The sequence below is a fragment of the Nerophis lumbriciformis genome, linkage group LG38 (genome assembly GCF_033978685.3).
Source record: "Nerophis lumbriciformis linkage group LG38, RoL_Nlum_v2.1, whole genome shotgun sequence".
NCBI classification, from domain to species: Eukaryota; Metazoa; Chordata; class Actinopteri; order Syngnathiformes; family Syngnathidae; genus Nerophis; species Nerophis lumbriciformis.
The window spans coordinates 17,381,612-17,946,611 of NC_084585.2; the positions used below are offsets into that span (position 1 = coordinate 17,381,612).

At 40.5% G+C, this 565,000-nt stretch overlaps 8 protein-coding genes and 1 long non-coding RNA gene across 26 annotated transcripts in view; 4 read left to right on the top strand and 5 right to left on the bottom strand.

Moving 5' to 3' along the window:
- hyal2b (hyaluronidase 2b) overlaps positions 1-13,238 on the bottom strand; it is a 54,767-nt gene extending 41,529 nt beyond the window's left edge. For 2 of the 4 annotated variants that reach the window (XM_061932699.2, XM_061932696.2), the window contains exons 1-2: positions 12,163-12,471; positions 5,590-6,542 (exon numbers count right to left, since the gene is read on the bottom strand). In XM_061932699.2, coding sequence (XP_061788683.2) covers positions 5,590-6,513 — 924 coding nt within the window. In that variant the 5' untranslated portion in view covers positions 6,514-6,542; positions 12,163-12,471. Of the gene's footprint in view, positions 1-5,589; positions 6,543-12,162; positions 12,473-13,201 lie in introns of those variants that run through there. The other 2 variants (XM_061932698.2, XM_061932697.2) reach the window with 2 other exon arrangements.
- Positions 13,239-13,886: 648 nt separating this feature from the next.
- tusc2b (tumor suppressor 2, mitochondrial calcium regulator b) lies at positions 13,887-29,752 on the bottom strand. Of its 2 annotated transcripts, none has more exons than XM_061932299.2 (4): positions 29,595-29,752; positions 26,204-26,460; positions 17,840-17,960; positions 13,887-14,762 (listed from the first exon to the last, which is right to left on the bottom strand). In XM_061932299.2, exons 2-4 carry the CDS (start codon positions 26,353-26,355, stop codon positions 14,697-14,699), a joined length of 339 nt encoding a protein of 112 aa, XP_061788283.1. In that variant the 5' UTR covers positions 26,356-26,460; positions 29,595-29,752; the 3' UTR covers positions 13,887-14,696. The 2 variants fall into 2 exon arrangements, with proteins under 2 accessions (XP_061788283.1, XP_061788284.1); XM_061932300.2 differs by having other exon boundaries at positions 29,599-29,740.
- Positions 29,753-42,204: 12,452 nt separating this feature from the next.
- On the bottom strand, positions 42,205-80,851 carry rassf1 (Ras association domain family member 1). 5 transcript variants are annotated; one of them, XM_061932233.2, is made up of 10 exons: positions 71,790-71,821; positions 70,241-70,327; positions 67,523-67,725; positions 65,876-65,925; positions 63,329-63,732; positions 54,631-54,755; positions 53,146-53,250; positions 47,270-47,552; positions 47,080-47,195; positions 42,205-42,958 (listed from the first exon to the last, which is right to left on the bottom strand). In XM_061932233.2, the coding sequence occupies exons 5-10, from the start codon at positions 63,594-63,596 to the stop codon at positions 42,809-42,811; spliced, it is 1,047 nt and encodes a 348-aa protein (XP_061788217.1). In that variant the 5' UTR covers positions 63,597-63,732; positions 65,876-65,925; positions 67,523-67,725; positions 70,241-70,327; positions 71,790-71,821; the 3' UTR covers positions 42,205-42,808. The 5 variants fall into 5 exon arrangements, with proteins under 5 accessions (XP_061788217.1, XP_061788214.1, XP_061788213.1 ...); XM_061932230.2 differs by lacking the exon at positions 65,876-65,925 and having other exon boundaries at positions 42,206-42,958; positions 70,241-70,277; positions 71,790-71,822; XM_061932229.2 differs by lacking the exon at positions 65,876-65,925 and having other exon boundaries at positions 42,206-42,958.
- On the top strand, positions 71,132-77,479 carry cyb561d2 (cytochrome b561 family, member D2). Its single transcript, XM_061932234.2, has 3 exons — positions 71,132-71,715; positions 71,807-71,844; positions 76,586-77,479. Exons 1-3 carry the CDS (start codon positions 71,583-71,585, stop codon positions 77,087-77,089), a joined length of 675 nt encoding a protein of 224 aa, XP_061788218.1. The 5' UTR covers positions 71,132-71,582; the 3' UTR covers positions 77,090-77,479.
- A 320-nt stretch (positions 80,852-81,171) lies between the features above and the next one.
- Positions 81,172-121,626, bottom strand: rad54l2 (RAD54 like 2). 3 transcript variants are annotated; one of them, XM_061932590.2, is made up of 22 exons: positions 121,569-121,626; positions 119,658-119,839; positions 119,045-119,345; positions 116,956-117,092; positions 116,729-116,872; positions 113,788-114,020; positions 113,547-113,729; positions 105,370-105,503; positions 105,097-105,293; positions 104,689-105,031; positions 104,447-104,624; positions 104,153-104,365; positions 103,955-104,073; positions 101,820-101,938; positions 100,415-100,514; positions 100,117-100,322; positions 99,838-100,013; positions 96,753-96,949; positions 85,753-85,937; positions 85,507-85,596; positions 85,342-85,434; positions 81,172-84,289 (listed from the first exon to the last, which is right to left on the bottom strand). In XM_061932590.2, exons 2-22 carry the CDS (start codon positions 119,785-119,787, stop codon positions 83,352-83,354), a joined length of 4,416 nt encoding a protein of 1,471 aa, XP_061788574.2. In that variant the 5' UTR covers positions 119,788-119,839; positions 121,569-121,626; the 3' UTR covers positions 81,172-83,351. The 3 variants fall into 3 exon arrangements, with proteins under 3 accessions (XP_061788574.2, XP_061788572.2, XP_061788573.2); XM_061932588.2 differs by lacking the exon at positions 121,569-121,626 and adding an exon at positions 120,495-120,641; XM_061932589.2 differs by lacking the exon at positions 121,569-121,626 and adding an exon at positions 120,339-120,405.
- A 24-nt stretch (positions 121,627-121,650) lies between these two features.
- On the top strand, positions 121,651-153,111 carry bap1 (BRCA1 associated deubiquitinase 1). The gene is made up of 17 exons (XM_061932591.2): positions 121,651-121,880; positions 122,156-122,185; positions 122,264-122,318; positions 128,130-128,262; positions 128,351-128,470; positions 134,901-134,962; positions 135,036-135,178; positions 135,296-135,374; positions 135,449-135,572; positions 140,412-140,550; positions 141,133-141,284; positions 146,836-146,969; positions 147,091-147,554; positions 149,157-149,413; positions 149,485-149,577; positions 149,662-149,734; positions 152,322-153,111. Exons 1-17 carry the CDS (start codon positions 121,844-121,846, stop codon positions 152,453-152,455), a joined length of 2,229 nt encoding a protein of 742 aa, XP_061788575.2. The 5' UTR covers positions 121,651-121,843; the 3' UTR covers positions 152,456-153,111.
- Positions 153,112-162,000: 8,889 nt separating this feature from the next.
- bsnb (bassoon (presynaptic cytomatrix protein) b) lies at positions 162,001-412,468 on the top strand. Of its 4 annotated transcripts, XM_061932824.2 has the most exons (14): positions 162,001-162,279; positions 198,743-199,124; positions 273,639-274,439; positions 362,407-362,616; positions 363,034-363,192; positions 365,148-371,306; positions 372,370-374,464; positions 374,772-375,598; positions 376,163-376,277; positions 393,201-393,347; positions 393,486-393,541; positions 395,870-395,983; positions 396,511-396,629; positions 410,884-412,468. In XM_061932824.2, the coding sequence occupies exons 1-11, from the start codon at positions 162,098-162,100 to the stop codon at positions 393,524-393,526; spliced, it is 11,118 nt and encodes a 3,705-aa protein (XP_061788808.2). In that variant the 5' UTR covers positions 162,001-162,097; the 3' UTR covers positions 393,527-393,541; positions 395,870-395,983; positions 396,511-396,629; positions 410,884-412,468. The 4 variants fall into 4 exon arrangements, with proteins under 4 accessions (XP_061788808.2, XP_061788806.2, XP_061788807.2 ...); XM_061932822.2 differs by having other exon boundaries at positions 362,407-363,192; XM_061932823.2 differs by having other exon boundaries at positions 362,407-363,192; positions 372,373-374,464.
- Positions 412,469-462,586: 50,118 nt separating this feature from the next.
- erc2 (ELKS/RAB6-interacting/CAST family member 2) lies at positions 462,587-549,651 on the top strand. 5 transcript variants are annotated; one of them, XM_061932553.2, is made up of 20 exons: positions 462,587-463,399; positions 476,530-477,362; positions 495,089-495,112; positions 497,631-498,065; positions 502,516-502,590; positions 505,819-505,974; positions 511,210-511,377; positions 515,580-515,747; positions 518,477-518,614; positions 518,683-518,823; positions 518,903-519,043; positions 521,711-521,746; positions 525,020-525,222; positions 529,736-529,861; positions 538,660-538,783; positions 538,848-539,008; positions 543,750-543,897; positions 543,966-544,574; positions 549,357-549,424; positions 549,505-549,651. In XM_061932553.2, the coding sequence occupies exons 2-19, from the start codon at positions 476,685-476,687 to the stop codon at positions 549,381-549,383; spliced, it is 3,558 nt and encodes a 1,185-aa protein (XP_061788537.2). In that variant the 5' UTR covers positions 462,587-463,399; positions 476,530-476,684; the 3' UTR covers positions 549,384-549,424; positions 549,505-549,651. The 5 variants fall into 5 exon arrangements, with proteins under 5 accessions (XP_061788537.2, XP_061788541.2, XP_061788539.2 ...); XM_061932557.2 differs by lacking the exon at positions 529,736-529,861; XM_061932555.2 differs by lacking the exon at positions 521,711-521,746.
- LOC133578271 (uncharacterized) lies at positions 514,176-519,601 on the bottom strand. The gene is made up of 3 exons (XR_009811831.2): positions 519,372-519,601; positions 518,871-518,980; positions 514,176-518,753 (listed from the first exon to the last, which is right to left on the bottom strand). It is a non-coding gene; the product is annotated as an uncharacterized lncRNA (long non-coding RNA).
- Positions 549,652-565,000: the final 15,349 nt, after the last annotated feature.

Genomic DNA, 565,000 nt, shown 5'->3' on the forward strand with positions numbered 1-565,000 from the left:
CCAGTGATGACACAAAGAGGAATTGTGATAACCATAGAACACCTGTTGTCAGCAGTGTTGGGACTAACGCGTTACAAAGTAACGCGTTACTGTAACGCCGTTAGTTTCGGCGGTAACTAGTAATCTAACGCGTTATTTTTTTATATTCAGTAACTCAGTTACCGTTACTACATGATGCGTTACTGCGTTATTTTACGTTACTTTTTATGTAGTATAAAGTGTGTTTTATCGGAGCGCTGCTGTGTCATCGTTCTGATTCTTCTTGTCTCACAAGCCGGAGAAGAGAGAGAGACATGCGCTCTGTGTGGGTGTGTCTGAGTGTGAGTGTGGGGAGCGAGGGGGGGGGCGTGTCTGATCATGGCGGAGCCAGAAGTCGAGTTTGCTAACATGGAGATATTTTCACTACTTTTCTTTTGTCAAGCACAAAGAAAATAACATTTTAGTTAAATGTAAATTGTGCTTTGGATCAAAGATGCCATCTACTGCCCAAAACAGCAATTCAAATCTGCTGAAACAAGCTACATAGCAACATGCTTCGACGAAGCTAGTAAAGAGAGACAGAGACTCTGATGCCACTTCACCTCCACCACCACCACCATTCACCGCTGAAGGTACACACTCTGTCAATCAATGTTCCCTTCTAATTGTTCATGTGTGAGCAAATGCAAAAAGTCCCTGAGCATTGAGTGGAGTCCATGTGAGCAACATCACACGTGCACACTGTGGCTACACCAGCAGCACACCTGTCCCAAACCTCACTAAATAACAACTTACATCTCCATCCATCCATCCATTTTCTACCGCTTGTCCCTTTCGGGGTCGCTGGAGCCTATCTCAGCTGCATTCGGGCGGAAGGCAGGGTACACCCTGGACAAGTCCCCACCTCATGACAGGGCCAACACAGATAGACAGACAACATTCTCTTATTATTATAATCAAATGACAGCAGTCATTTCCATTTCTAATATAAGTGTTTAGGCCCACTTATAATGACAATAACAAAAAATATATTTTTTCATGAACTGTGTACTTGTATTGTTTGTCTGGGTGGAGGTCCTGCTTTGGAAATAATTTGTACCCCTTTCAGACATTGCATTTAGTTCCCATTAAAACATTCACATGTTGCACAATGAGATGTAAGCAGGGGATCATTTGTACATTCCTGCAACTTCCTGTTTGTAAAAAATATATTTTTATTAGTATTTATTTAATATACTAACAGCATTTAATGATTAATATTTATAAATTAAGATTCCTAATAAATGACACTAGAATAAGCACACATTTGATTGGTAAATCATAGTGTAACGACCTGGAATGACACTTTATGTGTGGTGTTGGAGTTGTCCGACTTTTTGTGTGGCTGTAAACGCATCACTGGCTAAGTGCCATATGTGCAAGTGTTGGCGCACGTGAGAGAGCGAGCGGCTGCTGTTGATATAACAAAGTTGCTTTTGGTCTGGTTTGTACTGCAGAAAATGACCAGTTTTGCTAGATATAATTTTTTTTTACTAATGTTTTGGTGATGTGTTTATGGCCGACAGTAAAGAGTTTTGCTCAGTAAAGTGATGGATGGAATTCATGTCCTCAAAGCGTCTCGACAGACGTTACAATATTTGAACAATGATGACGAAAACGGTTTTCTCTGTCGTGTCCGTGTCGTGTCGAAAATTGTTATGCGCTTATTTTTTTATTTGATTTTGTGCATGGCATAGATTTGCCGTGCGCAGAGGACGCTTGAGCAGTGCGCAATTGCACATGTGCGCTCCTGAGAGGGAACGTTGCTGTCAATTCTCTTATATACTCTTTCATTCTAGACTTCTAGAGTGTTTGATTATCACATCACTCTAAATGTATAGACTATAAAGTTCACAAACATAAAGAGAGATCCTAGTGGGCCAGGCCAATCTTTCCGTATCTCTAAACTAAAACTGGGGAAATGTGTAGTGTTCTGGGTTTCAGACATGATTTTGTATAAGAATTACTTGAGGAAGAAAATGCCTGGTTAGACTTTGTGTATGTAGTGTGTGCCTTTCTTGGTTTACATCTATGCTGTTATTATGCTGTTTGTTACTTATGTATGTTATGTTGCAGCTATTTAAAATAGTTTTGTCAATTTGTTCTGGCCAGAAACAAATTGGCCTTTGTAACATATCTTTGTCTTTGTGTGTTGTATGTAGACCACATGGCTTAGCAGAGTTGAGTGATGCAAATGCATGTCAAGTTGATCAACAGATTGTTTTATTCTCCAGTGCAATAACAGTACTGAAATGAAGGCTAAAAGGGCATTAATTGGAGCTTTAAAAAAAAAAGAAAAAAGAAGTAACTAAATAGTTACTTTTCACAGTAACGCATTACTTTTTGGTGTAAGTAACTGAGTTAGTAACTGAGTTACTTTTGAAATGAAGTAACTAGTAACTGTAACTAGTTACTGCTTTTCAGTAACTAACCCAACACTGGTTGTCAGTATCTCATCTTGTACAACAATAATTGCACACTAATCGATTTCTATTTTTCAAGTTAGACACTTAATGTTAAAAGTTTGCTAGTTTAATGATGTGGTATGGTGGACTATATCATAATTACATGCAGTATGAAAACAATTCATACCTTCACAATGCAGCCACCATTTTACCAAAACCATTAGAGTAGTCTGTGTAAAGCTTGGACATGTTCACTTATGAGGTGTACTCAAATTTAGACGAAAATGTTTGTGTGTTGACTTGATTTTAGTAGACATGTACACCGTTATACAAGCTGTACAGTAACTAGTCCAAAGTATATCCAAGTTTATTTCCTATAGTATTGTCCCTTCACAAGGTATAATAAAACGGTGAATGCAATGTGAAGGGTAAGAAGGGATTTCATTCAAATAAGATAATGACTATCAGTTTTTTATGCTGCCGGTTCTGATACCCATCACTCATGAGGGAGATCGGCCGAGACTAATACCGATACCAATTACATGTATTAACTGTACATTTTAAAGTGTATTTATTATGAGTACTATTGGCAGTTTAACAATATCAACACAATATTTAAACCAGTTTCTGATTCTTATTTTTTTCTTTTTTACATACAATTGCTTGAAACAAAGTCAATAGTACAATGAGGGGTGTTGTTTCAAGCTAGGTTAGCTTAGCTATCTGCATGCCTGCTCTTAGCTTTCTGTTCAGCCCCGTCCTCCAGAAATAATGATACTTAGAGAGAACTGCACTTGTTTGGAATTATGCTTATCATTCACAATCCTTATGTAAGCTAAGCACAAGTTTTTCTTTTTTTATACATTCTAACTCGTAAAATAATGCAAGCAAAAAGTCTGCTTACAATGGAGCCTATGGGAGTTGCTCTATTCCGCCTATAAAGGGCTTGAAAAAACATCCAAATACCTCCATCAAGGTTTTATATGCATGCTGTGATAACGTAATATTTACATATTTTGCTAATTTCAAGCATACGGCTGTGCATTAATTTCAAAAACGCATCACAACGTTCCCTTGAGAGTCAACGAATATAAAACATCACTTACTGTATAATGTCTGCCGTCACTAAGATGCCGATTGTTAGGTTGTTGATATATTCCCATTTAAAAGTAAAATGACTCATAATTCCCACGAAGGTTTAAAAAAGGGGGATGGGGGGTCTGGAACCGAACGTCTTTTCTCTCTTTCTCACCATTTCCAGGTCTAAATTGGATGCCAAAGTTCAACAACTTGTCGGATTATGTCCTCATCATTCTATCAAGTAAGAGGCATTATTTATGATTAAAAAATAAACTTCCACGAGCACCGAGGTGAAAAGGCAGCTCACCAGCCGATGATGTCAACACAGTGATACAAGCTAGTTAGCTCTCTGGGATCACGGCGCCACTATAGTGTCTGCGTTAAACTTTAAACTTTAATGATCCACAAGGAAAATTGTTCAACACAGTAGCTCAGTTACAATGATGGAAAGTGTAAGGATGGAAAAGACAACGCAGGTATAAATAGACTAATATAGGGATAGAAAATCTAAAATATATACGAATACCGTATATACATAATATGTGTACAGTATATTATATATACAGATATATTATATTATGTCTATATCATATACAATATATACCAATGACCATGTACAATATTACAGTACAGGTATATGTGACAGCAGCAGCATAAAATAGAGAGTAGATCCAGCAGAAAATAGAAAATAGACATTAAAAACAAAGAAGTAGCGTTAGCACTTAATATAACAATAACACTTTGTTAAACTTCACGTCACGAAATGTAAATGGGGTATTGTTGGCGGTTTTTGGATGGTTATTTAGAGATCTCAATGAGCGGGATAGAGGACCTCCCATTAAATCAATTGTAAGTGGACTTTTATTTACGAGTTAGAATGGTTTACAAAAAAATATATCTGTATTTTCTTACATAATTGCGAACGAGCAAAAAAGTGCAGTTCCCCTTTAAGATACTGAGGAATGCAGTTTACTTGCCGTGATAAAGGGAGACTACTAGTTCAGGGAAGCGGCTACAAACAGTGTATGGAGACACAATTAGCTGCGAGGCGCTTGTCAGCATTTGTGTGGCTCGGCATTTGTGATCGTCATTAGTCGGCAATGGCTGATGACGTACGTTTACACCGCTCGACACATCTCTACTATATTGCGTTGTATTATGTTATTGAGTTACTTTCTGTAAGATTAAATTACTACAAAACATGTCTGCTGAAGTGTGAGGTGTGTACTTCATTGTAATGCATGAAATACAAGCTGCTAAAAATATATTACATTGCTGAATGTGTCTGGCTATCTGACAAAGTGTTTAAAATGTGCTCCACAGTGCCCCTAATGCAGTGTTTTTCAACCTTTTTTGAGCCAAGGCACATTTTTTGGGTATGACTTTAAACCATAACCTGTGTGTAGTGTTTTTTTTTTGGTGGCCTTTTCTCTTTTTTTTGGTATTTCCCTGTAGCAGTTTCATGTCTTCCTTTGAGCGATATTTCCCGCATCTACTTTGTTTTAGCAATCAAGAATATTTCAGTTGTTTTTATCCTTGTGGGAACATTGTTGATTGTCATGTCATGTTCGGATGTACTTTGTGGACGCCGTCTTTGCTCCACAGTAAGTCTTTGCTGTCGTCCAGGAGTCTGTTTTTGTTTACTTTGTAGCCAGTTCAGTTTTAGTTTCGTTCAGCATAGCCATCCCTAAGCTTCAATGCCTTGTCTTAGGGGCACTCACCTTTTGTTTATTTTTGGTTTAAGCATTAGATACCTTTTTACCTGCACGCTGCCTCCCGCTGTTTCCGACATCTACAAAGTAAATAGCTACCGGCTGCCATCTACTGATATGGAAGAGTATTACACGGTTACTTTGCCAAGCTCTAGACAGCACCGACACTCAACAACAACACATAATTTGCAGACTATAATTACCGGTTTGCAAAAAATATTTTTAACCCAAATAGGTGAAATTAGAATTTCTCCCACAGCACACCAGACTGTATCTGGCACGGTGGTTGAAAAACACTGCTCTAATGGTTGCCGGTTGTACTCCGTGCTTGTGAAGTCAAATTGGACATTAGGTAATTAGGTGCTCCAACTAACCTCAGTGAGGAGGGTCATCTGGTTCAGGTACGTGGGTCGGGTGTAGACAAAAACAGGGCGTGCTAATCCATCGCCAACAGACGCCAGGCGCATAGCCTCCTTCACCCTGTTGCGCACAAAGAGGCGGCCATGCTGAGTGGAATTCAGCACAGATCCCATGTAGATGGACGGGAAGAGCGCCGTGCACTCCATCCACAACCAGTTGAGCTGGTCGTTGCGGGCCATCTCCAGTGCAGGGCAGCGGCCCGTGTAGTTCTTCAGGCCACTCCTGTAGTCGTGGTTGTAGCAATCAGGAAACAAGTAGAAGCCCCACAGCTGATTGGGCCTCAGGTTCTTCGCCAGCTTCAGAGTTTCCAGCATGAATTTCTGAGCAGACAGCTCAAACTCCTGCTGGGCCACCTTTGCAACTTGCTCCTGGCTCCATGTCGGGTTCTTCTTCAGCACCATCTTCCGGGACTGACTGCGATAGATGTCTTTAGAATCCCAATTCCTGATCCACAATGGCCGCCACTCCTCCCAGTCGATGACAGCCAAACCTTTGGCCTTAGGCTCACGTATGTACTTCTGCACTCCTCCCGGCATCTTTTCGTAGTGTTGGGTGATGCTGGCGAGTTGCGGGAGGCCCCCGTTGACTGCGGTTTCGTCCTGCTCGTAGTAGGGGTACAAACCGAGGCGCTCCTTGTAGAATATGGTGAGATTTTGCCGGGTGAAGCCCTCGTTGGGTGAGGCCACAATGTGAAACTGCTCCAAAGGTAAAGTGACGCCATGGCGCGGGGCGCAGTCCTGCGTGGGGGCATTCCAGACAAGAAGAACGGGCGTCTGGGAATATAGAGGCCATCTTGTTTGCTTTGCATGCGTCACGCACACACCTTTCCATGTCGTTATCGCCGTTAGGATCAAGCAGTGCAGCAAGAAAGCCGCCATGGCCAACGCTCACCTTTGCTCCTTTGACACTGCAATCCAACAAAACAATCATTATGCAACCAACCATACCACTCATTTTGTTCTTTTAGGGTTGGGTTCTCCAGTAATGCAGGGATTCTGTTATTGGCTTCACATTTCGACAGAAATTAATGAACTTGTCTTTTACAGGACAAGTTCCATCTGCTGCCATTGTTACACATGTGAGTTAGCTGCAACCCTGTTATTATACTAGTATGCTTTTATTCTGTTGCCTGACTTTATTGGCCGGGTTGAAAGGTGCTTATCGATCATGAAAGTCAGTTATTGTTCCTGTGCTAAGGGTCGGGGGAAAATATCGATATGACAATATCGCATTCAATTTTATATCGATATTATTTAATTAAACTTTTATTTTTGTTTTGGGTCGATTAAAACTTAAGGACGACTGCCGCAGCGCATAGTGTTGCTGTACTACTACATCGATGTGCAGGGGTTAGTCCTGAGTAGGATCGTAATGATAAACCGCGGTGAAACTTCCCACGGTTAGTATTACCGCTTCATAATAAATTATTTTAAAACCGTTATGGGTAACTGATAAACTCACGAACCGGTGACACTGCTTATTTACTGGAGAAGCAAGCTAGCTCGAGCTAGCTCAAAGCCTGGTGTTTACGCTCACGTCACGTAACTCTGACGGCGTCTTATTTGATTTATAGTTCTTCTGTGGCGCCAGACTTGTAATTGTCTTCCAAAACACAGAGTCTTCAGAAGGAGCAACTGCAGCTGTTGTTGACTAGATCAGTATTTTTCAACCTTTTTTGAGCCAAGGCACATTTTTTTCATTGAAAAGATCCGGAGGCACACCACCAGCAGAAAACATTAAAAAATGAAACTCAGCAGTCGATATTGACAATAAAAAGTTGTTCTCGCAAGTGTTGGATATGAATTCAAACAATAACCAAGCATGCATCATTATAACTCTTGTCTCAAAGTAGGTGTACTGTCACAACCCGTCACATCACGCTGTGACTTATTTGGAGTTTTTTGGTGTCTTCCTGTGTGTAGTGTTTTAGTTCTTGTCTGGCGCTCCTATTTTGGTGGCTTTTCCTGTTTTGTTGGTATTTTTCTGTAGCAGTTTCATGTCTTCCTTGAGTGCTATTCTCTGCACCTGCTTTGTTTTAGCAATCAAGGCTATTTAAGTTGTCGCTATCCTTCTTTGCGGGGACATTGTTGATTGTCATGTCATGTTCGGATATACTCCAGACGCTGTAAGTCTTTGCTGTTGTAAAGCATTCTGTTTTTGTTTACTTTGCAACCAGTTCAGTTTTAGTTTTGTTTCGCATAGCCTTCCCCTAAGCTTCAATGCTTTTTCTTAGCGGCACTCGCCTTTTGTTTATTTTTGGTTTAAGCATTAGATACATTTTTACCTGCACGCTGCCTCCCGCTGTCGTTTTGCATATTGTGATCACGACAAACCATCGTCGTCTCGCACGACGTGTTCCCGACATCTACAAAGCAATTAGCTACCGCCTACCACCTACTGATATGGAAGAGAATAACATGGTTACTCTGCCGAGTTCAAGACAGCACCGACACTCAACAATGGCACATTATTTGCGGATTATAATTACTGGTTTGCAAAAAATATTGTTAACCCAAATATGTGAAACTACATAATCTCCTACGGCACACCAAACTGTATCTCACGGCACACTAGTGTGCCGCAGCACTGTGGTTGAAAAAACACTGGACTAGATAGATACGATAGACGACAACCACAACGACATTGACATCCTTGTCTACACTGGAACTAATCATTCTGAATCATCGGTTTGCTTTAACGGATGTTTACTTATAAACCAGAGGAAAATACTTTCAGCCCTTGACCAACCACGGCTTTATTACTTTAACAATAGGGCCTACCGTTAAAGACAAGAGTATAAAAGCTACTGGAAATGTATCACCAGTTTGTTAGAAAATGAGGATTATTGCAATAAAATTAAAAACATAATTATATTGAAGATGATGATTGAAATTATAGATTATATCAAACGGGAATTCAAACAATCAATTTAAAATTCAGGGAATTTAGTATTACATTCAGTAAAGAATTTAAGAAAAAGAAAAGGAGTTATGAATGTAATTGTATCCAGGAAGTAAGCAAAGTGTGCATTGATATTGGTGTTAATACTTAAAAGTAACAGTAACAAATTCATAAAACAACAATGTAAGATGGATAAACCTTATCTGGAAAAAGCAAAAGGGGCCTTCATAAAGTCACGTGCTAAATGGACTGAGGAAGGAGAAAAAATATTCCTACTTCAGTAGTCTGGAGAAGAGTAGACAACAGAAAATTCTATAAATAGTTTATTAATAAATGGAAAATAATACAAAAACGCGAAAAGCATCCAAAAAGAGATTTTCTCCTTTTATTCCAAGTTGTACTCTTCACGTGCTCCTTAGAATAGACTACATGAATACCTTTTTTCAGAAAATGCAAACATTTATACCACAAATAGACGACTTTTTCAAAGTCTTATGTGAGGCAGAACTTAAATGTCCACAAGCACTGACGGACTAACTGATACATTTCACCAATTATTTTGGAAGGATTTAAGGCACATTGTATACAAAGCATTATCAATGTGTATGCATAAGAACAAGAATTAAGTACAAACATGAAGCAAGGTCTAATTACCTTCATGCCTAAAACTGGCAAGGATAAGAGAATCCTCAATAATATAAAACCAATCACTTTACTCAAAAATATTGATTATGACATTTTTTCAGGCGCTATTTGTTCTTTGTTATCACTATTTGTATCATATTTGTACATATCGTATTTGCTGATGCTGTTGTGTTGTTGTGATTGTTATTGTTGCGGTTGTCTCTCTGGCTTATGCCCCTCTTGTCCCCGCTTTTCCCCCCTCTGTCTTCCTTTTTTTTCTCTTTCTGTCCCCTCTTGCTCCAGTCTGGCTGTGCCAAATATTAATACAAATAAGGCAACAAGAGAAGTATCCCACACTTCCCTTTTGTAAAGTAAATCTGTACAGCAGATATGGGCATCTACATCAACTATATGGTTTTCCACAGCGACTGGACAGGACAAAAAAATAAAAAATCCCGATTGAGAATTCTCAATAATATAAAAACAATCACTTTACTCAATACATGTCATGAAATTATTTCAGGCGATATTGCTTTCAGATTAAAAAAAAGGGATTTCAAGTGTTATTGAGGAAACAGTCAGGTTTCCTAAAAGGACGTTCTAAACACAACAACATCGGGCTGGTATTAGACTTAGTGGACTATAAAGATATCATCAATAGCATAAGTCTCATGTTGTTTTTAGACTTTTATAAAGCATTTGACTGTGTTGAATATCTGTTTATTCTACAAACGTTGAAATATTTGTTGTAAATGTGTTGTTACAATTCAAATGTTATACACTGATAATAATAGTTCTGTAGCTTTAGACCAAGGTGTTGAAGAGGGTGGTTTAAATATGATTGACTTTAGTGTAATGAATGGAGTCTTAAAGTTGAAATGGCTAAACAATTTCCTTGTTAATTCACATTCAATATGGTCTATATTTTCAAATGCCATGTTCCAGATTGGGAGATATACATTTTCTGTTGCGTTGTGACTTTCATGTAAATTCATTACCAGTCACACTGTCTGATTTCCACCAACAGAACCAACTTTACTGGAAATTATTGTTTAAACACAATTCTTCTCCACACAATACACCTATATGGAATAACTGTTACATTCATATATATATACAATAATACAACTCTATAGGAATTTGGGATGTCAGACATTGTATGGACAGTTGTGGAATTTTGTTAACGTATGAAAAGGTTTGTTAAAAACATCAATTTTGTACAAAAAAATCAGTTTCAGAAGATCACCAAAGCAATACCTCTACCTTTAAAATGTGTGATCTGAGCCGAGGATGTCGTTGTGGCTTGTGCAGCCCTTTGAGATTAAGGGCTATATAATTAAACTTTGATTGATTGGTAAAATCTATTATGACTCAGAATGTGTTATATTCAAACACGACTCCTTGTCTGAGAAACCTTTATATTGAAAATGTTATTTTTAGTGATAATAAATGTTCAAACAAATATATGAGGCTAGGAGAAATAACAAAAATAAGGACAAGATATATTGCATATCCAATTCTTCCCAAAATTAAAGAAATACAATTAAAACATTTTAATGGACCCTACAAATGATTTTCTGAATCAAAAATTTGGCATAGCGGTTGATAGCTGTTATTTATGTGGAGCTGTAGAGGATGTGAATCATTTTTTTGTGGAATGTGATACTGTGCATTTGTTTTGGGAGGAGATCACAATTAGGCTGAGAGACAAAGGTGTAGAGATGTGGAGGAGATCCAATTTGGCTTATTTGTGAAAGACAACGACCTGGAGATGGTTATCAATATCTTTTATATTGCAAGCTATTATTTTATACACAAAAGTCGATATTTTAGAGTAAAACTCAAATGTTCCCATTGGAATAATGACTTCAAATTAATAATAAAATATTGGAAAATGATTAAAAACAATAGTCCCTCAATTTATTTTCATTGGAGAAATGGAAATTGTTTCAGATGAGACCATTTCTAATTTATTTTAAAATAATATATATATATATATATATATATATATATATATATATATATATATATATATATGTATGTGTGGGGAAAAAAATCACAAGACTATTTCATCTCTACAGGCCTGTTTCATGAGGGGGGTACCCTCAATCGTCAGGAGATTTATAATAATATATTGCGCTCTACTACGGTATCGAGCACTATTTTTTGGATAACCTTATTAAGACATATATATATATATATATATATATATATATATATATATATATATATATATATATATATACACAGTATATATAGCTTGAAGTTTTTTTAGAACCAAATTAACCCATTAGATATTTTTGTACCTTTTGGTGAGCCACTCAAAATCAACGAGCGAGCAACAGGGATAAGGAACATATGAAACTACAATTATCAATATATTTGAGGAAAAAACAAATAACTGTTTTGCGCATTGTTTGAAGTCCAATTTAGAAATGTCCATGTTTCATTATGTTGCTGAGATTGAATATTTATTTTTCTGTAGCTCCCTACCTGAATGTAAGCTGCAGCAATCAACCCAGGCAGTTGACAAGAGAAGTATATATGTATAATAAATATGCTCACCTTTGCTCAGTCTGCAATAAAAAAAAAAATACGACCCTTACACAACGACTGCTCTGATTTTCCCTTGATATCAATAGGCAGTATTTAAATTGTAAAAAACATCTTGTTGTGATAGTGACGGGAATATTACAGGTTTTAGTGAATGTCAATGAAAAAATGTGCAAACCCTTTATTGCAATTTGAATGGAAGCACTATGTTAATCATTAACAGTCCATGGACGCATCATCTGCGTTTTAAGGGTATTTGAAATTAAGTAAATAGTAAAATTCGATTCAAACCAAACAATTTTAAACTGTGGGTGTAATCCACCACATATATTAATATTCTTAACTATATTCGGTTGAATTTAACCGACCTTCTCTTGTTTAGCAAATATGCTGAGTTAGCTCAAAGTGTAGTTTCCTCGTTTTTGACCGGTTGGGTTGCTTCTACTCACCAACTGATAAATGACTTCTCCACCGTCCTGCCATGAGAGAAAATGCCGTCATACTTGTTTTTTTTTAGTCCATGTTGGCGATTCTTTAACGGTATGGTCTCGCTGAGGGTGAGACCGCGGCAGGAGAAGATGAAGAGCTGAGCAACGTTGTTCATTGACCAAACCTTTAATGGCGATGCAACGATCAGGGGTGTCACGGTTTTGAAGATAAATAGAGCGCTCAATACGCGCTATTTTGGATCATAAAATATTGTCTTTATCATTTTTAATTGTATATCTTGCTAAATGTATCGTCCTTTGGCGTACATTTAGCACAAATTATCGCTAATTTTGATATGACCTAATAATATGCCCCCCTTACTACATATCTATTAGTATGGTCCTCACGGGTTGCTGTGTGTTAACTCCGATGATACAACTTCCGGTGACCCTAAAGAAAAAATGGTTCCTACTTTGCGACATGTGATTTCCTTTCTGCATTGACCTACAAGCAGCAAAATAATACACATTTGTATCTAACTATATTAAAAATATGTTAAAATTTTAATGAAATTAATAAAATGTTTATTTAAAATTTTAATATATGATATTTTATATTTCTATTATATTTATTTCTCCACATCGAGAGGAGCCAGATGAGGTGTTTCGGGCATCTGGTCAGGATGCCACCCGAACGCCTCCCCAGGGAGGTGTTTAGGGCGCGTCCGACCGGTAGGAGGCCTCGGGGAAGACCCAGGACACGTTGGGAAGACAATGTCTCCCGGCTGGCCTGGGAACGCCTCGGGATCCCCCGGGAGGAGCTGGACGAAGTGGCTGGGGAGAGGGAAGTCTGGCCTTCTCTGCTTAGGCTGCTGTCCCCGCGAGCCGACCTCAGATAAGCGGAAGAAAAATGGATGGACGGCTATATTTAAAAAAAAATCACAATTTGTCTTCTATTTTATCTGAACGTATAAAAGTATTTAGATGATTATGAATGGATTTTGCATTGTCATTAAAACATCCAAATGATTGATTTAATGGCACACGCAAAGTTTCTTACCAGCAGCCTGTCCGTCACAGCGTTATCTTCAGGAGGTAGAAAAGGTCTTGTGAGTTGCACCTGATGCTCGTATTTAAATATCCATCGGACTCTGCCTCCTGCTACCATTACGTGTGCAAAGCCTCTTCTCGCTATGCAATAATACTTAAGTTTTACCAAAACAAATCGTGTTATTCAGTAACTTTACATTCCTAACTTGCAGACATGACACAAGTGTTCCCTATTAGATGTGTTTATAATTAATGCCCATGGCTTTGCATGTTATTGCAGCATTGAGGAGATACATCACTGTTGTGTTTGTGCGAGGACACAATGCTGGGAGGTACAAAAGCCATAAATAATTGAATCTTTTTTGAATAAGCAATAAAACAGGGGTTGGAGTTTGGCACGGATCTTTTCATCTCTTGATCCTTTAAGTGAACAATATTGAGAAGCTTTACAGAAAATATTTTCCCATGGAAAACAAATCTAACCTTTCCTGCTGGTTTCCTCTACTCCAGAACACACAACAGGCAGATTATCTTTTAATCATCAGTGGTGGTCAGGTACAAAATTGTTTGTTGAAAAACTGATGCATTGTTGTGTAGAAAAAACTCATATCAAACCAGTTAAAAGGTTATTTCATGAAGAATTGCCTGCAAACTAACACCATTGTGCGAAGAAAAAAGGGCCAAGACAAAGTGGGGCATTTTTAAAGTGTAATTAAAAAACAATTATAATAAATTACATGTGAAATATGATATGCAGAAGCAGCAAAAGAAAACAGTGTCTCACAGCAGACGTCTCTACCGGTGTTGCAATTGTGTGAAAGCACGCCAAACTCATTGAAGCAAATCACTTTCAATTCAGGGCCTCTGATTGTCAGCTCCTTGTGTTACTGTTAGCAATCATCGGATCATTTCCCATGCATGACAAAGTAAAAGACGGAAAACAATTTAAAAAAAAAAGTGTGCGTCTAAACTCTCCCTTTCTAGATAATACCATGTGACGGTAAGAATCCCCCTCAAAGAGTTGAGGGAATCACACCTGCAAATAAACAGCAGCAACTGATTGAGTCTGCGTCAGCACACATACATGCATGCATACATACATACACACCATGTAAACCGAATATCATGATCTCCCAAATTGACGGACATCCTCCATTCTTCTTTAGGTGTCCTATGATGTGTTCCGACTGCACACAAAGCTGCTAACAACAGATCACATGCAGAGACCCAGCTCACATGACATCATCCTGAACACGGGTGTTCTTCATATATATATATATATATATATATATATATATATATATATATATATATATATATATTTAAATATATATATTATATGTATATATATATATATGATACATACATATATATATACTATATATATATATACACAGAGAGAGTGATGTGTTATTTGAAAGTGTCTGGTCTACAACTTTGCAGGGGTTAACCGCCAAACGGAGCTGACGTTGCAATTTTGTCTTGAGGACGATGCTCAAACGTCGTCAGGCTTCGCAGAGGACGACGGGGAAATCGACATGGATGCAAGGGTGGTCCAGCTTTATGATTCCCTGTGAGACACACAAATTGTGTACAACTTTTGAAGAGGTAAGATATTGTTGAAAGATGGTAGTCATCACCATTGAGAATTCTGAATTGCGTGAAGTTGATTGTTCATGAATTGCAGACAGTAAAATGTAGTGATGTAGCGATATTTAAATTCCATATCACGATTATTGTGACCAAAATTAGCATGGTTATTATCAGAATAAGGTTTTTTTGGCCACGTAAGTTTAACACACAAGGAATTTGACTTAAAGGCCTACTGAAACCCACTACTACCAACCACGCAGTCTGATAGTTTATATATCAATGATGAAATCTTAACATTGCAACACATGCCAATACGGCCGGGTTAGCTTACTAAAGTGCAATTTTAAATTTCGCGCGAAATATCCTGCTGAAAACGTCTCGGTATGATGACGTCTGCGCGTGACGTCACGGATTGTAGAGGACATTTTGGGACAGCATGGTGGCCAGCTATTAAGTCGTCTGTTTTCATTGCAATTTGTTTAATGAACAACGGAGACAGCAAAGAAGAAAGCTGTATTTGGTGTTTGAGTTGTATTGGCGGGTTATATGGACGGGGGGGGGGATTGATTGATTGATTTCGGAGATGTTTGTTATGCGGGATTAATTTGTGGCATATTACATGTAAGCCTGGTTGTGTTGTGGCTAATAGAGTATATATATGTCTTGTGTTTATTAACTGTTTTAGTCATTCCCAGCTGAATATCAGGTCCCACCCGCCTCTCACAGCATCTTCCCTATCTGAATCGCTCCCACTGCCCTCTAGTCCTTCACTCTCAATTTCCTCATCCACAAATCTTTCATCCTCGCTCAAATTAATGGGGAAATCATCGCTTTCTTGGTCCGAATCGCTCTCGCTGCTGGTGGCCATGATTGTAAACAATGTGCAGATGTGAGGAGCTCCACAACCTGTGACGTCACGCTACTTGTCTGTTACTTACGGTACAGGCAAGGCTTTTTTATCAGCGACCAAAAGTTGCAAACTTTATCGTCGATGTTCTCTACTAAATCCTTTTAGCAAAAATATGGCAATATCGCGAAATGATTTAAGTATGACACATAGAATGGAACTGCTATCCCCGTTTAAATAAGAAAATCGCATTTCAGTAGGCTTTAATAGACTGTACTCTCTTTTTTCAAAGTAAAAAATAAAAATTAACGACTAAGTATGTATATATATATATATATATATATATATATATATATATACATATATATATATATATATATATATATATTTTTTTTTTTAGTGTTGTCCTCATACCAATATTTTGGTACCGCTACCAAAATGTATTTCGATACTTTGATACTTTTCTAAATAAGGGGGACCACAAAAAAATGCATCATTGGCTTTATTTTAACAAAAAAATCTTACGGTACATTAAACATATGTTTCTTATTGCAAGTTTGTCCTTAAATAAAAAAGTGAACATACAAGACAACTTGTCTTTTAGTAGTAAGTAAGCAAACAAAGGCTCCTAATTAGTCTGCTGAAAAATGCAGAATTATTAATCTACTTGTTTACTGTTAATATCTGCTTACTTTCTCTTTTAACATGTTTTATCTACACTTCTGTTAAAATGTAATAATCACTTATTCTTCTGTTGTTTGGATACTTTACATTAGTTTTGGATGATACCACAAATGTGGGTATCAATCCGATACCAAGTAGTTACAGGATCATACATTGGTCATATTCAAAGTCCTCATGTGTCCAGGGACATATTTCCTGAGTTTATAAACACAATATACATTTAAAAAAACGAAAGATGTTGTGATGCCAAAAAATATCAATGTAATCATAGTAGTATCGACGAGATACGTTCCTGTACTTGGTATCATTACAGTGGATGTCAGGTGTAGATCCACCAATGGCGTTTGTTTACATTTTGACGCCGGTGAGCTACGGTGTGTAGTGAAACATGTTTAGCTATTCCTTGTCCTGCAGGGACGATACTTGTAAGAAACTTACTTTATTTGTCGCCATGGAGGCGAGGATTAGTGATTTAGAATTGGCTAAAACACTGCAGGGATGGACTTTAGCCGCTAGCTAGATAGCTAGCCATGTCTTAAAGCACCTCCTCCTGAGGGCGTTTCAGTGTTATAACTTCATCTTTATCATTTGTTTTAAGCCAAAATGCGTCCGTTCTCCCTTTTCTGTCTACACACTGTCTGTTTGTAAGTACTCCGTGATTGTGCACTGGCGAACATGCTCGTCTGCTCGTAAACCAGCAATGTCATGACGACGCATATACATATACATATATATATATATATATATATATATATATATATACACATAAACATACACACATGTATGTGTATATACATGTATACACATTTATTTATTTACACCATATATACACATACACACAACTTAGCTGTTCAGACAGTATTGTGTTTGTACAGGTTTAGAATGGGGTATTACGTTTCTTATTAGGGAAAGACAGTAATGTTTCTTGTGTTAATTTTAGCATTTAAGCTAGCAAGCAAATTAACACTACTCGGTCGACACTTTTATCAAAGTGTGGTTATAAATAATGTTTTTTTAGATAAGGTAAAACAAACCTTTGGGTGTTTTACCGCGGTTATAATTATTACCGCTTATCGTTACATTTATAGTACAGTTTTTTACACACATTTGGACCGCTACAATAACATTTTGACTGTCGCAAATAGAATTTCCGATTGACGCCCGTCTTCTTTGCGGTTTCGGTGCAGAATTTAATCGTACTTGTAGCAAAATTAAGTGCTCTATTTACAACTAGCAGAGGCGCTCTTAGTTCTCAAGAACAGCGTCCACGCGCAACTCAGCTAGCTCAATGCAACATTAGCATTAAAACAGGAGCTCGGAACATTCAGTGAGGGATAATTCGATCCTTTGTTTGCAAGCCTACGCACTGATGATACAGTGAACACTTAAGACAATTTTTACCCATACTAAATCGTTCCGTTTCCAGCGGTTAGTGCGGCAATCAACTGATCAGAAATTCTCCTTTTGTCGATTAATTAAATTAAGTTAACATCATCTCATTATTTTGTGGAGTAATCTCCTTACCTGAGGTGTCAAGTTTTTATAAATCCTTCTCAGCTTGGCTTTCTTACGCCCATTTTTTGTCACAATAGCCTCTTCATAGAACTCGTGGGCCAGGTCGCCATCTTCATCCAAGTATAAAGAACTGCAGAGAGAGTGATTGAGGGAGAGATAGATAGAGATAGAGAGATGAGGCAATATAAGGTGCTTGCAAATCTTCAGAGTTTTTCAAATGAGCAGATTGAAAGGGTTTAGGTGTGTTTATCATGCATGTAGGGGTGCAGGTTGTACACAGGAGGGGTCATAGCCCCAAGCAGCGCCCTCATTAAACCTTTGGACAGCCTCAGCATGGAATATGATCCTCCTGAGCCTATACGACTAATGTGACTGGGGGTCCTTAATATCATGGATACTGTGAAGGGAGTTAGAAAAACAAACCAGGAGAATTACATTTTCGATGTCCCTTACTGGCAACTTCATTTTTGTGTCAAGTCTGCATTAAGGGAGTGACCCACCAGTCGTTTCTCTTTATTTGTATATTTAAAGGTGCCATATGTATATATTTCATGTCAAGTCATCATTAAATGGCCCTGATATGTCAAAAGGCATTAATAGAGCATGTTCTTTTTGAATACCTTTATAACTGATAACAGTAGTTCAGCCGGGATATTCAATATTTCAAAATTAGATTTACTACCCCGAAATATTGTTATTGTTTTCATTTCAATGCCCCGCCCTCCACCGTTTGATCAATTAAAAAGTCTGTGAGTTAAAAAGTCTGTGAGTGTGTCACATCCAGGTTGCCAGTTACGCACCGCCCTCTTCGTCAAGCGACTGGCACTGGTAAAGTTACTAAACATGTCAGACCTTAGTAAATCCAAAAGGCGTCGTTACGATTCTCAACTTATTAATGACAAAGCCAGGAACAAAACGAGAAATTGTGTCAGGGATACCTTTGAAAGATGGAGACGATTGAAGGCGGAGAAGATGTTTTCATCTGACGCCAAACTTGCTAATTTCCTCCTTGCTAGGTAAGTCAGGCATTTACGTTTTCTTATTACTTGTAGTAAATGGAAATGGACATTTCGTATGTTAGCTATATTATTGTCCAATACAGTCTATGACCTTGTCTAACAAAGCTAGTATGTTTTTGCAACGAATGCTTCGCATGCTAGCCCGGTCAATGACACATCGACATATAGGCTAACGGGGGAAATATATGCCCGTTAACCTGTATGTCGATGTGTCATCCAACTGACAGGGCAATATATATTTCCGACAAATAAAACCTATGTGGATATGGGTAGTGTCCGTGCCTATTTCGTTCTCAATATGCTGATACCCGGGGGAAATGGGTTCCAACATTAGCACGGCTAATTGCGGTTTCTGGTACTGTATGTGCATCAGGCACATATGGGGTGGTATTTGCTTGGCACAATATAATGCATTAAATGTAATGATTTTCTACTTTGTGTATTGACATGGTAGTAGGCTATATGATTAATGCATAACGTGGTTTTTGCGTAACGTGGGTTGGCTCATAGAATTGCACTCTGCACTGAAAGATGGTGATGTGCGTACATGGAAGAGAATGCAGTGCGTCAGGTTGGATGCAACATGGAGTTATGCTGAACAAAATGTGGCGGCCATTTTAATGTTGGCCTTGGCTTGCTATCAAAGTAGGCCTTTGGGATATGTGATATATTATACATTGTTGTATATAACTATTTCCATGGTGGTCCGTGCGGTCAAACTAGACATTTTAGCAGGATAATGCCAACAATCTATCCCGATTACCGACGAAAATATTGCTGCGTAACTTTACAAATACATTTGGCTAATCGACATCAGTAAAATGTGGTATACCGGTAATTACTTAGTAAACCATCTTGCAAGAAGCATAAACAAGAGAAACCTACAGCGTAGGACTTGTCGATTGCCATTTGAAGTTCCTTGGAGTAGGATTTTGATTCGGCTGCGTATCTGGCAACCTCAGTCATGGAGAGTGTGAGGGGACTACAGAATGTTGACTGTGATTGCAGTACCATTTCTGGCCACATTACTACATATGGCACTTTTAATAATCGAGTTGTCCAGCTACAATATCGGTCCGATATCAGCAGAAAAAAAACCAGGTATCGGATTATATCAGCCTGCAACTAAAATAGATAAACCGATAAACAGGTTGCAACCTTTGGAGGGCCTTATAAGATAATTTACTTCAATACACTGTAAAACTAAACAGAGAAATAACGTATGTCAATATAACTTACATGAGATACAAAAAAAAGTTGTCTGTGACATTCCAACATAAAATAAATGGATTAAAACAAATTTGCTAGCTCAATGCTAGCTGGATATACTATACACATATGTAGTAGGGGTGTAAACATTTTTTATTTTCAAATTAATTGTGATTCTTGTTTGTAATGATTCTTAAACATCCATCCATCCATTTTCTACCGCTTATTCCCTTTTGGGGTCGCGGGGGCGCTGGAGCCTATCTCAGCTACAATCGGGCGGAAGGCGGGGTACACCCTGGACAAGTCGCCACCTCATCGCAGGGCCAACACAGATAAACAAACAACATTCACACTCACATTCACACACTAGGGCCAATTTAGTGTTGCCAATCAACCTATCCCCAGGTGCATGTTTTTTTGGAAGTGGGAGGAAGGAGGGAACCCACGCAGTCACGGGGAGAACATACAAACTCCACACAGAAAGATCCCGAGCCCGGGATTGAACCCAAGACTACTCAGGACCTTCGTATTATGAGGCAGATGCACTAACCCCTCTTCCACCGTGCTGCCTGATTCTTAAACAATTCAAAAAAATCAAAAATAGATTAAAAAAATAAAACATTCTAATTTTTTTTTTCAATCTGTCCTGCCCAGCCACTTAGGCAAATCATACTGTTGATGTAGATGATCATATCTACAGTACACCTTTACTTTAGCATCATTTAGAATCGAAAATCGATTCTTAATTGAATCGTTAACCCCAAGGATCAAATTGAATTGAATAGTGCTCAAAGATTCACAGCCCTACACTGTAGCATCAGCGCTTTATTAAAAACATGTTTATTATATGTTTGTGCTTTATTAAATGTTTGTGTAGATTTTTTCTAAACAAAACCAGTTTTCTTTAAAAAAAAGAACTGAACTTTTTGGGGAATTTTGCCTATCATTCACAATCATTATGAAAGACATGATGGGTGGATTTTTTTAATGCATTTAAAAAAAAAAACCGCTTACAACGGAGTCAATGGAAGCTCTACTATTACGTCCATAAAGTCAGATAAATAACCATTCAAAAAGCACCAAAAATACTCAATTTACATTTTGTGACTTGAATATTAACCAAGTATTAGTGATATTGTTTTTATAAACGCTAACACAGCGACCCCGAAAGGGATAAGCGGTATAAAATGGATGGATGGATAACACAGACAAACTATTTATAGCGGCGATATGATCACTTCCGTGTCTCCCTGTTTACATCATCGAGTGGTCTGCGGTTGCCTCGCTTCTTTGCAAATGTATTGTAGATCATAAATCAAGCCTCTCACCAGAAAAGTAGATGGCTGAAAATATAATCAGACAAGTTGAGACACTTTGGCAAGAACGACACAAAAAGCGCTTGTTCCCCCCGCCTCGTTTCTTCACGAGGATTATGAAACAATGTTCATGTACCGTAAATGGGAATATATGAACATCCTAGCAGTCGGCATACTAATGACAGCAGACCTTACACTTTAAGTGATGTTTAATTATGTTTGTTGGCTCTCAAAGTCTGCAGTGAGCAGAAATCCTGAATGAAAAAAAAGGAAAAGCAAACATTGTGATGTGTTTTTTGAAATTAATGCGCGGTTATGCTTAAAATGATCAAAATACGTAAATATGAAATTTTGTTATAAATGTTCCGTTACTACATTTCATATATACTTACATCTTTTGGATGTTTTTAGGGGCTCTATAGGCAGAATTGAACAGCTCCCATAAAAATCTGTCGTAATGTCTTTCATAATGATTGTGAACGATAGGCAAAACTCCCAAAAAGGTGCAGTTCCCCTTTAAGTAATATAATAAATTATTAGCTGTTTATCTACAAACCCCTTTTCCATATGAGTTGGGAAATTGTGTTAGATGTAAATATAAACGGAATATAATGATTTGCAAATCCTTTTCAACCCATATTCAATTGAATGCACTACAAAGACAAAATATTTGATATTCAAACTCAAACTTTATTTTTTTTTGCAAATAATAATTAACTTAGAATTTCATGGCTGCAACACGTGCCAAAGTAGTTGGGAAAGGGCATGTTCACTACTGTGTTACATGGCCTTTCCTTTTAACAACACTCAGTAAATGTTTGGGAACTGAGGAGACACATTTTTTAAGCTTCTCAGGTGGAATTCTTTCCCATTCTTGCTTGATGTACAGCTTAAGTTGTTTAACAGTCCGGGGGTCTCCATTGTGCTATTTTAGGCTTCATAATGCGCCACACATTTTCAATGGGAGACAGGTCTGGACTACAGGCAGGCCAGTCTAGTACCCGCACTCTTTTACTATGAAGCCACGTTGATGTAACACGTGGCTTGGCATTGTCTTGCTGAAATAAGCGGGCCGTCCATGGTAACGTTGCTTGGATGGCAACATATGTTGCTCCAAAACCTGTATGTACCTTTCAGCATTAATGGCGCCTTCACAGATGTGTAAGTTACCCATGTCTTGGGCAATAATACACCCACATACCATCACAGAAGCTGGCTTTTCAACTTTGCGCCTATAATTCAGATGGTTCTTTTCCTCTTTGGTCCGGAGGACACGACGTCCACAGTTTCCAAAAACAATTTGAAATGTGGACTCGTCAGACCACAGAACACTTTTCCACTTTGTATCAGTCCATCTTAGATGAGCTCAGGCCCAGCGAAGCCGACGGCGTTTCTGGGTGTTGTTGATAAACGGTTTTCGCCTTGCATAAGAGAGTTTTAACTTGCACATACAGATGTAGCGACCAACTGTAGTTACTGACAGTGGGTTTCTGAAGTGTTCCTGAGCCCACGAGGTGATATCCTTTACACACTGATGTCGCTTGTTGATGCAGTACAGCCTGAGGGATCGAAGGTTACGGGCTTAGCTGCTTACGTGCAGTGATTTCTCCAGATTCTCTGAACCCTTTGATGATATTACGGACCGTAGATGGTGAAATCCCTAAATTCTTCGCAATAGCTGGTTGAGAAAGGTTTTTCTTCAACTGTTCAACAATTTGCTCACGCATTTGTTGACAAAGTGGTGACCCTCGCCCCATCCTTGTTTGTGAATGACTGAGCATTTCATGGAATCTACTTTTATACCCAATCATGGCACCCACCTGTTCCCAATTTGTCTGTTCACCTGTGGGATGTTCCAAATAAGTGTTTGATGAGCATTCCTCAACTTTATCAGTATTTATTGCCACCTTTCCCAAATTCTTTGTCACGTGTTGCTGGCATCAAATTCTAAAGTCAATGATTATTTGCAAAAAAAAAAAAGTTTATCAGTTTGAACATCAAATATGTTGTCTTTGTAGCATATTCAACTGAATATGGGTTGAAAATGATTTGCAAATCATTGTATTCCGTTTATATTTACATCTAGCATCATTTCCCAACTCATATGGAAACGGGGTTTGTATTTTATGGAGGAATGTAGTTAATCATAGAACTGGCGCCCAATGTTAATAAACAAGTATTGCAGTGTTTCCCACACATTCATTTATTTGTGGCGGCCCGCCACGAAAGAATTACGTCCGCCACAAATGGATTTTTCGGCTTTTGACTCGCGCGACCGCTCATAAAAGCAATGGGACTGTCTGTGAATGTTGCTTGTAGTTACACCTCCGGTGCAGTAGGTGGCGGTAGCCTACTATGCATTGTAACTCCTCCAATAGCACTTAATTCACCTGGTGGGCCAGAAGAAGAAGAAGAAGAAGAAGAAGAAGAGGGACGGACGGACGGGATCAAAATACTCGCCGGCTACTTTTCATAATGATGGCGCTTCCTACGTTTCTACCTCAAACGTCCAAAAGCTGCTGAAAGCCTTGATCCAGGATGCCATGGGGAAAAGAACTTAAATGGTGCCTTTTGGCTACAGTTAGCAGCTTGGTGGCTCATAGCCGGCTAGCTAACGCTTGCTAGCGTGGTAGCATTGCTTCATTTTTACAGGTGTTCTAGGTAGATAGGTTATAGCTGCATCGCTCGCAGCTCGTCATATATTTAACGTTAATCCGCGATTTCTCCGAGCGTTTCACTGACGGTGAGCAGCCTGACGCTGCTTCATTAAAACCGCCGCTGTTTGACTCAGGGACCGGGCAGACGCACATAGTAACAGTCACGTGTTACAATACCGACGAGCTAACGTGTCCAGGTTATAACCCTGTTGTCAATAAACACACATGGACTGAAGCTAAATTGTCCACTGTCCACTGCAGCATGTGAATGCAATGAAAAGAATACAATCTGAGCCAACCAGCTGTTAAAATGTTGTCCAGGTTAATGTTTTGGCCATTAAAGGCCCTTCATTTCAAGATTTCAACTGTGATCGGGCTTTAAACAGGTGGCTGACCTGTTCAGGTGAGTGTAACTGCTACTGGTCAAATAATGTGAAATAGCATTTAATTTTACATGTATGCAATGCCATTTAAATGTAATTATAGATAATAATAATAATAATAATAATAATAAATACTGTGTAGTGTTGTAAATAGTCAACGGGAAGAATTTTAGTAAGATATAAGCCATGAGCACTACACAAATTTTGAAAATCAAGAAAAAAACCTAGGCAGGACAAGTAAAAATATTGGTGCAAGTAGATTTGAGAAGTTAGGCAAGTAGAAAAAAACCTTAACGTTGAACCCTGCATGTGTTGAGCTGCTGCCGCTTAAGGTTGGACGGCACTGTACATAGAGCGGTTCTGCTCGTTAGTAATAAATTCTAATGTTGGATGTTCACTCCTTCACACAGATGAGTATAGAAAAATATTTTCAACGGCCGAAAAGGGCTCGACTTGGAGAGGAGGTAGGCCTACAGTCCGGACCACAGGTGCAACCTGTTCAGCAGCAGCAGCAGGAGGAGGAGGAGGTTGACTGACTGTGGCAGGACACCTCTGCTTCTGTTTCACTTCATGTTGCTGGTAAATAATATGGTTGTAGTAGTAGGCTAAAGTTAAATTATTTAGTATTCACTAATTAAAGGGGCAGAGCTTTAAGAGACATTTTAGCTTTTATATTTTATAAGATATATTTTTTGTAAGAACCACAATTAATAAATATATTTCAGTGAATCACTAATTGTTCAAATCTGTATATAAATATGTACATAAAATGTTGTAATTATATTCCAACTCCGCGTTCTTCTTGGTCATCGCCGCTGCCGCCGCCACCCCCCCCCCCTAACGAATATAAGCTGGACATATTTGTACAGTATGTATGTAATAGGGGTGTCAAAAAAATGTTTATGAATCAATTGCGATTCTTATTTGTAACGATTCTTACTCGATTAAAAAATAATTATTATTAATTGTTTTTTTTAATCTGTCCTTTCCAGTCAAACAAATCATACTGTTGATGTATATGCCCATATTTGCTGTACAGATAAGTAACACCATTTTATTTTAAAGCGCTTTGTCTATTTTATGGAGGAATGTAATTAATCATAGAACTGGCACCCAATGTTATTAAAAAAGTATTGATTATGAATCGAGAATCGTTTTAAATCGAATCATTACCCCCAAGAATAGAATGGAATTGTGTGGTGCCCAAAGATTCACAGCCCTAGTATGTAATAAGTTTATATCACATATTAAATAAGTTTATATCACATATTAGTTTCACGTTTGACATTGATTTGTTGAAATGAATGGACTTTCACATACACATATTCAAATGTTGTGAGGTTCACCTATGTTAGCATGTAGTTCACATAGTCATGCTAGTGTTGCTAACAATTGTGTCCTCTTGTCCTTAGTCTTATGTTGATGTGTGTGATATTTAATTATGTTGGACAAGTGCAGAGTTACAGTGTGTATGTAAAAAGTGAACAAAGTACACAATGGCGCTTCTTAGAAATGCACACTGTATCGAAAACTAACACAGCTAAAAAAGCTACAAACACACAAAATATCATGTTCCCAGCCTGGCATACTAAAAGCCTTTTTTAAACGGTCTAAATTCCAGCATCAAGGCTAGATTTTGGACAACATACTTACAGTACATAATTGTGGGATCGGTCAATAAAATGCTGGTTTATACCATAAGCAAGGTAGCTAATGGGTAAAAAAAAAAAGAAAAAGAAAAGAAAAGCATCTGTGAAATGTAAATACATTTTGCGGAGGAGTCACTTACCTTCGTCGGGTAAACACAAAAGGTGTTGCACCCGGGAAACTTCGCACTCTCGCCAACATCTGCTCATTTGCATCTTTGGTTTGGTCGTCGCCACTGCCGCCTGAGCCAGAAAAAGGCCAAAATCCTTTGGACTTGGAGCCGCTACCACCCATCTTCAGCTGCAGCACATTATTTACTTGGGTCACAGAGCGGCCAGTGGTGCTTCAGTGTTGCTCTACCAGGTGGATGTGACACCATAGGATGCAACACCTGGGGAACTGACAAATCAAGAGACAACGATTATGTATTTTTAGTGCACGGGTACACTTTAATGGAAAATACTTTTAATATGTATTGTAATTAATCGATTTAAACTATTATACAAACATCGGGTCTGGTTCAAATATAGAGATGAGGGTCTTTAATTTGACCTGCTATTGTCTCAAAGTGTTTTATCGTGTGCTCAATGTTTCCTTACCATTATTGCTATGTTGTCTATTACCATTGTTGGTATTGTTCATTCTTCCTACATTGTTGATGCAAATAATTGTTACAGTGTAATAATTATTGTTAACTGTGGTAATGCCACTATGATACATTTGTATTATAATCCTTAAACAAAGTAACAGTGAAACTCAATGTACTAATCACTGAATTGAGAACTGGGGGTGGAATTAAATTAATTATCTTCTTCCCACTCCCTTTCAGGCAAAACTGGACCATCATGCTTACATACCGGTACTGTACATTACCTTTTGTACTATATTAATACGTGTTGTCTACCATGTACTTTTTTTAATGTCATTGCCTGAAATAAATTAATAAATGAAAAAAAAAAGAATGAAAGTCAGCTTTTAAGCTAGCCAGCAGTCAGCGCACTAGATAAGTAGTACTTTATTGATTCCTTCAGGAGAGTTGCCTCAGGAAAAATTAAATTCCAGCAGCAGTGTACAGAATTGAGATCAAATTTGAAAAATAAATAATAAATAGTAGGGGTTATTGTTATTGTTTTGCATCCCCTGTCATCCTGGTACCTCCCCCCAGAGAGGAGTTGTACAGATGGCGTGTGGGACAAAGGAGTTTTTTTAGTCTACTAGTCCTGCACTTGGGGTGAAGCAGTCTAGCACTGAACAGGCTCCTCTGGCTACTGATAACGCTATGCAGAGGGTGACTGGCATCATTCATGATGCTCATTAGTTTTTCCACAGTCCTCTTCTCTGCCACCGTCACCAATGAGTCCAGTTTTATTCCCAGCTAGCTGCTTCTCCAGGAAATGAATACAATCACTGTGTGAATCACGATTAATCATTATAATGGTAATCATTACATCCCTACTCCAAACACAGAAATGATCCAAACCCGAAAAACTCACACATTGGGGATAAAAATGCTGCAATTAAATAAACGCTGCAGGATAAAAAAAAATATTTAAAAAAAAAATGCTAAAGAAGACATGCAGGATGCTGACAAGAAAGTTGGCGGAGTGAAAATGTAAAAATGTTTTATTTCTAAAAATACTTTTTAAAATATTAGTCTTTAAAGGCGGATTTTCCTAGGTTTGGCACTCATGGTAGCCTCGCTAACTTCTGTTTTGTTCTGTGAACTTTCAGCATTTCTGTTATGCAGTTTTGACATTTGCAGCTTTACCTTTCCTTGTTTTTAATTCAGCAGCACTTGTGGTATGTGTGTGTGTTTTTAGTCTTGGATCATTTCGGCGTTTAGAGCTTTTTGGACGTTGCTCGCGTTTGCCACCGTCAGTGAGTATTACTAATAAATAGAGATGGTCGATATTATCGGCCGATAAATGCTTTAAAATGTAATATCGGAAATTATCGGTATCGGTTTCAATAAGTAAAATGTATGACTTTTTAAAACGCCGCTGTGTACACGGATGTAGGGAGAAATACAGAGCGCCAATAAACCTTAAAGGCACTGCCTTTGCGTGCCGGCCTAATCACACAATATCTACGGCTTTTCACACACACAAGTGAATGCAAGGCATACTTGGTCAACAGACATACAGGTCACACTGAGGGTGGCCGTATAAAAAACTTTAACACTGTTACAAATAAGCGCCACACTGTGAACCCACACCAAACAAGAATGACAAACACATTACGGGAGAACATCTGCACCGTAACACAACATAAACACAACAGAACAAATACCCAGAACCCCTTGAAGCACTAACTCTTCCGGGACGCTACAATATACACCCCCCCGCCCCCCACACACACACACCTCAACCCCGCCCCCAAGCTGCTGTTTTGAGGCACGTTAAAAAAAAATGCACTTTGTTACTTCAATAATAAATATGGCAGTGCCATGTTGGCATTTTTTCCCATAAATTGAGTTGATTTATTTTGGAAAACCTTTTTACATTGTTTAATGCATCCAGCGGGGCATCACAACAAAATTAGGCATAATAATGTGTTAATTCCACGACTGCATATATCGGTATCGGTCGATATCGAAATCGGTAATTAAGAGTTGGACCATATCGGACTATCGGATATCGGCAAAAAAGCCATTATCGGACATCTCTAGTAATCACTACATCCTTACTCCAAACACAGAAATGATCTCAACCCGAAAAACTCACATTGGGGATAAAAATGCTGCAATTAAATAAACGCTGCAGGATAAAAAAAATATTTTAAAAAATGCAAAAGAAGACATGCAGGATGCTGACAAGAAAGTTGGCAGAGTAAAAAGGTACAAATGTTCTATTCTTAAAAATATTTTTTTAAATATTAGTCTTTAAAGGCGGATTTTCCTAGGTTTGGCACTCATGGTAGCCTCGCTAACTTCTGTTTTGTTCTGTGAACTTGAAGCATTTCTGTCATGCAGTTGTTTTGACATTTGCAGCTTTACCTTTGCTTCTTTTTAATTCAGCAGCATTTGTGGTATGTGTGTGTGTTTTTAGTCTTGGATCATTTCTGCGTTTAGAGCTTTTGGACGTGGCTCGCGTTTGCCACTGTAAGGGAGTATTACTAATAAATAATGCATTAAAAACAAACCAAGGCAATTTATTATTTTTATCATACGCTAAACTACAGACACATACTGAGGTTTGGAGTCTTTCGGTTAGCTCGTAGGTCAGTAGCTAACACTTAGTTGGACAAGGTGAACACACCCTTACACGACTTGAGTGACGTCACTAGCTCAAAAACATGAGTTACAAGCAGGATTTGGTTGAGTTGAATAAAACGAGTGGTCCAGATATTAGGTAGATGATGTCAATATGACATGATGTGCTGTCGCGACTGAATAAACCCTATCAGAATATGGCATTGACTCAGGTCAGACCCGACTTATAGTAGGGCTTTGCAGCATGACGCTGTTAAAAGCTAACATTAGACGCTTCACAAACTCTTGACAGTTATGGCATTCGGCTTGGTTCAAAACATACCCACTCTATTTTATAGTCCAAAATGTATGTTTTCCTTGGCGAACTGGGCCCGATGGCTGGCTGATTTTGGCAGCACAATAAAGACCGAGCAGCACAAGTAGCTAGCTAGAAATGCTAGTGGGAGGGAGTTCTTCTCTCGTCGGCCACTGCTGATGGAGAGAGCCTCGTTGACATGTACTGCCCCCTACAGGACAGGAGTGAAATTGCAGTAATTGAATTACACTGTCAGAATCCTGCTGAGACCCACACAGGGCAGTAGATAGATAGATGGATGGATGGATGGATGGATGGATGGATGGATGGATGGATGGATGGATGGATGGATGGATAGATAGATAGATAGATAGATAGATAGATAGATAGATAGATAGATAGATAGATAGATAGATAGATAGATAGATAGATAGATAGATAGATAGATAGATAGTACTTTATTGATTCCTTCAAGAGAGTTCACTCAGGAAAAGTACAATTCCAGCAGCAGTGTACAGAATTGGATACATCATTTGAAAAGTAAAAAGTAAATAATAAATAATGGAGGTATATTTTGTGTATGTTTTAGTCATTTCATTCTCTTTTCATGGATGGAAATTGAAAAACAAAGATCCCTGGTTTATTTTCATTTTTCATTTTCATTTTCATTTTTTCATTTATTTATTTATTTCAGGCAATAACATAAACAAAAAGTACAAAGTTGACAACACATAATAGTATAAATTAATATAATGCAAAAGGTAATGTATAGTATGTAATGCATGATTGTCCAGTTTTGCCTGAAAGGGAGTGGGAAGAAGATCATTTATTTAATCCCACCCCCAGTTCTCCATTCAGTGATTATTCCCATGAGTTTCGCTGTTACTTTGTTTAAGGATTATAATACAAAAGTTGTATCATAGTGGCATTACCACAGGTAACAATAATTATTACACTGTAACAATAATTTGTATCAACAATGTAGGAAGAATGAATATACCAACAATGGTAATAGACAAAATACCAACCAATTTCATTTTAAGGTACAAAAAAAAACAATAAAAACAAAAAGTGTTATTCTTTTTTGGCGTCGAAGGTCAACAACTACATCTGAGAAATATGACCTTAGAGGAAATATAACCTTAGAGCAGTGGTTTCCAACCTTTTTTGCACCACGGACCGGTTTAATGTAGCCATTATTTTCAGGGACCGGCTTCCCATTTGTGCCAGATAAATGCAGCAAAAATAAGTGCGTGAAAGAAAAATACAACTCACTATAACGCTGAATTAGTGGGAACCCTGGGCTTGTTATTTTTGCAATGAGATGCAGATGGAAATCAGCCTTTGGCTACAATCTGTCACAATTCTATTTTATATGTTCATTAATGTGCATTGTATCATGCCACAAAGCTATAACAAATATAACAAATGGCAAATTAGTATGAGTGTTATTGTACATCTATAAACAAGCTTATTGGTGTGTCTAGAGCATGGGTGTCAAACTCTGGCCCGCGGGCCAAATTTGGCCCGCCGTGTAATTTCACTTGGCCCTTCAAATTAACACCTAAAGCTGGCCCGCCGATTATATATTGCGGCTGTGGCGCGGTAACACCTAATGTTGTGTCGTTTGCGAATGAGTCGTTCGAACGAACAAATCTTTTAAGTGAACGTACTGAACCGAATCACTTTATGGACTGATTCGTTCCTTTCTCAGTTCAGTTGAGCTCCGCCGCGACCATGCCGGTATGAGTGGAACTGGCGCATTCTGTGACTCACTGAACCTTTGACGTCGGCGATAGACGCAGCCAGCTACTCATCATGGGGGCGGGGGGAGGGACTGAGCGAACGATTCGTTCACCGCGGATTAACGACATGAATCACTCAGTGAACAACAGAATCAGGACTCGCGAACCTACTGACACAGAGAACTGACTGTGTCGCGGACAGATGTGGGTAGTAACGCGCTACATTTACTCCGTTACATCTACTTGAGTAACTTTTGGGATAAATTGTACTTCTAAGAGTAGTTTTAATGCAACTTACTTTTACTTTTACTTGAGTATATTTATAGAGAAGAAACGCTACTTTTACTCCGCTACTTTTATCTACATTCAGCTCGCTACTCGCTACTCATTTTTATCGATCTGTTAATGCACGCTTTGTTTGTTTTGGTCTGTCAGACAGACCTTCAAAGTGCCTGCGTTACTGGTGACGTTTCACTCCGTTCCACCAATAAAATGCAGTCACTAGTGACGTTTGACTCCGTTCCACCAATCAGATGCAGTCACTGGTGACGTTGGACCAATCAAACAGAGCAAGGCGGTCACATGACCTGACTTAAACAAGTTGAAAAACTTATTGGGGTGTTACCATTTAGTGGTCAATTGTACAGAATATGTACTGTACTGTGCAATCTACTAATAAGTTTCAATCAATCAATCAAAAGTGTGAAGGAAAAAAGACACTTTTTAATTTCAAACGTACATCCCGTCACAAGCCTAAAGACTGACTGCACAGTTCCTGTCTTCACAATAAAAGTGCCGCTTCATCGCGCCTGCGCTTTCAAAATAAGAGTCTCCAAAAGCCAGCGCAAACAAGCTAGCAAGCTACGGAATTTGCCGCCAATGTATTTCTTGTAAAGTGTGTGAAAACGAATATGGAAGCTGGACAAATAAGATACCAAAAACCAACCACTTTCATGTGGTATTAGACAGAAAGGAGGAACTTTTTTTCTCCTGCATTTGAAAACGTGGACGTTAAGCACTGCTGTCTGATTACACTCAATGCAAGTCATCAGAATCAGGTAATACACCAACTTGTATTCTTGTCAACATGAAAGAAAGGAATCTATATGTGTTAAACATGCATGTATATTCATTAAAACACCTTTAACATGTAAACAAAAACGGCAAAATAAATAAATATAAATGATATACTGTATATATCAATGTATGTGTATATATGTATATATATATATATATATATATATATATATATATATATATATATATATATATATATATATATATATATATATATATATATATGATATGTGTGTGTATGTTACTCATCAGTTACTCAGTACTTGAGTAGTTTTTTCACAACATACTTTTTACTTTTACTCAAGTAAATATTTGGGTGACTACTCCTTACTTTTACTTGAGTAATAAATCTCTAAAGTAACAGTACTCTTACTTGAGTACAATTTCTGGCTACTCTACCCACCTCTGGTCGCGGAGGAGGACGTCACATTGAGGCTCTCGTTCAGTCACTGTGCGTGTCGTTCATTGGGTGCTGAGGGCTTGTGTCGTTCGCGAACTGACACACTCCGAGATCTGCCGCTTGGGAAGCTGTTACTGACTGACTCATGATTCGCCGACCTGCACACAGAACTGCTGTTGCAGAAGTGATTCAGGTTCATGTACTGAACTGTACTGACTGTGGCGCTGTGTCAGTCACTCACTGCCTGGTGTACTGCATGCACAGAGCTGTGTAGGGACTCACGTTCACCCTATTTGCTGCTTCTCCCGCGAATGTCTGCACTGTACTGTACTACGCACGCCCCCCCTCCTATTTTTTTTTTTTGTGGGGGGGGGATTCGGTGAACGAATTTTTTGAACGACTCAATTTAAGGAACTGATTCTAGTGATTCAGTACAGTCAAAAGAACTGTCATTCCCATCACTAGTAACACCGCTAATTCTAATACTTGCCAACCCTCCCGGGAGTCTTCTAAACTTCAGCGCCCCTCCGGAAAATCGTCAGGTCTGCTTTTCAGCCAGTCCAACGAGTGCTGGCCCAGTCACATAACATGTGCGGCTTCTGCCCGCACACACAATCGAATGCAACGCATACTTCATCAACAGCGATACAGGTTACACTGAGGGTAGCCGAAAATAAAAAACATTAACACTGTTAGAAATATACGCCACACTGTGAATCCACACCTAACAAGAATGACAAACACATTTCGGGAGAACATCCGCACCGTAACACAACATAAACACAACAGAACAAATACACAGAACCCTTTGCAGCACTAACTATTCCGGGACACTACAAAGTGTGTGTGTGTGGGGGGGGGAGGTTTGGTGGTAGCGGGGGGTGTATTTTGTAGCGTCCCGGAAGAGTAAGTGCTGCAAAGGATTCTGGGTATTTGTTCTGTTGTGTTTATGTTGTGTTACGGTGCGGATATTCTCCCGAAATGTGTTTGTCATTCTTGTTTGGTGTGGATTCACAGTGTGGTGTATATTTCTAACAGTGTTAAAGTTTGTTATACGGCCACCCTCAGTGTAACCTGTATCGCTGTTGATCAAGTATGGGTTGCATTCACTCGTGTGTGCGTGCAGAAGCCGCACATATCTTGTGACTGGGTCTGAACGATGTTAGAATGGATGAAAAGCGGACGTGACGATAGCTCGTTGAGGACGTTAAAGGAAGTGCATTTAAAGCACGCCCCCAAGACTGTGGTCCGGGTGGACGAGATATAATGACTGATGAACACCTTCGTTCGATAATGAAGGTTGCCTCAGCTCAAAGCCTGAGCCCCAACATTAATGAACTAGCATCCAAGAAAAGATGGCAGGTATCTGGCTTGGGCACATCAGATTAGATCATTGTGTTGCAAACTGAGCAGTTTAAAGTCCTGAATGGTTGTTGTATTCATTGTTATATTATTTTCAAAGTTATTAGCCCGTGGAAAAAGTTAATGTTGAAGGCTGCAAATAGAAAAGAGGCATTTCATTTTTATTTAAATTGTATTTGATATGCCATTGATATTTTTTTATTATTATTATTATTATTTGAAAACTCGATTTTGCATGTCACTATAAAGTTATATAAGCCTTGCTTGTTTAATATTCAATGCAAAACTTGTTTGGGTCCCTATTAAAAGGTTAATTTGTTCAACCTTGGCCCGCGGCTTTGTTCAGTTTTAAATTTTGGCCCACTCTGTATTTGAGTTTGACACCCCTGGTCTAGAGGGACAGGTGAAAGTTAAAGGGGAACATTATCACCAGACCTATGTAAGCGTCAATATATACCTTGATGTTGCAGAAAAAAGACCATATATTTTTTTAACCGATTTCCGAACTCTAAATGGGTGAATTTTGGCGAATTAAACGCCTTTCTAATATTCGCTCTCGGAGCGATGACGTTGTGACGTCACATCGGGAAGTAATCCGCCATTTTCTCAAACACAGAGTCAAATCAGCTCTGTTATTTTCCGTTTTTTCGACTGTTTTCCGTACCTTGGAGACATCATGCCTCGTCGGTGTGTTGTCGGAGGGTGTAACAACACGAACAGGGACAGATTCAAGTTGCACCAGTGGCCCAAAGATGCGAAAGTGGCAAGAAATTGGACGTTTGTTCCGCATTCTTTACCGACGAAAGCTATGCTACGACAGAGATGGCAAGAATGTGTGGATATCCTGCGACACTCAAAGCAGATGCATTTCCAACGATAAAGTCAAAGAAATCTGCCGCCAGACCCCCATTGAATCTGCCGGAGTGTGTGAGCAATTCAGGGACAAAGGTCCTCGGTAGCACGGCAAGCAATGGCGGCAGTTTGTTCCCGCAGACGAGCGAGCTAAACCCCCTGGATGTCTTGGCTCACACCGTCCCTTATGCCACCGAAGATGATCAAGAGAAGAATATCGACCCTAGCTTCCCTGGCCTGCTGACATCAACTCCAAAACTGGATAGATCAGCTTTCAGGAAAAGAGCGCGGATGAGGGTATGTCTACAGAATATATTAATTGATGAAAGTTGGGCTGTCTGCACTCTCAAAGTGCATGTTGTTGCCAAATGTATTTCATATGTTGTAAACCTAGTTCATAGTTGTTAGTTTCCTTTAATGCCAAACAAACACATACCAATCGTTGGTTAGAAGGCGATCGCCGAATTCGTCCTCGCTTTCTCCCGTGTCGCTGGCTGTCGTGTCGTTTTCGTCGGTTTCGCTTGCATACGGTTCAAACCGATATGGCTCAATAGCTTCAGTTTCTTCTTCAATTTCGTTTTCGCTACCTGCCTCCACACTTCACTATGTGACGTCACAGGAAAATGGACGGGTGTATATAACGATGGTTAAAATCAGGCACTTTGAAGCTTTTTTTAGGGATATTGCGTGATGGGTACAATTTTGAAAAAAAACTTCGAAAAATAAAATAAGCCACTGGGAACTGATTTTTAATGGTTTTAACCCTTCTGAGATTGTGATAATGTTCCCCTTTAAGTCGGAGAAAATGCGGTCATTTATAAATGATTTAATGTTTCTCTGCGGCCTGGTAGCAAATGTGTCACGGACCGGTACCGGTCCCCGGACCGGTGGTTGGGGACCACTGCTTTAGAGGAAATATAACCTTAGAGGAAATATAACCTTAGAGGAAAATCTAATTTAAAACATTTGTATGCCCGTACAACACTTACAACCTTTAGCATATCTGTATATGGAATTAAATTACGGAATGGATTATGCAAAGGAAATATAACTTTAGAGGAAAATTTAATTTAAAACATTTGTATGCCCGTACAACATTTAAAACATTTAGCATATCTGTATGTGGAATTAAATTATGGAATAGATTAACCAAAGAAATCAAACAAAGCACCAGTATGATTCAGCTTAAAAGACTGTTCAAACTACAAGTGTTCACAAAGTACACAGAACAAGAATTATGATGAACATCTTGAACCCTTTTTGTCAGGTTCAAACACCGAACTATCTATTAAACAGGACAAGAAGTAAGGAATCAAACAGAGACAGGATTCAATTTAGCTCATGCGGAGAGCACGTGGAACTGCACCCTCGTACAGTGTCACCCCACGCTCTGAGGAAAAAGTTCCCGCGCTTCACCATTTATTTGGGCATTTCCCTGATTACATAGCTGAAGCTGCTTCTAAGGGGATGGGTCACATTATGCAGCAGCCTAGCACTGGTTCATAAACAGTTAAAACAAAATGTGCTTGGACCGGTGTCAGGTTTGCCCCTTCTCTGCTCGTCTGCCTTATCTTCTTGGAGACTTCGGGTCCTGATAAGGCCCCTCCCGTGGCTGTCCAGATCTGAAAAACAGACACTTCTACGACAAGGCCCATTCCAGACACACAGTGGAGATTTACAAGCTGTCCGCCTTTGCATGATAAAACAAGAACAGCTTTGTGAGCACAAGTGGATAGTAACCAGGGTCACCTGAACTGCAAGCAAACAAGTTGTGTGATAACTTATATACAATTATTCTGACACTTTCCCCCCCCTTTTTTTTATTGAGACAAAGATTATGTATGTATTTAATGTTTGTTTACTTACTTTGGTATATTATTTATGTATTATTTATTTGTTCACTGTTCACGGAAATGGGATAAAACTGCTATGGTATGAAAAGGGGTAGGATTAAATAAGCTTTGCTTCTCCTACTCCTTTTCGGACGTGCTGTAATGAAACAACTGGAAATGTGTGATGCATTACATTGTATCGTATTTATGTTTGAAATAAACTGAAACTGAACTGAACTGAACTGAACTAAAAGACGGTTTGATTCTTATATTCCATTCAACAAAAATTTAAATCCCGGGTAAACAAAAACAGAAGAACAGACAAAAACGGATGATTTTTCATATTTCAACAACGGAACTGGAAGTAGTGAATTAAAGACATGACTGCTGAATGGCCTGTAAGAAAAGGCACTGTACTATAGTGGTGTATATATATGTTTATACTATAGTGTATATACCAGGGGTCCCCAAAGTTTTTGACTCTGGGGCCGCATTGGGTTAAAAAAAATGTGGCCGGGAGCCGGGCTGTATATAAATATTCATATATACATACGTTAGGTCAGGGAAAAACACAGAGGCTATTTCATCCCTACAAGCCTATTTCGCAGGTTTCCCTGCTCTTCAGGAGATTTCAGGGAAACCTGCGAAACAGGCTTGTAGGGATGAAATAGCCTCTGTGTTTTTTCCTGACCTAACGTATATTCCGCTCTACCCCGGTATTGAGCACTGTATAACGCAGGGGTCCCCAAACTATGGCCCGCGGGCCGGATCCGGCCCCCCAGCATCCAAAATCCAGCCCACAGAAAGTCCCAAGTTGAAAAAAAAAGTTTTTTTATTTTATTTTTTTTAATTTTTGTATTTTTTTTAATCTTTCCTTTCTAATCCATTTTCTACCGCTTGTTACTCTTGGTGTCTCCTAGCCGCTCAGGCAAATCATATTGTCTAAAAATGAATTTTCCCATTGATAACTTGACAATGTTAAATGTTGATGAACATCAATGTTAATTGATGTTAAATGACAAAACAGATTATAAAGACAATGTGTGTGTATATATATACATATATATATATATATATATACAAACCCTGTTTCCATATGAGTTGGGAAATTGTGTTAGATGTAAAGATAAACGGAATACAATGATTTGCAAATCATTTTCAACCCATATTCAGTTGAATATGCTACAAAGACAAGATATTTGATGTTCAAACTGATGAACTTTTTTTTTTTTTTGCAAATAATCATTAACTTTAGAATTTGATGCCAGCAACATGTGACAAAGAAGTTGGGAAGGGTGGCAATAAATACTGATAAAGTTGAGGAATGCTCATCAAACACTTATTTGGAACATCCCACAGGTGAACAGGCAAATTGGGAACAGGTGGGTGCCATGATTGGGTATAAAAGTAGATTCCATGAAATGCTCAGTCATTCACAAACAAGGATGGGGCGAGGGTCACCACTTTGTCAACAAATGCATGAGCAAATTGTTGAACAGTTTAAGAAAAACTTTTCTCAACCAGCTATTGCAAGGAATTTAGGGATTTCACCATCTACGGTCCGTAATATCATCAAAGGGTTCAGATAATCTGGAGAAATCACTGCACGTAAGCAGCTAAGCCCGTGACCTTCGATCCCTCAGGCTGTACTGCATCAACAAGCGACATCAGTTTGTAAAGGATATCACCACATGGGCTCAGGAACACTTCAGAAACCCACTGTCAGTAACTACAGTTGGTCGCTACCTCTGTAAGTGCAAGTTAAAACTCTCCTATGCAAGGCGAAAACCGTTTATCAACAACACCCAGAAACGCCGTCGGCTTCGCTGGGCCTGAGCTCATCTAAGATGGACTGATACAAAGTGGAAAAGTGTTCTGTGGTCTGACGAGTCCACATTTCAGATTGTTTTTGGAAACTGTGGACGTCGTGTCCTCCGGACCAAAGAGGAAAAGAACCATCCGGATTGTTATAGGCGCAAAGTTGAAAAGCCAGCATCTGTGATGGTATGGGGGTGTATTAGTGCCCAAGACATGGGTAACTTACACATCTGTGAAGGCACCATTAATGCTGAAAGGTACATACAGGTTTTGGAGCAACATATGTTGCCATCCAAGCAACGTTACCATGGAAGCCCCTGCTTATTTCAGCAAGACAATGCCAAGCCACGTGTTACAACAACGTGGCTTCATAGTAAAAGAGTGCGGGTTCTAGACTGGCCTGCCTGTAGTCCAGACCTGTCTACCATTGAAAATGTGTGGCGCATTATGAAGCCTAAAATACCACAACGGAGACCCCCGGACTGTTGAGCAACTTAAGCTGTACATGGGTGGCATAGCTCGGTTGGTAAATTTTTTTAACCCAATGCGGCCCCCGAGGCAAAAAGTTTGGGGACCCCTGGTATAACGGATAAACCTCAGAAACCTTGACTACATTATATATATATATATATATATATATATAAGGGCTGTGAATCTTTGGGTGTCCCACGATTCGATTCAATATCGATTTTTGGGGTCACGATTCAATTCAAAATCAATTTTTTTTTTCAATTCAACACGATTCTTGATTCAAAAACGATATTTTCCCGATTCAAAAGGATTCTCTATTCATTCAATACATAGGATTTCAGCAGAATCTACTCCAGTCTGCTGACATGCAAGCAGAGTAGTAGATTTTTGTAAAAAGCTTTTATAATTGTAAAGGACAATGTTTTATCAATTGATTGCAATAATGTAAATTTGTTTTAACTATTAAATGAACCAAAAATATGACTTATTTTATCTTTGTGAAAATATTGGACACAGTGTGTTGTCAAGCTTATGAGAAGCGATGCAAGTGTAAGGCACTGTGACACTATTGTTCTTTTTTTAATTTTTTTTATAAATGTCTAATGATAATGTCAATGAGGGATTTTTAATCACTGCTATGTTGAAATTGTAACTAATATTGATACTGTTGTTGATAATATTCATTTTTGTTTCACTACTTTTGGTTTGTTCTGTGTCGTGTTTGTGTCTCCTCTCAATTACTCTGTTTATTGCAGTTCTGAGTGTTGCTGGGTCGGGTTTGGTTTTGGAATTGGATTGCATTGTTATGGTATTGCTGTGTATTGTTTTGTTGGATTGATTAATTAAAAAAAAAAAAAAAGATTTAAAAAATGAGAATCGATTCTGAATTGCACAACGTGAGAATCGCAATTCGAATTCAAATCGATTTTTTCCCACACCCCTAATATATATATACATATTCCTTGCGCACTAATTGACTGAAAGAGCGTGCACTTGCTGCGGCGTGAGCGTAATGTCACGTTATCGATTTGTAAAATGCATTATTAGACAATATGATTTGCCTAAGAGGCTAGGAGACACTGAGAGTAACAAGCGGTAGAAAATTGATTAGAAAGGACAGATTTTTAAAAATAATAATAAAAAAATAAAAAATAAAATATATATATATATATATATATATATATATATATATATATATATATATATATATATATATATATATATATATATATATATATATATATATATATAGGGCTTCACGGTGGCAGAGGGGTTAGTGCATCTGCCTCACAATACGAAGGTCCTGAGTAGTCTTGGGTTCAATCCCGGGCTCGGGATCTTTCTGTGTGGAGTTTGCATGTTCTCCCCGTGACTGCGTGGGTTCCCTCCGGGTACTCCGGCTTCCTCCCACTTCCAAAGACATGCACCTGGGGATAAGTTGATTGGCAACACTAAATTGGCCCTAGTGTGTGGATGTGAGTGTGAATGTTGTCTGTCTATCTGTGTTGGCCCTGCGATGAGGTGGCGACTTGTCCAGGGTGTACCCCGCCTTCCGCTTGATTGTAGCTGAGATAGGCTCCAGCGCCCCCGCGACCCCAAAGGGAATAAGCGGTAGAAAATGGATGGATGGATGGATATATATATATATATATATATATATATATATGTATATATATATTTTTTTTTTAACCTGGGACTTCCCGCGGGCTGGATTTCGGATGCTTTCAGGCCATATCTGGCCCGCGGGCCGTGGTTTGGGAACCCCTGGTATATACTATAGTCGTGTATCATACGTGATCATCAGAATCAGCTTTAACACACAAGGAATTTGACTTGGTAGACTGTGCCCTCTTTGCTCAATGTAAACAATAAATATTAATGAATTACCCCAAGTAAGTACTTAAATAACTAATATGTGCAAGGCTAATAAGGTAAATGTGCAGTGGTGAATAGAGCGAAGAGCAAACAGCTGGTGAAGTGAACATGAATTAGTCCATTCACAGTGACAGATTAGCAACAGGTCTGACACTTTGTGACTGTGTAGTGTTCATCAGAGTGGGGGAAGAAAGTGTTCTTGTGAGGGGTTGTTTTTCCTAACAGCGGCAGATTTTTTTCTCCCCCACTTTTGTGTGATATGTCCGAAGAGAGTTTTGTAGATGTCAGTCCTCGTGCCATGTCTGAAAATCATTTCTGTGTTGGGTTCCAATACATTTAAGCCAGAGTCACAGACACACAGGTACGGTAGTTAGGAACTGTCCCCACTTTTACTTAAAACAGAGAATGAGAAAAAATATTCAGTCTAAGCCTGGGCCCCTGGAGAGGGGGTCCAGACTGAGACCAAGGAAGAAAACAAACCTTATAGCCATATCACACATAAACATGCAAGTAAGAGAGAAACATAAAAAAAAAACAAAGGACATTAAAGACATCAAAAGAGCAGAGCTGATGCAACCAGCTGCCACTCCAGCAGTGCCACTTCTACACACAAAAGTAAAACAACAACAAAAACAAAACAAAAAAATTGACCAATAATATGTATTGCGCACACACAATTGCACCATGCATAGACAAAAACATAATTTCAACACCCACACACACTGTGGTGGCCTCTGCGGTGTTCCACGCCATCGTCTGCTGGGGTGGAGGGTGCATGGCCAGAGACAGGAGCAGACCCAACAAAGCAACCAAGGGAGCCGACTCCACCCTCGGCCAACCGCCAACTCTCGGCCAGTGTCCAGTCTGCATGGATGAGCGAGGATGCGTTCAAGGAGACCGAGGTGTCCGATACCTACTCATTCAGCCAAGACACTGTGAAGCCCGTCCGTCCCGGCGCTTAGCACCAGCTCCACAGCCCTGTCTCTTCAGCCGCATCTCCTCTCCTCAAGTCTCTGGTGTGGCAGAGACCCAGCAGCTGGTCTCCATGGCCAAAAGGCTCCCAGGAGGCACAGAGCCCACATAAAAGCACCGCAGAAGTCACGAAAGTGCCACCCCTTGTCGCACATCTCCAAAGGGTTCCGAACCAAAAGGCAAAAAAAACACAAAAACAACACAAGAAAACAAGAGGGAAACACCAGGAACACAAAAGGATGAGCACAGAGCTCCTGCCACCAGCAGCCACTACAGCGGCTCCATCGTGGAAATAAAAAATAAAAAAAGTCATTCAATTTCTATTCATGAAAAGCAAATTAAATGACCAAAACATATGAAAAAACAAACTTGCAGGTTTTTTTGTTTTTTTTTTACATTAAGCAATTGTTTTGGGTGAAAAGAGAATACTGCATGTTTTTTTCCTTCTATAATGTGTTCATTATTTTCATTTTTCTACATTACTTTTTAAAATGACACTCATGAACCCCTCAGACCATCAGTTTATTAGAATACACTATAAACACAATTTATCAAACACATTTCCACAGCCACCGCCACTAAAGTGCCAACATGTTTTAATTCAAACATTTGATGAAATAAAACTACTCTTTATGACTCGTGTGCTTGTGAAACCACGACAAATAACCTAAACAAAGCAGGATGACTCTCAATCCAGTTATTTACTTATTTACACTGGCACTGCTGTCACAAAAACATTCACATTAAATGTACATCCAGTATCTCTGGTAAACTTTATTAAAACAAGTCGTTCCCTTTGACACTGGAGTTCCGTATCAATTGTGGATTTGCCCAAAGTCAAGCAGGAGCAGTAATCCTGGCCATGGCCCTGGTCATCAGGTCTCGAGCATAAGCATAGCGCCTCACTATTTGCCGTGAATGCTCCTCTTCCTCACGCTGCAGGATCCGCAGGAAGTTGCACAGCTCGGGAAAGCTGAACGCATCCCACTATGAAGAATCAGAACATCATTTAATTCACATACTGTTAGTATTGTGTACAATTTGGACATTTCAACTTTACTTATTTATTATATTTGTGTAAGTTTTGCATACTTTCCTTAAAATTAATATGTGAAACGAAAAATATATTCAAATAAACATTACTTGAGACATATTGATATAGAAATGTTGTTACGTTCTAGAGGTGTCTCGGCTTTTTCCACTTTTGATACCGATATTGCAGCATTGGCTGTTGGTCAATACCGATAGAAAGCTTGAGCAGAGTCGGAAATAGACCGTAAAGTATTTATTGAAAGTTGTCATATTTCCTTTTCTTACACTTCTGAGTCTCATTTTCAAGTATGCCTTCATTTCAGTTTGTCCTAAGTGTGTTGCTGCAGTCAGGAAATAAAGTAGTCTTTGCCATTGAATTGAATGTACCACTCTTGTATTTTGTTTAGCTCCACAAACTGTTCATACTGTAAGTATTGCACTTATTACACACCATCTGTCTGATTGGAACTTGCATCTTAGATGGAATTTTCATTTTCAAAGATGGAGGTGTTGAAATCCCCATGTAAAATCGATAAAGCTAATTAGTAGCATGTATATAGCATATCAAATGTAAATTAGCATCAAGCTACCACGTTTGTTTTAATGCATTTCTTTTTTATTGGAATGTCACAGAGAAGCTATTGTGTGTCTCATGTAAGTTATACTGACATATTTTACTATGATACCTGTTTTTTGCTGATATCGGACCGTTATTTGATCGGGACACTTCTATTAAAAACATTTTTGAAAATAACAATTCAATAAAAGTAATGTTAAATATTTCAGAATTATTTGTGTCACCTGTGAAATTTCAAGTTGTAACCCAACACAATAGAATGCGGTTTTACTAATTAATTATAATTTTAGGAGTGTCCCCATCCGATATCGATATCAGATATTGCTCCAGCATCAGCAAAAAAACAAGCTGCTGGCTTGAGTCTAAAATCTCTGATATAAACTCCGATACAAGCAGTCCTGCAGCGTGATTACTTGTGCAAAACTGAAGAGTCAGTTAACATCTAATGTCTTCCAATTAGCACACTTTTCTTTACTTTTAGTCAAGTCATTTACAAAAGGTAAACATGGTAGGCTATAGGCTACTAAAAGCTAGCAGCTACACAACAGCTAAGCACACAATAGCATACAAATGAGACATACGTAAAAGTTGTCCTTCATTAAACAATATGGCAGTATAAAACAACACATTTGTCAATATAAACAAATATCAAATAATTATAGCTTCATATTACTTACACATAAAAAGTCTCCAAGGTAGTATGTATTAAAAAGTATCCAGAAACAAACGTGTCTGCATCATTCAACTTACTGCCTTATGAGCCTAACATCTCGCCAAAACACAAATTACTACTCCACCTCGACTTAAAGGGGAACTGCACTTTTTTTGGAATTTTGCCTATTGTTCACAATCATTATGAAAAACCAGAAGACGGATATTTTTGTTTTTAATACATGAACTCGTAAATAAATGTAAATAAAAATAAGCTTACAACGAAGCCAATGGGAGGTCCTCTTTTCTGCCCATAAACTGAAATATATAATCATCCCAAAACCACCAACAATAATCTATTTACATTTTGTGATTTGAATATTACCCAAGTATTAGTGATATTGTTATTATAAGCGCTAATGCAGACAAACTATTTATAGCGGCGCATTGATCACCAGCTTGTGTGCCTATAATGACATCATCGAGTGGTAAACTGCTACCTTGCTTCCTTACTTGTGGAAGTTTATTTATTGTAGATCATAAATCATGCCTCTCACCCTAGAAGGATGAGGACATATTCCGACAAGTTGGTACACTTTGACAGCCTATTTCGACCTGAAAATGGCGAGAACGACATGAAAAGACGCTTGGTTCCAACCCCCTTTTCTTCGCAAGGTTTATGAGTCATTCTTCATCTAAACCGGAATATAGCAAGATTCTATCAGTCGGCATCCTAATGACAGCAGACCTTGTACAGTAAGTGATGTTTTATTATGTTTGAAAAAAAACAACGTCGTGATGCATTTTTTAAAATTAATGCGCCGCTCATGCTTAAAATACGTAAATATTATAATATTATATTTCTAATATATACTTACAGCCTGTATATAAAACCTTAATGAAGGTGTTTGGATGTTTTAAGGGCTGTATAGGCCGAATAGAGCGACTCTCATCGGCTCAATTATAAGTGGACTTTTGATCGCATTTATTTACAATCTCAAATGCATAAAAAAAGAAAAACATATGTGTTCTTGTCTTACATAAGGATTGTGAATGATAGGCAACATTCTATTAAAAAAGTGCAGTTCCCCTTTAAAGACAGCATAAGTCTGTCATAATGTTAGTGTTTTTCATACCTACCATTGTTCTCGGACAAATTTTATTTGATTAATCATTTTCTATCATTCCACACAACAGAATATTAAAAGTATGTATAATAAGTGCTGATTCGGAATAATATCACTATGTATGTATGTATGTATGTATATGTATGTGTATATATATGTATGTGTATATGTATGTGTATGTATATGTGTATGTGTATATATACATGCATGTGTATATATGTGTATATATGTATATATATGTATGTATGTATATGTATATATATATATATGTATGTGTGTGTATATATATGTATGTGTATATATATGTATGTATGTATGTATGTATATATGTATGTGTATATATATGTATATATGTATGTGTATATATATGTATGTGTGTATATATGTATATATGTATGTGTGTATATATATATATATATGTATGTATGTATGTGTATATGTATGTGTATATATATGTGTATATATATTTATATATGTATGTGTGTATATATATGTATGTGTGTGTATATATATATATATGTATGTATGTATGTGTATATATATGTATGTGTGTGTATGTATGTATGTGTATATATGTATGTATGTATGTGTATATATGTATGTATGTATATATATATATATATATATATATATATATAGGTCAAACGCTTGGCTTCTCATTTCAATGGGTTTTCTTTATTTTCATGATCAGATTGTCACTGAGGTCCGGTGGCCATGGATGAAGTGCTGGCTGTCCAGAGTCGGGACCCAGGGTGGACCGCTCGCCTGTGCATCGGTTGGGAACATCTCTGCGCTGCTGACCCGTCTCCGCTCGGGATGGTTTCCTGCTGACCCCACTATGGACTGGACTCTTACTATTATGTTGGATCCACTATGGACTGGACTCTCACAATATTATGTCAGACCCACTCGACATCCATTGCATTCGGTCTCCCCTAGAGGGGGGGGGGTTTACCCACATATGCGGTCCTCTCCAAGGTTTCTCATAGTCATTCACATCGACGTCCCACTGGGGTGAGTTTTTCCTTGCCCTTATGTGGGCTCTGTACTGAGGATGTCGTTGTGGCTTGTGCAGCCCTTTGAGACACTTGTGATTTAGGGCTATATAAATAAACATTGATTGATTGATTGATTGAAGAGTGTGCAAAACACTAATCAGAGCAAAGGGTGGCTATTTTGAAGAAACTAGAATACAAAACATGTTTTCAGTTATTTCACCTTTTTTTTGTTAAGTGCATAACTCCACATGTGTTCATTCATAGTTTTGATGCCTTCAGTGACAATCTACAATGTAAATAGTCATGAAAATAAAGAAAACCTATTGGATGTGTCCCCAAACTTATGGCCTGAACTATATATATTTATTTATTCAAGACTCCAATACTAGCATCGTATCAGAAGTGAAAAACCTGTATTGGCACACTATCCATCCATCCATTTTCTACCGCTTGTCCCTTTTGGAGTCGCGGGGAGCCTATCTCAGCTGCATTCAGGCGGTAGGCGGGGTACACCCTGGACAAGTCGCCACCTCATCGCAGGTATTGGCACACTACTAGTTATTATTTATGTATCAATTTCAAGTCATTTCTATAGTGTGTCTGTATGACTTCCTATGGGTGAGACTTGTGCACATATGACAAATTCTGCCTTGCAACAAACACGCCAGAAAATGTCAAATTTTTAGGGTTACATTACATCTTAAGGTACTGTAAATTACTTACATTAACTTCCCCAGTTTCATTCTCCTTGAGGACCAGACTCAGGACTTTTTCACTGGGTCCCGCACACAAGCGCAGCCGTAAGGGACACTCATCGTCACTCAGTTTCCGCATGTACACTGAACAGAACAAAAACGTCAACTCATCGTCTAGTGTTGTTTTGGTGCGATGATGACGACGATGATGAGACTACCTTGACTGTGTCTGTCGGCGCGCTCAAAGAGAGCAAACTTGGCGGGGTTGTCCACCACCGTGAACTTGTTGAGCAAAGCCTGGATGACTTCTCGCACTCGTGTACGGGAGCTGATATGCAGGTGCTTCGCAGCGTCCTTGGGGAGATAGAAGGACGTCCGCCGTTGCAACCGCCGGCTGTGCTCGTACTCGTCCTGTGTTGGGTCCTGAGGAGGCGGCAGGGTGACAGGACGGACTAATTGAAAGTGGACTTTGATGAAACCGGTGTAGGAGCCATCTTTGTTCTGAAAGGAGGACATAAATCATTTAGTGGTGAATCTGCATCGAGGGAACGGTATCTCCCTTTCTCTTTTATAGGAAATATTTTATATTTATATTATATTTATATATTTATTTGATAGAGAAATGACTTGATTGCAAACATTTTGGATATACATTTTGTATTTTTCAGCATTGAGTGTGACGTCTACCATAACCCATTTTTTTAAATTGTCAATGGGGCAGAAATGATTGTACACTACTCTATAGATTCTGTACTCAACACAAAAAAACAACAACATTTTTTTAATACAGTATATAAAATACTGGGAACAAGAAGCAGCAGTCCGAATAGATGGTGAATGCAGTCAATTCAGAGCCATTCAAAGGTTGTGTACTATCTCTTGTTCCGTTTAACACAGTGGTTCTTAACCTTGTTGGAGGTACCGAACCTGACCAGTTTCATATGCGTATTCACCGAATCCTTCTTTAGTGAAAAATAAAATGTTTTTTTTTTTTCAAATTAAAAACAAACGTATATGTTTTTGGTAACACTTTAGTATGGGGAACATATTCTAAGTAACAAAGACTCAATTTAGAGTTATTTGGTTAGGGTTAGGGCCAGGGTTAGAGGGTTAGGGTTATAATAAGGCCATGCCGAATAAGCCATTAATAAGTAAGGCTGAAACGACGCGTCAACATAGTCGACGTCATCGGTTACGTAAATACGTCGACGCCGTTTTTGTGCGTCGACGCGTCGCATATTTACGTCACACTACTGTCATGGCGGAGCACAAAGCAGACGATGCGAGCGGTGCGAGCGAGGGGAAAAAAGTACGCCAAAAGTCGTCAAAAGTGTGGGAGTATTTCAATAAACGGCCCTAATAATGTTGTAGCGGCGAACAGCTGTCTCGTCAGCTGAAGCGCGAGCTCGAAACCGTGGCTGTTTAGCAACCAGCCAAACCCCACTTAATAAAATTATATTTTATCTTAGAGCACATCCGCATCCCTATTCACCTAGGCAACGCCAGGAAATGTATATAATTCGCCGATCAGTTTACGTTCACGCGCAGGTATAACGCGGCACGCTCCCGTCTCATGTGCTGGTGCGCGAGCCCGGTAATTAGACCGCTGTGTCAAATCAAGGAGTACAAAAGACGCCAGCGCAGAGTGGAAAAGGTTTAGTTCATTACAGAAAACCCAGAGTTGTGCCAAAAGTGTACCAAAACCAAAAGCTGAACGGACAGCCGGTAAGATCGCACTTTACTTCTCTTTGTGGGTGTGGCGCACCTGTTGCGCTGGTGAGATGGGGGGAGGGGGGAGTTGTGTGCATGTAGCGTGCTTAGTCTGGAGGCTAAATACACACGGTGTTTGTGTAACTGTTGTTTAGTAAGGAAGTGTTGATATTCTTTGCTTAGTTTGATACATGTTGGAGCAGTTTGCTTCATCAGGAGGGTGAAGTCGCTCAACTTAAAGTGTTGGATTTAACTGTGTTGGATCATTGGCTGCTGGTGAGGGCATAGAAAAAGTGGCATTTTTCTACCAGTAGACAGCGTTTAAGATTGAGTGTTTCACTGCTAAATTAATAATATATGTATATTGAATATGGATTTTAAATATGTATCTAAATAGGTGGTTAATTGGTTAGGTATTTATGTATTTGCATATTGGGTTTTCTGCTGCATTTATCTATTGTGTTTCTGGGTTTAAATGTATTTTATATATATCTTGGTGCATTTATGTTGAGACAATTTATTTAAAATCTGTTATAACTTAAAGGGAAAAGATGTGTCCATTACCTTGCACTTGTTTAATGGTTAAGAGTTTGATAGCCTAATTAATAATTGTAAATTATGGGATTGATAATTGATAGATTTTTTACAGCATGTTAATCTTGTGGTGTTTTGTCCTTAAATGTTTTTCACCTACTAAAGAAGCTAAAGGCTACTAAAGAAGCTAAAGGCTACTAAAGGCTACTAAAGACAGCTAAAGACAGCTAATGACAGCTAAAGAAACTAAAGTCTACTAACACTGCTAAAGACTGCTAAAAAGACTAAAGAAGAAAAAAGAAGCTGTTTCTTCGTTGGAAAAACTGTTGCAAACTAAAGGAAAAAGTAACTACGGTCCGGTCTTTTGAGTGAAATCCAGAAGCCACATTCAGCATTGGTACATCCCTTCAAGTGTGGGATAAGCACAGCAAAAAAAGCAAAACACTTGACAGTTGTTGTATGCACACTGTGTCGAGCGGAAATGGCCTATCATAGCAGCACAACGGCTATGAACGAACATTTGAAAAGAAAACACCCGACAGCGTTCTTGCCATCACCATCAACTAGTCAATCGTCTGCGTGAGTATACGTTGTTATCATTACACAAAAACATGAATGTGTCATTTGTATCTGCGTTGTAAATTCATAAACTAAAATACTGTTTCGCTCTGAGAGGCGCGTTTGGCGTGCCTGTTCAGTGTTTACAAAGACGCTAACGCTAACGTTAATTAGTTGTGCAAATACCTTTTACAACATTAACAGTTACATATACTATGTACAAACGAACAATTAACTTCATCATACTATCATTGTTGTGTTATTAAGCAAAATAAGCAATACTTTTACTTTTGTTGAAATGTTTACACTGTTACAGAATATTTCGTTTTGCACTTTTTTGTATTGGATGTTTATCTTTATTTTTGCACATTTTAAAGAAAAATAAGCAATACTTTTACTTTTGAAATGCTTATACTATTGCAGAATATAAAGATTTGCACTGGATGTTTACTTTTATATTTGCACATTAAAAAGCAAATAAGCTACTTTTAATTGTGTTAAATGTTAAAAGTTTTAAATGTTTACATTGTTACAGAATATTTTGTCATGTTGTTGTCAATGTTGACTGAGTGGCCATACTTTTTTTTTTGTAAATAAGTCATGCCTTTTGAAAAAACTGGCCTAAATTTATTTTTTCATCTTCATTTTAAATAAAAAAAATAATCGGTAAAAGGAAAAATAATCTATAGATTAATCGAAAAAAATAATCTATAGATTAACCGATTAATCGAAAAAAATAATCTATAGATTAATCGATAGAAAAATAATCGTTAGCTGCAGCCTTATTAATAAGTACATAATAATGACTAGTTAAGAGCCAATATGTTACTAATTTGCATGTTAATAATCAACTAATTAATGGTGAATATGTTCCCCATACTAAAGTGTTACCATGTTTTTTTACTGGTGCACAAAATGAACCGTGCATGAACATCACCTTGTTTAAACAACCAAACCAACACAGTGCATAAACTCACAACAAATTACACACCTGCAAATCAGTGTGACTTCTGCTGTTGCCGTATCCGTAATACGCCGAAAGGGAGAAGTTTTTATTTACACGATGAGTCGGGTGTGTTTTGGCCTCCGACGAACCCCTGAGGCCGACTCACCGAACCCTTAGGGTTCGATCGAACCCAGGTTAAGAACCACTGGTTTAACATCTACAGTGCAATGATCTTACGCAACATCGTTCATCAAGATGGTATAAAAATTGGAGGAATTAATGTTAACAACCTCAGATATGCAGATGACACTGTGCTAGTGGCAGACTCTGAAGAAAAACTACAGAACATCCTGAACACAGTAGGAGCCCACAGTGAAGCAAACGGACTGGCTCTAAACCTCAAGAAAACCGAATGCATGACAGTTTCCAAGAAACCACATCCACCTGCATGTAACATCACATGCAACAACAACAAAATAACTCAAGTGGATCAATCCAAATACCTCGGTGTCACAGTAACATCTGATGGTAGGTGTGAAAAAGAGATAAACAAACGGATTGCCATGTCAAAAGACAGCTTCAACAAAATGAGTCTTATATTTAAAAATAGAAACATCTCAATTGACACTAAAGAGTGCTGAATGCTGGACTTTAAACAATCAACAACTGAGAAAATTAGAGGCTACTGAAATGTGGTTCTTCAGAAAAATACTGTGCATATCATGGACTGTAAAGAAGAAACGTAATGAAGAGGTAATGGCAGGGGCAAAAACAAGAAGATCTCTAATTGCAACGATTCGAAATAGGCAGCTGAAATTCCTCGGATATATCATTAGAAAAGACAGCTTAGAAAAAACTGATGTTAATAGGAAAACTAGTAGGAAAGAAATATCCAGGTCGACAAGGAACAACATATATCAACAGCCTAAGACATTTTATCGGTGGAGGGCGGGAAATTGAAATGAAAACAATAACAAGATTTTGGGGCTGTAAATCTCATTTTGAAATGAGCATATCCCGGCTGAACTAGTGTTATCAGTTATAGAGGTATTCGAAAAGAACATGATTTATTAATGCCTTTTGACATATCAAGGCCATTTAATGATGACTTGACATGAAATTGTTACAAATGGGACCTTTAAATGTAAATAAGAATGATTTTTTTCTTTAATATTGCCTCTAATAATTTGTCTTCCAGCAGACACCTGAGTCATTTCCAAACAACAACAAAAAAATCCCTGGTTAAAAAAAGTCACAATTTGCCATGGGTATGAATAATTCGGGGCTTGACTGTAAATAAACGAATAAAGGTGCATCCTGGAAATAGCGTGTGTCTGTCTGACATGTGAGTGTGCAGCCTAGTGGGCTAATTAATCCATTGATCGTGGCGGCACAAATTATTACATTATATCATTATACTAGTGTTGTCCCGATACCAATATTTTGGTACCGGTACCAAAATTATTTAGATACTTTTCGATACTTTTGTAAATAAAGGGGACCACAAAAATTGCATTATTGGCTTTATTTTAACAAAAAATCTTAGTGTACATTAAACATATGTTTCTTATTACAAGCTTGTGTCTTTTATCATTCTAAAATATTGTCAACATTATTAAGGCCAAGTGGTAGAAAATTAATTATTAATCTACTTGTTCATTTACTGTTAATATCTGCTTACTTTCTCTTTTAACATGTTCTATCTACACTTCTGTTCAAATGTAATAATCACTTATTCTTCTGTTGTTTGATACTTTACATTAGTTTTGGATGATACCACACATTTAGGTATCGATCTGATACAAAGTAGTTACAGGATCATACATTGGTTATATTCAAAGTCCTCATGTGTCCAGGGACATATTTCCTGAGTTTATAAACATAATATACATTTTAAAAAAACGAAAGAAGACGTTGTGATGCCAAAAAATATCGACGTAATCATAGTAGTATCAACTAGACACACTCCTGTACTTGGTATCATTACAGTGGATGTCAGGTGTAGATCCACCAATGGCGTTGGGGGCTCGGGGGCAGGACCAGTACTTTTCAGAGGCTGTATAGTACCGAATATGATTCATTAGTATCGCGGTAGTATACTAATACCGGTAAACCGTACAACCCTACATTATACATATGAACACATTAAATTAATAACGTGGCATAACCAGAAAATGCAAGTCATACAATAGAATAAAACATGTGAGATTGCATTGCAGTCGGAGGAGACGATCAGTATTTCCTACTCGATTACTGTTCTCCTGGTCTTTAGCCTACTGGGGGGATTGACGTCCACCATTGTTCCTCCTCTAAAAAGCATGGATAAAATGAGAGTCTGTCACTTACCAGCAGCATGTAGAGATTGCTGTTGATCTGAGCGTTGTACTCTTGGACCTTTTGATGAAGTTCTCCAACACTTAACTCCCGCTTGGGCCAGTCAGTCTGTTCATCCTACCAAAACACAACAGGAGACAACGTGTCACGAGAAGAAGACAAGAAAACTGAGGTTGCAGCCTGACCTGGTGAAAGATTGACATGCGGTAAAATACACTCTAGAGCATGGGTGTCAAACTCTGGCCCGCGGGCCAAATTTGGTCCGCCGTGTAATTTCATTTGGCCCTTGAGGCGATATCAAATTAACACTAGAGCTGGCCCGTCGGTATTATACAGCGGCACCGCCGCTGTATAATCCCGTATAATCCTGTATAATCCCGGGAGACTCCCGAAAATCTCCCGGAGCAACCATTCTCCCAAATTTCTCCCGATTTTCACCCGGACAACATTATTGGCACTGCCTTCAATGTCCTCTACAACCTGTCGTCACGTCCGCTTTTCCTCCATACAAACAGCGTGCCGGCCCAGTCACATACTATATGGGGCTTTTACACACAAGTGAATGCAATTCATACTTGGTCAACAGCCATACAGGTCACACTGAGGGTGGCCGTATAAACAACTTTAACACTGATACAAATATGCGCCACACTGTGAACCCACACCAAACAAGAATGACAAACACATTTCGGGAGAACATCCGCACCGTAACACAACAGAACAAATACCCAGAACCCCTTGCAGCACCAACTCTTCCGGGACGCTACAATATACACCCCCCGCTACCACCAAACCCCGCCCCCGCCCACCAAGTTAATGTTGATATTTACCCCAGAAGGCTGCAAATAGAAAAGAGGCATTACATTTTTTATTTAATATACCATTGATGTTTTTTCGTTTGTTTTTTGAAAGTTGATTTTGCACTATTAAGCTATATAAGCATTGCTTGTTCCATATTCAGTGTTAAAGCAAATCAGTGTAGCAAACTGAGCAATAATGAACATTTTATTCATGCACTTTCTCTTGCTACTTCAAGGCTAGAATGTTTGATTAATTCATTATTGTTATTTTATTTTCAAATGTATTATTAGCCTGTGGAAAAAGTTAATATTGATATTTACCTCAGAAGGCTGCAAATAGAAAAGAGGTATTCAATTTTTATTAGAATTTTATTTGATATGCCATTGATATTTTTTGATTATTATTATTATTATTATTATTATTTGAAACTCGATTTTGCATGTCACTATAAAGTTATATAAGCCTTGCTTGTTCAATATTCAATGCAAAACTTGTTTGGGTCCATATTAAAAGGTTAATTTGTTCAACCTTGGCCCGCGGCTTTGTTCAGTTTTAAATTTTGGCCCACTCTGTATTTGAGTTTGACACCCCTGCTCTAGAGTTTGTGCTGCTTCCCCAAGTCGTCTGCCTACTTTTCCACCAACTGCTTTGGTTAGACATATTTTCTACCACAGCCTTGCAGCATCAGTTCCTCACCACGTTGGTGTCCGTCTCGATGGAGTCCACAGAGAAATCCACCTGCTCTGCTGGAAAACTTGTGTCTGTGCTGCAGTCCAGCTGGATGAGCGCTCGACATCTGTGGTGACAAGTGTAGCTGCAATCTGAGGATGGGAAGCATATGGTGGAGGTGTCAATAACGGAAGAACATGTCTTTGCATGAGAGGTAACAGCACAGACACGTCTAAAATGAAGGATATTCCAACCGGGTATGGGTACTGAATTTGATACTTTTTTATTACTTGGTACAGATTTATGTAAATTTAATTGGTACCCTATTTCAATACCACATGATATCATGTCGGCTTAAGCACTTGGCGGGCAAACAGACTGCCTTTAAGTAACAGTACAATTCCATGCTAACAAAGCAAGCATGGCTGATAGAAAGCGCCCAGAAGTAAGGCTCCGCTTTTTTAAAATGTGTTAGCTTGATGCAAAGTCAAGGCCCGGGGGCCATAGATAATGATCCGGCCCGCGAATGAATTATCTATGGCCCCGGGATGATATTTGATTAGTATTAGAACCGGCCCGCAGGCCACAGCCGCCTTCTGCTGGCACCAATACTCAATCAGTGTTGGCGCTAGGTCTCAGGGACCCCATCAAGTCATAAAAATGGGGTCCCACAGTAAATTTTGGGCGTCCCACTTTTTTGTAACCGTTTTGAAAACAAATGATAAATTATCCTGTTGTATCTCACATTCTATATTGTGTTTTGGAAAAAGGTTGTCATAAACGTTACTTGATTCATTAAAAAAAAAATGTTTATGCATATGTAAATGTATTCAGTTATTAATTCACTTTCTTCTTTCCTTCATGGATCTTAACTTTACCGCTGCCAGTATTCTTTTTCTATATTTTTATTGTAATATTTTTTAGAATGTGTTTGTTCTATTTTTGGCCAAAGTAAGACAAAGAAAACAATCTGAAGTTGTCTTTATTTTTTTAGTTTTAATGCCATGATTTTAATAGTCCGGCCCGTGTGTGCACAGACTCTCCTCCATGCGGCCCCTGAGCTAAAATGAGTTGGACACCGCTGGGATATGACATATACATGCTACTGATTAGCATTAGCAATATTTTTACTCCCAGACTACGGCAACACAACCAGAACAAACTGAAAAGAATGCATACTTGCAAATGAAACTCAGAAGTGTAAGAAAACAAGATATAACAACTGTTTGCACAATTATCAATATCAGCTCACTGTTAAATGACAAATAAAAGAAAAAATATATGCATTTCATTATTACGCAATTAACATAAACACACAAAAGTAACAAAAATTAGTACTGTTCTTATCGATTCCCTTATCGATGGTACCACATCGGTTCAAATGTAAGAGGTACACTCTGACCATAAATGATCAATTATTATATTATTATAATATTGTACCAATATCAACAATATAGCTCTTTTTTGTAATTATTTGACAAGTTACTGCGTAGTCAATATTCTGCATTTATTTATCTGTATTAGTCCTGTTTTATGAATCCATTAGTTTTTAATATTTTATTATTGTGTTTATTTTCGGTAACACTTTAGTATGGGGAACATATTCTCAGTAACAAAGACTTAATTTAGAGTTATTTGGACATTAGGGGAACATATAAGGGTTAGGGTTAGGGTTGCTAATAAGCAATCATTTTGAGGTTATTGAGGGAAGACTCTTAGTTAATGGCTTACTGGTTGTATAACAAGGCCATGCAGAATAAGGCATTAATAAGTGCTTAATAATAACTATTTAAGAGCCAATATGTTACTAATTTGCATGTTAATAAGAAATAATAATAAGCAATAATAAGCAACTAATTAATGGTGAATATGTTCCCATACTAAAGTGTTACCCTATTTTCTTTTCAATACATTATTGGGCGACGGCATTGCTCAGATGGTAGAGCGGCCATGCCAGCAACTTTAGGGTTCCTGGTTCGAATCCAGCTTCTGGTTTGAATCCAGCTTCCGCCATCCTAGTCACGGCCATTGTGTCCTTGGGCAAGACACTTCACCCACTTTGCTTCCTCCATCAGTGTGTGAATGTGAATGGGTGAATGTCATTTATAATGTAAGGCACTCTAGGTATCGTTTCAGGTATGGTAAAGCGCTACAGACCATTTACCATTGGAGCCCGTGCACCGAGCTAGCAAAGGCACTATTACCATAAATTGATTTACATGGACCCCGACTTAAACAAGTTGAAAAACTTATTCGGGTGTTACCATTTAGTGGTCAATTGTACGGAATATGTACTGTACTGTTCAATCTACTAATACAAGTTTCAATCAATCAATCAATCAAATAACTGCTATGTTTACATTATTATTCTTTGCATTCCAAACAAAAAAAATACAATCGTTTTCAGCCGCCCCGTAAGAGACCCTCCACATTTCACTCGATAGCGCCGCCTTTAAATTGAATTACGCATATATGTTATATTTTATACCGTTATATTTAGTCTATTTATAGTCCTTTCCATCCTTACACTTTCCATCATAGTAACTGAGCTACTGTGTGGAACAATTTCCCTTGTGGAAACAAAAAGGACCCCCTGCCACAAGTGTCACAGATTGTCACACAATTTGGTGGAGACGTCTCTCATGACAGGACACATGAAAAAGTCTCAAACACCTATGTTTGAAAACAAACAGGAAATCGGCCATCTTGGTTTGGACAGGCCATTTTGTACAAAAACCAGGGGTTTACTTTGACTTAACACTAATAGGGACTTTGATATAAATAAACCCAAATTCAAATTACAGATATTAAACAGATGGGCGATGATCAAATCTGAAGGATTTTTGGTTGCTCCATTAGATGTGGGAGGAACGTTTGATAAGTCACTAAGCAACACAAAACCTGGGGAATTTGACTCCACCTGGTTCGACTTCTGTGATAATTGGTGTGTATAACGAACATGACACCCTGAAGACATCAATATGTCCATTACTTAAATAATTACTACGCCACCTGGTCGCTGTGAGTGCTGCGTCGCGTATAAACATCGATTTGAGTAAACTTTCATTTAGATGCGTCGACCTGTTCAACGCTGCTAGCAGCTTTACTGTTTTTATTTAATAAATAGTTGTTGTTTTTTTAATCTAGGTCTTATATCTTTACTTTTTTACAAACCCCGTTTCCATGAGTTGGGAAAATGTGTTAAATGTAAATATAAATGGAATACAATGATTTGCAAATCATTTTCAACCCATATTCAATTGAATGCACTACAAAGACAACATATTTGATGTTCAAACTCATAAACTTTTTTTTTTTTTTTGCAAATAATTATTAACTTAGAATTTCATGGCTGCAACACGTGCCAAAGTAGTTGGAAAAGTGCCTGTTCACCACTGTGTTACATGGCCTTTCCTTTTAACAACACTCAGTAAATGTTTGGGAACTGAGGAGACACATTTTTTAAGCTTCTCAGGTGGAATTCTTTCCCATTCTTGCTTGATGAGCTTAAGTTGTTCAACAGTCCGGGGGTCTCCGTTGTGGTATTTTAGGCTTCATAATGCGCCACACATTTTCAATGGGAGACTACAGGCAGGCCAGTCTAGTACCCGCAGTCTTTTACTATGAAGCCACGTTGATGTAACACGTGGCTTGGCATTGTCTTGCTGAAATAAGCAGGGGCATCCATGGTCACGTTGCTTGGATGGCAACATATGTTGCTCCAAAACCTGTATGTACCTTTCAGCATTAATGGTGCCTTCACAGATGTGTAAGTTACCCATGTCTTGGGCACTAATACACCCCCATACCATCACAGATGCTGGCTTTTCAACTTTGCGCCTATAACAATCCGGATGGTTCTTTTCCTCTTTGGTCCGGAGGACACAACGTCCACAGTTTCCAAAAACAATTTGAAATATGGACTCGTCAGACCACAGAACACTTTTCCACTTTGTATCAGTCCATCTTAGATGAGCTCAGGCCCAGCGAAGCCGACGGCGTTTCTGGGTGTTGTTGATAAACGGTTTTCGCCTTGCATAGGAGAGTTATAACTTGCACTTACAGATGTAGCGACCAACTGTAGTTACTGACAGTGGGTTTCTTAAGTGTTCCTGAGCCCATGTGGTGATATCCTTTACACACTGATGTCGCTTGTTGATGCAATACAGCCTGAGGGATCGAAGGTCACGGGCTTAGCTGCTTACGTGCAGTGATTTCTCCAGATTCTCTGAACCCTTTGATGGTTTTACGGACCGTAGATGGTGAAATCCCTAAATTCCTTGCAATAGCTGGTTGAGAAAGGTTTTTCTTGAACTGTTCAACAATTTGCTCACGCATTTGTTGACAAAGTGGTGACCCTCGCCCCATCCTTTCTTGTGAAAGACTGAGCATTTTTTGGGAAGCTGTTTTATACCCAATCATGGCACCCACCTGTTCCCAATTAGCCGGAACACCTGTGGGATGTTCCAAATAAGTGTTTGATGAGCATTCCTTAACTTTATCAGTATTTATTGCCACCTTTCCCAACTTCTTTGTCACGTATTGCTGGCATCAAATTCTAAAGTTAATGATTATTTGCAAAAAAAAAATGTTTACCAGTTTGAACATCAAATATGTTGTCTTTGTAGCATATTCAACTGAATATGGGTTGAAAATGATTTGCAAATCATTGTATTCTGTTTATATTTACATCTAACACAATTTCCCAACTCATATGGAAACGGGGTTTGTACCTTCTGCTATCTCGTGGAAGACTATTTTATGCTTCTGCCTGTCACAATAAATTGCCAGCATGGATAGATGAACACACTTTCATTATTTGTAGTAAATAAGCAATGAGTTTTGTAGCAGTTAAGTAGAGTTGGTTGCATGACTCATGATTTCTCACGGCACACTAATGTGCCACAACATGGTGGTTATTAATCAACTTATCTATTGTTACACATATTCTATTCTTTTCTATATCTAGTAGGAAATTGTGACATTCAGACACAGGAAGTTAACAAACTACTGATAAGTGCTGAGACATAAGCTCTGCTTCTTCCTACTCCTTTTCGCACATGTTGAAATGTGTAATGATATGACCAAAGTAACTTGCTACTAATGTTGGTAACCTGAGTGATCTTACGGCAGGTTGACATGAACAAAACCCTCCTGCAATTTCTAGTCATGGTAACACATTCAATAAGCATATTTCACACCATTACCATCCTCATCACCATGACCATCATCATCATCACTGCTCCGATTTGCAGGAACATGATGATTCAACACAGGCTGACACACAAGCTCGTCATGCTGTCGTGTTGGAGGCAGATTTACTGCTTCTGTGTTTTATAGGTCATCGCCTCGAGTGCACACACACAACATGCTCACCATATGAACAACCTAAATGCTGTTGACATTTGCATTTTTTCCTCAATAAATTCCCACTAAAAGACCAAAACATGACAAAGTATTTGTCTGTGTGTCATAGACAACGTTTCTCATCAAGCACCTGTAATAACATGGAATTTAATATACGATGTCATATAAAAATGTCCTTAAATCAAACTAAAAACAAAACAACACCATAGTTGTTTAAACAAGGGGTCTACAGAAATAAATTGAACTTCTGATACGATAGCGATATCGGAGCCTTGAGTATTGGCCAATTCCGATATTGACCTCATACGATATCAGGAGGAATCATATATACGTTTATTATTTTGCAGTGTAGAACGTTAGAAAAAGCTTAATCAAGTGATAGTAGTCAAACAGAGAACAATGGTGGGTATGAAAAACACTAATCTATTTATTATTAACCGTCTGGAATAGACTAATGCTGAAGCGGAGTTGTGTTTTATGTTTTGCGAAAGCCACAATAATTTAGGCACTTTAATTTGAATTATGCGCACACGTTTGTTACTGGATACCTTTTAATACACTTCTGCCTTGGAGACTTTGTATGTATAAGTAATATGCAACTATAGTTTTTGTTTATATTGACAAATGTGTTGGTTTAGACAGCAATATTGTTCAATAAAAGAAACTTATGATGTATGTCTAGCTTGTGTGCTATGTTGTGCTTAGCTGTTGTGTAGGTGCAAGCTCCCAGCAGCCTATGTCCAACCATGTTTATCTTTTATAAATGACTTGACTAAAATAGAAGAACCGTTTGTGCTTATTGGTGAACTTTTAGATGTTAACTGGCTGTCCAGCGTTGTACTAGTAAACACGCTGCAGGATTGTTAGTATTGAACATTTTAGATGCAAGCGACATACTTTTTAATTTTTTTGCTGATATCGGACCAGTATACAGTATCAGGATCGGTTCAGGGCACCCCATTTAGAACCAAATTGTTGTGCCGCATTACAGCAAACATTTTATGACAGAATATATTTTCAAGGGACAATAGTACTTTAGAGCAGTGATTCTCAACTGGTGGCATGCATTCTGGGTACGGCGTAGATAGCTAGTGAAGAATGACTGTGCATTCAAATATTTAATAAATGACTGACTTGTTTTTTGTACATTTTAAAGTAAAACTGAGCAATGGTATACTCATTTCCCTCCTTTGTCATACAGTCACACATCTGATTTTGTGGTCGTAATTAGTGCCGTTTTGATATCTAATTTTAATAAGCAGTTATGTTCCTGATCATTTCCTTAATACATTCCTAATACATGCACATTGGACATGTAATTACATGTGTTTGTCTTTACAAAGATGACACAGCCGATTTCAAATAAAAGACTATTGGAAAAAATGCTCCCAGGTTGAGAACCTCTTTTTTAGAGTAGTCTGTGTGCAGCTTGTATCTCAGTATAGATTTAGCATCCACTGAAAATGAGTCAACACACAAAGATTATTATGTAAATATCTGGAAACCCAAGAGAGTTCCAAGCGTGGCGATGGTAGCATCATGGTCTTGGGCTTGCATGAAGGCTGCCGGCACTGGTGAGCTGCGGTTCAATGTGTGACTTTGTCAGTTTTCCAACATGATGAGAAGACAAAACACACCTCCAAGGCGACAAGTGTCTTGATGAGAAAGATGACGGTGATGCAGTGAACAAGTAAATCTATACTCTTATACAAGCTGTGCACAGACTAGAACTCGAAAGTACAAAACCTAAAACCAGTGAAGTTGGCACGTTATGTAAATGGTAAATAAAAACAGAATACAATGATTTGCTAATCATTTTCAACCTATTTTCAATTGAATAGACTGCAAAGACAAGATACTGGAAAACTTTTTTATTTTTTGCAAATATTAGCTCATTTGGAATTTGATGCCTGCAACATCATGTTTCAAAAAAGCTGGCAGAAGTGGCAAAAAAGACTGAGAAAGTTGAGGAATGCTCATCAAACACTTATTTGGAACATCCCACAGGTGAACAGGCTAATTGGGAACAGGTGGGTGCCATGATTGGGAATAAAAGCAGTTTCCATGAAATGCTCAGTCATTCACCAACAAGGATAGGGCGAGGGTCACCACTTTGTGAACAAATGCGTGAGCAAATTGTTGTTAGGAACAACATTTCTCAACCAGCTATTGGAAGGAATTTAGGGATTTCACCATCTAACTTCTGTAATATCATCAAACGGTTCAGAGAATCTGGAGAAATCACTGCACATAAGCGGTTAAGCCCGTGACCTTGAATCCCTCAGGCGGTACCGCATCAAAAAGCAACATCAGTGTGAAAAGGATATCACCACATGGACTCAGGAACACTTCAGAAAACCCCTGTCAGTAACCACAGTTCGTCGCTACATCTGTAAGTGTTAGTTAAAACTACTACTATGCAAAGCGAAAACCATTTATCAACAACACCCAGAAAACCCGCCGGCTTCGCTGGGCCCGAACTCATCTAAGATGGACTGATGCAAAGTGGAAAAGTGGAAAAGTGTTCTGTGGTCTGACGAGTCCACATTTCAATTTTTTTTTTTAAAACTGTGGACTTTGTGTCCTCCGGACCAAAGAGGAAAAGAACCATCCGGATTGTTATAGGCACAAAGTTCAAAAGCCAGCATCTGTGATGGTTTGGGGGTGTATTAGTGCCTACGGCATGGGTAACTTACACATCTGTGAAGGCACCATTAATGCTGAAAGGTACATACAGGTTTTTGGAGCAACATATGTTGCCATCCAAGCAACGTTATCATGGACGCCCCTGCTTATTTCAGCAAGACAATGCCAAGCTATGTGTTACAACAGCTTGGCATCGTAGTAAAAGAGTGTGGATACTAGACTGGCCTGCCTGTAGTCCAGATCTGTCTCCCATTGAAAATGTGTGGTGCATTATGAAGCCTAAAATACGACAACAGAGACCCCTGGACTGTTGAACAACTTAAGCTGTCAAGCAAGAATGGGAAAGAATTCCACCTGAAAAGCTTCAAAAATTGGTGTCCTCAGTACCCAAACGTTTACTGAGTGTTGTTAAAAGGAAAGGCCATGTAACACAGTGGTAAAAATGCCCCTGTGCCAACTTTTTTGCAATGTGTTGCTGCTATTAAATTCTAAGTTAATGATTATTTTTTTTTAAAATTATGTTTCTCAGTTCGAATATTAAATATCTTGTCTTTGCAGTCTATCCAATTGAATATAAGTTGAAATGGATTTGCAAATCATTGTATTCTCTTTTTATTCACAATTTACACAACGTGCCAACTTCACTGGTTTTGGGTTTTGTATATCATTCTACAGTATCATCCTTGAGAGGATATAATACAAGCGTACTCACTGATGCAGCGTAGAGGCTGCTTATAAAGACCCCAGATGAATTCTCCACACAGGTCACACCAGCTCAGGTGAGTATGACCGTAGGGCTGGAAGTCGTGGCCGCTTCCCGTCTCTGTAGGCGGGGCCTCGATACGGACGGTGTCCCCGACAAGACGGACAAGGTGGAAGTGGCCGACTCGACTCGGAGCCCCGCGAGGCCCGGGGGCCACCAGCTCGATGGGATCATTCACGCTGAGGTCCTTCAGTTCGATCAGCTCACATTTGGACATCCTGTTCTGGATGCACTCGTGGACATGTCACGCCAACTCTCCCTGTCCATGAGCTGGACGGTCGGGCATCTGATGCAAAGAACGTCTGGTTTTTTTTGCCTCGGTGGCTTCAAGGAGGAAGAGGTCACCGTCAGGCCTGAAGAGAAGGAAGCGCAGGCGCTTTAATTTGTGCGTGCAAGAGTGCACTTGTGATGCGCGACAATATCAAAAACGTGGATGCATAAACATAAACCGATAACATAAGCTCGACACGTGCAAAAACATGAGATTAACCCCAGCTGTCTGATATTAGATTCATGCTGAAAAAAGTGGGACAAGATGACGTGAAGATAATCCTGTGCGATCCAGAATTGTTTCTATTGCATGTGACTGGCACACAAAAACACCAGAAAATGAAGAAATAATAATAATTTCACAAATACTCTAAGCATATAAAAAAAATAGCAGCAAGATGACTGCTACTTTTATAAATTTGATTAAAAACACTGCAAGATGGCTATTCTCTCTATTTGTTTAAGAGTAATAGGATTACTTTCTTAATCTATAAAGCCCTTCTGGAAAAATACCAGCACATCCATACTAGCCTTTACTGACTATTATACTTTATAAAGATGCAAACAATATTTCAAACGAGGACCAATATCTCGCACTGCACAAAACTGCTATTTTTCTAAGTGTAATTCACATATATAAGGATTGTGGCGTCTTCTTCTTAAAACCTCTTAAGGCCCAAGCTGTTTGTTTACATGCTTTGTTTTATTTCTCTTTGCTATTTAGGCTTATTGGACCCTAATTAGAATAAAAACTAAGAATCATCTTTTGATATGATGTACTTAGTGCATAAGTAACAAACGTGTACTTCATGTTTAGTGACATGCTAATTCTTATTTTTACATTTTATTTCCAAATTCCATTGTATGTTATACTCTTCTGACACCACCAGATGGCAGTATAAGTGTCCACATAAGCGGCCATAAGACCCCAATTCAGTAGTGTACACAATTTTGGAAATAAGAGCTAAAAAGTGCTGTCCACGCAGGTGGCCACTGAGCCTTTAGAGGTATTTAAAGAGAAAGCAGTATTTTTCCTAATTCTCTGAGTAAAATAATATAAATTATTATATGTAACATTACTGTATTATGAATATGTATATGTATTTAAAATGCTGTATCATTACTATACATGCATTGTAATAATGCATTTATAAACAAATGCATTATTACAATATTAGAAATTATAATAAAGAATATATAAACAAATGCATTATTATAATTAATTATGTTTATCACAACAGTCAAATTAATTATGATTTAGTTATTAGTAATACTTTACGCATCATACTATAAAATTACAAAAATCTGAAAAAATATTAAGAAAATCACAAGTACATGTATTATTATGGATTTTGATGTATTATTATTATGAATACATACACTTATTTATTTAAAAATATATTTGCATAGTACATTTTTTGTTTTTGTAAATACATGACAAAAATTAATGAATTGTGGAAAGGGACCGGTATATACATTTACAAATTCATTGATAAAATACATTTTGTTTATTAATGACTAAATTCAAGTAAACGATGATTAATTAATGAAATGTATTCATTAAATTAGTGTTTCTTAACCACAGCCACCACCTAGAGGGCAGGCAAAAAATATCTAAGCTGTGGTCTATGTGGGCTGCAGCGAGACGCAGTTGTAATACACTTTTCCACCACTTGTAGCAGTAATGACTATCTCAAACGCTAAAGTCATGGAGAAGTTTTTTAAACGCAAAAATTAAATCTAAAGTAGTTAGGCTGTATTTTCATTTGCACTTTAATTTTATTGACCGTTTAGTTAAAAACATATACATTATTAATTTAGTTTATCAATTTTAGCACAACATAATTACAAATTTGTTTTTGTCAGTTATTTATGCGTTATTTATGCTTCTTTATGCATTATTTATGCTTCTTATGCACTATATTTAGTTGGTTTATTTTTTCTAATCAGCCTGACCTAAAGCTAAGGTTTATATGTTAAAAAAATTAGCTTTGTAACTAACACACGGTTTCATATCACTTGACAAGGTTGTAGACTGTATAAGGAGGTTAGATTTAATCATTGAATTTGATTGAAATCAAAAGCAAGATTACTAATTCAGTGTTAATTATTGAGTGGGCCCCCAGCCCCTCTGTGGTGGAAATGTTGGGCCCCGTAGTCAAAAGAGGTCACAAATTCCTGCATTAAATCAACAGATGTAGACAAAATAATTCATGAATTACATACCACTGGATTTGGGGATTTTTCCCGCTTCATTATCATCAAGGAATTGGCTTCTAATAGTGTAAAATGTAGACAAAAAAAAGCATATTTTCAGTATTTTGTAGATCCTTTATAAGAAAATGTACACCGAAACAATATTCCTTATGGGTTTAACTCGGGGGTCAGCAACCCGCGGCTCGCAAGCCACCTGTGGCTCTTTAGTGCCGCCCTAGTGGCTCCCTGGAGCATTTAAAAAAAAAATTGAAAATGGAAAAATATGGGGAAAAATATATTTTTTAATTTTAGTATGTTTTTTGTTTGAGAACAAACATGACACAAACCTTCCCAATTGTTAGAAAGCCCACTGATTAATATGCTTGTGTGTATGCTTCACTGATGAGAGTATTTGGTGAACATCGTTTTGTCCTACTAATTTCGGCGGTTCTTGAACTCACCATACTGTGGACTGTGACACAACAGTTTGTTTACATGTAAAATCTTCCACTCCTTCTTTGTCTCATTTTGTCCACCAAAAGTTTCATTCTGTGCGTGAATACACAAAGGTGCGCTTTGTAGATTTTATTGACTTGTTGGAGTGCTAATCAGGCATATTTGGTCAGTGCATGACTGCAAGCTAATCAATGCTAACATGCTATTTAGGCTAGCTGTATGTACATATTGCATCATTATGCCTCATGTGTAGGTATATTTGAGCTCATTTGATATCCTTTACTTTTATCCTCTTTGTATATAGTTTAGTTTTACATGTCTCATGACACATTATCTGTATGTAATATCGGCTGTATTTCTGATTTGTGTACCATGTTGTTCCAGACCACAGCAAACATTACCTAGTTTGCCAAAGATTGTAATAACTCTATTAAAAGAAGACAGCCTGCCGTTTCCTTTAACATGGACACACACATCTATACCTTTGGCCATTAAAAGCCAGTCATTTCCAGGAGTTATCTAACCTTCTGAGTAGCCTCAGGCTTTGATTTACTAATGGTTTCTAATGTAAAAATGTGTAGAATAAATATTAAATTTCAACATTTCTGTTAACGAAGATTTGCTTCAGCCTGCGACACATAGTCATTTTGATAGTAGGCTTTTATAGCTAATATAGACATGTACATCATGTGTTGCCTTCATTATAACACTTATATACGGCCTTTCACTTTTTGTGGCTCCAGACAGATTTGTTTTTTGTATTTTTGGTCCAATATGGCTCTTTCAACGTGTTGGGTTGCCGACCCCTGGTTTAACTATAGTTCAAATATATTTACGACAATGTGCTGTAAATGAGTGAACATAAATACATACTTCATACATTCTGTTGTTTATTGTGCATTTTCCAACTTAGTGCATAGTTGAGCTGCATTGTGAGTTGCATATGAACAAGTCAGGCTCTATGAGTGCCAAGTGGGTCAGTGCACAGAGCATTTTAAGGCAGCCAACACTAGTACATTGTGGTCGGGGAAGCTCTTTTATCATTGTTGTTGTGCACAAAAACACCCAACCTGACATGTAGAATATGCTGACATGTTGTCTCTTTAATGAACAACCCGGGTTAATAAGGTTTTGAACTGATAAAAGAGTGACAATCATAACGCACGGACGAACCAGAACCACATCATCTGATAAATAATAATAATAAAAAAAACATCTTACCTTCTTTAGTTCATCACTAAGTGTGGAGAGGATGAGATTTTGTCGAGGAGTTCCCAACTGCAGACGGAGCTTGCCTTCGACGCGCCTCACTCTGCGCATGCTCAATGAGAGCGCGCAGGATTACCTTCTAATCCTGTATATCTGTCATGTCCACGGAGAGGGGAAGCCCTTCTGTCCAAAATCCCAGCAGTTTCTCGTGTGGTCTTGCACCACCAAAAAAAACAAAAAAAAACAGTTCTATTTAATTTTTATTAACTCACAATGAAAATGATGCTGCAGTAAAAATAGGCCTAGCATGTTTTTCCAAGTAAATATATATAAAAAATAGTTAAACATTTAATTTGGCCTCATTCAAACAGACAAACAACCCCCGCCGGGCTCTAATATAGAGAAGCAGATATCATACCCCCACATAAATCCATTAAATATACCAGGGGTGTCCAATGTGCGGCCCAGGTGACATTTGTGGTCTGCAGAAACCCTTTTTTTTTCTTTTCAAACTCTTTTTTTCGACATTTTCAAAAAATATTAAAGAGTGCAAGTCGAAACAGTACAATTTTGAAGTCAGTAAATTCCTCACACCCCTTTCCCTTGAAACACCCCCCAAACAAACCAACAATGGACATACGGCACAAACCTACAACAAATAAGACAACAAAAACATACACATACACACACACACTCATACAAAGCAAAAGACAAAGGTTGAAAAAAATAAATACTAATAATTAAAAGAAATAAATAAAGAAATAACAAATAATAATAATACAAATAATAACAAAAATAAAATGCAGAAAAACATTTTAACGGCACACTATACATTCTAAAAATAATGTTACAAATATAAAAAGTTTAATGACAGAGTATACAGCTGAAATGTACATAGAAAAAGTTGAAATGTTGACGCTAGTAAAGCTGACATGGAAGCTGCTATTTTTTTCTGACAAAAAATATCTATATATAATATCAGTTTTGAAAGTGAGAGATCAAAATTGCAACTGCATACTTTGACGTTTTAGCCTGCGGCCTTCAGAGGAAAAAAAATTGCACACCCCTACCAGTCATCATTTGTCCATCCATCCATTTTCTACCGCTTATTCCCTTTTGGGGTCGCGGGGGGCGCTGGAGCCTATCTCAGCTACAATCGGGCTGAAGGCGGGGTACACCATGGACAAGTCGCCACCTCATCGCAGGGCCAACACAGATAGACAGACAACATTCACACTCACATTCACACACTAGGGACCATTTAGTGTTGCCAATCAACTTATCCCCAGGTGCATGTCTTTGGAGGTGGGAGGAAGCCGGAGTACCCGGAGGGAACCCACGCAGTCACGGGGAGGACATGCAAACTCCACACAGAAAGATCCCGAGCCCGGGATTGAACCCAAGACTACTCAGGACCTTCGTATTGTGAGGCAGATGCACTAACCCCTCTTCCACCGTGCTGCCCCTCATCATTTGTATTACTGCATATTTTCTCAAGGGACAATACTACACAATGTAAACCTGGACATACTTTAGAGTAGTCAGTGTTCAGCTGGTGTGGCGTGGTCCAACATCAGGGAACATGCTTTATCAGTACCATGCAGTATCATCCTTCAAACCCCACTTCAAAAAGCTGTGCACTACAAAACGTGCTCATTGTAGCCATTAATCCTGACATCCTCAATTTGATTAGAAAAAAACAAACATAGATTGTTTCATTCATTTTTGTAAAGTGTTTTATTAATTGTGCTCATCAATTTGAAGTTATTATTTGTTGTGTTTGTTTCTTTATTTTCTTTTTTTCAGAATCAAATGGTTCAAGTCGGTCAAAGATTTTTACGGTTTAAATAATGATTTATTTATTTATTTCAACTTCAGGCAAATAGATGCACTTTTCGCGATACTGTTTTTTTTGGGGGAGGAGGGAATATTTTCTGTTACAGACTAAACTAAAAACAATGTTAATAAAGTTATTATATTTTGTAAGTTGATCTATATTTCTTTCTTTCGTCTAGTTTTGTTTTCTTTAATGTTAATAAGAACACAATGCTATACAGAAGTGTACTTATAACAATCTCATAGACAAATTATATTATTTACAGTTGTGCAGAGAGTGGAGGCGCAAAATGTTTTCTTCCTTCTATGAGGGGGTGTGACAAAAAAAAACTGAGAAGCAGATCACGCACTGTGCCCTGCGACTTGTGAGGGTCCCCGTTTTGTGTGAAGAAGCTCATGTAAAATGTCAATTACTGAATGACAGGGAGATTCATAAGAAATGTTACTACAAGCGTTTTCATAGATCCTTCCTGCTCCGTCATCGATAAATATTTCATTGCGTCGTACAGAGTTAGTGCTGGGCTGACAATTAGAACTACCGGAATGAAATCTCGGCCGTAGATGGGCCAAGAACGTATACAACTTTATGTTTACATTGTGTTAAAATTGTTATTTTGAACACACACAAAACATTTGAATACTTTATTTCCCATTAATTTGTTTGAGTACAAAACAATCATCAAATTAAATACACATTTAATCAAAAAAGTATACAAATTGTTGCAAAAAAATGTGAAAAATTGTTGAGATATTGAGATATTGATGAGATATATGCTTCGGTCCCCAATTTAGCCAAGGGGGCCCAAAATGCAGCTTTACTATTCGGTGAAAATACGTCAACACACAACCATTATTGTGTGAATATGTGTGAGTACCAAGAGAATTGAATCTTACCTCTGGGGGCTGCATGAGCACTGCCGTCACTGAGGAGCTGTGGTTCATTGATGGAAACATGAAGTTCATGAGCTGATATGTGTCTTGCTGTGGTAGGTGAAGGTGATAGAGGAGCCAAGCATGTCACATTCACACATGAAGGAAATTGAGCACATGAAGACAAAAGCATGAGGAAAAAAGGCTTGTGATTGTGCACAATCACAAGCCTGTTAGAGAGTAATTGGACAATGAAGGTCAGTTGAGTTGATGGTTGTGGGATGAGTGCAATTTTCATTTTCATTCAACAGTCTGTATTTTATTTGCACAACTAACACCAGTTTCAATGAAAATGTAATCATGTTTGACACTTGTAATGTGACTCATTTGAAGCATTTTAGGTGACTAAGGGTAAATATGAAAACTATCAAAAAAAATAACTTTGGTTTGGAAAACCAAACCGGATGTAACAATAAGTTATATTAGTCATTTTGCTGGAGTGGATGAGTGTTTCCTGTCAGTTGCCAACATATTATTAAATCCACACAATATTTTTTTGTATGACCAACGTTCACTCTTGTGTTTACTTACTTTACATTAAGTAACCGATCGTGCGGCAAATTAGTGAACACGCCAAAAGTGTTACTTTGTTGTGATAAAACTAACCGGAAGTACCTACTGTAGTCGTCATGTTAGCATAGATTTCCGTGTTGCCTCGTGCCAACACATCCCATTCAAACAACAAATATGTCCAATATTTATTCCATTTTGTTATATGGCAAATACTTCATGATTTTAGGGAACTTAAATGACACAAGCGATGCGTTGAGTGACGCTCTGGTTTAGGTAAATTAGAAAAATATCAAAAGCAGCATTTTGTTGTGAAAAACTAGCCGGCGATAACAGGAAGTTACTGGCGGTAGTCGTTTGTCTAAACACATTCTCACATCCAAACAACTCATTGTTCACAATATCGTTGTTATGGGACTTATGTGTCCCTGTATGCGTTAACCTAAATGGGATACGTGTTGCTTCGAATGACACTCTAGTTTAGCAAAAGTTGTAGTTTGTTGTGAAAAAGACTAACCGGAAGTAACCGGAAGTTAGTCTTTTATGCTAGCATGGAGGGTTGCCCGCCAACACGGCATCATATCCAAACAAATATGTAATTTATTTATAAGAACATCCTTATTTACTCGTGTGGGTTTACTTTATTTAATCCGAGATGCTTTAAGTGACACAGTTTTTACACTCAGGATTCGTTGGCGATCACTTTGAATTCAGTTCAGGGACTCTTGTTTACCTTTCACAACCAAAGCTTTCAGCACAGATTTGTATTTTTGTGGAATTAAAGGTGAAATAAAGTATGGCGCAGAACAAAGAGTCAGAACCGGAATCTCGACTATACGCTTTTACCCGAGTAGCGTCCGCGATGTTGACACACTTTCTCGGCGTCGCCCTCACAGTTTTTGTCGCTGTTCTGGCTCGACCCGGCACAAGTGAGTGGTCCACTTTATATCATCACACGGTCACCTTATTTTTAGGTCTGTAAAATAATGTTGTCAATTTTCACCTTTGGTGTTTCTACAGGTTGGTTTTCTTGGCATCCTCTCCTCATGACTCTAGCAGTAAGTGGGTCCTTTCGAAACAACACTTCAAACACGTGACATCAATACCCTGCTCTGATTGGTCAAGATTGATAAGCGCTGTCATAACAGTAATCATTTATATACTGACACGTTGTGTTTATTATTGAAGTTTATTTTTCTTTTTTCTGGGGTACAAATAATAACACACACTTTAAGACCCCCGGAACCCAAATAGGACTTTAGTATTATTTAATTTGTATTTTTTACATGTTATGCTATTTTTGTCATAATAGTGCACCCCCAAACAATTAACACATATAAGTAATAAGTTGCAAAGGGGACTATTTGAGGTAATTGTAATGAGGTGACGACTTGTCCAGGGTGCACCCCGTCTTCCGCCCGAATGCAGCTGAGAAAGGTTCCAGCACCCCCCGCAAACCTAAAAGGGACAAGCGGTAGAAAATGGAATGTTGGACGGATGTTATGCTATTTTTGTCATAATAGTGCACCCCCTAACAAGTTAAAGTTAAAGTTCCAATGATAGTCACACACACACTAGGTGTGGTGAAATGTGTCCAGGGTGTACCCCGTCTTCCGCCTGAATGCAGCTGGGATAGGCTCCAACACCCCCGCGACTCCGAAAGGGACAAGCAGTAGAAAATGGATGGATGTTATGCTATTTTTGTCATAATAGTGCACCCCCTAACAAGTAACACATATAAGTAATAACTTGCAAAAGGGACTATTTGAGGTAATTGTAATGAGGTGGCGACTTGTATAGGGTGTACCCCGCCTTTCGCCTGAATGCAGCTGGGATAGGCTCCAACACCCTCACGACACAGAGAGGGACAAGCAAATCAAATCAAATCAACTTTATTTATAAAGCACATTTAAAATTTACCACAGGGGTAGCCAAAGTGCTGAATAAGAGAACCGAGCAAACACAACACAAACAGAGCTCGATAAAGACAAAAAAAAATAAAACATAAGAACAGGTTCACAGCAGGTGTATTATGGGTTACCCCGTCTTCGGCCCGAATGCAGCTGAGATAGGCTCCAGCACCACCCGCACCCCGAAAGGGACAAGCGGTAGAAAATGGATGGATGGATGGATGTTACGCTATTTTTGTCATAATAGTGCACCCCCTAACAAGTTAAAGTTCCACTGATAGCCACACACACACTAGGTGTGGTGAAATTTGTCCTCTGCATTTGACCCATCCCCATGTTCACCCCCTGGGAGGTGAGGGGAGCAGTGAGCAGTAGTGTGCACCGCGCTCGGGAATCATTTTGGTGATTTAACTCCCAATTCCAACCCTTGATGCTGAGTGCCAAGCATGGAGGCAACGGGTCCCATTTTTTGTAGTCTTTGGTATGACTCGGGGGTTTGAACTCACAACCTCCCAGTCTCAGGGCGGACACTCTAACCACAAGGCCACTGAGCTAGTAACAAGTATATATAAGTAATAACTTGCAAAGGGGACTATTTGGGGTAATTGCGATGAGGTGGCGACTTGTCCAGGGTGTACCTCGCCTTCTGCCTGAATGCAGCTGAGATAGGCTCCAGCACACCCCGCCACTCTGAGAGGGACAATCGGTAGAAAATGGATGGGTTATTATTTTTCATAATAGTGATTAATTAGAGTGTATACAAATGTATTATTATTTTTGAGTCTTTGGACACTACAAAAATGAGACCCGTTATCTCCCTGCTTGGCACTCAGCATCAAGGGTTGGAATTGGGCGTTAAATCACCCAAATCATTCCTGAGCGTGGCCACTGCTGCTGCTCACTGCTCCCCTCACCTCCCAGGGGATGGGTCAAATGCAGAGGGTAATTTCACCACACCTTGTGTGTGTGACTATCAGTGGTACTTTAACTTTAACTTTAACAAACATCCATCCATTTTCTACCGCTTGTCCCTTTTGGGGTCGCGGGGGGCGCTGGAGCCTATCTCAGCTGCATTCGGGCGGAAGGCGGGGTACACCCTGGACAAGTCGCTATGTCATCACAGACTTTAACAAACATTTAATGAATAATTTTCAAGAAAATTCTGAGCACTTTTACTGCATTGCAAACATTTGTTGTTGTGATTCTTTATTTTATTTCTCTATAAAAGAACCCTCTAAAGCAGGGGTGTCAAACTCATTTTAGCTCAGGGGCCGCATTAGGAAAATCTGTGCACACGCAGGCCGGACTATTAAAATCATGGCATTAAAACTAAAAAATAAAGACAACTTCAGATTGTTTTCTTTGTCTTACTTTGGCCAAAAATAGAACAAACACATTTTGAAAATATTACAATAAAAATATAGAAAAAAATATGTGCAGCGGTAAAGTTTAGATCCATGAAGGAAAGAAGAAAGTGAATGAATGTTTATAACTGAATACATTTACATATGCATACAAATGTGTTTTCTTTTGTATTATTTGTTTTTAATGAATTAACATTTATGACAACCTTTTTCCAAAACACAATATAGAATGTGAGATATAACAGGATAATGCATACATTTATCATTTGTTTTCAAAACCGTTACAAAAAAGTGGGACCCCAAAAATTTACTGTGGGACCCCATTTTTATGACTTGATGGGGTCCCAAGATCCCATTTTGAAAATTCCTAGCACCAACACTGATGGAGTATTCAGTGTTTCCCACAGGACAGGCATCTATTTGTGGTGGTGTGGTTGGGGGGCGGCGGCGGCAGCGGCGATGACCAAGAAGAACGCGGAGTTGGAATATAATTACAACACTTTATGTACATATTTATATACAGATTTGAACAATTAGTTATTCACTGAAATATATTTATTAATTATGGTTCTTACAAAAAATATATCTTATAAAATATAAAAGCTAAAATGTCTCTTAAAGCTCTGCCCCTTTAATTAGTGCATACATCATCTGTGTGAAGGAGTGAACATCCAACATTAGAATTTATTACTAACGAGCAGAAGCGCTCTATGTACAGTGCCGTCTAACCTTAAGCGGCAGCAGCTCAACACATGCAGGGTTCAACGTTAAGTTTTTTTTTATACTTGCCCGACTTCTCAAATCTACTTGCCCCAATATTTTTACTTGTCCTGCCTAGGATTTTTTCTGGCTGCGTAGTGCTCATGGCTTATATCTTACTAAAATCCTTCCCATTGACTATTTACAACACTACAAAGTATTTATTATTATTATTATTATTATTATCTATAATTACATTTAAATGGCATTGCATACATGTAACATTAAATGCTATTTCACATTATTTGACCAGTAGCAGTTACACCCATCTGAACAGGTCAGCCACCTGTTTAAAGCCCAATCACAGTTGAAATCTTGAAATGAAGGGCCTTTAATGGCCAAAACATTAACCTGGACAACATTTTAACAGCTGGTTGGCTCAGATTTTATTCTTTTCATTGCATTCACATGCTGCAGTGGACAGTGGACAATTTAGCTTGAGTATTAATGTAGTATCTGAAGCACCGTCTCCACGTGTGTTTATTGACAACAGGGTTATAACCTGGACACGTTAGCTCGTCGGTATGGTAACAGGTAGTAATGGGTTGATGAGGCTTCATGAAGCGTTTTGACACATTGCAAAACTGTATTGATACTGTGTCGATACTGTGTCACTAAATACTGACATCTGCTGAACATTAAAAATCCCTACAGGCAACCTATGGACCGACTCAACTGACTCTGATAACTGACTCTGATTTTATGACCTAGTATATACAATAATATAAACCAAGTCATTGTATTTCATTTAGGATTATTTCATAACTTCATTTAAATAAAAATATATTTTTTTATCTTTTTTAGATACAGTCAATAAATAATGTGAACATGTATCATAACATGGAAATCTAAGAGAACGTGTTGTGAATGAGGATGCTTGTGGACCTGGAATTTTTTTTTTTTTTTACACATTTTTATTACAAAAAAAAACAGTTTTTCCAACTTATTCAATTTTAGACGCTTTCTCTTCTTAGTTATTTCTCCAGCTGTAGAAAAGACCCGCTCACAGGGCACAGAGGAGGCGTCAGTGCGACACAGTTCGCGTATCGGTCACGTGACCAAAACAACTCATGATCGGTCACGTGACTTTCTAAAAGCGGTACGCGCACCGACACAGGGTTTTGCCTTATGAGCTCGACGCATGCGCCGATGCATCGGTGTTGCCGGACCCATCACTATTAACACGTGACTGTTACTGCGTGCGTCTGCCCCGGCCACCGAGTCAAACAGCGGCGGTGAAACGCTCGGTGAAATCGCGGATTAACGTTAAATATATGACGAGCCGCGAGCGATCTACCTATAACCTACATTATCCTCGTATTTTGATCTGGTCGGTCCGTTCTTCTTTTACTTTGTCGTCGTCTTCTTCTTCTTCTGGCCCACCAGAAGATTTTGGCGGAGTTACAATGCATAGTAGGCTACCGCCACCTACTGCACCGGAGTTGTAACTACAAGCTCCAGTCACAGACAGAGTCCCATTGCTTTTATCAGCGGTCGAGCGAGTCAAAAGCCGAAAAATCCATTTGTGGTGGACGTAATTCTTTCGTGGCGGGCCGCCACAAATAAATGAATGTGTGGGAAACACTTGTATTGGTGCCTGCAAAACAGCAGCAGGTGGCTGTGGCCTGCAGGCCGGTTCTGATACTAATCAAATATCATCCCGGGGGCCATAGATCATTCATTGACTTTGACACCCCTGCTCTAATCAGAAGTCTGTGCCAACAGGTAATTAAATATTGAATATTGTTTTCCTTCTCCCTCCCCAGTTCTCCCTTTTTATGACAGAAGCCATCCTGGTCTTCTCCCCCCACGGTTCCCCCATGAGGCGGTTCTCCCACAAGGTCAAAGTTCGCGTTCACTGGCTCTTGCAGTGCGCCTGCCTTTTGTGCGCCGCGCTGGGCCTGGCCGCCATTTTGTACAACAAACACCTGCAAGGCAAGCCTCACTTCACCTCCTGGCACGGGCTGATAGGCCTGCTGACGGTGTGCGCGGTGGGGGTCCAGTCCGCGGCCGCCCTGCCCCTGGTCTACCACTCCCTGGCCAAAGGTTGGTCGCTGGCCAAGCTCAAGAGGTACCACGCGGCTTCTGGGCTCGTCGCCTACTTGCTGGGCGCCGTCAGCCTGCTGCTGGGGATGAGTTCCGTGTGGTTCACAGCATCCGTCAGCAACGGCGTCTGGTACCTGGTGGCACTCTGCCCCACCCTCTGTGGTCTGATCGTCATGAATCAAGTCACCAGCGCTTATGTGGCCAAAAAACGCCTACAGTCTTAATGACGGCTGTGATGTGGACATCTTTTCTGCAGGGATCATTTTTTTTTCTTCTTCTTGGTTGTGATAATACACCTCGTAGATGGACAATCAATGTTATGTTTGCAGTATGCTATGTTTTGTGTTATTAGGGAAAACCAATGCAAGAACTGTATCCAAGAATCCCGCCTCCTTGTTTTGATGGACAAGGTATTAATGTAACTATATGTTTATTTGTACAATTGCACCACATTATAATAAGATGTTGGTATTCCATGTACGACCGTGCCTCATGAAGTGACCCATAATTTGACATGAGAGTGTTTATATGGGCCGGTCAGCTCTGACCCACGAGTCTATTCTGCTTACAGGTGCAAAAAATTAAAGAACTGATCTACAGTTTTGTGTATTAAATGAAGCCTCAGGGAGTTTTCCCCCCTTCATGATGTCACAAAAAGCCACCTCTTTTTTCCAAGATGGTGCTGCTGGTGGCAGGAGCTCTGTGCTCTTGTGTCATCCTTTACTTTCCTGGTGTTTCCCTCTTGTTTTTCTGTGGTTTTTTTTTTGCCTTTTGGTTCGAGACCTTTTGGGACTGTGTGACAAGGGGTGGCACTTTCGTGACTCCTGTGGTGCTTTTTTGTGGGCTTCTGGGTCTGCCCCCCAAGACCCTTTTGGCCTTTTGGACCAGCTGCTGAGTCTCTGCCACACCGGAGTCCGTTTGGAGAGGAGATACGGATGAAGAGACAGGGCTACGGAGCTAGTGCTGGGCGCCGGGACGGACGGGCTTCACGGTGTCTTGGCTGAATGAGTGTGTATCGGACACCTCGGTCTCCTTGGACGCATCCTCGCTCACTGGAGTCTGGCCGAGAGATGGTGGTTGGCCGAGGGTGGAGTCGGCTCTCTTGGTTGCTTTGTTGGGTCTGCTCCTGTCTCTGACCATGCAGACAATGGCGTAGAACACCGCAGAGGCCACCACAGTGTGTGTGTGTTGAAATATTTTGTTTGGTTGCTTGTCTATGCATGGTGCAATCGTGTGTGTATGTCATTGGTTGATTATTTTTTATTTTGTTGTTGTTTTACTTTTGTGGCTGTGTGTAGAAGTGGCACTGCTGGAGCGGCAGCTGGTTGCATCAGCTCTGGGGCCATATTTATCAAGCGTGTTAGAATTACTCCTAAGAAGTCTGCTAAGAGTTGACTTATGAGTAAAGAAATTCTTCGCTGAAAGCTGTACTTAAAAGTTAGTTATCAAGCCTCTTACTCACACTTTCAGCGAAGTGTAGGACTGAATCTTAAGTGTCACACTCAGAGCTGAATTACGACATTACTATGTGCCGTAAACGGAATTTTAGGTGACGTCATTTCTGTGTCCATAGAAATGACCAATCACGGAAGGGAATCCCTTGTCTAAGAATAAAGAAATATCTTAGAAATATTTAAGTGGACAATGGTAGTGTATATTTTGACAATAAACTACAAAATAATACAAAACAAACAAACGATATTGGCAATGAATCAAAAATAAATGTTTCCTTTTCTTTCCAATTCATTTTCCCAGTGGCGAGATATCGAAGCATTGTGATGACCTTTAGTTCTGCTGTGAAAGCTCTGCTGCGTGATGTTGCTGATGAGATGACGCCCCTTATTAATAAATCTGTGACAAAAATAATACCCGCTCTGTCTAAACGATACCGTTTGATCAGCTGCTCGTCATCAAACAAAGCCAGGACATCCTTCCGCACGTCTCTCTCGCCTCAGTGCCATCCCCCGCTGGCAACTCCTAACCACTTAGGACACCTTTGAAAGTCTCTTAAATATCGTGGAGAATAGGAGTGATTCTTAGACTTAAGAAAGTTGATAAATAACTTTTATTCTTAAGTTTGAGAGTAGGACTAAATTTCGCAAATTCTCAGGACTTAAGTGTAAAATGGCACTCTTAAGACGCTTGATAAATACGGCCCCTGGTCTTTTAATATCTTTATTGTCCTTTGATGTTTCCCTCTTACACACATGTTTATGTGTGCTATGGCTATGAGTCCCCCCCCCCTTTGTCTCAGTCAGGACCCTTCTCCAGACTGATTTTTTTTTCTCAACCCCCCAATGTTTACCGGTGTCTCACCTTTTTTGTAAGGGGTGCCGGAAGTTGGCAGACCCGTCAGGGACCCTGTTCTGTCTCCCTGTAATGTTTGTCTGCTCTTGAATGGGATTGTGCTGAAAATCTTAATTTCCCCTCGGGGATTAATAAAGTACTTCTGATTCTGATTCTCTCCTCTCAAAAGTGAGGAAGTTAATTTTTTGAACATTCGATGCTCATAAAAGGCTTCTGCATTACCGTACATACAGGTAAAAGCCAGTAAATTAGAATATTTTGAAAAACTTGATTTATTCCAGTAATTGCATTCAAAAGGTGTAACTTGTACATTATATTTATTCATTGCACACAGACTGATGCATTCAAATGTTTATTTCATTTAATTTTGATGATTTGAAGTGGCAACAAATGAAAATCCAAAATTCCGTGTGTCACAAAATTAGAATATTACTTAAGGCTTATACAAAAAAAGGGATTTTTAGAAATGTTGGCCAACTGAAAAGTATGAAAATGAAAAATATGAGCATGTACAATACTCAATACTTGGTTGGAGCTCCTTTTGCCTCAATTACTGCGTTAATGCGGCGTGGCATGGAGTCGATGAGTTTCTGGCACTGCTCAGGTGTTATGAGAGCCCAGGTTGCTCTGATAGTGGCCTTCAACTCTTCTGCGTTTTTGGGTCTGGCATTCTGCATCTTCCTTTTCACAATACCCCACAGATTTTCTATGGGGCTAAGGTCAGGGGAGTTGGCGGGCCAATTTAGAACAGAAATACCATGGTCCGTAAACCAGGCACGGGTAGATTTTGCGCTGTGTGCAGGCGCCAAGTCCTGTTGGAACTTGAAATCTCCATCTCCATAGAGCAGGTCAGCAGCAGGAAGCATGAAGTGCTCTAAAACTTGCTGGTAGACGGCTGCGTTGACCCTGGATCTCAGGAAACAGAGTGGACCGACACCAGCAGATGACATGGCACCCCAAACCATCACTGATGGTGGAAACTTTACACTAGACTTCAGGCAACGTGGATCCTGTGCCTCTCCTGTCTTCCTCCAGACTCTGGGACCTCGATTTCCAAAGGAAATGCAAAATTTGCATGGTTGGGTGATGGTTTGGGGTGCCATGTCATCTGTGCCTTAAGTAATATTCTAATTTTGTGACACACGGAATTTTGGATTTTCATTTGTTGCCACTTCAAATCATCAAAATTAAATGAAATAAACATTTGAATGCATCAGTCTGTGTGCAATGAATAAATATAATGTACAAGTTACACCTTTTGAATGCAATTACTGAAATAAATCAAGTTTTTCAAAATATTCTAATTTACTGGCTTTTACCTGTAGTTACCAATGACGCGACTCATACCTCGAAAAACTCTTAATTAGGCCAGTTTGCCGAGATACTATCGTACCTCTAATTAAATCCTATACTGTTTGTTACTCCCTCCGAGGTCTTAATTAAGGCTCAAGTCGCTTGTTTTGCTCACATTTATTTCAGCCACGTTACCGACCATGCCAAATATAATGGCGTCAGAACTAATACAATAAGCAAACATAACTTACAATTAGTCTGACATCCAAGAAAAGAAAACACATTGATTTCACATACATATCAGTGAGAATCATACCTCATTGGCCTCATGAACTCCAAAGGAATAAAGTTTATTTTCAATCCGAGACTCCATTGACGTCTTCTCCATCAAACACTTGTTGTCTCATGCTGCTTTCTCAAGTCCGTCACATATTAATTGTCCCCCCCAACAATGTGACCAAACCGGAACTAAAAATATAATTCCCCTCTCAATTTACATGGGTTTGTAACAAAAATAATGTTCACATAAACCCAAGGAAATACTTTTTCAATCACATTATGTGTACAATACGAATTTATATTTATGTATTGTATTTATTTATCCTCACCAACTATGAATTTATATAACAAATATACATGTTGCTTCTGTCAGCAGATACACTGTTTATAATTTAATCTTCGACAAGAATGCACACTGACACTGCAATAGAAGAGGTGTTTTATTTTGAAAATAACATTGACAACACAGTCATATTCCGCTTGTATTTAGGTGGGATGTCCAAACATTATTAATACTGGAGAACATAAAATAACACAATAAAAATGCATAAATAAATACATTTCAGACGCTAAAATGAAGGAAACTACCATCGATATCATAAAAATTATACATAATACAGAAAAAAAAAATACACACTGCATAAAAATGAACTTCCTGGACAAGGATGAACTGTATTTATAAAGTAGTATGATATCCAAGTGGCAATTCAACTCCAAGATTCCAAAACAAAAGTGTTGAGTCAGCCTGTACAAAAACTACAAAGATATTAACTCAGGCCATCCTGTTTTGTGGTTTTTTTTGTCTAAAGTCTACGAACACATCCCTGTATCTAACACACACACTGACAGGACATAGGACCACACTGGTGAGCTAAGGCCACAGCGCCCCCTGGCCTGCAGTTCCTGCTGGAGTGTTGTGATGGAAAAGTCAGCTTTGATGTGAAATGTGTCCATTAGTTTAAAAAAAACAAGACCTCATCGTGTAGTTTAAGGCTAAATATGACAGAACGCATATTACATTCATTGCAGCTTTAAGAAATTATACAAAAAAATACATGTAAAGTACCCCAACCCACAAAAAAGCAACATTTATCTCCATAAATGCTGTAATGAAACATCTCTCTACACACTGCAATATTTACACGGTGAATCACAGCCTTGCAGTGTGGGATGCTACACACAGAAATACTCCTTAGTTTTTTTCCAAGGTTTCTCACAGCAAATCCAACGTGAGGGTTTTATTTAGTCGCCATACAGAAGTGAAATGGAAAAGCAGGGACGGCCTCAGAATATTTACTTAAATGTTTGTTTTTTTAATTCTGGCTTGAAAGTACAATATGAGTATCTTGTCTGCCAGGTAATGTGTGAAAATGGCAAAATATTAAAATACAACTGTTGTTCATTTGTGCCATAACAATTTGTGCTGTTTTAAGGCTGACCTGTGATGTTACAAAAACATTTGATAGATATTTCAGTATAAATAAAGGTGTGAATAGTAAAAAATATATATAATTGCACAAGCAATTTGTTATGGCCAGACCTGTGCGTTTATTTCCGTACCTGACGGTTTCAGCTACAACTGTTGCCTTCCTCAGAGGTTGACCATTTTTGAAGACCTAATGAACCTCTTTGTATTATAATTGCACAAATGTCAGGTTGTTTTTGGACAGCACTAACATTTAAAGACATTTAGACAAGGCGTGTGTTTGTGCTGGTGGCTGATAAAATACTATGTACCGTACTTTAGAATGACTTAAAAACTTTTTTTTTTACGACACAAACAAACAACAGTGTCATTTTAATATTTGTAAGTAATTCTCGTTATAAAACAATGAACATGTTTTCAAGTCAACTCTAATTACAAGTTGCTGGAATGATGTGAGACAGGAGCAGTTGTTACAAATATTCATAATATAAAAAAGACAACGCTGAATGTAAATTGTGTATTTATAAGAAAAAAAGGAGGTATTTACTGTAGCTCAGACACCTCACATTTCAGCAACCGGCTTTATTACAGCATATCTTCCCAAAGGACAATTCTACAGAAACATACTTTAGAGTAGTCAATGTACAGCTTGAAAAGCAGGCGAAAAAAACAGAACAACCTCTGGCAACGCATGTACAGAAAAATCTGTGTTTTTAGATACAGTCAAAAACGGTGGTGCGTGAGTGCTGCTGAGTTGCGGTTCACAGAGTGAAACATTCCAACATGTACCTTGTGAAGCAGATGGCAGTTAGTCCAAACACACCTGACATGTACTCACATGCTGTACATGGACTACTCTAAAGAATACCCAACTTTCTTTTCTTGAGAATGTATAATAAAATGTTGCAATGTGAGGCTAGCTGGTGTATAAAAAAAAGCAACATGGTTGCACAATAACAAGACAAAGATGAACCTAATGAGCATGTTAGGGTCATTTTACCATTATCCATCCATCCATTTTCTACCGCTTGTCCCTTTCGGGGTCACGGGGGGTCGCTGGAGCCTATCTCAGCTGCATTCGGGCGGAAGGCGGGGTACACCCTATGAATATTCATCGAATCATGTCCCATTTCTAACAAGAATTGATGAATGTGTGTGAGTGGCGGTGCCTACGTGAGCCTTTAGTGTCCGGTTACCTCGATGACATCATCATCATCAGAACTCTCGCCGCCGTTGCCCGTGCCTTCACGTCTGTCGGCTTGGGTCAGCGCCGCCCCCAACAGGCTGGAAGTGGGGTTGTTAAAATGGGACAAGTAGCTGGACGGGTCGGAAGACGGATTTGGCGCAGAGAACCCCGCTGAGCTGGAGAGAAGCGGCGCCGGGAACATCCTGGGCTCGGGTAGCAAGGACTGGCTGTAGTTGAGAGGGAAGCCCGAGGACAGAAGACCTGCCACGTTGGGGTTCATCAGGTATGACGGCATGGAGCCGGACGGCAGGGAGGAGGAAGTGGTGGCGGATGATGCTGACGGCGACATGGGGGCGGAGGATGCAGAGGAGGAGAGGATGGTGGACAGCGCCGACGAGGAGGGAGGAGGAAGTTGTCCGTTCCCGGGTTCAGAAGGGAACATGGTCTGTAGGTCGGACAGCGGTGTTTGAAGGAACGAGGATCCGCTGCTCCCGCCCATCAGAAGAGGGTGAGTCATGTGGCCCAACAGCGAGGAGGAGTTGAGACCCACTGGCGGGTAACCCAGCCCGCTGGAGCTCCGTGGGAGTCCTGGGTAATGCGACGCGGCCGAAGTCCGCTTGCTGCCCGCTTGCGCGCCGCCTTGACTGTCGGCGTGCTTGCGTTTCACGCCTTGCGTCTCCAAAGCGGAGCTGAAGATGTCAATGTCGAGTGGAATCCGACTGCCTCCATCCCTCGCCCGCGCGGCGGACACCGCCGATTGGGACAATATGCTGTTCCCCGCGATGGTGTCATCACTTGCCGAAGCGGTGTAGCGGCTGAACTCGCGGAGAATCTCAGAGCTTAACGGAGAGGACGACTGCGGATCCACATCGGGCGAATGCTGCTGCTGCTCCACAGGCGACGCACAGCCATTACTGAGCGGATGCTGGAGGTCTGTGGAGCCAAACGATGAAGAAAAGTCAGGAAAAAAAACATAGAATCCACAATTCAAGATACATATGAACTAGAAAACGACCGATTATTGGCGCCAATATTTGGCATTTTGGCGTATATCGTTACTGGCTTACAACAGCAGATAGAATATTTACACATTCAGTCGTGGTCAAAAGTTTACACACACTTGTGAAGGACATAATGTCATGGCCAAAATACATTGTCTTTCTGTTTTTTATGCTCTTTAAATCGTAAATAAATGCTAGGAAGAGGCCGCTAGCAATGCACGCCGTAAAAAACCCCTCCATCAACGTAATAAATACCATCATGTATGTAACGTAGTAACAGGCACATTTATAATAACATGTAACATATAAGTATTTTAGTCGTTTTAAGGATTACAGCAGCACATTGATTTGACAGAGCACATAACATTTGCTATTTCCTTCACTGACAACTACTATTGCTAATCATGGCAGACTTCATGAGAGACGATTACTTTTGGACAAACACTAAGCATCATGTAGTGATCAGTGCTGAACAAGAAATACAAACTATGAACATAACAAAACAATCACAACGTTCGCTTTCACTGGTATGTCGCCTGAAGGGATGTTTCTATTGCTCAGCACAAAACTTGTGTTCCCCAATTATACCATGAATTAATCATAATTGTATGTTTTTTTCAGAGGGCTTTTATGGGCACAATATATGAAGCAGTCTAGTACGAGCCGTTTTTCACAAATAAGAATACACAAAAAAAGACAAAAACATTTGTGTTCTTGTCTCACATTGGGATTTTGTGAATGATAGGCAGAATTTTAAAAAACTGCAGTTCCCCTTTAAACAAAGTGTGCATACTTTATGTTTACAGTATATTCTATTCTAACAATGTTGCAATTAAAAACACAATGCAATTTTATAACATTTTATTTTTCAGACCGCTAATTGTCAAACTCTACAATCCTATCACATAAGGAACACGTGTCATGCCTGTTTTGGGCCCTAGGGGTGCACAAAGGTTAAGAGGATTAAACGCTACTATTTTGTACCTCTTGAAACAGCAGCGCTCCTGATTGTCGGTCTACTGATTTTTCCCGATCTAATAGCAAAAATCCTGCCGTCGTTGGTCCTTATGTAGGTACCTTTGGACAAGAAAGCAATGATGAGGAACTTTGTACACTAAAATAATAAATACAGAATTAACTTCTCTGTACCTTTAGAACCTCTTATTACGTGGATGCTCTCACCAGCGCTGATTCGAGCTTGTACGTCTGTTGTGCTGTTAGCTCCTGGGATGACGATGTCTGCAAATTTGCATAACGGGAACATGAAAAAAAACAAAAAACATCAAATTATATTTGTGGCATGCCGGCGAGACAAACAATACTTATGTTTGACATATTTTGATGTACCGCCTTCTGTGAGAGGGCTTTATAAATACGGTTGGTATGTTCTGGTACCAGTAGAGGTGACAATCCTCTGGACGTGCACTCCGGCCTTCTGCAAAAAATTGACAGGTAAGCTGCCGGGAGAGCTGGATCCGGCCACGCCCATGACCACCTGGCGAGGCATCATTGGGATCGGCGTCGACTGGATGGGCCTGACACTCGCTACTGGCTTTTCGTCGGGCCGAATCATAGGCCGCCTGGAAGTAACAAGAAAAGTTACAACTAATGAGCTGTTGTTTGAAGTGAAAGAGTCAGGAAGGCCGTAAGAGAGTACAGGAAGTCCTCGGTCTATTACGACATCCGTTACCACTAGAGGTGGGAATTTTTGGGCAATTTACGATTCTTGGGGTGAGGATTGGATTCAGAACAAATCAACCCGATTTTCAAAATATCTTTTTGGTACATCAATTATTATTATTATTATTTTTTTTAAACATTTGTTTTTCTCCCGCAAACAAGTAACCCACAAAAATGATATATATATACATAAACAAAAAAACACATGCATCAGTCAAAGAAGTACAGGCAAATGTTGACATGAAGCCACAGACAACTGCACCCCTCAATGTCCCCAACATGGTGCAGCAATACACAAAAGTCTCATCAATTATTAACATTTCAATTACTTTTCAATCAGGGTTAAATTTTAGATTTTATTTTAAAACATATTTTAGGAACCCACCCCATACTTTCCTGAAGCTTCACAGAACAACCGTTCAATGTCAGCCTAATTTTCTAATTTAAAGAAATAAAGAATATCTCTAATCCAGCGGATGTGGCAGGGAGGCGCTGCAGCCTTCCAATTTAGCACAATGAGTTATCTAGCCAACAAAGTAGTAAATGCTACCAGGTTCTTTTGGACTTTGCTAAGAGAAGATGACAGAGGGGCTACCCCCAAATAGTCCGCTTATATGATTTGTAAACCTGGGCTATCTATCGATTTTATTGATAAATTTGAGTTTTTTGTTGCAGACGATTTACAAAATAAAAAATCAATGCTTTTCTCCTCATTCTCCAGCATATTTTTTGGCCCCCTTGAGCTTCCTTAGCCCTTGCCCGCCCCCTCTATTCTTTGGCGGAGATCCCCAAGGCCAGGATACTTCAGGGAAAAGCCTTCGTTTATCTACTTACTAAAACTATATACCGGTAGTCATCTCAACGTTTTACTTGTTTATTTGCATACAATGTACAATACTACATTTTTACTTACAGTACCGTATTTTTCGGATTATAAATCACAGTTTTTTTCATAGCGACTTATGTGTGAAATTATTAACACATTACCGTAGAATATCAAATAATATTATTTATCTCGTTCACGGAAGAGACGAAGCAAATGTCAGCAATCGTCACACACACGTCAGCAATCGTCACACACACGTCAACCAATAATAATTCTGCGGGGGAGGGTCATGGCAGAAGTGCATTGTGGGTCATGGGATGCTAACTGCTATATTCTATATGCTACTGCGGTAGCTATTAAAATGGATAATTTCAACATTAGCGGAAACTTATAAAAACTGAGAAGGGCTGAACAAAAATGGCACCGAAAAGGAAATCATATACTGCAGATTACAAGCTGGACGTAGTGAAATATGCAGCAGAAAACGGCAATCGAGCAGCAGAAAGAAAGGACGCTAGCGGCGCATACCAGGAGTGACAACGAGGAAGAAGATTTCATGGGATTTAGCGATCAGGAGTGACAGATTGTTTGGTAAACGTATAGCATGTTCTATATGTTATAGTTATTTGAATGACTCTTACGATAATATGTTACGTTAACATACCAGGCACATTCTCAGTTGGTTATTTATGCGTCATATAACATACACTTATTCAGCCTGTTGTTCACTATTCTTTATTTATTTTAAATTGCCTTTCAAATGTCTATTCTTGGTGTTGGATTTTATCAAATAAATTTCCCACAAAAATGCGATTTACACTCGAGTGCTACGTATATATGTTTTTTTCCTTCTTTATTATGCATTTTCGGCCGGAGCGACATATACTCCGGAGCGACTTATAATCCGAAAAATACGGTAGTATCTTATTCAAAATAAAGGTTTTAGTTTTGCACTTCATTGTATTACTATTTAATGATTATTGGTATATTTATTGTTTTTTTGGAGTTTATTTATTTGAATGCGATTTGCAATGCTACATTTTTATTTGGAGAATAATTTTTTTTCAAGTCAGAAGTTTTAAGATTGCACTTTATTGATCTCAATGTTGGAGATTATTATTTATTGGCATGCAATGTACAATGCTACAATTTTCTTAACAAAATTATTTTTATCTAAGACAGAAGTATTGTCACCCAGAGGAAGCTCTAACTTAGTTCTTTGAAAATATTGCCTAAAAAGTACAATTTCTATCTGGTCCAAAAATAACATTATACAAATTAGAACTTTGTTAAGAGTAAGATGCAGTGTATGCAGCATCATTTAAATCTACTTGTTTTTGATCAATCGATATTTTTGGGAAAAAATCTGAGATTTAATCTTTAGGCCATATCGCACAGGCCTAATGATTTGGTTTGATCTTTTCGCCAAATACCAAAGACAAAGTAATAAACATTTCAGTCCAACAACTGCACAGAGATGGGCAAAGCCAAAACATACAGTATGTATTAAGTTAGCTGGAGACTGTTCACACATCACATAATACCGATATTCCGTTGTACATCTTAGCTAGCCGGACTTTGGTATAATAGCTACGATGTATTAGCTTGCTTTGAATAAAGCTGTGTCTAGCAGAAATAGAAGACTTTCATAAGTCTACCACTAAAAATATCTGTCCAGCTCTCTTCAAATAGGGTCACTCTTAAGTCACCCTCCCACAGTGGTTTGACTGAATTCAGCGATTCAGGGTGTAAATGAAACATTTTAGTGTATATACATGTAATTGATCCTTTTAAAGTTGGAAGTGGTGTCAAAAAAGCATCTCAAACTGTGTCAGTCGATTACTTTGGAAACCTGGGAAAAGTATTATGAACAAAACTGCGGATTTGTAGATATCCAAAAAAGTGTTGATTAGGGAGTAAAAATGTATCACAGAGTTGCTGGAGAGAGACAAAAATGTTGTCAATGTATACATCTTTAATGATGTTGATCCCCAGACTTCACCATCTTAAAAAGGCACTATCGACAAGACAGGGAGGGAAAGTATGGTTAGCAGTGATGGGTGCAAGACTAGAAATAATCTGTAAACCAAGAAATAATCTGTAAACCAAAATAGCGCTTAAACTGAACGAAAATTCTGAATGAGGTTTTTACTATTGGATTTTTCGTAAAAACCGAAGTATAGAAGAGTGCAGGGTTCTAATTTAACCACGGCAAGTGCCGCGACCGCTCTTGTCACTTGCCGTAATGCTCTAAAAAATTGACCAGCATCAACGGCGAGTGTATGCCGTGACCACCCTTTACTTTTTACTTGTTAATGGACTAAGGATGTAACGATAAACGGTATAATGATAAGCTGCGGTAAAATTCCAGACTAACGTAGTAATAACGTTAACAAGTCATTTATTAATGCATTTTAGGCAACACTGCTCACTTCCTGAATACTGAAGCGCTGACTTTACAGACTTTGCTTTAAAAATGTTCCCTCCGAGCTAACGGAGAGCCGATCGCTTTGTTTCACTTCATTTCACTCGCTTCTACTTCCGTGGAGTATCGGTGTGCGATTAAGAGCGCAATGCTGTTTTAGGACAAAAATATTTGATGTTGCAGTTTCATTTTGAACATGCAGCTGGCATCCTTCCGTCAGCTGCTGTGACAGAGTTACCATGCAGCAGACGATGTGTCGGGAACGTTGCCACAACTTGTTTATAAACTTTAGTTTATATCTATAGTTTGTTTACTGGGATGCTCACTCATCCTTTATTCAACTGCTAACGTTGTTAGTGTTCCAATAACATAAATACTAGCTCAAATGTTTTGTCATCTCATTGAATTGAACGCCGACTGAGTTGTCAGTGAGGCACAAAGATTGTGTGTTCGATGTATCACTCCACTTTATTTTTGTTGGCCAAACTGTTGCACTGAAGTACAAACCCCGTTTCCATATGAGTTGGGAAATTGTGTTAGATGTAAATATAAACGGAATACAATGATTTGCAAATCATTTTCAACCCATATTCAGTTGAATATGCTACAAAGACAACATATTTGATGTTCAAACTGATAAACTTTTTTTTTTTTGCAAATAATCATTAACTTTAGAATTTGATGCCAGCAACACGTGACAAAGAAGTTGGGAAAGGTGGCAATAAATGCTGATAAAGTTGAGGAATGCTCATCAAACACTTATTTGGAACATCCCACAGGTGAACAGGCAAATTGGGAACAGGTGGGTGCCATGATTGGGTATAAAAGTAGATTCCATGTAATGCTCAGTCATTCACAAACAAGGATGGGGCGAAGGTCACCACTTTGTCAACAAATGCGTGAGCAAATTGTTGAACAATTTAAGAAAAACCTTTCTCAACCAGCTATTGCAAGGAATTTAGGGATTTCACCATCTACGGTCCGTAAAACCATCAAAGGGTTCAGAGAATCTGGAGAAATCACTGCACGTAAGCAGCTAAGCCCGTGACCTTCGATCCCTCAGGCTGTACTGCATCAACAAGCGACATCAGTGTGTAAAGGATATCACCACATGGGCTCAGGAACACTTCAGAAACCCACTGTCAGTAACTACAGTTGGTCGCTACATCTGTAAGTGCAAGTTAAAACTCTCCTATGCAAGGCGAAAACCGTTTATCAACAACACCCAGAAACGCCGTCGGCTTCGCTGGGCCTGAGCTCATCGAAGATGGACTGATACAAAGTGGAAAAGTGTTCTGTGGTCTGACGAGTCCACATTTCAAATTGTTTTTGGAAACTGTGGACGTTGTGTCCTCCGGACCAAAGAGGAAAAGAACCATCCGGATTGTTATAGGCGCAAAGTTGAAAAGCCAGCATCTGTGATGGTATGGGGGTGTATTAGTGCCCAAGACATGGGTAACTTACACATCTGTGAAGGCGCCATTAACCCTGAAAGGTACATACAGGTTTTGGAGCAACATATGTTGCCATCCAAGCAACGTTACCATGGACGCCCCTGCTTATTTCAGCAAGACAATGCCAAGCCACGTGTTACATCAACGTGGCTTCATAGTAAAAGAGTGCGGGTACTAGACTGCCTGCCTTTAGTCCAGACCTGTCTCCCATTGAAAATGTGTGGCGCATTATGAAGCCTAAAATACCACAACGGAGACCCCCGGACTGTTGAACAACTTAAGCTGTACATCAAGCAAGAATGAGAAAGAATTCCACCTGAGAACCTTAAAAAATGTGTCTCCTCAGTTCCCAAACGTTTACTGAGTGTTGTTAAAAGGAAAGGCCATGTAACACAGTGGTGAACATGCCCTTTCCCAACTACTTTGGCACGTGTTGCAGCCATGAAAGTTAATTATTATTTGCAAAAAAAAAAAAGTTTATGAGTTTGAACATCAAATATCTTGTCTTTGTAGTGCATTCAATTGAATATGGGTTGAAAAGGATTTGCAAATTATTGTATTCCGTTTATATTTACATCTAACACAATTTCCCAACTCATATGGAAACGGGTTTTGTAGAAGGTTGTTGGAGAAGAACAAAGCTTGTTTATTAGACTTTATCTTCATTAGCCAAACTGCTTTGTGTTTTATATTGATATCAAAAAGTAAACACCATGTTTTTTACATTACTTGTGTATTTTTTCATTCCACAAAGTAATTACTTTAATAACCATTCATGTGACATAGCATTTTGTTTGTTTTATGGTGTATAATTAATACCTACATGACAAATTTCTGTCAAACGTTCAATGGATCTGTCCAGATACAGCATGTACATGTACACACATTAGTACATGTAAATGTATATACATAACTTAAAAAATACCTCTCTCTATGAAAATTTAAAAATAGAGATAAAGGCATCATGTAAGAAAAATCTGACACGCTGCTACTATTAATGAACAAAAACACAAATGTTTGTCTTTAAATACATAGGTAATGTTTATCAAGAGTATTTTCGTTAGATTTTACAAATTACATGATGGCGTCACGTTCACACCCCAACATTGTTTTACCTAACATTATGAATAATCATGATCAATAATCCTGATTTCAATATTGTTAAAAAAATTATCTTATTTATTATTTTGCCCATAATCGTGCAGTCCTATATGCAAGACTAAACCTCATATACGAACACTATTTTTATCTATATGGACAAAAAGTGCAGTCGCATCTTATGTCAAAAGGGTGCCATCTTGCGTAATTTTCATATTTATTTTTATTTATTTATAGTATTATTTCTGTTTCTGCCATATTACTTTGTTCATAATGCTTGTGTTGCTTTCATATGCACATTTAACTTTCTACTTGAGGTACATACATACATTTTGAATGTGTTGGCAACACTAAATTGTCCCTAGTGTGTGAATGTGAGTGTGAATGTTGTCTGTCTATCTGTGTTGGCCCTGCGATGAGTTGGAGACTTGTCCAGGGTGTACCCTGCCTTCCGCCCGATTGTAGCTGTGATAGGCTCCAGCACCCCCCGCGACCCCGAAAGGGATAAGCGGTAGAAAATGGATGGATGGGATGGGTGTCAAAGGTTAACTGACAACGGGGACAGTCGAGTTGTTCCGAGATTTCCCGATAGCTACAATAGTTGCATCAGGGTCTGGAAGGACATCAGGTGTTCGGTGAATTTAGGTCAGGCAACTGTCAAAGTGCGGATATATATATATATATATACATATACATATATATATATATATATATATATACATATACATATATATATATATATATATATATATATATATACCGGTATATATATATACATATATATATATATTTATGTATATATATATATATATACATACACATATAATATATATATATATTTATGTATATATATACATACACACACATATATATATATATATATATATATATATATATATATATTCATATATATATATATACATACATACACATATATATATACATATACATACATACATATATACATATACATACATAGATATATACATATATACATATATATATATATATATATATACATATACATACATAGATATATACATATATACATATATATATATATATATATATAATGTGCTTGCATGCTTTGGAGCCCCTGCCTCGAAAGAAAATAATGTTTGCCTTGGTGCCCTTCCAACTTGCCTTGGTGCCCTAAAATATGAGCCCTCCTTTAGGGCAACTCTTGCCTTGACCTTAAAAAGGTAAAATGTGGGGCCTGAGAGAGGATGGTAGAGTGAAGCAGAGCCCTAAGAGGTACTGGTTTGGTTTAGTTGAGTTAACCTCCATAACCAGACATAACGGAGGGGCATCAAATGCTTCATATGTCAGCCAATACTTAATAATTCTAATGTTGGTGGACCAGTCGTAAAACTTAGGTTTGGTAGTGCTAATAAGCCTCCCGACGATTTGGGTGTCTGTAATTATTGTTTTAAATATTTTATATATAATTTTTTTATATATATAATTTTCGAAAGAAGGGAGAAAAAGTGGTTGGGACGATTGGGAACTGAGGAAACTAATTGTTGAAGCTTTGAAAGTGGAATTCTTTCCCATTCTTGTTTTATGTAGAGCTTCAGTCGTTCAACAGTCCGGGGTCTCCGCTGTCGTATTTTACACTTCATAATGCGCCACACATTTTCGATGGGAGACAGGTCTGGACTGCAGGCGGGCCAGGAAAGTACCCGCACTCTTTTTTTACGAAGCCACGCTGTTGTAACACGTGCTGAATGTGGCTTGGCATTGTCTTGCTGAAATAAGCAGGGGCGTCCATGAAAAAGATGGCGCTTAGATGGCAGCATATGTTGTTCCAAAACCTGTATGTACCTTTCAGCATTAATGGTGCCTTCACAGATGTGTAAGTTACCCATGCCTTGGGCACTAATGCATCCCCATACCATCACAGATGTTGGCTTTTGAACTTTGCGTCGATAACAGTCTGGATGGTTCGCTTCCCCACGATGTCGAATATTTCCAAAAACAATTTGAAATGTGGCCTTGTCAGACCACAGAACTTTTCCACTTTGCATGAGTCCATCTTAGATGATCTCGGGCCCAGAGAAGCCGGCGGCGTTTATGGATGTTGTTGATAAATGGCTTTCGCTTTGCATAGTAGAGCTTTAACTTGCACTTACAGATGTAGCGACCAACTGTATTTAGTGACAGTGGTTTTCTGAAGTGTTCCTGAGCCCATGTGGTGATATCCTTTAGAGATTGATGTCGGTTTTTGATACAGTGCTGTCTGAGGGATCGAAGGTCATGGTCATTCAATGTTGGTTTCTGGCCATGCCGTTTACGTGGAGTGATTTCTCCAGATTCTCTGAACCTTTTCATGATATTATGGACCGTAGATGTTGAAATCCCTAAATTTCTTGCAATTGCACTTTGAGAAACGTTGTTTTTAAACTGTTTGACTATTTGCTTGTGGACAAAGGGGTGTACCTCGCCCCATCCTTTCTTGTGAAAGACTGAGCATTTTTTGGGAAGCTGTTTTTATACCCAATCATGGCACCCACCTGTTCCCAATTAGCCTGTACACCTGTGGGATGTTCCAAATAAGTGTTTGGTGAGCATTCCTCAACTTTATCAGTATGTATTACCACCTTTCCCAACTTCTTTGTCACGTGTTGCTGGCATCAAATTCTAAAGTTAATGATTATTTGCAAAAAAGTTTGAACATCAATATGTTGTCTTTGTAGTATATTCAACTGAATATGGGTTTAAAATGATTTGCAAATCATTGTATTCCGTTTATATTTACATCCAACACAATTTCCCAACTCATATGAAAACAGGGTTTGTAGAAAGAGGCCATCAGCATAGAAAGAAACCTTCACCTGCACATTGTGTCAACATATGCCCGTAATAAGCAGGTTGGTACAAAGTGCTATTGACAGAGGCTCAATTGCAAGAGTAAAAACCAATGGGCTCATGGGGCAACCCTGCCATGTGGAACGGTAAAGGCAAAAATATTCGGATTGAATATTCTTTGTTCTGACCGAGGCCTCAGGAAATGAATATCGGAGCTTATCAATTAAATAAAACTACCGTATTGCCAAAGCCGAATCTTCACAGGACATAAAACAGATAATTCCACTCCACTCGGTCAAATGCCTTTTCAGCATCCATAGATATCACTGCCTCTTCAGTGTTAAGAGCAGGAACATCATACAATATATTGAAAATATGTCGAAGATCAGACAGCCCTTTGAGACATTTGTGATTAAGGGATACATAAGTAAATTTTGATTAGATTGAAGGAGTGCCTATTCCATATATCAATTACGAAAAAAGGACACAAGTTACAAAAGCTCCTCTTGGTTGCTGACGTACGACTTAAACGTACAGTGTTGGTCTAAAATAGTACGGTATTTTAAATTGTTTTATTTTATTTACAAAAATCACACTGTTAATCAATCTAATAAAAGATCAAATAATAGAGCAACCCCAACTCGAACCCAGTCTCTGCTTAACAATACAGAGGATAGAAAATTTACAAAGCAATTGAGGAAGCCATACAAATACAATACTAAAATATGACGCTAAAAACAGGAAAACCAAAAATGTATAAAAGCAACAGTATCAATAATAAAAGTAATGTCAAGAATAGTTGTTTAATATTTTTAATACAAGATATATTCTTAAAAAAAAAAAATAATAATAATAAAATGAAAATAATAACAATAATAAAAAAAAAAAAAAATAATAATAATATATATATTTACTTTTTTAAATACATTTTTGAAAATTATGAATCGATTTAGAATCGGAAAAAATTTAAATCACGGTTTCGATGTGAATCAATTTTTTTTAGCACGCCTAGTTCCTACTATGGCATTGGTGACAAACCAGAATTATGCATTTTGCTGCCTTTTTTTGCGATAGTTGCGGCCTTGAATGTCTGACTTTGTGGCAGCTTTTACAGAGAGACATGGCAAAAGGTGCCATGTTTTGAGTTTTGTTTTTTTCAAACGCGTTGAATGAACTTGATTAAAGGGATTTGTTATCAATGTTTTACCTCTACTATCTAGTTTTAACCTCAAAAACACAAAGATTTCAACAAAAATTGGAAAACAAATATTGTATTGATGTTTTAATCCTTTTAAAACATCAACTCAAACAGTAATTTTGCCAAATTACTGTTTGAGTTCATTATAACTAACAATAGTTATAATTCATTATAATTATAAAAATAAACACCACCAAAAAGCTTCCTTATTGTCCACTGCCTGCTCTGTCGTCTACAAGTTGGAGACATTCTCCGTATATGTTTTACACTTGAAAAGTGTTTGTCTATATGAAGAATTCATTTATATTCCAACACACTTACTGCCACGCTTTGAAAGCATTTGTAAATTGTTAAGAGCGTTTTTGTTGATAAATGAGAGACGATGAGAGATTATCATCAAACTTCAATTTCTCTAACATATAATGCTGCCTGCCTCTTTGCTAAATCAGCATTGCAAATAAAAATATGTTCTTGTTTTACCCTGAATAAATAAAGTTTAAATAAATATATGGCTATGTAAACTAGGAAGTTAATGTCTATATACTACATGAACCAGAAGCTGTGGAGGAAAGGGAAGTAGCTCTAAGCTACTCAGTAAGATGACAATTGTGCCGTTCGACTATCCGATAAGTAGTTGATATATTGTAACACACTGCTGCGCCTGCTTCAGCTACACAAGAACCAATAATAAGTTTTGATTAAACTGCTGATGTGTGCGTTTGAGGACCGCTCAGAGACAAATTTGATTGGTGAAAATGGCGGGGAAGTTGCAGGCTCTGGACAAAGCTGCACAGGCGCGCATAATTTGGGTGATTTGGCGCTATTGCGACACAGCAAATTCCTGCAGGGTCTGATTATGGTATACAGCTTACATAAACATAATTCCAAGTGTGATGTGAAACTCACCAGCCACGTTGGTTGAACGCCGCTATGTTAGCAAGCGTGTGGTTGCTGGTTGGATAATAAGTGGCATACGAGGGACGCGAGTACGGCACGGAGGCTCGTTTCTCGTCTTCGTAGCTCTTTTTGGCTGCTCTCTTCTCCGCTTTGGTCAGTTTGGTCTCCTTCCGGTCCGCTAAAAGGGACTCGTGGTGAAACGGGTGCTATTGGGACACAATGAACAAAAAGTTGAGGATTTTATTGAAAGCAAATGGTGTCGACCCAAAATATCGTATTTTTTTTCCAAATATCTACAACAAAGAGGATGTTAATTGGAAGCAGGGGGTATAAACTACAGGAAAGATGAAATTAAAGTAATTATATACACACAAGTCATTTTTTCACCTATATTATTGGTGAGGACTGCATGAGAAATTAAAAAGTAAAAGGTAGCTCTAATGGTCATTTTTGAACAATATTTTGTTCAACACAACTGTGACAGAACCAATGTTGTACTAGCTGCTTAGTCAGCAATTATATTTTATTATAAACAACAGAACAACAAGTGTTACACTTGTGACCATATGTGAGAGTAGGAACGTTAATGGAACAGTAAATCGACAGACATTTATCTGTGAAAATATGGAGAAGCAGATGGAAGGACATACCATAGAAGTATATATATATGTATATATATATATATATATATATATATATATATATATATATATATATATACATCCTGAAAATATGCAAACAAAACTGTGTTTAGATAATTGATACTTCAAACTTGCATAAATAAATCTTAAGGAATCTAACATAACTTGGCTTCTGAGAGCTTCAAAATGTAATGAATAAAATGCTAAAGTTGTTGATAAACAAGCAATTATTTTAATAATTAAATATGGTCATTTTTAAATGAATTATTATGATCATTTAAAATTAATTATTTCAAATGTGTTTATTTTAACGTACAATTCTATGGCTGGATGTAATAAGGAGTCAGAAAAAATACAAATAAAAATACAATTAATTTTGATGTTTTTAGCAAAATATAGTAAAAATTTATTTAGTTGTTTTTTTGTAAAATTAATAAATATATTTATTTTTAGGTAAGATAAACATAATAATACAATTTATCTCTAGTCTGGATGATTTAGTTCTTGTCACCATGTTGTCCTCCCGTCTCTTCACCAAGGATGGCTCCATGAGCTGGGCAAACGCCTGAAGATGCCCTACGTCAACAACACGGTCGGCGGCCCGTCGGTGCGCGGCTCGTACATCGCCGCCCTCTACTTCACCCTCAGCAGCCTGACCAGCGTCAGCTTTGGCAACGTGTGCGCCAACACGGACGACAAGAAGATTTTCTCCATCTGCACTATGCTCATCGGCGGTATGCCGGACGCCTCTTATGGAATAACGTGATTGGGCAGGCACGCTGTTTATATAGTGGGAAAGCGGACGTGAAAAAAGGCTGTCCTCACTCAGGTCCGCATGGAGCTGGAGGGGGCGTGGCCTCCAGCTCCGGCTGAAAATCGGGAGATTTTCGGGAGAATATTTGTCCCGGGAGGTTTTCGGGAGAGGCGCTGAATTTCGGGAGTCTCTCGGAAAATTCGGGAGGGTTGGCAAGTATGTGTAAAATATTGTATTGCTTTTAAAGTACCAGTACAAAACAAGTTGCTTGTTTAATGAAGCTATTATCATATATGTGTGATTTATGACCAAAAGATTTCCAAAGTTTGAAAATAGTTATATATGATCAAAATAGTATCAATCTCACGGAGATTCCCGAGTCATTATGAGAGATAATTCATTGCGACACGAGCATCCGCAGCGTTGCTATGTCCTAAACATACAAACTAACAATAACAAACCAGAATGAAACCAACAGTGTAATATTTCCACTCTCGCTAGGATGCCGACCGACGGGACGCTCACGTAATTCCGTTTAGATAAAGATTCAATCGCAATCCTCACGAAGGGTTAAAAAAAAAAAAAAAATTCCTTCAGAAAGCGTCTTGTGGGGTCTATTTCGCCATCTCAGAGGATGTCAAAGTCGACCAGCATGTCGTACTATGGCCACATTTGTTTACTACCAGGTGAGAGCTGCATGAATCATAATCTAGAATGTTTGAGACAAGGCAAAAAAGCAGGCGTCGTCTCAGTGTGTCAACCATAGGAGCGTAAACTAGCATTAGCTCACTGCTATCAATGCGCCGCCAAAATTGTCCGTCTGCATTGGCGCTAAAAATAACTCATTCATATTTGGTTAATATTTAGGTCACGACATGTAAATGGTATATTGTTGGCAGTTTCTGGTTGTTTTTAGGCTATTTATTTACAATTTAGAATGCATAAAAAGATAAGCATATGTGTTCTTGTCTTATATAAGGATTGTGAATGATAAACACCACATCTCTTTCCAATTTTTGCGTACTTCCAGTATGACTGATCTGATAACATTGTCAGAGTGCAAAAGAGTTACTACTGTGATGTCAATCTCCGAAAATAGCCGAAGGTATTCGGAGCTTAATATTCAAAATGGCTGACTAAATTTGTGGCATTTTGTGATGTTTTTTATATATATATATATATATATATATATATATATATATATATATATATATATATATATATATATATATATATATATACATACATACATACATACATACATATATATATATATATATATATATATATATATATATATAAATACATACATACATACATATATATATACACACACATATATACACATACACACACACATACATACATATGTATACATAGATAGATATACCGGCCCCCAGACACAGTTTTTTCTGTAAATTTGGCCCCCCTTTGCAAAATAAACACAAATAAGCATACAAAGTCAACTTGTTTTTCCACTCTACTGGTACTTTAAACAATATTTCTTATTTAAAAGTTTGTTTTTCTTTTTGAAAGGCATGTTAAATTGTGCTGTTTTGGGGGCAGGGCAAAGCACTGATTACATTTATTTCAATTCATTTTAATGTTATTTGAGAGTTTTTTAGTTACAAGCTGCGTCATAGAACCAATTAAAGCTGTCAAGTTGAGGTACTACTGTACGATAATCATAGCATTGTACCTTGGTGATGAGGTGTGGATAAAGCTGACACACTCCATATATGGCTCCCTCAAAGTCCGCCAAAGCCCTTAGGTCAATCTTGTTTGACTGAGGTTCTTCCTCCACGAAGTGCAACAGTGACTCCACTTCCTTACGAGTGAAGTTCAGTGCCGGGTTGAGGTCATCCACCACGCGGTCTGTAACCATGACAATGTGTTATATCTAATAAGAGTTATCGAGTCAATCTAAATTGTTATCTGCAGGAAGTAATTCTGCTCCTCTTTAGCAGCAACTTCTTACCAGACATGCTCTGTTTGGAGACCTGTCGATCATAGATCTTCTTCTCTAGGGTGAAGTCACAAACCAGGCGGTAAATGTAGCAAGGTTTTTTCTGACCATAGCGGTACACCCTGCACACCGCCTGGGCGTCGTGACACGGGTTCCAGGAGGCATCAAACACAACAACGCGATTGGCCCCTATGAGATTCACTCCCAAGCAGCCCGCTCTGGTAGAAGGACAAAAGTAGATTTATTTAGGTAACGAGATTATGTTCCTGTCAGTAGAATAAAATGTTGCAAGAAAAACTCTGACACACACCTGGTAGAAAGCAGGAAGAGCAATGCTTTGCTGTTCTCTCGGTCATTGAACTGATTGATTAGCCGCTCTCTTTCTGACGCAGATGTACTCCCATCCAGTCCTACAAGCAAAACATGTCTTTTTAACATGGAAGCAGCAGCTAATCCTGCCAATCATTAAGATTAACCGATAATGAAGCTTTACAGATAGCAGAACGCTCCATTAGGAACATACTGTACCTAATTAAACAAGATACTAGACTACAATTAGCTATGACATGTTTAACTTTGCTCAGTTTTGATTGATACTGTATGAATTATTGTGTTTGTAGTTTTTAGTATTGTACAACTTTAGTACAGCAAGTAGAAGTGTCCTGATCCGACATTGATATCGTTCCGATACCAGCAAAAGAACAAGTATCGGATTATCCATCTAAATTCTCAAGCAGTCCTGCAGCGCGTTTACTTGTGCAAAGCTGGACAGCCAGTTAACATCTACCGGTAAATGTCCTCCAATAAGGACAGAAGGTTGGTGGTCCTTTCTTGTATTTTAGTCAGTTGATGTCTAAAAAGTAAATGTAGGAGCTAACAGCCACACAACAGTTACGCACACAAGATAGACATACGTGGTCAGTGTCCCTCAAAAAGCAATAGTTGAAATGTGTCAATATAAACAAGTATCAAGTAATTATAGTTGCATATTACTTACACATACAAAGTCTCCAAGGCAGAAAAGTGTGGTACAAAATATCCAGTAGCAAAAGTGTCTGCATCAAAGCTAAACTAAATTAACTGTTGCAAAAAAAATTGCCACTCCACTTCAACTTAAATACAGCATAAGTCCATTCCAGACGGTTAATAATGAATAGGTTAGTGTTTTTCATACCTACCATTGTTCTCTCTTTGACTAATTTCATTTGATCAAACATTTTCTAACATTCCACATCACATAATAATGAAAGTATGTATGATTCTTGCTCAAGTTTATTGGATCAATATCGGTATAGGCCAGTAATCAAGGTTTCAAGATTGTTATCGTATCGGAAGTAAAGTGAGTCACAGTAAGTTGTATTGGGACACCCCTAATAGTAAGACCTGTTTTGAAGATTTTACACTTCTTTTGCACCTAAAAAAACAACAATATTAGTGTGAGGGTGTAGTGCTACACCACTGTAACTTCAATAATAAAAATATTGTTTAATTATAAATGCATGATCGCAAAAGGCCACAATGTACCCCACTGGACATATGTTGCTTGTTTTTCGAGCGTTCTATAATGCAAATGGATGCAATCACAAGCAGTCACATTAAAAAGTTGGTAAATTACAGGTAATTCCAGGTTTTGGGCCCATGCTGACATCTCAAGGACCGCTGTGAATATAACTTTCTGCAAAGTCGCCTGTCTAGACGGAGAGCTTCAAACTTACGATAGTAATTGAGGTTGCGAACCCAGCTGGGGTTCTGAGAGTCAGCGGCGGCGACGTCTGATGGAATGGGTCTCTTTGATAAGAAGTCCTCAATAACTGTCAGTGTGGACAAGCTTTGACTGGCAATGCAAAAAGAGATAATTAGAAATGTGAGTGAGCTGTACAACCAAACTAGGAGCATCTTATATAATATAATATCAAACCTGCCAACTTTGAAGAAATGTTACAATATAGTACTTATCTCCGCCTCCCCTGCCTAATGGCAACTTTGATATTTAATCTGTTTTTTACTTTGTAAAAAAGACAAAATCATTTTTAGTAATTAGTGACGTTACATCAACTCTGTGAACAATGATGAATGTTGTTGACTATCGAGCTTTTTAGCTTTCTTTGTTGCGAGCCAACAATGGCAATAAAAACAGTGAGGGAGTGTTATTGCACCTGGAACTAACCCATGCGTTACAACAGTCATTGTGGAATTAATATGCAATACTCCCGCCACCCCACAGGGGCCAACAGTGTGTGTCACAATGAAGCATCAGTGAGGTGAGTCGAAGAAGACTACTCATTCAATACAAAAACAGCACAACCCTCATAAAAAATAAAAATATATTGCATATCGAAAAAACTGTGCATAAAGATATTTAGTTTGTTTTGTATTAAAATTGCTGACTTTGTGATGTCTTTTGTATTCGTGGTCGTGTTGTTATTTGTCTGACTATAACTAAGCGATCTAAGCTCATTTAATACTACCGGTACATGTCGTGCTAAATTTGACCAGTAGAGGGCAATAATGCTTAGTTTAGTTACGTTTAGTTGTGTTGATACATTGTGTGCAATGTTTGCTGTGGATGTTGTTTAATTTCTATATTTGTAAACATCTGTAGTTTATTGTTTGAATGTATTAACACTAAACCTTCTATTTTATTTCTTGTAAAATACACAATGGACGTTATACTTTTGTAAGCAATTTTATGCTTATATTTTCAGTCTTAATAAAGCCTAAATGAAGGAAGAAGTGTAAAGAAATTAAACTGAAAGGAAAAGGATTCAAAATAGGGAACATGGAGCTTCTGTTTCTTCATGCTGTTAACTATCTGTCTAGCTGCACATGCTGGAAACGTAGTGAGGGCAGAATAATGAATATATTGACTGTGCAGTGTGAAAGCCGACGTGTAACTTTGCAATTAAGTCAACGTGGTCTCAAGGGAATATAACCACATTTCAATATTCGGCCCCTGAGCCCTTGTACTCTTGAAACGGCGGCCCTCTTCATTATGTAGTTAAATAGCCCTGCGGTATGGCATACGCTGGCGTCTCGACACAGAAGCATAATCCAGGTTTCGGAACTAAACTCAGCAAAATGCAAAATGCAAAAAGATCTCATCCATCCATCCATCCATCCATCCGTACATGTTAGCAGGTCTGTATTTGAAATACTTGTGCACTAAGAAAATTAGAGGTCCTGTGTAATAAACCAGTATATTTCTACAATTAGCAGCCTAAGATATATATTCTACACTCATACTTTATCACATCACGCTTCATAGTATGCAGCTTCACTCAATCGCAGATTGTTATTTTAAAAATTACAAATCATAATTTATGTAGTTTTGGCGTAAATTAAGCATTTTTTAAGCATTAGAATGTCTAAATTACCAACAAATATTAAGACTACAGTAGGATTGGCCAGTAAATGAGACCAAACCAATTAGAGCATGCTGTTGGGTATCGTGGCCACTGATTGTTTCAGCCTTGGAGAGCATTACTATATTGGAATAAAGGAGTGTAAAGGTGACTATGTGGGTGTAATTTTTTGTCTAGAAAGCTCTCATACTGTTAAAAAATGTTATTAGAAGGTCGTAAATAGATTTTTTTTGTAATTCTCTAACTATGAAAATATTAGATTTATGATTACCGGTAGTAATTCCTACTTTGGGAATTCATTTAGCATGGTCAGGTCCTGAACCAACAAACAGTGATAAACAAAGAATTAGTGTATATCAGTTTGAGATAAGAATTTTAGCTGAATTTTGTTTGCCTCTCATTGTACAGATTATGCTTTCTGACCTACAACAAAAACATGAATGAGTATCTTCTATGTATTGCTTGGATGTGGATTTGTGCTTGCTTACCTGAAGACCAACATTTTGTCTCCTCTTCTGACGCTCTCGTCTATCAAATGAAAGAGCAGCACCATTTTGGCAGAGTTCTCAAGAACTCCTACCCGGTAGTTTGACATGATTTCCTTTGCCTATGACAAAAGAAGACAAGTGAAGTATTGAGCCTAAAAATAATTTTGTAAGTGGTTGGTTATGAAGGTAATGTCCTACCCATTCATACGTGACGACTTGATTGCTTCGATCTTGGGAAGGGTTGAGCAGGGGCGGAATGTTATTAGTTTTGCTGTTGCCAGAGTCTGACCCTTTGCCTTTAAGGCAGCGAGTGTTACTCGCCGAGGTGATGTCGTCCAGGTCCAGGTCCTGCTCATTGGCCTGGTTCTCTTTCTGTAAAGCCTCGTAAAGTACATCTGGGTGATTCCAGATCTGACATGCAGATGAAGGAAAATCAGTTTGTATTCAACAAAAGGCACACAAAACAAGAGAAACAGAAACAAAAAGTCCTACCTTGCAACATACGCAGAAGGCCTTCAGAGGGTTGAGCCCAAGCCAACCATTGTTTCCTGCCTCTCTGAAGCGATTCATAAACTCGGTGTAAAGCGCTTTCTGTGTTGGGGAAAGCCGCACCATTATCACACGCTCTGTCTTGGCAGGAAGCTGATCTTGCAGAACATCATGGCCACGTCTGTAAGGCAGAAAACATGTGAGTCGCTGCCATCAAAAGTATAAGGTCTGCCAATCCAGCCCACCTCTGGACAAAGCCTTCCAGCAGACTGTGCAGCACATGGCTACGGTAACGCATCAGGCGGACATCTAGGGGTGTGCTGTCCATACACTGCCCGTTCAGAATGGGCCGCTCAAACATGTTGCTGAACTCCTGGCGCGTGCCTAAAAAGTCTGGCCTGACGAAATCCACCATGCACCAGTATTCAGTGAGGTTGTTCTGCAAGGGGTAACCTGTCAGTACCACTCTACGCCTAGAGCGGATGTTCTTCAGAGCCTGTGATGTGCTGGCGTTATAGTTCTTAATGCGATGACCCTCGTCACAGATCACAACGTCTGGACCAGGTCGCACAATGGATTTTTCGATACCTAACAATAAAAACAAATTAATATACATTTGAAGTCATTATTATTGAAACATTCTGATAAATTGCCTTTCATCAGTTCTTGCTGCCTGTCTTCCTCGTCCAGGTCAATGATTACAGGCCCCAGAGACTTCTTTGATTTTCTCTTCTTGCCCGCAACAAAACTCTTCTTCATGGACAGGAGGCGGTACATCTCATACCCCATCAGCAACACGCCTCCATTTTGGCTCCAGTCCTCCACCACCTTGGCCCGGGCCATTGTGGTTCTGCACGACACACCATTAGAGTGATCAGCAGCTAACACGTCACATTTAATCATGGACAATTTGGCATTTTGCATACTTATGCTCGTCGTTCAGGATCTGAACTTTGAATGTACGTCCTGTTAGCAATGCCGGGTCGGTGTCTGGGGAGAGTGCCTCTTGTGGTGGGAGCCACAAGTTGAACTCTGCCAGCCAGTTCTGAAGTGTGTTCACCTGGTACCAAAATGAGATGAAGAAAACCAATCAGAGAGCTTGGAACACCATCAATGTTTCATAAAGGTGGGAAAACGTGTATTACGTGTGCATGCCCTAAGGCAGTGTTTTTCAACTAGTGTGCCGTGAGATACAGTCTGGTGTGCCGTGGGAGATGATCTAATTTCACCTATTTGGGTTGAAAATATTTTTTGCAAACCAGTAATTATAATCCGCAAATAATGTGCCGTTGTTGAGTGTCTGTGCTGTCTGGAGATCGGCGGACTTACCACGTAATACTCTTCCATATCAGTAGGTGGCAGCAGTTAGCTAATTGCTTTGTAGATGTCGGAAACAACGGGAGGCAGTGTTCAGGTAAATAGGTGTCTAACGCTTAAACCAAAAATAAACAAAAGGTGAGTGCCGCTAAGAAAAGGCATTAAAGCTTAGGTGTAGAGCTCCACTAAAGGACATTGGAGTGTTACTTTCAAAGGCAAAATTAAAGTATTGCTAGAAACATAATTTTATTTGGGACTTTATTGTATTATATGTATAGTACATGTTCCAAAAAGAAAAAAGCATAAAACACCACCAGAATAAGAGATATTACAAGTCAAAGTGATGAAGCTTAGTGTTACGCTCATGACTTGGTGGAACTAAACATTACCCTATAAGATGAAGGCAATTGCATTTTATTGATATTTGAATTGTATTCAATGTTTATAAATGAATATTTGAATATACTAAATGTAAAAAAGGGAATAAATATTCAAAATAAGATTATTGAATGAAATCTAGTTTGGTTACGCCATCATGAGCGCAACACAAGGTTGTAAAAGTTTCATAAATAAGATGTCAGATGATTTATCAAAATATAAAAGAAATATACCTGAACAGAAAGCTCATGATGGTTACACCAAAATGTAACGCTATGAATCGGCAAACTTTTCCAAGTTTTTGGGGCATTTTTATGCAATTTCCAAGCATCTCCTTTTTATTATCGTTGATTTTAAATGGTCAAACTAATGCTTATTATATATGCATGCCCTAATAAACAAAAAAAAAGTCATATTTATTTTGATTGTTACATTTTGAAGTACATTTGTGCAGGTGTGTGCAAATGTACCCATTACCAGAGCTGTACACTTAGGGAAGGCTGTGTAGAACAAAACTAAAACTGAACTGGCTAGAAAGTAAACAAAAACAGAATGCTGGACAACAGCAAAAACTTACTGTGGAGCAAAGACGGCGTCCACAAAGTACATCCGAACATGACTTGGCAATCAACAATCTTCCCACAAAGAAGGATAAAAACAACTGAAATATTCTTGATTGCTTAAAACAAAGCAGGTGTGGGGAATAACGGTCAAGGAAGACATGAAACTGCTACAGGAAAATACCAACAAAAGACAAAAAGCCACCAAAATAGGAGCGCAAGACAAGAAGTAAAACACTACACACAGGAAAACAGCAAAAAACTCAAAATAAGTCATGGCATGATATGACAGGTGGTGACAGTACACCTACTTTAAGACAAGAGCTATATTGATGCATGCTTGGTTATGGTTTAAAGTCATATCCAACAATTGCGTCAATGACTTTTTATTGTCAATATCGGCTGCTGAGTTTCATTTTTTATGTACCGGTATTCTGTTGGTGGTGTGCCTCCGCATTTTTTCAATGAAAAAAATGTGCCTTGGCTCAAAAAAGGTTGAAAAACCCTGGCCTAAGGAACCCATTAATATAATGTTGGTAAAGATTAATTTAGAAATTGCCCTGAGTGCGATAAATTGGTCTGAGCACCTCATATATGTGACTGGGTGGACGACAACAATTGAAACATCTTTATGTCAGTGATTCAAAAACTAACATTTTTATTACAAACATTGAACAGAAACTGAAGAAAATAATCCACCTACCCAGGCTGAATAGTACAATATGATCACTGAAGAAACAGCGGGATCATGCACTTAAGATAGCTTTCAAGACGAAATTAACACACAATAGACATATGTTCACTTCTCTAAGGAATAAAGTGACTAGAGATATTACAACAGCAAATTAAAACCTTTTTATTGATGTCATAATCAATGCCAGATGCATTGCTAAGGTGATTTGGACAAACAAAGAAACTAACACAAAATGACATAAAGAAGAACAATAGAGAGTTGTAAATAAATGGAAATCTAACTCATGATTCGAATGAGATTGCTATAGCCCTGAACATATTCTTTATTGACTCTAAAAAATTTGGCCACAAACTCCTGTCCACAAATCCAACTTTTAATGACTCTGAATACCGCGACTCCTTTTTTTAATATGAAGGAACTTTCTTAGTTAGGTGTAAATAGACCTATCTGTGGGCTTAAGAACTCAAAAGCCAAAAACGCATATTATGGGCACAATGTTTCTCAAAACTCAAACAATCGCTCATTGCTCCAATCGCCAGTATTGTTAGCAAATCTATAAATTAAGGTAAATTTCCAATCATTGAAAGCTAAAGTTATTACTCCAATCTTCAAATCATGAGACCCTGCAACAATCAATAACTAAAGACCGATAAGCATTACCCCTGCAGTTTCCAAAGTTGCTGAAAAACTGGTAGTAGAACAGTTCATAAAAAATGTGAATAATAGTACATACAACTTAAACCCAATGCCGCTTGGCTTCAGAAAAAAACATTCTGAGACGGCAATTTGTTTCTTTGTGGATAGCGACGGTGTTAGGCCCTGTGGGTAGAGTGTCCGCCCTGAGATCGGTAGGTTGTGAGTTCAAACCCCGGCCGAATCATACCAAAGACTATAAAAATGGGACCCATTACCTCCCTGATTGGCACTCAGCATCAAAGGTTGGAATTGGGGACTAAATCATCAAAATGATTCCAGAGCGCGGCCACCACTGCTGCTCACTGCTCCCCTCACCTCCCAGGGGGTGGAACAAGAGAATGGGTCAAATGCAGAGAGTAATTTCACCACACCTAGTGTGTGTGTGTGATTATCAGTGGTACTTTAACTGTATAGGAGCTGTGCTGAGCTGTCTTATTTTAATTTGTCGGTAGATAGGAAAAATAGCATTGATAAAATTATATATTGTGCAGAGGAAACCGTGTGTTAGACTACACAATACTACATCTGAAACTTCTGACAATACCCTTGGTGTATGACAAACTTCGGTTTTGGGAAGATTATTGTTTGTCTGTACTTTAATGATCTGCCAAATAGCTGTCTGTCCAACGTAACTCTTCAGATGTATGGTGCAATCTTCTAAGTGCATGCAAAAACTAAATGCCAAGCTGCACATGATCTATCAGAAGCTATGTTCCAAGTGTCACACTGTTTGAACCTTTCTCATCTGCATCTTAGGCCCCGTTTACACTGCACACCAAATCTGATTTTTTTTCCCCCTCAAGTGACACAGATCTCATTTTTTTTGCCAGTCCAAACGCTCCAAAATGCTTCAAATATGATCTTTTGGCATGAGATTCAGGCCACATCAGGATGTAGTCCTGAATCGGATCTTTTCAAATGTGACTGCAGACTAAACGCAATGCGACCTGAATGTGATTTTTTCGTCAGTTTTAGACTGAGACAAACTTTATTGATACATATGGGAAATTGGTCCACACAGTAGCTCAGTTACAAAGGATGGAAATGGAAAGAATGGAAAGGATAACGCAGGTATACAGTAGACTAAAAATTAGGTGTTTGGACGAGGTACATCACTCCAGTCGAAATGGATATTTGATAACAACATCCTTTCAGTGCATCACTTTTCAATAGTGCGCAAATAATACGCTTTTGATTGATTGATTGATTGAGACTTGTATTAGTAGATTGCACAGTACATATTCCGTACAATTGACCACTAAATGGTAACACCCAAATAAGTTTTTCGACTTATTTAAGTCGGGGTCCACTTAAATCAATTCATGGTAAAGAAGAAAAGATCTGGTGATCTCAGAAGTGGTCAAGATGGAAGAGGAGAGCTACATGATCAAGGCTGTGGGCCAACAGCAGCAAGGGAGATGGACCAATTGGGAGGCCGTTGTCAACAGAGTTGTTACGTGGGCAGACATGTGGAAGATGCCCCAGGCGAGGCTAAGTTTTCTCATCAGGGCCACGTACGATACCCTCCCCAGTCCCGGGAACTTGCATGTGTGGTATGGGGCAGAGGTGACCTGCCAGCTCTGTGACTCCCAGAACCCAAGCTTGCATCACATTCTTTCTGGCTGCAAGGTAGCTTTGTCGCAGGGCCGGTATGGATGGCGGCACGACCGCGTCCTGCGGAAGCTAGCTGAAATCCTGGAGGCACGCAGAGTGGAAGCAAATGGGGCCAGTCCAGGAACAGCTCAGCGGTTGATTAAGTTTGTCAAGCAAGGTGGCCAGCCTCAGAGCAGCAGCAAGAGCATCCAGTCCCTCCTGTCAGCTGGCGGAGAATGGAACATGAAGGCTGATCTAGATCGTCAGTTGAAGTTCCCTCAAGAGATCACAACAACCTTGTTACGCCCAGACATTGTCCTGTGGTCCACCTCTACTAAAACTGTCATCATGGTAGAATTAACGGTACCATTGGAAGAGGGAATGGAGGCTGCCTTTGAAAGAAAGAGGGACAAATACTTAGAGCTGGCAAGTGAGTGTGCACAAGCAGGATGGAGGCCCTTCACCTATCCAGTAGAAGTTGGCTGTAGAGGCTACAATGGAGCGTCCACCCAGCGGCTCCTAAAGTCCCTCGGGATTAAAGGCTCCAATCTAAAGAAGGCCCTCAAAGCCCTGGCAGAGGAGGCAGAACAAGGGAGCTTCTGGTTGTGGCTCAGAAGAAACGATAAGGCGTGGGGAAAGCAAGGTGCGTAGACAGGGGGCAGTAGGGAGACTTCCCTGCTGCCATGTTATGGTATGCGGTCAGGCCTACACTTGACTCAGGGAGATGGACGTCCCTGCCATGCATAGTCCCTTGGGACTCATTCCATATACACAACAGCAATAATACCGGGGTTAGAATGTGGGTACAGTATGGATCCTTCAGCTGGCTGCAGGGGGCGGAAGGGAGACGTCCCTGTCGCTGCTCCACCACCCAGAGATGTTCCGGGATTAAAGGAGCGAAACATCCGTGAAAGGTGGCTCCCGGCTGATGACCCTGCAGCCAGTACCACATGGCACTGTCGGAGGTGCGTCAGGCAGTAATGCCCTGCAAGTGTTAACTTGTGCTTACATCTATGTAATATATGAATATACATTTTGATTTCTAAGAAATAGCGATTGTTGAAAAAAAAGGAATTGACGCTGTGGAGCATTTGTTTACAAGTAATTTGAGAAATAAAGCTCCCGTAGAACCACGCTGATATCCGTGTTTCCTCTACTTAACATCCATAAAAAATTACAACCCTCCCAAATATATTATACTATATACATGAAATCAAATGAGTTTATTTCGGTCAGATAATCAACCATTTTGTGTGATCAATTTAATAGCACAGATTATACATATTTACAATACACACACAAAAAGAGAAAGAATGACCGAAAAAGGAATAAGCTGAAGCCAAGACATCCATTCATACACTAGACTACTTTCGTGTAAAAAAACCAACCTAATTTTTAAGGTTTTGCAACTTTTATTTTATTTTGTAGTAGTAGTGACTTCCTCACAGTCAACTTCCTTTGTTTTCACTTATCGAAGTGCACATGCAAGTGACGTCGAGGCCACATTGAAGCCAAATTGGGGCCTGGAGTCTGATAAAAATCCCATTTTACTTGCAGTGTAAACAGTCAGCTGGAAAAAATCAGATCTCAAAAAAGTCTGTGTTGAGCCACTTTGTCCTGCAGTGTAAACATAGTCTTAATGTGTCAAAAACGGTTTTTTCTAAGAAGGCCAAAGCTGACATAACTCCTGATGTGTATGTAAATAAGATAGTGCTTGAAGTTGTACAGGAGTTTAATGATCTAGGAATTATCATTGATTCACAGCTATTTTTTTAAACAAGTAAAAAAAACAATAGAATACATTACACCCTGTCGAATTTTAAATACATTCTAAATAACTAAACTCTTGACTCTAAAAAACGTTATCTAAATCCAATAGTCATGCTACATATTACATACTGTATAACAACTTGGGCATCAGCCTGCAAGTCCACAATAAAGCTTGTCAGTAACTACAGTTTGTCACTACGTCCATAAGTGCAAGTTAAGACTACTATGAAAAGCGAAAGCCATTTATCAACAACACCCAGAAGCGCCGCCAGCTTCGCTGGGCCCGAGCTCATCTAAAATGGACTGATGCAAAGTGGAAAAATGTTCTGTGGCCTGGCGAGTCCACATTTCAAATTGTTTTTGGAAACTGTGGACGTCGTGTCTTCCGGAACAAAGAGGAAAAGAACCATCCAGATTGTTCTAGGCGCAAAGTTCAAAAGCCAGCATCTGTGATGGTATGGGGGTGTATTAGTGCCCAAGGCATGGGTAACTCACACATCTGTGAAGGCACCATTGATGCTGAAAGGTACATACAGGCTTTGGAGCAACATGTGTTGCCATCCAAGCCATTTTATCATGGACGCCCCTGCTTATTTCAGCAAGACAATGCCAAGACGGCGTGGCGCAGTGGAAGAATGGCCGTGCGCGACCCGAGGGTCCCTGGTTCAATCCCCACCTAGTACCAACCTCGTCATGTCCGTTGTGTCCTGAGCAAGACACTTCACCCTTGCTCCTGATGGGTGCTGGTTAGCGCCTTGCATGGCAGCTCCCTCCATCAGTGTGTGAATGTGTGTGTGAATGGGTAAATGTGGAAGTAGTGTCAAAGCGCTTTGAGTACCTTGAAGGTAGAAAAGCGCTATACAAGTACAACCCATTTAAGACACGTGTTACAACAGCGTGGCTTCATAGTAGCAGAGTGCGGGTACTAGACTGGCCTGCCTGTAGTCCAGACCGGTCTCCCATTGAAAATGTGTGGCGCATTATGAAGCGTCAAATACCACAACGGAGACCCTGGACTGTTAAACAACTTAAGCTGTACATCAAGCAAGAATCGCTGTATCAGTCCGTTGTGGTGAAGAAGGAGCTGAGCCGGAAGGCAAAGCTCTCAATTTACCGGTCGATCTACGGTCCCATCCTCACCTATGGTCATGAGCTTTGGGTTATGACCGAAAGGACAAGATCACGGGTACAAGCGGCCGAAATGAGTTTCCTCCGCAGGGTGGCGGGGCTCTCCCTTAGAGATAGGGTGAGAAGCTCTGCCATCCGGGAGGAGCTCAAAGTAAAGTCGCTGCTCCTCCACATCAAGAGGAGCCAGATGAGGTGGTTCGGGCATCTGATCAGGATGCCACCCGAACGCCTCCCTAGGGAGGTGTTTAGGGCACGTCCGACCGGTAGGAGGCCACGGGGAAGACCCAAGACACGTTGGGAAGACTATGTCTCCCGGCTGGCCTGGGAACGCCTCGGGATCCCCCGGGAGGAGCTGGACGAAGTGGCTTGGGAGAGGGAAGTCTGGGCTTCCCTGCTTAGGCTGCTGCCCCCGCGACCCGACCTCGGATAAACGGAAGAAGATGGATGGATGGATGGATCAAGCAAGAATGGGAAAGAATTCCACCTGAAAAGCTTCAAAAATTGGTCTTCTCAGTTCCCAAAGGTTTACTGAGTGTTGTTAAAAGGAAAGGCCATGTAACACAGTGGTAAAAATGCCCCTGTGACAACCTTTTTGCAATGTGTTGCTGCCATTAAATTCTAAGTTAATGAGTTAATGCAAATAAAATTAAGTTTCTCAGTTCGAACATTAAATATCTTGTCTTTGCAGTCTCTTCAATTGAATACAAGTTGAACATGATTAGCAAATCATTGTATTATGTTTTTGTTTACGAATTACAAAACGTGCGAACTTCACTTGTTTTAGGTTTTGTAAATAAGTTACTGGGTATCAGTCTTGAGAAAAAGAAAGTTATCTGTAAAAGTTTGAAAAAATAAAACAAATAAGCACACAACCAAATATGACGTTGGTAAAGGTAATGAATGCATGCAGACATGTCCCAACAATGTGTGATCATTTGTACGCAAATAACAAATAGAAATTACTCACAGGAACAATTGCTAGGACAGTGTGAGCTTCAGTATTCCTCAGCAGGATGTCAATGAAGGAAATGACCTGCAGCGTCTTGCCGAGTCCCATGCTGTGAGCGAGTATGCAACCGAAACCACTGCTGCTCTTGTAGCGCTCAAGGGACTCGATCAAGTTGTCGTACAGAAACCGGATCCCACCAACCTGGGAAAACGTGAAGTTTAACAGGTGCTTCGGAGAAAAGGACACGTGGTGGAAATACCTGGTGAGGTTTGACGGCCCCGGCCAGCTGGGGAGCTAGATAAATGTCCTTCTCCTCTGCAGGGTGGTTGATATTTACTAGCACGCGGCCCTGGGCATCAGGCAAGTTCAGAGCATCGTTGATGTGTGCTCCGCTGCTCTCCTCTGTGCCGCCAGTGCTACCTTCATCCTCATCCCCCGACTCGCTGCTTATCTGCAGGGCATTCTCGTCCCCAGAGCTGAGCTCAATCACATCTATGTCATCATAAAGTAAAGACTGTAAAGAGCTGGGAAAACATGTGCTGCATATCCTGTACTTCCTCATATATCCATATATTAACTACAGAGGTGTACATTGTTTATTGGTAGTCTATTTGTATTAGGGCTGCAACGATGAATCAATATAAACAATAATGAAATGTTTTTATCGCTTTATAATAAATGGATAAAAAGATTAATCACAATGTTTGTTTAGACCGTCAGAAGATGGGGCACAGTGCACAGGCAGTGATCCCTTCACATGCCAGTGTGATGATAGTTACGATGTGCTCTGTGCCCTTCAAAACAAACTCTGACGGAATTTTAGATAAGGCTGAGGTTATTAGCCAGTCTTGCAGCAACAAACTTTCTTATCATCGGCGCACATTAAGTTTTAACTAGCATCTTTAAAGCGAAACATGTACGTGAGGATGGTGTCGCTCGTATGAATGCTACATGGACAACAGAGGACAACAAACTATATACAACAATATTAACTATAAATGACAAAATACTGAATATTAACAACATACAGTTGTGTTTAAAACAATAGCAGTCCCACATCACTAGCAAGATAAACCTTTTTTTTTTTTAGAATTTCAACTTCTACAAGGCAAGCAAGTTTCTAGAAGGTTTAGTAAAGGTATAGAAAATCAACAGACACAACAGGCTTGACGTGCATGGTGCTGGTTCTGTGAAACAGTCATTTACTGAAAGGGGTATGTTAAAAAAGAGAGTAAGGTGCTGGTTCTGTGAAACAGTCATTTACTGAAAGGGGTATGTTCAAATAAAAAGAGTAAAATTAGTGAGGTCATTGATTATGTGAAGAAAAAGCTGTCAAACAGAAGGTCCTTATTTAAGTATCAGGACAACTGATGCTGCACATGCTGGCTGTGCGATTGTCCTTGAAAAACAGTAAAACGGGTTGTTCAAGGTTGTTCGGAAGAAAAGCGGTCTCTGATAAAGAAATGAATAAAACAGGGGAAAACCTATAAAGAAGTGCAGAAAATTATAGGCTGTTCAGCAAAAATGATATCAAACGCTTTAGAGTGGCAGGCAAAACCAGAAAGGCGAGGAAGAAAAAGAAAAACGATTATTCGAATAAATCGGAGAATAACAAAAATGGCAAAGGCTCAGCCAATAGTCAGCTTTAGGAGGATCAAAGAAGACCTAGTATTGCCTGTGAGTAAATCATACAACGTCTATGTTAAACCAAGCTATCTGCAAGAAACCCCCGCAAAGTTCCATTGTTAAAACAAAAATACAGCTGTTAAAGTGGTTAAAATTTGCCTAAGAACAGAAAATGTGCCTAAGACTGGCCTAAAAAGAAATGGCGTAATATTTTGTGAACTGATGAGTAAGATTGTTCTTTTTGGGTCTAAAGGCCACAGTTAGTTTGTCAGACGTCCTACAAATACTACGTTCAAGCCACAGTACACAGTGAAGACCGTGAAGCATGGTACAAATGCATTATAATATGGGGATGTTTCTTGTATTATGGTGTTGGTCCTATTTATCGCATACTAGAGATAAAGGATCAGTTTGTGTACATCAGAATATTGGAAGAAGTCTTGATGCCGTATGCTGAACTGGACATGCCCTTGAAATGGGTGTTTTGACAAGACAATGACCCCAAGCACACCAGCAAGCAAGCAAAATCTTGGTTCCAGATAAACAGAATTCAAGTAATGGAGTGGCCAGCACAATCTCTGGATCTCAATCCCATAGACAATGTGTAAACTGACATAAAAAATGCTGTTCATAAGGCAAAACCAAGAAATGCAGAGGAATTGCGGAGCGTAGTACTATTATCCTGGGCAACAATACCTATTGACCGGTGCCAGAAGTTGGTCGACTCCATGTACCACAGAAGTGAAGGAGTTATCAGAAACTGTAGTTATGCAACTAAATATTAGTTCATGATTGTCAGGAAAGTTGAATCTTCAAGCATCTCTTAGTTTATACAGTACATTTTTGAGTTTGTAAAGAAGCATGTCAACGCTGCTATTTTTCGAACATTATATTTGTTGACTTACTGTAAAATGTTATCAAATTAAATTACTTTATCCAATCTTCTTGCTTTGAAATAGAATGTGAAGCGTCCCCAATGCATTTGCGTTCATTAAAATACAATTTATCTGAATAATTTTAAGGTTTACTCGCCTTTTTAAACACACTGCTATAATTATGAACATACTCAGACGACCTCCTCGATTGAAATATTTTACAATTAAGCAAAACGCAACAAAAATGCAACAAACATGGGTAACAACACCTACAATCTACTATAATATCTCTTTTCAGCAGAACTTTGTTCTTAAAATCTGCTTCCGCGGATGGCTGGCAGCTTTGGAAACAAACCCCGCCTATACATCTTGGAGCTGCTGTGACATAAATTACCGTAATAACCCGTGAATAACTCAGAAGCGCTGATTCCAACCATTGAAATACTTTATACAGTTCAAGACTTACTGTAATTTGAATACACAACTGCACATCATAATGGCAGCTAGAGCTTCAATGTCAAAGGTCTAAAAAAACGATTTGGAAACGGATTGAAAATCTTAACGGACCGTTTTTTGCCCATGTCTGCATTAGCGGGACGGATGGATTAATTGGGGAAAGTCGTCTATTACAGTGGCAACCACAATTATAGGAAATACAGTGAAAACATGCTCACAGAGTTATTATATACAGTATATTACCATCTTGGATAGCATCTAAATCTGGTAGATTAGATTCCATGTTTTCATCTTCATCGCCGCTGCTGTCCAGGCAGATCACATCGTCCTTGCCGAGGAGGTCGGGGACCAGTTGGGACACCGCTTCTAAAATGGAAGCAGGGTCTACTGTTGGAAAGACGGAAATCAGAGATGTAAGTCCAAGTCCTGACCCCGCACAGATATTTGATAAAGGTAAAGTGACCATGAACCTAATTGGGAATCTGGTAAAGTTGGCGCTGGCGTCGGGAAGTCTTTTCTCTGCTGCTCCAGACGCTTGCGCCTCTCCATCTCCTCTTGTTGAGCAGCTTTGGTTCCAGCCTCCAGCTGGTCATCTTTCAGCACCTTCCTGTGAACACAAAATTCAAGTTAGTGGCAAACAAAATTGTAAAAAATGTGCACTTTCGGTCAAAATAGTAAGAACATATGCACAATTTTAGAGGTGTCTGAGAATAGCCGATTATTCGATTCAGAGGAGTCTGATTCGACTATGAACCTCACAGTCGAATCGTCGAACGTCGAACCCTCCTCCTCCCTCCGTTGGAGGCAGGCGAGTTGAGTACCAGAGGGCCCTCGCATACGGCAGTTGTGTTAAGAATGCTTCGAGACCGGAGACGCGGGGCCCGTCGGGACTCGCTGCTGCCAGACCCAAATTCCTTGCCGGAAACACGGCACGCTGGGCTACAGAACCCACCGGACCCCCCAGTCTTCCCTGGTGGTACTCGCAGAAAATTGGACCGGCGTGTAGCTTTCATCAGTTTGCGCAGGCAGCAAGCCTCCATCACTGTTCCCCTCTGGCAACGGTAATGGTCTTTGCGATTGTTAATCTACGGAAACCTTGAGGACCTCACTAAACTATTCAATCTCTGCCAGGTTTATTGGTCTAACTGAAGGTTTTCTAGCCTTTTTCAGGTGTAATCCCCATTAGCTGTGCTCTTACTAGCATATATGCTGTCATTAAAAAAAATGTCTGACTGATCATTGACTAGGTACAAGATCTAACGAATTAGACTTGACTATGAAAATTCTTAATGGAAGACAGACAGCTCTGCACAACTGATAGAGATCTAGTATAAAAGCTGTGTCAGAAATGCTCCATTTTGATTGAGTGTCGAAGTTATCAATTTCTACAAAAGGGCAGAATATTTTTACACGACATTAATGAAGAAATAATAAATAAGTTATTCAATGATTATCATTAATAATCAAAGTGGTCTACCACAGTCAATTATAAGTCATCATCATTATGATGTGGTGATTGTGACAGGTTGTGTTGTCATGTACTTTTGTCTTATTAAGTGTGCAGTAGTACTAAAGAAATGCAATTTACTTTCTCAATGATGGCAATTTTAATTACTTAAAGACTCATGCTGTACTGTCGTTAGTTAGCATGATGGCCAACACTTCTTCCTCACTCTCCCGGTCTACATGTTTGGTCGCCCTCGCTAAAAACCCATCATAAACGCGCTGTTAGAGCCATTTACTCTTTCTGTCCGTCAAATTCATGACGTCACTAAAGGGGTTGGCTCAAGGCCAAGTGCCAGTCTACTTAGGGAGGGGCTGGGATCTTGCTCAGGTGTTGCTGAGTAGAGGTGCAACAGTTTTTGACTGTGCCAGGCTATGATTTGTTTGCTCCTGTTTATTTTCCGTTTTGTTACAAAGTGAGTTTGATTTACCTGACTGTATGTTAATAAATATTTGTGTTAAACATGGACACAATTCTGGACATCAATTATTAGCCAGCTGCACATGTCTAAACTAGCTTCAGTTATATTCGGCAACCAGTAGCAGTAATAGTTTAGGACTTTACCGCTACACTTATGGCTCTAACACACCAGCCCCTAATTGCTACTGGCGTGATGAACAGAGCAATTGAAATAAAAATAAATACATAAAAATAGAGCCATAAGAGAGACAGAAAGACGGCGCAACCAATCTCGGTAGTTGATACTGTTACGTGATTGTTTGTTAGCCTGTCCCTTCCATTGCTTTGTGACACTTCAGGTTTCCTGTTTTCTGCATTCCCAGAGTGCAAGTGACTTCATGCAAAGAATCTTGCTTCATAATTTTTGTTTTCTTCCGACTAAAAAATATAAATATATATCAAATGTTTTGTCGAACGTATTTGATGTTTATATCGATTGTGTCTATCGCGATATATATTGATATTGTTTAATCGGACCAGCCCTAGAAGAGACTTTTGGCAACTGACATGAAAGCAAGGTTTGCTCTTCTCAACGGGCAGCGATGGCTATTGCATGCATTTAATTAGATTTTTTTTTTTTTTAAAGTTACACCCACCTGATATTTTTCCTCATGTTGACAGGCATGGAAGGTTTGGAGTGTTTTGGAGGCTTGGAGGATTTGGTTGATTTGGAAACTTTGTGCTTCTTTGACTTCCTGGAAGGTGGTTTGCTCTGGCTGGATTTGCCAGGGCTGGCTGGAAGCTGCGACCTGGAGGACGGCCTCGAGGGAGCCCTAGAGGACGGCTGGGATGCGGTGCCCGACGAGGGCTCAGAGGAAGGCTCTCCAGAGGTCGATGAAGTGGAGTCCCGGCTTTCTTGAGCTTTTTCATGCCAGCTCTGAGCACTGCCGGGTTGGTCTTTTGAGAGAGGAAACACCATTTTAGTTTCCACTTAGTCATTATCACAGTGCCTGAGAGAAACATTATTTGTTGCCAGCAACTTGACAAATATTTTTCAAACCTGCAACAGACAACTCCAGGTATGTTTAAAGGCAACCTGGATTTTAAGCTCCAACAACGAAAGCAGAAAATATACTAAAATATTTTTTTTCAGCAAGTATGGGAGGGCCCAACCTATAATGTGCCATACTTTGACGTACAATTGAACAGGCCACACTCTCGGCTTCCATTCATGCAACCCCAGAGAACATAAGAGTGAGAAACACTCACCATCATCCTCATCATCGCCACAGTTTTCATCCTCATCCGTGTCTTTATTGTCCTCCTCCTCTTCATCGTTTTCCTCATCGCTGTTGAGGCTTGGCTCCAGGTCACTCTCTGAAAAGGCCTCTTCAGACATGGCGTCTTACGGGGCTCTTTGAAGTATTACCTACACACCTTCATCAGGTGTCCTAAAAACGACAACAATAAAATGTCAATAAATCGAAGAGAATGGCTGCCCGCTCACCTATGAAACATTACCACCAAAAGAAGAAGGAATTGAGTGTTCTCATAGTTTTTGTATTGTAAATAAGTTAAAATTCATATTGCACGACTAAGATCATCATGAATGAATTGCTGAGTTCTGAAACATTTTATCTTTAAGGATTGTATTTGAATAGATTATGCATTTAAACCGATCCCCAGCATATGCAACTTAAAATGCTTTTAATGACAGTTGATTAAAAGAAACAAACATCCCGCAAGCTTGTATCGTCTAACTACTATTGTTTCTCGGTCTCATAAGCATCAGACAACTTGCTAGCTTGCTACAAAAAAACAAACATAACCGCCATCCATTTTCTACCGCTTGTCCCTTTAAATCCTCCAAACGAATCGTGTTTTCTTTAAGCAGTTACTGTAAACAATCTACCCTGGACTGTGACAGATAAAACGCGTTCCTTCACCCACCGTTTTCTTTGTTCGTTATGACAGAAAGATAACAATCATCGCGTGTGTGTTACGCTCTGCAGCTAACGTTGGTCCAAAATGACATTTATGCTAACGTTCTGTGCTATCCAAACGCGCCGAGAATTGCGGTCCCATTTCAATATTTTAGCAACATACCGTGTGTTCGTGTGCGTCCCACTGTTCAAAGCACCAATGTGAACACACACAGCGGCCAAGTAGTCGATAATTACGGTGACTATGAATATAAAACAGATAATCGTCTCTTAGTTCCAAATGTTTCCAGTGTTACAGTAAATACCTTCCTCCGATTGTTGTATGCAAACTAATGTTCCGGGTGTAGAATGATTAAGAGTACAAAAGCCCTTAAATTTATTTTTTTGGTTAAAAACATTTCAAGTGATTTAGTTAGCCCTTTTTGTATTTTGCCTTTTTTCTTCTTTTTTTATTTTTTCATATTTTGTATTATTATTATTTATTAATATTTAATACTCTATCTGTATTTTCTTTTGTTTTCTTTCCTTGATGTGGAAAGTGCCTTGACTTTTGTGTGAATTATAAATGTATGTTTGTTGTTCAATAAAAAAATTAAAAAAAATTAAATAAAATTAATGTTCCGGGTGTAGAATGATTAAGAGTACAAAAGCCCTTAAATTGATATCTTTGTTAAAAACATTTAAAGTGATTTATTTAGCCCTTTTTGTCTTTTTTCCGTCATATTTTGTATTGTTATTATTTATTAATATTTAATACTCTATCTCTATTTGCTTTTGTTTTAATTCCTTGATGTTGAAAGTGCCTTGACGTTTATGTGAATTATAAATGTATGTTTGTAGTGCAATAAAAAAAAATAAAAATAAAAAATTATGTTCCGGGTGTAAAATGATTAAAAAGAGTACACAAGCCCTTAAATTGATATCTTTGTTAAAAAAAAACATTTAAAGTGAATTAGTTAGCCCTTTTTGTCTTTTGTCTTTTTTGTTTTTCTTTTTTTCTCTCCATATTTTTTATTATTATTATTTATTAATATTTAATACTCTCTGTATTTGCTTTTGTTTTCTTTCCTTGATGTTGAAAGTACCTTGACTTTTGGGTGAATTATAAATGTATGTTTGTTGTTCAATAAAATTAAAACAACTAATGTTCCGGGTACAGGAATCCCACTAAAGAAAAACATTTCCTGATTAATTTGTTTTATTGTTGATATACACATCAAATTAAACGCAGATTTACCATAAACCGTGCCAGTGTTTATATTACGTCGTTGTCGTCTCTTCGGACTCCATAAAGATGTACCGGGTAAGTAAATATGTTTTTGTTTGAGGCCATCCGTCGATGTCAGATGACGTAAATTGTAGGCGTCCAATTCTCGTCTTTTGTGTTTATCTTCTGCTCCTCTCAGTTGTTTCGTCAATGGATGATCCGTGTAAGAATACTACTTCTACTTAGTGTGTGGACATGGGCAAGAAAACATCCTAAATGTTAGTTGTGTGTGTGAAAAATCAAAAATGAACAAAGGGTGGCTGGAGCTAGAGAGCGACCCAGGTAAGATTTTTCGATATTGTTTTATCAGATATTAGTACACACGTCAATTTAAACTCTGTCCCGTAACAACAACTGTTAATCAAGACCAAATCATTGCTCAAATAATTTTGTTGTTAAGATTGCATACCTTGCTACCTTTCTTTGACGTGCTATGGTTCATGTATATTCACAATGCGACATTGTCTTCTATGAAAATATAAATATGAATACAATTGATTTATGCTACCACAACGGTAATAAAATGTTGCTATCAATTTTATTACACCCGTTTACAGGATTGTTCACTTTGCTGGTTGAAGATTTTGGTGAGTAGTTATTTGTGTACCGTATGAGAATAGGCACAATTGGCGCCTGTTCTTGCAAAAAAACATTGTTTCTTGCAGGTATCAAAGGTGTGCAGGTGGAAGAAATATACGACCTTCAAAGCAAGTGTCAAAGGTACTGTTAACACTTCTGCTGAGAAAAATTTGCAATAGTTGAAAACTTTCTGACATGTGTGATTTATGTCCAAAGGAACGTAAAAAATAGGGCGATAGTGGTGCAATACCAGCAAAACCCCCCAACAAATATCGGTTTATACTGGATTGCATCTAAAATCTTTGATATGAGCTCGGACACAAGCAGTCCTGCCGCGTGTTTATTTGTTCAAAGCTGGACAGCCAATTAACATCTAAATGTCCGCCAATAAGCATGCAAGATTGGTCTTTTCATCTCTTTAAGGCAAGTCATTTACAAAAGGTAAATATGGTAGACTACAGGCTTATAGCAGCTAGCAGCTACACAACAGCTAAGCACACAATAGCACATTAGGTAGACATACATAATACGTTTCCTTAATTGATTGATATTGCAGTCTAAAACTTTACATTTGTCTATATAAACAAGTATTAAATAATTATAGTTGTAGATTACTTACACATACAAAGTTTTCAAGGCAGAAGCATATTAGAAAGTATCCAGTAACAAATGTGTCTGCATCATGTATGTCCACATTTTTACCATGTTTCGTGCTGATATCAAATTGGCTTAATATCGATATTGGCCAATACTTAAACCTCCAACATTGGTATCGTATCGGAAGTAAAAAAAAATGTAATGCGACACCTATAGTGAAAATTATACTGTAAATGCTCCAGTTAAAGTCTTCTATAGTTGACGGGTGCGTGTCTATAAAAGTATTTCATTAACCCCACAAAATGTAAGTAGGGTCATTTGGAGTTTTACTTGAAGCTTTATCTACCTCTGCATGCGCTTTCAAATACTGGTTGCGCTACACCACTGTCGGTGTGAACGCTTGCTGTGATTGCAACATGTACTGTGTTGTACACTATACTTCATGATACATGACCATGTGGTCAAAGAGAGTTACAATTTCATGTCCATTTTCTCAGGCATTCCAAATAATTATTAAGGTGTAAAAATTAAGTTATTTATGTATAATGAATCTTCAGAGTTTGGGAATATAATCTGCTCTCTAATTATCACTGTTTCCAATTAAATATGATTAATTGTATTTTATTTACAGTATATATAATGATGCACAATTGTATGAGTGGTTGTTGGGGACATTATTCAGAATTACCTCTTACATACACTACAGAAACACTCTCACACAAACAACTGAAACATTTTTCTCTCCCACACACTACTTAAACACTCTCACCCATGCAACTGAACTTTTTTTTCTCCCACATACACACTACTGAAACACTCATACTCGCTACTGAAATGCTCTCATGCACGCTACTGAAATGCTCTCATAGGCGCTGCTGGAATCCTCTCACATACACTGCTGGAATCCTCACACACACACTACTGAAATCCTCTTACGCACACTACTAAAATCCTCTAACACATAACTTAAATCCTCATACACACTACTGAAATTTTGTAACACACTACTGAAATTTAGTCACACACTACTGAAACACTCTCCTGCACTCATAACACAAACTACTAAAAGGCTTTACCACATTTTAGTAAAATGCTTTGATATAGAAAGTTAAACTGTGCCAGTTTAGTGGTGAATATTGTGAAGTGAATTATATTTGTGTAGCGCTTTTCTCTAGAGACTCAAAGCGCTTTACATAGTGATACACATTATCTACCACTTTAAGGTACATTTAAACCAGTGACCGGTGCAATGGATGCCGAGTGGATGCAGTTAATAATGTGAGAGTCCAGTCCATAGTGGGACCAGTAGGGGAACCTCTTCCATGTAGACACATCGCAGCGCAGGGACGTCACCGACTGATGCATAAGGAGTGGACCACCCTGGGTCCTGACTTCATGTGAAAGTCCAGTCCATTGGGAGGCCAGCATGGGATCATCTTGAATGGAGACAAGTCATTAGCGCAGAGACATCACCAACTGATGCAAAGAGGAGTGGTCCATCCTGGGTCCCGATTTTGAACAGCTGGCGCGTCATCCGTGGATTATCCGTGGAGTCTAATCCGTTATCACCTGGGCAGAGCAGAAAAGAGAGACCGCAGATCAACTGGTCTAAAAAGGGGTCTATTTCAAGTAGGGCTGGGCGATATATCGAATATACTCGATATATCGCGGGTTTGTCTCTGTGTGATATAGAAAATGACTATATCGTGATATTCGAGTATACGTTCTCACGCAGTTGCTTTTAGCTGCGGGAATTACACTACATGCGTTCATCACTTATTCTTGTCTCCTTCTCACAGAGACATAAAACAAGCGCACCTTGTTACATACATCACATACTGTCACGCGTGCAACGTTATACGCCCTCGCCGAGCAGAGCGGTAGCGGCATGGGTAACGTTAGCTGTGGTGCTAGCGGTGCAGTGCGAGTGGTAATAGGAGAGAGAGAAGGTACAAATCTGGTAACAAATGAAGGAAGAATAATTAATTCCCAAGAAAAACAGCACGGGGTCCATCGTCTGGCGGTGGTTTGGCTTCAAGCGGGAAGATGTTGAACAGACAACCGTAATATGTCAAGTATGCGGCAAAAGGGTTGCTACAAAAAGTAGCATTACTGCTAATTTGTAGCATAATTTGAAAAGTCACCCGCTAGAGAATGAGTGCTTGAAACTCCGCATGTCAACATCTACGGCCGGTGCCACACCCAAAAATATGCCCAAGCAACCATTTCCAGATCAACACCGTATGAAAAAAATAGTCAACAACAGAAGGAAATAACATCCGCAGGAACCAACACATAGCGAAAGACATACACTATTTGATTTCCTATTATGCAGCTAATTTTTATTTGACAGTTATTGAAATATCTTATGTGACATCATGCACAAAAGTACACTTTATATGTTTTAAACTATTGTAGTGGCGTTCTGTACAAAAAGTGCACTTTAGTTTAGTGTTGTTTTAATATGTCATCTTAGTGACATCATGCACAAAAGTGCACTAATAGCTTGTTTTAAAATGTCTCTGACAATCTTGCACATTTCTTTTTGGAAATTACATGAATGTTTGTGTCACTGCTTGATAACTGTTTAATAAATACAGTTTTGGTAAATTGACTTACCGTATTTTCCGTCCTATAAGTCGCTCCGGAGTATAAGTCGCACCGGCCGAAAATGCATAATAAAGAAGGGAAAAAACATATATAAGTCGCACTGGAGTATAAGTAGCATTTTTTGGGGAAATTTATTTGATAAAACCCAACACCAAGAATAGACATTTGAAAGGCAATTTAAAATAAATAAAGAATAGTGAACAACAGGCTGAATAAGTGTACGTTATATGACGCATAAATAACCAACTGAGAACGTGCTTGGTATGTTACATATTATGGCAAGAGTCATTCAAATAACTATAACATATAGAACATGCTATACGTTTACCAAACAATCTGTCACTCCTAATCGCTAAATCCGATGAAATCTTATACGTCTAGTCTCTTACGTGAATGAGCTAAATAATATTATTTGATATTTTACGGTAATGTGTTAATAATTTCACACATAAGTCGCTCCTGAGTATAAGTCGCACCCCCGGCCAAACTATGAAAAAAACTGCGACTTATAGTTCGAAAAATACGGTAGTTGTGATTTCCCTCTCTCCATGAAAGTTTAAAATTAGCATACATTAATGCCGTATGAACAAGAATGTTTTATTGTGGACACATAGAATCATCATACTGGTGTGATTATATGCATCAAGTGTTAATTCAAGGCTAAGGCAAAATATTGAGATATACATCGTGTATCGTGACATGGCCTAAAAATATTGAGATATTAATAAAAGGCCATATCACCAAGCCCTAATTTCAAGGGTAGAGTAGACAAATAAGTTTTAAGATGGGACTGAAATGCTTCTACTGAGGTAGCATCTCTAACTGTTACCGGTAGGACATTCCAGAATACTGGAGTCTGAATAGAAAATGCTCTAAAGCCTGCAGACTTTTTTTGTGCTCTGGGAATCAGTAATAAGCCGGAGTTCTTTGAACGCAGATTTCTGGCCGGGACATTTGCTACGATACAATCAGCAAGATAGGATGGAGCTAGACCGTTTAGTACAAACCCTGTTTCCATATGAGTTGGGAAATTGTGTTACATGTAAATATAAACGGAATACAATGATTTGCGAATCATTTTCAACCCATCCACCTCGTTGAATATGCTACAAAGACAACATATTTGATGTTCAAACTGATAAACCTTGTTTTTTTTTGCAAATAATCATTAACTTTAGAATTTGATGCCAGCAACACGTGACAAAGAAGTTGGGAAAGGTGGCAATAAATACTGATAAAGTTGAGGAATGCTCATCAAACACTTATTTGGAACATTCCACAGGTGAACAGGCAAATTGGGAACATGTGGGTGCCATGATTGGGTATAAAAGTAGATTCCATGAAATGCTCAGTCATTCACAAACAAGGATGGGGCGAGGGTCACCACTTTGTCAACAAATGCGTGAGCAAATAGTTGAACAGTTTAAGAAAAACCTTTCTCAACCAGCTATTGCAAGAAATGTAGGGATTTCACCATCTACGGTCCGTAATATCATCAAAGGGTTCAGAGAATCTGGAGAAGTCACTGCACGTAAGCAGCTAAGCCCATGACCTTCGATCCCTCAGGCTGTACTGCATCAACAAGCGACATCAGTGTGTAAAGGATATCACCACATGGGCTCAGGAACACTGCAGAAACCCACTGTCAGTAACTACAGTTGGTCGCTATATCTGTAAGTGCAAGTTAAAGATCTCCTATGCAAGGCGAAAACCGTTTATCAACAACACCCAGAAACGCCGTCGGCTTCGCTGGGCCTGAGCTCATCTAAGATGGACTGATACAAAGTGGAAAAGTGTTCTGTGGTCTGACGAGTCCACATTTCAAATTGTTTTTGGAAACTGGACGTCGTGTCATCCGGACCAAAGAGGAAAAGAATCATCCGGATTGTTATAGGCGCAAAGTTGAATCCTTTCTTTTGAATGCTAGGGGAACAGTGACATAGGAAAGTGATAAGTTAATAATATTTAGCACTGATGGACCTAATATTACAAACAGCTCCTTGATAGGTTTCCCAGGAAGTGGGTTTGTTTTGTCCAGTTTACACGTTGCAGGAGTTCCTCTGTTTTTTCTTCAAAAAGAGAAAGATTATTTTGGAGGGCAATATCCATCGTACATACATTCGTGTCTGCGTTAATAGAACCCAGTTGTAGCTGGGACACGTTATCTTTAATCTCCTTTCTAATGAGTTCAATTTTGTGTAAGAGAGAAAAACATTTCAATAGTGTGTGTGAAAGGTGTTCAGTAGTGTGTATGAGACAAAACATTTTAGTAGTGTGTATGAGAGAATTTCAGTAGCGTGTATGAGAGAGAAAAAATCAGTGTGCGTGTGAAAGCTTTTCAGTAGTGTGTATGAGAGAAAAACTTTTCAGTATTTTGTGTGAAAGGTTTTCAGTTTTGTGCGTGAAAGGTTTTCAGTAGTGTGTGTGAAAGGATTTCAGTAGTGTGTAGGAGAGAATTTCAGTAATGTGTATGAGACAAGAATTTTTAGTAGTGTGTATGAGACAAACATTTTTAGAAGAGTACGGTAAATGAGAGGATTTCAGTAGTGTGTATGAGAGGATTTTAGTAGTGTGTGTGTGTGTGTGTGTGTGTGTGTGTGTGTGTAAGAGGATTTCAGAAGTGTTTGTGTGAGAGAGTAATTGTTCAGTTGTTTATGTGAGAGCATTTCAGTAGTGTTTGTAAGAGGTAATTCTGTATAATGTCCCTAACGGCCCCCCATATAATAGCTTCATTTTTATTTCCAGCCCAGTCTATGGTTTCATCTTCCTGTTCAAGTGGATTGAGGAGCGTCGATCCAGGAGGAAAGTTAACACTTTGGTTGATGAAACCTCTGTCATCGATGAAGAGATAGTTAACGATATGTTCTTTGCACATCAGGTAAAGCATCTAATAGTTGCTGAAAGGCTACAGCATCTTTTAGTGATGTGTAATATGTGAATTTTCTCATTTTTTTCTTCTTCCTTAGCTGATACCAAATTCATGCGCCACTCATGCCTTGCTGAGCGTGCTTCTGAACTGCAGCGGTGTGGAGCTAGGCAACACCCTCAGTCGCATGAAAGCTTTCACAAAAGGCTTCAGTCCGGAGGTAACATTTTTCAGACATAAGCGGTAACGTACATAGTTTCCCCACTGTGTCTTGTGTCATCAGAGTGTCATACTTTGTGATAATGCAGGGTTTCCACAGGACTGAAATGTATTTGAGGCATTCGTAGTTGTGGCAGTCAATGATGTCATAATGTTCAGGGTTTCCCCTACATGTAAATGATTGTGGCATACTGCCACAATCATTTAAGATAAAGGCCGCCACACCTTCTTTTTTTATTGTACAAAAATCAAGTACCGGTAATGTGATTAGATAGATAGATAGATAGATGGATAGATAGATAGATGGATAGTACTTTATTGATTCCTTCAGGAGAGTTCCCTCAGGAAAATTAAAAACGATGAATATACTGTAGTCTGTTATTCACATACTAATGGCCATAATACATTTGAAAAACATCTCAAATATCATACAAAAATTGAGCTGACACCCGCTAAAACTAAGTAGAGAAAGTTGAAGAGAAATACATTTTATGTTAATTAATGCGTTTTTTCAAGCCTGTGAAGACCACCCGTATTTTTTTTTACATTACTACCGACAATAATGTCTAACTTAACGCTTTGTGCGTCTTAATTCGAACCTCCAGTTGGATGTGTCTGTGTGGGGAATGTGCATGTTGTTCCTTTGTGTGTGTGTGTGTGTGTGTGTGTGTGTGTAGTTTTTCTTGTGGTACTGTGGCTTCCTCCCACATTCCAAAAATATGCATAATAGGTTAATTGGCGACTAAAGTGTGAATGATTGCTTGTCTTTTTTTGCCCTGCGATTGGCCATACCTTTTTGGGTTAGCCTGTCAATGAGCTGGTCCATTGTATGTTAGAATTAAGCTAGCGGCATTAGAGCCAACCTTCGTCCTGTATAATTGTATTGCTTTTTTTCAGTTCATTTAAAATTTTATTATTAATTTATGGTGATTCCTACATGTATGTGCATATATGTTGTACCATACTTCCTTAATGTGCTTAGTTTTAGTTGAAAATATCAATAAACCACCTCAAGTTATTTGTCATCTTTAAATCAAAGAACTGTTTACATATTTGGCAAACTAAATTGCAACATTCAGGGAGGGCAGAATATAGTGTAGCCTGTGTTACCTTTTACAATGAGCAGCAAATATTGAAAAATACAGAATAATATAATATAGGAAAAATATGTTATTAATAACTAATAACATATTTGTTTATAAATATACATAAGTTATTTAGCCTTCTTAAAGAAGATATATGCATCATTGCAAATCAAAATGATCATGATGTCATATATGATGATGTCATATTGACCATGCCCCCTCCACGCCGCTAAACACGACTCCACCGCCACATATACAGTGGCAATCAAGGGAAAACCCTGGTGTTATTTGCATAATTTGCCATGACGCAAAACAGGATATAAAATTATTGACTTAAGTGTGTTTCTTATCGTGCAGCTGTAGATGCTTGTGCGTGTGTCGTATAACACACATTTAAAAAAACATTCATTATGTTTCCTGGGATCCATGCAAGTGTGCACAGATTTTAAAGGTAATGTCCATGTACGAACGAGTCCACCCCACAACAAAAGAAAAGAGGAAAAAAAAAGATCTTATTGACTACAGCGGCGGACTACAATAGCGGACCCGCGCAAAGCCCTTTGGGTAAATTTATACTGTCTTTGATCATCATGGCGCCGATCACGGCTGCCTCGGTGCTCTCGTGCGCTCTGTTTTGTTTGTTTTTGTGCGTAAATTGTGTGTCCGCATGCTCTTACACCCGCGAAGAGCTACTGAACATCAGATCCATCACCCCTACGGACTTATTACCGGTCATCTTAGCGTCAGCTGCGGATTTGGTCCATTCTTTGATCAAAAGAGGGAAACCGCACCGAAGAGTAAAGCGAGCGGGCGCCCTTGTCCGTCTCCACAGACGGGGATTACGCACGTCTCTACCTGCCATCTTTCTCTCCAACGTCTGCTCACTTGCCAACAAGATGGACGAGCGAGCGTTGCTGATGAGAAGAAACAAGGACTTTTCCTCATCTTGTGTTTTGTTCTTCACGGAGACGTGGCTGAGCGCAAGTGTCCCGGACAGCGCGGTTCAACTGGAGGGCTTTCATCTTCTCTGCGCGGACCGAGACGCGGGGCTCTCCGGCAAAAAAAGAGGCGGAGGAGTCTGCTTCTTCATCAACAGCAACTGGTGTACAAACGTGACGGTGATATCCCAACACTGCTCTCCTGCTGTGGAATATCTTTTCATTCACTGTAAGCCCTTTTACTCACCGCGTGAGATTGTTTCATTCATACTGGTGGCTGTCTACATACCGCCCAGCGCAGACGTGCGTGACGCTCAGCGCACGCTTGCAGGCCAGATCTTACATGTGGAACGGTCTTTTTCGGACTCTCTTGTTATCATACTTGGTGACTTTAACAAGGGAAATTTGAGCCAGGAATTACCCAAGTATAGGCAGTTTATTAAATGCCCGACTAGAGAGGAGAACACTTTGGATCACTGTTACACTACAATAAGCAAGGCATACCATGCAGTCCCGCGCGCTGCTCTCGGACTATCAGATCACGTGATGGTGCACTTAATCCCTTCATACAGACAGAGACTGAAACTGGCTAAACCTGTTATGAGGACCATTAAGTGTTTCATCGCTGAGGCTGTAGAGGAGCTGCGCGCATGTTTGGAGACAGACTGGGAGGCAATTGGAGTGGCCACGGACAATCTCGACGGATATACGGACACTGTGACCTCATACATTCAGTTCAATGAGGCGCGCATCGTTCCAACGCGCACCAGGGCTTGTTATAACAACGACAAGCCCTGGTTCACACCCAAGCTCCGACAGCTGCGCAAGGAGAAGGAGGCTGCGTGGAGAAGCGGGAACCGGAGTACCTACAGAGAAGCGAAGTACCACTTCAACAGGGAAGTGGAGAAAGCTAAATCTGTGTACTCTAACCATCTACAGGAACAGTTCCGCTCCAATGATTCTGCGGCCGTTTGGAGAGGGCTAAGGACCCTTACGAACTATAAGCCCAAAGCCCCCCAGGCCCTGAATGACCGAACTCTCGCTCAGTGCCTCAACATACATTACTGTCGTCATGAACGGCCTTCATCTCATCAAAGCTCTGCTCCCCCCACCATCACCCTCCCCACCAACGCCAGTACTTCATTAAAGGATTTAAAGGACTCTAAGGACATCACAGGACTCCAAGAACATCACAGGACTTTAAAGGCCCTCTCCATCCGAGAGGAGGATGTACGCCGGCAGTTCTTGAAGCTGAATACGCGGAAGGCCCCCGGGCTGAATGGTGTCTCCCCCTCCACTCTCAGACACTGCGCGGATCAGCTGGCTCCTGTCTTCACTGACATTTTTAACACCTTTCTGGAGCTATGCCGCGTGCCGTCCTGCTTTAAGACCTCCACCATTGTCCCTGTCCCCAAGAAAGCACGGATCACAGGACTTAATGACTACAGGCCTGTTGCGCTGACATCTGTGGTCATGAAGTCCTTTGAGCGCTTGGTCCTGCCCCACCTCAAGGACATCACCGCCTCTCTCCTGGACCCACTGCAGTTCGCCTACAGAGCCAACAGGTCTGTGGATGATGCAGTGAACCTGGCCCTCCACTTCATCCTGGAGCATCTGGACTCCCCAGGAACCTACGCCAGGATCCTGTTTGTGGACTTCCGCTCTGCCTTCAACACCATCCTCCCTAGACTGCTACGAGACAAGCTCTTCCAGCTTAGCGTGCCCGACTCCCTCTGCAGTTGGATCAATGACTTACTGACAGACCGAAGACAGCACGTGCGGCTGGGGAAGATTGTCTCGGACAGTCGAACCACAAACACTGGTACTCCTCAGGGCTGTTTACTTTCCCCCTGGCTCTTCTCCCTGTATACAAACTGCTGCACCTCCAGTCACCAGTCCGTAAAGCTGCTCAAGTTTGCGGATGACACTACCCTCATCGGGCTCATCTCGGATGGCGATGAGTCCGCCTACAGGAGAGAGGTGGACCGGCTGGCGTCCTGGTGCAATCTCAACAACCTGGAGCTGAATGCCCAGAAAACAGTGGAGATGATCATGGACTTCAGGAAAGTCACATCCCCACCATCCCCCCTCACCCTGATTGACTCTCCCACCCCCGTTTCCATTGTGGACTCCTTCCGTTTCTTGGGCACCACCATCACCCAGGACCTCAAGTGGGAGCCGGCCATCAGCTCCCTCATCAAGAAGGCCCAGCAGAGGATGTACTTCCTGCGGCAGCTGAGGAAACTTAAGGTGCCGACCGAGATGCTGGTGCAGTTTTACTCAGCCATCATCGAGTCCATCCTCACCTCCTCCATCACTGTGTGGTTCCCCGACGCCACAGTCCGGGACAAGCATCGACTGCAGCGCATCGTACGTGCTGCTGAGAAGGTGATTGGCTGCAAGCTCCCATCCCTCCAGGACCTGTTCTCCTCCAGGACCAGGAGGCGTGTGGGTCGGATCACAGCTGACTCTTCTCACCCTGGACACAAACTATTCTCCCCTCTCCCCTCAGGCAGGAGACTACGGTCCATCCAGACCCACACCTCCCGCCACCTGAACAGTTTTTTCCCCTCGGCCATCAGGCACATGAACAATAACAAGATCTAATAGCTCAGTTACAGCTCTTTTTGTTACCAAATCTGTGTTATGTGTTTTATGTTGCACGATTGCACCAAGAAAAATTCCTAGTTTGTGACCCCGTTCTCAAACAATGGCAATAAAAACTATTCTGATTCTGATTCTGATTCTGATTCTACATATGGATAATCCACTGACGTTACCAATAGGAACAACGTCACCAAACGGGCAGATTCCAATCGGCTCATTTCCCAGAAGTATGAAAGAAGGCAAGATTATTTTATAAATATCTCCACAATGCCTCCACGGTTTGAGGCAAATACACAACAGCAGGTACCAATAGGTAAGAAAAGTTGGTTTTGTATTATAGAGCCCAGAGTCGTGTATAAAGAGTCTGGCCACCTAAACAACAGGCGTCATGACTTCTACCAAGGCTGTGTGCGGCTGTGCCCGGGTGCATGCAACTGCTGTTCTTTTGTTAGTTTTCATTAGTTTTTCTGACGAAATAAACCAAAATAATATGTCTCCTGGTATATGTAGTTTTAAACATACTCCAGCTCATAAACTTACAATATGCTTACATTTCGTGAAAGTATAATTTTGCGGCCATATTTGATGCACTCTGCTATTACATTCCTGCAGTGTTTAGTGACCATCAGGCACATTAACACGGACCCGGCGCAATAAACATAAAAAAATACACAGACCAACCAAAAAAATTACTTACTACCCTCATTTTGCCAAAATCTTTATTAGATTTGGACCAACAATCATGTATGTCAACTGTGGTGGTTGCCTCCAAAGTATTTGTAATCACTGTATGTATCACTTATTTTATATTATTCTAACGGATCTTTCTTTTTTGTAACATGGTAAGTGAATAGGTTTACTTTTGTAGTTAATTCCCCATATTTCTGCACAGTAACTCAGATTTGGTAACACTGGTGAGCAGTAGAGCATATGGAGTGATTTTTGGTCCAGAACATATTTTGCTTTATTCATTATTAATGTATTTCTTACCACATTATGTTGTATATTTGATTACAGTTCATTTTCTCATCTATTATTACACCCAAAATGTGGTTTATTTTACTCTTTCTCCGTCTATTTGTATTTGTGTTTGAATATCTCTTCCACTGTTACCGATTAGCATTATTTTAGTTTCACTGAGATACAAAGAGTCTGTTTTTGTCAAACCATCTCTTAAATGCATTAACTTCTGATATTATTCTTTGTATTAGCTTTTGTGTGTTATTCCCTAAACAAAACACAGACACTGTGTTGTGTGTTTACATCGCACAAGACATTGTAGTTGGGCTCTCCAATGTGGACGTCGAACCTTCACTTACCATACTTGTCTTCTTTCTGGGTTGTGGGGAAAGCGATGTAAAATCTTTCCACAATTCACGTGGGTGGAGCTGCCCCTATGCTGCACAACAAGACATTTTTACCAGCCAAAAAACTAACAAGGAAGCACCGCAAAAATCTTAATTGCAAGGCAGCTGTAAATGAAATCTATTGCTATAAGATGAGTATGTAAGACTTGGCTCCCATATTTGTACCCGGCTGATAGTTTATTGTAAAGATGTGTAGAGAAGCCTGTTTACAAAGTCGTCCTAAATGAAGTGATAGGTGTATAAACTAGGATTAGGGGTGGTATATTGTTCAGTCGAAAAGAGGTTTTTGGACTTGAAAACTGAAAAAAAAAAGATTTATTTGTTTAGTTCTCATAAACAGACCCAAACAAAACATATTACAGTTCGAACATCATTAAAAAGTGACTTTTTCACAATAGGGGACCTTTATTTTGAAAATACAATGTGTTTTTCAGAGTAAAGGTTATGCAATTGGAAATGCCCCAGAGCTGGCCAGAGCACACAACAGCCATGCTAGGTATGTTACTGCTACGTTTTCCTGCTTCCTTGTGTTGGAATCGCTTCAGTTATCTCTGTGTGTTTCTATGGAGACCGGAGCCTCGCCACCTGCCCGAGAAACAGAATGGGATCAGTGCTGTGCGAACCATGGAGGCTTTCCACTTTGTCAGCTATGTGCCCATCAAAGATCGCCTCTTTGAGCTCGATGGTCTTAAGGCTTACCCGATTGACCATGGTGAGATTAGAAGGCCCCCCAACATGCATTTGTTGACCAGTTGGCAGCATTTTGGCTCATTGGATGCTTAAAATAAGTCTACTAGAATAGATTGACAATTCTGTTGTTTAATTTTAGGGCCGTGGGGAGAGGAAGAGGAATGGACGGATAAAGCTCGGCGGGTCATCATGGAGAGGATCGGCCTGGCCACTGCTGGGTGAGTGTCAAAGAGTCCCTACTAATATCTTCTTCTCAGCTTCTCACTCAGGATTATTTTGTTCTTGTTCTCAGTGAGCCGTATCACGACATCCGCTTCAACTTAATGGCAGTGGTGCCGGACCGCAGGATGAAATACGAGTCCAAACTGGGGGTTTTGAAGAAGAACCGACAGACTATTCTGGAGGGTCTGCAGAAGGTCAGGCTGTGCAATTAGCTGAGAGGATTTTTACGTAGGGTTTATCTTTCTATTCATTCTTTGACAACATTTTCTATTGACTCCCATTTTTGTGTGTTGAATATGTGTCTCCTGGTTGCAAACAACACATAGTGGGCCCACAGCTCAGTTATATTGGCACATTCTACAAATGTAATTACTATAGAGAACAAAAAGGCGTACTGTTGCGCTTGTAACCCGAAAGCAAGACAACTTGAAATATCTTTGACACACAAATGTGTGCGCCACTTATTCAACCAAAGAGCAGAATAATCTTTTTACATAAAGCGAATAAAAATGGCGGTCACAACAAACCCCCACCTTTGGGTAAAACTCTTGACGGTCACTTAAAGGGGCCACACCGAATTACTCACTCTTAGTTGCATATATGAATGGTAAACAAGAACAACATTGTTATGTGCACACTAGAACAATGGCAATGAATAATGACGACCAAGTCAAGTAAACAGGTGTGATGAGTTATGCCCTTAAAGCAACCACTACACACGTCCCCCCAGAATTCGCCATCACAAAAAACAAAACAGTCAATGGACAGGGGCACGGAAGGGCCGACCATACCGGGTGCGCCGGACTGGTACCAATGGCGGGGAGTCTGCAGGGAGAACCGACAGGGAATCTGCACTGTCGAATGTCCCGGGGGCCCGCGGAGAAAGATGCAAAACATTATCATGGGGCGCAGGCAGAGCGGGCCTGACGACCCCGGCGCGGGGGGACCGCCGTGGTAACTGGCTGACTAAGATCCAAGTTGGCTGCTTTAAGCCGGTCCGCCGTGAGTCGTTCAGACCGACCCCCGACATCAAACAGGAAATGCTTGTCGCCGCTCTCCAGGATGCGAAATGGCCCATCGTAAGGAGGCTGAAGGGGGCCGCAGTGGGTGTCGTGGCGAACAAAAACAAATGCCGCCTTTCGTAAAGGAGCGGGAACATGACATGGCGTAAGTCCGCGTTGGAAAGTGGGAATGGGGGCAAAAACCGTGGCGGCATCGAGGAGAACAGCTCGCTGCTCACGGGCGGGCCAGGGTGCCGTAGTGTTAGGAATAAAGTCACCTGGCACTCGCAAAGGTTGGCCACACACCAACTCTGAGGAAGACTGTAGGTCTTCCTTGGGGGCAGTCTGAAGCCCGAGCATCACCCAAGGGAGTTTGTTTACCCAACCGCTGTCTTTTAGAGACGCCCTGAGCGCTCCCTTCATGGACCGGTGAAACTGCTCACACATACCATTAGCCTGTCGGTAATACGCCATCGTGTGGTGGAGTTTCACTCCCAAGCTCTCCGCCACAGCAGCCCAGACCTCAGAAGTGGACTCGGAGCCCCAGTCGGATGAGATGTCTAACGGGGTACTGAAACGGGCAACCCACGTCCCAATAAAGGCGCGTGCCACCTCTGTGGAGGTGGCTGACGTCAGAGGTACTGCCTTCGGCCAGCGGGTGGTTCTGTCGACCACCGTGAGGAGGTATGTGCAGCTGCTCGAAGATGGGAGAGGCCCGACCAGGTCCACGTTGACATGGTCAAAACGGCGTTTCGGAACCGTAAACGTTGCCAGTGGGTGGTCCTGTCCACCATCGTGAGGAGGTATGTGCAGCTGCGCAAAGATGGGAGAGGCCCGACCAGGTCCACGTTGACGTGGTCAAAACGGTGTTCCCGAACCGTAAACGGTGCCAGTGAGTGGTCCTGTCAACCATCCTGAGGAGGTATGTGCAGCTGCGCGAAGATGGGAGAGGCCCGACCAGGTACACACCCAACGCCTCCAAATGGCAGGCACAAGAGTGGCCGACCCGTTGAGATGTCACAAAGGAGCGCAATATCTGTGTCCTCAAATAGAACCTCAGACAACCATAGCCCTGTGGCTGCAGCCTTCAGCGCTCGGATGCCCGGGTCGTTGGCTTGGTCAAGTGCTATCTGTGCAAAATCGAGCCTCACATGGACAGCGCCCGTGATGGCTCGGGAGAGGCATTCAGCAACGACATTGTTCTTACCAGCAAGATGCTGAATGTCCGTCGTAAGCTCGGAGACGTAGGAGAGGTTCCTCTGTTGCCGAGCCAACCACGGTTCGACCGTCTTGGCCATCGCGAAAGTGAGGGGTTTGTGGTCCACAAAAGCTGGGAAATGCCTTCTTTCAAGCAGCAAACGAAAATGACGTATGGCCAGATAGAGGCCGAAGAGCTCACGGTCAAACGTGTTTTATTTCCACTCGCAGGGGCACAACTGCCTGCTAAAGAAAGCCAAAGGTTGCCAAGTGCCACCCACCCACTGCTCATGCACTGCACCTACAGCATAGTCTGAAGCGTCCGTGGTGATTGCAATTGGAGCATCGGGTAATGGGTGCGCCAGCAGAGTAGCGTTAGCTAGAGCAGAATTGACTCCCACAAAGCACTTTGCTGCGCGTCAGACCAGTCCACCATGTGCTTGGGAGCAGCCCCTTTAAGGGCATCATACAGCCGCATGAGGTCAGCTGCCCGGAGGATTAAACGATAGTAAAAATTTACCTTGCCAAGGAACTCTTGAAGTGCCTTAACCGTGGGCAGGCGGGGGAAGTTTGCAATGGCAGCAACCTTCGCTAGAAGGGGAACTGTCCTGCACTTCGTGACTCAATGTCCAAGGAAGTCGATTACAGACAACCCGTACTGGCACTTCGCCGGGTTAATAATGAGTCCGTGTCGGCTAAGTCGCTGAAAAAGGGTCCTGAGGTGGGTCATATGCTCGGCCTGAGAGGTGCTCGCTACAAGGATGTCGTCCAAGTAGACAAACAGAAATGGCAAGTCACGTAAAACAGAGTCCATCAGCCACTGGAAACTCTGTGCGGCGCTTTTAAGGCTAAGAGGCATCCGTAAAAATTTGAACAGGCCCATTGGGGTGATGACCGCTGTCTTTGGGATATCAGAGGGGTGGACCGACACTGCAGACGCTCATGGCAACTGCTGAGTGCCGGCCCTGGCGTTTCCCGGCGGCGGTCCACTGAAACTGCACGGGTACGGCACCGCTTGGCTTTGGTTCCAAACCTTGCATGGAAAAAACAAAGTCCAGAATCCAGTTTGCGCCTGGGGGGGCGCAGCAGCGAGAGTGGAAGTATCTGCCATGGGCTTTTCATCCCCAGCCGGAAAGAATGCAGCCACATAGGTCGGTTGGCAGGCTAAAAAGAACTTATCTGCTTCAGCAGCAAGTTCGCGGCAGTCTGAGATGGCAGTGTTGGCTAAAGCAGCATGCATCTGAGAGGGCAGAAGTCTCAGGAAAAGCTGCACGAAGAGGAAACCAGGCCTGTGCTCACTTAAGAGGTTGAGCATTTTGTCCATAAGTTCAAAATGCGGCTAGCTTTCTCCGCATCGGAAAGTTTGAATGTCTTTAAGAGGTGAGCCTTCAACGTGAGATACTTGTTCACCCCAGGTGGACGCGTAAGGATGCTACCCACTCTCGTCGTTGTTGCACTCCCGAGGAAGGAAATTACATATTAAAACTTTGTGTCGTCCTCAGTGATACCACGCAGCGCGAACTGTGCTTCGGCATGGGCAAACCATGCAGTCCCGGAAGATTCCCAGAACTCAGGCAGCTTCAGTGAAACTGCATTCGCCGTCATGGTCGATAATATTCACTGAATGCGTTCAGTGAAATGTTGGGGACACCAGTGTTGCGCTTGTAACGCGAAAGCAAGACAACCTGAAATATCTTTGACACAAAAACGTGTGCGCCGTTTATTCAACCAAAGAGCAGAATGATCTTTTTACATAAAGCGACTCAAAATGGCGATCACCAAAAAAAACCCACCTTTGGGTAAAACTCTTGACGGTCGCTAAACGGGACCGCACCGAATTACTCACTCTTAGCTGCGTATATGAATGGTAAACAAGAACAACATTGTTATGTGCGCAATAGTTGGCAGTGAGTAATGACGACAAAGTCAAGTAAACAGATGTGGTGAATTATGTCCTTAAAGCAACCGCTACAGTACCATAAAAAGTTGAAATGGCGTTTCCAATTAATAGGGGTCTCCAAATACAACTTTTTTACTTTTGATAAGATACCAATATTGTAGTCTTAAGTATTGGCCGATACCATTATTGAGCCAATATGATATCAGCAGAAATCATACATAGTTTTCTTATTTTGTAGTGTGGAATGTTAAATAAGGCTCAATGAAGTGAAATGGAACAGAGAACAATGAAAAACATGAACCTATTTATTATTAACCGTCCATTATTTAAGTTGGAGTAGAGTGCTAATTGTTTTTTGATTACACATAATGGCCACAGTAATTTATTAGGTTGAGTGATGTGGACACGTTTGTTACTGGACACTTACTAATACGCTTTTGCCTTGGAGTCTTTGCATGTGTAAGTAATATGCAATTATAATTATTTGATACTTGTTTATATTGACAAATGTGCTGTTTTGTTCAATGAAGGACACTTATTACGTATGTCTAGCTTGTGTGCTATTGTGTGCCTAGATGTTGTGTAGCTTCAAGCGCCTAGTAGCCTATAGCCTACCATGTTTACCTTTTGTAAATGACTTGATTAATATAGAAGAAAAGACCAACCTTGTGTGCTTATTGGAGGACATTTAGATGTTAACTAACTGTACAGCTTTGCACAAGTAAACACGCTGCAGGACTGTTTATATCGAAGATTTTCGATGCATTTTTTTTTTCTGATTTCAGACGGATATCAATATGGTTCCTTTCTTTAAATATCAGTGCTTTCTGTACATTTATTCATGTGTAGTATTTGTTATGATGCGTCCATCCCAAGTTATGCAAATCAGAGGATGACATCATTACAATCGAAAATAAGTTTTTTTAAATCTGCAGATGATCCGACTCACCCAGTCTGAACTTGCCCATGATAAGAAGCATGATTCGTCCACGCCGGACAGCAACACCACTTCACTGAAGAAAGAGGCCGATGTGGAGCCAGTTATATCCCAAGGCACCGGACCTGCTTCCTCTGGTGCCTATTCTTCTATTTTTGTGAATACCGTATTTTTCGCACTATAAGTCGTTTGGCCGGGGGTGTGACTTATACTCAGGAGCGACTTATGTGTGAAATTATTAACACATTACCGTAAAATATCAAATAATATTATTTAGCTCATTCACGTAAGAGACTAGACGTATAAGATTTCATGGGATTTAGCGATTAGGAGTGACGGATTGTTTGGTAAACGTATAGCATGTTCTATATGTTATAGTTATTTGAATGACTCTTACCATAATATGTTACGTTAACATACCAGGCACCTTCTCGGTTATTTATGCGTCATATAACGTACACTTATTCAGCCTGTTGTTCACTATTCTTTATTTATTTTAAATTGCCTTTCAAATGTCTATTCTTGGTGTTGGGTTTTATCAAATAAATTTCCCCCAAAAATGCGACTTATACTCCAGTGCGACTTATATATGTTTTTTTGCTTCTTTATTATGCATTTTCGGCCCGTGCGACTTATACTCCGGAGCGACTTATACTCCAAAAAATACGGTAGTTCATGATGTTACACTGATGAATTTACTATACATATGCTGCTTTTAGACATGGCGGATGAGTCAAGAGGTCAAACTAAAGACGCCCCTTCAGGAAATGCTAAGGTCACTGGGAAAGCACCCGGAGGAGCATCACAGCAAGTCGCCAACCGTCTGCCTGCCTTCCTCGACAACCACAATTACGCCAAGTCCCCAATGCAGGTAGGGGGAGGGGGTACATAGCTTTTCAATCATATGTGCCATCACCTGCTAGTATGAAATGATTGAGAACTAGCACAAGGGACCCCAAATGTTTTGAGTTGGGGGCCACATTTTGTTAAAATAATGTATTTGTGCGTGTGTATATACCAATACTGTACATATGATAAATAAATGATAAATGGGTTATACTTGTATAGCGCTTTTCTACCTTCAAAGCGCTTTGACAGTATTTCCACATTTACCCATTCACACACACATTCACACACTGATGGCGGGAGCTGCCATGCAAGGCGCTAACCAGCAGCCATCAGGAGCAAGGGGTGAAGTGTCTTGCCCAAGGACACAACGGACGTGACTAGGATGGTAGAAGGTGGGGATTGAACCCCAGTAACCAGCAACCCTCCGATTGCTGGCACGGCCACTCTAACAAGTGTGTGTGTGTGTGTGTGTGTGTGTGTGTGTGTGTGTGTGTGTGTGTGTGTGTGTGTGTGTGTGTGTATAAATATATGTGTGTGAGTGTACGCATGTGTGTGCTAAGTATTTATTTATATACTTAATATAAATGTGTGTGTGTGTGTGTGTGTGTGTGTGTAAATGTGTTGGTATATATGTAAATGTGAATGTGTACATGGATGAATACATGTATTGATATGTAAATGTGTGTAATATATATACATTTGTATATATTTATATGTATGTATATTCGCATATGCATATATGTATATATATGTGTATGTACACATATGTATATGCGTGTATATGTATATATGTGCATGAACATATATGTGTGAATTTATAAAGGTGTACATATATGTATATGTATGTGTATGTGTATATATGTGTTTAATACAGTACATTTCAATGCGTTTTTTATTTTTATTTTCATGACTATTTACATTGTAGATTGTCACTGAAGGCATCAAAACTATGACACTTGTGAAGTGAAAACCATTTCACTTCACAAGTGAAATGGTTTTTTGAAGGTCATCGAGAGAATGCCAAGAGTGTGCAAAGCAGTAATCAGAGCAAAGGGTGGCTATTTTAAAGCAACTAGAATATAAAACATGTTTTCAGTTGTTTCACCTTTTGTTAAGTACATAACTCAACATGTGTTCGTTCATAGTTTTGATGCCTTCAGTGACAATCTACAATGTAAATAGTAGGGGTGTAACGGTACACAAAAATTTCGGTTCGGTACGTACCTCGGTTTAGAGGTCACGGTTCGGTTCATTTTCGGTACAGTAAGAAAACAACAAAATATACATTTATTGGTTATTTATTTACCAAATTTGTAAACAATGGCTTTATCCTTTTAACATTGGGAACATTATAATAATTCTGCCCACGTTAATCAACATTAAACTGCCTCAAGTTGTTGCTCAGATTAAATAAAATGACACAACTTTTCTTCTACATATAAAAAGTGCAACATTAAACAGTTTCAAGTCAACTCATCATGCTTAATTTATTACAGCATTTGGAAAGCCTGTCGTTGATTTTTATTATGTAAATGTTATATTTTTATCAACATGTGATAGCAGGGACCCTGCCATTCAAAACTAGGCTGCTCCATTACTAATGATTAATGTAACTATAGCTGAAAAAATAGTACAATAGCAATAGGAGAGACTATTCATCCCTGAACACCATGGAGTTCATGTAGGCTTTATGATGCAGTTACATTATTATATCAACTATCAGAGACAGAAACTCTTCATTTAACATAATGTCCTTTTTTGCTGCTTCAACACAGCTCAATCAACACAGAAAAAGGCAAAGTGAAATAACAGACAGACAGGGCTTTGCTGTCCGTAACACACACACACACACACACACACACAGCAAAATTACGCTAAAAGCTCATTAGCCTTCACCTCAAGCCAGGATTGCGAGCGAGCTGAAGCTGCCGTTTATGTTTCTAGAATGTCAACGGGCTCATAGTGATGTTACTAGTAGTTGACTGGGAGGTGTTTATTATCATTTGGGGAGAGTCCACTGCCTGATGCTTACCTACTAAACACCTACCTGCTCATCATGATGCTGAAGCAATGACTACATGCGCTCTGAATACGCACTGCTGATTGGCTGTTACCGCTCTGAATACGCACTGCTGATTGGCTGTTACTGCTCTTATTGTAACCAATCAGATGGTTGTGTGGGTGGGACAATGCTGTGTAGAGTACTGACAGAGACAGAGGCAGAACAAAGCGGAGCAGCTTGTTAAGACTTTAGCTAAGGCGGCTACATAATATGTTCGTGTGGAAACTTGTTCGGTACACCTCCGAACCGAACCGAAACCCCCGTACCGAAACGGTTCAATACAAATATACGTACCGTTACACCGCTAGTAAATAGTCATGAAAATAAAGAAAACGCATTGAATGAGAATGTGTGTCCAAACTTTTGGCCTGTACTGTATATGTATGTATATACATGTGTGTGTGTGTGTGTGTGTGTGTGTATATATATATATATATATATATATATATATATATATATATATATATATATATATATATATATATATATATGTCTTAATAAGGTTATCCAAAAAATAGTGCTCAATACCGTAGTAGAGCGCAATATATGTATGTGTGGGAAAAAAATCACAAGACTATTTCATCTCTACAGGCCTGTTTCATGAGGGGGGTACCTACCCTCAATCATCAGGAGAAATCTCCTGATGATTGAGGGTAGGACCGACACCAGCAGATGACATGGCACCCCAAACCATCACTGATGGTGGAAACTTTACACTAGACTTCAGGCAACGTGGATCCTGTGCCTCTCCTGTCTTCCTCCAGACTCTGGGACCTCGATTTCCAAAGGAAATGCAAAATTTGCATGGTTGGGTGATGGTTTGGGGTGCCATGTCATCTGCTGGTGTCGGTCCACTCTGTTTCCTGAGATCCAGGGTCAACGCAGCAGTCTACCAGCAAGTTTTAGAGCACTTCATGCTTCCTGCTGCTGACCTGCTCTATGGAGATGGAGATTTCAAGTTCCAACAGGACTTGGCGCCTGCACACAGCGCAAAATCTACCCGTGCCTGGTTTACGGACCATGGTATTTCTGTTCTAAATTGGCCCGCCAACTCCCCTGACCTTAGCCCCATAGAAAATCTGTGGTGTATTGTGAAAAGGAAGATGCAGAATGCCAGACCCAAAAACGCAGAAGAGTTGAAGGCCACTATCAGAGCAACCTGGGCTCTCATAACACCTGAGCAGTGCCAGAAACTCATCGACTCCATGCCACGCCGCATTAACGCAGTAATTGAGGCAAAAGGAGCTCCAACCAAGTATTGAGTATTGTACATGCTCATATTTTTCATTTTCATACTTTTCAGTTGGCCAACATTTCTAAAAATCCCTTTTTTGTATTAGCCTTAAGTAATATTCTAATTTTGTGACACACGGAATTTTGGATTTTCATTTGTTGCCACTTCAAATCATCAAAATTAAATGAAATAAACATTTGAATGCATCAGTCTGTGTGCAATGAATAAATATAATGTACAAGTTACACCTTTTGAATGCAATTACTGAAATAAATCAAGTTTTTCAAAATATTCTAATTTACTGGCTTTTACCTGTGTGTGTGTGTGTGTGTGTGTGTGTGTGTGTGTGTGTGTGTGTGTGTGTGTGTGTGTGTGTGTGTGTGTGTGTGTGTGTGTGTGTATATATATATATATATATATATATATATATATATACCGGTATATATATATATATATACAGTTGTGGTCAAATGTTTACATACACTTGTAAAGAACATAATGTCATGGCTGTCTTGAGTTTCCAATAATTTCTACAACTCTTATTTTTTTGTGAAAGTGTGATTGGAGCTCATATAAAACATTCATGAAGTTTGGTTCTTTTATGAATTTATTATGGGTCTACTGAAAATGTGACCAAATCTGCTGGGTCAAAAGTATACATACAGCAATGTTGATATTTGGTTACCGGTACATGCCACAAGTTTCACTGCAATAAGGTGCTTTTGGTAGCCATCCACAAGCTTCTGACAAGCTTCTGGTTGAGTTTTTGCCCACTCCTCTTGACAAAATTGGTGCAGTTCAACTAAATTTGTTGGTTTTCTGACATGGACTTGTTTCTTCAGCATTATCCACACGTTTAAGTCAGGACTTTGGGAAGGCCATTCTAAAACCTTCATTCTAGCCTGATTTAGCCATTCCTTTACCACTTTTGACGTGTGTTTGGGGTCATGGTCCTGTTGGAACACCCAACTGCGCCCAAGACCTAACCTCCGGGCTGATGATTTTAGGTTGTCCTGAAGAATTTGGAGGTAATCCTCCTTTTTCATTGTCTCATTTACTCTCTGTAAAGCACCTGTTCCATTGGCAGCAAATCAGGCCCAGAGCATAATACTACCACCACCATCTTTGACAGTAGGTCTGGTGTTCCTGGGATTTCTTTCTCCTTCAAACATATTGCTGGGTATTGTGACCAAACAGCTCAATTTTTGTTTCATCTGACATCACATGGACAAAGATAAGACCTTCTGGAGGAAAGTTATGTGGTCAGAAATGAGAAATTATTGGAAACTCAAGACAGCCATGACATTATGTTCTTTACAAGTGTATGTAAACTTTTGATCGTCACTGTATATATATAGAACTTGAATACACCTCACGGTGATGCTTGGACACGTCATCAGTGATAAACCCGGGGTCATAGGGTGTTTCGGGTCTTTAATCATCAGACGCCCTCGCCCGGGCGACCCAGCCGGGGGTGATCAGACCCCGGCCTGTGTCCAAGTAGCGCACCACGGATCCCCCCTACGGATCCACAGCCACCGGGAGGCCTTTTCTGCGGCCTCTAGGATGTTCTTGGTGGCTTTTCTCGACTGCAGTCCTCTAATGCCAAGGATTCTGAACACACGCTGTAGTGAGTGACCAGCAAAACCCCTGCACCCAATTTCGACTGGTTCACAGCGGGCTCTCCAGCCGTTACTCCGACACTCTACAGTGAGCTCAGCGTATTTGGCCCTCTTACGCTCATTTGCTTCGTCAATTCGCTCCTCCCAGGGGACAGTCAGCTCCAGTAGCACCACTTGCTTGGTTGACTCCGATGTTAACACCATGTCTGGGCGGAGTGACGTGGTAGCGATATTGGCCGGGAACTTGAGTTGCCTTCCCTATATATATATATATATATATATATATACTGTATGTATGTATGTATGTATGTATGTATATACACGTGCGTGTGTGTATATATGTATGAATATATGTATGTATGTATAAATATATATATATATGTAAACAGGCTAGTTTTGAATGTGTAGTGTTTGGCTGTACAATACAATAACAATAATTTGGGAGACTTTCGTCAATATGAATCATACGAATAGTGGGGTGTACTAAAAACAGGGTACTTTTGCAATGTCGATATTTTTCAGTCAATTCAAATAGTCTTCTGTAATTTAACTATCCTATTTTGAAAAAACAGTTCATCTTGGATTTTCCAAAGCTTTAAAAGTACACTTATGATGGCTGCAAACAACTGAGAGTTTATTAAATGTTGTTTGACAGGAAGAGGAGGATCTAGCTGCTGGTGTTGGTCGTTCTCGAGTGCCAGGCCATCCACAACCAGCGTTTTCTGATGATGAAGATGATTATGAGGACGAGGAGGAGGAAGTTACTGGATCTACAGGCACATCGACCAGGTTAGTTCCATCGTGTGTCTTCATGTGTCTTAAGCACACTAAAGTGCACTTCAGCTCTTTGATTTACATAATTCATTGATGCGCTGTTGCACGTTTTCAATAGTTTTTTTTCTTCTTCTAGGTTCAGACGGAAAGCAAGTCTACGATCACGAACAGGAAGGGTCGTAACAGGAATGGAAAGCCAGTTAGCTCTCAGTGTCTTGGCTGAGAAACTCAAGAAGGAGGCCCAAAGAAAAGATGCCCTGAACACACCGCTCTCTGTGCGCACAGAGGGCCGCACCGGAGGCATTTGCATCACATCTGCCTCACAGCCTTCGCCCACACCCAGCAACGAGAGCACTGACACGGCCTCGGAGATTGGCAGCGCCTTCAACTCGCCGTTGCGTTCACCCGCACGCTCACAGGCCGCCACGCGTCCGTCTAGCCCAGTTGCGTCCCATCTGTCACGCGTGCTGTTCGGGGAAGACGAGCTGCTGAGGCTAGACTCCCGACATAATCGGGCCGTAAGAGAACTGGGCCCGTCTGTCACTGTGGCCCTGCTACACCTTCAGGAGGATGGAGTCATCTATACTCTTTCACCATCTGGTGAGTATCCATGTTGTCAAGTTTACCCCTCACTGTGCAGCGACATTATTGTATATTCGAGTAGTCAATGTAGTTAAGCCAGTTATCTGATTGTCCTCCAATAAGCACACAAAGGTGAGTTTTTTGTTGTATTTTAGTCAAGTCATTTACAAAAGGTAAACATGGTAGGCTATACTATGTTTTTTGTAAATGACTACTAGGAGCTAGTGGAGCTAGCGGCTACAATGAGCTAACAGCTACACAACAGCTAAGCACACAATAGCACACAAGCTAAACATACATAATAAATGTCCTTAATTGAACAATACTGTATGTCGATCTAAAACAGCACATTTGTCAATATAAGTAAGTATCAAATAATGATCTATTAACTATAGTTGCTTATTATTACATATACAAAGTCTCTAAGGCAGAAGCGTATTAGAAAGTATCAGGTAACAAATGTCGCCATATTATTCAACTTACTGTGTCATAAGCCTTGCTTGAAAAATTATTGTGGCCACTACAATGCCTTTTATGCCTTTTATTGTCACTATACACAGGTACAATAAGATTAAAAGCAACCCCAGTATCAGTGCGACAGTCTATAAATATGCAAAACATAGGAAGGAAAGAAAAGAAAAATAGTGAGGGGGTAAGGTGCACAGTCCAGTCCTGAGAAGGAATGTTCTGAATGTGTGTTGTTTGAATATGATACTATGTACATATAAACAGAAGCATTGAGACTGTGGGTGGAAAGTAAAAATTGCACACAGAGAGGTGCTAAACTATAAAATCAGTGCCTATGAGAGTTCACCGTGGTTATGGCTTTAGGGAAAAAACTGTTCTTGAGTCTGTTTGTCTTAGACCTGATGACCCTGTAGCGCCTTCCTGAGAGCAGCAGGGCAAACAGGTCAAAGCCAGGGTGGGAGCTGTCCTTGATAATGTTGGTAGCTCTGCTGAGGCAGCGGGAGGTGTAAATGTCTGTCAGGGAGGGGAGAGGGCAGCCGATGATCCGCTGTGCTGCCTTTACCATTCTCTAGAGCCTCTCCTTGTCTGCAGGTTGTACTTCTTGAGGACTCTGAGGAAGTGCAGCCACTGCTGAGCCTTCTTAGTGATGGCAGTAGTGTTCTCTGACCAGCAGATGTTGTCAGAGATAAGGACGCCAATAGACCCAATAGACTGGAAGGTGTGGACCCTCTCCACACACTCACCCTAGGTTTTGCCAAACAATTTAGTACCACTAAAACTTAAAAGCAGCATTGGTCCATGCCAGACAGTTAAGAATAAATGTGTTAGGGTTGTTCTCTGTTTGAGTAAGGGAGAAGATCATGATCTGCTTCAGAATTTCTTTTAAATATTTTGGAATTCATGTTTCCTCTAAATGAACTGCAGCTCCGCAATGCTGGCAGCACTCATGCAGCTTCTGTAGGCTGTAGGCAAGATATAATTATCATGCTACCCACTTGTGTTGCCAGCTATTTTGACATTATTGGCGGTGTCTTGACTCGCTTTTCAACGCAAGTTAATCTATATTGCTGTACAAGCTGTACACAGACTATTCTTAGGTATGCCCAACTGTAAATTAAAAAGTTGTTTTGATGTCATCTTATGCACGTGCAGTGGATTTGGCTTCAGACACTGGTGCTAAGCCGTCATGCACTCGAGAGAAGATAAAGAGCGAAGAGCAAGCGGCCGTCATTGCAGGGGAGAAGGAAGCGGCGAAAGACAAGGACAAAGGACCATCTGTGGCGGTAAAGGAAGAAAAAGAGAAAGAAGAGAGCAAAGATGGAGAAGAAGTGAAACCCAGCAAGGAGAAGCTTGACACCACAGAGCCGGCTGCAGACAGCAAGCCATTAGGGGATAAGTACTCACCCAAAGTAAGTCCACTTCTATTTCTGCCTTGAAAGTAACGCCGAGTAACAGAACTAAACTATTCTGTCCATTTCAGGAGTTGCTTGCACTGCTCAAGTGCGTAGAGGCGGACATTGCCAATTATGAGGCGTACCTAAAGGAGGAAGTAGAAAAGAGAAAAAAATACAAAGTGGGTTGAATATATTCAAACATAAGTATAAGTTCCACCATTATATGGGGTTTTCATTGCAATATCTTGTCTTTCTTTGTACAGATTGACGATCAGCGAAGGACCCATAACTACGACGAGTTCATCTGCACCTTTATATCAATGCTGGCCCAAGAAGGTAAATATCATCTACTCTCTTATCAATTTTATTCATACTATATGTTCACTCTCCTTTTTGTGCTTAGCATCCTCCACATCACATTTTTAGTATGTTCGACTGTTCTTTGCATGTCAGTTGTTGTTGCACACGGTAGTTCTTTCACTGTCTTGCACAGCGACTTGAAAAAGTATTCATATCACTCGAACTTTTTGACATTTCAACAGGACAACGCCCCTAAACAAGCCAATATACAAATATAATTGCTTGATACTTGTTCATATTGACAAGTGTGCTGATTTAGAATGCAATGTTGTTCAATTAAGGACACTTATTACGTATGTCTAGCCTGTGTGAAGTGAAGTGAAGTGAATTACATTTATATAGCGCTTTTTCTCAAGTGACTCAAAGCGCTTTACATTGTGAAACCCAATATCTAAGTTACATTCAAACCAGTGTGGGTGGCACTGGGAGCAGGTGGGTGAAGTGTCTTGCCCAAGGACACAACGGCAGTGACTAGGATGGCGGAAGCGGGGATCGAACCTGCAACCCTCATGTTGCTGGCACAGCCGCTCTACCAACCGAGCTATACCGCCCCGTGTGCTATAGTGTAGCTGCTAGCTCTTAGTAGACTGTAGCCTATAACCTACCATGTTTACCGTATTTTTCGGACTATAAGACACACTTAAAATCTATTAATTTTCTCAAAACTCGACAGTGCGCCTTATAACCCGGTGCGCCTAATGTACGGAATAATTTTGATTGTGCTTACTGACCTCGAAGCTATTTTATTTGGTACATGGTGAAATGATAACTGTGACCAGCAGATGGAAGTCACACATAAGAGATACATGTAGACTGCAATATGATGGCAGTCACACATAAGAGATACATGTAGACTGCAATATGATGGCAGTCACACATAAGAGATACATGTAGACTGCAATATGATGGCAGTCACACATAAGAGATAAGTGTAGACTGCAATATGACTCAAGTAAACAACACCAACATTTTATATGTTCCATTGAAAATATAGAACATTACGCACGGTTCTCAAATCTATCAAAATGTTTTAATACGACTTTGGTAAGCTATGAAGCTGCACCGCTTGATGGATTGTGCTGTGCTTCAACATACGAGTATTATTATGTGTATAAATAATAATAAATGATAAATGGGTTATACTTGTATAGCGCTTTTCTACCTTCAAGGTACTCAAAGCGCTTTGACAGTATTACCACATTCTCCCATTCACACACACATTCACACACTGATGGCGGGAGCTGCCATGCAAGGCGCTAACCAGCAGCCATCAGGAGCAAGGGGTGAAGTGTCTTGCCCAAGGACACAACGGACGTGACTTTTCTTACCTTCTGGTACCTGCTGATCTGTATTTGGGATTTGCATAAATTCTGAAAATCTGCGCGCGTCCGTCTTTGTAGTCCGTGTCGACACCCCAGTCGATAAGCTTCTTCCTTTTCTCTATCTTCTTGTTATGGGACATTCATCCTCCGCTGTTGCCATTTCTAATATAAAGTAGTGTAAAGTTCTTACTTATATATGTCAGTAAACTCGCCATGAAAGCGCTAAAACATACCGGTGTAGTGAGTTTACATTATCCACCCAAGGAACTTTAGTTATTAGAGAGTTCCGGTCGTACGGTTTTTCACGGGACACATTTCCGGTGTTGTTGTTTCTGGATGAGGAGATGCTGCTCCGTTATTGATTTAAGCAAACTCTGAATGTCATTAAAACAGTTAGCTCCATCTTTTGACACTTCTTCCACTCCCGTCCTTGCACGCGACACCGCTACAACAATGATGACTGAGAAAAGAAGCTGTCGAAGGTGAGCCACGTAAATAAGACCACCCACAAAACGGCGTATCCGGAAGTGACTGTCAAAATGCGGCTTGAAGATGATCTGTAAAACATAATCTATGCAACATTTTGACCAAAGATCCACCATTACATGTTATGTACACCACAAGGAAGTGTTCAACATTTAGAAAAAAATCATAATAATATGACTCCTTTAATGCACCCTGTAATCCGGTGTGCCTTTTGTATGAAAATAGACCTGACTAGAACCACTCATCGGCAGTGCGCCTTATAATCCGGTGCGGCCTATGGTCCGAAAAATACGGTAACTTTTAACTAACTGAAATAGAACAAAAGACCAACCTTGTGTGTTTATTGGAGGATATTTAGATGTTAACTGCCTGTCCAGCTTTGCACACATAAACGCGCTTCAGGACTGCTTGTATCGGAGCGAATATCAGAGAGTATCTGAAAACTGCTGTTCACAAACACACTTCATCTAATCTGACTAAATTTGTACTGTTTTGCAAAGAAGAATGTGTACAAATTCCAGTCTCTTGAATTTTAAAGATGTTAGGGACTAACTCCAAAAGACTTGCAGCTGTAATTGCAGTAAGAGGCAGGTCCACAAAGTCCTGGATCAGTTGGGCTAAATACTTTTGCACATTATTACACTTTTCGTTTTGTGGTCTGAACGTGACAAAATGTGGAAAAGTTCAAAGGGTATGAATACTTTTTCAAGCCACAGTACACTCTGTGTTCATTCTAAATTGATTGACCCGTGCAGGGATGCTGGCCAGCCTCGTGGAGCAGAACATTTCGGTGCGTCGTCGGCAGGGAGTAAGTATCGGCCGCCTGCACAAACAGAGGAAGCCCGATCGCAGGAAACGCTCTCGCCCTTATAAGGCCAAACGCCAGTGATATCAAACAAGCTTCTCAGGGTAAATTCTGCCTGTAAGGACCAAGCAGTCGCCTCATTTGTGAACGTCGCCTCATGCAGCCAGTTCTTTGTGGCGTTTTAGTCCCAATCATATCCTCTTCACCACGCTGAGCCAAATGTTTGGTCAGGTCTTTTATCATCTGGTATACATATAATATCTTTTTAGTTGTATTATAAACTGTTAAATACAGTTTGTGAATATAAAATAAAGGAAACATCCTGTGTGAACTTCTTTAAGGAACCACTTCAGGGCTCTTAAAAGCTTCACTCTCGACCCCTCATCTGCAGTCTGAGATGTTTACCCTAAATACGGACTCTTTAACGTCTATGCCATCAATCAGTTTACTGGTGGGTAGTTCCTTATCAAATGCATCATTTTTTTTTTAAATGACATTCCTTACAGCATGTTTTAAACTAAAGATGGTCAACCCCTTTGTCTTTCCTATTGCTGTCAATCATGTTATTTTTGTACCTAAAAAAAAAATATCTCAGAATGGAATGATAATTACATTGCATGTGTGTATGTGTGTCTTGTACATATTTATATGTTACTTGGCTCAGCAGGAACTCCCTGAGCTCAATTGTTATTGCCATTGTGCTTGCCATTTCGTATTACAATAAAGTGAATTGAAACAAATCTTTGCCTTTTTGTAAGTCACTGACACAAATTGGATCTTTCTTTCATTGTGTTTATTACTTAACCGCATTTGTGTGACGAGTGAGCTGGAGCCTATCCCAGATGACTTGAGGGTGTGAGGCAGGTTACAAGATGCTGGAGAAAACACAGGAGCATATTTAAACTCCATACACAGACTTTCCAATGAAGATTCGAATCCAGATCTGTTTCTTCAGAGGCTGACTTTATAACCACTACTAGCACGATGGTGTGAAAATAGTGTCTGTGGATTAAATCTCGAAAGGGCCGTTGAATGTTGAGGTTGCATGTTCTCCACGCATACAGAATTTGAGAATATAGCTAATAGACACGCACCAGTAAGGACATTCACAGTAAGGTCTAATGGTGCACCCTTGATTGATAAGGATTGAATTTTTTTAATGAAACAAAGGGATCAAGCTAAAAATGTCTATATAGCCTCTAGCTCTGTGAGTGACAAAAAAGTATATTGTACTCTACGTAATCAAGCTGAATAGAGAGAAAAAGAGGGTGTACTATCAACAACAATTAAAGGGGGTCCAACACAATGGTAAAACGTTGTGGAATGTGTTAAACAATATAATGGGCAGACAGTCTAAGATGAATTTAGCCTACATTGAATCTGATGGAGTGTTTTTAACCAAACCATTGGATATGTCCAATTATTTTAATAACAACTTTGTAGAAAGAGTTAATAAGTTAAGGTGTAAAATGGATATGGTGTATAATTGTAATTTATGTCCACTAATTGATAACCACATTATGAGAGAGAAAAATTGGAAGTTTGAGTTCAAACTAGTGGAAATCGATGAGGTTGAGAAATTGGTATGTTCCATTTCACATAACACATAACACATTCCACAACTTTGTACCATTGTGTTGGACCCCCTTTAATTGTTGTTGATAGTACACCCTCTTTTTCTCTCTATTCAGCTTGATTACGTATGCTGCCTTCATGGAAAATTATTAAGAACAGCGGCTATGTATATATCAACAACTGTATGTCATTTATTCAATACCTATCTGTCTAGTGGGATATGTCCAAAGCTTTGGAAATAAGGAACAATTATACCAATAACAAAAAAAAAAAAACTCCCTCTGAATGGTCAGAAGAGCAGACCAATTACAATTTGATCAATTCTTAGTAAACTGCTCGAGAAGAGTATCTAAACAGATTCAAGATTACTTTACGATACATAATTTAATATGCTCAACATGGCTATATAGAAGGACATTCCACATGTACAGCACTAGTTAAGATGACTGATGATTGTCTAATGGGAATTGATAAAGGTTTGTTATCAGGTGCAATTTTATTAGATTTTCTTCTGCTTTTGATCTTATAGACCATAAATTGTTGATTGATAAATTGAAATGTTACGGTTTTTGTTCCATGGCTGTCTCTTGGTTTGAGTTATTTATCTGACAGAACTTAACGTGTATATGGGGATAAATTGATTGGCAACACTAAATTGGCCCTAGTGTGTGAATGTGAGTGTGAATGTTGTCTGTCTATCTGTGTTGGCCCTGTGATGAGGTGGCGACTTGTCCAGGGTGTACCCCGCCTTACGCCCGAATGCAACTGAGATAGGCTCCAGCACCCCACGTGACCCCAAAAGGGACAAGCGGTAGAAAATGGAGGGATGGAACTCAACGTGTATATTTAAATGGTTCGCTATCGGTTCAAGCTGTGGTGTGCCGCAAGGCTGTTGTTTGGGACCACTTCTATTTTAAATTTTTACAAATGATCTTCCTTTTGTGACTCAAAAATCTAGTTTGGTACTGTATGCTGATGACACCACATTATATCATTCTGCATCTTCAATAGGAGAACTTCAGTCTGTCCTCTCAAAGGACTTCTTAGATGCTGTTACTGAGTGGGTTATAAATAATAGATTATTTTTAAACATTTTAAAAACAAAAAGTATTGTCTTTGGTTCACGACATAGTCTGGCAAAAAATCCTATACTTAATTTACAGATTTCAGGACAATCAATCAAACAAGAGGATAAAGTAAGACTTTTGGGCGTTAAACTTAGTAATACACTTCCGTGGTCCGAATATATTACCGGTAATCAAATTGTCGCTAAAATGGGTAGAAGTATCGGTGCTGTTAGGAAATGTGCTACATATGGAACACCTGCAATTCGCAGGCAGGTAGTACAAACATTGGTGTTGTGTCATCTGGATTATTGTTCAGTTATTTGGCCTTCTGCACCCAAGGTTGAGTTTACAAAATTACAAACAGCTCAAAATAGGGCAGCCAGACTTACTCTTGATTGTTCTCATAGATCGAGTGTGGACCGAGAGAATGCCAAGAGTGTGCGAAAAAGTAATCAGAGCAAAGGGTGGCTATTTTGGAGGAACTAGAATATAAAACATGTTTTCAGTTATTTCACCTTTTTAAGTACATAACGCCTCATGTGTTCATTCATAGTTTTGATGCCTTCAGTGACAATTTACAATGTAAATACCGTAGTCATGAAAATAAAGAAAACACATTGAATAAGAAGGTGTGTCCAAACTTTTGGCCTGTACTGTATATAAAACGTGTCTATTATTGATACAGTTCTATTTTTTAAATGTGTCTATATATATGTATATATAACTTTATTAGCCTTTTAAAAATAAAATGTAATATATATATATATATATATATATATATATATATATATATATATATATATATATATATATATATATATATATATATATATATATTGTAACACGTTTATTATTTGTTAATTATGACAAAATAATTGACTTATTTGATTTCTTTATTCATTTTTATTTATGGTAAATGTTAATAAATGTTAAGGTGTTTGAGCTTCGTGGAGTTCTTTTCTGCGTGCACATGAACGACACTTTCACCGAGTCTGTTCAACGTTCTCTCACACGAGGAGACTTATTATTCTTCTTCTTCTTGAACATAACACACAACAACACCAGAGCGCCCCAAGTGGGGAACATGCGCTATAACAGCCAACCTTTACAATAAAGCCACACAGAGTAAGAGCGCAGATCAATCTTAACACCCCCACTCGCTATTAGCTCACTGTGTTAAACTAATTTGTAAACAATATTTCAAGAACATCTTCCATGAAATGAATGAACTGCCTTCACACAAAGTTGCACAATAGCCTGATGTGCTACATCTGTCTGTTTCATTTGATGCCCAACTTGCATCACAGTAAACTGTCAGACCGAGTCTTTCAGTTACATTCTTCTTGAAGTTAAGTACTTGTTCTGATGTACCTTTTAGGTATCTGAATACATGTTTCACTGTATTCCAATGTTCCATAGTAGGTTCATTAAAGTGTTGGGATAGTTTACTCACAACAAAGCTTATGTCAGGTCGAGTGCATGTTGATAAGTAAATTAAACTTCCCACTGCTTCTCTGTATTGTCTTGGTTGTTTCAACTTTTCAGCATTTTCTGCGTAATCAAGTTTTGGTTCACAAGGAGTTTCTCTTGGTTTACAATTTTTCATATCTTTGTAAAACCTTTTTCACATATCTCTCTTGTGACATTTTGACTAGTCCATTTGTTTGTTCAAAGTCTATTCCTAAGAAATGTTTTAGGATTCCCAAATCCTTCATTTTGAATCTGAGTTAACATTCTTTTTACATCCTGCATTGATTTTTCACTTGAAGCAGCTAAAATAAGGTCATCTACCCAAATAATAAGTATTACCTTTTGACCATATTTTTCTCTTGTGTACACACAATGATCTGCTTCATTTTGCACAAAGTCATTTTCACATAAATGGGTGTGTAACACTGTATTCCAGTTTCTGCCCGACTGTTTTGAGTCCATACAATGATTTGTTCAGTTTACATACCAGTTTTTCACCAGTGTTAGAGTTTTTCTCGTATCCTTGTGGTTGTTCTAAATAGATTTCACAGTCTATGGGTGCGTGCAGATACGCGGTCTTCACGTCCATCTGATGTAAGATTAGGTCCTCTTGTGCCGCCTTCTGCATGAGAATTCTTACACTTAACATGTCAGCTGTCGGTGAAAACGTCTCTTCGTAATCAGTTCCTACTTTCTGGTCGTATCCTTTGGCAACAAATCTCGCCTTATATTTATTAGATCCATCTGTGTCTGTTTTGAGTGCATAAACCCACTTCGCTTTTAAAGCTCGCTTACCTGGTGGTAAGTCAGTCAACTGGAATGTGTCATTTTCCACTAGTGAGTTCATCTCCTCATCCATGGCGTTTTTCCAGTGCATTGACTTGGATGATAACACGGCTTCCTGATAAGTTTCTGGAATGTCACAAACTGCTCGATAACAGAAATCAACGCATGTTTGTAATCTGTCCAATGAATCATCAGTCTCAAAATCTTGTAAATAAGCTGGCTTTTGTTTTATCCTGAATGGATTCTTTCTGATTTCTGTTTCAGCATTTGCCGCTGACTGTTCCACATCTTCCTGCTCATTTAAATCCTCAGTTCTGTTTTCAGGTTGAACTCTGTCCTCATCCTTCTGGTCACTGTCACAGACTGCATTGTCTCTGTTTCCAATGTCATGTCCTGCGTATGGCTCCAAAGTTTGTGTCTCTCTCTCTACACTTGTTTTGGTTGCGAATCTCACCAATCTGATCTTTTGGACCTTTTCCATTTCTGGATAATATACAAGGAAGGCTGGGCTGTTTTTATCATATCCTATGAAAATGCCCTGCTCACTTTTGGAGTCTAGTTTTCCTTTTTCTTGTTTGTAACTAAAACATGTAGACCCAAACTTTTGCATTTGTGACACATTTGGTACTTTTCCTGTAAGTAACTCATATGCTGTTTTCTTTGTCCGTCTATTGTAACACCTGTTTCTAACATGAGCTGCTGTTTGAATGGCATAGTTCCACAAATAGTTTGGTAGTTTGCTTTCTATCAGTAAGCATCTAGCCATGTCAAACAGTGTTCGCCATTCTCTCTCTGCTGTGCCATTTTGGTGTGGCGAATAAGGCGCTGACGTCTCATGTCTTATTTTGTTCTTTGTTAGTAACATTTGGAACTCTCTGTTTGTAAACTCAGTGCCGTTGTCTGAACGTATACACTTCACATCTCCATAGGGTGCTACATCTGCTAAGAACTTTTCTGTTGCAGCAATTGCATCACTTTTTGACTTAAGGAAATAATACAGCACCTGAATAGTCATCTGTGAAACATTGTGCGTATTTGTGTCCTTCTATGCTCTCAGTTTTCATTGGCCCTGCTAGGTCTGTATGGATTAACTCCAGGGGTTTATTTGCTTTAGCATCTAGCTCCCTATTTCTCGTTTGTGTAAACTTGCCTTTTGTACATATTTCACACATCTGATTTGGCTTAACAACATTTCCCTTAATTACCATACCTTTGACCACAGTTTGGAGTTTGATTACATCATCATAGTTGCAGTGCCCTAGAATCTCATGCCATGTTTGTACGTCATGACAAACTTTACACTGATCTTCATTTGCATCAACAGTTGGTAGATAATATAGCTTCTCATTTTCGTTTATGTTAAATCTGTTACCATCTTTAGTGATCATGTGGCTCTCTCCTTTCTTGAAAGTTATGATTGCTCCTCCGTCGGCTGCTCTTGCCACTGAAAAGATGTTGTGGGGATATGAGGGCATGTACAGAGCATTTCGTAGTTGTGCCCTGTGCTGTCGTCCATCGCTGTCCACTAGATGTATCGTTGCTGTTCCTCTTCCTTGGGCCATTCCACTGCATCTTGTCCCATCAGCTAGTTCCACTGAATGAGTCTCTGGTTGAAAAGTGTTGTCAAAGCTTGTAAAGTTATTTACATCATTTACAATGTGGGATGTCGCTCCTGCATCCACCATAATGCCTTTCATCTTTATTTTGGGTGCTGACTCACTTTCTTCTTGTGCCGCTTTGAAGAGGTAATCATTGGATTGTTCATCCGTAACCTTTCTGACATTGTCTCGTTTATCTTTCTTTTTGCATATGGTTTCTTGGTGTGTGTTGCTCTTACAAAAGTTGCACCACACTTTTCGGATACACATTCTTGCTCTGTGTCCTTTTAATCCACATTTGAAACATGTCAGATCTCCATCTTCACTTCTACTTTTAGTGCTGCTGGTGTACTTCTTCTGGATATTTCTATCTTGTGAACGTTTTCATCACATTGTCTGTTGGCTCAGCAGTACTAATTTTCTCTGACTCTTCGTAAATACGTAATCTTCTTTTGAAATCTGTAAATGTCACATTGTCTTCATTTTGCGTTACATGTACAGCTAATGGCTTGTAAGAGTCAGGTAGGCCTCCAAGAATCATGGCTATGATCAGACTATCACTGAGAGTCTCACCGGCATCACGAAGTGCCGTAATCAGGTTTTCTGCTCTGATGATGTAGTCCGTAGTTGACTCTCTGTCTGCTTTCCGTAGTTTTGTCAAGGATGTGTACAGGTTGATTATTCGTGGCTTGCTTTTTCCTGAGTAATGGTCCCTCAGTATTTTCAGTGCTTTCCTGCCATCGTATGCAGCATCATGTCTTATTAAAGACAAGCTTTTATCATCGATCAACCTGATGAGCTCTGCATAGCAGTCCTGATTCTTTATTCTGTCCGCTGCTGCTTGCTCTTCTCCTACTGGTTCATTTAGAACAGTGTCTTTCAACTTTAAAATATGTAAGTGTCCCAAAAATCTTGCTTCCCAAAGGTCATACTTGCTTTCGGATCCATGAAAGTACAGTTGCGCTGATACTGCTCCAGTGGTACGAGCCGCCATATTTGTTTAAGCTCCGCACTTTAGCGCTATGCTATGCTAATTAGCTCAAACTTTACCGCGGTTACTTCTTCTTCGAGGGTACACGCTACTTTATTGGCTAAAGTCACTTTTATGCTCCGTGTAATACTTCACGTTTGCAATACCTTTATCCTTGGTCAAGCAGTTCTCCTCTGTTAGCTCAAGTCCACACCTGCAAACTTTCTTGGCTTCTCTGTCCGTGCGTCGACTCAACGCTACCTGGCCTTGTTTGCTTGAGTTGGCTGGAATCTCTGGGGTTCCTGGGCACCATAACCTGTTAAGGTGTTTGAGCTTCGTGGAGTTCTTTTCTGCGTGCACATGAACGACACTTTCACCGAGTCTGTTCAACGTCCTCTCACACGAGGAGACTTTTATTCTTCTTCTTCTTCTTGAACATAACACACAACAACACCAGAGCGCCCCAAGTGGGGAACATGCGCTATAACAGCCAACCTTTACAATAAAGCCACACAGAGTAAGAGCGCAGATCAATCTTAACAGTAAATGTATTATTAGGGCCCGCAATGGCCCATTGCAAAAGGACTCCCGAAGGGAGTCCTTATGCAATGGGACATAAGGACCTATTGTTATTCTAAGGTTTTATTATTCTTTCTTTCTTCTTCCGCCGCCTCTTTGAGCACTAATTTGACCCACTTAACATGCTTCAAAACTCACCATATTTGACCCACACATCAGGACCTGCGAAAAATTGCCTTTTAATAAAAAAACCAAACCCCAAAACTCAAAATTGCGCTCTAGCGCCCCCTAGGAAGAAGAAAAAACTACGCTGCCTTTAACTCCCACTAAGAAGGTCGGAGAGACATGAAACAAAAACCTTTATGTAGGTCTGACTTAGACCTACATTTTTCAATTGTACATCTTTGGGCTAAAATCAACAGGAAGTTGGCAATTCCCCCTTCAAGACAAAAAAGTACTAAAAACAGTAACTTTTGCCTCTTTGAGCTGTAATTTGACCCCCTTAACACGCTTCAAAACTCACCAAACTGAACGCACACATCAGGACTGGCAAACATTGCAATCTAATAAAAAAACCTAACCCCAAATTTAAAAATTGCGCTCTAGAGCAATTTTTGAATAATGCGGAGAAAAAACTGCTCCTCGGAAGAAATAAATGACAAAACTGCCTGTAACTCCCACTGGGAAGGTCGGAGAGACATGAAACAAAAACCTCTATGTAGGTCTCACTTACACCTACATTTCATAAATTGACAACCCCCAGCAAAAATCAACAGGAAGTTTGCTATTCCCCCTTCAAAACAATTTTTTTTTAAAAACCGGTCACCTTCCTTCAAAAACGAACTCCTCTGAGCGCGTTTGTCGTTTCGCCTTCAAACTAACACAGGAGAGAGATTGAACCCTTGTGATTACAACAACAGAAGCGCTTTTTAATTAACTGCTCCGGTTTTGATTTTATGACCCTTCAAAGACCCGCTGCGCTGATGCTGCTGCAATGCTGTTTTTTTAAGATGGCTGCTCAAAAGCAGGAAGCACCAACATGCCCACACAATGCAGACAAGGTAGGTACACTAGACAAAAGTCTTGGGACACTTCAGACTAAAAGTACACAAAAGTATTGGGACACTTGGGACTAGCACCTGCCAAATACGCGGGCCCGACCAACGCTGCTTGCAGCTTTAATTATTATTATTACCACTGAGGCCCATGCAGGTTTCGCCCAAAGCACATTAAATCATAATGATCTTGTATAATAACGACACAGAATGTGGGCGTAAGAACTAAACGCATGAATAAAAATACCTCTTAATGTAGCGCTGTACTGTTTGTTATGTCATTTGTATAATGAAATATTATAAATAAATATGTTGTAATGATTAGATCACATAATGTCCATCATTGTAGGCAACATTTTGCACGATTGAATAAATAAATAGTGCGTAATGGGAGTCCCGGTGGACTCCGGTCATGTGCCGCCGAGGGATCAAGAGTTATTTGCGTGTGGCCTAAAATAAGCCCGCAGCGTGAACGCGCACGTACAAGCCACTCACGTTCCCACCCATTGCGTCAGCGCGGCCCCGCGTCCTCTTCCGCCAGCGCGCCTGCTCCGTGCGGGATGCTGAATTGTAGGCGATGATGGCGGAAGGGGAGCAGCGCTGACTTTTCTACGAGTTCTTCCTGCGGCCGAAGAACCGTCTACGACACCGTTTCTCTCCCTTCGAAACCCCCTTTTCCCGACACGATGGGGAATGAGGCGAGCATGGAAGGGGAGGGACCGGCGGGGCAAGGCGGCCCCTGCGCCGTCCCTGCAGCGGGGACTCCGGCTTCCATTTCAGCACCGGCGGACGCTGGACAGCTCGTCAAGCCGAGCAACGGAGCGCCTATCGGGGGAAGCGGCGCTGGAGTCGGCCCGGGGATTAACAGGTAGCCGCTCGAGCGACGACGCTCCGGCCGGAAGCGAGGCGGGTTGACACGGCGGGGTGGCGTGCGTGGAGCGTCGATGTAGCACTACGTGGACATGAATGGCTGCTTAATTATTTATTTCAATATCCTTGTTAACACAATTCGCCACCCATATTGACACCGAATTCTTCTTCAAAAAACAACAACACAGCCTTGCTAGCTAACTCATTTGCTAATCTAACATCACTTGATTGATTTCTACGCCCCTTTTCCACGATGCTTGTGTAACCCAGGCTTCACTACACTATCATGAATGGACGAGCTGCATGCAGGTGAGCCCAGAAAATAATAGTACACATCCATTTCCCCCTAACACACCTTGACATCATTCAGGGGAAAAAGAGATAAAAGTCTTTCCGAGAAAATGTCTGCATCATCAAAGTGGGATGACAAATATACACATCTGATAGCAAGATCATGTCAGCTGATCAGATCACAGTGCACATTATTAGCCAGTGGGGATTGTTTACCAGCACTGCACAGAAATAAGCAACAATGGTGTCTCCAGCGATACAGGTGCTTGTAACATTAGGATTTTCTATCTAGTCCAGTGGTTCTTAACCTTGTTGGAGGTACCGAACCCCACCAGTTTCATATGCGCATTCACCGAACCCTTCTTTAGTGAAAAATAAATAGTTGTTTTTTTTCAAATTCAAGAAAAAGTTATATGTTTTTGGTAACACTTTAGTATGGGGAACATATTCTAAGTAACAAAGACTTAATTTAGAGTTATTTGGTTAGGGTCAGGGTTAGAGGGTTAGGGCCAGGGTTAGGGATGTAATAAGGCCATGCCGAATAAGGCATTAATAAGTACTTAATAATGACTAATTAAAAGCCAATATGTTTCTAATTTGCATGTTAATAAGCAACTAATTAATGGTGAATATGTTCCCCATACTAAAGTGTTACCATGTTTTATTACTGGTGCACAAAATGAACCGTGCATGAACATCACCTTGTTCAAAGAACAAAACCAACACAGTGCATGAACTCACAACAAATTACACACCTGCAAATCAGTCTGACTTCTGCTGTTGCCGTATCCATAATATGCCGATAGGGAGAAGTTTTTATTTACACGATGAGTCAGGTGTGTCTTGACCTCCGCCGAACCCCTGAGCCCGACTCACCGAACCCCTGGGGTTCGATCGAACCCAGGTTAAGAACCACTGATCTAGTACTTGTGATATTTGGCCTCGGATTTAATCCATGCTGCCCGCTAAAGTAACTAAAAAAAGAATAAAGTTCTGGACTATAAAAGTAAAAATATGATTTGGTCAAATAATGGATACTTATGCAAGTGAGGTATTTTATTGTAAACACCCAAGCCCGCGCCGACTTCCCTTAATCCTTCCATCCATCCATTTTCTACCTCTTGTCCCTTTCGGGAGCCTATCTCAGCTGCATTCGGGCGGAAGGCGGAGTACACCCTGGACAAGTCGCCATCTCATCGCAGGGCCAACACAGATAGACAGACAACATTCACACTCACATTCACACACAAGGGCCAATTTAGTGTTGCCAACCAACCTATCCCCAGGTGCATGTCTTTGGAAGTCGAGGAAAATGATCAAACTACATAAATAACATACGGTACTGTAATTTGATTATGATATCTTTTTTTTTATCTTGATAGATTGAAAATGAGTTGACTGATGAACATTATCCCAATGTATTGAGAAAATATAAATAACGACAAATAAAAATAATAATACTATTAACCGCAACATGTAAGTGTAAAAAAACCCCAACAACATTATGATTTATACATTTTCACAATGTGCTTGTTCTATTTTAAAAAAAAGAAAACTATCTGAAGTTGTCTGTATTTTTAAGTTATCGTGCTGTGTTTTTACCAGTCCCACTTGAGAGTAGATTTTTCTCCATGTGGCCCCCGATTTAAAATGAGTTTGACACCCCTGACCTAAAGTGTTGGTTTCACTTTATTCGAATAAGATGTGAATGCATTGGTCTTTAATTATTGTTTACTTGATTGTTCGTATCCATAATTAGTTCATGCACAATTCCCTTACAAGAAATAACAGGAATATAGGAAACTTCACCTGCAGTGTCCAGTATCCACTATGTTTTTCACAGTCATACTGCTTGATTTGTTTTGCTAAAAAGTTACTGAATCGATTTCAACTCACTGTATCGTTTCGTATTGTATGGTTCTAAAAAATATAATATTGTCCTTGAATTGTTTACGGCAACCACAAATATCGAATTGAATCGTTGTTAAAACAAATTGTTACACCCCTATAATATATATGTATATATATATATATATACACGTTAGGTCAGAGGTGGTCCAGTCCTTCTCAAATAGTGGGGTGAGCTCCCTTGCGCGTGTGACCTCGGGGGAACATGCTTATTTTGCTGTACTAGAATATGATGAAGCGTATGTAGCACCTAGCTTCACTGTAACCCCGGTGGGAGACGAGGAAAGACCGGTGTGTTGTTTACTTTAATGTAAATAAGCTTACAATGTCATGCAGAGGTATAGCTATAACAATTTCATAGACCAATTATACTATTTATACTCACAGTATGGTTTAAAGTTGTGTTGCGGCTTTATCATTGTGTTGTGTCATTTGTATTTATTGGTGCGCAGAATATTTTCTACTTCTTAGGGGAGGTGTAAGAGAACATATTTGAGAAGCACTAACTTGACTAGCACATAAAGAAAGCTCAGATGCCGTTCACTGGGAGGTCGTCACGATTAATTGATTAAATTGAGTAATTCCATTAGAAAAAAAGACTGTAACTAACACAAATTTATATAATCCGTATTGCATGGGGTGCCCGGGACTTTAAATATGCAAATATTGTTTCTGCACGGCAGCTGCGATACAGCGCACATGGTGGTGTTTGGGTACCGTGTAGAGTTGCGCGATATTTACGATATCAATTATATAAATTTGGCCACAATAAAGTTGTTAATAGTATTGTTGTATCGCGATAAAGCATGTCAATGACATATTTAGAGTATCCGCCCTGAGATTGGTAGGTCGTGAGTTCAAACCCCGGTCGAGTCATACCAAAGACTTTAAAAATGGGACCCAGTACTTCCCTCTTTGACACTCAGCATCAAGGGTTGGAATTGGGGGTTAAATCACCAAATGATTCCTGGGAGCGGCAACCGCTGCTGTTCACTGCTCCCCTCACCTCCCAGGGGGTGATTAAGGGTGATAGGTCAAATGCAGAGAATCATTTTACCACACCTAGTGTGTGTGTGATTATCAGTGGTACTTTAACTTTTAACTTTTTAATTTTTGCAGTGTTCTGCAAATTTCACGGCGACAACAGAACAAACGTGTTCTCAACGCACCGTAGCGTCCTCACTAACTGGCAGCGGCTAATGTCCCGCCACAGTGTGAAGCTGCTTCTTAATCACTAATCATCGCCTCCATAGTGGCAGATAAACTATGTTTCTTGCAAGTATCATTATCACTAGTGGACGAGGAGGAGCCAAACATGCTACACTGCACACCATAGGAAGATATGCTAACTGCTAACCTACAGTAGAGTGCTTGAATATTGACAGAGGTGGGCGGATAGATACAAATATCGACAATAATGACACCAATGATATCAAGTGAATGCTACACTGGTTAGATTACACTGATTATTTTTTGGTAATTTTTGTTTACAAACTTAGCAAATAAGACTTTGGACACAAGAGGGCTCTAAATGCAAAAACTAAATGATTTAAATGAGTGCCAATAGTAGGAAATAAATTAGATATTTAATTAATATTGTTACACCGCCATCATGGGTTTTTCTCTGATTATGATTGTGATCCAATTTGAATTATTCATTGATTTAGAAAATGTTAGGTTAGCGTCACTCTTGATATGGTACTGCCCTTGTAACTACTTGGTGTTGGATTTATATCCAAATGTGTAGTATTGCCCAGGGCCAAAACTAATTTACAGTATCCAAACAACATTAAAAAAGTGCGTATTACATTTTAACAGAACGATATTCACAATGAATTAGCAATTATAGGTTAATAATAGTTTTGAGGAAATAATACAACCTAAAATGTAATATAAATGGTTTATACTTGTATACAGCTTTTCTATCTTCAAGTTACTCAAAGCGCTTTGACACCATTTCCACATTCACCCATTGGTGGCGGGAGCTGCCATGCAAGGCCCTAACCACAATTCATCAGGCGCAAGGGTGAAGTGTCTTGTCCAAGGACAGTACGGACGTGACTAGGGTGGTGGAAGCCGGAGATCGAACCAGGAGCCCTCAGGCTGCTGGCACGGCCGCTTTCCCAACCGAGTCACGCTGTTACAGTACACATGTGGTTGTATTATCATTTATATGCCAAATAATATATTGTGATTTATATTATTATTGCAAGAGGCTGCAATATACAGTATATGGCAATATATATTTGTGAATTAAAACAGTTTCTGCAGTTTCTCAATACTTTAATGGATACATGTTTGTTTTTGTGGCCGCATGCCTGGAGGCTCGCTACAGCCTGTGTGATGTAGACTGACTCAGCGGCGGGGCTTGACTCGCTAACCAGTAGGACTTATTTTTAATGGTTTGTTTTTCTGATGTGGACATCCACTTTTACGCCTTCACAGTAACTTTCTTAGTTAGTTTTGGTGGTTTGAGGACGGGATGTCGATCTCTGGGCAGTGCTCTAACGTGGACATTGACTGTCGAACACAGGGGTGTCCAAACTTTTAAATTGGGGGCTGCATTGGGCTAAAAATATTTGGCTGGGGGTCTAAAGTAACAATATATGTATATTGTATGCACACATATCTAGCCTATACATGTATGTGTGTACATATTTGTATATACATATATATATATATACAGTATATATATATATATATATATATATATATATATATATATATATATATATATATATATATATATATATATATATACAGTCGAGGTTTCTGTGGTTTATCCGTTATACAGCGCTCAATACCGGGGTAGAGCGGAATATACGTTAGGTCAGAAAAACACAGATAAAATCCCCTGACGAGCAGGGAAACCTGCGAAAGAGGCTTGTAGGGATGATATAGCCTCTGTGTTTTTTCTGACCTAACATATATATATATATATATATATATATATATATATATATATATATATATATATATATATATATATATATATATATGTATATATATATGTATATATATATATATATATATATATGTATATATATATATATGTATATATATATATATATATATATATATATATATATATATATATATTTTAGAACCATACAATGCGAAACGATACAGTGAGTTGAAATCGATTCAGTAACTTTTTAGCAAAACAAATCAAGCAGTATGACTGTGAAAAACATAGTGGATACTGGACACTGCAGGTGAAGTTTCCTATATTCCTGTTATTTCTTGTAAGGGAATTGTGCATAAATTAATTATGGATACAAACAATCAAGTAAACAATAATTAAAGACCAATGCATTCACATCTTATTCGAATAAAGTGAAACCAACACTTTAGGTCAGGGGTGTCAAACTCATTTTAAATCGGGGGCCACATGGAGAAAAATCTACTCTCAAGTGGCACTGGTAAAATCACAGCACGATAACTTAAAACTACAGACAACTTCAGATTGTTTTCTTTATTTAAAAATAGAACAAGCACATTGTGAAAATGTACAAATCATAATGTTGTTGGGTTTTTTTTACACTTACATGTTGCGGTTAATAGTATTATCTTTATTTGTCGTTATTTATATTTTCTCAATAAATTGGGATAATGTTCATCAGTCAACTCATTTTCAATCTATCAAGATAAAAAAATTATATCAAAATCAAATTACAGTATGTTATTTATGTAGTTTGATAATTTTCCTCGACTTCCAAAGACATGCACCTGGGGATAGGTTGGTTGGCAACACTAAATGGGCCCTAGTGTGTGAATGTGAGTGTGAATGTTGCCTGACTATCTGTGTTGGCCCTGCGATGAGGTGGCGACTTGTCCAGGGTGTACACCGCCTTCCGCCCAAATGCAGCTGAGATAGGCTCCAGCACCCCCCGTCACCCCGAAAGGGACAAGCGGTAGAAAAATGGATGGATGGATGATGTACTAACATCATGTGGTTTATTTTGTAGCATAATCTACAAAGATACAAATAATTGCCATTGCGACATCCAGTGGACACATTTAGAACAGTTGTTTCTTTCATTCAAAAGTTTCAGGTTCATTTTTATACTTAGCAAACTCATCCCGCGGGCCGCAAAATCTGTTCGCGGGCCTGGTCTGGCCCTCGGGCCGTACGTTTGACACCACTGCTTTAGGTTGAAATAACAAGAGGAAACACTTTCTGCTCACATTTTAAACTTTCAAGCAATTTTCAATAAAAGTACAGCAACCAACATTTTAAGAGTAGATTTACTTGCAAAATAAAGTTCCCCAGTATCTGTTCTCCGCCCTTGCATCGCTGATAACGGACAGCTTTCTCGGTGTGCAGAAGCATCTATGTCCCCTCATCCTTGTTGATGATATTGACCCCTGGCTTCCTAATTTCTATACCGTCCATCATCCATCTCTTCTATTTATTTGTTTCTCATCAAATGACTTCTCCTTGTGTTCTGGGAGTTGGTGCATCGCAGTTACAGTACATGCACCGCTGTCACTTTCATTGTGTCTTCTGTGGTTTAAAGTTGTGTTGCAGCTTTATCATTTTGTTGTGTTATTTGTATTTATTGTGGCACTTGCAATCGTGCTGTAGCTGTAAGATATGATATTCAGATGCTTGGCAGTGGAGATGGAGATACACTCTCAGACACTTTCTTAACAAGCGGTAACAAACTCAGGGAGTCAAAACACACATATATATACAAGAGCTGCTGTTTGCCACAACTCACATTTAAACACTGAACAAAATCCAAAACTTGTGGGACTTTGTTCCCACTGCCACTCTTGCACACGTCACACACAACAGTACCTTCTCTTAAAGGCACACAGACACATATGTCACAGATATTACAGTATTGTCTTGTGGTGTTTGCGTTTGTTATAATCTTTATCGACCACTGTAAATATCCGCCGTTTTTGTTTTGTTGACGCCACAGACGGGAAAATAGACTTAACGTTTAAAATCTTTTGTATCGCAAGTGCTAAACTTCATATAAAGTCTGCCGTTCTTAAATCCAATGTTTTCCTCTTTCTGGTATGATAAAATTGATCGATTCTCTTTTAAAACAATATTGGATTGATACTTATCTATTGGAAGGAAAACTTGCCGAGATCGCAGTGGTGTGCCGTCAGGGCCAGCAAGGCCTTCTCTGCTGGCTTAACACAACCAGAAATCATGATCATAATTAAAGATACAATTATTTTTTAATTTAGTTTCCCTAAATATCTAAAAGTATTCATATTCTCTTCATGTCATATTATGCTCCTTCCAGTGCTGTTGTTTTTAGTTTTAGTTTGTATCCAATCAGAATTCAGCTAGCTTATGTTGCCATGCTGTACCAAATCTGCTAGAGGCCTTCGTCTGTGCACTGTAAATGAATGGGGACATACAGGTGATAGACAGTTGCCATAGCCAATCAGATCACGAGTTGTTGTCAGTAAGGCCTTCGAGATGGCCGCACGTTGAACGTGACATTTACGCGTCCTGTGATTGGATACTCATCGGGACCGTTAGCGGATGAATTTGAGAACACATAGAGTTGAGAGACAGTTGCGATAGCCAATCAGATCACAAGTTGTTGACAGTAGCCTATCCAAGTAGACTGTGATTGGATACACACTTGTCATTCCAAAGTGAGTATCCATTCTCAAGTTTCAATTCAGCAGGAAGCAGGAAGTGTTGCGCCGTAGCCAAACCGGGATAGCGGAGAAGGAGAACAAAACATTGATTAGGTGGCAGATACGTATTTGCAAGGCCATTTTCAAGAAGGATTTTTATAGAGAAACTACATCTTGTGAGACAACGTCGGCCAACCCCGGAAGCTAGCTCAGCTGTTCTGGCGATGAAATGGGGAACGGCGTCGAATGGGTCCTACTAGTTAAAGTTAAAGTTAAAGTACCAATGATTGTCACACACACACTAGGTGTGGCGAAATTATTCTCTGCATTTGACCCATCACCCTTGATCACCCCCTGGGAGGTGAAGGGAGCAGTGGGCAGCAGCGGTGGCTGCGCCCGGGAATCATTTTGGTGATTTAACCCCCAATTCCAACCCTTGATGCTGAGTGCCAAGCAGGGAGGTAATGGGTCCCATTTTTATAGTCTTTGGTATGACTCGGCCGGGATTTGAACTCCCAACCTACCGATCTCAGGACGGACACTCTAACCACTAGGCCACTGAGTACTAATTGTGAGTTTAAATATTTTGTTTTTTTACTGTCAATATGTTTTTTGCAATTTTTAATTTTGACAGTACAACGTAAGATATGTTTTAATTGCTGATGCGTTTTAATTGATTTTTAAATGCGCCAGAAAATTACCTGTTTTGTACACTGTTGAGGTGTTTCAATACACAGTAGGGCGTAAATGTATTTCTCTATAGTATTTCTCCAGCAATGGTCATGTGGTGACATCAATTATGGTATTTTGAGAGGTAATCTTTGAAGTCGGACATCACTGAAGGCCAGTGTTGGGACTAACGCGTTACTTTGTAACGTGTTACTGTAAAGCGTTTTTTTTTTTCTATTCAGTAACTCAGTTACCGTTACTACATGATGTGTTACTGCGTTATTTTACGTTATTTTTTATGTAGTATCGGCTACAAACAGAAGATCTGAGTGTGTTTTATTGGAGAGTTGCAGTGTCGTCCTTCTGAATCTTCTTGTGTCACAACGGGGAGAAGATAAGAGGCGCTCTCTCTCTGTGTGTGTGTGTGTGTGGGGGGGGGGGGGGGTGTTGGGAGGGGAGGGGGGGGCGTGTCTGTGTTTACTAACAAGACATCATGGCGGAACTGCAGTTGAGTTTCTTAACATGGAGATATTCTCACTACTTTTCTTTTGTCGAGCACAAAGAAAAGAACATTTTAGTTAAATGTAAGTTGTGTCTTGGATCAAAGATCCCATCTACTGCCCAAAACAGCAATTAAAATCTGCTGAAACAGCTACAAAAGCAACATGCTTCGACGAAGCTAGTAAAGAGAGACACAGACTCTGATGACACTTCACCTCCACTTAAGGATTTTAACGGAGGCACTGCTAGCCAGGACAATGTTGATAGAGCCAGTGCAGCGTATGTGGCAGAAGACATGCAGGCTATTTCTACAGTGGAGTCACCCGCTTTCAGGCAGCTAATTAGCATGATACCGGCGTCCAACAGCAAATGGCACGGAAAACATTTTCACGTACCTGGACAGTGAGGACATAAACATGGAAAGTGAGCTAAAGAAAACTCTCCAAACTCTGCCTCTGCTCATCATTCAGCACTGAAGGTACACACTCTGTCAATTGTCTTATATACTCTTTCATTCTAGACTTCTAGAGTGTTTGATTATCACATCACTGTATAGACTAGAGATGTCCGATAATGGCTTTTTTGCCGATATCCAATATTCCAATATTGTCCAACTCTTAATTACCGATTCCGATATCAACCGATACCAATATATACAGTCGTGGAATTAACACATTACTATGCCTAATTTTGTTGTGATGCCCCGCTGGATGCATTAAACAATGTAACAAGGTTTTCCAAAATAAATCAACTCAAGTTATGGAAAAAAATGCCAACATGGCACTGCCATATTTATTATTGAAGTCACAAAGTGCATTATTTTTTTAAACATGCCTCAAAACAGCTGCTTGGAATTTGGGACATGCTCTCTCTGAGAGAGCATAAGGAGGTTGAGGTGGGCGGGGTTGAGGTGTGTGTGTGTGTGTGGGGGGACGGGGGGGGGGGGTAGCGGGGATGTATATCGTAGTGTCCCGGAAGAGTTAGTGCTGCAAGGGGTTCTGGGTATTTGTTCTGTTGTGTTTATGTTGTGATACGGTGCGGATGCTCTCCCGAAATGTGTTTGTCATTGTTGTTTGGTGTGGGTTCACAGTGTGGCGCATATTTGTAACAGTGTTAAAGTTGTTTATACGGCCACCCTCAGTGTGACCTGTATTGCATTCACTTGTGTGTGTGAAAAGCGTAGATATTATGTGATTGGGCCGGTACGCAAAGGCAGTGTCTTTAAGGTTTATTGGCGCTCTGTACATCTTCCTACGTCCGTGTACACAGCGGCATTTCAAAAAGTCATAAATTCTACTTTTTGAAACCGATACCGATAATTTTGAAACCAATACCAATAATATTCCGATATTACATTTTAAAGCATTTATCGGGCGATAATATCGGCAGTCTGATATTATCGGACATCCCTAGTATAGACTATAAAGTTCACAAACATAAAGAGGCATCCTAGTGGGCCAGGCCAATCTTTCCTTATCTCTAAACTAAAAGTGGGGAAATGCGTAGTGTTCTGGGCTTCAGTACAGTGTTGATCTCCTGAAGACATGATTTTATTTCACAATTCCTTGAGAGAAAAAAATGCCTGGTTAGGCTTTGTGTATGCCATGTGTGCCTTCCTTGGGTGAAGCCAGGTTTACAGCTATGTTGTGACATGTTGTTATTATGCTGTTTGTTACTTATGTATGTTATGTTGCAGCTATTTAAAATAGTTTTGTCAATTTCTTCTGGCCTGAAATAAATTGGCCCTTTGAAACATATCTTTGTCTTTGTGTGTTGTATGTAGACCACATTGCTTAGCAGAGTTCAGTGATGCAAATGCATGTCAAGTTAATCAACAGATTGTATTATTCTCCAGTGCAATAACAGTGCTGAAATGAAGGCTAAAAGGGAGCTTTAAAAAAAAAGAAGAAAAAAATAAGTAACTAAATCGTTACTTTTCATAGTAACGCATGACTTTTTGGTGTAAGTAACTGAGTTAGTAACTGAGTTACTTTTGAAATAAAGTAACTAGTAACTGTAACTAGTTACTGGTTTTCAGTAACTAACCCAACACTGCTGAAGGCCTAGGTGGGAAACGCACGGCCCGCCACTGCGAGATCGATATACTTGAAATTTAGGAATATAAATCGATATATCGATTAATCGTTACACCCCTTATATACTATCTTAATATAATGCATATATAATTAATATAATTGGATATTAAGAGTATGTGAAAGTTCGACTCCTACCTTGTATACTTCCATGACCACCTCCTTAAAGTTTTGTAATCAATCAGAAATATCAAGCAGCTGAAATGAGTCAAACATGGATACATGTGGAAAGTGTTTAGCATTTTTCCCATCATGCACTGCAGGGGATTTAAATGGGTATAATTTTGAACTATGTGTTGTGATTTGACATTTTTATAATATCCACAAAGGTTTGTGAGCAGGTTGTGTTATGTGTGACCATGTGTGTTGACTTTTGGTATTAGTTTTTTTGTGCCATGAGTGGGGAAGTTTGTTTGGATATAATTATATATATGAACGCTGTAGTGATGGAATTGGCAGTTCTTTTGACTGTACTGAATCACTAGAATCAGTTCCTTAAATTGATTCGTTCAAAAGATTCGTTCACCGAACCCCCCCCCCCCCCCCCCCCCCCCCCCAAAAAAAAGGAGGGGGGGCGTGCGTAGTACAGTACAGTGTGCGCAGGTCGGCGAATCACCGAATCACTTCTGCAGCAGCAGTTCTGTGCGCAGGTCGGCGAATCACCGAATCACTTCTGCAGCAGCAGTTCTGTAAATATGCAAACAAAAAGAAAATAAATGCCTTCAAAATAAAACAAATAAATTAAGAGCCAGAAATGCCAACATAAAAACTAAATGTTCTGTAGCCTACGTTTAAAAATATAACAAAGAAAATATTAACTTAAATGTTCAAACAAAAAGAAAATAAATAGGCTACCTTAAATAAAACAAAACAAATATTAAACCAAGTGCCAGAAAAGCCAACATTAAAACTAAAATTTCTGTAGCTTACATTTAAAAATATAAAAATGGAAATATCAACTTAAATATGCAATAAAAAAGAAAATAAATAGCTTAAATAATATAAAAATCAAGATAAATAATAGCCTATGTATATGTACATACATTAGTTATTATTTTTATTTTAAATCTTCTCAAACAGCCTGCCCTACACTTTACCCCCCGCCCCTCTCCCTCGCGTCGCTGCTGCTCAGCCTTGCCCTGCACTGACTTTCTTTCTGTCTCCTCTACTCTCATAACTTTATGTGTTGAGATAATGTGTGTGTTTGTTTTCATGTGGCTTGAGTCAACATTAGCCGTTAGCTTGGAGAATGAATGGAGAACGGATGCCAATGGCATGAAACATATCCCCGCGACGGGAGGAGAATCACTCGCGGCATTGGGGCAAGCAGAGCAGAGAGCGAGAGCGTTGTCGTTCACTGAGTGATTCATGTCGTTAATCCGCGGTGAACGAATCGTTCGCTCAGTCCCTCCCCCCGGCCCCATGATGAGTAGCTGGCTACGTCGTTCGCCGACGTCACAGAATGCGCCAGTTCCACTCATACCGGCATGGTCGCGGCGGAGCTCAACTGAACTGAGAAAGGAACGAATCAGTTCATGAAGTGATTCGGTTCAGTACGTTCACTCAAAAGATTTGTTCGCTCGAACGAATCGTTCGCGAACGACACAACATTAGAATGCTGTGCTGTGTAGACTTCAACATGCCATTCATGGTCATTCACTTGGATTACTGACAAAATGTTCAAATATTGTATTTTTTAAATTATGTTGGAGGCACCCCACGGCCAGATTCTTTTTTTAAAATTGTGACGTCTTGAACTGAACACGCTGACCTGTCGGCCGTTGTTTGGACACCCCTGGTTTGTCTAATACTTATGTTTGATTCAATGAAGCAGGCACAAAAACAATATAGATACACAAACATGCGGAAGGATATTATTACAACAAAGTTGCATTTTTGTTGTGTTTCGTTTGATTGCAAATAATGTCGATCAAGAAGGGGTGTGAGAAAGAGGAGCGACGTTCAGATGTTGTCAATATTCAGTGTTTTATCGTTCATAGTTAATATCATAAATCCCACATTATTGTCATGTACTTTGTGGGTGTCTCATTCAGTAGAAAATTTTAAATCCTTTTTTAAGGCGGTCTGTCATGACGTTTTTAGCATTCAATCAGACATTATTGTGAGTTTTTGTATTAGTGTTCCTAAAAATAGGACCCAAACACACATATTGTACAGCAGATTTTCCCAGTTTATACGTGTGTGTGTGCGTGTGTGTGTGTGTGTGTGTGTGTGTGTGTGTGTGTGTGTGTGTGTGTGTGTGTGTGTGTGTGTGTGCGTGCGTGCATGCGTGCTTATATTTATATATATATACATAGATAAATAGATAGATATACCGGCCCCAGACACATCTTTGTCTCCAAATGTGGCCCCCCGAGGCAAAATAATTGCCCAGGCGTGCTCTAACTGTTACAAATATTACTTCAACCGAGAGCGAAAACACTCGTAAATTAAAGGTATGCTCGCAATTTGAAGCATAACAAAAGGCGGAGAGACAGCTTTTACTGTATATCAAATTACTTGTAAGTTGATGTACCACAGTATATATTAGGGATGCATTATATTCTTTTTTTCAAGCTGATTAAGATAATTTCCTGCTTCTCAAGAATGATTATGATAACCTGTGTGTATTTATTATTTTATAAATGTAGATTCAAGTGTAGTTTGTGAACACCTAGAGGTAAGAAAGACTTGAACAAAGGAGGATTCGACAAATGGTACCTGTAGATTTGTCCTGACAAAAGCCAGTATCTTCAACGATGGTTGGTCGTTCAGTGCCATTATTTTCATGATGAAATCACAGATGGCTTTAAACCTCCGGTCGTGTCTGCACTAAGGCTGCAGCTAACGATTATTTTTCTATCGATTAATCTATAGATTATTTTTTCGATTAATCGGTTAATCTATAGATTATTTTTTCGATTAATCTATAGATTATTTTTCCTTTTACCGATTATTTTTTTTATTTAAAAGGAAGATGAAAAAATAAATGTAGGCCAGTTTTTTCAAAAGGCATGGCTTTTATTTACAAAAAAAAAAGTATGGCCACTCAGTCAACATTGACAACAACATGACAAAATATTCTGTAACAATGTAAACATTTAACAAAATTAAAAGTAGCTTATTTGCTTTTAATGTGCAAATATAAAAGTAAACATCCAGTGCAAATCTTAATATTCTGCAATAGTATAAGCATTTCAAAAGTAAAAGTATTGCTTATTTTGCTTTAAAATGTGCAAAAATAAAGATAAACATCCAATTCAAAAAAGTGCAAAACGGAAATATTCTGTAACAACAGTGTAAACATTTCAACAAAAGTAAAAGTATTGCTTATTTGCTAAAATGTGCAAAAATAAAGATAAACATCCAATACAAAAAAGTGCAAAACGAAATATTCTGTAACAACAGTGTAAACATTTCAACAAAAGTAAAACTTTTGCTTATTTTGCTTAATAACACAACAATGATAGTATGATTAAAGTGAAAGTTAATTGTTCGTTTGTACATAGTATACGTAATTGTTAATGTTGTAAAAGGTATTTGCACAACTAATTAACGTTAGCGTTAAAGAGGAGCGCGTCTTTGTAAACACTGAACAGGCACGCCAAACGCTCCTCTCAGAGCGAAACGGTGCTTTAGTTTTTTACAACGCAGATACAAATGACACATTCATGTTTTTGTGTAATGATGACAACGTATACTCACGCGGACGATTGACTAGTTGATGGTGATGGCAAGAACGCTGCCGTTGTGCTGCTATGATAGGCCATTTCCGCTCGACACAGTGTGCATACAACAACATTATTAGCAGAGGTGGGTAGAGTAGCCAGAAATTGTACTCAAGTAAAAGTACTGTTACTTTAGAGATTTATTACTCAAGTAAAAGTAAGGAGTAGTCACCCAAATATTTACTTGAGTAAAAGTAAAAAGTATGTTGTGAAAAAACTACTCAAGTACTGAGTAACATACACACACATATCATATATATATATATATATATATATATATATATATATATATATATATATATATATATATATATATATATATATATATATGTGTATATATATATACACACACACACACACACACACACACACACACACACACACACACATATATATATATATATATATATATATATATATATATATATATATATATATATATATATACATACATTGATATATACAGTATATAATTTATATTTATTTATTTTGCCGTTTTTGTTTACATGTTAAAGGTGTTTTAATGAATATACATGCATGTTTAACATATAGATTCCTTTCTTTCATGAAGACAAGAATATAAGTTGGTGTATTACCTGATTCTGATGACTTGCATTGATTGTAATCAGGAAGCAGTGCTGGTAACGCCACGTTTTCAAATGGAGGAGAACAAAAGTTCCTCCTTTCTGTCTAATACCACATGAAAGTGGTTGTTATTTGGCATCTTATTTGTCCACCTTCCATATTCGTTTTTATACCCTTTACAAGAAATACATTGGCGGCAAACTCCGTAGCTTGCTAGCTTGTTTGCGCTGGCTTTCGGAGACTCTTATTTTGAAAGCGCAGGCGCGATGGAGCGGGACTTTTATTGTGAAGACAGGAACTGTGCAGTCAGTCTTTACGGTTGAAATAAAAAAAGGGTCTTTTTTCCTTCACACTTTTGATTGATTGATTGGAACTTTTATTAGTAGATTGCACAGTACAGTGCATATTCCGTACAATTGACCACTAAATGGTAACACCCGAAGTTAGCTCGGAGCCAGTCAGGTCATGTGACCCCTGGCTCTGTTTGATTGGTCCAACGTCACCAGTGACTGCATCTGATTGGTGGAACGAAGTGAAACGTCACCAGTAAGGCAGGCACTTTGAAGATCTGTCTGACAGACCAAAACAAACAAAGCGTGCATTAACAGATCGATAAAAATTAGTAGCGAGTAGCGAGCTGAATGTAGATAAAAGTAGCGGAGTAAAAGTAGCGTTTCTTCTTAGGCCGTTTATTGAAATACTGCCACACTTTTGACGACTTTTGGCGTGCTTTTTTCCCCTCGCTCGCACCGCTCGCATCGTCTGCTTTGCGCTCCGCCATGACGGTAGTGTGACGTAAATATGCGACGCGTCGACGAACAAAAACGTCCTCGACGTATTTACGTAACCGATGACGTCGACTACGTCGACGCGTCGTTTCAGCCCTAGTCTGCACTGATCAAACACTGCAGCGATAGGAACAAGCCCTAAGCCTTTCTTCGCGACTGGCTTTGAGGAAGCTTTTTTAGCAGCAAGCGTCTTTGTAGGATTTCAAAAGACTGTTGTAACAATGGTGGCGTTTCAACTGCACTTTTTTTATTTTTATTTTGCCTATCCTTCACAATCATTATGAAAGACATGAAAACGGATGGATTTTGAAAAAAATGCATTCTAAATATTAAACAAATTCAATCAAAAGTCTGCTTACAATGGAGCGTATGGGAGCCGATCAATTCTGTCGATAGAGCCCCTAAAAAAACATCCACATACCTCCATTAGGGTTTTATATACATGATGTAAGTATATGTGTAATGTAGTAACAGGCACATTTATAATAACATTTAATATTTATGTATTTTGATAATTTTAAGCATATGCTGCACATTGATTTCAAAAACGCATCACAACGTTTTTTTTTCATCACTGATTTCTGCTCACTGAAGACTTTATGAGAGCCAACAAACATAATTAAACATCACTTACTGTACAACGTCTGCTGTCATCAGGATGCCATCTGTTAGGATGTTCATATATTCCCATTTAGGTGAAAAATGTCTCATAATCCTCGCGCAAAGAACACGGTGTAGGGCCGGGGGGAACAAGTGCTTTTTGTGTCGTCCTCGCCATCTCAAGGTCCTAAATGGCTGTCAAAGTGTACCAACTTGTCGGAATACGTTCTCAGACTTTTTCTGTCCAGGTGAGAGGCATGTTTTATGATCTACAGTAAACTTAAAGGGAGCAAGAAAGCGATAAAGCAGCAGACCACTCGATGATGTAAACATAGGTACACAGGAAGCGATCACGTCGCCGCTATTAATAGTTTGTCTGCGTTAGCGTTTACAATATTAATATCACTAATACTTGGTTAATATTCAAGTCACGAAACGTAAATGGAGTATTGTTGGCGCTTTTTGAATGGTTATTTATCTGATTCTATGGGTGAAATAGGGGAGCTCCCATTGGCTCTGCTGTAAGAAAAAAATCCGTCTGTGGTTATGTCTCTCATAATGATTGTGAACTATAGACAAAATTCCAAATGCAGTTGCCCTTTAAGTGCAAATATTATGACTACATTGGTTAAGCTATATTTTCATTTGCACTTAAATTTTATTGACAGTTTAGTTAACAAATATATTCAATATTAATATTGTTTATTTATTTTAACACAACATAATTGCATCTACATGTATTTTTTGTCATTTTTTTATGAGTACCTTTTTATGCAGTATACTGGGTTCATACCTTTTTTCCTAATCAGCCTGACCTATGCCTAAGGTTTATATAAATAATAATATTTGTAATTAACACATGATTTCATATCATTTGACAAGGTTGTAAACTGTGAGTAGGTTAGATATAATTATTGAACATTGTTAAAATCAAGAGTAAGATGACTAATTCAGTGGTAATGTTTGAGTGAGCTCCGAGCCCCTTTGTAGTGGAAAAAAAGGTTAAGAAAGCATTTTTTTACTTGCAACTTTTTCTTCTGGGATTTTTTCATTTTTGCTGTTCTTTTTTCATTTACAAATATTTAGACTTTTTTCACCAATTTTTTATGTTAATGTTCTCATAATATTTAGACTTTATTCTTGTCGTATTACAACTTTTTCCCCACCGTTTAATATTTGCTTTGTTTCTATTATTGCACTTTTTTCTTCCATATTTCGACTTTATTCATCTAAAATATATATTTTCTGACTTTATAATCGTAACATTTTTTGTCGTAAGGTTACAACTTTTTTCTCTTAATATTTACGTTATTATAATACAGTATTCTACTTCCATCCATCCATGCATCCATTTTCTACCGCTTATTCCCTTGGGGGTGGCGGGGGGCGCTGGAGCCTATCTCAGCTACAATCGGGCGGAAGGCGGGGTACACCCTGGACAAGTCGCCACCTCATTGCAGGGCCAACACAGATAGACAGACAACATTCACACTCACATTCACACTAGGGCCAATTTAGTGTTGCCAATCAACCTATCCCCAGGTGCATGTCTTTGGAGGTGGGAGGAAGCCGGAGTACCCGGAGGAAACCTATTTCATTATTATGAAATTACTTGCTCTTTTTTCCATTTTTGTTAGTTTTCTGTTTAATTGTATTTTCAAAACGGCCAATAAAAATTAGGCCTGCGGGGTGCACTTTGGACACTGATTAGAACGCACAGTCAAATGTAAACGCGTTTTACTGATTGTATAAGAGCACATGACTGATAGTGAAGTTAAGTTTTAATACACAGTAAAATTATGTGTCAGTCACGTGACTTTGTGTATTTGCAGGGAAAGAGATGATGACCCCTGGTTTAAATGGTTTGTGGTACACAACATTACATACTGTAACTTCATTATGCAGCTGTACCTGCATCCATACACAATGTACTCAATTGTGTTACAACGCTACGTGATGTGCAACACCAGCTTTAGCTACTTTTGTGTACCTTGGTTTTATGTGTCGGCTTGGCGATGTTGTTTTCTCTTCAGTATCTGCCCAGAGGCCGCTCCTAAAGTGAGGCGAGAGCTGGGAGTGAGCATGCAAAGAAGATGAGGGATGAGAAAAATAGTCTCGGTTTGGAATAGACAGTGCACAGTGTGTGACGTAATACGTTATATGTCATGTATTCTAGATCATTTTATATTGCGGAAATTAACAGTAATTGAGAGTATTTATAGTAGGGGAATACAATTATTTATGCAGTTAACAACAGGTTGCCTAATCACCAGCTGCCATTGTTATGCTTCATTATTGTCTTGTTTGGCTTACACACACATAGAAGTTCATTATGTACCTGTGCTCAATTCAACGACATCCATTAAAAGAGTTGTAAAACATCTGATTTCACAAAGACGATAATGCTCAGTTGTAAGGCTCCCTCTAAATTGAGTTCGGCACCACTGCAATCTATGTGTAAAAAAACAAAGTTGAATAGTGAATTGAGCTTTACAGTGTTTCATATAGATTTATTTATTTGTATTTGTGACGGCTCGCCACAAATACATTTGGACTGCCACAAGTACAAAACCCAAAACCAGTGAAGTTGGCACGTTGTGTAATTCGTAAATAAAGACAGAATACAATGATTTGCACATTCTTTTCAACTTATATTCTATTGAATAGACTGAAAAGACAAGATATTTAATGTTGGAACTGAGAAACTTAATTTATTTTTGCAAATTATCATTAACTTAGAATTTAATGGCAGCAACACATTGCAAAAACGTTGTCACAGGGGCATTTTTACCACTGTGTTACATGGCCTTTCCTTTTAACAACACTCAGTAAGGAGGAGACCAATTTTTGAAGCTTTTCAGGTGGGCTCTGTACCGAGGATGTCTTTGTGGCTTGTGCAGCCCTTTGAGACACTTGTGATTTAGGGCTATGTAAATAACCATTGATTGATTGATTGATTGATTGAAATTATTTCCCATTCTTGCCTATTGTACAGCTTAAGTTGTTCAACAGTCTGGCGTCTCCGGTATTTTAGGCATCATAATGTGCCACACATTTTCAATGGGAGACTGGTCTGAACTACAGGCAGGCCAGTCTAGTACCCGCACTCTTTTACTACAAAGACACGCTGTTTTAACACATAATGTCGCTTGGCATTGTCTTGCTGAAATAAGCAGGAGCGTCCATGATAACGTTGCTTGGATGGCAACATATGTTGGTCCAAAACCTGTATGTACCTTTCAGCATTAATGGTGCCTTCACAGATGTGTAAGTTACCCATGCCTTGGGCACTAATACACCCCTATACCATCACAGATGCTGGCTTTTGAGGTTTTGGGTTTTGTGGATTTGGCGCTTTTTGTTAGATGTCCGTATGCCTTGTGATTCCATTCCTTAACACAGCTCATACGGACCTGCTCTGCCAGAGCATAAGAAGATGTAGCTGGAGGAATCAGTGTTGCCAACTTTTTAACTTTGTCAGTATATTTATCAAGTATATAGACCTCTCTAAATTTGGGATGTAGGGATGTAACAATATGAAAATGTGTCATCACGGTTATCATCATTAAAATTATCACGGTTATCATTATTATCACAGTATTGTTGAATGTGCTCAAAAAGTAATTACAAACACTTATAACCAAGTTATATATTTTTTTAAATACAATAAATATATAGCCACGCAATATACTTTCATGACAGCAAAAATATGTTATATAATAATATTGTTCTGGCTACTTAAAAACTATATTCTTTTTATTTGAGTTTGAATATGTTTATCTTCTTCCATTTTAATTTGTAAAAGTTTATTTTTTATTTTTTATTATGAAGACAAAAACCTGTGTTGATTTTGTCACGTCCGTTTTATGTGATGTTAAGCAATTTCACTTGCTGTTGTCATATTGCTTCGAGTATTGATTGATCGCTCTGTCTGAGAGAGCAAAGCCTGTAGGTTTAATGTGCACAATTGAATATCTTAGTTGCTCAGACAGTAATGGGTTGTATACATTTAGATTAGAGAATGTTGTTTTTTTAATGGAGAAAGATGTTAATGGCTCTTGTTTTTATGCTAGCAATAAACTAGCTGGCACTAGCTTTCTTTTTCCAGTAAATAAGCAGTGTCACCGGTCTGCGAGTTTATCAGTGTTATCAACCACTGTTTTAAGTAGGCCTGGGCATTGTGACCTAAAAATAAAATCTCAGATTTTTTCACAAAAAGGAAAGCAATACTTATTTTTTTAATAAAATACTTAAAACTTTTGTCTTGAATAAAATACTTCTTTAAAAGTATGCAAATAAATATTCAAGTAAAACATTGAGAGAACTATACAGTTTCAGTAAGTGGATAAACGCAGGTTTTTTCATTCCCACATCACTTAAGCGCCTGCTTAAGTGATCTTTCTCTACTGTGCTTCTTTCTCTTCATACATGATATCATCTTACATAGCTTGTGTAAATGGTTCCACCATAGTAAGCCGCTTTGCAGTGGAAGTTTGTTTGTTGTCACGGAGTTGTTCATATCAGAAAGCAATGCATTTCCCGCACTTGACTGGAGGCATCGGTTTCAGATGCTGGAATAAGTTTGTTGTGCTGCTTCCTTTTATGAACAAACTTTGCGGCATGTAGTCATTGGCGCCACATCTGTTGCCGTGTTTGTTGCATTTTTGTTGTGTTATGCTTGATTGTAAAAAATGAGGATCGAGGAGATGGCGTTCATATGTTGTTAATTTTCACAGATTTTCATGTACATTCTGGGTGTCTCATTCAGTAAGAACATGTAAAATTCCATTCCGTTGTTTGAGGTGGTGTGTCATAACGTTTTTGGGTTTCAATCAGACATTATTGGGAGTATTTTCGTTAATGAGTATATATATATATATCCATCTATCCATCCATTTTCTACCGCTTGTCCCGTTCGGGGTCGCGGGGGGTGCTGGAGTCTATCTCAGCTACACTATATATATATATATATATACATACAGTATACATATATACAGTGGGGCAAAAAAGTATTTAGTCAGCCACCGATTGTGCAAGTTCTCCCACTTAAAATGATGACAGAGGTCTGTAATTTTCATCATAGGTACACTTCAACTGCGAGAGACAGAATGTGAAAAAAAAATCCAGGAATTCACATTGTAGGATTTTTAAAGAATTTATTTGTAAATTATGGTGGAAAATAAGTATTTGGTCAATAACAAAAATTCAACTCAATACTTTGTAATATAACCTTTGTTGGCAATAACAGAGGTCAAACGATTACTATAGGTCTTTACCAGGTTTGCACACACAGTAGCTGGTATTTTGGCCCATTCCTCCATGCAGATCTTCTCGAGAGCAGTGATGTTTTGGGGCTGTCGCCGAGCAACACGGACTTTCAACTCCCTCCACAGATTTTCTATGGGGTTGAGGTCTGGAGACTGGCTAGGCCACTCCAGGACTTTCAAATGCTTCTTACGGAGCCACTCCTTCGTTGCCCGGGCGGTGTGTTTGGGATCATTGCCATGCTGGAAGACCCAGCCACGTTTCATCTTCAAAGCTCTCACTGATGGAAGGATGTTTTGGCTCAAAATCTCTCGATACATAGCCCCATTCATTCTTTCCTTAACACGGATCAGTCGGCCTGTCCCCTTAGCAGAAAAACAGCCCCAAAGCATGATGTTTCCACCCCCATGCTTCACAGTAGGTATGGTGTTCTTGGGATGCAACTCAGTATTCTTCTTCCCCCAAACACGACGAGTTGAGTTTATACCAAAAAGTTCTATTTTGGTTTCATCTGACCACATGACATTCTCCCAATCCTCTGCTGTATCATCCATGTGCTCTCTGGCAAACTTCAGACGGGCCTGGACATGCACTGGCTTAAGCAGGGGGACACGTCTGGCACTGCAGGATTTGATTCCCTGTCGGCGTAGTGTGTTACTGATAGTAACCTTTGTTACTTTGGTCCCAGCTCTCTGCTGGTCATTCACCAGGTCCCCCCGTGTGGTTCTGGGATTTTTGCTCACTGTTCTCATGATCATTTTGACCCCACGGGATGAGATCTTGCGTGGAGCCCCAGATCGAGGGAGATTATCAGTGGTCTTGTATGTCTTGCATTTTCTGATAATTGCTCCCACAGTTGATTTTCTCACACCAAGCTGCTTGCCTATTGTAGATTCACTCTTCACAGTCTGGTGCAGGTCTACAATTATTTTCCTGGTGTCCTTCGACAGCTCTTTGGTCTTGGCCATAGTGGAGTTTGGAGTCTGACTGTTTGAGGCTGTGGACAGGTGTCTTTTATACACCACTATGGGAAGTTTTGACGGAGCAGAAACGTGTGAACTCGTTGGGAGTTTCCTCCTCTCCCAGTTCGCTAGCCTCAATCTGAACCTTGGTATTTACCGTGATGACGGACTGGCAGTGTGTCGCGCCTCGCCAAGGAGCAGCGAGAATACCAAGAAGTGCATATGCCAAATTTTCAAAGAGAACGGCCTACGGATCACGATTGAAGCCAACAAGCAAACCGTCAACTTCCTTGACGTCACTTTCAACCTGAGAAATAACAGCTACAAACCATTCACGAAACCCAACACAACACTCCAATACGTGCACCATGACAGCAACCACCCACCCACCACCACGAAAAGAATACCTACCGGAATCAATAAAAGGCTATCGATGCTGTCATCTAGCAAAGCTGAATTTGACCAAGCAACCCCCCCGTACTAAAAAGCCCTTGATGAAAGCGGATACAATTTCACCCTCACCTATGAACCCACGCCAGGAAACCAGCCAAAAAAGAACAGAAAACGAAACGACATCATCTGGTACAACCCCCCATACAGCAAAAACGTCTCAACTAACATTGGACACAAATTCCTCAATCTGATCGACAAACACTTTCCCAAAGACAACACCCTAAGAAAAGTATTCAACAAGAACAACATTAAATTGAGCTACAGCTGCATGAACAATATACGACAAATCATCTCAAACCACAACAAAACAATTGCAAATGAGCCGTCGGCCCCCAGACAGAGCGACTCCAAAACCAACAAAGACTGTAACTGTCGAAAGAAACCTGATTGCCTTCTCAACGGGGGATGCTTACAAGCATCAGTTGTCTACCAATCTAAGGTAATACGCAAGGACATTAACACATCCGACACATATGTAGGATTAACCGAGGGAGAATTCAAAACCAGATGGAACAATCACAAGGCTTCTTTCAGGAACAAAAACCTGCGAAATACCACAGAACTCAGCAAACACATTTGGGACCTCAAAGACAATAATGTTGAATATTCAATAACATGGCAAATTCTTGCATCCAGCACACCTTACAATAGTGGTAATAAAAGATGCAACCTATGCTTGAAAGAGAAACTGTTTATTATTTACCGTCCAGACCTGTCATCCCTCAACAAGCGCAGCGAAATTGTAACAACATGCCGCCATAGACGGAAACACCTCCTAGGTAACACATGAGCCAATCACCACGCCCCTAGGCCAGCCTGTACCCACCCACTCTGTGCCCTATATAAACCATGGTATGTGAATGCTCCCATTAAAATCTCCTGATGATTGAGGGTACCCCCCCTCATGAAACAGGCCTGTAGAGATGAAATAGTCTTGTGATTTTTTTCCCACACATACATATATATATATATATATGTATATATATATATATATATATATATATATATATATATATGTATGTGTATATATATATATATGTATGTGTATATATATATATATATATATGTATGTGTATATATATGTATGTGTATAAATATATATGTATATATATTAATATATACATGTGTGTATATATATAGATACATACACATGTATATATATGTATATATACATGTGTGTATATATAGATATATACATATACACATATACATACATATATACATACATACATACATATCTACATATATATATATATATATATACATATATATTTATATATATATGTATATATATATAAATATATATACACATATATATACTGTACATATATATATACATATACATATATATATATACATACATACATATAAATATACATATACATAAATATTCATATATACATATATATGCATATATATATATATATATATTATAAACACCGTCACCCAGACACATTATTTTCTCTCAATGTGGCCCCCGAGTCAAAACAACTGCCAAGGATTGCGTTAGAATGTAGAAGCATAATGCAGTCTTGTGGTGAAACACTGCTTTATTATCGCTGTAAAGGCAGCATTTGTGAGCCAGCTTTTATACCTTATGAAGTGTCCACTATGTTATTGATGTACCCAATAATAGTTCCAGAAGCACAATAATGGATGCAGTCATATTCCCAGACACTGAGAGCCCTCATAACTAATTCACCTCTTGCAATGAACGTGCAGTGCATCAGCCAAATAGCAGTCACAACTCCAAGAAATAAGGCAAAAGCTAGTTATTATTCATGACAATATGGCAGCACAGAGCACAGATGTATGGCAACTCCATCCAAAAATATTACATAATACCCAAGCTTGTACAAGGTGGCAATTGTTTTATTTTAAACTTACACACTTCCAAAATCGTGCTGGATAATTTTAGCCCATAGATGGCTGAGAAACTGTGCAGTGGTGTTAAACACTGGAATATTGTTCTGTTAAGGACACTTATTCTTACGTTGTTGCATTGAAAATTGTTGACAAATAAGTATGATACAAATATTATTTGTTTGTCTACATTCTTTGTTTTGTGTCTTCAAAATACAATCACAATGGCAAACAAAATATAAATCAAGGATATAGAAACATTTCAAGTTATCAGAATTGGCGATACTGGTCCTGTATTTACTTGGTATCAGAAATTGCAGTATCGTCCATTGCATTTTTTTTTTCATCATTCAAATTCCTTGTGCAAGACAAAAACGGATCTGTTTTTCTTTTTTTTTTATGATTCTAATTTGTAATATACGGCAAGCACGAGGTGGCTAACAATGCAGCTCTAAAAACATCCAAAAACCGCCAACAATACTCAATTTACATGTCCTGACCTTCATATTAACCAAGTATTAACAACATTGTTATTATAAGCGTTAATGGCAAGGAACTACTTTTAGCGGTGCTGTGATCACAGAGTAGTAGCTTATGTGGCTATTGACATACTGAGATGCTGCATCGTAAGTCATACTTGTAGAGTAGAAAGTCGTGGCCATAAACCCAGAATTTGGTAAACTTTGACATTCAATTTATACCTGGAGATGGCGAGAAATACACCAAAATACGCTCGTTTGCACCCACCTTTTTTTCTAACCTGCATGAGGAGTATGATTAAGTTTTCTTTTAGACAGAATGATATAAATATCCCATCAATTGGCATACCAATGAGAACATACATTGAACAGTGAGTGATTGTTTTATTATGTTTGTAGGTTATATTTGTTGTTTAGCACTTAGCAATATTGTTACTGGCTGGATCTGCTTATCACTCAGCTTTTAAAACTTGTAGCTCATCCTTAGTATATTCAGTTTAAAAAATATAAGGTCCCAAAGTAATCTTTGTTGTCTCTCATGAAGTCTGCCATGAATAGTAATAGTTGTTATTGAAAGAATTAGTGAACCTTGTGCTGCGTCTGTGAAATTAATGTGCCACTGTATGATTAAAATATGTAAATATTACTTGTTATTATGAATGTTCCTGTTACTACATTACATATATACTTAGTAATGTTTGGATGTTTATTACAGCGCTTTATAGGTGGAAGAGTGTGACTCCCATAGGCTCCATTGTTAGCTGACTTTCATTTAGGTTTATTTACGAGATAGAATGCATAAAAAAGAAAAACATATGTGTGCTTATCTCACATAAGGATTGTAAATGATGGATTGGGCAAAATTTTTTTTTTTTAATTTTGCCCAATTGTTCACAATCCTTTTGAGAAACAAGAAGACAAAAGTTGTTGTTTTTTTGCATTCTAACGTGTAAAAATCGTCTCGTTCTAGGTGGCTAGCAATGCATTTAATGGGAGCAATCGTTTGTACCGCTAAATTACTTTAAAAATGCATTCAAAACCCGCCAACAATACTTAATTTACGTTCCGTAACCTGTATAATCACCAAGCTGTAGCAACATTGTTATTGTAAGAGCCAACACGGAGGAGCTCTTATTCTAATGGAGTAACACATAGTCATGTTTTGGTATTAGCAGTAAAAGCGAGCTACGGCAAAAGATAAGCTCGTTTTTGCGTCAGCACCCGAATTGCGTCTGAGTTTGCAATTCACAACACAATGCTGTAGGACACTCATCTGTACTGACTGAAAAACATGAACAAGCATATTACAGTATCTGTAAAGTATTAGCCCACATTTAATGCTTTGTTTGACAGTGCATGTACTATAGTTGTAATAACATGCATGATGTGCTGCATGTATCATGATAATATTAAAGTGACTCACGCGATGGACAGTTGTGCGTTTGATCCAGCTGGCCGGGGACATTTTTTTCTCTCTTTCTTTTAGGTAAGCACTCCATTTATGTCAAAATAGCTTGACTCCAACTTCCACATATACAGCATCTGTCACGACCAGAATTGGACTCTGAACACAGGCACAGGATTTCAGAAGCAGTTCTTTATTAATGACAAGGGCAGGGATCCAAAACGGGAGAAACAAAACAGGCTATTAAACAGATCTAACTTGACCACTAAATTTACAAAACTATTAACAAACTCAAAACGCTCCAGCTACGGAGGGAAAAAGGTTCTGAGAAATAAAACTACCAAATACAACAAAAAGCACTCCAATGGAGGCGATACCATGAAACTAACCTTACCTGAAAAAGTTACAAACCACACTCTCCCGAGGATCCAGGGTAGCACAAAAACGTGGCTATGGCTGTGGTCAAGACTGTGGCAAAGAAACGCTGGAAGTACGCACAAGAAGAGGACGAGACATTTAAAGGGGAACATTATCACCAGACCTATGTAAGCGTCAATATATACCTTGATGTTGCAGAAAAAAGACCATATATTTTTTTTACCGATTTCCAAACTCTAAATGGGTGAATTTTGGCGAATTAAACGCCTTTCTATTATTCGCTCTCGGAGCGATGACGTCACAATGTGACGTCACATTGGGAAGCAATCTGCCATTTTCTCAAACACATTACAAACACCGAGTCAAATCAGCTCTGTTATTTTCCGTTTTTTCGACTGTTTTCCGTACCTTGGAGACATCATGCCTCGTCGGTGTGTTGTCGGAGGGTGTAACAACACGAACAGGGACGGATTCAAGTTGCACCAGTGGCCCAAAGATGCAAAAGTGGCAAGAAATTGGACGTCTGTTCCGCACACTTTACCGACGAAAGCTATGCTACGACAGAGATGGCAAGAATGTGTGGTTATCCTGCGACACTCAAAGCAGATGCATTTCCAACGATAAAGTCAAAGAAATCTGCCGCCAGACCCCCAGGAAAAGAGAGCGGATGAGGGTATGTCTACAGAATATATTAATTGATGAAAACTGAGCTGTCTGCACTCTCAAAGTGCATGTTGTTGCCAAATGTATTTCATATGCTGTAAACCTAGTTCATAGTTGTTAGTTTCCTTTAATGCCAAACAAACACATACCAATCGTTGGTTAGAAGGCGATCGCCGAATTCGTCCTCGCTTTCTCCCGTGTCGCTGGCTGTCGTGTCGTTTTCGTCGGTTTCGCTTGCATACGGTTCAAACCGATATGGCTCAATAGCTTCAGTTTCTTCTTCAATTTCGTTTTCGCTACCTGCCTCCACACTACAACCATCCGTTTCAATACATGCGTAATCTGTTGAATCGCTTAAGCCGCTGAAATCCGAGTCTGAATCCGAGCTAATGTCGCTATAAACTTGCTGTTCTATCCGCCATGTTTGTTTGTATCGGCATCACTATGTGACGTCACAGGAAAATGGACGGGTGTATATAACGATGGTTAAAATCAGGCACTTTGAAGCTTTTTTTAGGAATATTGTGTGATGGGTAAAATTTTGAAAAAAACTTCGAAAAATAAAATAAGCCACTGGGAACTGATTTTTAATGGTTTTAACCCTTCTGAAATTGTGATAATGTTCCCCTTTAAGCATGGGGGAACAGGTGAAATTGATCAGGACAAACACACAACACACAACGAGGAAGGCAAGTGATCTGAAACGAGAGTGAGAGTTAGCTTTTCAAAATAAAACAGGAAGTGACAAGACAACCTGAAACCAGACAATACCCAAACAAGACTTCACCCAGGTGTGACAGCATCAAAGTCACGCCGACCTCACTCTCTCGGCTTCCGTCTGCTCCAACGTTTCAGCCTCTCTAACTGCTCGCTTCTAGAAGCAGTAGTTCATCCTCCGCATATTCAGGTTAAAAAAGATGAGGCTGTGAATCCTCATTTGTCCAAAAATAGTCATCTGCATTACTTGTTATTGAGTCTGCCACGATTAGAAAACACTCACGTTTGTTTCCAGAAGTCGAAAGTGCACTGCTATGGAAACGGATATAAATGTGCCAATGCTTAAAATGACCAAAATAAGGTAAATATTTTACATTTTGCTATGAACGTGTCTGCTACTACATTATATATAGACTTGCAGTGTGTATAGAAAACGTTGATGGAGGGTTTTGAAGTTCTTTTAGAGGGCTTTGAAGGCTACAACTCCCATTAGCCTCATCTTCCAAGCGTTTTTTTAATCATCTTTAAAATCCTATAAAAAAAAAAAGACGTGTGTTCTTCTCTCTCATAATGATTGTGAACGATAGGCAAAATTCTCCAAAAAGTGCAGTTCCCCTTTAAGAGTGGCGTGCCCCTAATGGTCAGAACACAAAATTATGTGTTATTCAACATCCCCTTTCAAAGCAATAATGACTCTTTCTTTGTTCAATCACAAAGCAAGTATGTGGGTGCAATGATTGATTTGGTATCAGGTGGAATCATTTCTAATGCATTAGTCTTTCATCAAAACCACTTTTCTGCTGCGTCATCAGTTGGTAAATGTGGTAATAGTGTCAAAGCGGTTTGAGCACCTTGAAGGTAGAAAAGTGCCATACAAGTAAAATCCATTTACCATTTACTCAGCACCTCGTTGTCCTGATGACCAGACGTTCTTGTGTTGTGTGACGCTCACAAAGCCGTACTGTCACCTCAGCCAGAGCGTGCAAAGAATCCAACCGTCTGCGTCCACACAATAGAATGTTTCATTAAGGGCTCCCATTGCTCGTGTGGCAGTTTACAAAGTTCTCAGTAAGCACATTGTGATGAAGCAATTTGTCAAAACACAGACATAAAACTCGCAGTCGTAAAAATTTAATGTTTTGCTCAGTAGACTCCAATTTGCTGATGGATGGGAGAAATATTTTCAGAGTTTCCTTTCATTTATACTTTCATTCATTTTATAGTTACTGTTACTGCTTGCCAACCTCCTGCAGGGAAAGATGCTAAAATCAGGGGACGTCATTTACGGGGTAGTATTCTGAGACCTGAAGTGTACTTAAGCGGTCCGAGGGATAAAGAATGTTCCTTCCTGGCTAGTAAAAGCTTGAGCAGATACAGGTGGTGGATTCTGTACTCACCTCCAGTTGATTCATTATCAATCAGGGCTTGACCCCTGTAGGTCCCTCTGAGTGGGCAAATCTATGCTTCGGTCTTTAAGGAAACCATTTGGGAAAGGTCCATAAAAGTTGTGGTTGGATGAGTTTGGTGTGGAAAAACCTCAACCCTATCAAACGTCTTTTGAGGAAGCCACAACAAACAACGTAGACCAACAATGGAAACCATTGCTCAAAGCAACAATGCAGCTCCTGTCAGAGAATAGAACATGTTTGGGACTAAGGTTGTGCGACGTAGACATTATCCGATATAAATTATATGAAGTTGGTCAACGATAGAGCTTTTAATACTATCGTCATATCGTGATAATGCATGTTGATGACCATTTCTAGCTGTGTCCTACAAATTTCATGACGACAAGCCAACAAAGGCGTCCTCAACGCAATGTAGCATCCGCGTTAGCAAGCTAGCGGATAATGCCCCTCCTTAATCACTAATCACTCCATGACGGCAAATAAAAAGTGTTTCTTACAAGTAGCATAATCATTGGAGGACTAGAGGACAAGGAATGGCTAAAAAATGCTACAGTACACACAACAAGAGGATACGAAAATGCATAGTTAACCACTAAGTGGCCTTATAGCTCGGCTGGTAGAGTGGCCGTGCCAGCAACTTGAGGGCTCCAGGTTCAATCCCCGCTTCCGCCATCCTAGTCACTGCCGTTGTGTCCTTGGGCAAGACACTTTACCCACCTGCTCCCAGTGCCACCCACACTGGTTTAAATGTAACTTAGATATTGGGTTTCGCTACGGAAAAGCGCTTTGAGTCACTAGAGAAAAGCGCTATATAAATATAATTCACTTCACTTCACTTGTGGTTAGAGTGTCCGCCCTAAGACTGGAAGGTTGTGAGTCCAAACCCTGGCCAAGTCATACCAAAGACTATAAAAATAGGACCCTTTCCCTCGCTGCCTGGATGGAATTGGGGGTTAAATCACCAAATGATTCCCGAGCATGACGCACGCTGCTGCTCACTGCTCCCCTCACGTCCCAGGGGGTCAACATGGGGATGGGTCAAATGCACAGGACATATTTCACCACACCCAGTGTGTGTGTGTGTGACGATTGTTGGGACTTTAACTTAACTTTAACTTTAAGCTGGAGCTCTTGATTGTAAACACGGGTGGGCAGACCGATTCAAATATCGACAGTAACGATACCAAGTATAGTATCAGTATATGATCAATTCTACAGTGATGAAATCAATCTTTTTTTATTACCATCAAATATTTGTTGTTGTTTTTGTTATTGTTTACAAACTCAGAAAAATGAGAGAATAGGAGTTTGTGATTTTGTTTAGTTACTGTATTTTAATGTTATTATTTATTTATTGACTTTATGACAAACTTTGTATGTATGTAATAAAAGGCACTAAGGAAACAATATATTAATAATATTCATTACTAATGTTACATTGCCATCCTGTGTTTTGGAATGGAATAATGGAATAAAACATTGAATAATTCAATGATCCTGGAAATTTGAAGTATGACAATTGGTATGACCAATACTTCCCCTGTAACTACTGGATTGGATCGATATACACATCTGTGGTATTACCAAAAACGAATGTAAATTATCCAAACAACAGAAGAAAAAGTGTTTATTATGTTTTAACAGTGCGTAAATAGAACCATGTTATCACAGAAAGTATTTAGATATCAACAGTAAATTAGCAAGTAGATTAATAATAGCTTTTAGAAGATAATACAACTGGTAATGACGCAATAAGTTGCTGCATACGTCAGCAGCTAAATTAGGAGCCTTTGTAACCCGTTTTAAATGCTTCTATTATCATTTATATGCCAAATAGTATATCGTTATTGATATTGCATGAGGCTGCAATATATACTGTATTGCGATATACAGTATATTTTAGGCAATATCTGCCATCCCTATTTAGGCCCTCCTCCTCTCTGTGGAAAACATATTTTCTGTGGTTTTTTTTGTGTGTCTTCTGGTCACTCCGCACTCATTTGAAAGTAAGAACACTTTATTTTGCCATTGACATAACCGAAGTTAGCTTAGCGAAGACATGTTTTTACCAAATCTAATAAAAAAATACTACGGATGCACAATTTTCTGCTTCTCAAGACCGATAACCTATATCTTTTTTGTATCTATTACTTTGTAAATGTAGATTTAACTGTAGTTTGTGCACACCTTCCTTTACAGCTGGCTTTTATCGCAGCATTCAAAACACTGTTGTAGTGACGCTGGCGTTTCAGATGGCTGATAAGGTTTGATGTGTTGACGCGCAATGTTTTTTTTCCCTCCTTGCAAAACGTTTTTAGAAAACATAGCATGTAAAAAGTCTTCCTCTGAATGATTGAATAAGTCCCACAGGATCAACATCATGTTTGTTACTGACTTCAGGGCAAGTTCTGACAGGAACAGAAAAGGAGCGCTTGATTTGCTCACCCAACCCACCTACAGCACAGTGTGGATAAACTTGCCTCACTAAGGCTTCTCATGGTTTATCGGAGCAATTTAAAAAAAATTGTTATCAGATTTATAGGCATGATGTTATACCTCATCATATCGTCCTGATAATTACATGTCTGATATTTATCGTAAGCCCCCCCAAAATACTAATATGCGGACATATTTGTCCACATACGGTTTGGAGCTCCGGCTTCATTCTGCATTCTAGCAAAGACTAAGTGATGCTCACCCTGTCAATTTAAAACGTAACAGTGCGCTGATGCTTTGAGAAGACTTCCACTTGTCCAAGTCATCGGCAGTGACTCACAGCAGTGTACACACGCTCTATATTTGAATTATTTTCTCCCTGACTTTATTTGGACCACAGGGGCTGAACTGATGCCCAAACTGTCTTTGAAGATGACGGCCATGACAATATTTTATCTGAGTTGTTATGACAGTGGAAATCCTCCCCTCTTTGTTTGAGAACCGCATTAATGCCCGGTGGCCAGACGGAGAAGGACAATGAAACGTTTACAGTGCATCCCTATTCTCTTTACTTTCTTTTTCTGCTGAAACACGTGAATCAAGCCACACTATACGCTTGATTTCAATTTATGAGACCGTATAAACCGGATTATCTTAAGTAAAATACGGTTAAATTCCTAAGACAAAAAGATTAATTTGTCAAGTGTTTTGCTTTTTCCTTAGCTTGTTGTGTATTTTTAGTGATGCCACCACAGAAGGGTGTAAAAATGTGATGTGACCATAGAACTAGAACTACGTCATAGGGAAGTGGTAAAGGCATCCCTGTCCCGGCTATTCAGTACTGTAACGGCTATAGGCTACCAGGACCCATTTAAAGAATTACTGTAGCCACTATGTGTGCCCAAAAAAATAAATTACCACTCCACTTCAATTTAAAGACAACGTAAATCCATTAATCCGTTAATAATGATAACTGATTAATGAGCCATTCGCAGTTTCACTGAACAGGTCCGTGTGTACTTAGACTTGCATGGCTTAATCTTTGAGACAAGCATATGCTACTGGCAGGATCAAACAGGTAGACCCACGGCATGGAGGGTTCGGTCTTCGCCCCTAGGTTAAGTGTTTTTCATACATACCATTGTTCTCTCTTTGACTAACTTCGCTTGATTTGGCTTTTTTCTAACATTCCACACTACAAAATAATAAAAGTGTGTATAATATCGGTATCGGCCCAATAAGGCTCCAATAACGGTTTCATATAGGAAGTAAAAAAGTTCTTTTGGGACACCTCTATTAACTAATAATTATAAATGAAGAGTAGAAAAGACTATGGAACATGAGATGCGTCTCACATATTGAAGTTTCCCCTTAGCACGTTCAACTTTGTTTTAATTACTGTCAAAAACGAGTGCAGATTGTAAGTGTACAACAGAAATACAGCTTGTGACACTGAGTAACAAACAAATATACTATGTATTTTAAAAAGGATAAAAAGTGTTGAGGCAATTTGTCACAAAATAATTCCTCCAGATGAACTATAAATGAGCAGCAATCTCTTACTTCAGCGAGTTAGTCCACTCTTAACTTCTGTCATCAAACCTTCCAGGCCTCACATGAATAATTGAAGAATTAATGAGACTTAAAAGTCCCAAATAATACTATTTTTGACAATTTTAGATAGAGGTTCTGACCCAATGTGTTGGAAGTGTCTTCGTTGCGGTACAGTGGGGGAAGGAGACGGCACAGAGGCAGGGACGTCGTTAGCTGTTGGCACATTTAGTGTGTGACGTGTGTAATTAAACCAAAATATGTATGGTGTGACTATGTGTAGGGATTATCTGAGGAGTGTTATCAGGAGTTGTTGAAGGTGCATGTTGAGCAAGGTGCGAAAGTCCAGGGAGGGCAAGGCAAGCTCGGAGGTCCAGGGACAGGCAGGAGGTCAGGGGCAGGAGCGAGGCGTCAAGGTCCGTGTCCAGGCATAATGTCGAGATCCAGGAAGGCAGCCAAGGAACCAGAGGGAATTCGGGGAGACGAGACACACAGCTCGAAACCAGGAAACGGAGGAACATAGCTGGATGGCGACACAGGACACTAGACGATGAGCACATAGGAGCGGAAACACATAGAGCTGGAGACGTGTAGGCTTACTGTACAAGAACAGGTAGCTACGTTCTGGCGCTGGAACGCAGGTTGCGCTGGCTTAAGAAGTGTGGCACCTCATCAGCGTGAGGTGTGCAGATTGCAGATTTGGAACCGCTGCGCTGGAGCGCAGCCACGGCAGGAGAGGAGCGCGCCGGCAAGCGGTTTTGATTGACTGATTGAGACTTTTATTAGTAGGTTGCACAGTGAAGTACATATTCCGTACAATTGACCACTAAATGGTAACACCCGAATAAGTTTTTCAACTTGTTTAAGTCGGGGTCCACTTAAATTGATTCATGATACAGATATATACTATCAGATATATACTATCATCATAATACAGTCATCACACAAGATAATCATCAGGGTGTATACATTGAATTATTTACATTATTTACAATTCGGGGTGTGGAGGGGGGCGGGGGGGGTTAGGTTTGGTTGTTATTATCAGTCATCAACAATTGAGAACAGAGAAATGGATATTGAAACAGTGTAGGTCTGACTTGGTAGGATATGTACAACAAGTAGTGGACATAGAGAGAGAGAGAGAGATCAGAAGGCATAAGAAAAAGTATGGACATTTGATTATTAACATTTGATTATTAACAATCCGGGGAGGGTGTTAGTTTAGGGTTAAAGTTGCCTGGAGGTGTACTTTTATTGCGGTTTTGTAGGAGGATAGAGATGCCTTTTCTTTTATACCTGTTGGGAGTGCATTCCATATTGATGTGGCATAGAAGGAGAATGAGTTAAGACCTTTGTTCGATCGGAATCTGGGTTTAGCGTGGTTAGTGGAGCTCCCCCTGGTGTTGTGGTTATGGCGGTCATTTACGTTAAGGAAGTAGTTTGACATGTACTTCGGTATCAGAGAGGTGTAGCGGATTTTATAGACTAGGCTCAGTGCAAGTTGTTTTACTCTGCGCTCACCAGACTCTCGGTCTGGTGAGCGCACAGCAGCGCGCCTCGGAGAGGAGTGTGACTGGAAGCGCTAATGTGCTGTGTGTCTCCAAGAAGTGCTGTTGTGCACTCTTTACTTATACACCGTAACTCTGCACGGGTCTTATGTAACACATACCAACTATCACATACAACAACGTAACGTTAGGAAGTGTGATAGGAGGACACAAATGTTAGCATGTGAGCTATTTAAGCTACATGCTAACATCAACAACATGCTAGGTTAGTGTCATCGCTGAAGAAAAACAAAACCATCAAACTTAAATCTCACACGATTGTGGCGAACTGACGGATAGTTTGCGGAACTCAAGGCTTTATTTTAAGACGTATAGTGAATCCTGTTTTAATTTTTTATTCAAACAAAGCTGTCCTCAGTAAAATTGTGGGCCTACATACAAGACAGGCTCATTTAGCTACAAGGCCTGTCAGAGGCGTTATCAGAAGAAGGATCTTTGTTAATGACTTGTATCAAAATTGAAGCAAAAAAGTGAGAGACTTACTATTTCTTTTGATAGGGACATTAAAATGCAGATCATTGTATGTTCTCTTTTAGGCCGCCTGCATCAGACCCAGGCCCTAAAGCAGGAGTACACAGCAGCCATGGAACAGGAGACAGGTTGGCCTCTCATGACACCCCACCGTCCCAGGGAGAGCAGGGCCACGGTCATGTGTCCAGGAAGAACTTGCATGTGGACGTGGGAAGCAGCAAGACTGGAAGGTCCCCTTCGGTATCCCCGGACCGAGGCAGCGTCCCTACCTCTCCTTACTCTGTGCCTCAAATAGCGCCCATGCCCAGCAGCAAGCTGTGCCCTGTCTGCAAAATGGCTGACCTGACTGGCACTGGTGATGACAAGCCAAACTTCAACACGTGCACGATGTGCCGCTCCAATGTGTGCAACCAGTGTGGCTTCAACCCCAACCCGCACCTCACTGAGGTAAGCACTACTGTTACTACTCTTCACATTAAAGCTCCACACAAGAACTTTCAGTTTTGGTTTATTTTGGCGGCGTCAGTGGACCAAAGCGGTCGTGTTTTGCTTGAAGGAATACCACATTTCCCATGAGGACCAGGACTACTGGCACATACGTACAAATTGACACAATAATACCACAATGATTCAGTATGACCACTGTTGGGTTAGTTACTGAAAACCAGTAACTAGTTACAGTTACTAGTTACTTTATTTCAAAAGTAACTCAGTTACTAACTCAGTTACTTACACCAAAAAGTAATGCGTTACTGTGAAAAGTAACTATTTAGTTACTTCTTCTACTTTTTTTTTAACGCTCCCATTAATGTCCTTTTAGCCTTCATTTCAGTACTGTTATTGCAGTGGAGAATAATACAATCTGTTGATCAACTTGACATACATTTGCATCACTGAACTCTGCTAAGCAATGTGGTCTACATACAACACACAAAGACAAAGATATGTTTCAAAGGGCCAATTTATTTCAGGCCAGAACAAATTGACAAAACTATTTTAAATAGCTGCAACATAACATACATAAGTAACAAACAGCATAAAAACACTAACACTAACACTAACCACGTTAAACCCTGATTCCGAACTAACAAAGGTCTTAACTCATTCTCTTTCTATGCCACTTCAATATGGAATGCACTCCCAACAGGTGCAAAAGAAAGGGCATCTCTATTCTCCTTCAAAACTGCACTAAAAGAACACCTCCAGGCAACTACAACCCTAAACTAACACCCTCCCTTCCACATAATACCTCTTCGGATTGTAAATAATCAAATATAGACACTTTTTCTTATACTTTCTGATCTCTCTCTGTGTGTCCACTACTTGCTATACATATCCTACCAAGTCAGTCCTACACTGTTTCAATATCCATTTCTCTGATGATGCAATTGTTGATGACTGAAGTGTTGATACCAACCAAACCTAATTCCCTCCCACCCCCTCCATATCCCTCACCCCGGATTGTAAATAATGTAAATAATTCAATGTATATACCCTGATGATTATCTTGTGTGATGACTGTATTATGATGTTAGTATATATTTGATAGTGTATATCTGTATCATGAATCAATTTAAGTGGACCCCGACTTAAACAAGTTAAAAAACTTATTTGGGTGTTACCATTTAGTGGTCAATTGTACGGAATCTACTAATAAAAGTTTCAATCAATCAATCAATCAACAACATAGCTGTAAACCTGGCTTCACCTAAGGAAGGCACACGTGACATACACAAAGCCTAACCAGGCAGATTTGAATTGTTGTTTTGGGCAGGAGACGGGATCTTTGATCCAAGACACAACTTACATTTAACTAAAATGTTCTTTTCTTTGTGCTCGACAAAAGAAAAGAAGTGAGAATATCTCATACTTGCCAACCCTCCCGAATTTCAGTGCCTCTCCCTGGGACAACCATTCTCCAAATGTCTCCCGATTTCCAGCCGGACTTAAGGCACGCCCCCTCCCGGTCCGTGCGGATCTCAGTGGGGACAGCCTGTCGTCACGTCCGCTTGGCCAACCAAAAAGTAACCACAGAACACTATACCGTATAGTCGTATAGTGTTCTGTGGTTACTTTTTGGTTGGCCAACGGTTTACGTTGTATTGCGCACCCCCCTCCCCTCTCCTCCCCTTCCCACACCCACACGCACACACACAGAGAGCGCAGAGGAAGAATCAGAAGCACGTCTCTGCTACGCTGCAATAATACACACTCAGATCCTCAGTTTCTAGCCGATACTACATAAAAAATAACGCAAAAATAACGCAGTAACGCATTACGTAGTAACGGTAACTGAGTTACTGAATATAAAAAATAACGCGTTAGATTACTAGTTACCGCCGAAACTAACGGTGTTACTTTGTAACGCGTTAGTCCCAACTGATCTTTACAGAGCAGGAACCTACATATTTTACACAAACTTTATATTTGCGGTTTGGAGTCATCGCATTGTTTTTTCTTTTGAGTTTGTTGCGTGGCTGGTCGTGTCAGTGTGGAACTGCACACTAACAAGCTGGTGGCTATTTGTTGTTACCACGCAAATTTCCGATTGCTAACATTAGCATTATCATTTTCATTTCAGCATCAAATGATGACAGATGTGAACAAGACCATGTGTTATGATGTAAAGGAGGGGTGGTTGTAATGTACGTGTCAATGAAAGGGCATTTTATGACTGTTCTTGATTTGATTTCATGCTATAGTACAATTTTATTGTTATAATTTTATTGCATTTTTTTAATATCTCTTTAATTTAGGTAGCATGGGACTGCAGATGGAAATTAACTATTTACTATAATCCGCTGCAGAACATATCTGCCTTTGAGTTGAATGTGCATTGTCCCTTCAAATAAAGACTAAACTAACTAAAAGGTACTTATTAGTAAAGCAGGAACCGAGCCAAGGCAGCATCGGTCTGAAATCCCTCCTCTTTGAGCTCAAGCCAGCGAGTGAAAGCTGGGCCAATGTTGATGTTTGACTGTCCTTTTATCCGGGTAGCCTCCCTTTTTTCTTTTTTTGTCTCTTCAGACAAAACTTTTCGTTTTTTGTTGTTGTTTTGAAGCTTCTGCCATGATAGCAGTATTTGCACATAGGCCTTCGCATCAACTTCCGTCTTTGCAACGAATGGGGAAAAAGGAAGTGACGTTGCTGTAAAGCAACATTTGTAGTTTTTTGTGTGGCAGGGTTCCTGCCACCCTTCTCAAAATTGCTTAGTGCCAGTGAAAGTGATACAGACCCCCTCATGACAGAGGTGTCATTCAACTAGTTGGAAGTTGCTGTATCAACCCATCCATCCATCCATCTATCCATTCATTTTCTACCGCTTGTCCCTTCCGGGGTCGCGGGGGGTGCTGAAGCCTATCTCAGCTGCATTCGGGCGGTAGGCGGGGTACACCCTGGACAAGTCGCCACCTCATCGCAGGGCCAACACAGATAGACAGACAACATTCACACTCATGTTCACAGACTAGGGCCAATTTAGTGTTGCCAATCAACCTATCCCCAGGTGCATGTCAACCCAAAAGTTATTAAAATATTTTATGATGGTTGAAAGGTTACTTAGTGCTGCTTTAATCATCAAGTATTAGTATGAATATTTATTTAAAAAACAACCTCCACAGGGTGACATAATACACTGCAGAGCCAAACTGACAAATTATATCACCTCCCTGCTTGGCACTCAGCATCAAGGGTTGGAATTGGGGCTTAAATCACCAAAATGATTTCCGAGCGCGGCCACCGCTGCTGCTCACTGCTCCCCTCACCTCCCAGGAGGTGGAACAAGGGGATGAGTCAAATGCAGAGGGTAATTTTACCATACCTAGTGTGTGTGTGACTATCAGTGGTACTTTAACTTAAAATTTTTGGACATACTAAGGGCCAATCCCAATACACCCCCTCACCCTACTTTTAAGCCCTATCCTTAAATTGTGCGTGTTCCTGTGAGGGTAGTGGTGTCCCAATTACTCTTTGCATAAGGGTAGTGGGCATAACGAGGGTTAGGGGGTATGAATCTATCCCTTCATAGCGAGGTATTGCAGATGCTGACTCGCCCAGGGAGGGCCAAAGAAAATCCCCCAATTTCTGCATAAATTATACAATATAATACATGTTAGTTTGTAACGTTTGCCAGCTAGCCACGCTAGCCACGCTAGCTAAATGTTAGGCTAAAATACGTTAATGTGAAAACATTACCGTTACATACCTTCAAAAAATGTACAAGAAACAATAGTCGTCGATGGGAGCTTCTTCTCCGTGTAGTTATTAGTTTATTCATAAACTGAAGCATGATTAAAGATAAAAAAAAAGATCTGAACCGTTAACCCCATTGCTGCTGGGTTAGGTGTGTAATGGTGGGACTAAGGTTGTACGGTGCACTACTATTAATAAAGTACCGCGGTACTAATGAATTAAAAAAGGTACTACTGCCTTTGAACAATACCGGTACTCTTTTTTTCATCCACATATGCTGCCTTGCGGCAGTAACTTTGGTGGGCCGAGGCACATGAGTGTGTCAATGCACACATACAAAGCGCATACAAGCAGAAACAGAATGGCAAAAAACTGCAATTCTACTGGTTAATAAAGAGAGTGTATGAAACACAATATGGAGGTATTTCGGCTTCGAAATTACTTATAATGGTGACGCTTTAAACATAGAAGCGCTGTGCTGCAAACGGTGCTTTAAAACATGCCTCGTCAAAGGGGGCAATACAGTGTTACCACCTTTGCTTCAAACTTAGTTAAACATTTAAATAACAAGCATTCAGATCTGCACAAGGAGTTTAAAGGGTGACAGGTAATGTAGTTAACAGCTCCCCCTGTGCACATACAGATTTGTAGACACACACACAGCTGGTTGGCTTGTTGCAAATTGTAGTGGCTATTTCAACTGCTTACTTACTTGTCATGAAGCATAGTTGTTATATAACCACTTCAGAAGTGATGACACAGGGTTTTGTGTTACTCGTTGAGTCGGCTGGGTGTCAACTCACACGGTTGAACAACCATGTTGCTCCCTCCGTTGCCATCAAACTTCTTTATTGAAGTCAGAAAACATTTACATAAAAATAAGTCATGACACATTTATATAAAACACATAACTTCCTGTTCAGCTCACATGCATGCGGAAGTCGCAAATCTTCAAAATAAAGTACCGTTAAAATAACACAATGTGAATAATGCCTTTTGTTGCAAATGGTGCTTACACCAATTTTTTAGCGCAGTCAAAAGTGAATTGACTGAATTTTGTAACAAATTCCCAGTATTTCATTTGCCTTTTATCTTTAACAATGTGTGTTTTACCCGCTAAATGTCTTATCTGTGCACTTTTAGCCATAGTATTATTTTTAAGTATTTACTAATTACGGTATTTGTCTTAAAGCACAGATCAAAATTGGCAACCATAAATCATGAAGCATGTAATAGAATATCAATAAAGACTTAGACTTAGACAAACTTTATTGATCCGCAAGGGAAATTGTTCCACACAGTAGCTCAGTTACAAAGGATGGAAAGGGTAAAGATGGAAATGATAATACAGGTATTAAGTAGACTAAAAATGTACCATAGTAGCAATATAAAATATAACATGCATCCATCCATCTGTTCGGGGTCGCGGGGGATGCTGGAGCCTATGTGTAATATTTACATATTATATATACACAGTATATAATACATACTGATATATTCCATCCATCCATCCATCCGTTTTCTACCGCTTGTCCCTTTCGGGGTCGCGGGGGCGCTGGAGCCTATCTCAGCTGCATTCGGGTATATAATATTATTATATTATATTTTTATATAATATATGCAATATATAACAAATCCCAATTACCACGTACAATATTACAGTATATGTAACAGCTGCAGCAAAAAAAAAAAGGGCAGCATAAAATAGAGAGTAGATCCAGCAGTAAATATACATTATAAACAAAGAGAGGTAGTTAACATAGAAGCGGTCAGGTAATAGACAGATATCATCTATTGCTGTATGGCGAGTCATTATACAGCTGGATGGATTGTCTGGTGGAGTGGGTGGGCAGGATTGTCCATGATGGCGAGCAGTTTATCCAGTGTCCTCTTGTCCTTCACTGACACAAACGCCTCCAACTGCGTGCCAATAGTTTGGCCGGCTTTCAGTTTGTCAATCCGGTTTAAGTCCCTTTTGCTGGTGCTGCTCCCCCAACAAACCACTGCAAAGTACAGGGCACTGGCCACAACAGACTGAAAAAAGATCTCCAACAGCTTGCTGCACACATTAAATGTTAGGAATAGGTGAGGTGGATCCCAAGGATGCAGAGACGTATTGTGTGTGGACAATAGTTCTTCCTTTTATTTAGGAGAAAGCACAAAGTAGCAAAACAAAGGCGATGGTGGTAACCACAAAAAACACACCATGTAAAAAACTACTAAGAGAAACAAAATACACAAAACTAAAAGCGCTAGACAAGGCTAGGAAAAATACTTCATGAAAGAAGTAAGCAGAAAAACAAAGTACAAAATAAAAACGCTAGACAAGGCTAGGAAAAATACAGGCAAACCTGAGAAGACGGGCACAAGACGAACTAGGGAGTTCTCTGGCAAGACCAACAACATATGCGTCTGTTGCAAGCAGTAGACAAAGTTCCGGCCCTCACATGTAGTCAGCAGCCAGGTTAAATAGGCTGCCACTTAATTGTCCTCAGGTGTGTGCTGCTGCCTCGCGCCAGCTGCACCCCACACTGTGGACGGAGAGAGAGAGTGAAGAGGTGTACAGACAAAACAGATTGAGCAAGGAATTTCAGATTACCACATCAAAGGACCTAAGCTTCCTGTGTGCTCATGTCCTTCTTGTGTACAGCTTTGCTGTTGTCCTTCCAGTCCAGTCTGCTGTTTAAGTGGACTCCCAGGTACTTGTAGTGCCCCACTACTACCACCACCCGGCCCTGGATTTTGATGGGCTCCACAGGGGTAATTTTCTTCTTGATAAATAAATAAATAAATAAAAAATAAATAAAGCTTTCTATTCTGTTCTAGATTATGGCAGGTTATATTATGTAATATGTGAAATTTTAAATCGTTTTTTGAGTGCAATACGAAAAACCCAATGTGTTTAATGTCTTTTCATTTTATTTCCAATTTTTTATAAGTGTTATTTGATGGTGATAAGAAACATATGTTTAAATGTATCATAAGATTTTCTGTTAAAATGAAGCCAATGATGACATTTTTGGTGTTGCCCTTTATTTTAAAAAAATTACCGAAAAGTATCGAAATACATATCTATATAGATTTTGGTACCCGTACTGGTACCAAAATATTGATATCGGGTCAACCCTAGGTGGGACGTATACTGTATAACTATGTAGTCGCTTACGTGCCCGAACGTAAACGATGGATTGACGGAGCAAATGGTGTCCATTGTACAATTCCTAATGAAGATTACAAAGCTCTACTCATTGTTGCTTCATCTCAAGGGTGTAGTGGTAGTGGGTGTGGGTGAACACTGGGCCCAAATGATGCCTTTATGCCTAGTCCTCTCCTTCGTAGGGGGTCTCTCACTATATATATATATATATATATATATATATATATATATATATATATATATATATATATATATATATATATATATATATATATATATATATATATTGTGGAGCATCACAATACCTCCGAACAGGTGAGACTAGGCGGAGGGCCAGCCATCCCAATGAAAGCATGCACCAGGCGGTCAAACTACGCCACCCTCTAGGTGTGGTCATTGAAGGCAATTTAGGAGACCTGATCAAGGCATGAGGAATGAGATAATTTGTTTGTTTAAATGAAATCCCCAACCAGGAGGAATTTAAGTTAACCTGCATTCCAAAAAAAGTGACTGAATAAAGCAACGCTGCTGCGTTTGAACCCTAACAGAACTGTCTCTGGGAGGTTGGTTTGTGACCGCACATCACAAATTGGTGGAGAATGCAGGTATAGAAGACCCTCCCCAACCACAGTATGGAGCAAGCAGTAAGGGCGCTCCTGCAAAGCCAGGCGGAGTTGCAGAATGCGATGAAGGAACTGCTCAAGAAGGTCGACAAAGACGAAGCAGTGGTTCGAGCCCCGGGGGGAGTCCTCACCAAACAAGGCCCCGATGACGACGTTGAAGCCTATTTGGAGCTCTTCGAGCGCACTGCTACAAGGGAGCGATGGCCACCCGGTGAGTGGGCAGGAATAATTGCCCCGTTCCTCATTGGGGAGGCCCAGCACGCCTGCCGCGACCTGCGAGCAGAGGACGCACGAGACTACCCCAAGCTCAAGGCCGCCATATTAGCAAGTCATGGGTACAGTCTACCAGCTAGAGCTCAGCGATACCACGCCTGGGCCTACTGTGCCAGCCAGCCGCCCAGGGCCCAGCTCGCAGAACTACTACGTCTTACCCAGGGCTGGCTGACGAGTGGCGGGGAGACACCCTGGATCCAAAGATTGGTGATTGATCGGTGTATTCGAGCTTTTCCGCCCGATGCCAGAAAGTATGCTGCGCAGGTGAGCCCCACCTCCCTGGATTCTCTGGTAGCTCTGTTGGAGAACTACCAAGTTAGCAACAAGATGCTCCGAGCCACCAGAGCTGAGCCAAGCCGCCCCACCCCTGCTGAAAGGATGGGCCGTGAACGCCGGCGATCTCCTCCCTGTACTCCTCCACGTAATTCCCCAAGGGATAGTAACCCACCGGAAAGGTTGGCCCGACCCCACAGAAGGTGCTACGTCTGCGGGCGAGAAGGCCACACCTCCTGGGCCTGTCCGGAGCGGGACCGAGACGTCTCAATGCCCTCTTCCGCCAGCTCGGGTGCCCACCGACCTTGCTTGCACACCGGGGACACCAGCCGACCCCATGCCACCCTGCCGGTGCGGGTGGGAGGTACAGACGGCCATGCCCTGATTGATTCTGGCAGCGTTGTCACCTTGGTGAGGGCTGACTACGCTGGTCCTTTCGGCGCAGACACCATCCCGGTCACCTGCGTCCATGGTGATGTCCGCCATTACCCGGTCAGCCATATCCGGGTCCAGACCCCCCGTGGAGACGCCGTTGTGGCTGCTGGGGTGGTCCCCAACCTACCTATCCCTCTGCTGATAGGCACGGATTGTGCCCTCTTCCAGCGGTATTGGAACCCAGGCCGCCGCCGCCCACATCCTCCCCGACAAACAAGACGCAGAGACCGGCTCCCCGCAGCCTCGACCCCGCGGACCGCATTCCCCACCTTCCAAGCACCTAGAGGAACCTCACCAGGAAGTGGAGCATCTGAAAGAGACGCCAGTGGGGTAGAGACCCCTCCAGCCAGTGAAGACCCCTTCTCTGAGTTCCCGCTCATGCCGGTCGAGGGGAATCCACCTCAAGGCGAGTACGCCACAGCCCAAAGGGCTGACCCCAACCTGGAAATGGCCCGCCAAAGCATCACCACCATAGACGGTCAACTGGTCTCTGGGGTGAGTGTGATGTCTTATCCTCATTTGGTAAAAGCGGGTCTGTTGTACCGAAGTGCAAAAGCTAAGGGTGGGGAAGTTGTCGAACAACTATCAGTGCCAAAAAATTACGTCACCCGGGTGTTGTACCTCGCTCACTCCCACCAATTAGGGGCTCATCTGGGAGCCCAGAAAACCTATGACCGAGTGGTCGCACGCTTTTATTGGCCCGGGGTGAAGCGAGCCGTCGAAGACTTTTGTCGCACCTGTCCGGAATGCCAAAAAGCGGCACCACGGAAAGGCCACATTCGTGGCTGCCGAGAAGGTGGGCGTGAGTGGCGCCAGAAGTTCAGCAGCCGGAGAGTTCTACGACTACGTCTCGGGTGTCGCTGCTGTTTGCGCCACTGGCGTCCATAAACAAACCTCCGAGAGCGCCGCTTGCGCAGCCAGACCACTCGAGGTCGCTGAGACGAAGACGAGGAGAGAGCTGACGTCGCCGTGGAAACAGGAGGAGCCGACGTCGCCGTGGAAGCAGGAGGAGCCGACGTCGCCGTGGAAGCAGGAGGAGCCGACGTCGCCGTGGAAGCAGGAGGAGCCGACGTCGCCGTGGAAGCAGGAGGAGCCGACATCGCCGTGGAGGCAGGAGGAGCCGACGTCGCCGTGGAGGCAGGAGGAGCCGACGTCGCCGTGGAGGCAGGAGGAGCCAACGTCGCCGTGGAGGCAGGAGGAGCCGACGTCGCCGTGGAGGCAGGAGGAGCCGACGTCGCCGTGGAGGCAGGAGGAGACGTCGTCGCCGTGGAGGCAGGTGCAGGTTCTGGTACCAGCCGTGGAGCCGGTGCAGGTTCTGGTACCGGCCGTGGAGCCGGCGCTGGTGTGGGTACCAGCCGTGGAGCCGGCGCTGGTGTGGGTACCAGCCGTGGAGCCGGCGCTGGTGTGGGTACCAGCCGTGGAGCCGGCGCTGGTGTGGAAACCAGCCGTGGAGCCGGCGCTGGTGTGGGAACCAGCCGTGGAGCCGGCGCTGGTGTGGGAACCAGCCTTGGAGCCGGCGCTGGTGTGGGAACCAGCCTTGGAGCCGGCGCTGGTGTGGGAACCAGCCTTGGAGCCGGTGCTGGTGTGGGAACCAGCCTTGGAGCTGGCGCTGGTGTGGGAACCAGCCTTGGAGCCGGCGCTTGTGTGGGAACCAGCCTTGGAGCCGGCGCTGGTTTGGGAACCAGCCTTGGAGCCGGCGCTGGTGTGGGAACCAGCCTTGGAGCTTGGCATGGTGGAGCTTGGCGTGGTGGAGGTACAGGAGACGAAGCTTGGTGTGTCAGCCGAGGTGCAGGAACAGGTGCTAGCCGAGGTGCAGCTGGAGGTGGCCTAGCTGGCGGTTGTGGCTTAGCAGGACGAAGGACTGGTGGCGGTGGCCGTGCAGGAGGTTGCGGTTTAGCACGCCGGAAGACTGGTGGCGGTGGCCTTGCAGGAGGTTGCGGTTTAGCACGCCGAAAGACTGGTGGCGGTGGCCGTGCAGGGGGTTGCGGCTTAGCACGCCGAAAAACTGGTGGCGGTGGCCGTGCAGGAGGTTGCGGCTTAGCACGCCGAAAAACTGGTGGCGGTGGCCGTGCAGGAGGTTGCGGCTTAGCACGCCGAAGTTGTGCCACCGCACTAGCACAGTTCCCAGTACTAGCCCCCCCCCTCAAGACGCGGATACCAGACGCGCTCTTTGCGGTTTGGAACTGTCTTCAAGGGTGGGTGGGGGTCGGTATGGAGGGGGGTATACTCTTCTTCAAATTGTCCAAATTGACTATTATCATCCCCCACTTGAGATTGGGTGGGAGCACAGGGGGAAAAATTATGTGCAGTGGGCGGAGCAATAGTCACTGGGGGCGGAACCAAAGTCACTGGAGGTGGAGTCTGAAAATCAGAATGTGACTGACTAGACTTACAGTTAATAAAAATGTCCTGATAATGTCTTATCTTACAATGAAAGTCATTTGGTAATGGCTGACAGAAAGAATTAGAAGATGGAAAAAAAAAATCTTGTTCAATGATGTCATCAGAAGTGGGTGGAGTTACCTCTTCGGGAGGCGCCAATGACATGACATTACTGTTGCAACTGTCCATGTGACTTACAGCCCAATCGGAGAACTTTTTGGCGAAGTGGTCGATGGGGTTGCCAAACATCTGAGGAGGGGAAGTTTGGGCTGAATGTAGCTTGCTTCGGTCCGGGGGAGGAGTTTGCAGGAGCGGCGCGTTTTGACAGCGAGGGGAAGACCTTCTGGCCGGCTTCCGTCTTCGCTGACGCGTCCCGCACTGCGGGGGCGCGGCGATGTCCTCGGGCCAAACGGAGCGGATTGGGACCAGCTTTCCGTTGGGACCCCATATCAGGTCCTGGCGCTCCGAGGGGGAATAGCGAAGAGTTTCCGCTTCCATTGCTCGCAACACCTCCCACGTGCCTTCGTCAAACTCCTCAATGGCGGCCGCGGGAGAATTGTTATGTGCTGGCTTCGTACTGAAACGACGTGGTCGCATAGTGATGCGGGTGTGGTTCTCCCAAGGATGCAGACGGCTTCGGACACAGCTTGCAGGTAGGAAAAATGGTTTATTTTAAATATAAATAATATGATGAATAAACAAAAGGGCTAGCGTGGGAGCTAGCAAACCAAAAGAGCCTAGCGTGAGAACTAGTAGCTAAGAAACAGTAAATAATCGTCATCATCAGTTGTGTGAGAACAAACTACGAAGCCAGACAGAGTGAGGCCAGAGCAAAGACTAAATAGCCCTCTGATTAGTGCCCAGGCAACAGGTGCGCGTCCCGAACACTAACCAGAGGCAGGTGAAAGTAATCAGCTGACATGGCAACTGAACACAAACAAAATCAAATGTGCTGAAAACATATGTGACGAGAAACATAAACAAACTATGATCCGTGCAGCGGATCGTAACATGAATAAAGCAACGCTGCTGCGTTTGAACCCTAACAGAACTGTCTCTGGGAGGTTGGTTTGTGACCGCACATCACAATATATATATATATATATATATATATATATATATATATATATATATATATATATATACATATATATACATATATATATATATATATATATATATATATATATATATATATATATATATATATATATATATATATATATAAATAGATAAATAGATAAATAATTAAAAAAATAAAATAATATATATATATATATATATATATATATATATATATATACATATATATATATATATATATATATATACATACACAGTATATACTATATATAAATGTACTGTAAATTAGTCACTGACTGTATTTATGTATGATCGCCTTGTGCGTCATACATGGCCGATTAATAAATTTTTTACGATACTGGCTTGTTTCCGTCCCAGCTGTATCGCAACACTTACAACCACAGCAGATGGCGAAAAAGAAGGTGGTCTCGTGTGTGGAAAGTGACGTCAGTCATACCCTATGTGGGTATAAGTATTGACACGCGAGACCATTTCACCTGCAGGAAGTGAAAATGGAATAAAATATGGAGTTAGTCACCTTGGTCTACTCTGGTGGACGATGGTGGAGTATAAAAAACGTGTCTGTGAGAATTTGTGAGGTCAGTGATGTTAGACCTGATATAAGGCCTGCTGACTCGCCATCTCTGTTCTGGTTCATTCCAAAGGTGTTTGATGGGGTTGTCACACCAAACCCATCCAAGCTTGTCTTCTCCAAACTGTTGGCGAGGGCCACCGAGGGTAGGGTATCAATAGCTTTTTAGTTTACTCTTATTTTCTGCGTATATTTTTTAAATATATATATGTAGCTGAGATAGGCTCCAGCACCCCCCGCGACCCCAAAGGGAATAAGCGGTAGAAAATGGATGGATGGATATATATATATATTTTTTTTTTTTTGTCCTGTCCAACTACTTAGGCAAATCATATAGTTGATGTAGATGCCCATATTTGCTGTACAGATTTACTTTACAAAAGAGAACAGTGGCATACTTCTCTTGTTGCCTTATTTGTATTTGACTTTATTAAATGGATTTATATTAATGTTTGGCGCAGCCGGACCGCAACAGGAGGGGATAGAAAGAGGGAAAAAAAGGAAGACAGAAGGGGAAATTGCGGGGACAAGAGGGGGATAAAACAGAGAGACTACAACAACAATAACAACAACAACAACAACAAAAACAACAGAACAGCATCAGCAAATACGATATGTACAAATATGATACGTAAAATTATAACAAAGAAGCAGTTAGTGAAGTCAATATTAATAACAGAAATGACAATGAACATTATTGCACTACAAATGGAGCAATGAAAATACCAATAGAAATAGCACTATTGATAATGAATAATAACAATAATTACCTCTTTTATCAACAATACATATATGCAATGGTAACTTGAATTACAAAAGAAAGCAGATTAATGGAGGTAAAGAAACAGAAGTGAACTGTATTAACTTTGTAGATTGTTATAGTAACAATAGGTTAAGCTTTGTCAGTGTGCCGTGTTTTACCCAGTTTCCCCTAGGGGAACAACGTTAATATTTGTTTGATGATCGTGATTATATGCATGAGTGTTTGTGTTTGTATATGTACAGTATGTGTATATGTATGTTTGTACAGTGAATGTGCGTGTGGATGTATGTTGAACTTTTTTTTTTTGTGATTTCCTGCCGTGTGTTGCGCCGCGACTGGCTGGCTCTGTCGCCTTGGAAACGCTCGAAACAAAAGTGGCGCGTGTCTTGTTCCGTGTTGTGGAAATAAGTTGAGCCAACACACGATGTGCTGCTAACTGTACTTTTATTCACGACTCGTGGGAATAACACATCACATGTCCGGCAACGCTTAAACAGGAAGTACCTCGTTCCTTGGGCCAATCATATTCGTGTACACTTCAGGGACCGCTCGTAGATCGTATTACCTAAGAATATTACAGCGCGCTTCGTTTTGCCAGAACACAGACTTTCTTACCTACGAGAAATGTTATATTTTGGCCTGGGCTTGTTTTTCTGTTTGTTAGCAACATAGCCAAGCCAGTTATGGACAGATTTAATGTCCAAAAAACAATTCCTTTTATCTCCAACGAGTACAAACACACTTCACGTACTGCTTACGGCATTCAACGCCCTTCATTTACAGATCGGGCCAACGCTAAAACGCCAGAAGAAAATTACACTCACCAAGTTTTCGTTCAATACCATCACACGTCACAGTATTATTGAAAATACTATGAAACCGAAATACCGCAATATTTATAATACTGTTACTTCCCTACGACTGCCCCTCCCTATACGCAGATCACTAGCTGTGTGTAGGGCCCCGTGATCCGTGGGGGGCCTATTTTGCGTGAGGAGGCGCATGTAAGATGTCAATTAATGAACAACAGGGCACTTCATATGACATTTTACTGCAAATGTATTCATAGCCCCTTTCCTGCTCTGTCACTTATAGGAATATGATAGAACATTTCACATTGTCACTGTCTTGTAAGGCACACATACTGGGTTAAATCTCCATTGGGAGGCGTGGCAGGAAAATGAGCTTGAATATGGTAAAATTTGTTATTTTGCACATTTAAAAAAAAATCTATGAATTTGTTTTAATCCAAAACATGCATCTAATTAAATTCACATTTCAGTAAAATACAGAGTTTCTACTGTAAATGAGTTTTTTTAATGTGAAAAAACTTAAAACTTAAATATATTGTATGAATGGATATATATACAGTCTATTATTTAAACTATTAACTAGTGATGCACTGAAAATTCGGTAACCCCCCAAAAAATTTTGATCACCGAAAAGGCACTCCAAAAACAGGATGTTGTGATGATGTAAGCAATACACACAGGATTGTCTGGAGTGGAGGCAGCATGTCTGTGATGTGGACGTACTTTAGCATAATAAATCGTTTCGCACTGATAAAAAGGTATGGAAAAAAGGTTGAACTTGGGTAAGATAACATTCTGCTTAGGGCCCCAATTTAGCCAGGGCACAAAGTTAAAAACAGAATTGTCCAGAAAATGGAGGGCAGATCTAAGATGTCTTGCTCGCATGTCCCAACACTTTTATTCATTTGTACATGAAACCAAATATCCGGCAAATTATACACTATCGAATAAAATTTAATACACCGCTCATGCCACAGCAAAACAATTTTTCATAGTATTTTCTCAAATAACAAAACTATAAAAATGAAACTTGGATACAATTAAGAGTAGTCAGTGTACATCTACTAAAATATCAAGTAACAAATAAAAAAATAAATCGCGGGTACAAACTTTAAAATTGTCAGTATTATTAGGGGGCAAAAATGGTGCGGGTTGCTCTAATTAAATACGATTTTTGTGTGTACTACCACTATGGAGACACTCATTCACTGCATCTATGTGCTGCAACCAGTGCCGTTTTACGACTTATATGTTGCTTATAGCATACAACTATAATCTGGAGGCTACCCGCTTTTATATATAGTACAGCGCGATCTGTACAACAGAACCTACTCTTAGCTTGTGGAAGGTGCGCTCTGAAATATGCGTGTGCTGGAATGATCCAAAACCCGACTCCAGTGAAAAAACAAATAAAACCTTTCACCAAAACAAATCAATTTAATTCCTTTTGGTGGCTGCTGGATCCAATAAGCCCCTCAAGTCATCTAGGAGCTATAAAATGGCATTGCTGAGTAAACGATATGTCTAATATTTTATTTCTGATGGTTCAAATATGTTGACATATGGTATTCTCTCTCAATCATCTGTCATTGCAGGGCCATCTCCTCCTTTCTAACAGCTTATGTGTGCGTAACTGTGCCAGTTTGCTCGTACCTTCCAGAAATAAATATAAATATAGACGCAAAAATAGAAGCCGCAAAACCGTTTCAGTCTTGATATATCACATTGCGTGTGCTCAATGATTAGATTTGCATCCCTTCCCAGTATTGTGGGCGTTCTGATAATCAGCATATATTCTGCATGTACTTGAAGGCAGACACATTAAATGGATTGCGCTCTTTATTTTGCTAATTTTGGAGACGCAATCCTCTGGAATCAGCTTGCGTGCACTATCGAGTTTGCACATGTTTTAGAACACGCAAACTTTTAGTAGATCAGGACCTAAGGAAGGATGGGTAGGCCTACCAAATTCGGTACTTTTGTTGGCACAGACCGAATTCCCTCAGTATTACCGGGTATCGATTCATGTAAAATTTATATGGTGCCATATTTTGAAGCCTTTGTTAATTGTGACGTCGTATCCCAGGGACGTGCACATGATTATAGAGGGGCAGGGGCTCAAAGTCAGAAAAGGGCAGGACATTTTTTTTGGTCCTTTGCACAATATGGAAATTAATGTAAAATTAAATTTGCTAATAGGAAGCTAACTACTTAGCTGTGTGTCCTTTGTAGGTAAAAGTGATTGCCATTTCTTTTGTGTCAACAAATTATTGTCATAATGAGTTAATTCACATTATCATAGGCTTGGAAGACATGAAAAGCAACAAAACACTGGTTTATTATTAGGCTATTTATTGTTAAAGATAAGCACTTTAATATTGAACATTGAACAGTGCAACATGAACTTTGAAAAAAATACAAAAATAAATACTCAAATGGAAAAAAATTGAGAAAATCTGTCCTTCTTCCCTTAACTTGATGAAAACACCATCAAGTTGTAACTTATGGTCTTTCTCACTTAATGCTCAGACTAAACAACTGAAACGCAATACAGGCCCAAAAATATGGACCAGGGGCCAGTAGAGGGCTGTAGGATGGAGGCCACTCATACCCAAATATGCTCCTCAATGTAAATTCAGGGCTTCCATGATGCTAGTACTTGGTTTTAGCCATGCATTAAGAGGTTTGCTACCCTTAGCTGCTTCCTGGCGCTCCTTCTCCTTCCTTTTCTGTATCCCTTCTTTTTTTGGCATTGTGCTGCAGGCATAATCAACATGAATCAAGTTTAAATACAGATGGTAATATTCCTAACAGATAACCTACATCTTATATCCCCAGAATGCTGAAATTATTATTATTATTAATAATAATAATAATAATAATAATAATAATAATAATAATAATAATAATAATAATAATAATAATAATAATAATTATTATTATTATCATTATCATTCTTCTTCTTATTATTATTGTTATTATTATCATTATTATTATTATTATTATTTTGTTAACCCACACAGTAATAGCAAAGTCACAATAAACTTTATATCTAAACCTCTACTGTGAGAGAAATGTGATCCGCCGTAAACACAGTGCATTTTATTTTGAAAATTAACCTGGTGTTTTATTTTGTATTTTGTACACTACTTCCTGTGCCGCACGATCCGCTCTGCTCTGTGCGGAATTGATGTGCCGTGCTCAATTGATGCGCCGTGCTCCGACGTCCGGCAAAAACAGAAACTGACACATTGAATAATAGAATAATACAGCGTTTTTCTAAAATATTACCCATATTAGATGCTGAATAAGTGGACGGCGACTAGACCATAACTCACAGGTTCAAGTTGCTCCACTGTCACGTGACGTCTCGTCAGGGGAGCAGTTGGCTCTCTCTCCTCTCACTTACTCACTCACTCGCCCTCTCTCACCCTCTCTGGCGGAAGCGGCAGGGTCAAACAACCCGGTATTACAAGAAAACGTGGAGTTTTTGTACCGCTGTTTTTTTTTACATCCCTGACAGGAATTTATTAATGTTATTTAAAGAAAAGAAAGAAAAAAACACACACACACACACACACACACAGGCAGAGGGCACTTTTTAAGACGAGGCAAAAAAGGGCAGGGGCTCAAGCACCCATAGGGCCCTATGTGTGCACGTGCCTGTCGTATCCACTTGCAGACTCAGCAGGCTCAAACACCTGACAGTAAAAATTCACTCAAGCAGCACTTAGAGCGGACTGTTTCTAGGTAATGTTGCAATTTTCAATGCCAACAAAGCAAGTATGCCTGGTATAAAACTCTCAAATGTAAAGTAAGGCTACACTTTTCAAAAATGTGCTAAGTCGATGCAAATTTACTGGTTTGGAATTTGGATTTGCCGTATATTTGCAACTGATAAATATTAGCGATTTTACATGACGTTTTAAACACTTCCAAATTTGGTAATGAAAAGTATAATTAAGGTGTATGTTATAGGGCTGGGCGATATGGCCTTTTTTTTAATATCTCGATATTTTTAGGCCATGTCACGATACACGATATATATCGATATTTTGCCTTAGCCTTGAATTAACACTTGATGCATATAATCACAGCAGTATGATGATTCTATGTGTCTACATTAAAACATTCTTCTTCATACTGCATTAATATATGCTTTTTTAAACTTTCATGCAGAAAGGGAAATCATAACTAAGTCAATTGACCAAAACTGTATTTGTTAAACAGTTATTAAGCAGTGGCACAAACATTCATGTCATTTCAAAAGTGCAAGATTGTCAGAGACATTTTAAAACAAGCTATTAGTGCACTTTTGTGCATGATGTCACTAAGATGACATTTCAAAACAACACAAAATTAAAGTGCACTTTTTTTTACAGAACACCACTACAATAGTTTAAAACAAATAAAGTGCACTTTTAAAATGAGCTGCATAATAGGAAATCAAATAGTGTATGTCCTTCGCTATGTGGTAGGTTACTGCGGACGTTATCTCCTTCTGTTGTTGACAATTTTTTTCATACGGTGTTGATGTGGAAATGGTTGCCTCGGCATTTTGTTGGTGTAGCACCGAACGGAGATGTTGACATGGGGAGTTTCAAGCACTTTTCATTCTCCAGCGGGTGACTTTTCAAATGATACCACACTTTAGCAGTTACGCTACTTTTTGTAGCAACGCTTTTGCCCCACACTTGACAAATTACGGTTGTGTGTTCGACATATTCCCACTTGAAGCCAAATCACCGCCAGACGATGGACCCCCTGCTGTTTTTCTTGGAAATTCATTCTTCCTTCATTTACTACCAGATTCGCACCTTCTTTCTCTCGTATTACCACTCGCACCATAGCTAACGTTACCCATGCCGCAACCTCTCTGTGTCGTATGTAAGAAGGTGCGCTTGTTTTTGATGTCTCTGTGAGAAGGAGAGACTAGAAAGGAGAAGAGCCTGTAGTGTAATGCCTGCAGCTAAAAGCAACTGCGTGAGAACGTATACTCGAATATCACGATATAGTCATTTTCTATATCGCACAAAGACAAACCCGCGATATATCGAGTATATCGATATATTGCCCAGCCCCAGTGTACGTTGCAATCAAACAGCTGGTGTGTAATAAGTACAATACTTACAACAGAAAACACTTTCTAGGGCTCATCAAAATATTAGATTTAGCTTAATGGCAAAGACTATTTCCTGACCAGGCAACACGCCGTAGCCTATACACTACTGCCATTTAATGCTTTGGAATTGCAACTGCATGTAAAGTCAACTAATACTTGCAAATGAGACTCAGAAATGTAATAGGAAAACAAGATATAACAACTGGAAACCACAGTTACCAAAATCAGCTCATTTTTAAATATTACATAAAAAATAAGATTTTTACACAATTTTATTAACACACACAAAAGTACCAAAATTGGTACCGTTGACTAACGATATCCATTAGTGCCTTATAGGGTTGTACGGTATACCGGTATTAGTATAGTACCGCAATACTAATTCATCATATTCGGTACTATACCGCCTCTGAAAAGTACCGGTCCATCCACTGTAATGATACCAAGTACAGGAGCGTATCAAGTCGATACTACTATGATTACGTCGATATTTTTTGGCATCACAACATCTTCTTTTATTTTTTTTTTATGTGTATTATGTTTATAAACTCAGGAAATATGTCCCTGGACACATGAGGACTTTGAATATGACCATTGTATGATCCTGTAACGACATGCTATCGGATTGATACCCAAGTTTGTGGTATCATCCAAAACTAATGTAAAGCATCCAAACAACAGAAGAATAAATGATTTTTACATTTTTACAGAAGTGTAGATGGAGCATGTTAAAAGAGAAAGTAAGCAAATTTTAACAGTAAATGAACAAGTAGATTAATAATTCCTTTTCTACTACTCGTCCTTAATAATGTTGACAAAATAATAGAATGGAAAATGACACAATATGTTACTGCATACGTCGGCAGCTAAATTAGGAGCTTTTGTTTGCTTACTTACTACAAATAGACAAGTTGTCTTGTATGTTCACTCTTTTATTTAAAGGGGAACATTATCACCAGACATATGTAAGCGTCAATATATACCTTGATGTTGCAGAAAAAAGACCATATTTTTTTTTAACCGATTTCCGAACTCTAAATGGGTGAATTTTGGCGAATTAAACGCCTTTCTATTATTCGCTCTCGGAGCGATGACGTCACAACGTGACGTCACATCGGGAAGCAATTCGCCATTTTCTCAAACACCGAGTCAAATCAGCTCTGTTATTTTCCGTTTTTTCGACTGTTTTCCGTACCTTGGAGACATCATGCCTCGTCGGTGTGTTGTCGGAGGGTGTAACAACACGAATACGGACGGATTCAAGTTGCACCAGTGGCCCACAGATGCGAAAGCGGCAAGAAATTGGACGTTTGTTCCGCACACTTTACCGACGAAAGCTATGCTACGACAGAGATGGCAAGAATGTGTGGATATCCTGCGACACTCAAAGCAGATGCATTTCCAACGATAAAGTCAAAGAAATCTGCCGCCAGACTCCCATTGAATCTGCCGGAGTGTGTCTGCCGGAGTGTGTGAGCAATTCAGGGACAAAGGACCTCGGTAGCACGGCAAACAATGGCGGCAGTTTGTTCCCGCAGACGAGCAAGCTAAACCCCCTGGATGTCTTGGCTCACACCGTCCCTTATGCCACCGAAGATGATCAAGAGAAGAATATCAACCCTAGCTTCCCTGGCCTGCTGACATCAACTCCAAAACTGGACAGATCAGCTTTCAGGAAAAGAGAGCGGATGAGGGTATGTCTACAGAATATATTAATTGATGACAATTGGGCTGTCTGCACTCTCAAAGTGCATGTTGTTGCCAAATGTATTTCATATGCTGTAAACCTAGTTCATAGTTGTTAGTTTCCTTTAATGCCAAACAAACACATACCAATGGTTGGTTAGAAGGCCATCGCCGAATTCGTCTTCGCTTTCTCCCGTGTCGCTGGCTGTCGTGTCGTTTTCGTCGGTTTCGCTTGCATACGGTTCAAACCGATATGGCTCAATAGCTTCAGTTTCTTCTTCAATTTCGTTTTCGCTACCTGCCTCCACACTACAACCATCCGTTTCAATACATTCGTAATCTGTTGAATCGCTTAAGCCGCTGAAATCCGAGTCTGAATCCGAGCTAATGTCGCTATAGCTTGCTGTTCTATGCGCCATGTTTGTTTGTGTTGGCATCACTGTGTGACGCCACAGGAAAATGGACGGGTGTATATAATGATGGTTAAAATCAGGCACTTTGACGCTTTTTTTAGGGATATTGCGTGATGGGTAAAATTTGGAAAAAAACTTCGAAAAATAAAATAAGCCACTGGGAACTGATTTTTAATGGTTTTAACCCTTCTGAAATTGTGATAATGTTCCCCTTTAAGGACAAACTTGCCATAAGAAACATATGTTTAATGTACCCTAAGATTTGTTGTTAAATTAAAGCTAATAATAAAATGTTTTGTTGTCCTTTTTATTTAGAATAGTATCGAAATAATTTTGGTACCGGTACCAAAATATTGGTATCGGGACAGCACTAGTGCCTTATCTGTTCAAATGTGAAAGGTACTCATCCCTAGGTTGAAGTGTGTTGAGTCTTTTTCAGTGAATAGTCCAATCTGTACTGCTGTATAAGCCGACTACCCTAAGTTATACCCAAGTTTCATCTTTATAGTTATAAAAGAGTCAACCATACTGTGATACAATGGTTGCTGAAATACCAGAGATGTACTCACTTATGTGAGAGACTATAAATACTTCAGATTGCCACAGATTTCTCCCAATGCATTATCACCTCCGATTAGGCACCGTGAATCATCAAGCCATATGCCTCTGTTTTTAGGTGATGTTATGCTGTAAAAATAGTATTCACGCTAACTCCATCCTTCTTGAGAGACACTAGTGAGCATCCAAATGAAGCCCCGAGTGAGCTTTGGCCAAAGGCAGCTCTTTATAACCCCAGCAAACAGCTCATCACTGAAACGCATCTTAGCAGTCGTTGCTTGTCAACAGGTAGAGGAGGAGGGAGAAAGACGATTGCCGTCGTCCCGAAATAAATCACTTGCCTAATTTGAATTAGGCTATGCTTCACTGTTACTGTGAGTCAAGTGTGGCTGTGTCATCTGTCACGAAGTTTTACATCATCTCGCCGTGAATCATGTTGAAAATTGCAGCCAAGATGCATTGCCATTTAAGCTGACCTGAAAGCTTGCAGAGCAGCTGCAGGTTGAGTAAATACTTTTATTGGAGGTGTAAAAGGTTGAGTGTTTGAACTGCAGAGGATGTAACTGGATTGACTACAATGTGTTTGCATACGTGCATTTTTACAATAAGGGGCTCTTGTTTGTGTTGTCATTTAACCTTTCACTTTTGAATCAATATGGTACCAATTCCAGGTACCTGGGATTTGATACCGGTACTCGCAGTACCCATTTACGGTACTATTGTGTGTGTTCAAATGTGGTCATTTTCCTACAATCCTGTGTTTCATTTGCGAGTACTGCAATGTACTGTATAGTAGACTTTGCATGCAGATGTAAAAGCGTTAGATGGCAGTAGTCAATAGGCTACGGTGGGATTCCTTAGTCAAGAAGTAGTCTTTGCCATGTTCCAGTCTTTCTTTTGTTGAGTCCTACAAAGTCTTTACACTGTAAGTATTGTACTTATTACACCGTACATAGCTTTCATTACTGAATTTGGAGGTGTAGAAATCGCCATGTAAAATGACTAATGCTATTTGGTCGCACGTCTATGGCAAATCCAATGTGAATTAGCATAGAGCTGGCACATTTTGAAAAGTGGAGCCTCACTGTACTTTAGAGCACCTCCTTCTGGCTTAGTTGGCATGCAAAATTGTAACATTACGTACCTCTGCTCTGAGAACTTGATTGTTTTTTACCCCGGCCAAGTGCCTGAGCCGATGCCAAGGCTGCAACCGGACGTGACGTCACGTGCACCAAAATGTATCGAAATATGGCACCATTTGATTTGACCTGAAATTGTACCTGGTTGTACAGACAAACTTCGGTCGGTACCTATAAAAGTACCTAACTTGGTACCCACCCTTCGTGGTACTTTGAGATACAAGTGCCCCAGTTACTGTACAAGTTTTTCAGGATACAAGCTTTCTCCCAGGTGATTGTTATACTTTAAGTTATGCACAAACATTCAGGTTACAAGCCTCCCCACAGCTCGCTGGCGTAGCGAATGTCAGAGTGAACCCCATAAGAGCCGACCAAAAGTAGACGCTAGCATTAGCTTTTAGTTAGAGATCAACATAACTTTGTTTTCCAACCATGTGAAGAAAGAAAGTGAGTGTGACGGACAGTGCTTAGAAGAAGTAGATAATTGAATTAAAGAAATAAATACGGTAATCAAAAACATGACTGGGCTGGTGAAGCAGCTAGAAAGTAGCACTGTTAGTCTGGACCATACTGAAGCAGAATGAGCCGATAACGTTAAAATAATGTCCAAACGGCAGACATTTAGCCATGAAAATTTGAAAAAGCTGCTGATTGTGTATTTGACGGAGAAGCAGCTCGAACGAGATATGTAGAAGCCCACTTTCCATATGTTATTATTACATTATGTCATAAAACGACTGTAGTTGTTTCCACTACATTCTAGTGTATTGTTTTTTAAAAATTATTTCTTATCTAAAGTTATTTTTAAAGGCATGCAAAAGTATTTTTTAAAGGCATGCTACACGGTAAAATTGCACTGTCTTGCTGGAAGGCCAAGCACCAAATACATTGACTTTTATTTTATTTCAATGTTCAACGCGGTAATATGAATTTTTCAACGTACGAGAGGCATCACAGAACCGACTCAAATTATACCGCGAGATACTGCTGTACAGATACGCTTAACGTTTTATCATTTTTGGCAAATGGTCAGCGACTACATACTGTAAGTTGCTAAGCCTCGCTTTTTCAACCAATTTTGCATACATTTTACACCCATGTTCTTGTCAGTTCAACATTTGTTGGTGATTGCGTGTACTAAAACATGTGCAAACTTGATATCACAAGCATAGCTGATCTACTAAATTTGTACTTTGCTTCTCTTAAGTCAGCAACACAAGAAGTACAATCCATTTAGTGTGTCTTTCTACATGAATATACAGAATATATCTTGATCATCAGAACTTTATACTGAATAATATAAATATAAATACTGTATAATCATTCAGCAGGCATAATGTGATTTATCAATGGTGAAACTGTTCTACGGGTGTTCTTTTGCATCTTTATTTAACACGTCTGAAAAGTATGTACAAACTGACAAAGTTACACACACAGCTGTGAGAAAAGAGCTGATTGCGCTGCAAAAACAGACGATGGACAGACAATCCTTTGTCCTACGTGTGTGTCTACATATTGGACAGTCAGAAGTAATAATATATATATATATATATATATATATATATATATATATATATATATATATATATATATATATACAGTACAGGCCAAAAGTTTGGACACACCTTCTCATTTCAATGCGTTTTATTTATTTCCATGACTATTTACACTGTAGATTGTCACTGAAGAAATCAAAACACCTGTGAAGTGAAAACTATTTGAAGTGACTACCTCTTGAAGCTCATCGAGAGAATTCCAAGACTGTGCACAGCAGTAATCAGAGCAAAGGGTGGATATTTTGAAGAAACTAGAATACAAAACAGGTTTTCAGTTATTTCACCTTTTTTTGTAAAGTACATAACTCCACAGTGTTATGTACTACTACTAACCCCTTAGCACAGTGGAAGAGGGGTTAGTGCGTCTGCCTCACAATACGAAGGTAGTCCTGAGTTCAATCCCGGGCTCGGGATCTTTCTGTGTGGAGTTTGCATGTTCTTCCCGTGACTGTGTGGGTTCCCTCCGGGTACTCCGGCTTCCTCCCACCTCCAAAGACATGCACCTGGGGATAGGTTGATTGGCAACATTACATTGGCCCTAGTGTGTGAATGTGAATGTGAATGTTGTCTGTCTATCTGTGTTGGGTGTACCCCGCCTTCCGCCCGATTGAAGCTGAGATAGGCTCCAGCGCCCCCCGCTACCCCGAAGGGAATAAGCGGTAGAAAATGGATGGATGGAGATGGATGGATGGATAACTCCACATGTGTTCATTTATATGTTGATGCCTTCAGTGACAATCTATAATGTAAATAGTCATGAAAATAAAGAAAACACATTGAGTGAGAAGGTGTGTCCAAACTTTTGGCCTGTACTGTATATCTATCTATCTATCTATCTATCTATCTATCTATCTATCTATCTATCTATCTATCTATCTATCTATCTATCTATCTATCTATCTATATATATATATATATATATTTATTATTATAATTTTTTTGATTACCTCTCGAGGAATTCTGAAAAACGTATATCCTTTTTGCGATTTGAACGATTTGTACAGCCGAAAACAACACAAGCGTAGGGCATTTTTTCTTTGGAAAAGGCTAAATGGCACATAGTACACTATGCTAGCATGACCACCACGCATATTTAACGTGAAGTCAGTAAATTCCAATCAATATCTTTTATTTGAAAATACATTTGAAAAAAATTCCTTTGTTTGCATTTGGATCATTCCAGACGCATGAATGTGCTGCACTGTTGTGATGGTCGACTGCCTCCCTGCATAACTCACTGTCAGCATGTTAAAATGTGTGCCTGTTGTCTAAAGATTGCGATTCTATATTGCAGAAAAGGTGTTACATATTATAGATGTGTGCTGCAAGTTCAACATTGCAAGCACAATGGAGAGCACAATAAAATTAATGTGGAGGGGAATTAGTGTTTCCATGGGCACATAATGAAGTATGCCCAAAAAACTAATTTAAAGGCGTCATATTATATTTTCTTTTTCTACTTTTAAAAACTATTCCTTGTGATCTACAATAGTGGTCCCTAACCACCGGGCCCCGGCCCGATACCGGTCCGTGGACCGAATGGTTCCGGGCCGCACAAGAAATAAAAAAATAAAAAAGTTTTATTTTTTTATTTTTATTTTTTTAATTAAATCAACATAAAAAACACAATATATACAATATATATCAATATAGATCAATACAGTCTGCAGGGATACAGTCCGTAAGCACACATGATTGTATTTCTTTATGAAAAATAAATAAATAAAAAATACCAACCCACCCACCCCCCGGTCCGTGGGACAAATTTTCAAGCGTTGATCGGTCCGCAGCTACAAAAAGGTTGGGGACCACTGGTCTACATAACATGGAATAGTTTTTGCATTTTGCATAGATTATGTTTTACAGACCATCTTAAGGCAGCGTTTTGACCTTCTCTTCTGGATGCATCGTTTTGTGGGCGGTCTTACTTGCGTGCCTCCACTTCGACTGTGTCTTCTTCATGTCAGCCTTGTTTTAGTTTTTAGCGCTTCCATATTGAGTCCTACTGCCAGATATAAGTTTGAACTATACTCTACTTTGTATTAGAAATGGCAATAGCGGAGGATGCATGTGCATGTACGAGCCAGTCTGCCCCAAAACAAGATGATAACAAAAAAGAAGGAACTTATTGACTGCAACTCGGACTCGCGCAAAGCTCTAAAGGTAAATCTCTACCATATATGGAGATATCCGCTGATGTCACCAATGGGGAAAAAAATAAACAAATTGGGCAAATTCCAAACGGCTCGTTTGGAGGATGTATGAAGGAAGGCAAGATGGTCTTATAAATATCTCCGCCATGCCTTCATGGTTTTATTTAAAACCATGCAGGATTTATGCAGATCCCAAATACACAAAACAGGTACAAATAGGTAAAAAAAAAGTTGGCTGTTGTATTAATAGGTGCCCTTTAAATATAGCTGTCTGCACCAGTTATCAATTTTACACGGTTTTAGTAGAATACATGCAACACGCCCTCTATTAGGACAGGCAATTTTTAGTTGGCATATGCTGTTTAGCACGTGTGATTTGGATCTCAGTAGATCAGGTCCATAGTGTCTAAAGAACATTTTTCAGAGTCTTTGCCCAATTGTTGTGTTTACTTTTTCAATTATTCCCAACTATCTAAAAGACGCCAGAATGTCAAAGCAAGTTTAATCTGGATCTGCATTAGAAATTGAACAGGGAAAGTCCCATTTAATTTGTCCACACACAGTCACTGTCAAATCTCATCTGAGCACCTTTGTGTGCCACCTGTAATACGATCCAATCTCACATAGATTTTGCTGGTGACCAATGCTTAAACCTTGATGGAGGTTGGTTGGTTTCTCAGTGTTCTTGCTGTATGAGTTAGTATGGTGGGCGATGCTGTGCAGTAGTTGGAGAATAATGTGTGCAGAGAGACAGTAAAGAATAGCTCATGGCAGGCAGAGGAGCGCAGAGGACTGCGGAGGTGGATGTTACGGCTCAGCCTTAGTGAGCTTGTCAGATGCTGAGAGAGCAACATGCACTGAAAGCGCCCTGCCCCTGGAGATGTGAAGATTTACCACCCTAACCTACTTAGCATGGATTTGGCTTTTGCCCCACAGCAGCGTATTTAATGCAGAGTTATCATTTGTCAATGATATTGATGCACATTCTCAGCAATTAATGCTAATGAAGATAACCCTGAGAAGCAACTGGATGACATGCATTGAAAGATGAGCTCAAATCAGTCACTTTATATTTGAACTGTACTTTACTTTTGTCCTGTGTGACCATGCAGACTGGCAGAAAGAACTTTTTATTGACATTCTAGCAGTATATTAGTATCCCAAGAGCCCGTTTAAGATCAGCAAACGTAAGAAAAATCAATCATCTTCCTCGCGTCTTTGCTTTGGAGAGAAGAGGTGCTCAAATTGACGGAAACTTCCTTCCCACAGAACTGCGATGTATTTGTGGCGATGGGTAATTGGCCATGACACACATGGACACATTGGAAGAGTGAGCAAAAACCACAAAAGCTAAAGAAATATGTTTAGAAATACAAATGAATGTTGTTTTTTTTAGCTTATTTCTGGTGTTTTATTGTCACACGTGTGATTTTAGATGCAGAACCTGCAGCTGGTTGAGAAGAGCGATACGTCCTTTCATGCCAGTCCATTAACACCAGAAAAAGTTGTGGATCATTGTTTAACTGATCACTGCAAATAAAAAACACTTCCTTAAGCAAGTTTGCCTCGGACTCAAGCTCACAATAATAGCAACAAAGTCACCTGCTTTGTCGTCTTATTTTCTGGCAGCCCAAGTGCATATGAGGTGTGCGAGGAAGCAGAGTTATAATCCCCACTGCCACAGACTGTGCAGGTTGTAATATACATTTACAGATGAGTGTGGACAGTAACTTCCAAGTCTATTCGTGGCGGTGGCCTCAAAAAATAAATGTACGAGAAGCACTTACAGGATACTAGTTCTGACCTTCCCTTAGCTAGATGGACCTGCCCTTTGTAAATTGCTTTGATACGATTGTTTGTTTGACTTCTGCAAAGCTGGACAGCCAGTTAACATCTGAATGTCCTCCTATAAGCACGCAAGGTTGGTCTTTTCTTCTATTTTGGCCAAGTCATTTACAAAAGGTAAACATAGTAGTCTATAGGCTATTAGGAATTAGCAGCTACACAACAGCTAAGCACACAATAGCACACAAGCTAGACTTACGTAATAAGTGTCCCTCTTTGAACAATATTGCAGTCTAAAACAGAACATTTTGCAATAAAAACAAGTACCAAATCACAGTTGCATATTACTTACACATACAAAGTCTCCAAGGCAGAAGCAAATTAGAAAGCATCCACAAAACAAACATGTTCACATCAATCAACTGAGGGACGGCGTGGCGCAGTGGAAGAGTGGCCGTGCGCGACCCGAGGGTCCCTGGTTCAATCCCCACCTAGTACCAACCTCGTCATGTCCGTTGTGTCCTGAGCAAGACACTTCACCCTTGCTCCTGATGGGTGCTGGTTAGAGCCTTGCATGGCATCTCGCCCCATCAGCGTGTGAATGTGTGTGTGAATGGGTAAATGTGGAAGTAGTGTCAAAGCGCTTTGAGTACCTTGAAGGTAGAAAAGCGCTATACAAGTACAACCCATTTATCATTTATTAGCTTGAGTCCAAGGCAAACTTGCTTAAGGAAGTGTTTTTTTATTTGCATTGATCAGTTAAACAATGAACCACAACTTTTTCTGGTGTTAATGGACTGACATGAAAGGACGTATCACTCTTCTCAACCAGCTGCAGGTTCTGCATATATATATATATATATATATATATATATATATATATATATATATATATATATATATATATATATATATAGCCATCCATCCATTTTCTACCGCTTATTCCCTTCGGGGTCGCGGGGGGCGCTGGAGCCTATCTCAGCTGCAATCGGGCGGAAGGCGGGTTACACCCTGGACAAGTCGCCATCTCATCGCAGGGCCAACACAGATAGACAGACAACATTCACACTCAGATTCCCACACTAGGGACCATTTTAGTGTTGCCAATCAACCTATCCCCAGGTGCATGTCTTTGGAGGTGGGAGGAAGCCGGAGTACCCGGAGGGAACCCACGCAGTCACGGGGAGAACATGCAAACTCCACACAGAAAGATATATATATATATATATATATATATGTCTTAATAAGGTTATCCAAAAAATAGTGCTCGATACCGTAGTAGAGCGCAATATATGTATGTGTGGGGAAAAAAAATCACAAGACTATTTCATCTCTACAGGCCTGTTTCATGAGGGGGGTACCCTCAATCGTCAGGAGAAAATTGATCAAGTTGATCAAAACTTTTACAACATTCCACACTCCAAAATAATAAAAGTATGTACGATTCCTGCTGATATCATATCGAAACATTATCAGTATCAGCCAAGGGGTGCTCAAAAAAATTGAGTCACATCCAAATTGCGATTTTTATTTATTGCGATTCTAAATCGATTTATAATTTTCGATAATCAGCTAAAAAAATAAAAAACAATTTTCTCGCAAAGTATATATATATTTTTAAGAACACATTTTTTTTTAAATAAAAACATTAAACAACTATTATTGATACTATCACTATTAGTGATACTATTTATTCATTTTTGGTTTTCCTTTTTTTTAGTATTGTATTTAAAAAGTATTGTATTTGTATGTCTTCTCAATTGCTTTTATAAAGCATTAATAAGATGTGGTTAGGTTGGAGTTGCTCCATTTTCTTTTATTAGATTAATTAACATTCTGTGATTTTTGTAAATAAAATTGTTAAAATAATTAAAAAAAAACAATTATTTAAGGCTAACAACACTGTGTGTATAAGTTGTACGTCAGTAGCTTTTGTAACTAGGAACCTGTTTTGAAAAGTTTTTATAAAAATGTACATACCAATTGATATATTACGAGAATCAAGAAAATCGATTCTGAAACGAATCATCACCACATGAATCATAATCGAAACAAATCGTGAGGTGCCCGAAGATTCCCATCTCTATCGACCAATATTCAAGGCTTCAATAAGTCGTATCAGACACCGCTAGGACAATTTTTTACGACCTCAAAGGTTTCTCTGTAGTTCCCAAATACCGACTCAACATGCTTACCAATCTGCACTGAAGACTATTTCTCTTCAATTTGCACAAGATTACACTGCTGATTAGAGTGTTGGCACCCAAGGGAGATTCCACATTTGGCCATTCTTGATTGCCATTCAGCACAAAGTCACACATGTTTTTTTCTATAATAAAAGTGGTATAAAGTAATTGCCAGTCTGTTTCTCAATTAAGTAACTGCAGATGAAACTGCAATGAAAATCGTGACGTATGACCTAGCTAACAACAACGTATATACAGTATATCACCGGGAAAAAGCCGTGAAGAAGGCAGTCCATTCAGTATGGAAGGGACATTATTTTTAGACGAGAAGCATAATCCAGAAGAAACGAGACACAGGGAGGACAATAGAATTGACAGGTAATGTGCAACGAGATAAAGCACCACATAAGTTCCCTCATGACGTCGTCCCCTCTTATTATAATATAGGGGAACATGTGCTTTATAATTGCTCTAGTTTCTATGAATAGATCCTACCTTGCAATGGTGGTTTGGTCCTGCAATGCCAGCAGTATAAATGTAATATTTACTAAAAATGAGACAACACGTGACCGTTACTGTGTAAGTATAGCTCACAGTGAACATGTTCAAACAGTGTGGATATAGTGTGATCACTCTGCCTTAATCCTCCTGGGCATGGAATCGATCAGAACTGCACATGTGGATACTGGAATACTCTTCTACTCCTCCATAATGGCATCACTGCTGGATGTTGGACCCCTTGTCTCCCCTACTTTCCTCAATTGTGGTCAAGTGTGATGGAGGAGACATACTTGTCCACTGCATAGCCTTCAGGAAGACACTTGTTTCTTGGAGGTATGTCTGCACTCCTTATCACGTGGTCAACTACTACTTCACAATGTCACAGTAAATGTTAGAATTCTGCTCTTAAAAAACAGAAATGACACGACCTGACGACGACGGAGGTGCGGGGGGTTGGAGGACCGGTACTTTTCATAGGCAGTATAGTACCGAATATGATTCAATAGTTTCGCGGTACTATATTAAGGCCATGTCTACACTAAGTTGCCCTTAAACGAATAATTATTTAGCGTAAGCCCCGTTTCAGCCACACTAAACCAGCGTTTAAGGTCCCCCTCATAGGACACATTTTTACACTGGTAAGTCAGCTGTGTAATTCTTGAATTTACGGCACTTAGCTTTGTATGGACAAAGCGAGTTTGGAGAGGAAGTGACGCCAGAAAGACCTCGCCCACGCAGGAAGTGACGCGATAAAGAACACGCCACAGCCAGCTTCATAATAAAGCTCGGAGGTAACCACTGGAAATATGAAGCCGAGTCATCCAGACATGCCCGTGTTTCTCATTATTCTACATGTACAGACGCTTGTGGAAATCACACATGAATACCTTAAGAGAAAGCGATTGCAGCTATTTGGGATACAACACTTCTCAGACGGCAAGTTAACTTTCCAATGTCCAGGTCAGCTGTTATGCTACTTAGCGAAGGAGAGACAAGGAGAATGCGAGCTCCCGTGGATGTGATAAAAAAGATAGCGTGTGCTTTGTATTACCTGGCCGTCGAGGGAAGACTACAAAAAACGGCGAATGCATTTGGACTGGCAAAGCAGACTGTGTCAGTTATTGTCCGCCATGTATGTCGCGGACTCGACGTCTCGGTCCGGAGAATATAAAGTCACCAAAAACGAATGGACAAAGAAGGTGAAGGCAAAAGAGTGAGGAGTGTCCTGACCACATATCTAGATCCCTAGATTAATGTTAAATGTCCTTTATCACATTGTTTACGTTTCTAATAAAGATTTGATTAATTTATGATGGCTCAGGTGTGATTCACTACAATAGGGCCCCACAGCACACTGGATTCCAGTTAATTGAAATACCACAACACTGGATATTGTTCAGATAAGTTAAATTTAAGAACTTGCACACAAAGCAACACTGGAGATGACTATGACGTGCGCATTTTCCGCGCATGCGGACTAGGTCGCAATGCGCCGGCGGACAGAGGGGGGCGGGGGTCTTAAACGGTGGCATTGTTGTGTGTGGACACGGATAAGGTTAGGTGGGATTTACCCTGGATAACCTTATCCGGCTTTGTGTAAACGGGGCCTAATACCGGTATACCGTACAACCCTATGTTGGACTACATGGCGGAGAGGCGCAAAGCTTTTTGGGTAAAACTTTACCATATATGGGGGACCCTCTGACGTCACCAATGGAAAAAATGTCACTAATGGGGCAAATTCCAATCGGATTGTTTAGCAGAAGTATGAGGGAAGGCAATATTCTTTCATAAATATCTCCGCCATGCCTTCACAGTCTGATTTCACATTTTTGGAACTCATGCAGATCCTAAATGCACAACATCAGGTACCAATAGGTAAGAATAGTTGTTTTGCATAGTACGGCTCCTTTAAAACGGTAAAGCTAACCGTTGGGTGTTTGCCGCGGTTATCATTAATACCGTTTATTGTTTCATCCCATGCAGATGTAAAAGCAGCAATTACCTGCTTCGTCTCGCCATTGGTTTGGGGGTCCTTGCCCTCGAAGACTGCTGGTATATAGTATTGTACCTTGAGAAGATTTACTGGAATAAAAATGCCTGCTGTGCCATGATCCGTGGCCCGGATCATGTTTTTGTTATTTTCTGCTGGTTTTGGACTCCCTTAGTTCCTGTTGTTGTGCACCCTTGAGTTTGTTTAGTTACCATGGCTACTTATTATTTTCGCCTGCCTCTGATTGGTGTTTGGGACACTCACCTGTTTCTCGAGCACTAATCAGAGGCATTATTTAAGCCTGCCTTTGCCAGTCAGTCGGCCTGGCTTCTTTGTTTGCTTCATGCTCCTGTTACGTGAATACTCCTTGTCTTGAGTCTATGCTAAGTGGTAGCGATAGCTTCCAGTGCGATCGACACATTTTTCCGTCGGCTTGTTTCCTGTTTTATGTACCTCCTTGATTTCTGAAGAATAAATCATGTTCCTACCTGCAAGTCCTGTCCGGAGTGGTCCGTTTGCATCCCGGGGGAACGAACCTTGCAGCAAGCTGCAACCCTGCTGTAACATGCTGAAATTTGAGCGTCGTAAGATACTGTAGAAGAGAATATATCACCATAAATTAGACGCATAAATATTTCTTGCAACTCCACATTGACTCAGTTCTTCTATCTTGTATGTGAGCATAGAAAACAAGCGTTGAAGGACACCCTTGAAACCCAAATCTCTAAGGAGCTTGGCGCTCTCTGCCATGAAGAGTAACGTCAGCAGCTCTCAACGTCTCTGGAGATGGCTTGATACTATACTTTAGTGATTACTTTTTAATGCTCCTGTTTTAAGGTTGTCTTTGGGACAGCCTACGTTTGCAGTCTCCCTTTTGAACCAACAATCCCACGAGCGGAGGAGCTGTTTTAACAGATGCGCCCACGCTTAAGAAGTCTGTTTCTTAACAGCACTCAGAGAAGGTCTTCAGCCTTCACAGAAATGTCCAACACCAACACAACTAAGAATAGTGAAGTTTTTCAGTAGTATGCATGGTAGGGACGAGGGATGGACATTTCATATCACTGTTATTGTCACCGATTATCACGGTTAGCATTATTATCCCGGTATTGTTGAATGTGCTCAAAATTAGTGATGTAAGGATAAAAAGGTGTATTGATGAACCACAAATAAACACCCAACGCTAATATTATAATTTTGATTTAAAATCATCATAAAACCGTGATTGATAACCAGATTTTAATATATTCTAACGGACTGTTGAGACTGCTCATTTATTGGAGAAGCAATACCACCCCATATGTGCCTGATGCACATACAGTACCAGAAACCGCAATTAGCCGTGCTAATGTTGGAACCCATTTCCCCAGCGTATCAGCATATTGAGAACGAAATAGGCACTGACATTACCCATATCCACATAGGTTTTATTTGTCGAAAATATACTTTTCCCTGTCAGTTCGATTACACATCTACATACAGGCTAACGGGCATATATTTCCCCCGTTAGCCTATATGTCGATGTGTCATTGACCGGGCTAGCATGCTAAGCATTCGTTGCACGGACATACTGGCTTTGTTAGACAAGGTCATAGACTGTATTGGACAATAAATTAGTTTACATACGAAATGTCCATTTCCATTTATTACAAGTAATAAGAGAACGTAAATGCCCTACTTACCTATCAAGAAGGAAATGAGCAAGTTTGGCGTCAGATGAAAAAATCTTCTCCGCCTTCAATCGTCTCCATCTTTCAAAGGCATCCCTGATACAAATCCTTGTTTTGTTCCTGGCTTTGTCATGAATAAATTGAGGATCGTAACGACGCCTTTTAGATTTACTAAGGTCTGACATGTTTAGTAACTTTACCAGTGGCTGTAGCGAGACGAAGATGGCGGTGCGTAACTGGCAACCTGGATGTTTCACACTCACTGACTTTCTAATTGGTCAAACGGTAGAGGACGGGGCATAGAAATGAAAACAATAACAATATTTCGGGGCTGTAAATCTAATTTTGAAATGAGCATATCCCGGCTGAACTACCGTTATCAGTTATAAAGGTATTCGAAAACAACATGACTTATTAATGCCTTTTGACATATCAGGGCCATTTAATGATGACTTGACATGACATTTATACATATGGCACCTTTAATTATGTTACCTGATTCTATGAAACATTTACTTCCAAACAAAAAAGTTGAAACCATAACTTGGTGGCCTTGTGGTTAGAGTGTCCGCCCTGAGATCGGTAGGTCGTGAGTTCAAACCTCCGGCCGAGTCATACCAAAGACTATAAAAATGGGACCCATTGCCTGCCTCACTCACTGACTTTCTGTAAGAATAAATAGGTGAAAAATGGTGCATTATAGCAGCTGAAATGGGGCAAACATGAATACGTATGGAGAGAGTGTTTTACATGTTTCTCATCATGTACTCTAATGCAGTGGTCCCCAACCACCGGTCCGGGAACCGGTACCGGTCCGTGACGCATTTGCTATCGGGCCGCAGAGAAACATTAAATAATTTATAAAAGACTGCTGCTCACTGCTCCCCTCACCAGGAGGTGGAACAAGGGGATGGGTCAAATGCAGAGGTTAATTTCACCACACCTAGTGTGTGTGTGACTATCAGTGGAACTTTAACTTTAACTTTATAGTAGTAGGGGAATTATAGACATCCCTGGCTAAATGCTCACACTTTAAACCTGAGTCAGTCTATAAATATAATGCTTGACTCTTGACGCTGTGGTTTGCCATTACAACCCAAGTTCAATGGACCTGTTCGGCTATGTGAAGCTTCTCATTATGTATGTCACACAAGTACAATACACAATCCATAAATTAAAGTGCTGAGAGATTATTAAATAATATTTATATAATACATATGAGAAAAAATTTGAATATTCATTGACATATAAAGGATGTTGCCAGTGTGTACTCATTATGCAACAGATCAAAATTATACCATTACCCAGAATAAGTGAGAATGGTGGGCTGAGTACCAATTGTATTGTCCAATATTATGGAAAATTATGAATACTGTAAAAACTGGGAATATTTCCGCTTCAATAGACAGATAGCTTTATTGGCCTGACTAAGACAAAACATTTTAATGGCGGAACGGTTGAAATTGGTTTGAAAGACCTGGGAGAAAAAGCAGAAAGAAAAAAAGGGGGAAAACACTGGAAAATTATGAGTGACAGTAAAACCGGTTATTTTTGGAAAGGTTTGTTGAAAGAGCACACATGTCGTTTTGATGTTCGAACGGGAGCAATCCGATGAACGATGTGGGAGTTACGGACGACCGAAGAAGAGGAAGAAGAATAAGAATAAATAGCTGAAAAATGGTGCATAATAGCAGCTAAAATGGGGCAAACATGAATACGTGTGGAGAGAGTGTTTTACATGTTAATGCAGTGGTCCCCAACCACCGGTCCGGGAACCAGTACCGGTCCGTGACGCATTTTCTACCGGGCCGCAGAGAAACATTAAATAATTTATAAAAGACTGCATTTTCTCCAACTTAACTTTGGCCTGTCCCACTCGACCAGGGGTGTCAAACTTGTTTTCATTGAGGGCCACACCGCAGCCATGGCTGCCAATGTAGGGCCGCTTGTAACGGTAAACAATTAATGAATTTGCCAATGAATTTAAATATTCAAAGCAAATTTTTACGTAAGGAGTAAAACAAATCTGTGGATTTGACCACGGTTTTTTTTTTACAAAAAAAAACTTGGCAGCTTAGTTGTCAGACTTTTACTGTAAAATATATGGTGTTATTTTATTATTATTTTTTACAACATATTACTGTAGATAGAAATACAGTACAGCTGTTTAATTTTATTTTGGCAACTCAGCTGCCAGTTTTTTACCATAATAAAATGTGGTACCATAAAATCATCAACCGTGGATTTAAAGAAAAAAAAAACTGACAGCTCAGTCGACAGAATTTTACTGTAAAAAAAACAAACATCGGTCGTTTTTTTTTCAACTTACATATGCTGTAAAAAACTCCCTAAATTTTACAGTAAAATCTATTGGTCACTTTTATACTGTACAATTTGATGGATAACTTGCTTCGAAACCATACGTTAAGTAGATATTTAAGTATTTATTTGGATTTTGACCAACAAAGTTAGATAATATAACATTTGTTGCAATATTGGACACTATTTTTTTTCCCCGTCAAACTAGAAAAAAACAAACTAATACCTTTAGTAAGAAAATAAGAAATTAAAGAAACAAAATATATGGTATTTTATTGACATATTATTTCCAGGCATATAAAATGACGTGGAGGGCCAGATCCGGCCCGTGGGCCTTGAGTTTGACAACTGTGCACTAGACACACCAATGAGCTTGTTTATAGATGTACAAACCCCGTTTCCATATGAGTTGGGAAATTGTGTTGGATGTAAATATAAACGGAATACATCCATCCATTTTCTACCGCGTATTCCTTTCGGGGTCGCGGGGGGCGCTGGAGCCTATCTCAGCTACAATGATTTGCAAATCATTTTCAACCCATATTTAGTTGAATATGCTACAAAGACAACATATTTGATGTTCAAACTGATAAACATTTGTTTTTTGCAAATAATCATTAACTTTAGAATTTGATGCCAGCAACACGTGACAAAGAAGTTGGGAAAGGTGGCAATAAATACTGATAAAGTTGAGGAATGCTCATCAAACACTTATTTGGAACATCCAACAGATGTGCAGGCTAATTGGGAACAGGTGGGTGCCATGATTGGGTATAAAATTAGATTCCATGAAATGCTCAGTCATTCACAAACAAGGATGGGGCGAAGGTCACCACTTTGTCAACAAATGCGTGAGCAAATTGTTGAACAGTTTAAGAAAAACCTTTCTCAACCTGCTATTGCAAGGAATTTAGGGATTTCACCATCTACGGTCCGTAATATCATCAAAGGGTTCAGAGAATCTGGAGAAATCACTGCACGTAAGCAGCTAAGCCCGTGACCTTCGATCCCTCAGGCTGTACTGCATCAACAAGCGACATCAGTGTGTAAAGGATATCACCACATGGGCTCAGGAACACTTCAGAAACCCACTGTCAGTAACTACAGTTGGTCGCTACATCTGTAAGTGCAAGTTAAAACTCTCCTATGCAAGGCGAAAACCGTTTATCAACAACACCCAGAAACGCCGTTGGCTTCGCTGGGCCTGAGCTCATCTAAGATGGACTGATACAAAGTGGAAAAGTGTTCTGTGGTCTGACGAGTCCACATTTCAAATTGTTTTTGGAAACTGTGGACGTCGTGTCCTCCGGACCAAAGAGGAAAAGAACCATCTGAATTATAGGCGCAAAGTTGAAAAGCCAGCTTCTGTGATGGTATGTGGGTGTATTATTGCCCAAGACATGGGTAACTTACACATCTGTGAAGGCGCAATTAATGCTGAAAGGTACATACAGGTTTTGGAGCAGCATATGTTGCCATCCAAGCAACGTTACCATGGACGCCCCTGCTTATTTCAGCAAGACAATGCCAAGCCACGTTTTACATCAACATGGCTTCATAGTAAAAGAGTGCGGGTACTAGACTGGCCTGCCTGTAGTCCAGATCTGTCTCCCATTGAAAATGTGTGGCGCATTATGAAGCCTAAAATACCACAACGGAGACCCCGGACTGTTGAACAACTTAAGCTGTACATCAAGCAAGAATGGGAAAGAATTCCACCTGAGAAGCTTAAAAAATGTGTCTCCTCAGTTCCCAAACGTTTGCTGAGTGTTGTTAAAAGGAAAAGCCATGTAACACAGTGGTGAACATGCCCTTTCCCAACTACTTTGGCACGTGTTGCAGCCATGAAATTCTAAGTTAATTATTATTTGCAAAAAAAAATAAAGTTTATGAGTTTGAACATCAAATATCTTTGCCATTTATTATAACTTTGTGACATGATACAATGACCTTTAATTAACATAGCAAATATAAATGTGACAGATTGTTGACAAAGGCTGATTTCCATCAGCATTTCATTGCAAAGAAACAAGCCCAGGGCTCCCACTAATTCAGCGTTATAGTGAGTTGTATTTTGCACAAGTGGGAAGCCGGTCCCTGAAAATAATGCCTATATTAAACCAGTCCGTGGTGCAAAAAAGGTTGGGGACCACTGCTCTAATGGATTTAAATGGGTGTAATTTTGAAAGTATTTTATGTTCTTTGGACGTTTTTATATCCACAAAGTGAGCAAGCTGTGTTAAGTGTGACCATGTGTGTTGACCTTTATGTTAGTTGCATTTTCTTTTGCACCGTGACTAGGGAAGGTTGTTTACATTGTGTCATATAAGTAAATGCTGTGCTATTTCTATTAAAAACAACATTTTTGTTTTTAATAGTATAATATACAGTACTTTCTTGGCAAAAAAAGCGGCGGCAGCGGCGATGACCAAGAAGAACGCGGAGTTGGAATATAATTACAACATTTTATGTACATATTTATATACAGATTTGAACAATTAGTGATTCACTGAAATATGTTTATTAATTGTAGTTCTTACAAAAAATATATCTTATAAAATATAAAAGCTAAAATGTCTCTTAAAGCTCTGCCCCTTTAATTAGTGAATACTAAATAATTTAACTTTAGCCTACTACTACAACCATATTCTTTACCAGCAACATGAAGTGAAACAGAGGCAGAGGTGTCCTGCCACAGTCAGTCAACCTCCTCCTCCTCCTCCTCCTGCTGCTGCTGAACAGGTCGCACCTGTGGTCCGAACTGTAGGCCTACCTCCTCTCCAAGTCGAGCCCTTTTCGGCCGTTGAAAATATTTTTCTATACTCATCTGTGTGAAGGAGTGAACATCCAACATTAGAATTTATTACTAACGAGCAGAACCGCTCTATGTACAGTGCCGTCTAACCTTAAGCGGCAGCAGCTCAACACATGCAGGGTTCAACGTTAAGGTTTTTTTCTACTTGCCTGACTTCTCAAATCTACTTGCCCCAATATTTGTACTTGTCCTGCCTAGGTTTTTTTCTGGCTGTGTAGTGCTCATGGCTTATATCTTAATAGAATCCTTCCCGTTGACTATTTACAACACTACACAGTATTTATTATTATTATTATTATATATAATTGCATTTAAATGGCATTGCATACATGTAAAATTAAATGCTATTTCACATTATTTGACCAGTAGCAGTTACACTCATCTGAACAGGTCAGCCACCTGTTTAAAGCCCAATCACAGATGAAATCTTGAAATGAAGGGCCTTTAATGGCCAAAACATTAACCTGGACAACATTTTAACAGCTGGTTGGCTCAGATTTTATTATTTTCATTGCATTCACATGCTGCAGTGGACAGTGGACAATTTAGCTTCAGTCCATGTGTGTTTATTGACAACATGGTTATAACCTGGACACGTTAGCTCGTCGGTATTGTAACACGTGACTGTTACTACGAGCGTCTGCCCCGGGCCACGAGTCAAACAGCGGCGGTGTTAATGAAGCAGCGTCAGGCTGCTCACCGTCAGTGAAACGCTCGGTGAAATCACGGATTAACGTTAAATATATGAAGAGCCGCGAGAGATGCAGCTATAACCTATCTACTAGTGATGGGTTGATGAGGCGTCATGAAGCGTTTTGACACATTGCAAAACTGTATTGATACTGTGTCACTAAATAATGACATCTGCTGGACATTAAAAATCCCTACAGGCAACCTATGGACCGACTCAACTGACACTGATTTTATGACCTAGTACAGTGGTTCTCAAATGGGGGTACGCGAACCCCTGGGGGTACTTGAAGGTATGCAAATACAAATTACAAATAGCAACAATTCAAAAATCCTTTATATATTTATTGAATAATACTTCAACAAAATATGAATGTACGTTCATAAACTCAGTGAAGCACAAGCTCAGGTTTGTCACTAAAATGTCTGTCAAAAAGAACTGTGAAAAGAAATGTAACTATGCAATATTCAGTGTTGACAGCTAGATTTTTTGTGGACATGTTCCATAAATATTGATGTTAAAGATTTATTTTTTTTGTGAAGAAATGTTTAGAATTAAGTTCATGAATCCAGATGGATCTCTAATACAATCCCCAAAGAGGGCACTTTAAGTTGATTATTACTTCTAGGTGTAGAAATCTTTATTTATAATTGAATCACTTGTTTATTTTTCAACAAGTTTTTAGTTATTTTTATATCTTTTTTTTCCAAATAGTTCAAGAAAGACCACTACAAATGAGCAATATTTTGCACTGTTATACAATTTAATAAATCAGAAACTGATGACATAGTGCTGTATTTTACTTCTTTATCTTTTTTTTTCAAGCAAAAATGCTTTGCTCTGATTAGGGGGTACTTGAATTTAAAAAAAAAATCACAGGGGGTACATTGCTGAAAAAAGGTTGAGAACCACTGACCTAGTATATACAATAATATAAACCAAGTCATTGTATTTCATTTAGGATTATTTCATAACTTCATTTAAATAAAAATATATTTTTTGTCTTTTTTAGATACAGTCAATAAATAACGTGAACATGTATCATAACATGGAAATCTAAGAGAACGTGTTGTGAATGAGGATGCTTGTGGACCTGGAAATTATTATTTATTTATTTTTACACATTTTTATTTAAAAAAAAAAACAGTTTTTCCAACGTATTCAATTTTAGACGCTTTCTCTTCTTAGTTATTATTTCTCCGGCTGTAGAAAAGAGCCACTCACAGGGCATAGAGGAGGCGTCAGTGCGACACGGTTCGCGTATCGGTCACGTGACCAAAACAGCTCATGATCGGTCACGTGACTTTCTAAAAGCGGTACGCGCACCGACACAGAGTTTAGCTCTATGAGCTCGACGCATGCGCCGATGCATCGGTGTTGCCGGACCCATCACTACTATCTACCTATAACACCTGTAAAAATGAAGCAATGCTACCACGCTAGCAAGCGTTAGCTCGCCGGCTATGAGCCACCAAGCTGCTAACTGTCGCCAAAAGGCACCATTTAAGTTTTTTTCCCCATGGCATCCTGGATCAAGGCTTTCAGCAGCTTTTGGACGTTTGAGGTAGAAACGTAGGAAGCGCCATCATTATGAAAAGTAGCCGGCGAGTATTTTGATTCCGTCCGTCCGTCACTCTTCTTCTTCTTCTTCTTCTTCTTCTGGCCCACCAGGTGAATTAAGTGCTATTGCATAGTGCATAGTAGGCTACCGCCACCTACTGCACCTGAGGTGTAACTACAAGCAACATTCACAGACAGTCCCATTGCTTTTATGAGCGGTCGACCGAGTCAAAAGCCGAAAAATCCATTTGTGGCGGACGTAATTCTTTCGTGGCGGGCCGCCACAAATAAATGAATGTGTGGGAAACACTGCACAGCCTGTAGGTTTAATGTGCACAATTGAATATCTTAGTTGCTCAGACAGTAACGTGTTATATAAATTTAGATTGGGGAATTAATTTTTTTGATGGAGGAAAATGTTAATGTCTCTTGTTTTCATGTTAGCTCCAGTAAAGGAGCAGCGTCCCCGGTCCGTGAGTTTATCAGCATTATCAATCACGGTTTTATGATAATTTGAATATAAAACGGCGACACTAATCGCGGGAAGTTTTACCGCGGTTCATCATTATACCTTTCATCGTTACATCCCTAATTGATAGATAAACCTTTAATGGCAAGTTTTGAAAGGGAAATTAAATTGTCACTATCCATCCTTTTTACCCGTGGCTGTAAATATAGTAATTGTCAGTGTAAAGCGCACTATAGTGTTCCCTTATAATAAGAGCTTTAAGTGGACAAACAGTCTGAAGTGGGTCAAGAATCCATTGGAGACTCTACACTCTGAATTTTGCATATACTGAAATATGTTGCAAGGAAAACTGCCAGAAAGTAAATCTGGGACACTGGTTTAATTATTATCCCCCTCAACTCGGTGCATTTAAAGTTTCCTCACGCTAAAGTTGGATGGGCCTCTCCAATATAAACATTACATACGGTTTTCTTTTTTGTGGATCTTTTTAAACATGTTAGTTTTATATTTAGTCACTGGACTAGCTTCTCTATGACACTGCAGTGCAATCACTACTTTTTGGTAAATGACCAAATAGGACTTCCTTCTATGTCTTTTACAGTAAAATTCGAATTTTACATTCAATACCAGATGAATCGTATTTTAAAGCAGGGGTCTTAAACTCAATTTACCTGGGGGCCACTGGATGCAGAAACTGGGTGAGGCTGGGCCGCAAGAAAAGATTTCTTAAAAAAAATCTAACGTGCACTTTTTATTGAATTCACCTTCTTTGAATGGCTTTCCCGCTATAGCAACCATCTCACTCACCATGTAGCTAGCTTTGACTGCTGCATCGCTCTTTTCGGTTGCTTTCTTGAAGAAATCTTGTTGCCTCAGTAGACTGGTTTTAAAATTTGCAACCCGGTTCACTCTTTCATCTCCCTGGTATTTTGCATACTCCTCAGCATGTCTAGTTGTATAATGACGTTTAAATTGTATTCCTTGTGCACCGCAACTTTCTCTGTGCAAATAAGACACGTCGGGGTGCCCCTGTGCTCAACAAAGAAATATTGCATGTCCCACTTTTCCTGGAATTGTCTTTGCTCATCACTAACCTTTTTCTTCACTGCAGGCTTTGAAAAAGACATGTTTGGGGTTGTGGAATATATTTGTATTTAGCCGCCGCACGCAGAACAATGTTATTTCCGCAATGTGTGTCGTTCCGCTTTTCCTCCCTAAAGCAACACGGCTGTCGGCGGAAAGTACCGGGATAGCGAGCGCAAAAAAGTGACGGCTCCCGAAGTGTTATCCGGCGTCATATAAAAATATATGTAGTGTTCATCGTGTGAGGCAATGCAAATTAAACAATAAAAAAAAAAATAACGGTTTGAATTGGTCCAGGTTATCAGGGACTTTATTACTGACGGACAGGTGTCGCGGTGTGACTGCAGCCAGGCACGTAAGAAAACCCTCGTCTCCATGGCAACGTTTCTGTCGCTTTCACTCATTTGCCGCTTTTCCACTAACGCAGGGGTATTTTGGACCCAAATAACAAAAATCGTCTCTGTCTGGAGCCAACATGGGGGCGGGGGGGCTACCGTAGTAACTACGGTAGCACAATTAGCCCCGAATGGGCTAACATCACGACTAACGTGTTACACGTCCGATTCGCCCAGCGACTCTCTGTCGGAGTATCAGCGCTGGGGTCCAGTGCACCACACTTTTGTATTGTCGCTCGGTCCTTCGGCAGAGTGCTTCGGAAGCTACCGGACCGCTCGTCTCCCCCGCCCGGACTGCCCGGGAGTGAGAGAGAGACACACACACAGTGACAGAGAGAGAGAGGGAGAGAGAGAGAGAGAGAAAGAGAGAGAGAGAGAGAGAGAGAGAGAGAGAGAGAGAGAGAGAGAGAGAGAGAGAGAGAGAGAGAGAGAGAGAGAGCGAGCGTGGGGGGCGGGATTTGATGGTAGCAGGGATGTATATTGTAGCCCGGAAGAGTTAGGGCTACAAGGGATTCTGGGTATTTGTTCTGTTGTGTTTATGTTGTGTTACGGTGCGGATGTTCTCCCGAAATGTGTTTGTCATTCTTTTTTTGGTGTGGGTTCACAGTGTGGCGCATATTTGTAACAGTGTTAAAGTTGTTTATACGGCCACCCTCAGTGTGACCTGTACGGCTGTTGATCAAGTATGTCTTGCAGTCACTTACGTGTGTCTGCAGAAGCCACATATATTATGTGACTGGGCCAGCACGCTGTTTGTATGGTGAAAAAGCGGACGCGACGACGAGTTGTGGAGGACGCTTAATAATGTTGTCCGGGTGAAAATTGGGAGAATGGTTGCCCTGGGAGATTTTCGGGAGGGGCACTGAAATTCGTGAGTCTCCCGGAAAAATCGGGAGGGTTAGTATGCTCGCGGGCCGCACTAACATTAAACTTTCATATTAAGGTGGGGGCCGCAAAATAACGTCTTGCGGGCCACGTGTCTGAGACCCCTGCTTTAAAGACTTAGGATTTAGCAATCCATCCATTCCTCTGAAATCGGGCCAAAACACATTAAAATTCTTCCTGATGCTTCTTTGCAGTCTTGATTATGTGTGAAAGTGCACGTGGTGGTTGCATTAGTATGTAGAAATCTAACAACCCCCTTTGTGTGCTGGGGTCTCCAAGGGACAACAGGGAAGCAAGGTTTTACATGGACAGCACACATAATAATGATAATAATAATTTATTAGTGCCTTTCATTAAAGCCAAGGACATTGCACAGTGTGAAAACAGCAGATAAAAGCAGCACACAATATGATAATAAAAAAAGAAGATAAAATGGCACAGTAAGTAGTTCGGAAGAGGTGGGTTTTGAGTCTGGATTTGAACAATAGAAGGGATATCTGAATATTCTGTAGCCCATATCTACATGCGTGCAATATCATGTCTATTTCTGCAAAAATATTGGCTACCCTTGAGCCACTGTTTCCTCAATTCAGCACAATGGTATGCAATGTTCATACATTGTAGCAGCATGTTGTAATTGCTGCATGAAAAGCAACTTAAAGCTAAAACCATCACATGAATATTAGCAAGTGCTGCAGCCTCCAAACGTTGACAACAAAACTAACCTACCGTATTTTCCGCACTATAAGGCGCACCTAAAAGCCTCCAATTTCCTCAAAAGCTGACAGTGCGCCTTATAATCTGGTGCGCCTTATATATGGACCAATATTGAGCCACAACAGGTCTCGCATCTATGAGGAGGCGACTTGTCCAGGGTGTACCTCGACTTCCGCCCGATTGTAGCTGAGATAGGCTCCAGCGCCCCCCGCGACCCCAAAAGGGAATAAGCGGTAGAAAATGGATGGATGGATGGAAGGTCTCGCAACTGCGGTAACTACGCCGACTTCATTTTCCCCCTTCTACGGCTGCTTAACGTAGAAGAAGAAGCGCTTCTTCTTCTACGGGGGAAAATGAAGTCCCGTAGTTGCAAGACCTAAACTTTACGTAAAGACCCAAAATCAGAATCAGAATCAGAATCAGAAGAGTTTTTATTGCCATTGTTTGAGAACGGGTTCACAAACTAGGAATTTTACTTGGCGCAATCGTGCAACATAAAACACATATAACACAGAATCAAATGGCTCCTATTAAGAGACACGCTTACGACGCAGAGTTTAAACTCAAGGCGATCAGTCACGCAGTAAAACACGGGAATAGAGCAGCAGCGAGAGAATTTAACATTAATGAATCAATGGTGCGGAAGTGGAGGAAGCAACATGATGACCTGCGCCAAGTAAAAAAAACTAAACAGAGTTTCCGAGGGAACAAAGCGAGATGGCTGCAGTTGGAGGACAAACTCCAACAGTGGGTTGTTGAACAGAGAGCAGCAAGTAGAAGTGTCAGTACAATCACTAATTGTTTTGTTGACATTCCCTTTAGTGCAGCTCCATCTAATGGATGCATAACGTAACCCCAGCCTCTACTGTAGCATCTATTCTATGCGCCTTATAATGCAGTGCGCCTTATATATGAACAAAGTTTTAAAATAGGCCATTCATTGAAGGTGCGCCTTATAATCCGGTGTGGCTTATAGTGCGGAAAATACGGTAAGTTTAGTTTGCTGTAGTGTATCGACGCCATGTTGTGATTCCTCATGAAGTCTTAATTTGTTAAATGTTAAAACATATACATTGTGTTACGTCGTTTCATGTTACGTCGTTTCATGTTACGACATTGCGTTATGATGTTCCGTGTTAGGACATTTTGTGTTACAGCGTTTCGTGTAAATACTGTAAAAGGTAAATGGATTTGACTTGTATAACGGTTTTCTACCTTCAAGGTACTCAGAGCGCTTTGACACTACGACCACATTCACCTACTGATGACACGGCATCAGAAGCAACTAGGGGTTGAGTATCTTGCTCAAGGATACTTCAACTTGGTCACAGGGGGGAACTGAGGATTGGACCCGCAACCTTCAGGTTAAGAGACAACCACTCAATCACCTGAGTCCTGCTGTCGTGTTACAATGTTCCGTGTTACGACGTTCGGTTTTACGACGTTCCGTGTTAGGACATTTCGCGTTACGATATTTTGTGTGGTGACGTTTCCTGTTACAATGTTTTGTATTATGGAATTTTGTGTTGCGACTGTGTTACTACGTTTTGTGTTACGACGTTTTGTGTTACAACTTTCCGTGTTACGATGTTTCATGTTACTGCGTTTCGTGTTATGACATGTCGCGTTATGACATTTCTTGTTACAACGTTTTTAGTTTCGTTTCGCGTTACAACGTTTTGTGTTGCGACAATTATAGTTCTAACGTTTCGTGTTACCAAATTTCGTGTTATAACGTTTCATGGTTGTATTATGACTTTTTGTGTTATGACGTTTCATTAGGGATTCGGGATTAGGGATAGGAAACGAAAACCGGTTCTTGTTCGGAAACAATTCCAAGTGTATCAATTCCTTGGAATCGCCTGCCATTTTTTCAAACGGTTCCCTTATCGATTCTTCCGAGTGGGGATGACGTCATTATGCAACGTGCAAAGTGACGTCAAATCGCAAAACGGCGGTGCTATAAAGGGCTTATTGGCATTTTTCCAAATATCTTTCCATGACATGTATTTTTCTAAAATGTTTAAATCAATCATCTATTTCCAAACACATGCATCATTTGCATTCGTAGTATGATGTTAATTTATTATTCCGTAAAACATTTTAACAATTTTTTAAAATTGTATCCTGATTAAAAAAACATCCCCTGGTTTGAGGCTATTATAAGTCATACTTTCAGAGAATATGCATTTTTACAGCATGTTTTAAAAATATGCAATTTAAAAAATGACTTCTGGTTCTGGGTATATTTTATTGATCAACTAATTCAGAATTTGATGTTTATTTAGAGGGTTTAAGTGCAGTTCCCCTTTAATACATTTGATTGAAGGTACATTGTGATGATTGACTGACGGAACCTTTTAATTGGCTATTGTCTATTGCCGTGCACTAAGTCAGAACACCGGATGCTACTACAGAAAAATAAATAAATAAGATTAAATTCTCAGATGAAATAGTCTTGCGAGCCAATTCTAATTCGCTAAATACTAACAGTAATAGTAACTATTCCACATTAACATTGTCAAATGCTAACAATTGTGTGTATAGACAATTGTAAGCTTTTTATAATAACCATATGTGGTCGGACATAGGCATAAATATTTTTTTAGGTGGCATTAAAAATGGCATTAAAAAGCATTAACTTAGATTTGCTGATGCTTGCGCGGCTTGGGCGCCATGTTGCTGTTTGACTACAATACGCACGTTGCATAATGATGTCATTCTCGCCCTTAGGATAGTTAAGTGAATCGTTTGAAAAAATGGCAAACGATTCTAGGGAATTGATACACTGGTAACCGGTTCTGAACAAGAACCAGTTTTTGATTCCCATCCCTAAACTCAACTAAAGTTGCTTAAAACGCTTCATGTTACTGCTCTATTTTTGCACTTAAATATACAGTACTTGTTTGTAGTAATAAATGTGATTTTAATATTTGATCATTATGATCATTACCAACACGTCTTCCTATGAGGAAGCAGTGCCTGGGGAATCTGTGGTGGGCTCTCATATTTCTTGGGTTGAGGTTGCTGAGGTAGTTAAAAAGCTCCTCGGTGGATGAGATCCGCTCGGAGTTCCTTAAGGCTCTGGATGCTGTGGGGCTGTCTTGGTTGACAAGACTCTGCAACATCACATGGACATCGGGGGCGGTACCTCTGGATTGGCAGACCGGGGTGGTGGTTCCTCTCTTTAAGAAGGGGAACCGGAGGGTGTGTTCCAACTATCGTGGGATCACACTCCTCAGCCTTACCGGTAAGGTCTATTTAGGTGTACTGGAGAGGAGGCTACGCCGGATATTCGAACCTCGGATTCAGGAGGAACTGTGTGGTTTTCGTCCTGGTCGTGGAACTGTGGACCAGCTCTATACTCTCGGCAGGGTCCTTGAGGGTGCATTGGAGTTTGCCCAACCAGTCCACATGTGCTTTGTGGACTTGGAGAAGGCATTCGACCGTGTACCCCGGGAAGTCCTGTGGGGAGTGCTCAGAGAGTATGGGGTAACGGACTGTCTGATTGTGGCGGTACGCTCTCTGTATGATCAGTGTCAGAGCTTGGTCCGCATTGCCGGCAGTAAGTCGGATGGATGGATGGATGGATCATTATGTTTGTGTTCATTCAAAGTAAGTGTGGTTAGCCTTAATCCCTAAATCTTTCGTGTTGCGGCCTTTTGTGTTACGGCGTTTTGTGTTACGGCGTTTCGTGTTACAGCGTTTCGTGTCATGACGTTTTGTGTTAAGAGTCTTCTTCTTATCAATAAGCCCTCGCAACACCTCTTCCAGTGATGTGTTTCTTGTATAGTGTGAGTGACTTAGTTGCTGATTACCTTTGCCAAGACGTTATGTATTCGCCTGGTTCTGTTTGTCAGTGAGTTAGTAACATAACTTTTTCTGATCGGATTTTGATAAAACTCTCAGAAAAAGTCAGAAATGCGATAAGGAACAAGTGTTAAGATTTTAGGTGTGATCGTTACAAGGCTGAACTTTTCTTTTTTTAATCTATTTTTTAATACAACATTTTTAATCAGTCCAACAAAATAATACAATACCAATACAATTCCAATTCCAAACCAGGCCCAGGAACATTCAGAATAGCAATCAACAGAGTAATTGAGAGGACACACAAACATGACACAAAACAATCCAAAGTAGTCAAACAAAATTGAATAATATCAACAACAGTATCAATATGAATAAGAATTCCAACATAACAGTGATTAAAAATCCCTCATTTACATTGTCATCATAGCCATTTATATAAAAAAATAGAAATAAAATAAATGAACAATAGTGGCTTACACTTGCATCACATCTCATAAGCTTAACAACAAATGGTGTTAAAAATAATAACAATAACAAAAATAAGTCACATTTAAAGTTAAAGTTAAAGTTAAAGTACCAATGATTGTCACACACACACTAGGTGTGGTGAAATTTGTTCTCTGCATTTGACCCATCCCCTTGTTCATCCCCTGGGAGGTGAGGGGAGCAGTGGGCAGCAGCGGTGCCGCGCCCGGGAATCATTTTTGGTGATTTAACCCCCAATTCCAACCCTTGATGCTGAGTGCCAAGCAGGGAGGTAATGGGTACCATTTTTTTTATAGTCTTTGGTATGACTCGGCCGGGGTTTGAACTCACAACCTACCGATCTCAGGACGGACACTCTAACCACTAGGCCACTGAGTAGGTTCATTTAATAGTTAAAACAAATTTAATTAAGAGGTGACTGCGTGGGTTCCCTCCGGCTTCCTCCCACCTCCAAAGACATGCACCTGGGGATAGGTTGATTGGCAACACTAAATTGGCCCTAGTGTGTGGATGTGAGTATGAATGTTGTCTGTCTATCTGTGTTGGTCCTGCGATGAAGTGGCGACTTGTCCAGGGTGTACCCTGCCTTCCGCCCGAGTGCATTTGGAATAGGCTCCAGCAACCCCCGCATCCCCGAGCGGGACAACCGGTAGAAAATGGATGGATGGATGCAGGGATCCAATATTCCAATATATGACTCATTATTATCTAAACTAAATGCAGTTTTTTCTACTGATATCATCTGCATTGCTTGTGTGTACCATTCAGTATGAGTTGGACTATTATGACACGTTACTAAATTGATGCAGACCACCTAGAATACAAGTTTGCAGTGTCATTGGGATGTTTACATTTAGGAATATGATTGCTTCTTTTGTTGTTTCAAACCATGATTCCTTTATTCTCTGACAGTCCCACAATAAATGAACAAGAGTTCCCTCAGCTGCCTGACACTTTATACATAACTTGTTATCCACTTAACCAATTTTAAACAGCTGATAAGATGTAAAATACAATATATTCTAGAGCTTTAAGTGACTCAGCTTATTCTTAATGCTTCTAAAGGGCTTATAGGCATTTCTCTTTCATCTAAAATGTTTAAGTCTATCATCCTTTTGTGAACACATGCATCATTTGAATTTGTAGTATGCTGTTCATTTATTATTCCATAAAATCTTTTAATTAATTTCCTAATTGTATCCTGATTAAAAAGTGTATCTTCCAGTTCATGGCAATTAAAAGTCATACTTTTAGAGAATATGCATTTCTTTATATGCGTGTTTTAAAGAGATACAATTTCTGGGTATATTATATTGATCAACTAATTCATTGAACGGTTTAAAGGAGTTTACATGAATAATATGATGATGTCTAGTAATACCTCTATCTTTCCATGTGACTTAGCAGTGTGTGTATGCTAGCGTCTCTATCGCCACGCACAGGGTCAAAGAGAGCAGATGGCGTACCAGAGGTTTCACTCCATTTATTTTATTGAATACTATAATACAAACGGTGCAAAGAGTGAACCCTTTTGCAGCCTATTTGGAAGCGACAACTGAACAAAACAAACACACACCGACATGACTATTTTGTTTATCCTTTCATTCGCTTTAGGTCGTCTGTGAGTTAGTTAGTAACATGACTCAAAAACCTTTTAATGAAACTTTCAGGAAGTGTCAGAAATGGGATAAGGAACAAGTGCTTGCATTTTCGAGGTGATCCTGATCTCCGTCTGGATTCAGGATTTTGTTTCAAGGATTCTTTACTATTGGGAGATATAGGGCCTGGTGGAGGTCTGCGTTTTCTGGGTGCTTTTCTAATTTAGGTATGATTTAAGTCTAAGTCTAAAATAATTTGCTTTTCACTCTAAATTGTCTATTACTGGTCCTCAAATTCATCCCGCAGGGCAGAGAGTCCGATGTTATCCAAATCACAAAGTGTACACAGTTCTGCACGCATCCTCCAATCATTTGTGGCAGCTTTGGGGTACTTTGAAGACTGCCAGCAACTTCCAATTTGTCGACAAGCCAGGGCAACGCTTACTACAATTAGCAGATGTCCTGTTGTAATAATTCCGAATAGTAAGATATCTTCATGTCCTCGACTGAAAGGGTCGCCAGGCACGCGGCACTCCTTCTTCTCTCAAGAGTCTGTCGTGTGTCTAGGAACAACCGCTCCGTCAAGACAAGCAGGTTCCCCCAAACCCAAGATCTTGTCAATTTCGTTGAGGCCAGTTAATTAGTTCCAATGTTTAGATTTGGAGAGCAGTGCAAAAGGAGGCAACAATAATGTTAAGACAAGACAAGACAAAGAAGCAAGCAGGGGGGATAAGGGAGAGGAAAGGGGAGCGTCCAGCCTCGATGAGTGCCAGTGAGAAAGGCCTAAGGACCTCTTCTACCATATTAGAATTGAGAGCAGGTGGAGGAGCCAGAAATGTGTATATAAGGTCACATGGTGTATGTGGGTGTGTATTCACAGAACGTAAGAATGTGTCACATGATATTAAAAGGCTGGTACTATAAAAGGGACGTTGTTACCTGCATTTGGCGTGGTGAGAGAAGAAAATTGAGCTGAATAACCATCATTTTTGTTGACTGCTGTTGCACGCTGTTAAAAGGCTATATTGCACGATTTAAAGGATACTTTGGACGCTTTATTGAAAGCTTCGGACACTTCCACTACATGCTGTCCGCACACAAACTAAGTACGTTTCTTTTTGTACATTCTGCTACTTCATTAAATCATTCACAACATTGTATCCCGGAGCTGTGTGTTTGCTTTACTGGCGAAATAAGAAGCGCGTCAGACAAGTACTAAACCCAGCTTTTTACTCTCAAGTCACAGGCAGATTCGGAGTCGCTACATTTTGTCAACATAAAAATGATATTGAAGGAAAGCCACCACACGTGATTCAAGCCACAGGACGTCGCTATCAGCAAGGAAGACATCACGCCACACACACTACATTGCCAAAAGTATTTGGCCACCCATCCAAATGATCCGAATCAGGTGTCCTAATCACTTGGCCCGGCCACAGGTGTATAAAATCAAGCACTTAGGCATGGAGACTGTTTCTACAAACGTTTGTGGAAGAATGGGCCGTTTTCAGGAGCTCAGTGATTTCCAGCGTGGAACTGTCGTGGAACTGTCCACCTGTGCAACAAATCCAATTTCCTGGCCCCTAAATATTCCAAAGTCAACTGTCGGCTTTATTATAAGAAAATGGAAAAGTTTGGGAACAACAGCAACTCAGTCACGAAGTGGTAGGCCACATAAACTGACAGAGAGGGGTCAGCGGATGCAGGAATTATGGTATGGGGTTGTTTTTCAGGAGTTTGGCTCGGCCGCTTAGTTCCAGTTAAAGGAACTTTGAATGCTCCAGGATACTAAAACATTTTGTATAATTCCATGCTCCCAACCTTGTAGGAACAGTTTGTAGCGGCCCCTTTCCTCTTCCATCATGACTGTGCACCAGTGCGCAAAGCCAGGTCCATAAAGACATGGATGATAGAGTCTGGTGTGGATGAACTTGACTGGCCTGCACAGAGTCCTGACCTGAACCCGATAGAACACCCTTGAGATGAATTAGAACGGAGACTGAGAGCCAGGTCTTCTCGACCAACATCAGTGTTTGACCTCAATAATGCGCTTTTGGAAGAATGGTAGAACATTCCTATAAACACTCTGCAACCTTGGGGACAGCCTTCCCAGAAGAGTTGAAGCTGTCATAGTTGCAAAAGGTGGACCGCCATCATATTGAACCCTGTGGGTTAGGAGTGGGATGGCACTTCAAGTTCATATGTGAGTCAAGGCAGGTGGCCAAATACTTTTGGCAATATAGTGTACATGCTGCAGTACACCCACCCAAATACCGCTCAGGAGAGCAGGTAGGATGCCTGTTTGTGTTTGCTGGTGGATAAGGAATGTGACGTGTGCTTTATTTCTGGACTGTCTTTTTGTGGAACTTTCTGACAAGCGTTGGTCGTGTAAGGAAGTCGAAGTGCTGTGTGTTGGCTGACTGACAGCTGTTCGCTGCGTGCAGACGCTGTTTGCAACACATGTGCTCGTTGATACGTTTGAACACTGCTTAAGTGGTATAAAAATTGCAATGCTTTGGAGTTTAAATGCATTGGATGATATTGCTTTGTTGAAGGAAAACAATGTTTTCATCACACACTGTGGAATGAGTGAAATATTTTGTGCAATGGTTTCACTGAAAGGACTGAAAAAAGGGGTACAAAATGTGTCAAACAAGTACAACTTTGTGCTCTGAAATGGGAAGTACCTGAGCAGGCTTTGAAAAAAAAAATTAGCCCAAAAAGTTTGCGAACAAATTAAAAGGAATGATACCAGAAATTAAAGGCCTCCTGAAACCCACTACTACCGACCACGCAGTCTGGTACTTTATATATCAATGATGAAATCTTAACATTGCAACACATGCCAATACGGCCGGGTTAGCTTACTAAAGTGCAATTTTAAATTTTGCGCGAAATATCCTGCTGAAAACGTCTCGGTATGATGACGTCTGCGCGTGACGTCATGGATTGTAGAGGACATTTTGGGACAGCATGGTGGCCAGCTATTAAGTCGTCTGTTTTCATCGCAAAATTCCACAGTATTCTGGACATCTGTGTTGGTGAATCTTTTGCAATTTGTTCAATGAACAATGGAGACAGCAAAGAAGAAAGCTGTAGGTGGGAAGCGGTGTATTGCGGCAGGAGTTCTGCCGAATAACGCACCCCCGTCGTAGAATGCACCCCCTGACTGTTGTGCTGGATAACACAGCCGGTGTTTCATTGTTTACATTCCCGAAAGATGACAGTCAAGCTTTACCATTGACCTGTGGAGAACTGGGACAACAGAGACTCTTACCAGGAGGACTTTGAGTTGGATATGCAGACGCGGTACCGTGAGTACGCATGCAGCTGCGGCTTCCAAACATTTGATCGCTTGCCCGTACGTGCGTGCCGCTATGTGCATGTCACATACGTAACTTTGGGGACTTTGGGGAAATATATGTGTTGTATGAACTTTGGGGAGGTGAACGGTACTTTGGGCTGTGGGATTGAGTGTGTTGTGCAGGTGTTTGAGTTGTATTGGCGGGTTATATGGACGGGAAGGGGGAGGTGTTTGTTATGCGGGATTAATTTGTGGCATATTAAATATAAGCCTGGTTGTGTTGTGGCTAATAGAGTATGTATATGTCTTGTGTTTATTTACTGTTTTAGTCATTCCCAGCTGAATATCAGGTCCCACCCACGTCTCACAGCATCTTCCCTATCTGAATCGCTCCCACTGCCCTCTAGTCCTTCACTCTCACTTTCCTCATCCACGAATCTTTCATCCTCGCTCAAATTAATGGGGAAATCGTCGCTCTCGCTGCTGGTGGCCATGATTGTAAACAATGTGCGGATGTGAGGAGCTCCACAACCCCACTATGGACTGGACTCTTAGTATTATGTTGGATCCACTATGGACTGGACTCTCACAATAATATGTCAGACCCACTCGACATCCATTGCATTCGGTCTCCCCTAGGGGGGGGGGTTACCCACATATGCGGTCCTCTCCAAGGTTTCTCATAGTCATTCACATCGACGTCCCACTGGGGTGAGTTTTTCCTTGCCCTTATGTGGGCTCTGTACCGAGGATGTCGTTGTGGCTTGTGCAGCCCTTTGAGACACTTGTGATTTAGGGCTATATAAATAAACATTGATTGATTGATTGAACCTGTGATGTCACGCGCATATCGTCTGCTACTTCCGGTAGAGGCAAGGCTTTTTTATCAGCGACCAAAAGTTGCGAACTTTATCGTTGATGTTCTCTACTAAATCCTTTCAGCAAAAATATGGCAATATCGCGAAATGATCAAGTATGACACATAGAATGGACCTGCTATCCCCGTTTAAATAAGAAAATCGTATTTCAGTAGGCCTTTAAAGAGCTCATGAGACAAAATGAAAATGTTTCTCAAATCAAGGAATTTCTGGAGAAGTTGAATACACTTTTTTATTGTGCAAACAAGGCTCTTGACAAATTTCTGCCACAAGATGAAGTTAATAAACAGTGAATAGTTTTCAAACATAATGAAAAACACTTACCCATTTCAAAATTAAACAAGACAATGAATACAACATTACAAAAGCCAACTGAAAAAAACAAGGTCATGTTTTTTGTGTAGCACACTGAAATTAATAAACCTTTATGAAATGTTGGTGATATAAAGGAAGATGACATAAACCCAAAAGCGACAGTATGTCCAATATCGGATCTCACGAATCCAGGAGTTCTACAACCTCATCTGTCTGCTTATGAGCTGAAGTTGGGCTTGCTGCTTTAGCTACAAGACAAAGGTTTCTTGAACAAAAACATGCACTGGAAGAGGAAGAGCTACGCAGAAGGAAAGCAAGAGAGAAAGAGGAGAATCAACCGTGCAGAAGGAAAGAGAATTTACAACTGGATCAGAAAATTGCAGAAAAAATGGCACAATTAAACATATTCAAAACACAAAGCATCATAAGTGGAGGAAACTCATCAAAGGCATCAGATGGAATTAATGTGTATCTGAAAAAAGGAAAATCTCAACAGCAATTCAAAAGCAATGTTGAAGAATTCAATTCCAAACAAACAACAATAAACAATAATGGAAATGAATTAAAGAAACACACTGTGATGGGTAATGCAACACACACAAAATCCCTCAACATTCAGTGTTTGCGAATGCACCAGCTGACACACATTATGTCCATTCACCCACATCAAAACCAAATCCAGATACACCGGACATGGGAAATAATGATTTGCTTGACATCGTGAGGAGGCAAAACGAAATAACAACTTTGCTTGTACAACAGCATTGCCTCACAGCCCTACCAAAAAGAGAGATACCAATATATGACGGTGATTCATTAAAATACCATACATATATGAAAGCATTTGAATATGGAGTTGAGCGACACACAACAGACAATTTGGACCATCTGTACTTCCTGGAACAGGATACTAGAGGACATGCCAAATAACTTGTTGAGAGCTGTCAATTCATGAATCCGGACCACGGATACATAAAAGCCAAAACTTTATTAAAGGATCAATTTGGTAACCAGCAAACGATTTCCTCTCTATACATCGACAAAGCACTCTCATGGCCTACTCTACTCATGGCACTCTACATTACTACAGTCTATTTCTCAGAAGCTGCTATAATGCTATGGAGGACGTACAGTAGCTTTATGACTTCAATATGTCTGTCAAAATTACCATAAAAGCTCAGAGACACACGGAGAAGCCATGTTTTTGAGCTACAGCAAAATCTGCAAAGAAGAGCAAAATTCAGGGACATCACAGATTTCGTAGAAACACAAGTGAAGATTCTAACAGATACTGTCTTCGGCAATATACAAGATTCCATTCTAAGGAGCCAGTTTTGCCACTAACATTGGACCTTCAGTAAACAATTATCAGCCTGTCAAAACCCCCAAAAACATAAATTCCGGAATAAATGCATGCTATTTCTGTGGTGCAGAACACACACTTGCAATGTGTGAACTGTTACAAAGTACGCTTTTTTTGGACCAAGAAAGCACAGCATTTTTTTGTACAGAGAGCCTAATTAATAAATTGGAACTCACAGTAAGGAAAGGACGCGTCCTTCTACGCACCAACAGAAGGTTGTGAGCAGCAACACAGTGTTAGGATTGGAGGTGGCTGCGTTACATAGGAATTAATTTCTTCAGCTGCCTAAAGTTTATACACTAGAGTCCATGCCAGTAGACAAAGGAAATGTTCCTACAAAAAAAGCATGATCAAGAATTATCTCACCTGAAACACATACTTGCCAACCCTCCCGAATTTTCCGAGAGACTTGAATTTCAGCGCCTCTCCTGAAAACCTCCCGGGACAAATATTCTCCCGAAAATCTCCCGATTTCCATGCGGACCTGAGTGACGTGTCGACAGCCTGTTTTCACGTCCGCTTTCCCACGATATAAACAGCGTGCCTGCCCAATCTCATTATAACATCTACGGCTTTTAGAGAGTGCGGTGCACAACTGTGCACACAACAAGGAGACGAAGCAGAAGAACAAGGAAAATACAGCAATGGCGACGCGGACGACGAGTAAGATGAAGAAATACGCTTGTAAGTTTAAAAACGAATGGAAACAAGAATTTCAGTTTATCAAGGACAGTTCGAAGGGGAAGGGGTATGCTGCCTGTAAATTTTGTAGAACAGACTTCTCCATTGAACACGGTGGCCGAACAGATATACTCACTCATGAACGGTCAGCGAAGCACAAAGCGTCGGCAACGCAGCACCTGTCCCAGCCCAGTATTATGGGCCACCTCGCTAAATGGAGACCGGAGGGTGTAACTTATGCCGAGACAAAGATGGCTATGCTGATAGCTGGAAGCAACATCCCGTTCTCATTTGCGGATGTCTTCAACAAATCCGTGAAGGATATGTTCCCGGATTCAGAGATCGCTCGCCAGTACGCAAATGGCAGAACAAAGGCTACTTAAATAGTGAAAGGTAGAAAGGTTTTTTTTTTTTTTTAGTAAGCAGCAAGCTGTGCTTCTGGCTGCAAAGCATCGCCCTTTCAAATACAACAATGAGTAGATGAGTGTTATGTGTGTGTATATGTGTAAATAAATGAACACTGAAATTCAAGTATTTCTTTTATTTATATATATATATATATATATATATATATGTATGTGTGGGAAAAAAATCACAAGACTACTTCATCTCTACAGGCCTGTTTCACGAGGGGGTTTCCTCAATCATCAGGAGATTTTAATCTCCTGATTTTTTTCCCACACATACATATATTGCGCTCTACTACGGTATCGAGCACTATTTTTTGGATAACCTTATTAAGACATATATATATATATATATATATATATACCCTACCCATCTCCCGAATTCGGAGGTCTCAAGGTTGGCAAGTATGCTGAAACATGTCCACTTGCCTCAAATTGATGTAGGAATTGAAATTCTGATCAGAACAAATGTGCCAAAAGCCCTGGAGCCTTTTGAAGTGGTGTGCAGTAAGGACGGAGGACCATTTGCCACACGAACTAGACTGGGATAGACTGTTAATGTTATGTAATGTAATGTTAATTAGTGGGAGGCAGCAGAGAGAAGACCATCCATCCATCCATCCATTTTCTACCGCTTATCACTTTCGAGGTACACCCCGGACAAGTCGACATGTCATCACAGGGCCAGCACAGATGGACAGTCAACATTCACACACCAGGGCCAATTTAAGTGTTGCCAATCAATCTAAAGAGAAGACCATAAATGATAAAATGCCACAAATAACTGTCAACATAATCTCCGTTTCATCCGAAGTAATCTCTGAAACAGATGAATGATCCAAAGCAACAGGCCCTGATGTAAAGACGAGGCCCAGATCTTCGAAGGACAAAAAAAACCCCAAAAGGTTCCAAGCGTAAGAAGAATAGGCGCCGGATCAAAGTACAGGATTCTGGCAGCAATGAGAAGATTGGAAAGGAGGATAACAACGACCAGGACGGACGGAGAGGACCGCCAAGTTTGTAAAAGGATGTGCAAAATCCAGTAGGATGTCCAGCTGTGGACAGAGACTCGGGATGCCCTCAAAGAGGAGGACAGGAGAAGGCGTAAAGCAGAAAGAGAGGAGCTGAGGAAGAAACTCACAAAAAACTTTGGATTTTGTAGAACTCTTTTCGTGGATTACTTTTTTTTGGATTTTTCTATTTTTTGTGCTTCTTTCTTTTCTTTGTGTGTGACATCTTTTTTTTCACATTTGACTCTGGACAAGTGTTTGACATCAGTGTGGATTATTATTTTATGAAGGACACGATGCAACCATATAGGATTGATATCATTACTGCTGAAATTGTCTCCTACTTGTTATATTGCTAGGAGTAATTATGAGAACATAATTAAGGGGCTGGTGTGTCAGAGCCAGAAATGTGTATATAAGGTCACATGGTTGGTTTGTGGGTGTGTATTCACAGAACGGAAGTATTAGAGGTGGGCTCTATAAAAAGGGGCGTTGTTACTGCATTTGGCATGGCAAGAGGAGAAGGTTGAGCTAGATAACCATCATTTTTGTTGACTGCTGTTACACTCTATATTTATAAGAGACTTTGGACGCTTTAGCTTTATTGAAAGCTTTGGACACTTTCACTACATGCTGTCTACAGACAAACTTAGAAAACTTTCTTTTTATACATTCTGCTACTTCATTAAATCGAAACAAGAAGCGCGTCAGACATGTACTAAACCCAGCTTTGTACTTTCAAGCGACAGGCCGATGCGGAGTCACTATGGCAGGAATTGAGTCCATATAAAAACAGGGGCGTTATGGAAGGCAGCTTGAGTAAAAATTATGAAAAAATATATTTTTTACACCTCTAATGACAGAATTGATTTTTAGTACCCACGGTGAGAGAGAAGAGGAGCCCCCAAAAATCTGTTAGTTTAAAGGATTCACATATGAATTGCAGTTCAATGCATGCAAAAAGAATATCCAGAATAAAGTAAATAATAATTCAAACTAAGTTGTAATTGTTTTAAAAATGTTTTAATGTATTAATTTATTTCCTGACAGAATGATGTATTTAATGACCATTTAATTTATTGATAAAATTAACCATTGCCCTTTAAGAGGTGTTGAGCAGGATCAATGATCTGATTGCAGTGTGGACAAAAGTGGACAAAAATATTCAATTTTAAGCATTATTTCTTCATAAAAAATGACTTTATAACAGTTTTGTGTAATCCTGTTCATTAATAATAAAACAAACAGTGGAACATGAAAAGGCTATCAAAACTGTCCAAAAGAGATGCGGACGAATAAGTCGGAAGAGAGACAGATGGAATGAGGTGAGAAATATAGATAAGATAGAGAAGTAAAAAGACAGAGGATCAGACAGAGAGTAATAGTGCGGTGGTGGGCTCACAGCTTTGCTGATCAGATTTCATAAAGATCCACATGATTGCCTCATAACAGAGCAAACACAGGGAAAAATGAAATAGAGAGATGAAGCGGAGGAAGGCAGAGACATGATGAAAGTGATAAATACATGTCTGCCGTCCCTGTTGCTGCATTTTTTTGTTTTTTCACCCTCCCAATGAGCTTAATTTATTTGATTATCCCACCTGTAATTTGCAAAGAAGAGAAAAAATAGAGACAATGGCAATGACAGAAGGAGGATTATTCACATACAAATCTCTGATTGGATGCTGTTGGGTTTCTCCGCATTCGGTCCACATCGCTTCCCAGACCTGACAGTTTTCCCGCTGATTGATAGGAGAGAACCATGGTCTCATCGCTCTTTGCGAGCAGGATTGGCAGGAGACCAGCAGAGGCTGGGATGCTGCTGTGCATGTGACTTACTCTGTCTGTGTGACCTGCTGAATGACTGAGAATGACTGCTAAGACAGATCTAACACGCCCGGTACTCATTTTTCATGTGCAAATCCTGCATTTACCTCCGAGAAGCATGGCTTTGCTTAAAAAGGTCAATCAGTTATTGACCTTTTTAGTAGACTTCATTCCGTCAGCCCTAACTTTATGTCCGACACGGTGCCACTCCCAAGTGTGCCAAATGTCGTTTTTAGTCGATTCAGAGTTTCTCGGAGTAGAAGCGATCGCGTTTCATGAGGATTAGAGAAACATTGGGGATTGGGAGTCAGTCCAAATCATTTGTACTTTTCTACAGCGTTTGTCTCCAAACAAAATTCGGAATAGATGACTTGAGCAGAACAATGGCTACAACGTTGAACGTCAAAAGTAGATATACAAACTTACCAAAGTCAGACAAATGACTGTAATACATTACAACGTTGTCAAACTTGTTTTCATTAGGCCTTTTTTCACCAGATGTTTAGTCACTTTAAGTTCCTAGAAAGTGTAATTATGAGAATAAAAGTTCCTGTAGACTTGTGTGGTTTGTGTTTCCACCGCATTTCACAGTTCAGGGTAGTTTATACAAATCGGGCTGATGACGTATGGATGGGTGGTTTAGTATATTTATACACTGATATCATGTAAATAAATAGACAAGCAAATGTTTTATGTTATTTACCTTTGTTCCACTTGTCCTTCATTTCACATTTCTTTTCAAGCTACGAGGTCAGAATCCCATGTGTGCAGCTCGCCTCACCGCTACAAAGTCTAGCTAAATACTTTATATTCCTCGTTAAATATGTTTGAAAGAGTCCGTCCACTTCTGTAACAGTAGCTTTGCGCATGAAATTAAGTCTTTAAAATACATAAACAACACTTAACTGCAAACTACAGCTGGGTAAAACACTGCAAAATAGTTCCACTACTCAGCATTCTTCGACACACAGATGCCCCTCAAAGGTTCCTGCAAGTCAAAAAGTTATTTTAGTTTTTCTTTCTCTCCAATGTCGAGTATGTTGTAATAGAAATACACAAGCAATTAAAGATAAACAAGTTGTCCTAGCATACTCTAATGGCGGCTGAAACTTTGACTTCAAAGTTTTAGAAACGCCTCAAATGTGTTCAACCAATCAGCGTTCGACAGCACAGCCCACGCCTCTAAGGTTCCTAAACTTCTGAAAGTCCCACCTCGCTAATAGGAACTAAAAATTGTTTCTGTTGAACTAAACCTACCCATGGTTTTTGGTGGAAACACAGGGGGTACTCTATTTACTCGGGTTAGCGGAAAAGTTCCTGTAAAGATTCTTGAGGTTAACAGAAAAGTTCCTGTAAAGGTTCTTGAGGTGGAAAAAAGCGTATTGAGGGCCACATCACAGTTATGGCTGCTTGTATCAGTAAATACAATATCAAAATAACTGTATAAGGATTGACTTCATGCTTTTATTAACACAATTGCTTATGCATTTGATTGTTTCTGTTTTTACTTATACTGTAAAACAAATCTGTATATTTTACAGTACAAACTGGCAGCTCAGTTGCCAGAATTGTACTGTACAATGTAAAGTGGTTTTTTTTACAGCATATTACTGTGAATGAAAAAAACATACACCTGTTTTTTCTAGCAACTGAGCTGCCACTTTTTAGCTGAAAATACATTTTCATTTATAAAGTGTAGATTTTTTAAATAAAAATATATTTTTGTATATTGTCTCAAATGGCTTTACAAAATCACAAAGAAATCTCTTGATCCCAACCCACATCTGGGCAAGGAAAAATTCAAAATACCCCAGCTGGGGAAAAAGAAGAAAAACCTTGAGAAGACAGATGTAGACACCCACCTTACATTGCAACTGGACTGTTCCCTTTGTCTTAGAAGACGTTTCTCCTCTCATCGGAGCAGGCTTCTTCACGACATTGGTCAGATCTAGTCTGAGCCCTGGTGCCAAGACCCAAACTATTTATAGTCTAACACGAGGAGGGGTGCATGCTTACGAAAGAATGACTTCACTGTATTGTGTTGTGAAAAACAAGTGTTAAGATCCAAAGTAGCAACACCTCTGTCAACGCCAAGAGCAGTCATTATTATTGAATTCCCCTTGTTAGCATTGAGGTATATTATGTGGGAACACGATCACTGTAAAAGCACGTCAGTCGTTAGAATGGAATCACCCTTCAGTTGTACCAATGGCACCAGTGGGCACCTGAAACCAGAAAAGTGTTTAATGTCCTGTTGTTATCTGTCAGAGGCTCAACTGTTGAATGTTTTAGGAGCATTGCATCATTGTATGTGGTGGATAGGTGGTGTCACAGACTACCTCCTACGGTATGTTCTGGAATGTTTTTTTCAACTCTTGTGTAGACGACTTCCCTTACTTCACTTTCGAACCAGAAAGTGTACAGAACCTTGTACAGAATCTATACATTTTAGTCCTCAAAAGAGTGCTGTTTCTCTTTGAGATGCAAGTAGTCTTGCCCTGAAGAGTGTTAGCCTGTCTGCATTGTGACATGTGTCTGCTTAGTGCTTGTTTTTTTGTTCCCCCAAAATATAAATCAGTGCATTTGTCACTGCACTGCACAGTTTACAAAAGAATACTTTTCTGGGTATGGAGTGTCCGGTCTTTGGGGAGCACTAACTGTTGTCTTAGGGCAGGTGTCGTCAACCCAAAATGTTAAAAGAGCCATAATGGACCAAAAAAATAAAAATAAAAAATCTGTATGGAGCTGCAAAAAATTAAAAGCCTTATATAAGTGTACAGCTCCACTAATGGACATTGGAGTGTTACTTTAGGTGTACAGCGCCACTAATGGACATTGGAGTGTTACTTTCAAGGGCAAAATTAAAGTATTGCTAGAAACATAATTTTATATAGGACTTTATTGTATTATATGTATAGTACATGTTCCAAAAAGAAAAAAGCATAAAACACCACCAGAATTAGAGATATTACAAGTCAAAGTGATGAAGCTTAGTGTTACGCTCATGACTTGGTGTAACTAAACATTACCTTAAAAGATGAAGGCAATTGCATTTTATTGATATTTGAAATGTATCCAATGTTTATAAATTAATATTTAAATATACTAAATGTAAAAAAAGGGAATAAATATTCAAAATAAGATCATTAAATGAAATCTAGTTTGGTTACGCCATCATGAGCACAACACAAGGTTGTAAAAGTTTCAACTACAATTCTAAATAAGATGTCAAAAGCAAACTGAAATCAAATACACACAGCTTAAAGATTGATCAATACCTATTTAAATTTAGTAATACATAAATATGATGATTTATCAAAATATAAAAGAAATATACCTGAACAGAACGCTCATGATGGTTACACCAAAAAGTAATGCTATTAATCACGTTTTTACAAGTTTTTGGGGCATTTTTATGCTATTTCCAAGCATCTCCTTTTTATTATTGTTGATTTTAAATGGTCAAACTAATGCATATTATATATGCATGCCCTAGTAAACAAAAAAAAAGTCATATTTTTTTGATTGTTACATTTTGAAGTACATTTGTGCAGGTGGGTGCGAATGTACCCATTACCAGAGCTGTACACATAAGTGTTGTAATGAAGGCAACACATGATGTGTCTATTTTAGCTATATTAGCCTGCTATCAAAGGCTGACGCAAATCTTTGTTGACAGAAATGTTGTATTTTAATTTTTATTCTACACATTTTTGCAACATTGAAAATCATTAGTAAAATGGAGGCTTCTCACAGGTTGAGATATATTCTGGAAATTACTGGCTCAGAATGGCCAAAGGTATAGATGTGTGTGTCCAAGTTTAAAGAAACAGCAGGCTGTCTTCTTCTAATGGATTTATTACAATCTTTGGAAGCTGGGTAATGTTTGCTGTGGTCTGGAACAAAATTGCACACAAACAACTATGAGAAATGTAGCCAATATTACATACAGATAATGTGTCATGAGACATGCGAATATAAATTAAATACACAGAGGACATTAATGAAATTAAATGAGCGCAAATATACGTACAAACAAGGCATAGTGATGCAATATGTACATACAGCAAGCCTAAATAGCATGTTAGCATCGAATAGCTTGCTGTCGTGCACTGACCAAATATGCCTGATTAGCACTCCACACAAGTCAATAACATCAACAAAGCTCACCTTTGCGCATTCACGCACAGCATAAAAAGTTTGGTAGGCAAAATGAGACAAAGAAGGAGTGGCATAAAACCCGTCTTTCTGTGGCAGCATCGAAAAAAGTTGTACATGTAAACAAACTACGATGAGTTCAAGGATCGCTGAAATTAGTAGGACAAAACGGCGCTCGCCAAATACTGTCATTCGTGAAGCATAAATAATATAAACAGTGGGATTTCTAACAATTAGGAAGGTTTGTGTCATGTTTGTCCTCCTCCGGAAACCATAGTAAAACAAAAAATATATATATTTTTCATCTTTTTCCATTTTCTCACATCTCAGAGATGGAAGGCAGCCACTTGGGTGGCGCTAAAGAGCATGCGGCTCTAGAGCCGTGGGTTGCTGACCCCCGTCTTAGTGTGTTGCTTAGTTTGAAGTGTATTGGAATGTTGTGTTAGTTAAAGGGGAACTACACTTTTTTGGGAATTTTGCCTATCGTTCACAATCATTATGAAAGACATGACGGCCGACGGATTTTTTTTAATGCATTCTAAATGTTAAATAAATACAATCAAAAGTCTGCTTACAATAGAGCCTATTGCAGCCGTTCAGTTCAGCTTATAGGGCCCCCCAAAAATCTCCAAACACCTCAATTAGGTGTTAGGTTTTATATACATGATGTAAGTATAAATGTAATGTAGTAACAGGCACATTTATAATTACATTTAAAATGTACGTATTTTGATTATTTTAAGCTTTTTTTTCCTTTATCACTGATTTCTGCTCACTGCAGACTTTATGAGAGCCAACAAACATAATAAAACATCATGTCATTAGGATGTCGACTGCTGGGATGTTCATATACCGTATTTTTCGGACTATAAGTCGCAGTTTTTTTCATAGTTTGGCCGAGACTTATACTCAGGAGCGACTTATGTGTGAAATTATTAACACATTACCGTAAAATATATAGTGATGCATGCTTGGTTAGTGTTTAGAGTCATATCCAGCAATTGCGACAACGACTCTTTACTGTCAACTGAGTTTCTTTTTTTATTGATTTCTGCTGGTGGTGTGCCTCCGTATTTTTTCAAAGCAAACAATGTGCCTTGGCTCAAAAAAAGGTGAAAAATACTGCTTTAGAGGACTGACAAACACATACGGTACAATATGAGCATGGTTAAAAATGATGGCCACAATCAAACAGAATGTCTTTGTAGGACTTTGGGTGGGACTTGACAACCAATTGTCAATGATCCATTGACCTTTTGTTGAATGTTTAAAAATCATTGACGTTTTTATACACTACATGTTTGGTAGCATTTCTTATAAATCATTTTAAAGAAAAACTCTGAGGGTGGCACAATTTTTTTTTTATTACAGACAATGGGAAATTATGAATATTGGTTCCACTGTCAATGTGTCTGTAGTCCTTTTTTTAACACTTACATGAGTTCTTGTGGTTCCTTTCCTGATAAGGGCTACAGTATTGTGCAATGACCACAAATCCAAAGCAGCTCCAATAGTGTGGCAGCTGTCACAGCACCGGGATGCCAATTATCACATCTGACCGTATGCCATCACTAAGAAAAGGGCCTCTCTTTGACTCTTGCCTTATTATGGAGTCGAGCAAGAAATGAGAAGTTTGCGCAGCAGAGAGATAAAGTAAATGACCACAGAGGGAGGAAAAAAAAGCCAACAGAATGGTGGAAGGATTTTAATGAGGAAGGCAACATGTGCAGTGAAACGATACCTTGAAAGCAGCACAAAAAGACAAGACACAGAAAAGGCAGAAGGAAGAAGACAAAACCCTAGGCGGCCATGGTTCTATTAAGAAAGCCCAGAAAAATCTTCTTGCCTGTCAAATTTATGTCCTACATATTTTGTTTCCGGCTAATTAGTATTTACAAACAAAGACCCCACCCCCCCGGAGGCAAGGGGCAGCTTCAATCCTTCCTCAATTAGATATTTTACATCACTCATCATCATGGTGTCATTCAGTGCTTTGTCCATACAGAATGTTCTATTTTTTACAGCAGCAGCAGCAGCAGATTGAGAATAGCGAAGACAGTCACCTCTTCACATAAACATACATTTAAAGTGTTTTACATTTTAGGTTGTTTTGCCACATTCTTCTAACAGGACATGCAGAGGAAACTATTGAGTGAATGTGCAGCATTGTACAGTTGCATAAATATTATACATTCTATTGCCTTGCATTTGTAGTTTCTTTCGACCGGGGGTCAGCAATCCGCGGCTCTCGAGCCACATGCCATGGAGCAGCATTTTTAAAAAAGTTATGAAAATGGAAAAAGATGGGGGAAAATATTTTGTAGTATGTTTTTTGTTTGAGGACAAACATGACACAAATCTTCCCAATTGTTAGAAAGCCCCCTGTTTAATATGTTTGTGTGTATGCTTCACTGATGAGAGTATTTGGTGAACATCGTTTTGTCCGACTAATTTTGGCGGTTCTTAAACCCACCATAGTGTGCACTGTGACGCAACAGTTTGTTTACATGTAAAATCTTCCACTCCTTCTTTGTCTCATGTTGTCCACCAAACTTTTTATACTGTGCGTGAATGCACAAAGGTGTTCTTTGTTGATGTTATTGACTTGTTGGAGTGCTAATCAGGCATATTTGGTCAGTGCATGACTGCAAGCTAATCAATGCTAACACGCTATTTAGGCTAGCTGTATGTGCATATGGCATCATTATGTCTCATTTGTAGGTATATTTGAGCTCATTTAATATCCTTTACTTTTGCCCTCTCTGTATATAATTTACTTTTGCATGTCTAATGACACATTATCTGCATGTAATATTGGCTGCATTTCAGATGTTTGTGTGCCATGTTGTTCCAGACCACAGCAAACATTACCTAGCTTGCTAAAGATTGTAATAACTCTATTAGAAGAAGACAGCATGCTGTTTCCTTTAACTTGGACACACACATCTATACCATTGGCCAGTAATCTCCTTGAGTTATATCACCTTCTGAGTAGCCTCTGATTTACTAATGGTTTCTAATGTTGTAAAAATGTGTAGAATAAATAATACATTTCAACATTTCTGTCAACGAAGATTTGCTTCAGCCTGCGACACATAGTCATTTTGATAGTAGGCTATTATAGCTAATATAGATACCCTTTGTCATGTGTTGCCTTCATTATAAGACTTATATAAGACTTTTAAAGTAATTTTGATAGTAGGCTATTAAAGCTAATATAGACACTTACGTCATGTGTTGCCTTCATTATAAGATTTATATACGGCTTTTCATTTTTTGCGGCTCCAGACAGATTTGTTTTTTGTAGTTTTGGTCCAATATAGCTCTTTCAACGTTCTGGGTTGCCGACCCCTGCTTTAGACTTTGGACAGAATACAACAGGAATATATTAGACGATAGAGAATACTAAACATTTTGAAAAAGACGGGCCATCTGATATCCGAGGTCTAGATGTTTGTAAAGGGGTCCTGGGTCGAGGTGTGAGTTCCTTTCTAACGACAGCTTTGTCCTCTAAGTACATTTGTGATGAAGTTAGAACCTATACCTAAAGAAATAATACTTAAATGAACCCTTAAAGGCTGCTCTAGCGTCAATTAGCTTGTGTCCCCTCTGATGGCGTCTTGATTCGTTTATACCTCTTCCATGGGGGTTTGTTTGCAATTTTCTTCCAAAATGTTAGATGCAGTCAGTACGTATCCATGCACTAAATTAGTCAGATTTCTGAAATAGTTAGGCTGTGAATAAGCATTTTACAACCCATGAAAACACCTCATCTGATTGTGTTCGGTTTTTGAAAAGTCGAAGTAACACACCTGGATTATGCGATTCAAAACCAGATCTCTCGAAGGGGTGTGTGCCGCCTAAGGGAACCCTTAGGCACCAGTCTCAACGCGCGGGATACAACCCAGAAGCAGATACCATTCAATAAAAACATAAGCAACAATTGGAATGAAGAGGAGATTGTTTATTTGTTTTATGAATTAAAAGAACAGAACAATTTGAAGTGCATCGATGGTAGAAAAAAGAAACTGACATTTAAGAAGAAAATGTAGAATTTAGCAAGTATTTTAGAAGGCAACGAATAAAGCGTTCACAAACCTCTTCACTCTGCAGTTTTGCACTCCAAACTGATTAACGATAACTCTGCATTCCACACAACTGGCAAGATAGTCCAGATCAATAGCAACTTTCATCTGGAACACTATCATTCGGGACACAATCTGTCTTTTCCTTTGGATTTAAGACTCCTTCCATCAATCCAGAGAGCCTTATGAATGAACTCAGAGACATTTAAAAGTTTTGTTTCCATGATCCTCCGGCCGAAAATGTATTTGAAAAAACCCTCCCGCCGGTCTTTCTTTGCTTTGAACCTGCATCCACTCAAATAAATTCTTGGTAGTAGCATCATGTTCATAGCGCAGTGTTTTTCAACCACTGTGTGTATCTATGAGATACAGTCTGGTGTGCCGTGGGAGATTATCTAATTTCACCTATTTGGGTTAAAAATATTTTTTGCAAACCAGTAATTATAGTCTGCAAATTAAGGGCTGTTGTTGAGTGTCAGTGCTGTCTAGAGCTCAGCAGATTAGCCGTGTAATACTCTTCCATATCAGTAGGTGGCAGCCGGTAGCTATTTGCTTTGTAGATGTCGGAAACAGCGGGAGGCAGCGTCCAGGTAAAAAGGTGTCTAATGCTTAAACCAAAAATAAACAAAAGGTGAGTGCCCCTAAGAAAAGGCATTGAAGCTTAGGGATGGCTATGCAGAACGAAAGTAAAACTGAACTGGCTACAAAGTAAACAAAAACAGAATGCTGGACGACAGCAAAGACTTACTGTAGAGCAAAGACGGCGTCCACAAAGTACATCCGAACATGACATGACAATCAACAATGTCCCCACAAAGAAGGATAAAACAACTGACATATTCTTGATTGCTAAAACAAAGTAGATGCGGAAAATATGGCTCAAAGGAAGACATGAAACTGCTACAGGAAAATACCAAAAAAGAGAAAAAAAACACTACACACAGGAAAACAGCAAAAAACTCCAAATAAGTCACGGCGTGATGTGACAGGTCGTGACAGTACACCTACTTTGAGACTAGAGCTATAGTGATGCATGGTTGGTTATGGTTTAAAGTCATATCCAACAATTGCGACCACGACTTTTTACTGTAAACTGATTATCGTTTTTTTTATGATTTCTGCTGGTGGTGTGCCTCCGGTTATTTTCAATGAAAAAAATGCCCTTTGGCTCAAAAAAGGTTGAAAAACACTTTCATAGCGCAATCCAAGATAATTTCTTGATGCTGTCTGCTATTTAACATCAGTATAGCCATTAGAGACATAATATTTGTAATCTGTGCCAATTTTACAACGACCATAAGCTACCACAGAGCTAAACTGTTGTGACTTTAGCCACAGATGTATTTTCACACGTAAGTGTGAAAATACAAAAAAAATAACTATTTGAAAAATCTGACTAACTTAGTGGATGGAGACGTTTTGTTTGCAACCACAACTGTCGTTGACCAGCTATTAGCTTCCTGTATGTAGTGGTTCTAGTAAACAATAGCGACTGAAGCGACATCCACATTGTAGTTGGAGCTGGAAGTAGTCATTTTGAAACAAAGGTCACTTTTACTGTTCTTATTGCTACGTAACTAGAGAAGTCAAAGCCGTCAGTCACGCAAGTTAGGGGATGTGAGAGCATATTTCGGCCAAAAGTCTGACCATCCTAATTATTGGTGATTGTTGTGGCATTTGAGCCACTTTTCTTCACTTTCTGAGCATTTTTGATATGTCTAATTTGACTTAACTTTTCACTTTCCTTTTCTTTTACGCACTGCCATCAGAATATCTGCTTAAAAGACATCATCAAAGGAGCAAACTTTAGAACTGTTTTTAAAGTTTAGAATTTTAATAATTAAACCTAACTTCTTAGATTTGGTTAACAGTCAACAACCAGTCTACTATAGACAAAATATAATATATAACTCTGCGAGAAGGGAAGACAGAGGTGATTAATTTATTTTTCCTAATATTTTCGGGAGCTACTTGCTGATCTACCTTTAACCTCTGTTGTCACTCATTCTTACTCCCTCTCACATGAGTGCACTGTCCTTTGGTCGCCCTCTGGTGGTTGGCTGACTGGGTTGTGAACGTGCTTGGTTTGAAATGCAGCGCAGCCTGTTTTTTAAACGTTGATATCGCCGACGATCAGTCTCATTTAATCGTACCTGCCAAAATTGTGATCACGATTAAAGTTATATTAATTGTGCAGCCCTAATATGTAGTACCAAACATTTGTCACTAAGTGTCAGTAACGTCACATCAATGTAGACATAGCTTGGTAATTGGTGACCAAAAACAAAAAGTGACGTTGTAGCAACACACAGTATTTTTTTGTCACATGCTCGTAAATAGTTATCTTTTTGTTTTTGTACAGTATTAATAATTTATGGGAGTGTGTCTAAACCGCAAAATGTTATAACACGAACGCCGTAACATCAGGTTCATTTTAATTAAGGGTGATGGATAGATATAAGGCCGATAATTATCAAGCCGATATGAGGAAATTTAAAATTTTACAGATTCATCTCAAAACATTAAAATATATATTCGATAACTCATAAAATCCGATAATGTTGTGTACCGGGAAAAGGAAGGAGACGACACCACGGCAGAGCTGCGGTTCACCAGGTTTATTGAAACCCTTGATGAGTGTGTAGGGTGTGTATGCTACTTCAAGTGAATGAGTGAAGACGATGTGTAGAATTATCAATGTAAATGTTATCAGGGTTGTTGTAAGCGCGTGTTGGATGAATCCCTTCGTCAGTCCAGCGGGGCGAGGCAAAGAGGTTGTCCGTGGGAAGGCAAGCTGTGGGGGGCAGGAGAGACGCAACGATGTCCGTGTCCAAGCAGGGGTCGAGGATCGGGGGAGGCAGTCCAAAGTTCAGAGCGGAGTCGAGGCACAAAGCTCGATCACAGGGAAGAGGAATGACACTGCGGAAGACACAAGGGACATTAACTAGGGACACAAGGAAGGAGCACAGAGAAGGTGTGCAAGGTACAAGAGAGGGATGCCAGACGTGATGCTTACTGCGAAGATGGGCTACGTTCTGGCAAAGGTTCCACGGGTTCGCTGGTCTTTATGCCACTCCCTCTCATTAGTCCCAGGTGCGCAGATTCCTGATTGCCTGCGGCCTTGTCGTTGCGTGGTCGTGCTGCGCCCAGCGCGAGCAGGGGCGTGTCTGGGTGCGTTGACAGTGGAGGTGCTGGCAGCCCCAGCAGCCGGGGAAAAGCGGGTTCGGTCCGCGTCGTGACAGATAACTTAAGTAAAAAAATGCTCAAATGAGCCAAGATTATTCATATGTACTGCAGGTGGGTTAGGGTCAGCAATCAAGCGTGTTTGAGCTGTAAACGGCCCGTGGAAAACTTTCCCTGAGCTTAGTGTAAACAAATATGTCATCAATCGGGTGGGACATTTGAACTGTTTCAGAGGAATACATTTAGCTTGCTATTCGCACCAAACGTTCTGCAAACTTTCCGCAAACATCAGGCTTTAACACATCAAACCTTATCAGCCACCTGAAACGCCCGTATCCCTACGACGATGTTTACAATTTTTGAAAGCCTACGAAGAGACATGCGCTGAGAATGGGTCTGAGGAGCAAGCGTTTCCCAGCATGCCTTGTTGCTGTTACAATTATCACTTTTGACATTGTTATCATACATATTTAATATGTTATTTTGTCCAGACATACAGTAGCTTAACCGTTTTAAGTGATGTCATTTTTAGTTGTGCACAGTTAAATTATTGCTATTGCTAATCTCACTCTTATACATTGCTGAGAAACTCTTTCACTTGGTGTTACAGGCACCAAATTTGGTACACATGGGTTCCAGAACCTATTCTCTCAGAAAAGTATGTTACCAACATTGAAAAACAAAATTTGAAGTGGTGTAAGAAGTATAAGAACAATACTACTAATCTGGGGTTGGCTGTTGCATTAAAAATACAGTATGATTACATTTTTCCTCATAGGTACAGTAGGATAGGATGTCAATTTTCTGTCCACATTTTGCAATAAATGTATATAGTGTGGATTTTTTGGTGGTTGATTATTCAATCATTTAGTCCTCACATTTGGATGTATACTTAAGGCTGAAATTATATCATTTGCATCGCCCTCTGCATTTAGTCTTTTCGTGGCACGCTAAAGTGTGTCATTGCCAAACATTTTGCAACAATTTTGGTGGTACTCGGCACTATTTAGCCTCATTGTATTCTCAATACAACCTACTTCATCCAATCTAAATGGATCTAACCTCATGGGTAGCTGATTGATTGCCTGGAATTGTGGTAGGATTCTGTCTATCCCGGAATACCCACCCCAACTACACTCATAACAGATTGGGGGTGTCCTTAATTCTGCTTTTGTATCAGTCTGACAGAGGTAACACTTCCTCCAATCAGTTTTAGGAGTACAATTCAATGGATTAATTTTGAATGGTGTAAGACCAAAGAGCTATCTTTTTATCACCCATCCATCCATCCATTTTCTACCGCTCATTCCCTTCGGGGCCGCGGGTGGCGCTGGAGCCTATCTCAGCTTTTATCACCCAACCATACAAAATACATAAGCACATTGAGATGTGGCCTCTAGGGTCTATTGTAATACATAAAGTGTATATGTGACAGATAATAAAATATCATGTAACTGACATAAAAAATGTGTTCAAAAAAGTTTTTTCAAAAATGGTCGTCTGGTATGGTTCATAGTGTATACATAACAGGACACAAATAGTCACTAATATGTTGCTACTGTTTCTTTCCCAGGTTCAGGAGTGGCTATGCCTAAACTGTCAGATGCAGAGAGCGCTGGGGATGGACATGACCACACCCCGTTCCAAGAGTCAACAACAGATACACTCTCCTTCTCATGCTGCCAAACCAGAACCCGGACTCGATGCTTCTTCCCAGCCAACCCTTCAGACACAGATGCCTCCTGAGACACGACCTCCAGGGCAGACCCCTCCGGCCCCCGTCCCTTCTAAACAGACTCTCCTGCCTGGCTCAGGTCAGCGAGTGACAAAGTTGCCTCCGGGGGCAGTGCCTCTCCCTGGAATGGCCAAAGCCCCATCCCAGCCCGATTTGTCCCGAAACTCCCCCGCCCACCAGCCCCATCCGCCCCGCCAAGACCAGACACGCAGTGCAGGCAGCTCCCCCTCACGACAGCCCCCACCACCTGAGCAGACTTTTGGGAAATTATTTGGCTTTGGTGCTTCTCTCCTTAACCAAGCCAGTACGCTTATATCTGAGACCACTCAACCCCAACAACCACCCCCAAAACAATCGCCCAAACCAGGTGTAGGACCTGGAGCACCTAAACCCTCAGGATCTCAACCTACACAACAAGGTTCTCGAACTCCACCTCAGCAGCAGCATCAACAGCAGCAGCAGAGGGAGCAGCAGCCTGCTCCTCCAAAGTCTTCTAAACCCAAAGTTTGTTGTCCTCTTTGCAAGACGGTCCTCAACACCGGCAACAAAGCCGAACAACCCAACTATAATATCTGCACCCAGTGCCACTCCCAAGTCTGCAACATGTGCGGCTTCAACCCCACTCCTCACCTGGTGGAGGTAAGGCTCAGATTCGGTGTGTACAGTGCAACACTCCGCACACCATGCTTAAGGTTTTCCAAATGATTTATCGACACACTCCAATGAGAGATGCTGTGTCATATTATTACCCAGAGGGCCTTGTAGTTATGAATTTGTCCCTGTCTGGTGTCAGTAAGAAATGTCAGGATTCCTGTGCGGATGACAGAGTGTTTGGCTTCAGGTACCGTCAAATACCATGGATCACCTCTTTTCACCTCCCTTTATGTCGACTATTTTGATGCTCCTTTAGGCCCTTTTGTGTAATTTGCTGACTAATATTCCAGGATGTGATATAGGGCTGCACCACTATTGTCAAAATAATAATCACAATTATGTTTATCAATTTTGAAATCACGATTATTAATCACGATTATTTACTATGTTATGTAAAACACATTTGTATTGCCTTTTCTATTTTAAACCAACAGTATTGGAACAAGGATTTAATTTCAAAATTATACTTCAGTAATGATATTAATATTATAGTTAAACAAAAAATTTACAATAGAGAAGGGCTAACTAAAAACAAATATGCCATTGCAGAGTACGGTCATAAAGTCATGAAAAATACAATTATGCACAAAAGGCAGATACTACAAGGAACACACTGTACTGCGAACCAAATAAAACTTTATTACCGTATTTTTCAGACTATAAGTCGCAGTTTTTTTCTTACCGGGCTCCAGTGCAACTTATATATGTTTTTTTCCTTCTTTATTATGCATTTACGGCAGGTGCGACTTATACTCCGGTGCGACTTATACTCAGAAAAATACGGTACATCAATTACTTATGTGTGTCTTTGAGAGGTAATAATAATGGATTAGAATTATATAGCGCTTTTCTAGACACTCAAAGCGCTTCACAAAGAAGTGAGAACCCATCATTCAGTCACTCCACATTCACACCTGGTGGTGGTAAGCTACATTTGTAGCCACAGCTGCCCTGGGGTAGACTGCCAGTTTGCCCCTACGACCACCACCCATTATTCATTCACCAGTGTGAGCAGCACTGGGGGCAAGGGTGAAGTGTCCTGCCCAAGGATGGCAAGAGGTGCGGAGAAAACCTGCAACCCTCAAGTTTCTAGCACGGCTGCTCTACCAACCACGCCATTCCGCCCCGATTGGAATGATGGTGGAAAAATGTGGGGTCCCTTGGGCTAGGTTGATGTTACGGTAGTCTGTACTTTGGGCACACTCGCTTTTGTAGCTGTTCGTCGGGGCTTTGCGCCGGTGGCGGGTGGACCGCTCTGTGAGCAACCCTAACTCCATTTGGATTATTAGCTTCACGTTGTGGGCAAACGATGGCAATTGAGGAAAGAAGGAAAGTGTTTTCAATTGTATAACCTGTCGTCGCAACTTAATAATGGATTTACAGTAAATGTGCTTTGCCGTGCAGTTTGTTGGTTTATACGTGCGGGAGCATTTCCGGGTTTGCTGGAACGGGCGGGAGGGTGCCTAGAAAACGGCGAGATGTACGCGTGTGTTCTGGGGTTAATATGTAGGTCAGTCTACGGGAGATAAGGGCACCAATATAATAATGCATTAATTTTTCCGAACATTTTCGGGAGCTACAGGCGACTGGCTGATCAAGTGTCAGTCACCCTCTCACTCACTTAGTCTTACTCGCTCTCACATGAGTCCACTGTCTTTCGGTCTTCCCCAGGTGGTTGGCTGATTGTTGGTTGTGAATGTGCTTGAATTGATATGCAGCGGAGCCTGCTTTTTAAATGTTAATATCGTCGACGATCACCCTCATTCAATCGCAGCGTGCAAAATCGTGATCACGATTAAAATCTGATTTATTGTGCAGCCCTAATGTGATATGACGCAATGCTCTGAAAACACAGGAAATACATCTTTATCAAGTTGGAAGTGGTAGATCACCTCAATATTAATCAGTCAAGGCTTTCAAACTATTTGGACAAGTATTGAGACACAACTCTTAGACCATGTAGGTTTCGGGTCTTAGTTCCCGGTGGGAGCAGTAGAGGCAGACATTTTTTCGAAAATCCCATGGTTCACGGGATTCCCGGAAGAATCCTGTGGGATGGGAATCAACTTTACTATTAATCACGTGATTGAAACAGTACGGTAAGATAAGTTTAGCAGCAGACGGGAGCGGGAACCAACTGAAAGAAGCTAGGTCAGGCGCCACCATTTTGTAGTTTTCTCTAAATAAGCCCACATTGTAACGTAAGCCAAAAGAATGACACGGCCCAAGGCCAAGAGTGTTTCCAGCTGCTGCTTTGTGCCAGAAGGATTCAAATAACAGCAACAGAGGGAGTGAATACCAACGAAGAAACCGAAGTAAGAATTAACGACATATCCATCAGGGAAGTCTCAAATATTATTACATTTCATGAAAGTCGACCATTTTGGCATGATTGGTTGCAAAAAACCTGAAAAACCCCTCAAAGGCACAACAATGATACACCGTTGACGCACAGTCAACATTTTCTTTGTTTTGGTTACGCACGACTTCTAATGCTATTACATCAAAAGCCAGCACATCGAACTATTGTGTATGTTTTTCCTGACTCAATTGGGAAGGAAAGATACTTACAGAGACTAACAGAGTGAGGCTATAACAAAGCCTAATTATGCAATAAAATCCAATTGAAAGATAGCAATTATCATAGGCTTTCTGTAGTGCATCGCTGTTTTTCAAATGGGCAAAACTTGTCTTCTTTGGCATCTGGTTGTCTCAAGCACCAGTACAGGCCATTCACAGATTGCTATGGAAACAGAGATGGTTTTGTTTTTCCTACGTCCCTTTTCATGCTCCACTGCTAAGGAGCTGACAATCTACCAAACTTTCAGACAACTGTCATTACGTGGGCTGTGTCTCTGCTGCACTCGCTACATTTTCAAAGCTCAGTCCTGAAAGAAAAAAAAGGTTTTGTACAACTTCCAAGCAAAGTGGCAGGTAGGATGTTCCAGTGATGGTGAGAAAGGTGGGTTTGAGTCTAGAATCGAGGTTGATTTCTACAGTCTGTTCCACACAATGCTCATCCTTTTCCGGTCTCTGCAGAGTTCACTGTTCTGTGTTTCTGCCGCGTTTTTTCCTCTCAGAGTCGCAGCTCCCACTTGTCACAGCAGTGTTTTTATAGAGTTGGCGACAAAGCTTGAAGGTGCATTGTTCCCTCATCATGCCACTCGGAGTACCTTAGACTACTGCTTGCCAAAAATTGCTAAGTTTTACGTCCGAAAAATCCCAAAATGGATTATGTCGTTGTGTAATTTGCATCATCGAACATCACGCCAATCGTGGACGAGTTTGTTTCATAAGAAATGTGGGTAGTTGCTCATACCCGACCAGCCCTTCGAAAATCCTCGGGAGTGTGACCAATCAGAGTGGAGTTAATTCCAGTTTGTGCGGATGTATAAAATAAAAGAAAACGATAAAGAACTACAAAGTGGCCTAGTGGTTAGAGTATCCGCCCTGAGATCGGTAGGTTGTGAGTTATACCAAAGACGAGGGATGTCCGATAATATCGGACTGACGATATTACCGGCCAATAAATGCTTTAAAATGTAATATCGGAAATTATCGGTATCGGTTTCAAAATTATCGGTATCGGTTTCAAAAAGTAAAATGTATGACTTTTTAAAACGCCGCTGTGTACACGGACGTAGGGAGAAGTACAGAGCGCCAATAAACCTTTAAGGCACTTCCTTTGCGTGCCGGACTACGGCTTTTCACACACACAAGTGAATGCATACTTGGTCAACAGCCATACAGGTCACACTGAGGGTGGCCGTATAAACAACTTTAACACTGTTACAAATATGCGCCACACAGTGAACCCACACCAAACAAGAATGACAAACACATTTCGGGAGAACATCCGCACCGTAACACAACATAAACACAACAGAACAAATACCCAGAACCCCTTGCAGCACTAACTCTTCCGGGACGCTACAATATACACTCCCCGCTATCCGCCTCGTCCCCACACCTCAACCCCGCCCCCCCAACCCCGCCCACCTCAACCTCCTCATGCTCTCTCAGAGAGAGTATGTCCCAAATTCCAAGCTGGTGTTTTGAGGCATGTTAAAAAAAATAATGCACTTTGTGACTTCAATAATAAATATGGCAGTGCCATGTTGGCATTTTTTTTCCATAACTTGAGTTGATTTATTTTGGAAAACCTTGTTACATTGTTTAATGCATCCAGCGGGGCATCACAACAACATTAGGTGTAATAATGTGTTAATTCCACGACTGTATATATATCGGTATCGGTTGATATCGGAATCGGTAATTAAGAGTTGGACAATATCGGAATATCGGTTATCGGCAAAAAGCCATTATCGGACATCTCTACCAAAGACTATAAAAATGGGACCCATTACCTCACTGCTTGGCACTCAGCATCAAGGGTTGGAATTTGGGGTTAAAAAATGATTCCCGTGCGCGGCCACCGCTGCTGCCCACTGAAAATCGGTCTGACATCAGCAAAAAAAAGTATGTGTTATTATCGACTTGCATGTAAAATTCTCCAATGTCAGCGCTTTGATACAGGCAGTCTCGCAGCGTGTTCACTTAAGCAAAGCTGGACAGCCAGTTAACACATAAATGTCCTCCAATAAGCACAGAAGGTTGGTGTTTTCCTGTCATTTACACAAGGTAAACATGGTAGGCTATATTTAGGCTACTTTGAGCTAACAGCTACACAACAGCTAATCACACAAGCTAAACATACCGTATTTTCCAGACCATAGGGCGTACCGGATTATAAGGGGCACTGCTGATGAAAGGAGTATTTTTTATCTTTTTTTATATATTAGGCGCACCGGATTATAGGGCGCATTAAAGGAGTCTTATTATTATTATTTTTTTCTGAATGTAAAACTCTTCCTTGTGGTCTACATAACATGTAATGGCGGTTCTTTTGTCAAAATGTTGCATAGATTATGTTTTACAGATCATCTTCAAGCCGCTTTCTGTCAGTCGCTTCTGGGTGCGTCGTTTTGTGGACGGTCTTATTTACGTGGCTCACCTTTTTGCAGCGTCTTCTCCCCGTCATCCTTGTTGTAGCGGTGTAGCGTGCAAGGACGGGAGTGGAAGAAGTGTCAAAAGGTGGAGCTAACTGTTTTAATGACATTCAGACTTTAATTAAAACAATAACGGAGCAGCATCTCCTCATCCGGAAACAATAACACCGGAAATGTGTCCCGTGAAAAACCGTCCGACCGGAACTAAAGTTCCTTGGGTGAATAATGTAAACTCACTGCGCCGGTATATTTAAGCGCTTTCATGCCGAGTTTACTGACAGATATAAGGAAGAACTTTACACTACATTATATTAGAAATGGCAACAGCGGAGGATGAATGTCCCATAACAAGAAGGTAGAGAAAAAGAAGAAGCTTATCAACTACGGCGTCGGTGCGGACGCACGCAATTTTTCAGGATTTATGCAGATCCCAAATACAGATCAGCAGGTACCAAAAGGTAAGAAAACCTCGTCATGTCCGTTGTGTCATGAGCAAGACACTTCACCCTTGCTCCTGATGGGTGCTGGTTAGCGCCTTGCATGGCAGCTCCCTCCATCAGTGTGTGAATGTGTGTGTGAATGGGTAAATGTGGAAGTAGTGTCAAAGCGCTTTGAGTACCTTGAAGGTAGAAAAGCGCTATACAAGTACAACCCATTTATCATTTATATTTATTTAAAAGTTGCTTTTGCATAATATTGCGAAACAAAACGGCAGATAATGTATTACCTTATACACACACCATAATAATACTTGTATGTTTAATGCGCCGACAGTCCTTCAAGCGGTGCGGCTTCATAGCTTACCAAAGTCGTACTAAAACGTTTTGATAGATTTTTGAGCGCCGTGTGTAATGTTCTAGATTTTCAATGGAACATTTAAATTGTCGGTGTTGTTTACTTGAGACATATTGCCATCATAGTGCAGTCTACACGTATCTCTTATGTTTGACTGCCATCTACTGGTCACACTTATCATTACACCATGTACAAAATAAAATAGCTTCGAGGTGGGTAAGATCAACCAAACTTATTCCTTACATTAGGCGCACCGGATTATAAGGCGCACCGTCGAGTAAAAATAAAGGATTTTAAGTGCGCCTTATAGTCCGGAAAATACAGTACGTAATAAGTGTTCTTCATTGAACAATATTGCAGTTTAAACCAGCATATTTGTCAGTATAAACAAGTATCAAATCATTATAGTTGCAGATTTCTTACACATATAAAGTCTCCAAGGCAGAAATGTATTAAAACGTTTCCAGTAACAAACGTGTTTGCATCATTCAATTTTACAGGACTTATTTGGGGAAAAATTGCTTCGGTTTTAACAGGATTTCTGCCGGACTTTTAGGAACGGGCTCTGAAAACCGAGGTACCGCTGTATGTTACTTCCTGAGCGACATACATAATTCATCCACAGACATATCTCTAGCACACACCTCCCGCCCCCCCGCCGCCTCTATAATCCGTGATGAGACAATAAGCACCAGCGCCTGTGCAAGAACAAGCGGAGGAGGAGAGACACGATGGAGGTGAGAGATGGAGTGCGAAAAGGGGAGTGAAAATCCGAGATAATGAGTGCGACGGCGCCAAGTTTGTTGTGTTGCGAAATATTCCTCCTCAATTAGTGCCCAAAGTCATGTGCGCGGCTGTGACTGTATGAGATGTCCTTGTGTCGGGACTCTTTCCTCCGCCATTACGCCCCTCAAGGAGATAAAGAGCACGAGTTTTCGCTACATGCATCGCTCGCTCTAATATCACAGCAAAGTGGAGTTGACTTTTTCTAAATTGTAGACATATCCAAATGTGTCTTTGACATCATTTATGATGTTTAAGTTGACCACTCTGTGTACACTGTACACAGATTCTGTCATCTGTGCTCCGACTCGGTCATGGCTTGTGTCGTGAACGCAGAGCCTCTGGTCACGAGGAGGCGGAGGCTCTTAGAATGCCATTAGTTACAAAGATGGAATTTTTCCAACAGAGCTGTAGAAGATGTGTACAGAAACATAAAACATAGCTCATCAATAATTCAATGGGGGAGAACATTATAAATAGTTCATGCAGGTTGGAGCAGCGAGAGATTTGATTCCTTGTGCCACATAAGGTCAATGTGGGTGTGGCCATGCACCTGCATTCCAATAGAGCAGTGGTTCCCAAACCTTTTACCATCCCGTACCCCTTCAAACATTTAATCCCCAGCTACGTACCCCCTTCCTCCCCGTTTTTCTCTCTCTGTAGCTGTTTTAAAACATCCCCTACCATGTCACTGATACGTCGAGAAACAGTGTTGTTTGATGAGGGCATGGTCTGTATAATTTTTTTTGCCTTTTCCACCAACATTGTGCCAGTAGGGAGCATCAAGTCCTCCACAATAGTGTGGGGCTTGCCAGTCTTGGACACTCTGTAGCTCTCCATATAAAACGCTTCTAGTCCCTTCCTATTAACTGTATCGGTTTCCCTTATACACATCTTTCTAGTCGAAAGTCCACGAAATTCCCGTTCAAAAAACTCTCGTTAGTGAGAGTGATTCGTCTCTCGATGTCTTCGCAAGAGTGAAGGTTTCATTGAGTTGTGAGATAGTACTTTTGCACATATAACACACTGTGGTCGAACCAGTACCGATACAAGTGAACCCCAAAGCCATGTAGTTCTCATCATAATTGCGTCTTTTTGATGATGTCATTATGATGTCTCTATCCGTATGCTTTCTCATGTCAGTGGCCATGCTAGTAACTTGGCTAGCATCAATTGTAGCGCTAGCCCTACTGCTTGCACCCTGATCCAAGGAAGAGAAACCTGGGTTGCTGTCACCGGCAGAGGTATCCTCGATTGTAGCCCTACTGGTAGACACCGATGATGTCTCTCCAGACGGTGGATTTACTCTTTTTAGCCATTTGTCCATTATTCCGGCGCAGGCATGGCTGTTTTCTATGAATAGTAACTTGGGGTTAACAAGTAGTCTAATTGGTTGCTACGCAAAAATTGAAACACTGTGTCGGGAGAAGATTTGAGCGTGGGACAAGTATGTATTGAGAATGCGGGTCTACAGCGCGGGGTGGTATATTGCCTTTATCCAATAATCATACGAAATAAATGACTGGGGGAAATTTGGAGAATGCATATATGTTTAAGAGTTCTTTCTCTATTCATCGCCATGTTTGGATCGTCTAGTACTTTTCCTTTGTATATTCTACCAGTTTCTCTTTTGTTCAGAGGTCTGTTTAGTGTCTTAAACCATCGGAATGTGAATACAACCCCCACGTCTTTCCTTATCAGTGTTGCGAGGAGGAGAGGTGGGGTCTTTCTTTGTGTGCAAGGAGTTGGCTTTTCCGTTTTAATGTCAGATCAACTAGATTAGCCGATATGAATGTATTGGTTAAGCTGATCTCCTGAAATTTCAGTAAAAATGTATAATATTCCAATTCTGTCTTGATGGTCCTTCTTACTCAGCATATATGTCAACGAAAGAACTTGGGATCGACCAGTAACTTAGATTCCCTGGGAGGAAGAGCTGGTCGACGCAACAGAAACAAAACAAAAAGTGAAACCAATGCATTTCTATTGGCTTGCCGTGCAGGATTTTTGAACAGTTTTCTAACCCTCCGCGGCAGCCAAGCTTTGCTCCGTTAAAAACGATGGAGTTCTAATTTTTTGTATTGTCGTTCCGCGTCCGGTCGCCGTTGGCCTTAAGGTACCCCCTACAATCACCTCGCGCACCCCCACTTTGGGAAACATTGCAATAGAGGAATTGTTTACATGCACAATTAACCAGCTTAGTGATGTGTATAAAACTCTTATTTGTCCTTAGAGTATTTAGCTTTGCTGACATTTGTTTTGTATCAAATATATATTTGATCCATGGTGTGGTTTGTTTTCAACATGTTTAAGACGTGACTTGTTTACAAGGTTACAACTTCAATGATACAACCCCCCTCCCAACACACACAAATCCATATATTTTTGGGCATTTCAATTCATTTTATAAAGCCCCTGTTTCCTGTTTCCCCTGCCCCGCCCACATCTCTGGTACACTGTTACCAGTGTTCATTATAATGGTGTTATATAATAACGACGTAGTAACGAGTAATCTAATTAATTACTTTTACAACGCCGTAGGCGATAGCTTGATGTAACGTGGCACGCTACTTTTGATGTGGTTTTATGTCTCATGCATCACGTGAGTCACACTTTATATTCATCCTGATACACGCATAACATGCTGCGTGTATCAGGATCAATACGCTGTCTGGCTAGCTGTGTACAAACACAACATGAAATGTGGGCTAATACTTTACAGATACTGTAATACGATTGTTCATGTTTTTCAGTCAGTACAAATTGGTGTCTTATCACATTGTGTTGTGTATTACAAACTCCAATGTGTTTCGTGCTGACGTAGAAGTGATCTTATGTCTTGCCGTAGTTAGCCTTTATGGCTAATACCGTAGCACACCGATGTGTTACCACGCTAGAAAAAGAGTTCCTTAGTGTTCGCTCTTACAATAACAATGTAGCTACAGCTTGGGTATTATACAGGTTATGGAACGTAAATGAAGTATTGTTGACAATTTTTTAGAGACTTTTTAAAGTGATTTAGAGGTAGAATTGATTGCTCCCATTAGCTGTATTGCAAGCTACGAAGCTAACCTAATGAGCCGATTTTTATATGTTAGAATGCAAAGAAAAACTTTTGTCTTCTTGTTTCTCATAAGGATTGTGAACGATATAAGCACAATTTAAAAAAAGAGCAGTTCCCCTTTAACTTGTTTCAGTTTGCTAAACGCCCTTTCTCCACCTGCAACATATGATATGATAGTCAGTGTAAAACTGTCCCAAATTCTAAATAGTCTTTTTAAACTTTGTTGTTGTCAGCTATTATGCTGTCTTTATTTTTACATTGCTATGAAAACAAACAATAACAAAACTTTAAATATTTAATAACTTTTTTGCATTTAGGCTATTCAAATGTCCCACTATTAACACATTTTCCTAAACCACATTGAACACATCATGATAACGTAACTGACCTTCGTCAGTTGCTCTATATTTGTAATCATTAACCGCATTTCATGATTACTATCCATAAATGAACATTCTTAATAAATGACAGAAGGATAAGCACACATCTGATTGGTGAGTCATATTGGGGGAGTTGTCCGACTTCTTTTGTGGCCATAAACGCATCACTGTCAGTGGCTAAGTGCCAGATGACAATGAGTTGGTTTTGGCTTTGTTCGCACGGCATAAATTGACCAGTATTGCTGGATATACGTTTTTTTACTAATGTTTTTTGTGTGGTTACAACCACACATAAACTGTTTTGCTCAATAAAGTGATCGATGGCATTCCTGTCCTCCTTAAAGCTTCTCGCCAGACATTGAGCAGTGTTGAACAGATTGGACAGTGTTGACGAGCATTGTTTTATCTGTTGTGGCCCTTTGTCGTCAAAGGCTGTTACTCACATAGTTGCATTGCAAAATCCTACAGAAAAAAAATGTTATGAGTTTATTTTGTTCAATGTTCAGATTGGATTTGTTTTTGTGTGCTCCATATTCTTTGCTGCGTGCAGAGGACGTGTGAGCATAAGTGGCGTGTCTTGGGGGTGGCCAAAGGTGGCACATGCCAGCCCTAAAATCTGACAGGCCATCCCAGATGCTACCCCACTCGGTGGCAAAACGACTTGGAGCAGTGCTTTTCAAACTCAGGCTCCATCTGGTGGAATGCCAAAGATATTCTTAATTCTGGGGTTTCCAAAGTGGGAACCTTCGAAGATTTCAATGAATCAATCAATCAAACTTTATGTATATAGCTCTTAATCACAAGTGTCTCAAAGAACGACACCCTCGGCTCCGATCCCACATCAGGGTAAGAAAAAAAGTCAACCCATCGGGATACAATGAGAAACCTTGGAGGGGACCGCAGATGTGGGGACCCCCCCCTGGGTGACCGGTGGAATGGACGCCGAGTGGATCTTGTTAATAGTGTGAGAGTCCAGTCCATAGTGGGGCCAGCAGGGGATCATCTTGAGTGGGGACAAGTCAGCAGCGCAGAGACTACCCCAACTGATGCACAGATGGTCCACCCCAGGTCCCGACTATGAACAGCTAGCGCTGCATCTCTGGTCACCTAATAACTTAACCAAATTTCCTTTTAAAATCACTAACCATGAACTTAGAATGTGAACAGCATTGCAAGGTCCACTGCAGTTAGTACTGACCACATGCTTCATACAAGTGATGTGATGCACAGACTCACTATATAGCTACTAATTGGACATGGACCAATTATTCAAAAACCAACACAGAACATTAAAATATGTGATGCAAAAACACACAATTTGCCCACTGTACAATTGGACATTATAAAAAAAAAGTCTAATATTACTACACAATTGAAAAATACACCCATTTAATCCTTTTAGTAGACCTGATGGGTAATACATGGAAAGCACTCCACACTTGGACATGTGTGACGCATTTTAGTCACTTGCGGGACATGGATGGATGGCGAGATATTTCTGACGGATTACAAACATTTTAGGAGGTCAGGGAAGTAAACAAGGTAGGAATGGTTCACATACTCTTAATATTCAATGTTTTATTTATTATACTTAATATTGTAGCCTGGTGTATTCCTTCGTGTCACGTAACTTGCATAGGCAAAGCAGTTTTCCCCCTCCCCCTGCGGCGCGCACATATCGCAGAGTCGAGCAATTTTAATCGGTGGATTCGGTGTGCACATTTTCGGGTAGCGGGCAATCGTTTCCAGCGCACAGTGCACATATTGGCAGGCAATCTTGTTCTGCACGGATGTATCCGGGTGGCGGGCATTCTTTTTTGATTGATGATGACCGATGATGAGCAGCCAGGTTCCAGATGTCCGTCGTCCTTCACTAAACCTACGTCATTTTACTTAAAAAATGTTTTAAAGTGTTTGCCTGCCAACACAAGAACAGGCGTGTTCATCTGTTTTGAACGTTATCTCAGTCCCACCATCTTTTGTTATTCCACCGTGATGCTATAGTTCTACAAACCCCGTTTCCATATGAGTTGGGAAATTGTGTTAGATGTAAATATAAACGGAATACAATGATTTGCAAATTCTTTTCAACCCATATTCAGTTGAATGCACTACAAAGACAAGATATTTGATGTTCGAACTCATAAACTTTTTTTTTTTTGCAAATAATAATTAACTTAGAATTTCATGGCTGCAACACGTGCCAAAGTGGTTGGGAAAGGGCATGTTCACCACTGTGTTACATGGCATTTCCTTTTAACAACACTCAGTAAACGTTTGGGAACTGAGGAGACACATTTTTTAAGCTTCTCAGGTGGAATTCTTTCCCATTCTTGCTTGATGTACAGCTTAAGTTGTTCAACAGTCCGGGGGTCTCCGTTGTGGTATTTTAGGCTTCATAATGCGCCACACATTTTCAATGGGAGACAGGTCTGGACTACAGGCAGGCCAGTCTAGTACACGCACTCTTTTACTATGAAGCTACGTTGATGTAACACGTGGCTTGGCATTGTCTTGCTGAAATAAGCAGGGGCTTCCATGGTAACGTTGCTTGGATGGCAACACTGTTGCTCCAAAACCTGTATGTACCTTTCAGCATTAATAGCGCCTTCACAGATGTGTAAGTTACCCATGTCTTGGGCACTAATACACCCCCATACCATCACAGATGCTGGCTTTTCAACTTTGCGCCTATAACAATCCGGATGGTTCTTTTCCTCTTTGGTCCGGGGGACACGACGTCCACAGTTTCCAAAAACAATTTGAAATGTGGACTCGTCAGACCACAGAACACTTTTCCACTTTGTATCAGTCCATCTTAGATGAGCTCAGGCCCAGCGAAGCCGACGGCGTTTCTGGGTGTTGTTGATAAACGGTTTTCGCCTTGCATAGGAGAGTTTTAACTTGCACTTACAGATGTAACGACCAACTGCAGTTACTGACAGTGGTTTTCTGAAGTGTTCCTGAGCCCATATGGTGATATCCTTTACACACTGATGTCGCTTGTTGATGCAGTACAGCCTGAAGGATCGAAGGCCACGGGCCTAGATGCTTACGTGCAGTGATTTCTCCAGATTCTCTGAACCCTTTGATGATATTACGGACCGTAGATGGTGAAATCCCTAAATTCCTTGCAATAGCTGGTTGAGAAAGGTTTTTCTTAAACTGTTCAACAATTTGCTCAGGCATTTGTTGACAAAGTGGTGACCCTCACCCCATCCTTGTTTGTGAATGACTGAGCATTTCATGGAATCTACTTTTATACCCAATCATGGCACCCACCTGTTCCCAATTTGCCTGTTCACCTGTGGGATGTTCCAAATAAGTGTTTGATGAGCATTCCTCAACTTTATCAGTATTTATTGCCACCTTTCCCAACTTCTTTGTCATGTGTTGCTGGCATCAAATTCTAAAGTTAATGATTATTTGCAAAAAAAAAAAAACGTTATCAGTTTGAACATCAAATATGTTGTCTTTGTAGCATATTCAACTGAATATAGGTTGAAAATGATTTGCAAATCATTGTATTCCGTTTATATTTACATCTAACACAATTTCCCAACTCATATGGAAACGGGGTTTGTACTCAGTCCAGGTTATTCATTTGTTGTGCAAATACTCCTAAAGGCACCCTGTGTAATATTTACATTTTTCTATTGCCACCAATGTTAATAGTGGATTTGAATGAGGACGTAATCTGTTTAAATCTAAATAAAATGGTTATGAATGCTACAATTTTACTTTATTAAAGCGGACAATTGACATACTCTTTTTTTGTTTGAAATGGATCCCCATTAGTTGCTACACAGTAGCCACTAATCTTCTTGGGGTCAAGACAATAACAACATCTAGATAAAATCTCAACAATACACACGAATATGTCTATTAAATGCTATACATAAACAGTACTACAATCCATCATATATAAAATAAAGAATACAAGGAAATAAAAAAACATGATTTAGTGTAATAGCTTTTTGAGCTTGTGTTTAAAAGCCCTTACATTATTTGACTCCTTTAATACTCGAGGCAGCCTATTCCACTGGAAAGCAGCTCTGTACAAAACAGTTTTTTTGCATAGCACGTTCTGGCTCCTGGTACTACTCAATCAATCAATCAAAGTTTATATTTATAGCCCTTAATCACAAATGCTTAAAAGGGCTGCACAAACCACAACAACATCCTCGGCTCTGATCCCACATCAGGGCAAGAAAAAACTCAACCCGAAAGATACAATGAGAAACCTTGGAAGGGACTGCAGATGTGGGGGACCCCCCACTCCCACACGGGTGACCGGTGCAATGGATGCTGAGTGGATACGGTTAATAACGTGAGAGTCCAGTCCATAGTGAGGCCAGCAGAGGATTATCTTGTATGTACACAAGTCAGCAGCGTAGAGATGTCACCAATTGATCCACCCTGGGTCCCAACTTGGAACAGGTACCGTTTGATTTTATGTAGTGCCGACGAAATTTGGTCAATACCTTTAACACAGTGGCGATTGCAGTAAGACTGCAAGCCCCCCCCCCCCCCAAAAAAAATATATGTGGTCAAATATGTAATTTGTGTTTACATTTCATTGACTAAATATGCGCTAGGATGCGTTCAACTTTTGTTCGGAATCAGCTACTTTCACGACAGTTTTTTCTCATTCATTGTGGTAGCGTCAGTGCATTAAACAGTGTAAAGATGGGCATCCATCAACTTCAATGGGGGAGCATAAAGTGGATTGTTCCACTGCAGCCAAACTAAAAAGTCATTAGATAAATGCCCGGCTTTGTACTGCCCATCGAACACCGAGCGTCTCTGAAAATGTATGGAAAGTGGGCTTGGCCTTGGCTGGCCTGGACGCTGAGCTTCCGCATGAATCCCTTTTGGATAGTTTCATTACATTGTTCTGAGTTGATATGCAGATTTTTTTTTTTACCTAAAAGCGACATTTCTTTGTAAAATCTAGCATCTTTATATCTTTTTATCTGTTATTGTGTTTAGAGAGTAGCTGTAAATGAGCTTCCCCTTCTTGAAAGACCAGCAGCTGCAGCTGCTATAACAGTACCGAGTTCGGTACTCATCCCTAGCTCAAACACCGACGTCAACTGTCCAAACCAGGGATGTCAAACATTCGGCCCGCGGGCCGGGCCGCATGTTTGAAACTCAGTAGTATTGACAATAAAAAGTCGTTCTCGCAATTGTTGGATATGAATTTAAACCATAACATGCATCACTATAGCTCTTGTTTCAAAGTAGGTGTACTGTCACGACATGTCACATCACGATGTGACTTATTTTGAGTGTTTTGGTGTTTTCCTGTGTGTAGTGTTTTAGTCCTTCTCCTGCGCTCCTATTTTGGTGTTTTTTCTTGTTTTGTTTCTATTTTCCTGTTGCAGTTTCATGTCTTTCTTGAGCGCTATTCTCTGCACCTGCTTTGTTTTCGCAATCGAGACTATCTAAGTTGTGCGGATGCCATCCTTCTTTGTGGGAACATTGTTGATTGTCATGTCATGTTCGGATGTAGTTTGTGGACGGTCCACACACTGTAAGTCTGTGCTGTCGTCCAGCATTCTGTTTTTGTTTACTTTGTAGCCAGTTTTAGTTTCATTCTGCATAGCCATCCCTAAGATTCAATGCCTTTTCTTAGGGGCACTCACCTTTTGTTTATTTTTGGTTCAAGCATTAGATACCTTATTACCTGCACATTTCCTCCCGCTGTTGCCTGCATATTGTGATCACGACAAACCAGCGTCGTCTCACATGACCTGTTCCCGGCATTGACAAAGCAATTAGCTACCGGCTGCCACCTACTGATATGGAAGAGAATAACATGGTTAATCCGCCGAGCTCTAGACAGCACCGACACTCAACAACGGCACATTATTTGCGGATTATAATTACCCAAATAGGTGAAACTACATAATCTCTCTACGGCACACCAGACTGTATCTAACGGCACAGTAGTGTGCCACGGCACAGTGGTTGAAAAACACTGGCCTACAGTATGTGTAAAACAACCACTGCTTGTACAAATCAACATGTCCAAAAAAGTGTAGACAGAAGCAGGATGAAGCAGATCTCCATGGCATGGCGTTGGGATTTATACTTTCTACCGACTGTCTTAGTCGCGTCTCAAAGACTCGCTGCGACACTTACACAAAGCTAACATTTTAATTTGAGCAGCCAACTAACATAGATGAAAGTGCAGTCGCGGGTCTTTCCTTGAGCTCACAAAGGCTCACGGAGGAGCTCTCCCGCCGTCTCCGTCTTTAATATGCTCAGCTGTGACAAAGCAATTATAGTGTGAGACTGCACAAGAGCCCTTTTTTGCCATTTGCGACACCATCTGCAATAACTACATTATGCACGGGCTCATTTTGTGCCCCTGCAACTCAGGACGCAGTAAAACACTGTAAATGTTTAGCACGTGATGAAATGTTTATAAAGATGTTCAACGACCTTTCTACAAATTTGCTTGTGCCAAACTCTCAAGATACACTCAGACTGTATTAAAACTAGTGTTGTAATGATACCAATATTTTGGTACCGGTACCGGTACTGAAATTATTTGTAACGATACCAATATTTTGGTACTGAAATTATTTCGATACTTTTCGGTACTTTTCTAAATAAAGGGGACCACAAAAAAATTTCATTATTGGCATTATTTTAACAAAAGATCTTAGGGTACATTAAACATATGTTTCTTATTGCAGTTAAGTCCTTAAATAAAATAGTGAACATACTAGACAACTTGTCTTTTATTAGTAAGTAAAGAAACAAAAGCTCCTAATTTTTTCTAAATAAAGGGTACCACAAAAGAATTTCATTATTGGCATTATTTTAACAAAAGATCTTAGGGTACATTAAACATATGTTTCTTATTGCAGTTAAGTCCTTAAATAAAATAGTGAACATACAAGACAACTTGTCTTTTAGTAGTAAGTAAAGAAACAAAGGCTCCTAATTAGTCTGCTGACATATGCAGTAACATATTGTGTCATTTATCATTCTATTATTTTGTCAACATTATTAAAGACAAGTGGTAGAAAATTCATTATTAATCTGCTTGTTCATTTACTGTCAATATCTGTTTACTTTCTCTTTTAACATGTTCTTTCTACACTTCTGTTAAAATTTAATAATCACTTATTCTTCTGTTGTTTGATACTTTACATTAGTTTTGGATGATACCACAAATGTAGGTATCAATCCGATAGCAAGTCGTTACAGGATCATACATTGGTCATATTCAAAGCCCTCATGTGTCCAGGGACATATTTCCTGAGTTTATAAACATAATATACATTTAAAAAAAACGAAAGAAGATGTTGTGATGCCAAAAAATATCGACGTAATCATAGTAGTATCGACTAGATACGTGCCTGTACTTGATGTCATTACAGTGGATGTCAGGTGTAGATCCACCAATGGTGTTTTTTTTTTACATTTTGACGCCGTGTCGTGAAGCATGTTTAGCTATTCCTTGTCCTGCAGGGATTATACTTGTTAGAAACATACTTTATTTGTCGCCATGGAAACCAGTATTAGTGATTTAGAAGTCGCTAAAACACTGCCGACGGCGGATGGACGTTAGCTGCTAACTCGCTAGCCATGTCTTAAAGCACTTCTTCCTGAGGGTGTTTCAGTGTTATAACTTCACCTTTATCGTTAGTTTTTACACCAAAATGCGTCCGTTCTCCCTTTTTTGTCTACACACTGTGTTTGCTTGTAAGTACTCTGTGATTATGTGCTGCTGAACATGCTCCTCTGCTCGTAAACCAGCAATGTCACGACGTGACTTCAACGCGGGCGGGGTGGGGGTGCGGCACCGGTAAGTTTCAGAGACGGTATCGTACCGAAAATGATTCATTAGTATCGCGGTACTATACTAATACCGGTATACCGTACAACCCTACATTATACGTATGAATAATAATACAAGCAAATAAGGAGCGACTTCAGTGGCCTTGTAGTTAGCATGTATGTACTGTATTGATGAACATGTCATTCTAATTCTCAAACACGCTGGAAGTGTTTTCTGAAGGTTGGCACTTGCCTGCGTCTCCCTCAGGAGTCTCTTCCACAGCCAGATGGCTGACGGCATCATGCATCCAAGCCTGCCGCGCGCAGCCTGGCTGTTCCCAAAGTGACGACGGTATACCAACACAGATTCAAACAGCCATCCGGTTCCCGTCAGCTGCTTGACGCGATTTAATATTTTTATGCCGCTTTGTGCAGCCCGTTATGCAGTTCAAGCTGCCTGCATGCATTGAATGCAGACATGCTGTCACAATCAAATGCGTTACATTAATTAAGCACAACATGAGTTATCTGATCAATTCATTGTACATTCAGCTATATCTCCTCAGTTGAATACAATGATGATGGTTGACTTCCAAGTAGTTCATTAAAATACATTTTCCCATTAGAAATACTTTATTTCGTGTGTTGCCATCCTACATCTTCATTTACAAATATCAAGTACATTAAAAATCTTGTGGAATTAAACACAGAACAATAATTATGATGAACATCTTGAACCCTTTTTTATCATTATTTATTTAGATTATTTATGTATTTAATATTTGTTTACTTACTATGGTATATTATACATTTGTTTTTTATTCACTGTTCTGTTACAGAGAACAAGGAAATGGGATAAAATTGCTATGGTATGAAAAGGGGTAGGATGAAATAAACTCAGCTTCTTCCTACTCCTTTTCGGACATGCTGTAATGAAACAACTAATATAATATGTGACGCATTACATTGTATCGTATGCATGTTCGAAATAAACTGAAACTGAACTGAACTGAACTGAATTTAGACACAATAGGGTTTGGTACCTGGGAATCGATACTGGTACCAATTGTTGGTACTTTTTTGTGCGTCAATGTGTTAATAAATGGTAATTTGTTTAATTATAACGTCTAGTTTTTTAATTAACATTCAACACTGTGCTGGTAATGCTATCTTTGCTGTCCAGTTTTTATATTTGGTTTTACTACACTTTTGAGTCTCATTTGCATACGGTACATACATTTCAGTTTTTCCTAGGTGTGTTGCTGTAATCAGGAAGTAGTCTTTGCCATTAAGTTAAATTAGACTTAGACTTAGACTTCCTTTTATTGTCATTCAAATTTGAACTTTTCAGTACAGATAAGAACAACATTGTGTTGCATTAGCTCGTTTTAGTGCAGGATACAAGAGCAATAATGTGCATATATAAATAAATAGATTACTGTACAGATAAATGTATTGCACTTTTGCATATGCATCCATGTTTATGGATGTATGTTATATTGTCTTTATATTCCAGCGAGTTAATCCGTTTTTGGGGGGAATTGAGGGTATTATTATGATGCGTTCAAGAGTCTTATTGCCTGAGGGAAGAAGCTGTTACAGAACCTGGAGAATCTGCTACGGAGGCTGCGGAACCTCTTTCTAGAGTCCAGCAGTGAAAATAGTCCTTGGTGGGAGGGGAGGAGTCTCTACAGATTGTGCAAATGTGCCATTTGTGTCTTTTGTCTTGTCCTACAAAGTGTTTGCACTGTAAGTATTGTACTTATTACAAACCAGATGTTTGATTGTAACATGCATCTTAGTTGTAGTTTTCATTACCAAATGTACCATGTTTCCTCTGTTGATATGGAAAAATACAACATTACCTAGATGAGGCAGTCTGCTTTTGTTACGCTCAGCAAAGGATGGATCCCAGAAACAGAGAGAGACGTAACAGTTCAAATGGTTTATTATACAAAAAAAACCCAATAACACTGGGTGGAGGAAACAGTGCCACTAAAAAAAACCAAGGGATCAAAGTTGTGTGCGTCTTTTGACGAAAATGAAAGAGTGGCGGGTGTCATTTCAAAATATAGTTTGTTTGTTTTGGTGTGATTGCAGCAAAAAGTGACCAGTTTTACTAGCTGCTGTTGTTTTGGTGTGGGTACGGCCGACAGTAATCAGTTATGTTCAATAAACAGACTGTTGATTCCGACTACCTCCTTGTTCTCCTTAAAACATCTCGGCTGACATTGTTGAAAATGGTACAGAATTAATTAGTATCTGTTAATTGTGTTTTGATTTTAGGTTGGATTTTATATTTGTATTTTGGAGGACACAGGAGCAGAGCGCAATTGCGCAGTCGTGCACCTTAGAGGGAGCATTGGTGTGGACTATGGTTGTAGGGTATAGCGTTATTAGTATAGTACCGCGATACTAATGAATCATATTCGGTACTATACCGTCTCTAAAAGGTACCGGTCCGGTCCGCCCCTAACCCCCCCCCGTCGTCGTCGATCCGATACCAAGTAGTTACAGGATCATACATTGGTCATATTCAAAGTCCTCATGTGTCCAGGGACATATTTCCTGAGTTTATAAATATAATATGAATTTTAAAAAAAGGAAAAAAGATTTTGTGACGATAAAAAAATATCGATGTAATCATAGTAGTATCGACTAGATACGCTATTGAACTTGGTATCATTACAGTGGATGTTAGGTGTAGGTCCACCAATGGCATTTGTTTAGATTCAGGGTGCTAGCTTGCTGTTAGCGGTTAGCTATCGTATCCTCCTACGGTGTGTAGTGAAGCATGTTTAGCTATTCCTTGTCCTGCAGCGATGATACTTGTAAGAAAAGTACTTTATTTGTCGCCATGGAGGCGAGGATTAGTGATGTAGAAATAGCTAAAACACATTCGCCGCTAGCTAGCTAGCCATGTCTTAACCTCTAGAGGCCTTAGTGGCCACATGCGTGGACAGCACCTTTTAGCTCTTATTTCCAAAATTGTGTACACTACTGAATTGGGGTCTTATGCCGACATATGGACACTTATACTGCCATCTGGTGGTGTCGGAAGAGTATAACATACAATGGAATTTGGAAAAAAAAAGTGTAAAAATAAAAATTTGCATGTCACTACACATGAAGTACACGTTTGTGCACTTATGGACTAAGTACATCATATTAAAAGATCATTTTTTGTTTTTATTCTAATTAGGGTCCAATAAGCCCAAATAGCAAAGAGAAATAAAAAAAAAAGCATGTAAACAAACAGCTTGGGCCTTAAGAGGTTAAATCACTTCTTTCTGAGGGCGTTTCAGTGTTATAACTTCACATTTATCGTCAGTTTTAAGTCAAAATGCGTCCGTCCTCCCTTTTCTGTTTACACGCTGTGTCTGCTTGTAAGTACTCTGTGATTGTGCGCTGCCGAACATGCTCTTCTGCTTGTAATACCAGCAATGTCATGACGTGACAACGCGAGTATAGTACCGTTTTTGATACATTAGTACCGCGATACTATACCACACTCCATCCAGCTGTATAATCACTCGCCATACAGCAATAGATGACATCTGCCTATTACCTGACACCTGACATGTTAGCTACTTCTCTTTGTTTAAAATGTTTATAATGTCTATTCTCTATTTCCTGCTGGATCTACTCTCTATTTTATGCTGCTGCTGTCACATATACTGTAATATTGTACATGGTCATTGGTATATATTGTATATATGTTATAGACATAATATAATAAATCTGTATGTATATTATTCTGTACACATATTATGTATATATTCGTACATATGTTCGATTTTTTTATCGCTATATTAGTCTATTTATATCTGCATTGTCCTTTCCATCCTTACACTTTCCATCATTGTAACTGAGCTACTGTGTTGAACAATTTCCCTTGTGGATCATTAAAGTTTGTCTAAGTCTAAGTCTAAGTCTAAGTATCGGTATACCGTACAACCCTAGTGTGTATCCACTGTAAAATTGCCATTAGGCCAGAGTTATATGTAATCCTTTGTTTTGCTTCACTGTATTGGTTTATTGCTGCTCTTTGTCAATTATTCGGACAGTCCCCTGCATTACGAAGATTTAGGTGAAGTGTCTGACATGTAAAAGCTTCTCCTTGACCGTGTATTATTTACTGTTGTGTTTTCCTTCTTGTAGACACAATGTACACATACACACACACACACACTCACACTGTCGCCACTCCTCTCCCTCTAATAGCATTGCTGTTTGTGCTGTCTGTTCGCCTTACTTGTAGGCTGCTTTCAGATGACATTGATTGAGTTGGCAATTACTTTGTGCTTGAGTTGCTCGCTGTTGACATTGCAACATGGATGCTTAGCCCTCCTGTTTCAGCCTGTGCGCTGGTGTTTGCAGCAGCAGCAGCAGCGCGATAACGTTAGAAAGCGCATTACGTGTGTTGTGTGAGTGGGGAGTTTTGATGAGGGACCTAATAGCTGAGTGTTTCTAATCTATGTTGAGGGAGCGCAGCGATCCCCTCGAGTGCAGTGCTTAACCCCCCCACAGCACCGTAAGGCCGCACCTACACAAACAAGTGCCCTCTGAGAATAGCACGCCTTGTTGTGCGATTACGCTAATACAACATGGTGTAAATATGTCCAAGGAGGGCGGATTGTGCAAGGAGCAATCTGAAGGTGGCGATGACAAGTGGAATTGACAGAAAAGACAATGGCAAACATGGCCTCAGCTGCAGACAGGAAGAAGATGTGGTGTCCAACAGTGGCTGTTTCCTGGTGAGATTATGTGGCCTCCAGCACAGATGGCACCCTGGTTTGTTGGCTCAAATGGCGCTCGCTCTCCTCTCCAGACTTTTTGTGTACCGCACTGAACTGATATTTCCTCGCCACTTTGCGGTTCATTTACAACAGTATCAGTGCATTGCCAGTTTTAGATATAACTTTTATAAACATTTAATATGCAACAATAATCGGTATAGTGATAAACCGCAGTAACACAGTTAGGATTATCCATCCATCCATCCATCCATCCATTTTCTACTGCTTGTCCCGTTCGGGGTCGCGGGAGGTACTGGAGCCTATCTCAGCTCCATTCGGGCGGAAGGCGGCGTACACCCTGGACATCGCAGGGCCAGTTAGTATTACCGTTTTTAATTAAAAATATCGCAAAACAGCGATTGATAACACTGATAAACTCATGGTGACGGTGACCGGTGACACTGCTCATTTACTGGAGAAGCAAGTAAGCGCCAGCTAGCCTACATGCTAACATTAAGGCTATGTCTACACTAAAGCCGGATAACCCCTTAAACGAATAATTATTTAGCCTCATCGGCGATCACTCGAACAAGTGTGATTGTCCTCCTGTTGGTGGGTCCTTCAGGAGAACGTCTGTGCGTGGAATCTTTTAAAGTGGGGAGACTGGTGCACAGACAGCCACCACACTGTCCTTGGCAAAGAGAAGGCCAGGGTCCAATGGCATGGAGACTAAGACAATTGGGGGGCTATCTTTGCTGCAGCCTTCTTCCGCATTTGTGGCCGTTGTGGAGCTTCTCTGCAACCATCATCCACCCACTCCGCCGTTGAGGTCTTTTTATATTTAGCCTAAGCCCTGTTTCGGCCACACTAATTCATCGTTTAAGGTTCCCCTCCTTCGATAATTTTTTACACGGGTAAGTGCGCCGTCTATTTCTTGAATCTCCGGCTCTTAGCTCTGTATGGACTCATTGATCGTTTACAAACTGAGTTCGGAGTGGAAGTGACGTCAGAAAGACCGCCCCACAGCCAGCTTCATAATAAAGCGGTTTCGTAACTCGGAGCTAACCACTGGAAATATGTAGGCGAGTCATCCAGACATGCCCATGTTTCTCCTTCCGTCTGTATAGACGCTTGTGGAAATCACACATGAATACCTTAAGAGAAGAAAACGTGTGATTGCAGCTATTTGGGATACAACACATCTCAGACGGCAAGAGAACTTTCAAATGTCCGGGTCAGCTGTGATTCTACTTACTGAAAAATTTTGTCCATTTGTCGAAGGCGAGGCAACGATAATGCGAGCTCCCGTGGATGTGATAAAAAAAAGGTAGCGTGTGCTTTGTATTACCTGGCCGTCGAGGGAAGATTACAGAAAACGGTGAATGCTTTTGGACCGGCAAAGCAGACTGTATCAGTAAATGTCCGCCATGTATGTCGCGGACTCAACGTCTAGTTCCAGAGTATATAAAGTCACCAAAAACGAATGGACAATGAAGGTGAAGGCAAATGAGTGAGGCGTGTCCTGACCACATATCTAGATCCCTAGATTGATTGATGTAAAATGTTATTCATCACATTGTTAACTTTCACGTGTCTATTAAAGATTTGATTAATTTATGATGTCTCAGGTGTGATTCACTAAAATAGGGCCCCACAACACACTGGATTCCAGTTAATTGAAATACCACAACACTGGATATTGTTCAGATAAATTAAATTTAAGAACCTGCACACAATGCAACACTGGAGATGACTATGACGTGCGCATTTCCGTGCATGCGTACTAGGTCGAGTTGCGCCAGCGGACAAAGATGGGAGGGGGGAAGGTGTCTTAAACGACCATTGTGTGTGTATAGACAAGGATAAGGTTAGGCGGGATATACCCTGGATAACCTTAGCCGGCTTAAAGTAGAAGGGGCCTAAAACAAGAGACAGTAACGTCTTTCTCCATTAAAAAAACGACATTCCCTGATCTAAACTTATATAAACACATTACTGTTTGATCAACTAAGATATTCAATTGTGCACATTGAACCTACAGGCTGTGCTGTCTTTGACAGAAGCTATGTTCACCCTGCAGGGTGGAATGTCAAATTTGGATTTTTGTCAGATGTGATATTTTTTAATATACAGGGTATCCGCGGGGTCTTAAAAAGTCTAAAAAAGTCTTAAATCCTGGTCACACTTATTACGGTAAGCAAAACCAGAATTATTCCGTACATAAGGCGCACTGTCGAGTTTTCAGAAAATGAAAGGATTTACCGGAAAATACGGTACTTACAATTCATACTGGACCTCTGATTTTACTGATTTAACCTGCTCTGTGGCCTTGTGGTTAGTGTGTCCGCCCTGAGATCGGTAGGCCGTGAGTTCAAACCCCGGCCGAGTTATAACAAATAAAAATGGGACCTATTACCTCTTTGCTTGGCACTCAGCATCAAGGGTTAGAATTGGGGGTTAAATCACCAAAATGATTTCCGGGCGCGGCCACTGCTGCTGCTCACTGCTCCTCTCACCTCCCAGGGAGGTGAACAAGGGGATGGGTCAAATGCAGAGGATAATTTCACCACATCTAGTGTGTGTGTGACAATCATTGGTACTTTAACTTTAACTTTGTCGTTGTATTTCTTTGTCCGTATGGATGTGAAATGGTCTTAAATTATTTTCAAGATGGTCTTAAAAAAGTCTTAGAAAGTCTTAAATTTGACATGTTGAAACCTGCAGACACACTGTATATATTTGTTCACTTTATGAAAACAATGCGATCTCTAACATGAATGCAACTTGACCTGCATGCATACATGACGTCACATGTGTTGCAGTGTTTACAGAAGTAAACATTGTTCCAATTCCAGTAGATCTCAGTCCTGGTACCGGTACATTTGTGGTCATTTCAAGGATTTTGTGCAGTTAAAGTAAATATTTTCTGAATTAAATTATTGCACATAAAAGATTAAGAAGGTAGAGGGCAAACATTTTGGCTCTCGCAGTTTGTGGGGCATTTGACGTCTGCTCCGAAGAGCGTGTGGGCAAGCAGTCAGGGACAAGAAGTGAATTTGCAAAACGTCACATAAACCGGACGTGACGCACCCAACACACGTTTTTATCTTTATCATTAAATAAAACACTTTTACATATTTTAAACAGAGGAAGATAAACATATTTAAACATTCAAATAAAAGTAATATGGCTCTTAAGTAGCCAGAACAAAATTACTACCAGTATATAATATATTTATTTAGCCAAGAATGTGTATTGCCTGGCTATTTATTTATTGTATTACATTTTTTTTTAAATTAGAAAAATAAAAAACACCTTACTTGTGTGTATGAGTACATTCAATAATACTGTGATAATAATAGAATAGAATAGAAAGTACTTTATTGATCCCTGGGGGAAATTCAGCACCACAGTTCGCTCACAATAGAAAATAATAAAAATAAATAATGATAAATAATATAATATATATCATATATTATATATAATATATGAATAATATAAATATATTCTACATATATTCTACATTTAAGTGCAGTCAAGGAACATGTGCATTATACAGTCTGATGGCTGTCGGTATGAAGGACCTCCTGTGTTGTTCCGTGTTGCATTTTGGGAGTCTGAGCCTTCCTCTGAACGTGCTCATTCCCTCCACAATGTCCGAGTGTAGTGGGTGGGAGGTGTTGTCCATAATGGCTAGGAGTTTTGTTAGACTTCTCCTCTCTGACACCACCGCCAGAGAGTCTAGCTCCACTCCCACCACGTTACTGGCCTTCGCTACCAACTTGTCCAGTCTGTTTGCGTCCCTCGCACTCAGCCCGCTGCCCCAGCAGGCCACGGCGTACAAGAAGGCGCCCGCCACCACCGACTCGTAGAACATCTTCAACATCTTTGTACAGACGTTGAAGGATCCTAGCCTCCTGTCCCTTCTTGTAGAGTGCCTCAGCGTGTTTTGTCCCATTCAGCTTGTTGTCCATGTGTACTCTGAGGTATTTATAATCCTCAACCATGTCCACATCGACCCCCCTGATGGAAACAGGGGTCGCCGCAGTACTCCTCCTCCTTCCCAGGTCCACAACCAGCTCCTTGGTCTTCGTCACATTGAGCTGGAGGTGGTTCTTTCCACACCATGTGACAAAGTCCTCCACCAGTGACCTGTATTCCTCATCATCACCATCCTCAATACACCCCACTATCGCAGAGTCATCAAAAAACTTCTGAAGGTGGCAGGACTCTGAGTGATAGTGGAAATCGGTGGTGTAGATGATAAAGAGGAAGGAGGAGAGGACTGTGCCCTGCGGGGCCCCGGTGTTGCTGACCAGCCTGTCAGACACACAGTCCTGCAGTCGCACGTACTGTGGTCTGTCAGTCAGGTAATCAACAACCCAGGACACCAAGGGGGCCTCCACATGCATCGTCTCCAACTTCACACCCAGTAGTCCAGGCCGTATGGTATTGAAAGCATTGGAGAAGTAAAAAAACATGACCCTCACACTGCTTGCAGGCTTGTCTACGTGGGTGTGGGCTCGGTTCAGCAGTTAGATGACTGCGTCCTCCACTCCCAGTCGGGGCTGGTAGGCGAATTGGAGTGGGTCCAGGTGGGGCTTGACTGTAGGGCGGAGTTGTTCCAGGACCAACCTCTCCATGGTCTTCATGATATGGGAGGTTAGAGCCACCGGCCTGTAGTCCTTGGACGTGCTGGGTCGCATGCACTTGGGTATGGAGACCATTCATGAAGTTTTCCACAGTGTGGGGACTTTCTGCAGCCTAAGGCTCATGCTGAAGATGTGCTGGAGCACACCACACAGCTGTAGGGCGCAGGCTTTGAGCACTCTGGGGAGACAGAGAGACTTTTAAAACTGAAGAAAGATAAGGAAGACTTCTACAAACAAGTTATCGATGCTTTTGTTCAGAAGGAGCGGCGCATGGACTTCATTTATATGTAAAGGTATGACCATAATAACATTTTTTTTATTAAATGTGCTTTTCATGATGGTATCCTTACATCACACTCAAATTTATAAGCACAGGCCTAAATTTACCGCATGCCTTTGGTAAGCGCCGGACTGAGAAGAGGTTTTAAATTATAAGCGCAGGCCTAAATTTACCGCATGCCTTTGGTAAGTGCCGGAGTGAGAAGAGGTTTTAAATTAATTACCGCCCCGGCGCTAATTCAAGGAAATTCGGTATATCTCCTTATCTCCCTCCTCGCTTCAGCCCTCTTCTGTCGCGAACGTCTCCCTTTCCCTCGACAGCCACGAGCACCTCCATAAGTCCTTTTTAGCTCCTCCGGGATCTGGTTAGTTAGCGCTGGGTCCGTTAGCTGGATGCTAATAACTGGTGCCGCTAACAACTGTTCCCTGGTGTAGATGAAAGAGCCTCTCAACTGTTGTCCGTCTGAGCTCTTCAGTAGCGTCCCCACCGTCAGTAGGACGAACAAAACACTTCTAAACTGCATTTTTAGAAGGGCACGACGAGATAAAAAGTAAATGTAGACTAAATGTAAAAGTATAAAAAAGTACAAAACGAACAAAGAACAAAGACAAAAGACAAGACGGAGCGAACTGCAGCAGCGGCCGTCTAGATCGACGCATGCGCACTATGAGTGATCATTTTGGTGGCAATAACTGTGATATGACATTTACATATCGTTATATCCCAAATGTACTTGTATTACAACTGGGGTTAAGTAAAATAATCAATTTAACTGATTATGGATTGATATCTTTTAATCCTAAAATACCGATTCCCAGAAAAATAGCTTACTTTACTTTACTGGAGTAAACAATACCTTTGTACAATTTTCAGTTATGGAATGTTGCAATACAATTACAGTTTCACTTGCAATTGCAATTGCTTTCTTCTTTCAAAATTGGACTTTTGATACTTTGGTGGAAGTAAAAATGACCAGAGTTGTTTTATGATGAAGAAAAAAAAACTAAGTACATTTGTATTTTATAATAGATTTGAAACATTTTCGATATTTAAGTGTAGATCAAATCGAAAAGAATTGAATGGAATTGAATCATCATCATTTTAGAACCTTATGAATAGAAATCGAAATCGGCCATGATACTCAGCCCTAATTCTCACATCTGTTTGATATTACCAGCCGTCTATTGCATGCAGCAATGAAGCCTTTGCCCATATGACCAATGGTGGACCAATCATGTATTGCCTGTCCTGGCCTCCTCTTTGCTTGAACTCCACGTATTGCAGCTCTGCTGTGTATTGTGTTTGCTTCTCTGTTTTTCTGGAAACATTTGAATGTATTTGAATTCCTACGATGTCGTAAAAGGTCTGCACTTTCTAAGGCTTCTGGCACAGAACCCAAGCCCCAGAGGAAGCTGCTAACTATTGGAGAAAAGGTATAAGCAGCTATGCTAAAAGGTTACTTAACTACGAGCTACTATCTACTAGCCGCCATTAGACGATCGATGAATCTTTGGTTTGCCGTTGTTAAGAATGTTCTTTGTAGCGGACGTCATAACCCCAAAAAGCAGGAGACAGCGGGCAACGTGCAGGTACATGGGTATTTAATGTCAAACGGTTGAAAAATCCAAGGTAGAGTGGAACAAAGCAAGCACAGGGATTATGTGCAAGAAAAATAACTAAAGAGAGCTAACTAGAAATAAATGCAAAACAAGAAGTGAAAAATGCCACAAAGCGTGAAAGTTCCTCTGAACACCAAACATTTGGAATGATCCCTCAACCAACAAAGAAAAAAGACTGGCTTAAATAGCCCTCCAACACCAGGTGAGACAATCAACACAAACAAACCGCAGGTGAGGGGGAAGCGCTCAGAAAGAGAGTAAAGCTAGAGCAAACAAAATACAAACAAAACAGGAAGTGGAACTAAAACCCGAGCGCAAAACAGGAACAGGAAACAGGAACAACTGTTATGGTACAGTGGGAGATGGAGACGGCACAGAGGTAGGGACGTCGTTTAGCTCTAGGCATATTTATTAATATAATAAAATGACGTGTGTAATAAATCAAGATACGTATGGTGTGACTATATGTGTTGTGTTTAACTGAGTGTTACCAGGAGTTGTTGAAGTTGCGTGTTGAGCGAGATGCGGAAGTCCAGGGAGGGCAAGGCAAGCTCGGAGGTCTAGATCCAGGAAGGCAGCCAGGGAACCAGAGGGAATTCGGGGAGACGAGACACACAGTTCGAAACCAGGAAACGGAGGAATGCTGCGGGATGACGACACAGGACACAAGACGATGAGCACAGAGGAGGAGAAACACAGAGAGAGCGAATGCTCATAGGGAGAGATCTAGAGACGCGTATGCTTACTGTACCATACAGGGGGCTAGGTTCTGGCCCTGGAACGCAGGTTGCGCTGGCTTAAGAAGCGTGGAGCCTCATCAGCGTCAGGTGTGTATTGCAGATTGAAGACAGCCGCGTTGTGGCACGGACGCAGCAGGAGAGGCACGCGCAGGGGCGTGCCCAGAGATGCGCTTAGCGGAGCGCACTAAGGAATGCGCAGCGGCATGCGCTTGCGCCGTGACAAAAACACCCCAAAACTAAAACAATGAACGGCCTGGCCGGAACAGCTTTGTTCCTGTCTCGGGAGACAACACGAGTGACGTTGTCATTCTCATATTTATGTGGCAATATTTTATATATTGTATAATTACATAGGAGTGCGGAAAGAACATAGTAAGTGTTTATGAGTTTGTGTTCAAGGTTAACAATGGCATGTGGAGGGTTTACAACGACCTAAAATGCCTACAATATTCATGAAAAGCATAAAATAAATAGCATCCTTACTTTGTGGGAATTCATCTTTTTCATCTGGAATGTAACTTCCATGATAATGGAGCGAACTGACTACATTTTACATCTCAAATGTAGCTGGATATTACTGTGCTGCTTGGCCAAGCTTCCACAGTTGTTCTCGTCGTCAGACCACCATGTGCATTGTCAGGCTTTTTACATTTTAAGAGGTCTTTACACACTTTAAAGATACATTACTCCACTTTCGAAAAAAAAAGCTTGTTATTATTATTATATTATTATTGTTGTTGTTTTGCTATTATTAAGCTCTGAGATGCCCCCCCAAAAATGTTTTTTTTCCTCTCTTTAAACAAGTCAGTCTTTTAAAACTACTTATGCATGAAATACACATCTAATTGTTTTAATGATATCCATTAGATTTTAGTCAAGGTATTAAGTAGGGATGTCCGATAATGGCTTTTTGCCGATATCCGATATTCCGATATTGTCCAACTTTTTAATTACCGATACCGATATCAACCGATACTGATATCAACCGATATATGCAGTCGTGGAATTAACACATTATTATGCCTATTTTGGATAACCAGGTATGGTGAAGATAAGGTACTTTTTAAAAATAATAATAAAATAAGATAAATAAATTAAAAACATTTTCTTGAATAAAAAATAAAGTAAAACAATATAAAAACAGTTACATAGAAACTTGTAATTAATGAAAATTTGTAAAATTCACTGTTAAAGATTAGTACTATTAGTGGACCAGCAGTACGCACAATCATGTGTGCTTACGGACTGTATCCCTTGCAGACTGTATTGATATATATTGATATATAATGTAGGAACCAGAATATTAATAACAGAAAGAAACAACCTTTTTGTGTGAATGAGTGTGAATGGGTGTAAATGGGGGAGGGAGTTTTTTTGGGGTTGGTGCACTAAATGTAAGTGTATCTTGTGTTTTTTATGTTGATTTAATAAAAAATAAAAAATAAATTAAAAAATAAAAAAACACCGATCATTTTTGATATTACATTTAACACATTTATCGGCCGATAATTACGGCAGGCCGATATTATCGGACATCTCTAGAAGTAAGTATATTTACATTATTCCACTATTTCTTTATTTTAAAAGACAAAAGTAGCACACGTTTTTACATATAGATTATTATGCAGTATTAATAGCATTAGCAGTATGATACTACTCACTTTCACAACGAACCTATGCATTACTACGGTAAACATTTTCTGAGGACCTGCAATTTTTTCCGCAGTTTATTCATTGTTTTGCGTCTGTGGTTAGTAATTAAATAGACCTATCTTAAAGGGCACCTATTATCCAAAACCAACTTTTCTTACCTATTTCTCCCTGTTTTTGTGAAGTGAATAAGATTTATAAAGCGCTTTTTTCTCCAGAGACTCAAAGCGCTTTACATAGTGAGACCCATTGTCTCCATCTTTAAGGTTCTTTTAATCCAGTGTGGGTGGCACTGGGAGCAGGTGGGTAAAGTGTCTTGCTCAAGGACACAATGGCAGTTACCAGGATGGCGGAAGCGGGAATCGAACCTGGAACTAATTAAGTTGCTGGCACGGCAGCTTATGTATTTGGGATCTGCATAAGTCCTAAAAATATGAAATCAAATCATGGAGGCATAGCGAAAATATTTATAAAACAATATTGCCTTTTTTTATTTGTCCTCCAAATGACCCGTTTGAAATTTGCTCTATTTGTGCCATTTTTCTAAATTGCGCCGTCAGCGGTTATCTCCATATATGGTAAAGTATTACCCGGAGATAATTTTGTGAGTCCGCCATTGTAGTCTGATGCTGTATTTAATAAGTTGCTTTTTCTCTAACCTCTTCTTGTGGGGCAGACTGGCTCGTACATGCACATGCATCCTCCGCTGTTGCCATTTGTAATACAAAGTAGCGTATAGTTCTAACTTATATCCGTCACTAAGCTACTTAACCAACAGGAAGCATTACCTGAAGATAGGCGAACACACTTCTACAGAGCTGAAAATATTTTGTGACGTAACTCAGGGATCAATGCTTGGACCAAAATGGTTCAATCGCTATATAAACGACATTTGTAAAGTTAGAAAAGGACTTAAAGTTAGTATTATTTGCAGATGATACAAGAGCGTTTTGTTCAGGAGGGAACACACAGAAGTTAATACAAATAATATAAAGAAATGAACACATTAAAAGATGGTTTGACAAAAACAGAGTATCTTTGAATCTCAGTAAAACTAAAATAATGTTATTTGGTAACAGTAGCAGAGAAAGTCAAACACAATTACAAATAGACGGAGTATATATTGAAAGGGTAAAAGAAAACACATTTTTGGGTGTAATAATAGATGATAAAATGAACTGGAAATCTCATGTAAAAAATATACAAGATAAAGTAGCATGAAGCACGTCAATAATGAATAAAGCGAAACATGTTCTGGACCAAAAATCACTTCATATTCTCTACTGCTCGCTAGTGTTACCATATCTGAGTTATTGTGTACAAATATGGGGAAACAACTACAATTGTGCGCTTCATTCACTAAAAGTGTTACAAAAGAAGATCAATTAGAATAATACATAATGTTGGATATAGAGAACATACAAACCCTTTATTTATTGAATCACACATATTGAAATTCAACGACTTGGTGCATTTGCAAACAGCTAAAATGATGTACAAAGCAAAGTAAAGCCTGCTACCCAAGAATGTACAACAACTCTTCTCAACAAAAAGAGGAGAAGTATAACCTTAGAGGAAAATTGAATTTAAAACATTTGTATGCTCGTACAACACTTAAAACCTTTAACATATCAGTATGTGGAATTCAATTATGGAACGGATTAACTAAATAAATCAAACAAAGCACCAATATGATTCAGTTTGAAAGAATGTTCAAACTACAAGTATTCACAAAGTACACAGAACAAGAATTATGATGAACATCTTGAACCCTTTTTTTTTTGTTGAGATAAAGATTATTTATGTATTCAACATTTGTTTACTTGCTATGGTATATTATTTATTTATTATTTATTTATTCACTGTTCTGTTACAGAGAACAAGAGACTGGGATAAAATTGCTATGATATGAAAAGGGGTAGGATTAAATAAGCTCATCTTCTTCCTACTCCTTTTCGAACGTGCTGTAATGAAACAACTGGCAATATGCGATGCATTACATTGTATCGTATGCATGTTCCAAATAAAGTGAAACTGAACTGAACTGAACTCCACACGGAAGCGCTAAAAACTACAACAAAGGTGAAGGGGAGAAGACGCAGTGAATAAGACCGCCCACATGAAGATGGTCTGTAAAACATCTGTACACAATTTTGACATGAAGACATTTCATTTGGAGTTTTGAATTAGAAGAAAATGCATGCTCAGTCGCAGATACATTTACCAAGTACGCGTTTTGCTCACTTTTCACAATATTTCTGAGGTCAGACTCCAAGTGTTCCCATCTCTGTTTTCACCAGCAGCTCTTTTAATAAATGACTTTCTTTTTAAGACGTGGTGTCCCTCTCTCACCTCCCAAGTGAACGTGTCTCTTTGAGGGACCTCGACGTCGGCTTAATCGTCTTTTCGACACTCGTCATCTTCAAGGCCTTGAGGTTGTACTAACGAGTTTGAGCACCGCTTCGGGAGTCCCTGGCAGTGCCACGTCTATTCCCCCCGACAGAGCGACGGAGGTGGGTTGGAGCTCTCCTCCCACCCCTGCTTCTGGGTCGTTCTGTCTCATCACATCATTTCACCCGCCTGATCAGTGCACACGCTCCCTCCTCCCTGCAGCACCCCAGGCAACAACTACTCCCTAATGCAGGAATTAGGGAAGAAGGGGTGTTCTGAGTGATGTGCGCTCATAGCTTGGAGGCCGCAAACACTAAAAGGCATGCGACACAAATGTGAGATTACAGCGCAGAGATGCATGGTTGTATGTCAGCGGATAGACAGACAGGGGGAGGGGAGGGCCCTCTGATGAAAGGGTCAGGAGATTGAGGGACAAAATGAAAGTAATAAAGCTGGCCGATCGCTCACATATTACATTTAACCCCTCGCTAATCTTTCTGTGCCGCAGCTGTCGGGCAGCCGACCAGATCAGTTAGCGAGGGGGTTGCTCCGAGCTGCGGCCTGACAACAATAACGTGGGAGGCAGGAGTTACATGAGGACGCTGGGTCAGGGATGGCCAAGCACTGCCTGTGTGGAGCCGAAAAATATACGAAGCTACTTATTAGATTCACTGTTGGGTGAATGCTGGAGACGGGGTCAGTTAAGCCCATTTGCTTTGTTTTGTATTGTTGAAATATACAACAAATATTAGCAAGCGGGGTTTCGGCACATGTTTGTCTTCTTGCTCTTTCCCTCAAGAGAATGTCAGCTGTGTCGAGTAGTCTCAGTTGTCCTTAAAACTGTTTTTTTCGATCTGTCACTTCATTTCTGGTTGTGTTTCCTTATTTGATGTTTATTTCCTGTCAGTGCTCTTATTTTTGTTGCATTTCCTGCATGTCTCCCTCACCTTTCCCTGATTGGCAGCCCGGCACACCTGGTTGCAGTTGCCAATCAGGCTGCTGGTTATGCCTGCCTCGCCTGTTCCTCAGTGCTCGAGGATTGATTATGTTTGAGAGCCTTTGTATGCATGACTGCTTCTCCTCTGTTTAAGTATATAAAAATCCTCTTACCTGCGCATCGATCTCTTGTTTCCTGCATCTTGGGGTCACAACTGCCGCAGCCATGCGGGTTCACGACAGTTTCCTCTTAGTATCAACTAGAGATAAATGCGTTAAAATGTATAATCGGAAATTATCGGTATCGGTTTTTTTATTATCGGTATCGTTTTTGTTTTGTTTGTTTTTTTAAATCATCATAAAAAACACAAGATACACTTACAATTAGTGCACCAACCCAAAAAACCTCCCTCCCCCATTTACACTCATTCACACAAAAGGATTGTTTCTTTGTGTTATTATTATTCTGGTTCCTACATTATATATCAATACATATCAATACAGTCTGCAAGGGATACAGTCCGTAAGCACACATGATTGTGCGTGCTGCTGGTCCACTAATAGTACTAACCTTTAACAGTTAATTTTACTCATTTTCATTAATTACTAGTTTCTATGTGACTGTTTTTATATTGTTTTACTTTCTTTTTTATTCAAGAAAATGTTTTTAATTTATTTATCTTATTTTATTTTATTAATAAAAAAAAAAAAGTACCTTATCTTCACCATACCTGGTTGTCCAAATTAGGCATAATAATGTGTTAATTCCACGACTGTATATATCGGTTGATATTGGTATCGGTAATTAAAGAGTTGGACAATATCGGAATATCGGATATCGGCAAAAAGCCATTATTGGACATCCCTAGTATCAACCTAAGAATTTCAGCCAGAGTAAGAATGATATTATTGCATGCAACAGACTTTGACATAGCAGAATATTATTGCAAATTTGATTCTTGCTAAAACTGTAAAAGCCAATCTTATCGACAAACAAGAAAGTCCACTCAAAAGGGAAACTACCATATTTTTCGGAGTAGAAGTCGCACTGGCGTATAAGTCGCACCTGCCGAAAATGCATAATAAAGAAGGAAAAAAACATATATAAGTCGCACTGGAGCCCGGCCAAACTATGAAAAAAAATGCGACTTATAGTCCGAAAAATACGGTACCCTTTTTTTTGGAATGTTGCCTATAATTCACAATCCTTATGTAAGACAAGAACACAAATGTTTTTTTGTTTTTTTTAAGAATTCTAAATTGTAATTGTAAATAAATTCCAGCAAGAGGTGGCTAACAATGCAGGTAATTTAGTTTTGAACATCCAAAAACATTCATAATAACATGTAATATTTATGTATTTTGGTCATTTTAAGCATCACGGCTGCGCATTGATTTCACAGACGCATCACAACGTACATTATTTCTTTCACCAACAACTAATACTAATCATGGTAGACTTCATAAGAGACAACAAAGACTATTTTGGGAGAAATTATGATCAAGAACTAGAAGTTTTAGATGCTGAGTGCTAAGCAGATCCAGCTATAGTGAAACACTAAGCATCATGGAACAGTATTGCTAAGTGCTGAACAAGAAAGGCAAACTACGAACATAGTAAAACAATCACACACTCCAAATGCCTGCTCTAATGGGATGTTTATATATTTCAGCACAAGACTTGTGTTGCCGGTTTAGATAATGAATTTGTCATAATCTTTATGCAACATGCGTTTATCCCAAAAAAAGTACAGTTCCCTATTGAATGCTTAATATTCACCATAGAGTAGGCTTGGCCTAAAAATAACATTTCAGGGTTTTTTTTTCACAAAAAAATGTATTTAAGTTTTTAACCTACTTTTTAAGGAAACCAATGAATTCAATTGACAGAGATTATTCAAAACAAGTTTTGATTTTATTTGATCAAAATTTAGTTGTTTGAAATGACACCACATATATTGCATCTTACACTTAGCAAAATTCTAATTTGTATAATGTTGTTCTTTTTGTTTTTTTATGCAAAAACTTTCAAATAACAACATTTAGAGCTTCCTCTGGGAGGCAATATTCTGCTTGAACAAAATACTTCTGTAAACAAAATGTAGCTTTGTACATTGCATGCAAGTAACAAATAATCTCCAACAATGAGATTATTAAAGTGCTAACTTAAAACTTCTGTCTTGGATAAAATATTTCTGTAAACAAAAATGTAACACTACACATTGCATGCAAATAAATCAATTCTACTAAATCAATAAAGATACCAAAAATCATTAAATAGTGATTCAAATAAACCAGATCAATAAAGTATGTCTGTAAATAAAAATGTGGTATTGTACATTTTATGCAAAAAAACAAACAAGTAAAACATTGAGATGACTATATAGTTTTAGTAAGTGGATAAACGCAGGCTTTTTCCTGAAGTATCCTGGGCTCCTTGTCAGTGTGTACTGATGTTAAGGACAATGTACACTTCATTGCACATGTAATATATCACGATATTGATGATTAAATGTGTAATCAATCCACAAGATTTTTGCAGCAGCACAAGGGCGTACAAGCACGTTTGGATGTATAGAGCGACTGCTTTATTGATCGCCCTGTGCATTGTTCTCATTTCTCCTCATACATGGTACCTTGTGTGAAGGATTCCACAACAGTAAGATGCTTCTAAGTGTAGTTTGTTGTTGTTGTTGTTGTTGTGGTCTTGTTTGCCTTGTTAATAGTTGCTGGAATAAATTTGTTGTGCATCAGCCTTTTTTTAAAGAAACTTTGCAGCGTGCAGTCACTTGTTGCGGCAAATCTAAAGCACTGACAACACTTTTCTTTTCTTTGGAACAAACGTCTCACTCTTGTTAGCATTAGCATTAGCGGTGTATTGCTGGGATTGTGAATCTTTGCTAAGGAAGTGAGGGGGTGGGCGAGGGCTCGGAAGCTCATTGGGGCAAAAAGAAAGACACAACATTTAAAATTTTTTAATCGTCTGCAACAAAAAACTCATTTATCGATAAAATCGATATATCGGCCAGGCCTAGGATAAAGAAATTGTTTTGTTTAGAAATATGGTCATAGTAATGGTTCACATTATTATAAACATGCTTAAAAGGGTCCTATCCTACACTTGCCTGAACGTCTCAGGTGTATGTAAATGTTTAAAATGTTGTACTCTTATTCGTACATGATGTGGAAGTGTCATATAATGAGCTATGTGGGGTTTTTGTTTTTTTAATTATCCCTGCTTTCATTTTTATTCCACTCATACATTTTGTCAAGTCTGTTATGAGAACTTCACAAGATTTCTATGACATCATGTGAATTTCTCTCATCACCACTAAAGAAGTCCATAGTGCTGAGTACGGTTTGTCGCTTTGTCTTGAAAATGGCAGCCAGAAAGTGTTTTTTTGGATGCAAGAATTGTGTATTATAAAGACTATTTTGTATTCTTGGGAGCTTCCTCCCACCTTCAAAGACACGCACCTGGGAATAGGCTGATTGTCAACATTAAATTGATTTTAGCATCTGAATGTGAGTGTGAATGTTGTCTGTCTGTCTGTGTTGGCCCTGTGATGAGGTGGTGACTTGTCCAGGGTGTACCCCGCCTTCCACCTGGGTATAACCGGGATAGGCACCAGGGACAGGGACAAACGGTAGAAAATGGATGGATGGATGGGATCTAAAGACTCACCTCACGCAAAGTTTTTGAAAACCTCCACTCTGGCCAGACATACCGTATCTTTGTTTTTAAGGACAAAAACCTGAGTTTGGGCTTGGACACGTGGCCAAAACACAATGACAACAATTTTTGAAATATCAGACTTGGTATAAATGAAGAGAAAAAAAAGAGAATGTTTAGCAAGGGATAGATATATACAGATAAAATAGAATGCATACATAAATAAGCGAGTGATAGATAAATAATGTGAAAAAAGGATTAAAAGACATTTAAATAAAAGTGATATATAGGAATACATTGTTGATAATAAATGGGGGTGTTTCTTTTTCACTTCCAATACTATACCAATATAGGAGCTATTTTTTATTATTTATTGGTCGATACCGATATTAATCAGATCCATCAGCAGGAATTGTACATACTTGAATTATTTTGTAGGGGGTCATTATAACAGCAGTTTTTGATTTAGTTTTAGTCATAGTCTTTTGACGAAAATGCATTTTAGTTTTAGTCTAATTTTTGTAATTTAATTGATTTAGTTTTACTTTAGCTTTAGTCAATGAAATTACAAAACATTTTGGTCAGCTAAATTTACAGTACCGTATTTTTCGGAGTATAAGTCGCACCGGAGTATAAGTCGCACCTGCCGAAAATGCATAGTAAAAAAAGAAAAAAACATATACAAGTCGCACTGGAGCCCGGCCAAACTATGAAAAAAACTGCGACTTATAGTCCGAAAAATACGGTAAATGTATTTGACTAAAATATGAAATAAAAAAGCCTCTTTAAAGTTGATTTGAAACACTTAAAGACTACCTGCAAAGCATTTGTTTAACACGGAAGTCGCATGATCTTATGATCAGAAATGATGTTGTTGGGCATTTTTAGCTCCACAGGTCAATGCCAATTAATATCTTTCAGGCACCTTTTTAATTGTTTTTTTTGCTACGTGTCTGTCAAAGCAGGTGTGTATGTGTGTTGTGAAACAAAGTTACGATGCATGCCTTCATTTGTTTATTAGCGGGGGGCAGCAAATACACATAGCTTTGAAAAAAAATAAAACATTAAAAAATATAATATAATATATCAGTAAAACCGATTAGCACTCCACACAAGTCAATAACATCAACAAAACTCACCTTTGTGCATGCATGCACAACGTTAAAAGTCTGGTGGACAAAATGAGACAGAAAAAGAAGTGGCATAAAACACGTCCTAGAAAGTCGGAGAAAGTTAGTTATACATGTAAACAAACTACGGTGAGTTCAAGGACCGCCAAAATTAGTAGGACAAAACGGTGCTCGCCAAATACTCGAATCAGTGAAGCATGTTTAATATAAACAGTGTGCTTTATGACAATTAGGGAGGTTTGTGTCATGTTTGTCCTCCTACAGAAACCCTATTAAAACAAAAAAATATATATTTTTCCCCCTCATCTTTTTCCATTTTTCATACATTTTTGAAAAAGCTCCAGAGAGCCACTAGGGCGGCACTAAAGAGCCGCATGCGGCTCTAGAGCCGCGGGTTGCCGACCCCTGGTCTAGTCTCTTGGAGATATATTTAGCTGAGCTAAATAATTATTATTTGATATTTTACGGTAATGTGTTAATAATTTCACACATAAATCGCTCCTGAGTATAAGTCACACCCCTATGAAAAAAACTGCGACTTATAGTCCGAAAAATACGGTACTGGAGCCCGAATAGAAAACGCTCTATAGCCCGCAGACTTTTTTTGGGCTCTGGGAATCACTAATAAGCCGGAGTTCTTTGAACGCAGATTTCTTGCCGGGACATATGGTACAATACAATCAGCAAGATAGGATGGAGCTGGACCGTATAGTATTTTATACGTAAGTAGTAAAACCTTAAAGTCACATCTTATCCTAGTCCTTTATTTAAAAAAACCAAACATTTTCTTGAACAAAAAAGAAACTAAAATAAGATAAAAACAGTTACATAGAAACTTGTAAATAATGAAAATGAGTAAAATTAACTGTTAAAGGTTAGTACTATTAGTGGACCAGCAGCACACACAATCATGTGGGCTTCACGGACTGTATCCCTTGCAGACTGTATTGATATATATTGATGTATAATGTAGGAACCAGAATATTAATAAATGAAGGAAACAACCCCTTTGTGTGAATGAGTGAGAATAAGTGTAAATGGGGGAGAGAGGGTTTTTAGTTTGGTGCACTAACTGTAAGTGTATCTTGTGTTTTTTATGTTGATTTAATAATAAAAAAGAAATTAAAAAAATTAAAAACATCATGCGAAAAGTATTCCTCTAAAACAGTGAAGAAGTCCCACGTGATGGACACTATGTTTGTTTATAATAAGCTCAGGGAAGTTTACTAGCACCTGGTTGTCCCACCCTGACCCACCTACAGCACAGTATTGGTAATCTCGGCTGATATACTTATTTTTAGCCCGAGCTTTTTTTTTTAATGTTATTGGATTTATTTATTATGAAGTCATACACCTACAATTCATGAGTAATGGAATCAGCACCTCTTTTGTCAAGCAGATTAATTTGGAGAGCCTCCAAGTGTAGCATTAATAGCATTTTCAATAAAGAAGCCAACTGATTCAGTGGATCCAGATGATATGATAGTACATTATGTGTGCACGCGTCATGTCACTTCTAGTAACTCATCCGGAAAAAAAAAAAAAAAAAACAAGGGACAAGCTAATTAACATGTTCCGAGGTCACACATTTGCACCGAGACATGCCTGTTTGGACTCGTCCGCCCACTACAGCCTGAGATTGGTTTGCTGAGTTAAGGCTTTAATAGCATTTTAGAGGGAAAAAGAGATAAGCGGCTCAAGTTATGGAAAATTTGAGTCTGGCATCTAATTGTGCCCCCGTGGGAGGGTTTGAATGTGCTCTAATGCTGACAGACGACACAGTTATTGACAGGTGCATATGCCTCATTTATTCATTTGCCTTCTCTTATCTCGCTGCCATTTAGCCTGCATTCCAATTAAAGCTGCAAAGCTGGGAAGAAATGAACGACTGCGTCATCAAAGAAATAGATGGGAAAGTAGAATAAACAAATTCATCTTGAATTTTATCCATGCACAGTTGGGCCAAAGGGCATAAAGAAGAAAGGGAACGGTTTTTCCTTCAAACCAAACACAGTGAAGTTGGTTTTGTTATAGTCCTCTTTTGAATAATTTGGAGTGAAGGCGCTAAAATCACAAAGTTCTTCTTTTTCAAATCAGTTTTATGAGTCGTAACGTGTTGAGTTATAATTGCTTCTCTTTGCAGTTGACTTGTGCTATTCAGGTGGCCGATAATACACATGTTGGTATCCATCAGATACCCCCAAAAATGTTTTGCCGATACCTACACTTTTTACTTGGACAAAATATGTTCCTTTTAAACTTGATTGCCAACAGCAGTTATTAGTTCCAACGCCGCACACACATTTCGCCATAGCACTCGTCACAACACAGCACTTCCTCCTTATGCACAAATCACAACAAGTGAGACGCATTCACAAACCGTGGAATTCTTAACATCAACATTACAACATAAGCAGGTGGGTTTTTTTGTACAGTTTCTTGTGTTCCGTGTTATTGCTGGTTTTGCTGCGGTAACTGTGACATTTTGTTGTAAATCTTTATCTCATATTGTTGAATTTATTACATACCTATCATTTTATTTGTATTATTGGTGTGATGATCCGTTGCCCGGATCATAGTTTGTTTACATTTTGATTCACTTTTTGTTTAAGTTCCGTTTCAGCATTCCTGTTTTGTGTCTCCTTGGTTACCATGGTTGTTCATTTGTCTCAGCTGCCTCTGATTGGTGTCCGGCACACTCACCTGCTAATTAGAGAGCTATTTATTCCGTCCTCTCGCCTCACTCGGGCTGGCGCTTTTGTTTGCTTTCATGCAACACGTTACGTCTTAAGTATTCTTGATTCCTGAGCTGAGCTTTATCGCAGATGTGGGGACCCCCCCCTGGGCGACCGGTGCAATGGACGTTGAGTGGATCTAGCATAATATTGTGAGAGTCCAGTCCATAGTGGCTCTAACATAATAGTGATAGTCCAGTCCATAGTGGGGCCAGCAGGAGATCATCTTGAGCGGAGACAGGTCAGCAGCACAGAGATGTCCCCAACTGTTGCACAGATGAGTGGTCCACCCTGGGTCCCGATTTTGGACAGCTAGCGGGGCATCTGTGGTCACCCCCCTCTCCACGAATGAGAGGGGGGCAGAGCAGAAAAGGGGGGGTCTATTTAAAGGCTAGAGTATACAAATGAGTTTTAAGATGGGACTTAAATGATTCTACTGAGGTAGCATCTCTAACTGACAGGGCATTCCAGAGTACTGGAGCCCGAATAGAAAACGCTCTATAGCCCGCAGACTTTTTTTGGGCTGTGGGAATCACTAATAAGCCGGAGTTCTTTGAACGCAGATTTCTTGCGGACATATGATACAATACAATCAGCAAGATAGGATGGAGCTAGACCGTGTAGTATTTTATACGTAAGTAGTAAAACCTTAAACTTAACCTACTCCATTAGCTTCCCGAGCTATCGGCACGCTGTATTTTTGTATTTGGAACGATTTATGGACGATAAATAATTTCCTTACCTGCTCCGGCTTCCTCCCACCTCCAAAGACATGCACCTGGGGATAGGTTGATTGGCAACACTAAATTGGCCCTAGTGTGTGAATGTGAGTGTGAATGTTGTCTGTCTATCTGTGTTGGCCCTGCGATGAGGTGGCGACTTGTCCAGGGTGTACCCCGCCACTCCGCCCGATTGTAGCTGAGATAGGCTCCAGCACCCCCCGCGACCCCTAAGGGAATAAGCGGTAGAAAATGGATGGATGGATGGGATGCAAGCTGCTTCCTGACGTTCCTCCGCCTAGCGTATGTAACAATTGGAGTTTTTAAATCACTATTCTGTTTAACTTAAGTTAAAGCTAAAGTGCCAATGATAGTCACACACACACTAGGTGTGGCGAAATTATTCTCTGCATTTGACCCATCACCCTTGATCACCCCCTGGGAGGTGAGGGGAGCAGTGAGCAGCAGCAGTGGCCGCGCCCGGGAATCATTTTGGTGATTTAACTCCCAATTCCAATCCTTGATGCTGAGTGCCAAGCAGGGAGGTAATGGGTCCCATTTTTATAGTCTTTGGTATGACTCCGCCGGGGTTTAAACTCACAACCTACCGATCTCAGGGCGGACACTCCAACCACTAGGCCACTGAGTAGGTTAGCATGTAGCATGTCACAAATCTAAAACATTTTGAATTTTTTTTACACTTTTAAGTACCAGTTCGGGCACCGTTTAAGCACTGGCACCATTTCAAAAGTACATATTCGGAACCAGTTACAATTTAAAAGGTACTAGGAGTGCACAATAAATATCGGGCTGATTGTCGGACTGATATGAGGAATTATGACGTCATACTAGTGTTGTACGGTATACCGGTATTAGTATAGTACCGCGATACTAATGAATCATATTCGGTACTATACCACCTCTGAAAAGTACCGGTCCGCCACCCCCCAGTGTCCCCGTCGTCGTCACGTCGTGTCATTGCTAGTTTACGAGCAAACGAGCATGTTTGGCAGTGTACAATCACAGAGTACTTACAAGCAGGCACAGTGTGTAGACAGAAAAGGGAGAACGGACGCATTTTGGCTTAAAAACTAACGATAAAGGTGAAGTTATAACACTGAAACGCCCTCAGGAAGAGGTGCATTAAGACATGTCTAGCTAGCTAGCTAGCTAGCGGCTAAAGTCCAGCCCTGGTCGGCAGTGTTGTAGCTACTTCTACATCACTAATCCTCGCCTCCATGGTGACAAATAAAGTAAGTTTCTTACAAGCAGGCCCGGCCCTAATCAATCTGGCGCCCTAGGCAAGATTTTAGGTGGCGCCCCCCCACATCGGCAGTGAAGTGTATATACTCACAAGAACCCGAATAGCTTTGTCTTTCACCTTTTTTTTTGACTTACAACTATACCTAATATATAAAGGGGTGGAAAAAGGACTATTACCTGCAGGGCAAACATTAGCTAACCAAAAGGCAATAATGTAAACAAAAAACACATGCTTAAAAGATCTAATACAAATGTCCCTGAGGAATGTAAGGTGGGAGTACTGTAATTACCTAACGTTACATTATTATTTTCCATAACAATTTAGCCCCCTCCATAATATTAACCCGACGTTAAAACAGAACTAGCTATTTTATTGATTAGCAATTGCCGAATCATGTAACATTAGCTTAATGCTAAAAAGCCAGGTTACTATCACATTCTGTAACAGACAAATCATTTCATGTAGGCTAACGTTACCTACCTGCTACCTCTGTCTTTTCTCGTTTCTCCTCTTCTTTTCTCTTTTTTCTTCCCTGGGCACCTGACAGTTTTGGCCGTTTTGACATCTTGTGTTGATTTTTTGATGTGGTGACGTCCAAAAAGAGTCATGGTACGGGAAGGGAGGGGGCGCACCGTGCGGGGGGAGGAGGGAGGGCGTAATGTTGTAACAAATAATATTTCTATTAAATAGGCTTTACTTTGCATTTTAATTAACGTGAGATAATTTTTTTGTATTTAGAAATAATAGTAACAACTTTTTTTTTTCTTTTTTTTTCTCCAACATTTGTGGCACTGGCATGGCGCCCCCTGATGGACGGCGCCCTTAGCATTTGCCTATACGGCCTATGCCACGGGCCGGCCCTGCTTACAAGTATCATCCCTGTTGGACGAGGAATAGCTAAACATGTTTCACTACACACTGTAACTCACCGGCGTCACAATGTAAAGAAACGCCATTGGCGGATCTACACCTGACATCCACTGTAATGATACCAAGTTCAGGAGTGTATCTAGTTGATACTACTATGATTACGGCGATTTTTTTTGGCATCACAACATCTTTCGTTTTAAAAAAAAATGTATATTATGTTTATAAAGTCAGGAAATATGTCCCAGGACACATGAGGACTTTGAATATGACCAATTTATGATCCTGTAACGACTTGGTATCGTATTGATACCCAAATGTGTGGTATCATACAAACAACAGAATAATAAGTGATTATTACATTTTAATAGAAGTGTAGATAGAACATGTTAAAAGAGAAAGTAAGCAGATATTAACAGTAAATTAACAAGTAGATTAATAATTCATTTTCTACCACTTGTCCTTAATAATGTTGACAATGATAAATGACACAATATGTTACTGCATATGTCAGCAGCTAAATAAGGAGCCTTTGTTTGCTTACTTACTACTAAAAGACAAGTTGTCTAATATATTCACTATTTTATGTAAGGACAAACTTGCAATAAGAAACATATGTTTAATGTACCCTAAGATTTTTTGTTAAAATAAAGCCAATAATGCCATTTTTTGTGGTCCCCTTTATTTAGAAAAGTATCAAAATCATTTTGGTACCGGTACCAAAATATTGGTATCGGGACAACACTACGTCATACTAATAAATCCGATAACATTAAGAAATAGATGTGATAATAAAGCAAACACACTCCCATGATGCTCCAACTGTGCTGTAGGTGGGTGAGGGAGAGCAAATCAAGCGCTCCTTTCACCTAACTGACGGCCTGTCTCTGCTCATTGTACACAAAAAGGATGTCGATTGTGTGTCTTCAGAGGAAGACATTTAGCGTGCTATTTACACCAAATTATTTGCAAACATTCCCCGAGGAGAGAAAAAAACATCACACTACAACACATCAAAATTGATCAGCCACCTGAAATGGCTGCATCGCTATGACGGTGTTTTAAAAGCCTGCAAAGACGCCTGCTGCCAAAGAAGCTGCTCCAAAGCCAGCTGCAAAAAATGTGTGCACAAACTATAGTTAAAGGTGCTGTTTGCAACTGTTACATCCTGTTTCATCAGGTTTAGTTTAAGGGTGTTTTCTGGGTTCACTTCCTGTTTTGTGCTCTTATTTTGGTTAGTTTGTATTCTGTTTTCAGTAGCTTTCCTCTCTTTCTGAGCGCTTCCCTCCTCACCTGTGGCTTGTTTGCACTTGATAGTCTCACCTGATGTTGAAGGCCTATTTAAACCAGTCTCCATTCTTTAGTGGTTGTGGGATCATTGCAAAAGTTTGGTGTTGGTTTGTACTTGAGAGCAACGCACACGGTATGTGGACTTTGAGATTTTTATCACCGTGGACTTAGTTTTGGTCGTTCGCGTGCCAATCCAGCTTGCCCCTTTTTTGATGCACAGCTTTGGCTTTGCCTTTTTTGTGTTTGACCTTTCCGCATTCTGTTTGTTTGACATATTTGGACATTAAATTCTCATTTACTTGCACGTGGCTTGCTCTCTCCTGCTTTTTGGGGTCACGACCTCCATTACAAAGAGTATTCCTAACGGCAACTTGCTCCCAGTTACATTTTTCAAAGCAAACCATATAACAAAAACACCATTGGCGAGCTTATGTTCCTATTAGTGGTTTAACAAAACACATTTGTGTTAAAACTGTGTATATTTCTTATTGCAATCATTAAGTTTGGAGCGCGTGCACACATGGAAAATTTTGCAATCATGTTGTTGTTATGATAGAACATACATTCAATGACAGCCAACACTAACTACCCAAATTGCTATCATTAGCTAACAATAAAGCTGATGCGTGTGAATGTTGCATACATATGTAGTTAAAGTCCCAACAATAGTTAAAGGGGAACATTATCACAATTTCAGAATGGTTAAAACCATTAAAAATCAGTTCCCAGTGGCTTATTATATTTTTCGAAGTTTCTTTCAAAATTTTACCCATCACGCAATATCCCTAAAAAAAGCTTCAAAGTGCCTGATTTTAACCATCGTTATAAACACCCGTCTATTTTCCTGTGACGTCACATAGTGAAGCCAACACAAACAAACATGGCGGAAAGAACAGCAAGCTATAGCGACATTAGCTCGGATTCAGACTCGGATTTAAGCGGCTTAAGCGATTCAACAGATTACGAATGTATTGAAACGAATGGTTGTAGTGTGGAGGCAGGTAGCGAAAACGAAATTGAAGAAGAAAGTGAAGATATTGAGCCATATCGGTTTGAACTGTATGCAAGCGAAACTGACGAAAACGACACGACAGCCAGCGACACAGGAGAAAGCGAGGACGAATTCGGCGATCGCCTTCTAACCAACGATTGGTATGTGTTTGTTTGGCATTAAAGGAAACTAACAACTATGAACTAGGTTTACAGCATATGAAATACATTTGGCAACAACATGCACTTTGAGAGTGCAGACAGCCTAATTTTCATCAATTAATATATTCTGTAGACATACCCTCATCCGCGCTCTTTTCCTGAAAGCTGATCTGTCCAGTTTAAGGGACGGTGTGAGCCAAGACATCCAGGGGGTTTAGCTCACTCGTCTGCGGGAACAAACTGCCGCCATTGCTTGCCGTGCTACCGAGGTCCTTTGTCCCAGAATTGCTCACACACTCCGGCAGATTCAATGGGGGTCTGGCGGCAGATTTCTTTGACTTTATTGTTGGAAATGCATCTGCTTTGAGTGTCGCAGGATATCCACACATTCTTGCCATCTCTGTCGTAGCATAGCTTTCTTCATAAAGTGTGCGGAACAAACGTCCAATTTCTTGCCACTTTCGCATCTTTGGGCCACTGGTGCAACTTGAATCTGTCCCTGTTCGTGTTGTTACACCCTCCGACAACACACCGACGAGGCATGATGTCTCCAAGGTATGGAAAACAGTCGAAAAAACGGAAAATAACAGAGCTGATTTGACTCGGTGTTTGAGAAAATGGCGGATTGCTTCCCGATGTGACGTCACGTTGTGACGTCATCGCTCCGAGAGCGAATATTAGAAAGGCGTTTGATTCGCCAAAATTCACCCATTTAGAGTTCGGAAATCGGTTAAAAAAATATATGGTCTTTTTTCTGCAACATCAAGGTATATATTGACGCTTACATAGGTCTGGTGATAATGTTCCCCTTTAAATTATCCTCTGCATTTGACCCATCCTATGTTCACCCCCTGGAAGGTGATGGGAGCAGTGAGCAACAGCTGTGGCCGCGCTCGGAATCATTTTGGTGATTTAACCCCCAATTCCAACCTTTGATGCTGAGTGCCAAGCACTCAGCATTTATAGTCTTTGGAATGACTCGGTCGGGGTTTGAACTCACGACCTTCCAGTCTCAGGGCGGACACTCTAACCACAAGGCCACTGAGCAGGTTTAAGTTATGTCACTACGTCCTAGAAGTCGCCCAATGCATTGGAAAGTTAGCGCCCTGTAGACATCCGTGGAAATATTGCAAACAGCCCCTTTAAATTTACATTTGAAAAATAATATACCAGTATGTGAATTAATTATCGGTTATTGTATTGGTTCTGAAACGCAGAACGTTATCTGAATTAGTATCGGCTTAAATCTTGTGAACTTTGATCAACACAATTGTGAAAATAAACAGAAAAGAAGCAAAAATTATGGCTTTCATCACGCTAGTATCAATCAATGTTATTTGTATTGATCCGCCCACCTCTAATATGCTTAGTGTCTCCCAAAGTGTCTGACATGAAGCTTCTCAGCCAACAGATGCTCCGTCTTTAAATAAGTCTTCCATCGGCGTCAGTGATGCTAAATGAAACATAACGTGATGTGTGAAACAAGCATAGAGAGAAAACCCTGCTGAGGTGGGACAGTCTTAACAATCTGCGTGCAAAAACCAGGCACCTGTTGCCCCCTTCTTGAAGCAAATAGATATCGACATATGTAAAGAGCAGGAAAAAAAACCTGACCCTGCCTTGCTTAGTCCCTGCAGGGACAGAAAGCACACTCATAAATGCACACACTTAATGACAGATGACTGGTTATGTCTTGCAGCAACACACTCCGCTGAAAACATTATCATTCTCAATCGCCAACTGAAAATGCACTTCAAAGATGTTTTTCCTCAGTTCTAATATTAATCTCTCCAATAATTAGTATCAGTAAGGATGTATGCTCCCATAACCCAATTGCTGGGATGTTGCCAACGTCACGTCCCTCCCGAAGACTACTGGTGGTGGTCAAGCTCGCTCGGTTTTCAATGGGTACTAGGCGGCATTTAGCCTTTCTCCAAGAAAAAATGCCCTATGCTTGTGTTGTGTTCGGCTGTACGAACCGTTTAATTCGCGGAAAGGATAAACGTTTCTTCAGAGTTCCTCGAGAGGTTATCAAAAAGGGTGGAAAAGTGGAAGATTTGTGGAAACGCCAATGAGAAAAGTATGCAGCGCACACTCAAGTCCGAGGAAGAAGAGTCGAAGAATGCATGAGTTTGCAGTCATCACTTCGTTAAAAGGTTTGTTTGATATACTTGATGTTTATTTCCCATTTAAGTATTATCTTGATTATTTCTATTTCTTAGACTCGTTTGCTACTTGTGTTTCGAAAAGCACCAACTCTGTGTGTCTAAATCAGGGGTGTCAAACTCATTTTAGATCGGGGGCCACGTGGAGAAAAATCTACTCTTATGTGGGCCGGACTGGTAAAATCACAGCACGATAACTTAAAAATAAAGAAAACTTCAGATTGTTTTCTTTGTTTAAAAATAGAACAAGCACATTCTGAAATTGTACAAATCATAATGTTTTTGTTTTTTACAATTACCTGTTGCGGTTAATAGTGTATATACTTTATTTGTCGTTATTTATACTTTCTGAATAAATTATGTGATAATGGTCATCAGTCATCATTGGTGTTGAATTTCAATCTATCAAGATAAAAAAATTATATTAAAATCAAGTTACAGTATGTTATTTATGTAGTTTGATCATTATCCTCGACTGATTACGACATCCAGTGGACACATTTAGAACAGCTATTTCTTTCATTCAAAATTTCAGGTTAATTTTTATACTTAACACACTCATCTCGCGGGCCGGATAAAACCTGTTCGCAGGCCTGATCGGCCCTCGGGCCGTACTTTTGACACCCCTGGTCTAAATAAAAGAAAGCAAATGTGAGCAAAATCTAACCTTTTACCAAAGCCAGCAATCACAAATGAAGCTTTCAGCACATTTCACAAAAACGCGCTACTCAAATGGCGCGTACAAAAGCAACAAACATGGCAGCTTAGACGTGAAGTTAAATCATGAAATGCAACCTTACCAGAGCAAAAAGGATGCATATTTATCTAGGAGTGTCTTGATACCATTTTCCTTGACCCAGTCACACAAAAAGAAAGTGGAGACCTCCATGCTTCTCCAAGTTTCCATGTGTTTTGTCGTGTAGAATTTGGAGCACACTTGTTCAATATATCTGAGAACGCGACCGATGTGTAATCCTTGATATCACTCGACAAATCTTTTTTTATTAAAGTGTAGGGATCTATTCCATTGCATAGTTAGATTTTTTTGCTCTTATCTTCTTTTTGCAGGAAGATTTAAGCCTCTTCAGTACTCAGTTCGCACGCTACTTGCTGTACAACAGCCATCTTAGCTTTGTTGACCACCACTGGTTTTCATTCCTGGAAGAAGTCACGAGTCGGAATACCAGCTATACTCTGTTGCCCTATTTTCCGCATACTAAAAGTGCAAAACATTATTGTGGCTTTAAGGCCTTTGATTTGATTTGTCTGTCAATATGAATAATTCAGTACGCTACAATTAGTTAGAGCTGCGCGTATTTTCATTCGGAATGCAATTATCACATCTATATATACAATGCTGCAATATAATGTTGCCGTAATGTCGTGGCTTTGAAGATTAGTAACTATGCTAGCTTTCTGTACAAAGACACATACAGCAAATACTCAATGTTATCAGTGTCTTATAATTGGGGATGTTCTCATCGGAGTTTAATGCTGTCGATCATAATCCGGTCATGTATTAACTGTACATTTTAAATGTATTAATGGTGAGCGCTATTGACAATTTAACAACATCAACACAATATTCCAACTAATTCAGTATTCTCTTAGTACATAGAATTGTATGAACAAAACAAAGTCAACAGTACAAAATCAAACAAAAGCAAAAATTACTAACTACTGTACGACTGTATTTTCCGGACCATAGGGCGCACCGGATTATAAAGTGCACTGCTGATGAATGGTCTATTTTTGATCTTTTTTCATATATTAGGTGCACCGGATTATAGGGTGCATTAAAGGAGTCATATTTTTTTCTGAATGTAAAACACTTCCTTGTAGTCTACATAACATGTAATGGTGGTTCTTTGGTCAAAATGTTGCATAGATTATGTTTTACAGATCATCTTCATGTCGCTTTCTGACAGTCGCTTTCTGACAGTCGCTTCCGGATGCGCCGCTTCGTGGGCGGTCTTATTTACGTGGCTCACCTTTTGGCAGCGTCTTCTCCCCGTCATCTTTGTTGTAGCGGTGTAGCGTGCAAGGACGGGAGTGGAAGAAGTGTCAAAAGATGGCGCTAACTATTTTAATGACATTCATACTTTACTTAAATCAATAACGGGAAACAACAACGTGAATAACCGTCCCACTGGAACTCTTAATAGCTAAAGTTCCTTGGGTGTATAATGTAAACTCATTACACCGGTATGTTTTAGCGCTTTCATGGCGAGTTTACTGACAGATATAAGTAAGAACTTTACACTACTTTATATTAGAAATGGCAACAGCGGAGGATGAATGTCCCATAACAAGAAGATAGAGAAAAAGAAGAAGCTTATCGACTACGGCATCAGCGCGGAATTTTTTAGGATTTACGCAGATCCCAAATATAGATCAGCAGGTACCAGAAGTTAAGAAAAGTTGCTTTTGCATAACATTGCGAAACAAAACGCCAGATAAAGACTTACCTTATACACACACCATAATAATACACGTATGTTTAATGGGCCAACAATCCATCAAGCGGTGCGGCTTCATAACTTACCAAAGTTGTTCTAAAACATTTAGATAGATTTTTGAGCGCCTTGTGTAATGTTCTATATGTTGATGTTGTTTACTTGAGACCCATCATAGTGCAGTCTACACATATCTCTTATATTTGACTAGCATCCACTGGTCACACTTATTATTACACTATGTACCAAATAAAATAGCTTCAAGGTGGGTAAGCTCAACCAAACTTAATCCTTACATTAGGCGCACCGGGTTATAAGGCGCACTGTCGAGTTTTGAGGAAAAAAAAGGATTTTAAGTGCGCCTTATAGTCCGGAAAATCCGGTACTCTTTTAAATCCTTGCTTTTTGCATTCAAAGTTCTACTGTACCCAGAGAATTATTCCCTAACTTTGAAAATGTACAAAAAGACGACCCAAAAGAAAACATTGATCGAGTCACTATAGCAGGGGTGTCAAACTCAAATACAGAGTGGGCCAAAATTTAAAACTGAACAAAGCCGCGGGCCAAGGTTGAACAAATTAACCTTTTAATAGGGACCCAAACAAGTTTTGCATTAAATATTGAACAAGCAAGGCTTATATAACTTTATAGTGACATGCAAAATCGAGTTTCAAATAATAATAATAATAATAATACAAAAATATCAATGGCATATCAAATACAATTTAAATAAAAATTGAATGCCTCTTTTCTATTTGCAGCCTTCTGAGGTAAATATCAACATTAACTTTTTCCACAGGCTAATACATTTGAAAATAAAATAACAATGAATAAACCAACCATTCAGGACTTTAATCTGCTCAATTTGTTCATCAGTCATTATATTTCGTAGTCCCCCCGGACCACAGTCTTGGGGGCGTGCCTTAAAGGCACTGCCTTTAACGTCCTCTACGAGCTGTCGTCACGTCTGCTTTTCATCCATTCTAACAACGTGCCGGTTCAGTCACAAGATATGTGCGGCTTCTGTATGCACACACACGTGAATGCAACGCATACTTGATCAACAGCGATACAGGTTACACTGAGGGTGGCCGTATAAACAACTTTAACACTGTTAGAAACATGTGCCACACTGTGAATCCACACCAAACAAGAATGACAAACACATTTTGGGAGAACATCCGCACCGTAACACAACATAAACACAACAGAACAAATACCCAGAACCCTTTGTAGCACTAACTCTTCCGCGGGCCAGAGTTTGACACCCATGAACTATAGTATCGATCGTATACTGATATTACCCTTTTTATTGACGCCACCAATTTATGAAGCAATTCCATACATGTTGTGTTTGCCTGGCTGCTCCACACCCACAGTTAGGTTATGCTATCTCTACACTTGTCATGTCTGTGTGATCATGTTTTGTTTCATTCATGTTCGGTTTTGTTTTTGGACCTTTTGTTTTGTTTTGTCACCATAGCAACCCATTAGTCTTCACCTGTCACGTCACGCACCTGTTTCACGTTTTGAGTCACGCACCTGTTTTCGTTAATTATGTCTGTAGTATTTAAGTTCATTGTTTTCAGTTTGTCTTTCTGGCGAAATCCCGCATTCTTACCCCTATCACACTCTGTCTACCTCTGCGCACTTCATGCCATGTCCACGTAAGTTTTTTCTATTAATGCCACAGTTAGTGTTTTTGTTTAATTGTTCAGTTTTTTGCCCACATGCAAGTCTTTTTGTTTCATTAGTCAAGTTTGTACATCCGCCTTGAGCGCGCTTTTTGTTCCTTTGAGTGTTATTATTAAATATGTATTTACCTTCACGCCATGAACAGTCCAGCTTTACTTGCATCTCGGGAAAACAAACACACCATAGTCCACGTCGTGACAGATTTCGCCAGCAACATAGTTTTTCCGCGAGAAAGTTGGACAGTTTGGACGAGGCAACGTGGGAGGTCCTCCGCGCCATGGAAGCCGAGACGCTTCGCTATTCCCCCATGGAGCGCAAGGATCTCATTTGGGGTCCTGGCGGAAAACTGGTGCCGATGAGCTCCGTGTGCCATGACGACGCTAACGCGTCTCCCCAGCCACGGAAGCGCCGCCAAAGGAGAGGGACGTCAGGAAGAACTTCCGTGAGCCAGCAGGACACGCTGCTCCCACAAGCCCCGCCCCCTCCGGGCGGAAGCAAGCAGCAGTCTGCCCGGCTTCCCCAGGATGACATCACAGCCCAGGATTTTTTTTTCAATACTTTTTCTTTAGATCACCCGCCTCCAGCTAAAAACTCTAATGCCATGTCTTTGATAAAACATTATCAAAACATGTTTTTAGAAATCAGGTCTAATCAGTCCAAGCCACGTCCCAAATTTCATGCCCCGCCCCCCAAGACTCATGCCCCGCCCCCCAAGACTCAAGTCCCGCCCCCGTCACAATTTTTTTCTTTTTTTCCGCCCACACAACCCCAGGTGGGGGATAAAGAAAAACATTGTGGCCAATTTAAAGGGGAAGTTTCGGCCCCCCTCCTGTCCTCCCTCCGCTCACCCCTAGAGGGCGTTCCAGACTGCAGGGAGCGCGTCTGGTATCCGCCGCTGGAGGGGGGGGCTAGGGCTGGGAATTGTTCACGTGGGGTGGCTCTGCATCACCATGCCAAGCCACAGCCTCCAGCACGGCCGCCACCACCAGTCTTCCGACCTGCCAAGCCACAGCCTCCAGCACGGCCACCACCACCGGTCTTTCACCATGCCAAGCCGCAACCCCCAGCTAGGCCACCTCCACCTGCACCAAGGCTAGCACCAGTAGCTGCACCACGGCTAGCACCAGAGCCAAGGCTAGCCCCTGTCGCAGCACCACGGCTATCCCCTGTCGCAGCACCACGGCTAGCCCCTGTCGCAGCACCACGGCTAGCCTTTGTCGCAGCACCACGGCTAGCACCTGTCGCAGCACCACGGCTAGCACCTGTCGCTGCACCACGGCTAGCACGTGTCGCTGTACCACGGCTAGCTGTACCACGGCTAGCACCTGTCGCTCCACCACGGCTAGCACCTGTCGCTGCACCACGGCTAGCACCTGTCGCTGCACCACGGCTAGCACTTGTCACTGCCCCACGGCTAGCACCTGTCGCAGCTCCACGGCTAGCACCTGTCGCAGCTCTATGGCTAGCACCTGTCGCCGCACCAAGGCTAGCACCAGCTCCATGCCAAGACCAAGACCCTCCACGCCAAGACCAAGACCAAGACCCTCCACGCCAAGTCCAAGACCAAGACCCTCCACGCCAAGTCCAAGACCAAGACCCACCACGCCAAGCTCCGGTACCAGCTCCACGACGCCAAGTGCCGCCAGTCGCAGCTCCACGACACCAAGTGCCGCCAGTCGCAGCTCAACGAAGCCAAGTGCCGCCAGTCGCAGCTCCATGACGCCAAGTGCCGCCAGTCGCAGCTCCACGACGCCAAGTGCCGCCAGTCGCAGCTCCACGACGCCAAGTGCCGCCAGTCGCAGCTCAACGACGCCAAGTGCCGCCAGTCGCAGCTCAACGACGCCAAGTGCCGCCAGTCGCAGCTCAACGACGCCAAGTGCCGCCAGTCCCAGCGCCACGACGGCAAGACCCGCCATGCCAAGACCAAGACCAAGACCCGCCATGCCAAGACCAAGACCAAGACCCGCCATGCCAAGACCAAGACCAAGACTCGCCATGCCAAGACCAAGACTCGCCATGCCAAGACCAAGGCCAAGACCCGCCATGCCAAGACCAAGACCCGCCATGCCAAGACCAAGACCTAGACCAAGAATAAGACCAAGACCCACGCCTAGACCAAGACCAAGACCCTTGCCTAGACCAAGACCAAGACCCACGCCGAGCTTCGCCGCCGGACGCGCCACGCCGAGCTTCGCCGCCTGACTTACCACGCCGAGCTGCCACGCCTGCCAAGTTGACGACGCGCCTGTCTCCTCGTCGACCACGGATATGGCCGCTACCTGGTCGCCCGCCACGCCAAGTGTGCCCACCTCCCAGTCGGCCACGGATGTGCCCCGTCCCGGGTCGCCCACCTCGCCTGCTGCAGCGGCGTTCCACTCGCCGCCGCCACATGACTATGCCTCGGTGGATTCGGGGCCACTTGGGCTGGCGACCCACCGCCATGTCCCCCTCCCACCCTCCCATGACTCTTGTTAATTTTTTATTTTTGGACATCTGGGATCTGTCCGTAAGGGGGGGTTCTGTCATGTCTGTGTGATCATGTTTTGTTTCATTCATGTTCGGTTTTGTTTTTGGACCTTTTGTTTTGTTTTGTCACCATAGCAACCCATTAGTCTTCACCTATCACGTCACGCACCTGTTTCACGTTTTGAGTCACGCACCTGTTTTCGTTAATCATGTCTGTAGTATTTAAGTTCATTGTTTTCAGTTTGTCTTGCTGGCGAAATCCCGCATTTTTACCCCTGTCACACTCTGTCTACCTCTGCGCACTTCATGCCATGTCCACGTAAGTTTTTTCTATTAATGCCACAGTTAGTGTTTTTGTTTAATTGTTCACAGTTTTTTGCCCACGTGCAAGTCTTTTTGTTTCATTAGTCAAGTTTGTACATCTGCCTTGAGCGCGCTTTTTGTTCCTTTGAGTGTTATTATTAAATATGTATTTACCTTCACGCCATGACCAGTCCAGCTTTACATGCATCTCGGGAAAACAAACACACCATAGTCCACGTCGTGACAACACTCTTATTAATCCATCTATTTTCTACCTCTTGGGGTCGCGGGGGATGCTGGAGCCTATCCCAGCTGCACTCGGGTGGAAGGCAGGGTACACCCTGGACAAGTCACCACCTCATCGCAGGACTCGCTTATTAATTTCCTGCCAAACCCTGCTTACTTTCTACTGTAACGTGTTTCCATTTACACTTCTTAAACTTTTCTAAGCACTTATTTCTGGTGTGTAGCTGAGCAATTAGCATGCCTTCCGATCTGCTCCTGCTTGTTCTTACTTGGTGTATAACATGTTTAGCTTTGATACTTAAGATACTGAGAAATGTAGTTTATTTGCCTTAATAGAGATGATGATTATTAGCTTAGGGGAGCGGCTCCGCACTGTATGGTCGTACAAAGTTAGCTGCTAGCCGCTTCTGTTAGCCAGAGGACCAAGAACACAGTGTCAGCCAGAGGGGCTTTTGTGATTGACACTGAAAGACCAATCACATAATTTTTCACACAAATTGCCCGATACTGATACTGATCCAGGATTTGTTTGCCTTGTTAAAACTCCAAACTGAACGTTTGAAGTACCTCACAAAAGTACACACTTAACATTTCAGCAACTATTCCCTTTACACCAGGCCTGGGCAATTATTTTGCCTCTGGGGCCCAAATTTAGAGAACAAAATGTGTCTGGGCCCGGTATATCTGAATTTTTAGGAACACTAATACAAAACCTCACAATAATGTCTGATTGAATGCTAAAAACGTTATGACAGACCACCTTAACAAACGGAATGGAAGTAAAAAAATGTTTACTGAATGAGACACCCAGAATGTACATGGAAACAATGTGGGATTTACAATATTAACTATGAACGATAAAACCCTGAATATTGACAACATACAGTATGTATGCCACACCCCCTCTCGATCGACATATTTTACAAACGCAACAAAAAGGTAACCAACACAGCGAAATATGAACGCGAAGGATAACAAATAAAAACCCAGCTACAATCTGATATATGTGATATATCACTAAGCTTTAGAACTTTGTTGTAAAAATCTCCTTCCACGTCTGTTCCTGACACCCGTATTTCAGGCTGGCCGCTCTGGAAACACTCTGTGGAAACGCTCCCCACCCACACTGCTAGGTGCCTCCTCTGAGATGCTGTGACGTAGATTACCATAGTAACTAATTAGATTACCATAGTAACTAATTAGATGACCATAGTAACTAGTATATCATGCAAAAGCGCAGGTTCCAACCATTGAAATACTTTGTATAGTTCAAGACTTCTGGTCATTTGAAAACATCACTGCACATCATAATGGCAGCTACAGTTTCCATCTTAAAGATCTAAAAACAATTTTTGGGAATGTCCGGCGGGCCAGATTGAAAAGCTTAACGGGCCGCATGCAGCCCCCGGGCTTTAATTTGCCCAGGTTTGCTTTAAAATATAGTATTTCCCTTGAAGATACTGTAAAGTAAACATGAAGCTTGTATTGCAGTATAGTTTTACTATCCACTAAAGAATGTAAACACACAAATGTTAGTGTCTAATTATGTAGTGACATAAGTTAAGTATCAATATATTTCTGCTACAATCAAGTGTGGGGAGAGTAGCATCATGTTTTGGGGTTGCATGAGTGCTGCGGGGACAGAGGTTCTACGGTTCATTCCGAGATGTACTGTGACATTGTGAAGCACACAATGAGCCGCATGCATGGAAGAACATGTAAGGAGTCCAAGATTATTACTGAGGAAGATTAAGGTGATGGGGTGGACAAATGCGTATATACCATATATTATTTGGCATATAAATGAGAAAAGAAGCATTTTAAAATAGGTCACACAGGCTCCTAATTTTTCTGCTGACTTATGCGGTAACTCATTTCCAGTTGTATTATTTTCACAAATCTATTACTAATCTACTTTTTAGTTTACCGTTATATCTGATATATCTGATCTATTATCTACACATCTGTTAAAATGTATTTAACACGTTTTCTTCTGTTTGGATACCTTGATAGTTATGCTTAAACTTCAACATTTTTATGATCATTGAATCATTACATTTGTGATCAGTTATAATCAGACAAAAACACAATATCAATTAAATATCAAAATGATTCCCTACTTTTGGCTCTGATTTAAATCCATTAAACCGTCCTGTGTCGGGACTTATTTCCTGAGTTTGTAAACAATAAAATATTATTTGATAATAAAAAAAGTATTGATGTAACCACTGTGAAATGGACCATATTCAGTTTGTATCATATATTGTCTATATCACACAACCCAAGTTGCCACACAATGTTTGTGTGTTGATGCAATGCAAGCTGTACACTGACTACTCTAAAGTACATCCAATATTATTGTTCTGATAATACTGTATACTGAAATGCTTGCTGAAATGTGAGATGTTGTATTCCCAATGTGTTCCAAACAACAAATACCAGAGGTGGGACCAAGTCATTGTTTTGCAAGTCACAAGTAAGTCTCAAGTCTTTGCCCTCAAGTCCGAGTCAAGTCCCGAGTCAAGACAGGCAAGCCCCGAGTCAAGTCCAAAGTCAAGACTGGAAAGTCTCAAGTCAAGTCCTAAGTCCTGCATTTTGAGTTTCGAGTCCTTTCAAGTCCTTTTAACCACAGACTAATATATTAACACAGATTGTGTATGCTTTTCAAACGCTGTATTTATTTATTAAAACAAGTGCATTTTAAATTGCAGGAAAGAAAATTGTGCTGACATTGCACTTTATAATAGCACTATTAACCAGTCATTTTAAACATTAACTCATTCCTTTACAGAACAAACACATTGAAAAATAAAGTGCAAATGTACTTATTTGTACAAAAGTGTTAACATTGAAAAAACATGACATATACGTGAACATAACAAAAAAGTTGTACTTTTTATATGTCAGGGCCCTATGCTGCATTGCATTTGCAAAAGACCAAATTAGCCAAGAGTCTGTCAGTCATTTGTGCACGATGGGGGCGTAGTATGATGCCACCGTGGCTGAAAACTCGCTCCACTGGAGCACTGGAGGCAGGCACTGCCAAGACTCTCATGGCCACTCGGAACAGTGAAGGAAGAGTCTTCATGTTCAATGCCCAGAACAAAAGGGGGGAGAGAGTTGTTTTGGGTTGGTGCACTACTTGTAAGTGTATCTTGTGTTTTTTATGTTGATTTAATTAAAAAAAGAAAAAAAAAGAAAAAAATTCTTGTGCGGCCCAATACCAATCGATCCACGGACCGCGGCCGGGTGGTTGGGGACCACTAAGGTAAACAACCAACAGTATGTCAGAAAGCTAGCTAAAACGGTACACATATTCATAATATAGTATACATTTTAACTGACCTTTATTTTACTATTTTTGTGTTTTTTTAGGTGGCTAAAATACGCGGTGCTGCTGACCGCCGTCTAACGTTACGTGTGATATATTGACTAACGTAACCCTGCTTAAAAAAAATCACTGAACAAAAAGTATGAATAAGGTAGTGAACTGCAACAGATTCCCGTGTTTGCAATAACGTTATAACGTTAGCAGTGAGTTTACAGCCTCACTGATTTAACTACACAGCAAATAAAAGTCACGTTACTTAGCCAATAAACGTTATCTTACATTCAAAACTTACCGTTCTTTGTGCAACTTCAAATGCCGGACGAAGTTGGAAGTTGTTGCCTCTCCATCAGTAATTTTCGAACCGCATGTGTTGCATACTGCAAACCGTTTTGTGTTGACCACCTCGTAATTTTTATACCCAAACAAAATTATTTTAGGTATCATTTTTTGTTCACTGGCGTGTGGTTTGGACATGTCTTCTTCGTTGGTTGTCCTGCAATTTGATTGGATGAATGCTGTGTGATGAAAACAAAGTAGATCTAATTTGATTGGCTGTTGTACTGAGACCACACCAGCTGACACACGCAACGCTGATAGACAAGTACACAATGAAAAATACGGAGCGCTCCCGAATAACTTTTTCATCTTTGGGTTTTGGGGAAAGTAGCAAGTCATGTCAAGTCATGTCAATTCAAAAGGCTCAAGTCCAAGTGAAGTCACAAGTCATTGATGTTAAAGTCTAAGTCGAGTTGCAAGTCTTTTTACATTTTGTCAAGTCGAGTCTAAAGTCATCAAATTCATGACTCGAGTCTGACTCGAGTCCAAGTCATGTGACTCGAGTCCACACCTCTGACAAATACATTCTAAATATTTCACAATAAGTATATTTTCGGACTAATGAGCAAGTACTGAGTAGAAGTGACTGGGCTCGAGTGCTGCTTGCTCAGTGGATGATCCTTAATTTCCGCTCTAATCCACAGGCCCGCACCACGTGTCTCCATTGAAGGAGTCGCGGGGGATTGACCTATATACCTGCTGACTCTTACTGACCTGTTACAGCTGTGGCGTGGCACAGCCTGGCACCCTCCTGTGACATGTGCTCGCTCACGCTACACACTGCACACTTTGGAGCTGCCGGCGCTGTTCATTCACACTGAACTCTACCCGGACTTGAGCAGTTTCATACATTCATACTCCATTGCTCAGCTAAATACCACCGAATCGAACGGGACATGTAAAGCGGTGATTCTTGGGTCATGATGATTCTGTTTCCCGCTAGGTCAGGGGTGTCAAACTCAAACACAGAGTGGGCCAAAATTTAAAACTGAACAAAGCCGCGGGCCAAGGTTGAACAAATTAACCTTTTAATAGGGACCCAAACAAGTTTTGCATTGAATATTGAACAAGCAAGGCTTATATAACTTTATAGTGACATGCAAAATCGAGTTTCAAATAATAATAACAATAATAAAAAAATATAAATGGCATATCAAATACAATTAAAATTAAAATTGAATGCCTCTTTTCTATTTGCAGCCTTCTGAGGTAAATATCAACATTAACTTTTTCCACAGGCTAATAAATTTGAAAATAAAATAACAATGAACCATTCAGGACTTTAAACTGCTCAGTTTGCAACACACTGATCTAATCTGATGTGCCTAAGCCAGATACCTGCCATCTTTTCTTGGATGTTAGTTCATTAATGTCGGGGCTCATGCTTTGAGCTGAGGCATCCCTCATTATCGAACGAAGGTGTTCATCAGTCATTATATCTCGTAGTCCACCCGGACCACAGTCTTGGGGGCGTGCTTTAAAGGCACTGCGTTTATCGCCCTCCACGAGCTGTCGTCACGTCTGCTTTTCATCCATTCCAACAACGTGCCGGCCTGATCACAAAATATGTGCGACTTCAGCACGCACACACACGTAAATGCAATTCATACTTGGCCAACAGCGATACAGGTTACATTGACGGTGCCCGTATAAATAACTTTAATATGCACCACACTGTGAATCCACACTAAACAAGAATGACAAACACATTTCGGGAGAACATCCGCACAGTAACACAACATAACCACAACAAAACAAATACCCAGAATCCCATGCAGCCCTAACTCTTCCGGGCTGCAATATACACCCCCGCTACCACCGCTACCAGAAGTATTTTAACTTCCATTAAAAAAATCTAAATCATGTCCGGTTTTCTGCAGGTTACAAAGGTGATAGTATCCATGCTTGAACTACAGCAACCTGCGAGGACAGTGCAGCTGTATTGGGCCCTCGGGTCTTGAATAGATACATTTCCATGTTCGTGTGTCTTTGTTTTCGTCATCTGTCGCTTTTGAAAACAAGGTGCAAGAGGGTTCACTCTGTGTGTCACTTTTAGCACGTTTATTCACAAGCTAAATTAAATAAACGCAGTGAACCCTCTCGTCAGTCATCCACAGTCCTGTGTCGGTAGGCGGGGTTGGGACATCTAGCTTACACACAGAAAGCACAGACAGAGCCGCGCTAGTCCTGACTTGCTATTGACAAGCCAGTGTGCCGAATTTGTTGGATGGCAAAAAAAAAAGACAACAAAACAAACCACCCGACCCAGTTTTTCCAACTCGAGGGGAAACTGCACTTGAAGATGTTCAATAACTGAACTGCAATTTTTGCTAACAGAGATTTAGAGTCTATTTTATTCTGTTTATTTACTTATTTAGGATAATAAGTTATTGACTGTCCAAATCCAATGGTAGAAAACACTACAGTAATGAGAAATAACATTTTCTTGCGTTTGATATGGTTACTTGCATTATTATTGATATATATTAGGATTACTTTAGTGCTTAATTTCGACTCAAAATATTGCTGACAATAATGTTGTTTATCGGCAATAATTTGTGAGCCAATATATCGCCTACGCCTAAGCAGTGCTTGGAGGACGTGTGTCGACCAGCGTGGTTTCTCCGTGTGCAGAAGTGAAGTGAACTGTATTTATATAGTGCTTTTCTCTAGTGACTCAAAGCACTTTACATTGTGAAACCCAATGTCTAAATTACGTTTTTTTTAAACCAGTGTGGGTGGCACTGGGACTTGCTGAGAGTTGACTGACAGTAGGAGGGCAACACTGTAGCCTCCACACAGAATTTCTTCATTACATAAGAAAATATACTGTAGGCCAGCGCGTGTGTTCATGTGTAGCAGCAAAGTGGGCCAGGCAGGTGTGACTGTAAGAAGTAATTGTGCAGGGAATAGGGGCGGGTGTACATGAACCCTCTCACAGTGCAAAATTTAGCAGGTTGCTTGAATCTGGCTCACACTCCTGCGAGTTTATCTTTCTGCTCTGAGCTTTCATGTTGTGTGTGTGAGAGTGTGTGTGTGTGTGTGTGTGTGTGTGTGTGTGTGTGTGTGTGTGTGTGCTCCCACATGGCTCCACAATACCTTCCCTAATGGAATTCTGCACTCTCTGGCTCCCTCCATGGGTGGGAAGTGTAAACAGTCTCTCAGCAAGCAGGCGTTTGCAGTGCCATTATCAAGAGTTTTTCTCCAATCAAGCGAACAATACGACCCTCTGAGTTATACACTGTTGTTTTATGCATTATAACACTTTTTTTTTCCTAACCCCAAAAAATTATCCTACACCCTCAAGCTGAAACATGCAAGCATAGCTGAAATATTGGGTAAATATATGGCACTGCTCAGTATATATTCTTGTTTATGGAGGTTCATTTGTGTCTTTATTACCAAAGCTTTTTTTTTGACATTGAATTTATGTAACTGAATTTTTTGCGTTTTAATTTTGTGGACTGAATTTTTTTTTTTTTTTACATGAAACTATGCTGACAGTTTCATTGAAATAAATTCAGTGTTTTAAAATTCAGTGCGTAAACATTTTTATGTATTAAAATTCAGCAATAAAAATTTAAATGTTGAAAAATGTGCTGCTTTAAAATGTAAGACTCACTTCCGGTAAATTAAGACTGAAGCGATCGACCCTGTCTCAGAACGAGCCAATGAGGTGTCAATTTTGAAGTCACATGACATGGGTCTTGCAAAACAGCATCAAAAAGGCAGTTAACTGGGCTACCTGGGCATAATACAAAATAACGAACATTTCAATTACAGCCTGCTGGATAGTTTCAGACTATAGAAATGATTCAAGTGGTTAGAATCTGCACTTTTGAGTGACACGCGAAGCTCTGCTTCATGCAGACTGGCTCAAAGGAGTAGGGCAGAGTGGGCGGGGCTTGTATACAGAGCAGCCATTGTCAGAAAGGGGCAGATTTCTACAGCAAAGTTCTGCAGAACAGTGAAATTATATTGAATAAGTGGATGTTTTTTTTTTTATCTTTTGCGTTTGTTTTGCCGTGGTTGTTGCATCTTTGTTGTTCTTGCTCGATTATAGAAGATGTTGATCAAGGAGGTGGTCTGCAGTGGAAGAGCAACGTCCATATATTCTCAATATTAAGTATTTTATTGTTAGTTAATATTGTAAATCCCACATTCTATATTTTTATGTACATGCTGACCTTCATGTAAATCAGTAAAGAAAACTAAAGTTCATTCCGTTTTTGAGATAGTCTGTTTAGTTTTTGACTGAAAAGAATGTACATGAAAATACAATACTAACTATGAACAATAAAACATTGAATATTTGAAATGTACATGGCGAAAAATAAAGGCAAAAGGATAAAAAAAACATCCACTTAATCGATATAATGTCACTGTTCTGCAGAACTTTGTTGTTGAAATCTGCCTCTGGCACTCCGGCTTGTTGCTGCCCCGCCCACTCTGTCCCTGGACTCGTCTGCATGAAGCAGCGCTTCCTATGGTCGCCGTAGTAACCGGTATGTCACTCAAAAGTGCAAATTTAACCATTGGAATAATTTCTATAGTTTGAAAATATCCAGCGGGCCGCTGGATTATGACATCACACCTGGTGGTCACTGCTAGTGTGTGTGACGTCACACCTAGTGGTCAGGTGCTAGTGTTTGTGATGTAACACCTGGTGGTCAGGTGCTAGTATGTCTGACGTCACCGGGTGGTTGTGTGTGACGTCACACCTAGTGGTCAGGTGCTAGTATCTGTGACGTCACACCTGGTGGTCAGGTGTTAGTATCTGTGACGTCACACCTGGTGGTTGTGTGTGACGTCACACCTGGTGGTCAGGTGCTAGTGTGTGTGATGTAACACATGGTGGTCAGGTGCTAGTATCTGTGACGTCCCACCTGGTGGTTGTGTGTGATGTAACACCTGGTGGTCAGGTGCTAGTATCTGTGACGTCACACCTGATGGTTGTGTGTGACGTCACACCTGGTGGTCAGGTGCTAGTGTGTGTGATGTAACACCTGGTGGTCAGGTGCTAGTATCTGTGACGTCCCACCTGGTGGTTGTGTGTGATGTAACACCTGGTGGTCAGGTGCTAGTATCTGTGACGTCCCACCTGGTGGTTGTGTGTGATGTAACACCTGGTGGTCAGGTGCTAGTATCTGGGACGTCACACCTGGTGGTTGTGTATGACGTCACACTTGGTGGTCAGGTGCTAGTATCTGTGACATCACACCTGGTGGTTGTGAGTGACGTCACACCTGGTGGTCAGGTGTTTAGTGTTTGTGATGTAAAAACCTCGTTTCCATATGAGTTGGGAAATTGTGTTAGATGTAAATATAAACGGAATACAATGATTTGCAAATCCTTTTCAACCCATATTCAATTGAATGCACTACAAAAACAACATATTTGATGTTCAAACTCATAAACTTTATTTTTTTTCCGCAAATAATCAACTTAGAATTTCATGGCTGCAACACGTGCCAAAGTAGTTGGGAAAGGGCATGTTCACCACTGTGTTACATGGCCTTTCCTTTTAACAACACTCAGTAAATGTTTGGGAACTGAGGAGACACATTTTTTAAGCTTCTCAGGTGGAATTCTTTCCCATTCTTGCTTGATGTACAGCTTAAAGTTGTTCAACATTCCGGGGGTCTCCGTTGTGGTATCTTCACAGATGTGTAAGTTACCCATGTCTTGGACACTAATACACCCCCATACCATCACAGATGCTGGCTTTTCAACTTTGCGCCTATAACAATCCGGAAGGTTCTTTTCCTCTTTGGTCCGTAGGACACGACGTCCACAGTTTCCTAAAACAATTTGAAATGTGGACTCGTCAGACCACAGAACCCTTTTCCACTTTGTATCAGTCCATCTTCTCGACGGCGTTTCTGGGTGTTGTTGATAAACGGTTTTCGCCTTGCATAGGAGAGTTTTAACTTGCACTTACAGATGTAGCGACCAACTGTAGTTACTGACAGTGGGTTTCTGAAGTGTTCCTGAGCCCATGTGGTGATATCCTTTACACACTGATGTCGCTTGTTGATACAGTACAGCCTGAGGGATCGAAGGTCATCTGCTTAGCTGCTTACGTGCAGTGATTTCTCCAGATTCTCTGAACCCTTTGATGATATTACGGACCGTAGATGGTAATATCCCTAAATTCCTTGCAATAGCTGGTTGAGAAAGGTTTTTCTTAAACTGTTCAACAATTTGCTCACGCATTTGTTGACAAAGTGGTGAGTGGTGACCCTCGCCCCATCCTTGTTTGTGAATGACTGAGCATTTCATGGAATCTACTTTTATACCCAATCATGGCACCCACCTGTTCCCAATTTGCCTGTTCACCTGTGGGATGTTCCAAATAAGTGTTTGATGAGCACTCCTCAACTTTATCAGTATTTTTTGCCACCTTTCCCAACTTCTTTGTCACGTGTTGCTGGCATCAAATTCTAAAGTTAATGATTATTTGCAAAAAAAAAAAGTTTATCAGTTTGAACATCAAATATGTTGTCTTTGTGGCATATTCAATTGAATATGGGTTGAAAATGATTTGCAAATCATTGTGTTCGGTTTATATTTACACCTAACACAATTTCCATACTCTTATAAAAACGGGGTTTGTAACACCTGGTGGTCAGGTGCTAGTATGTCTGACGTCACCGGGTGGTTGTGTGTGACGTCACACCTGGTGGTCAGGTGCTAGTATCTTTGACGTCACACCTGGTGGTCAGGTGCTAGTATCTGTGATGTCACACCTGGTGGTCAGGTGCTAGTATCTGTGACGTCACACCTGATGGTTGTGTGTGACGTCACACCTGGTGGTCAGGTGCTAGTGTTTGTGATGTAACACCTGGTGGTCAGGTGCTAGTGTGTGTGACATCACACCTGGTGGTCAGGTGCTAGTATCTGTGACGTCACACCTGGTGGTCAGGTGCTAATATCTGTGATGTCACACCTGGTGGTCAGGTGCTAGTGTGTGTGACGTCACACCTGGTGGTCAGGTGCTAGTATCTGTGACGTCACACCTGGTGGTCAGCTGCTGGTATCTGTGACGTCACACGACGTATTTTACTCTTCTTGAGACATCAACAAGGAAAAGTACCTTCCATATGAGGACTGGTGAACAAGTTAGGACCGAAATCATGGTCTCAATACGGAAAACCCTTGCATCTAATAGAGAGCCAAATACTAGAGTCTATGAACATTGATCCAAAGTCAGGATTTTTTGTTGATTTAATGTGCATACAAAAGTAAACATTGACAGGTGCAAAGGCAGCAATATATGATAAAACAAGATGGCAGCTAAAGAAGAACCTCCCTATTCAACCCCGAAAAAACCCACCAGGTGAACAGCTGACTTTTGTCATAATTTTGTCAAGTAAAATTCCGAATGTTATTATAATATTGCAAAAATTTAAAAATGTTCTTATAAAATTGTGACTTTTGTCGAGTAAAGTTACGACTCTTTTCATAAAATTGCCAACATTTTAAGCTTTTCTTGTAAAATTGCGACTGTTATTGAGTAAAATTCCAACTTTTATCATAATATTGCACAAATGATCAGTTTTTCTTGTAAAATGTTGACTTGCGTTGAGTAAAATTACTACTTTTATCATAATACTAGGTAGGCATTTTTTGGAGGTCTCAAGAAGGTAATAATAATACCTGGGATTTATATAGCGCTTTTCTAAGTACCCAAAGTCACTTTACATGTAGAACCCATCATTCATTCACACCTGGTGGTGGTAAGCTACTTTCATAGCCACAGCTGCCCTGGGGTAGACTGACAGAAGCGTGGCTGCAATTTGCGCCTACGGCCCCTCCGACCACCACCTATCATTCATCATTCAATTCACCGGTGTGAGTGGCACCGGGGGGAAAGGGTGAAGTGTCCCGCCCAAGGACACAACGGCAGCGATTTTTGGATGGTAAGAGGCGGGGAGCGAACCTGCAACCCTCATGTTTCTGGCACAGTTGCTCTACCCACTACGCCATGCCGCCCCAACAAATACAATAATGTGTGTTTGTGTGTGTGCGCGCAGATACAAACACAAGGTGGACTCATTGTAATGTGTTCCTCAAGTAGAACAGAGTGCACAGAGAATGACGACAAACACATCACATGTTACTAAGGTGGAAAATGTTCCTCCAACGCCACTTTTAGCATTGCTCGTCATGCTAGCATCACATGTCTGCCCTAAATGTGCTGCATTACATCATATTGCTGAATATGTAACTGCAGCAAAAACACTTAATGCATTTTTGCACATGGTTTCACACGTGCAAAACACAGACGTGCGTATGTATCGTCTCGCAGCTGCAGCGGCGTGCTGGGATCAATCTGGTGGAATGGGATCAATCTCTGACCTTTTCCTTGTGCTAACCTGCAGTGTTCCATCGCTCATTATTTTTACAGCAAAAGGGCACTTTTTCCGGCTGCATGGAACATTGCCTCTTTCGGTGGTGTGCTGTTCACTCTCGGCCTTTGTCTCCTACGCCAGCAAGCACGTTCTGCTTTGTCAACTGAATTTTGTAAAGCCCCAAACAGATATTGCATCACATTTTTTTTTTACAATTCAAATGATAAAACTAGGTCTTGGCCAGCATCTGCCTACAGCGCTTTAAGCTAATTTTCGGGATATATGATGTATTATCTGCAGCTTGGCGAATGAGAAGCATCATAATACCTACCAGACAATATGCTGTGCTATGTTGCATCTTTTAGGAATATACACAACCCAAAACCAGTGAAGTTGGCACGTTGTGTAATTCGTAAACAAAAACAGAATACAATGATTTGCAAATCCTTTTCAATTTATATTCCATTGAATAGACTGTAAAGACAAAATGTTTAATGTTCGAACTGAGAAACATAATTTTTTTTTGCAAATAATCATTAACTTATAATTTAATGGCAGCAACACATTGCAAAAAAGTTGGCTCAGGGGCATTTTTACCACTGTGTTACATGGCCTTTCCTCAGTAAACGTTTGGGAACTGAGGAGACCAATTTTTGAAGCTTTTCAGGTGGATTTATTTCCCATTCTTGCTTGATGTACAGCTTAAGTTGTTCAACAGTCCGGGGTCTAGGTTGTAGTTTAGGCTTCATATTGCGTCACACATTGTCAATGGGAGACAGGTTTGGACTACAGGCAGGCCAGTCTAGTATCCACACTAGAGATGCGCGGATAGGCAATTATTTCATCCGCAACCGCATCAGAAAGTCGTCAACCATCCGCCATCCACCCGATGTAACATTTGATCAGAACCGCACCCGCCCGCACCCGCCCGTTGTTATATATCTAATATAGACGATGCAAGGCATTAGTGAGGTTATAAAGCTTTTGCCTGTTAAAGATAGGAGACTGATCCAATGCAGCACAGACATTCGCGTGCCACGCTGTCACGACCCAGACGCACACCAGTGCGCAATCATATGGGAGCCGCGCTGAGCGCACCTCCAAGCGCATCTCGCTGCCGGCGACGGCCGGGTATGGGCCCGACGCTCCAGCGCCATCCATTTTCAGGGCTAGTTGATTCGGCAGGTGGGTTGTTACACACTCCTTAGCGGGTTCCCACTTCCATGGCCACCGTCCTGCTGTGTATATCAACCAGGGTGAGCCCCACCCCTTTCGTGAGCGCACTGCGCGCGGAGTGACCCCTGTTACGCGCCCCCGGCAACAGGGGTGGCGGGCAGGTAAGCTGCGCGGGCGGAGCGCGCGGAGTGACCCCTGTTACGAGCCCCCGGCCACGGGGGTGGCGGGCAGGTAAACTGCTTACCTGCTGCGCGTGACGCCGGCCGCGGCGAAGGCGGACGAGGCGGGGTGTCGGTGCGGTGGGCGCGGTGGTGACCCTGGACGTGCGTCGGGCCCTTCTCGCGGATCGCCTCAGCTACGGCTCCCGGTGGGGCCCTCTCGGGGGAAGGGGCCTCGGTCCCGGACCCCGGCGAGGCGTCCCTTCTCCGCTCCGTAAAAGTGTCCATCTCTTTTTTTTTTTTTCTTCTGTTGTGGCATATGCAGCAGGTGCCTGCTCGTTTTTCGTATGTGGGTAACAACATTTAACTATGTATATATATTTCTGAATTAGTTTAACTGCCACCCGCCTGAATCTATTTAAAATCTAATTTTTTTTTATTTCAACCACCCGACCCGACCCGACCCGCGGATAAAATCTAATTTTTTTTAAATTTCATCCGCCCGATCCGCGGATAATCCGCGGACTCCGCGGTTGTGCCCGCAAACCACGCATCTCCAATCCACACTCTTTTACTATGAAGCCACGCTGTTGTAACACATGGCTTGGCATTGTCTTGCTGAAATAAGCAGGGGCGTCCATGATAACATTGCTGTATGTACCTTTCAGCATTAATGGTGCCTTCACAGATGTGTAAGTTACCCATGCCTTGGGCACTAATGCACCCCCATACTATTACAATTCGGATAGTTGTTTTTCTCTTTGGTCCGGAGGACACACCGTCCACAGTTTCCAAAAACAGTTTGAAATGTAGACTCGTCAGATCACAGAACAACTTTACACTTTGCATCAGTCCATCTTAGATGAGCTCGGGCCCAGCGAAGCCGGTAGCGTTTCTGGGTGTTGTTGATAAATGGCTTTCGCTTTGCATAGTAGAGTTTTAACTTGCACTTACAGGTGTAGCAACAAACTGTCGTTACTGACAGTGGTTTTCTGAAGTGTTCCTGAGCCCATGTGGTGATATCCTTTCCACAATGATGTCACTTTTTGATGCAGTACTGCCTGAGATCCGTAGGTTGTGAGTTCAAATCCCGGCTGAGTCATACCAAAGACTATAAAAATGGGACCCATTATCTCCCTGCTTGGCAATCAGCATCAAGAGTTGGAATTGGGGGTTAAATCACCAAAAATGATTCCTGAGCACGGCCACCACTGCTGCTCACTGCTCCCCTCACCTCCCAGGGGGTGGAACAAGGGAATGGGTCAAATGCAGAGGATAATTTCACCACACCTAGTGTGTGTATGACAACCATTGGTACTTTAATTTTTAACTTTAACTTAACTTAATAAACCACATGAAGTTAGAGAAGGGGGGACAATTTTATGGCAGCACAGAAATATGCTGAAATATTATGTATCTCCTACTAACTTTTTTTGTAATTAACATGAGTCCATATGTACAAGTTTAGCTGTAAATGATACTAAACGCATCATTTGAGGGAAATAGAGGGGAACACATGTTATGGCAGCACAGAAATAGGCTGCAATAATATATATCCCCTAACTTTTTTGTGATGAATGGAATGAGTCCAAATTCACAACTTTGTTTTTGATGATGCTAAGTATGTACAGAATAATCTACATGAAGAGAGTACAGCAATTGGGGAAAATAGAAGGGGGACACATTTTATGGCAGCATAGAAATATACTGAAATATGCATCCCTTACTAACTTTTTTTGTAATTAATAACTTGAGTCCAAATGTACAAATTTAGCTGTTAATGATAATAAAAGTGTACAGAATAATCCACTTAAAGTTAGTACATAATTTGAGGAAAATAGAGGGGAACACATTTTATGGCAGCACAGAAATATGCTGAAATATTATGTATCCCCTCCTAATTTACATGGGACACATTTTCTGGCATAAAATACGTGTTTTTTTGTTTGTTAGTTTTTTTTAACATGGAATTGAGTCAACTCTGTAGTGTTTGTTCCCATTATATTGGTGTTATTTTTTAAACTATCAGAAGATGAAAAACATTAACCAAATTATAGGATGTTATTAATGTAATTTCCATAAAATAGCTGGCTGACCAACCGCTTTGCAGCATGACACAATAGAGAAGCGTGTGCAGCGATGTGAATACAAGTACAACACGTCATGTACAGATGATCAAAAGCATTAATTTTTTCGGGTAGGAAGGTCACATGTTACTACACCAGCAACATTTTAGACAATCAATGCATAATCCTAATAATCCACATTTTGTATCATTGACATCGCTAATAACACGGAAGTGTTGCCACTGACTGAACAAGGAACAGAACTCTGCCTCGATGCTCGCTCCCGCGACAGGGTATACAAAATATTTCAGGGATACAGGAAGAGGATACAGAAAAAGAAAAAATGGCTGCGGCCGCTGGCAACAACACGGCGAGTTAAAACTTCAACAGTATGGTAACAATTTCAACCTAATCAAAGACATGAATAATTTGCTCAATTTGCAAAGCGGACATTTTCATGGCAGTAAGTCTGTCATGTGGGAGCATTTCAAGTGGAGGCGGGTCGGACATCTGGAGGATAATATCGATGACTCTCCTAGCCAAGATAATTACCGGTAGCTTGTTAACTAGATGGCTAACAACAGAGAAACAAAGTTGTGTGAAAAATAGATTTAACTAACATTTTAGCCAGCTATACTTATGTGCATTATTCTAAACACATCATCATCACAGAATGCTCTTTACTTTTGGAGGATGCTGAATAGAGTTGTTGTTTATTGGTTTGATTTTATTGGTAACATTTTGACTGCCCTTTGTTTACATACAAAAAAAAAGGTAGAATTAGGGCCTGATTTACTTAGCTGCAAATACCACGTGCTAAAAATCCTCTGCAAAAAATAAAATAGTGTGTACTATGAGTGGGCGTGTTGTACGTGATCGACTAATACTACATATGTCAGGTTCAAACACCGATGACATCTATTAAACAGACAAGAAGCAAGGAATTAAACAGAGGCAGGATTCAATTTAGCTCAATGAGGAGAAACGTCTGGGCTGTACTCCTGTAAAGTTTTCCACCACGCTCTGACGAAAAGATTGCACGCCTCCTCTTTTATTTGGACTTTCCCTGATTACATGGCAACAGCTGTTTCTAAAGGGAGAGGGGGTCGTAAATAACCGCTGCCCTCGGTCACAAAACAGTTAAAAAAAAAAAGATGCCTGGAGCTTGAGTCAGGTCCTGCTTCCTCTCCGATTTGTAGATCTCGGGTCAAGACAAGATCTTCCTGTGGATTACAAGAGATCAAAGAAACCATCGTACACAGTGGAGTTTTACAAGCCTTTTGCTTGGTAAGATCAAAGACAGCTTTTGTCTGCGCGCCGGAAACTTATGGGAACATAAAGTTTTGTGATAACTTACATACAATTATTCTGACAGCATGTGCAATTGAAAAGTGAGGATTTGCGTGCATATGGGGCTTCTGCACATTCATGGTGTTATGCTCCTGTGTGCGATGTGTTGAACCGGCAGCACACATTTATAATCTGTAACACCTTTTACGAATTGCATACATAAACATATGCACACTGGCACTTCGGTCTGTGCGCGAGGCTGTGGATCGTATCACCGTCTGGAATGACACAAATGCAGGAAAAGGCACTATGAAAGATGTATTTTCATGTAAGAGTAATTATAGTAATATATGTTCTAAATTTTAAAAAAAGGACCAACATTAAAACAAAACGCCAGCAGACACCAAAATACATTCATTGAATTCATTTTAATCAGCCCCATAAATCATCCAGCAGTTTTACATTTCGAAAAGTAAATTGTTGAATAGACGCTATGTCTAATATTTTATTATTTCTGACCGTCCAAAATGTTGACACTTGTAGGACGGAGGATTCTTGTCTGTCCATCGTCTGTCTGTGCAGTGCAAGCACCAATCCTTCAGTCATGTGTGTAACTGTCAGTTTGCATGTCCTCCTGACACGTGCCAAATAAAATGCGAAATAGTCCTAGCAAAACGGTGATGAGTGTTGATGAATGGCATTGCGCGTGCTAAAAAGTTATATTTGGATTTTTTTCTCCTAGTATTCTGGGCGTTTTGATAATCAGCATATAGTTTGCATATTAATGAAGACAGACGTGCACAATAGATTTCACACCTTATTCTGCTCACTTAACAGACACAATCCACTCTGCTCACTTTAGTCATTTAGATTTGCGGGTGGTAAAAAGGTTGCACGTGTTTTAGTACACCCAAACCTTTAGTGACGATTCGATGACGATAACGATTCAGGAGCTTTGATTCGATTATAAATCTATTATTTATACATCTATAATTATTATATTGTATATTGTTAATAAATTGTATATTATATATTATAAATGTATTACATTTAATTATTGATAATATGAATATGTCTACACACTGACGTATGCTGTATTGTATAATGTAGTGCCCACAGCATAGATTGTATATATGTATATATATATATACACACTAGGGTTGTCCCGATACCAATATTTTGGTACCGGTACCAAAATGTATTTCGATACTTTTCGAGACTTTTCTAAATAAAAGGGAACACAGAAAAATTGCATTATTGGCTTTATTTTAACAACAGTCTTATGATCAGTGTTGGGACTAACGCGTTACTGTAACGCCGTTAGTTTCGGCGGTAACTAGTAATCTAACGCGTTATTTTTTATATTCAGTAACTCAGTTACCGTTACTACATGATGCGTTACTGCGTTATTTTACGTTACTTTTTATGTAGTATCGGCTAGAAACAGAAGATCTGAGTGTGTTTAATTGCAGCGAAGCAGAGACGTGCTTCTGATTCTTCCTCTGCGCTCTTTGTGTGTGTGTGTGTGTGTGGGAAGAGGAGGGAGGGGAGGGGGGTGCGCAATACAACGTAAACCGTTGGCCAACCAAAAAGTAACCACAGAACACTATACGACTATACAGTATAGTGTTCTGTGGTTACTTTTTGGTTGGCCAGGCGGACGTGACGACAGGCTGTCCCCACTCAGATCCGCACGGACCTGGAGGGGGCGTGCCTCAAGTCCGGCTGGAAATCGAGAGAAATTTGGAGAATGGTTGTCCCGGGGAGAGGCACTGAAATTCGGGAGGGTTGGCAAGTATGAGATATTCTCACTTCTTTTCTTTTGTCAGAATCAGAATCAGAATCAGCTTTATTGTCATTACGCAAGGTAACGAGATTGAGGCCATTCCATACAGTGCGATGTGTGCATGCTAGAAAAACAATGTGCAAATATATAAAAATATAAAAAATGTAGAAGTGCAATGAATATGGTGTGAAATGAATATTTACATGAAAAAAACCCAAAACAAAAACAGGGTGGTTGGTGGAATGGGTTATTCACCGAAGAGAAGGCAGTTATGAGGGACAATGGGGCAGTCCGTTCAGGATGGTTATGGCCCTGGGGAAGAAGCTGTTCTTTAGCCTGTTTGTTTTGGTTTTAATGCACCTGTAGCGCTTCCCAGAGGGCAGCAGGTGGAACAGGTCAGAGCCAGGGTGGGTGCTGTACTTGATGATGGCACTGGCTCTGTTGAGGCAGCGGGAGGTGTAGATGTCCGTCAGAGAGGGGAGAGGGCGGCCGATGATCTTCTGAGCCGTCTTGACCACTCTTTGCAGCCTCTCCCTGTCTGCTGCAGTGCAGCTGCCGTACCATACCGTAATACAGTAGGTCAGCAGGCTCTCGATGGACGAGCGGTAGAAGGTCAGCAGCAGGTCAGGCTTCAGGTTGTACTTCCCGAGGACTCTAAGGAAGTGTAGCCGCTGCTGAGCCTTCTTGATGATTGATGTGGTATTGACTGTCCAGGAGAAGTCATTAGAGATGTGGACTCCAAGGTACCTGAAGGTGTGGACCCTCTCTACACGCTCGCCGTTGATGTAGAGGGGGGCAGGGTCGGTGCTGCTCCTCCTGAAGTCGACGGTGATCTCTCTGGTCTTGCTGGTGTTGAGAGCGAGGTTGTTCTCCGAAGACCAGGCCGTCAGCTTCAGGACCTCCTCTCTGTAGGCAGCCTCGCCACCCCTGGAGATGAGCCCGACCACTGTGGTATCGTCGGCGAACTTGACGGTAAGGTTGTCACTGTGGGCCGGACTGCAGTCATGGGTGTAAAGGCAGTAGAGGAGGGGGCTCAGCACACAGCCCTGTGGGGAGCCGATGCTCAGCGTGCGGGAGGATGAGAGGTGCGGGCCAAGTCTCACATTCTGGGGTCGGTCCGTTAGGAAGTCCCTTATCCAGGCGTTTGTGAGAGGGGGGAGGCCAAGAGTGTCCAGTTTATTGCAGAGTCTGTCCGGGATTATTGTATTGAAGGCAGAGCTATAGTCCACAGAGAGCATCCGGACGTAGCTCTGCTGCTGCTCCAGGTGGTTCAGAACAGAGTGGAGAGCAACAGCGATGGCGTCCTCTGTGGACCTGTTCGCCCGGTATGCGAACTGGTGGGGGTCGAAGTCTGGAGGGATATGGTCCTTGATGTGCTGGAGAACAAGTCGCTCGAAGCACTTCATGATTACCGGAGTGAGGGCCACTGGTCGGTAATCATTCAGGCTGGTGATGGGAGACTTCTTCGGCACCGGGATTATTGTAGATGACTTCAGGCAGGATGGGATGGCTGCCTGAGCCAGGGAGAGGTTGAAGATCCTGGTGAGGGGGGGAGCGAGCTGGTGGGCGCACGTCCTGAGCACCTTTCCAGGTACTCCGTCTGGTCCGGTAGCCTTCCTGGGGTTCACAGCCAGGAGCACTCGTCTGACACTGTGCTCCTGTACAGTGAGTGGAGTGGCGCCGGAGCCCGGTGGGGGCGGGGGCAGGGCTGGAGCAGATGAGTGTCGCTGGGGGGTTTCGAAACGGGCAAAGAAACAGTTAAGCTCCTCTGCCAGTGTCGCACTCTGATCCGCAGTTGTCATATTGCAGCCTCTGAAGTTCGTGATGTCATGAATGCCCCGCCACACCTCCCGTGAGTTTTTGCTGGACAGATGGGACTCTATGCACCTCCTGTGGTCCGCCTTTGCTTTTTTAATCCCTCTCTTCAGGTCGGCTCTAGCAACACTGTACAGTGCCCTGTCCCCTGACCTGAAGGCTGTGTCGCGGGCTCTGAGGAGTGTGCGGACCTGGCTGGTCATCCAGGGTTTCTTGTTGGGGTAAACCCGGATGGTTTTTTCCACAGTCACATTCCCGATGCAGAATTTTATGTAGTCCAGCACCGTTCCTGTGGCTGTCTCCAGCTCCTGTTGTTGAGCACAAAGAAAATACAATTTTAGTTAAATGTAAGTTGTGTCTTGGATCAAAGATCCCGTCTACTGACCCAAAACAACAATTCAAATCTGCCTGGTTAGGCTTTGTGTATGTCACGTGTGCCTTCCTTAGGTGAAGCCAGGTTTACAGCTATGTTGTTGATTGATTGATTGATTGATTGAGACTTTTATTAGTAGATTGCACAGTACAGTACATGTTCCGTACAATTGACCACTAAATGGTAACACCCCAATAAGTTTTTCAACTTGTTTAAGTCGGGGTCCACTTAAATTGATTCATGATACAGATATATACTATCAAATATATACTATCATCATAATACAGTCATCACACAAGATAATCATCAGAGTATATACATTGAATTACTTACATTATTTACAATCCGGGTTGTGGGAGGGGGGGTGGGAGGGGGTTAGGTTTGGTTGGTATCAACACTTCAGTCATCAACAATTGCATCATCAGAGAAATGGACATTGAAACAGTGTAGGACTGACTTGGTAGGATATGTACAGCAAGTAGTGGACATAGAGAGAGAGATCAGAAATTATAAGAAAAAGTGTCTACATTTGATTATTTACAATCCGAAGAGGTATTATGTGGAAGGGAGGGTGTTAGTTTAGGGTTGTAGTTGCCTGGAGGTGTTATTTTAGTGTAGTTTTGAAGGAGGATAGAGATGCCCTTTCTTTTACACCTGTTGGGAGTGCATTCCATATTGATGTGGCATAGAAAGAGAATGAGTTAAGACCTTTGTTAGTTCGGAATCAGGGTTTAACGTGGTTAGTGTTAGTGTTAGTGTTTTTATGCTGTTTGTTACTTATGTATGTTATGTTGCAGCTATTTAAAATAGTTTTGTCAATTTGTTCTGGCCTGAAATAAATTGGCCCTTTGAAACATATCTTTGTCTTTGTGTGTTGTATGTAGACCACATTGCTTAGCACAGTTGAGTGATGCAAATGCATGTCAAGTTGATCAACAGATTGTATTATTCTCCACTGCAATAACAGTACTGAAATGAAGGCTAAAAGAGCATTAATGGGAGCTTTAAAAAAAAAAAAGTTGAAGAAGTAACTAAATAGTTACTTTTCACAGTAACGCATTACTTTTTGGTGTAAGTAACTGAGTTAGTAACTGAGTTACTTTTGAAATAAAGTAACTAGTAACTGTAACTAGTTACTGGTTTTCAGTAACTAACCCAACACATTAAACATATGTTTCTTTTTGCAATCCAAGAACAATTTTGTTAAATAAAATAGTGAATATACTAAACAACTTGTCTTTTAGTAGTAAGTACCGTATTTTTTGGAGTATAAGTCGCACCGGAGTATAAGTGGCACCTGCCGAAAATGCATAATAAAGAAGGAAAAAAACATATATAAGTCACACTGGAGTATAAGTCGCATTTTTGGGGGAAATTTATTTGATAAAACCCAACACCAAGAATAGACATTTGAAAGGCAATTTAAAATAAATAAAGAATAGTGAACCAGAGGCTGAATAAGTGTACGTTATATGACGCATAAATAACCAACTGAGAACGTGCCTGGTGTGTTAACGTAGCATATTATGGTAAGAGTCATTCAAATAACTATAACATATAGAATATGCTGTACGTTTACCAAACAATCTGTCACTCCTAATCGCTAAATCCCATGAAATCTTATACGTCTAGTCTCTTACGTGAATGAGCTAAATAATATCATTTGATATTTTACGGTAATGTGTTAATAATTTCACACATAAGTCGCTCCTGAGTATAAGTTGCACCCCCGGCCAAACTATGAAAAAAAACTGTGACCAAAAAATACGGTAAACAAACAAACGCTCCTAATTAGTCTGCTGACATATGCAGTAACATATTGTGTCATTTTCCATTCTATTTTTTTTTTTTTTTTTTTACTTATGAAGGACAAACGGTAGAAAATGAATTATTAATCTACTTGTTCATTTACTGTTAATTCCTGGTTGCTTTCTATTTTAACATGTTCTATCTACACTTCTGTTAAAATGTAATAAACCCTTATTCTTCTGTTGTTTGGATACTTTACATTTACATTTACATTTTTACATTAGTTTTAGAGGATACCACAAATTTGGGTATCAATCCGATACCAAGTAGTTACAGGATCATACATTGGTCATATTCAAAGTCCTTATGTGTCCAGGGACATATTTCCTGAGTTTATAAACATAATACACATTTAAAAAAAACAAAAAAAAGATTTTGTGATGATAAAAAATCTTGATGTAATCATAGTAGTATCGACTAGATACACTTTTTTACTTGGTATCATTACAGTGGATGTCAGGTGTAGATCCACCCATGGCATTTGTGTACATTGTGAAGCACCAGCTTGTTAGTGGTGACGCCGGTGAGCTATTGCAGTGTTTTTTAACCACTGTGCCGCAGCAACAGTCTGGTGTGCCGTGGGAGATGATCTAATTTCACCTATTTGGGTTAAAAATATTTTTTGCAAACAAGTAATTATAGTCTGCAAATGATGTGTTGTTGTTGAGTGTCGATGCTGTCTAGAGCTCGGCAGAGTAACCGTGTAATACTCTTCCATATCAGTAGGTGGCAGCAAGTAGCTAATTGCTTAGTAGATGTTGGAAACAGCAGGTCAAAAGGTATCTAATGCTTAAACCAAAAATAAAAAAAAATGTGTGTGCCCCTAAGTAAGGGCATGGAAGCTTAGGGAAGGCTATGCAGAACGAAACTAAAACTGAACTGGCTACAAAGTAAACAAAAACAGAATGCTGGACGACAGCAAAAACTTACTGTGGAGCAAAGACGGCGTCCACAATGTACATTTGAACATGACATGACAATCAACAATGTCCCCACAAAGAAGGGTAAAAACAACTGAAATATTATTGATTGCTAAAACAAGTAGATGCGGGAAATATCGCTCAAAGGAAGACATGAAACTGCTACAGGAAAATACCAAAAAAAGAGAAAAAGCCACCAAAATAGGAGTGCAAGACAAGAACTAAAACACTACACACAGGAAAACAGCAAAAAACTCCAAATAAGTCACGGCGAGATGTGACAGTAGACCGATTTTCAGACAAGAGCTATGGTTGGTTATGGTTTAAAGTCATATGCAACAATTGCGACAACGACTTTTTACTATCAACTGAGTTTAGTTTTTTAATGATTTCTGCTGGTGGTGTGCCTCCGGATTTTGCGTCTATTCTCCCTTTTCTGTCTAAACACTGTCTGCTTTTAAGTACTCTGTGATTGTGGGCTGCCGAACATGCTCGCTTGCTCGTAAAACCGGCAATGTCATGACGTGACGACGGCGCACCGTCATGCCCGTTAAAAATAAAAGGGAACCGGTACTTTTTAGAGGCGGTATAGTACCATTTATGATTAATTAATATCGCCGTAATTCGCTAGTATACTGTACAACCCTAATATACACATACATATATATATATATATATATATATATATATATATATATATATATATATATATATATATATATATATTTATATATATATATATATATATATATATATATTTATATATATATATATATATATAAGAGATGTCTGATAATATCGGACTGCCGATATTATCGGACTGCCGATATTATCGGCCGATAAATGCTTTAAAATGTAATATCAGAAACTATCGGTATCGGTTTCAAAATTATTGGTATCGGTTTCATAAAGTAACATTTTTGACTTTTTAAAACGCCGCTGTGTACACGGACGTAGGGAGAAGTAAAGAGCGCCAATAAACCTTAAAGGCACTGCCTTTGCGTGCCAGTCCAGTCACATAATATCTACGGCTTTTCACACACGCAAGTGAATGCAAGGCATACTTGATCAACAGCCATACAGGTCACACTGAGGGTGGCTGTATAAACAACTTTAACACTGTTACAAATATGCGCCACACTGTGAACCCACACCAAACAAGAATGACAAACACATTTCGGGAGAACATCCGCACCGTAACACAACATAAACATAACAGAACAAATACCCAGAACTCCCTGCAGCACTAACTCTTCTGGGACGCTACAATATACACCCCCCGCTACCACCTACACCCCCCACCTCAACCCTGCCCACCTCAACCTCCTCATGCTCTCTCAGGGAGAGCATGTCCCAAATTCCAAGCTGCTGTTATGAGGCATGTTAAAAAAAATGATGCACTTTGTGACTTCAATAATAAATATGGCAGTGCCATGTTGGCATTTTTTTCCATAACTTGAGTTGATTTATTTTGGAAAACCTTGTTACATTGTTTAATGCATCCAGCGGGGCATCACAACAAAATTAGGCATAATAATGTGTTAATTCCACGACTGTATATATCGGTATCGGTTGATATCGGTATCGGTAATTAAGAGTCGGACAATATCGGAATATCGGATATCGGCAAAAAAGCCATTATCGGACATCTCTAATATATATACACTAGATACGTGAAAACTGTAGCTGCCTGCTAAGTGATAAAATAAATAAACAACCCTACTTATCAAGCAGGCATCCTTGATATCTCTGCCTTCTAAAACCACAGAATGTTCAGACAATTTGGCCCCACTTAACATAAACATGCGGCTCAAAGACGTGTCTTCAATATGCCCACTGGCGGCCGGACTTTATTGATATTACTAATGTCTCTCCTGATTTATTAATCCACTTGCTAATTTCCTCTTCTTCGCTGGTTTTACTCTGCTGTTAAGCGGTTCCTTTTAGCCTTCTGTTGAAGTGTAACAAACATTTATTCATGTTTTGTTTCACTATTTCAAGCTAGCGTAGCGCTGTGGCTAGCATAGCTTTTCCTCTTCTCCTCCCTCTGTGTGTGTCTGCGCTAACCCAGCAAACACACAACCTTTAATGAATGTTAGCTGACGCTTCCCCCAAACCTAGAACTAATGTTTAGAGAACATTAAAACCGCATTTTATAACTATCTCTATTACTTTATTTAACATAGTAAATAATCAATGTTTCGATATTTGTCCATGGACGGCTGAGTAGCGCTTAAACACCTGCAGCCGGCTTCCGTAGCTCCCACTCCCTCCCCTCTGTTGCAAGTTTTGTTGATTCTATGTAACATATTTTTGTGTGCTATGGCTATGAGGTTTTTTTCCTTGGCTTCAATTTGGACTCCCTCACTGGAGTCCAGCCTTTGACTGAACATTTTTTTTACTCTCCCCCCCATCCCCTGTGTTCACCTGTTTCTTACCTTTTTTTGTAAGTGGCGCCGGAATTTGTCAGACCAGTCAGCGATCTTATTTCTGTCTCCTTGTATTGTTTCTCTGATCTTCAATGGGATTGTGCTGAAAATTTCAATATTCCCTCGGGGATTAATATAGTACTTCTGTTTCTGATTGATTCACGAATTGTCCACGTTTTAATCGTAATGCATCGGAAACCCGATAATTTTTGCCACCTAAAGGTAATGTCCTTTTTTCCCTCCGACCCTATCCCTAGTCCGTTTTTGTAAGTACCTATGAGGGCCAAATTAAACACATTTATGCCTTGGAGAACCCAAAAGAACCCAAATGGTCCCAATGATAAACGAGGTTGCCCAAAATGCAACCAAACAGGCTTTTGGAGTTGTGGGACTTTTGGGGGAAAGTCTGTTTTGGTGTACTTTGGGACCTTTAGGGGAAGATGGTCATTTCCTGAGTCCATAGTCTTCTTCCCAATAAAATAAGACTACTTTTTTTGAGTCCTCATGTGTCCAGGGACACATTTCCTGAGTTTATAAACATAATATCATTTTTTTTTAAACGACATGACATCACGCCGTGACATTGCTGGTTTTACGAGCAGAGGAGCATGTTCGGCAATGCAAAATCTCGGAGTACTTACAAGCAGACCCACTTAACAGACAGAAAAGGGAGAATAGACGCATTTTGGCTTAAAAACTACCGATAAAGGTGAAGCTATAATCCTGAAATGCCGCTCAGGAAGAAGTGCTTTAAGACACGCTTGGCTAGCTAGCGGCTAACGCCCATCCGCAGTCGACAGTGTTTTAGCTACTTTAATGTTTCCTGGGTCCATAGTCTTTTTCCCAATAAAAGAAGACTACTTTTTTTGGACCACTTCTGGTATTAAAAAAAAAAAAGAAAGTGCCCCCAACCCGTCCGAAAAGCTTAAACTTAAAGTGGAATAGGTATACTAATGAGCAGCAGTGCATGAATAAATATTTCTGAATGAAGTAACCATCTTTATTGTTTGAGGCCATGTTAGACGTCCAAACAACTCCTCCTCGCTTGATTTTTCCGCACTCAGTGTGGGAGGAGGTGGGAAGCACGGCCTGTTATCGAGCCCCCCATCCAAGCTAAAGCACTCCATAAATAATTTGCTACTCTCAGCTCCAGTTTTTGATCATCTCTCCGCATTAGTCAGGATAGTAATGGTGTTATGCTGATTCAGCAGCAAAGAGAAGAGTTTGCCGTCTCAGGAAGATGCATTTGTGTCAAATCGTTTTAATTAAATGGACTCTACTATAATGATGTAGAAACTATCAAAGCAGGTACAGTATGTACTGATCACACACACCACTACTACAGTATACACTTTTGTATGTGTATTTGTTTCAATAAACATAAAAATACAATGAAAAAAACATTGTCTTACATGTATTATATGTGGGTCACATAGCAGAATTTCTCTTTAGTTTGAATGTGTGAAAGTAGCGGCGCAGATGGCTACTTCTGAGAGTGCCACACTTGTTTATATTTAGCTTCTTAGTAGAGCACTTGAGAGAGAGGAAAACAAAAGCAAGTGTGTGTTTGACATCCAGTCCATCCACACAGTGCACGGTCTGAGTTGAGACAACACACTCCAGGCTGAGAGTGCTCTCTGTAATGCAGTCCTTCTCACACAGTGAGGCGGGCCCCCCTGGGAGGGGGTGCGGCACGATGCCAGGGGGGGGCGTGTGACCTCTGGGAACATGCTTTTTTTGCCGTACCAGAATATGATCAAGCGTATCAATGTATCACTTGGCCTCACTGTAACTTACTTTAAAGTTAAAGTTAAAGTACCAATGATTGTCACGCACACACTAAGTGTGGCGAAATTATTCTCTGCATTTGACCCATCACCCTTGATCACTCCCTGGAAGGTGAGGGGAGCAGTCAGCAGCAGCGGGGGTCACGCCCGGGAATCATTTTTGGTGATTTAACCCCCAAATCCAACCCTTGATGCTGAGTGCCAAGCAGGGAGGTAATGGTTCCCATATTTATAGTCTTTGGTATGATTCGGCCGGGGTTTGAACTCACAACCTACCGATCTCAGGGCGGACACTCTAACCACTAAGCTACTGAGTAGGTGTTAATGTTAATGTTAATGTTAATAAGCTTACAATTTATAGTCATAACAATATTATAGACAAATTATACTATTTATAGTCATGGTGGAGGGTGGGGGGGGGGCGCAAAATATTTTCTTCTTCCTAGGGGGAACGTAACAGAAAAAATGCTGTGGTAAGCGTCAGTAATGCTGTAGTCTTGCGAGAAGCCGAGAGCGTACGTGACGTGGGAAAAAAAGCGGATTACAAGGCTGTCAAACAATTCGGATTCATTCAGGCATCCGCCGAAATTAAACTAAGGCAAAAAAAAAACAAGCAAACAACATATTAAAATGTCAAAATCTGGAGAGGGCAGCATGGTGGTACAGGGGTTAGTGCATGTGCCTCACAATACGAAGGTCCTGGGTTCGATCCCCAGGCTCGGGGTTTTTCTGTGTGGAGTTTGCATGTTCTTCCCGTGACTGCGTGTGGCCCCGCCGGGTACTTAGGCTTCCTCCCACTTCCAAAGACATGCACCTGGGGATAGGTTGATTGGCAACACTAAACTGGCCCTAGTGTGTGAATGTGAGTGTGAATGTTGTCTGTCTATCTGTGTTGGCCCTGCGATAAGGTGGCGACTTGTCCAGGGTGGAACCCGCCTACCGCCCGAATGCAGTTGAGATAGGCTCCAGCAACCCCCGCGACCCCAAAAGGGACAAGCGGTAGAAAATGAATGAATGGATGGATGGAAAATCTGGAGGCACTCGAAGACTACATTGAAGAGTGCTTTGATTGTCTCGTCATGGGAGAGCCCTCGAAGATGCCAACATCGAAAAGGAGCTGCCTGGAAAACTCACCTGGCTATGTGTCACCGGACGTTGCTTTGCTGATATCTCGGATTCCACCGACAAGAGGCTGATTTATTTGGATGGCCGCCTCGCACTTGTCGAGGTGCTCCACAAGGAGTTCCAAGCCATCCGAGAGAGTTTGGACTTCAGACAACAACAGGTCGTCTCTCTCGCCCAAGAGAACGCTTCTCTTCTTGAGTCCGTACGGAGTGGCACAACTCACCCGGGAAAACAAGACCATGAAAGAGACTATGCTCTCCAGGCGAGAAGCATGAGGGACAATCTGGTCTTCGCAGGAATACCGGAAAAGACAGCGGACGATCCCGAGGAAACCGTGAAGTCCTTCATGGAACATTAGCTCAAGCTTCCAGCGGACACCATCAGGAACATCACCTTCCACCGTGTCCACCAGCTTGGAGCCAAAAAGCCGGAAAATAGGAGGCTGAGACCCATCGTGGCAAAATTTGGGCGGTAGGCGGGAAACACCCTGAAGTCGCCACCTCATCGCAGGGCCAACACAGATAGACAGACAACATTCACACTCACATTCACACACCAGGGCCAATTTAGTGTGGCCAATCAACTTATCCCCAGGGGCATGTCTTTTGGAGGTGGGAGGAAGCCGAAGTACCTCGCAGTCACGGGTAAAAAGTCCACACAGAAATAGCCCGGACCTGTCACAGGATTCCAACCCAGACCCTTCCCGCTTTGAGGCACGAGCACTAACCACTGTGACACTGTGCTGTCCTAAATATATATATATATATATATATATATATATATATATAGATATAGATATATAGATATATATATATAGATATAGATATATATATTTATATACTGTATATATATATATATATATATATATATATATATATATATATATATATATATATATCTATATATATATATATATATATATCTATATATATATATACTGTATATATATATATATATATATATATATATATATATATATATATATATATATATATATATATGTATATAGATGCACATTCAGTCTCCTTATTAACCAGAAGTAACACAATCCAGTGAAAAGATTCAACAGAGCTGCCGCCCCACAAAAAGCTAACAAACACAGCTGAGCTTATGCTGCTCTATCTCGCTCTCTCACGTCACGTGGCAACAGGCACCGCCTCTTTAAGGCACACACATTGCTTTTATGAAACATATTTCAACTGCATACGGCAAATATTTTAAGGATGTTTTCTTTTAATGTAACGCAATAATTACTTTCTGTTGTAAATAATTACCTTCTTGGCATAGCAATGAGTGACTATAATTATTTACTTTTTAAAGGTAATTTTACAAACACTGGAGACTACTCTGCAAAAAATAGTCTTCTGTAAAAAAAACAAAAAAAAAAACAATTTTCTGTTCTGTTTTGTCGTTTAAATGTGTCTTCAAATACTGGACATCTTCTTCCAGATTTTATTAATGATGCCTTTTGATGCGGTCAACGTGTTCCCATCTTCTCTGTATTACTTTTAATGTCGTTTTTTTTCCCTTCTTCACCATTCAAACCTCCCTGGTGCCTGATGTGGATTTTGTTGCAATGAGAAGGAACATGTAAAACTAGTAAATTAAGAGAACTATTCCAGAATCGTCCACTTTCTGTATAATCAGATGAGTTTTTTTTGTTATGCAAATCTTGACATACTGCCTATTCAGACCTGAGGCAACAATGCTGGTTTTAGATACAAAGAGTCAGTGCTGCCGCCTCTCATTTCATCTTTCATAACCTGTTATGTAGCCATCATTTCATTGAGTAGCCTCTAATCCGTGTGTGTTAAAATGGCTGTATGTGAAGGTTCTCTTTCCTCCATGTCAGTATTTATATTTACATCCAAACATAGAGCAAATAACTGTAAAGGACAAATGGTTCTCTTGCAGAACGCAGATGCCGTGCGCTCCATCAAAGTTCTAATGGGTCTCGCACCTCTCCGGTCTATAATGTCAGATGTTTTCATTTGTATTCAGACAGCACTTTTCCTCTGTGTTTGAAAGTGTTTCATTTTGTCGAATGATTAAGTCCTCTTAAAGAGGAGCACTCTTAAAGAGGACTTAATCATTTAACAGGTTCAATACAGAAAGTTTTGCTGCTTCATCATCATCATCACACATGGAGAAAGTGCTCCTGACAAATAACCTAATTGCTGTTGTCCTTGTGTTTTTTTTAGAACAAAGAATGGCTGTGCTTGAACTGCCAGACACAGAGGGCTCTGTCAGGAAGTTTGGGAGATATTCCGTGCCCTGGTACACAGCCTGTGGGTTCCACCAGGTCACCTGCAACATCTAATCAGCAAGCACCTCAGCAGAAAGGGGCCGATCAGCGGTCAGGGCCAAGGCCCTCTGGCCCCCAGCAGCAACAGAAACCACTGGGTCCCCAAGTAAGTGGCCCCACCTCTCCTATGAAACAGGCTGAAACGTTGTCTCAAACCAAAGGGATAAACCAAGCTCCCCCTCCAACTAAGGGTTCTTCCCAGCCTGTTTCTCAAGCCGAGAGTTCCTCTCAATCAGTTACTCAAAGCAAGCGTGTAACACAACCCCCAGTCCAGAATAAGCCGCAATCTCAAAATAAAAGTCCCGCTCAAAGTAAAGGCCCCACTAACCAAACTAAAGGGCAAAACCAGGCTAAGGGGCAGACCCCGACAAAGGGATCTGCTCAGCCCACTGCTCAGGTTAAAGGTCCTGTATCTAGTGCCAAGGTTTCATCTGGCCTTAAAGCAGCACCCAATAACGCCAGGAGCTCTCCCACTACTTCAAAAATAGCACCCACCCAGTCTAAACCCACAGGTCCGTCACAGGTACGCAAACAGACGCAGAGCCAGGAGAAGACAAAAGTCTCATCTAGGTCTCTAAAGGAGGATGTCAAGGCCTCACCAAAGAAGGCCTTGTCAGAGACGGTCACGTCAACAAAAGACACCAAGATAGCAGACCATGTGCAGAAGTCAAGACACCGAGAAGTGAGCTGCCTGAAATCTCGCCTTCACTCGTTACCTGCAATTCATCTTTTTTTTTTTTTTATTATAATTTTTTTGTTCCGTTTGGCTACTTGTATTCATCTGTGTCACCATCATCATCTTCAATGCCATTCTCAGTAATATTCCTGTTGTCATCAATCAAAAAACAATCAATGAATAATTCCTCCTCATACTTATTATATATTGTAGACTTCCGTTAAGCCGTCCTATCGTTTACATCTTAAACCTAATCTTTTTGTCACAGTTAGCAGTAGTATCACATTACAGTCACCGTGTTATAATAGTGATCACTAGGATTTAACTGTACATTTATTAGTAAATATTGAACATTCAATACTATGCAGAGGCGTACTGAATTTCTGTTACTGTTCCCTTATTGTACTCAAAATGAACCGAGTAACCTTGATGTACCGAACTGTGATTAAAGTGTACGGTACACGCCAAGTGATCACACGTTCTTGGTTATTTGTATTGATTCTTATTGTGTATTTCTTTGCTTTGTTCAATATATCCACTATTTGCATTCATTTAGCTATCATTATGAGTGTCCTGATCCAATATTGATATCGGTCCAATATCAGCAAAAAAAACAAGTATGGTATGATATCAGCTTGCATTTCAGATACAAGCACTTTTCTTCTTTTCTTGTATTTTAGTCAAGTCATTTACAAAAGGTAAACATGGTAGGCTATAGGTTACTAGGAGCTAGCATCTCACAACAGTTAAACATGCAATAGCACTCAAGCCAGACATACGTAATTGTGTCCTTAATTGAACAATATTGCAGTCTAAAACAGCACATTTGTTCATATATACAAGTATCAAATATTTATAGTTGCATATTACTTACGCATACAGAGTCTCCAAGGCAGAAGCGTATTAAAAAGTATCCAGTAACAAATGTGTCCAGATCATTCAACTTACTGCGCCATGTGCTTAACTTCATGAATTATTGTGGCCACTGGGTGTCGCCAAAACAATTACCACTTCAACTTAAAGACTCCATAAGTCTATTCCAGACGGTTAATAATAAATAGGTTAGTATTTTTTTTTATATCCACCATTGTTCTCTGTTTGACTAATATCACTGGATCAAACTTTTTAAAATAATCCACACTACAAAATAATACAAGTATCTAAGATTCCAGTTGATAACCTATCAAATCAATATTGGTTTCGGACAATACTCAAGGCTCCAATACCGATATAGTATAGGAAGTGAAAAAAGTGGAATCGGAACACCTCTAGTTATTCTCAATATAAACACTGTTATGTCCATCAGGAATTGTATTATCTTTGTCTCTGTCCCCATCTTTCGTCTCCAATTTACTTTCTATTTTGTTTTCTCAATCTTTTTGTTCCCTTGTGATAATTGTGATAATACTCTAACATTCTAAGCATGACCCTTGTTCTTCAACATTTGGAAGAATACATAGGAGAATGAGTCACGATGCATAGATCAAGCATGTAATGGAATGATATTTGTCTGTTCCTGTTTGTTCAGAAGTCTGGTTTTATAAGCGCTGTGTTTTGAATTGATCATTGGTCTACATACAACAAAAGGCAAAATCAACCGTAATTGAAAAAATCTCATTTTATTCTCTGACAAATTATAAAGATAATTTCTGTGTTTAACAATATATTTGATTTGTAAAATCATTTGGGTTGATTTTATCTTTGAAGTGTTACCATGTCTGGTTGTTTGGAGTTGTTCTTTTCTATGTACTCCTGGAAAACTGTGTTAGTATTCACACACACTCTATGTTCATTTTATTCCCTATCATCAATAACTGCTCAGAACTTAATGCTGTGGAGTTTGATGAAATAGTGGGATAAAAGCTGTGTAAAAGCGCTTGTAATAGACTTTGTTACCTTGTTGATTATGAAAAAGTAATGTATTTCATTGCCTCTGACCCCTTTCTGTTTCTTTGTTTCAGGATTACGTCAAGTCGAGTATGCAAAGTTTGAGCGACACTGGATACTCCTCCGATGGCATATCCAGCTCTCAAGGGGAGATTACTGGTCAAATTCATGAAGATGCCATTAAGCTCAATGAGAGGGGTGTCTCTATTTCCTCAGAAATCACCAAATTGGAGACGTCAATGAAGCCTCTACTGGAGTCAAAAGCTGCATCAGACCCCAAACTCAGGCCTCATTCACTGTCTGTTGGACAGGGACGGGACATTAGCCCAGACGATGACGCAGCAAGAGACGAATCGGAGGATGAGCTCAGCTGCAAGCTTCGTCATGATTATGTAGAAGATAGCAGTGAAAGTGGACTCTCGCCGTTGCCAGTAAGACAAAAGAAGTCACATAAAGATTTAACTGATGAAGAGTTTATGAGGAAGCAAATTATGGAGATGAGTGCTGATGAAGACGAGTTGGAGGAATATGGAGAACAGAAACCTAAAAGAGGACATAAAACCAGTGGGGAGAAGAGAAGACTACCTCACCATACTAGTAGTTTTGAGGACAACGCCAAAGAATCAGAAGGGGCATATAATGCAAATGAAGAGGAAGATGTTGTGATGGCTGGGGGCCTTCGACGCTTTAAGACGATTGAGTTGAACAACACCAACAGTTATAACCGAGACATGGAACTCAACGCTGAGAATGACCTACGAGAACCGGAGCTTGAGATGGAAAGTCTGACTGGTTCACCAGAGGAGCGGTCCAAAGGAGAATATTCATCCACTTTACCTGCCACCACACCTAGCTACACCTCTGGAACGTCACCCACATCCGTGTCATCCATGGAGGATGACAGCGACAGCAGCCCTAGTCGAAGAGCAAGGCTAGAGGAAGCAAAACAGCAGCGAAAGGCCAGACATCGCTCACATGGGCCCTTGTTGCCCACAATTGAGGACTCGTCTGAGGAGGATGAGCTCAGAGAGGAGGAAGAGCTACTGAGAGAACAGGAGCAAATGAGAGACCTTGAGCAACAGAGGATCCGAAGTACCGCTCGAAAAACAAAGCGGGATAAGGAGGAGCTACGAGCACAAAGGCGCAGGGAAAGATCTAAAACTCCGCCCAGTAATCTCTCTCCCATTGAGGATGCATCACCAACTGAGGAGCTGAGACAGGCAGCAGAGATGGAAGAGCTCCACAGGTCATCATGTTCTGAATACTCACCCTCAATTGATTCTGAAGCAGAGGGCTTTGAAATAATAGCTGGAAAGCTCTACAAATCAGGAAACGAATATAACCTTCCGACTTTTACTTCGCTCTACTCGCCAACAGAGAAGACACCAGCCTTGTCCTCGGCTGATAAAACATTAAAAAGTGCAGAGGAAGTCTATGAGGAGATGATGAAGAAAGCCCAGCTCCTTCAGAGACAAGGAAAAAATATAAATCAGCATAAGAATTCTCTGACTGAAAATAAAAACCTTGAAACAGGATCTGCCTTAACCCCAGGCTCAAGCCCAACCCAGGGTAGTGCACCTATGTCCTTCTCCACAACTGGGAACGACCCACGGATTCCAGGAATTCACGCAGCACAACATCTTTCAAAAGAAACTCAAAATAGGATGATGTCACAGAGCGCTAAAATTGAAGGGGTTGTTGGAGTGGCCACAACCAAAACTCAAGTCGGTCACACTGCTACAACTCGAAATGCAGCTAGTTGTGGCTCCCAAAGGGCATCACAGGCATCAGCCGACCCTGCAGCATCCTCGTTAACGAGCAAAGTTTTCTCCCTTTTTAAAGCCCCCAGTCCCCCAGTCTCACCCACCACTTCTCCTGCACAAAGCCCAACACAAGCTCCCACCATGCGACCCACAGGAAGGGGCAGGCAGTTGCCGACACTCCCTGGTGGACCATCATCAACTTTAGTTTCCCAAGGTGCTCAGGTACCTCAGAGGTCTGCCTCACCCCGTCTTGCACGCCAGCAGTCCTCACAGGATTCACCAGTTATGGCGATACCACTAAGCTCTGTAACACCTAGCCCTGCCAAGCCTATAACTGTAAATTCATCCACTTCGCCTTTATCATCACCAACACAGGTTAGCTATAAAACCTTGTATAGTTCCCAGCCTCCGTCCACATGTTCCCCAACATCTTCATATCTGCAGTCACAAAAACATTCTTCACAGATGTCTCAAAATGTTGCTAGCGGCACCCAAAGTCGCGGATCACTGTCTATGGAAAACATTTCTCTGTGTAAAATCTCAAATACTCCAGGCACTTCAAATGTCATGGGCCAGAGCCAAACCCACCCAACTAATATTGTAGATCTTAGAGCCCCAATAAGGTCTGCCCCAATTATAATGACAGACCAAGGCATGGATCTAACATCCTTAGCCTCTGACACAAGGCGCTATTCTTTGGGAGCAGAACAGCCTGTTCGGCATACAGCAGTGCAACCTCTCATAATGAACTTGAATGCACAAGAGCAACCACATGTGTCTGTATCAACACCAACAACAGTCAGTGTCACAGTTGCAGGTACTATATTCATGTCCCAACCGAAACATCCCATTGTCTATGGAGATCCTTTACAAAACCGTGTAGATTTAGGTCAGGGTGTGGGATCAGCAGTGTGTTTATCCCAGAGTAAGCCAGCAGTTGCAGACCCATCTATCCCTAAAATTGATGCCTGCCTTGAGAACCTTGGTATACAACAGCAACAGCTGCAATTACAACAACAAAAGCTCCTTCATCAGCAGCAACTTCTTGAACAGCAACTACAGCAGCATCAACAGCAATCTTCTTTTGCTCGTTACAATTTAGCTAATCAAGTCCCGCCGCTTTTAGTAAAGAAAGATATTGTAGCTAGCCAGACATCCAGCTCTCAACCCGTAGTGACTGCTAGAGTAGCGCCACTGGCTTCACAGCCTGTTTCTAATGCCCTGCAGGAAATGTATGGCGGTGTTGCTTTAGAGCTACAAAACAAGCCAACAGTAATGAATCTATCCACAGGTAAACCCCACGTTATGATGGTTCAACTTGATGAGAGTAAATCATCACAGGTGGGCACAGTCACTCAGTTAATAAAGAAAGAAGAGCCGCCTCCCCATCCCCAAGTTTTGGATTTGACTGGCCAGATCAAACCAGAGAACCAAGTAGCTTGTTGTGATGTTGTGTACAATTTACCATTTGCTGGTTCGTGTACAGGGTCATTCAGTCAGAAGCCCACAACGGTATCACCAGATAACAACCCCAACAACGAAAGCTCAAAAGCACCACCTCCTACCAATCCTCGACATTACAATATAAATCCACAGCAACAATCTCAAGCTACACAGGGTGTAACAGAAGAGCATAAACCATATCAAACCGTTCCATCAGGAAGAATCCAGCCCTCTATATCTGATACTAATTTGCCTGCCATGACCGATGGCAGTCAATACCAGGGGAATATTAAGGGAGGTATGGCAGTAGATCTTAGTAACATGAATCAAGTTTATGATAGTGCATACCTTGGCATGGGAGCTCAGTACGGATCTTACACAGACTTGCGTCACCAAGGAGATATCTCAGGCCCCACGTTACCCATTCGTCGTTATGGCTCTATGTCAAATATCAATTCTGATCATGGCTATGGTTCAAAGGAGTTAGCAGGACCACAGGACTCTAATTTGGCTCAATACAGTGCAACCACCGCAAGGGAGATTAGCCAGATGTGTGCAGCTCTTAACACCGCAGACCAGTTTGGAAACCGGTTTGGAAATAACCCTGAATTTTTACATTATGGGGTTGGAAGAAGTGGAACTTTAGGTCGGCTAAATCTCCATCAAAGTTTAGCATCGATTAGAGCAAACTTGCTGTACGGCCCAGATGGAAGAGCGCTGCCTAATGGACAAACACTAACAAACATAATAAATGCCAGACAAGCAAGCATACGCGCCTTGTATCCTGCTGCTTTGAGAGGGGGTGATGGCATGATATACTCTACGATAAACAATCCCATAGCCTCTACCTTGCCAATTACTACCCAACCAGGCTCTGTTCTTCCCCTCATGCCTCGAGGCATTTATAGGTCATATGCTACAGGTGTAACAGCTGTACCATTAGCTAGTCTTACCAGGTTGCCTCAAGTGAATCCCAGAATGCCTCTGGCCACACAAGGAACATATTCATACCCTCCTCCAAACCAGTATTCTACTTCAGCCACACCATCAGTCAGTATAAGCTGTGTAATTTCCTCACAGCAAGAATCTCCTATGTATCTTGGGAAGCCTTCAACAACAGCTGCAGTAATTCTACCAACCCAAGCCAATGTAGCACGAAATGTACCAGGACCTGGTGTTCAAACTGCTACAGTCCAGCAGACAGACCAGTCTCAACCTAGCTCACAGATGACAGCCATGTCACAAATCCAAGGACTGCCCCCAACTGTCAAGCCAGCACAAGGCCAGATGCAGCCACAACAGCTACCTGCTCAAACAGAGCCTTTATCATTGACCCAAACCCAACAAGTTCAATCAGTCAGTCAAGCTCAACCTTCAGTTTTTCCACACAGTACCAACACCCCGAGTGTTACTGATGCACAGAAAGGTAAGGAAGACGAGCGGCTTAGTCAGCAACAAGAGCACATGCTGCAGCTAGAGCGAGAGCGTGTCGAACTGGAAAAAATGAGGCAACTGCGCCTTCACGAGGAGCTGGAGCGAGATCGTATGGAGCTTCAGCGACACAGAGAAAAAGAACAACTGCTTGTTCAGCGTGAGATTCAAGAACTGCAGACAATCAAGCAACAGGTCCTGCAACAACAGCAAGCAGAGCGTGAGACTCAGCTTATCATGCAAAGAGAGCAACTGGCCCAGCAAAGAATGCAACTTGAACAAATTCAGTCTTTGCAGCAACAACTCCAACTACAGTTGCAAGAGCAGAAAAGACAAAAGACAGCAGTGGTGGAAGCAGCAGCAGCAGCGGCAGAAGCAGCGGCTACGTCGGCGGCGGCAGCTGCTGCAGCGACATCTGCACAGGGTGCCATACAAGGTGTGGTGGTGGGAGGAGGGCCTCCTCAGGGCTTCATTATTTGTGATCAAAGTGGCAGGGTTATTCAACAAGATGGACAAACAGTCCAATTTTGGCAGGACGGTCAAGTAGTCCAAGCTATGGTGGCTGCTCGACCTATTCACAGTTCGGTCTCTGAAACGTCTTTAAGAGGCAGTGACAAACAGGCCGAGTCCAAGATTATGAGAAAGCAAAATTCTATGCCCCGTCTCAGAGACAGCACAGAGGATGACTCCGTGAAGAAGATAGCAGACAGTTGTGTACAAACAGATGACGAAGACGGAGAGGACCGATTCATAAACCGGCGTAGGAGAACAAGGCGCATTGCAGACTGCAGTGTGCAAACTGATGAAGAAGACCAGGCAGACTGGGATCAGCAGCCGGTAAGGCGCAGACGTTCCCGCATATCAAAGCACTCCGAATCCAGTAACGAGAACAAATCAGATGGGTTATCTAAAACAGTATCTGCAAGTATAGCTATTCAAACCTCAAATGACTCATCATGCCAGACAGAATCTGACCAGCTAGGTAGGGTATCACCAGCAATACATATCACTATGGCGGAAACCTCAAAGGTTGATCTGTTACATTACATAGCAGCACCTGAGAGAACCCGCAAAGGAGAAAGTTTGGCTTGTCAGACAGAACCAGAGCCACAGTCTCAGGGTGTAGTTTCCCCTCAGCTAAGTGTCCCCACAACCATCAGTCCATACTCTACAAGTCTGCATATAGTTGGTGCGAATACATCTGATCCAGCCTCTCCAAGACTTCAAGGAGTTGCTAAATTTGAGAGAAGGAAACCTGACCCTCTGGAAATCGGCTATCAGCAGCAACAAAATGAGTCTCCTTCCCGCCAGCCCCCCAAATCTCCTCAGGTTTTATACTCCCCAGTCTCTCCTTTGTCCCCTCATCGTATGTTGGAAACAACCTTTGCCTCACAAGAGAAGCTTAACAAAGCCCACGTGACACCCCAGCAGAAGGCCTTCAGCGCTGAATCACCGCAACGCCACCAGTCCCTACCAAGGCCGATAAAAAGTGTGCAGCGCTCCATGTCTGATCCAAAGCCTCTGAGCCCCACATCGGAGGACCCCGCCAGGAACAGATTCTCTCCGTATCATCAGCAAGCACTGTCCAACAGTCAGGTAGGAAACCTCATTATATTCAAACATATTTTGTCACAGCACTTTGACACTAAATTAATAATTTGATGTTGGGGGCAGTGGACAATGTAATTCACAAAATGACTAAAGCTCAAAATGCATTGGATCTTATATCTAATGTTGTGTCAAATGCAGGAAGGCAATAGAGTTTGCAACATAATCTATTCTCAGCGTGGCCATAGATGATCACACCGGATCTAACATAAAGAGCACAGAATGTTCCCAGGAGAGTTGGCTTGCCATGCCAGAAATGCTTTTCCCTTCATCCTTTTCTCTGCTTCTCCTCCATTGGTATTTCCACCCCCTTTTTCCTCTCTCTCCATCTCTCTGTAGCTCTCTCTCTCTCTCTCTCCCTCTCTCTCTCTCTTTCTCTGGCTGTCAAATGCTTAAGAGTTGCCAGGAGGACACAATATGGAGAGATCATTGTTACGCTTACCTTTTTCTCTTTATCCGCCTTTAAGAGTAATTTAGTGTTTCTTTAAAAATAGGCCAGGATACTCTGAGATACAAACATAAATGTGATTTATATCATCATCATGGATCTACCCAGTACAACTAATTTGTAAGTAATAGACTAGACTTTATACTTTATAAACTTAATGTAGAATGCTTTACTTTGTTGCAACTTGCATGCAATCAATAACATGTAAAAAAAAACTTTGCTCAGATGTGTAAGTAACATAATGAACATCTGAAATGTATGTGCGTTTTCTCCTAGTAACATATTTGTGCAAACTGTAATGGATTTTCACAAGATTCATACAAATTGTATATGTGCATGCACCTGCTTTCACGTGATAAGATACAATTGAATATCCTTTTGGAACCATTAGAATAATATCAAAATATGTTAATGAAATGGTGCTATAATGCATGTCGGTCAATTAAAATGAAGTGCTTTATTTGATTGTATATATTAAGTCACACATTCTTAATTTAGGTTGTGCAGACACTCTGCGCACACCAAGGTACATTAATGAATCTAATTTACATAAACACATTCTGTTTATAGCTCATTCTGCTGATGTGTCTCTGCCTCTCTTAGCAGATGGCCTCCCTGCAGCAGCAGCAGCAGAACGCTCTGATGAGGAAGGTAAAGAGGACACTTCCCAGCCCCCCTCCAGAAGAGGCTCCACTCCCTATAGTTACTCCGGCACAAATGTATAGCTCTCCTGGCATGCCTCAGAGGGTTTTACCAAGACCTGCACCAGGGGTCACCAAGGTGGGCTTGCTGAGTGAACTAAAAGCTGTGGAACAAGAGTCGTCAAAGCTACGTAAGCAGCAAGCCGAATTGGAGGAGGAAGAGAAAGAGATTGATGCTAAGTTACGCTACTTGGAACTTGGCATTACACAGCGTAAAGAGACCATGGTGAAGGATCGTGAGAGGAGAGACTTGGCTTACTTGCGTTGTATGGGTGACGCTCGGGACTACATGTCAGACAGCGAACTCAATAACCTTAGAATGGGAACTGCAACAGCAACCTTTGATGCTAATGGCTTGTTGACAAGGCCCAGCACAGCACCTCTTGGTCAGTTTGCTAATGACCTTAATGCAACCTCCCAGTATTCCTCCACTTCATCATATATGTCTTATCCTTACCCTCAAACTCAACCATCATTACAACAGCCTAGCTCCTCATACCATCAGATTGGTTTCCAGCCACCTCAATACCCTTCATCCCCTGCACCCCAGCCAGGAACGTTCCAGCCCCATCCGCCTCCAGGTCCAGGCTACCAGAACCAGGGAACCTATTCTTCACGTATGTATGTCCAGCCGTCATATCAAACAGACCTTGGCATGCATCAGCATGGACATCAGGGCTTCCATCCCCCTAGTCAGCCTATGCCAGGCCAGACCCTTCCCTATCCCAGTCACAGCGCCTACCAACCTGGACTCTCTTACCAGCCCCAGGCAGAGATCCTCACAGTACACCAAAGACCAAGGCAAACCTCATTGGCTGACCTCGAACAAAAACTCCCCACCAACTATGAGGTCATCAGCAACCCAGCGGTTTCAGTGGCCACATCTGCTCCAGATGCTGCCTATGGCTCCGCCTACAGCAATGCGTATGGACAATACCGCCCTGCTGAGCCTGGCCTGACTCACTCTGTTGACAGCCCAACATCTGCTTATGTCTCAGATGAACTTTACACCTCTAACTTGGAGCAGAACATTCCTAGGAATTACGTAATGATTGATGACATCAGTGAGTTGACTAAAGACAATGCAAATCAGCCCACTGACGCTTTAGGTCATCCTGTAGGAGGGCGATATCGCAACGAGAATGGCCCTGGACGTGGCAGCACCTATGATAGACCTGAAGATGAGCCGGTGGATGCTTATGGAAGACCCACAGGCACAATGAGTTACCAGAGCACAGTAGACAGTCGTACAAGCACCACGGCTAGTGGAGGATCTTATTATTATGATGACTACAAACCCACATCACGGAGCAGCTCCAGTGGCCACAAAGTCTCACCCAAAAATCTTGCCCCAGCCGTAGTCTCCTCCAAGCGTAGTAAGCACCGAAAGCAGGGAATGGAGCAGAAGATATCAAAATTTTCCCCCATTGAAGAAGCCCGCGATGTGGAGGCAGATCTGGCATCTTACACCATGACAACTTCAACGGGGGGTAGTTGTACGGTAGTGTCCAGATCAAAGAAGCAAGATGAGGTGATATACGGAACGAAAAGAAACACGTATGACCAACAGAAGTATTACGGCACTAGTCGCGAGGGTCTTGAGGAAGAAGACCGTATGTACAGCTCTGGTCGGTCCAGGTCCACCGGATACGGCATGGACAAGATCACATCCAAAGATGCCTCAGGGAACAGAAGTAAATCCTATGAAAGAGATGCCATGGAGCGCTCTCAGAGAAGCAGCCGCAGTGGAAGGCAGCCCATACGCAATCAGAATTCAGAAGAAGAGAGTCCCAACAGTCCTGTTGGGAAACCTGTAGGAATAGGACGAAGTTCAGGTATCGTAAATGCCCACGATGTCAGGAACCAGTATGGTTCCAGTCATTCGCTTCCAGATGTGCAAGATCACCACAAGAAGGACCTTCCCAGGAGTCATGTCTATAAACCTGATGACCCTTACCTCGTAGATGACATGCACTGTGCTGTTTCTGACAGTGAAGGTAACTGGTGCTGAATGCTTTGTGCTGTCTTAAATGTGTCACGTGCTGAATTGAGACTGCATGCCACAAAGGATCTGGGGAACACTTCTGTTGTCCTTTTTTGTTGTTGTCTTCTCTCATTTCTGAAGTGTTACCTCTAATAAAAAAAACATTTTTTTTGCATTTTTGTTCTGCATGCTTTTTTTGAGTGAAATCTTTTTTTTTCACTCACTTCCTAAAATGTGCATGGCTTTGGGAAGCAGGTGTGTTTTATCACATTGCGCAAAAACTGTTGGCTAATAATGTCTCTTTTGGTTCTTAAAAAAAGCCTATCATTTGGGCCAAGAGGAGACTGACTGGTTTGAAAAGCCACGGGAGGCCCGTTCAGAACGTTCAAGACATCACAGAGGTGGCAGTCAGTCATCCACAGGTAGGCGCACAAAGCACACCTACCATGACTACGATGAACCACCGGAGGAATACGGCCCCCAGGATGACAACCATCAACGCCAATCCTCCATGGCATCATCACGGGATCACCGATATCAAGGCAGTAACTCCGGGAGACACAGCTCTTCAAGACACTCCTCTGAAGATCCCAGGTCCTCTCGTTCTTCTAGACCACACCCCAAAGACCCGTCAGGACGATCTGATGGCAGGAGCACTTCCGCCGCCCAGAAGAGGGGTGGCCCAGACACCCGTTCTGCTCAAGGAAGCCCACGCAACTCGGCAGACTTCTCCCGTGATCCCGCCACTGTTCATCACCACGGCACTGGAGGACGGAGCCAGAGACAACCCGGAGATCGCACAAGAAGGCAGGATCCTTCCGCTGCAGGCCCTAAGATGCAGCAGCAGGGCCATACTGGGCAACCACGCTCAAACGTTCAAGGCCACACAGGGACAGGGAGACATCCAGGCTCTGAGGCCTTTGATGGTACTCAGCAATCCCAGCAGCAGCAGCTAAATTCACAACAACAACAACAACAACAACAACAGCAGCAGCAACCACTTCAGCACAGCCAACCCCCTCCTAGTAGCCAGCCAACAACCACTGCAGGAGCTGGACCACCACAGCAGCCCAAATCGAGCCAAGTGCCGACACAGGCACGCCAGCCAGGAGGAGGATCTGCATTGTGCCAGCCAGCAACTACAGCGGTTAGTTAACAAATAACCACACTATAAAATACTTTTTATAGTGTTGTAGACAAAGGTGCTACTAAAATGTGTGTCAATGCAAAAGTGAGTGTATCCTTCACCAGTTTTTTGTAGTTTTTTAAGGCACAATATCATAGAAATAGAACTTTCATCATCCGCAAAAAGGCACTTGATCATCTGTATATTTTGACTCCTTATCATGTTGGAAAACTGTTTCCTTAGAGAGGGGATCATGCTCTGCTTCACATTTACATGTTGGAATTCAAGTTTCCTTCAGTGATCCACAGCTCCCCTGTGCCAGCAGCACTTATGTAGTCCCAGGCCATACTACACTTGACTATTTTGGTAGTCACTTTTGTTGCCAGCTGTTTAGACAATTAGGGCTGTGCATGTCACATCAGTGCTTAGTATATCCATATTGCTGAACAAGCTGTACTACTCTAAAACACACCCAAATTTAATTTCTACAGAATTGCCCTTTGAAAAAATGTGCTCTAATAAACAATGAATTATTAGAATAAATAAAGTGCAGTAGAAGTTAATCAATATTGATGCTTCTTTCAGGTCAAAATGGACACTACTACACCTTCAGTGACATCCATAGGAGTGAAGCCTACAATGGCTGTCCCTACAATACCTCAGACCACCAAAACAGCGTCACCTCCTCTAACTGGCATTGGTAAGTCTAAGCCAGTGTTTTTCAACCTTTTATGAGCCAAGGCGCATTTTTTTCATTGAAAAAGTCCGGAAGCACACCACCAGCAGAAATCATTAAAAAATGAAACGTCATTGGATATGAATTTAAACCATAACCAACCATGCATCACTATAGCTCTTGTCTCAAAGTAGGTGTACTGTCACGATCTGTCACATCACACCGTGACTTATTTTGAGTTTTTTGGTGTTTTCCAGTGCGCAGTGTTTTAGCTCCTATTTTGGTGGCTTTTCCTGTTTTGTTGGTGTTTTCCTGTTGCAGTTTCATGTCTTCCTTTGAGCGCTATTCACCGCACCTGCTTTGTGTGTACATTGTTGTCATGTCATGTACGGCTGTACTTTGTGGACGCCGTCTCTGCTCCACACGCTGTAAGTCTTTGCTGTCATCCAGCATTCTGTTTTTGTTTACTTTGTAGCCAGTTCAGTTTTAGTTTCGTTCTGCATAGACTTCCCTAAGCTTCAATGCCTTTTCTTAGGGGCACTCACCTTTTGTATATTTTTGGTTTAAGCATTAGATACCTTTTTACCTGCACACTGCCTCCCACTGTCGCCTGCATATTGTGATCACGACAAACCATCGTCGTCTCACACGACCTATTCCCGACATCTACAAAGCAATTAGCTACCAGCTGCCACCTACTGATATGGAAGAGAATAACATGGTTACTCTGCCGAGCTCTAGACAGCACCGACACTCAACAACAACACACTATTTGTGGATTATAATTAACTGGTTTGCAAAAAATATTTTTAACCCAAATAGGTGAAACTACATAATCTCCCACGGCACACCAGACTGTATCTGTGCCGTGGCACAGTGGTTGAAAAACACTGGTCTAAGCAGTGTGGACAACTCAAAGAAGTCAAAGCAAAAACATACACAGTACAGTGGTACCTCGCGATATGCGTTGAATTGGTTCTGTTCTTGTGGGGCGGTATAGCTCGTTTGGTATAGTGGCCGTGCCGGCAACTTGAGGGTTCCAGGTTCGATCCGCGCTTCCGCCATCCTAGTCACTGCCGTTGTGTCCTTGGGCAAGACACTTTACCCACCAGCTCCCAGTGCCACCCACCCTGGTTTAAATGTAACTTAGATATTGGGTTTCACTATGTAAAAGCGCTTTGAGTCACTAGAGAAAAGCGCTATATAAATATAATTCACTTCACACAGTTCGTACCCTGTGAAACGGAGTATACCAAGGGTGCCCACACTTTTTCTGCAGGCAAGCTACTTTTCAATTGACCAAGTGGAGGGGATCTACCTCATTCATATATATAATTTATATTTATTTATTTATGAAAGAGATGTTTTTGTTAACAGGTTAAAGGTGATAATACAAGCATGTTTAACACATATAGATCTCTTTCTTTCATGAAGACAATAATATAAGTTGGTGCATTACCTGATTCTGATGACTTGCATTGATTGGAATCAGACAGGAGTGATGATAACGTCCGCATTTTCAAATGGAGGAGAAAAAAAATCCTCTTTTCTGTCCAATACCACATGAAAGTGGTTGGTTCTTGGTATCTTATGTGTCCAGCTTCCATACTCGTTTGTATACACTTTAGAAGAAATACATTGGCGGCAAACTCCGTAGCTTGCTAGCTTGCGCACGCCAGCTTTCTGAGACTCTTATTTTGTTAGCGCAAGCAGGATGAAGCAGTGCTTTTATTGTGAAGACAGGAACTGTGCAGTCGATCTTTAGAGTTTTGATGGCAGGTACGGCGCAAGAGTCTGTTGAAATAAAAAGTGTTTCTCGCCTTCCTTTCGGTCATTTTTTCTTAATAATGATCTCGTCGAACGGCATCTCACATGACCGGGTACCATGAATGTCAATCAAGTGACGTCTTGGTGAAGATTGATCGCAAATTTTTAGGTCTATTTTTTTAATGCCTGGCTGGCGATCGACTGACACACCCTCCGCGATCAACTGGTAGCTCGCGATCGACGTAATGGACACCCCTGGCGTATTGGAATGAATTAAAATCTATTTATTCTGTGCTTGCTCCCCCCGCCGCCTCTGACAAAACAGCACAATTTTAACACGTAACATCCATCCATTTTCTACCACTTGTCCTTTTCGGGATCAAGGGAGGGGCTGGAGCCTATCTCAGCTTTTTACAAATAAAAATGTCTTTTTAGATAAAGAAATTGTATGATATGTATATATATATATATATATATATATATATATATATATACATACAGTGTATATATATATATATATATATATATATATATATATATATATATATATATATATACAGTGTATACTTGCATGGCAGCTCCCTCCATCAGTGTGTGAATGTGTGTGTGAATGGGTAAATGTGGAAGTAGTGTCAAAGCGCTTTGAGTACCTTGAAGGTAGAAAAGCGCTATACAAGTACAACCCATTTATCATTTATCATTATATATATGTATATATATATTATTATTATATATATATATATATATATATATATATATATTATATATATATATATATATATATATATATATATATATATATATATATATATATATATATATATAAAATAATACAAAAACAATGTATTAAAAACAACTACAGTAGATTTATTAAGTAATGTAATTATATTGTACAGCATTTACCTTGGATAGTGGACTTCAACAGTATCTCCTTCCTAGCTTCTCCGTCAAACCCACCATCGCAGCCTCTCCACATTTTCATGGATGAATGTCCGCCATTTAGATATTATATTAATATCCTTAGCTAATGTTATAGACTCATTCTGTTTCAGTATGATGCAGACTAGCAGTGCTATGCTCAAACTGCTTCACCAAGTTAGCTAGCTACACGCTGTTATTTTTTGGATGATTTATTTTTTTAATTCAATGAAGTCCAAGGAAGTATCCTTCACGCTCAATTTCTTCATGCTTATGGTTGGAAAAACAAAGTTATGTTGATCTCTATCAATAAACTAATGCTAGCGGGTATAGGCACGGATGGGAAGGTGGCAACTTTCAATCTTTAACATAATTTAAAAAAAATCAATCTTGTTGTTGTTAATTTTATGGCCAGTTTAGTCCGCTTCACATAATTAAAAAAAGTCACAAATCATAATGTATATAATTAACAAAGCCTGACCAAGATTTAATTGTGCCCATTAACTAAACTAATGACACAATCGTCTTGCCTTTGAACACACTGCACAGGAGCAAATGAAGTGCATACTTACTCAACAGCCATACATGTCACACTAAGGGTGGCAGTATGAACAATGCCAATACTGTCATAAACATGTGCCATATAGTGAAAACACACTAAACAACAACGACAACGGGACAAATTCCCAGAATTCCCTGCAGGAACAACTCTTCCAGGACGCTACAATATAAACAAACGCCATTGGTGGATCTACACCTAACATCCACTGTAATGACACCACGTACAATAGCATATCTAGTCGATACTGCTATGGTTACCTTGTTTTTTTTTAACATCACAAAATCTTCTTTCGTTTTTTTTAAAATTTATATTATGTTTATAAACTCAATAAATATGTCCCTGGACACATGAGGACTTTGAATATGACAAATGTATGATCCTGTAACGACTTGGTATCGGATTGATACCCAAATTTGTGGTATCATCCAAAACTAATGTAAAGTATCAAACCACAGAAGGATAAGTGATTATTACATTTTAACAGAAGTGTAGGAGCCTAATTGCTGTTTAAGTTAATTTACATTTTTATGGAAGGTGCTTTATGTTTATTCAGCCAAAATGGGACTATTTACTTTATTTGCATGCTTAGAATAATTATTACATTTGTCTAAATAGTTTGATGACGTAACTGTGTAAATTGCATATATGGCGGAAGGATCTGTGTGGTAGGTTGGTTTTTGGACAGAGTGTGTAATATTTCCATGTATGGAATAAACTGCAGGGCGATTTCTTCAGGCTTTGAGTTGTGTTTTTATTCCAACAGGTCATCTACCTCCAACTTCTCTACCGTTAGTTGTGTGTCTCTAACCTTACTTCCGCAATCCAAGCCAGGACCCCTACCGGGCTGCTTTGAGCATGTAGTTGCCTAAACAGATGCCTGATTAAAATGCCACTCATCCAACATAGGGTCTTCATTGGCTATGAATATTACATCCCCCTTTTTATGGAAACAAACAAAACAAAATAGTAAAGTGCTGCCTGTACCATGTATGCATAAAATAGCATCATATCAGGTTAGTAAACTGGGAACAAATATTAAATGAATAAACATGGCACAATAGACAGATTCTGTGTGAGGTACCTGGTTAGTGCAAAACGGTACTATAAAAAGACTGGAACGTATTGTAGAACTTACACAGGTATCGGCCTAACATGTCTCAATACCAGAATGCATCATTTAACATTTTAGCGCGGTAGTGAACCCATATGCAGTATGCATTGCACTGTAATAGAAAATATCGTATGAAAATATCAAACACATTTGTGAAAAGTCTTGACTGTAAATTCACAACAATAATCAGAATCACCGATAAATATGACGGTTTCAGCTTACACATATAAGGTTACATTCGTTTTTTCTTTTCTTTCTTTTTTTTCAGGGCAGCGTTCGGCGTACACCCTTTACAATTCATAGGTCCAAAATGGCTCGAGGCTTTACCTCTCTATCTGACCTGGTGCGGTATGAAGCCTCTGCTTCCGAATCAGATGGCAGTTCTGGTGCATGCGAAGCAGGCAAGTCCATTGCTTCGCTTGTGTGTGTGAAAGGTGCGTGGTTTTCTTCCGGTGTGTTGTCGTCAGGTGAGTATGGGGTCGGTTCAGGTGGGTGAGAGTGGTGTACCTTGGTGCTTCGGAGGTGTCTCTGGTTACGGCGATACACCTGTCCCTCTGGAGTGCGGATGATATATGATCGTTCGGTGTTAGCAGGCTGCACGACCACTGCTGGCTTCCAGTGCCCCTGTTCCTGGAGTCTGATGGGCTCTCCACTGTGTAGTGGTGGTAGTGGCCTGCTTGACCTGTCGAAGTATCTCTTTTGATGTTGTTGTCTCTGTACTCTCGTTGCATGTGCCTCTTGGTGACTGACGATCTCTGGTTGCAACTGCTGGTCGGTGATTGGCAGGACGGAGCGTAGCCTGCGGCTCATCAGCAACTGTGCTGGTGATTTGAAATTGTCGACTGGTGTGTTTCGATATTCTAAAAGACTGATGTATGGGTCCCGTCCATCAGCTTTGGCTTTGTCCATGAGAGCTTTGGCGGTCTGTACTGATTTCTCTGAGAGGCCATTACTCTGTGGGAAAAATGGGCTTGATGTGACGTGCCTGAACTCCCATGACTTTGTGAAGGACTCAAACTCCTTGGACGTATACTGGGGGCCGTTATCTGAGACCAATGTTTCTGGGATGCCGTGTCTGGCGAAACTTGCCTTGAGCTTGTGAATGACTGCGGTTGACGTGGTGCTGGTGAGTTTGTCTAGTTCAAAGAAACGACTGTAATAGTCGACAGTTACCAGGTAGTCCTGGTTGTTCCACATGAAGAGATCCGTTCCAACTACTTGCCAGGGCCGGTCCGGGATCCGGTGTGGTATCATGGGTTCCTTGGCATTTGCTGGGCGTCGTTCTTGGCAGACAGAGCATTGCTCCACAATGACCTCTATGTCTTTGCTCATCCCTGGCCAGAACATGATGTCCCTGGCTCTATGTTTGCATTTCTCCATTCCCATATGTCCAGCATGGATTTTTGATAGCATCTCCTCTCTGAGGCTGGCTGGAATGACGATCTTCTCTCCCTTGAAAATAATTCCATTCGTTTTTGACAGCTCGTCCCGGTGGTTCCAGAACGCAGACACACTCTGGGAACATTGTTTTCTTTTCTCCGGCCATCCGTCCAGTATCACCTGGCTCAGCTGCCTGAACTGTGTGTCATTCTCTGTAGCTGCTGCAATCTCTTTCAGTTTAGGGTCACTCACCGGCAAGCTGTGGTACACGATGTGCACCTGCCAGTCCATTCCTTCACTAAGGTTGTCGTTGCCGTGGGAGATTAGGGATTTTCTGGAGAGTGTGTCGGCGACCGGGATGTCCTTCCCAGGACGGTGTTCGATTGTGAAGCTATACTTTTGGAGCTGGAGTATCATACGTTGTAGCCTCGGAGGGGCTGCAGCAAGGGGCTTCTTCAGAATCGACTCGAGTGGCTTGTGGTCCGATTCCACCAGGACGTGGCGTCCGTAGGCGTATTGGTGGAAACGTTTGAAGCCGAAGAGTATTGCGTACATTTCTTTCTCTATTTGCGCATAGTTGATCTCACTGTCTGTAAGGGATTTGGACGCATAGCTGATGGGTCTGCCCTCTTGGAGCAGCACGGCTCCGAGCCCGTACTTCGAAGCATCCACCTGTAGACTGAGAGGTTTCTCCGGATCGAAATAGGCCAAGACTGGGCCCGGTTCTATGGTGAGCACGTCTTTCATCTTCTGGAACGCTGCGTCCTGTTGTTTGTCCCACAGGAACTCGCTGGATTGCTTCAGCAGCTGTCGCATGGGCGCGTTCACCTCGGAGAGGCAGGGGGCGAACTTGGCCAGGTAGTTGGCCATGCCTAGCACAGTCTCTAGCTCTGCCCGGTTCTTTGGCGGCTCCATGTTCTTGATGGCGGATACTTTCTCTGGATCTGGCTTGAGACCGTCTGCTGAGAGCCGATGCCCGAAATAACTTACTTCAGTGGCTCCGACGGTGCTCTTTTCCGGGTTGAGCCGGACTCCTCTCTCCTGTGACCTCTGCAGCATAGTACGGAGCCTTCTGTCATGCTCCTCCCTGGTCGCTCCGTAAATGAGGATGTCGTCAACGATTGCGAGTACGCCGTCAAGACCCTCATAGGTTTCGTCTATTTTCCGCTGAAATTCGTCCTGTGCTGAGATGAGTCCAAATGGTAACCGCAGGAATCGGTAACGCCCGAACGGCGTGCAGAACGTTGTGAGTTTGGATGATTCTTCTGACAGTTTGATGGCCCAATATCCTGAGCGGGCGTCCATTACGCTGAAGTAGCGCGCTCCTGCTAGCTCAGACGTGATGTCCTCCAGTGTTGGTAGTGGGTAGTGCGGGCGCATAATGGCCTTGTTCAAGTCTCTAGGGTCCAGGCATACTCTGAGCTTGCCTGTCCGTGGTTTTTCGACGACCACTAGCCAATTTACCCACTCTGTTGGTTCAGTTATCTTGGCGATGATGTGTGTGTTCTCCATCTTTCGTAGCTCTACCTTTAGTTGACAGCGTAGCTTGTGTGGAAGCTTTCTTGGAGGGGCCGCCACGGGTATTGCGTTCGGGTCCAGGTGGATTTTGCATTCCCCGGGAAATAATCCGATCCCTTTGAACACGTCACTAAACTCCTCCATCACTGTCTTTTTCTCAAGCGGCGACGGCGCAGTGACTGACAGCACTAACTTGATGAGATCCATGTCCAGGCATGTTTGTAGACCTAGCACAGGGGGCGCTTGCGTTTCTACGATGTAAAAGTCCAACATCATGCAGCATGCTTTATATTTGCAATTTATTGTGCATGTGCCTTTTACTTTTAGCTGTTCTCCCCCGTAGCCTGTCAGTCTGCGCGTGGTGGGTTGAAGCTTAGACTCCTGTTTCAGGCTGCGGTACTCTCTCAGAGGAATTATGTTCACCTGGGCCCCAGTATCTAGCTTAAACCTCAGCTCTGTTCCCTGCTTGCCCATTTCAATACATGCAAAAGCCTGCTCTACTTCTGCAACACGCTCTCTCTGCACTGCATCTACAAATAATTCGTCTGTATATGACTCAGGGCTCTGGCTTACTTCATGCACTGTCTTCCTGGTGTACTGGCTAGATTTACAAACGGCACTAAAATGATTTCGTTTTGAGCATTTAGCACACTGTCTTCCTTTAGCTGGGCAGTCGTCTAAGTTCCTATGCCATTTATTACCACAGTAGCCACAGTTCCTTGTCCGTTTTGCGCCTCTATCACTCACTCGCATGTTTTCCGTTTTCTCTGCGGCACCGTTTGATGCGCGCCAGTGTACTGCATGTACTAGCTGCTGTTCACGCGGGCTACTGGTGACTCCGCTGAGAGCCTTAGTCTGCGTCTTGGTTAGCGCGTGTGATCTAGCTATATCTATGGCTTTGTCTAGCGTTAACTCGGATCCAACGTTTAAGAGCTTTTCTCTCACTTTAGCTGAATGTATGCCAAACACAACACGGTCTCTGACCATCTCATCCCTGTTCGCATAATCACAATCCTTTGCTAGCAGCTTCAATCCGGTCACAAATTGCTCAAATGATTCACTAGGTCCCTGCACTCTTTCCTGGAACCTATACCTAGCAAATATTGTGTTCTTTTTGGGTGTTACATATGCTTCAAAACGGTCGTAGTACCCTGTCAGTACATTTACTTCCTCCGCAGTCAGGACCCACGTATTAAAAATGTCCCGCCCTTTCTCTCCTACCCACAGGAGTAAATAGCTGCATCTTTCCGCTTCACCTTTGCTTTGTAGCGGGCCGGAAAACATCAGTCCAACATGCTGCTTGAACTTTCTCCATTCTCCTGGTAAATCGAGAGAGTCCCAATCCATGCGGGGCGACGGCACTCCTGTCGGTTCCATGTTAGTGTCGGTTCTGCTCCTCTATTCTGACACCATGTAATATTTCCATGTATGGAATAAACTGCAGGGCGATTTCTTCAGGCTTTGAGTTGTGTTTTTATTCCAACAGGTCATCTACCTCCAACTTCTCTACCGTTAGTTGTGTGTCTCTAACCTTACTTCCGCAATCCAAGCCAGGACCCCAACCGGGCTGCTTTGAGCATGTAGTTGCCTAAACAGATGCCTGATTAAAATGCCACTCATCCAACATAGGGTCTTCATTGGCTATGAATATTACAGAGTGCATTATGGGTAATAACAGTCAGGTGCGGGGGAATTGAGCCACACAGTTTTTTGACCTCACTCTTACTTTTTCTCACTCTTACTTTTTCTTAGTCTTGCTTTTTCTAACACCTACTGTAACAAACTCCTTTTATTTTGCCATTCAGTTGTTCCCACATCGTTATTGTTTTATGCTTTTGAATTATTAAGTAAACGATACAAAACGAAGAGGAGCGTCTGGAGTTTGTTTGTTGTTGCCGCAGCAAGCGGAGCAGGAGAAAGTAGAGGAGCGTCAAGCTAAAGGCTTGATTACGAATCTACATTTTAGTCAAAAAACTTGCTCTTTGTGGATTAAGAGGAACGTGGAACCACCTGACTGGAAAGGAACAGAGGAACAAGCCTGCAAGAGGACGCGAGCAGGTACGTGAGTGCACGTTGCTTGAAAGAGAGAGAGAGAGAGAGAGAGAGAAGCTCGTCCGGGTGCGACGCTGCTGCACATCGGCATGTTTTATTGACTCGTTGTGGAAATATTGGCTTGTTATGGATGCACAAGACAGTGGAAAAAGGACAGTAAAAATGACCGAGAAGGCTGTAGAAGAGCGCAAGGCGAGAAAGATGCAGGCACGCAGGAGCGCACTTGCTCAATTGACCTGCTTGATGACGCAGATTGAGCACATAATGGAGGAGGATGCTAATGTGGACGCTGTAAAAAATCAGCTTCGTGTGGACTTTAGTGGATTGCAGCAATAATTTTTGAATCTTAATTCTGATGTTCAGAAATTCATGTCTGAGGAGGAGTTTGTGGAACATCAAAACAACTGGTTTGATCCAAAAAATAAAATGATGGAGGACTTTTTCTGGAAATGTGAGGAGTGGATGAAAGATGTTTTTAAGCGTGTTGAGCAAGCGGAAGAGTGCAATACACAAGTGTCACCTGCAGATAGTCGCTCTACATCAACAAAGCGGACCGCTAGAAGTCAAAGTAAAGCTGCATCACGAAGCGGAAGTTCATGTTCTTCATATTCTTCTGTCAGATTAAAGGCGGAAATGGAGCGTGCATCATTGAAAGCAAAGGCAGCAGCTTTACAAGAAAAGCTGGCCATAGAACAGGAAGAAGCTGCAATAAAAGCTCGAAAGGAAATGCATGCAATGCAAACCGCACTTGCTGAATGTGACGCTAAAACTACGAAAACACACAAGAAGAAGACGGTATCAATACAGCTGATGAGAAGAATGTTAGAAGACTTACTAGTCCTAACACACAAGTACCACCACCCACCTTACCAACACATAGCATTAAACATAGTGCTCCCCCCACAGCTATTCAAATGACTACATTTGCACCAAAGACTGAAATTAAAGAACAACAGGCACTAACACTTGATGGGCTTTGCCAAGCAATTTCTCAGCAAGCGAACGTCACAGAGTATCTCGTGAAGAGTCACAAGGCATCTCTACTTCCAGATCTTTCCATTCCAACATTCAAGGGTGACCCCCTGGAATACAAATCCTTTATTGGGGCCATAGAACATGGAATTGAAAGCCGCACTAGTGACAATCGGGATCGTCTTCAATTTTTGCTACAGTATACAAGTGGACAACCACATGAGTTGGTTAAGAGTTGCATCCATATGGAATCATCAACAGGCTACACTAAAGCAAAACAAATGTTAAAGGAGTTTTTTGGTGATGACTTTAAGATAGCCAAAGCCTACATAACAGAAGCCATGGAGTGGCCAACAATCAAGCCAGAAGACGGTGTTGCCCTTCAGTCCTTCGCATTATTCCTCACAGGCTGCTCTAACACAATGACAGACATTAACTACATGGAGGACTTGGACAACACAGCTAATATAAAGGCACTGACAAACAAACTTCCATATAAACTCAGGGAACCTTGGAGGAAGTTTGCATGCGACTTGCAAGAAAGAACAAAGACAAGAGTTAAGTTTAAGGATTTTGTGGACTTTGTAAACCGGCAAGTCAAGTATCTTTTGAATCCGCTTTATGGGAACATAAAAGAAACCACCATGAACACGAAAGATTCTGTGAGACAGAAAATAAAACCACAATATGTAGAAACCCTCAAACCAAAAAAGGTGTTTACAACAGTCGTTGTGCCCCCCAAGACAGAAAATGATAACCACATCATAACAAAAACATGCACAGTTTCGGTGGACGTTAGTGGAAAACCTTGTGTTTATTGTAACGAAGAGCAACACAGCCTTACAGTTTGCAAGGAATTCAAGAGCAAGCTACACAAAGACAAGATTGACTTCTTGAGAAGCAAAGGTGTATGTTTTGCATGTTTAAAGCACGGACATATGAGTAGTAGTTGCAAACAAAAACTTCAATGTGAAGAATGCTCTAGACAGCATCCCACATTATTACACATTGGTCATAAAGACTCCAGAGAATAAACCACAAAGGACAATTTTGAACAGCAATCAATATCAAGTGCCCTTGTACAAACAACTGAAACCCGTGGTGTCACTGGGGCCGGTAGAGAAGATTGTGTTCTTTCGATCCTTCCCGTGTACATCAAGGCACAAAAAGGAACCAAGACAGTGATCACGTATGCCTTCCTGGACCCAGGTAGTTCAGCTACTTTTGCCACAGAGTCACTGATAAACCAACTGAATGTGAGTGGACGCAATGTAAGCATCTCGCTGCGAACAATGGGAAACGACACAGTCGTGAACACAAGCATCGTGACTGGCTTGGAAATCAGCAGCTTGGACGGAAAAGAGTTTGTGGAACTAAAGGAAGTTTATACACAGAAAGACATTCCTGTCTCTAAGGACAATATTCCCCGACAAGAGGATATTGATAGGTGGCCACACCTAAAGGAGGTGAGAATACCTAATATTAAAGCCAAGATTGGATTACTCATCGGAGTAAACATTCCCAAAGCGATGGAGCCACTGCAAGTGTTTAAAAGTGTGGATAATGGACCATACGCTGTGAGAACGATGCTAGGTTGGACAGTAAATGGACCACTCAGAGGTGGAAGTGACAGAACTGCAGTGGACAAATTGACAGGAATTACTGCAAACAGAATCTCAGTGGTGAAGCTTGAGGAGCTTTGGCAGCTGCAGTTCAAGCACGACTTTCGTGATGCTGGACAAAAAGAAAACATTGAGATGTCCAAGGACGACCATCAGTTTATCAGTATGGTGTCTCAAACTGCAGTAATTAAAGATGGCCTCTACAATGTTTGCCTTCCAGTGAAGAAAAAGCCTTTGGCTATGCCAAATAACAAGGCAATTTCAGAGCAACATGCACTTCAAAAATGTGCAACAGACTTTGCGGACGAGTTTGGACAGGAAACAGCAAGGTCTTTCAACAATAATTTTTATGTGGATGACTGTCTTAAGTCAGTTGTTGATGAAGATACAGCCATTACCCTGTGTGCCGAGTTGAGAAAAATGTTGGCAAAAGGAGGATTTCGGCTGACAAAATGGTCAAGCAACAACAGGAAGTTGCTTAACTCGATCCCAGAAAAGGAAAAAGCACAGGGTTTTCAAGATCTGGACTTGGATGATGATTACCTGCCAGTGGAGAGAACATTAGGCATCCAGTGGTGTGCCGAATCAGACCAATTCAAGTTCAAGATCAACCTTAAAGATAGACCATACACTCGGAGAGGATTGCTTTCCATAGTAAGTTCAATTTTTGATCCTTTGGGCTTTCTGGCTCCAGTAATATTGCCTGCTAAAAGAATTCTCCAAGATCTATGTCGGCAGAAATATAGTTGGGATCAAGACCTGCCAGACACAGTGATTGAGAGATGGAAAAAGTGGATCTCAAGTCTGTCACAGCTTGAACATTTTGGAGTTGACAGATGCATCAAGTTAAAGCAGTTTGGTGTGCCAGCCTTTGCGCAGCTTCATCACTTTGCTGACGCAAGTGAAGATGCCTACGGAACCACAAGCTACTTGCTGACGCGCTTTTCAACAGGTGAAGCTCAATCCACCTTGATCATGGCAAAGACAAGGGTGGCGCCCCTAAAGTCTCCAACTATTCCTCGAATGGAATTGACTGCAGCCACAGTTGCTATAAAGATGGATAAGCTTCTGAGAAAAGAGCTTGAACTGGAGATCCAGGAGTCTATCTTTTGGACAGATAGCACGGCGGTGCTCAAGTACTTAAACAGTGAGTGTACCCGATTCAAGACGTTTGTTGCAAACAGGGTCGCGGCAATCCTGGAGCACTCTCAGACATCTCAGTGGAGATATGTTAACACCACACTGAATCCCGCTGATCACGTCTCAAGAGGACAGACCGTGAAAGCATTTTTGAAAAATGAGAGCTGGCTCTCAGGACCAAGTTTCTTGCTCAGCTCACAAGACCAGTGGCCTAAAAATCCAGATCCTGGAAAGCTGGATATGGACGACCTAGAGGTCAAAAGAGTGACTCATGTATACGTCATTCAGACACAAGAAGCCAAAGATTTTGTGGATCAGTGGATGAACCATTATTCTTCTTGGACAGCATTGAAGCGTGCTGTTGCCTGGTTTCTAAAACTCAAAGATCTGCTGAAAGAGCTGAAGGAAAAAAGAAACGAACTAAGAACATCAGGAGAAGAAAGTAAGATGCTTGAATTCAAGAAAGATGTCGAAGGAAAGTGTCTGACTTGTGATGACATGACTAGAGCAGAAACAGAAATTGTGAAGTTCTGTCAAAGACAAAGTTTCAAAGAAGATTGGGCGATGCTGGAGAAAAATCAAAGAGTAAAGAAAAGTAGTTCACTTTTCAAGTTAAATCCAATTCTTCAAGATGGACTTATGAGAGTTGGTGGAAGGTTGAGCTGTATAGCAATGCCTAACTACTCCAAGCAGCAAGCCATATTGCCTAAGGATTCACACATCACAAGGCTTGTGTTGAGACATATTCATGACCTAACAGCTCACGCCGGAAGGAATCACATGATGGCCAATCTACGTCAGAAATTTTGGATACCTGGAGCCATTGGAGCCATCAGAAGGTTTCTGTCCAGGTGTGTCATCTGTAAAAGACTCCACGGAGCCGCTGGAAAGCAACTCATGGCAGACCTACCAACATGCAGGGTCCTACCTGACGATCCACCTTTCACAAGAGTCGGTGTGGACTACTTTGGTCCGTTCCAAGTGAAGAGGGGAAGAGGACATGCAAAGAGATGTATTCCGACAACGGAACCAACTTTCGGTCAGCTGACAGCGAAATGAGGAAATCAATCAAAGAATGGAACACCAAGAAGATTTACGAACACTTGCTACAAAGAGGTATCCAGTGGCTTTTCAATCCACCAGCAGGATCTCACCATGGAGGAAGCTGGGAGAGGCTAATTCGTTCAGTGAGAAAAATACTGAGTGTTACCGTAAAGGAACAAGTTTTGGATGAAGAGGGTCTTTATACCTTGTTTTGTGAAGCCGAAGCAGTCATAAACGGCAGACCCATCACAAAGACATCCTCAGACCTCAACGACTTGGAGGCTCTCACACCCAACCATCTGTTATTGCTGAAGGTCAAACCTGAGCTACCTCCAGGAGTGTTTCATCCGTGCGACCAATATGCAAGTCAACGTCAGCGATGGTCTTCACCTAGAAGAAACTTTCGTGTTGGAGACGTGGTGCTGATCGTGGATGATACTTCACCCAGAAATTCCTGGCCACTTGGAAGAATTCTAGAGACTTTTCCTGGTGGAGACGGACTTGTTCGTCAAGTTCAAGTGAAAACTAAGACTAACGAGCTTCGTCGCCCTATTACAAAGCTATGTCTTCTTCAAGAAGCAGAAGATCATTAAAGTAGGGTGACGAAGCAAAGACCTCAAGTTGAATGGGGCAAAGGACTACAAGCTTCTTTGAGAAGTATTAAGGTTATTTAGGCACCTTGAATTTGAGTTAACATATTTAAGTAATTGTTTCAAGGACATTGATAACAATTAGGGGCCGGTAATGTAGGAGCCTAAATGCTGTTTAAATTCATTTACATTTTTATGGAAGGTGCTTTATGTTTATTCAGCCAAAATGGGACTATTTACTTTATTTGCATGCTTAGAATAATTATTACATTTGTCTAAATAGTTTGATGACGTAACTGTGTAAATTGCATATATGGCGGAAGGATCTGTGTGGTAGGTTGGTTTTTGGACAGAGTGCATTATGGGTAATAGCAGTCAGGTGCGGGGGAATTGAGCCACACAGTTTTTTGACCTCACTCTTACTTTTTCTCACTCTTACTTTTTCTTAGTCTTGCTTTTTCTAACACCTACTGTAACAAACTCCTTTTATTTTGCCATTCAGTTGTTCCCACATCGTTATTGTTTTATGTTTTTGAATTATTAAGTAAACGATACAAAACGAAGAGGAGCGTCTGGAGTTTGTTTGTTGTTGCCGCAGCAAGCGGAGCAGGAGAAAGTAGAGGAGCGTCAAGCTAAAGGCTTAATTAGGAATCTACAAGAAGTGTAGATAGAACATGTTAAAAGAGAAATTAAGCAGATATTAACAGTAAATGAACAAGTAGACTAATAATTCATTTTCTATCACTTGTCCTTAATAATTTTGACAAAATAATAGAATGATAAATGACGCAATATGTTACTGCATATGTCAGCAGCTAAATTAGGAGCCTTCGTTTCTTTACTTACTACTAAAAGACAAGGTGTCTTGTATGTTCACTATTTTATTTAAGGACAAACTTGCAATAAGAAACATATGTTTAATGTAGGGCTGCAACAACTAATCGATTAAATCGATTAAAATCGATTATAAAAATAGTTGGCGATTAATTTAGTCATCGATTCGTTGGATCTATGCTATGCGCATGCGCTGAGGCTACGTTTTAATTATTTATTTATTTGTAGCCTTTATTTATAAACTGCAACATTTACAAACAGCTGAGAAACAATAATAATAGGGGTGTAACGGTACGTGTATTTGTATCGAACCGTTTCGGTACGGGGGTTTCGGTTCGGTGCGGAGGTGTACCGAACAAGTTTCCACACGGACATATTAAGTAGCGTACTGCACGTTGTGTAAACAATACTCAAAATGCCGAACATTTGAGGCATTTAAGAAACTCCGCCCTGACAGCTCCGCAAAAGAGGACATGTCCGGTGAAAAGAGGACGTATGGTCAGTCTATCGTAGCCCGTTAGCTGCTAGCATGCTAGCAAAAGAGGACATGTCCGGTGAAACCGCAGCGACCGGGCTAAGATAGACTGACCATACGTCCTCTTGTCACCGGACATGTCCTCTTTTGCGGGGCTGTCCGGGCGGTGTTTCTTAAATGCCTCAAATATCCGGCATTTTGAGTTATAGTTGCGTGTATTAACAATGTACGTTCAGGGTTAAGAAGGTTAAAAACCAAACAAATTGTGCGCGCAGCAGCATTCGTGAGGGAGGGGCAGAGACAGAGAGAGCGTGAGAGTTATGATAAACGTGCATGCGTCGCCAGGCTCTGCTTTTTTTCGATAGATTTATCAGATTTAATTTTTTATTATCTATAGCAGGGGTTCCTTGTTTTATTTGGCAAGTTTAAAGAACATGGCACCAGTATGCTGTTTTTTTTCCAATAAAATACTGGAAAGGATAGAAATGTAGTTTGTCTCTTTTATCCGATTATTAATCGATTAATCGAAGTAATAATCGACAGATTAATCGATTATCAAATGAATCGTTAGTTGCAGCCCTAGTTTAATGTACCCTAACATTTTTTTGTTAAAATAAAGCCAATGACGAATTTTTTTTGTCGTCCTCTTTATTTAGCAAAGTACCGAAAAGTATCGAAATACTTTTGGTACCGGTACCAAAATATTAGTATCGGGACAACACTAATACACACACACCGAGCACCCGCTGGCAGAAATGTAGATCGACGCCTATGCTAGCGAGTAAGACCGGATGTTTTGGTCGTATCTTACGGGGCTCACTGTGACATTCGCTACGCGAACTAGCGGTGCATGAATTTTTGCCCACAACCATAGCATAACATTTCGCTCAAAGTTGGCTCGTATCCCAAGCTACCACTGTACAGTGTACGTGACATGAGCGCTTTTATGTTGATGTCTGCAGGCTCTAAAGCTGCCCCTGTTGGGATCGGCAGCAAGGCCGGCGGACTCGGCAGTGCTGCAGCTGGACCGCAACCTGCCGAAGGAGAAAACGTTCTCACCAAAATCCTGCAAGGAGGTGCAGCGGAACAGGCCGGTAAACTGGGAGACGGTACGGCAGCTGACAAATATAATAAACTGCTTTTCTTTCTTTCTGTGTGGGTTTTCTCAGAGTGAAGTGAGTGAATTATATTGCAGTTTGTTGGACTTTTGACCTCTTATGTTCTAATTTTTGTATTCATTCTTGCAGCTTTGTCTGGCCTTGGGAAGAAATTCACTTCATTCTTTTAAATTGAAGAGAGGAGGGTGAGTGTGCACGTTTCTATGAACGCTTCTTGCCACAAAGATATTTTTTTAATTTCATACCTTACATAAGACATGTTAGGGTATGAGACAGCAGATGGTAACTCACTTACCAATAAGAATCATCAACTGCAATAGGTAACATGTTGGGTTGCACGATATAGACCATATACGATATAAATTACATACATTTTGCAATAGAGCTTTTAATACTAGTGTGATATCATGAAAATGCAAGTTGATTACACATTCTATATTACAATCCCTGGAGGACAAGGAATAGTTTAACATGCTACACTACACACCACAGGAGGATATGCTAACTGCAAGATAGAGCTCTTTAATGTAAACAAAGGTGGGTGGATCGATACAAATATTGACAGTAACAATACCCCAAAAAATTATCAGTATATGATTAATACTAGTGGTTACAGTACATCAATATTATTCTATTGTCAAATAATCTTTTGCCGTTTTTGTTATTGTTAAAAAAAAAAATCTCAAGAAATAAGTTCTTGGATATAATCTAAGTAATTAATTCAGAGCCAATTGTTGGAAATTACTTAAATATTTAATAGACAATGTTACACCGCCATCCTGTGTTTTTGTGTGATTATGATTGCAATTAACAAATGTAATCATTTATTGATGTTCAAAAACTGTGGGTATCAGTATCAGCATTGGTATGACCAATACTGCCCCGTAACTACTTAGTATTGAATCGATACCCAAATGTGTAGTATCGCCCAAAAGTAACATTGAGTTTTCAAACAGCAGAAGAATAAGCCCTTATTACATTTTAACAGAAGTTTAGATAGAACATGTTACGACAGAAAGTAACCAGATACTAATAGTAAATTAGAAAGTAGATTAAAATTAGTTTTGAGAAAATAATACTACCAGAAATGAAGAAATACGTTACCGTATACGTCAGCAGACAATTTAGGAGCCTTTGTAAACCATTCTGAAAGGCTTCTATTATCATTTACAGATCAAATAATATATCGTAATATATATTGTTATTGCAGAAGGCCGCAATATACAGTCGCGATCAAAAGTTTACATACACTTGTAAAGAACATAATGTCATGGCTGTCTTGACTTTCCAATACTTTCTACAACTCTTATTTTTTTGTGATAGAGTGATTGGAGCACATACTTGTTTGTCACAATAAAACATTCATGAAGTTTGGTTCTTTTATGAATTTATTATGGGTCTAGTGAAAATGTGACCAAATCTGCTGGGTCAAAAGTATACATACAGCAATGTTAATATTTGGTTACATGTCCCTTGGCAAGTTTCACTGCAATAAGGCGCTTTTGGTAGCCATCCACAAGCTTCTGGCAAGCTTCTGGTTGAATGTTTGACCACTCCTCTTGACAAAATTGGTGCAGTTCAACTAAATGTGTTGGTTTTCTGACATGGACTTGTTTCTTCAGCACTGTCCACACATTTAAGTCAGGACTTTGGGAAGGCCTTTCTAAAACCTTAATTCTAGCCTGATTTAGCCATTCCTTTACCACTTTTGACGTGTGTTGGGGTCATTGTCCTGTTGGAACACCCAACTGCGCCCAAAACCCAACCTCCGGGCTGATGATTTTAGGTTGTCCTGAAGAATTTGGAGGTAATCCTCCTTTTTCATTGTCCCATTTAAAGCATCAGTTCCATTGGCAGCAAAACAGGCCCAGAGCATAATATTACCACCACCATTCTTGACGGTAGACATTGTGTTCCTGGGATTAAAGGCCTCTCCTTTTCTCCTCCAAACATAGTGCTGGGTATTGTGGCCAAACTGCTCAATTTTTGTTTCATCTGACCACAGAACTTTCCTCTAGAATGTCTTATCTTTGTCCATGTGATGTCACATGTGGACAATTCTGAAGAAACAAGTCCATGTCAGAAAACCAACACATTTAGCTGAACTGCACCAAGTTTGTCAAGAGGAGTGGTCAAAAATTCTACCAGAAGCTTGTGAATGGCTACCAAAAGCGCCTTATTGCAGTGAAACTTGCCAAGAGACATGTAACCAAATATTAACATTGCTGTATGTATACTTTTGACCCAGCAGATTTGGTAACATTTTCAGTAGACCCATAATAAATTCATAAAAGAACCAAACCTCATGAATGTTTTTTGTGACCAACAAGTATGTGCTCCAATCACTCTATCACAAAAAAATAAGAGTCGTAGAAATTACTGGAAACTCAAGACAGCCATGACATTATGTTCTTTACAAGTGTATGTAAACTTTTGATCGCGACTGTATGTCGCGATACAGATTTTAGGCCATATTGCTCATCTCTAGTAACATATGTACTTTCTTATTTCAGGGTCTGCAGAGTCACAGCAAAAACGACAAAATTAGAGACTTTGCACTGGAAAAACCTATGAAACTAATTGAATACATTTCACCATCAGAGAGGATGTGCATCCTGAGAACATCAGTAAGTTGTCTTGTTGTTTCTTTGTCTCTGGAGATGAACACGCTGTCACCTGCTTCAATAAGCATTGTCGGTAACGATGACGATAATCCACTCGCATGAAAAAAAAGAAAACCCCAAAACAAACACAGCGATGCAGTAAATTGTTCCTTTATTTTCCAACACGAAGCCTAAGAGTTGCGAAATCACTTTAAGGGACGCCGTGAATAATTCATGCTTTGCTGCTCGGATATTTTACATAAGCTCACCTACTCATACTTCATTAGGTACGCTTGTACCCGTCTCAACATATTTGCTTTTACAAAGAAAATACTGCTCAGGTTTGAGGTATTAGTTGAACAATATATCGACGTTTATGTTGCAGTGCATTTCTAAACCACAGCAGCAGATTGTTCTGGTGTACCTACTGCGTAATGCAGTTTAGCACGGTCGGCACATTTTGAGCAAATGATGACTCATGAAGTACTTTGATTGTTTGTATGTTGGGACTGATCTTTGGTGTCTTTACTTTACCTCAAATGACGGATCAGGGCTGGAATCAAGAACGCCTTGTCAGCACTGGATTCACAAGACATGCATGTGGTTGAAGTGGAGATGATCCTGGAAACAAAGTGGATGCCTGAAAACATCATTAATTACAGGATCAACTGTAAGTGAAAGTCATTAAAAGTCATATTTTTGTGTGTGGATCCTGGCCCGCCATGTGTACTGTACTTCTGTTACTACTTCTGCCAAGGAGTTTTTGTTTGAGCGTTAACAGGGATATGAAAAAAAAAAAAAAGCTAACTATTTTTCCACAAAACTTCAAGGGGAACCGAAAGAACTCATTAAAAAAGTGTGGAAAAAGTTGCAGATTCAGGAATAAATATGAGTTAACTTGGCATTAATGATGGGTACCTTTCAGACAGTACCAATTCCCAGTACCTGGGAATCCATACTTATACTCTGTTTATTTTCATGTGGTAATAATGTTAAGTGTTTAATAATAAAATAATCTAACATTTAACAGTGAGCTGATAATGATAACTATGCTGTCCAGTTGTCATATCTTGTTACTTGCTCACTTCAGAGTCTCATTTTCAAGTCTGCATTAATTTGACTTTTCCCTACGTGTGTTGCCGTAGTCAGGAAGTAGTCTTTGCCATTGGGTTGAATGTGCCAGTCTTGTCTTGTGTTGAGTCCTACAAAGTGTTTATACCAGGGGTCACCAACCTTTTTGAAACCAAGAGCTACTTCTTGGGTACTGATTAATGCGAAGGGCTACCAGTTTGATACACACTTAAATAAATTGCCAGAAATAGCCAATTTGCTCAATTTACTTTTAACTTTATGTTATTATTAATAATTAATTATATTTATCTTTGTGGAAACACTGATCATCTTAATGATTTCTCACAATAAATATATAGAAACAGATAAATATCAATATGCAACACTTTATTTTTATATTTTCTCTAAGTGCACATTTTTCAAATTGAACAATGTCAAATGATCACTTCTAAGACAGTCTTGTGAAATCACAATATCCCATTTTAATTAGCTAGCCACTAACATTTTTTTTTAACAAATCATGAATTACTTTGCACCATGTTTGTACAAATAATAACTCATGTAAAATACAAAAGTAAACTCTCAAATGTTTAATTAAATCATGTCACACTTTGAACTGGACACCAAATCTGTTATCTGTTTCTTTGTCAGTTAGTAAAGACCAAGTCTTTAAAATATTTTCTTGGATTTTCAAATTCTATTTGAGTTTTGTCTCTCTTAGAATTAAAAATGTCGAGCAAAGCGAGACCAGCTCGCTAGTAAATAAATACAATTTAAAAAATAGAGGCAGCTCACTGGTAAGTGCTGCTGTTTGAGCTATTTTTAGAACAGGCCAGCGGGCTACTCATCGGGTCCTTACGGGCGACCTGGTGCCCGCGGGCACCGCGTTGGTGACCCCTGCTTTATACTGTAAATATTGTACTTATCACACAACAGTTGTTTGATTGTAACGTGCATCGTAGTTTAAGTTTTCACTACCAAATATGGAGGTGTTGAAATCGCTAAGTAAAAACGTTTGTGCTAGTTGGATGCATGTCTATGGCATATCCAATGTAAATTAGCATTGTGCTAGGACCTTCTGATAAGTGGAGGCTCACTTTTGAGCTATTTCCATCAGGAATGTCTGGAATAACATCGCGTGCAACAAAGGCTTTGAAATACGATACTGTTTGATTTTATATGAATGGGTAACCGGTAGTACTGACATTGGTTCTGTTGCGCTCTGTGTAAAGAAATTAAATTGTTATTTAATCAGCCTGTAGTCTGCAATTAGTGCCTGCTTCCAACTAACCCACATTTCTTTAAAGCTCAAATTAATAAATATAATTAGAGCATTAGGATATTTATAAAGGTGTACATATTTAGATCCAGGATTCTTTGGCAATCTTGGACTGCCTCTTTCCTTCAGTTCACTCAGGTGTGTGTCAACTTTCCTCTGCAAAGTATCGTGGTCGACAAGGGTAAACATGCGGCAATCTCCAAATGCTATAAACTTTGAAAGTCATATAAGAAACACCGTAACACTAAATGCAATGGTAATAATACTGCAAGTTACAAATGTTGCAATCTCAAAAACACAGCACGGTCAAAAATGCAAAAGAAAAGTGCTGCCAATGGCAAAAACCCACATAAACCCCCAAACATAACTGCATAAGAGAAATTCTGCAAGTTCACGGAACAAATTGGAAGCTGGCCAGACTACCAGGAAGTTAGCCAGGCTACTAGGAAGTTGTATGTGTCCCGTAAAAAAACGTCCAACCGGAACTCTCTAATAACTAAAGTTCCTTGGGTGAATAATTAAAACTCACTACACCGGTATGTTTTAGCGCTTTTATGGCGAGTTTACTGACAGATATAAGTAAGAACTTTACATTACTTTATATTAGAAATGGCAACAGCGGAGGATGAATGTTAAATAACAAGAAGATAGAGAAAAAGAAGAAGCTTATCGACTACGGCGTCGGAACAGACTACAAAGGCGGACGCGCGCATATTTTTAGGACTTATGCAGATCCCAAATACAGATCAGCAGGTACCAGAGGGTAAGAAAAGTTGCTGTTGCATAATATTGCGAAACAAAACACCAGATAATGTCTTACCTTATACACACACCATAATAATACTCATATGTTGAAGCACAGTACAATCCATCAAGCGGTGTGTCATAGATTACCAAAGTCGCACTAAAACATTTTGATAGATTTTTGAGCGCCCTGTGTCATGTTTTATATTTTCAATGGAACATATACAATTTTGGTGTTGTTTTCTTGAGTCATATTGCAGTCCACACATATCTCTTATGTGTGACTGCCATCTACTGGTCACACTTTTCATTTCACCATGTACAAAATAAAATAGCTTTGATGTGGGTAAGCACAACCAAAATTATTCCGTGCATTAGGTTATAAGGCGCGCTGTTGAGTGTTGAGAAAATGATAGGATTTTAAGTGCGCCTTACAGTTAGAAAAATACGGTACAAATGTTAACAGGTGTGGTTTGGATGTCGCCGGGCGTTTGTCCCTGTGAGCCGCCGTAGCAAGGAAGCCAAAAGCAAGAGCAGGGGAGGTGAGCTCTAAGATGCTTTACCGTGTGACTCCACTCACTTCCAATAATCCAAAGGGGGTTATAATTAGCCTGAGAAGGCTAATTGTGGCTGGGATTTAATGTCACACACGCAAAGACGCACTGGGAAAGGAGCGCACGCAGGCTAGCAGATTCATGACTCATGCTAAGCAGTCGTCATTACCCGCCGCACACGACTAATGAACTAACGCCGCTCAATGGCGCAGAGCCGCTAAGGAGCAAAGTGAATTACAATTCTCTTGGTTTCAGCTGCCGAGACTATCTCTTCCTTCATTCAGCCGTCAAGAGTAGTTGGCCGGCTCTCGGTCGCCACGTTCGTCCGTTTGTGTGTCTGCAGCCGGTCGGTCGAAGGACTCATTAGGAGAATGTGAGGATAAACTGGACGCAGCGAGCCAAGCAGCTCATCCTCCTACTGGATTACTGCAAACACTGTCGGGCCTGCCATAGGCTGGGAGAGATGTGATTGAAACTCATTGATTGGTTTCATGAGGATTGATTTGGTCCGTGTCAAAGGGTCACATCTTTTAAGTAAGGGCGATATCTTGTAATTAGACCCTGAGCACCATACTGGCACTGCTATGTTGGATGTTATTTAGAACATTGTGATATTTCAAGGTTCCTGAACATGAACCTACAAATGTCACACAGTAGCGCCCCCAAAGATTCTTATAGTCACCACTTTCACAGATTGTCACACAATTTGGTGGTGACATCTGTCATGACAGTGGGTGTGTGGGAAAAAAAATCAATTCACATCAAAATCTATAAATAATTTTTTAGAATTTTTTTTTTTTTTTAATATATTTTTAGGCCATATCCTCTCTACACGCTGTGCGAATGTGTCAGCCTCCAAGAGGAGCTTTTGTTACGTGCAAACTGTTTTATTATTAATTTTTTATTTAAGATTTATTCAGGATTTTCCATTTTTACAACACATACAGACAGCAGTATACATTCAAATGTTGGTAGTGCAAATGTCCACAAAACACCACAAAAAACAGGGGGAAGGAGATAAGACACATTTCAATAAGACTAATCTTAGCAATTAGTGGAGAAAAAAAAAGAAGTATATAAATACATATATCTGTGTATATATATATATATACATATATATATATATATATACACACACACCCACATACATTAATACAGTTAAGTGTCATGAAAAAAATAAAACCAAGGATATGCATATATGTATACAAAATGTTCAAACTGTTTTAAAAATGTTTTTTTTTTTTATTATTACACAAAAAATGATATATTGCGACAACTACCGTATTTTTCGGAGTATAAGTCGCATCGGAGTATAAGTCGCACCTGCCAAAAATGCATAATAAAGAAGGAAAAAAACATATATAAGTCGCACTGGAGCCCGGCCAAAATATGAAAAAAACTGCGTCTTATAGTCCGAAAAATACGGTAATTTGAATTCAGAATCTGTGACGACTGGGGCGCATGATAATGCGGGGTTGTTCTCCCAGGAATGCAGACGGGCATTGGACACAGCGTGCAGGTAGAAAAATATATATTTAAGACATAAATCATACGGGAACAAACAAAAACGTGCTCATAGCACGGAAGGCAAAAACAAAGGGACTATGGGAGCTAACAAGCAAAAATAGCATAGCGTGAAAGCTAGCAGGAATCAAAATAGTCGTTGTCTGTTGCATAAAGCAAATTAGGAAGCCAGACCGAGTGAGGCCAGGGCAAAGACTAAATAGCCCTCTGATTAGTGCCCGGACAACAGGTGAGCGTCCCGAACACTAAGCAGAGGCAGGTGTGTGCAATCTGCCGTCATGGCAACGGAAACAAACAAAATCAAGAGGTGCTGAAAACACAAGTGACTAAACAACGTAAACAAACTATGATCCGGGCAGCGGATCATAACAGAATCTTGTTGAATCGAATCGTCATCTTAAGAATTGGGATTCACATCCCTAGTTTCATACGCCCCAATATTCGTACATTATTCGGTTTTCAACAAAAATGTTGGCCACACTTTTCTGCTAATTTTCGTATACAGTATTGGTTATCGTCTGGCCAAAGAATCTTTATACCAAATATATATCGCAAGAATCAGTTTAAATCGACAATCATGTCGAATCAAATTGTTACTCTAAGAATCGGAATTGAATAAAACATGAGTTGTAAAAAATATGCCCCGCTTTTTGTATATGATTCATCTTCTGACAAATTTTTGCCACAATTTTTGTATACCATCTCGGCTATCGTAATGCCAAACATTGCGCGTGACATACTACAGTCGTCCCTCGCCACTTTCCGCTTCGAATTTTGCAGCTTAACTCTACTGCGGTTTTAAAAAAAAAATCACATAATCACAGATTCACATCCATAACAAGATGACATAAAAAAGCTTAAAAAACATTTTTTCTTTGAACTTGCCGTTTTATTTGTATTTTCAAAGCTACCAAACGGTATGATTTAAGATGGGACAGATAGAATAAACAGTGATAGAGAATGGTCACATTGGCTGGTCCCAATACGGAAAAGCATTGCATCTAATGGAGAATGTCTCATTTGCACCCCTGGTGGTGAAATCTATCAAAATTAGGGTGGTCCCAAAAAGGAGGGATTTTTCAAATGGACTGTGTGTCGGTTTTAAAAGTGCTCCCCCTCTGGTCAACATATGAAATAACAAGTGTGTATACAAATGTTAAGTGCTCCCCCTCTGGCTAGCATATGTAATAACAAGTGTGTGTAAGAAATTGAAATGCGGCCCCTTTGGCCAAAATTTATTTAAAAAAATATATAATAATATGTATATGTATATAGACTTGAAGTAAATAAAAATATTTTTTTTACTAAAAGCAGTCTTTTTCTCACAATGTGTCGACTTTTTTTTGTTTATAAAATTGGGAACAATTTGTCATATTCTTTCTGTTTCTGGAATATTGCAATATTTTCTCGTAAAATTATTACTTTTTTATGTAAAAGTATTACTTTTTAATGCAAAATGGTGACATTTGTCATATAAAATTCTGACTTTTATCACAATATTGCCAATTTTTTTGACATTTTTTGAGTAAAATTATGACTTTTGTCATAATATGCAAAGTAAAATTCCGATTAGGCAGCACGGTGGTACAGGGGTTAGTGTGTCTGCCTCACAATACGAAGGTCCTGAGTTCAATCCTGCGCTCGGGATCGTTCTGTGTGGAGTTTGCATGTTCTCCCCCGTGACTGCGTGGGTTCCCTCCGGGTACTCCGGCTTCCTCCCACCTCCAAAGACATGCACCTGGGGATAGGTTGATTGACAACACTAAATTGGCCCTAGTGTGCGAATGTGAGTGTGAATGTTGTCTGTCTATCTGTGTTGGCCCTGCGATGAGGGGCGACTTGTCCAGGGTGTACACCGCCTTCCGCCCGAATGCAGCTGAGATAGGCTCTAGCGCCCCCCGCGACCCCGAAGGGAATAAGCGGTAGAAAATGGATGGATGGATGGAAAATTCTGATTGTTATTATAATATTGCCAACATTTTAAAGTTTTCTTATAAAATTGTGACTTTTGTCGAGTAAAATTACGACTCTTTTCATAAAATTGCCAACATTTTAAGCTTTTCTTGTAAAAGTTTAACTTGCATTCAGTCAAATTACGACTTTTATTATAATAGTAAATAAAAGGTTTTTTTGTGAAATTCCAATTCATTTTTCGCAACAAGCATTTTTATATTTGCCTAGTATGTATATATTGTTAATGTTGTAAATACAAATCTTTATATGTCTAGAAAGGGTGGTCCTAAAGAGGTAGGCATTTTTCGGAGGTCTCAAGAAGGTAACAAATACAGGAATGTGTGTGTGTGTGTGTGTGTGTGTGTGTGTGTGTGTGTGTGTGTGTGTGTGTGTGTGTGTGTGTGTGTGTGTGTGTGTGTGTGTGTGTGTGTGTTAGGGCTGGGCGATGTACCGAGTTTGTAAGATGTATCGATATCTTTTTAAATAAGATATGAATTAAGAAAATATCTTGATATTGATATTGTTTCTTTCACGTTAAACTCACCAAGCGGCGCTTTTTTGTTTTGTTCCTTGATTCTACCCCGCTTCCTACTCCCTCGCAACACTCCATGGGCTATTAAACCTCTCCCCTTCCTCCTTCCAAGACGTGCTTGCCCTGTGCCACCCACTGCACTGATACACAACAACACACAAGCAAATATGGAGTCTGACTGTGCCACCAGCAATGTGCCACTGACCAACTCATAAGTAAAATGCGAACTTCTGCATACCTGCCAAAAACTACGGTTTTCCTGTAATGAGTACGGTTTTTGATAATCCAGTCCAGTTTACGACTGGTGTGGTAGAAAATACGGTTTTCCACTAAACATAATTAACTTAAAAATGGAAGCTACCTAGCTTAACTACATTTCCCAGTAGCTTCGCTACTTTTTAAACAAGTAGTGATTTCCGTAGATTAGCTATTTTTAGACCCATGTAGCGGTTAGCTAAGCTACATGCTACAAAAGAAGACGGAGGGAGAAGAGAAAGAGAGAACTGGACTAGTGTAACTCCAGGGGCAGGAGACAAAATATACGGGAAACATCAATGATTGGTTGGTTTACATATAAGAAAATCCATGATTGGTTTGTTGGTTTACAATGATGAGTCACGATTGGTTAAGATTAGGGCAAAACATCATGAACAGGCCAATCAGAGGCAAGATAGGGCGGGTCATGGAACCAGGAAGGGAAATCACAACAGACATCCCAAATGACGACGAGAGAGTCGGAGAAGAGAAGAGCGAAATGTACGCCGAAGTGAGGAAGATCATAGCCGCACAATTAAGTAAAGTCACTTACTTCGCGCTGACCACAGACCACAGACTAGTGGGACCACAGAACCGTACGTGTGTGACAGACCATTACATCGTCGACTAGGAATTAAAAATTGCCTGCCTGCAAATTTATTTTTCATCTGAGTTTGATGCATGTTGTATTATTTGCACAGCTATGTTATTTATTTTATGTGGAAATAATATTTTTCAATTTTATTTATGTTATGTAATTCTGTGCTACTTAAACAGTTTATTTTCTGTGCTGTTAATACCCATCTTGATAACTGGGTTAATAAAAGTGCCACTGACTGTCATTCACTTCAATTTCACTGAATTTCTCTCAAAAATGATTATCTTTATATGTATACTTTCACCGGAAAATATATAGAGATGTATATTGAATGTCGAGTTTAGCTAAAAATATATCGAGATATACTTTTTCGTCCATATCGCCCAGCCCGTGTGTGTGTGTGTGTGTGTGTGTGTGTGTGTGTGTGTGTGTGTGTGTGTGCGTGCGTGTGTGTGTGTGTGTGTGTGTGTGTGTGTGTGTGTGTGTGTGTGTGTGTGTGTGTGTGAGATGTAAATATTTCTACACTGTCATCTCAAGCTAATGTTCATGGTAATGAGCCAGTCATTAGATATGGTTCGTTAGTAAATATAACAACCCTGCATTCTTTTAATCAAATTCGATGCTCTTAACATTTATCAATGCAGAACAAAACTGATTAAAAAAAACAACACTGTTGTTGCATGGAGCTAATAAACATTGTGTGGGGGGATACCAGCGATCTACTTATGGAATCTGACTAGAGAACCGAGATATGCATTGGTAGGGAAAAGAAAGCAACATACAGTAACTGGCAGTGCTAGCGTCAACTTCCTCGCATGTTGGTGTGTTTCTGATTTGGTCACGGGTCATATTCTGACATGCTACTTTTAGGGGCTCTGACCAAATGAGCTCAAACTAAAGTCACGGATGCTGGACAGATGGACGATGACAATTTGCGAAGCATTTTAGCCTAAGCCACAGGATTTTGGCGGGGCATGGCGACACGTTTACGGTCAGCATGAAAATTTGCCACACAAATGTCAACATTAATAACTTGGCTCCACAAGGTGAGAGCTTAACCATAATTGGTTGGGACGATGAATGTGACCAACCAGAAGCTATGCATTGGTCACTTCCTGAATTAGTCACAGTGACACCCAGTAGCAACCAGTGTTGGGACTAACGTAACGCCGTTAGTTTCGGCGGTAACTAGTAATCTCGCGCATTATTTTTTATATTCAGTAACTCAGTTATGGTTACTACATGATGCGTTACTGCGTTATTTTACGTTATTTTTTATGTAGTATCGGCTAGAAACAGAAGATCTGAGTGTGTTTTATTGCAGCGCTGCGGTGTCGTCCTTCTGTGTCACAAGGAAAAGAAAAGGCGTGCTTCGTGTGGGTGGGGCGGGGGGGTTCTCCCAGACCGTAGTCGAGGAACGCAGGGGAGACGTTCCTCCAGGGCCTATGTACTTCGGGGCTAACAATCTTCACTTTACCCAGAAGTGGTTCTTTACAGCTCCGGACTCGAGGGGGAATGACGAGGCCGGCGGTTTGTTGCAACTTTGTGACTTTATTGGTGTCTTGCACGCCGCTCCCTCACTTCTCTCGCCCACTCACTCACTGACGTCACTCACCTCACATGCTGTCATATCTTAAAGAGCCACACACACACATACGCTACTCTCATAACAACTAACAAGACATCATGGCAAAGCCAGAAGTCGAGGTTCCAAACATGGAGATATTCTCGCTACTTTTCTTTTGTCGAGCACAAAGAAAAGAACATTTGAGTTTAATGTCAGTTGTGTCTTGGATCAAAGATCCCATCTACTTAAAGTTAAAGTTAAAGTGCCAATGATTGTCACACACACACTAGGTGTGGTGAAATTATTCTCTGCATTTGACCCATCACCCTTGATCACCCCCTGGGAGATGAGGGGAGTAGTGAGCAGCAGCAGTGACTTTGTGTATGTCATGTGTGCCTTCCTTGGGTGAAGCCAGGTTTACAGCTATGCTGTTATTATGCTGTTTGTTACTTATGTATGTTATGTTGCAGCTATTTAAAATAGTGTTGTCAATTTGTTCTGGCCTGAAATAAATTGGCCCTTTGAAACATATCTTTGTCTTTGTGTGTTGTATGTAGACCACATTGCTTTCTGGGTTCAGTAATGCAAAAGCATGTCAAGTTGATCAACAGATTGTATTATTCTCCAGTGCAATAACAGTACTGAAATGAAGGCTAAAAGGGCATTAATGGGAGCCTTAAAAAAAAGGAAGAAAAAAAAAAGTAACTAAATACCGTATTTTTCGGACTATAAGTCGCAGTTTTTTTCATAGTTTGGCCGGTGGTGCGACTTATACTCAGGAGCGACTTATGTGTGAAATTATTAACACATTACCGTAAAATATCAAATAATATTATTTAGCTCATTCACGTAAGAGACTAGACGTATAAGATTTCATGGGATTTAGCGATTAGGAGTGACAGATTGTATGGTAAAAGTATAGCATGTTCTATATGTTATAGTTATTTGAATGACTCTTACCATAATATGTTACGTTAACATACCAGGCACGTTCTCAGTTGGTTATTTATGCGTCATATAACGTACACTTATTCAGCCTGTTGTTCACTATTCTTTATTTATTTTAAATTGCCTTTCAAATGTCTATTCTTGGTGTTGGGTTTTATCAAATAAATTTCCCCAAAAATGCGACTTATACTCCAGTGCGACTTATATATGTTTTTTTTCCTTCTTTATTATGCATTTTCGGCCGTTGCGACTTATACTCCGGTGCGACTTATACTCCGAAAAATACGGTAGTTACTTTTCACAGTAACACATTACTTTTTGGTGTAAGTAACTGAGTTAGTAACTGAGTTACTTTTGAAATTAAGTAACTAGTAACTGTAACTACCATATTTTTTGGAGTATAAGTCGCACCGGAGTATAAGTCGCACCTGCCGAAAATGCATAATAAAGAAGGAAAAAAACATATATAAATCGCACTGGAGCCCGGCCAAACTATGAAAAAAACTGTGATTTATAGTCCGAAAAATACGGTTACTGGTTTTCAGTAAGTAACCCAACACTGGTGGCAACAGAAAATTACAACAAAAAAATAAAATTACTTATGCGAACTACGAGTTGCGGGTCATGTTTAGCTGTCAACATTTGCATTTCAAAACGAGGGCAATATATACAATATAAACAATAGCAAATTTGGCCAACAATAGAACTTTTATTCTATTGTCATATTGTGATATTAGCATGTTACACCTTGCAGTTCTGTACCAGCAAATTTGACAGCGACAAGCGAGGTAACGCATACCAAACACTGTAGCATTCTCGCTAGCAAGCTAAGGGCTAATGTCCCTCCACAGTGCAAAGTCAGTAATCCTCATCTTCATTGCGGCAACTAAGCTATGTTTTGTACAAGTACACTGGAGGACGAGGAATAGCGAAACATGCTACACTACACATTGTAGGAGGATATGCTTACCGCTAAACTAGAGCTTTTGACTGAAAACAAAGGTAAGTGGATCAATTAGAAATATTGATAGTGACAATTTCAAGTATAGTAACAGTATATAGTCGATACTGCAGTGGTTAGGTTGATATTTTTTATTATCCCAAAATCTTTTGTCGTGTCTATTATTGTTTACAAACTCAGAAAAAAAGTAATTTAACACAAGAGGGCTTATATTTTAGGCTTCATAATGCGCCACACATTTTCAATTGGAGACAGGTCTGGACTACAGGCAGGCCAGTCTAGTACCCGCACTCTTTTACTATGAAGCCACGCTGTTGTAACACGTGGCTTGGTATTGTCTTGCTGAAATAAGCAGGGGCATCCATGATAACGTTGCTTGGATGGCAACATATGTTGCTCCAAAACCTGTATGTACCTTTCAGCATTAGTGGTGCCTTCACAGATATGTAAGTTACCCATGTCTTGGGCACTAATACACCCCCATACCATCACAGATGTCACGGGCATTCAATGTTACGTGCAGTGATTTCTCCAGGTTCTCTGAACCTTTTGATGATATTACAGACCGTAGATGGTGAAATCCCTAAATTCTTTGCAATAGCTCGTTGAGAAATGTTGTTCTTAAACTGTTCGACAATTTGCTCACTCATTTGTTCACAAAGTGGTGACCCTCGCCCCATCCTTGTTTGTGAATGACTGAGCATTTTATGGAAGCTGCTTTTATACCCAATCATGGCACCCACCTGTTCCCAATTAGCCTGTTCACCTGTGGGGTGTTCCAAATAAGTGTTTGATGAGCATTCCTCAACTTTCTCAGCCTTTTTTGCCACTTGTGCCAGCTTTTTTGAAACACGTTGCAGGCATCATATTCCAACTGAGCTAATATTTTCAAAAAATGACAAAGTTTTCCAGTTCGAACGTTAAATGTCTTGTCTTTGCAGTCTATTCAATTGAGTATAAGTTGAAAAGGATTTGTAAATCATTGTATTCTGTTTTATTTACGATTTACACAACGTGCCAACTTCACTGGTTTTGGGTTTTGTACTTAGTATTGGATCGATACCCAAATTTGTCGTATCGCCCAAATTCTAATGTAAAGTATCAAACAACAGAAGAATAAGTGCTTATTACATATTAACAGAAGTGTAGATAGAAATATGTCAAACGAGTAGTTTAATATCGGTTTTGAGAAAATAATTCATCTGGAAATGATGTAATATGTGCTTGTATCAGTAGCCTAATTAAGAGATGATATGGTTCTATGTTACCTCGTACGTCAGCAGCTGAATTAGTAGCCCAACCTTTTGAAATACTTCTATTATCATTTACAGTGTTGGCGTTAACAGCGTTTTTGTGTCTTTTTAAGCATTGAAATTATGGAAGTCCGCGCGTTCCCTGACTTAGATTTTGTTTTCCTTTTCCGCTGGTGTTTTGTTTTGTTTATATTTGCCGGGTAAAATTATTAATTAATAATTATTGGTCGACTTCAAAGTATTGCACTTTCCGGTACATCTATTACACTGAGTTATACTGAAATAAATACACCTACAACTTATTAAATAAAAATATAGAAAAAAATACCGGCAGCGGTAAAGTTTAGATCCAAGAAGGAAAGAAGAAAGTGAATGAATGTTAATAACTGAATTAATTTACATATGCAAAAAAATGTGTTTTCTTTTGCATTTTGTATTTCTTTGTGTATTGTGTTTTGTATTCCAAAACACAATATAGAATGTGAGATATAACAGGATAATGCATACCTTTAACATTTTCAAAACGGTTACAAAAAATTGGGACCCCAAAAATTTACTGTGGGACCCCATTTTTATGACTTGATGGGGTCCCTGGGACCCCATTTTGAAAAAGTCAACACTGATGGGGTATTGGTGCCTGCAAAACAGCAGCAGGCAACTGTGTCCTGCGGGCCGGTTCTAATACTAACCAAATATCATCCCGGGGGCCATAGATCATTCATTCGCATTCGCGGGCCGGATTTGGCCCGCAGGCCTTGACTTTGACACATAGGATCTAGAGCATTGATTCTCAAACAGTACGTGTACCACTGTGCAGTGGTTCTTAACCTGGGTTCGATCGAACCCTAGGGGTTCGGTGAGTCAGGCTCGGGGGTTCGGCGGAGGTCAAGACAGACCCGACTCATCGTGTAAATAAAAACTTCTCCCTATCGGCGTATTACGGATACGACAACAGCAGAAGTCACACTAATTTGCAGGTGTGTAATTTGTTGTGAGTTTATGCACTGTGTTGGTTTTGTTGTTTGAACAAGGTGATGTTCATGCACGGTTCATTTTGTGCACCAGTAATAAAACATGGTAACACTTTAGTATGGGGAACATATTCACCATTAATTAGTTGCTTGTTAACATGCAAATTAGTAACATATTGGCTCTTAACTAGTCATTATTAAGTACTTATTAATGCCTTATTCGGCATGGCCTTATTATAACCCTAACCCTAACCCTGGCCCTAACCCTCTAACCCTAACCCTAACCAAATAACTCTAAATTAAGTCTTTGTTACTTAGAATATGTTCCCCTAGTGTCCAAAAAACTCTAAATTAAGTCTTTGTTACTTAGAATATGTTCCCCATACTAAAGTGTTACCAAAAACATATAAGTTTGTCTTGAATTTGAAAAAAAAAAACATTATTTTTCACTAAAGAAGGGTTCGGTGAATGCACATATGAAACTGGTGGGTTTCAGTACCTCCAACAAGGTTAAGAACCACTGATCTAGTGGTATGTCAAATAATCACTTGATTAAAGTACAGTGTTTTATTTGCCTACGTTCAAACAGTGTTATTGTTCAAACTGTGTGTAATTTAAAACATTTTCATTTTGAAAATTCCTAGCGCCAACACTGATTTATATACCAAATATTTACCTTGAAAAGGCTTCATGTTCTTTATGTGTTGGTTTCAGGAGCACCGTAACGAGGAGGCTTCTGCTCCTTCATGGAGAACCTCCCTGGATCCTGAAGAGTTGAAGGCCCACCGAGTTTTTTTCCTACATGCCTGAGAACGCCTGCTACTGGACACCCTTCATGTCTGAGGATTAAACCTCCAACAAGGCTTTTTGATTCCACTTTGATGCAAATTCTTCAAGATTTTCATAGGTTTTTCTGGTAACAAAGTTCACGCTTCTTTCCAAGACACAGCCGGAGTTCCCGGGTCCTCTGATCTCTACATTCCAGTCGAGGGAACGTAAACCCTGTCTTTGAATGTCCTCTCCTTTCTTTCTTCTCCGTCTCTCTCCGGGAATGCGTCGTGTAAAATGTGGATGTGCACGCACACGACTATAGGAAACAAGGAAAACGAAGCCCATACGTGTACTTTTTTTCTTCTCCGCTCAGAAGCGATTTTTTTTCCCCCCCCCAGTTAGAATGTGAGGAGGGACATGACCGCCGGCGTGCCCGTGAGAGCATGTGAGCGTCTCACACAGACGAGAGGACCAAATGAATGCGTGGCAGCCATCACAAAGCCATGGTTAATATCGTTATTGTCTGTGTGGAGCTTCACGTCTCATCTTTTTACTTTCCTTTCATTTTCTGCCTCATCGGAAAAGCCTTATTCACACTTTTGTTTACTTCTATACCTCGTATGTCGTTGTTTGTTTTTACACTACTGTATGTACATAATCAACATGTAAATTGGTCATTTGTGGAATAACATTTTTACCCTTCGTCCTTTTCTTTGGTACAACTTTGTATTTAACGCTTTTTTTGTTGTCGTCGTCGTCGGTTCTCCGGCGCGGGATCGTTTGCTTGGTGACTTTTTTTCCAAAAGAGCAATAGCATGCAGATTATGGTATATAGCACAATGTCGTGTACATTAGTGGCGGGGAAATGCTTGTTGTTGTACAGTTTGTGGAGCGGTTTACAACCTTCGTACCAGACGTCCATGTGTGCATGTTAGGTGCAAATGCATAAGAGCATGCCGAGTGCAAGAAACACACACACACACACACACACACACACACACACACTTGTCATCCCTTTTTCTGCTGTTTTAATAATTGATTCATTGACAAGCTGGGCCCACTGCCTTTTCTTGAGGTGCAGATGAGCAATTCCAATGTTCTATGCAATGACTCATTTTGGAAACAATTTAAATAGTTCAAAAGATCCTTTCAGTCTGTATGAATTTAACAACTGGAGTTGTTTTGTTTTTTGCATGTTTTACGACTTGGGTGTCCAAAGTCTGGCCTGAGGGACCATTTGCAGCCCCGCAACTCATTTTATCCATCCATCCATTTTCTACTGTTTTCTACTGGGTGCTGGAGCCTATCTCAGCTGCATTCGGGCGGTATGTATTTTTTTTTTTTTTCAAAATAAAAACGAAACACAACCTGCATCTAAATGTAACAAAGCAGGCTGAGGTGTTACGATGTACGAGGTGTTTGAAAGGTACACGCATACTTGTCAACCCTACCCGATTTTCTGGGAGACTCCCGAAATTCAGCGCCTCTCCCGAAAACCTCCCGGGACAAATTTTCTCCCGAAAATCTCCCGAAAACCTCCGGACAAATTTTCTCCCGAAAATCTCCCGAAATTCAGGCGGACCTGAGTGACGTGTCAACAGCCTGTTTTCACGTCCGCTTTCCCACAATAGAAACAGCGTGCCTGCCCAATCACGTTATAACTGTAGAATGATGGAGGGCGAGTTCTTGGTTTCTTATGTGGGTTTATTGTTAGGCAGTTTCATTAACGTCCTCCCAGCGCGGTAACAACACAACAACAACAGTCACGTTTTCGTCTACCGTAAAGCAGTTTGTCTGCCGTAAACAGCAATGTTGTGACACTCTTAAACAGGACAATACTGCCATTTACTGTACATGCATATGTGACAATACCATCTAGGGCTTTTAGAGAGTGCAGTGCACAACTGCGCACACAACAAGGAGACGAAGCAGAATCAATCATCAGGGAGGGTGTTCAGCATGGTTACAAAAATAGTGACAGAGAATAGAACAAGGATGGACAATTCAACCCTTAACTCAACAATGAGTAGATGAGTGTTATGTGTAAATAAATGAACACTGAAATTCAAGTATTTCTCTTATTTATATATATATATATATATATATAGCTAGAATTCACTGAAAGTAAAGTATTTCTTATATATATATATGAAATACTTGACTTGGTGAATTCTAGCTGTAAATATACTCCTCCCCTCTTAACCACGCCCCCGCCCCAACCACTCCCCTGAGCCCCCCACCCCCACCTTCCGAAATCGAAGATCTCAAAGTTGGCAAGTATGGGTACACGGTACTACCTCGCTTTCTGTGAGTCATCTGTTCAGACAAAAAGCAAATCGAACATAAAACCAAATCCGTTTTTTCCATAAAAACGCAATTCATTTGTTTTAAACACACAATCACAAAGCACTTTTAATAGAAAATAATTACAGTTGTACGTGCAGACAACATCATTTAAGAATAATTAACATGACTTTTACTTTGGCAAGGAATTCAATAAAGTTTCTCACTTTCTTTATCAGCCTAAACCCTTTCGCTCTGTAAAATTGTCAATTTATGAATGTAAAACTGTTTGTTTATTTTGTTGACCACTCACCGAAGAAGTAATAAACTAACTAATTAATAAACTAAAGTACTATCTTAAGCAACTTTCTTTAGCGCCCTGGTGGATTATTTTGTAGTCGTACTTAATAAAAGAAAGTACAGAGACGGAGTCACCAATTCTTTGTTAGGACATTTGGACTACAGTCGTCCCTCGTTTATCGGAGTTAAAGCTGCTGTACGTCACGGTTAGATGGATGTTCCTGTTGGATCATTGTGACACGCCCCCTTCCTAATTCAAAGCTTCAAGATACGCACACATTTAGAGAAAAAGAACAACGGCATCTTTGCACAGCGGCCTTTGCATTCGTTTTTTTTTATTCTTCCGTATACGAAGATCTCTCCTGTGGGTAGCAGTCAGCACGCGTGTACAGGCAAGACACATGAAAGCCAATCAAAGCCGGCGTCTGATTCGGTCCATGTAGAATTGTTTTACAAAGTGTAACTTCAAATTGTGACATGTATAGACGTTCATTTATTAGATATTTTCCTTTTAATCACTAACAATAACATAAGCTTGCTGGTGGTGTTTTTGTTATATTTTATGGCTTTAAAAAAATGTGACTGAGCATCCTTTAGTTGCTTCCACACCCAATTGCGATACGTGGATTTCCACAAAATAGTGATTCAGACGATGGGCAGAGGAGATTCCTCCGCCCTACGTGTTTGTGTGTGTCAACATTTTGCACGGTCAGAAATAAAAAAGATATTAGAGATCATCTATTCAGCAACATTTAGTCATTTTTAGCTGCTGGAGGGCTTACGGACTTATTAAAACAAATTTAATTGCTGTATTTTGGTGTTGTTCAATATATTTTTAAATTCTGTTCATTTTCTTTACATACATATATATATATATTTTTATAGGAAAAAAAAAGTCTTTAAGTAAGCATTTTTTGCATCTTGAGCCAGTTAGTGCAGCCTCTTTCCAATGTGCGCACCTTCTGCAGTAAAAAAAATATATTTGTAGATGCATTGCAGGATTGCTTCTAAAATGCCCATGAAAAGTAGTATGTCTCCTGCATGTTTGAAAATATAGCAAAACGCCATAGGAGGAGCATGTTAACATGGATGTGCAGTAAATGAGTGTCTCCATAGTGATGCCCCGTTTAGTACACGCAAAATCCTCATTTAAATAAGGCGGTCTGCACCCTTTTTCAATTGCACACACAGTCTTAGTACATTACACACAAAATAATAGTACACTGTGAAGACGTCTCTGTCTCGGGTTCTTCTGGGACCACAGGAAAGGGCACAACACTTTGGGTCGGCGTTTTACAATTATTTTAATTCAATTCTCACACAAGTCTCTGTCGGCTTTTCAGCTCTCCTCCTCCTCACAATGTCTCTCTTTTCGGCTTTTCAGCACTCTTCCGTGGCTTTTCAGCTGCTTTCCAGGTCCCCTCTGCTCTCATGGTCTCCAACCCTGCTTAATAAAGGAACAGGTGATTAGATAACTCGTTCCAGCTGAGTCATCCACTCACCTGTCTGCTGCTTCATGGCCGGCCTCCGCACACACCCCGCCCGCAGGGAACGCGCGAACCACGCCCCTCTCCACATGCCTCCACCGCCAGATTTGAGGCCGGGCAGCCGTCCGGCCGCGCTCACTCCCCCCCACCCCCTATAGCGGGCCGAGAGAGAAAATCGGCCACGGCCATCTGCGCGCCCGGCCTGTGGACCACCCGGAAGTTATAGGGCTGTAATGCCAGATACCACCGGGTGATCCGTGCGTTCTCGTCCTTCATGCGATGGAGCCACTGGAGAGGTTTGTGGTCTGAGCAGAGACTGAAGGCACGCCCCAACAGGTAGTAGCGGAGGGCCCCGACCGCCCACCGGATGGCAAGGCACTCCCTCTCCACCGTGCTGTACCTTGCCTCCCGGTCCGAGAGTTTCCGGCTGATATACAGCACGGGGCGGTCGACGTCCCCCACCCGCTGAGACAGCACCGCCCCCAGTTCCCGGCCCGACGCATCCGCCTGCAGACAGAAAGGGATGTCAAAATTAGGCATGTGCAGCACCGGCTCCTCGCAGAGTGCTGTTTTTACCTTCTCAAACCCTCGCTGGCACTGCTCCGTCCACTGGACCAGTTCTGGAGCACCCTTTCGGGTGAGGTCAGTCAGTGGGCCGGTTAAGTCCGCGAACCGGGGAATGAACCGCCGGTAATAGCCCGCCAGTCCCAAAAACTGCCTCACCTCTTTTTTCGTCTTGGGGGGTGGACAGGCCGCGATTGCCGCTGTTTTGTCTACCTGCGGCCGCACCTGTCCCCCTCCCAAGTGGTACCCCAGATACTGTACCTCCCTCCGGCCAACCGCGCACTTCGCCGGGTTGGCGGTGAGCCCTGCCCGCCTCAGGGACTCGAGCACCTCCCCCACTCGCCGCATGTGTTGTTCCCAGCTGCTACTCTGGATGATGACATCATCCAGGTAGGCAGCCGCGTATGCAGCGTGGGGGCGCAGCACTCGGTCCATGAGACGCTGGAACGTGGCGGGCGCACCAAACAAGCCAAACGGAAGTGTCACAAATTGGTACAAACCGTCCGGAGTGCAAAAGGCCGTTTTTTCTCGGGACTCTGGTGACAAGGGAATCTGCCAGTAGCCCTTGGTCAAATCCAGTGTCGTGAAAAATTGAGCAGTGCCTAGCCGATCCAGGAGCTCGTCGACCCGAGGCATTGGGTACGCGTCAAACCGTGATTGTTCATTCACCCTGCGGTAATCCACACAGAACCGCACAGTCCCATCCTTCTTCCCAACCAGAACAATGGGACTGCACCACGCGCTGTGGGATTCTTTTATCACCCCCAACTCAAGCATAGTTTTTAATTCCTCCCGAACTACTTTGCGTTTGTGTTCGGGAAGCCGATATGGCCGAGACCGCACCGTAACCCCCGCGCTGGTCTCAATATGGTGTCGGATGAGATCCGTGCGACCGGGCCGCGAGGAGAACACATCAGAGAAGCGCCGCTGTAACTCAGCCACATCCGCCCTCTGCGCTGATGTGAGCTGGTCGTCACAGGACAGCCGGGAGGCCGGGCCAGAGCGCGGGACCTCTGGCCCCAACTCCTCCTCCTCCCCCACTACTGTCACCATGGAAACAGGCTCCGCCTCTTTCCATGCCTTCAGCAGGTTCAAATGATAGATCTGAGTGTCTCCGCGTCGTTCCGAGCGCCGAACCTCATAATCGACATCACCCACTTGCCGTGCGACCTCAAAGGGTCCCTGCCACTTTGCAAGTAATTTGGAGTTTGAGGTTGGAAGCAATACAAGTACTTTTTCTCCCGGTGTGAATTTGCGTAGTTGGGTCCCCCTGTTATACGTGCGCCGCTGACGTTCTTGGGCACGGAGCAAATTCTTACGTGACAAGTGCCCCACCTTGTGGAGTTTTGCTCGCATGTCCATGACGTATTGAATTTCATTCTTGCTGGAGCTTGGACCCTCCTCCCAGCTTTCTTTAATGACGTCCAGCACTCCGCGAGGCCTCCGGCCGTACAACAACTCAAAAAGTGCAAAACCAACAGAGGCCTGGGGTACCTCCCGCATCGCAAACATTAGGGGGTCCAACCATTTATCCCAATTCTGTTTGTCCTCGTGCATAAACTTACGGATCATGGTTTTCAGCGTTTTATTTAATCTCTCCACCAGCCCATCCGTTTGCGGATGGTATACACTGGTGCGGATCGCTTTAATTCCCAGTAACCCGTAGAGTTCCTTTATCGTGCGCGACATAAAGGACGTGCCTTGGTCAGTCAGAATCTCTTTCGGGATTCCAACTCGGGAGATGACCTGAAACAGCGCTTGCGCAACACTCTTGGCAGAGATGGAGCGCAGAGGTACTGCTTCGGGATAACGCGTTGCATAATCCACCAGGACTAACACAAAGCGGTATCCCCGTGTGCTCGGGTGGAATGGTCCGATGAGGTCCATCCCAATTCTTTCGAACGGGACCTCCATAAGCGGTAATGGGCGCAAGGGCGCCTTTGGGGTGGCCGCTGGGTTCACCAGCTGGCAGTCCGGACAGGCAGCGCACCAACGGCGCACGTCTGCCCGGAGGCCTGGTCAATAGAATCGGACCATTACCCGATTAAGTGTTTTATCATACCCTAAGTGGCTAGACATGGGATTAAAATGCGCCGCCTGGAAAACCATTTCCCGGCGGTGTTTTGGCACCAACAACTGGGTGTGTGCCTCCCCGGTTTGAGTGTCACGGCCCACTCTGTATAATCTATCCCTAATAATTGAAAAATGGGGGAATACCCGCGCTTTCCCCAGGCGCACCAGCTGACCGTCAACATAATCCACCTGGTCCCAGGCCTCGCGCAAGGTTTCATCACGGGACTGCTCGAGGGGAAAGTCCTCAGTAGGTTGCCACCGGGGGACCGGGGGGGCCTCCCGCGAAGCCCCCACCGGTTCCCGCTCGGCAGCCCCGGATGAAGCCGCGTCGCCGCTGAGAACCGCGCGGATACTCCCCTCGCCTACTGTCCGTGAACGCAACCCCACACATTGTGTCACCAAATGGTTAAATCCCAAATCGTCCCTAGAATTACGGGGTGCGTAAGTTGCGCGCTTACGGCAACCTTAACTTTATGCTTTTGTTCCTTATATATCATTTCCACTGCCACCATAGGTGCACATCCCCATGAATACACCTAATTTTCACCCGTGTCGCCTGCCTCAACGCCCCGGGCCAAACCAGGTTTTGGTGGATCATGGACTGTTTGCAGCCCGAATCCACCATCGCCCGATATGTACCCCTTTGTACCCTTACCGGGACACAGTACGTCCCCCCCCGATCGGGGGCTGGTGCTGGAGGCCCGACAACCCGCAACACCTGCCCCACCTCCATTAGGGAGCACTCCCGGCGCACGTGCCCGGGCCGTCCGCACCTCCAGCACACCGGCCCTGGGGTTTGAGGTGCCATCTGCGAGGGAAGCCCTCTCCCCGCAGCGTCGGTACCCTGCAATGCACAAATCATAGACATTTTATGACCCCGTGTCCCCCCCTTTGTCGTCTGTCTCTGGGTGTGTGTGTGTGCGTGTTCTTTTTTTATGTCGCTGGCTCCGGGTGGCTCAGGCTGGCTTGGTTGCCACTGCGGAGACTCTCCCTCATCATGGCCCGGAACTTCCGGCGATGGTCTTCGGGGCTGCTGCCGACCCGATCTAGTATGGCACAGCGCAAGTTTGTATACTGCATGCGGGCGGACGCCGGGAGACTCACCGCCGCCCGCTGCGCCTCCCCCACCAGGAGCGGCAGCAGCTTCGCGCCCCATTCCTCCTTTGGCCACCTGCACGATGTCGCCGTGGCCTCAAAGACATCGAGGAATGTCTGGGGGTCCTCCCCCTCCACCATGCGTTTCATGGCGGACATTCCTCCCGCCGCCTCTGCTCTGTCCATTAATGCCTGCAGCACCTGTGTCTGCTGCCGGCTTGCCGTTGACACCTCGGCCAGCACTTGGCCCAGCGCCTCCAGTGGGGATGTTGTCGACATTTTCTGTGGTCCGTCTTGTTGGGCGCCACTGTGAAGATGTCTCTGTCTCGGGTTCTTCTGGGACCACAGGAAAGGGCACAACACTTTGGGTCGGCGTTTTACAATTATTTTAATTCAATTCTCACACAAGTCTCTGTCGGCTTTTCAGCTCTCCTCCTCCTCACAATGTCTCTCTTTTCGGCTTTTCAGCACTTTTCCGTGGCTTTTCAGCTGCTTTCCAGGTCCCCTCTGCTCTCATGGTCTCCAACCCTGCTTAATAAAGGAACAGGTGATTAGATAACTCGTTCCAGCTGAGTCATCCACTCACCTGTCTGCTGCTTCATGGCCGGCCTCCGCACACACCCCGCCCGCAGGGAACGCGCGAACCACGCCCCTCTACAAATACACACTATTTTATAAATTGCACACGCTGTTTAGTGCGTGGTGTTTAGATGTTAGTAAATCAGGCCCATACTATACTGTAATATATATATATATATATATATTTATACACACATTAGGGCTGTCAAAGTTAACGCGATAATAACGTGTTAACTATACGTTCCTTTAACGGCGATAAGTTTTTCAACGCGCGATTAAAGTTTGTGCCCCTCGGCCCGTTCCGTAGTTTGGTGAAATGTGTCATGGGGTCCAGTTACTGTTGAGCCACGGGCTGGAAAATAGCTAGCAGAACTGCACAAAGACAGGGGGACCTTATGCAAATCTCCGACCCAAAGCCATGGCAAGTCGTTATCCGGACAAGACAATTTTACCTTCAATCGCCGTGAGACAACATCATTGGAGCGAACGCTGAGCACACATTGCAGCTCGGAGTGAAGAGAAGCTTCACGTCCGTCTTTGGATTACAATTAAGTGCCCCATGGAAGGTGAGGGGAGCAGTGAGCAGCACCGTGCGCCGCGCTCGGGAATCATTTGGTGATTTAACCCCCAATTCCATATCCCCAACCCCCTATATTCCAGATGGAATGTAGGCTCAGCAGAAACAAAGACGGTAGAGAGGAAGTGTGAAGTCACTTTTATCAGAGATTTTTGTCTTTTCTCATACAAATCACACATTTCTGGTTGCGGCTTCACAATAATAGCGCTACGCTTCACATTTGGTCTAACCAACAAAACAACGAAAAATCGTCTTACAATACGATCATGTTATTCTGTTACTCTGGGATATTTCTACCTAAATAAATGTTTTCTGGCAGATTGAAATTAAGTGTATTGTAATGGCAGCAGCAATATGAAGGAAGATTGTCTTTGAACAATCTCGCTTCTTCTTCGCTACCACTGAGACAAGGTCTAATACTGCAAGCATGCCTGCCACTGCCCCCTGCAGCCCACATCGGGTAATTACAGTTCACTACACAATATTACCAGCGCTATGGTATATTCGTTTATAACCTGTTCTGATTGATAGTCCGCAATTGCAGAATGTTTACCAGGCTGAATATTACCTGTTATTAATAAGTAGGTAGAAAAGGTTAAAACATTGTCATGCAGAGATATGAATGCCATTAACTTGCACTACTGTGCAGAAGCTTGGGGCAATAATTACATAATAATAAGCACACTTTATCCACTCATCACCGTGGATAAGAAAGCAATAAGGGTCATTGATAAGGCAGGATATAGTGATCACACATACATTTTTTTTTTTACATTCAAAACTGTTTAAATGTAAATATATTGTGTAAATACAAACAGTGAAATATCTGTTTCTATTTCTGTAACTTACTGTAATGCTATCAAGATTATTTCCTTTTTTCCATTATTTTTTATTTTGCTTTGTTTGAACATGTACAAAATAAACTACTACTACTGCTACTACTAATTTGTACAACGTGTAAAGTACAGAATACCATAAACATTTAATCATGTAGAAAAAATATCACCTAACATCATGATTGTAACAATCCACATTTTGTGTTATTAATGCGTGAAACGTCTATCGGAACATGGAAGTGTAGCTCCTCTCCTCTAAATGCAAGTGCTCCTAAAGCAGGACTGCAAATTCTGTATTCCTACGACATAGACAATCTGGCAAGACACCAACGCACTGCGAGTAATTTTTTTAATTCCCTTTAAAAACGTGTTTTAATCTTTTTCGCGTTGAACTGTTTCAAAAAGCATAATGTTAAAAAAAACAAAGCAAATGAATTGTCCAATCATATTAAAAACTTTAAAAATGATCTGTCAATGGTACACTTAATAATGACAAAAAATGATATCGTTCTGTGATTATCGCAATTAATTTTGAGTAAACTGTGGACAAAATAATTATTCACGATTCAATCTTTTAATCATTTGACAGCCCGAATATATATAGATATAGATAAATAACTTCTAATTGACTAACTTGGGAAAATATTGCAACTTGTTCGGTGATAATCTGTTGTGCAATACATAGCACAGTACCTTACATTTGTTCATTTCAGTTAATTTAGCCATTTTCTGCTTAAAATTGCTTATATATACAATTAGCCTAAAATGCACAATTTGGGCTAATAATATGCCAGAAGTATAATCCAGGGGTCCCCAGACTACGGCCTGCGGGAAGTCCCAAGTAAAAAAAAAAAAAGTATATTTTTTTAATTACAATTTTTTTTAAATCTGTCCTTTCTAATCCATTTTCTACCGCTTGTTACTCTCGGTGTCTCCTAGCCGCTCAGGCAAATCATATTGTCTAAAGACGCATAGCCCGGCCCCCGGACACATTTTTTTAACCCATAGTCAAATGTGAAACAGCGAGGAATCATGATATGATTTTCTAATTAATACATTTTGAAAGGGTGATGTTGCAAAATGTGCGTGGAGTAGTGAAGTAGTGAGTGACGACTGTAGTTTGCTGGCCGTACGATAACTAAAACAGTTTAGGAAAAATTGTGGCGAAGATTTTCATCATATTCTACAAAGGAGCATATGAAACGGATGTGAATCTAATGATTGAATTCGATTCCAATTCTTGGTGGGATGATTTGATTCAAAATTGATTCTGGATTAAAACTGAATTTTGCAATATATTACAAATTGTAATACAACTTTTTAAAAAAGGTGACAGGTTTCAAAAGGCCGCTGACGTATACACGCATCAGGTAAAAGAAAAACATCTTTCTAAAAATCAATTTCTGAAAACATTGAATCGATTCAAAATCGTAATAAATACATTTTTCTTCCCGGCACCTCAATGGAACACAGTACTTGTACCTTATTTGGAAGTAATCCCCCGGAGTCTAACGCACTTTCCCAGCCGTCTATGGAAGGACTCACAGCTGTGTGGTCTCGGCTGCGTTGATGTCGTCCACCTCTTTAAAAGGTGTTGCTTCAAGACCTCTTTCAGTTTGGAAAAAGACAAAAAAAAACAAAGAACCAAGTCAGTGAGTATTGAGGTTGCTCCACAACTCTTGCATTATTTTTACTTGAAATATCTATCTTATCAATCAAAGTTTACTTATATAGCCCTAAATCACAAGTGTCTCAAAGGGCTGCACAAGCCACAACGACATCCTCTGCTCAGATCCCAGATTTCACTGCTTTGTATTTTTAAATGGACAGACTTTGGACACCCCCGTGTTAAGCACTGTCCTCCCCCTGCACAGGGACTTGTTGCCAAAGGGTAAACGGCGTCTACTGTTGAGTTTTTTTTTTTCCACGTCCGCCATCACGTCGCTCGCTCGCATGGGTTTGCTTGGCTGCTTTCCTTGGCTATTTGTCACTTCCTTCTGCGGTTTTGCCTGACCTGGGCTTGCAGTGACTGTCGCAGGCGGAACTTTTGTGTCAATGTACATAGCCGCGTCTCTCTAAGAAAAACGGGACGCTCGGCGAAGAAAAGGGCGCATGATCAGACGACTAGCATGGAACGTACAACGGCAAAATGTCCAGCCAGTCACTCACAAATCAGGTTGTTGTTGTTTTTTTTTAAGTTGATAGCACAAAGCCCGGCTGGTGTTGGCGGACACCTGGAGGGTAACGTAACAGTGCCTCCCAGATCTGCTATGATTCCCATTGTTACTGTAAATACACGTTTATTCTGCTGTACAGCGTTTCGGTTTGGAGTACGGCTGTCATGTGCACACGCCCCCTCCCCCCACTGGGCCACACATGCCGTAATTGTTGCCAACTTTTTGTGTATAAAAAGATTGATGAACGCGGTAAAATGAGGATGATGATCTTTGCTAATGCATAGTGGTCATGTGGCTGACCTGTACTGACTGTCTACAACAGTGGAACAAAACAACTGTAGTATCGTGTTTCAGTTCAAAGAATATAAAAACAACCTCCGTGGCGACGGTCGGGAGGTTCCCGTGGGTATGATCTAGAATGTGATTGTTTTGGAAGAAGCAGGGCAACAAAAAACAACTAAAACACCAAGAAAATGTTCATTCACTGTTGTAAGTGCAATGGGGAAAAAAACCGTCAGTCGTGTATCCATCGTGAAACCTTAATTGTGTTTGATTACGTGTGTTCCTGTAAGCTGCTACTTGGTTTGTACATTTTGGTGCATCATGTCCAGTATGTGACTCAATGAAAATATTGACCCTGCGATTTCCAAACAGAGCAAAAGAAGAAACATTAAAGAAATATAATGTTGTCATGTACTCACGTCTCTGTGTCAAGTCTCTGCAACGTTACACAGGTGGGTGGTAATGTGTTACATCTATTTAAGTACAAAACCCAAAACCAGTGAAGTTGGTAAGTTGTATAATGGTAAATAAAAACAGAATACAATGATTTGTAAATCTTTTTCAACCTATATTCAATTGAATAGACTGCAAAGACAAGATATTTAATGTTCGAACTGAGAAACTTTTTTTTGTGTGCAAATAATCATTAACTTAGAATTTAATGGCAGCAACACATTGCAAAACAGTTGGCACAGGAGCATTTTTACCACTGTGTTACATGGCCTTTCCTTTTAACAACACTCAGTTAATGTTTGGGAACTGAGGAGACCAATTTTTGAAGCTTTTCAGGTGGAATTCTTTCCCATTCTTGCTTGATGTACAGCTTAAGTTGTTCAACAGTCCGGGGTCTCCGTTGTGGTATTTTAGGCTTCATAATGCGCCACACATTTTCAATGGGAGACAGGTCTGGACTACAGGCAGGCCAGTCCAGTACCCGCACTCTTTTACTATGAAGCCACGCTGTTGTAACACGTGGCTTGGCATTGTCTTGCTGAAATAAGCAGGGGCGTCCACTATAACGTTGCTTGAATGGCACATATGTTGCTCCAAAACCTGTATGTGCCTTTCAGCATTAATGGCGCCTTCACAGATGTGTAAGTTACCCATGTCTTGGGCACTAATACACCCCCATACCATCACAGATGCTGGCTTTTCAACTTTGTGCCTATAACAATCCGGATGGTTCTTTTCCTTTTTGGTCCGGTTTTCTGAAGTGTTCCTGAGCCCTGCCTGAGTGGTGATATCCTTCACACACTGATGTTGGTTTTTGATGCAGTACCGCCTGAGGGATCGAAGGTTTGTAATATAATCGTTTACGTGCAGTGATTTCTCCAGATTCTCTGAACGTTTTGTTGATATTACAGACCGTAGATGGTGAAATCCCTAAATTCCTTGCAAATAGCTCGTTGAGAAATGTTGTTCTGAAACTGTTGGACAATTTGCTCACACATTTGTCCATAAAGTGGTAACCCTCGCCCCATCCTTGTTTGTGAATGACTTGAGCATTTCATGGAAGCTGCTTTTATACCCAATCATGGCACCCACCTGTTCCCAATTAGCCTGTTCACCTGTGGGATGTTCCAAATAAGTGTTTGATGAGCATTACTCAACTTTCTCAGTCTTTTTTTGCCACTTGTGCCAGCTTTTTTGAAACATGTTGCAGGCATCAAATTCCAAATGAGCTAATATTTACAAAAAATAACAGTTTTCCAGTTCGAACGTTAAATATCTTGTCTTTGCAGTCTATTCAATTGAATATAAGTTGAAAAGGATTTGCAAATCATTGTATTTTTTTTTTATTTACACAACGTGCCAACTTCACTGGTTTTGAGGTTTGTACCTTCTTGACAAAATTGTCAGAGTTGTTTAGTGCAACATACTTTTATTTTTACCCGAGTGTTTTTTTGAAGAAGAAACTTACTTTGTTACACCGAGTTTCAATCCGATTGCTACATTTATTTATATCATCGAAATTTATAATCTATTGTGTTCATTTGGCTCGTTAAAGAGACTTCTTTCACATGTTTCACTAATCCGCCGTAAGCACGAGTGACCTTTGACTCCATTTCACACATCAGACACATGAACACACTCAAACGACACACTGTACAAGGTGACATGACGTCGGACTTTGGTCTTCCCCAGGGTGCGAAGGACAGGAAAGGGCGCAGCATGGAGCCGAACAAAAGAGTGGCGTAGAGCGAACCACAAGAAAGTATTTAGACTTAGACTTAGACAAACTTTAATGATCCACAAGGGAAATTGTAGCTCAGTTACAATGATGGAAAGTGTAAAGATGGAAAGGACAACGCAGGTATAAATAGACTAAATATAGCGATATAAAATATAACATATATGCGAATATATACATAATATGTGTACAGTATATTATATATATAGATATATTTTATTATGTCTATAACATATATACAATATATAACAAGTACCATTTACAATATTACAGTATATGTGACAGCAGCAGCATAAAATAGAGAGTAGATCCAGCAGAAAATAGAAAATAGACATTATAAACAAAGAGAAGTAGCTGACATTGAAGGGGTCAGGTAATAGGCAGATGTCATCTATTGCTGTATGGCGAGTGATTATACAGCTGGATGGATTGCGGAATGAAGGAGTTCTTGAATCGCACAGTGCGGGAAGGAAGCTGAAGGAGCCTGTTGCAGTATGAACTCCGCTGTCTCTCAATTGTCAGGTGGAGTGGGTGGGCGATATTGTCCATGATGGCGAGCAGTTTGTCCAGTGTCCTCCTGTCCCTCACTGACACAAACGCCTCCAACTGCGTGCCAATAGTTTGGCCGGCTTTCCGGATCAGTTTATCAATCCGGTTTGAGTCCATTTTGCTGGTGCTGCTCCCCCAACAAACCACTGCAAAGTACAGGGCACTGGCCACAACAGACTGATAAAAGATTTCCAACAGCTTGCTGCACACATTAAAGGACCTAAGCTAAGTCAATGTTCCTTTTGCCTACTTCATGGGCGGGTATAAAAAGGGGCATGATTGTGATTGGCAGCAGGTGTGTCCTAATCAACAACCAGAGGCCGATGTGTCCATTCGGTGCACCTGGCAACAAGAAAGGTAAGCAAAAGGGGGAAAGGAGCACTGAGAGCCAAACAGAAGACTATATATACACCAAGAAGAATAACAAACACAAGACATGAGAAAACATGTAAGTTATAGATGTTTTTATGTTTTACCTGCACACGTGCTAGAATTTGCTTCTTTTGTACTACATGCACTTGTAGAGTTTCTCTCTTATACTCTCTTCTTCTCTCTTACACACCAACTACAGTTGTAGTATAAGTACCATTAAAAAATAGTTACAAAATAAATCACAAATTACTCAAGTTACTTGAGTACTTTTTTTTTTTACTTAAGTAATTTTTTGGATCACTTTTTTTTTAAGCTATACTTAAGTTATATTTACTCTAAAGCAGACCTAGGCAAATTAAGGCCCGTTAAGCTTTTCAATCTGGCCCCCCAGACATTCCCAAATATTTTTTTTAGATCTTTAAGATGGAAACTAGCTGTCATTATGATGTGCAGTGATGTTTTCAAATGACCGTAAGTCTTGAACTATACAAAGTATTTCAATGGTTGCAATCTGCGCTTTTGCATGATATACTAGTTACTATGGTAATCGAATTAGTTACTATGGTCATCTACGTCACAGCAGCTCAGACGAGGCACCAAGCACTGTGGGTGTGAAACGTTTCCACAGAGTGTTTCCAGAGCGGCCAGTCTGAAATGCGGGTGTCAGGGACAGACACGGAAGGAGATTTTGACAACAAAGTTCTAAAGCTGAATGATATATCAGATTGTAGGTGTCAGGACTTGGACTATGGTGACGCAAATTACTGCGTGGATTGTTTTCCTGTGGTGCAAAAGACATGGCGTGAAGGTAAATACATGTTTAATTATGACTATTAAAAGAACAAACGAAAGACGCACACAAGGCGAAGACACAAACTTAGCGAATGAAAACAAAACTAACACTAAGACAGAAACTATGGACATGAAACAAAACAAAACTTACGTGGCATGGCATGAAACGAACAATCGCATGAAAACAAGTTAGCACAGAGCATGGCACAGAATATCAAGGGTAGCAGGGGTATCATCAGGTAACATGGGTAGTAGAGGTAATCATGGCATGAAGTGAGCAGAGGTAATGTCGCCAGGCCGACTGCCTGACAACTACAGGCTTAAATAATAGTGACATGATTAGTGACAGGTGCGTGAGTCCGAACGTGAAAACAGGTGCAACTAATGGTCGTCATGGTGACAAGGCAAGGGAGTGAAAACAGGAACTAAAAAGAGTCCAAAAACCAAACAGAACATAGTCAAACAAAAACATGATCAACAGACATGACAGTAGGTGTTTTTTTTTTTACCCTTCGTGTTCATATTTTGTGTTTGTTGCATTTTTGTTGCGTTTTGCTTAATTGTAAATTATGTCGATTGAGAGAGGGTGTGGCGTTCATATGTTGTCAATATTCAGTGTTTTATCGTTCATAGTTAATATTGTATATCCCACATTCTTTATTTTCATGTACATTCTGGGTGTCTCATTCAGTAAAAAAATTAAAAATTCCATTTCGTTTTCTAAGGCGGTCTGTCATAACGTTTTTAGCTTTCAATCAGACATTATTGTGAGGTTTTGTATTAATGTTCCTAAAAATAGATATACCGGCCCCCAGACACATTTCTTTCTCTAAATTTGGCCCCCAGAGGCAAAATATTTGCCCAGGCCTGCTCTAAAGTAACGGTACTTTGTTTTGAAAATTAAAAAAACTTTTGTGAGGTCTGTCTACATCAATCAACCATCAATCAATGTTTACTTATATAATCACAATTGTCTCAAAGGGCTACATAACATGTACTAGTAATTCATGGTCAAAAGTTTGCAATTATTTAGTTTTACAGACCATCTTCAAGCCATTTTCTGACAGTCTCTTCAGAATGGGCCGTTATTGGGCGGTCTTATTCACGTGCCAAAGTCCTCCTCCAGGACAAGTCCCTTCAATTGTGTCTTCTCCCCATCAGCCATGTTGTAGTTTGTATTGCTTCCAAATGTAGTCTACTGACAGATCCAGCGGGACCTCACTTAATGAACACCTCTATTTTCAAACTTTTTGGTTTACGAGCTTTTGGATAGAGTAAAATATGCCTCCGTGTGCGAACCATGTCTCTGTTTGCAAACGCTTCTTTCAGTCATTCATTTCTACCACGATGATACTGTAAAGAGATTGTTGATCCATTTTTCCCTTGTTATATTTGATATATATATATATATATATATATATATATATATATATATATATATATATATATATACACACACTTTATACTCTCTTCAAAGTGCAAATTTTTTTAATACAACAGGGACGTTTGTTGAGGCTACAACCAATTATTCAGGTTTATATTGTTTCTTATGAGAACACTGCTTCACTATACAAACGTTTTGGTTTACAAACCACGCTCAAGAATCAATTAAATTCGTAAATTGAGGTTCCAGTTCCACTGTATAAGTTCAAACTATACACTACTATGTATTAAAGTTGCCAACAGCGGTGGATGCATGTGCATGTACGAGCCAGTGTGCCCCACAACAAAAGGATAGAGAAAAATAAGGAACTTATTGACTACAACGTCCGACTACAACTTGGTAAAAATAGAATTAAAAAGGGTAAACCTCTACCATGTATGGAGAAATTCGCTGACATAACAAAAGCAAAATATCTCACTAAAGTCTGAAATTCCAAACGGCTTGTTTGGAGGAAAGATGAAGGAAGGCAAGATTGTTTTATAAACATCTCTCTCATGCTCCCATAGTTTGACATCACATTTTCAGGACTTATGCAGATCCCAAATACACAACAAGAGGTACCAATAGGTTGGTTTTGCATAATAGAGCCTCTTTAACACGCACTTTGAGACATTTTACGACACTGTGGTAAGGTGACTCGTTTCAACTCGTCAGCTGTGCAAAAAGACAAAAGATTCTCTGGACAAAAGAAATAACTACAAATTAAACAAAGGAGTACTGCAAAGATCCGTCCCCTTCCTATATTCACGTAGTTTCCCCCAAAAGTCTCTAAGGTCTCACAATAAAACATGTATTGGAAGACGCACTATTGTGTACTTTACTTTGTAAGTCTGCCCAAAGTAATATATGTAATATATATGTCCAAAGTAATGTATGTAATATATATATGGGGAGGGTATGGCATAGTGGGTAGAGCGGCCGTGCCAGAAACATGAGGGTTGCAGGTTTGCTCCCCGCCTCTTGACATCCAAATCGCTGCCGTTGTGTCCTTGGGCAGGACACTTCACCCTTGCCCCCGGTGCCACTCACACTGGTGAATGAATGATGGATGAATGATAGGTGGTGGTCGGAGGGGCCGTAGGCGCAAACTGGCAGCCTCGCTTCTGTCAGTCTAGCCCAGGGCAGCTGTGGCTACGAATGTAGCTTACCACCACCAGGTGTGAATGAATGATGGTTTCCCATATAGTTTCCCACTATATATATATATATATATATATATATATATATATATATATATATATATATATATATATATATATATATACATATATACATATATATATGTGTATATATATATATATATATATATATACAGTATATATACATATGTATGTGTATATATATATATATATATATATATATATATATATATATATTTATATGTGTACATATATATATTTATATGTGTATATATATTTATATATATATATATATATATATATATATATATATATAAATATATATATATATATATATCCAGAGTAATATATGTAATATATATATGTCCAAAGTAAAATATATGTCATGCATGGTTTCAATGCCTCTTCAACTCAAACCTGGAGCAAACAAGTAAGGAAGATGATTGATGTTTCTTACGTTTGGTGCTCATAAACCAGTTCCAGAGTACACATATTACTGTGAGCATTATTCAAAAAGACCAGTTTGTGTAAAGTAACATAGTGCTCTTGTTCTACCTGCTACCTATCAGACCACTAATAACTCCATTTAAAAAGAGTTCAGACGTGTGCTGCCCTCTGGTGGTTTCACTCACACTAGCATCCAAGGAGTCCAGCCTCAGGCCCGTGCAGACATGTAGTGGTCCAAAGGTGTCTCAGGGAAAGAAACAGGCCTCAGGAGGGAAAATGTCACTATTTTAAAAGAGGTAAAGTTTCTACTAAAAACATCATCTTCTTGTAAGAATTTCTACCTAATGAAAAGACGTATCGATCATTAATGATGATGTGATGTCATCTCTGCTGGTCAATCAGATCTCTGCCAGGATGCTGCCCTGTAAACATCAGGGATACAAAGCCTTTTGAGGAAATGACACACATGTCATTTGGCACATGTGTCATGGCCAATTATTCCAAATTAGACAGTGACGTCATCTTGCTGTCTGTCCTGTGGGAAACCCATTTATGAACACACTTGATTATTTCAACGTAAAGTGGACACCATCCTCACAGTCGTCACCTCAACTCTCCATAAAAAGATTTGTCAAAGAAGATCAAATTATTATTTTTATGCGATCAACATGATTGAGTAGTACACAAATCTTCCTTACCAACCATACAATATACGCCCCAGAGGTCTTCAACAGGGGGTCTGTGACCCCTTTGAGACAACAAATGTACTGCAGGATTGTTTTGAAACCTTTGAAAGGCTTTAACATGAACCATGTGCATTTATTATGCATATAGTTTAAAGCAGGCCTAGGCAATTATTTTGCCTCGGAGGACCAAATTTATAGAAAAAAATGTGTCTGGGGGCCGGTGTATCTATTTTTAGGAACACTATTACAAAACCTCACAATAATGTCTGATTGAATGTTAAAAACGTTATCACAGACCGCCTTAAAAAAACGCAAAAAATTTTAAATTTTTTTTATTGCATGAGATACCCAGAATGTACATGAAAATAAAGACTGTGAGATTTACAATCTTAATGTATAACCGATAAAACGCTGAATTTTGACAACATATGAACGTATCGAAAGTGAAACGCAACAAAAATGCAACCAACACAGCGAAATATGAATGCGAAGGCTAAAAAAAACCCCACGTACGATCTGATATATGTGATATATCACTAAGCTTTAGAACTTTGTTGTAAAAATCTCCCTCCGCGTCTGTCCCTGACACCCGCCTTTCAGGCTGGCTGCGCTGGAAACACTCTGTGGAAACGCTCCCCACCCACACTGCTTGGTGCCTCGTCTGAGCTGCTGTGACTTAGATTACCATAGTAACTAATTAGACCAGTGGTTCTTAACTTTGTTGGAGGTACCGAACCCCACCAGTTTCATATGCGCATTCACTGAACCCGAACCGTAAACATACAATTATGTTGTTGTATTAAAGAAATACTAATAAAGATATATTTTACAAACGGAAAGTTACAGGAATGTACACATAATCCCATGTTTACATCTCATTGTGCAACATGTGAATGTTTAAGTGGGAACTAAATGCGATATCTGAAAGGGGTACACATTATTTCTAAAGTAGGACCCCCACCCAGACATATAATACTAGTACACAGCTCATGAAAAACAATGTTATAGTCATTGTAAGTGGGCCAAAACACTTATATTAGAAAATAATCTCATGGAAATGACTGCTGTCATTTGATTATATTGATAAAACATTGAAATTGTTGTTTAGTCAGGTTTGGGACAGGTGTGCTGCAGGTGTGACCACAGTGTATGTGCATGTCTGACGTCGCTCACATGCGCTCCACCGAATGCTCAAGTAGTTTTTGCGTTTGCTCACACAAATGGAAAATTGGAGGGAACATTGTATGGGGGTATCCATAATACGCCGACAGGGAGAAGTTTTTATTTACACGATGAGTCGGGCGTGTCTTGACACAGAGGCTCTGTCGAACCCCTGAGGCCGACTCACCGAACCCCTAGGGTTCGATCGAACCCAGGTTAAGAACCACTGAATTAGACCATCGTAACTAGAATATCATGCAAAAGCGCAGATTCCAACCATTGAAATGTATAGTTCAAGACTTACGGTCATTTGAAAACATCACTGCACATCATATGTTAGGGTTTGATCAAGGAGGTGATCCCAGGATGCAGAGACGGGAGGCGAGGCTGATTTACAAAATGTTAAACAATTTAATGAGTCCAAAAAGTGTAACAAAAAGCGATGGGGCAGAAGTGCACACCATGAATAAGCAAACAAAAGCAGGTCCCTCAGTGGTCGGCAGGGGGAAAAGGCCAGGGCGCACTGAGCTCAACAAAAGGTCCAACAAAATCCTCTTCACCTCAGGAAGGCTAGAAAGCAAAAACAAAGAGGTGAGGAATTTCAATAATAAGGAGAGACAACATACCAGGCAGGACGAAGTGAATCAGGCACATGCACGTGGGAGGTGCTGGAGACAATAATCGGCAGGGACCAGCTGTCGGTGACGAGCTTAAATACTACTGGGTAGAGATTAGTTGCAGGTGTGCCTCGCTGGGGACTAATTGACTGAAGAAAAAACAGACAACAAAAAAGAGAAGGCAGGGAAATGACAAAACGCAACGTCATAATGGCAGCTCCAGTTTCCATCTTAAAGATCTTAAAAAAATGTTTTGGGAATGTCCGGCGGGCCAGATTGAAAAGTTTATCGTGGTCTTAATGTTCCCAGGTCTGGTTTAAAGACTACGGCTGAGTAAAAACACTGAGAGATAGTTCCACTGATTCAGCACAAAGATGCCCGACAAACGTTCTTGCATGTTGAAAGTTCCTTTCGTTCTTCTTTCTCGCCGTTGTCAAGTTTGTTGTAATAGAAATACACAAGGAATAAGAAATAAGTCATGTCGTCCTCGTATACTCCGCAATGTCGGTCGTCTGTTTGCAAAATAAGTGTTAGGAATGCACCCAACAGTGTTCAACCAAACAGCCCGCCCCCGAAAAGGATCTGGAGGAACTCAGAAAGATTCCTGAAGAACTAAATCTACCCGCGTAGTTTTTTTTTTTTTTACTTTTTCAACCTGAAAAAGTTCCTGTGGTGGAAAAGGGCCTATTGCCAACTCAGCAGTCTTTATTTCCCGAAAGACATGATGGACGTGCCTCCCCACCCACTCGCCCCCTTGCCTGCAGTATTTAACCTCACTACCACTTACAGCCACTGTGACTCATCCAGTCGTGATGGGAATGTGCCATTAATTACATAGATGGAGGTTAGGACCAGTCATCCTTATTTGTCACTGTTACAGACACACACACACACACACACACACACACACACACACACACACACACACACACACACACAAACGAGCACACAGTATTGAGAAAAGTTTAAAGTAATCTAAAGGACTCAGCTTTAAATCTGATTCCCGTCAAGCGTCAACATGTTGATTTTTTAATGACTGCTTAATAAAAATAAGGATGCACTCTCTTAAATATCTTAATTTGTAATCATTATATCACTACTTTTCTGAAATAATAAATACAATTCAAGGTTTTGACTGTCTTTTCACTTGACAAGTCCAAGCCCTGTGAAGTTGTGGTGTAGTTTCTCTTTGTCGTCCTAAAGTACTCATGAGATCCAACAATACTCAGATTAGTGTTTCTCACAGGACTGCATCAGTGGCATTGGGTTGGGGGGTGGGTGGGTGTGTAGATGATGTCATCTTAATAATTGGCCATGACACATGTGAGGAAAAGCAAATGTTTAGTAATTAGTCCTGTCGAACATTTCCTTCCATTAATTTTCTACCGCTTGTCCCTTTTGGAGTGGCGGAAGGTGCTGGAGTCTATCTCAGCTGCATTCGGGCGGTAGGCGGGGTTTTATCTTTTTTAAATAATATTAGTCACACTTTCGAAATGTGAATAATCATTTTAAATTACTTGCAGATTGTTTGCATAATTTAAAACAATATTTTCACACATGCATTTTTTGTCAAGAATGTCACGCACAGTTATGGTAAATGGGTTATACAAACCCCGTTTTCATATGAGTTGGGAAATTGCGTTAGATGTAAATATAAACGGAATACAATGATTTGCAAATCATTTTCAACCCATATTCAGTTGAATATGCTACAAAGACAACATATTTGATGTTCAAACTCATAAACGTTATTTTTTTTTTGCAAATAATCATTAACTTAGAATTTCATGGATGCAACACGTGCCAAAGTAGTTGGGAAAGGGCATGTTCACCACTGTGTTACATGGCCTTTCCTTTTAACAACACTCAGTAAACGTTTGGGAACTGAGGAGACACATTTTTTAAGCTTCTCAGGTGGAATTCTTTCCCATTCTTGCTTGATGTACAGCTTAAGTTGTTCAACAGTCCGGGGGTCTCCGTTGTGGTATTTTAGGCTTCATAATGCGCCACACATTTTCAATGGGAGACAGGTCTGGACTACAGGCAGGCCAGTCTAGTACCCGCACTCTTTTACTATGAAGCCACGTTGATGTAACACGTGGCTTGGCATTGTTTTGCTGAAATAAGCAGGGGCGTCCATGGTAACTTTGCTTGGATGGCAACATATGTTGTTCCAAAACCTGTATGTACCTTTCAGCATTAATGACGCCTTCACAGTTGTGTAAATTACCCATGTATTGGGCACTAATACACCCCCATACCATCACAGATACTGGCTTTTCAACTTTGCGCCTATAACAATCCGGATGGTTCTTTTCCTCTTTGGTCCGGAGGACACGACGTCCACAGTTTCCAAAAACAATTTGAAATGTGGACTCGTCAGACCACAGAACACTTTTCCACTTTGTATCAGTCCATCTTAGATGAGCTCAGGCCCAGCGAAGCCGACGGCGTTTCTGGGTGTTGTTGATAAACGGTTTTCGCCTTGCATAGGAGAGTTTTAACTTGCACTTACAGATGTAGCGACCAACTGTAGTTACTGATAGTGGGTTTGTGAAGTGTTCCTGAGCCCATGTGGTGATATCCTTTACACACTGATGTCGCTTGTTGATGCAGTACAGCCTGAGGTTTGGAAGGTCACGGGCTTAGCTGCTTACGTGCAGTGATTTCTCCAGATTCTCTGAACCCTTTGATGATATTACGGACCGTAGATGGTGAAATCCCTAAATTCCTTGCAATAGCTGGTTGAGAAAGGTTTTTCTTAAACTGTTCAACAATTTGCTCACGCATTTGTTGACAAAGTGGTGACCCTCGCCCCATCCTTGTTTGTGAATGACTGAGCATTTCATGGAATCTACTTTTATAGCCAATCATGGCACCCACCTGTTCCCAATTTGCCTGTTCACCTGCGGGATGTTCCAAATAAGTGTTTGATGAGCATTCCTCAACTTTATCAGTATTTATTGCCACCTTTCCCAACTACTTTGGCACGTGTTGCTGGCATCAAATTCTAAAGTTAATGATTATTTGCAAAAAAAAAAAAAATGTTTCTCAGTTTGAACATCAAATATGTTGTCTTTGTAGCATATTCAACGAGGTGGATGGGTTGAAAATGATTCGCAAATCATTGTATTCCGTTTATATTTACATCTAACACAATTTCCCAACTCATATGGAAACGGGGTTTGTACTTGTATAGCGCTTTTCTACCTTCAAGGTACTTTGACACTATTTCCACATCCACCCATTCACACACTGATGGCGGGAGCTGCCATGCAAGGCCCTAACTACGACCCATCAGGAGCAAGGGTGTAGTGTCTTGCTCAAGGACACAACGGACGTGACCAGGTTGGTAGAAGGTGGGGATTGAACCAGGAACCCTCATGTTGCTGGCACAGCCACTCTCCCAACTGCGCCACGCCGTTCCCATATGTCATTTATTTACTCAAAACTTGCCAACAACATACATCAAGCCGGAAGAAATGGGACAGCCACAACACAAATACCTTGATCAGAATCAGAATCACAAATACTTTATTAATCAGCACCCGGGCGCGGCCACCGCTGCTGCCCACTGCTCCCCTCACCTCCCAGGGGGTGATCAAGGGTGATGAGTCAAATGCAGAGAATAATCTCGCCACACCTAGTGTGTGTGTGTGACAATCATTGGTACTTTAACTTTAACTTTAACTTTAAAGACACAACACAACCTAAAAGGAACTTATTATGCAAAACCAACTTTTCTAGTTTTGTCTTTTCGTATTTCTAGGAATCAAACCACCAAATTTTAATCAAACCTTGGGCATGACAGAGATATTTATAAAATAATCTTGCCTTCCTTCATATTTCCTCCAAACGAGCCGTTTGGAATTTGCCCAACTAGTGACATTTTTCCCTCTGGTGACGTCAGCAGATGTTCCATATATGGTATACATTTACCCAAAGTTAATAAATGTTTACCCTAAAAGTAGTCCAGTGTTGTAGTCAATAAGCTCCTTCTTTTTCTTTATCCTCTTGTTGTGGGGCAGACTGGCTCGTACATGCACATGCATCCTCTGCTGTTGCAATTTCTAAGACAAAGTAGCGAATAGTTCAAACTTATATCTGTCTGTATACTCCATATGAAAGTGCTAAAAGCTACAACATAGCGGACGGGTCGAAGATGCAGTCAAAGTAAAGGCACGTAGATAAGATTGCCCATTGAAGAGACGGTCAAAAACATTTTAACCAAAGAACCACCACTTCATGTTGTGTAGACCACAAGGAATGTTTGAAATGTCAAACAAATCATAATATGACCCCTTTAAAGCCACAACAAAACAACATACAGCCTCTACACAGAGACATAAATCCACTACACAAAGACATAAATCCACTACACAACAACGTAAAACCACTGCACAACAACATAAAGGCAAAACACACCACATAAAACCACAACACAACAACATAAAGCCACTGCACAACAACATAAAACCACAACACAACAACATAAAGCCACTGCACAACAACATAAAACCACTACACAACAACATAAAGCAAAAACACAACCACATAAAGCCACAACACAACAACATAAAGCCACAACATAACACCATAAAACAACCAAATAAAGCTACAAAATAACAGGATAAAGCCATAACACAAAAACATGAAGCCATAACACAACAACATAAGACCACAACACAACAACATAAAGCCACCCACAACACAACAACATAAGGCCACGACACAACAACATAAAGCCACAACACAACAACATAAGGCCACAACACAACAACATAAAGCCACAACACAACAACATAAGGCCACAACACAACAACATAAAGCCACAACACAACAACATAAGGCCATAACACAACAACATAAAGCCACAACACAACAACATAAGGCCATAACACAACAACATGAAGCCACAACACAACAACATACAGCCACAACCAGTGTTGGGTTAGTTACTGAAAACCAGTAACTAGTTACAGTTACTAGTTACTTTATTTCAAAAGTAACTCAGATACTAACTCAGTTACTTACACCAAAAAGTAATGCGTTACTGTGAAAAGTAACTATTTAGTTACTTCTTCTACTTTTTTTTTTTTAAAGCTCCCATTAATGCTCTTTTAGCCTTCATTTCAGTACTGTTATTGCAGTGGAGAATAATACAATCTGTTGATCAACTTGACATGCATTTGCATCACTGAACTGTGCTAAGCAATGTGGTCTACATACAACACACAAAGACAAAGATATGTTTCAAAGGGCCAATTTATTTCAGGCCAGAACAAATTGACAAAACTATTTTAAATAGCTGCAACATAACATACATAAGTAACAAACAGCATAATAACACTAACACTAACACTAACCACGTTAAACCCAGATTCCGAACTAACAAAGGTCTTAACTCATTCTCTTTCTATGCCACATCAATATGGAATGCACTCCCAACAGATGTAAAAGAAAGGGCATCTCTATCCTCTTTCAAAACCGCACTAAAAGAACACCTCCAGGCAACTACAACCCTAAACTAACACCCTCCCTTCCACATAATACCTCTTCGGATTGTAAATAATCAAATGTAGTCACTTTTTCTTATAATTTCTGATCTCTCTCTGTGTGTCCACTACTTGCTGTACATATCCTACCAAGTCAGTCCTACACTGTTTCAATGTCCATTTCTCTGATGATGCAATTGTTGATGACTGAAGTGTTGATACCAACCAAACCTAACCCCCCACCCCCCCCACCCCCCTCCATATCCCACACCCCGGATTGTAAATAAAGTAAATAATTCAATGTATATACTCTGATGATTATCTTGTGTGATGACTGTATTATGATGATAGTATATATTTGATAGTATATATCTGTATCATGAATCAATTTAAGTGGACCCCGACTTAAACAAGTTGAAAAACTTATTCGGGTGTTACCATTTAGTGGTCAATTGTACGGAACATGTACTGTACTGTGCAATCTACTAATAAAAGTTTCAATCAATCAATCAATCAACAACATAGCTGTAAACCTGGCTTCACCTAAGGAAGGCACATGTGACATACACAAAGCCTAACCAGGCAGATTTGAATTGTTGTTTTGGGTCAGTAGATGGGATCTTTGATCCAAGATACAACTTACATTTAACTAAAATTGTATTTTCTTTGTGCTCGACAAAATGAAAGAAGTGAGAATATCTCATACTTGTCAACCCTCCCGAATTTCAGTGCCTCTCCCCGGGACAACCATTCTCCAAATTTCTCTCGATTTCCAGCCGTACTTAAGGGACGCCCCCTCCAGGTCCTTGCAGATCTGAGTGAGGACAGCCTGTCGTCACGTCCGCTTGGCCAACCAAAAAGTAACCACAGAACACTATACCGTATAGTCGGTATAGTGTTCTGTGGTTACTTTTTGGTTGGCCAACGGTTTACGTTGAATTGCGCACCCCCCTCCCCTCCCCTTCCTATACCCAGACACACACACACACAGAGCGCAGAGGAAGAATCAGAATCATGTCGCTGCTTCGCTGCATTAAAACACACTCAGATCTTCTGTTTCTAGCCGATACTACATAAAAAGTAACGTAAAATAACGCAGTAACGCATCATGTAGTAACGGTAACTGAGTTACTGAATATAAAAAATAACGCGTTAGATTACTAGTTACCGCCGAAACTAACGGCGTTACAGTAACGCGTTACTTTGTAACGCGTTAGTCCCAACACTGGCCACAACACAACAACATAAAGCCACAGCACAACAATATAGAGCCACAACACAACAGCATATAGCCACAACACAACAGCATATAACCACAACACAACAACATAAAAGCCACAAAACAACAACATAAAGCCACAAAACAACAACATAAAGCCACAACACAACATGAAGCCACAACACACAACATAAAACCACATCACAACAACATTAAGCCACAACACAACAACATAAGGCCACAACACAATAACATACAGTATATCCACAACACAACAACATAAAGCCACATCACAACAATATAGAGCCACAACACAACACTATATAGCCACAACACAACAACATAAAGTCACAAAACAACAACATAAAGCCACAACACAACAACATAAAGCCACGGCACAACAATATAAAGCCACAACACAACAACATAAGACCACAACACAACAACATAAAGCCACCCACAACACAACAACATAAGGCCACAACACAACAACGTAAAGCCACAACACAACAACATAAGGCCACAACACAACAACATAAAGCCACAAAACAACAACGTAAGGCCACAACACAACAACATAAAGCCACAACACAACAACATAAGGCCACAACACAACAACATAAGGCCACAACACAACAACATAACGCCACAACACAACAACATAACGCCACAACACAACAACATAAGGCCACAACACAACAATGTAAAGCCACGACACAACAACATAAGGCCACAACACAACAACATAAAGCCACAACACAACAACATAAAGCCAAAACACAACAACATAAGGCCACAACATAAAAACATAAGGTCACAACACAACAACGTAAAGCCACAACACAACAACATAAAGCCAAAACACAATAACATAAATCCACAACACAACAACATAAATCCACAACACAATAACATTTGTTGTGACCTTTCTTGGCCACCATAAAGGTCTAAATACTCGCCAGATATAGCGTAGCAAAGTACAAAAGGTGGCGTGTGTGGCGCTCATCGTCGTCTTATTCAATATTCATGTGTACATTTCATTAATATGTATTTCACAAGTAAAACTGTAATTATTGTCAATAAAACATGTTTTGTGTTCATATTTTTGGGTGTGTAGAACAACATAATTGTACTGACATGGTCTCTTATTGGAAAAAAATGCTTGGGTTTTAGTCATCTGTTCCTAAAGGTCAGATGTGTGTAATAAAATCAACCTGGTGCTTTAAATGAAAAGAACAATTGAATGTTTATTATCTTATCTTTCCCACCCTAAAAGAAGAATAGTTCTTGTTATGAAATGTATTTTCCAGATGCATTGAACTGTACTGACTTGACAAGCGGTAGAAAACGGATGGATTGATGGACGGATGACTTGACAAGCGGTAAAAACGGATGGATGGATGGACTTTTTTTTTTTCTTCGACTGGAGTGTTTGCAGTACAGCAGAAATCTGAAATGAAATGACATTTTTTTTCAATCACTAACAAGCGCTTACCTTACCTCAGATACTTTTTCTAAACTCTTAACACAGACTCACACCGACAAAACACAATTGGCCAAATGCATGATTCTCTTTGAAAAAACACATGTTGTTAAATATATACTAATTCTTCATTACAAAAACACTGGAAATCTGACTCAAAATACGATGACTCGGTCAAAGAATAACACTTTTACAAGGTACATGCAATCAATCAAAGTACACCAGGTTTCAAAACACTGGCTATTGATGACACAAAAACTGCATGGACGTTTACATTTCAGTTTTCCAGGTATTTGCATGCAAAAAATGCAATCCACAATTTTTACACTACATTTCTTGATTGGAAACTGTATGTCCACATGCAATATTCACAGTTCATTCCAGTAAAAATCTAATAATTGTTTTCCCTATACTGTTAACTACAGGGGGTACAGTAGGTTTTACAGTATTGCTTACCGTGAACAAACTATCCATGAAACACACAACAGCTTCTGAGCAAAAAAACAAAACATATATGTATTACTGTATGTATGGCCTTATTGGTGTGTCAACGTGAGAATAGAAACAATCAACCCCGTACTTATTTGTTGGTTTGCTGAAATTGGCTGCACTCTTTCACCACCTCTCTTAGTGAAAGAGTGTGGTTGATTACATAGTCAATGATAGTGGCACCAATTTCATCATTGACTACTGTCCTTGCAGCCTTTGGAATGCCACCACCACACATTCTTACACCTCTACCTTTCCCTCTCCTTGTGCCTGCTCTTCCCCTTGTGCCCCTCGATCTTCCTCTTCTTCGTCCAGACATTTCGAAATTGTTCCAAAAACATAATTCCTCAAAGTTTTCATCACCATTGCTACTGAGTCTGAACCAGACTGGAATTAGCTGTGTTTGGCACAATTTCCACAACATAAATTAGCTATGAGTTACAGTTTTTTCCATTTGCTTACACACAGTTTTACTAACTGTGTCCATCCATCCATTTTCTACCGCTTGTCGCTGGGGGTGCTGGAGCCTATCTCAGCTGCTTTCGGGCAGTAGGCGTGGTACACCCTGGACAAGTCGCCACCTCATCACAGGGCCAACATATATATATTTTCAAAAGATATACACACTTTTCCAAACACCACATAAAATTTTCTTAATTCCTAGATTATTTGCAAAATGACACACTTAGGTCAAAACATATGCCCATTCATCAAAATAAAGCAAGCATTTGTAAAAATGCCGTTTTATTGTCATCTCACTCACAAAGACTTCAAATGATAAGACACTATTGGAGTGAGTTACCCAGAACAGTGATAAATACAAAACACATTTGTAAAAAACCCTATTTTACTATAAGAAATCACATGTTTGGGGCATTTTGCCTGACCTTTTTAGCATATGTGATGAATGTGTGACGATCGGGGCGCATGATGATGCGGGGTTGTTCTCCCAGGAATGCAGACGGGCTTCGGACACAGGGTGCAGGTAGGAAAATATTTATTTAAGACATAAATCATACGGGAACAAACAAAAACGTGCTCATAGCACGGAAGGCAAAAACAAAGGGACTAACTACAAAATAGTCGTCAACTGTTGCATAAAGCAAATTAGGAAGCCAGACCGAAAACACAAGTGACTAGAAAACATAAACAGCGGATCATAACAGTACCCCCCCTTAAAGGACAGATTCCAGATGTCCCTTGAAAAAACTAGAACCCAAAAAACTAAGAAATAGTTCAAGAGTCAAGGGATGGCGGAGGGAGGACTTAGTGGTGGTAAGCCAGGCCTCGTGTCCGCGAATCCACCGGGGAAGAGTCAGCTGGCGGCGGCGAATGGAACTCCGCTGCCGCAGGCGAGGCGGGCGACCACGGAAAGGCCACATTCGTGGCCGCCGAGAAGGTGGGCGTGAGTGGCGCCAGAAGTTCAGAAGCTGGAGAGTTCTACGTCTACGTCCTAGGCGTCACTGTTTTTTGCGCCACTGGCGTCCATTGACTGACCTCTGAGAGAGCCGCATGCGGACCTCTGAGAAAGCCGCATGCGGGCCCCTGATTTCTGCTTGCGCAGCCGGACAGCTCGAGGTCGCAGAGACGACGACGCCGTAGAGGAGGAAGGTGGAGGCGCCAGGGGAAGGTCCGCCGGAGACGAGGCAGGAGACGTCGTCGCCGTGGAAGCAGGAAGAGACGTCGTCGTCGCCGTGGAAGCGGGATGAGACCTCTTCGTCGCCGTGGAAGCAGGAGACGTTGTCCCCGTGGAAGCAGGAGACGTCGCCGTGGAAACAGGAAGAGACGTTGTTGTCACCGTGGAAACAGGAAGAGACGTCGTCGTCGCCGTGAAAACAGGAAGAGACGTCGTCACCGTGGAAACAGGAAGAGACGTCGTCGTCGCCGTGGAAACAGGAGACGTTGTCGTCGCCGTGGAAACAGGAGACTGCTGGTGTGGAAAACGTTCTTGGAGCCGGTGCTGGTGTGGAGACCGGTCTGGAGCCGGTGCTGATGTGGAAACCGGTCTTGGAGCCGGTGCTGGTGTGGGAACCGGTCTTGGAGCCGGTGCTGGTGTGGGAACCAGTCTTGGAGCCGGTGCTGGTGTGGGAACCAGTCTTGGAGACGGTGCTGGTGTGGGAACCAGTCTTGGAGTCTGCGCTGGTGTGGGAACCAGTCTTGGAGTCGGTGCTGGTGTGAGAATCAGTCTTGGAGTCAGTGCTGGTGTGGTAACCAGTCTTCGAGTCGGTGCTGGTGGGGGAACCAGTCTTGGAGTCGGTGCTGGTGTGGGAACCAGTCTTGGAGTCGGCGCTGGTGTGGGAACCAGTCTTGGAGTCTGCGCTGAAGTGGGAACCAGTCTTGGAGCCGGCGCTGGTGTGGAAACAAGTCTTGGAGCCGGCGCTGGTGTGGAAACCAGTCTTGGAGCCGGCGCTGGTGTGGAAACCAGTCTTGGAGCCGGTGCTGGTGTGGAAACCAGTCTTGGTGCTGGTGCGGAAACCAGCCGAGGTGCCGGTACAGGAACCTGACGTGGTGCAGGTACAGGAACATGTTGTGGAACTTGGCGTGGTGGAGCTGGTGCTAGCCTTGGAGCTGGTGCTAGCCTTGGTGCTAGCCGTGGTGCAGCTACTGGTGCTCGCCGTGGTGCTCGCCGTGGTGCAGCTACTGGCGCTAGCCGTGGTGCTTCTACTGGTGCTAGCCTTGGTGCTAGCTGTGGTGCAGCTACTGGTGCTAGCCGTGGTGCAGCTGGAGGTGGCCTAGCTGGTGGTTGCGGCTTAACAGGCCGAAAAACCGGTGGCGGCGGCCGGGCTGGAGGTTGCGGCTTAGCAGGCTGAAAAAACGGTGGTGGCGGCCGGGCAGGGGGTTGCGGCTTAGCACGCCGAAGGACTGGTGGCGGTGGCCGGGCCGGGGGTTGAGGCTTAGCATGCCAAAGGACTGGTGGCGGTGGCCGGGACGGGGGTTCCAGCTTAGCATGCTGAAAGACTGGTGGCGGTGGCCGGGCCGGGGGTTGCGGCTTGGCTGGGCGCAGTTGTGCCACCCCACTAGCACAGCTGCCAGCACTAGCCCCCCTCAAGATGCAGATACCAGACGCGCTCCTTGCGGTTTGGAACCGTCTTCAGGGGTGGGTGGAGGGAGGTCAGGAGGAGGGCAGAATCCTCCCCTCTAAATTGTCCAAAATGACTATTCGCACCCCCCACTTGAGACTGGGTGGGAGCACAGGGGGAAAAATATGTGCTGTGGGCGGAGCAATAGTCACTGGGGGCGGAACCAAAGTCACTGGAGGTAGAGATAGAGTCCTGGAGGACAATGACAAACCAGGTGAGCGCGTTTGTAAAAAAATTTCTTGGTAATGTTTTATTTTGGAATTAAAGTCCTTTGAAGGCGGCTGACAAAAAGAAGCAGAAGATGGAAAAAAAAAATCTTGATCTATGACGTCATCAGAAGTGGGCGGAGTTACCTCATCAGGGGGCGCCAATGGAATGACATCATTGTTGCCGTTGTCCAGGTGACTGACAGCCCAGTCGGAGAAATATTTGGCGAAGTGGTCGATTGAGTTACCAAACATCTGAGGAGGGGTAGCTTGGGCTGCTTGTAGCTTGCGGTGTTCTGGAGGGAAAAACTGTGGGATTGGCGCGTCTCTGTCGCGAGCCGAAGCCCTCTTTGATGACTTCCGCCTTCGCTGACGCATCCGAGCTGGTTGTGAGCGGACATCCCCGGATGGAGTCGATCGAGACCAAAACTCCTCCAGGTCCCCACATCATACCTTTATCTGGAGAACAGCGGATCGTCTCTGCCTCCATAGCTCGGAGCACTATCCACGCACCTTCATCCACTTCCTCCACGCCTGTTGCGAGAGAACTGTTACCTGCTGGCTTCCTACTGTGACGATCGGGGCGCATAATGATGCGGAGTTGTTCTCCCAGGAATGCAGACGGGCTTCGGGAACAAACAAAAACGTGCCCATAGCACGGAAAGCATACTTGCCAACCTTGAGACGTCTGATTTCGGGAGGTGGGGGGTGGGGGTGGGGGCGTGGTCGGGGTGGGGCGGGGGAGGGGGCGTGGTTGGGGGCGTGGCTAAGAGGGGAGAAGTATATTTACAGCTAGAATTCACCAAGTCAAGTATTTCATATATATATATATATATATATATATATATATATATATATATACATATATATATGTCTTAATAAGGTTATCCAAAAAATAGTGCTCGATACCGTAGTAGAGCGCAATATATGTATGTGTGGGAAAAAAAATCACAAGACTACTTCATCTCTACAGGCCTGTTTCATGAGGGGTTCCCTCAATCATCTCCTGATGATTGAGGGAACCCCTCATGAAACAGGCCTGTAGAGATGAAGTAGTCTTGTGATGTTTTTTCCCACACATACATATATATATATATATATATATATATATATATATATATATATATATATATATATATATATATATATATATATATATATATATATATAAGAAATACTTGACTTTCAGTGAATTCTAGCTATATATATATTTATTTTATTATATGTATATATATATATATATATATATATATATATATATATATATATATATATATATATATATATATATATATATATATATATATATATATATATATATAAATAAAATAAATACTTGAATTTCAGTGTTCATTTATTTACACATATACACACACACATAACACTCATCTACTCATTGTTGAGTTAAGGGTTGAATTGTCAATCCTTGGTCTATTCTCTGTCACTATTTTTCTAACCATGCTGAACACCCTTTCGCAGGTACCCAGAAAGGTTTCGAGTACCACCAAAAAAACTGAATCTCTGAAGACAGTATAAAAATCTGCGTTAAAGGTGTACAAATACTGTTTGTATAATAAGCATGTTATTGTTTACAAATGAGGGTTAAGAGTTCAGTACTAAAAAAAAGAAAAAAGAATGTGGCTTAAGTACAGTTTTTTAATTGAGCTGCTGCATTTTTTGGTTGGGTTGTTTATTTATTTTGAGTAACTTCTACATTTCTAAAAGGGGAGGAATGTAATAGAGTGATCTATGTTTGTCTGTTGCCATCTCCTGGTGAATGTTGGCTATAGCGTACTGGGGTTACTTTTTGGTTGGCCAACGATTTACGTGGTGTTGCACACCTGACGTCAAGTGTGTGAGTCTGTTCTGAAGTCTACAGTAAAGAGACGTACTTCATCACCTCGCCTGGTTATTGCCTCCAACTCAATATATTACAACAACATTGCTGTTTACGGCAGACGAACTGCTTTACGGTAGAATAAAACATGACTGCTGTTGTTGTGTGTTGTTACCGCGCTGGTAGGACGTTAATGAAACTGCCTAACAATAAACCCACATAAGAAACCAAGAACTCGCCCTCCATCATTCTACAGTTATAACGTGATTGGGCAGGCAAGCTGTTTATATTGTGGGAAAGCGGACGTGAATACAGGCTGTTGACACATCACTCAGGTCCACATGGAGCTGGAGGGTCGTGGCTTCCAGCTCCGCCTGAATTTCGGGAGATTTTCAGGAGAAAATTTGTCCCGGGAGGTTTTCGGGAGAGGCGCTGAATTTCGGGAGTCTCCCGGAAAATCCGGGAGGGTTGGCAAGTATGACAGAAGGCAAAAACAAAGGGACTAGCGTGGGAGCTAGCAAGCAAAGAGCCTAGCGTGTAAGCTAGCAGGAATACAAAATAGTCGTCAACTGTTGCATACAGCAAACTAGGAAGCCAGACCGAGTGAGGCCAGCGCAGAGACTAAATAGCCCTCTGATTAGCGTCCAGGCAACAGGTGCGTGTCCTGAACACTAACCAGAGGCAGGTGAATGTAATCTGTCGTCATGGCAACTGAAAACAAACAAAATCAAGAGGTGCTGAAAATACAAGTGACTAGAAAACATAAACAGACTATGATCATAACAGAATGATTACTGTAACTTGACAAAATATATTGGCAAATCCATAGCAATCGTCATTGTCTACTTTGAAGTGGGCCTATACGTAAGGACCTAAGAGAAAGTAAAAATATAATGTAACCTTTTCAAGAACTGCTCAACAATGATGCTGCAAACTGAAAATATGTATTTTTTTTACCATCGTCAGGTAAAGTAATATATCACAGTAGTCAACAATGACATGCAGTACAAATTAAAATCCAAGACAAATAAATAAATAAAATCTGGAGATAAATACAAATGACAGCATAGGGTATAGGCTACATGTGCAGACTTAGGCAACAGCAACTCTATGAAAGAACGTACTCAAACGCCTCAGTTACTGATTCTAATCATCACCTGCCCGTCTAGCTGGATCAGGCCATAGTATCTCATCCACATCACATGTGCAAGATGGGAAGGTGTGTGTAAAGCATTGTGTGGAATACTTAAGAAAAACTGTGAAGCAGAGTCTATGTCTAATAGAAAGGTTTTTCCAGTTGCTTACACGCTAAAAGTTACATTTTCTGTTAACAAAGTCTACACACAGTAAACAAAACCACTGTGCAGATTTGCCTAATATTAGGCATGGACTCTGCTTCACAGTTTTTGTGATATTTTACACACAATGCTTTACACACACCTTCCCATCTTGCACACAGATAACGATTGTGATACACACATGTTCACACTTTACACACACACTAGGATTGTGATACACACATGTTCACACTTTACACACACACTAGGATTGTGATACACACATGTTCACACTTTACACAAAGATAAGAAATGTGAAGTTACTTCCTGGTCAATCCAAAGTGCTGGCTTGCCAACGACCACACAATTGAACACATTGGATAATCACATCCACCAGGTGTAAAGACACACAGGTGACAAATTGAAAATACAGCTTTCAAGTGGGTGCTACAGCTATACAGTTTTTTCCATTAGTAATTTTTATCTCCAGATTTTTTTTCAAACCTTTTTATTTGTCTCAGATTTTAATTTGTACTGCATGTCATTGTTGTTACTTTACCTGACTGTGGTAAAAATACATATTTTCAGTTTGCAGCATCATTGTTGAGCAGTTCTTGAAAATATTAAAGGATACTTGTACTTTCTCTTTAGGTCCTTACGTATAGGCCCAATGCAAAGTAAACAATGACGATTGCTATGGATTAGCCAATATATTTTGTCAGGTTACAGTAATCATTCATCACATATGCTAAAAGCGTCGGGCAAAATGCCCCAAACATGTGATTTCTTATAGTAAAATATTTGTTTTTACAAATGTGTTTTGTATTTATCACTGTTCTGGGTAACTCACTCCAATAGTGTCTTATCATTTGAAGTCTGCGTGAGTGAGATGACAAAAAACTGCATTTTTACAAATGCTTGCTTTATTTTGATGAATGGGCATATGTTTTGACCAAAGTTTGTCATTTTGCAAATAATCTAGGAATCAAGAAAATTAAATGTGGTGTTTGGAAAAGTGTATATCTTTTGAATAAAGACACACAGTTCGTAAAATGGTGTGTAAGCAAATGGAAAACACTGTAGTGAAAGAGTGTGGTTGATTACACAGTCAATGATAGTGGCACCAATTTCATCACTGACTACTGTCCTTGCAGCCCTTGGAATGCCACTACCACACATTGAATGTGGTGTTTGGAAAAGTGTGTATATCTTTTGAAAAAAGACACACAGTTAGTAAGATTGTGTGTAAGCAAATGGAAAAAACTGTAATGAAAGAGTGTGGTTGATTACATAGTCAATGATAGTGGCAACAAATTTCATTACTGACTACTGTCCTTGCAGCCTTTGGAATGCCACCACCACGCATTCTTACACCTCTACCTTGCCCTCTCCTTGGGCCTGCTATTCCCCTTGTGCCCTTTGCTCTTCCTCTTCCTCGTCCAGACATTCCAAAATGATTCCAAAAAACATAATTCCTCAAAGTTTTCTTCACCACTGCCACTGAGTCTGAACCAGACTGGAATTAGCTGTGGATGGCACAATTTACCCAACATAAATGAGCTGTGTGTCAATTATTCAGTTGTTTATTATCAGCGGAGGTATATTATTTTTTAACCATTTCATTGCAGGAGCAAAGGTTTTTACACATGCACTAACCCCTGCCACCGCGCTGCCAGACTCATTGACCCCCTTTATTTACACTGCACATCAAATCGTATTGTTTTGCCCTTAAGTGACACAGATCTGATTTTTAATGCCAGTCTAAACGCTCCAAAGTGCTTCAAATCTGATCTTTTCTCATGAGGATGTAGTCCTGAATCCGATTGGAATCTGATCTTTTCAAATGTGACTGCAGTCTAAACGCGATGCGACCTCAAAGTGACCTGAATGTGATTTTTTTCGTCAGCTTCCGGCGAGCTACGTCACTCGTGTGTGCCGAAAAAACGCAGTCGCCAGCGGAAATGGATATTTCATCACAACATCCGGTTTCGGTTCTTATTGAAGATAAACGAATTTTCGGTGCAATACTTGTCAATGGTGTGCAAATAATAGGCTATATGTAATATAAAAATATATATTTTGATTCCGAAGAAATAGCGATTGTTGAAAGACCAGAATTGACAATGTGGTGCAATTGCTTACATGTGAGTTGAAAAATAAAGCTCCTCTAGATCCACGCTGATGATGTCCGTGTCATCTCTACTCAACAGCCATAAAAAGATTACAACACTCCCAAATATATTATACTATATACTAGTGTTGTCCCGATACCAATATTTTGGTACCGGTACCAAAATTATTTCGATACTTTTCGATACTTTTCTAAATAAATGGGACCACAAAAAATTGCATTATTGGCTTTATTTTAACAAAAAAATCTTAGGGTACATTAAACATATGTTTCTTATTGTCATGTCTGTGATCATGTTTTGTTTAGTTATGTTTTGCTTGGTTTTTGGACACTTTTTAGTTCTTGTCTTCACGCCCTTTGTCACCATAGTAACCATTAGTTTCACCTGGTTCACATCGTCATGTCATGCACCTGTCTCACGTTTTCACATTTTGAGTCACGCACCTGTTTTCACTAATTATGTCATCACTATTTAAGCCTGTAGTTGCCAGGCAGTCAGCCTGGCGACATCACTCTTGACACACTCCTGACACTCTGTTTCATGTTCATAGTCCATGCTGCCCTGTTCACGTCATCGCAAGTAAGTTTTGTTGATTAATGCCACAGTTAGTGTCTTTTGTTTTTTTGTCCATAGTTCTGCCTTTGTGCGAGTTTTTGTTTTTATAGCCAAGTTTTGTACTTCCGCCCTTGTGCGCACCTTTTGTTTATTCCTTTTTTGAGTGTTAAAATTAAATATGTATTCACCTTCACGCCGTGTCCTGTCCAAATCCTTTGCACCTCGGGAAAACAATCCACACCTAAGTCCATGTCTTGACACTTATTGCAGTTAAGTCCTTAAATAAAATAGTGAACATACACGACAACTTTTAGTAGTAAGTAAACAAACAAAGGCTCCTAAATTAGTCTGCTGACGTATGCAGTAACATATTGTGTCACTTTCCATTCTATTATTTTGTCAACATTATTAAGGACAAGTGGTAGAAAATGGATTATCAATCTACTTGTTCATTTACTGTTAATATCTGCTTACTTTCTCTTTTAACATGTTCTATCTACACTTTTGTTAAAATGTAATAAACACTTATTCTTCTGTTGTTTGATACTTTACATTAGTTTTGGATGATACCACAAATGTGGGTATCAATCTGATACCAAGTAGTTACAGGATCATACATTGGTCATATTCAAAGTCCTCATGTGTCCAGGGACATATTTCCTGAGTTTATAAACATAATAAATTTTTTTTAAACGAAAGATTTTGACGCCGGTAAGCTACGTTGTGTAGTGAAGCATGTTTAGCTGTTCCTCGTCCTGCAGGGATGATACTTGTAAGAAACGTACTTTATTTGTCGCCAAGGAGGCGAGGATTAGTGATTTAGAAGTAGCTACCACACTGCCGACTACGGATGGACTTTAAAGTTAAAGTTAAAGTTAAAGTACCAATGATTGTCACACACACACTAGGTGTGGCGAGATTATTCTCTGCATTTGACCCATCACCCTTGATCACCCTCTGGGAGGTGAGGGGAGCAGTGGGCAGCAGCGGTGGCCGCGCCCGGGAATCATTTTGGTGATTTAACCCCCAATTCCAACCCTTGATGCTGAGTGCCAAGCAGGGAGGTAATGGGTCCCATTTTTTTATAGTCTTTGGTATGACTCGGCCGGGGTTTGAACTCCCAACCTACCGATCTCAGGGCGGACACTCTAACCACTAGGCCACTGAGGGTGTTTCAGTGTTATAACTTCACCTTTATCATTAGTTTTAAAGCCAAAATGCATCCGTTCTCCCTTTTCTGTCTACACACTGCTTGTAAGTACTCCGTGATTGTGCGCTGCCGAACATGCTCGTCTGCTCGTAAACCAGCAATGACACGACGTGACGGTACTCTTTAGAGGCGGTATAGTACCGAATATGATTCATTAGTATCGCAGTACTATACTAATACCGATACACCGTACAACCCTTCTATATACATCCATTCATAAATTATGTTACTTTTATTTAGTCATTAGAGCACAACCTTGCATTAAAAAAAAAATTACACGCACACAAAATACACATACACGTACACACACACGTCAAACACACGCACGCACACATTCACACAAGCATTGCTGAGAAGGTACTATGACACGAAGGTGCTACGTTCTGCTTGAGTCCAACAAAGTGTAACGTGTGTGTGTGTGTGTTTGCAGCTGACGACTCAGAATTGCTGATGCATCTCCTTTGGGCCCTGTCAAGCACACTTAACGTCAACGTTTAAGAGGAAACATGGGAGAAAGTCTCCGCAATTTAGGAGGAAAGCAGCTGGGGGCCCGGGGGGAACTTTTTGTAGCAACACTTTTGAAAGACACATGAGTTCCTCCGTCGAAAGAGATCTCCTCACCTCAGGCAAATGGCATTTGCAATGTTGTGTCCCATTTGAATAAATAAACGCCTCACCTCAAATTATCTCCATTACCCACCCTAGCAGTGTGTCTAAGGGGTTGTAATTTACCTTCAATGTGATACCTCCATTTCTACACCACACATGATCTGTAGAGCACACGTGGCATCTGTAAAGCCAATGTGAATGATAGAGTTTAAAACAAGTGCTGCTGTCTGCAGTGGAACAATCAGCAATGCATGTCTATACATGTCCTCTCTTTGGGCCTGGTACTCTCTGCAGTTGAGTAAACAAACAGGGGGAAATCTCCTTACTCATGAATATATACTGGCCTCGATTATACAACCACCATTTAATGGCAGAAGATGCAAATGCAGATGCAGTCCAAGTAAAGGCACGTAAATAAGATTGCCCGTTGAAGAGACGGTCAAAAACGGGCTTGAACACGGTCTGTAGAACATCATCTATGCAACATTTTAACCAAAGAACCACCACTACATGTTGTGTAGACCACAAGGAATGTGTGAAATGTCAAACAAATCATAATATGACCCCTTTAAAGCCACAACAAAACAACATAAAGCCTCTACACAAAGACATAAACCCACTACACAACAACATAAAGCCACTACACAATGACAGAAATCCACTACACAACAACGTAAAGCCAAAACACAACCACATAAAACCACAACACACTGCACAACAACATAAAGCCACCACAAAAGACATAAATCCACTACAGAACAACATAAAGCCACTACACCATGACAAAAATACACTACACAACAATGTAAAACCACTGCACAACAACATATTGCCAAAACACAACCACATAAAGCCACAAAAGAACAACGTAAGGCCACTGCACAACAACATAAAGCCAAAACCCAACCACATAAAGCCAGAAAACAACAACATAAGGCATAAACCACGAAGAAAATAACATTTTAGTTAAGTGTAAGTTGTGTCTTGGATCAAAGGTCCTATCCTAGCAATTCAAATCTGCTGAAACAGCTACAAAAGCAACATGCCTTGATGAAGCTAGTAAAGAGAGACACACTTCACCTCCTAAGCAACAGCGGCTGGATTTTAACGAGGCACTGCTAGCCAGGACAGCATTGATAGAGCCATTGTAGCGTGTGTGCTAGAAAACATGCAGGCTATTTCTACTTTGGAGTCACCCGCTTTCAGGCAGCTAATTAGCATGATACTGGGCGTCAAATGGCACCTGGACAGTGAGTATATGAAAATGGAAAGTGAGCTAAAGAAAACACTACAAACTCTGCCCCTGCTCATCATTCAGCACTGAAGGTACACACACTCTGTCAATTCTCTTATATACTTCATTCTAGACTTCTAGAGTGTTTGATTATCACATCACTCTAAATGTATAGACTATAAAGTTCACAAACATAAAGAGGGATCCTTGCGGGCCAGGCCAATCTTTCCTTATCTCTAAACTAAAACTGGGGAAATGCGTAGTGTTCTGGGCTTCAGACATGATTTTATTTCAGAATTCCTCGAGAGAAAAAAACGCCTGGTTCGGCTTTGTGTATGTAGTGTGTGCCTTCCTTGGTTTACAGCTATGTTGTTATTATGCTGTTTGTTACTTATGTATGTTATGTTGCAGCTATTTAAAATAGTTTTCTCAATTTGTTCTGGCCTGAAACAAATTGGCCCTTTGAAACATATCTTTGTCTTTGTGTGTTGTATGTAGACCACATTGCTTAGCAGAGTTCAGTGATGCAAATGCATGTCAAATTGATCAACAGATTGTATTATTCTCCAGTGCAATAACAGTACTGAAATGAAGGCGAAAAGGGCATTAAAGGGGGCCTTAAAAAAAAAAAAAAAAGTAACTAAATAGTTACTTTTCACAGTAACGCATTACTTTTTGGTGTAAGTAACTGAGTTAGTAACTGAGTTACTTTTGAAATAAAGTAACTAGTAACTGCAACTTGTTACTGGTTTTCAGTAACCAACCCAACACTGGCCACAACACAACGACATGAAGCCACAACACAACAACATAAAGCCACAACACAATAACATACATCCACAGCAACAGAAAGTCACAACACAACAACATAAGGCCACAAAAACAACCAAATAAAGCCACAACGCAACAACATAAAGCCATAACACAACAACATAAAGCCACTACACCACAATATAAGGCCACAACACAACAACATAAAGCCACAACACAACAACATAAAGCCACAACACAAGGCCACAATACAACAACATAAGGCCACAACACAACAACGTAAAGCCACAACACAACAACATAGAGCCACAACACAACACAACACAACACAACAACATAAAGCCACAACACAACAACGTAAAGCCACAACACAACAACATAAAGCCACAACACAACAACATAAAGCCACAACACAACAACATAGAGCCACAACACAACAACATAGAGCCACAACACAGCAACATATAGCCACAACACAACAACATAAAGCCACAACACAACAACATAAGGCCACAACACAACAACATAAAGCCACAACACAACAAAATAGAGCCACAACACAACAACATAAAGCCACAACACAACAACATAAGGCCACAACACAACAACATAAAGCCACAACACAACAACGTAGAGCCACAACACATACACACTTTTGTAAACCAAAAAAAGGACTTTGCCACACATCTTATAATACACACGCAGTTGCTGTTAAGTGGGTCAAGTTGCTTTTCTTCAGCTAACGGGCTATTGCTAACATGCACTGTAGCTTAAATAACTAAGCTAATGTTGCTAACGTTTGTGTCCTCATGTCCCACTTCCTAGTGGTACTTTGTTATACGTCAGGGGTGTCCAAAGTGCGGCCTGAGGGCCAATAACTTATCAGAAGAAGAATCAGAATCAGAAGAGTTTTTATTGCCATTGTTTGCAAACGGGTTCACATACTAGGAATTTTACTTGGCGCAATCGTGCAACATAAAACACATATAACACAGAATAGAATAACATGAGCTGTAACTGAGCTATCAGATCTTGTTATTGTTCATGTGCCTGATGGCCGAGGGGAAAAACTGTTCAGGTGGCGGGAGGTGTAGGTTTGGATTGACCGTAGTCTCCCGCCTGAGAGGAGAGGGGAGAATAGTTTGTGTCCAGGGTGAGAAGAGTCAGCTGTGATCCGTCCCACACGTCTCCTGGTCCTGGAGGAGAACAGGTCCTGGAGGGGTGGGAGTTTGCAGCCAATCACCTTCTCCGCAGCACGTACCATGCGCTGCAGTCGATGCTTGTCCAGGACTGTGGCGCCGGGGAACCACACGGTGATGGAGGAGGTGAGGATGGACTCGATGATTGCTGAGTAGAACTTCACCAGCATCTTGGTCGGCACCTTCAGTTTTTTCAGCTGCCGCAGGAAGTACATCCTCTGCTGGGCCTTCTTGATGAGGGAGCTGATGGTCGGCTCCCACTTGAGGTCCTGGGTGATGGTGGTGCCCAAGAAATGGATGGAGTCCACAATGGAGACGGGGGTGGGAGAGTCAATCAGGGTGAGGTGGGATGGTGGGGCTTTGACTTTCCTGAAGTCCAAGATCATCTCCACTGTTTTCTGGGCGTTCAGCTCCAGGTTGTTGAGGCTGCACCAGGATGTCAGCCGGTCCACCTCTCTCCTGTAGGTGGACTCTTCGCCATCCGAGATGAGCCCGATGAGAGTAGTGTCATCCGCAAACTTGAGCAGCTTTACCGACTGGTGACTGGAGGTGCAGCAGTTTGTGTACAGGGAGAAGAGCCAGGGGGAAAGTACACAGCCCTGAGGAGTACCAGTGTTTGTGGTTCGACTGTCCGAGACAATCTTTCTCAGCCGCAAGTGCTGTCTTCTGTCCGTCAGGAAGTCATTGATCCAACTGCAGAGGGAGTCGGGCACGGTGAGCTGGTAGAGCTTGTCTCATAACAGTCCAGGGAGGATGGTGTTGAAGGCAGAGCTGAAGTCCACAAATAGGATCCTGGCGTAGGTTCCTGGGGAGTCCAGATGCTCCAGGATGAAGTGGAGGGCCAGGTTCACTGCATCATCCACAGACCTGTTGGCTCTGTAGGCAAACTGCAGTGGGTCCAGGAGGGGGGCGGTGATGTCCTTGAGGTGGGGCAGGACCAATGGGGGGGGGGAACCAGAGCTTTGATGAGCTGAAGGCCGTTCGTGACGACAGTAATGTTTGTTGAGGTCCTGAGCGAGAGTCCGGTCATTCAGGGCTTGGGGGGCTTTGGGCTTATAGTTCGTAAGGGCCCTTAATCCTCTCCACACGGCTGAAGAGTCATTGGAGCTGAACTGTTCCTGTAGACGGTTAGAGTACACAGATTTAGCTTTCTCCACTTCCCTGTTATTCTTTTAACGGCCCGCCTCCTGCGGCACATTTTATAAATACTATAACATAAAAAAATCTCAAAAACTGGAATAAAAGAGCAAATAGGTTTCATGTACCGGGTAATGAGAAAATGTTGCAATATTGACACTTACAACAGATAGACTTTTTTTTTTTACTTTAAAAATCTGTAATTGCTCAAAAAATTATAAAAACTTATAATCAACGAATAGGTTTGAAATTGATCTGGAGCAGGGGTGTCAAACTCATTTTAGCTCAGGGGCCGCATGGAGGAAAATCTGTGCACACGCGAGCCGGACTATTAAAATCATGGCAATAAAAAAATAAAAATAAAGACAACTTCAGATTGTTTTCGTTGTCTTACTTTGGCCAAAAATAGAACAAACACATTCTGAAAATATTACAATAAAAATATAGAAAAAATACCGACAGCAGTAAAGTTTAGATCCATGAAGGAAAGAAGAAAGTGAATAAATGTTTATAACTGAATACATTTTGTGTTTTATTTTGTATTATTGTTTTTAATGAATTAAGTAACGTTTATGACAACCTTTTTCCAAAACACAATATAGAATGTGAGATATAACAGGATAATGCATACATTTATCATTTGTTTTCAAAACGGTTACAAAAAAGTGGGACCCCAAAAAGTTACTGTGGGATGGGGTCCCTGCGACCCCATTTTGAAAATTCCAACACTGGAGTATTGGTGCGTGCAAAACAAAAGCAGGCGGCTGTGGCCTGGGGGCCGGTTCTAATACTCACCAAATATCATCCCGGGGGTCATAGATCATTCATTCGTGGGCCGAATGTGGCCCGCATGCCTTTACTTTGACACATTGGATCTAGAGCATTGATTTCCAAACAGTACGTGTACACTGGTACACAAGCTTCATCTAGTGGTATGTCAAATACCCACTTGATTAAAGTACAGTGTTTTATTCGCCCACGTTCAAACAGTGTGTAATGTTACAGTGGCCAAAAGTATTAAATATATCTATAAGTGGTTGATTTACATATATAATATATATATACAATAAATCCGCATCAGAAATTAAAAGATATGTTTTGTGGTACTGTCAAAATTAAAATTGTAAAAAACATTAAACGTGAAAAAATAAAGAAATAAAATATTTGAACTCACAATTTGTAGAACCCCTTCAACACCGTATAAGCCAGTGGTACCGCTCGTAGTTGGTTGATTCGAGTGATTTGAATTCCCCATTTCATCGCCTGGACAGCTGAGCTAGCTTCCGGGGTTGGCCGACGTCGTCTCACAAGATATAGTTTCTCTTTAAATATCCTTCTTGAAAATATATATTATAAAATATATCTTCCACCTAATCAACGTTATGTTCTCCTTCTTTGTGGGTTAAAAAAGTGAGTATTGGTGATTTATCTGCTAGCCCGGTATGGCTACGGTGCAACACTCCCTGCTTCAGTAAATTGCAACTTGTGATTGGATACTCGATCACTTTGGAGTATCTAATCACAGTCTCGTTAACGTCAGGCTACCTAGATAGGCTATTTTAAACAACTTGTGATCTGATTGGCTATTGCAACTGTCTATCAACTGTATGTGTTCTGTTCGTTTACATTAAATTCATCAGCTAACGGTCCCGGGTGTGGCTCTGCTGATCTGCAGGGCACCACCGCGGCTCAAACCAGTGAGTATCCAATCACAGGACGCGTAAAAGTCATGTTCAAATGGTAAATGGGTTATGCTTGTATAGCACTTATCTACCTTCAAGATACTCAAAGCGCTTTGACACTATTTCCACATTCACTTATTCACACACACTTTCACACACACATTCAGACACTGATGGCGGGAGCTGCCATGCAAGGCCCTAACCACGACCCATCAGGAGCAAGGGTGAAGTGTCTTGCTGAAGGACACAACGGACATGACCAGGTTGGTAGAAGCTGGGGATCGAAGCAGGAACCGTCAGGTTGCTGGCACGGCCACTCTCCCAACCGTGCCACGCCGTCCCGTCAACGTGAGGCCATCTAGAAGGCCTTACTGACAACAACTCGTGATCTGATTGGCTATCGTAATTATCTATCAACTGTATGTGCCCGTTCACTTACAGTGCACAGACGCCCGCATTGTTGATTCTGAAGGCTCCGAGCAGATTTCGTACAGCATGGCAACATAAGCTATCTGAATTCTGATTGGATAAAAACACTAACCTAAAAACACTGAAAAACAAACAATAGCACTGGAAGGAGCATAATATGACATGAAGAGAATATGAATACTTTTAGATATTTAGGGAAAGTACATTAAAAATGTATTTTGTCTTTAATTATGATCATGATTTCTGGTTATGTTAGGCCAGCAGAGAAGGCCTTGTTGGCCCTGGCGGCACACCACTGACTGTAGTATATTTATTGTAGTGGTTTTAAAATGGAAATATATAAAAAAAGCCCCCGCATTCTTTAATTTTTCAGTGTGCGGCCCTCAGTGGAAAAGGGAAAAAAGACCCCAGCTGTACATGACAAATTACCGTATTTTCCGCACTATAAGGCACACCGGATTATAAGGCGCACCTTCAATGAAAGGCATATTTTAAAACGTTGTTCATATATAAGGCGCACCGCATTATAAGGCGCACCACATTAAAAGGCGCATAGAATAAACGCTACAGTAGAGGCTGGGGTTACGTTATGCTTCCATTAGAAGGAGCTGCGCTAAAGGGAATGTCAACAAAACAGTCAGATAGGTCAGTCAAACTTTATTAATAGATTACAAACCAGCGTTCTGACAACTCTGTTCACTCTCAAAATGAATAAACAGCTGTTTTATTATTTCCCCCGAGATAAAGTCAGTGACGTGGTGTTTTGTTTATCTTTTAACAACAGCAAGGTATAACATGTAGTGCAACATTTATATCACATAGTGGAGGGGAACTTTTCCCTGATTCAATAAACACGTAAAAAACAGTGATACTGTTACGGTAAATCAAACGTTAGTGCAATCACAATATAGTAACACTCGAAATAGTGCAGAGCAATAACAATATATCAATAACTCAACGTTGATCAAACGTTAATGTCACACAACACAACACACAAAATAAACATGTAAAGCTCACTTTATGAAGTTATTCCTCATCCACAAATCCTTCGAATTGTTCTTCTTCAGTGTCCGAATTAAACAGTTGGGCGAATATGGCATCCAAAGTGGCCGGCTCCGTCTCGTCGATGTCGTCATTAATAGAGTCAGTGTCGCTGCTGTTGTCTAGCAGTTCAGTGACAATTAATTAAATTCTCTCGCTGCTGCTCTATTCCCGTGTTCTACTGCGTGACTGATCGTCTAAAGTTTAAACTCTGCTTCGTAAGCGTGTCTCTTAATAGGAGCCATGACGTCTCGCGCAGTCATATATCCCAGCATGCACCGCGCGCTTCTTCTTCTTCAATGGGGGAAAATGAAGACGGGGGAAAATTAAGTCGGCGGCTGCTTACCGAAGTTACGATTGATTGATTGATTGATTGATTGAAACTTTTACCTGTTGGAGGCTCAATATTGGTCCATATATAAGGCGCACCGGATTATAGGGCGCACTGTCAGCTTTTGACCAAATTGGAGGTTTTTAGGTGCGCCTTATAGTGTGGAAAATACGGTACATCTATTATGTTGGACAAGTTACAGTGTGTATGTCAAAAGTGGATCAAGTACACGTACTGTATGTGCTTCCTGTACACAAACACAGCACATTAGCATTACAGCTACATACACACAAAAGTGTTCCCAGTAGCAATTAAAAACACCTTTAAACTGTCCAACATCAAGGCCAACACTACACTACACCTCTGACACTAACAGTAGTTGTAACATTAGTGTCAACACATGTTGCAGGGGAAACGTTTTGAGAGTTTTAGTTTGTCGGCTAAGCTTTGTACCTATATTTATATAGGTAGGATTTTTTTCGAGTAACAAAGTTCACGTGAGCAACTATACATCTCCAACTGTCCACTCTTTATGGTTGACAATTCAATGGACTAGAGCAGTGGTTCTTAACCTTGTTGGAGGTACCGAACCCCACCAGTTTCATATGCGCATTCACCTAACCCTTCTTTAGTGAAAAATAAAATGTTTTTTTTTTTTCAAATTCAAGACAAAGTTATGTTTTTGGTAACACTTTAGCATGGGGAACATATTCTAAGTAACAAAGACTTAATTTAGAGTTATTTGGTTAGGGTTAGGGTTAGAGGGTTAGGGCCAGGGTTAGAGGGTTAGGGTCATAACAAGGCCATGCCAAATAAGGCATTAATAAGTACTTAATAATGACTAGTTAAGAGCCAATATGTTACTAATTTGCATGTTAATAAGCAACTAATTAATGGTGAATACGTTCCCCATACTAAAGTGCTACCATGTTTTATTGCTGGTGCACAAAATGAACCGTGCATGAACATCACCTTGTTCAAACAACAACAACAAAAAAAAACACAGTGCATAAAATCACAACAAATTACACACCTGCAAATCAGTGTGACTTCTGCTTTTGCCGTATCCGTAATACGCCGATAGGGAGAAGTTTTTATTTACACGATGAGTTGGGTGTGTCTTGACCTCCGCCGAACCCCTGAGCCCGACTCACCGAACCCCTAGGGTTTGATCGAACCCTGGTTAAGAACCACTGGACTAGAGTGAAACGTTTAAAGTCGATACTTTACCACTCCAATCCGCTAGATGGCGGTAGTACACATAAGCAAAGTGATCGACGACAGCCCAACAATTGAAATATAAGACATTTTCCACCTTCGATTGCCGTCCAAGCAAGGACATCCAACTCATCAAGTGTTACTAAAATGCCAAGAAAAAGAGAAGAAAGGAATGAACAGTTTTGGGTAGATAATAGGAGACATTGTGAAAAAGCTCAAATTGACAATATTAAAGTTAGCCCTACAGTACCGATCCCTGCAATACCACCGTGGATGTACGATAACCCAAATGTAAATATGCAATTATTAAAGAATAGAAGTTTAAATAGTTACCAGATAGAACAATGGATTGAGGAAACGTTTTTAGACAATATCATAATACATACAGATGCATCAAAAACTATAAATAATAAAGTAGGAGTTGCAGCAGTTATCCCACGAGGAAATATAGTATTAAATAAAAGAATAAGTGATAAGGTATCTGTTTTTACGGGGGAATTGGTCGCAATTTGTATGGCAGTTAATTGGATAGAGGAAAATAAAGCAAAGAAAGCAGTCGTGTGCAGTGCATTGATGAGCATAAAAACCATAGCGTCAGAAACAAGACAAGATTTAGTTTATCAAATACTTCAGGCAATCTGCAGAATAAATAAAGCGGGATCTGTGGTAAAATGTCTTTGAGTTCCTGCTCATGTAGGAGTTGTGGGCAATGAATTGATTAACGTGGACCCCGACTTAAACAAGTTGAAAAACTTATTCGGGTGTTATTATTTAGTGGTCAATTGTACGGAATATGTACTGTACTGTACAATCTACTAATAAAAGTTTCAATCAATAATCAATCAATCAATCAATCAATCAATGAGTTAGCAGATAGATACGCAAAACAAGCAAGCACTAAAACAGAAGTAAACATGGAGATTAACCACAGTAGGTGTAATGAGAGGAGGCAATAGAAATAGGGAGGAAGAATACATTATTACTAGAATGAGATTAGGACATGCATATCTAAATAGTTCATTGAAATTGATAAGGGAACATAATACAGGACTGTGTGACTGTTGCCATCAGACAGGACATGTTTTAATACATTGTAGGAAATACAATAGAGAAAGGGAAATACTGGGAAATAAGTTAGCAAATGAAAGGGTTAGGTTAGTAATGGAATATATTTTAGGATTGCACTCAGAACATGTAGTTTATAAAGCATTATATACATAGACCGGGTAAAATAAAATAATTTAGATTAGGGATCCACCTCGGTCCACACTCCATTTCAGTAGGGGGCGGTAATGCACACCAAAAAGTTGCTTGCCAACCGCCATTAAACAAAAGAAGAAGAAGAAAAAGAATACCTTGGGATTGTTTATAATCCAAATTAAACTTCCCTGCGTTAGGGTAGACAACAAAACTGCAACGGACTCTTCCTAACAAGTTTTAGATCAAATGTTGTGTCAAACAGGTAACATTGTATCGGGTGCCAACATAAAAATGGGATTAATAGTTATATTCGGTTCCTCGTAGTTTTCCTACATTCAACAAACAAGACGATAAAAACATAACTTTTACCTTTATGGGGTTGAAATGTTCGAGTCTTCCCGCCAGTAACGTTTGCCTTTTCAATATATATATTTTTCAATTCATTTAAGCGTGATTTTACGGATTAAAGTGGACCAGGTCGACCAAGAAAGAAGTGACTCCATTTATTTTAAAACCCCGAGTTTAGACTGAAAGGCGATTGCAACTCCTTGCTCCTTTACCGGTATTAGCAGTTTCCCAGTTTCCATGCCTTAATAGTGTGTGGAAAGCTTCACAATAGCCATCTGTAAACGACATGTTGGGGGGTGTTGCGTACAAACTGCAAAGCATCACGAAGACGCGCTGCCTGGGAGACGAGATCTGGGGCAGACGCATTCGACTTCATTCAATAGAAATCCACACTAGTTGTACACGTTTGTCTCCCAGAAGTTCGTGCATTTTATTCGAGATGATGCAGAAGTGGGACCCCGCCTCCCGCGCATGCAGCTGCCGCTTGCGGTAGTGATGATGATGATGCTGGCGTGCAGGGGAGGACCAATGACAGCGCAGGATGCTGAAGGAGGCTGCTGGGCTGAATGGAGGCGACGGGATGCCGTCTGTGTAGCAGCACGGGAGAGGAATTAACATCGACGGAGGTTAGTGTGATTCGATTTAAATATATATTCATGTATATATATGTATTTAACCGATTGTGTTAAATCCCTTTTGCTGGTGGGTGCTGTGTGTGTGTGTGTGTGTGTGTGTGTGAGGGGGGTGGGGGGGTCTTATGTGTGTGGTTGGATAAAGCCGGTCAGATCTCACTTGATAGCAGATGATTTGCATCGTAACGCCACAGCGGTGTTTTAAAACAAGAGGCTTTGATTATAGGCTTGACGGATGTGTGCCACGCCGGGGCCATTAAAACATGGTGGACGGATGAGGTGCCAGTGGCTCCTGATGCTGCATGACGTGTAATTCAGTGTGTTGGATGAGCATGGGCATGTTTTAATTAGGCAAATGATTGTTAAACATGGAGAGACGTCTTACTCTGTCACCGTGTGTGTGCCCCCCCCCCCCTTGACTGGGACATGCATTTGGGGCGTTGAGGCGCCAGTAGTAGAATACATGATGAGGAGGATGCATGTTGCAGCACGCTCACATTGGTGCTCCTTCTCATGTGAAATCACTCCATTATCAACCCATATGTAGGCTATTTTTAGCAAGATGTCCTTCCATCTTTGTCTGCCCGAGACACTGACCTCAAAAAAGAAGAGCGCCATCGTCTCAGTTCCACCGGTTGTACCCCCCACACCCCACCCCCACCCCACCCCTCCAATTCCCTACACCCTCCCTCTCCCTTGTTGCTGTTTCTTTTGGACACAATGTGGCAAAATGTCAGGATGGATCCGCCTTCATGGAGAAGACCCATGCAGACACTGAGCGGTGTGACGCCTGTGGTGAAATCTTTGTAGTGTGTCATCTGTGTCCTCTCCGCACCGATGCTCAGCAAATTGCTGGAGATGTTTCCTTAATGTGGTCTTAACTTGACTTGCTGAGAGCTGCTCTGCTATAGCATTGATAGATCATCAAGCATCATATCTAATAGGAGCTAATAGCCAAAACACTGTCCTATTATCATTATATTAGTGTCTAAGACAGGGGTGTCAAACCTACGGCAGGTTTTATCCAGCCCGCGTGATGAGTTTGCCAAGTATTAAAATGAGCTGCATTTTTTTTAATGAAAAAACCTGCTGTTCTCAATGTGTCCACTGGATCTCACAATAGCAATTCTGTTAGGACTAGCAAGAGGGACAAAGTAAAGCGACCCAAATGAAACTTAAAACCTGCCGTTTTATGTCTTCTGCTTCGAACACATCGTTATTTGGCACCCTTGCTCCCCCATAATGTCTGTCAAAAACCCTTCTGAATAGTTTTTTACCTCTGTTTCTTACGGTTTGTTGAGTTAGCACTGGATTGATACGTGGACATGACAAAGGAGGTATTTGATACCTAGAAGAGTTTACATGTTGTGTTTTTTGTTCAATTCCAGAAAGACTGTGATTTAAAGTTTAATCCTGGCTTTGTAGATACACTGAGACAAAGTCTAAGCTCATTGTGTTTTTGAAACTGCATCAATTTCCTCAGAATTTTCAACAAACTTGAAGTGGTTTGTCCAGAGGGTTATTTGTGATTTGTACGTTTTCAGAATGTGCTTGTTCTATTTTTGGCCAAAGGAAAACAAAGAAAACAACCTGGAGTTGTCTTTATTTTTAAGTAATCATGCCATGATTTTACCATTTCGGCCCACTTGGGAATAGATTTTCCTCCATGCGGCACCTGAGTTAAAATGAGTTTGACACCCCTGGTCTAAGAGATGCCAGATTAATAAAAAATAAGGCTGCATGTACAAATCACAATCTCATTCATTCACAGCAACAGCCGATTGATTCTGGTGGCTAGCATTCTCCAACTCACACGAGGAGTGATCGCGTCCACAAATCGAGTTTTACTACGCTTGCCAGAGGACCATACAAGAGTGAGCATTCTGCGCGTTCTGATTTTATGGATTATTTTTTGTCTTTTAATGCATTCCTCTCCAGAAAGCCCCCCAATCAGTCCCTCCCGGAATTCTTGATGTCGCAAACGCTCAAATTCAACCACAGACTCGCAAACTTGTCGATTGTCCGCAATTTACCTGCACATTTTGGTTAATTAACCTCCTTTTTTTAGCCAATCAAAGTTGTCTCTGAGAGGCGCTTAATTGCGTACGTTAACTGATTGTTTGTTTCTTGTGTAGTGGGGACAGCAAAATGTAACAACAGATCAACTCATTATGGATCAAACGGGACAATTGCTGTGCAGCTTAGACCTTCTGGTTCCTTGCCCATTGCGTTAAGCCCCCTAGGTAATGTACTATATAAACATTTAGCCACAAAAATTCATCTTCTCTCCCTAGTTAACACGTATTTATATTCTTATTTAACCTTTATTTATCCAGGGTAAAGCAATTTGTAACATATTTGCATTTGCAAAGAGGCAGCATTCACATGTTAGAGACGTTAAAGTTTGATAATATTCTCTCAATGCCTCTCATTTACCAACAAAAATGTGCGCTATAGATTGCTCTCAACAGTTCACAAATGGGGATAAATGTGTTGGAACATAAATGAATGTTTGAGATGGACACTATAAAGTGTAAAACATACACGGGAAAATGTATGCATCTTGAGAACAGCAGAGCAGACAACAAACAATAATAAAGCTACTGGTGGAGTTTATTTCTGTAATTATAATTCATCATTACTATTAGTAGTTATAAGTAACTTAACAAGTACAGTAATTTGACAATTAAAAAAAATTCTACCAATACAGGCATTTTAGGCTGTGACAATCACAAAAAAGACATGTCAAATCCTGGAGGGACTTCCCAATTGTCGCTCTGGGACCTCAATTGAAGAACGGCCGGAAAGATCATCAGAAGAAAATAAAGAGTAGGAAATGGGATGTATATCGAGTACCGAGTAAATGGGTCGTCCAGAATGTGGACAAATGATACCTATATTCTTTTATCATATAATTATGACACTCTGTCACATTCACTTCAGGTTCCACCCCCACACATAAAAAAGACATGGGGATAATCTGATAATCAGCTCCTCAAAAGTTCCTCAAAGTCAATAAGGGTTAGTGTCAGTTTGAAGAGAAAGCGCATTGCTCACAACCACCGCTATCATCAATCGTCATCCTAGCGATCCAGTGATCCACAGGCCATTAATAATCCACTTTAAAAAAAAAGAAAAATTGAATTAATGTAATAATCCATAAAGTTGCTCCGTCTATCATCAATTCATCACGCTGCGTTTGCGTGGCATCAAAACACACCTTACTTAAATGCATGCTAATTGATTGGTTGATCAATAGGATACATTTGACATGATGTATTATGTAAAATACCTGTACTCTACACATGAATGCCATACATACAGTAAATTTGATTTCCAGCTGAGTTATTGTAATGAATAGAAACACAGTGATGGATCTGTGTGTTTTTTTCAAGATGATGACATAACTGCATTGCACCTTGCACTGGAAACATAGTTGATTTCTTCACGACTTAAAAAAGCAGGTGTTGATAAAATACTTCCCTGATGTGAGGTGTTACATGATGTTGGAGACCTCTTGGGCTAATAAAATGCTAATAAAAAAAATATTTTTTACATATAGTACCGATAAGTGGTTACTGGTATTGATATTGGTATTAGTAACAGTAAAATCCTAACGATACACATCCCTAATGGAGGATTCTGACTAAGCCTTAATTTAAAAAAAAAAAAAAGAATTTTTCTAAGACAGAAGTACAGTAGGTCTTGAACGGCTTGGCTCAGATGATAGCTCGGCTGTCCAGAAACTTCAGGGTTCCTGGTACGAATCCAGCTGCTTTTATCAGAGCGCTTATATCTGACATTTTAAATACAAGCTGAGCCAATCCAATATTTTTTTTTGCTGATATTGGACCAATATCCGATTTCAACATTAGATCAGGGCACCCCTAATGTTTTTACCAGCATTAACTTGAATTTGATATGTCCACATTATACTGCTCAATATGACACTGCCGTGGAAATAAGAGTTCAAAACATTCTGCCATACAGTGTCTCGCACGACTGATGGAAATTGTGCAAACATTTATCAGCCATAAACAGTTCATTTCAATGACACGTAAAGAAAACACGCATTGTGAGCCAATATTAAAGATGTCTCTGGCAGTTTGTAGTTCTTCCAAAGTGTTAATTTTCTCATTTTCTTCTTTGTGGGCAGTCTGTGGAAATTGCTGAAGATAAGAGCAAGCTCAAGTGTGTTAATTTAGAATTGGATTTAGCGGTGTGTCTCAAAGGGACCGAAGTGAATGCATAGACGTTATCATTTGCGTATTTTAAACAGATTTATTTTTAGCGTCCTTTCTGACCTGCAACGCTTACTGCAAAATGTTATTGGCTTTATAAAAAAGCCAAAGAGGACACAAATGATTGAAAAAGTGTTAGTGATTTTCCACCAACGCATTATCTGCCCCTTCACCTTTTTGGGAAACGTAGTGTTGCGCCCAACCACCGAGGTGCTTAATCTCTTTTAGCCCTGATGTGGTCGCTATGGCAAGTGTTTAGTATCCTCTGCAGAGAGAAAGTATCATAGGGCGTCGTGAGACCGTCAAGAACATTTTTTCATGTTGCTTGCAGACGGTCGTGTATTGATCACCACTGGACGACTGATCTTCTTGCTATCTACGAATATGGCGTGCAAAGCCTAAATAATAGAACGCAATATATCAAACCTACAATAAAATCATATAAAAGTCATTATTAATGCATTAAATATGAATGTACTTTCTTGTTAGCCAGCAAAATTGATTACATCCTAAATGCATTCTCTCCCAAAAGTGCTCACGGACCTCACATTTCAGCAACGTCCCAAGACACGATACTATGGAAGTGGATCTTGGATGTACTTTAGAGCATTGTTTCTTAACCAAAGGAGTGGGCCACAAGCGCCTCCAAGAGTGCCACCTAAAAATATCTGTTTCTTAGCTGCTGGTCAGTATGGGCCGCAGTGGTACTCAGTTGTAATACACTTTTCCACCACTTGTGGCAGTGATGACAATATCAAACAAATAGAAGAAGTCTGGAGTAAAGCCATAGATACGTTTCTGAAGCGCCACAATTATGACTTTAGTATTTTCGTTTGTACTTAAATTTTATCGACAGTTTATTTAAGAAACATATTTATTGTTTATTATTAATTTGGTTTAGAATGTATTTATTTTTAGCACTATGTAATTGTATTTTAATACATTTTTGTTAGTCCCTTCTAATGTAGTATATTTGATTATTATATAATTTTGTAATCAGCCTGACCTAAACCTTGATAATAATTGCTGCCCCTGTTTACACTGCACACAAATTCTGACCCTGAAGTTACAAAGATCGTATTTTTTTGCCAGTCTTAACGCTTTAAATCTGATCTTTTCGCATCAGATTCAGGCCAATTCGATAGGAATCTGATCTTTTCAAATGTGACTTCAGTCTAAACAGGAATGTGACCAGAATGCAATTTTTTCGTCAGGTTTGTGCGAGCTACGTCATTCGTGTATGCGGGGAAAGACGCAACCCGCCAACCAGCGGAGGTTTCGGTGAACAAAGTCTTTTTTTGATGGCGGAATTTTAATAATTAGCTATATGTAATATATGAATATCAATTTTGATTAAGAAGAAATAGCAATTGTTGGAAGGACCAGAATTGACGCTGTGGCATATTTGCTTACATGTTACGTACATTGCGTAAGTTGTTTACTGAAGTGAGTTGAAAAATAAAGCTAATGTAGATCCACGCTGATGTCTGTGTTGCCTCTATTTAACAGCCATAAAAAAGATTAGAACCCTCCCAAAAACAGTATATTACCCAATATATTGATTCATACATTCATTATATTACTTTAATTTATTTTCACGGAAAAAAAACACATGCAGTGTTAGTAGCTCACATGCAACACGGCCACTAATAATACACGCTATTTCATTGTTGGCACACACTGTTTAGCGATCTCAGTACAGAAAATCAGGCCCAAAGTCTCCAAGGCAGAAGCGTGTTATAAAGTATGTCCGCATCATTCAACTTACTGTGTCGTTAGCTGGGCATCATGAACTATTGTAGCCAACAAAATTATAACTCCACTTCAACTTAAAGACAGCATAAATCCATTCCAGACGGTTAATAATAAATAGATTAGTGTTTTTCATACCCACTATTGGTCTCTGTTGGACTAACTTCACTTGAACAAACCTTTTTTTTTTACACTTTGTACTGTAGGACCGTGTCCACCAAAGCTGACATTGTGATCTTATATTTTGCGTCATTAGATCAAGCAGCACCTGGGGATAGGTTGATTGGCAACACTAAATTGGCCCTAGTGTGTGAATATGAGTGTGAATGTTGTCTGTCTATCTGTGTTGGCCCTGCGATGAGGTGGCGACTTGTCCAGGGTGTACCACGCCTTCCGCCCGATTGTAGCTGAGATAGGCTCCAGCGCCCCCCGCGACCCCGAAGGGAATAAGCGGTAGAAAATGGAGGGATGGATAGATCAAGCAGGAGTGCCTATTGAAGTGTCCTTTGAGTGAATGTCCAACGACTTATAAAGCCATGAATAATTGAGGAGTATTACTTTGGGCCACATACTGTACCACTAAGTCTGATTGTGTTAGTGCTCTTTCATTATTGGATTTTATTGCACTGGCTTGAAGATATTGTATTACTTCTATAGCCTGCTGTGTGTGATTATGTGTGTGCGTGTGTGTGTGTGTGATTGTGTGTGTGTGTGTGTGTGTGTGTGTGTGTGTGTGTGTGTGTGTGTGTGTGTGTGTGTGTGTGTGTGTGTGTGTGTGTGTGTGTGTGTCAACGGGCAATGTGTGATATATCCTGCTAGGCTTTCTCCTTGACTGAACGCTCCTTTCTTCGTAAACACCGGGATTAAACACCAGTGCGAACCAAGAGAAGACGATTACCATCACGGTCACATCCGAGGGCCGATCAATAAGGTCATATTTGCCAACTAACGTCTGCGCTTCTTCGACGAGCGTCCAGCGATTCGACTGCGGCACGCTTTGTGGGTGATTGATTGGCAAGGTAAAACAAAGATGGAGTGAACATCTCATGCATTTATGAACTGCTGCGTGGGTTTATGATCACAGACGGACTGCTGTGTGATAAAAAATAGCAGTTTGTCTATTCATTATCTCGTGTACTAAAGGCTTGTAAAGCTCTCCTGTATGTGTCAGTTTCTTTAAGTGGGTATTGATGAATGTCAGCAAGAGCATGAAGATGAGAGGTCCTATCAACCACTTGGACATTCACTCCCCGGCCACTTCATTAGGTACATCTGCCTGATCTACATAACTTGTAAAAGTTGTTCAGGTTACCAGCCTGCCCACCGCTAATTGGCGTAGCGAATGTCACAGTGAACAACGCAAGATCTGACCACAACATTCGGTCTTTGAGTTAAAGGACAGTGCTGAGAAAAAGAAGTGAATGATATTCATTAAATTTAAGAAAATAGTCATCAAAAACAGAGGTGGGACCAAGTCATTGTTTTGCAAGTCATAAGTAAGTCTCAAGTCTTTGCCCTCAAGTCCCGAGTCAAGTCCCGAGTCAAGACAGGCAAGTCCCGAGTCAAGTCAAATGTCAAGACTGGAAAGTCTCAAGTCAAGTCCCAAGTCCTGCATTTTGAGTTTCGAGTCCTTTCAAGTCCCGACAGACTAATATATTTACACAGATTGTGTATGCTTTTAAAACGCTGTATTTATTTATTAAAACAAGTGCATTTGAAATTGCAGGGAAAAAAATAATGCTGACATTGCACTTCATAATAGCACTATTAACCAGTAATTTTAAACATTTAACTCATTCTTTTACAGAATAAATACATTCGAAAAAACAAGTGCAACTGTACTTATTTGCACAAAAGTGTTAACATTGTATTTCCATGTCATATTGGATTGTAACTAGTTCCACAGCAGTTTCTATCCTGTTCTTACCTTATCTCATTGATCTCATCTCATACTGTATGTGTGTTTATGTGTGTGTACACATGAAAAACATAACAAATACATGAACATAACAATGAACAGAGTTGTACTTTTTAGATGTCAGTGCCCTAGGCAATATGTACACATATTCTTAATATAGTATACATTTTAACTGACCTTTATTTGACTATGTTTGTCTTTTTGTAGGTGGCTAAAATATGCGGTGCTGCTGACCGCCGTCTAACGATACGTTACTGTGTGTGATACATTGACTAATGTAACGTTATGTGTAGGTACCTCATGCAACCCTGCTTAAAAAAAATCACTTGACAAAAAGTATGAATAAGGTAGCGAACTGCAGTGGACGCAGCAGATTGCCGTGTTTGCAATGACGTTATAACCATAGACATCTTATAAGTAGACACAGCATTGGCTGCTGTTACGCGAGAAATTCGGCCGCCATCTTGAAATGGTGATGAGGAGCCGGCTAGCAGCCTAAACTGACAGTTGACAGGTAGAAAACAAAGATGGGCTGGTGTTCAGGATTTTCCTGCTCAAATGAGCGGACTGTTGAAAATAGGAATCGGGGGATTACTTTTCACAAGTAAGATTTAACATTAACTGGTTGTATTTTGTGAAAATAATATTACCACAGAGTTGAGAAGGATCAAAGATCTTCAATATTTGTATGTGAAAATCACAAAGAAATCTTCTGGGGGAGGATGACGCCCCTACAGGGGTTTGGTTTACAAACTTTCAGCCCCACCTAAAACAAAATTCACCAGCCGCCACTGATTTTGATGCATTCTCATTTTAGGAAAAGTATAAGACAATACTTTCTTAATAGTATAATTGTAACCAGGAATAAGACTTCAAGTAACAATATTCAAATACTAACATTGTTGGGTAAGACAGAATTTGGTTTTATTCTGAATCCAGTGAAACAGATTGGTGGTTTTAGCTGATATAAAGACTTTCAGGTGTTTATATATGTTTATATTTAAGTATTTGGCAGACGCTTTTATCCAAAGCAACATACATAAAAAATACATATAAACAATCACTGTAAACATTATCATTTAAGGGAAGAATGGAAAACAAAATATCAATTCAAAGTGTCAAGACAGAATAAACTCTCTGCTGCTGCAGCAACAGAGATACAGTCTATAAGATATATAGACATACTTGCCAACCCTCCCGGATTTTCCGGGAGACTCCCGAAATTCAGCGCCTCTCCCGAAAACCCATCCATCCATCCATCCATCCATCTTCTTCCGCTTATCCGAGGTCGGGTCGCGGGGGCAGCAGCCTAAGCAGGGAAGCCCAGACTTCCCTCTCCCCAGCCACTTCGTCCAGCTCCTCACGGGGGATCCCGAAGCGTTCCCAGGCCAGCCGGGAGACATGTCCCGAAAACCTCCCGGGACAAATTTTCTCCCGAAAATCTCCCGGAATTCAGGCGGAGCTGGAGGGGGCTCCAGCTCCATGCGGACCTGAGTGACGTGTCAACAGCCTGTTCTCACGTCCGCTTTCCCACAATATAAACAGCGTGCCTGCCCAATCACGTTATAACTGTAGAATGATCGAGGGCGAGTTCTTGGTTTCTTATGTGGGTTTATTGTTAGGCAGTTTCATTATCGTCCTCCCAGCGCGGTAACAACACACAACAACAGCAGTCACGTTTTCGTCTATCGTAAAGCAGTTTGTCTGCCGTAAACAGCAATGTTGTGACACTCTTAAACAGGACAATACTGCCATCTACTGTACATGCATATGTGACAATAACATCTACGGCTTTTAGAGAGTGCAGTGCACAACTGCTATACTATATATATATATATATAAAATAAAATAAATATATATATATATTCACTGAAAGTCAAGTACACATACATATATATATATATATATATATATATTAATATATATATATATATGAAATACTTGAGTATTTCTTATATATATATATATATATATATATATATATATATATATATATATATATATTTATATATATATATATATATATATATATATATATATATAAATATATAAATATATACATATACATATATATATATATATATATACATATATATATATATATATATATATATATATATATATATATATATATGAAATGCTTGACTTGGTGAATTCTAGCTGTAAATATACTCCTCCCCTCTTAACCACGCCCACAACCACGCCCCCCCAACCACGGCCCACCTCCCGAAATCGGAGGTCTCAAGGTTGGCAAGTATGTATATAAATATCTAATGTATTCATACATTGTTTATGTAGGTTATACGCATTTATATATAACCTAATCATATTGTTTCTTGAATTTAAAAATAGTTGACCGTTTTTTCCCCCCTTCTCTGGGATTATATTCCCAGTTTTGATCTCGGACGTCTGGTCACTTATAGCGTACAACAATATTATATTACTGTTAAGCAAACTATGAATAATAAAACACGTAAAACATGTGTCCTTTATCATAGCTACACGTATGACAAAAAAACGCGTGAAAATCAGTGGTATTCAGTGAGGTAAAATGAATTAAATGCGCTGACAGGTCGTTGCTCCTGCCAAATGAATTGCACTGAGTGGAGCGGATCACCACTCTAAGATGGCGGCCCCACGTCTCGTCAGCGCCAGTAGACAGTAGCGGTCTATGCTGCGTCTACTTAGAAGATGTCTATGGTTTTAACGTTAGCAGTGAGTTTACAGCCTCACTGATTTAACTACACAGCAAATCAAAGTTACGTTACTTAGCCAATAAACGTTAGCTTACATTCAAAACTTACCGTTCTTCGTGCAACTTCAAATGTCGAACGAAGTTGGAAGTTGTTGCGTCTCCGTCTGTAATATTCGAACCGCATGTTTTGCATACTGCAATTAGTTTTTTGTTGACCAACTCGTAGTTTTAATACCCGAACGAAGCTATCTTTGGCATAATTTTTCCTCACTGGCGCGTTGTTAGACAGCTCTTCTTCGTTGGTTGTCCTGCAATTTGATTGGATGAATGCTGTGGGATGAAAACAACGTGGATCTAATTTGATTGGATGTTGTACTGACAGGCAGCACACACGCTGACAGACACACACGCACACAATGAAAGATACGGAGCGCTCCTGAATAACTTTTTAATCTTTGGGTTTTGGGGAAAGTAGCAAGTCTTGTCAAGTCAAAAGGCTCAAGTCCAAGTGAACTCACAAGTCATTGATGTTAAAGTCTAAGTCGAGTTGCAAGTCTCTTTACATTTTGTCAAGTCGAGTCTAAAGTCATCAAATTCAGGACTCGAGTCTGACTCGAGTCCAAGTCATGTGACTCGAGTCCACACCTCTGGTGTGTAGCTAGGTAACTTGGTGTTTGAGCATGTGAAATTCATTGTCAATCAGTGTTTCTTCCAAAATGGACAGTTTTTATTTCACAAAAGTGTGATGGACTCGACGTTACATCCTGTTGTTTATGTGTGTCCCCCTTTTTTTTGAGCAGTTTATATTTTATCAATTGTTTTATGTAATTCTGTAATGTACAAGGTAAATTTGCCTTTAGAATATCGCCTTTGGCACTTAAACATTGTAATTTTACATTTAATACTGTTTATCTTTGTACTGTATGTTTTGAATGTGTTTTAATTTTAGCATCATAGAGACTAGGGTTGCGCGAAATAGAAGATTTTTAATACTATCAGCAACGAGCGAAAGAACCCGTCCTCAACGCACTGTTGCATTCTAGCTAGCATCTAACATCCCTGCTCAGTGGCCTTGTGGTTAGAGTGTCCGCCCTGAGACTGGAAGGTTGTGAGTTCAAACCCCGGCCTAGTCATACCAAAGACTATAAAAATGGACCCATTAGCACTCCGCATCAAAGGTTGGAATTGGGGGTTGAATCACCAAATGATTCCCGAGCACGGCCACCGCTGCTGCTCACTGCTCCCCTCACCTCCCAGGGGGTGAACATGGGGATGGGTCAAATGCAGAGGATAATTTCACCACACCTAGTGTGTTTGTGACTATCGTTAACTTGGGACTTTAACAGTGCAAAGCCGCTTCTAAGTCAGTAATCCTCGCCTCCAAGGCGAAAAGTAGCATTATCACTGGAGGACTAGGAATAGCTACACATGCTACACTACACAGTAGGAGGATATTTTAACTGCTAACCCGAAGCTAGAGCTTTTGAAGGTAAACAATGCTGGGCAGATCAATACAAATATCGACATTGCCGATACCAAGTATCATATCCTTATTTGGTCGATACTACAGTGGTTAGATTGATTTTTTTAGTATCAGAAAGATATTTTGTAATTTTTGTTATTGTTTACAAACTCAGAAAATAAGTCCCTGGACGTAGGAGGACCCTAAAGACAAACGCGAAATGATTTTAAATCAAAGCCAATATTAGGAAATAATTAAATTACTTAATTGCTATTGTTACCCAAGCATTGTGTGTTTTTGTCTTATTTTAATTGTGATTAAAAATGCAATCATTTAATGATCTTGAAAAATGTAAGTATCAGTATTATCATTGGTATGATGATACTGCCCCTGTAACTATTGGATCGTTACCCACATTTGTAGTATCGGCCAAAACTAATGTCAAGTTTCCAAACAAGAGAAGAATACATATTTATTACCTTTTAACAAAAGTGTAGATAGAAACATGTTACAGCAGAAAGTCACTAGATATTAACAGTAAATTAACATGTAGATCAATAATAGTTTTGAGAAAATAAATAACAACCAGAAATGATGTAATATGTTACTGCTTATATCAATAGTCTAATTAGTACCCCTTGTAACCTGTTTTGAAATGGTTCTATTGATATACCAAATGATATTTGGTGATATATATCGTTATCGTAGGAGGATGCAATATTTATGGCGATATAGATTTTAGGCCATATCGCCAATCCCTGGGAGAGATTGGTGATGGAAATTAGCAAAAAGATATAAGCTCACATATTTACATATCAAATGTTCGTTATTATATATTGTACCTTACAATGTCAATTATATATAAAGGTAAAATAATGTAGTACTGTACGAGTGTACGTCATGTTGTATCTGTCTTTTTAAGGCAAACAGAACTTGAGTAAATGTGTTTTTAGGCCAGCCAACCTCCCAAAGAGCTTCCTCTGTTTCAACTTGTCTCCTTTTATTTCCAAGTTCCTCATCTGACACATCCAACCTGTTGTGATTTGTCTCTCTCAGGTGCCTCCCAGGCGTTCCCTACGAGTTTGAGGCACCCCGACTCCCACGGCAGGAAATCACCTCCCCCATGTGTGGTTCAGCCAGCCTGTGCAGTATCATCGCAGCGTGCCCCCGTTAAGGACCCCCCTGGTGGCCACGCGGCCCACTCACGGGACATGTACGGCAGTGCCAGAGCTGTAAGTCACTTAGAGAGCAGCCCCGCACGCTCCCCGCGCCTGCCTCGGTCCCCCAGACTGGGCCATCGGAGGGCCAACAGCGGGGGCGGGAGCGGCGCGGGGGGAAAGACGCTCTCCATGGAGAACATCCAGTCTCTCAATGCTGCCTACGCCACTTCGGGTCCCATGTACCTGAGCGATCACGAGGGCGTGGGCTCCACGGCCACCTACCCCAAAGGCACTACCACTCTGGGCCGGGCCACCAGCCGGGCCATGTACGGGGGCCGTGTCACGGCCATGGGCAGCAGTCCCAATATCGCTTCGGTGGGGCTGCACCATGCTGACCTTCTGTCTTACAGTGACCTGGGCTCCATCTCCATGCTGCACTCCCACCACCACCACCACCAGGGGGTGCCCTCCGCCCTGCTGAGGCAGGCGGTGCGGAGCAGTGGGGGAGAACTGCTAGAGATGCAGGCCCAGTTCAGGGAAATGCAGAGGGAGAATGAGATGCTGCGCAGGGAGCTGGACCTGAAGGACAGTAAGCTGGGCTCCTCCACCAACAGCATCAAGAGCTTCTGGAGCCCCGAGCTGAAGAAGGAGCGCATCATGAGGAAGGAGGAGGCGGCGCGAACGTCTATTCTTAAAGAGCAGATGAGGGTCACTCATGAGGAGAACCAGGTGAGTCCGCTCCTCTCACCTATCACCATTACGTTATATCATATTTTCTGTGTGGACGGCCTGAGACCTTTCTGGGAGAAGTTATATTGTATTTATTGGAATAAGTATACACAGTGTTCTAATAATTAGCATAGGGTTGCACAGTATCTAACAAAGTACCTCGGTACTAATGAATTAAAAATGGTACTATACTGCCTCTGAAAAATACCAATACTTTTCATTATTTAGCGGACGTCTTTACAAACATGATGGCGCGCCATGTAGAATGATCGAGAGCGAGTGTCTGGTTTGTCATACAGGTACAGTATATTGTAGGCCGTGTACATTAACTCCCTCCCAGTGCGTTAACAACACCCAAGAGCAACAGTTACGTTCGGTCTGCCATAAAGCAGTTCTTCTGCCGTAAACCTAACAATGTCGTAAGTCGTGACACTCTTAAACATGGAATACTGACATCTACATGCATACTGTATGTGACATCTCCCTCCTTTTAAAGTTATTTAAAATAACTGCAAAGTGTAACCAAACAGAGGTAACAAACACTCCATAGAATTAAACAATATTACAATTGTAATGCCGCATCATCATTTAGTCTTCCTTTCAAACTGAAGGTGAGCTATGTATTACGGTAAATCTAAATCTCCTGTAGACACAGGTATGTCACAAATAACTCTTTCTCTTTCAAAATAACTCAGGAAGGAATTACTGTTATCAACATTTTTTCAGAAGCTATATAACACTATACACCAGACATGGACAAATTAAGATTTTCAACCTGGGCTGCTAGACTTTTTTTTCGTATTTTTTTAAATTACCGTGAGTCTTGAACAATGGAGAGTATTCCAATGGTTGGAGTCTGCGCTTTTGAGTGATATACGGATTATTAAGGTAATCTACGTCACAGCACCTGCAAGCAGACAGGCAAGAAGCACAGTGGGCGGGGTTTGTTTACAGCATACAAAATGAGACGTGAGTGTTAGGGAGGGACACGGAATCAGATTTCTACAATAAAGTTCTGTTCTGCCAAAAAGTGATATCATATGGATTATTAGCATATTGATCTATATTGATTGGTGCTTTTTGTCCTTTGTGTTCATGCATTTTGTTTTATTGCAAAATATTGATCTTGAGATGGTCATCTGGGAATTAAAGAGGTGAGACGTTCATATGTTCTTAATATTCAGTCTTTTATCGTGGCTATGGCTAGACCTGGTCAAAACATGTCCTGGCGTTTTGTGAAGGGGTTGTCAGTTAATCTGGATTTGGGCATATATCCTCTGGAACAGTGGCACAAAGTGGTTGAGAAATCATTCCTCCACTCTCAGTGGTGTGCGCAGGTGGGGTAGTCTGTTCAGTTTGAGAAAACCTCTGGCGTCTTCCAAGATTTTTCGTGGTCCAGCTTGATGTACCGATTGTCTCCCTGAATAGGAAGATGTTTGGCACTAGGATGGTGGTTGTAGTAGAAGGCTTGTTTGGTCTTCTCATTAACATTCTTTTGCTTGACAATTTTTCTGTTGGGCCATTTCGGCCGCAGATTTTTCTCGAGCGTCGGGAGAGTCGGTCGGATCTTCCCCCTCATCAGTAAATCTGCAGGGCTAACTTCTGCGGTAGTACAGGGAGTTGAACGATAGAACATGAGGGCTATCAGTAGACCGTCCTGCTGGAGGATTGTCTTTGCGGTCTGCACTGCTTGTTCCGCGTGTCCGCTTCCTTGAGGGTGGTGAGGACTAGACGTAATGTGTCTGAAGTCTAGCTGTCATGCCAACTCCTGGAATTCCGCACATGAGAATTGAGGTGCGTTGTCACTCACCACCTTATCCAAGATCCCAAACTGGTCGTTGACGGTGGGTGCAGGATTTCTTGGTACAAGATAATCATGCTTGTTGTGTTCACAGAGGTCAAGAGCAATTTGTTTCTATGGGCAAACCCGCAGGTGTGTCCTTCTGCTGAGCCTGCTTTTGCTTCTAACAGGTCTTGCATGACTATACAAACTCTTAATTCCGAGGGAGAGCCCTGGCCACAGAACCAATGTTTTGGCCCATTCTCTAGACTTTGTGAGCCCCTTATGTCCATCGTGTATTTTCTGCAAAATTTCTGCTCTTAATGACTTCGAAATAACAAATCTGTTTCCTCGCGTGACCAAGCCATCAGCTTCTAAAAGTTAGTTTTTCAATTTCATTAAGTATCTGGCACACAGTGGGATGTTACCAATGTATTCTGGCCATCCTGATCTGATAAGTTTGATGACGGCCTGCCGCAGCATCAAGAGAGAACACCGTTGCTTCACTAAGCTTGGCAGTGATCTCATCCGAGGGAGGTAGGATTTAACGCTCTCTTTTGACTCATTCATTTAGCCTTATCAAGTCCACACATATCCTGGCTTTGCCAGTGTTCTTCTTCAGAACAGGCACCATTGGTGTGCACAATTCAGTTGGCTGTGTTACTGGATCTATGATGCCATTGTTCTCCTTCCTGTGGTTTTTGTAACATTGGAAAAGAGCACACGGCGTGCGTTATGAACAGGGTACAATTGAGCACTGTTCTTCAAATGTATTTTAATTGGTTCAGTTTTTGGTGTGCCATGCTCACCCTAAGCTTGCTGATGTCCACCGGTGGTGAGTATCCCTTCGTCAATTCGTCGCCAAGTTCCCCCCAAGTTCATTCCAACTGACAGGGACTGGCTGATTAGATTGTTGACACTGCGGCCACCGACCACATTTGCTTTGAATGGGTAATTGTTGCCTTTACGGCTAACTGTCACTTTAAATCGGCCCAGACACAACAATTCACCTCTTGGGCTGTCTAAAGGAATGTCAGCAGGTTCTAGTGCTCTCAGTGGAGTGAGTGTGGAAATGCATTCTCACCTAATACAGTGACATTAGCTCCTGTGTCAATTTAAAATTCCATTGAGATGGAATCCACCTGTAATTGCACAGTTCACTGCTCTTTCGCATCCGCACTGCACACTGAACCTAAGACATAGGATGTCTGTTCAGCCTGCCCACTCTCTGTGACTTCATTCACTGTTGCTGTTGCAACACGCTCTGGACCAATGTCCGATTTTATGGCAGTTGTGGCATGTAGCTTTCCTTGCAGAGTGCCTTTCATCTCTGCCATGCTGGACTTTCCAACATTTACCACATTTCTTTTTATTCCCGCATTTTCTGTCTTTTGTCTTGCCTGGTCGTTGTTGCTGCTTCCAATTATTATTTTGTTTGTAACGCACCACCTGTACTGATCCCAACTTGTCTCCCTGCAGGTTTACTTTTCGCAACCTCCTCTAGCTGCCTGACAGTCTGTATTATCAGTGCAAGCGTTAGGTCCGCCATTAGCTGTAGTATGCGCAAGAGCTCGTTAATTATCCCAACAACAATACGCTTGCAGATATTTTCATCTCGACTGGCACCATACTCACAGTGTTCTGATACATCATACAGGGCTCGGCTAAAACACTCTGCCTTCTCCCCTGGCTGATAAACACATTGGTGGAAACATGCCCTTTCGGGGATAATATTCTTCCTCTGGAAAAAATACTGGCCAAACTTTTTTACCATGCTGTCAAAGTTATTTTTGGCAAAGGTGAATGATTTATATATGTTTTGTACCTTGTTGCTCATTGCATAAATCAGAGTTTTGTTGCTAGTCTGTACCATTCGAAGGGCTGTCTCCAGTCTAGCCATTCCGTTGGCTTGTCAAAGGCAAAGTTTGCTGGGGGATTCAAGTTTCTGTTGCTTACTTACTTCTTTATTGAATTTTTGTGACTCACTGGCCAATTCTGACACCATATTGATTGATTGATTGAATTATTTATTTCAAACCTGCACAGTACAACACACACCTTTTTTTTTTAAACATTTTGGCAGGGACATTTATGCAAGGCTTGAAAAGGGGTTGGATGAAGCAAATGCTTATAATATCCCAACCCCTCTCACTCATTCCACATTTAACATAAACAATATAATACAAGAACAATACTATACAAACAAAAACAAGAAAAGCTCCTGTACACTAACAATACAATAGTACCACTGTTACTATAAAACAAGACAAGACGAGACAAAACACACACACACACACACACACACACACACACACACACACACACATACACACACACACAGGCCCAAACACTCTCTGACCATACACCTCTCTCCCATCGCTCTGTGCTTAGGGCATCACTCTCTTTCCTCCTCGTACTTCTTCAGTACTTCTTTTTTAAACAGTCTTTTAAATGTAATCATGTTAGAACAGGTTTTTAACTCGTCCCCTAAGTTGTTCCACAGACTGACTCCACGCACTGAAATGCACATTGATTTTAAAGTTGTTCTAAATTTAGGCAAATATAATTTGTTGTTTCCTCTTAGACTGTAACTATGATGAGCATCTCTATCCTGGAATAGGTTTTGTATATTGGATGGTAGAGTTTTGGGATGCCCTAAACATAATTTGAGCAGTTTTAAAATTGATCACATCGTGCAGTTTAAGTTGCTTTAACTCCATGAATAGTGGATTTGAATGATGTAAGTAGTGAACATTGGACACAATCCTAATGGCCTTTTTCTGCAGAGTGACTAAAGGCTGTAAATGGGATTTATAACAATTTCCCCAGACTTCAACACAATAGTTTAGATATGACATAATAAATGAATGATACAATAAAAGCAGAGCATTGGTGTTCAATAAATGACATGATCTCCTCATCATTCCAACACATTTAGCAACTTTTGTCCTCAGGTAATTTATATGAGGCTTCCATGATATATTTTCATCTATTACCACTCCTAAGAATGAATTTTGTTGAACATATTCTATTGGTGTATCATCGATAACAATCCTGATGGGTATTTCACTTTTGCGATTGCTAAAGAGCATGATTTTGGTCTTCTTTAAATTGAGAGACAATTTGTTGGTATTAAACCAAGTTTTTAACTTGATCATCTCCTCAGTTACAGAGGCCAGAAGTTGCTTAACGTCGTCACCTGCACATGTAATGGTTGTGTCGTCAGCAAAGAGGATGAACTTCAGCAGTGTTGATACTTTACATATTTCATTGATATACATTATAAATAGTGTGGGTCCCAGTATCGACCCCTGGGGGACTCCACAGGTTATGTTCATGAGTGTAGATTGATGTTGGTCGATCTGAACAATCTGCTGTCTCTCATTCAAGTAGCTCTTCAGCCATTTCCCTGCCACTCCCCTTATGCCATAGTTTTCCAGTTTGTTTACCAAAATCTGGTGATCAATGGTATCGAAAGCCTTTTGCAGGTCAATAAAAATTCCTAAAACAAATTTGTTTTTCTCGATACCATTAGTAATGTTCTCTATTAGATCACTTAAAGCTAATGAAGTTGACCTATTTTGTCGGAACCCATATTGACAATCAGATAATAATGTGTGTTTTTCAATGAAGCCACGAAGTCTATCATCAAATAATTTTTCCAAAATTTTTGACAACTGTGGCAGAAGGGAGACGGGCCGGTAATTTGTGAAGTGGTGTTTGTCTCCAGATTTGAAGATGGGGATGACTTTTGAGAGTTTCATTTGTGAAGGAAATTGTCCAAGTTGAAAAGATAAATTGCAGATGTATGTGAATGGTTTGATGATTTCTTCCGCTACATTCCGGACCGTCCTCATGTCGAGGTCATAAATGTCACGTGATGTTTTGTTCTTGCTTTTATGAATAATCTCTAAAACTTCCTTTTCGACAGTCGGAGTAAGGAACATCGAGTAAGGATTTTTTCCAATAAGTTCCATAGGCTGTACATCATTAATTGGGATTTTTTTTGCCAGCTCAGGCCCAACTTTAACAAAAAACATATTGAAGCCGTCAGCAATCATCTTCTTGTCACTTATGATTTGGTCGTTCTCAACAAAAAACTCTGGATAACAAGGACTGTTTGAACCATGCCCAATAATTGTATTTAATACCTTCCAAATTCCCTTTATATCACTTTTCTTTTGGATTAATAGTTTGGTGGTGTATTCTTTTCTGCTTGCTCTTAATATGCTGGTTAATTTATTTTTATATGTTTTGTACTTTTGTTCTGTTTCTATGGTTTGAAGCCTTAAAAAAGTCCTATATAAATAATTTTTCTTTTTGCAAGCGTTCGCAAGCCCTTTAGTTATCCATGGAGTTTTTGTGGAGTTAGTTATAGTGCATTTTTTGATGGGGCAGTGTGTATCATAAAGTGAGAAAAAAATGTCATGAAATAAATTATAAGCTGCATTTATATCTGACGTTTGAAAAACAGAATCCCAGTTGTGTTTTGCTAAATCATTCTTTAGTGCTGTTAATGATCTTTCTGTTGTGTCTCTACGATAATATTCACTATTTACAGGTTTGGATGTTTTGCAGTTAATATTATACACCATGAACACGGGTAAATGATCACTGACGTCACTCACTAACAAGCCTCCAGTTACAGTCTGATCTACAATGTTACAAAATATGTTGTCAATAAGTGTCGTGCTGTGTGTTGTGATTCTAGTGGGTCGTGTGATCAGTGGGAATAAGCCCATGGAGAACATGGTGTCAATAAATTTTGCTGTGTGTTTGTGTTTATTAGGATTCAAAAGGTTGATATTAAAGTCACCACATACTATATATTTTTTGTTTCTCTTAAATAATTTTTCCATCCATTCATTAAATATTTTTAAGTCGGATCCTGGTGTTCTATAAATGCAGCTTACAATAATGTGTTTCCTATTTGAAAATGATAATTCTACAGTGACGCATTCGAAGAGTTCCTCAACAGTTAAACACATATCATTTACAATACTACAGCTGATATTTTTGTCCACATACAGAGCCACACCTCCTCCTCTCTTATTTTTACGGTTGGTGCAAAACATTTCATACCCATTTAATTCAAACTCATTACTTGTATTCTCATTCATCCATGTCTCTGAAATACCTATAATATTAAATGGAGATTTGAACTGATTCAAATAGTCCTGGATATCATCAAAATGAGAGTATAGACTCCTGCTATTAAAATGTACTAGAGATATGTTTTTATCTTGCATAAATGTTTTATCAAATGTGACGTCAGTATAATATAAACAATCATTGTTGGTGTTTTGAGGAGCATTTCTATCTGGATCCATTTCGCTCATAAATCTTTGTGATTTGTAGTTGATGTGGTCTGAGAAACTGATCGATTCCAAATTGTGGGAGTTTATCTTATATATATAGAATGATCGAGGGCGAGTATCGTGCAGGTATATTGTAGGCTGTTTACATTAACTCCCACCCAGCGCGGTAACAACACACAAGAGCAACAGTTAACGTTTAGTCTGCCGTACAGCAGTTCTTCTGCTGTAAGCCGAGCAATGTTGTGACTCTCAAACATGAGAAACTGCCATCTACATGCATATGTGACAGCGCATGTTAGGCAACGCACACATATGGGATACTTACAACCAGACACAGTGTGGAGAGAGAAAAGGGAGAATGGATGCATTTTGGCTTGAAAACTAACAATAAAGGTGAAGTTATAAACACTGTAGCGCTGCTCTGCAAGAGGTGCTTTAAACCATGGCTAACTAGCTAGTGGCTAACGTCCATCTGCAGTTAGCAGTGTTTTTGCTGCTTCTAAATCACTAATCCTTGCTTCCATGGTGATAAATAAACTATGTTTCTTACAAGTATCCTACCTATAGGATGAGGACTAACTAAACATTATTCACGACACAACATTGGAGGATACAATAGCTAACCGCTAATAGCAAGCTTGTGCTCCTGAATGTAAACAAATGTTACGGGTGGAGCTACACAGGCATCGACTGTAACGATACCAATCGTACGATGATTACATCGATATTTTTTATTATCACAAAATATTTTTTCATTTCCTTATTGTTTATAAACTCATCCGTGGACACATGAGGACTTTAAATATGACCAATGTATGACCCTGTAACTACTTAGTATTGGGTTGTTACCAAAATGTGTAGTATCACTCAAAATGTATGTAAAGTATCCAAAAAAAAGAATAATAACAGATTATTACATTTTTAACCTAAGTGTAGATAGAACATGTTAAAACAGAAAGTAAGCAGATATTAACTAGTAAATAAACAAGTAGATTATCATTTTTTGACAAAATAAAACAATCAGAAATGACACAATATGTTAGCCTTTGTTTGCTTACTTAGGACTAAAAATAAGTTGTCTAGTATGTTCGCTATGTTATTTAATGACAAAATTGTTCTTTGATTGCAATAAGAAATGTATGTTTAATGTATCATAAGATTTAAGAAAAATTTAATAAATAAAACCAATAATGCCATTTTTTGTGGTTCCTTTTTTTTTGGAAAAGTAGCGGAAAGTATCGAAATACATTTTGGTACTGGTACCGGTACCAAAATATTGGTATCAGGACAACCCTAAATTAGCATTTTCCTTGTAGACAATCAAAACTACAAGCACAATCTTTTTTTGTGTGTGTGGAGGTGTCAACATGGCCTAGTTAAATCATCTTCTGGCAAGAGTGGGCACTAATTTATCTACTCTTTCTTTAACTCCCTTAAATCATCTGTCCGCCTCCATTCTGTGGCCTTTCCAAAAACAAAGTGTATAAAATGCCCCAAAACGTTTTTAATTTGGTTCCTCCATCGTACGCTTGTTTCTAAATGAAATGAAGTCACTCCATACAGAACTAATGTCGGTTCCAGTGGAACATCACCAAGGCTTGAGTCATGCTAATATTGGACCTTGTCATCATTATCTCATTATGCAAATTTATATTAAAATGAAGCCAGAAGAAGCGATAGATCAGTTTAAAGCTTTTTTTAGCTAAATTGTTCTAGGGGCACATTTTGAGAAAGCAACGGACACGGTCTTCTTCCTTAACTATTATTCCTATTTTGGATATAATATCAATGCAAGGCTCTGTCATAATTTTGGGGGGGTAATTTTGTCAAAAATAAAGTAATAAACTCATCAGTTCAAACAAAAGCAATATGTTCATATTAGTCAAAGATCCTCAATGTGACAGGAGCCCTTTGATGTTGTTAACGAATACACTACTCAATGATCCTATATATGACAAGAGCGCTTTACTGTTTTTAAGGAATTACTGAAAACAAAACAATCGTCAAATATCCTAAATATGATAGGAGCGATTTGTTGTTTCTGTTGTTGTACAGGACATATTTAAAAATTCTGGTCAAAGATCCTCAATATGACAATAGCCTTTGCTGTTTTAAAGGACCTACTGAAAAAACGCTAGTCAAAGACCCTTTCTATGACTGTAGCAATTAATTTAATATTATTAAATTTTTAATATTAGTTATAGTTAATATTGAAGTGAAGTAAATTATATTTGTACAGCACATTTCTCTAAAAACTCAAAGTGCTTTATATAGTGAAACCCATTATCTAAATTTTTAAGCTACATTTAAACGAGTGTGGGTGGCATTGGGAGCAGGTGGGTAAAGTGTCTTGCCCAAGTACACAACGGCAGTGACTAGGATGGCGGGACTGGTGTTGGAACCTGGAACCTTCAAGTTGCTGGCACGGCCGCTCTACCATCCGAGCTATACTGCTAATATACTCATCCTCCATATGACAGGACCGGGCAGGGGGTGAGGGGGTATGGTATTATTATTATTTTTTTGTCATAAAAAAATATCTTGTGTTTTTTTTGTTGATTTAATTAAAAATAAATAAATATATATATATATATATATATATATATATATATATATATATATATATATATATATATATATATATATATATATTCATATATATATATATATATATATATATATATATATATATATATATATATATATACAGGTAAAAGCCAGTAAATTTGAATATTTTGAAAAACTTGATTTATTTCAGTAATTGCATTCAAAAGGTGTAACTTGTACATTATATTTATTCATTGCACACAGACTGATGCATTCAAATGTTTATTTCATTTAATTTTGATGATTTGAAGTGGCAACAAATGAAAATCCAAAATTCCGTGTGTCACAAAATTAGAATATTACTTAAGGCTAATACAAAAAAGGGATTTTTAGAAATGTTGGCCAACTGAAAAGTATGAAAATGAAAAATATGAGCATGTACAATACTCAATACTTGGTTGGAGCTCCTTTTGCCTCAATTACTGCGTTAATGCGGCGTGGCATGGAGTCGATGAGTTTCTGGCACTGCTCAGGTGTTATGAGAGCCCAGGTTGCTCTGATAGTGGCCTTCAACTCTTCTGCGTTTTTGGGTCTGGCATTCTGCATCTTCCTTTTCACAATACCCCACAGATTTTCTATGGGGCTAAGGTCAGGGGAGTTGGCGGGCCAATTTAGAACAGAAATACCATGGTCCGTAAACCAGGCACGGGTAGATTTTGCGCTGTGTGCAGGCGCCAAGTCCTGTTGGAACTTGAAATCTCCATCTCCATAGAGCAGGTCAGCAGCAGGAAGCATGAAGTGCTCTAAAACTTGCTGGTAGACGGCTGCGTTGACCCTGGATCTCAGGAAACAGAGTGGACCGACACCAGCAGATGACATGGCACCCCAAACCATCACCCAACCATGCAAATTTTGCATTTCCTTTGGAAATCGAGGTCCCAGAGTCTGGAGGAAGACAGGAGAGGCACAGGATCCACGTTGCCTGAAGTCTAGTGTAAAGTTTCCACCATCAGTGATGGTTTGGGGTGCCATGTCATCTGCTGGTGTCGGTCCACTCTGTTTCCTGAGATCCAGGGTCAACGCAGCCGTCTACCAGCAAGTTTTAGAGCACTTCATGCTTCCTGCTGCTGACCTGCTCTATGGAGATGGAGATTTCAAGTTCCAACAGGACTTGGCGACTGCACACAGCGCAAAATCTACCCGTGCCTGGTTTACGGACCATGGTATTTCTGTTCTAAATTGGCCCGCCAACTCCCCTGACCTTAGCCCCATAGAAAATCTGTGGGGTATTGTGAAAAGGAAGATGCAGAATGCCAGACCCAAAAACGCAGAAGAGTTGAAGGCCACTATCAGAGCAACCTGGGCTCTCATAACACCTGAGCAGTGCAAGAAACTCATCGACTCCATGCCACGCCGCATTAACGCAGTAATTGAGGCAAAAGGAGCTCCAACCAAGTATTGAGTATTGTACATGCTCTTATTTTTCATTTTCATACTTTTCAGTTGGCCAACATTTCTAAAAATCCCTTTTTTGTATTAGCCTTAAGTAATATTCTAATTTTGTGACACACGGAATTTTGGATTTTCATTTGTTGCCACTTCAAATCATCAACATTAAATGAAATAAACATTTGAATGCATCAGTCTGTGTGCAATGAATAAATATAATGTACAAGTTACACCTTTTGAATGCAATTACTGAAATAAATCAAGTTTTTCAAAATATTCTAATTTACTGGCTTTTACCTGTGTATATATATATATATTTTTTTTGTATTTTTTTTAATTTCTTGTGCGCCCCCGTACCAATCGATCCACGGACCGGTACCGGGTCGCGGCCCGGTGGTTGGGGACCACTGCTGTAGACTACTATACTACTGTCGACTACTACAACACTACTGCCGACTGCTATAACACTACTGTAGACTAATATAAAACAACTGTACACTACAATACCACTACTGTAGACTACTATACTACTGTTGAATACTACAACACTACTGCCGACTGATATAACACTACTGTAGACAGTGCCGGCCCAAGCCTCCATGGGGCCCTAAGCAAAATTTGATTTTGGGGCCCTCTATTTCTGCCAATAATATTGATTGTTGATCGTTCACACACCTACTATAAACTCATTGCGGCTTTGGCAGTGTTGTTTACATTATCCTATTGTCAGCCTGGCATGTCTTTACAAATGACATGTCATTTATAAAGATATGGGGGTGGCCCAGTTAAGAACATAAATAATACCAATGAATGAACGAATGATGTCCAGAGTGCCACATATGGTTCCTAATCTTAAAATGTAGAAAACATTCAGCTACAAGAGTGGCCTGGGGTTGAACAGTCCAAGTGATAAAGCTTTGTATTTACAGTAAAAGTGTCATCTTGTCTCATCAGTCTTGTACATATTAGTCTTTAATTACTAGTTTATATTTTTAGTTAATTGTTCATATTTAATGTTTACTTTGTACAAAGAGAGCGCAGTCTACTGAAGTTAAATTCATCAATAGTTTTCCCCTTTGAAAGACGCAAGGCAAAATCCTTCCATTTCACCATGTTGCTACAATGATCTTCACTGTTTTCATGCTGTTTCAGCAGTGCACCTATGTTGACCCAATCCCGCTGTCCCTCGGCTGCCAGTTTTAAGGACTTTTTGGAAAATAATTTGCAGCAAAAGCAATAGACTGCATCTTTACTTCTTGAATAAGTCAGCCAGCTACGCTTGACTTTTTCCCCATTGACTAGCTGTCTGTAGGTATAATGATAATGAAAACTTCGGCCATCATGCCGTTTGGGGAATGAAAAGTTCTCCTTAATAGACAGTGGTCCTCTGATCACCTGCTCAGTCCTGTCTGAATCTGAGAGGAAAGAAGGCCACTCAGCTGGGTCAACTGGCGGAGCTGATGATGGTCCATGGTGTGAAGGGGACGTTGTGGTGGAAGTTGCTGAGGAAGTGACCAAAGAAAGACAATGACTAAAAAAGAAGGACCTATAAGGTCATTAAATTGCACTGTTGGACATAATTATTAATCTCAGAATGTTCTGCAGTACAATGAGCAATTATAAAGGGTGTTTTGCAGTTAACTTACTAGATAAATCAGCTGTGGTTTCAGACATGGAGGGGACAGTGGGCACAGAGGATGGAGGTGTGTGAGAGAGCACTGTAGAGGATGGAGATGGATCTAAGATGAAATACATACATACATACATATAGGCACACATATTAATGAGATACTTTGACTATATTAATTTCCCTTCAGGTGTAATGTTTATACTAAGAAATTAAATGTATACTGTATGGTGACAGTCTTTTCCTCACCTGATTCATCACTCACAGTTGAGCCTGAGGATGTAGACTGGCTCTGGGCTGATTCTGTGCCTCCAAAGTATTTTAACAATGCTCTTGGGGAAGTTTCACATAACTTATGAGTTGATGTAAAAAATAATGTTTATTTTACTCACATAAATTACCCTGCTATGCTGCAAACAATTTGTGCAAACAACATATCTCACTAGTAACCTGATGCTAAAAACATATTGCTAGCACCGCGCTAGCTAGCTAACGTCACCTAGCTAAAGCTAATTACAGCTACAAATCTCTTTGATAAACTTTTTATTACCAAGTCATGCAAACATACCTTTATCATGGCATTTTTTCTCCTCTTCCACTTTCTTCTTCTTCCTTTTTTCTGCACCTGAAGGATATGTCCTTTTTTGTGACATTGTTTTGCCTCTATGTGCGCTTTTGATGCCCAGTGCGCACTGGCATTGCACGGCAGGCGGCAAACGTCACAGGTGCAGCAGAGGCAGCTTTACATTTAAAGAGAGGCAGGAAGAATCACTAGGCCTAGATCAGCAGCAGCACTCTGTTGACCTAAAATTGTGTTTTTGTACAATAATATATCTTTGATAATTTAGAAATCATCAGTCAGACTCGTACATGCAAAAAATAAAAAATAAGAATTTTTTGTTAATTGCTTTTGGGGGCCCCCTGGTGGCCGCGGGGCCCTAAGCAAGCGCTTAGTACGCTTATGCCTTGGGCCGGCTCTGACTGTAGACTACTATAAAACTACTGTACACTACTATAACACTACTGCAGACTACTACAATACTACTGTAGACTACTATGATACTACTGTAGACTACTATAACACTTCTGTTGACTACTATACAACTGTCAACTACTATAATACTACTGTAGACCACTATAACACCACTGTAGACTACTATAATACTACTGTTGACTACTTTAATACTATTGTAGACTAGGTACTTTGATACCAGCCATTGCACCTGAAGCCATGTTGAATCTCGCATGGACTGGTTACTTTAAATGCATTCTGTCTATTGTTATGACAAGCTGCCCTCCACTTTAAAGACACTAATTCATTAATTGTCAACTTAAGCGTGGAGTGTTTCTCACACTTCCATGCGTTCACTTGCTGGCAATCCCTTGACAGTTGCCAAGGGGAGATTCAAATGCTTTCATATTCTTCTACGATACGAACATCTACTTTTTGTTTCAGCACTGTTTACCACCTGGAGTGCATCCTAGTGGTGCAGTACATACTCAGAGAGCGGTTACTTCCCACACATTTCCTCTTTCCTGCTTGTCCTCTGCTTTGTCCGTCAGCGTTATCTCCAATGCCGCACTCAATTATGTTCACAGCTCTCTTGATAGACTTCATTAAAGAGGTATGGAAGCGGCGGCAGATGGGCCTTGTTGCCATAATTGGTCTTTTCTCTCTTGATTTCTGGGCTCTTTAAGTGCACACACAAGGTCAGGCCCCAATGGTTCGGTAATGATGACAGTTGTTCTATATGATTGTTCCACCAATTCTGAAATGCTAGGAAAAAAAGAAGCTAGCGGTGGCCCAATACTTTTGCACAGGAGTATGCCTCAAGCTTCTGTTAGCAGTGGAAGATATTGTAAATCAATCATCTGCCTAATAAGGCGAGGTACTAAGGGCACGTGTTTGCCGCGGCCAAACGCGATGACACTACGACATTTGGATTCAGCACAATTCCCTTCCTATTCCTGCTGGACAAAATCGGCTGGCGGCAAATCTGTGAGCTGTAGCGAGCCACATCTGACTGAGTCACGACCAGCAGTAACGCTCACACACCCAGTCAGCCCTTATCAACACGGGCCCCAAAATGGAGGATGAGCTTTACACATTACACTAATGCTCAAGCACTTGGTGGGCAAACAGGCCTATTTGTACACGCTACCTCTGGTTTGTGTTGCAATTTCCCATGCCAACAAAGCAAGCATCCCTGATGCTCAAAAGTAAGGGTCTGCCTTTCCAAATAAACTAGCTCAATGGTAATTTACATTAGATATGGCATAGGGATGTAATTATATGAAGCACTTTATGCTCCAAATGAAAGAGAAGAAAGTTGCAGCAGCTGTTGTAAAAGTAGCTGATTCAGAAAAAAGTTGAATGTATCCTCGCGCATATTTAGTCAATGAAATGTAAACACAAAAGTACATTAGTATTTTAGGGGAAGCTGTACTTTCCTTGCAGTTCTAGAGCAATCTCTACTACAATCTCCAATCCCCAGCAGGTCTCGTAGATGAACAGTTTCTGGCATGTTAGAAGAAGGCGGATAGTCGGCAAGTCTGTAACTTAGGAACAAGAATTGGCTCTAAGGGCCGGGTCGGTCTGAGTGGAGTGCAAAGCGGGGCTCTGCGCTTGCCCTCAGTTGAAGGCTCCAGACAATCGCGTGCGTTTTACTTATGGTTAGCGTATTTTCGGTGCCGAATTTTCAGTGCATCACTGAGTAAATAATAGACTATATGTCCATTTATACAAAGTATTACTTCAATTTGTTTTCACGTAAAAGGGGCTAATTTTTAAGGCGTGGTGGATTTTTACCTTACAGTGACGCTGCGCCACGATCAATTACATGTAGGGGAAACCCTAGTTGTATTGGTTTTATATATTTTTTTAAATACAATAAATAAATAGCCACACAATATACTTCGTTGGCAGAAGAAATATGTTATATGAAAATATTGTTCATCTTGCTATTTAAAAGCCATTTGTTATTTGAGTGTTTGAATATTATAAACTTATTCAGTTTTATTTGTACATCTTTTTTGTGTGTTTTTTTTTTAATGATAATGAAAAAAAACGCATGTTGGGTGCATAACGCCCAGTTTATGTGACGTCATTAAAATTTAACTTCCTGTTGTCATTTTGTTTTGAGTATCGATTAATCTCTCTGTCTAAGAAAGCACAGCCAATAGGTTCAAAGTGCACGATTGAATATCTTAGTTCCTCAGACAGTAAAGTGTTTATATAAGTTTAGATTGAAGTATGTAATTTTTTTAATGAAGAAAGACGTTAAGTTCTCTTGTTTTCATGTTAGCATTTAAGCTACCTCGCGTTAACTTATATATATATATATATATATATATATATATATATATATATATATATATATATATATATATATATATATATATATATATATATATATTTATATATATATATATATTTATATATATATATATATATATTTATATATGTATGTATATATATATTTATATATATATATGTATATATGTATGTATATATATTTATATATATATATATGTATGTATATATGTATGTATATATGTATGTATATATATATATATATATATATATATATGTATATATGTATGTATATATATTCACGTTGCATGCATCTATTCTGTAAGCAAACAGTACAGTCCAGACTATGGTTAGCAGGAGTTAGTGCTGGCAAAAGTGGTAAGGAGAAGCCAGAGTTTGAAAAACCGCCGTTAAGCGTTCCTGTTTGGGAACACTTGGTCTTCCCAGTGAATTACGCGTAAAGGACAAAGTGTTGCTTTTTATTGCCAGAAACCAGAATGACTTTGTGTCTCCATCTCAGTCTTTAATGTTACTAGGGTTTGATTTTCTAAATCCTTTAAATCCATAATCAAATTGAACCCTCCAAGTTTTCAAAAGTCTAGTTATTACACAAAATATAAACAGTGCACATCTAATTTCACTTGACACTCCCCAGTGGTTGTGGCCCTTAGCAACCGCATCGAGCAACCATGGCCGTCTCGCCATGTCGCCGCTATTGTTATCATTAAAAGGGGGACACAGCTTGTTTGTTTGAGATGCAGCGCAAAGACAAGAAGATGGAGTCTTTTTCTCGAAAGAGAGGTGACCACGACATCATACGAGTCACAAGTGACTCACAGGAAGTGTTATTTATGGGCGGGTCTTGAACCACAGGGCAATCATGCAAATGGCTTCATTGACTGCTACTGCATGCACTTTAGCTCAAAGACGAAAGGGTATCGATCAGGCCAGCACCCATTTAATGTGGGAGGGAAGACGAGCTACGAGACAGACAATGGCTAAAATAGAATACTGATTATTCGATTAAAACTCATAACTCATTGGAATGTATTTGATTTTTCTGCTCATTGTGGAGTGTGAGGTGTTCTTATTCTTCCTTGTGCCTTGACACCATATTGTGTGTGAAAATGGAGAACATGAGAGAGGTGAATGCGTTCTGTTACTGACTCACACCATGAATTGTGACCAGCAGTTTGTCAGAAGCAACACTGCCCTCTTGTGGTCTCACATGCAGCCTTTTTTTAGAGGTGGCGGATGCTACAGATTTGGTATCGAGTAAAAAGAGAGCCAATATCACCTTTACCGATAAACTTTTTTCCTTTTTTTTGTTGATATAGTGGGTTTTGCCTTGCAAATATTGAACATGTTTATAATAAAACCACGCCACCAAAAAATATTACCATATATTTTTTAAATAATACTTATATGAATGAAATATTGGTATTTCCCACAGTAATTTTTGGACAAAAGAAGCTATTTTCTCTTTATCTCTTCCCAGAAAGGTCCATAAAGTCATACTTTGTCTCATGTGAAGAACAATGTGGATAAACAAGTCGAGTGGCTTCTTTTTCAAATTAATTTGTTGGCTTTCTGTTGCTCATCCGCCTCTGTTGCGTCATGCTCTGACACTGACACTGTTTTACCATACATTTGTTTTTTGTTTTTTCTGTTCAATCTGCCCATGCTCTGCAGCTGTTGGATGCCAGGAGAACAAAGGTTTGTCGCTATGTTTGCACCGAGTGTGGCGTGCACAACATAGAGTCACCGTCAGTGTGATGTGTAATTGCAGAAACCTGGCGATCCCTATGCACCTCTTCTCCTTTAGATGCTGTAACCCCGACAAGGAATGAGTCATTTGATGGCCACCAAGTTGCCCCTAAAATGGTTTCTATGCAGCAGGGCTATCCAACTTAGGTGTTCTGGCGGACTCATTTTCACAAATCTATAGACTAGAAGCCGACTTTTCTCTTAAATATTGTGTCTATAATGTTATAGTTTAAAATGTTTACCTAACCAAACTGCTAATGTAGTCATGAATAAAGTCTTCAATTAAAACAGGTACTATATTTACACTAGTCAAAGACAAGAATGCCTCACTTTTCTAACAGATCTACTGCAAAAACACAATAGTCAAAGATCCTATATTTGGCAGGAGCACCCTTAAAGACCTACTGTATACTAGAAACAAAAACACTATTGTCAAAGATCCCATATATGTCAGGTTCCCTCTGCTTTTTTAAGGATATACTGCAAAAACACTAGTCAAGGATCATCTACTCAAAAATCATTTATATGAGAAGCACCCTCCTGTATTTAATGACCTACTGCAAAAACATTAGTCAAATATAATTTTTATGGCAGTAGCACTCTGATGTTTTTAAGGACCCACTGTAAAAACACTAGTCGGATATCATCTATATGACGGGAGGACTCAGCTTTTTTTAAGGCCCTACTAAACTGCATAAAAACATTAGTCAAAGATTATCTGTATGACAAGAGCACTCTGCTGTTTTAAGGATCTGTTGTAAAATATTTAGTCAAAGATCATTTATATGACAGAAACACTCTGCTGTTTTAAAGTTCTACCAAAAAAAACACCTGTCGGAGATCATCAATGTCACAGGAAAACTCTGCTGTTTTAAAGAATCTACAGCAAAACATTGTCAAATAGTCTATATGAAAGGAGCATCTTTTTGTTTTTAAAAACATACTTTATTTAAAAAAACAAATCACAAATCCTTTATACGACAGGACCATTCTGCTGTTTTTAAGGACCTATTAAAAAAACGGGAGTTAAAGATCCTCTATTTGACAGGAGAACTCAGCTGTTTTGTTTTAATGATATAATGTCAAACTGCTAGTCAAAGATCCTGTATTTGTGACAGAAGTGTTGTCCTGTTCTTAAAGATGCTTGTCAAAGATCTTCTATGATACAGGTTCCCTTTGCTTTTTTTAAGGATATACTGCAAAAACACTAGTCAAGGATCATCTCTTTGACATGCTGTTTTAAGGATCTATTGAAAAAAACACTAGTCAAATATTTTCGATAGGAAAGGAGCATTCTGCTCTATTAAATATTATATTACGGATCTACTGAAAAATAATTTATATATCAGAAGCACTCTCCTGTTTTTAATGACCTACTGCAAAAACATAGTTGGTGATCATCTATATGACAGGAGCACCCAGCTATTTTAAGGCCCTACTAAACTGCAAAAAAAACATTAGTCCAAGATCATCTGTATGACAAGAGCACTCTGCTGTTTTAAGGATATATTGTAAAATATTTAGTCAAAGATCATTTATATGACAAAAACACTCTGCTGTTTTAAAGATCTCTCAAAAAAACACCTGTTGGAGATCATCAATGTGACAGGAGCACTCTGCTGTTTTAAATAATCTACTGCAACAAATAGTCTGTATGACAGGAGCTTATTTTTGTTTTTAAAAACATAATTTACTTGAAAAGTACAAGTCACTGATCCTCTATTTATGACATGAGCCCTTTGATCGTTTTAGGGACCTAATAAAAAACTCAACTAAAAAAACAAATCACAAATTTTTTATACGACAAGAGCATTCTGCTGTTTTTAAAGACCTATTAAAAACACGAGTTAAAGATCCTCTATTTGACAGGAGAACTCAGCTGTTTTGTTTTAATGATATAATGTCAAACTGCTAGTCAAAGATCCTGTATTTGTGACAGAAGTGTTGTCCTGTTCTTAAAGATGCTTGTCAAAGATCTTCTAAGTTACATGAGAGCTCTGCTGAGAGCTGAGATCTCAGAATTCTTTATATGACAAGGACATTCTGGTATTTGATGGAATTCACTGCGACAATGTTTTAAACACAACTCGCATGTTTTGGCCAGTAGTTAAATAACCCTGCTGCTGTGAGCCTGTCGATTAGTTAATTCTTTCACTGCGAATGTGTCTTCCCTTTGTGGCACCACAAACACCCAAACCCTGAAAAGACAAGACCCAAATCAAGGGGTAAAATGTTGTTTGATTGCAGTATTAGTCTGTAAGGAAGGTAAGATTTGCGCCTTCTCCCACACCAAAGCGTTCTCCACCGTGTGTGACAACATTTCAGGAGTCATCCACGTTTGTTATGCTACCCCCGTACAAACACTTTGTACTCTTTGTGTACTTATTTCCAACACGTGAGCCTGTGTGTGTGCGTGTGCGTGTGCATGTGCGTGTGTGTGTGCGTGTGTGTGTCTGAACCTCTTCAGCATCTCCAGATGACCATCCAGGCTCTGCAAGACGAGCTTCGCACGCAACGAGACCTCAACCACCTGCTGCAACAGGAGAGCGGCAACCGCTTAGTCGCCGACCACTTCACCACCATCGAGCTTACCGAAGAGAACTTCCGGCGGTTGCAGGCCGAGCACGATCGGCAGGCCAAGGAGCTGTTCTTGTTGAGGAAAACCCTGGAGGAGATGGAGCTGAGGATCGAGACCCAGAAGCAGACCCTGGGAGCCAGAGACGAGTCCATTAAAAAGCTGCTGGAGATGCTGCAGAGTAAAGGGCTGCCGTCGGGGCCCGGCAGGGTGTCTGAAGAGGAGGAGCAGGAGAGGAACAGGCGCATCGCTGAGGCTGAGGCCCAGCTTGGACACCTGGAGGTCATTCTAGACCAGAAAGAGAAGGAAAACATTCATCTACGAGAGGTATGCTACTACTGTGGTTATTGGGTTATCAAAGAGTGAACAAAAGAGTCTTGTTCACATTTTGTGTGTTAATAACCAGACTTTAGAACGCAGTATTGGCCTAACAGCTAACCCTAACCCTTTATCCTGACCCTAACCATATTAACTGATCCCATATTTTTAAACCAAAACACAACCCCAATTTCTTATCCTAAACCTTAACCCCTTATCCTAAACCATAATCATAACCCCTATTCTCTTATCCTAAACCTTAACCATAGGTGTCAAACTCATTTTAGCTCAGGGGCCAAATGGAGGAAAATCTATTCCCAGTTGGGCCGGACTGGTAAAATCACGGCATGATAATTATAAAATAAAGACACATTCAGATTGTTTTCTTTGTTTTACTTTGGCCAAAAATAGAACAAGCACATTCTGAAAATGTACAAATCACAAATAATCCTTTGAACAAAACACTTCAAATTCTGAGGGAAAGAAATGTGTGCGGTTTGAAAAACAGAACAAATTTAGGTCACAGCCTATCTGGGATTGAACAAAATAAATAACAAACTTCTAGATGTCAAATACCTCATTTGTCATGTCCAGGGTGTTTATCCTGTGCTAACTCAACAAACTACACACACAAAACTGTTGAAGATGGTTGAGTTACACTTACTTTTCTATTTTTTGACAGAGACATTTAGAGGCAATGAGGATGCCAAAGAACAATGTGTACGAAGCAGAAGACCTAAAACTGCAGGTTTTGCGTTTCATTTGTTCGAGGGGAGGAGCCACAGCCACGCGTTACCATAGTTATATGCACTTTACTGCATACCTCTTGCTTGGCCCCGGTATCAAGCATTTGCTTGCCCAACAGAATTGTAATTGCGACACCCAGTGGACATATTTAGATCAGCAGTTTCTTTCATTAAACAATTTCAGCTCAATTTTATACTTAGCAAACTCATCTCGCGGGCCGCATAAAACCTGTTCACGGACCTGATCCTGCCCACGGGCAGTATGTTTGACACCTCTGTCCTAAACCCTAACCATAACCCATAATATCATATCCTAAACCCCAGAGGTGTGGACTCGAGTCACATGACTTGGACTCGAGTCAGACTCGAGTCATGAATTTGATGACTTTAGACTCGACTTGACAAAATGTAAAAAGACTTGCAACTCGACTTAGACTTTAACATCAATGACTTGTGACTTCACTTGGACTTGAGCCTTTTGAATTGACATGACTTGACATGACTTGCTACTTTCCCCAAAACCCAAAGATGAAAAAGTTATTCGGGAGCGCTCTGTATTTTTCATTGTGTACTTGTCTATAAGCGTTGCGTATGTCAGCTGGTGTGGTCTCAGTACAACAGCCAATCAAATTAGATCTACTTTGTTTTCATCACACAGCATTCATCCAATCAAATTGCAGGACAACCAACGAAGAAGACATGTCCAAACCACACGCCAGTGAACAAAAAATGATACCTAAAATAATTTCGTTTGGGTATAAAAATTACGAGGTGGTCAACACAAAACGGTTTGCAGTATGCAACACATGCGGTTCGAAAATTACTGATGGAGAGGCAACAACTTCCAACTTCGTCCGGCATTTGAAGTTGCACAAAGAACGGTAAGTTTTGAATGTAAGATAACGTTTATTGGCTAAGTAACGTGACTTTTATTTGCTGTGTAGTTAAATCAGTGAGGCTGTAAACTCACTGCTAACGTTATAACGTTATTGCAAACACGGGAATCTGTTGCAGTTCACTACCTTATTCATACTTTTTGTTCAGTGATTTTTTTTAAGCAGGGTTACGTTAGTCAACATATCACACGTAACGTTAGACGGCGGTCAGCAGCACCGCGTATTTTAGCCACCTAAAAAAAGACAAAAATAGTAAAATAAAGGTCAGTTAAAATGTATACTATATTATGAATATGTGTACCGTTTTAGCTAGCTTTCTGACATACTGTTGGTTGTTTACCTCAGTGGTCCCCAACCACCGGGCCGCGGCCCGGTACTGGTCCGTGGATCGATTGGTATCGGGCCGCACAAGAAATAATTTTTTTTTGTTTGTTTTTTTAATTAAATCAACATAAAAAACACAAGATACACTTACAAGTAGTGCACCAACCCAAAACAACTCTCTCCCCCCTTTTGTTCTGGGCATTGAACATGAAGACTCTTCCTTCACTGTTCCGAGTGGCCATGAGAGTCTTGGCAGTGCCTGCCTCCAGTGCTCCAGTGGAGCGAGTTTTCAGCCATGGTGTCATCATACTACGCCCCCATCGTGCACAAATGACTGACAGACTCTTGGCTAATTTGGTCTTTTGCAAATGCAATGCAGCATAGGCAGGGCCGGCCCGTGGCATAGGCCGTATAGGCAAATGCTAAGGGCGCCGTCCATCAGGGGGCGCCACTCCAGTGCCACAAATGTTGGAGAGAAAAAAAGTTGGTACTATTATTTCTAAATACAAAAAATAATCCCACGTTAATTAAAATGCAAAGTAAAGCCTATTTAATAGAAATATTATTTGTTACAACATTACGCCCCCCCCCTCCTCCCCCCGCACGGTGCGCCCCCTCCCTTCCCGTATCATGACTCTTTTTGGACGTCACCACATCAAAAAATCAACACAAGATGTCAAAACGGCCAAAACTGTCAGGTGCCCAGGGAAGAAAAAAGAGAAAAGAAGAGGAGGAGAAACGAGAAAAGACAGAGGTAGCAAGTAGGTAACGTTAGCCTACATGAAATTATTTGTCTGTTACAGAATGTGATAGTAACCTGGCTTTTTAGCATTAAGCTAATGTTACATGATTCGGCAATTGCTAATCAATAAATAGCTAGTTCTGTTTTAACGTCGGGTTAATATTGTGGAGGGGGCTAAATTGTTATGGAAAATAATAATGTAACGTTAGGTAATTACAGTACTCCTACCTTACATTCCTCAGGGACATTTCTTTCTTTCTTTAGTTTATTTGGAACATGAACACACTTACATCATAATACATCACACAATTTCATATCATTTCATTTTACATCATGCCCGAAAAGGAGTAGGAAGAAGCAAAGCTTATTTAATCCTACCCCTTTCCCACTTCAAAGCGTTTACAAATATATAGAATCATTTACTGACCTTTTTATATAATAAAATAACATCTATGAATTAGTATACAACAGTTTTGTAATATGTAATTAATTAATTAATTCAGTCATTATTAACATACTGAGATGAAGAATATCTTATTTTCAATAAGGTTGAAAGTATTTCTCATAATTCTTCTTCTTCGTACTCTGTAAGCACTATTATTTTGAACAACCTCTTAAACTGGATCATATCAGTACAATTTTTAACTTCTTTACTTAATCCATTCCATAATTTAATTCCACATACTGATATGCTAAAAGTTCTAAGTGTTGTACGTGCATATAAATGTTTGTATTAGATCTTTTAAGCAGGTGTTTTTTGTATACATTGTTATTGCCTTCTGGTTAGCTAATGTTTGCCCTGCAGGTAATCGTCACTTTTCCACCCCTTTATATATTAGGTATAGTTGTATGTAAAAAAAAAAGGTCAAAGACAAAGCTATTCGGGTTCTTGTGAGTATATACACTTCACTGCCGATGTGGGGGGGCGCCACCTAAAATCTTGCCTAGGGCGCCTGAGCATAGGGCCCTGACATATAAAAAGTACAACTTTTTTGTTATGTTCACGTATATGTCATGTTTTTTCAATGTTAACACTTTTGTACAAATAAGTACATTTGCACTTTATTTTTCAATGTGTTTGTTCTGTAAAGGAATGAGTTAATGTTTAAAATGACTGGTTAATAGTGCTATTATAAAGTGCAATGTCAGCACAATTTTCTTTCCTGCAATTTAAAATGCACTTGTTTTAATAAATAAATACAGCGTTTGAAAAGCCTACACAATCTGTGTTAATATATTAGTCTGTGGTTAAAAGGACTTGAAAGGACTCGAAACTCAAAATGCAGGACTTAGGACTTGACTTGAGACTTTCCAGTGTTGACTTTGGACTTGACTCGGGGCTTGCCTGTCTTGACTCGGGACTTGACTCGGACTTGAGGGCAAAGACTTGAGACTTACTTGTGACTTGCAAAACAATGACTTGGTCCCACCTCTGCTAAACCCTAACCAAAACCCATAATCTAATATGCTAACCCCTAACCATAACCCATAATGTCTTGTCCTAAACCTTAACATGACCCCAACACTATCCTCAACCCTAACCATAACCCAGAAACCACTAACCCAAAATAAATAGATCATTGAATGAAACAATGCATATTGGAGGCTGTCCAGTGTGATACATTGTGGTTGTTTACAACCAAGCATTTTTAGTTAAAAATTATTTTGCTGCATCAAATATTACTGGTTCTGTTCTGTCAAATGTGGACATTTACAGCATTTTGTTTTTGCATCTTTACTTCTCTAATTAGGAGTTACACCGAAGAAATCAACTGCATCAGGATCCCAGCAAAACAAAGGCCCTGCAAACCATCATTGAAATGAAAGTAAGACATATTTTTATTACAGAATGTACACATTCATAGTGATCACATGTGACTTCAGTTAATAATAATAAACAAGGAATGCATTATTTTCTCACACATGATGAGGATTTAGCATCACTCAGAGATGTACCTCCTTTGGAGGCCTGCTTTAGACTTTGGAAACAAGACACATTAAAAGACAATTTTGATTTATTTACTACAAACAATATATATTTGCTCATATATTTATGCCACCTATGCATTTTGTGACATACAGAACAATGACATGCTGTTCCACTAGATGGCAGAGTGTCCATAATTAACCTTCGAATCCAACTGTCATACAACAAAATAAGTCATAGCAGGTTTGATGGTGTGCTATGAGATGTTTTTATCATTTCAAATATGGCTTAATAAATGTTGCAAAACACTGACCGGATGAATGTTTTTATTAGTGATGTCAAAAAGACACAAATGCAATTTTATTGTGTTGTACAGGAACATTTCAAAAATGTTTTGTTTAGCTAAAATCACATTATTAAGTTATTATTTATTCCTCTCTAATGTGTGTGTTGGGGTGTTTTTTAAGCGAAATTTGCCACTTGTCGGAGTCACTCATCTTTGAATTAGCATTTGCATTGCTGATTATGGTGCCTGATACTATCACAACCCACACCGCCATCCATGTAACCGTAAATAAGTATTTCAAAATAAATTGCGTGATTAATCTGCATTGATACATGATTAATGCAATATTTTTTTGTGATTAACCACATGTGTTAACACGTTAAATTTGACAGCTCTAGTTTTCATTTAATGGCAAGAGGGACAAGCGGTAGTAAATGGATGGATGGATAGATGTATTTATTTTTTGTAACGATTAATGTTCAGTTCATTGCATCTTGGACACAGTCCTACTAAATTCTTGTGGGGGATTATTTTATTTGTGTGTTTTGAATATCTCGGAGGGTAAAAACTAGGGTACTATGTGTGGTAGGCTGATTACCAAAATATATAAGAAATATTGGTCATATTTCTGTAATGTGAATGCACCAGTACTGTGTATAGATGCACTTTTTCCCAAATTGTATTTTTATGCTAAAATACATTTATTTTTAATCCATAATATGTTAAATGTATTATTTTGTATAACTACTAGTAATAACACTAATAATACTATTTATTATTATTATTGTTATTACTATGTTAAGCATAGCTATTCATACATATATTATTATCATTATTATTATTATTATTATTATTATTATTATTATTATTATTATTATTAATAATAATATTAAAACAGCGAAGGACGATATATTTATTTTATATTGTATAATATTAAATCTATTTTTACTGTTACAATATTTGACAAACACGTAACATTCTTAGTTTTTATGAAAAAAAAATGTATTCACACAATATAAATAACATAATATATATTCTTTCATAAAATAAAATTATATAGTCTCGTAATCATGACAAGTCAAGATTTCTTTATGAAGCACCTTTGAAACAACAGCTCAAGCTGCCCCAATTGCTGTAAAAAGTAGGTAAAGAAAATTACATAGATCAACCAATAAATTGATTAATAAAATGAATAAAAACATCTGATTGGTTTAAAAAAACTGAAAAAAATTGCTTATAAGTGAAAATAAAACTAAATAAAATATTTAAAATGATTCTGTGGACCAATACATATGTTAAGCACTGTAAATAGTAAATTAGAATATATGGACATTTCTATGCCTCATATTATGTCCATGTGTAAACATAGACCCACGCTGTTGTGTGTTTTCATAGAAGTGCCGTTATTGTCATCCTCTGCTGAGTCAACACACCATCAGACAGATTTCACTATCAATAATGACACACAATGTGTGTGTGTGTGTGTGTGTGTGTGTGTGTGTGTGTGTGTGTGTGTGTGTGTGTGTGTGTGTGTGTGACAGCTGTGTCAACATGGAGATTCATTAACACCTTTTCATTTTCAGCTCATTGCAGTGTGCAATCATAAAATGCAATCATCATCACGAGCAAGCTGTAATATGTGTAATTGTTGTTTTGGTTATCACAGCTGAATGGGACTAAAATTGAGAAGGATGCACAAAGGCAGTTAAATTATGTCACCATGAGAGAGACGAACCCACAAATGCATTGTGTGTGCATCAACTATGAAATAGAAAAAATTTAAACAGGTGGAGAGCAAAATGCACCTCTCTAATTTGAAGACTCGGTCTGACTGTGGAGACATTTGGGCCAATCCAGTCAGCAAATCTCAGTAGACACCAGCAGCCTCACTGCAGAGGCCTGACATCACTTCCTCAAAATAAATCATGACATCATTGCTAAGCAGATACGGCCCGCTTTCGCTCGGACGGATGCCCTCCTCCTCCCCCGACGGTCGTCACGTGGCGCGCGAGCTCCGGGATCCTTTTCGATTAGGGGAAGTCCCGCCTCCTCGTGCTGTGTGCAGGAAGACCCCCGCATCGCTCCTCTCTCCTGTAATCCTCCCTCCTCCTCCTCGTTGCCTCGTCGAGAGAGTGCACAGTGTAGAGCCTGCCTGCCGCCGCTGCCATGGAAACAGGCGTGGTTGTTTATGACGGCGAGAGGCCAGTATGCGAGCAGAAGAGCGACACGAAGAACATTTAGTGGATGCACCCGCGATGAAATGTGGACGGGATAACACCTCCCTCTTTTGAAGGTATTATGTCTTTCCTGCATGCGATATCACTTGATAGATGCTCATGCGAGGTGCAGTTACAAGGTCTCACCGATGCTCCATTGAGGATTCATGATGATGAATGACTCCTTCCAAGAAGTTCAGAAGTTCAAAGCCATAAGGAGCAAAAAAAAAACAAAAAAAGGGAGGAAGGTTGCGTGAGAGGAGCAACAGAGCATAGCTAATGCTAAAGACATTGTATTATTTATTTCAAAAGCAGTGTAGCGAAAGCTGCACTCGCAGTCACAGTTCTGAGACTGCACGGGTGCTGCTTGGATGCAAGCAGCAAAATCATACTCGTCTGCCTTTTTCTACTGCATGTTTCTTTCCAGTCCAGGCTGATCTCTTCTGGGGTTCCAAATGGTGATTATTCCTCTGAGCGGCAGTAGCCTCGTTGCCTTTCCTTGTCATCATCTACCTCCTTTTTTGTGTCTTTCTGGACCCGAGTTCACTTCTCATGTGTTCTGCGAGCAACTTGTGAGCAATGGCGATCTGTAGGCTGACGTGCGTCTCCTCTTGTTTGCATGCAGGACACCAAGATTGCCTCGCTGGAGCGCAACATTCGAGACCTGGAGGATGAGATCCAAATGTTGAAGGCCAACGGCTTGCTGAACACGGAGGACCGTGAGGAGGAGATCAAGCAAATGGAGGTCTACAAGAACCACTCCAAGTTTATGAAGACCAAGGTAGGCGTCCCGCCATGCAGAGAGGAGAATAACCAATGAGGGATTAGCATTTAGCATCATCAGCAAAGTGTCTAGTCGGCATTTATCGCAGCAATGCTTGTCTGCTGGGTTGAATTCAAAGCTGAAGAATACAAACCAGTCAGGCTGGTACTGTACATACCTCAGTTTTTAAGTTTCACTTCATTTTGGATACAGAAAAATAACAAAATGCAAAGCTGCATTGCTTTTGTGTGAACAGTTTTTATGATTTCTCAAAATTAAATGTAAAAGAAATTGCAAACTCCTTTCAGGTAATTCTCCAATAAATAACATTCTCAAATAAAAAATTTTAAAACACAAATAAAAGTACAAACAGTGTGAATACATAAAAAGTGGTGTCACGATACAACTTTTCTCTTCCTGGTACAATACCCATAATGGATCTTGGAGTTTTGGCCAATAGCAATATTCATCTAGTATGATATCAGCCCACGTTTTTTACTTGTAATATTTTGTAGTGTAGAATGTTACAAAAAATGTGATAAAGATACATTAGTCAAACAGAGAACAATGGTAGGTATGAATCACAGACCTATTTATTATTAACCTTCCGCAATGGACTTATGCTGTCTTTAAAGTAAAGTGGAGTGCTAATTATTTTTGGCGACACCTAATGCCACAATAATTCATAAGTTAATTCATAAAGCTACTTTTGCCCCAACACAACAACTTTCAGCTATTGCACGATTGCAAAACCCACAACAAACACAAACGTCTCAACACAAGTATAAGCCAAAACACGACAAGTTAAAGACGCAACAGAAGTGACAGCAGATAAGTTTCGGCAACGGACCACAATGGCTGAGGCAGAAAGTTGAAAACAGCGCAAAGAACGAAGTTGGAAAAGTAAGTAGAATCTGACTACTTTTTCAGTCATAAATAACTTTTTTTACTTTTTCAATCATACTAATAGACTGATGTTCATTACACCGTTTTTAACCTTCCGCCTCAGCCGCTTGGTCCGTCGACGAAACTTGCTCCGTCCGTCGTGTCCTGTGTGGCTTTAAGTTGTGTTGCGGCTTTATATCATTGTGTTGTGTCCTTGGTCTTTGCAATCGTGCTATAGCTGAAAGTTGTTGTGTTGTTGCATTGTGATATTGTCTTGTTGTAGCGTTTGCACAAGACAATATCACAATGCCATTCATGTTTTGATGACTGATGGCGTCGTAGAGATAGACTTGAGTAACATTTAACGTCCTTATCATTAAAAGTGCTCTTCTTCATATAAAGTGTGCCGATCTTAAATCCAGTGTATTATTTTTTAAGGATCAATATAATCAGTATATTGCCTTTTAAAACACTGTTGGATTGATACCTATCTTCCGGAAGGCCAACATGCCGAGCACAGATTGAAGTAGTTGAATCTTTGGAATATAAATCGATATATTGATTTATCGATTTATCGTTACACCCCCAGTAAGTAATATGCAACTATAATTATCTTGATACTTTTTATATTGACAAATGTACTATTTTACACTGCAATATTGTTCAATGACGGATGCTTATTACGTGTGTCAACCTTGTGTGCTATTGTGTGCTTAGCTGTTGTGTAGCTGCGACTATGTTTACCTTTTGTAAATGACTTGACTAAAATAGAATAAAAGGCCAACCTTGTGTGCTATCCACTGCCGCACAAGTAAACGTGTTGCAGGACTGATTGTGTCGAAGATTTTAGATACAAGCTGATGTGATCCGATATGCTGATATAACATCAATGCTGTATTGGACCACCCCTAAATCTCATGCGATCTGATTTTTAAATAACAAGATTTTTTTGTTTTTTGATGTTACTTAACAATCTGAATCACAAACAAATGCTGTCATTTTGCTCAAGAATTCACACTGGCTTGTCATTATTAGACAGCCAACACCTTTGCCTCACTTCCTGTCCAAAGCCGGGGCGAGTTGGCTCCATTTCTCTGACCAGTGAAGCTAGCAGAACAACTAACATTTACCACCTCACGGGAAAATTGATTGCACTTATTATTTCACGTTTTTTTGTCTTCATTAATTTCTGTAGCAAATGTCTCTCATCAACTGTCTCTTTTGAACCTCCCTTAAAGAATGACAGAAATACCTTTTTGCTCTCATTTCTTTAAAGCAGAACAAGACAATATGATAAGTCTAATAATTACAATATTAATATTAATTAAAAAACTATGTGACTTCTTTAAAAGGCTTCAGTCATGCACACTCCTTGAATCAGCAACCACCAATCTCCACTGATTGAGAGTTAAGTCAGACAGTGCTAGACAAGAGCTAAAAGCTGTGGGCTGTCAACTAATTGTCCAAGTGCAGCTCTTAAAGTACCAGTATAGTGGAAAAACAAGTTGCCTCTATATTGAAGCTATTAACATATGTATTTGTTTTAACACCGAAAGACTTACAAAGTTTGCGAGTAAATAGATATGATCAAAATAGTATCAATCTCACGGTGATTCCAGAGCCATTTTGTAAGATAATGATCAAGTCAGTCACGTGATCTGTGATCAGAGGTGGGTAGAGTAGCCAGAAATTGTACTCAAGTAAGAGTACTGTTACTTTAGAGATCTATTACTCAAGTAAAAGTAAGGAGTAGTCACCCAAATATTTACTTGAGTAAAAGTAAAAAGTATGTTGTGAAAAAAATACTCAAGTACTGAGTAACTGATGAGTAACCTGTTCGTTTAATGATGACGGCAACAAATAATGCACAAAAACATAAAAATAGCAATGAGCAAATTCAGAGCCAGAAATATCTCTTAAGCAACTAAAACAATAATATATATTAAATAATAATACATTAACATAAAAAAATTAAGGCAAATTGAGCCGCAATAACTTAACAGCACCATACGCTCAGTAGTCAGAGATTACAAAAGGAAAATAACAAGTTAGCCTTTACGCAAACCATTAACTGATAGGTGTGGGCTACACCTGGGAACACACTGATTGGTGTTTCTATGCATGCGTGTGTGTGTGTGTGTGTGTGTGTGTGTGCGACTGTGTGTGTGTGTGTGTGCTGCAGTGCGTTAATAAATGTCCCCACACGATGTACATTTGACAGTGATTCATTGCAGGGAAGCTAACATCAGCCTAAGATGACAGACAAAATATCTACTAACGTTACTTACGGCGATGTGCTTCCTCAAATTTGACGTTGAGTTCATGTAAGCTTAAGCTTGTTAATCATGTGACCGCCTGGCTCTGTTTGATTGGTGATACGGAGTCAAACGTCACCAGTGACTGCATTTGATTGGTGAAACGGAGTCAAACATCACCAGTGACTGTATTTGATTGGTGAAATGCAGGCATGCGATAGATCCTACTTTGAAGGTCTATCTGACAAACCAAAACAAACAAAGCGTGCATTAACAGATCGATAAAAATCAGTAGCGAGTAGCGAGCTGAATGTAGATAAATGGAGCGGAGTAAAAGTAACGTTTCTTCTCTATAAATATACTCAAGTAAAAGTAAAAGTATGTTGCATTAAAACTACTCTGAGAAGTACAATTTATCCCAAAAGTTACTCAAATAGATGTAACGGAGTAAATGTAGCGCGTTACTACCCACCCCTGTCTGTGATGTAGATGTGAGAACCACAGATCCCCTTCCCAACAACAACAATGCAAATCATGCAGACTTTGTGAGAGCCAACAACGATTACTTTGGTAAAAATGGTGATCCAGAACCTTATATTTTTGACCCTGAATATAAGGAGGGTGAGCTTTTTTTTAGACACTGGGTGCTATACAGATCCAGCTTCAGTGAAACATCATAACATCATGTAGCACTATTGTTAAGTGCTAAACAAGAAATCCAAATTACAAACATAATAAAACAATCACTTACTGTACAATGTCTGCTCTCACTGGGATGCCGACTGATGTGATGTCCATATATTCCCGTTTAGATGAAGTATTAATCATGATACACACAAAGGGTTAAAAGGAAAAGAGACCGTCTTCGGTTGTCGTGTTTTTGTTTCCTCCATCTCCGGGTAGAAATTAATTGTCACAGCTTAACAACTTCTAGATTCATGGCTAAAACTTCCTAATATTCAGATAAGAGGCATGATTTATAATCTAGAATAACTTTGACGAGCCGAGATGCGATGCAGCAGTCGCAGAAGCAAGACACCTGCCGGCTTACTGTACAGCAACATAAGCTAGTTACCTCTGTATTATCAAAGCGCCGCTAAAAATAGTCTGTCTGTGTTAGCGCCTATAATAATAATATCGCTAATATTTGATTAATATTCAGGTTCCGATATGTATAAAGAGTATTATTGGCAGGTTTTAGATGGTTATTAAGAGGGTTTTGTGAGCGGAATTGTTAGGACTCAATTGTTAGCAGACTTTTTATTTAATTATTTAATTACGACTCAGAATGAATAAAAACGAAAAACAGACATGTTCTTGTCTTACATAACGATTACAAATAATCGACAGCACATCTCTTTCTAATTTTTGTATATTTCCAGAATGAATGCTGATATGGTCAGATTACAGAAGCGTTCCTATTGTTGCGTCATACCACTCTGAATATACGGAAATTGCCAAAGATGTTCGGAGCGAAATATTCAAAATGGCCATTGTAATTGTGGTATTTTGTGATGTTGAGATGGTAGTTTCACATACTTTGGGGTAGTACAATTGGATATGGTTTTAATGGATACAATGAAACACAATTAAGCATATAAAGATAACTAGGTCGTTTCATGCAGGAACTCAGTACGCCTCTGTACCATACCTGAAAAATCTAATTTCGAATACATGTGTCATTAAAAATGTTGACTATATCTGTCAATAATAACGCTGTCATCTCTCCAGCATATGGAGCCTTAAATCTGCCATCATGCTGGCTTGTGCATGTCTCTCTCTGAGGACCCATCGTCCTCCGTCTCTCCTGAGCTTTGACTTTCTGTTTACTCACTGATCCTCGTGTTGATCGGCCAGGCCAGCCCTCAGCTTTGTTGCGCTATTTTTAGACGTCTTTTCATCCATCATGAATACGAATGATGTATAATAAATGATGAATGCACAGGAGGGGAGTCAGTCCCAAATGCATTTTTAATGAGAGAAACGTTGATGCAAACAGTGCTAAAGCTGTACTCGTCATTGTGATTTTGTCTGTGTGTGTGTGTGTGTGTGTGTGTGTGTGTGTGTGTGTGTGTGTGTGTGTGTGTGTGTGTGTGTGTGTGTGTGTGTGCAGATTGATCAGCTCAAGCAGGAGTTGTCCAAGAAGGAGTCAGAGCTGCTGGCTCTGCAGACCAAACTAGAGACCCTCAACAACCAGAACTCGGACTGCAAACAGCACATCGAGGTCCTCAAAGAGTCTCTCACTGCCAAAGAGCAACGTGCAGCCATCCTGCAAACAGAGGTAACTTGAATCCTGCAGCTAAAGTAGATCAACACAGCAAACATGTCTACATTCAAATGGAGCAAAAATAAATATTGTAACCCTGCATTAGGTCTGAGGCTTAGAATATGAGGTATATAATACAGTGTTGCCTTGATATACGAGTTGATTCATTCTGTGACAAAGCTCATAGCTTAAAATACTGTTATTCCAAAATTAATATTCCCATTCAAATAAAATACATTTCCAGTCATCTATCCTGGGCCCCCGCACACCCAAAAACACACAACCAATGTCACATGCTTTTCAATCGTGAAAAAAAAACTTTGATTTGCCTTAACGGCACATTACAGCGTTTCCTCGATGATCGCTTGAGTTACGTTCCAAAACCCCCATAGTAGGTGAATTTTCATGAACTAAGGACGCTATTTATTTATTGATTTGTATGAATGTTGTATGTATTTTAGGTCAGTGGTCCAGGGTGTACCCCGCCTTCCGCCCGAATGCAGCTGAGATAGGCTCCAGTAACCCCCGCGACCCCGAAAGGGACAAGCGGTAGAAAATGGATGGATGCATCTCTCAACCTTTTTGACCTTGGGGCCCAACTTTTCCACTGCAGAGGGCCGTAGGCCCGCTCAAATAATAACACTGAATTAGTAAACTTACTCTTTGTTTTTAATCGTATTCAATATTTATGTCTCACCTACTTGCAGTTTACAACCTTGCCAAATGATATGAAACCATGTGTTAATCATAAAAATGATTAAGCTAATTTTAAAAATAAATACTAACCAAATATACTGCATAAGAAGGGACTCATAAATAAGTGAGGAAAACACATTTACATTGATGTGCAAAATAAATAAACACATTTCTGATGATTATGTTTAACTAAACTGTCAATAAAACTGAAGTGCAAATAAAATCTTTAGTCATAATTTTTGTGTTTAAGAACCTTCTCTATGACTTTAGCGGTTGCTTTGCGATTGTCATTGCTGCAACAAGTGATGGAAAAGTGTAATACTGAGTACCGTCGTGGCCCACACAGACCAGTAGGTATTTTTTGGCGCTCAGGCTCCATTAATTGTCTCTGCCCTTATGGTTAATAAACATTGTTTTAGATCGTTATAAACCCTCCTCACGCTGTTACTAACCTTTCACACACACTCATAAACACTTAGGGCCTGATCTGCTAAAGTTTGTGTGTACTAAAACATGTGCAAACTTGATAGCACATGCAAAACTGATCAACTAAACTTCTAAGCAGAGGATTGTGTCTCTTAAGTGAACAGAATAAGGAGCAGAATCAATTTAGCGTGTCTGTCTTCATGAATATGCCGATTATATGCTGATCATCAGAACGCCCACAGCACTGGGATGAGAAGATGCAAATGTAATTATTCAGCACGTTTAAAGTGTCCTATCAAGGCTGATCACTGTTCTGTAGGCGGTATTTTACATCTTAATTTAGCACGTCTAAAAAGTATGTGCAAACTGACACAGTTACGCACATGGCTGTGAGAAAAGAGGTGATCGTGCTGCAAAGACAGACGGTGGACAGATAATTCTACGTCCTACGATCCTTGTCAACATATTTGGACTGTCAGAAATAAAAGATATTAGACATATTGTCTAACCTGCAATATACTTTTATAGCTGCTGGATGATTTATGTGGCTGATTAAAACAAATTAATTTCATGTGTTTTGTGTCTGCTGGCGTTTTTTTCTTTTAAATGGCATTTTTTATTTCATTTAGAAAATATATTATATAGAAAGACATCTTTCAATAAGCGTTTCCGTCTGGAATGATCCAAACGCATGAATGTGTCTCCCTGCAGCGTATCACTGCGCTAAAAATGCTTTATGTTGTTTATAGATTTGCGATTTTATGTTACAGATTATAGATGTGTACTGCTAGTTCAACAACATAGCACACAAATTGGAGAGCATAATACCATTAACGTCGAAGGCAAACAATGCAGCTACCTAATTTAAATAAGGCTGTCTTCACCACTTTTCAAATGTACACACAGTCTTAGTAGATCACATGCAATTATATTTTATAGTAGACTGACCATACGTCCTCTTTTCCCCGGACATGTCCTCTTTTGCGGGGCTGTCCGGGCTGTCCGGGCAGAGTTTCTTAAATGCCTCAAATGTCCGGCATTTTGAGTTAGGGTTGCATGTATTTTCAATGTACGTCCAGGGTTAAGAAGGGTTTAAAAACAAAACAAACTGTGAAGGTGTGCGCACGCAGCAGCATTCGTGAGGGGGGTGGGGGGCAGAGACAGAGAGAGCGAGAGAGTTCTGATAAACTCGCATGGGTCGCCAGGCTCTGCTTTTTATCGATAGATTTATCAAATTGAATTTTTTATTATCGATAGCAGGGGTGTCAAAAGTGTGCGGCCCACAGCTAATGTTTTAAAGGCCCACGACACATTTAAAAAATACTATTAAAATAAACAAAAACATAACAAAAGTAAAATAAAAAAGCTTAAAGGTGAAATGTAATTTAGAAAAAGTTGCAATGTTGACTAATAAAACAAAGCTGGGTTTTTTTCTTTCAAACTGTCATTGCTCAAAACATAATATTGAATCAAAATGTTATTATGAATTATTGACCTATCCAAGGTTCCGATTACTTCATATCAAATATTGCACTTTGAAAAATATTTTTGGTGGATGATTTTGCATATTTTGTGTGTTTGCCATTAAAAACATAGTTTTGTTTGACAAAAAAGGGTGGAAAACAAAAAAACAAACAAAAAAACAACATAAAAAAAAAAAAAACATTTTGAAATGAGGAATAGATCTCAAGTTGATATAGACTCCAGGGATTTAAGCGTTAAATATGAAATGTATTTATGCCCTGGCACACCATTATCATCATTTCATGGCCGAAGCAAAACACTTTTTACACTTTTATACTGAAATAAATACACCTACAACTTTTTAAATAAAAACATAGAAAAAAATACCAGCAGTGGTAAAGTTCAGATCCATGAAGGAAAGAAGAAAGTGAATAAATGTTTATAACTGAATACATTTACATATGTATACACATTTTTTTTGTTGTTTTATTATTTTTTTTAATGAATTAAGTAACGTTTATGACAACCTTTTTCCAAAACACAATATAGAATGTGAGATATAACAGGTTAATGCATACATTTATAATTTTTTTTCAAAACGCTTACAAAAAAGTGGGACCCCAATCATTTACTGTGGGACCCCATTTTGAAAATTCCTAGCGCCAACACTGCTGTCAACAGAGGAGAAAAAAATGCTTTATTTAAATAAATATATTATTTATAAAGCAAGTTCGAGTATCATTGGCAAATTTTTAACCTAGTCCCGGCCTTGGTGTGCTGCCTACCTTGGCACCCATATACAGTATGTGTCCTCTTTTTGGGATTTCAGAATATGGCCAGCCTATTTTATAGTATATAATATTTTATAGTTTTATTTTTTGTTATCTGGATCTTAGTAGATCAGGCCTTTAACTACGCTCTTAAACACCGGCTACATTCATACGTAATTGTAACATAAAATATTGTTACACACAAATGATGACGCTAAAGAATTAGCTGCATCATGATGACAGTGACGCTCGTGTCTTCTTTCGAGTGAGGAACAAAGTTAGTGAAAGTTGTTGCCACAGTATTTTTGATAGACACTGTTACAGTTATCCTTATATTCTTTATTAGTGAATTGAGGATTCATCTTAGTAGCTAATCTACCTTCTTTTAGCATAGCGATGAGGAGGTTCATCTTTTCTCCCGTAGTAACCAGCTTTGTCTGGGGCTAAGGTTCTGTGCCAGAAGCCTTACAAGGCGTGGAACGTTTGGACATCATCGTAGGCCTTCAAATTAATACAAATGTTAAACACGCAAGCAGAGCTACAGTACATGGAACTGAAGCAAAGAGGAGGCTCAATGTGGCTGAGCCAACCAGCTGCCAAAACAGAGAACTAAAGTGTGATTGGTTTGCCATTGGCCAATGGTGTACCGTGTACGATGTCACATGAGAAAGTAGCTTCACTACTCAGTAGACAGCTGGTAATATCAAAAAGATGTTTCTATAAAACACACATTTTAAATTTTTAAATCTGTGATGCCCTGAGACTGTAGTAAGTAAACTGTGAAGTGGCGAAGGAAAGCTGTATTTGAAGCGAGATGCCAGCACATTCTTTGAAGTATTCTTTGCCTCCGCCATGCTTCAGGTAGATGCTCTGCGTCTGCGTCTGGAGGAGAAGGAGTCCTTCCTCAACAAGAAAACCAAGCAGCTGCAGGACCTGACGGAGGAGAAAGGCACACTCGCTGGAGAAATCAGGGACATGAAGGACATGCTGGAGGTCAAAGAAAGGAAAATCAATGTCCTGCAGAAGAAGGTAAACATCACAAAAAAGAACAATTATAGTCTTTGATGCATAATTGGATATGCATGAATTATTAACGGAGAATGAGGCGATTTTGTTGACTTTCCGTGTTTGTGTTGTGGACTAAAACAGTTCTGCAAAGACAACTCAGAGTGAGACCTCACGCCTTTGGACCAAAAATCCACAAACCTGCGGAAGCGTCTTTGTTTAATCAAAAATATATTTGCTTCTGCTCCGCCACCATCCACCTGGGGCCTCATGTAAAGAGAGTTGCGTGGCTTTCCTACTAAAAATGGAAGTACGAACAAATATAGAAAATGGCGTACGCAAGTAGAAATTCAGATGTATTAAAGTGTTCGCACTCATAAATCCAAGCACATTTCTTTGTTGAATTGTAATCTACTTGAAATCCGCCACAGACGTGTGCGTGGCTTGACTCGTCCAGACTACGCCCCCTTATATTAAAAGTAGCTATGTGCTTGAGTCAGTGGAGGGCCGTGCTTTTCCCACCTAGGCCGTCAGTGATGTCCGACTTCAATGATTACCTCTCAAAATACCATAATTTATGTCCCCACATGACCATTGCTGGAGAAATACTATACAGGAATAAATGTACGCATTACTGGGCATTGGATCACATCAACAGTATACAAAACAGGTTATTTTCTGGCGCATTTAAAAATCAATAAACCTGCATCAGCAATTAAAACATATCTCATGTGGTACTGTCAAAATTAAAATTGCAAAAAACATTAAACGTGAAAAAATTAAGAAATAAAATATTTGAACTCACAATTTGTACCACCCATTCGACACCGTACAAGTCAGTCGGTTGATTCGAGTGGAAATGGCGGGCATTTCCCCGTTTCATCACCGACATCGTCTCACAAGATGTAGTTTCTCTTTAAATATCCTTCTTAAAAATATCCTTGCAAATATATATCTGCCATCTAATCAACATTTTGTTCTCCTTCTTTGTGGGTCAACACTTCCCGCTTCCTGCTAAATTGCAACTTGTGAATGGATACTCACTTTGGAATTACAAGTGAGTATCCAATCACAGTCTCGTTAACATCAGGCTACCTAGAGAGGCTACTGTCAACAACTTGTGATCTGATTGGCTATCGCAACTGTTCATCAACTGTGTGTGTTCTCAAATTCATCCGCTAACGGTCCTGATGAGTATCCAATCACAGGACGCGTAAATGTCACGTTCAACCTTAGGCCAGCTAGAAGGCCTGAATGACAACAACTCGTGATCTGATTGGCTATTGCAATTGTCTATCAACTATATGTGCCTGTTCACTAACAGTTCACAGACGCCTGCATTCTTGATTCTGAAGGCTCCGGGCAGATTTCGTACAGCATGGCAACATAAGCTAGCAAAATTCCGATTGGAAACAAACTCTAACCTAAAAACAACAGCACTGGAAGGAGCATAATATGACATGAAGAGAAAATGAATACTTTTAAATATATAGGGAAAGTCAAATTAAAAGGCCCGTCGTTGGATGTCGTTGTGGCTTGTGCAGCCCTTTGAGACACTCGTGATTTAAACTTTGATTGATTGATTGAAAAGTTACTTTTATCTTTAATTATGATCATGATTTCTGGTTATGTTAGGCCAGCAGAGAAGGCCTTGCTGTCCCTGACGGCACACCACTGGCTTGAGCTCGCTACGGTCTGACCAATCACAAGTCGGATGTGCTTCTTTCTCGTGTTTAAAGCAAACGGCAGAGCGACTGTCAGCTTGACTTTGCGTGTCTCCGAGAACTGACTGGAACTGAATGGTCGTGTCAGGAAGAAGGTGCAGACGAAGATAGATGTGCATTGTCAAAACTGACTTGGGGACATTAGTGCTCTACCCCGACGCTACAATGATACGTAACACTTCAGAAGAAGTGGGTGACTGATCACCCCAATGTGAACTTATACCAAAATGTGTTTATACAGTTGCCAGACCCCCAAAAGTAAATTTTGTGTCCTTGACTCAAACTGTTTTACATTGTTGAAAACAAATGTTGCTGAGCCTAAATCTTGGGGGATCATCAATCAGTCTCAATCAATCAATCAATCAAAGTTTATGTATATAGTCTTTAATCACAAGTGTCTCAAAGGGCTGCACAAGCCACAATGACATCCTCGATTTAGATCCCACATCAGGGCAAGAAAAAACTCAACCCAATGGGATACAATGAGAAACCTTGGAGGCAGATGTGGGGACCCCTCCCCCCCCCGGGCAGGGGATCATCTTGAGTGGAGACAAGTCAGCAGTGCAGAGACGTCCCCAACTGATGCACAGATGAGTGGTCCACCTACTTTAAACAGCTAGCGCGTCATCTGTGGTCACCTAATAACCTCTCCACGCAGGAGAGGGGCGCAGAGCAGAAAAGAGACGGCAGATCAACTGGTCTAAAAGGGGGGTCTATTTAAAAGCTAGCGTTTACAAATGAGTTTTAAGATGGAACTTAAATGCTTCTACTGAGGTAGCATTTCTAACTGTTACCTGGAGGGCATTCCAGAGTCTGAGGATTAAAAGTTTTCCCATTTTTATGTTAACTATTACCCAGCATCCCCTCTGTGTGTCGCTCAAGTATTCACAGCCTGTCAAAATATGCGTACGGTGCCGTGAGGCAGAATACATTTCCACGTCAACATCAGTTTTTATACATCTCATCGTTGCCGTAAAAGACGGCGTATGCAAGCTTGTTACATGATGGCGCTGGTCTCCTCCTCCTCAGATTGAGAACTTGCAGGAGCAGCTGAGGGACAAAGACAAGCAGCTGAGCAACTTGAAGGACCGCGTCAAGTCTCTGCAGACCGACTCCACGAACACCGACACTGCTCTGGCCACCCTGGAAGAGGCGCTGTCCGAGAAGGTAAGGCCTAGTAACCGGCGCTCTTATTGTTGGCTTCATTCAAGTGTTTTTACTGTGCGTCCTGTCAGGAGCGAATCATCGAGCGTCTGAAGGACCAGAGGGAGAGGGAAGACCGAGAACGTCTGGAGGAAGTGGACGCCTACAAGAAGGAGAACAAGGACCTCAAAGAGAAAGTCAACAGCCTGCAGATAGAATTAACAGAAAAAGAGGTGTGTGATCAACATGCGTTTGACACCTTGTGTCTTTAAGAACGTACTGTTCAATACTTCTCTTGTGTCTACGCTTCAGTCCAGCCTCATCGATCTCAAGGAGCATGCGTCTTCTTTGGCATCCTCTGGCCTCAAAAAGGACTCCAAGCTCAAGTCACTTGAGATCGCCATTGAGCAGAAAAAGGAAGAATGCAGTAAGTTGGAGACGCAGTTACAGAAGGTAAGTGGTACAATATTCAATACATGTTCAGTATCTTCTATTCAGACATGTTTAGGTATAAAGTTTTATTTGACTGAGACATGACCACCTGACCAGTCTCAATATTCACTTTTGGTCATGTCAGCATCAGAACATACAATTTAATCTTTAGCCTCACTGTTAACAAAGGAAAGTGACAAGAAGTTCATTGTACAAACAGATTCATGGTCTTAAGTTGATAGAATGTTCTAGATCAGGGGTGTTTTAAGAGGGATGGCTGTAGATGTTGATTTTTATATCATCCAGCCAGGAGTTTGACACCTGTGTTGTAGATTTTTCTGTAAGTTACCTGGGTCCTATAGATTGTTGCAATAAGGGTGTGCTTTCTCCATATTGTTCAATATAATCAGGCATATTAAGGGTCCCTTAATAGCTCCAGCTCCCCACTACCTCAAGAGGAATAAGCGATAAAAAATGGATGGGATAGATATTATGCTAAATTGATCTTTTAGATGATGTTTATGATGTCATGAAGCAAAAACTTAGATGAGCCTGCCACTTGTATATATGCCTATCACTTTATAGATGTCCTCTTTGGAAGAAAAACAATACAAAACAAAAAAAACAGGCTTCTCTACACATTCTAAAATAAATCTCTGCCAAGTATCTGTCAGTCAGCTACATACGTGAAAGTTGCACGTTTGATCATTGCTTTAATCTCTGGGGAATAGGCTAATTAAGCATTACGTTGCTGTTAAAACTTGAGTGTAATGTTAGCACTGTAGCTAGCATAGCTATGTTTGTATGGCCAATATTAGCATCCTTCTGTCCTTAATGTTACGTTTTGTATGTGATATACGGCATCGATTACGTTAGATAAATGCATAGTTAGTGTGAATGTAAAAAGTGAATAAAGTACACTTTGTAAAAAAGCAGGCTACACATCTTAAAGTACAGCTCTATCAACATGGGAACTGTAAGTTTTGATCATTTTGTTTTTCTTAATTGAAAAAGCTAACCTGGCACAATGTCACTGTTTAAAATAATAATGTAATGTTAGTGCATAGCTATGCTAGTGTTGCTAACATTTCTGTCCTCCTGTCCCACTCCTATTATCCATTATTACACTGAACAAGTACAGAGTTTCAGTCTGGAAGTAAAAAGTGGAAAAGACACTTTGTAAAAAAAAGTAGGCTTCACTAAACATCTTAAAATACAGCTCCACCAATATGAGAGCTGTAAGTTGGATCTTTTTTTTTTCTTCAGCAAAAAAGCTGACATAGTACGATGCCGCTGTTTTAATGTGAGTGTAATGATAGCACTTAAGCTAATATAGCTATGCTAGTCTTGCCAACGTTAGCATCCTTCTGTCCTTTATATTACTTTGGTGTATGTGATATATTATTACGTTGGACAAGTGCAGAGATACAGTGAATGGATAAAGTACACTTTATAAAATTGCAGGCTTTGCTACACATCTTTAAAAAAGCTCTACCAATGTGGCACCTCTAAGTTTTGACTCCTTGTGTTTTTCGTCAGCGAAAAAACTAACCTCGCACAATGTCATGGTCAAAATGTAGGTTTAATGATAGCACTTAAGCCAGGGGTGTCAAACTCATTTTAGATCGGGGGCCACATGGAGAAAAATCTACTCCCAAGTGGGCCGGACTGGTAAAATCATGGCACGATAACTTAAAAATAAAGACAACTTCAGATTGTTTTCTTTGTTTAAAAATAGAACAAACACATTCTGAAAATATACAAATCATTATGTTGTTGTTTTTTTTTTTACACTTACATGTTGCGGTTAATAGTATTCTACCTTTATTTGTCGTTATTTATACTTTCTGAATAAATTATGTGATAATGTTCATCAGTCAACTCATTGGTGTTAATTTTCAATCTATCAAGATAAAAAAATATTAAAATCAAACTACAGGATGCTATTTATGTAGTTTGATCATTTTCCTCGACTGATGTACTAACATTTATTTTGTAGATATGTAGCATCGTCTACAAAGATACAAAGAATTGCTGTTGCGACATCCAGTGGACACATTTAGAACAGCTGTTTCTTTCATTCGAAAATTTCAGTTTAATTTTTTTACTTAAGAAACTGATCCTGCGGGCCAGATAAAACCTGTTCGCAAGCCTGAACCGGCCCTCGGGCCGCGCGTTTGACACCCCTGACTTAAGCTCTCATAGCTAGTGTTGCCAACATTTGCATCCTCCTGTCCTTATTATTGCGTTGTTGTATGATGTATGCAGAGTTCCAGTGAGTGTATATATAAAAAACGGGTACAAGTCTATGACAGCACTTTATAAGCATTGAAGTTACAGGCATACAAAACTTACTAAAAGTACTTTTAAACTGTCGAAATGACAGCATCATTGCTTACACACGTCCAATTCACTATTGTGGGATCTTTAGCAAAATATGTCGATATTTAGTGACCTTTCATGGACAGAACTCGATGTTACCTGTGACCATGATGCTCCTGTAAACGGCAGCAAAACGATTGTCGCACACATCCTTTCCGCCTCATCTGGTCCTCTGCGTGTGTCTGTGCTGTGCTCAAGTGTAACCATGTATAACAAAGTCCTGCTGTTGTCTCTTGCCTCACACTGATTCCTAACACGTCCTCTCCTCAACCCTCCGCTGAACCGCTCCCTCCTGTCGCAACGTAGCAAGCTGAGCAGCTTTTCAGTCACGTGAACAATCCTGTAAGTTCCTCCCTTTTTGAGCCACAACACGGAACGCATGAGGACTTTAGGAGACGACACATGGCGCCCTTCAGCACATGAGGCTCTGCTTCTGCCACCCACCCCTCTACTCCTCCCCACTGTCCCTGTCCCTGATGCATGTTGACCATGCACTGTACTGGTGTAAAAGGAGCTTCACATTGGGCAGCAAGTGTTTGTGCTTGTCACATTTCTGCTAAATCTGATCTATATTCTACAATAGAATATTCTTCGCCTGTTTGTATAAAAGCGATGTATTGGACATGCGTACATGAAACTGACAACAGGCGGTTTTAGTGTTGTTTTATGCACTTTATTGACCCGATTATAAGACAATCCTGACTACAAAAGGTATGCCTTTTTATTAGATATTTTTCAAGGGAAAATTATTGTCTTTTAAGCTTACATTAATAAGTATGTGCGAAAGTTGTTTGATGACTGCAGATTCATTGATCACCGTTCCTTCAAACTGGTATGATGACTCCTGTCTTGTTTGCTAACTTGCTATAAGCTAGGGTTTCCCGATCTGATATTGATATATATCGGTCCGATTTCAGCAAAAAAAGTATGGTTGTATCGGTTCGCATCTAAAATCTCCGATACAAGCAGTCCTGCAACGTGTTTACTTGTGCAAAGCAAGACAGACAGTTAACATGTAAATGTCCTCCAATAAGCACACAAGGTCATTTATAAAAGGTACTGTAAACATGGTACAATTAAAAACAAGTATCAAACAGTTATAGTTGCATATTACTTACACATACAAAGTCTCAGTGTTAAAACCAGTAACAAACGTGTACGCATCATTCTTAGTGCATCATTAGCTTTACTTATTGATTTATCGTGGCCATTAGGGTTGTACAGTATACCGTTACTAATAAAGTACCACGGTACTAAATAATTATAAATGGTACTGTACTGCTTCTAAAAAATATCAGTACTTTTTTACCGGACGTCATCACGTCGTGTCATTGCTGGTAAAACGAGCCGAGGCGCATGTTAGGCAATGCACACGCACGTTGTACTTACAAGCTGACACACTGTGCAGACATAAGAGGTAGAATGGACGTATTTAGGCTTAAAAACTAATGAAAAAGGCGAAGCTTTAAACACTGAAGTGCCACTCTGAGATGGGTGCTTTAAAATATAGCCAGCTAGCTAGCGGCTAACATCCATCTACAGCCGGCAGTGTTTTAGCAATTTCTAAATCACTAATCCTCGCTACCATGGCTACAGATAAAGTATGTTTCAGATCCCCGCAGCACGAGGAAGGAGGATACAATAGCTAACCGATAACAGCAAGCAAGCGCTCCTGAATGTAAGCAAGTGCCATAGGGTGGATCTACACAGACATCAACTGTAATGATACCAAGCACAAGAGCTGTATATAGTCGATACTACTATGATTACATCGATATTTTTTATTATTACAAAATCTTTTGTCATTTCTTTATTGTTTATAAACTCAGGAAATACATTCCTGGACACAGGAGAACTTTATTTATGACCAATGTATGATCCTGTAACTTCTTGGTATTGGATTGTTACCAAAATTTATAGTATCACCCAAACGTATGTAAAGTATCCAAAATACAGAAGAATAAGTGCTTATTGAAATGTAGCAGAAGTCTAGATTCTAGATGAAACAGTAAATGAACACGTAGATTATTAATTCATTTTCTATAGCTTGTCCCTCATAATTTTGACAAAATAATACAACCAAAAATGACACAATATGTTACTGCATACGTCAGCAGCCAAATTAGAAGCCTTTGTTTGCTTACTTACGACTTAAAGTCAAGTGTCTAGTATGTGCACTATGTTCTTTAATGACAAAATTGTTCATTGATTACAATGATTTTTTTAGCTTTCCTTTTATTGGCATTCAAATTTGAGCTTTACAGTACAGATAAGAACAACATTTTGTTGCATTAGCTCGTTTTAGTGCAGGATAAAAGAGCAATAATGTGGAGATATACATAAATAGCTTACTCTTCAGATAAATACATTGCACTTTTGCATATGCATCCACGTTTATGGATGTATGTTATATTGTCTTTATATTTTCTTTATATTCCAGCGAGTTAATCCGTTTTTGGGGGGAATTGAGGGGATTATTATGATGCGTTCAAGAGTCTTATGGCCTGAGGGAAGAAGCTGTTACAGAACCTAGAGTTTCTGCTACGGAGGCTGCGGAACCTCTTTCTTGAGTCCAGCAGTGAAAATAGTCCTTGGTGGGGCTGGGAGGAGTCTCTACAGAAGAAATGTATGTTTAATGTTTCATAAGATTTTCTGTTTAATAAATCCAGTAATTAATTTTAATTTGTGGTTCCCTTTATTTTGAAAAGTATTGAAAAGTATCAAAATCCAATTTGGTACTCAAAATATTAATATCGGGACAACCCTAATGGCCACTAATAACTGCATAAATCCATTCCAGAAAGTTAATAATAAATAGGTTTGTGTTTTTTCATACCTACCATTGTTCTCTCTTTGACTCATATTACTAGATAAAACATCTCCAACATTCCACATTACAAAATAATAAAAGTGTGTATAATTCCTGCTGATATCGTAGCAGGTCGGTATCGGGCAATACTGAAGGCTCCAATATTGGTATCGTGTTGGAAGTGAAATTAATTAATATATGTATGTATGTTACAACGTTTGACATTGTTTTGCAGATTTAAAATGAACAAATCTGTGGTTGAGTAGAAAAGTTTAGTTCCGTGTTCACCCTTAATTGAAGATGCGGTGCAAAGACGTGTGTAAATTGTTGGCTTTGCATGACGCGTTGGACCTGGTTTGCATGTTGTCTCAGTGTCGCCGCGCTTCGCCACTGTCTCAGTGTGGTTAGCTGAAGTCCCGAGTGTGGTCGGCCGTCACTGCAGTGGTTTGGCCGAGGCTGTTTTCTTGCACCGTGTCGACGTGTGGCTGCACTCGTGTCTGTTGTTGACAGTCATGCGGCATTGACCTTGTTTGCATTTGTGTGCTTGTTAATACACAAACGCACTGTTCATACCGTGTATGTGTTTGTTTGTGAAAAGTGAATCTCATAAGGACGTTAAATTGAGCTATATTGCTGCGATAAAGCAAATGAGCGTGTGTCACTAGTGATGCCCGTGTCTTATTTAGTCTGTCTTTCATTCAGGCGGATGGCAGTAAAGCAAGCGGATAAGCTTATATAAGTAACGTAAAAGAGTTTTGTGTCACACTGAGTCCGTCTTTGTATGTGTTTTGTGTGTGTGGATGCAGAAAGCCCACGAGGTGGAGCATCAGTCGGGCCCCAGAGGGAACCCGGACTACGTGGACCGGGTGAAGCTGCTGGAGAAGGAGGTGAGCTTCTACAAGGACGAGGCCAGCAAGGCTCAGATGGAGGTGGAGAGGCTCCTGGACATCCTGCGGGAAGTGGAGACCGAGAAAAATGACAAAGACAAGAAAATCGCCGATTTGGAAAGGTAAGATTAATTCAATTTTACACTCAGTATATTGTGTGGTTGTAGCGGTACTGGGTTGAAATTGTGTGCTGTTATTTAGTTCAGAAAGGGAAACTAACTTTTATTTAGTTAGTTTCAAGAGTCTTATGAACAAATATGCTTTTAAAGAAGAACAGCACTTTTTTGGAATTTTGCCTATCATTCACAATCATTATGAGAAACAAAACAACAAATGTATTTTTTTAAATCAGGGGTGTCAAACTCATTTTAGATCGAACTGGTGAAATCACGGCATGGTAACTTAAAAATAAAGACAACTTCAGATTGTTTTCTTTGTTTAAAAATAGAACAAGCACATTTTGAAAATGTACAAATCATAATGTTGTTGGGTTTTTTTTTACACTTGCATGTTGCGGTTAATAGTATTCTATCTTTATTTGTCGTTATTTATACTTTCTTAGTAAATTATGTGATAATGTTCATCAGTCAACTCTTTGGTGTTAATTTTAAATCTATCAAGATAAAATAATATCAAAATCAAATTACAGTATGCTATTTATTTAGTTTGCTAATTTTCCTCCACTGGTGCACTAACATCATGGGGTTTATTTTTTTTTACATTGTAGCATAATCTACAAAGATACAAAGAATTGCTATTACAACATCTAGTGGACACATTTAGAACAGCAGTTTCTTTCATTCAAAACATTTTGGCTCATTTTAATACTTAGCAAACTCATCCTGCTGGCCGGATAAAACCTGTTCAGCCTGCGGGCTGTACGTTTGACACCCCTGTTTTAAATGCATTGTAACTCTTAACTAATTGTAAATAAAAGTCGGCTTACAATGGAGCCAATGGGAGCTCCTCTATTCCACCCATGAATCCCTTTAAAACGCATCCAAAAAGGGCCAACAATACTCCATTTACACATTTTATGACTTGAATATTAGCCAAGTATTATTTATATTGTTATTATAAGCGCTAACGCAGATTTATACACTATTTATAGCAGCGCCGTGATCAGAGGGAGGTAACTTGCTTGTGTGGCTATGTGTACATCATCGGCTGGTGAGCTGCTTTCTTGCCTCGGAGCTCGTGAAAGTTTATTTTAGATCATAAATAATGCCTCTCACCTTGGTAGAACAAGGAAGAGGACATAACTCGATAAATTGGTCAACTTTGGCATCAAATTTTTAGACTTGGAGATGGCGAGAAAGACATGAAGTCGCTTGGTCTGCGCTTGGTGCCAGCCCCCTTTTTTCTTCGCAAGGATTATGGTTATTCTTCATCTGAACATCCTAGTGACAGCAGAAATTGTACTGTAAGTGGTATTTAATTATGTTTGCTGAAGTGAGTAGTAATCAGTAATGTTGAAGGAAAAAGCGAACGTTGTGATGCATTTGTGAAATTAATGTGCCGCCGTATGCCTAAAATGAGCAAAATACAAAAATATTACGTGTTATCATAACTCCTTTACATATATACTTACAGCGCGTATATAAAACCTTATGGAGGTGTTTGTATTCCATAAGGATTGTGAATGATAGGCAAAATAGAATAAAAAAATGCAGTTCCCCTTTAACAATATATTTTGATTGTGGTTGTAGTCAGCATGGTAATGGCTTCTTTTGAGTTGCATTAAAGAATATCACACGTTTTGACGTGCACAATTGGACATGTCTGAAAACGAGTAGGAATACGTTTTTTTGTATCTTTCTTCCATTTTATTGTATTTTTTACCGATTCACTTTCTATTATTGGACACATATTCCGGGGGGAAGCTAATGTGTAATAATATATACATTATTCTGGAATCAAAAATAGAGAAACAAATCAAATAAAATGTATAGACACACTGGACAGTGTACAGTAATGGATACATTTAAAATAATACATTAATAATTGCTAGATATATGATACTCAATTTAATTCTAATTTAAATAAATAGTAAATAATATAATCATTAATACATTATTGAAATTATAATTTATGTAAGAAGTAACACAGTAAAATGAATCTAAATGTATTAATTCCAACAACAGAATAATGATAAATATAATTAGTGCTGTTTTTAACAAAATTGCAAAAAAAAACAAGGCACTCTCTTTTTCAGTTAAAATGCCTCTAATATCTGTGGTATGTCTTAATGGACATGTTAATCATCCCCTATGTGTTTGAATTTGTGTCCCTATTCCAAAGAGCCCATTTTGTTTTACCTTTTCACTTTTTTGAGGCCCTAGCAGTGTTCCTCTTGAACCTTTTTTGATTACTTTTCAAAATCAGATTGTAATGAATCACGATTAATCACAGTAAATGACTTGCTTGCATTTTAATTTCTGGAAAAAAATTGCCTAAACCTTTGAAACAAACTTAATGTGAAAATGTCTTGCATGGACATTTAAAAAAATGTTTTTCCTAAATTCACATTATTTATTTGCTTAAAACTTGTTCACAGTATTACCTCAAGTTCCATACGTGGTTAACGCAGTTCTTCTCAAATTTGCGGTGCCAAGGGCGTGTGACACCGGGGACATGCTTTATCAGTATCATACAGCATCATGCTTCAAACCTCACTTTGAAAAGCTGTGCACTATAAAATGTGCTCATCTAGTCATTATTCTTAACTCCCTTTTTTGATTTAATAAATAATCACAAATTGTTTTATTCATTTTGGTTTTGTAGCTTAAAGTGTTTTATATATTATGCTCCTGAGTTAGGTTTTCTGTTTAATTTGAATTTATTGTTATATTTTGAGTTAATTTAATTTGAATTTTCAGTATCAAATGGCTCAAGTTGGTCAAAAACATTTTTTATAGTTTAAATAAATATTATTGTTTTGGATTTCAGGCAAATTAATGTACTTTAAATATTTTCTGTTACAAACGAAATAACTTTGATAATAGTCATTCTAGTATATATTCATTTTTCTATTTCCTTCTTTTTTTTCTTCTTTTTTTATTTTTACAAGGATGCAATGTTGTGCAGAGGTTTAATTATAAAAAATGTTTAGACGTGAAGTGAAGTGAAGTGAGTTATATTTATATAGCGCTTTTTCTCTGGTGACTCAAAGCGCTTTACATAGTGAAACCCAATATCTAAGTTACATTTAAACCAGTGTGGGTGGTAATGGGAGCAGGGGGGTAAAGTGTCTTGCCCAAGGACACAACGGCAGTGACTAGGATGGCGGAAGCGGGGATCGAACCTGCAACCCTCAAGTTGCTGGCACGGCCACTCTACCAACCGAGCTATACCGCCCCAACAAATGATACTATTTATAGACAAATGATACCCTTTATAGCTGAGAGTGGAGGGGTGCAAAATATTTGCTTCTTCCTGGGGAGGGTGTAACAGAAAATCATTAAAAAGCACTGGGTTAAAGTTAAAGTACCACACGAGGTGTGGTGAAATTACCCTCTGCAATTGACCCATCCCCTTGTTCCACCCCCTGGGAGGTGAGGGGAGCAGTGAGCAGCAGCGGTTACTGCGCTCGGGAATCATTTTGGTTATTTAACCCCCAATTCAAAAAACGTAAAGGAGCATGTGCAGTCAAAATAAATTGGGTGATTAGTCTGCGTTGATACATAATTAATGCGGTATTTTTTGGTAACACTGATGGACCGGTGGCACTGCTAATTTATTGGAGGATTAAGCTACCTTTTTTCGCTATTTAAAAACAGCATTCCTTAATCTAAACTTATACAATTACATTACTGTCTGAGCAACTAAGATATTAAATTGTTCACATTAAACTTACAGGCGGTGCTCTACTAGATAGAGAGATCGATTGATACTGGAAGCAATATGACAACAAGACGTGAATTTGCATGACGTCATACAAACCGGGCGTACAGCACTTAACACACGTTTTTTTCGTTATCATTAAAAGACACAAAGACTTTTACAAATTAAAATGGAAGAAGAGAAACATATTTAAACACTCAAAAAAATATGTCTCTTAAGTAGCCAGAGCAATATTATTATATAACATGTCTTCTGCCAATTAAGTATAGTGTGGCTGTTTATTTATATTATGAAATGTTTTAAATAAAGCTTGGTTATAAGTGTGTATGAGTAATTTTTGAGCACATTCAACGATACTGTGAAAGTAATGATAACCGTGATCATTTTGGCGACAATAACCGTGATTTGTAATTTTCATATTGTCACATCCCTAATTCTTACCTAACAAAGTGGGAAGTGAGTGTATTGTTAGTTCTGTGCTCCTTATTTCATCCTGTTGCTTTACAAGCTGTATGTCAAGTATGTACTTTTGTCTCTTGCGTACTCATTGATTGGTTGTACAAATGATGTTTAATAGTGTTGTTTTTATTGAAGAGCAAAAGAGTCAACATCTCACACACTTCATGTAGTTGTTAGTGAGTGGATTAACAAAGTCTTCTTCTTTGCCATTCTTACCTCCTTTCTCTGCTCCCTTTTCTGCCTCCTCAATGACCTCTCCCTTGCTTCATCTTCCACCACCCTTCACCACACCATCATCATCATCCTTCCCACCGTCCGATTGATCCGTCTCAGCCCCCTTCCTTCCTCTGCCTTTCGCCCTACCCCTCGTCCGGGTGGCAGAGCCCCCCCTGACCCGCTCCCCGCTGTGTCCGCCGCCCCCCCGCAGATAGGGGGCATGGTGTGGGACTTCCTGGGAAAGTGAGTGCCCTGCCCTGGCACTCGAGCTCGGTGGTCTGTGATCGGCGGATCTTTGTGTCAGAGTCGATGTCCACGGTCACGTGACGCAAACATCCCTGCATTTGTGTTTTTCTCCCCACAACTTCAGTGTTTCCTTCAGGAGTGCAAACTATTTCTTACTGGTGGGGAGGGTGTAACAACATAATTGTCAAATTTGCATAATTGGCACATTTGCAAAAAGGGAGTCTTAAGCAAGAAAATCAAAACATATACAGTACACACCTTCTCCTCATTCAATGTGTTTTCTTTATTTTCATGACTTAGCTTCAAGCACACCTGTGAAGTGAAAAACATTTCAGGTGACTACCTCTTGAAGCTCATCGAGAGAATGCCAAGAGTGTGCAAAATGGTAATCAGAGCAAAGGGTGGCTGTTTTGAAAAAATTTAAGTAAATGGTAAATGGGTTATACTTGTATAGCGCTTTTCTACCTTCAATGTACTCAAAGCGCTTTGACACTATTTCCACATTCACCCATTGACACACCCATTCACACACTGATGGCGGGAGCTGCCATGCAAGGCCCTAACCACGACCCACGACGAGCAAGGGTGAAGTGTCTTGCTCAAGGACACAACGGACATGACAACGTTGGTAGAAGGTGGGGATCGAACCAGGAACCCTCAGGTTGCTGGCACGGCCACTCTCCCAACCTCGCCATGCCGTCCCCAAAACTAGAATATAAAACATGTTTTCAGTTATTTCACCTTTTTTTGTTAAGTACATAACTCCACATGTGTTCATTCATAGTTTTGATGCCTTCAGTGACAATCTACAATGTAAATAGTCATGAAAATAAAGAAAACGCATTGAATGAGAAGGTATATATATATATATATATATATATATATATATATATATATATATATATATATATATATATATATATATATATATATATATATATATATATACATACATATATGTATGTATATATATGTATGTATGTATATGTATGTATGTATATATATATATGTATATACATATATATATATATGTGTGTGTGTTTTTATATATGTAGATGTATATATGTATATTTGTATATGTATATGTATATATATATATATATATATATATATATATATATATATATATATATATATATATATATATGTGTGTGTATATGTGTGTATATATAGGTGTGTATGTATATATGTGTGTATATATATATATACACACGCATATATACAGGTAAAAGCCAGTAAATTAGAATATTTTGAAAAACTTGATTTATTTCAGTAATTGCATTCAAAAGGTGTAACTTGTACATTATATTTATTCATTGCACACAGACTGATGCATTCAAATGTTTATTTCATTTAATTTTGATGATTTGAAGTGGCAACAAATGAAAATCCAAAATTCCGTGTGTCACAAAATTAGAATATTACTTAAGGCTAATACAAAAAAGGGATTTTTAGAAATGTTGGCCAACTGAAAAGTATGAAAATGAAAAATATGAGCATGTACAATACTCAATACTTGGTTGGAGCTCCTTTTGCCTCAATTACTGCGTTAATGCGGCGTGGCATGGAGTCGATGAGTTTCTGGCACTGCTCAGGTGTTATGAGAGCCCAGGTTGCTCTGATAGTGGCCTTCAACTCTTCTGCGTTTTTGGGTCTGGCATTCTGCATCTTCCTTTTCACAATACCCCACAGATTTTCTATGGGGCTAAGGTCAGGGGAGTTGGCGGGCCAATTTAGAACAGAAATACCATGGTCCGTAAACCAGGCACGGGTAGATTTTGCGCTGTGTGCAGGCGCCAAGTCCTGTTGGAACTTGAAATCTCCATCTCCATAGAGCAGGTCAGCAGCAGGAAGCATGAAGTGCTCTAAAACTTGCTGGTAGACGGCTGCGTTGACCCTGGATCTCAGGAAACAGAGTGGACCGACACCAGCAGATGACATGGCACTCCAAACCATCACTGATGGTGGAAACTTTACACTAGACTTCAGGCAACGTGGATCCTGTGCCTCTCCTGTCTTCCTCCAGACTCTGGGACCTCGATTTCCAAAGGAAATGCAAAATTTGCATGGTTGGGTGATGGTTTGGGGTGCCATGTCATCTGCTGGTGTCGGTCCACTCTGTTTCCTGAGATCCAGGGTCAACGCAGCCGTCTACCAGCAAGTTTTAGAGCAATTCATGCTTCCTGCTGCTGACCTGCTCTATGGAGATGGAGATTTCAAGTTCCAACAGGACTTGGCGCCTGCACACAGCGCAAAATCTACCCGTGCCTGGTTTACGGACCATGGTATTTCTGTTCTAAATTGGCCCGCCAACTCCCCTGACCTTAGCCCCATAGAAAATCTGTGGGGTATTGTGAAAAGGAAGATGCAGAATGCCAGACCCAAAAACGCAGAAGAGTTGAAGGCCACTATCAGAGCAACCTGGGCTCTCATAACACCTGAGCAGTGCCAGAAACTCATCGACTCCATGCCACGCCGCATTAACGCAGTAATTGAGGCAAAAGGAGCTCCAACCAAGTATTGAGTATTGTACATGCTCATATTTTTCATTTTCATACTTTTCAGTTGGCCAACATTTCTAAAAATCCCTTTTTTGTATTCGCCTTAAGTAATATTCTAATTTTGTGACACACGGAATTTTGGATTTTCATTTGTTGCCACTTCAAATCATCAAAATTAAATGAAATAAACATTTGAATGCATCAGTCTGTGTGCAATGAATAAATATAATGTACAAGTTACACCTTTTGAATGCAATTACTGAAATAAATCAAGTTTTTCAAAATATTCTAATTTACTGGCTTTTACCTGTACATATACAAGTATACGTTTTTAACTTCTTTCTGCTCCTTTTCATTCATATTTTACTTTAATCTGATGTTGATTGATTTATTATTTTATTCCTTTGTTTGATTTTTTATTAAATAAATAAATGAACTGAACACACAGTATAATATATATATATATATATATATATATATATATATATATATATATACTGTATATATATATATATATATACACATGCATATATATACACATGCATATATATATATATACAGTATGTTACAAATGCTGTCGCTAAACAAATAGGACGAAGCTGCCTGTGAGTGCTTTAAGGTGAGGGAGGGGCCCACAGCAGCTCTCGCAACTCATCGAGAAGAGCCGTACGTATTTTCTTGTCAGACTCTTAACTATATTAGTCGCTTTTTTGAACAAGTGTATTCAGTGGGGTGAGAATTCTCACCAAACAGAGCAACAACGCTGCTAAATTGGCAACACTGATCCCTCCTGCGCCATCTTCTTATTCTTTGGCAGACCAGGGGCTTCATGTATTAAGAGTTATGTAGATTTCCTACTAAAAATGGTGTACGTTCAATTCCAGAAAACTTTGTACGCACAAACAAATTCAGATGTTTTAAAGTGTGCACGCAATAAATCATGCACATTCCTTCTGTACATCCCAATCAATGTGGAATTGAGAGTACATGTTGGCCACTCCCTGTCCATGTTCCCATTTTAATTTGCAAATTATATTTCAATTAGCCAAGTGCCCAAGATTTTTCACTCCGCACAGTCAGAAAACACACATATAATAATAAAGATGGCAAAAAAGAAACATTTTACAGCTGGAGTGTAAAAATGTTCTCTATTGCACTACTGTTGCAAGTTAGCAAGTATGCGCCGGGGGAAAGGTGCAGTTTAGTATTTCACACTTTACACACGGCTTTTTAACATCAATATTATTTGCACACAGAGACAATCAGGGGCTTGTTTGAAAGATCTTAAGATGTAGTTTAACCAGAACAAACAGCAACAAGTTTAACCACTGACCCGTAGAGATGCTGCAAAGAAGGGAGATAACATTTGGGGGGCACATATGCTCAATGTGCATTGTAGGAATTAATATTCGGACAATTACATAAATAAATGTACCCACCAAGAAGCCACGCATTGCAAACAATGCCAGCTTGTAGTCTGTTCCCAATCATGATGTTACGTTGAGCGTAAGAATCATATGTTGAACCAGGACACATCGCTACAATGTTGCTTCATTGCATTTGCGCATCACATGATCGAATTAAAATATTTCCTGTTGATGAGGGTGTGTTGATTTTTCATAGGTCCCTGATGTGTACATCAATCACTACGAGGAGTAATTGTTTGAAACATTTATTCAAACTGTTACCCAGCCAAAACCCTCTTAAAGCCCTGTTAAGAGCAGCCGGTTTTGGAGAAATGTCTCATGTAAATGAATCCCCTCTACTGTAGTAGCAAGCGGGCCCTTTAAAGGGGTCATATTATGATATTTTTTTCTACATTTAAAACACTTCCTTGTGGTCTAAATAACATGTAATAGTGTTTTTTTTGGTCAAACTTTTGCGCAGATGATGTTTTACAGACCATCTTCAAATCGCTCTCTGACCATCTGATAGTTGGTAATGCTAGGACACTTGACACAATGAGGAACCAGACTCCGATATGGGGGAGTTACCATACTATGTATATCAAGCTCGGCTCATTCCTGCATTTACATTGATAGTGTAGTGATATCGCAGAGCTATTAAACAAAGATACCCTGCACGTACGACATGGCAGGAAATACATAGCTGTCTGTTCCTAGCACCGTTAAATACTGGATTCACGATAAGAACAGGTGGTTGTCAGACTTGACTGATATGTACCTATCTTGGAACTTTTGACCATATACAGTACAGGCCAAAAGTTTGGACACAACTTCTCATTCAATGCGTTTTCTTTATTTTCATGACTATTTACATTGTAGATTGTCACTGAAGGCATCAAAACTATGAATGAACACATGTGGAGTTATGTACTCAACAAAAAAAGGTAAAATAACTGGAAACATGTTTTATATTCTAGTTTCTTCAAAATAGCCACCGTTTGCTCTGATTACTGCTTTGCACACTCTTGGCATTCTCTCGATGAGCTTCAAGAGGTAGTCCCCTGAAAGGGTTTTCACTTCACAGGTGTGCTTGAAGCTCATCAATGTGTGTGCGGTCGGTAGCTTCGATTACATTAGGGAAAACAGTTTGTCGCTTCAAATTGCACTTTAATTCCGGCCTGTTCAGCTGCATTGTATGGGACTTGGCTAACATGCCAGTAATGTAATATGTTTTTTTTTTACAACTTTACCTATATATCAATTTGCATAATTGCACACACGGAGGTGTGTTGATTGTTCATATGTCTCTGATGTGTACATCATTGATTCTAAGGAGTAAAATGTATTCAAATAGTTACCCTGCATCACTTAAAGCATGTAGAAATGTGCATACGCAAGCCATGAAGTTGGCGCGAGGCGCCGCACATTTCCATGTTCAGTTTATTCTTGATACATCTCAACTTTGCCATGAAAAGGGTGTATGCAAGGTTTTTGTGCATACGCACGTTTAATACATGAGGCCCTAGGTGCGTTAGAATGTGTCAATGAGCAAGGACGGGCTGCCACAAAGACATGAATATATGGGAAACACTGAATGTGTTTGCTTTACAGCTTGAACTAGCTTTCTACTGAAAATGTATTAGTTTCAATCTAATAAATTGGCCAATGAGAACGGCATGTTTATTGTACTCCAAATATTACTGATTACCTTTTAATGAGTTTCATGACAACATCAAAGTTTTGGGACAAACCTCACAAGATTTTAGTTCCCCATGAATCTTACTTCTTAATCATACCAATACCTTCTGAATAATTGTGTCCTTAGAAGAGTTGTAAAAGAACTTGACGTTTCGGATGAACAAGAACGCCTTGTAAATAGCAACCTTTTCCCAAAAGATGTCATTGCTGCAAAAATGAGGCGACGTTTTCTTCCATTTTCCCTTCCTGTGTGACAACAATGAGGAGGTGTCCCGATACTTTTGTCAGCAGATAACAATAACATAACAATTAGTGGAGAGACTGTTCGTATCCCGAGGTACCACTGTATTTATCAACTTAAATTTCACCAAAAAGCTTGTAAAATATACTTTTATAAGAGCCCCATTGTGACACGCACACTTGCATGTTACTCGTTTCTGTGTGCTTTTGTGGAATGATCGTGTTTATGCTTCAGCAAATGAGCAATAGTGGTACAGCAAACGCATCAGAGTGTGTTTGAAGTGTGAGTTATTTATGGTAAAAAAATGTTTTACACATGTGCATGCATGTTTAATGTGATGTGGTGGTTGTTTTGGATTGTGTAGCGCTGAGGCCCCTCCCGACTCAAGCATGCATCCCTGTTTCATTCCCCTGACCCTTCTGCCCCAGTAACATCACCCACTCTCTTCACCATGTGCTGCCCACCTCCCTTATTACCCCCATCATTGTCCTGCCGAGCTTGCCCTAGCAGACATAAAGGGCAATGCTCGGCTCAGTGGCCTGCATGAATATCCAGATCCAGGTTGCTCAGTGAGTGGGGTACTCTTGTATGTGTGGTCCTGACTCAAATGTGGGGGGTGCTGCATCCCTAACTGGTTCTCTTCTGCCCAGCTCCTCCCGTCTGGCTCGCTTGTTGACTTCCCTTTCTCTGCTCCCTAACCCTTCTTTCCCTCTTCTTTGACCCGGCTGAACTCTGCCTGTCTGACTGCATGTCTGCCATCCTCGGGCTTGGCAGCAGATGCTCAAGGTTCAGGGTTTTCAGGGAAAATTGCACCCTGCATTGGCCGGGCGCTGATACTGGCGCAGATTCAGTCCTCAGTGTTGTTTGACTATGAACTTAAACCCCTTTTCCACCAAGTAATACAGCTGAGTTCACATTTGTTGTTGTTTCCACTGTCAGAAGTTACCAAAATAGATGATCCATAACCAGTCAAGAGGTACGCTAACATTTCCAGAAACTAACCACAGTAATTAAGTGGAGGAATTTTTACACAATTACAAAACAATGCCTTTCATTGTCAACATACGCATGTACAAAAAGATTAAAAGCAGCTCCTTCTTTGTATCAGACATGGAATAGAAAATGTTAAAATAGTGCAAAAAATGAATTAGGACTATATAGCTATATACACAATATGGATGTTAAATTTAAAACAGTTCTTTGGTGTCTTAATAACTTTGTTTGTGACATTCTCCAGTCCAAAAGTATCAAGAAAGCAAACTTAAAAAAACAACCAAAAAACTTTTGAACTGCCCAATTACATAAGCCAGTTTTGGAGGGCTGTTTCATGTAAATGAATCACCAGCCTCTACTGTAGTAGCAAGCGGGCATTTAAAGGGGGAACTGCACTTTTTTATTACATTTTGCTAATCGTTCACAATCATTATGAGAGACAAGAAGACAAAAAGTGTGTTTTTTTTTTTTGCATTCTAACATGTAAAAATTGTCTCGTTCTCGGTGGCTAGCAATGCAGCTAATGGGAGCAATCTATTTTACCTCTAATTCACTTTAAAAATGCATTCAAAAACCGTCAATAATAATTAATTTACATTCCGTAACCTGTATAATAACCAAGCTGTAGCGATATTGTTAATGTAAGAGCAAACAATGAGGAACTCTTTTTCGAGCGTACTAACACATTGGCTTGCTACGGTATTAGCCGTAAAAGATAACTTTGGCAAGAGATAAGTTAGCTTCTATGTCAGCACGAAAAGCGTTTAAGTTTGTAATGCACAACACACTACAATAGGACACCAATCTGTACTGACTAAAAAACATAAACAGTATCTGTAAAGTATTAGCTAGCCAGACAGCATATTCTGTCTGTCATGATACACGCATGACGTGCTGCATGATCACGGACGTTTTTCCTGCTTTATTTGGGTAAGCACTCCATTTATGTCGAAATAGCTTGGTTTCAAATTCCTCATTTGCAGATTTGAGTTGCTTTCACATCATTCTATCAGCCTCCGTCTGCTCCAACATCACACCCTTCCTTCGTGTTAGCTTCGAGAAGCAGCAGTTCATCCTCTGTATATTTAGCTTCAAAATGTGAATCCTCGTTTGTCCAAAAATACTCGTTTCGTTGTTTTTTCGTTGAATATGCCATGATTAGAAGGCGCACACACCTTTGTTTCAGGAAGTACGACACAGTTGTTGCCAGAAGTTGGAAGTGTGCTGCTATGGAAACAGAAATAATTGCGCCGATAAATTGGTTACGGCAAGGATTAAAATTACCGAAATACGGTATATATTGTACATATTACATTACAAGGCTCTGATATTAGTATCACATTGGAAGACACATTTAATAATATATTTATGTATATTTCAACTTTTGACATGGTTTTGCTGATTTAAAATGAACAAATCTGTGGTTTGGTAGAAGAGTTTAGTTCTGTTCTTACCCTTGGTTGAAGATACGCTGATACAAACTGATACTGCTTGGTGGAAACATGACTTGGGTGTGTTTTCTCTTTTATGTGATTATGTTCTGGTTTTAATGTCTTGTCTTTAATTTTTTTTCATTGTATTCCTGGCTTCCAATGTCTTTTCTACTTGTCCTGTCACCCCTTCTTCTCTTCTACCATTCCCTCCCCTCGTCTGCAGTCTGGCTCCCAGGTATGTAGCATCCTTACCCCCTTTCATCACCGTTCTAACTCTGCTGCTCTAACTTAATGTAAGTCTTTTCACATGATTAACATATTAACATGAGGTCATCAGTTTTCATGACTGGCACCATTCAAGAACTAACTGTATTTCAAATGTGCCTAAACGTTACACTGCTTGGTTGTGCTTCATGGTTTGGTATGACATCGCCTTACCTTTTTTAAACACCCCAAGGACGTACTTCTTGGCAGATGAATGGTTGATTTGGGATGTTTAGCTTAAGGATGTGTGCTTTCACAGACAAGGAGGCAAAGAGCAGACCAAGAAGGGCCAGAACATCAAACTAGGACCCCAAGGGGACAAGAAAGGCTTGGGACAGGACGCACGTAAAGACAGCTCTTTGGACGGCGGCCATCATTCGAAGGTGGGTTTCAACATATCCTCGCTGCAGCGCGGTCCACCGTTGCTTAAACCCATCTGTCACTCAGCTAGAGGAGCTGATGAACACCCTGGAGAGGACGAGGCAGGAGCTGGATTCCACCAAGCAGCGTCTCTCGTCCACGCAGCAGTCCCTGCAAGAGCGGGACAGTCACCTGACCAACATGAGGCAAGAGCGAAGGAAACAACTGGAGGAGATTTTAGAGATGAAGTGAGTAATTCAATTCATGCACACCTCTGGCTGTGTCTTTGGGATGGCTGGAGAAACATCAGTGCAGATGTAGCGTCCACTGTTTGTACACTTTGTCAGCATTATGTAGGCCCTTAATCAATTTTGGGGTTTAGGCAGGTGTGCACATGTTAAGTATCAAAGTGATTGATTGATCAGGATTCAGTTATGACCTGCAAATAAATTTAAAGTGCAATCTTAAGGGATTCCCGGGTTCGATCCTGCGCTCGGGATCTTTCTGTGTGGAGTTTGCATGTTCTCCCCGTGATTGCGTGGGTTCCCTCCTGGTACTCCGTCTTCCTCCCACCTCCAAGGACATGCACCTGGGGATAGGTTGAATGGCAACACTAAAATTGGCCCTAGTATGTGAATGTGAGTGTGAATGTTGTCTGTCTATCTGTGTTGGCCCTGTGATGAGGTGGCGACTTGTACCCCGCCTTCCGCCCGAATGCAGCTGAGATAGGCTCCAGCAGCCCCCGTGACCCCGAAAGGGATAAGCGGTAGAAAATGGATGGATGGATGGATCTTAAGGGATGCACTGATCGATCGGGAACCAATCAGTATTCGCCAATTTCTGTAATCACAAAAGCCGATCCACTCTGGCTGATACTTTATTTTTGGTCCCCGGCTGACAGCTAACTAACTGTATGTCCATACACAGTGTGGAGCTGCTCTCCTAGTTAATAATCATGACCACCATAGCGGCAAATAAACAGCATTTCCTACAAGTAATATTATCACTGAAGGCAAAAAATCAAAACACAGAGAAAGCAAGCAGCAGGTGAAAGCCATGCTAATCACCAAAATAGCCGCTAGGCTAGCTTGAAACGAGACAAGAAATAAATGCTCACTAAAGTTTTTATAAGTTAGGACAAATCACGTTACAGCAGAAAGTGCGCGTTTTTATCATGAAATTATCAAGTAGATTAATAAGAGTTAAAGAGAGTATAATGTATGTAACAAGAGCTGTTGTGCTTTTCTGATGTGTCGCGACCAGGTGTACACGTGAGAAGAGGACTTTAATGTTGAAAACTAAATCATTTAAATGAGTGGTAGTTTTTACTTTTGTTTGGTTATTGTGTTCTATTGACGTTGTTTTGCTCAAACAATTGTATGTAATAAAATTTAATAAGGAACTTGTTTAAATGTCGTGTTGATATTGTTACACTGTCAATAGCACTTAATATAAATACATTTACAAGTTTATGTGATCGGTATCGCTGATCTCACTCATGAATGATCGGTATCAGACTCAGCATCCTTAAACCCCGATCGAAACACTAGCAATCTTGCCTTTCTTTGTACTGTCAGTCAGTGTTTAAAGTTAAAGTACCACTGATAGTCACACACACACAAGGTGTGGTGAAATCACCCTCTGCGTGAGTGACAAAGGGCGGAGCGTAGGTCGAAAGGGGATCATTTGGAGGTCTCTTATCAAATTCTAAAAGAAAGCTGTCGGAATTATCAAAGTGTGATTAAAGCTGAGAAAACAAAATATATGTCAGACTTCATTTCAAATAGTGTCAGCAAGCCACATGTTCTTTTTAAATCTATTAGTTCTGTTCTTAATCCGAATCCAGCCACTTCACTGGAGATGACAAGTGAAACTTGTGAAAAATGCATCTCCTTTTTTAACGACAAGGTTGCTTCTATTCGGGCAAATCTATCTCCTCCTCCATTGAGTTTCAATGTGGGCACTCAGTGCTCGGCTGTGTTTTGTCAGTTTGAGCCTGTGTCCATGCCTGCGCTTACAGGAATAGTTGACAAACTAAAACCCTTGTCTTGTCCCACAGACCCAGTCCCCCCTTGCTTTTTTAAAGAAGTCTGGGACTCTATTGACTTGTCTGTTAGGGACATCATCAACAGTAGCTTAATTTCTGGCAGTGTGCCCTCTTTTTGTAAAGGAGCTGTTGTTGAGCCTTTGATCAAAAAAACAGGTCTTGATCCTACAAATTTGTCAAATGATCGGCCCTTTTCTAAATTACCTTTTGTGTCAAACATTTTGGAGACGTGTTTTGGCACAACTGCAGCCTTTTTAAGATGAAAATAGCACTTTAGATCCATTTCAGTCTGGATACAAAGCTTTGCACAGTACTGAATCTGCACTTATAAAGGTTTTTAATGACTTGCTTTTAATGTCTGATTCTGGCAGCTCTGCCATTTTAGTGCTTTTAGATCTCACAGCTGCCTTTGACACAGTCGACCACACAATTCTTTTAGACCGCCTGAGAGACTGTGGGTGTCAGGGGGACTGCATTGGAGTGGTTCAGATCCTACCTGTCAGAGAGGTCCTTCTTTGTCAGGCTGGGGGACGCCACCTTTCTTCTGCTCCGCTTTACTGTGGTGTCCCCCAGGGATCTATTCTAGGCCCCATCATGTTCGCTCTATATCTCCTCCCTCTTGGAGAGATTTTTAAGAGGCATGGAGTGTCTTATCACTTTTATGCAGATGATTGCCAAATTTATATGCCGATTTCAAAAGGCCACGGCCCCCTTACACCCCTTCTAAACTGTCTATGCGACGTCAAGGCTTGGTTAGCCCAGAAGTTTTTAATAATGAATGAGGGAAAAACTTAAATTTTAGGTTTTGGTCCAGCTCTCACTAACTCGGGACCATTGCAAAATGATGTGCGTCCCAAAGTCACCAGCCTTGGCGTCACTATAGGCAGCGATTTTAAACATGACAAACAAGTCAATGGCGTTTTAAAATCGTGTTTTTATCATCTTCGTCTTTTAGCATAGGTAAAACCGTTTTTATCTTTTAACCTTTTTGAACAAGTCGTGCATGCATTTATTTCAAGTCGCCTGGACTACTGCAATGCACTTTATGCTGGCATTAGCCAAAAAGCTCTCTCCCGGTTGCAGTTAGTCCAGAACGCGGCAGCACGACTTTTAACAGGGGCCAGGAAACGCGAGCATATAACCCCAATTCTTGAGAGTTTGCACTGGCTCCCTGTTCATTTTAGAATTGATTTTAAAACCTTGCTGTTTGCTTTTAAAGCTTTACATGGACTGGCACCTCATTATATCTCGGACCTCATCCAAATTTACACTCCTGCGCGCGCTCTGAGGTCCGAGAGCCAGCTCCAGCTTGTGATGCCCAAGACGAGACTTAAAACCAGGGGAGACAGGGCCTTCTCTGTGGTCGGCCCTAAGCTCTGGAACACGCTTCCCCTCCATGTTCGAACTGCTCCCACAGTGGATTGTTTTAAGTCTCGTCTTAAGACCCACTTTTTTGATTTCTATTCATTGTTTTAATCGGTTTCACCCTTTAAAATCGTTTTTAATCTTTTTTTTTTTTTTATTGTTTTTATATTGGTTTTATATTTATTTATTTTTTGTTTTTATTTAGTCATTGGTGGAGCTAAGGATAGTATTTGAATCTTGTTTTTAATATTGTTGTGCAGCACTTTGGAAACATTTCTGTTGTTTAAATGTGCTATACAAATAAAGTGGATTGGATTGGATTGCATTTGACCCATCCCCTTGTTCCACCCCCTGGGAGGTGAGGGGAGCAGTGAGCAGTAGTGGTGGCCGCGCTCGGGAATCATTTTGGTGATTTAACCTCCAATTCCAACCCTTGATGCTGAGTGCCAAGCAGGGAGACAATGGGTCCCATTTTTATAGTCTTTGGTATGACTCGGCCGGGGTTTTAAACGACTATTGTTGCGCCCCCTGTGGGTTGTGGTGAAAATGCTTTGGAAGACATGCCACATGAAATACATCTTCCTCAAAGTGGTATATTTTACTGGACAACTGATAGACAGTTAGCTGCCAAAGTGTCCATAGGTGTTAATGTAAGTAAGAATGTGTTTGTTTGTATCCTTGGATTTACCAGTGACCAGTCTTTGGTGATTTTCACCAAAAGATAGCTGGGTTAGGCTTCAGCTCACCGAAGACCCTGTCAAGGACTATAAATACTAGGGGTGAGGGTAAAAATCGATTCGAATTCGAATCGCGATTCTCACGTTTTGCGATTCAGAATCGATTCTCATTTTTAAAAAATCTATTTATTTATTTATTTATTTATTTTTAAATTAATCAATCCAACAAAACAATACACATCAATACCATAACAATGCAATCCAATTCCAAAACCAAACCCAACCTAGCAACACTCAGAACTGCAATAAACAGAGCAATTGAGTGGACACACAAACACGACACAGAACAAACCAAAAGTAGTGAAACAAAAATGAATATTATCAACAACAGTATCAATATTAGTTACAATTTCAACATAGCAGTGATTAAAAATCCCTCATTGACATATAGACATTTATAATTTTTTTTTAAAAAGAACAATAGTGTCACAGTGTCTTACACTTGCATCGCATCTCATAAGCTTGACAACACACTGTCCAATATTTTCACAAAGATAAAATAAGTCATATTTTTGGTTCATTTAATAGTTAAAACAAATTTACATTATTGCAATCAGTTGATAAAAAACTTAAAAATCTACTACTCTGCTTGCATGTCAGCAGACTGGGGTAGATCCTGCTGAAATCCTATGTATTGAATGAATAGAGAATCGTTTTGAATCGGGAAAATATCGTTTTTGAATCGAGAATCGCGTTGAATCGGGAAAAAAAAAAAAGATTTTGAATCGAATCGTAACCCCAAGAATCGATATTGAATCGAATCGTGGGACACCCAAAGATTCGCAGCCCTAATAAATACTATAGAAATGTCTTTATGACGAATATGATGCACTTTTTCAGACAACAAGCTCTGCTGGCTGCCATCAGTGAGAAAGATGCTAATATTGCACTGCTGGAACTGTCTGCCTCCAACAAGAAGAAGACCCAGGAGGAGGTGATGGCCCTCAAGAGGGAGCGAGACAAACTGATGCATCAACTTAAACAGCACGTCAGTACTGCAACACAATGAAATGCTTTCACTCATGTAATACTAATACTTACACACTTATCCCACAGACTCAAAGCAGAATGAAGCTGATCGCTGACAACTATGAGGATGAACAATACCACCTCCATGGTCCACACCACGCCCAGCCCCAGGCCCCTCAGCCTCAGACCCAATACCCCCACCCGCCCCATGGCCAGCAGGTCTCGTACGCACACGGCCCTCACATGCAGCACCCGCAGCACCCACAGACCACCCCGCAGCACCCTCACCCACAGCAGCCACAACTTCAGTACCCTCACAGTCAACACCCGCAGCAGCACCCTCAACCGCCTCCCCAGCACCCACAGCATCAACAGCATCCACGCCCCCCACAGCCCCAACATCCACACCAACAGCACCTCCAGCATCCTCCGCAGCACCCGCACGGGCATCCTCCGCCACAGCACCCGCATCCCCAGCACCCCCAGCATCCTCAGCATCCACATGGGCCTCCTCAACAGGGGCCTCACCCTCAACATCCGCATCCCCAGCACCCTCAGCATCCCCAGCATCCCCAACATCCCCAGCACCCCCAGGCCCCACACCACGGCCAGCATCCACGCCACCCGTCGCCTCATCATCGTGGAGGGCCGGGCCGAGGACCCCCACACGCTGGCCACCGCCCTTCCCCGGACCAGGTTAGATGTCTCTCATATGAATTGTCTTATTAAGTGCTTGTCTACCTGTGTGGGGAATCTGACTTCTAACAATATAATGGTTTGTCCCTCTCAGTTAGCTAAATAAGTACTAATAATTAGAGGTGTTCTGATCCGACATTAATATCAGATGTCGCAAAAAACAAAACAAATATTGGATTATATTAGCTTGCATCTGAAAGCGCTGCTGTACAAAGCTGGACAGCAAGTTAGCATCTAAATATCCTCCAAAAAGCGCACAAGGTTGGTCTTTTCTTGTCAGTCATTTACAAAAGGTAAACATGCTCGGCTATAGGCTAGTAGGAGCTGCAGCTACAAAACAGCTAATAGCACACAAACTAAATATTCGTAGTAAGTGCACTTAATTAAAAAAAATGTTTGCAGTCTAAAACAACACAATTGTTAATATAAACAAGTTTGAAATAATTATATTTGCGTATTACTTACACATACAAAGTCTCTAAGGCAGAAACGTATGCGAAAGTATCCCATAACAATTGTGTCCGCATCATTCAATTTACTGCGTCATGAGCTAAAACCTAATGAATTGTGGCCACTTGGTGTACAAAACAATTACCACGAAATTTTAAGTTCTGAATTGATTAATCACGATTCGATTCAATATACACTTAAATATAGAAAATGTCTCAATTCAAAATACAAATGTACTTTGTTGTTTGCTTCATTATAAAAAATTTAGGACAGCTTAAATTTCCTTCAAAGTCTCAAAAGTGCAATTTTTAAAATAGGAAAGAAATTGCAAGTGAAAGTGTAATTGGATTGCAAGGTATTGTTTCTTCAAGTGCAAATGATCACAGTTAATATGTAAGCTACAGCGCTTCACTGTTTCCATGTTTTGTTATGTTACAGTCTTATTACAAAATGGATACACACAATACCCCATAATGACAATGTGAAAAGTTTAAATGTTTTTATTTTGTAAACTAAATTAAAATTAAAAACTAAAAAAATCAGATGTACATAAGTATTCACAGCCTTTGCTCAATACTTTGTTGATGCACCTTTGTCAGTAATTACAGCCTCAAGTATTTTTGAATATAATGCCACAAGTTTGGCACACCTATCTTTGGGCAGTTTCACTCATTCCTCTTTGCAGCACCTCTCAAGCTACATCAGATTGGATCGGAAGCGTTGGTTTTCATCCAGGATCTCTGTTTACATTGCTGCATTCATCATAGTCTAGTCAGGGAGGTGACCAAGAACCCGATGGTCACTCTGTCAGAGCTACAGCATTCCTCTGTGGAGGAATAGACAACCATCTCTGCAGTAATCCACCAGTCAGGCCTGTATGGTAGAGTGGCCATAAGGAAGTCATCCATCCATCCATCCATCCATCCATCTTCTTCCGCTTATCCGAGGTCGGGTCGCGGGGGCAGCAGCCTAAGCAGGGAAGCCCAGACTTCCCTCTCCCCAGCCACTTCGTCCAGCTCTTCCTGTGGGACCCCGAGGCGTTCCCAGGCCAGCCGGGAGACATAGTCTTCCCAAAGTGACCTGGGTCTTCCCCGCGGCCTCCTACCGGTCGGACGTGCCCTAAACACCTCCCTAGGGAGGCGCTCGGGTGGCATCCTGACCAGATGCCCGAACCACCTCAACTGGCTCCTCTCGATGTGGAGGAGCAGTGGCTTTACTTTGAGCTCCCCCCGGATGGCAGAGCTTCTCATCCTATCTCTAAGGGAGAGCCCCGCCACCCGGCGGAGGAAACTCATTTCGGCCGCTTGTACCCGTGATCTTCTCCTTTTGGTCATAACCCAAAGCTCATGACCATAGGTGAGGATGGGAACGTAGATCGACCGGTAAATTGAGAGCTTTGCCTTCCGACTCAGCTCCTTCTTCACCACAACGGATCGATACAGCGTCCGCATTACTGAAGACGCCGCACCGATCCACCTGTCGATCTCACGATCCACTCTTCCCTCACTCGTGAACAAGACTCCGAGGTACTTGAACTCCTCCACTTGGGGCAAGATCTCCTCCCCAACCCGGAGATGGCACTCCACCCTTTTCCGGGCGAGAACTTGGAGGTGCTGATTCTCATCCCAGTCGCTTCACACTCGGCTGCGAACCGATCCAGTGAGAGCTGAAGATCCTGGCCAGATGAAGCCATCAGGACCACATCATCTGCAAAAAGCAGAGACCTAATCCTGCAGCCACCAAACCAGATCCCCTCAACGCCTTGACTGCGCCTAGGAATTCTGTCCATAAAAATTATGAACAGAATCGGTGACAAAGGGCAGGGAGAAGGCATTCGACCGTGTCCCTCGGGAAGTCCTGTGGGGAGTGCTCAGAGAGTATGGGGTATCGGACTGTCTGATTGTGGCAGTCCGCTCCCTGTATGATCAGTGCCAGAGCTTGGTCCGCATTGCCGGCAGTAAGTCGGACACGTTTCCAGTGAGGGTTGGACTCCGCCAAGGCTGCCCTTTGTCACCGATTCATAAGGAAGTCATTTCTTAGTAAAAAGTTTGCACCTGAAAGACTCTCAGACCATGAGAAACAAAATTATGTGGTCTGATGAAACAAAGACTAACTCTTTGGCGTGAATGCCAGACGTTGGAGGAAACCAGGCACCGCTCATCACCAGGCCAATACCATCCCTACAGTTAAGCATGGTGGTGGCAGCATCATGGTGTGGGGATGTTTTTCAGCAGCAGGAAGTGGGAGACTAGTCAGGATTGACAGAACGATGAATGCAGCAATGCACAGACACATCCTGGATGAAAACCAACGCTTCCCACCCAACCTGATCTAGTTTGAGAGGTTCTGCAAAGAAGAATGGGTGAAACTGCCCAAAGATAGATGTGCCAAGCTGGTGGCATCGTATTCAAAAATACTTGAGGCTGTAGTTGCTTCCAAAAGTGTATCAACAAAATATTAAGCAAAGGCTGTGAATACTTATCTTCATGTGATTTAAAAAAAAAAGTATTTTTCAATTTTGAATACATTAGTAAAATTAAAAGAAAAACTTTTCACATTGTCGTTATGGGGTATTGTCTGTAGAATTTTAAGGACAAAAAATAAGTCATTCCATTTTGGAATAAGGCTGTAAAAAAACAAAATGTGGAAAAGTGAAGTGCTGGATACTTTCCGGATGCGCTGTATTTTTCAGGTGTCTTATTTTTCAGTCATACAGGATGTAAGGCACAGCAATTATATTGTGAACGTCAGAAGAGTGCAGTTGTTTTTTCTGGTGCACGTGACACTGCTGTCTATGTGTGAGATGAATATATAAACAAAAGTATCTGACATTTTGATCTTACAAGATTGTTACAAATATAACCAATAATAATAACAATTTTGGTCAGATTTTTACCTTTCATGGTCATAACGTAACATGGTAGTACAGCTCGAGCAGCCATACATCTTTGCTAACAAAAGTTGCATTGGCTTCTCTTACTCCTTATAAATAAAAAATAACAACCGCGGTCTCTGATTATCATCAGGACAAAAAACATTGTCATTAACAGTTATGGCTGATGGCAACTTCCTGAGGTGGTTTTTATTAACTCCAAAAAAAAGTTTGTCTAGCTTTGCATGCTCTTTAAAATACTACTACTCAGCTGTTAGTGTAGACCAGACCTGGGAATAATACGGCCTACGGGCCACATGTGGCCCATGAAAATGTTCAGTCCGGCCCGCCGGACGTTCTACATAATTTTTTTAGACCTTTAACATCAAAATTGTAGCCGCCATTATGATGTGCAGTGCTGCTTTTAAATGACCGTAAGTCTTGAACTGTAGAAAGTATTTCAATGGTTGATATTGCGCTTTCGGGTATTATAGGAGTTATTACGGTAATCTACGTCACAACAGCTCAGACAAGGAACATAGCACAGTGGGCAGGGTTTGTTTTCAGAGCAGCCAGCCCCAAAAACAGATGCAGAAGCAGATTTTTACAACAAATTTCCGCATAAAATTGATAATATATCATACTGTAGGTGTTTGTTACACTTTGCATTCATATTTTGCTGTTTGTTACGTTTTTGTTGTGTTTTGTTTGATTGTAAAAGATGTCAATCGAGGAGCTGGTCTGAGAAGTAAAAGAGGAGCGATGTTCATATGTTGTTAATATTCAGTGTTTTATTGTTCGTAGTTAATATTGTAAATCCCACTTTCTTTCAATTTGGGTGTCCCATTCAGTAAAAAACTAAAATTCCATACAGGTTTTTTTCAGGTGGTCTGTCATAACTTTTTTAGAACTCTATCGGACATTGTGACTTTTGGTATTAGTGTTCTTAAAAAAAGGGACCCAAACACACGTACTGTACAGCAGATTTTTACAGCTAACTGTGTACATATAATTTATACACACATACACATTGGCCCCCCAGAATCTCTCAATGTGGTCTCTGAGTCCAAATATTTGCCCAGCTCTGGTGCAGACATAATGTGAGGTATCTGTCGGACTGTTGTGTATAATCCACTCATCAGCGATATTAATGCTTACTGAGCAGTTTTCCCCTAACAGTATTCCAACATTGATTGTGTTGCTGCTGTGTTGTGCAATACACTTGCAGATAAATGCCCATGTGGTCAAGGAGAGAGCATTTGGAAAATAGTTCTGATAGAATAGCTTTCCCATGCACGCCAAATTATTATGAGAGTTAGAGAGATAACAGCATGCTCCCTCTCTAAATCAGTTATAACTAGAGTATTTCTGTACAGGTGTCACATCATGCCATATCAGATTTGCAGTATGATAATGATTCTTGTTGATTTCTCCCCCCAATGCTTCTCGTCCAACAACAGGACGACGAGGAAGGCATTTGGGCGTAATCCTTACAATGACAACCAAAGTTCCAACGTTGTTTGGAGAGGTGAGATGAATTTGTTAGCTTTTCAATTCTTTCCACTTCGCTATTCCGTTGCTGACCTTTGTTGTGTTGTTGTGGACCAGATGATTCAGTCACTGCTGGGGGAGCGCAGCCACACAAAGAAACATGAGACCACCCACCAAACATTTGTTACCTGCACTCGCCAAAGGAACTTTCGTTGTTTTTCTTTGTTTTTTTGTGTGTTTGAAGGGGAGGAGACTGTGCAAAGTCCGGCTGGGAGACTGACTGAAGAGCAGGTACAATGAGGCCGTTACCATGTTTTGACCATTTAAAAGACACAATCTAATACAAAAACATGTATTCAAACTATTCATTGAGCAATTTAAAACATATAAAGTTGTTATTGGGTTTTTTAGGAGTTGTGATAGGATTTTTATGACAGTACATCTTCTCCAGGAACAATACAGTAGAAAGTATACGTTACAGTAGTCAATGTACAGCTCATATAGCAGTATCCATTTACTAACCACTGAATATGAGTCCACACACAATCATTAATATCTAGCAATACAAGTGAGTAGCAAGATGTTTATGAGGCTGCATGAGTGCTGCCAGCACTAGGGAGCTGCGGTTCATTGAGGGAAGTTTCAAAAGGTACTGTGGCATCGTGAAGCAAAAGCTGGGCAGCACGACAGACTTTCAACATAATGAAGATGATGGCGTGGACAAAAATGTCTCCTCCACACCTAAACACAGTTTGGCACCTGTGGGGGATCATGGAGGAGGGGAAGAAGATTCCAGTAACATTTAGACACAACTTAGACTTATAACTTGTCTGAACATAATTGTGCTTGTTTCCAGCATTTCTAGCATGCTCTGCTTCAGATTGCTATGTCTGAATGCATATTGTCCCTTCAGTGTACCACAGCTCGCAAGTATCGTCATCACTTATGCAAGCTACAAGACTATTTAACATTGAAGTATCCTACAGATCGTTTTTGGCATGCTCTGGCTAAAAATGTCTTGTCAGAATTAATATTTTCCCTTCAGTGACCCGCAGCTCGTCAGTGTCCACAGCACTAATGCATGCTACCACACAATTCAGGTAATTAACTTGCCTAAATATAATTGTGTTTGCTTCAAGCATTGTGGGATGCTCTGCTTTAGAATGTCATGTCAGAATTCACATTTTCCCTTAATTGAGTGCATGTGCCTCACAATAAGAAGGTCCTGGGTTCGATCCCAGGCTCGGGATCTTTCTGTGTGGAGTTTGCATGTTCTCCCCGTGACTGCGTGGGTTCCCTCCGGGTACTCCGGCTTCCTCCCACCTCCAAAGACATGCACCTGGGGATAGGTTGATTGGCAACACTAAAATTGGCCGTAGTGTGTGAATGTGAGTGTGATTGTTGTCTGTCTATCTGTGTTGGCCCTGTGATGAGGTGGCGACTTGTCCAGGGTGTACCCCGCCTTCCGCTCGTATGCAGCTGAGTTAGGCTCCAGCACCTTCGCGACCTCAAACGGGACTAGCGGTAGAAAATGGATGGATGGATGGCTGGATGAACCACTGCTCTCTAATGTCGGCAGCACCCATGGTCCATCAATTTAGACATTAAACTAGCCTAAACATTACTTTACATGTTTCAGAAATTTTGGCATGCTAAGCTTCAAAATGTCTTGTCAGAATTCATATTTTCCCTTCAGTGAACCACAGCTTGCCAGTGTCGACAGCACTCAATGCACGCTACCACACAATTTAGACAATTACCCTGCTTAAATATAATTGTGCTTGTTTCAAGCATTGTGGAATGCTTTGCTTTAGAATGTCATGTTAGAATTCAGATTTTCCAATAATTGAACCACTGCTCTCTAGTGTCAGCAGCACCCATGCGCGCCACAACACAATTTAGACATTAAACTTGCTTTAACATTAATTTACTTGTTTCAGAAATGTTGGCATGCTTTGCTTCAAAATGTCTTGTCAGAATTCATATTTTATCTACAGTGAAGCACGGACATGGCAGCACTCATGCATGCTAACATAACTTGCCACAACATAATTTAGCTTGTATAAGCTACTGTATTTCAACATGCTCTGCAGAGTGTCATGTCAGAAATAAAATTTTCCCTTCGGTGAACCACATCTCGCCAGTGCCGGAAGCACTTATGCACGGCACCTCACAACTTAAACAATCACATTTCAGAAACATCCTTTTAATTGTTTCAGAAATGTCGGCATGTTCGCCTTGAAAACTTTTATTTTCCCTTACAGCAGAGCACAGCTTGCCCGTGTCAGTAGCACTCATGCACACTACCACACAATTTACGCATTTAACTTGCCCAAACATCATTGTACTTGTTTCAAGCATTTTGGCATGGTGCTTTAGAGCAGGGGTGTCAAAGTCAAGGCATTATCTATGGCCCCCGGGATGATATTTGATTAGTATTACAACCGGCCCGCAGGCCAAAGCCACCTGCTGCTGTTTTGCAGGCACCAATACTCCATCAGTGTTGGCGCTAGGAATATTCAAAATGGGGTCCCAGGGACCCCATCAAGTCATAAAAATGAGGTCCCACCTTTTTGTAAGCGTTTTGAAAGCAAATGATGAATGTATGCATTATCCTGTTATATCTCACATTCTATATTGTGTTTTGGAAAAAGGTTGTCATAAACGTTACTTAATTCTTTAAAAAAATAATACAAAAGAAAACAAATTTTTATGCATATGTAAATGTATTCAGTTATAAACATTCTTTCACTTTCTTCTTTCCTTCACGGATCTAAACTTTACCGCTGCCGGTATTTTTTTTCTATATTTTTATTGTAATATTTTCAGAATGTGTTTGTTCTATTTTTGGCCAAAGTAAGACAAAGAAAACAATCTGAAGTTGTCTTTATTTTTTAGTTTTAATGCCATGATTTTAATAGTCCGGCCCGCGTGTGCACAGACTTTCCTCCATGCGGCCCCTGAGCTAAAATGAGTTTGACACCCCTGCTTTAGAGTGTCATGTCAGAATTTATAATTTGCCCCTCAGTCAACCGCATCTATCCAGTGCTGGAAGCACTCATGTACGCCACCTCAAAATTTAGACAGTTATATTGTGGAAACATCAGTAACATTTTTTCCCCTCATGTTTTGCTTCAAAAATGTCTTGTCAGAATTCCTATTTTCCCTTCAGTGAACCACAGGTTGTCAGTGTTGTCAGCACTCATGCACACTAGCACGTGACTGTAGTCATAATAATCTTGCTACTCACTATTACTGCCAGTTTTTTTTAGACAACAGAGCTGCACGCTGACTACTCTATTCAGGTATTGATATAATAAAGTGCTTTTTCAAGTGTATCATATGTTCAGTGTGACTTTTATCCTTTAGGTGATGTCGGAGAAGACCATCTGACCTCCCCCTCACGTCACATGACCTCTTCTTATCCTCCTCTGACTTCTTCCTCCGCCATGTCCCGATCTTCACCGCCCTGACGACCTGCAGCCTGACTTCCTGCCCGAAAGAGTATCTCTCACACACAAAAAACACTTTGGTACCTTTTTTTTTTTACTCCTCCCGCCTTCTTTGAGATATGTGACTTCATCTTGTTTTAACTGACGTCACCTCGTTTCCAGTCAGACGTAATGATAAACAATCTATGCAGACGTCCGTGTCGCATGGGTCCCTCCATTCTCAACCAATCAGAGCGGGCGAGGAAGTGATGAGAAGGACCAATCAGAGACTATGCATCTCCTCTTGTTGCAGGATGTTTTTTTGTTTTTTTTTAAGCCACGGTGCTCCTGTTGGTGCTCCCATCTTTCAACGGCCTCAGCTTGTGGCGAGGAATACAGACACGTCGGAACATAGTCCCGCCACAAGGGGGCGCTTCAAGAACACGATGATAAAGGTGATCTTCAGTAGATTCTTCTCTTGTGCGCCACCTCCCCCAAACAGCTGTTACTGCTCCCTCCCTTAAAAGAAGAAAGATGTACACATATATATGATAGATCTACTATACATAGAGAGACAAATCTATAGAGTGTGTCTATACGTGGTGCAATTTCAAACTGACAAGATCAAAGGTGTTTATCTGTCCATTATGGTTATTTTTATATGTGGGTGAAGCGGTGACTTTGTAACATTCCCGTCAGGTGACAGAATGTGAAAGAAAAAAAATCTACGTACAAATCTATTTGACATTCCTTCGTCTTTGAGGCTGCGTTCACACTCGTCGCGTTTGGTTGGCTTGAAAGGAACTCTGGTGCGCACCAAACAAGTGAACTCTGGTCCGCTTTGGCTCACTCAAGCTCAAATGTGAACTTTGCACGGACCAAAGACAAGCAGTTCTAAAATGCATGAAGATGACCAAAAAAAAGTTATGATTTTACAAGAATAAATGCAAAACCTACATTATGTTATGAGAAAAAAGTCATACATTTACAAGAAAAAAACTAACAAGGAAAAAAAATCAGACTATTGCAAGAAAAATGTAATACTTTTACATGAATCAAGATGTAAAAGTATTCAAAAGTATTGAATCAACAGTCAAGTCACAATATTGCAAGAAAAAGTAATAATTTGGCATGAGAAAAGTAATAGTATTAAAATAAGAACATAAACATTATTTAAAAAATAAAACATAATTTTATGAAGATAAAGTCAAAGTATTGCACCGACAGAATTCATAATGTGACATGGATACAATTATAATATTGCTTGACAAAAGTTATAGTTCGGCATGAATAAAGTAATACAATTTGAATAGAAAAATAATATTTTAGCAAAAAAAAAAAAAAAAAGTGTAATAATGAAGACAAAATATTGCAAGAAAAAAAAAATCATAATTTTACATGACCAAAATCATAATATTAGACACAAATAAGTTTTTAATATAAAATAATAAAGTAATAATTTTAAAGGAATGAAGTCATTATATCCCAAGAAAAGATAATAAAATGGAAAGAAAAACAATATATAACAAAGTAAAACAATTAAAATAGAAAAATAATATTTTAGCAAAAACATAAATTTATAAGAATGAAGTAAAAATATTGCAAGAAAAAATTCACAATTTTACATGACCCAAATCATAATCTTAAACACAAATACGTTTATCATATGTAGTAATAAAGTAATAATTTTAAAGGAATTAAGTCATAATATCCCAAGAAAAGAAAGCATAATTAGACATGAATTAAGTTAAAATAGTGCAAGAAAAAAAAAAAAGATTTGATATCCATCCATCCATCCATTTCCTTCCGCTTATTCCCTAAAGAAAAAAAAAATATATAATAAGGTAATACAATTTAAATTGAAAAATAAATATAAAAATAAAAATATAACTTCAGTAAAATAAGTATTTTTGAATATTAAAAAAAGGTTTGTTTTTAAACCAGCTGATGACATTTTGGTTTTTAAATATTTGTAACATGTTAACACAACTGTTCTTTACTGCACGGTCTGTGGTCACATGACACAAATATCCTTTTGAACGCTGAGCTCACTCTATCAAAGTGCACATCTTTTTTTATTTTGTATTCTTGTTTAGAGAACCAAACATCAAGTGTGAACATAGTCTTAAAGTCTTGCAGTTTTTTCTTTTTTTATTGGTCTGCGGCACATCCGAAAAATATTTTACAAAAAAATATAACAAAAGTGTGAAAAAGAACGTAAAGTAAGAAAAGAAAGTTGTAATGTTGACGCGAAAAACACAAAAGCTATTCCTTAAACGTACACTTCTCACAAAAATTGGTAGTTTTTTGGGTGAAATTTGAGTGTCAGAAATGTTTGCATTCAAACGTTTAGAAAAGTTCATATTAAGTTTTCCTGTAAAAGTATATTCTACTTTTTAAAGTCCTGACATTTTGCCTGAAAGTCGACTATCACTACATTTTTGTGAGTCCTGTATGTCAAATTGACTTAGTCTCAAAACGTCAAAATACATTTAGATTTTTTAGTATGTATGACGTTTGGAATGGGCAGGTGCAAAATTTCGAATTGAAATGAGAATAACTAAGAATTACAATCCAGTTGAATTGTAATTGAGATTGCAAACAGGAAGTGGAATTAAAAGCAAACAATCAAATTACTATTTGATTGTGTAAAACATCACAAAAAACAAATATATTAACATGCTAACTGTTAGCATCTCAGCCAATTTTTTTTAAAGGTCATGGATATTGTTTCTTGGCGCTATCTTGCCTGTATGCCAAATGTTAGCATTTCTATAATATATATATATATATATATATATATAAATATATATATATATATATATATATATATATATATATATATATATATATATATATATATATATATATATATATATACATATATATATATATATATACACATATATATATATATATATATATATATATATATATATATATATAAATGTATATATACCGTATATATATATACATATATATACATATATGTATGTATATATAAGATTTACAATGTTAGCATTTCTACATTCATATATATATATATATATATATATGTATATATATATATATATATATATATATATATATATATGAATGTAGAAATGCTAACATTGTAAACCTTGCCTTTATGCTAAATGTTAGCATTTCTATTATTATAATATATATATATATATATATATATATATATATATATATATATATATATATATATATATATATATATATATATATATATATATGTATATATATATATATATATATATATATAATGTATGTTTAAATTAGGTCAGGAAAAAACACACAGGCTATTTCATCCCTACAAGCCTGTTTCGCAGGTTTCTCTGAAGGTTTCTGAAGAGCAGAAAAACCTGCAAAACAGGCTTGTAGGGATGAAATATCCTCCGTGTTTTTTCCTGACCTAACATGTATTCTGCTCTACCCTGGTATTAAGCACTGTATAACGGATACACCACAGAAACCTTGACTATATATATATGTGTGTATATCCATCCATCCATCTTCTTCCGCTTATCCGAGGTCGGGTCGCGAGGGCAGCATCCTGAGCAGGGAAGCCCAGACTTCCCTCTCCCCAGCCATTTCGTCCAGCGCCTCCCGGGGGATCCCGAGGCGTTCCCAGGCCAGCCGGGAGACATAGTCTTCCCAACGTGTCCTGGGTCTTCCCCGTGGCCTCCTACCGGTCGAACGTGCCTGAAACACCTCCATAGGGAGGCGTTCGGGTGGCATCCTGACCAGATGCCCTAACCACTTCATCTGGCTCCTCTCGATGTAGAGGAGCAGCGGCTTTAGTTTGAGCTCCTCCCGGATGACAGAGCTTCTCTCCTTATCTCTAAGGGAGAGCACCGCCACCCGGCGGAGGAAGCTCATTTCGGCCGCTTGTACCCGTGATCTTGTCCTTTCGGTCATAACCCAAAGCTCATGACCATAGGTGAGGATGGGAACGTAGATCGACCGGTAAATTGAGAGCTTTGCCTCACGGCTCAGCTCCTTCTTCACCACAACGGATCGATACAGTGTCCACATTACTGAAGATGCCGCACTGATCTGCCTGTCGACCTCACGATCCACTCTTCCCTCACTCGTGAACAAGACTCCCAGGTACTTGAACTCCTCCACTTGGGGCAAGATCTCCTCCCCAACCCGGAGATGGCACGCCACCCTTTTCCGGGCGATAACCATGGACTAGGACTTGGAGGTGCTGATTCCCATCCCGGTCGCTTCACACTCGGCTGCGAACCAATCCTGTGAAAGCTGAAGATCTTGGCCAGATGAAGCCATCAGGACCACATCATCTGCAAAAAGCAGAAACCTAATCCTGCAGCCACCAAACCAGATATTCCTCAACGCCCTGACTGCGCCTAGAAATTCTGTCCATAAAAGTTATGAACAGAATCGGTGACAAAGGGCAGCCTTGGCGGAGTCCAACCCTCACTGGAAACGGATCCGACTTACTGCGGACCAAGCTCTGACACTGATCATACAGGGAGCGGATCGCCACAATCAGACAGTCCGTAACCCCATACTCTCTGAGCACTCCCCGCAGGACTTCCCGGGGTACACGGTTCGAATGCCTTCTCCAAGTCCACAAAGCACATATAGACTGTTTGGGCAAACTCCCATGCACCCTCAAGGACCCTGCCGAGAGTATAGAGCTGGCCCACAGTTCCACGACCAGGACGAAAACCACACTGTTCCTCCTGAATCCGAGGTTCGACTATGCGGCGTAGCCTCCTCTCCAGTACACCTGAATAGACCTTACCGAGAAGGCTGAGGAGTGTGATCCCACGATAGTTGGAACACACCCTCCGGTTCCCCTTCTTAAAGAGAGGAACCACCACCCCGGCCTGCCAATCCAGAGGTACCGCCCCCGATAATCACGCAATGTTGCAGAGTCTTGTCAACCAAGACAGCCCCACAGCATCCAGAGCCTTAAAGGGGAACATTATCACCAGACCTATGTAAGCGTCAATATATACTTTGATGTTGCAGAAAAAAGACCATATATTTTTTAAGCGATTTCCGAACTCTAAATGGGTGAATTTTGGCGAATTAAACGCCTTTCTATTATTCGCTCTCGGAGCGAAGACGTCACAACGTGACGTCACATCGGGAAGCAATCCGCCATTTTCTCAAACACATTACAAACACTGAGTCAAATCAGCTCTGTTATTTTCCGTTTTTTCGACTGTTTTCCGTACCTTGGAGACATCATGCCTCGTCGGTGTGTTGTCGGAGGGTGTAACAACACGAACAGGGACGGATTCAAGTTGCACCAGTGGCCCAAAGATGCGAAAGTGGCAAGAAATTGGACGTTTGTTCCGCACACTTTACCGACGAAAGCTATGCTACGACAGAGATGGCAAGAATGTGTGGATATCCTGCGACACTCAAAGCAGATGCATTTCCAACGATAAAGTCAAAGAAATCTGCCGCCAGACCCCCATTGAATCTGCCGGAGTGTGTGAGCAATTCAGGGACAAAGGACCTCGGTAGCACGGTAAGCAATGGCAGCAGTTTGTTCCCGCAGACGAGCGAGCTAAACCCCCTGGGTGTCTTGGCTCACACCGTCCCTTATGCCACCGAAGATGATCAAGAAAAGAATATCGACCCTAGCTTCCCTGGCCTGCTGACATCAACTCCAAAACTGGACAGATCAGCTTTCAGGAAAAGAGAGCGAATGAGGGTATGTCTACAGAATATATTAATTGATGAAAATTGGGCTGTCTGCACTCTCAAAGTGCATGTTGTTGCCAAATGTATTTCATATGCTGTAAACCTAGTTCATAGTTGTTAGTTTCCTTTAATGCCAAACAAACACATACCAATGGTTTGTTAGAAGGCGATCGCCGAATTCGTCCTCGCTTTCTCCCGTGTCGCTGGCTGTCGTGTCGTTTTCGTCGGTTTCGCTTGCATACGGTTCAAACCGATATGGCTCAATAGCTTCAGTTTCTTCTTCAATTTCATTTTCGCTACCTGCCTCCACACTACAACCATCCGTTTCAATATCTGTTGAATCGCTTAAGCCGCTGAAATCCGAGTCTGAATCCGAGCTAATGTCGCTATAGCTTGCTGTTCTATGCGCCATGTCTGTTTGTGTTGGCATCACTATGTGACGTCACAGGAAAATGGACGGGTGTATATAACGATGGTTAAAATCAGGCACTTTGAAGCTTTTTTTAGGGCTATTGCGTGATGGGTAAAATTTTGAAAAAAACTTCGAAAAATAAAATAAGCCACTGGGAACTGATTTTTAATGGTTTTAACTCTTCTGAAATTGTGATAATGTTCCCCTTTAAGGAACTCCGGGCGGGTCTCATCCACCCCCGGGGCCTTGCCACCGAGGAGCTTTTTAACTATCTCAGCAACCTCAGCCCCAGAAATAGGAGAGCCCACCACAGATTTCCCAGGCACTGCTTCCTCATAGGAAGACGTGTTGGTAGGATTGAGGAGGTCTTCGAAGTATTCCCGCCACCGATCCACAACATCCGCAGTCAAGGTCAGCAGAACACCATCCCCACCATCCACGGTGTTGACATTGCACTGCTTCCCTTTCCTGAGGCGGCGGATGGTGGTCCAGAATCGCTTCAAAGCCGTCTGGAAGTCGTTTTCCACGGCTTTCCGAACTCTCCCATGTCCGAGTTTTTGCCTCCGCGACCGCTGAAGCCGCACACCGCTTGGCCTGTTGGTACCTGTCTGCTGCCTCCGGAGTCCTATGAGCCAAAAGAACCTGATAGGACTCTTTCTTCAGCTTGACGGCATCCCTCACCGCTGGTGTTCACCAGCGGGTTCTAGGATTACCGCCATGACAGGCACCAAGCACCTTGCGGCCACAGCTCCAATTGGCCGCCTCGGCAATAGAGGTATGGAACATCGTCCACTCTGACTCAATGTCAAGCACATCCCTCGTGACATGTTCAAAGTTCTTCCGGAGGCGGGAATTGAAACTCTCTCTGACAGGAGACTCTGTTAGGCGTTCCCAGTAGACCCTCACAATGCGTTTGGGCCTGCCTGGTCTGTCCGGCATCCTCCCCCACCATCGCAGCCAACTCACCACCAGGTGGTGATCGGTAGAAAACTCCGCCCCTCTCTTCACCCGAGTGTCCAAAACATGAGACTGCAAATCCGATGACACAACTACAAAGTCGATCATGGAACTGCAGCCTCGGGTGTCCTGGTGCCAAGTGCACATATGGACACCCTTATGTTTGAACATTGTGTTTGTTATGGACAATCTGTGACGAGCACAAAAGTCCAATAACAAAACACCACTCGGGTTCAGATCCGGGCGACCATTCTTCCCAATCACGCCTCTCCAGGTTTCACTGTCGTTGCCAATATGAGCATTGAAGTCCCCCAGTAGAACGAGGAAATATGAGTGGTGAGCCCATTGGAGGGGGGACCCACGTTGCCTCTTCGGGCTGTGCCCGGCCGGGCCCCATGGGACAGGCCCGGCCACCAGGCCCTCGCCATTGTGCCGCACCTCCGGGGCTGGCTCCAGAGGGGGGCCCCAGTGACCCGCGTCCGGGCGAGAGAAATCTGGGTCCTTCGTTTTTATTTTTCATGGAGGGCAGCACAGCGGAGGAGGGGTTAGTGCGTCTGCCTCACAATACGAAGGTCCTTAGTAGCCCTGAGTTCAATCCCGGGCTCGGGATCTTTCTGTGTGGAGTTTGCATGTCCTCCCTGTGACTGCGTGGGTTCCCTCCGGGTACTCCGGCTTCCTCCCTCTTCCAAAGACATGCACCTGGGGATAGGTTGATTGACAACACTAAATTGGCCCTAGTGTGTGAATGTGAGTGTGAATGTTGTCTGTCTATCTGTGTTGGCCCTGCAATGAGGTGACGACTTGTCCAGGGTGTACCCGCCTTCTGCCCGATTGTAGCTGAGATAGGCTCCAGGACCCCTAAGGGAATAAGCGATAGAAAATGGATGGATGGTCTTTGTGTGTATATATATATATATATATATATATATATATATATATATATATATATATATATATATATATATATATATATATATATGTATGTGTGTGTATGTGTGTGTGTGTGCATACATATATGAATGTAGAAATAGCTAAAAATGCTAACATTGTAAGTGTCAGCATCCATCCATCCATCTTCTTCCGCTTATCCGAGGTCGGGTCGCGGGGGCAGCAGCTTAAGCAGGGAAGCCCAGACTTCCCTCTCCCCAGCCACTTCGTCCAGCTCCTCCCGGGGGATCCCGAGGCGTTCCCAGGCCAGTCGGGAGAGATAGTCTTCCCAGCGTGTCCTGGGTGTTCCCCGTGGCCTCCTACCGGTCGGACGTGCCCGAAACACCTTCCTAGGGAGGCGTTCGGGTGGCATCCTGACCAGATGCCCGAACCACCTCATCTGGCTCCTCTCGATGTGGAGGAGCAGCGGCTTTACTTTGAGCTCCCCCCGAATGACAGAGCTTCTCACCCTATCTCTAAGGGAGAGCCCCGCCACTCGGCGGAGGAAACTCATTTCGGCCGCTTGTACCCGTGATCTTGTCCTTTCGGTCATGACCCAAAGCTCAGGACCAAAGGTGAGGATGGGAACGTAGACCGACCGGTAAATCGAGAGCTTTGCCTTCCGGCTCAGCTCCTTCTTCACCACAACGGATCGATACAGCGTCCGCATTACTGAAGACGCCGCACCGATCCGCCTGTCGATCTCACGATCTACTCTTCCCCCACTCGTGAACAAGACTCCGAGGTACTTGAACTCCTCCACTTGGGGCAAGATCTCCTCCCCAACCCGGAGATGGCACTCCACCCTTTTCCGGGAGAGAACCATGGACTCGGACTTGGAGGTGCTGATTCCCATCCCAGTCGCTTCACACTCGGCTGCGAACCGATCCAGTGATTGCTGAAGATCTTGGCCGGAGGAAGCCATCAGGACCACATCATCTTCAAATAGCAGTGACCTAATCCTGCAGCCACCAAACCAGATCCCCTCAACGCCCTGACTGCGCCTAGAAATTCTGTCCATAAAGGTTATGAACAGAATCGGTGACAAAGGGCAGCCTTGGCGGAGTCCAACCCTCACTGGAAACGTGTCCGACTTACTGCCGGCAATGCGGACCAAGCTCTGACACTGATTATACAGGGAGCGAACTGCCACAATAAGACAGTCCGTTACCCCATACTCTCTGAGCACTCCCCACAGCACTTCCCGGGGTACACGGTCGAATGCCTTCTCCAAGTCCACAAAGCACATGTAGACTGGTTGGGCAAACTCCCATGCACCCTCAAGGACCCTGCCGAGAGTATAGAGCTGGTCCACAGTTCCACGACCAGGACGAAAACCACACTGTTCCTCCTGAATCCGAGGTTCGACTATCCGGCGTAGCCTCCTCTCCAGTACACCTGAATAGACCTTACCGGGAAGGCTGAGGAGTGTGATCCCATGATAGTTGGAACACACCCTCCGGTTCCCCTTCTTAAAGAGAGGAACCACCACCCCGGTCTGCCAATCCAGAGGTACCGCCCCCGATGTCCACGCGATGTTGCAGAGTCTTGTCAACCAAGACAGCCCCACAACATCCAGAGCCTTAAGGAACTCCGGGTGGATCTCATCCACCCCCGGGGCCTTGCCACCGAGGAGCTTTTTAACTACCTCGGCAACCTCAGCCCCAGAAATAGGAGAGCCCACCACAGATTCCCCAGGCCCTGCTTCCTCATAGGAAGACGTGCTGGTAGGATTGAGGAGGTCTTCGAAGTATTCCCTCCACCGATCCACAACATCCGCAGTCGAGGTCAGCAGAGCACCATCCCCACCATACACGGTGTTGACACTGCACTGCTTCGCCTTCCTGAGGCGGCGGATGGTGGTCCAGAATTGCTTCGAAGCCGTCCGGAAGTCTTTTTCCATGGCCTCCCCTAACTCCTCCCATGTCCGAGTTTTTGCCTCCGCGACCGCTGAAGCCGCACACCGCTTGGCCTGTCGGTACCTGTCTGCTGCCTCAGGAGTCCCATGAGCCAAAAGAACCTGATAGGACTCCTTCTTCAGCCTGACGGCATCCCTCACCGCCGGCGTCCACCAACGGGTTCTAGGATTACCGCCACGACAGGCACCAACTACCTTGCGCCTCGACAATAGAGGTACGGAACATTGTCCACTCGGACTCAATGTCCAGCACCTCCCTCGTGACATGTTCAAAGTTCTTCCGGAGGTGGGAATTGAAACTCTCTTTGACAGGAGACTCTGCCAGGCGTTCCCAGCAAACCCTCACAATGCGTTTGGGCCTGCCAGGTCTGTCCGGCATCCTCCCCCACCATCGCAGCCAACTCACCACCAGGTGGTGATCGGTAGAAAGCTCCGCCCCTCTCTTCACCCGAGTGTCCAAAACATCAGACCGCAAATCCGATGACACAACTACAAAGTCGATCATGGAACTGCGGCCTAGGGTGTCCTGGTGCCAAGTGCACATATGGACACACTTATGTTTGAACATGGTGTTTGTTATCGAGAATCTGTGACGAGCACAAAAGTCCAATAACAGAACACCACTCGGGTTCAGATCCGGGCGGCCATTCTTCCCAATCACACCTCTCCAGGTTTCACTGTCGCTACCAACATGAGCGTTGAAGTCCCCCAGTAGAACGAGGGAATCACCCGGGGGAGCACTCTCCAGTACTCCCTCGAGTGAGTCCAAAAAGGGTGGGTACTCTGAGCTGCCCTTTGGCGTGTAAACGCAAACAACAGTCAGGACCCATCCCCCCCACCCGAAGGCGGAGGGAAGCTACCCTCTCGTCCACCGGGTTGAACTCCAACGTGCAGGCTTTGAGCCGAGGGGCAACAAGAATTGCCACCCCAGCCCGTCGCCTCTCACTGCCGGCAACGCCAGAGTGGAAGAGAGTCCAGCCCCTCTCAAGAGAAGTGGTTCCAGAGCCCTTGCTGTGCGTCGAAGTGAGTCCGACTATATCTAGCCGGAACTTCTCCACCGCACGTTCTAGCTCAGGCTCCTTCCCCCCCAGCGAAGTGACGTTCCACGTCCCAAGAGCCAGCTTATGTAGCCGAGGATCGGACCGCCAAGTGCCCTGCCCTCGGCTGCCGCCCAGCTCACACTGCACCCGACCTCTATGGCCCCTGCTATGGGTGGTGAGCCCATTGGAGGGGGGACCCACGTTGCCTCTTCGGGCTGTGCCCGGCCGGGCCCCATGGGGACAGGCCCGGCCACCAGGCGCTCGCCATCGTGCCCCACCTCCGGGCCTGGCTCCAGAGGGGGGCCCCGGTGACCCACGTCCGGGCGAGGGAAATCTGGGTCCTTTGTTTGTGTTCTTCATCGAGGTCTTCGAGCTGCTCTTTGTCTGATCCCTCACCTAGGACCAGTTTGCCTTGGGAGACCCTACCAGGGGGCATAGAAACCCCCGGACAACATAGCTCCTAGGATCATTGGGACACGCAAACTCCTCTACCACGGTAAGGTGGCAGCTCAGAGAGGAGAAGTGTCAGCATGTTAGCCTAAATTATTGGATATTGTTACTTGGCGCTATCGTGCTAGCATGCTAAATGTTAGATGTTAGCATGCTAGTATTTTAGCCACTTCTTCAGGTATAAAGCTTAAAGTTGTGGATATTGTGACTTGGCACTATCTTGCTAGAAGCTGAAGGTTAACATGTTAGCATTTTCGCCAGATTTATATATTTAAAATTAAAAGTAATGGATATTGTTACTCGGCGCTATCTTGTTAGCATGCTAAATGATAGCATTTAGCCAATTTGGTAGGTGTAAAACTTCAAAGTCATGGACATTGTTACATTATCTTGCTAACATTTAGCATTTCGAGGATTTTCGTCGGAATTCGGAATTTTGCACATGCCTGGTTGGTACGCAGACGCATTAGATCGAAAAAAAAAACGTTTTATGGGCATTGACTTTACAAAGACGTGTTTTCTTTCTCTTGTTTATTCTGGTGTTGTGGTGTCGTAAAAACACAAGTGGTGAGAAACTTTTTACAGAATTAGACTGTTACTAAATCTGGTCTTGGCCAAGTGTTGTGGTTCATGTCCTTACATACACTACAAATATGAATCAATATACATTCTTGTCTTTTTACAATCGATTGTGTTTAGCATTCTGACCACATTAGGAGAATACAAACAAATCATTCAGATCCTTTCATCTCAAGGGGGCGGAGCTTAAAGCCTCCTTTTTCAG

What these genes read in the sequence shown, in the direction of transcription:
- tusc2b (XM_061932299.2), bottom strand. Translation starts at nt 26,355, where the DNA reads ATGGGTGGTAGCGGCTCCAAGTCCAAAGGATTTTGGCCTTTTTCTGGC. An exon ending in TTTGTGTTTACCCGACGAAG is followed by an intron (nt 17,961 to 26,203) that starts GTAAGTGACTCC and finishes CTCTCTCTGCAG; the next exon opens with TTCTTTATACTTGGATGAAG. An exon ending in ATAAAAACTTGACACCTCAG is followed by an intron (nt 14,763 to 17,839) that starts GTAAGGAGATTA and finishes TGTGTCTCACAG; the next exon opens with GGAATCATAAAGCTGGACCA.
- rassf1 (XM_061932233.2), bottom strand. Translation starts at nt 63,596, where the DNA reads ATGTCCAAATGTGAGCTGATCGAACTGAAGGACCTCAGCGTGAATGAT. An exon ending in GCAGCCTCTACGCTGCATCA is followed by an intron (nt 54,756 to 63,328) that starts GTGAGTACGCTT and finishes TCCCATCCTCAG; the next exon opens with ATTGCAGCTACACTTGTCAC. An exon ending in ATGAAACTGGGGAAGTTAAT is followed by an intron (nt 42,959 to 47,079) that starts GTAAGTAATTTA and finishes GATTCTTCATAG; the next exon opens with TGGGATGCGTTCAGCTTTCC.
- cyb561d2 (XM_061932234.2), top strand. Translation starts at nt 71,583, where the DNA reads ATGGCGCAGAACAAAGAGTCAGAACCGGAATCTCGACTATACGCTTTT. An exon ending in TCTGGCTCGACCCGGCACAA is followed by an intron (nt 71,716 to 71,806) that starts GTGAGTGGTCCA and finishes GTGTTTCTACAG; the next exon opens with GTTGGTTTTCTTGGCATCCT. An exon ending in CTCTCCTCATGACTCTAGCA is followed by an intron (nt 71,845 to 76,585) that starts GTAAGTGGGTCC and finishes CTCCCTCCCCAG; the next exon opens with TTCTCCCTTTTTATGACAGA.
- rad54l2 (XM_061932590.2), bottom strand. Translation starts at nt 119,787, where the DNA reads ATGTCTGAAGAGGCCTTTTCAGAGAGTGACCTGGAGCCAAGCCTCAAC. An exon ending in AACATGAGGAAAAATATCAG is followed by an intron (nt 117,093 to 119,044) that starts GTGGGTGTAACT and finishes TTGTGTTCACAG; the next exon opens with GAAGGTGCTGAAAGATGACC. An exon ending in GACAAAATGTTGGTCTTCAG is followed by an intron (nt 101,939 to 103,954) that starts GTAAGCAAGCAC and finishes TTGCATTGCCAG; the next exon opens with TCAAAGCTTGTCCACACTGA.
- bap1 (XM_061932591.2), top strand. Translation starts at nt 121,844, where the DNA reads ATGAACAAAGGGTGGCTGGAGCTAGAGAGCGACCCAG. An exon ending in GGCTTACCCGATTGACCATG is followed by an intron (nt 135,179 to 135,295) that starts GTGAGATTAGAA and finishes GTTTAATTTTAG; the next exon opens with GGCCGTGGGGAGAGGAAGAG. An exon ending in ATCAATGCTGGCCCAAGAAG is followed by an intron (nt 149,735 to 152,321) that starts GTAAATATCATC and finishes TGACCCGTGCAG; the next exon opens with GGATGCTGGCCAGCCTCGTG.
- bsnb (XM_061932822.2), top strand. Translation starts at nt 162,098, where the DNA reads ATGGGGAATGAGGCGAGCATGGAAGGGGAGGGACCGGCGGGGCAAGGC. An exon ending in CCACTCCTCACCTGGTGGAG is followed by an intron (nt 274,440 to 362,406) that starts GTAAGGCTCAGA and finishes TGTTTTTTTTAG; the next exon opens with AACAAAGAATGGCTGTGCTT. An exon ending in GGCCGGTAAACTGGGAGACG is followed by an intron (nt 393,348 to 393,485) that starts GTACGGCAGCTG and finishes TCATTCTTGCAG; the next exon opens with CTTTGTCTGGCCTTGGGAAG.
- erc2 (XM_061932553.2), top strand. Translation starts at nt 476,685, where the DNA reads ATGTACGGCAGTGCCAGAGCTGTAAGTCACTTAGAGAGCAGCCCCGCA. An exon ending in AAAACATTCATCTACGAGAG is followed by an intron (nt 498,066 to 502,515) that starts GTATGCTACTAC and finishes TTCTCTAATTAG; the next exon opens with GAGTTACACCGAAGAAATCA. An exon ending in TGCATCAACTTAAACAGCAC is followed by an intron (nt 543,898 to 543,965) that starts GTCAGTACTGCA and finishes CTTATCCCACAG; the next exon opens with ACTCAAAGCAGAATGAAGCT.